Genomic DNA, 576,716 nt, shown 5'->3' with positions numbered 1-576,716 from the left:
GATGCATACTTAAAAGCACAGTGGGTCTTCGTCTGTCTCAGTGTTGTTTGTACGCTGGAGGTTTACTCTGTCTTTCTCTCCATTGGATTACTTAATAATCATTTTAATTTTAGTAAAGTTTCACTTTACTACTCCTAGAAATTAGAGGAAAATATTGCCTACATTCATTTGCTATGTTACACAGACCCAGGACACAGCAAAGGTAAAAGATAAAAGATCAATTCTTATGGATCTCCTAGTTCCAAGCTTTTGAGGCTGCATTATAGAAACTTTGTAATTATTGTGGGTAATCTTGCAGAAAATTAAATGTTGAGTTTGCATATGTGAAGAAGTTTGGACTGTTTTGCTCACCATAGCTTGTTAGTGCTTAGCATCGCACTGTCCCTGTCAGACTGTGGGTCATACTACACCGTTGGTACCGTGCTATTTGTGGCATATGTGAAGTCCTCAGCAGGGGCACAGCATCTTATGTTTGAGGCATATTCTACAGAACTTGTATCTGTAGTTTACTCATCTGTTTCAAAATGCTAGACCAGTGGTTTTCCACTAAGGGCAATTTTGCCCCCACCCAAAGGACATTTGGCAATGATAGAGGACATTTTTGGTTATTACAAGTGGGAAGAAGGTGCTATGGGCAGCCTATTGAGTAGAGACCAGGGATGCTGCTGAACATACAACGCATAGGGCAACCCCCCCTCCATAACAAAAATGGAGAATAGTGTTGAGAAGCCTTGTTCTAGATTCTTCCAAAGTTTAAAAGGTAAAGGAGAAAGTAGGTAGCTTAACTATTTTCAGATTTTTAAAATCTTTTAAAAAATATTTATTTACTTTTTGAGAGAGAGAGAGAGAGAGAGAGCAAGCACACGAGCAGGGGGAGGGGCAGAGAGAGAGAGGGAGACACAGAATCCGAAGCAGGCTCCGGGCTCTGAGCTGCCAGCACAGAGCCCGACCTGGGGCTCCAGCCCACTAACCGTGAGATCATGACCTGAGCTGAGGTCGGATGCTCAACCCACTGAGCCACCCAGGCATCCCCTATTTTCATATTTTTTAAATGGCTGATTTTTTTTTTATTAGAAGTTTCCCTATGGGATATAGAATAAAGATGAAAAACACAAACATGTCACATATTTGCTTTACAAAATATTTGAGGTGTGATATATGTGTTGTGGCTAATTGAGCTACATATGACAACCACTGATCCAATAATATTAAGAGCCTTGGCTTATAGAGAGCTTACTATGTACCAGACATTGTCCACAGTGTCTGCCCATACAGTAATTCAGTTAATCTTCAAAGAAACTCTGTTGAAGAGGTACCGTGACTGTGCCTTTCAGTACTCGGACACTTTAAATACTCGAGTCTGGAGGACTAGGGTGAACTCCTGGCAGGGAGCATAAGGAACAAGGCATTGGCAGCACTGACCACAATGTATTTGGAAAAAGGAAGGCTTTATTTTTCTAAATGCCCCTGGTTGCTCAAGCTTTTATTCTATGGTGCTATTATTGCAAAAGTGCTTCTCTGGGAAACTAGGATTGCCATCATAAAGCAGGCTTATATTTGCTTCTAGAGGGAGAAAAAGAAAAAAGGTTTTGTAACTCTCTGCTTGCCAGTTTTGCACCCGGTCCCATGCCTGGCTGTGTTTTCCCCTCCGCTCGCCGTTCTTGACCGAGCTGGTCTGCAGCTTGTGTGCAAACGACAGAGCGTGAGTACCCATCGCAGCTCAGCCTTGGAGATACGAAGGGGTTGCTCACACCTATGGCCGTTACCTTCTAAGTTGTTTGTCCCCCGAGCCTCATTGCCAGGGTTTTCAAGGGATATAAGACTCTCCTTTTAAACTTTTACCATCGGAGTGGGTTTAATCCACTAAAACCTCATGTTTGAAAGAATAATGGGTAACATTTCTCTAAGCAAGCCTCTTGGGAGATTCTCCTAGAGCACATTTAACAATGGAATTTTCCTTGGAAGTGCCACAGTGAAGGTCATATTCCCAGAGGGGGTTTCTTGTGGGAATTGGCATTGAGCTAGGTTTGCTGCCTCACACCTACTGAGGGTTTTGAGTCCAGAGAGTTAAGTTTGTCATAGCTGAGGCATCTTACCTTTGCCAAACTGGTCTATTGTGTTCAACCTCAGTTGCCATCAAAACCCGGAAAGAAAAACATCACAAATCACTAGAAATACATCAGCATTCTGAGCAGCAGGATTTATGGGCCACTAATGGATATCCTAGGCTAGTTACCTTCCCAGTAGCAGTTGAAACACATCTGCCTTTTTCTTACTGTAAAAGGCCTTTCTGTCAAGGAATTATGGAATCCCCACGCCTGGGAGTGGGGTTGAGGAAAGTTGGTACTCTGGTCCTTGTTTTCTTTTATATCTTGCCCTCTTCACCGTTTTGCCTCTTTCTCTTCCTCATTGAAAACCCAAAATGAGTGTAGTAAGGATCCATTCAAGTTTGGAGGGGTCTGTGCAAAGACCGGCATAACTGGGGTACAGAGTGGGCTAGAAAGAGACCCAGCTCACATATTCCTTATCTTCTGTTTCAAAAGATAGTCATCGTGGGGCGCCTGGGTGGCGCAGTCGGTTAAGCATCCGACTTCAGCCAGGTCACCATCTCGCGGTCCGTGAGTTCGAGCCCCACGTCAGGCTCTGGGCTGACGGCTCAGAGCCTGGAGCCTGTTTCTGATTCTGTGTCTCCCTCTCTCTCTGCCCCTCCCCCGCTCATGCTCTGTCTCTCTCTGTCCCAAAAATAAATAAACATTGAAAAAAAATTAAAAAAAAAAAAAGATAGTCATCGTTCATTTTTTTTCATAGCAGACTTCTCTGCATCTAGAGGCTGATTCCTATATGCAATTCCTATAGGTTATTTTGTCCATCGAGTTCCAGTAAAATCTACAAAGAATGCTCATGCCTTGGGGGAACTTCTGATATTTTGCATGTGTTAGCTTTAGCCCTTTCTTGAGCTCCTGGGCCCACCCACTCTGGTCTTCTGTGGAGGAAAGGCCTGAAAGGCAGGTAAATTATACCCACATCAGGAGGACTATAGCTCCTTTGTGACTTCTCCCTGTGATGGTCTGTGATTCCATTTGGTAGCCACAGATTTGGGTTCTGCCCCTGGCTTTGCCACTTATTAACTTGTGCCCTTGGAGCAGATTAGTTAACACTGCTCAGTTTCCATGACTGTAAAATGAAACAAATCTTACATATACAAACAAGATCAAGTGATGTGAAATATGCAAAGCCCCAACTTTCATGGATAAAGAGTTTTTTGGTTTCTGGGATAATACTACTGGCTATACTACTGGAGAGTAGTTGTGCTTAGCTCCTGGAGAGTTGATTGTGCTTAGTTTTGTAAAAAAAAAAAAAAAAAAAAAAAAAAAAAATAGTGCAGGGGCTACAAACTAGAATCATCTCTGGACTCATTAGAATGCAGATTCCATGCCTGTAGCCCAATGGTTTGAGTAAGAGTCTCTAGAGGGTGGGATCCAGGAACTCGTATATTTAGAAACACCTCATGTGACTCTCACACCCTTCAGAATTTGAGGAGCGCTGGGTTAGCCAACAACCTTTCCCGCTCCGTGATGCTCTTTCCTTCCTGGTGCGTTATAGCCACATCTAGAGAATTCTAGGCTCTCTACTTGCAGGTTCTTCTCATCCCGGTGGAGTCCATCTTTGAGCCTATTAACTCTCCCAGCTTATAAGCAGTCCTTCTTATGGTAGGCCCCACATGGTTGGGTAACCTAAATAATGTGATAATGAGAAGGGACCAAAGGTCACAAGATTGTTAACACGTGTGAGGGGATTGTAGGCTTAGCCTATCAGGTGAGGGAAAGGTTAGCACACCAACTGTATCCACACTTCAAAGCCTGCGGACAGTTTGCTGCGCTAACTTAATTATCTGTGCTATTGATATCTTTGATGAACATGTCTATACCCTGGATACAGTTACTTCACAGTAGGAGATAGCAGGAGGTGGCTTGTTCGGTTGCCAACTTCCTAAAATGCTTTTTAGAGTCAGCTGGGTTGCTTAGGCCTCTCTTGCTCTTGGATTAAATATAAAAATAACTATGTAAAGCATATCAACCCTCTTTTCCCTGTCTGCTGAAACTGCAATCTCCTGTGCTTTTTCTAGAACCCATTAAAGAAGGAGGAGGAGAGGAGGGGTGACAATATGTAAAACCCCAAAGCCCACAGCAGATATTTGCCCAGGACAGATCCCGCTGTTGGCTCTCAGCTGAGGGAGAAGAGAAGCCGGTCACCTGAGTACATACTAGTTCCTTTTTGACTGGCCGGGGGGGGTTGATTAGGGAACCATGAGCCTTGTGTCTATGTTCTTTCTTCTCTCTGGAGCCACGTTAGTCAACTGACCTCTCCGCCAGAAGCTTGGAAGGGAAAGAAACGCAACCCAAATCAGGTGATGTTTTCATTTCGAAACCGTGAAAGTGTTTGCTGTTAGGAAACATTTGAAACTGTAGGCTGAAGGGAGGTATTTGTCTCTACCCCGTTTCTGCCGATCCGAACCGGCCTTGTTGCTGTTATCACAAAAACAAGAGCACTGGTTTGCAGCGTTCCAAAGAGAAGCACTTCAGTCTTGGACACTCCCCTTTGACTGTAGCTCTTGAGAACAGATTTTCTCTGCCAGGTGTCACTTTGGTTTTTTGTTGTTGGTGGTGGTTTGTTTTTTACGTACTTACAAGGAGTATTTTTGTGTCCACGTCCCTGAGAGGTGGGCATTATTTTGGAGCAGCTGATCGGTTGACTTTTCTGCAAGTGGGTGTGATATGAAATGTAAAGAGACAGGATTACTCAAACCCCTCACTGCACTGAAATTGAATACAGTGCCCTGTTCTTTGACACCAAAATGTAGCCTGCTGTTGAGAAGCTAGGGTGTTTAATAGGCAGAGACCAGGGGAGAAATTTTCAGCTTTTCATCCTTTCAGTCTTGTAAAGTCTCTCACACAGTATGCCACAGCTTTCAGAACATGGTCATTTTCATGATAAAAATGCCGTGGAGAGAGTGCCAGAGCGTCACGCAAAACCAGTTGCGGCTTCCTGCGTGACATTCCAAATATTAATACAAATAGAATTAATTCACACGCCAGGGGTGTCTCGGGAATCCATTTTAAGTTGGCACTTAACTTGGGCTTGAGATTTCCCCGTGACTGCCCATGTTGAAAATGTTTGCTAAACAAGGCAGGGCTGGGCTGCCCTCAATCTATAAATTCGCTCAAACTAATTCATTAACTAACACTTGATTTTAACTAGAAGCAAACATGGGTTAAAGCGTAGACGGCTGTTTCATGCCCTTGGTTAGCAGTGAGGTTGCTGGCAATGTTATACCTGGCATATCATTTCTAATTTTTTGGGGGGGAAAGCGCAAGGATTATTTAATGACATCATTTCTTAGTTCATTAAGGATTTACCCTAGGTTTTAAAATATATCTGGTTTGTAGATTCAGTAAAGAGGATGCTGATTCCTTGTATCTTGCATTAAATTTAGTTTGTGGCTAGACTAAAGTAAGACTTCCTGTGTCTTTCTAGTTCTCCCCGGCCTTGTCTTTCTATTTCTGCACAGTGAATTTAATAAAGAAACTATCTTGGAGTAATAATTCTGACAAGCCCTGGACATTCCTTTGGGGGAAGAGGACTTGACCTTTTCCTGTTTTTAATAAAACCTCTGTGAATTTGGCCTAGCCTCTTCTGCAGTCCAGTGTAACCGTCTTTTTATTCCATATTTAAGGGTGGGATGAGCCCATTTATTTCCTCTGAATTAGAAGCATGAAAGCAGTCCTGGGAAAGATGGCTCTTGGGAGGTTTGTTTTACTCCTGTCTGTTACATTTGGTACTTACTTCCATGCACTTAGCTACTTTGCTTTATTTCACCTCTTTTTTGTTCTTTATTTGTGATTTAATATTTCACCTTTTTCTGAAAGAACTGAGAAGTAGTGCTTTTATAATATGGGGCCGAATTATGCTCTGGTGATTGGCAGCCCATTTTATCCTAACTGTGACACTGGCAATTTTAAGAGCTTCCTTTTTGTCTTAGTCTTGAACGAGGAGAATTTTACACATTATTACCTCCTGAAAATCCCGTTGGATGGATAATTTGGAGTGGAGGAACTGGAGACCTTTTGGGGAAAAAAAGAACACATCTACAAAATCTCTATGATTATTCTTTTATGGTCACTAAAAATATTTAGCATACTAAATATTATAGCCTATTCGTGAAAGTCTGATGTATTTTAAAATAGAATAATGGGTATAAAATAATCATTTCTAAGGGATATCTTCTTTATAGTCTCAGAAAGATACCTGTACATTTGTTTTGATGGGTCAGGCATACTCAAAGGCATTTATTCCCTCGTGTCTGTCTATCTGGTGTTGATTGTGTAACTCAAAGTTGACTCTTGTCTCGTGAGTCCTGGCATATTCTCTGAGCACGAGAGCAATGTAGATGCTTGGAAAAGCACGGGGTCTGGATAAGCTTATTTAATGTATGGAACACAATGAGCAGGTTTCTATTAAATCCCAGTAAACAGGATTAGGGTGGCTCCATCATGATAAGGGCACTGGTTCATCCCCCTTCACCGACTAAGACCACAGAGTTATTGCCAGGGTTTATCTTGCATCGTGTTCCCTTAGCTCTCTCAGCTTCATTATACAAATCTGAGAATCAAGTAAATGATGGAGACATTAAGAAGTTCAGAGGAAAGGCGAAATCACTGGACTCATAAAAATCTTTAAGTAGATCTACATTATCTTCCTAAATTAAATATAACTCTGCAAAGACTTTTGTTGACCTTCACAATATGACCTCAATCATCATTTCCTAGCATTCTTTTCCACTTCAACCATGTGTTTTGTGAAGTCTTCTCAGCAGGAGATTGGATGTCAGTGAGAAACACAGTCTGTTTTTAAAAATATATATTTTTTATTGCAAATAGAACACAAGCAGAAAAACTATATGAATCAAATGAGTGTCCTCATGTGTCGCATATTTACATATTATATATATATGTTGTACAAAATGTTGTGTACATAAATGTGTGTGTATATATATATGAAAATTGTGCGTGTATTGCATGGTAGCCAGGACAAGAACTCAAGTTTTGCCACCCATAAGCCTCACCCAATCACAGCCTTTTGTAACCCCCATAAGTAATCGTCATCCTATTATAATAATCACTTCATTGTATTTTTAGAAATACACTCATCACCCAGTGTGCATCCCCAAATGCTACAGTTTAGTCTTGTCCATTAAAATAAATAAATAAATAAAAAGGATATACCCTGTAAATCTCTTTTACTTTGTAAGTTCCTCCTTAATCCCTTTTGTTTCCTTACGATTTATCTGGGAACCTGGGCCATTTGACCAGTAGACTTTCCCTGAGCCTAAGTTTTACTGACTACATACTCCTAGTGCACTTTAACACATTCATCTGCCAACACTGCACCTGTGCCCCCCCACCCCCCCACCCTGCTGTGTTTCTTGCAAATTGGCAGCTGGATCCAGAGACTGGGTTACACTCAAGTTTGATTCCTTTGGCAAGAGTGTAGGTGATGGTAGGCAAGGCAGCGATCATTATTGAAGCTCAAATTGTCCCACTTTAGCCAGGGAGGACCTTTTCAAGTTGCATCTTGAGTCCTTTTGTCATTGCCTTAACAGCCTCTGATAACTTCCCTGCTATCTGATGTATAGGAAGTTCCAGGTTCATCTTGTACATTTCCTGTCCTAGATCTGGAATCAGCCATTTCTCCAAGAAGCTGTAGTTTCTTTGGGTAAGAAATGTTATCCCAAGACTATAGACTGGGTGCTAGGGATGCTTATTGCTGCTGCATTGGTCATTGTTTTCTAACCTTTTGTAGAGGACAAAATTGGGATCTATCTGTGTATCTATCTACCTATCTACCTGCCTATATTCCTGCCTACCTACCTACCTATTTATCAAATAAACACATCAAAAATATAGCTAGGTAGACATATCTATATTTTTATGAATTTATTTTATTAAATATCTTATGGGAGCACCTGGGTGGCTCTGTCGGTTGAGCATCCAACTTGGCTCAGGTCATGATCCTAAGGCTTGTGAGTTCAAGCCTTGTGTTGGGCTCTGTGCTAACAACTCAGAGCCTGGAAACTGCTTTGGATTCTGTGTCTCCCTCTCTCTCTCTGCTCCTCCCCCTGCTCTGACTCTGTCTCTCTCTCTCTCAAAATAAATCAACATTAAATAAAAAATTATATTAAATATCTTATGAACTTAGGAGTTCATATTGATATTCCAATTCAAATTTGAGATCACAGAGTTTTATTTGACCTCTTGCACATTGCATTTATAGATCCTTCCTTTCCCATGAATCTTCATTCACAAGGACACAGGGGATCTAATATTTCATAGATACCACTTGTTTTATACTATATTAGTCACACACTAGTCTCAGGAGAGCAATGCTAATACTAGTGCCAATGCAGTTACTGAAAACATTAAAACTTTTTTTTTGCATACAGTCCCACCCACCAATCCTTTCCTCATTTTAAAATAGTTGTGCTGTATGTACCTCGTCAGAGCATATAGCCATTAGATACTCTGCTGTCTACCTTTTAGCGCACTTTTAATCTTAATTCCACAGGCAACTATATATTTTAATATTCACCACCAGTCTTTATGTTGGTGGTCTCTCTAATTGTTTTGATTGCCTAAGTTCATTCTTTAGCAGTGTTCTTCAGAAAGGAACAATATTCTTGTAGTTCTGGCCTATATCCATAACAATTTGTGTGAACCCTTTACACTTGCAGGTCAGTTTTGCTGGATATAAAATTATTTTCTTTCCTTTAGTATATCAAATAGGAAGCTTAATTTTCTTCTGGCCTAAAGCATTGCTTTAGAAAATTTATTGATAATTTAATTTCCTTTACAGTGTAAGTCATGTACCCAAAGGGTTTTATTAGAGTGTGTTTCAGTATTGGTTTCTTTAGGGGGTCAGTATTGTCAGGTACATGGTATAAATATTCAGTGTCTTTTCAAGTTCTTTTTTAATATTCCAGGAAATTTTCTTGAATTCTAGTTGTGTTTGTTATATTCCCTTGCTTAGACTTCTTCAGAATCTCTTTTTATCCATATGCTCAATTTCTTTGTTCATCTTACTATTTGTCTCTTTTTCAAACCTTTTTATCTTTAATATTTATTAGGGTATTATTTGTTGTGTTTATTTGTTCCCAGTTTAGTTGACATTTATGAAAGTATTTCCCTTTTATTTCTTATTCTTTTCTGAGTTCTATCACCATTTTCACAAGTTCTTGTAATCTGACTGTAGTGTTCTTTCATATTTTGTATCATTTCTTAATGTCTTATGCTTCTTTTCAAGTGATAGGTTATAGTTTTGATCTGTTTTATGTGAATGTCTTTCCAGCACGCTTTTGTTGTCTCTAGGGATGTTTTCCTGCTCTGTATTCTTTTTTGTAATTATAATAACTTTGTACGGCATTTGACCTTGATACTTTTCCATTGTTCATTTTTATGTGAAATTAATTTTCCTGACCTTTTAGAATGAAGTGTAGAGTTCAGAAAACAGAGCTTTCCCTGTGTGTGTGTGTGTGTGTGTGTGTGTGTGTGTGTGTAATGTGGTGTACAAAACTATGGTAGATTTTTTTTCTGGCTTCTCTCCCCATTGCCACTTTGATCTAAACTTTCTCTTTCTTTCAGGTCTTTTTTCCATACTCCTCAAGTTTAATGCCGGTTACAGAAATTTCTCATTCGTGGGAGCTCCCTCTGGAAGGGAACCCTGGTGACTTGACAGTTTGTAAGAACCAAACTGTTCTGTTTTGTTCAGTCCTACTTAGCATGGGCCCCTTGCACTTAGGAGTTAAAAAGGACAAAACCCCCTTCTGGTTACAGCTGTTGTTTCAAATTGGCCCTATGAACTTTTCAGTGAGTACTGTTGGCTACTTAAGCGTTCTTCTGTTTTTAGGTCCGTGAGATGCCACTCCATTATTTCCTTCTCCTTCCCATCCAGATGCTGATTCCACGTATGATTTGTGGCTACTGGTGGTTTGCCCAGTCAACTGGTTTGGGATTCATGAGGAAATTTTGTCTCCCGTTTTGTTTTAAATGTTGTCCATGAGTTTCAGGTTTTGTCGTCTAGTCATTCTATTTTTATAGCGTTGAAAGGATTGAAAAACTGTGCTGCCATTGCTGCTCACTTGTTTCTGTAATTCTCTCCCTTTGTGGTCCTTCAAGCAGGTGCATGATTAGTGGCACGCATCTGAAAAACAGCAGCCCAGGAAAAGGGACACAGCCTGGCTCTCCAGAAAGGCCTTCCTCTGTATAAGCCAACTATTTCCAGTACGGTGTAAGCCATGAACACAATTTCAGTGGCACCATGTTCTAGCCAGCTTAGCTAGTCAGCTCGGAGATGGAAAAAGGTTTTGCATAGTTTTAGTTTTTGTTTAGCTATAAGTCCACCTTTTCTTTCCTTCAATAAACATGAGTTTCTATTTATATCTAGATGTGTTCCAAACATCAACGTATGGCAACCCATAAAAATAACCACAATAACAAAAGATAAAATGCGGTTAATAATATCTGGTGGAGTGCATTGGTCAAAGTAGACTACCTGCTGAAACAAACATCCTAAACATCTTGATGCCTTACATTACTTCTCATTTTTGCTATGTCTGACTTAGAGTGGAGGGTGGGGTCAGTTGGGTGCTCTGGTCCACATAAGGCCCTGGACCCAGGGCCATCCCCAAGGGCCTCAGAGTCTGAAGCACTGGAAGGGACAGGTCATAGAGTATCCAAAGGGAGGATTTTAGGGGCCAGTGAGGTCATACATGCATCGTTTCTACCCACCTACCACTGGCCAGAGTTCAGTCATGTAAAACTATTTGACAGCAAGGGAAAATGAGAAAGGTGGTATAGCTGTGTACCCAGAAAGGAAAGGAAATGGGGTTTGCTGATCCCAGGATCTGCCATGGTGAAGAAATGGGGAAAGAGAATAGGGATAACTTACCAGGGTAGAGAGGGCGTTTCAGCCAGAAAACAATTGTATGAAGGCCTGGATGGAGGGAAGAGTATGTTGGCTTCAGAAAACAGAGAATTTTGGTGTGGTTGAAGTACCAGATGAAGTCAGAAAAGGATGCTGTGGTGGTCTCATAAGAAGGGGCTTATAGGGGTGCTTGGATGGCCCAGTTGGCTAAGTGTCTGACTTCAGGTCATGATCTCACGGTTTGCGGGTTTGAGTCCCTCATTGAACTCTGGGCTGAGAGCTCAGAGCCTGGAGCCTGCTTTGGGTTCTGTGTCTCCCTCTTTCTGTTCCTCCCCTGCTTACATCTCTCTCTCTCTCTCTCTCTCTCTCTCTCTCTCTCTCTCTCTCTCTCAAGAATAAATAAACATTAAAGAAAATGAAAACAAGAAGGAGATTACATATTATCTATGGATTCTATACTTTATCCTGCATGCAGAAAAGGGCTATAGGTGGTTTGTATGCAAGGGAGTGCCATAATCCAATTTGTGTTCTTGAAAGAGAATTCTGGCCCCGGCTATCACTAGCAATGTCTCTGAAATTAAAGAAGAAACCTATTCCAAAGCTTTCTTGATCATGCACCTCGTTATACAAACCCAGGAAGAACTGAATTCACCTCTGCCTGTGCCCATCTAAATCATGCTTACTTGGTAGGCTTCCATTAATGTGCTACAATCACAACCAGAGTCTGTAGTAAGTTCTATAAATTTAGACTGGAAATGTAATTTCAGATCTCATAGGGCCTGTGTTGTTTCAGTGATATTATAATCAATGACTGTAGCTCCCTTTGAAGCTCATAAAGTGACCTCTTTTGACATTGATTCCTCATCTGTTTTTTTCTCTGACCTTTCTTCACCTTCTATGTCTCTTTATTTGCTAAGGCATAGTATTTTATTGCCAGGCACCCTTCTAATAACCACAGTAGCCATACATTTAGCTTTGTTCAGGTCATTACCACCTAAATGGACACTGTTGTGGCAAGATCTAGTCCTAGGAATTGGTGTTGCCACACTCTCAGAGGGACACTGTCTTTCTTCCATTAGAAGATACCAAAACATGTTGTCAAGTTGTCGGCTTTGTTTAGACTGGAGTCTAGGATGATTGCCACTTGCATTTGGTCCTTTCTTTTGATTAGAGCTCCAAACTGGAAACACCTCAGAAAATGATCACAAGTATGGGATCAAACCTAACATGGTCATTTCCAAGATATTTGCATGTCTTGCTGAAAACCTGTAGGAGATTAAATAGGAAAGCAAATGAAATGTGCATCTTCCTGAGAGAGGCGTGCGGTTTGTCTGGCATTTATGCTTCTCCCAGTGTGACCTTTAGAAGAGAATATGATCGATAGCCTATTGGATCATCTCTAGTCTGGCTGTCAAGGTTCAGGAGGGGGAAGTTGAGGGATTTGGATGAAAAGCACCTGAAATGGCTAAGTGCAAACTTAGTAGAAAAAGTACTCATGTTTTTTCAATAGTTTCCAGAAGGTTCCTAAGCACCTGATGTATGATGGGCCTTTTCATTTTGGGCATCTGCTATCTTTGCCTAGCTCAACATTCCAGTGAGGGTTTTTTTTTTTTTCAGAGCTCAAAACTGAACATGTCAGCAGTGAGCAGCCACCCAGCTTTGTAAAGAATGCCACGGCTGACAACTTCACAGCTGCTGAGGAATCGGCTGAGCCTTTCTCGTAAAGCAGTACCATACACAAGAGCCTTTGTGCCATGGGGACCCTCCATGGGGTTTCCAAATGCCCTTACTCCTGGAAAATGTGCCAACCCCTCCTTACCACGTGGCCCCAGTCTCTGGTGGTAATTACCATGACTGTAACCAGCTCTTTGGTAGCTCTTGGAAGATCACAAAAAGACTCTTCTATACTATCAGAGTGACAGAACAGAACAAAAACCACCACCATATTTTAGGAATGAGACCATTAACTTATTTATCCTGTCACTCAGATTGTTTGGAACAAAAGAAATAATTTGGGGGACACATATAAAAGCTTTGTTTTAATATTCTTGAATAATTCTGTAGAGGTCTAATGACTGGAACGAGAATCGCACGATTTTTCTACAGCATTGCGAGTTTTTTTTTTTTTTTTTTTTGGCAACTGCTTTGAGACATGTAATTTTGCTCTGATTAAGGAAGAATGAGCGAAGAAAGATGAAAGAAAGGGATCTCTTGTTCGCCATGTCCATCTCCAGGTGGCCTATTTATTTTCATCAAAATTCCCATAATATGCAAGAGCCCTCTTAGTGATTAAGGGTGATTAGCCCATGGATTCTGGCTGGAAGACATAGGATTTCTTAACCAACTGCCCCAAAATGCCTCTGAGAAACCATTTAAGGAATGCCCTGTTGTTGTCAACTATCACAGGCAATCAGATCATGGTCCTCATTTCGCCCCACCCCTATAACCAACTGTCCTTTCCTCTGAGTGCTTATTTGGTCATTGACCATCAGTAACCCTCCTTAGGGAGTCTGGAAATGATCCAAGTCAAGGAGAGCTTATGGTTTGTTTGAAGGACTCTTGGATATTTTGTCAATGCCGTTATTAAATACCTGGTTGAGCACACAGATCTCTCTTCGATCACTTTGGAAAGGTGTGGGTGACACAGTAACATTGTAACATGTATGTGACGTATGGTTATTACTCATGTTGCGACAAGGAATTCATTTGGAAGAATTTACAGATGGAGATTCCCTTGATGTTGATGCATTCAGTCACTATGAAACTTGCCCCAGCATCCCCTTCAGGGTTCCCCAATGTGCCTTCAAATATGTGCAGATTACTTTCTGTACCTCATCTTAAATTCGGTCTGTTTTGAATCATCCCAATTCATCCTGTGACACTTCCTCAAACATTGCATGAACACTTTCTTTATAGTTTTTAAAGTCTAATCTCAATATCCAAGGTATATTTCCATTTTACATTCTTAGTATGTCTTCCCGTACACCTTGAAATGATTCTAACGGGGTATTTTATTCAAAATGCTTTCCCTGCTCTTGCCATTGTTATAGTCATGAAACTTTTGAGCATTTTGTCAACGGGAAATAGGCCTCCTGATGAGTTAAGTTGCTTTTGCAGAGTGCCACTTAGCTGTTTAAAAGCATGGTCAGTACATAAGCCAGCTCTCTTGTCTCTCAGGTCAAGTCCTATCCTGTATGGCTCTTTTCTCTGTCCCCTCAATCCAGAAAATGGCACAGTGACTGTCTCAGTCACATAAGTAAAGGATGGCCATGCCGGTGGGCATGTGTTCACTCATAATCATTGCCCTTTTAATTTGAGGCTCTAACAGATGGAAAATTAGTTGGATGTTGCAGTAACAGCAAAAATAATGTTGGCTTCCTCTCCGCTTTTGCCTGGAGAAGCCCAAGAAGCCTGTTCCTTATAATTAGAAGGTGCATGTGAACTTGAACAGTTAGCACAGAGTCAGCCGTTGTAAGCGTGAACTGATTCACCTTTGAGAAGTGACAAGTAAAGAATCAGCATAAGGTTGCCCGGAGCTTTCTTCAGGATAATACCTGAAGGGAAACCCTCATAGGTTCAAGCCAAGAGTTATCAAATGACCCTGTCTTACCCACCCCCCCTCAGGCCCCCATCATCCACTCTTTTCTCTCTTGTCTCAGAACCACCTGAGGACATGAAACCGCTGACTTCAGCTTCTTGGCCAGTGCGTGGTCTTAGATCCTGGATGTGAAATAAGGAGGAGAAAAGTCTCTCACAAAACCTTTCCTCCATAATTTCATTTTTCCCCTTTGTCAGCCTCTATGCACACCTTAAGAAAATGTCTCTTTCTGCCTTGGAGCCTGTTCTGTTCACTGATTCTTCCCCACACCTGGCTACTTATAACCTGATGGCCAAAGCAATGTTCCTTGACCAGAGCAGTCATTTTAAACAGCACTATTTTTATGATTTGGAGCCCTAGAAAGGTCTTTTAATAGGGGACGCAGGCACTCAAGTCCTAGTGACACAGTGAGGTAGGCTGTAACTATCCCCAGATTTTCTGATTATTAGCTTAGCGACTTTAGTGGGGTCTCATTTGCTGGGATCATTTATAAACAAGCATGTTGAGGAAAAGGCAGTAGATAACGGAGCAGAGGAGATGTGACTAATTGATTCATGTCTCCGTTTGGGTGATGCATAGCCTGGGCCGCCTCCTTCTGCCCTAAAGCCCGTGCTTTTCCAACCATAATGCTTTTCGGAGAGTGTTGGTTTATGGAGGTTGCCGTTTCTTCAACGGATCCACAACTGTGTGCTTCTCTGTGAGTTTCTTTCAAGCAGGAGGAGATACCTGGCTTTCCTGCCAGCAACCTCCAGAAAAGGAATCATTCACATGTAGAATGTCTGACCCCTATCTATTATTCAAATTGAGGTGTCCCCAAATGACCTATGACCTCAGATGATAAAGTTGCAGAGGTTATCTGGTCTACCCATCTAATAGAAAATAACGTAGTTTTGCCGGGGAAGGGCTGTATTTTATCAAGATCTTTCTCATGTGTAACCTAATTTTTGTCGGACCACATCTCGTTTTACTACATCAGCAACTTCCCTGGGCCAAAAAATCCATTTATTAAGCTGTGTTGCCAGAAGTTCTTTTTCACCCTCCTGGCTCACATATCTTGGCATGTCACTGTAGCTGATCCGCGGGGTCCAGGTCAGAGGATCACAAAGGTAAGATTGCCTTCTAATAAGGTTCTTTGACATCTCAGTTATTAAATCCCCTTGAATGGGGTTCAAGCACATCTAACTTAACAGTGAAGTTTGCTCCATGTGGATAATGTCATAAATCTTCTGATGGGAAGTTTTCTCCGATGACTGCTGTTCTTTGTAGATTTACTTACTTTTTCTTACCCAGAATGATGCCACCTGTTTCCCAGAGCATATCATCTTCACAAATGGGAGCAGAGAAGACCAGCTTCCACTTTTCTTTCTGCCCCATTCCGGCTTCCTTCCTTTTCTGGTGGCCTCTTTTTTTCTGGCTGCTCGAGTAGCTACTGTAGACTCCTCAGGAGTGTCACTGGCTGGTCTTCCCGTATAGAAACCAAGGCCAGTGCAGACTGTGGCTGGAGGAGAAGATTCTTGGAGCACAGACTGAAGCTATGGGCCTTGGAATGGGGTGCAGGGCAGTGGAGAGATCATGAATGCCCAATGCAGGCACCTCTAGATCTTCTTGATGGGGCTGATGGACACCCCAGTTACTCTTTCCTCTTTCCTCTTCTGCTGTATTACCACTTTCTCATCTCCTCAAAAGAAATTCAACATGGGAATTTTCCCACCATGGGAAAAGTATTTCTTCTCGTTTTCAAGAAGCCTTGCTAACTTTAGTTATTCTCTGTTCTTCCAAGAGACACAGTTCTCAGTTCTGTGAGTCTCATGAGTCAGCTTTTACCTAATGCTTTCCTGCAGGTACTAGTTCTCCGAGGGGAGACGAGTGTTCCAGGTAGTAAAGTTTAGGAAACTGTGCACATTCCTTCCTGCTTCTCGGAGATTCACAACAGTGTAGAAAAGGCTCTGGGAATTCCTGAAGTCAAGAAATTCATTTTTTAAAATGTAATCTAGTATGGTACAGGGATAAAAATTCTAGTCAGAGAAAGCTTGCCTGAAAACGAAATAGTTAAATGCTGACTTAAAAGCTGAATAGGATTTGGAGTTGGGGAGGGACTTTGGAGGTGATAATATGGACTGAGGGTGTACAAGTTCAGGATACTCTGAAGACCATTGTGACTGGAGATCAGTGAACTGAGAGGAGCTAGAGGAAACAGGAAGTGGTGGTAGAGAGCATAGGAGGGCCTGCTGTGAAGGGCTTATTGGCCACATTAAGGATTTGATCTCTATCCAATGGGCAGAGCAAAACCTTGGAAGGTTTTTCATAATCCGTCTGGTTTAATTAGATATTCATTGTCAAAATAGCCTTCTGGCTACAAGTTGAGAGCACATAGCAGGAGGGACAGTGTATGTTGCAGGCTGAAAATTTACTCACACTGTAAGTTCCTATTCTTAGTAGCAGGGAAGTACTTTATACCCCAGTCTCTTCCAGTCTTAAGTCATTTCCTTTCATTTGGAATGGTCCCTTTCAGCTAAGTGCTCAGAGTTATCCACCCAGTCTCCTTCTCCCCAAGATGGCACTGGTGGAATGGGAGAGCTTCCAGTGCCTGGTATTTGCATCTGGGTCTTGAGGTGGCTCTCTGGGTTCTTACTACTGTCCTCTGTACCTCACTGTATGCCCGGTTACTGCTGCCCTGCCTCCATTTGCTGCTGACTCTATGCCTGATGAACTCCCGTCTGTTGTATCTCAGCGTGGTTAGGCCTGGGGTTCTCTTCACTGCCTCATTTGTGCCTGAGCTCTCTCTGTCATTGCTGCATCATGACTGTCTGAAGTCTGGCTCTGTGTTCCATCTAGACTGCAGTATGATACCCATGACCTCCCAGCCCTGGCTTCTTGTGGCCTCCCCAGTCAGCACCATCTGTGGCTGCCCATGTCCCTCCACAGAGCACACAGGACCTTCTGCATTTCCATATTGCACTAAAGACAAGAGAGCAACTAGGTTGCTAGACTCAGCCTTTCCCTCCACTTACCCAGGTTTTCCTCAACTTATACTCTGCTGAGTTATTCCAGGTTGGGAGTTGGGGAGCACCAGGCAAGATGGTCCTAAATAGGAAGTGGAGAAAACCTCTTTGAATGTCTACCTGCTCCAGCACGTCACTCAAGAGAAGTGAGCCGAGACACATATTTCATGGTGTGCTGCTGCTATCTCTGCCTATTGTCTTCCTTCTCTAACACTCTAGGCTGGAAAGGTGGGCTAGATTTTTTCCCCTGGTTCCATTTTGTTTTCTCTCTCTCGGCCTGTAGTCAAACACTAAAATGTAGTACACAACCAAAGATCTTGCTATAGAATTGAGAATTCCCTTTCTTAGGCTCTCCAAGGCTTGACTTTTGAGTCTTCCATCTACAGACATCCTGTAAATCATCTTTGAGACTCAAAGCTAAGCACTGTGTTCCTTCTTCTTGGTCATTTCCATCTACTTCTCCTACTGGGACAGTTATCCATATGCTCTGCTGTGGAAGTGGGTAGGTGCAAAGGATTATGACTTTACTACATCAATTTACTATTTCGCAAACACTCGCCCTGTTAAAAGTAGGAATAAGGTCTTCTTAGAGATATTTGGAACTTGGACTTGGATGATGATAATAAGGATGAAAAGAAATTAATGAATTAGAAAAATATCTAGCTGTTAGGATTTATAGTGCTTGGTGCTTGAAATAAGGCATATTGACCAATATGAGAATCTCAAGGTTTCTATTTTGTGTGGATGGGTGACAGTGCCACTTACACACAGAAAATACAGAAAAAGAATTGGTTGGGGGGACTAGACCACTTTTGGACATGCTGAATAGGAAGCTTTTGTGAGACATCCAAGTAGAGAGTAACCAGGGTGTACAGATTTATAGCTCAAATATGAATATTTCTAAAGGAAATAAAACATAATTGTAAGGTTGTTGGATAAGTAGAAATTAGAGCAATAACAAGATTAACCAAATGGTGGATATTTGATACAACCATCACACTGTAGGCAGAGGGTTACCAATGAGCCCACATGATATAAATAAATCCATTGATTACTACTTTGCCTCCCATGGCACATTCCATGGCTCACCCCCTACCTCCCCTTTGAAGAACATAGCTTTCATTTATATATATATATTAATATATTCAGTTTACAGCACATCTTATCATTAGGGAATCATTTTGTCTCTTTCCAGTGTTGTCGTATATCTCCATTCTGATCCCATTTTGTGTTGCTCTTAAGATTTTACTCTCAAAATCTATTATGCTTCTATGGTTACTGTATTCCCCCCAAAACTGGCAAAAATGTTGATGAGTGATGAAGCTAGAAATGCAGGTAGGATCTAAATAACCAGAAGGTGTTTGGACTTTATTGAGGTATAATGGAGAGCCATTGAAGGGTTTTAAGCCAAGGAGTGAGTAACATATTGTGGGTGTGCTTGTGTAGCTTGACTGCCTTGATGTAGTGCCAACAAGTTGATTTATTCAGTCAATTCAAAACCTATTTATTGATCATCTCTTTTGTATAAGATACTGCACTGGATGCTATATGGATATAAAACTAAAAGTTTTTAAAAAAACCTCCCAGTTATTATGCTAATATCCATCTGGGATATGAGTAGGAAAAGTTAGCACTAATTTTAGATTTGATTTGTAAAGGAATGCACCGCATAGGATGTCAGTGGTTCCTGACATAATTCCTGTTATTGAAGACATTCCTTAACCCTTTGAGATCACGACAAGCTTCATAAACGTTATCATTTTCAACACTGGAAATGCTGGCCTACGTGTTCTTGTGTATTCATCTTGCCGTTTAGCAGAATTATTTTATTTTTCTTTAGATCCCTAATGGGAAGACATCTCAATATATACTAACTATATATTTTTATCTCATTAAATACAGAAAAAAAAATGAAGAATCAAACAGACAAAAGACTTTTGTTTGACAATTATATTTTTCAAAAGAATCAAGGCAGCATAGGAGAATGTACCTCTGAGGGAAAGTGGCAAAGGGATTCTTTTAGGATTGGGTTTTAACATCTCTGACCAGTGCGGTAAAAATTGTTTTGAAGATGTATTACATTCCCTGATCAAATGGAAAGAAAAAATGACACCTGCCATCGTATCTAGGAAACACCCGACTAACATGGCCAAGAGCCACACACTCCTTCCCACATGGCCTTGCTGTGAAAGCCTTCCAATATCCCATCCTTGGCAACTGGGCCAAACTTGTGCCTCCTCATGGAGACTGGCCATCTCAGAAGATCAGGGAAAGCTCTAGACTTGTCATTATTTTTCCCTTGGAAGTTCCCAAGTGTAGTTAATGGGTGATCTTTCTCTCTAATATTTAACCTAGCACTTCTTCCTTTTCTGCCAATTTTAATACCTGAGTCAACTTTGTAGACACTTGGTCTCCAAATGTATGAGTCAAGAGGTTTTGCTGGAACAGTGTTATGTTGAAAATGTCTACCAGATGCACTTTTAAGGTTGTGTCAGTGGTTTCCTGGGTGTTGAATTTCCTATAACCTGGTATTATGGTTTTTTGTTTTTCCAGTCCTGCAGGGGTTAATTTTCTTTGTTGCTGTTAGTGTTTGATGTGAATCCTCCTATATTAATGTGGTTTTTGAAATGAAAAATCCGTATATACACAAAGAGTGCCTTGGATAGTTTTGCATTTGCAAATAAAGCCCTAACAAATGCTCATTTAAAAAATATATTTTCCCAGCTGAGCACATTAAGGCTATATGCTGGATCTTTGTATTCACTTCAATAAACCAGGTGTGCTTCTGGAGATTAGCTATTTTTTATAAAGAATGATTTTGAAATAAATGACAATGGGCTCATTTCTCTTTATGCTGAGGATAACATTAAAGGAAAACTGCCGTGATTAGTTTTAATATCTCAGATAGCTTAATGAGTACTTACTAAAATGTGAGTGTGTGTGTGTGTGTGTGTGTGTGTGTGTGTGTGTGAACGCAGAAACACAGAAGGTAGATATATGTGTACACATGTGCCTGAATAATTTTCCAACATCTTAAGTAATGCCTGTCAGGGATTTTAATAACCCTAGTGCCAGTGAATTATTCTGGTGGCTGTTTTTGCTGAGGTTTTCAGCAGGAAGTCCATTTTCCCATGGAGCTGGAGTTCTGTTTTTTTGTTTTGTTTTGTTTTGTTTTAAAATGCCAGTCAGAAAATACAAAAATGGCCTGGAATTTTATGTGTCAATTATAGACAATGATTGTGTGCGTCTTTATAAGTTATGTGGAGTTCTTGTGCACCTTGTCTCCTGTGTAATACGAGCTGGAGGTCAGCATAGGGATTTGAGGTCTATGGGCTGGGTTTGGAATAGTTAGTATGTGGATTATATTAAGAAGCAATAAGTGGTGGATTAAAGATTTCCAGGAAGGGGCCACATTAATTTGTACAGAATGAACTTGGAGTGAGATGGAATTGAATCATTCCATGGATCTTTCTAGGATAGTCCTGTAGTTAATGAATAGAATGAGAGCCTGCTGATTGTGGGACAGACCCCATGGTTGAAAAAGTTACCTAAGCCAGAGAGCCTAGGGTGTTAGGACTAGTGTTCAAGAGACCAATCACAGAGGCCAGTCTGGGAAGGGATTCCCCTGTAGCGAAAAGGGGGAGGGTGGTCAGCAGACAAAATGATTTCAGAGGGATCTATTGGACATCCTGTGGAGGGGGAAGAAATGCCTTGGGCTTCTACATTTTAAGGTCTGCTACCTAGTTCCACTGAGAGGTGATTATTGCTTTATTAAGAGAATTGACTAAGTCTTGTCTTAAAGCCAGGTTATCCAGGGTATGATAGTCAAAGGATCCATAGTTGGTTTCTTCCTCTTCTTGTCTTTGGCTATTTAAATATTATTGGTATCTTTTCTAGAAATTGAAGAGAGAAAGGTAAAATCTAAATCTGGCAGCTATTTGTTGTTGTTGTTGTTGTTCAGAATTCTGGGTAATGGTATAAGTGAAGGGATGAGATTGTAGCTGTTGCTAATATGCGTGTGAATGAATATCCAGGAAAGACAATTACCCCTAATTTCTGTAAGCCCGGGTGACTGATCTTTAGCTTTCCATTTTGAGTTCTTAGTTTTTGTTTTGTTCCCGTATGGGCACAATCTATATAAAGAACATTAGTGCTTTTTCTTCAGAAATATGACTTAAACTACTGTCTATATGTATTTTTAAGAGCCAGGATGTGGGCGCAAATAAACATAATTCTTTTGCCTCTTATCCTGAGAAGGTGGCTCAATATGAGAGTAATGAAAATAAAGAACAAAAATAGCCAAATTTAAAACTCTGGGTTAAGATAATGGCTCTTTAATAAAAGTATTGAGGAACACTATTGTCAGAAGATTCTTTATTGGCTCTTGTAAGACTGAGAAGGGTCAACAATGATGTGTTTCATTTCAGGAAGTATCACTGAGAATTTTGGTTAACTAGAGGTAAGTTGTGCAATATTCATTTATTATTGATAGGTTTTGAAAATGACACAGACTCTTCAGGTTGAGTCTGGTGATTTTATATTGTTTGTATAAATGGGAGAGAGAGCTTTCCTCTCTGTAACTGGACCCAGCTTCCTCCTTTCCATTTATGGAAAGCGTCTTTGCAGCCCAACTTAGCTACAGTGGGTGATGGTGCTCGCTTTGCTGGGTCTAGGAGGGGGAAGTGCAGTGATTGCCCCAGAGATGCATGAAGTGTGTCTTCCTTGCTGAGTTTCCTAATGAATACTGGGGCTTGAGCACCCATACGTCGGTTATTATGGAGTGTTTGCGTATGCTTGTTTGTTTGTGACTGCCAAGCAATGCTTAATGCTTGGCATTACATTTGACTTGGACCTGGGACCAAAAAGGAAAAATAGGAATTTATGAGAGGGTATTTCTGAGGGCGCAGGGGTGAATATCAGGCCACTGAGTGATTAATATACTGTTCCAGGGAAGGTGGGGGCATACCATGACAATGGATGAGAGTCGTGGCTTTCTTCACTAGGAAGTAGGAAGCCTCCCTCAGAGTACAGGGGAAGGGCTGACAAACAGCAGTTCCCTGGCTGTGTGACCAGAGCTCGCTCAACACTCCTTGCCGAATCAAAGCTTACTGGCTGCTCTCATTTAAATAAACCCTTTTGGAGAGTTTTTTTATTTTTTTAAGTTAACAGATCGGGTTCCTAATTTTAGCTGTAACAGCTTATAATTAGAAACATCTCCAAACTTACTTGTTTACAAACACCTGCGCCAATAGTACATGTTTATGATTTTAGAATGGGCTGTGCTGGCATATAAAATGGGGGTGGAGGGGGAGCAGAGTCCCTCTCTTTGTATGTTCTCTTATTTCTGCTGGTTGCTACAGCACAGTGTGCCTGTGTGCATGTATGTATGTGCATGTACATGCACATGCACATATGTTTGCGTGTGTGTGTGTGTGTGTGTGTGTGTGTATGAAGGTTTTCTTTAGTTCTCTCCCAGGTGACTGCCTCAAGCCCATCTAGCAAATGCTTCGGCCTGCGTCACACTGCAGAGCTCTCTCCTTTCTTGGGAATCGAAGAAATTGGTGGTCAGTTATTTGGGACAAGGTTAGATTTTAAATGACACCCTAGAGAGAAATTTTAGCAACTGATTTTAGCAACTCAGGATCTGCATTGGATAAAAAGCTTTCTCTATTTCCATAATTTCTATATTTATATGTCATTCAGCATACTGTATAGCTGAGTGATTCAAGAAAAACAAATAGGGAGAGCTATCCATAATATAAATAATTCTACATTTTATCAAAGCGGAAATACACATCTGTGGTTGGAATGAGCCCACCTACTGAAGTGATGGTTTCTTGCAGACCGAAAAGGCATGCTATCAGGGATCATCAAAAAGATGACAGCAGCATGGTCGAATGATAGAACACTGCGCTGGTTCTCACTGATTCCAGATCATAAAATGTCAGCGGAGAACCCACTGGGTGCATTGCTTTGAGTAGAGTCTTGATGATTTCTTAGGACAAGCAGTTACTCCTTTCAAAGAACGTACAAAAGGTATTGCATGCCAAAGCAAGGTTTAAAATAAAAAGTAAAATTAGAACACATACAGACCAATATCTAATTCTAATTAAAGTGGAGATTCTGCAGGAGATTAAGCAGGTGTGGGCCTGAGCGGTGACACTTGATTCTGCCAGCTGGTAGTCCGATGCCTGTTTACTCTCCAACGTCCAAGGCCGCTTAATGTGGAAGAAACAAAGTAGAAACAATAAACAAACAATACGTATGCAGGGCTTGTTGTGGAAACTGATTTTTCCCAGAGAAGCAGAAGATGGAAAATCTACGTCTCAGGTCTAATCTGGACATAGCTAACTTCTTGACTGTTATACCCCAGATCAGTTAGATTCAGTGACTGTATTTTAAGTCTCTACCAAACCTATTCCTTTTCAAACTCTGTACCGGCTTATAGACCATCAGATGTGTGTGTATGCGTGTGATTATATGGACAGTCTTTAAACCCTTAAAAATGCGCCACCTTTATACCAACTTGCAGTGAATGTTTAAAGGATTTAATGCATTTGCTGTCTCATATCAGAAGAATGATGGAGGGAGTCGATGAGGAAAAGGGCCTGTTGGCACAGCTTGCCGGCTGTTACTTTCACCAACTGTGGTGTCAACTCTGATCTTTTTTCAGTGTTTCTGACTATGGGGCCTTTTAGCTAGAGATCCCTGGGTCTCTGTGATTTCAATTTTTTTTTTATAAAAAAGATGAGAACATTTTACATGCTTTTACTGAGCAACCTACTCTCTATAGAGTTAAAACAATTTTTTAAGTCTACTTATTTATTTTGAGAGTGAATGAGCAGGGGAGGGGAAGAGAGAGAGAGAGGGAGACAGAGAGAGAGAGAGAGAGAGAGAGAGAGAGAGAAAGAGAGAGAGAATCCCAAGCAGGCTCTGCACTGTCAGCGCAGAGCCCGATGTGGGGCTGGAACTCATGAGCTGTGAGATAATGACCCGAGGTGAAATCAAGAGTCAGACGCTTAACCAGCTAGGCCACCCAAGTGCTCCTCTATAGAGTTTTAAGCCAAGGTTAAGGGGGAGGGTATGAACTAATATAGGAGATTATCGTAGCTGTCAAGGGTGCCTGGGGTAGAAGAGAGTATTTGAATATCTTGTAGGGCAGTGGAATGTACCGCCAGAAGGTATAAATAAAGCTTAACGTGCTCTGTGTTGAAGTATTTGACCTGGTAGGTTTTTCCTTTAAGCCTAAGAAATTTCTGAGCCTCCTTTAGGTTGAGTGGAGTACGGCCAGCAACATCTATTGAGTACCACTGTGTACCTAGCACAGAGGTAGGGAGTAGGGTCTGGAGTCAAATTAAGTTGGTTTGAATCTCAAGCCAAACACATGCTCCTAGTGTGTTCCCTTGGGCAAAATACCTGAGCTCCCTAATTCACAGTTTTCACATAATCAAAGCAAACCATCTCAGGATTTTTTTTTTTTTAAGGCAAACAGTATACTAACATTGTGAAGGTATTTCACGGGAGAGGAAGAAATTTAATTGTGGATAGAAAAATCCTGAAATACGTCAAAACTAATGCTCTCATCAGGGAAAAAAAAAAGGTTTTTGACTGTTAACTCACTGCCATAAAAGTTAACTCAAGCAACAGCTCTACTTATTAAATCCCAAAGTAATAAGATGAATAATTTAAAAAAGAATGATAAAATTCCAGTTCAAGGGCAGGTGAATGTTGGAAGGAGGGAAAAAGGGAGTGTTTCCGTTTCTGTAGTGGACAAGTGTCAAGATGACATGGGCATCCTCACACTTTTCTTCTTCGTCAGACCGTAGACTGTAGATGAGGCGGCAACTCCAGAATGTTCTCAGCCAAGCTGCTGAAGAGACAGAATTTGAAGTCACCGGCTCAGGGATGTTTTTCTTCCATGACCAATCCAAAAATCTATTCAACTCACTTTCAGACCACTAATATGAAATGTTAAAGGCAAACAGTGCCATACTTCTCTTATGAAATAGAAGGCCGAGAATGTGAGGCCAAATCACGTGTGTTGTGGGAGATGTTGCTACATATTAAAATTAAGTAGTTCTGGTCATACTTCCGGTCTCCCCCACCTCTCCTGTGTATGTGTTGTTGTTGTTGTTGTTGTTGTGTGTGGTTTATCTGTAATATCTCCACATGCTCCCATGGAGCCCAGCCTACAAAGATTAAGACTGAGTTGATGGGGTTGTTCTGATCACTGGTTAAAGAACATTACTATTCAGGAGGCATTGAGACAGTGCTAAAAAGAGAGACAGTCTTCAAATTGCAGGAGCATAGGGACACCTGGGTGGCTCCGTCGGTTAAGCATCCAACTGAAGCTTAGGTCTTGATCTCACAGTTCATGAGTTTGAGGCTATGAGCTGACAGCACGGAGCCATCTTGGGATTCTTGTTGTCTCCCCTTTCTGTGCCCCTCCCCTGCTTGTGCTTTTCTCTCTCTCAAAATAAATAAACGTAAAAAAAATTGTAGGAGCTTACATTCATGGTGCAGGAACAGAACAAGGTACCATTTGAAAATGTATCAAGTTTGTGAAATTAATAGGGTGAAACTTCTGTGTGTAAGTGCTTTGAAAGGGAACTCACACTAGATTTGGTTAAATCAGAAAAAAAAACAAAAAACTTTTGGAGTAGTGAAAATACCCTTTAAAAAAGTGGAGGTGGGGGGGGATGTTAAATATCCACCCCTTCTGGGCATTCAACAGGAATCTCAAGAGGCTAGTTGTAAAAGGGAAGGCAAAATATTTGTCATCAGGAAGCAGAGTCAGGCACCTGGAGGCATTTGTCAATATCTTACCCAGTTTCTACAGAACAAACTTAACCTTTGGCCCATAGGCAAGCAACCTAGAAGTGATTTCTTTGACCTTGGAGGGGGGAGTCTTCTCTGGTGGTCTGCATGGGATTCAAAGAAAAGGTGCTGCTTAGCTCACAGCCCTGGCATCACTGGAGGAGAGCTAAAAAAGACCAGGATAGGCACTGGTGTGAAAGAAGTACCATGATGCTGACTGACTGACTTGCTTCTTGTCATGTGTGATACTGTTCATAATGGGGTGTGGACTTTGGCCAGAGGCATCAGTGTGACTTGGGCTAATAGGAGAGTTTCAGATCTCCTTTAAATTCTGAGAAGTACTTTAGTATTTCTTTGGAACAGCTCTGCCTCCAGCTCAGAATCTTTTTTTTTTTTTTCACAGAATCTCTAGAGCTTTTACTCCAGTCAGGTTTTTTGACTTTTGTGTTATACCTAAACATCCTGTTAAATATTGCAGGGCCTCGTGATTTTTTTTCTTCTATTTAGACCTCAGTTCTGTGGCCAGAGATGTTTGAAGGGGCTGGCCTTGTGGAGAAACCTCTGATTTTAATTTACTGAGAATACAGGCCTGCTTCTGGATTGGTTCAGATTAACCCTTGCCCCATTCCTCAGCTTCCACTGTCTTATACACCTGCCGGGACTGGTAGTAACAACAGTAGCCATTCATTATTTTAAAAGTACGTTACATGCCTTTTAAAAAAAGTGAGATATAATTGACGTATAACATTACATTGGTTTCAGGTGCACTGAACACTTTTTATACATCATCCATTTAATTCTCCAAGCCATCCTAATGAGGTAGACGTTACTAGTCCCACTTCAACAGTGATGAAATTGAGGCCAAGGAACGTTCAGTCAGCTGGCCAGAGTCACACGGTGGGGATTAGAACTCAGGACTAGCCCGCTCTGTGTTGTCCTCCCATTAGCAAGGAGACTTTCACATTGAATTAGAAGACCTTTTAAAATACTTTGCGTTAAAAACAAAGTACAGTAAAACCTTAGTTTGCGAGCATAATTCGTTCCAGAAACATGCTCGTCATCTAAAGCACTTTTATATCAAAGCAAATTTCCCTATAAGAAATAACAGAAACTCAGATGATTTGTTCCACAACCCAAGAATATTCCCATAAAAATGATTACAGTACTGTAATAGAATCAAAAATAATAAAGAAACTACAAAATACAAAGAAAAACAAATTAACCTACACTCACCTTTGAAAACCTTTGTGGCTAGCGTGAGAGAGACAAGAGAGAGGGGGGTTATTGTGTAGGACGACTTTCACTATCGCTAATGGAATCACTGCTCTGTATTGGCTCAATGGGATCTTTTTCTATGTGGAAACCATTGTATATGCTTGCATGGATATTGACTACAGTACAGTATTAAACTCTTGTCATATACTGTATTTATTGCAACTGGTGATCAGGCAGCAGAGGAAAGGGTCTCTATGTGCAGGCAGGCTGATCTAGAATGAAGCAAAGCGTTCCTAAGCTTTTCTTGTATGGAAAAGCAAAGGACCGTTCATAGATGCTTTGGGGTGACAAAAAATACTCTAGTACCAGTTGTGGGCACCTTCCAGCGTTCTGAAGAGTCACTGATTTCTGCCAAACATCACGGCCTGAGACTGAGCATGTGAGCATGGAAGATGATCACCCACAATCCCGCAGCGAGAGAGAGAGAGAGAGAGAGAGAGAGAGAGAGAGAGAGAGAGAGGAACCATTGGCTCGGTTGTGATCATGTGATGTTCGGCAACACATACTACTCGTATTGAAAGACATCGCTCGTTTATCAAATTAAAATTCATTAGAAATGTTTGCTCGTCTCGTGGAACACTCACAGAAGTTACTCACGGCCCAAGGTTTTACTGTGATTTATAGGTAGAAGATGTTATTTCCCATTTTTTCCATACAACACAGGAAACCATCGTTCTTGACCCTCTAATTGATGGTGACATGTTCCATTCTGGATTGCTTGCCAGCAGCTCCCCCATGCTATTAAGTTCCCAGGAAGCACACAGTGTACCTGCAGTTACACAGTGCGCCCTGCAGCCTGGCTCCTGCTCTGTGCTGGTAGAGCCCTGGGTGCCGGGGAGAGGCAGGGAGGGCTGACTCACCTTGCTTCCGCGCCTTCGGCCCGCTCCCATCTTTGTCGATCTGTATTAAAAGGTTTTGTGGGAGAAAGCTGGCTTTTGTCTCAGGGGGAGTAGCGATTATTCCGGTGGTTCAGATGTCAGCACCCTGGACGACAGAACAATGTTTCTAATTGCTCTGTGGCCAGCGTGAAGCTTACTACAGAGTGCCCGATCCCTCAGTGGTTCACAGGACTAAGCTGGATTGTGGAGAAAAGTACCCCCAGGCCTATGGGGGCTTCAGAGTCAGGAGTGGCAGGGTCTGAGACAGACCAAGGGGAACAAAGACATTTCAAAAGGACATGCGTCGAAACAATAAAAAAAAAAAATTCAAAGTCTGACTTTGACATAAAAGGATTTCAGAGTTGAAAAGGGAGAATTTCAGTTATATGGGAGACACAGGAATGTCTTCAATATTCAGAGGCCATCTCAGCAATAATGGAGCTCAGTGCCCGGGGCTGGGAGGACACTCGTAGCTCAGTGGGGGAGTGGCCTCTGGGGTTTGTGGGTTCGCAAAGGGTGGTAGATGGAGCAAAGGTGCCTGGCAGAGATAGGCATTGCAGAAAGGAGGGCAGGTGCTTCTGTGGGGGGCTAGGGCATGGCAGGAATAGTTTTCTTCCACGTCCTCCTTCTGTCCCGGGCATGGGCCACTGCACCCCCTTAAAAAAAAAGTCCTTGCTGGAGATTTGACGTAGCACTTAGCCATTGCTAATGAGGTTTCAGGGGTGCTTTTTCAAGTATAAATAAAAGATTACAGGGGCACCCCCTTTTCATCTACCCCTCCCTTCCATAAGCCTGAGTCATGGGTTGCTGCAGGCACGTGGCCACAGGGGACCGTCTATGCCTAAGGCTATCAGTGGAGATAGCTATTTAAGAGGTTTTACTTTTACATCTGAGCAGCCAAATTGTGCATGTAACAATGGGGACCAATTATTGCACAATAGAGCATCCCCAGTGAAACAGAGAGAGTGTGTGTTTAATATGCAATGAATGACACCATCTCCTAAACAATGAGAACATTTCTGGGCCATTTGGGAGAATGGGATTCCATTCCAAAGTTTCCGTTGTTTGTGAAAGTGATAGGTACTGTCATTTCATCCATCATGTTGAAAACAGTCACCCCCAAATAATGAAACAAGTCATAATAAAATATCATCATTTGTGTTCAGGTAGATGGGATATAGAACTTTCCTGGGTTTGAAGTATCATTTATAGACCCTTTTCTTTGGAAATTGAACCTTGCCGGGTTCTTATTTATCTGCAGTTCTAGTAATTATAGGGTTGAGTAGTTTAAAACACTGAAAAAAATCCCATCCTATTCATAGTTGTTATCCAGTCATCCTGAAGTGAACACGAATCCTAAATTGAGGGTCCTCATTTCCCTCAAGGTTCTTAAAGTCTGTTTTATCCTGCAACAGAAGTCACTGGAAAAAAAATCACCATCTCCAGTGAGGATAAGGAATTTGATTCAAGATCATAAAAGAAAGTTCTGAATGGTCAATGGAAAATTTACTGAAAATGTAATTTTTTATAATTAAAAGGCAATGAAATAGCAGAGACAAAAATTCACCTTGCAGCTTTGTTAAAGAAGGCATTTCTATTGGAAAAATGCGGTAGGCAGTGTGTTCTTTATGTGACATGGTAGCATAGTTTTCATTGGTAAAACTTAAAGTGATGGACTCATCCTGGTTTTCCCAGGGTGGTCCTGAGTTTTGTAAATTAGCATGGGGAATGCAGTGAATTCCAGGGCACCTCTGGGTTCTGGGCAAACAGGGGTGGTTGGTCACACTGAATTTGGCCAAAAAAAAAAAAGCTACATTATTAAGTTAAAGTTGTCATATTTTTTCCTTCTAAGCTATGTTCATGCTTAGCTATTTTCTCTTAAGAGGGAAACTGAAATCTGACTGGTAGGAATGCATGTAAAGCTTTGCTGTTAGTATGGTTTGATGGGGGGGGGGGATAAGCATTGAGTTTGGACTATCCTTTTCCTTCTTCTAGAATCTTCTCATATCCTCTGCACTACATGCAGGACAATGGTGGAAATATGGAGATTGGTGGGGGAATTCTCTGCAAGCATAATTTTTCTGGCACTGCTTTCAAAACTGGAGTATTACTCTAGCACCCGAATGCTGCAAGGACAGGAGGGAGGGAAGGTCGGCAGAATTTCTCTATAAAGGGCAAGTTAGTAAATATTTTAACCTTTGCTGGCCACACGTAGTCTCTATAACACAGTCTTTCTCTTTTTTAAAAACAACTCTTTGAAAACGTAAAAACTCTTTTTTAGCTTTCAGGATATATAAAAATAGGCTATGGACCAGATTTGGCCCCTAAGCCCAGCTTCCCTATAGAGCATTGCGGTCCAACAGAAACATAATGTGAGTCACATTTTTAATTTTAAATTTTCTAGTAGCAATGTTAAAAAAATAAAAAGAGTATGGCAAATTCGATTTTAATAATGCATTCGATTTAACCCAGTGTGTCCTAAATATTACCATTTCCACGTGTAACAATATAAAAATTATTAATGAGACATTTTGCACTTTTTGATACTAAATCTTTGAAATCCAGACTAGACACATTTAAGTATGTAAAAGCTGCATGTGGCCAGTGGCCACCATATTGGACAGCACAGAGCGGAAGCATCTTCATAATGTATATATAATGTGACAAATGCCCAGCCTCTCTCCTTTAGTCCTTCAACATTTCAATGAGCACAGGAAAAAAAAAAAAAAAAAAAAACAACAACAAAAAACAAGAAGATCTTTGAACTAGAAGGTGGCTTAGAGATCATCTCGTTTAACAGTTAATTTCATAAATGAGGAAGCTGAGGATAGAAAGGCTCAGTAGTTTGCCCAAGGTCACGTGGCTAGTTTAGCAGCCGACCTGATACTAGAACTCAGGTTTCTCGACCTGCCAGTGGCCTTCCCACCACACCGTGAGGCCTCTCAGTTTTGTAAAATTGGCAATGATGACCCTGTGCCTGGGGGTCATCCGCAAAGTGGTTGATTTCTCTGGTCACGATGATGCATTTGTCTGTGCATAGCTCAGTGTTTAGGGACTATTTATGATGTGTGGAAAACATGTGAGAGGTCTGGCTGGGAAAAGGAGTAGTGTCTGTGGCTGTAGAGGAAGTGAAGGGAAGAGAAGACCTGTGTTTTGATCACCTGGATAGACAGGTAGGTAAGAATGCACAGGTGTGTGTGGTGCATGCCTGAGAGCATTCGAGTGTGTGTGTGTGTGTGTGTGTGTGTGTGTATCTTTATGGCGCACTGCCTCTGGAACATCTTTTTAACCTAGGAAGCAGTGTAGGCAAAGGGTGGGATCTCGGGGCTTCTGTCTATGGTGGTGAGGATACTGAGCATTGGTTGTTCTCTCTTCTTTGCCTGGGAAATGCCTGCCCCTTGTGCTAAAGGGAGGACTAAGCTGAGTCAATATTAGTTGTGTAATCAGAGCAAATGGAAGAAAGACAAGTTTCACTGCTTTCTAAGTCGCCTAAACCCATGCCTTTCCTTGGGTGTTCTCTTTCTTTTGGTCAGTGTGCATTTTTCTTTTTTTGGACCTGACTCCTCTTCTCTCCACTTAAGGGAGTTACAGACCAGCTAAAGAATTTTATGAATAGGAAAGCCCTGTAGTGCATTTAGCTTGGGAAAATGTCCCTTAGAATAGATTGTTTCTGAGTCAAGTGTATAAATATTCTGGCTCAAGACTATACCCTTTTTTCTTAATGAATTGGTCTGGCGGTAGTTAAAGCCAAGTGTGGTCTTGCAGAGTGCTCCAGAGAGAAAATTGAATGGACAGAAAGCCCAGTCATAGTTTTCAACTTTATGTAACGTGTTTCGCAATATATTAGAAAATTAACTTTATGACAACTGGCAGGACCTGTTGTGTAAGTCGGGCAGTTTGGAGGCGCTTGGATGTCTTTTCTTTTCTTACCTGACCCTCCCTGGGTAGTGAATTTTGAAGGCACAAACAGCTGCCATGGACCTGCTCGGTTTCCTGGTAACTCACTTAAGTTTATCATCCCTTGCAGTTAGTTTCTAAGCTGCTGAGTATAAAAAAGGAATTTTTCATGGACTACTTTAAAAGAGGGCTGCTAATCAATTTTTCTTATTATTTTATGCCCTCTGCTTTTTACACTACCCCCACCAGCTGGTTAATCATGCAAAAGCTGAACACTTCATTAGCCAGTATGTGTTCGCCCATGGGCATTTCTGTAGTAAATTAGTTCTTTCTATTTATACAGGTAAGTCATGGCCAAAAGTCTTAGAAGGTGCCAAAGGTAAGGGTTAGAATTAATTTCTTCTTCTTCTTCTTCTCTTCTTATTTATTTATTTATTTATTTATTTATTTATTTATTCATTTATTTATTTGAGTTTTTCAGAGAACTCCTTTTAAACTCTGAGCTCTAGTGATGTGCAATTACTTTTGAATTAAAGAGGACATGGAAGGCAGGTATTTTTCTGGAGTCCCCTGTCTTGTAGTATAAGGATGGTTTATGTGGCTTTTGGTACAACCCTTGCCTTTCAGGAAGCAGGGGCATAGGGTCCCCATACCTAATTTTTTTTTTTTAAGCAAGGACTGGAAGAATATTTGAAGAGCCTCTTTCAACTCAAGCAGAAGGTAGGATAGAGGCTAATCAGAGTCTTCAACAAATTCTTCTCAAGAACTGGTGTCATAATTAGGTAGATGGCCTATGTGTAAACCCATTACCTACATATGGGTTTTTTTTTTTTCCATTTTGTGCTAATTGCTAGTAGTTCAGAAACGATTCTTTACTACTTTTATTTTGTCTGGAAAACTATTTGTGTATTTCAAGGGAAATAATGGTGGCTGATTCCCAAATCTGCTGTTCCTAACGACACAAAAGTAAACTCAGAAGTTTCTCTCGCCCTTCTCCTGGGAGGAATTGCTTTCACGAGAGGTTCTCCAGTGTTGCACATTCAGCCAAACAGGCAAAGCTCAGGCCTCTTCTGAACTTGGCATCAAGCCTTAATAAGTCTGTCCTCAAAAGGACTGTTGGGCTTGTGTCTATGGCTGCAGTTCTCTGCAAGTACAAGTAAAGTTTCTGCCTCCAATGTGGCTTCTCTTAGTCTGTTTTCTGCAAAGCCCTCCTCCTAGGAGGAGCAAAGCCCTCCCAGTAGAAGCGCCTGTTGGCAGCATCTCTCCTGGTTGTTTCCTTCCTGGATGTTTTAAGTCTTTCCAGATCTCTTCCTGGAGTGCTTCTGGTGGTAGAGGCTGAATTTCCTCCTTCCATAATGTTGAAAAAAGATGGTATTCTATAATGTCCATATCCCTTTACACATTATATTACACATTATTCATAGTATATATTACTAATATATATTATATATATTAATCCCATTACACATTAATTGCACATTATACACATGCCAGATGGAGGTGACTGGTGACGGGGATTGTATAGAAGTTCTAGGAACGGGATCCAGAGAGAAATGCATAGCCAAATCTGTTTATCATTGCAATTTTTGTTTCTTGTTACAGTTTCTAGAAAATGGGGATAAATATCCATTGATTGTTGTTATTTTTTTAACAAAAGATTTTATTTTATTTTAAGGTAATCCCTAATCCAGTGTGGGGCTCGAACTCACAACCCCACGATCAAGAGTCGCATGCTCCACTGATAGAGCCAGCCAGGGGCCCCTGATTGTTGTTATTCTTTTTCCCAATTCTGATGGTAAAGCATTAGTTTAGAAAGCCTTGATAGGCATGAAGATTAGAGAAAGCCTAAGTTGACACAATAATCATGCACAGCACTCTTGATGGAGAGGCCATCTTTTCTTTAACATTTTAAAGGACACGTGTTGAACTGTATTGTTATTTGTCTGCTTTATTCTATCATATTTTTATGCCTGGTGTTTTCACATAATCCTGTCCTCCGTGAGGAGCTCAAGCTTTGCCTCGCACATTCTAACCCCTTTCTGATTGGTGGCTAGTTTCTTTTCGCATGGTGGGCCAGGAGTGAAACTTTCTCTTTTCGCATATTGCTTTAATTCCAGTTTGATGGTGTGGTTTGTGGCTCTCTGCTTGCAGTTTCAGTTCCTGTTTAAATACTAAAATCTATTGTTTGTCTCCTTTTCTAGACAACATAATTGCATTGCTAACTGGCAGGAGCAATTAAGTGTACGGAATTATGAAAAAAATAAAGGTTCCAGGCCCTCAGATTTAACTTGATTTGTAATTACACTGAATCCCCTCTGTGAGAGTGGCTTGTAAGGGTTGAAGCATGCATATAACAAAGAACTAGAGTATAAAGGGAGAAGGGATGTAATTCAGTGGGGCTTTTGGTGAGCTGATCTTCTCTACACTGGTGACTGTCACTTACATGGAAGATTGGTGACCACTTCATCAATTTATCATGGGGGTTCAAGCTTTATTCATTCTTTTTTGGGTGCTAGAGAGAGTAACAAGATTGCTCTCTGTGATTTTTCCAGAATTATGATAGTTGGTAGGAAGTTGTTCCCGGGGACAGTATGTTTTGGGGACAGACTGAATACGTGGCCTTTGTAGTGGGAAATAGAGATTTTTAAACGTTCCGTAGAACATTTAAAAGTCTTCCTTTAGAAGGTACACCTTTTCAAACAATCTTGGGGGACTTGGCCTGCAGTAATACCTAGAAAAGAAAGGGGTACTGCCTCGTCCGAGAAAAATTCGGGCAGTTGAGTGAAACCATTAATACCCCAGGCTGGGGCTCTTTTCTTTTGGGCCTCAGCCAGGGCTGGCAGGGAGGGTATCACTTTTGATGGAACACAAGTTTCCAGCAGTGGGCCTCTGTGTGGAATGTTTTTTGTTAAGCAAGCCATCCATAAGGCACCGAAGGCTGTTCAGGTCTGGCAGTATGTTGTGGGCAGCAAAGTTAATGCGGTTAATATTCAACTGAACTTTTGGGGGGTTACTAACCCCTTAGGCAGATTCGCTAGAAAAGGCTACATATTAATAGCCCTCCAAATCAGTCACCCCCAAGTGGATAGCAACAAGTGTTATCACGTGTAAAACATTACAAAAGTCAGCCAAACTCAGGGTACAGGTGCCGTTTAATAATCCTTTTGCTGGAGACCTGGCCTTCTATGAACCCATAACTTTTCAGTAAAGAGTGAACAGTCTTGAGTGAGTGAATGTTTTACATACTTTTTAATTAACACAGTGATGTCTTTAGAACTCTTGCCACTTATAGGGTCTTCTAATAAGTGTGACCAATCTGACTCTGCTTCTCTGCTGTGTTTAATAGAAATGGAGCCTTTCTTCTCTTTCTTTGCCTGAAAGGGAAGGATGTTCCGTTGCTCTGTTGGGCCAATGGGCTGGATCCAGGACGGGGTCTAGTCAGCAGGTACAGCGGTGGCTGTCTCACAGGCCACAGGTCAGAGCTCTGTTCATGCCTCCAACTCAGGTAGGAATTAAATCACGAGTTGCTGAAAGTTCCATGGGGCTCAGCAGGCCAGATGAAAGGTCAGGAAACTAAAAGCAAGGTGTTAAGTCACCATGCACGGCTGACCTCAGTGGGGAATAGTGGGGCAAAGGTTGTTCTCTGCTGGGGGTCGTGGACTTAGCTTTTTATCGTTTTACAAGGATTTTCCTTTTTTGGCTCTTTCTTCTCTCATTTTAGGCCATGTACTATTCCTGGTAGGAATAATATGTAAAAGGGAGAATAGACAGAAAATCAGAATGAAAATGACCTGCTGTGACTGTGATAATTTAATGGTACTGTAGCCATATAGCCTAATGTTCGCTGTTTTCCAAGATGGGGATCTCCTAAGACTTTGGTAAAATGTCTTAAAATGATTTATTAGTATAATGAAGATCCAGACAATATTCTTCAGGACACCTTGGCTGTATTCTTCTATCACCATCCAGTGCCCTGATCCTTGGTTTTCTATGTAATGTAAATATGGACTGATTTGGATCTTTCTATGTAAGAGCGTGGGCAAGGGTAAGAGGTCAGGCTTGTAGATATCACTCTTTTACTGATGAGCAGCCTTAGTGGGTGGTGGCAGAACATTAGCATTTGAAAACGATTAAGATGGAGTTTTCAGTTATCTGTGGACATTTTTGGCTTTCCCCATTGTCCTTGGCCACAAATAGTTGAGTTAAGTTTCTTGTGCATGTACGTTCTCCACAGTACATATTGATTTACCCCAGAAGTTACAACCAAAAGTCCCCGTCTGATGTTATTTAGGATTTTTAAAAAGAGATTTATTTTTGGCCACAATTATTTGAAACAGACATCACCCTATTGAGCTTTTATTTTTAATGACCCAAACTAGCAAAATCGTTCTGCAGAAACACGTGCTACATAACTCTTGCCTTGTTTTCACAAAAGAGGAGTACTCTGTGGATGCTTTTCCCTATTTTCCTAGATTTCTAAGGACTTTTTGAACCTGATGACACTGTAGATTCCAAGACCGACCTGGCACGGCTCTTTGCCTTCATTGCTTACCCTGGTCCCCCTGGCCTTCCGGCCTAAGGGTTGCTGGCAGGATGTTGAAGAAGGTGGGGAAGCATTTAGAATGCTCAGAGTTCACAGTCAGGTGGCCTAGTTTAAAACCTGCTGCCATTCATGCTGGAGGTATGACCTTGGGCATGTTACTGAAACTCGTTGTGCCTCAGCTTCCTCAGATGTAGCAATGGGAAGGATGTTGTTAACTACCTCTTTGAGTAGTTGTGAGGAATAACAGAAATAGTGTTCATAAAACACCTGCCACAGTGACTGGCCCACAGTGATGCACAGCAGTTGCAGGATGTATCATAGTTAAAAGCAAGCTCTCTGGAGCCAGCCTGCTTGTTTTATTTTTTATTTTAGTTTTTTTAAAATATTTTTATTATTTTTGATACAGAGAGAGACAGGGCATGAGCAGGGGAGGGGCAGAGAGAGAGGGGCACACAGAATCCGAAGCAGGCTCCAGGCTCTGAGCTGTCAGCACAGAGCCCGACACGGGGCTCAAACTCATGAACCGTGAGATCATGACCTGGGCTGAAGTCGGACACTTAACCGACTGAGCCACCCAGGCGCCCCATAGCCTGCTTGTTTTAAAATAGATCTCTTGCTGGGGCGCCTGGGTGGCTCAGTTGGTTAAATGTCTGCCTCTTGATTTTGGCTCAGGTCATGATCTCATGATTTGTGAGACTGAGCTGTGCATCAAACCCTGTGCTGACAGCAGAAGCCTGCTTGGGATTCTCTCTCTCTCCCTCTCTCTCTCTCCCTCTCTCTCTGTCCCTCCCTGCATGTGCGCGCTCTCTCTCTCTCTCTCTCTCTCTCTCTCTCTCTCTCCAAATAAATAAACATTAAAAAAATTGATATCTGGCTAATCAGTTGAGTAATCTTGAGCAAGATTACTGATCTCTCTATGCCTCAGTTTGCTCATCTCTAATAAAATGGGATAATAATAGTACCTACCTCATACGGCTGTTGTGGAGAGGAAAGGTGAATAGTAAGACACTCAGAAAAGCTCCTAGCTTAATAAGTGCTATATACATCTTGGTATTACTGTTACTAATCTTACAGCTGCTGGGAAGGAAGACCTAAGGCATAGTCAGTGAAAAGATAAACGTTGAACGAGAAGAGTAGAAATAGACAAAAAGGAAAAACGGGGCAGAGAGAAAAAGAGATTAAAATCAAGGGGGAAAAATGCATTTGATGGTGAAAGATCGAATGATGCCCATGTCTTCAGACCTCAGTGTCTTCATCCCTTTTTTGTGGAGATTGGAGTGGGTGCAGTGGGTGGGTGCGGAGCGGGCGATCACAGACGTCCCTCTGTAAGCTCTGTAGTGTCATCTGAAGCAGCCGTGACAAAGACAACCCACTGCCTTCGCTTCAGGTATGCCTGGTTCTACAATTTCTTTGGAAACCATACACCATCATGTGCCCACTGTTAATTGCAAAACCATTTTGTTTTCCAAATGCAGCCTTTAGGTTTATGATATCTTTTGGATTCCTCACCGTGTCATAACTATATCTTCCAGCTGCTGTCTTGTTTAAAAGATGACCTGTTCACTCATTCCTTGCCACGCGTGGTGACTTTTCCCAGACTAATCTGAAACTGTCCTTTAGTCCTGAGGGGCAGTCAGGGAGAGCTGATGTATGACACAGGTGGTCTGTACCAGGTACAGGTTCTCAGTTGCCAAGGGAGTAAGTATAGCCCTCGCCCATTTCCAGCTTTTAGTCTGCGACCCACTCACGGGGTGGGGTGGGGAGATGAGTGGGCAGGGGAGTAAATCATATCACAACAGAAGAATGTCAAGGAAGTCCCCACTTCCTGTAATTGTTCCAGGAAAGCATCTCAAAGCAAGGGGTTTCCCGAGTTGTTTGAATATAGGTGGAAGATGACTTTGTAAATGTAATTTGTATTACATAAATTTAGCTCTTAAGGATTTTGCTTTCCTTCCAAGTAGTTCCAAGGAACATTAGAAACCCAGCCTCCCTCTGACTGGTGATTTCAGTGTCTCCAGGCTCTTTCCCTGCATTGAGGAACTGTCTCAGGACAAACCGAACGTGTCATACCAAAAGTAGGACTAACTTGAGGCCCTGGGAAACTCCCTCGGACTCCATGTGGGTGTATGTGAAGCGCTGGAATAGCTCCTGCTACCTTCCTTCCGGTTTCTGGGCTCGTGCTTCCTGTCCCGTACCCTCCACATTGGCTTCATTGCTCTACGTGGAATTTATAGGCAAATACAGCTGATTTTATTTCTTAAAATATATTGAGAGTTATTTTATTTCTTAAAATATATTGAGAGTTAAATTGCAGGAAAATTTTAGATCTTTTAGAGGCACGCTGAGTTTTGTTCCAGCCTAGCATACATTTTGATAGGATGATGCATTCAGTTGAAGTCCATTTGATCTTTGAACTAAACATGGGTTTGAACTGTATGAGTTCATGTAATATGTGCTTTTTTTAAAAAAAAAATAAATCCATATAGTACTATTAGTGTAGATTTTGTCTTTATAATTTTCTTGGATTTTTTTTTAAATGTTTATTTGTTTTTGAGAGAAAGGGACAGAACACGAATGGGGGAGGGGCAGAGAGACAAGGAGACATAGAATCCGAAGCAGGCTGCAGGCTCTGAGCCGTGACCCTATGCCCTACGCGGGGCTCAAACTCACAAACTGTGAGATCATGACCTGAGCCAAAGTCGAAGCCTTAACTGACTGACCCACCCAGGCGCCCCTGTCTTTATAATTTTCTTAATAATGTTTTATTTTCTCTTACTTTATTGTCAGGAATACACCATATAATACATATAACAAACAGAATATGTGTTGATCAACTGTTTATGTCATCTCTGAGGCTTCTGGTCAACAGTAGGCTATGAGTAAAGTTTTGGGCAAGTCAAAGTTATATGTGGCTTTCTGGCTGTGTGGGGTGAGCTGGGGGAGTGGGTGACTCTAACCCCAGCGTTGTTCAAGGGTCAACTGCATTGCTTCGCTTCTCTACTTCATTGTGAAGGGATCTTATTCAAAGTAGAACGAGGTAATGGTTTGATAAAAGATAACTGATTTGGCGGTTTTCTGTGCCTCCACTCTAGGTTAGTGTAGAAATGTGTCAATCATGGCACGCAAAAGAAATATTTATTTATTTATTTATTTATTTATTTATTTATTTATTTATTTATTATTTTTTAGAGGTTTTTTTGCCTTTAGATATTCTGACTTTATTTTTTTTTAATATGAAATTTATTGTCAAATTGGTTTCCATACAACACTTTATTTAGAAGGTGCAAGAGAACACCTTCGTCCCGCTGGACTCTCAGCCTGCCTGCCTCCTCTCCTTCCACGAATATATAGGTTGAGTGCCTGCAGTGGGCAGAGGCTCAGGGTGCCCACACTAAACACACAGAGCTTCAGTTGCCTCCTAAAGCCCTGAAAGAGCCATTTTTACTTGCTTGTGAAATTGTTCGGTCACTAGACGTACCTGTCAAGGTGCCAGGCAAGCACGGGGTCGATGCCCCCATTAAGCCGGCCCCATAATGCGGTTGCTGCAGCCTCCCAGCCGTGAGGACCATTGGGAAGAACTCATTTGCTATAAAGTACAATGAGCGTTAAGAGAAATGACCGTCAGTAAATTTGGGAAGTCTTAGTTTTAATTTCCCTGCCTCTCTGTGTGCATATGAGCGGTCTGCCATTTGCATATGGGGACCCTGTCATAACAGTTTCAGGAAGTGATTTGTTAATAATCAAGTTCTCTGAATGGCCCTAAATCTGTAATTGATGTGGGTCTGGATAAAGCAACCTTTCCACCCGCCTATTTTGGGGACCATTTTTTTGGCAGGGTCTGAGCCAGAATGAAAACTAGCCATCAGAACAAAATTTAGGACAGCTGGGATGCTTTGCAGCAAAGACTTTTTGGCTCCACAGTTCAAATAATCACAATAGCAGCTCAATTTAGCCTTTGGCTGAATGGCTTTGGCAGGGCACAATGAAAAATAATTATTTCATGGCCTGCTTATTTTTCCCTTAACCAATAAACTCTCAGACCTCTTCAGGCTTATGTAAATATTCTGCTGTGGATGAGGCCGAGTGCACCATAATATCCCTATTTAGGAAATGGTTGTATGTCACCCTTGTGGGGCGGGAAGCAATACTCAACAACTTTTTGAGATATGTTTAGAATGGGGGACAAGAAAAAAAAAATGGGAAGAGATTTAATGACAGGAAAGTGAGTCCACCGTCACAGCTGCAGAGAAAAGCAAGTTGAGTGTCAGGTCCTCATGTAGAAGGTAGGGCATTAGGATGTGTCATTGTGTCTGATGTGGAAGGGAGGGTATTGCACCGAGTGTGCTGGGCTGCACTAAGCGTCGTATAATAACAGCAAGAAACAACAGTCGAATCCTTTGTAGCCGTAGCTCTACAGGCCATATATAATGGTTCCCCAAACTTTTTGTTAAGTGCTTGCCCCATTTGCTCTCATTACATTCAATGTGCTGTAACTCTGTCCCTGTTTCATAAGTCCTTGCTTTTGCCCTGGGTTATTTGAATGGAGTCATGGAGAGGTGGATGGGATAAATTAAGTATGGCAGCAAGCCTAACAACCACCCTAGACCTGAAGCCCTTCAAGGTTTTTGCTCAAATCCCATCAATCTCCCGTATTTTATATCTGCCTTTTCAGGTCAGCTGCATCTTAGCACAGGGCATCCGTGCCACTTGATGACCAATTCCTATTCAATGAGTCCATGGCTTTGCAGCTCAGTTGGTCAAAGCAGAGTGTTAATGAGATCGGTCATGGGTTTGATCCCTACAGGAGCCAGTTAACTCCATTCTGTCCCATTAACCCCTGCCAGCTGCCTTAGGTCATGGGTGGAATGGGGTGAGAGAGTGTGAATGGCTCACTGCAAACCTTCCCCACCACTAGGCAGCCAGCTAGTCCCATTCACGGTGGGTCAAGAGTGTTTTCTCTGAATGGCGGCAGATGGGGCATTAGAAGCAATGGAACAATGTGGACTTAATGCTGCTTGTCCTCCCCTGTGTGTGTGGGGAGGAGGGAGCAGCGGTGTAGGGTTTGGGAAGGGTGTAGGGGTAGCGGTGGGTGTTTCTCCTGTTATGGAAAGGTGGGTTTTCCTTGCTTGGGGAAGCTCGCACCAAATCAAACTCATGCTATGATCCTCATGATTTGGTTTTAATGAGTGGCATTTCTTCTCAAAGTATCTTCAAAAAAAAATCAGTAGTCATGTCATGCATCAGGATGAATTTCTAAATGTAAATGAGATTCTCCCAGTAATTTATTTACATTTGTTTTCAGCACAACAAATGAGACATCACGTAGCTTCATAATTTTCCATGACCGAGTCACCAGCATGCAGTGTGTAATTTACCATGATTTAAGATGCTTATCTGTAGATTTTTCAACAGTACCTTATAAGGCTTAAACAGGAGCAAGAGTCCTCTGTGCCATTTCACTTCTTGCTCTCCCTGACGTTGCCACCCCAAACAAGTGTTCTGGCACCCACTAAAATGTACATTCTTGCTTACGTCTTTGAAGGATCTTCTATGGAAGGTACGAAGTTTTGTTTCTTTTCCCATATCAGGTAGGGCTGTCATCACTGACAAAACTCTAATATTAACAAGAGGAAGGCAGTATTTCCCTTTGGATATTAGAATATGTGAACTCACATAAGTTACTGCTCAAGTCTTTGTTTCTTCATTGTGAAATATTATAGTAGATAAGATGGACAGTTTTGCAGGAACCTTCTGGGCTAAGGTGGAAGATAGACCGAGTTTGATGCATAAGTGAATACAAACTCTTTTCAAAAGTTTTGAACATGTGTCATATTTTATATTTTCTTGCATTTTTGCATTTTACATTCTTATCTTGAAATTGTGGCACTACGATACCCATCTTCCTTAATGGTTAACACCCTGGTCCAAGATAAAGAGAAAAAAATTTCCTAAGATTCAGTATGAGCCACTTTAATGCTTTTTTTCCCCAGGGATTTTTTTTCCATGCTTCTTTGCTAATTTGAGCAAAACGTGGAAAAATGTACCCAGACCTTTGAGATTTAGAGCCAAACAGGAAAGGGAGATGTCACGTCTTTATTCTGTGGCCTTGAGTGAGCCTATGGCTGAAGGTCCATGAAGATGGGTATTAGGGATACCAGAGTTCCTGTAGTTTATCAGGTATCTCATTGTGAATAAATTACACTATGGTTTTGCCCTTTTTTAAGCAACCACTGAAATCAGTAAATTCAAAATACTTCCTAATTACAGCTAAGATGTAGAAAGAGACTTTTTTTGAGTATGTCCTCCAAGTGGATGTTTGTGGTTTTGTTCAGTCAACAAAATTAGAGCTTCCTATGAAACAGCCACTGTCCCAGACACTGAGGATGAATAAGGTACAGGGACACCCCCCCCCCCTCCCCCAGTGCTTGCTACGGTCCTCTTACTATGAAAGAAAGAAACTCATTTCTAGAAAGGAAAAAAAAAACCCTCATTTCTAGAAAGAAAGAAGAATAAAGTTGAGGAAAATAGTAGGACAAATGTGGCCAGCTCCATGTTTCCTAATACATAAAGCATCGTCTTTAATGATTTGTCCCAGAGTCACTTGGAATGTAGCAGTTAGTAGTTTCACTACATCATATTTTGAAACCCTCAGACGAATGTTTTGCCCCCTGTCAGGCTAACCATTCAATAGTATCCTTGTACACACTAAGCATTATTCTGCTTGGAACATTTTTCTTCTTACCACAGGGATGCTTGTAGGATATTTGTCAGGGTTTTTTAGGCATTAGCATGTAAGCAAATGTTATCAACACTTAAAAACTCTCCTTTGGAAGTGGTGGGGAAAGTCATGAGTTTGTGGAAAATTCTATGGACCTAAGTCCTCCCTCTGTGTCTTTGTCTGTTGGAAACTTTAAAACAACTATAAAACAAGATCTCATTGGCCAAATTCTAACCTTTGTCTGCTCTTGGTGATACCTGTTTAAATGCTGTGTGTTTCTAGTTAGGTTAATAAAGCACAGTAAAAAGCAGAGAATTTTCTTCAGCCTGAGTACTGCACTGTCTAGAATTCCTTTATGAGAACCACAAGTAGAGACCAACCCGAGATTTATCTTACACATAAATGACATCTGAACTTTTCTCCAACTTGAAAGTTACTGGATGGTGGCTGTTCACATACCTTCAACGTCTGTAGTTTTCGTGAGACATTCCATGAAGCACTTTTATTCATGAAGCAGATATTTACTAAGCATGCATTTTGTCAAGTGCGTATGCTGGCTGTAGTACTGAGGATTCCTGCTTGAAGAGTCAGGGAAGACGAGTAGACCCATAATTACAGGACGTCATTGTTCCGTAATGTGGCCCATGGGGCGATGTGAAAAGCGAATGATAGCAACAGGCCCTAGACTCAGTGGGAGCTCAGAGGAAATATGAAGAGGTCAGGGTAGACAGTGCAGAAGAAATTTTGTTGGCGAGATTGTGCAAAGTAATAGTAATAGTCACCTACCAGACCTAACTAGGGAGATACAGTCACAGCACAAGGCACAGTGTGAGCAAATGAACAGAGGTAGGAAATTACTTCAAAGACCTGCAAATCATTTTTGGACTGGCATATGTGTTTGTGGATTGGGAAGGAGGGGGTCGAGCAAGAAGGTGAGGCTAGGAAGGGAGGCAGGAACCAGGTCACAAGAGGCTTTGTGCACTATACTAAAAAGTTTGATCTGTGCCGAATAGAATTATGGAAGATCATTGAAAGATTGTAAGCAGAAAGATAAGTCTAAATGCTCATTTTGAAAAGATCACTGACTACAGGGTAGAGGATGCATTGGATGGGAATTGGACGACCTGTCACAAGAGGATCTTCCTTTACATAGTGTTTGTGAGTACTTGTCTTCCCATTGTGCTGGGGAAATTGGCCCAACAATGGGGAGACTTTAGAGTTTTGAAAGAGGAACAATGGGCTACTTAAAGAGTTGGATCAGATCAGGAAGGAAATTGAAATGGGACTGATGGAGTCAAGATGCAGAAAGGCTACGGAAAAATTTAAAAATCGTGTTTCCATGGTAAAGTTTCATTCATACATGTAAGTGTATTAGTTCAAATCCAGAATCTGTTATCCACGATTCTGAAATCCAAGAGATGTGCTTGTTGGTTTTTATTTATTTTTTTATTTTATAAATTTGGCCACAAAACTTATTTGGCAGCAAAATCTGACCTGAAGTGACACCAGGCTAATTATGGCCTTTTGTTTATTTCACTAAGTGTGATTATTTCTGTCTTTTGCTGCAGAAATATTAATGTGTTTGTGGCCCTGCTGAAGGCTTATGTAATCAATAGTGTATGCCTTTTGTTATTATTGTTGCTGCTAACGGCTGCCACTATTAACTGTCATTGTCAACTACCATTTATATAGCATGATACATCTTTATTTTTAGAACATCTTAATATTTTCTACTTGACTTTTTTCAACAACCTCGTGGGATAGCTACTATTATTATCTCAATATGAATACATAAAAAATGAGGCATAAAAGCATTAGGAGGACTTGACAAAAAAATAACATATGTAGGAAGGGGTCCGCTTGGAAATCAACAATTGTTTCTCTCTTTTAGGTAATTTTAAACAAAATAAGCAAGAATGCTCTGATAGTGAAGATTGCAAATAGTAGAATAGGTTCCCACCCCTCCCAGCACGTTTTATTTTTTTTCAAAGTTCTGTAGACTCTCTCTCCTCCAGGGATCTTATAAGTGAAAAATCAAGATAGATTCAGTTGTGTCTGATGTGACTCAGACGTGATCCTGTCTGACAGCAGCATGAATAACAACATTTTCATTTATCTTCACTGCGAATAAGGCAGAGAAGAGTTTTTTTTTTTTTCTATTATGTCCTTTTCCATTTGCGTATTGGTAATTTCCACTGTAATGCATTGTGTTTCCCCCTCCCTGGCTAGAAACCGTAAGGAAGAGTGGGCACAGTGGCTATGGATCCCACACTGCCCCACGAGATCGTGCAACCGCAGCGCTGGTCATTGGATGAGATAACCGGTGTCTAATGTTCTAAAATAAGAAGCTTTTTACTTGTATATCATTGCAGAGTATTCTGTCCCAACTTCTGATCTATATACCATGTTTATTGCTGAAGTCAACATCCTAATGTTACCAAAGAGTAAAACCCTGCATCACTTATTGATTTGCAGTCTGTTAAAAAGTGACAACAGGCCTTTTTTGGGGTTATGTTTCTCAGTAAAAGAGTTCACTTATTGGATTTTCACTTTTCTTGTATTATATGAGGATAAACTACACAGACATATGCCCGGATATATAGGCATCAGATATGCGAGTTGATAATTATACTTTGCAAATGAATTCTGTAAACACCCATATTTTACTCTGATGATGAGTTTCTTAATGGCATTAGCCAAACTGGATCCACTTATAGCAAAATTTAACAACTGGCTTTGGAGATGTGATCGGTAGAGTCAAAGAGAGGATTTTTGAGGATTCTCTTCCTGCAGGAACCGAGTGCTAAAACGTGATTTCCAGCCTACATATCTACCCCAGGGAATAATGATGAGGAGGAGGATGATAATGGGGAGTAAGAAATTGGAGGGGGAGGGAGAAGAAAGGGAAGAAGAAGGAAAATAACAGTAACAACTTAATTTGAAGAGCAGTTTACAGCTCCACCTGAGTCCAAAGTTTGTAAGGTAGGCAACGCATTATTTTAAACATGAGATTTAGTCTCCACTACACTGTTACCTCTATAAGGTCATTTATTTAATGACTCGAGAAGGCAAATTCCAGCTCACTGACTCAAAAGTCAGTAGTTGTCCCATTACACAATCTTAAACAAAACAGAAATGTTACCTGTTTTATAAAATGTGTGCATAATGCTGTGCTTATGGTGAATAAGTTAATAGCATATCAGTATACGTTATGATAACACCCCCTTGCTCCTTTGCTTTCCTAACCTCTTCCATTTTCCCACCATCTTTTTTTGCGTTCTGAGATTTGTGCTTCATTGGACTTGCTGGACTTTCTGCATTAAGATCCAAGAAATAGAGATCTCTTCCAACCCATTCCCCCTATCAGTATTTTCAGCCGTAGAATGAGAAGGTTAAGATTCACCCAAGGCTCCTTCTCTGTACATCTCGCTCATTCGCACAGATCTAGCTAAAACCATCTCGGGTCCCTGAAATGTCATACTATCCTTTGTCATACATAATGAGGAACCCCACTTATGTCTTGGATATTATCTATACTTTTCATTAATTAAAAGTGTGAGAGAATATACAGTGTTAGTTTATTAAGCAAAATTTCATACACCAAGATGGCATAAACAGAGATTCCGTGTAGAGAAAAAAAGAAATCCTTCTGTAAACCCCTGCAATGGAATGATCAAAGAAATCGTAAGAGTTTGAGCCAGGTTTCAAGAAAATAAATCTGTGTTTCCTCAAACTCTGGGTTTAATTCATATTTGGATAGCGCTAATCTGCATTATTACCAAAGGGGGAATTATGCTTTTCTAGCAGGGGTCTGGATGATGGCCCTTCAATGCAAAATTTGACATTCATATAAAAGGGAGCCAGATGAGACCAATAAAGAGATGGTAGAAATTGGCTGCAGCCAGAAAAATACAAAGTAATACAAACACTCAGCCCCTGCACTGTCTTCAGAAATCTAGTCTCTGACCTGCTAGGGGTCCTGGGCTGTGTTGGTATGTGGAGTCCTATGGAGAGGTGCCTGTCATATAGAAAAACAGATGACTGGATTCAGGTTTCTAAGAAACCGACTTTAGAGGAGGGTCACTCTTCGTTATTTGCACAGCATATTATTCCACGGGTTTTCTGCTTTTCCTTATTCTTAGTGGTGTTTGGAAAGTATTCAGAATTCAGTTGCTTTGTGGGCCGTAATGACTGTCTGGGGAGTGAGGGTCATGGGCAATAGGAGATTTGGGTCTGATTAGTATTGAATGTGGAAGTCCTACATCTTATTTAATCCTATACCCTGCTGTCCAAAAGGCTAGTAAAGGTGGAAGTAAATAAGTGTACAGGAACAAGAATAAATGAACCCAACTTAAGTCGAAAGGAATCAATAGGCCCCTCTTTGAATGTCCTACATGCATTTTCTTATCTCTGGAATTTCTTCCTTAAAAGCCTAGGATGAAGAACTTGCCCAGTAAATACAGCCCTGGCGTGTGGCTGGCCGGCTGTCCCACTCCACGATTGTACCAGTTGGAAGTTTCTTTGGGAAAACTTTTCAGTGCTTTTTATTACTTCTGTTTCCTTACCTGTACAATTTCATAGGGGGCCAGTATCATAGGAAAAATGCAAAGAACAGGTAGCCAATGAGAGAAAACAATATTGGAAACACTTGTTTTAAAGCAAATAGTTAGGTATTCATATGCAGAACAGAACGATACAGAATGAAAACAATTGCAGGTTTTGATAGGTATGTTAGAAAAAAGTCACTGAACGATTGCCTATTAATTCTAGGGCACTTACACTATTTTTAAAATATCCCACAAACCTTTGCCTGACAAAGGAAGAGTACGAAATAAAGCCTTAGTCTCTGCAGTGACAGCTATCTCCATAGCAACCTGCCTGTCAATCAACACCCACTTCATCGAGCTTCAGAAAACACCCCCAGAAATAAATGTCAAAAGTCTCATGCAGGTTCCAAATTTAAATCAAAATTTAAAATAAATTAAAACAAGAACCCAAACACCCACAGCAGTCACAAAAGTAAACTTCATTCTGGAAGGAGAGGAAAGGGGGTACAAAAAAATACAAGGGCCAAAGGAATTCTCCAAGCAGGTGCAAGAAGGAAAAGAAGGGAGGATAGGCACCTTTCAGCCCTTTCCCAATATTACCCGATGAGGCATTGTTCACCGAGAGGAACATCAGCTATAATCCATCCATGTCTTTTTCCTCTTGCTTTGACGCTTGGCTTTTATTCTCATGATCACATCATATTCACTTTCTCCATTCTCTGGGGTGTGCCAGTCGTCCAGCCCCGCATGTTGATGGCATGAGGTGAGACAAGGTGCCAACTGCGATTCAGGTGGAGGGATGTGCTTGGTCACTCTTTCAGAGGGATGGCATTAAACAAATACTTATTGGCCCGTTTGGCAATTAACATGAGCTCACATGCCATTTCAGGTTGTCATGTTGCTGGAGTATGCTCCAAGAATATTGCACTAAGCATTCTTTCCTCTTTTATCCAGAGATAAGCTACAGTTAGAGCCTAATTCCGTACTTCAGGGGTAAGTCATCTGACTTCACTTCTCCCTCCCATGAGCCAGAAGTTCCTTGGCGGAGGGCCATTTTAAGGAACTGTAGTTTGTTGGAGACTAAAGAATGCTCATCCTTCAAAAAGTTGGAGCATGTTGAGTTAACTTGTTAAAGTGTCTATGGACATGGAAGCAAATTGGCGATAGTTATAGAAGTTCACGCTATTTGCCAAATTTAGTATAATTGTCATTTGACATTATATCGGCTTTAAGCCTCTATTCTTTGCTATCAATGAAATGCTCTTTGGCATTGTAAAGTTACATATGCTCAGAAGACTTACTTGTATACGGTCACCTTAGTTGCACATATTTTTTCTCAGTGTGTAATGAAGAGACCTTGTGATGGCCCAGTTGTGGGTTGAATTGTATCCCCCCGCACCTCTGAACATGATTCTTTGGAAATGGGCTCTTCACAAAGGTAACCAGGTGAAAATGAGGTCATTAGGGTGAGCCCTAAGCCATCCTGGCTCATGTCCTTGTAAAAAGGGGAACTCTGGATGCCGAGACAGACATGCTTGAGGAAAAGAGATGCAAAGAGACTTAGGAAGGAAACAGCGATCTTCAAGCCAAGGAGCGCATTCTGGAAGAGATCTGACTTTCACAGCCCTCAGCAGGAACTGACCATGCCACGATTTTGGTCCATGAGTTCTAGCCCCCCAGGACTGCAGCAATATAGTTCTGTGGTTTAAGCTACCCAGGTTGTTGCAGTTTGTATGGTAGCCCTAGCAAACTAATGGAAGTCCGAAGGGTCTGATTTTGGTGATTTTCAGAGAACTCGGAGGTAAGAGAGCAGCGAGCCCTGTTCACTGCTCAGTGTCTGAAAGAGGCCGGAGAACTTGCTGGCAGAGCATAGTTCCTGAGGGCAAATATGGGGTGCCAGGAAGGGGAGGCACATTGAGGAAACTGTGGGAACAAGGTGAGAAATGCTCCCATCGCTCCAGTTCCTTCAGCCTAAACTTCATCTCTGAATTTGTCTTTTCGAAATTCCCAATCCGTGTCAGTAACTCAAAACTCAAAACAAGGGTTTTTCTTTCTTTTTTAGTTAAAAAAATTTTTTTAATTATTTTTATTGTTTAATTTACATCCAAGTCAGTTAGCTTATAGTGCGATAATGATTTCAAGAGTAGAATCCAGGGATTCATCCCCTACATATAATACCCAGTGCTCATCCCAACAAGTGTCTTCCTCAATGCCCCTTGCCCGTTTAGCCCATCCCCCCTCCACATTCCCCCCAACAGCCCTCAGTTAGTTCTCTGTCTTTAAGAGTCTCTTATGTTTCATCCCCCTCCCTGTTTTTATCTAATTTTTGCTTCCTTTCCCTTATGTTCATCTCTTTTGTTTCTTAAATTCCACATATGAGTGAAGTCATATGATACTTGTCTTCCCCTGACCAACAAATTTCACTTAGCATAATACCCTCTAGTTCCATCCCCATTGCTGTAAGTGACAAGATTTCACTTTTTTTGATTGCCATTGTATATATGGCACGTTGTATATATACACCACGTCTTCTTTATAAAACAGGATTTTTCTAATGCTGTCAGGTTGAGAGCTGCTTCAACTGTTGTCAAGTTACGTGTGCAGCAGTAACTGTTTCCAAGATGACGAACTGGGTCCAGGAGCTTCTTTTTCCTTAATTTGATGCGTTGGTGGTTTGACGCCTCTATGAGTCCATCTTATCACTTTTATTATTTACATCAGCAGCTATTGATTGTATGCCTCTTGTGGGCATAAACACTTGTATGTTTTATTAAGTTCTCAAATTATAAAGGAAAACAGAGTCTTAAGTATTATGGAAGGAGGTGGGCTTCTCAGAAGAATGGTCAAAAAAAAAAATCAGTGGCAATCCACCAGAATTATGGACTTGTAGTTAGGGGCAGGTTTACGAGAAACTGAGAAATTTACACACTGGGTCATCTCCCTTGCTTGGGTCCCTTCCAAAGCTTTGTTTTTTATTTCATGTTTATATTTTGGATTATTCTCATTAAAGAGAGTCCCTCTCTGATGGATAAGTTACAGGTCCCTCAAAACCTGGATAGGTGCCTGGTTCCGGTGATGGTGGGTCTCCTAGTAGTAATCAGTAAATCCTGCAAAGGGAGCAGGAAGCCAGAACAAGAGGAAGTTAGAACAAGCCTGAATACAAAAAAAAAAAAAGGAGTCAGGGTCAAACATGTGAATAGTCCAAATGAAGCAGGTGCTCAGCAATTAGCATTCAAATTGGGACAAGAGAAAGAAGACAATTATGGCTTGAAGGTGGACAGTCAGGGACCACAGAGGAATTCCCTGGAGAATTTAGATTAACATCTAAATGTGAAGTATCCCCAAGTGAGGGGCTTTTTGTAGGGGATCAGGGTGGCATGTGCAAGTGCATGTGGTGTGTGTGTGTGTGTGTGTGTGTGTGTGTGTGTGTGTGTGTAGGAAATCTTATCTCTTTTCCAAAATAGAAACCAACCCCAAAGCAAGGAAAGAGGAGAGAGCAATCTCTCAACTAACTAACGTGAGGGGTCAAGAACCAGGTTGTACCCAAGAGTTTAGGTTCTCACAGCTTCTGTTCCCTCCAGAACCAATGAAAAGTTTCAGTTCATTTCACAGGGTTTCTTTTGTTTTGTTTTGTTTTGTGTTTTCAAGTCGCCACTCAGATAGGCTCTAAGAAGGCCAGGCTTGCCTTCTGGTATTGTAGTGCCCACCCGTGAACCTGTTTGCTGAGTGCTAGAGAACTCTCATTTCAGTTGGGACTTCCTTTAATGTTCCAAATAAAACCTAAAAGCAGGAAAAACAGGTTTGGAGGCCAGCCTTTTACATCACTTTCATTTGGCTTCTTTTAGTCATAGGCAATGTGTCATTTTCTCTGTAGAGTACATATGCAGCTGGGAAATGAGTTATTTATAATAATAAGACTTTGCACGTATGTAGATATTTGCATAGTAAGCAGATCACATGGAGTTGGTGGTGCGTGGTGGGTAACGTTGGAATCATGAGTATATCTAATGATTTAATATCATTAGGCTTGGAATTTGCAGGCTGTTGCCTGTGAATATTTTAGCTGATTGGTGCTGAAGCCTGTTGACCAGCGATCAAAGGCATTTTCAGATCTGTCTTAAGGGAAGGGTAAGGAGGTAAGGGGCTGACATCAAAGAGAGAGAATCAGATTTTCTTGTCTTCTCTTTCTCTGCCTCAGCCTCCCTGACTCTACGGCACACCTAGCTTATCCTTATTTCCCATAATGTTCCAACCAAGGTCATTGTTTCTCCGGTCCTTGCCCATTTTATCCGAACTCTCTTGGCCTCTTCAGACAGTCATTCAACGGCTGCTTTTCACAGGGCAAAATTTGGTGGGAAGTGATATCTCCTCCTTTCATTCTGTACCTTTGAAGGAAAACATAACCTTTGACAATGCTCAGTTCTTTATGAAGATCAGTATTAGCTCATTGCCTGACGGGTGGCATATATGTCGGAGAATTCATCAGAACAGATTTTATATCGAAGGATAAATACACCCCCAAATCACAATGGTAATCAGAGCCAGCCGCCTCGTTTCTGATGATTTTACAAATCAGTCAGGCTTCAGAGATGCGTCAACATGACACTGTTCCCACACTGAGTTGTTTTGGCTGCAGGGGTGGCTGGTTTTCTCTCTCTCTCAGTCTCTCTCTCTCTCTCTCTCCTTTTTTTTTTTTTTTTTTTTTTTTTTTTTGCTTTCCAGCTGCATTTGTGAGTGTTTTCATCCTTTGCTAAAATATGTTTCTCAAAAATGTGATTAACAGTCATTTTGAGATACAGATATTGGCTCTCCTTCGCCAAAGAGACACAGCATGTGAGAATAGGCAAACATCAAAATAATACAAAAGGGTATGTTTATTCATCGGAAACTGTGTTAATGACTACATCTGCCCCTCTCATTTTGGGCTGGCTGGGATCATCTCTGCTCTTCTGATGTGCTGGTGTTTCCCCCTGCAGTGAAATCTCTTCATTTTGTACCCTATAAATAAAAAAATCCCCATGGTTGGTCTGATGTTTATGTTCTGAGTGGAAGTTAGGGCAATTTAAAATTGGAAAACCATACTCAATGGGATATGCTCATGAGATGCATGCATGTACTAGGGGTCTGCTACTCCAAGTATTCCTTCAACAACTTTCAGACCACGAGTATTCATGCCAGACACGCTCAACAATAGACCGTGAACTGCTGTACTAGCAGAGCATCGGCAAGCAATGGGAAATTTACATTTGCTTATGGCCTGCCATTTTTATTTGTTGACTTTTCAAGTCAAGTAAAATAATGAGCCTGAGTCGCTTGGGGCTGGTCTTTGGATATTTTGGATTTGAGAGTTTTAAAAGCCTGGAAACCGGTGACTTCATCATGAAAGGATTTGCATCTGCTCTGGGCCCGTTTCAGTGAAGGGGTCTGTTATCTACCATCCTATGGATTGAATTTTAAAGAGCGATCTTTGGGATCATACCTTAAAAGAACAAGTCAGCTATACACAGCTTGCCACTGTGAGTCCTGCATTATGGTAGGTGCTCTGGAGCGGCAGGGGGAGGTAATGCTCAGTCTTAAACAGGTAGCATTTATATCAGATTGACTGGAGCAAGGAGTATTTTAGTGACAAGGAAGCAGGGTGAAATTACAGAGTTGGAAATGCATGTAGCATGTTGAGACATAAAGTATTTTTCTGGCTGTGAAGAATGAGGATGTTTTAACTGCTTGCAGATAAAAGTTTGGACATCTGCAGGATAATCCTCCCAAATCTGTTTGCGTCAAGTGACGTGGAAACCTAGGCACTAAAGTCTTTGGTCACAATTTATGAAGTTGTTTCTTGAGTTTCTAAATCCTGCAAAATATTCCTGGTGTCTGGTGGGAAGATACAGCAGTTAGTTGGGGAAGACTGGTCTCTTTCCATCAGTTACTTTGCTCAGAAGGAAGTGGGATTTGTTTCAACTCACTCACAGTGCAGAACCTTGGAAGTGTGGACTTAAGTGTAAATCCAGGGTCATTGTCCTTGATTTCTTTATATTTTTAAGACTTTATTAAGAGCCCCAACGTGGGGCTCAAACTCACAACCCCGAGATCGAGAGTCACATGCTGTATAGACTGAGCCAGCCAGACTCCTCTGTCCCTGACGAATAAAATAAGACTTGTAAAATCTTTAGAAGCGGCAGTTGAGGTGGGATTTGACACACCAACTTGTCCTAGATATCTGTGCTGTCTCAGGGTGTTAATTCTTTATCTGTACTGGTCTTCCCTGTGTCCCTACTCCCCACTCCAGGAGTTCTGACAGTCACTGGTAGCACCAGCCAGAGACTGCAGACAATCGAAGGAAATTCAGTGTGTTTCCCTTGCAACCTCAGGAAAATCTTTTTTTCCCTACCAGTTGCCATCCATGATCCATCCCATTGTGCAGATATTCTAGAGCCGTCACTGGAAGCAAGGGTTCGGACTCATCTGTTCTCTCCTTACACTGAGGATATTATATTCTGACTGTGGAGAAATAATATAGTATATGGGAAAAGCATTGCATTGGAATCAGAGGTCTGTATTTAAAACAGCTTTGCTATTTAGCCTTGTAACCTTGAACAACCCCTTTGAAACTGAGTTTCAAGGTACGCATCTACAAAATGCAGGCAATAAGACTTAACCTTGCCCATGTTACACTGAAGCGGTTAGGCTCAAAGGAATTAAAGAGTCTGAATGACTTGTGGTGGTGAAGATTTTAATGTCTGCTACCCTGGGTTTGTGGTTTTGGGGTTGTAGCTGTTTTGTCTAAGTGTCTAGTTCCTTCAGGCCATGTTGGAGCAACCATGTGTTAAAGGTGAAATAGAGTGTGATGTAGGACTGGACGCAGGGGCAGAAGATCTGAGTTTTTTGATTCCCCTTGGTAGATCATTCTTGTTGTGTCATGGCTCCTCTCTTGGACACACTGTGGGGTCACTTAACATCCTTGTCTTCCAGTGCATTTGTCTCCACCTTGATCCCATGGTCAGGTTGGGGCTTGTTTTTCTTTTTTGCCCTTGACTCCTCCTGAGCACCTAGGACAGGGTTTGGCACGTAGAAAAGGCTCAGTCCATTGAATGGACATCTGAGGGAAGAAAGGAATAAAGAAAAGAAAGGAGGAAGGAGGGAAGAAAAAAAAAGGAAGGAAGAAAGAAAGGAAGGAAAGAAAGATGTCCAAGTAAAAACTTCTTTGGTAGGTTTAAAAACCTCAGGTTTTGTCAAAGAAAACTGCCGAAGGATGGAACAGGAAGGGGAAAAGTTTAATGGAGACTGCCTCGATAAAGATATTTACAAAACTGAAGTTTTTCACTCCCTAATCCTTTAAAAGGAAGTCACGATTTTTTTTTTTTTTTACAATAATACTTACAAGTGCTGATACTTTCAGGCACTGAGCTGAAGATAAAGATAATGTCCTTGAATTATTCAATAGCACAATAGCAACGTTCCAAAGTTTGTTATGAAAATGCCATTGGCTTAATTTATCTTCTTCCTTTGGAAAGAGAAACAAGTTATTGAATTAGCAATTACTTGGTAGCATGGAAAAATGTCTTAAAAATTTTAGATTGAGACTGTATGTATGATAAAGGCTCTCTGTCTCTGTCTCTGTCTCTCTGCCTCTCTGTGTGTGTCTCTCTCAACTATCCCCCCCTCGTTTTCAGAGGGATTGAGAAGTCAGTAGTCAACAAGTCTTAGCGTGTTGAGATGTTGGGACATTCTACTACATCAGAACACTGTATAACAGATCATGAAATACCACTTTTGCTCCTTTTGTGAGTATCCTGTGAATTTAATCTTTGTCATCTCTGAACTCACTCTAGTCCTTTTAAAGATCCAAAGAAAAATTTTGATGGATTATTCAAGACATTTAAAGACTAGTGATACGATTTATCAAGTACTTGGTGAGGAAGCTCGCCTTCATCATTGATGACAAGAAATAAAATAACACAGTAAATTAAAATATTACTTTAAAAATAGTTTAGTTTACTAAATAGTTAAAATCAGTCATAGTTATATTAAGCTAGTTCCAAAGTAACTACAGTGCAATATTGGCTCCATATATACAGTGAGTCTTATTGAAGTTATGTATGTATTTTAGTTTTAAAATGAATGAACTAAATTATCAATGATATTATTAATAGAATAATTTAAGTTGTGTAAATCAATTACTCAGATAAGTATCTCACCAATAATGTTAAATAAAACTGTGGGTATTTATACTACCAAATTAATTGTTATTTCGTTGTATTTTACGTTTTAACGTGTTTTAAAATTTTATCATTTTTTCTTAGCACAGTAAATTATGCCGAATATTAAACATGTGTTTATTTTTCTACATTGTACTGTAGTATAAAGTAAATATATGGTAATAAACCAAAAGGACTTAATTCTGTGGCTTCAAAGCCATTCCAATTCAAACTGGACCAGCTATGTGAGTGAAACAGTAGTCCCTGGGGTTTAAGATTGAATGAATTCTACCCCTAATTATTAATTTTTGTGGCTCTGTTGAAAACAAATTATGACCTATTTGGGGATAAAATATACATCAATAAAGACCACCGTGATTTACATAATAATTTACTGAGTCTAAAATTAACGAGTTCAAAGTAAGTACTTTCCCTATATACTTGACTTAGAAATATATAGAAAAAAAGAAGGTACTTTGATGTAGAAAAGTTATGGTTTGGACCTTTTATTAGCATTTTGTTTCCAATGGTCAAAGAACCATTTAAAACCAACCCTAGGGGCACCTGGGTGGCTCAGTCGGTTAAGCGTCCGACTTCAACTCAGGTCACGATCTCGGGGTGCATGAGTTTGAGCCCCGCATCAGACTCTGGGCTGATGGCTTGGAGCCTGGAGCCCGCTTCCGATTCTGTGTCTCCCTCTCTCTCTGCCCCTCCCCCGTTCATGCTCCGTCTCTCTCTGTCTCAAAAATAAATAAACATTAAAAAAAATTAAAAAAAATAAAAATAAAAATAAAACCAACCCGAATGTAACCATATAATACATTGAATGGGAATTTAGGATATGGCAGATGTCAGGATATCTTTCGAATTACATGTGATAAACAGCAGACCTTCCTCTTTGGTTGGCATTGACACTTTGAGAAGGAAACCATTACAAAACAAGTCTTTTCCATGCTGCCCCATCTCCTTAGCCTTGCTGAAGTCCTAAGAGTTTCCTGTTAGTTTTGAGGGCTTATCTGTGAATGCCAAACAACTGGAATAGAATTTTTTTATTGATTTGACTGATGGAGTAGGTTGTTCTGTGCAAACCCACAGCGATTTCAGTTTAGTGGGGCAGAGGCACCAGTCTTGAGTTTAAAATTCAATTTCCAGGCCTGCTTATGCCACTCTTAAGTCCTTATACTAATCATAGAAACTTTATGGCCTCGATCTTCTTTGAAAGAAGGTAGCTGGGACTGAATAGTTCTCAATTTAGGATCTTTGAGGGAAGTAGTAAAGGAAAACTGATTTTCAGGATTTTTTTTAATGTTTATTTATTTTTGAGAGAGAGAGACAGACAGAGCACGGCTGGAGGAGGGGTAGAGAGAGAGGGAGACACAGAATCTGAAGCAGGTTCCAGGCTCTGAGCTGTCAGCACAGAGCCCCACCTGAGGCTTGAATCCATAAATCCTGAGCTGAAGTTGGATGCCCAACCGACAGAGCCCCTGATTTTCAGGATTTGTAAAAGTCTAATGAAAATAAGACCTAAAAGCACAATGTGCATAAGCTAACTGAACCATCCTTTTGTTTTTGCATTTGGTTGAGATTACATACCTCCCCCTTTTTTTCTAACAAGATTGAGTTGTCTTATAAAAATTACAAATTCTGACTGGCAATAACATAGCCTTTTTGCTAATAAAAATAAAACCATTATTATTAACTAAATACAGTTTATCAAACATAAAATAATAAGATTCATGGGGTAACGCTATATAAGGTATCAGGTATCCTTGGTAGTAAAAAATCCAGAATCCCTTTTACTGTTTTTAGTTCAGTAAAGTGAGGTACTATTTATGATGGCAGCTAGATACCAAAATATTGTTCTCAATTCACAGGCACTATATCTAAATTGTCAGACAGCATCAGTCATGAGAATAAAAAGTTTTTTGGAACAAATCAATTCATAGTTAAAAAGATTAATTTATGAACCAGCACAGTCTGTTTTCTTTTAGAGCATTAGTTTATATGTACCCATGATTTACTGTATTTGGGTAAATCTTGGATTGGGTACTATTTATCTTGATGTAGATATAGTCAGTAATCTAGTCTGCTTTATTTATTTTTTATTTTTTTAATGTTTATTTTTGAGACACAGAGAGAGAGCATGCGCAGGGGAGGGTCAGAGAGAGAGGGAGACACAGAATCTGAAGCAGACTCCACGCTCTGAGCCGTCAGCACAGAGCCAGATGTGGGGCTCGAACCCACGAACCGCGAAAGCATGACCTGAGCCAAGGTCAGATGCTTAACCTACTGAGCCATCCAGGCGCCCCTAGTCTGCTTTATTTTTAAATAAAAATGCTCTACAACTTGTGCAGACAGGCAGGGTAAATAAACTGGCTAAAACATACCTCACCATACAATGCTTCCACTTTGTACAAATTACTAAAGAGACAGAATAGATATTAAGCTCTTTGGGAGCAGGTTCTACTGGCGATTTTCTGCGTTCAGTGCTTATTCCAGTGCTGGTTCCACAGACTGTGGTTAATTACACAGGACATTGGTAAATATCATGGATATGAAGCCAAGATTTAGTATTAATTTTTTTTCTTTTAAACCCTCATGCTTTATTCATTCATGAGATTATGATTAATAAGATAATTGTGACTATTCATTGTGAGTTAAGCCATATTTCCAAATCAGATGTTATAATTCAATTAATTGTGTTATTGGAATTAATAATGATTTCCAATTTTTCATTGTTTTGGTCCAACAGTGTTTGGTCCAACGACGCATATGTTGTCTAGTCTTTGAAATTACTTTTATGATGGAAATCATCAGAGTAAAATTGAATCTCAAATCTGATCAAATACAGTAAACGATCTGATCCTGCAAAGTATTTATTTGGATATTTCCCCTTCCCCAAATTTAAATGACATTGCAGTGACTAGTAACAAGCGAATTACTGATTATAAATACTCTCAGTATTGGTTAGCTTAATGTTGGACTTGAAACAAGCCTAATATTAGTGTTGATATTAGCCATGAGAAAAGTAAATAAAACATATACACGAATTAATTTTTTATTATTATTATAGTGTTTGCCTTTTTGAAACAAACATAACCCAGATTTATTTTACTAAAAGAGAAACTGATGTTTGTTGAAAAAAATTATTTGTACACGTTACCTTACTTAATCTTCTCAACCATGTAAGCTAAGCATTAATTTGAAGATTGAGAAACTGAGGCTTGCTTAGCTTAAGTTAATTTGCTCAAGCTAGTAGGTGGCAGAGCCATTATTCATAACCATTTCTTTTTCTGCCTCCAAAGTCCATGCATCCTCCAACATTCAGTGCTCCAAATGTACTCATGCTTTTAGTTTTGGTATTTTAGTCAAATGGAAGTTTTTATTATATGTGTTTGTAAACTTCCAACATAGTTTTATCTAGTTGTAATCTTGTTACTGCTTTTGCGTTGAGTTCAGAAATTCAAAAGAATGTTTGATTGAAAAAAAAATTGTTGGGGCGCCTGGGTGGCTCAGTCGGTTGAGCGTCCGACTTCAGCTCAGGTCACGATCTTGCGGTCTGTGAGTTCGAGCCCCTCGTCGGGCTCTGGGCTGATGGCTCGGAGCCTGGAGCCTGCTTCCGATTCTGTGTCTCCCTCTCTCGCTGCCCCTCCCCCGTTCATGCTCTGTCACTCTCTGTCTCAAAAATAAATAAATAAACATTAAAAAAAATTAAAAAAAAAAAAGAAAAAAAATTGTTGTGAATAGTAGCTAACTGATGATTACCAGAACGTTTGAATATTAGAAAATAGGACGGGTATCCGTGAGTGAGTAATGAGTTAACCCCAAAACTTTGTGCTTTTGAACAATAATGAGGACTTATTCTCTGTTCTGGTTTCTATGGTTTGACAATTTAGGAGCAGCTTTGTTGGGAAATTCTGACTCAGGGTCACTGCTGAGGTTGCCTGTCCCTGGCAGTTGGATGTTGGCCAGAGCTGCCAGTCAAAGGAAGGCTTGGATGGGGTTGGAGGATCTGCTTCCGAGGTGGCCGCTTGTACAGCTGGCGAATTTCTTCCTCTCCATATGGGTCCGTCCTCATGGCATGGTGGCTGGCCTCCTCTGGAGCAAGTGATTCTCAAGAACGAGGCAGAAGCTTCAGTGTCTTTTGTGACCTGCTCTTGGAAATCACACCCCATCACTTCAGCCATATTGAAGTGGTCACACTGGCCAGACCGGATTCGCTGTTCACTGCTTACACAAAGATGTGACTATCAGGAGACAAGGGTCATCACAGGCTCTCAAGGAGGCTGGCTATCACAGATACAAATACTATATATGTAGAATTTTATAGATAATATTATATTGATACCAACTTCTTAATTTTAAAGAATAGGAAATAGAATCTGAGGCTTCTTCAAGCTCATATAACTTTAGGGAACAATCTGCCTTAAACTGAATAATGAGCAGTGTGTACAGTCTTCATCTCTTTAAAAATATAGAGTGCACTTGTGATGAACACTGGTTGATGTATAGATCTACATCTACGTCTGCGTCTACGTCTACATCTACATACACATTAAGCTCATTAACAGCTGGAGATTTGGGCTTGGCTTGTTTCTAATCGAGATTCCTTGTGAAGAAATGTGGTTCGCTATCAGTGCTCAGTGATTTACTGGTGTCAAGCAGGTGACTTTTCTGAAGTAAAGCATTTTAAAACATAAGCGTGTTTATTCACTCTGTTCAAACTGCTGTTACGGCTCTCCAGTTTTCTCTAAAGTCAGAGAATTGTTGATGTCCGAGAAGGCCTGCCCTGAGCTGGCTTCTGTCTCCTCCTTCTCCTGCTCTCTTACTACCCCGCCCCCACCAGTATGCTTCTGCTCCACCCACTATGGCCTCCTTGCCATCCTTTGAGCTTACCAGACTTGCTCCTGGCACAGGGCCTTGGCATTGGCCGTTTCTTCTACTTGAAATATATCCTTGTGATGAACTCCTTTCATAATTCAAGCTTTCTCAAATGTTGCCTTTGCAATGGGATCTCCATTGACCACTCTATTTAAAATCATTGCCCTCTGCTTAGAACAGTGAACCCGAGGCATAGTAGGGGCTCAGTTTTTTTTTTTTTAATTGAAGGAAGGAATCAGTAATGAGCACAGGGAGCACAGGGAGGTGCTGATACTGCTTTTTACCACCTGGAGCAGTTTGGTATCATCCACTCGGTTCATTTTCAGACACTGGTGCTTGGTCTTTGCAAAGAGTCTCTAAACATAGTGATCAAGTATGAATGTTCTTTATTTCTGTGGGAGATTCCTGTCGTTCAGAAATCAGCACTATTTTCATCTTTATGCCTTTAGAGTTCCAACACAGAAAAAGAACAGAGGAGATGAAAAACACTTCTACTAGACATATTATAGGGGACAGGTTGATATTATTTAAGGGAGGAAATTAATTGAGCCTTTTCTGTAGACATTAGGCAAATTGTTTCACTCAGAGTTAAAAAGCAGCTGGGGAGTATTAAAGTATAGGGTGCCTGCATGTACTTTATGATGGTCTTAGCTTATGACCTTATATTGCTTTTATTTCTCTATTAAATCAAGATATATCTCATTGAGGCTGCCATCCCACATGACACAGCATGGTTCATTCTGGTACATGGGAACAGAATTGTCTCTGATTGAATGGCAAGGTATATCTGCCTTTGACATGTGCGTGGTGTGGCACTCTCCAGGCTGGAATTTTGCTCCACATGAATCTCCACGAAGTAGGAACAGAGTCCAGAGACCCTCACCACGTGACTTGAGTACTTTGCTCAGCTTCCGCCATCCCTAACCCAGAAGCTGTATCCTTCTCCTCTGTGACTTTCCGGTGAAATGTCTCTACATGGTCCTTCATTTGGAATGAATACAGCAAGAGGCAACTAAGCTTTTAAAATTTATGAAACATCTAAAGAAATAAAAAATCTATAAAAGATAACTGTTACAGGTTGAGTTTGCGCCCCTCGCCCAAATGCTGAAGTTCTCACTTGCAGTACCTCAGAATGTGACCTTAATTAGAAACAGAGTCTTTGCAGATGATCAAGATGAGATGAGGTCATTAGGGTGGGTCTTCATCCAATTTGACTGGTGTCCCTTCTATAAAAGGGGAAAATTTGGACGTGGACAGAAACACTGAGGGAATGCCATGAGAAGATTGGTTTTCACTGCCATAAGCTAGGGAACTCCAAACCACCGGAAGCCAGGGAGAAGAATGGAACAGATTCCCCCTCACAGCCCTGCAAAGCAACCAACCTTGGTGACATTTTGATTTTGGACTCCTCATCTCCAGAATTGTGAGGCAATGAATTTCTGTGTTTAAGCCACCCTGTCTGTGCTACTTTGTCGCAACAGCCCCAGCAAACTAGTATAATAACTCTTCCCTTACATATCAGGAAGCAAACATTTGTCAGCATCTAGGTAACACCAAAACAATCAACTTAGCACATTGTAGCTGTGAATAAACTTGCGTACAGGCAAAGGTATATGGAAGAGATTAGGCTCGTGTAATGAAGTGATTGTTTGACTCACATTTCCATGGAATGTTATTTGTGAATTACAATAGCTTAATATTGCCATACTTGCTACAGAATGACTGTAGGTATCATATGGGTATTAGATCAGAGACATGAAGAGGTATCACCCCGTTGGGAGAAAACATGGAAATGATCTTGTCTAATCTTTTCATGGTACAGAAGAAGGAAGTAGAAGTGAGTAGTCTGCCTCAGTGGGACCACAGGAGCTAGGAAGGAGGCTTGATCCAAGATTTCCAACCACTCCTGTTTTTAAAACCAATTTTTTTCTCTTACAAAGCATGAATCGTCATAGAGTAGCTATTCAACTGTTGTTTGCTGAGTAAATGAACCTAAAAAACTTCAAGCCAGTCTTTAGAGTGTTGGTAAAATACGAGATATTTTTCAAGAGTTTGAGTAGTTAAGATTTTCACTACTTGGGATGGGAAGAAAAGTAGACCTGGGCTGGCCTGAATCCCAGTGTGCCCCCACTTTGCTGTGTGAATTTGGGCAGGTCTACCCTTCTAGGCCTCAGTCGCATTGTCTTCAGAACAGAGATGAGAATACCTTGCAAAGTTAGTTAAGGATGAGATAATGTATGTAAAGCCAGGAGCACAGTTCCTGGCATTTAAGTGCACAGCAGGGGCTCGTTTGATTTAATCATCTTTAAAAACTTTACACATAATAACTAATATCTTTATATACATCTAAACTGTGCTGTTGATATGGCAAGTGCATTTGAGCCTGCTTTCTTTTAATAACGATGAGGCGTGAATTCAGTTGCAGCTCTTGTGTTTTCCCCAGTCTTTCCTTTATCCAAGGGCTGGGCATTCTCATGGAGGTAACTGGGGCTCTGTGGTCAAGAGAAGGCAAAACTGAATAGTTCACATAAGAGTCAGGTCCATAGTCTTCTCTTTTCTGAACCATTCTGTACCCAACCATAAGAGTCACAAATAATCATGGGTCATAGACTGTGCCATGTGTGATTATTTGAGTACAATCCAGAATAAGAAGAAATGGCACACTAGCTCCAGCTCGGGGTTCATGGGTTGCATGAATCATGCAAACGTGAGAGTCCATGCTTGGTCATCTTTTTTGAAATCTGCTTCGAAGACTGGCTATCACCCAGATTCTCTCTCTCTTTTTTTAACGTTTTTAATTTATTTTTGAGAAAGCACAAGCAGGGGAGGGGCAGAGAGAGAAGGGGACAGAGGATCCAAAGTGGCCTCCAGGTTCCCTGCTTACAGCAGTGAGCCCGACGTGGGGCTTGAACTTACGAACCAAACCACAAGGTCATGACCTGAGCTGAGCTCTCATGCTCAACCCACCCAGATTCTCTTAATGGTTGTTTATAATTTTACATAAATCATATAAATATGTTGAAATGTATTCTAAATCCATTTATATTTTTCTTACTTGTCCAATACCTTAGGGTTTACGAGATCCAGAAATTTATTTCATGCTGTACGAAGGAATATTTCTACTTATCTCTTATAAGTAGAGTGATTAGGGGTATACTCATATGTGCACACTGCTGGGCCTAAAATCACTGAAAACTGATTCTTAATTGTGATAATATAAATAACAAAGTGTGAGCAAAATGCTAAATTATGTAGGGATAATGGAACAATAGAAAATATTGTAAGTGGCTTTAGATTTGCAAAAAGGAGGTAATGTCTAGATAAAATACGCTGTTTCCAAACCTATTTTTAGACTGATCTCACACAGTGAAACGAGGATAGTATAATAAAATAGTAAGAATATAATTGTCCCATGTTGGTAGGCAAACAACAGGGCAAAGGTGGAGAAAAAGCATGTTAACGTTTGAAAGTTCATTTTTAGTTGTTTTTTTTTTTTATTCTTCGTCCTAACTTTTTCCTGCAGCTTTAACGAGTCATAGACAATGTTGGTGTCTATTTTTCAGATAAATCATCTACTTTACATTTTAGATATTTAGCTTTTCTTGCATTTTATTATCAGAAACAATGGCTTGAAAGCAGGGTCTTTGTTTCATAAGAGGGTAGCTGCTTCCACTTGAAATCACAATCCTTTGTGATATTAAAATTAGCTCCTTAGCAGGAGCTCTGATGTCACCAAGGTGTAGAAGCAGCAGCAGTAAGTAGCAAGTGGATCCATCCTTAGAAAACAAAGATCTTGTTTTCATGCAAATACCTTTAGTGATTAAAACCAGAAAAAAAATAATTGAGCGTGGCTGTAAGAGCTGTTGGTGCTACATTTGTAGAGAAATAGTTGAAAGCTATTTGTTTAGCCGTGCGACCAGGTGACCTTTCCCGTTCTCTCAAGGTTAACGGGGTCCAGGAAAATGGTAATGTAATAATTTGGGCTTCTTGGATGTCCCACTGACTTATATTGCGTGTCCCTCAAATTTGCTCGCATTTTGTATGGTGGAGGAGGGCAGTGTTGATTGTAAAATCTATGGGGAATCCCTCTGTTCTCATTCTAAGCTTCTCTCTATTTAGAATTTCCCTGAGGAAAGATGACCTCAGTGAGAAAATGTATATGAAGTCTCCCTTTTATTCGAGTTAAATGCGATGCTGCCATTTGTAGCTCCAATATAAAATAGTAAGGGTATTTGATGTAAGAAACCTGTGATGTAATATCACAACTCTTAAAGTTGAAGACATCCATAACCAGGGAACCTCACACACATAGTAGGCGCCTCGGTCTTTGCTCTCTTGGCTCCTGAACAGCAAAGGGAAGCTGTTCACTCCTCTCCTGAACATCCAGGGAGGAAAAGCTGGCCGTGGGTTTGTGATTCTGTCCTTCCCTGCACGAATCTCTGGCTAGTGCAGGCTCCGCAGGGCAGCCTTGAAGGAGCTCTTGAGAGCCCGAGTGTTTTGGTGTTATCAAGAGGGGCTCATTATACCGAGGGAATCAATTTAGAATGACTTTAATGGGATTGAGAGTCAAACTGCAGTAGAGCCCTATGACAAAGAGAATTTAAAGTACCCTGTATTTATTATGCCTTTCTCTCTTTAATTATGTCTGTCTTTAATATTCTACTGTTAGCTCCTTTAATGTTTTTCTTCTCCACGTTTTTGGCATTTTTATGATTTGCAGTTCCATTCTAAATGGGCACATGTCATAATGTCATCTAATTCTATTGAGAAAAATGCCCCCGTTTCCTGTGGCTTTTGGCCAAGCCATACTATTCCTTTTGATTTGGATATTTCTTTTTTCACAGATTATGTAGACTGTGCAATATAAAGTAGAAGATTCTTTCCAATTGGGAAAAGAGATTTAATGTTTTCTTTTGCAGTCTCCTTGGAGCATAGGTGATGTGGCTCACAGTCTGATTCTTAACACCTGATACAGTGTCTGGTCACTGAGAGTGCTTAGTATTTGTTGGTTAAATAAATGAATAATTGAATGAATGATATCAGCAATCAGACATAATCACTTTATGTTGTCAATGTTAATATAAAGCAGGGTTTTGACCTCTGTTGGCTGGGCCGGTCCAGCATTTCAGGGGTATAGTGAATGCATAACATGATAGACTGAAATCAGAGAAATCAGAAATCATATTTTTGGATGCTTCTTAACTTTTTCTCAACTTCTATTCATTCATCTATTTATTCAACTGTCAAAATAAGGACCCTACTATGTGCACATTATTCTATTACATTTTGCCCTCTCTTTTCTTCTTCTTGACTGTTCTTTTTCACTTTATCTCTGATTTATCTATGCTTCTCTTTTGATTTTTACTCTTCTTTTCCTTTGGATCCTACCTAGCTCCCTGTCATTGACTTTTTCCTCCTCTGTTGCCTTACTCTCTCCTTGCTTCCCACTTTTTTTCTTGATCTCCTTTAGTACTTACATTTCTACTTCCAGTCCTCTGCATATGTACCTCTTACACTGTGCTTTCAAAAATATATCCTATAGTCTTCTTATCTCTCCATCCCTTCTTTTCCTTCTCTGTAAAGTCCAGAGAGGCAGAGATATAGTGATGTAAGGAATCATTCCAGACACTTCACCTTCATTTCAAACTTTGCTCAGATTTGTTTGTGACAACTGCGGATCAAATCCATTCCATCGTCTTCAGGTAAGATCATGCCTAAGACTCTTCAAGCACAGGGTAAACTGTCCTTTTAAAAAATGTAAGTAAGAAGCTTCTGGGCGGCTCAGTCTGTTAAGCGTTGACTCTTGATTTTGGCTCAGGTCATGACCTCACTGTTCCTGGGTTCAAACCCAAGAACAGGTTCTGCACTGGCAGTGTAGACACTGCCTGGGATTCTTCCTCCCTCTGCCCTTTCTCCATGCGTGCGTTCTCTCTCTCTCTCTCTCTCTCTCAAAATAAATAAACAGACTTAAAAAAAAGTCAATAAAAGCCCTCCTGAAAAGGCTATTGTTTGACTTTGCATTGTAACCTACCTTTGAATTTTGGCTTTGACTGGAGATTCCAGTTCCTTCTACATCTTGGAATGCTTTATACACAGCGCAGAGAGGTCCATAACAACAATAACAACAACAAATAGAATTTGATCAAAATATAAGGTTGGTGTAGAGTAGGGCAAAAAGGATAGGAAAAGATAGTCATGAAAGAGAGAGAATTCTTAAAATTATGACCTCATTTATTTGTTTATTAAAATGAATTGAACTCTAGATACCATATTAGTGACCAGGGATTCAACAGTGAACAAGACTCGACTCCTCCTAAGGGAGATAGATTCCACTGTAGTGTGGTGAGGACATGATGGGAGTGTAAGAATGGCATCCAACCCAGAGCTTGGAAGGGTCAGGATACGTTCCTCGGAAGAAGTGACAGTTACACTAAGTCAGGAAGGATAATTCAGTAGTGACTGGGAAACGTGGTAGAAGGCAGTGATCCATATCTGGCCATTGGAAGCATTACGGGAACAACATGGCTGGGGCGTATGGTTTCTGTGATGTGAATATAGGAAAGGAGGCCACGGGGGTGAAACCATGGAGGTCTTACTGGCTATGCTAAAGCGTATGGACCTCATCCTGAAGCAGTGGGGAGCCACTGAAGGGTTTTCAATAGGGGAGTGGTGTTTTGGAGAGATACTCTGGAAGTATTGTGGAGAACACTTGGAGTAAAATCACAGGTACAGTGAGGAGGTTGTAGTCACGATGGCAGCCTAGGTGGTGGTGGTGGCCGTGAAGTAACGAGGAATTCAGAGTATATGAAGAGGGTAGACGCACAGGCCATGCTGGTATATTGGATGCAAGAGATGAGGGAAGAGCAGGGGCCAAGAACGGCATTCAGTCTCTCGGGTTCTGAGGAAAGGTATTATTTCTGAGGAGTCCTCTCGGTTATCTTTGATCTTTAAGTGCGGGCTAGTGTTCCTAAAAGCTTCCAGATTGACATCCCTGAAGACTAATGCCATCTTCTATTTCATCACAGTGAACAGCAAGGCCGGCTGCTCTCATTCTGTTTGCAGAAACCCTGCACAGCAAGAGCAGGACCACAGAGGGTTGTAGACATATTCTTAAGTTGTTGAGCAGTTTGGATTGAATTGAGTGTTGTCAAGTAAATGGTTAAAATAGATTCCTTACTATCTTCTATAGATGCATCCAGTGAAAATAGTTGTGCCAGGATGTATGTGTGTTGTGTGTGTGTGTGTGTGTGTGTTTATGTGTGTATGTGTGCACACATGTGTTTATACATGTGTGTCCATTCACCATGTGCATGTGTGTGCTTGTGTATAGAGATACATCTCTTTCTGTTCCCTCATCACTGGGAGGATCTCATTTAATGCCTGTGAGATGCTGGTGGTGCTCGTGATGTGGATACCTAGCCTAGCTACTGGAGAGAAGCCATAACCCGTTTCGACAAAAGTAAGCCAGTCAGTTATAATGTTTTTTTTTTTTTTTTCACCGCCCAGAGTCTGGACTAAATTTGAACCGGTGACTTCAAAGTGAGTGACTCCATAGCCCATTACCAGTCCCCTGAGACACGTCATCTACTTTAAAGATACATTTTAAATAGCCTACTATGGAAAATGTAGTTAGCAAGCTCAGATATGCTCGCATTTAAGAACTCTCAGCAATGCACTTACAGATTTAAGAAAAAAAATCTTTGCACGGAGTAAAATGCACATGACAGATGATTCATTTTATTAGAGCAATTAAAACATTGGCTCCTGTTTTCATCCATCACACTCATGAAATAAAAATATATTGGGGAAAAAGTGATATTTACCTGGAGATAAAATTTAAAATATAAGGAAGATAAAAGTCCATTTTTCTTCTCAAAGAAGTGACTGAAAATCTGCTGTAGGTTATAATTCAGGCAGAACCTCATCATTATGGACCAGGAGCTGGAGTGAGATCATTGTGTAACAGGAGCCAGAGTGAGCACAATCTCTACCCAATATTTTTTGAGGCACAAATGTAGCCAGGAGTGAGTCATTCAACAGGGTACCTCAGAGGTGGAGGGTCTTGGATATAAATGGGCAAGACTGCGGTATAGGAAAATCCATCACCTTAACCTTGGATGTGCCGTCATCAGCTCCCGGTGAGTTCACAGAAATCAACTCCTCTGATTCCGGTGTCCGTGCCTGAGGCCATGTCCACACTGCAGTGATGCTTCAGGTGACTCAGAGATGGCTCATAAATTCGACTCTCTCTGCTCCCAAACTCCGAGTGATATAACCTTTCTTTCTTGGGTTGCAAATAAGTTATATAAAAATAACATGGCAAATTATTAATCTGTGTGGACGGACTCTGCTCATTGCCGTCCTCTGAGAATGTGCCAGTGAAGAGAGAACCGGAGTCTTTGGTTCTGTCCAGGAAAGGTAGGAGAAGGAGGGAGAGGGTGAAGGAGGGATGGCTTTCCCTCACTTTGTCTGTTTAGTCAATATTTGACAGTGTTGGATACCAAGAAGAACGCGGGACTTAAAGAAATATTAGGTGCAATTCCTTGGGGCTAAACGTACTACTTTGCAGACTTGTTTTAAGGGGTGAATGAAATCATTCATATATTCATTCATTCACCAAGTATTTATTGAGTTTTTACTAATTGCTAAAGAAAGTGAATACAATTATTAGATTCCTGTTCTCATGGAACTTACATTCTAGTGGGTGTGGGTGAGCTAGATCTAATACACAACTGAACAAATAAATATTAAAATATCAGCAGGTGGGTGATGAAGCAACGTAAGGAGCGAGAAGGACCAAACTGTGGTGCTGTTTTACATATGGTGACGAGAGGAAGCCTCTTTGATGTAGGAGGCGCCCTAGTGCAGTACCCTCCTGAATCAAGTAAAGAGGAAAGAGCGTAGGGAAGAATCTAGCACGGTTCTGGGCACATGGTTAGCACTTAATCAGTGGTCACTCTTATTATAATTACTATCATCATTATCTTTGATAATAATGTACTGTAAGCCTGCATGCCCTTCTGAAAATTTGGGAGTCTATAAAGTATTACAGGAAGTTTGTTTTTAGGACACACTTATAATGTAATTCTATATCTGTATATATAAAGATATTTTATCTTCAGTTACAATTTAACTTTAGAGATAGCTACTCATATTTAAAGGAAAATCAACAAAAGCTGATTTTTTTGTGTGGCTAACTATCTTGAGTTGTTTTTTTTTTTTCTCCATTAGTACAATTAAACATTTCTTGCCCATCCGTGTGCTGTCAGGCACTGGACAATGGGGAAACGATATTCGTAAAGTTGAGTCTTTGCCCTCAGGAAGCTTATCGTCTTATTTTTTTCTCCTAATAACTCAGGACTCTTGCACTGTTTGTTTGAACAGAACTTGCCGGAGGGATTTATATGCTGACAAGGCTCTGTAGAGTGTAGAAAAAAACAAGTTGCATTTGAGTGTTAACTTTGATGTTTGTTTAGTTTTATAAAATATGTAAGAGGCTTTTCCATTAGTGAATAAGACTTTCCAAGAGCTTTCAGAATCTCACGTCACAAGTAGTTAAATATTGCTAAAGGGGAGTCACCAAGACTGACAGCTTGGAACCCGAAGCGCTGTGTGTGGTTTAGGATGTGTGGCCAGCAAGAAGCCCCCGCTCCCATCTTAATTGAGGTCCTGCAGGTCCAACTGATTCATTTGGTCTGAAAAATCCAGACTACAGGGAAATCCAAAATCCACTTGGCAACCCTTTATTATCTTTTGGCCTTTGTTAGCAGCGTATTACATCCTGTCTGGGGAAAGCTAGGGATGAAGATGTCAGCCTAGGTATGTTTCAGTGCTGGAATGAAGTAGAATTTGGGGAAAGTGATTTACACACAAGAGACACACAGGGGGCGCATCAGTGGCAGAAATAAAACACACTTGGAAATTGCATTCCAGAGTCTACTCCCATGATTTGCAAAGTCTGTAGTTTAGTTTGGGACCAGACATGGCACCCAATCAGAGACGCTTGCCCTAACTTTAACCTAGCTGTGGCTTATCACACTACCTCCTTTGTCTGATTTTTGTTCTCTAAAGGAACACTCTGTTGTTTTCTATTCTATTCTATTCTATTCTATTCTATTCTATTCTATTCTATTCTATTCTGTAGTTTCCAATTATGTATGCCTTTATGTGTCCATTGGCTGTCAGTCCTATTGTTCCTATTATGTGTGTAAGCCTGGAGAGGGCAGGGACCATGCTTATTCACCTTTGTATGCCCAGTGCTTGGCCCAGAGTAGGCTCCTAATGAATATTTGCTGAGTGAATGAGTTGTAGCAATGATGTACAATAGCAATAGCAGTACCACCAATAAAATCTTTGGGATTCAAGAGAGTTTGGCTAAGGTCAGTCACAATGCAAAATCAGAGCAAGGATGCTCTCTGTAGGACCATATGAAATAGCGACACACAAAATTAACTATTTTTCCTAAACTTTATGATACGAAAGTGGTGCCAGGTGCCAGATGTTCAAAGAACTGTATGCATGGGCTAATAAGTCACCTGCATGGATTATTTTTAATTATATATATATACTTTAACATTTAAAAAGTTTTTTTGTTTTTTAGTTTCGCAATTTGGGTGAAGTATTATTATTCAGCTTTAACAATAGGACTCATTGATTCAGGTTACAAACCATCCATGTTCTGGAGTGGGGGAGGGGGTGCCCATTGAGTAAAAGCCATTGCTCTAGCACCATCACGTATGACCTTCATTTTATCCTTCAGGTTATATCCTTTGCTGACACCACTGACAAAATCTGGATGACCTGACCCAAGAGTAGACTCCTGCTGGCAAAATCTCTAATAATGACATGCCTTTGTGGATTCAGACAATTTTAAAAGAATTGCTGGGCACAACAGAGATTTTCTTAATGTTGCTGTCGGTTATTTATGTAGCTTGTTAATCATCCACATTTCAACTAAGAGTCATATAAAGGGCTCAGGACATCTCCTGTCCCCCTGAAACTCACCCCCTCACACATCATTCATCTAGGCTAAAGCCAGATCACCGCTCTCAGAAAGTAAACTTAAGGCAACTGTTCAAACCTGCCAGCAATTACTGATCCAGAATACATTTCTTCTCACCAGTCCTTCCCAGTCTAGTCTTCTAAACACCTTCTGTTGAGGCATAGTGGAAGCCTATGGAAATTAAGACATACTGCCTCGAAGCAGCAAGGTACATGCAAGAACACAGTTTTCTCTGAATATGAAGGAAAATGTTAGCCGTCACAGAGTTGTTGGGTACAAGCGAATAATGGGTACACATGAGAATGGCAAATTGTATGAAGGACATTGGAAGCTGCATTTAAACAGTCAGGTATACATGTTATCAAAGATATGGGCTGAGTTTTTTGATTAGTGTTATCTCAAATGTCATACTTTCATATATTGCTTAATGAATTTAACTGGGGACAGGGTGATGCATTAGGTAAATCTATAAATCTGTTTTTGAATAGAAAGATACTGGTGTCTGATGTTTAGATTCATCTTATCGACAGTAATTATCTACTCCTCAATTTTCAGACGAGTAGTTAAATACAAACAGTAGACATTTGCACATGCGAGAAGAACTCTGTCTTTAACATCTGCCTTTCAGGACCCAGGCAGAAGTGTGATTGTTGCCATTCCAATTGAGGGGTGGACTGAAGGGCTACAGTTAACTCTTAGCCTTCCTTAGAATTGAATCGAGTACTTGAGGCACTCTGAAAATGCATATGGAGCTTTTTTCTTGTTCTTTATGCACACTTATTTTCTTACTTGGTTTTGTCTGAATAAGTATTCATAATAGACCTTCTCCTTGAGATGTAGTAAGTTACTGGTGGTGAAAGGGAAGGCTGCCTGGAAGTGTCTGATTGTGCTTCCCAAAAGGCACAGGTCACTTGGGAAGATAGCAAGAATAGCAGTTGTAAGGACCAGAATCTTACCTGGGGAAAGGTCCAAGTGTGAGATCACCAAACCCAGATAGTGATCCACAAAGAAGAGCCAGTATGAACTGAGCAGTCAAGCCATCAAATCAGAACCCACTGCATCTGAGAGGTGGGGTTCCCAGACCAAAGGGCAGAAACTAAGAAGGAGGCCAGGCCAAGTGCTGGACAAACAGGGAAGCTAAGGACAGAGCCCAATAGAGCAGGCAGGAAGTGGAAGGCAGTGGGCTTGTTACCTACTTCCTTTATCTACAGGCAAAGCCCTGAAGGTTGAAAGTTAGGGGCAGAAAGTAAGTGGAGAAAGTAAAGGGCAAGTATGAGGGATCCTGGACAGAGATCAGGACTAGATAAAATAGTGTTTCACAGGTAGTCCAAGAAGTCTCTATAATTTTCATGGAATACCTAAATCCTGAGGGTAAGTCATTTCCCCTTGAAGTCTCTTAGTCAAAGTGACAAGAAGTCAAAGATGCTGATGGACGCATAGAGCTTCTGGAGTTAATTATAATTAGTAATGCAGTAGTAATTATGCAACGCTGGGTGGGTCTTTATTTCTTCCAAATGTGTTTTTCTCTGTTAAGGCTTAAAGACCCCAGAGCCTTAGTTCGAATTCTCACAGATACGAACTCCAGGACAAAGATTCAATGGCAAGTAGTTTATTTGGGAAGTGATCTCACTAGTGACAAAGTAAGACAGAGAAAGGAAGGCAGCCGATTTGATGTTTTGTTATCAAGGAAGTTATAACAGAGTCTAGTCCCACTGGGAAGCTCTTGGAGGCCTTAGAGTGGCACACTGAGAAGTGAAGGAGATGGAGTATTTGGACACTGACTGTTCTGTCATGTCATTTCTTTGTTTGGGCTACAGTGGGAGACTGATTCCTTGGCACATCACCACTGCCATGCCAACAAACAGACAAAACATCATGGTGGCCAGAAAACCCCTCTGGGGGAAAAAAGGAGGTTACGGCAGTGGGGCCAGCCTATACTGAATTGGTAAGGGACAAAGGATATAGGCAGGGCACTGGTGGGCCTCTGCTGTATCCATGGAGTACCTTGGCTAACTGTCCTGATCGTAAGCCCATATGTCAAAAAAAAAAAAAATTTTCATCAATCCCTGGACCTGAACTTTTCTACAGGACTTATGTGGACAACTTAGATAAAACTTTCAACATACCTTCACAGGGCTTTTTACCCTGCAGTTCAATTTTCCTTGGGAAGAAGAAGTATGATTGCAATAGAACCTTGGGAAGAAGAAGTATGATTGCAATAGAATCATATCCATTATAAAAAGACATACAAAGATGTTCCAGACCTTTAGAACTGGAAAGCTTTTTCCAAACAGGAAGGGGAAGTTGGACCAGGCAGCGACAATGACTGTTCTCCCCTTGAAGAATCACTGGTACCAATGGCATTCTGCTTCTTTATGAGTTGATGGCTCTTGACACTTTTGGTTCAGCCATGCCTACATGGTCCCTCTCTTCAACACAGCTATGCTAGAGCAAGGACATAAAATTAAAAACACACACATAGCTACAAAAGTGAACATTTGTTTAGAACGAGAAAGGAAATCACAACAAATTTTAAATTTAGCAAAGCTTACCCCTATCAAAACATTGAATAATTCAGAAAACTAACAAATTTAATTAGCTGTATGACACTCCTCTGTAAAACAGTTTTGCCTACCTTTTATGGCTTCCTGCTCTTTGATTGCCTCTTCATATGACAACAAAGATTTTGTAATATCATTTTCTATAGAGAGAATAGAAAGATAATTTAGTCTTTCCTCTAGCATTTGAGTGAAATTTGCTTTTTTTGGTTGATGGTTAAAAAAAATTTCTTTCAATTACACACTACTCATTATTGGCAATGTTATGTAAATTTTTAGGATTGTTGTCAAATTTTTGGAAAAACTCTGTCAAGTTTCTTTCCTATATGAGCTGTGAGATTTAGAAGAATTTTCTAGACTACAAATTGTTTCAGACATTTCCAACCTTATTCTTCTTCCATGACCACATATATTCAGTGCCCCCAAAGAACATCTTTACATCTCTATATGACCCTTGGCCCTGCATTCTTGGGCATGTTGGTGTCCATGGTCGATGGAGTGGTGGGAGCATTCCTCCATGAGATGACTGACAACAATTTGACTATGTGTAGAAATGACTGTGAGCCATGTAACTAGAAACATTAAACTCAAGCTAAATGTATCACCACCTCATCTGTCTCTTAGCCAAATGCCGAGAACGCCTGAGGCAACTCCTAGGCCATCCGACCCAGAAGTGTGGAGGGAAACACGGGGGATCAGTTGTCATTAAAATTTCTTGCTTTAGGGGGTGCTTGGGTGGTTCAGTTGGTTGGACATCCTGATTCTTTTTTGTATGTGTATAATTTATTGTCAGATTGGTTGACATACAACACCCAGTGCTCATCCCAACAAGTGCTCTCCTCAATGCCCATCACCCATTTTCCCCTCTCTCTTACACCCGCATCCACTCTCAGTTTGTTCTCTGCATTTAAGAGTCTCTTGTGGTTTGCCTCCCTTCCTGTCTGTTTGTAACTATTTTTTCCCCTTCCCTTCCCCCATGGTCTTCTGTTAAGTTTCTCAAGATGCACATATGAGTGATGGACATCCTGACTCTTGATTTCAGCTCGTGTTGTGGTCTAAGGGTCGTGAGATGGAGCCCCACGTTGGGCTCCATGCTGGGCCTGGAGCCTGCTTAAAATTCTCTCTCCCTCTTCCTCTGCCCCTTCCCTGCCCACACGTGTGTGCATGCTGTCTCTCAAAAAAATAAAATAAAAATCAATTAAAATTTCTTGTTTTAGGAAATGTCACCAAAATCTACAACTGTGTGTACAGAGGCTTAGGAGGGACCTTTGTAGTAAGGAGACCTAAAGCTTAGATCTCCTTAGCTTTTACCGCCCTTGCCCACAGCACAGTTTTTAGAGCCGTGCTTAGTTCACGTTCTGTCCAGGAGACCTATGTTCTAGCTCCCAAAGACTGGTATACATTTGTATGGATCTTGCCTAGTCCTTTGCTTCCCAAACCCTTGCCTGTCTCTGTGTGGCAGCCCCTCCTTTCCAATCTGACTCTTCTAGATCAAGTCTGAGGGAAAGGTTTTAATGCATTTACCCTCTTGGTGCTCTGCCATCAGTTGTCCTGAGTGCCAACGCCAGCTCCCTCTAATGGGTGGTAAGATTGTGTAGTCGATACCATGAATGACACCAGACAGATGGCTCTGGAGCACGACTTGACCACTAGTGTACTCTACAATATAGAAGAGGTGAGTTTTATCCCATTTTAGCTTTATGGAAAAGCAATTTATTAACTGGAAGTGATAAGCCTATCATTTACATGAAAAATATAGGGATGGGGGAGAATTTTTCCATCATAAGAAGACATAAAGCCATTGACTGGCATCTAGTTGATCAGGGGAGCAAATTTGCCTTTGAAGTATTTGGAGAAATTTGCACCAGTTCTTGATTTTCCAGTGTGGGTGTGAGGGTGATGTTTCCAGCGTATTTACTCTGAGTTTTATTGACCAACCTCGTTCGGTGTGTGGAGCTTCTTTGGGGGAGGCACTTTTAGCTAAAGAATCTCTTTACCAAAGTTCCTTTCTTGTGGGGCTGGGGAAAACCAAAAGGTGATTTATAAAGCTGTTCAAAGAACTTCTTGCCCTACCTCACCAGCCTCTGATACTTGTAAGCACATTTTGAAGTTCAGAGTTATTCACAGACTCTCCAAGCGATCTTTGTCAGATTTGGTTTTTGTGAAAACAGCCTTGGGATCTGGACCTGCCTTGAAAGGGCCCCACGCTGGCATACTCCACCATGATTTTAAAATCGGAGCCTCACTTTTGCCTGTGAGGAAGCCATTGTAATGGTAGGGAATAATAGTTACGTACGCTAGTGATCTGTATGAAATTATTCTTGAGTTTATTATTTAATAAAGAATATTCAGAAGTAGGCAAGTAAGAAATGTCATTTATGTCACAGATGGGAAAGCTACATATATGTATTAATGGAATTCATTCACTGGTTTATGGACCAAACTTCTCTGGGACTCCACAAATCCACATGCATGTAGACCTCTCTCAATTTGACAGGAATGCAGATAGTCACCAAATATTATCTGTGAATAGCCAGGCTTATGCAGATAATTCTCTAGGGGGCTCAATAAGAAATTCTCTTCTGGAGCACATAGCCTAGACAGATTTTGAGGGGAGACAGCCCAGAGATGTTCAGCAGTGTTCGTTGGTTGTGCTTTCGTGAGCAGACAGCGGATACCTGGGCCGTGCTCACTGTGCAAAGAATCTTTGTGAACATTCCTGTAGCCAGCACTTTCCGTTTATAGGGATGGTTACAATTCTCAGGTGTCATCCCCAACACAGATGTTTGTTTCTGACAAAACGTTGTAAAAAGCATCCATCTTGAAGATGTTAGAGAAACAAAGGCTCAAAACTGAAATGCATACCCGGCTGTTAAGACTTTGCCAAATAAAACTTTCATGCCTGGGGAGTCGTTTTGCATGAAGCTAGTGCTGGCTTGTGGGAGCAAGCCGTTCCCTAAGTGCGGTGTGGACGCAGCTCGGGAATTAGAAGGTGTTTAAAGTGATCGTAAGCGTTTATTTCAAGCTCTCAGTTCTTCAAAGAAAAAAATATAAAGAAGAGTATGTTCTTGCCAGAGGTTCAGAGAAACCTGGGTATAGCTCTTGTTTCTTTTGTTTCCAGAAACAAAGCATGCGATTTGCTTGAATCCCACACACCAGAAGCTCTGAATGTAGTCATGCTCTGTGGTTATTTTTAGCACATGGGTCTCCACCTACTCTCCCTTCTTCTTATTGCCCAGCCCCTCCCCTAGCACCACGACCCTATATTTTGGATCTGAAGCTTCATCATCAGACCCTTTGTGACCACAGCAAGGTTGGGACTCTAAGTGTGGCAGGATATGGTGTTATTTTGCCTAATGGAGGAGATATCCATTTTGGGATATGTTGACCCTTTTGGGGGGATAAGCCTCTATTCTATGTAAGAAACCCAGTTAGCAGGCAGGATCTCTTTAATATCATTTATAGAAGGAAGTATTTTTTGTAATAATCTGGTATTCATTGCAAAAAGCACTGCTGTCATATATTAACAACTTTTTGGAGTAGATTCTTAAAATATATATCTCTATATATATTTTGTTATGTGTGTCTGTGTGTGTGTGTCTGTGGTGTGTGTGTGTGTATATATATATATATATATATATATATATATATATCCCGCACAGGATGTATATCTCTGGTGTGTGTGTATATGTATATGTATACGTATATGCATATGCATATGTATATATAAAACCACCACAGGAGAGGGATCATTTTATTCATATTTAGGTAAAATAAGAATTCTGGTTAATAACGATAATTTTTTTTTCATCCAGAGACATAAAATGTATATCTGCTTTTAAAAAAAGGAAATAAGTATAAGAAGCGATGTCAGGAAATGACCAAAAAGAACAAATAATCAATGCCACTGTGATTGATAGTAATTATAATAGGAGCTAAATATGTGCTAAGCACATTTCTTGTATTGTTTCATTTAATCACCAGGTGACGTATCCAGTATGTAGCAGCTTTCCCATTTTACAGACAAAGAAATTGAGGCTTAGCTAAATAACCCATTCCAGGTCCCTGAACTGGTCAGATTTCAAACTCAGGTAGTCTGACCCTGGGTCAGAGCTTAACCGTTATCCTAATTGTCCTTAGATACAATTTTCTGATGGCCCATGTTACCTTGTGTGTGTGAAGATAAAACTGATTGTGACCTAGGCATCTGCAGGTGACTGAAAAGACCTTCATTTAGGCAGAGTCCTTATTGTTCATTAAACTCTAGGTCCTGACTCAGAAATATCGGCAAGAGCCTTTTTGTCTATTGCTTGTTGCAAAGTAGAGGTCTCCCCTATAGTTCTCTTGCTTACTGAAAGCCAGTCATGCTGAAAAGACTAAGTTTGGAAGCTACCGATTGGTGTTAAGCAAGATCTTCTTCTACTATCTACTATTTTCTTCCATTAGGATAATTTCCTTTCTTTCCCATTTCTCCTGAAAGTGTGTTATAAAACCACAGGTTCTGGCGAAGTTGCCCCTTTTCACACTCCAAATGCATCCCTGTTCAGGGGACAGTGAGAGCAGACACCCTCTGTATGGGGGAAAGGGGAAGGGTACAGTCCCAGACCTGGCTGGGCTTTGTTTACGGTGGGGGAAAAGCCAACAGTGGAGATAATCTCTCAGGTCTCTTGTTTAGACTAGCCTATCTTTGCCCATGGAGGACAAATCGCTTGCCTTATTCTTTTACAAATCTAAAAATAGAATGCTGTTTTTTTTCTTAGAAAATATCCAACGTCCACCTGTGTGGTTTCTGCCTAAGGCAATACTGTGGTATTTGTGTCAGAGAACTTGCACTTCATTCTTTTCTTCTTCTTAAAGTGGCACTGGGTGCCGCTAAGCTGTTGCAGACTTGGTCTCAAAGTTTCATGTTGGAAAAACCCCATGTTTTTAAAAAGGGGGAAGAAATCCTGGCATTTTAGGGAAAGGTTTTCTCTGAAGGAGGGAGGAGAAAACTATGGAGAATAATGAATTCATCAAGCTGAAAATGCACGAGGCAGCCAAGCGCTCAGGCTTCAATACATGGCAAATGGAAAGAGAGCTCCCATACTGTCGAGATGCGCAGACACAGCCCTGCTAATCGCTTGGTCATGCTTGGGAGACACTAAGTCATCACAGGCCATGACATGGTGAGAACAGGGTGCCAGGGGTTTGTTGTAAGAAAAAATTGTTGATTTAACATCCATAACCAGCAACACTTCTTTCCCCGACCCTCATCCTCAGACGACAGGCCTTGGATGGAAAAACGCTGGGTGTGTGTTTAACTCTTTAAGGTTCCACATGATGGGAAATCATACGGGAGGTAAAAATTATGAGTAAGTGACTACTTGAACCAAGAGGTTTATTTTTATTATATCCACAATTCGTTCTCCCTTATATATGCAGATGTTCAGTGTTAAATATAAAATAATAAAAGGTACATTGTTGAAGAGTTGCTTTGTGGTAGGTGCTGTTTGCAGTAATTTATATGTATGACCTCATTGACTCCTCACGACAGCTCTGTGAAATAGGGTACCATTATTGTCTCCATTTTATAGAAGATAAGTAGCCTGCCCAAGGTCACGTAGCTAATGAATAGTGGAACCAAATTGGAACTGAGGTTGTCTGAGTCCAAAGCCTGTACTGTTGACCACTGGGCCTTGTATTAGATTATGTTCTTTGAAAAATCCAATGAAACCAGATGACAAATTAGTTGAAGAGACAAAATATACTTTTCATTCTTTCAACATGTTATTTTATTGACTTTTGGTAAATTACGTGGAGTGGAAGGACAGACAGGCACATTACTCCAACTTAATACCATTCTTGCTGTAATAGAAAGATGCATTAGGGCCACAGGTGGCATGGAGGAAAGGCATCCCTATCTCTCAGGATTGCTTTCGTGTGCACTGCTCTATAACCAGTGACTAGTATGGCATCTGGCTCTCTTGGTGGTTACTCAATAAATGGTATAGTCAGGAAAGGATCCATATGGGTAACATTTGAGCTGAGACTTTATGGATAAACAGTGGCTTTCCTGTGGTCAAGATGAAAAAGGTGATTACAGGATGAGAGAAAAGGACGTGTAAGACAGGAGACTACCTGAAGTATTTTGGAAACTACACTGGCTCTGTATTGCTGGAGCCTACAGTGGAAGATGATTGGGTGTAGGCAAGAAAGGGAGCCAAGATTGTTCAGCTTATGGGCAGGCAGAGTTATCACTGACATTCTGTACCATGCAGTTGGATGTGGGGTTATTTGGAGGAGTGAGGATACCATTGAAGTAATGTGACACAGTTGGAGGAGTAGTCCGGTTGATGGTAGGGAAGCAGCACTTTGGATGGTGGGTAGAAGGGCTTGGGGACATTGGCAAGACTACAGTGGTGCTGGTGAGATTCCAGGAGTGGGCACTGGTACACTTCCCGTGGAGTTGGAGAGGTAGGTGAGACTTAAGCAATATTTCAATTGATAGACTAGACCGAGGCTGGTTGTTCATTAGATGAGGACAGAGGAAATGGGAGGAACTGAGGCTCTGTTGCTGGTTGAAGAAAGAAATTAGTAATCAGTGGTGCCATTAATTTGATGAGGGATACAAGAGTGGTACTGATTTGAGTTAAAAATTGTGCGTTTAATTTGTCAGCTTTTTTTCAGATTTGAGGTTCCTTTAGGGCATAACTGGAGACGTCTAAAAGGCAGTTGGACACAAATGACTCAAACTGAGGCAACAGGTGTGTTTGAAAAGAGCCGTCAGTAGACCTGGAGGCCACAGCTAGTGAATTTTACTAAGCAGGGTGATCACTCCATGCATGGTGGTGTGATACAGAAGGCAAGTATTACTACAAGACAAATTTGCAAATCGGTGAAACAGAATGGGGTTTAGTATCCCCCAGATGGGGTTGTTAAAGGATTTCATGTAGGAAGAGATTTGGGCCTAGAAAATAGGCTTTCACTGGGTGAAAGGAGAAGAGGGGAAATGATAGTGTTTATAGCAAAGTCCTTGGTTTTAGCAATGTGATGGTTTAGAAGCTTCCCTTGGGAGATGTCTGTTTCAAATATTGGATTGTTTTGGTTCTAGAGGCTACGGGGCTTTAGAAATTATTTTTAAAAAGAACTAGGGACTCAGTAAAACATGTGCAGTAGTTATCAAGTCACTGTCAAGCCCCTCTGAAGTTAGACAGCTGACTCTATGCCTAATGTGTTGGTGATAATTTTCCTCTCGAATAAATTTCAATTTTTCATCCAATTACCAAAACACTTACTGTATAGTTCTTACTATGGTGCCGGTGATAGTTCTAAATACTTTAAATCTACTAACCTTAATTTTCACATACCTTTGAGATAGGGACTCTCACTATCCCCTTTTCCACAGGAGGAAACAGGTACAGAGTTTGAGTGACTTGTCAAAGAGCTGGTAAGTAACTGATTCTGGATTCTGAACCCAGATGTTCTGGATCCACTGTCCTATACTATGTTGTCTCTCTGGTCAGATCATGTCCGGAAGACCTAATGATTGAGGAATCCTGGCCGTGAGCAAGCTTTCTATCTTTTGAGAATCTCAAGGGCATATTTATAACTGACAAGTCACAGGTTAGGGTAGGGGTTGGGATGGGAGAAGTAATACCGTATCATGGTTGTGTGTTTAGTGCCAAGTCCTAGAGCAGAACTCTGATAAGTCAAAAGAGAGACTTAATGCCCAATAAGGCCAATCCTGAATCACACATTAACACCCATTAAGGAGAGGCCCTGTCTAACACATCCCCCCCATGAGGGCCCAGGAACTGGGGCCAAAGGAGAGAGTGCCAGAGAGAAGGAGGAATGCTAGAGGGGCTTTCAGTTTCAGAGTTAAGCCAGTTTAAACTACATCTGTGAGTATACCTGGGTACCTTCCAGGAGAAAAAGGGAAGAAGGAAGGGGAGGGAAAGGGAGAGAAAGCATGGGAGCAAACTTCTTAGGGCGGGCTTAACCATCAGATCGAGTGAGTGAAGGAGAAGGGACCCAGCCCGTGTGCACCTGCTTGCTGGAGCAGCTCCTGGAGTGGCCCAGCTCTTTAAGCATCTAGCACACCAGCTCCAGGAATGTTTTCCTCTAAGAAGAAAGAGTGGAGAGAGGAGGACAATAAGAAAAGAAACCTTGAACTCCTTCAAAACGCTGATATAACCCTCAGTTTTCATTTCATCACTCAATACACAGAAAAGATTTACCTGTACATTACTGGGCAGGGGGGACTATGTGCGTAGAGAAGCCTCTTTCTGCCCTGACTGCCACTGAAGGGATTGGCATTCAGAAGCATCACACATAGCATCGGGAGCCTGAGAATCAGGGTTGGCCATGGGGCTAAGAATGTGGAATAGAGATAGAAAGGTAGATAACGGATGTGACTTTGAAGAGTTAGCACACAATGTCCGGGAGATCTTTCTTGATTCTGGTAGGATTAGCATAGCACAGTTGAAATAGATTGATGTTTTTATTCTCTGTGTAAAAAGAGTGAGAAGATCTGGGTTTTAATACCAAGTTTGACATTGACTGTGTACCTTAGGCCAGAACTTGCAACCTCCCTTCTGTGAAGACCGGAGAGTAAAATAGTTTCTTTTTCTATCAATTCTGCCATTACAGTACAAAAATGGCTTAGGCAGTATGTAATGAGGTATGGTTGTGTCCCAATAAAACTTTATTTAAAAAACATGCATATGGGAGGGTGGACATTAGGGGAGTCAGATTTGGCCCAATGAACAGTTATTTGCCAGCCCTTGTTTTAGACAAATGACTTCTCCATGTCTTATTTCCCCATTCATCCTGTTCGTAAATTATTCTCACCCAACAACTCGGGAGGTTGCAAGTGCCTGGCATTATAAAAAAAAAATCAGAGAGGAAGGAAGGAAGGGTAGGGAGTCAGGACACTTAGGCTCTTAGAAGTCCAGGCACCAGCCAGCTGTAGAACCATGGCCTGGTGTTTATTCTCAAATTTTAAGGAACTTTTCAGCTCTTACATTCTATGGGAAGGGATTGAGAAAGTGCTCTTCATATATGAAGTGAAATTAAGACTATACATATAGATAAAATTTTCAAAAAGTTGTCTACCTCATTTCTCAGCTTAAAGCCAGAAGTACAAGTCCTCACTGGAAAATTAGTTTGCATAGTCTCCACTTTGTAAGAGTTTTTTCCTCCTCCTATCGTTGGTTGCATTGGAACTTGACTGCTAATGGCTTGACAGATAAGGTCCAAAATGCTAGCAGAAGGCAGCAGAAATGTGCTTGTCTAGAAGATTGCAAAGAACGTTTCTCCTAAAAAAAAAATTTTTTTTAAATTTTTTTTTCAACGTTATTTTATTTTTGGGACAGAGAGAGACAGAGCATGAACGGGGGAGGGGCAGAGAGAGAGGGAGACACAGAATCGGAAACAGGCTCCAGGCTCCGAGCCATCAGCCCAGAGCCTGACGCGGGGCTCGAACTCCGGACCGCGAGATCGTGACCTGGCTGAAGTCGGACGCTTAACCGACTGCGCCACCCAGGCGCCCCTAAAAATTTAAGCCACTAATGGAGCAAGTATAATTTCTCCAAACAAGGCAAGAAACAGACATAGGAGAGAAAGAAATGACATCCCACTGCCTTTATCCCTTTTAAGAAGGTAAACCTAAAAGTACTGAGCATAGTATGATAGACAATGAATCTGTCTTTGCCCTGGGTGCTCCATACTCTGGAGTCCACCGTGATTAAGCTAACAGAGCGGTGGGGGAGCTCCACATTCACTTACTTCCCCTCCTAGTGCCCTTGATTTAAGGCCGGACACAGAATGGACTGTGCCTAAACACTCTCTTTCTCTCTCCTTCCTTCTGAAGTCATAAGAGTAATAAGGAGGAAAGACAGATTCATTTGGAGTACAACCCATCGTTTAAGCACAAAACAAAACACAATCCTCATTATTGAAGAGTAATAAAAATGAGTCTAAGTGGCAGTTAGGCTCCTACAAATAAAAATTGCTACCACCGCTGCCGTTGCCTGTCTTTGTGAAATGAAGGGTTGGATGCTACCTTTGTTCAATGAGCCCATAATTAAGAGGTGTTTAACATTGAAGGCTATTGCTTTAAAAAGATATTGCCATGTAAATGTCAGACCAATGGAGACACTGGGTTATGAAGGTTACACCTGCCAAAGGTAAACTGAATAAAACAGCCAGTAGCACTGACATGGTTTAGAGATTCGCCCAATAGCTAAACATTTGCAGCTTCGTGGAAGAGTGTCTTAATTTAGTTCTTTCCAACTTCTTTTGATTTTTACCCAGGAGTGCTGTGGTGGATGGGGGAAGGGAGTAATATGTGTGTTGTACATGCACGTGCACACACACACACACACACACTTTGATGAGCATTTTCTCTATTGACATACTACATTGTACTTCTGTAGATTAAAGTAAGGATTTATTTAGAATTATTGAAGTGATTTATAACTTGCATATTTATGCATCTTCTGGACCTAACAATTTCTTCATACTTTTTGTAATAGCCCTAGCAATTTTGCTGGATAGACCTTTCCAAGTAACTTGGATTCGATGTTTCTGTTAGTTAGGGTTAGATCAATTGCAAAACATGTCTAAAATAGACTTCAGCCCTGGGAGAACTGCTAATGAACTTACAGATTATGGTTGCTCCTATCATGGGAAAGCAGCCCTTTTTGCAGTCTTTGTCATAGGGTGAGACAATTTGATGCTGAGCTTTTTGGTATAAGAGGTCAAGGGTGATTTTTCCCAGGTATCTCCTCTTTGAAATGGAATTCTGTAGAGAATCCTACAGGGGAACAGCAAACAGTGGGTGCTTGACAAATTGTGATCCTTTTCCATTGTGAATGACATGTTCTGGTTATTCCATCAGTTACCTGTTTTGAGTCTCAGGATGGCTCTTTGCAATCGAAGAGATTAGATCCCAGACCTCTGTCTCTAGCACCCGCCCCTCAAGTCTTAGAAGTAGAACAGCAGAATAACATAAAGAACTGAGTGAATACTCTCAGAATTCTGTGGTTGCCTCCTTTGATGGGCGCTGAGTATTTCCCTCGTGTTGGACAATTACTTATTTCTCTGGCTAACTAGAGATCAGAGCCAGAATAAAGAAGGACCCTCCAACGTCATCCGCTGAATTGGCTGGACAATTACATGTTCTGTAATTGCTCGCTAAAGGGTTGCTTGCTTTTAGATACTAGCTTTACCAAAAATGAACGAGAAGCTGCTGCTTTTTGTCTACCCCCCCCCTTTCCATATCTGTCCTTGATCTGACCGGACTGTTGTATGAAAGAGGTGGTAAAAGATAGGACATTGAAAGAAGAACGTGAGATAGAACAATGATTGTTCCTTGGTTGATAAAGAAATCTGATCTCATTTTGGAGTCCCCAGTTGATGTTTGTTTTTATTAAAAATGTCTGTAAGGGTAACTGTTCCAAGTATATTATCCGAGATAATAACGTTAACTAGCTTTGCTGCAGAATCAATAGGAGTAACAAAAATATACATCTGCTGATTAAGAATGACACAAAACAAATTTGTTAACTAAAACAGATAGCCTTGACAGTTTTAAGCATACATCATAGGATGTTTAAATCCTATCTGCAGTTCCTGTTTTGAGGGAGGGGGAATTTATAAACTACTTTTTAAAGTGTGTTTGTAGCCTGCTGAGATAATTCTGAAAAAAAAAAAAAAAAAAAAAAAAAAAGGGCAACTCGGAAACTGCCCTCCCTGTCCTCAGAGGGGAGAGAAAAAGAGAAGAGAATGGTGGGGGTGGGAAGAGAAGGAAATCTGTATACTGCATCCAGGGAAAGTAATTGAAAATGCTAATTCTGTGCCCACAGACTAAAACTTTGAAGGACAGGTCCTTGTCATTGGACTCCTCGAGAAACAGCAGAGCAGAAATAAAAATAGATCATTGACCAAAAATATCCCTTTCCAACTGAGAAGTTTTAAAGTGCTGCTGCCCATTTTTCTGTTTAAAAAAATTATAAACCAGCCTTTTTATTCTTTACCTTGAGAACTTTGGAGACTAATGTATATGTGGTTTAGAAATAGAAATATTATGATTCTCAGTTTAAGAAATGTTGAGATCTTTTTATTGCTCTTTTTACCCCCTTTGGAAAATGAATTATCTGCAAGGGTCAATTCAGGTTATTGCCAAGTCAGGAATTTCAGAAGCTCAAGTCAGTTAGCAATTTTTGGTAAGATGAGCATACTTGGAAATTACCTATTTTTTTTCCTTTAAATAAACAGAAACGTTAGTGATAATGACTGCAATTATGATAATACTTTCTAGTTTAGCTTTAAGCCCAGGAATTACACCAGGTTGTGACTAATTTTCAGGGTTATAACCAGTGGGGTAGGAACACTTATGGCAACATGGGCTTGGAACGTGCCCCAATCACGTACTACGTTAAAACGAGGCATATGTTTACTGGTTCGGTGAAAATCAAGGATGTTGTTTAGAACGTGGGGCTCACTTTGGAATCCGTTCCTTCTTTTTTGCTTTCTTTTATTCTTGACAACATTGTTAATCTAGCACTCTTCTGGGCACACCACAGTGAGTAAAGGAGACAGAACCTCTGCCCCCGTTGAATTCATCACATTCTAGGAAGAATGTGAACAAAGAAGTAATCGTATGTCCAGTGCTAGAAAAACTAGAGAGGAAGGAGGGTTGAGATGGAATTTAAAGAGGGTAGTCAGGGAAGACATCACTGAGATGACGTTGGCCAAAAGATCTGAAGAAGTTTGTGAGAGTAGTTGTGTGGATGGCTGGAGGGATGCTTGCAGGTAGTGGGAACAGCCCATATGAGAAGCCTGAGGGAAGGAGGTGTCTGGTGGTGTTCAGGAAAGCGAGGACCACAGTGGGGCAGGAGGGAAGTATACCAGGGAGGAGAACAGTAAAAGGCGATGTCAGGGAAGAAATGGGACCAGAGCTACAGGTATAGGGTTGTTTAGGTCACTGTCACGGTTGTGACTTGTCCTCTTAATGAGATGAAGCCATTGTTCTTGTGGAGGAATTTTGCTGAGAGGAGCGACATGAATCTAACTTACTTGGTAAAGGATCATTCCAGAAACCGTATAAGGAATAGACTGAGGAGAGGCAGGGGCAGAAGTAGAGAAACCAACAAGGAGGCAACTGCACTAAGAGAGGAGAGGGGACAGTGGCTTGGACCCTAGAGGTACACATGGAGGTGAGGAGAAGTGATCAGGGTCTCTGGGTATACTTTGAAGGAAGTGCCAGCACAATTTGGGTGATGGTTTAGGTATAGGGTAAGAGAGAAAGGCAGTCTTTGAACTGCAGGCTCTCATTCTATCACCTTAAAAACTTTAGACAATTTCTCCTCCTAATGGCAGTGATAACAACATAAACATCTATGTGCACTTTACTTTAAAAATTGAAAAGCGTTTATTTACATTGTTTTGCTGAACTTATGCAGTAGGTATTAAGTCATCATTCAAACTAAGTAACAGATGCCCAGTGACGTTAAATACTCTGACCAAGTTTATATAGCCAGTCTGTGGTGGAGCAGACCTTTAAAACTCAGATTTCATGCAGAATCGGAATCATAGAGATGCTCTTCCTTCTTAAGTGCTGGGACCATAGCTTATGGGGTTCCAGTATTTCAGTTATCTAAAAAGTCCTTTGAGGAGCTAAGTCGATGCAAAACATCTCAAATACTGTTGGTAGGAATTCTTACAGTGTGTGAACATGTGTTATCTTCCATATATGAAGATAGATGTGCTGACCTCTATGAAGTAATTTGGCTGTGCACTTGGTATTCTTTTTCTCTGGTAACTAGCAATTGATTTACCCAGTTTTGGCCACTGCACTCTCATGTGGTGACTCTTGTGTAACCCATTGGCGGTTATTTGTGATTTAGGAATGCCTTCTGAATTACGTGTAGGAACAGAGCAAGACCAATTAGCCTAACCAACAATTAAAAATATTACTTTGGAGCACCTGGGTGGCTCAGCTGGTTAAGCGTCTGACATCAGCCTCGGTCATGATCTCACCATTCCCGAGTTCGAGCCCCACGTTGGTCTCTGTACTCACATCTCAGAGCTTGGAGCCTATTTCAGATTCTCTGTCTTCCTCTCTCTGCCCCTCCCCCACTCATGCTCTGTCTGTCTGTCTCTCTCAAAAATAAATGAACTCTAAAAAAATGAAAAAAAAATTAAAAAAATATTACTTTGACCCCTGATAGGATGCCAACCAGCTAACGAACCTATCATAGTTACCATCTTTTTATGGGTATGGGCGACAACTGGCCTGGTTTTAGCATATCAGATGCTTTGGCAGTTGAGAAAGCCAACTGGCACACTTATTGGTCTGATGAATGGATTCAAGGCTGAAGAGCAAGTTGGGACTATCTATAATGGAAAATAATATAAATAGGAAAAAAATAGGCCCCTACCAGTTCAGTTCATCAGAGGCACTAATATCTAAACACCTTAACCTCAAAATCATTAGTCTTGAATATCTCAATCAATATGGATTCTCTCAAAAGTCAATTTGCTGGCTACAAATATGATTGTTTAATAATTCACAAGGTGTGGGCCTTCAGGCTAGAAAAGGTGAGTGTAGCTGAAGGAAAAGAGGTAATCTTCACCACAGAGAAGATTTCAATTAAAAGAACAGAACGTCTACGAAATAGAGTTTCATGTTAGATGTGACAGTCTCTTATGTGCGTGCGTGTTTTGAGCTGTGTGTTCTACTGGGGAGATATCTGTTTAGTTCAGTTTCATTGTTCACTTTCAGATCAGCTCTTTAGCTGTTTTCCTGAAGTATCATAAATATTTTATTAAAATAAACTATAGCAAAATTTCGGTTTTACTTACTAGATTAAAAAACAATAATTTTAAATGGCTAATGACTGGTGCCAAATCATACAGACATTTTTCTCTGCAGTGTTGGAGGAGAAAGGACATATGAATCTTACAAGACGTTTTGGTAACCGTTTCGTAGCTTTTGTTTCTTGTATCAGGGAAGGTGATATTGTTTTGTATATTTTGACCTTTGGCGTGGCCCTTGCCCAAGGTCGTCAGCTGGGATCCATGAATTCCCAGTACTTGTCATTCTTTCTAACATGTCACTTTCATGATAAATCTGTTCACTGAATAGATGTTTTTAAGCCTGGCTTCATGAGAGCTCTCCCTCATCCTGCAGTTTCACTATGTGGACATACCAGTCACTAATGATTCTCTTCACTCTCTTTTTCTCCATCAAGAATCTTCTGGCTCAAGAATCTCTTTAAGCTGTTATCAGGGAGAGATCATTTTTATGTATTTTTTTTTTTTTCTCAAACAGAAGATTTTGCAGCTACGGACTGAACCGTTCTTCTACGTTACTGTACAATGGAATAGACAACCACTGGAATGAGGGTTGCAGGGGTCACTGTGATACACCCAGGAGAATGTCCTGTCACCTGAATGACTTGGTCCTGCCCCCACCCTGGGCCACACCCCCATGTAGGGCTGGGTGACCTTTCTGTCTATTTGCATAATCTTCCTTCCTTGGATTTATTCTCCATGCCTGGGTCAAAAATGTGGCTCATTAATAAACATTTATTGAGCACCAACAGGGTATTATGTTCCAAATATATTCCCTTCCCTGTAGGCTTGGAATCTACAATTTTGGCTCCAGCAGTCACCTCTGCCCTGATTTTGAGAAGAGTAACTTATCTAAGCATTGAAAGGACATCAAATATTTGTGAACTTCAAAAGGGAGATAGTCCTTCATCTAAGATGTCCTTTTAGATGGTTGAAATTTCTAAATATTCTACTTGTCTAGTATAATCCAGTGAACTGTGCATTCCTGGGATGCAGATAACCCTGATAAGGTTAAAAATATTAACACTCCTAGATAATAATTAGGTTATCAAGTTAAAAGCATCTGTTCAGTTAGGTAAGAGGACTTTAGAGAGAGAGAGAGAGAGAAAGAACCTCATAAAAATTGAAGAACATTGTCAAGGTCATTGGCATATAATTTTTTAAAGTCAGTTGGGCTAGGTGCTGTTGTGCTAAAATCTGATCAGTAGGCAAAGTTGAAGAAGACACTGTGTTGTTAGGATGTATGAAGCTTTTTACTGAAGCATGATAAATAATTGAAAATGCCTTTAGCAAATTCCGTTTTAATGGGAAATACTTTGGTCATGCAGTTTTTTCAATTAGTATTCACTAATTCAAATTGGTTTATCATTTAGCCAACTGCACATTAGATTTTTAGTGATGCATTTCTCATCTTCATTTTATTTGTGGATTTTCCAGTTGATAGTCAAACTTTCGGTGGCTTCAGTAATGTTTCTGCTAGTTGTTCTCGGCACTTTTCTGCCTTCTGCAACACCCGAAGGAGTAATTAAAAAGCCACCATCATGGCTCATTCAAACCTGATTTTGGTGAAGGGTTTTGGGATTGTAGCTGTTTGAATTAGAGTCTGGGGTAGGGAAAGGGATACATCTTAATTTGAAATAAAGGTGTTGATTCTTTTATGTGCACTTGTCCTTCCCGTCAAATTCAGAGGAATCCACACATTTCTGTTTTGAAAGGCATTCTCCATCTCAGATTTAACATTCTTTTTTTTTTTTTTCCAAATTTTCTGTACGAGGACCAATAGTCCAAGATGTGCTTCCTAAACGTCAGGCAGTCAATCATTTAAGTATTATTTCTTAAGCACTGAAGGTGAACTCATCATTAAATCAGTTTCAGGGGCTTCTTCAGTCAATAGAAACATAAAGAGGTGCTCTAATTTTTTTTTTCAATTTGATGGAGAAAAAAGGCTAACCAAAAATAGGGTTTCTTGGCTTCCATAAGGGACTTCAACATTCATTCATCCATTATTTAATGAGTACCCTCCACAAATGCGTTACTGCTGTCAGAAGATTTCAAGTTTACATTTTTTTTATCTCCCTTTTTCCCCACTAGAGTATAAGTTTTATGAGGATAGGGAACTTTAACTCTTTGCCTTATTTCTTGAGCCTGGAGTAACAACTGCGCAGAGCAGAAATTCCATATCTGTTTGTTTGTTGTTTGTTTGTTTTCAGCGTTTATTTATTTTTGGGACAGAGAGAGACAGAGCATGAATGGGGGAGGGGCAGAGAGAGAGGGAGACGCAGAATCGGAAACAGGCTCCAGGCTCCGAGCCATCAGCCCAGAGCCCGACGCGGGCTCGAACTCCCGGACCGCGAGATCGTGACCTGGCTGAAGTCAGACGCTTAACCGACTGCGCCACCCAGGCGCCCCATATCTGTTTGTTAAATGAGTGATTGAATAAATGATTGTGTACTTAAGAAGGCATTCTCAAACTGACAGTCTGAAACCTGAAGATTCAGTAGGAGTTGGCCTGAGAAGAGGGAAGAGTAAAATTTGGAGAAAATTTCTTGCTGAGGAGAAAGTAGATGGCAATATCATTTTATTAGCACTCTGTCCCCCGCCAAAAAATGAAATACTCAGGGGCTAGTCTAACAAAATACGTGCGAGATCTTTGGTGAGGGAAACTACCAACTCTGATAAAAAGAAATCAAAGAACTAAATAAATGGAGAGACATCCCTTGTTCATTCCTGGGGCCTCAGGAAGATGCTGGGATGGGGACACCAGAGCCAGAAAGTTGGGCAGGGTACGAGGAAGGGAGGAGAAATCCCTCGGGAACAGCTGTGTATCTAAATCACAGGCGAGCCTGTGCGCAACCAAGGGACAACGCATCTTCTCAGGGGGCGTGTCACGTTTCTCCTCTCTGATCTGGTCCCCCTGATTTTCCACTTATAAGATGACCGTTATGAAACAGAGGTGATACCCAAGGGCTGTGGAATAGTGAAGGTGGGTAAGTGGGCTTGCTGAGGGAGGATGGATTCTCTCTCTGTTCACAGTACCAGAATTATAATCTGTGAACAGCCTGGGCAAGTATCTGGTGCACTGTTTGAAGCAAAACGAATGGAAACAATTAGTCCTTTGGCCAGACTGTGTACTCAACCTACCTCTTTTCCTCTGATGAGATTTCTGGGAAAATGCACAGGTCGCTGATAAAAGAGAAAGGCAGGGACGTTCCCAACATTTACTGGGCTAAGGCAAGCATACAAACGGAGGCCCGCATAACCACAATTGTCTGAGAGCCACAAATCAAGCTAATTTGTAAATAAAATGTTCTGTTGTCCTACCTTGGTGATACACCTTCATGGTCCTTTTTGCATCAAGTGTGATGCCAGCCACACCTGTGTCATCTCGGAGCTCGTTTCTGCAATGCAGAGTTTAAGGCCCTACCTCACATTTACTGAATCAGGATCTACATTTTAGCCAGACCCCAAGGTGCTTTGTTAGCACATCCAGCTTTGAGAGGCGCTGCTCGGAGTGGTCTGGACGGCCAGGCTGTAATGAGCCATCCTCAGACTTACTGGAGTAATGCACCAAACGTGGCAACACGGCAGACCTGTCTCTCAGTGCCCAGCCTCTATCCTGACTCCCTTCTCTTTCCATTTCTAACTCCTCCCAGTATCTCAACGTGCCTTGTGGACACACTAATGAATTCCCCAGTCTACACACTCATATCCCATTTAAATAGCCGCTCTGGGGCTACCCTTCGAGCCTAGGGATGTACCATTGGCAGAGCAGTTAGCCATTGGGAGGATGGATTCTAGTGAATTCCAGGGGCTCCGGGACTTAGGGATTCTAACAGATGGGCATGGAGCCTACGTGGGCACATCCCCCATGACCCTGTAGACTTCTCATGCCGTGGGAAAGGGCACAACCAGAGAAGGGCCTGCTTAAATGCAGGGCTCAGGTAAGAGCCCTTCCTGCTCTGGTCGAAGGGTGATAGTGGGTCAACGTACCTTTTCCTCTGGGTATGAGATTATTGCGGTGATGACATTCAAGGTAGAGTGCCTTCAACCAAACCGGGGAAAGAATAGATGGAAATACGCCCTGGAAAACCCATCTACACATTAAAAAACACAGAGCTGTTGACAGGTATCCAGGATCACCCAACACCTTAAGGGTTGACAACTCGGAGTTTCCTGTTACTCAGGAGGAAAGATATGTCTTGAGAGACTTAGGAGATTGACCCTTTGCCACAATGAATCTGAGGCGTTGGGGGAGGGGGTGCAAAGCACATGTATGGCTCTCCATTCGCATGATATTTGATGTGTCCGTAATAAATTTGACTTGCCCTTTTCACGATTCGTCAAAAACTAGCTCCCTAAAGGTAGTCTGTACCCTTTTTCAAATCTGACTCTCCATCAAATGGAATTTCTTTAAAAAAAAAAAATGTAATGAAATGTGATTAGTGCAAATGTCTGTGAAATTTATTGTACTATTAAAATCCTATTGGGTCTTTGTTTATGAAATGTATTTTTCTGTATTTGAGGTTTAGGGAGGCTTGATAATGAGGCTTTGAAGATTCATGGCCTCTTTCTATGGCTTAATTTAGGCTCTATATCAAATATGTAAAATAACATTATATCTTCCCACCGCCTCTGTGGATCATACATTTTGTTATTATTCCCTGCCAGAGTTTTTTTCTTCTCTTCTTCTTTTATAAATACAGAACTACTAATAGTAGGAACGTTTTTTAATATAGAGAGCCATTATCAAGAGCAGAGAGGAGTAAGTGTGGATGATGATTTCTCCCTCCAGGTCTACCTGTGGGGTTAGGGAGACACATACCCGTTTGCCTTCGGGGTCAACTGCTACCCTCATCAGTACGTGAGAATGTACACTCATTCATTCTGCTTTAGGAAAGCATATTTCCTCTTGGGTTGCCAGTACCTAAACTCTCTGTGGCCCCGTCATGTGGTTTCTGTGGGAGACAATGACTTGCCACCAGAGTTGCCGCTGGAGTGCAGAAAGTGACGTGATCAGGCTGCGTGGTCCACTTTGCAGGGAGGGAAGGTTGCAGGCAGCACACCTGTGACTTCAGGGATCGTCGGTGATTTTTGATCCTGTTTCAGCTCGTCCGAAAGCATCAAGGCCATTCCTTATCCCTTCTACGGACAGTTCTTGGCTTCCGTGATTTACTTTTTCCCTAGTGGACATGGCACCAGTGACCTCACATTGCTTTAAGGAGGAAGACCAAAATCTTAAACATGGCCTGAAAGTCCCTGTCTGGTCTGGCCCTACCCACGTCTCTCACCTGATGTCATCCCATGTTCCCTGCCCTGTGCGCCTGCCCAGCTGCCTTCTTTTAGATCGTTGGACTCACCATATTCCCTTCTGCCACAGGACCTTTGCCACCTGCTGTTCTCGCTGCATAGAAATCTCCAATTTACCTGGTGAATTGCCTACTATTTCCTCAAATATCTGCTCTATCCTCTCATCGTGTTGGTCAAATCCCTTTATTTTACGCTTCAAGGCACTTATTTTCAATAATGTGGCTTTGAGTAATGATCGCCTCTCCTGCTGGACTGAAACTCCTTGGGGGCAGAGACTGTGTCTACTTTGGCTTTTCTCTGTCTTTCCGGCACTTCCTTAGAACACCCCACAGCGTGGGGTCCATATTGTCCCTTGTGGGAAGGATCAGAGAGCACTGCAATTTTCTTCTTCCCTGAATTTTTCCAAGGACAGCCCTGCGTGTTTAGTATTTGCCAACATTTCATCAAATTACTTTCATAGGTTGGTGACTCATTTAAAAAACGCTTTCATTTGGGAATAGCGGAAGGGGGTATACAGGTGTCCATTCAATTTTATAAGAGAGAGCCAGTAAATACTTCAGAACTATATGGTTTGATGCTGTTAGGGTCCCAGGAAACACAATATAAGGCTGTTTTTGGAAGACTGAACTGGCTGAGGGATTTTATTAAACTTTGAACCCAATTTTTATCCTGAGTGGCACCAGAAGGTGTCACATATTCTATCCTTCTGCCTCTAAGCAAGATTGTTTTAATTCCTCCAGTGCTGTACTTTCTACCTCAGAAGGCAACTCTGTTCCCTCCCTTGTAACTGGTGCCATGGTCACGATGCTCTTCCTGCTGCCTAATACAAACTCCTTTTGCTATAATTAAATAAGCCCATTTTCTTTGTCCTTTCCTCAGGGGAATCTGTTTTGGTGGTTCTTCTTTACATAGATGAATCACATTTATATAGTGCCTTATACTTTAAAACGTGTTTTCAGTACGTCATCTTGTTGAATCTTTGAACAATTCAGGGAACCGAGGTGTTATTGCCTTCCCTCTCACAAAACATCCTAGAGAGATGATAGGACTTATTCAGGGTCGCATGACTTGTACATGACACCGATGGACAGATGGGTCTCAAACCCAAGGGTTTTTGTTTCGAGACCCCAAGGTTGTTTTCCTGATATCAGGAACCACCCTCAGCATACAAGAAGAGTGACCATCTACCTGGTTCTTCTCTGGCTTATCACCATCAGGTCATATTAATATACATGTTTTCTCAGTCCCTGTTTTCCATACCTGCCTTCAATTTCACCAGTCTTTTCTGATCTGTAAGGTTTCCATGTGTAATATTGGCTATATAGCCCTGAAATACAGTATATTAAAAAAAAAAAAACTTTGAAATGATTAGATGTCAATGACTCCTTACATAGGGCACTAGCATTCTGGTATGTGACTGGGTTTGTTTCTTAACAAGATTTGTTAGCCTAAGAGTGACTTTTATAATTTAGCATAAAAAAAGTTCCTTGCTTGTGGGAACCCAAGATCTAATGGATGAGGTGACGGAGGCCAGGCTTTACAGGTTGAATATCTAGTCTGATGTGTTCATTTACATCCCCTCTCTTTGTTATGCCTTCATGTGGGAACATGTGATTTTTAAAAAAATTTATTAGAGAGAGAGCAACAGCAAGCATGAGTGGGGAGAGGGACAGAATGAGAGAGAGAGAGAGAGAGAGAGAGATAATATCTCCCCACGCTCAATGCAGAGCCAGTCACAGGGTTCAATGCCACAACCCTGGGATCGTGACTTGAGCTGAAATCAAGAGTCAGACGCCCAACCGACTGAGCCAACCAGGCGCCCCAGGAACATGTTTTTAAACATTCACAGGCAAGGGAATTTTAAGCGTTTGGCTCTCTCTCTTAAGCCCTGTTTTCTTGCAATGAAACGGAGAGGAAATCAGAAAAAGTTAGAGACTTACACCCAGAAGAAACCCTAGTCAGGTGGAAATAACCAGGTCACCAACATCATTGGGCAGTGCTTTGGGCAACACTGGGGCCCTCCCACTGCTGTCCCCAAATTGGTATTGGGCATGTTGATCATCTGTACTAAGAGGGCTGCTCCCCCACGTCCTTCAATTCATTTCCCTTCCTCTCTCTAGTTCTGTCCATTCCTTTATGTTTATCCCATAGTTAGAACTAGAACAAAGCTCAAAAAATGAACTAAGGAGAAGAAAGCACAGACAACTTCCCTTTATTTGGATTGTATGCATTCTGTTAAGTTTGACTATTACTTTAGAACGATTAGCAAATTTATTAGCTAAAATAATTGCAATAATGGTCTTGTAACAGGCACCATACTAGGTGATTCTTTCAAAATGAATAATCTGTAGTGAAGATTATGTCACAATTTATTGTGTGTATGTGTGTGTGCGCGTGTGTGTGTGTGTCTCTTTTAGCCAAATGGTTTTCAATAGCAATTACTGAAAGTTCAATGACCTTCTGGTTCAATTGAATTAAAAAACTTAAATGAAGTTTTACTAGTATCAGTCTTTGCTGTCATACAGGTAATTGAGAACATGATATATGTTACAACAATGCCACCTATAGTTAGTAGCCTTTGTTTAAACCAAGGTAAAATTTTACATGCGCTGCAACAGAAAACAGCCTAAAATAGAAGTCTGCACATCAACAGTGTTTATGGAGTGCCTACTCTTACAAGCACTGGGCAGAAATAGACAAAAAAACAGTAAGAGTAGGATTCTCAACTAGTGGACTATTTCAGGGAAGATGGGACTAGACTTAAAAAAGAAATCCTAATTAGAAATAGATTGTGTGTGTTGTAAGCACCATCTAAGATATTGTAGCTTCTCCGTTTCTTTTCTTTTTTAAATGTTTATTTATTTTTGAGAGAGAGGAAACACAAGCGTGGAAGGGGCAAGCGAGAGGGAGACAGAATGTGAAGTGGGCTCTGTGCTGACAGCAGTGAGCCCAACGTGGGGCTTGAACTTGTGAACTGCGAGATCATGACCGGAGCCAAGTCAGATGCTCAGCCATCTGAGCCCCCAGGTGTCCCTCCGTTTATTTTCTTTATAGTATCCTTTAATGAAAAGATTTTCTACATTTAGTTGGATAGAATTTACCAATCCTTTCTTTTACGACTGGCACTGTCTCTGTATCAAAAATAATGTCTTCTTCCTAACTGAAGGTCATAAAGATATCCTCTTGTATTGTCTTCTTCAAGTTTTAGAGCTTTGCTTTCACAGTTTTTAATCCATTGGAATTTGCGCTGTGTAGAGTATAAGGTAGGATTTCTTTAATGATAATCAGTTATCTCAATTGCATTTCTGAATAAGTTCATCCTTTCCACACAGATCTGTAACTTACTTTTGTTAGATACCAAGTTTTACCATCTGGTGTGGTCCTGTTTCTAAGCTGTTTATTTCCATTGATGAGTTTGTCCATCCTTGTGTAAATAATGTATTGTCTCACAGTAGTTTTACAGTATGTCCCTTATGTCTATAGAAGTCAACAGAAGGCTGGACAAATAACTTTGGTATGCTCATAAAGTGGAATACAATAGAGCAGTGAAATCAATGAACCACAGCTCGCATCAACGTAGATGAATCTTAGAAGCATAACGTTTAATGAGGAACAAAAAACAACCAGAAAGGACTACAGGCAGCATGATACCATCTTGAAAGATCACGGGGGTGGGGTGCCTGGGTGGCTGTTAGTTGAGCATCTGACTCTTGATTTTGGCTCAGGTCATGATCTCACGGTTTGTGAGTTAGAGCCTCACATCGGGCTCCAAGCTGACAGTGCAGAGTCTGCTTGGGATTCTCTTTCCCTCTCTCTCTCTCTGCTCCTCTTCTGCTCGCGTGTGCTGTCTCTTTCTCTACAAAAAAAAAAAAAAAAAAAAAAAAAAAAAAAAAACTTAAAAAAAAAAAAAAAGAAAAATCAAATAGGAATAAATCCAAACAAGACATTACTTAGGGGCATGGTCTTGTAGTAAGCGTTCTAAAAAAACCCAAAGGAATGATACATACAGAATTCAAGATAGTGTCTTCTTCTGGTGAGGAATGGATTTGGATGTGGTGAAGAGAGGTCCATGGACAGCTGTCACGGGTCTGACCACGCTCTTTACTCAAGCTGGGTCGCAAGTTCATGAGAGCTCATTGGATTGTTATGTTTCATAATTTACATACATGATGCACAAATTCTTTTCATATTAACTACTATAAAAGCAAAATTTAAAAACTATAAAAATTTGTATATTATGATAATTTTATAAAAGCATATGAATATTACATTTTAAAAGCTCCAAGGGATTACAATTGTTATGTTTTATGTTTTTATTTTCTAGACTTCTTTCTTTGATGTTTTATTTCTAATTCAAATTAAAGTTTTACACACACGTGTATGTATCTATAAAACCTAGGCAAACCAATACACTATTATACTGTTTAAATCTTGGCTCTGGGACTGACTAGCTTTCTAAATGTAATAAGTTCCTTAAACACTCTAAGCCTCCATTCCCTAATCTGGAAAGAGGGAATAGTCTCTCATGGGATTCTTGTGAGGATTAATAGTTCCCAGTATATGGTAAGCACTCAGGAAAATTAGTTTATTTATCTAGACTATTATTTTTTAATAGAATCTCTATACATGTGTGTGTATAATATATATAATCTTTCACTTTGTTCTAGAAATTTGGTTAGTATGTTACTTAGTTTCATTTCAAACAACAAAAAAAAAACATGTCATGGATTTTAGCTTTGTTTTTGGAAGCAGAGTTGTAAGGGATTTTTTCCTTTTAAATAGATGTATTTGCACATTTAAGGAGAAATATTGTATAGTGGAAGACTAGAATTCATGTGTTTAAGTTTACAGACAGTCCAGGTATGCGATCTTTAAAAAAAAAAAGTATTTTAGACAGTTAAAAATTTGCTGTAGAATCTGGGAGTAATGGTAAGAAACAAAATATTTGTGGAATGAATGGGGATATAGCAGCAAACACAGATTTCCTGTTCTCACAGAGCTAACATTTTTAGTAGAGGGAGATAAACAGTAGACAATAGAGGGAGAGAGAGAGAGAGAGAGAGAGAGAGAGAGAGAAGGGAGGGGGGAAGGAAGAAGGGAAGGAGTAAACAATAGACAGTAGAAAGAGAGAGAAAGAGAGAGAGAAGAGAGGGGGGAAGGAAGAAGGGAAGGAGCAAAGTAAGTTCGAAAAAGTTTGAAAACAATCAAATCTTGATGCTAAATAGTCTGGAAAAACTGGAAGTGGTGAAGGGGATAGAGAATGCTGAAGATGTGGTTGCTGTTTCATGCAGACTATTCCAAAAGGCACTAAACAGGCAAGTGGAAACACTGAATGGGAAAGTTCCTAGAGAGGCAGCAGTGAGGAAGTTCTGGAATGGCTCCTGCTTGGTTGTTGAGGACAAAGGCTGCAGCGGCTCGAGCAGACGGAGAAGTGGTTGAGATGAGATCGTGGAGTTCCTTGGTGGCAGTCGTGGTGCCTCTTCGTGGATGTTGTAAAGATGATCGCTTTTACTAAGTGAGCTGACAGGCTCACTTGGACTGCTCTGAGTGGAGGAGTTTCAAGATCGTATGTGTTTTAAACAAGTCACTCTTTAAAAATGAGCAGAAGGCTTGAAAAGACACATCAAAAGATAGACAAATGGTTAACAAGCACATAAAATGTGTTCACAATCATTAGTTGCCAGAGAAAGGTAAATTATACCCACAATGAGATACCATTTCATATCCACTGGAATGGCAAAAAATTAAAACAAGCAAACAATATCCTACTAACAACACCAAATGTTTGTATGTAAAGCAATCAGAGCTTTCCTTCACTGCTGGTGGATGCATAAAATAGAACAACCACCTTGGAAAACGGGTAGTTTCTATGAAATTAAAAATACCTACTCTATGACCCAGCAAGTCTACACTCAGGTATTTACCCAAGAACGGTGAAAACAGAAAAAGTCTTGCACAGAATCCTCATAGTATTTTTGTTCATAACAGCTAAAAATTGGAAACAATTCCAAATGCCCATCAATAAAAAATGAATAAATTATGGCATATTTATATAATGGAATACTACTCATCAGTAAAATGGTATAGACTACTAGTACACTGAATAACATAGGTGAGTCTCATAGATATTATGCTATACAAAAGGAAACCAGGCACAAAAATGTACATAATATATGTTCCATTCATGTGAACTTCAGAAACAGGGAAAACTAAGCTTTGATCATGGAAATTAGAACATTAGTTGCCTTTGTGTGGGAGATAATTGGCTGGAAAGGGACATGAGGAAAATTTTATGGAGTGATAGAAATGTTCTATAACTTGATTAAGGTGATTTTAAGGATGTATATGCTTGTCAAAACTCATCAGTTTGTACTCTTAATATCTGTATTTTTATTGTAGGCACTAATTAATTAGTAAGTTAATACTTTAGTTTTAAAAAAAGGAGATAGTATCAATCTGGCTTCTCCAAAGAGTATAAATTGAAGAGGGCCAATAAAGAAATAGGGAGACCGGTTAGGATGTCGTTGTAATGGCATAGGAGGGAGGTGATGGCATGCACGATCAGGTGGTAAGGATGAGACAGTGAGAGGTCATCAGGTTCTAGATATAATTTAAAGGAAGAACTATATGGATTGTGATGAGTGAGGTGAGAGAAAGAAAGAGACAAGGATGTTCTCAAGTTTTTGGTCTGAACAACCAGAAGATGAAAACTATTGTGGAAGTGTAGATGTACTTGAGCAGTACTGTTATCAGGAGTCATTTTGAAAATCTTAATTTCAAGATGAGGAGTAGACATCCAAGTGAATTCTCCTGAGTTGGAAGATGGAGAAATGAGTCTGGAATTCGGAGGAGACATCTTGGCTAAATTATAAATTTGGGATTGAGAAATAAATAAATAAATAAATAAATACATACATACATACATACATACATACATACATAAATAAATAAATAAATTTGGGATTTGTCAGCATGTATATGTTATTCAAAACTGTGAGTCTAGCTGTGACCACATAGGGAATGAGTGTAGAAGATAAAGAAAGAGAGGTCCACAGGCTTAGCCTCTTTAAGAATTACCGGATGGAAAAGTGAGGAATAATCAACAGAGGAGGCTGGGAAGAAGTAACCGGTGGGGAAGAGAGCAAAAAGAAAGTGGTATCCCCAAAGTTCAGCAAAGAAGGGTAAGAATCTAGTTGAGATTTTTCCACTTCTAGCTTCTTTGACATCAATTTTATCCATTGCTCAATACTTTTGGCATCACAGTGATATGGTGCTTTTCATAATCTGTCCTTATAATCTTGAAAGCTTTATCACCTTTAGGATTAAAAGTATAATTTTAAGATTGTAGAATACTACGGTTTTGTTGTTTTCCTTTATTTTGTTGGGTTTTTTTCTTATGTAAATAAATTTTTGGTCTTGTTTATGACTTGATTGAAAGCTTTTGACAGATAGATGAGTGGCACATGAGTGACACAGGAATTGTTCCCACCAACTTCTGTTAGCTTCCATAATTTTATGATCCCCTCTGAAAGATTTGGCCATTGCTGTTGTCCGTAACTGTATTGTCAAGTATGGGATGAGCTGGCTTCTTTGTGTGCAATGGCTTTATTTCCAGTGCAGCACCACAGGGCAATATTTCTTGAAGACATTTTAGGAGATTCAGATTTAAGATAAAGCCAACTCCATATGTTGTTGCCAATGCAAATAATTCCAATGAGGTGACAATCAGATGAACAGCTAAGTTCACACATGCTCAGGCAAGATCACTACTGAGATGTCATAACTTTCTCCTCTGCCTGTCAGCTGGCAAGTACCTTAATTGAGGAAACTGCACACATATTAACACGAACCGTATCCGTTTATATATGACATCTTTGATGTTCTGAGGCAGGCATTGTATAGACGTTCAGAACCTGATTAGGTAATCAGAATATCGTTCAACTGGTGGAATGCTCAGGTCATGATCATTGACTCTGTATTATAGGTCCCCTATTTATATATATTTATATTTATATATGCCTTGATCAAGTAATTAAGAACTTGTAAGTGAATTATGTTGATAAATGCATACTACATTCTGCTCTTTTTTTCTTAGAATAGGCCAAGATTCATCATGTTAAATTAAGCAGCAAGAAATAGGAATAACAATGATATTTCCACACAAAGAATGAAACAGTTGAGCTTGGTTTTGATGACTTTAGTGCAGGGATAGAGATGTCTTGTTGAGTGTCTCCACAGAACTTTCCTGAAAATGGCCACCTGCCATGTGTGATTACTTCTTCAATCAAGAGGATCTGTATTCTTCAAATAATGTTAATATACTGAGTTATTACTTATGGTATTTTTTTAATCCATGCATCTTGCAATGTAAAAATAGTGATGGAACTCACCTATTAACAAGTTCATTATCTCATAATTTTAGAAGAATGTCCACAGAGGAGATATTATGATGCCATCTTACTCATAAGCTAAAGAACCAAGATGACAATTAATTGATGTTTAGAGATCATTTCTCTTCCCTTTAGTGATTAGAACATAGGGTTGAGCATGGGGTCTGTAAAGAATCCAAAGTAATGGCAGTGAAATGTAGTGTCAGGGATGTTATTCATTTTGCATAAGCTTTTCAATGATTTCCCTCTTCATGGTCATAGGATTTTTCCCCACTACCCCCCCCCAAATTTGTCCATCATTAATGATGGACCATATTATTGTTTTTTCTATTTGCAACTGTAAAAAGGGGGTGAACTCATTTCTCTCTCTAAACATTTTAAAATGAGACTTGAAAGAACATTTGAACTACATTTTATATTATTTTAAAATAAATTCGACATTCCTTCTATGAGCCTTTGCTCATACAGCTCTTTGATTTATGATGACATCACATCCTTTCAGAGTCAACATTATTATGTCACTGAACCTGAGGTGTGCAGAGGTCAAAAGTACACGTAAAGTTATTATGGGCCTGGAAGGTCATGCTTCAGTTCAAAGGAAAGCGAGCAGGGCTGAGAGGGAGGATGAGGGAGCCAGGGCAGAGGGGAAAGGAAAGAAGAAAGAGAGAGCAAAGCAAATTCTCAAATATGGGCATTGGCACGAGCAGAAATTTAACCCTCAGCATTTTCCTACTATGCTTTGGGAAATGAAAAAAAAATAATGAAGGGGGAAAAAAAAAGCCAGCAAGCCTTTCAAACTTCACTCTATCGCATTACTAAGAGAGGCTTTGGAAAACAGAGGGGTTACATAAATGAGAGCAGGTGCGGTCGTGCAGAGGTAACTATTCAGCACATGTAAGTGCAGTTGGAAAATCATTGTCTTGCAGAGAATACTCGAAATTGGTCCCTAATGGCCTTGGTTTTTGTCATATGGTCTTGATTATAAGGCTAAAATTACATTGCCATGCCTTTAGTGTGAACGAGATGGATGGATAATTATTACGTGCGCTGAATACCTTTCTGCAAGGAGGAACCAGGACATCCCTGGTCACTGTAGCTACCATTTCGCCTTGCTGTCAGAAAAGCTCTAAGCGGCCAATTCATCACTATATTTATGTGGAGGAGAAATGGAAATGCGCCTCTCTGGTTGGGTGTGCACACTCCCACATACATATACATATGCAGATTGTACACAGACCCAAGCGGCCCAGTGTGATTGCAAGGCAGTGTTCAGAGAAGGCGTAGCATCGGTGGAAATGAGGGGTGCAGAAATGAAACGGTGAGCTCTGTGCAAAATTGATGGCTCTTGGTGGTGTCCACGTGCTGATAGCCTGGCACTGAGGCAGCGCTAGGAAGGATCTGGGGCTCCGTTTGAAACGCTGCGGGAAGTTGAAAATGATCGACAACGGGCGTTGTTGAGCAAACAAGAAGTATTTGTAGAAGAATGATATTTCTAGATACACTAAAAGAAACCTTCCCTTTTAAACCAATTTTGCTATTTCACACAGCTCTCAGGATCCTCTCAGAAGGTGGTATAATGACACTTAACCAAAATTCCAGCTGTGGTTGCTGCTGAGAATAAATTGCGTGGTTGTGCGATGGTTGTTACCACCACCCTTTCTGGCGAGGACATCAGAGGAAGGCACCATGGGGAGTAAGAACAAACCCAGGGCTTTGACCTGAGCGGGGAAGATTCAGGACCGCACTCAGATCCCCGACCATGACCACACAACTCATTCATCATGGCAAAGTTTATGATGGATCCCGGCTTTGGAGGCTGTGGCTTCCCCTTTTCCATGCAGCCTTTTGTGAAATATGGGCAATTAGCTACGAGGGCCACTGTCTCTTCCCCATTGAGTCTCGAACCTTGGGGCCAGCACTGAGGGGACAAACAAATCACAATTTGCTGAAGAGCTCACAGAAAGTCTGATGTGAAAGCAGACACGGGTTTGAGAGAACAGGTTCGGAGTCCAAAGCCAGCATCTCGAAGCTTTCTGATTGTGGTATATAATTTGCCACTCAAAGCCCAAATAGTGTGTGCGTGTGGGAGGGGGTGCATGAGTTGGTTGAGCAGATAATTACTCAATTGCCCTAGCTGTTTTGTTGCTGATATTTTGATTGCTTTGATGCAGAATGTAATGCAATATTGTAAGGTGAAGAGCGGCCAAAACATTGAGGATGGATGTTTCTTTACAAGTGAAAGAAAAAGAGAGGAAAAATAAAATTGTGGAATCTCTCTCTATATATATACACATGCAGAATGATTATGTGTGTGTATGTGTGTGTGTGTATATATATATACACACACACATACACACACATATATATTTCTGTACAAAGTATTTAATGGAAAGTGTCAGAAAAACCTATAATAATTTAGCATGTTTAATATAAGCTTTTATTTTATTCCTAGGTGTATACACACACACACACACACACACACACACACACACACACACGTACATACCTGGGAAACATAGTGAGTGATACATGGCTTCCTTATACCCATTATTACACCACCCCACATGGTAATTAAATGTGGGATTCTAGGGCAATACAAGATGAGAGTTACACTATTTTGGTGCTGTTTTTATCTTTCATTTCTATTGAAAAATACTAAATTAGTAGCATTTTATGATTCCTGATTTAGCTCTTTTAATAAGAAGCAGAAGCTAAAAACAGCCCAACCAAGCAGTTGAAGTCTTATCACAAGCCAGTAAGATCAATAGCTAAAAAAAGTATGAAAAGTTTTTGAGTGACAGCTTAAAAATGGAAAATTTAAATATATATCGCTGCCTTCTGCTCCATTGTGTAATGCATAAAGCCCATTTTGGCAGTATGTTTTTAAGCAGTCAAGAAAGTGATTTATTATTATCACTGGATTTGTGTTTATGTTCCGTGCTGTAAACTATGCTTATAGCAATATATCTGTATTAAGGCATTAATACTAGGAGTGCTGCCTAAGCTTAACATTACTAATATTGTTCAAAGTGTAGTTTATTGGGCTATAAATAGTAACATCAGTATTGACACTTGCTGCATCATCTAAGTGCCTGGGTTACGGTGTCTGATGCTAAATGACCATGCTGCTGACAGTATATAAAACATAAATAGCGACTACGAGTGATATTTCATGGCTACTGCTGGTGTTTCTACTCTCCTTGGGTCTGCAGATAAGGAGATCTATGTGTGCCAAGACCTCGTGAGATTTCCCCCGTGTTTGTTAGAGGGATATGCTTAGAGGAAATCACATCTTGATTTTACACTTTCTTGTTTCACGTGACCACTAATTTTATGTCACACGTACAAATAAATAGTCCTTGTTCACAATAATGGAAGGGTAGTTAGCAAATCAGGCATCAAGTTTGGTGTAACCTATGTTCATGCTGGGTCTTTATCTTGATATGAAGCTGGTTGTCGTTTAGTCTTTCGTGGAACAAGTTTTAACTTGTTTAACAAGCAGCATTTGGGCGGCTATAACAAAATACCAGAAAGTGGGTAGCTTATACATAACAGAAACTGATTTCTCACAGCTTTGGAGGGTGGGGATTCCAAGGTCATGTTGCCAGTAGAGTGGCTGTCTGGTGAGGTCTCCTTCCTAGATAAGCTTTCTTTTTGCTATAACCGCACAGAGCAGGAGGGACAAGTGGTCTCTCTTGGGCCTGTCTTGGAAGGGACCCAAGCCCACCAGGATGGGTTAACCCTCGTGACAAATCACCTCCCAAAACCCCCACTTCCAAACTACCATAACGTTGTGCATTATGATTCAACCTAAGAATCTGGGGAGGGCACAAACATTCAATCCATAACAACTACTCTGTGGTGACCACGTTGTCCATGGACAAGCATATGTTCTAAGTGTGATTTCTTTTGTTGAAAATCAAGTCAGTATATCAAGTCTGTTTGAATTTCACCGGATAACTCTCCTTTGTTAAAGGCTATAAGCAGTGGAACCACTCTTTCTTGAAAAGTTGCCTTCAGGAGGCAAACAGTCACGTAAATCATGAATATGCTAGTAGGTCAAGGTGCTTTAACTTCACTTTGGAAAGGCTAATGGCATGTGCTAAATTCAGCTTTGGGTTCATTAGAGTTGGAAGAGAATACTCCTATCTAGTAATTCATTCCTTCACGTATTCACCATACTTTTATGGCGCACCAGCTGTGGGCTAGAAACCACGTGGCTCCCTGTAGAATTAACAATAAATGGAACATATCCCTTATCCTAAAGACGTGGTCAAATGATACCACATTTTGCTGAGGTAATCCAAAGGAATTATGAAAAAGTAATTTTTTTTTACCCCAAAACTCATAAAAGTGGTGAATTACATTCATGAAATGATAGTAATCAAACACATTTTTGTTAGCTTGTAATTTCTTACTAGTTTGTTATAGAATATGATAGAGGCAAGCTCATTTGAGATGCTAAGATATTCACGTACTGCCTTTTTCACCTCAAATCTCTTATTTTTTGGAGCTGATTGGATGGTGACAAGAATGATACTGGTTTGGGTAGCCCATAAATGATAGACAGCTTATGATGTAAGATATTAATACTAGATGTGCCAACTTGGCTTATCATCATTAATCTTATTAAAAATGAAGTGAAGCAAGCATTGCCTGCCTTCTTTCCATTGAAAGAAGGGAAGTGCCAGGGTAGGTGGTGAGCCGGGAGAAGGGGATTTCCTCATCCAGAAAACCAAGAAATACACACTCATCTTTACAAAGCCATAAAAGTGTGTGCTTTGATGAAAACTTTCATTCTCCCTTAAGGAACCTTCGGTGTTATTTGGCTTACTTTGCAGTAAATAAATGTGCATCCTTTACTTGGGTGCAGATAGTGGCTGTGTGGTGGATGGACAGGAAACAAAGAATAGAGGAGTCCCTAAGAACGTTTGCTTTCTCTTTTTTTCATCCACATTCAGAAGGAAGGAGCAGGAGGTCCATGTGGCTGGGCAAAATAGCACAGTTCAAGAAGCCAGGAGAAACAGAAAACATTAAAATCTAGAGCTCCAAGATGGCAAAGGCGTTGGGAAGGCAGGGTGCTCTGGTTCTTTTCTAGCTGGTTCACCGACCACTTCCAGAACAGCGTTGCGTTCATGGTAGACACCTTTCTCCCCCCAAATCTGTCAGAGTTCCATAAAGAACTCAAAGCACATTAAGCATATGTTATTGTTTCTTGGGCCCTAAATACATCCTTGTAAAAGTGCACGAAGTGATGGCAGAGTGAAGGCTGGCAGCCCAGGGACCTATGAATCCAGCGTTTTTTCATTAATTCCTCATTGCCTCCTTTGTTCGTTGAAATATTCAGCTTTGGTCTAAAAAACAGCTAAAAACCTTATGCAAAGAGCTTGTAAACAAACACCCACTTGAACCATCTGGTCTTGTAACACATACAAGTGATTAAGCTTCAGAGCTATGATTGTTAAATTTTTAAAAACACAACAATCCCAAACACCCCCAAATAGACTCCTTATACAAGTTTATAGGGAGGAAAACATGTGAAGCTTTATGTAGTAAATAATACGGAGAGATTAAACCATCTTTTTATTTCCCTACTTCACTCCCTCCCTTTCTTCATATCATGAGTGTGATTGAATGAGAAAGGCTTGAGACACAAATATATACACTAAAAATACATTTAAAATGCCACTATACTGAGGCTACATGGTCAACAACTTGTAATAGTTGCTTATCTTTACCTTCATTATTATTTTTGCCCTTGCCGGAAAAATCTATGTGCTGGAATGTATGTATGTGCAGGTGCACTCAAGGGGGTGTCTTAGTTCCTTCTAGAATATATTAAGCAATCTAGGCTATTTGCAAATAATGAATTCATACTTTTTGCCCATAATGACTGAAGAAAGTCAGGTCAGGGGGAAATTAAATATGTTAAGAGCTCTCATTTTAATTGTATAATATCAATACTGTCTTTATAATTTTCTTGACAAGTTGTAGGGCCTATGGATTGAATTCTTCATCTATTTCTAGCATGGAAATGATTCTAAATTGCAACATTTCATTTAGGTGACATCACTACAGTGCAAAAGAATAAGCTGCCCACGGTACCACAAGCATATGGAATAACAGCGTTCTAGCTGATGACAGTTGAAAGGAACAACACAGAGAACCAAAAACTGTCAAGTGACATAAAAACTCTAAGTGAGAAATCAGTAACAAAGCATGTCTCCCATTTCTGTCTTTTCAATCTTGACCAGCCTTCATCCCCCGATTCATTGTGTCAGCTGGAAGGAGGAAAAACAGCAGTTGAAAGAAGAGACAGAGCGTTTAGTTTTGGCATTGGTGATCAGTGTGTCAAACAAACCACCAAATATTAAATGGTTTAAACATCAGCCCCTAAAATCCACAGTGGGTGTTCCTAATTGGGGTGAGTCTCTTTCATGTGGTGACTTGAAGGCTGAACTCCTTCTGTCCTGTTGCTCTCTGATTTTAATAAATGGCATCCAAGGTTGCTCACATCATCTGCAAAAGCCTGTGAAAAGGGAAATGCTACAGAATATTGTGTGTGGGAGGGTTTTATGGACCACCTGGAGGGAAGCTTCTGTCACTTCAGCTCTATTTGCATGGAGGAAGGCTCAGTCACATGACCTCACCTAACTGCAGGGGCGGCTGGGGAATACGGTCTCGCCATGTGGCAGGAACAAGAGAAGATGAGTTTGGTGAACTGCTGACTGGTCTCCACCATAAGAGGAAACGGGGAGGAAAAGATGGGTGCTGATACAGCACACTCTCTAGTATTTTTCATTTGGTAAGAAGGAAACAAATTAAAGTCCTTGTCAGTGATGGGGTCATCTGTCTCTCTGGAGGGTGAAAAAAACCCACCTGATTTGTAATGTCTGCTGATTTCCATGGTGCAGATACCTCCATGATGGCTGATTTTAAGCTACCAACATGAAGTCACTCAACGTAGATCTGGGAAGAGATACACAGAGTCTATTCTAACAGGCTAGAACAAGCCGCTCTAGCACTACATTTTACGAATCAATTCTGAGGAGACACATCTGACGCAGCCCATTTGTGAGCAGGTAGTCAATGTGCCTTTTCCCTTTTGTATCTGACCCAAGGAAGATTCACTTCAGAGTGGATTCTTTATCTCTTTAGAATTTATTTATTTATTTATTTATTTATTTATTTATTTATTTATTTATTTATTTAAGAGAGAGAGCACGCACACGTGCAAGCAGGGGAGAGGGGCAGAGGGAGGGAGTGAGAGAATCCCAAGCAGATTCCATGCTGAGCACAGAGACTGGCTTGGGGCTCGATCTCACTACCCTGGGATCATGACCTGAGCCGAAATCAAGAGTCAGACATTCAACGGACTGAGCCACCCAGGTGCCCAGAACTCTTTATCATTTAAAAAACCATTACTGTCTGGGTGATATGTGGAATTGTTGAATCACACTATATTGTACACCTGAAACTAATACAACACTATATTGACTAACTGAATTAAAATAAACACTTCCAAAAATTTTTTTTTAATTTAAAACTGTCAACGTGATATGTTGATATCAACAACAGATTGGGGTGTATAGTTTTTGAGTCGGAGACAAATAGCTCCAAGGTCACAATATGTCAAGGCTGCCCATCTGTACTGAATCCTGGGTCACTCTCAGGCAAAATTTAAAGCTTCTAGAGCAAGTTTCCGAGGAGTGTACCAAGAAGTAGGATGTCACTTCTGGAATTTCATATGATCGTTCCCGTAAATGTTTTCCCGAAAGAGGGAAGGATTTGGAGATGGAATTGATAATGGTGATGAGAGCAAGGAGATGCCAAGGATGATTCCTTTGTTTCTGTCTGTACAGTGAGTTGGATGGTGGTATCAGTCTCTGTGAGAGAAGCAAAGAAGTGATGTGAGCTAGTCTATGTTTAAAAACAACAACTCCAATTCGAATGGATCCTCAGATCTCAATTGGTGAATTGTTATTAATAGACCAATGGCTGTATGGTCTTCTAAAATCTTCACGATTCCTTGTCTACCTTTTTTTTCAAAGAATCAGGCCATGCAATGATCCATTTGATTCATTTTTACCATTCTGCTTGATCCATGCAGGTGTGGCACTCTTGAATCAAAGTGCAGTGGTCCCCATGGGGAACCACAGCCTGTGATGTACTAGGCTTCAGCCCTGTGGTTTTACTGTGCTTGGTTTTGTTTTCAAGTGTTAGCATTTTTCTTTTTTTTTTTTTTTTTATATATATGAAATTTATTGACAAATTGGTTTCCATACAACACCCAGTGTTCATCCCAAAAGGTGCCCTCCTCAATACCCATCACCCACCCTCCCCTCCCTCCCACCCCCCATCAACCCTCAGTTTGTTCTCAGCTGATGAATGGATAAAGAAATTGTGGTATATATACACAATAGAATACTATGTGGCAATGAGAAAAAATGAAATATGGCCTTTTGTAGCAACGTGGATGGAACTGGAGAGTGTGATGCTAAGTGAAATAAGCCATACAGAGAAAGACAGATACCATATGGTTTCACTCTTATGTGGATCCTGAGAAACTTAACAGGAACCCATGGGGGAGGGGAAGGAAAAAAAAAAAAAAGAGGTTAGAGTGGGAGAGAGCCAAAGCATAAGAGACTGTTAAAAACTGAGAACAAACTGTTAGCATTTTTCAAGTGTTAAAGACATAGCACCTCTTGAGCTAATGGTGTGGTCTGAGTCTACACGGCAGAGGCTCAGGGTTTCGTATTAGGTGCTTGTCGCTGATGCCCTTTGTAACCCTCCGAATTGACCAAAGCAATATTCCAGTCTGTACTTTCTGTTTGGAACACAAGGTGAGGCAGATCAAAACCTAAAAATGAATTAAATCTGTAATGCATTGGTTATAGTCTGTTACTGGTTTGTTTGAGGCAGGTTGCTATTTTTGGAAAGTATTGAAACTGGTAATGACAGATTCATACAGTACTGAGGTTTCTCAAAAAGTTAATCCATTCACTTAGTAAATAATGCACTGTTCTGGGGAACAACACTCCTCCTCCCATATTTTTTAATGATGGTGAAAAGTCAGTTGCTCTGAAAACTAACTTTCTTCATGCCAACCTGCCCTATTGTTTTTTGTTTCTTTTTTTCCTTAGCTGTGGTCTGCCAAAAAAAACAGAACTAGGGCTTGGCACACCAGTTTTGATCAGACCAACCATCAGAATCATAATGTCCTAAGTACAAAGCTCACTAATTGAATTTCATTCACTGGACTGAAATATAGCAGCAAAGACAGAGAACACTGTCGGCCGTTTTTTATGAGGTTCGGAGTCTAAAGTCATTTTAAAAATTGGGTGATGCAATTTCTTGTATCTTTCATTTAAAATGCTACTTGGTAAACAGTGTTTCAGATTAGTGTCTTTGTAATTTAAATGAAGACAATACATCAAGCTGAATCTGAAAAGAAAGTTTAGGAAAGGATTCATTCCTCTTTTTGTGTGATCTACTGTAGAAAATAATAAATAAATAGGTAGGAGAGAGGGAAAGAAAAAAAAAAGGTTTGAGGATTTTAACAGACAAAACTGAACTATTTTTAAAACAGAGTTAGTCCCAGTAGCTAAATCTTTGTTTTCTTCAAGCAGACTAATACATTCTGCCTAATTCATTTTTTATTTTCTCTCGGGGTCTGCTTGCAGATTTGCCTCAACAAAGGAAGCATCATGTTACATCTTTTAAATAATTGATGGCTCTTGGTCCAAGCCAGCTTGAAGGAAATTCTGAAAATAGGTACTGATTGAGCAAATGCCTCCTTCCTTCTCCCCATTCCCTTCTTGAATACTCTGTACTCCTCTCTTCCCTCCCCCATTTGCTTCTTTGCCTCCTTCTTGACCGACCAGTAGAGGATGATGATATCATTTGGACTTAGGCTTTATCTAAGCCTAAGATACCACTTGGTATCCCTCATCTGTTTCATATCATTCTATATACTTTATTAAAGATGGGGGAACTGTTAATTATAAGCTGACTGATGTAAATGAAGAGTTCTTGATTAATCACTAGCAACGTTATGTCATAATCCCCACCAGAGATGGTTTGTTGGGACTACAGACAGTTACACTTAGAGCTTGTTCTTTTAAATTCAAAGGATGCTGTCTCCAAGGGTCAAGTTACCCTGGAAGCTGGGTCGGCTGGACTGTGGCCTTGCCAACTCCAGCTGTTCCTGCAAGTTCAAATACTGTGAGCTGACTTGTGTTTCCCCGCCAAGAAAGAGAAAGAGATTTCCATCTTATTTCACTGTTGAGTCATTAGCGGTTGTCTACAACTTGGAAAAACCATCCCTGCTTTAAGGCAGGGGTAGTCAGTAGGAACTTGGGCTGGTCCACCATGAACCTGGCTTCTGGTCATGACTTTGTAAGTCACTTTGAGTTCCAGAGCCTCTCTTTCCTTTCCTTACTGATGAAATGCAGGCTTTGGAATGGCTTATCTCCAACATCTAGCCAGCAATGATGTTCTTGTGTCTTCCAGAGAGGAAGTCGATTTGATTAATGTATTCCGGGTTTGAGTGAATGGACTATGTGCTCGCTCACAGTTAACCTTCTTCTTTCTTCACATTGTTTTTCTTTTCTTTTAGTCTATCACTTCTTCTCTTCTGCTGCTTATCCCCTTTCCTTTCCCTTCCAGACTTTCCACATTTCTGTTTTCAGAGTGGAAGGAAAATGATTGGCAAGGTGTTAAAGTGGAGGATCCTGGCCACTTATTTTTTTTCAATCTTGCCATCACTTACAGAAACTTTCACCTCCAGAAATTGAATCCTAAGGTATCCAATATTATTGAATTTGGGAAGACTAGCTATAAAGTGGAAACTACTGGGAGATCTAAATCTGGAATTCTAAGTTGGAGCTCAGTTTAACTGGGGGAAAGCTTTCCATCGTATCCATCACTGAAACAGCTGTATCTAAATTGATGGATTATCGTCTACTCTTAAAGTGGTATCAGTGTCTGACCTACTCTCGTTTCCAGGGGACATTTTAAAATATCACATTGCTTACATTTTTCCATTTTTCTCTTATTATAGCAAGCTTGGTCAGGATGGGGAGCTGAAAGCCATCTTTGCTCCAAATCTTCCCACTAATGAATAGCTTGTTTGAATATCCTATGCCTGCCTAGGAAAATCTCTTCTGATTGCCTTTATTGAAATCTTGGAAAAAAGCTTCAAATAATCAAACCTATTTAGAACCACACAAACAACATATGGCAGGGAATATAGAAAGTTGAGGAATTTCTTCTGTTCATCTTCTCTCTGACTGTCTTCTAAAGTTATATTCAGAAGGATTAAAGGAACTATTTGTGTTCTCCCTCTTAAAAACCAATGCTGTCCATCCTTTTTGAGAATATATGATGCATACATAGGCTTTTGTATCTGCATGTAAATAGATTACAGGTAACTCCTAGCGGTAAGATGTACTCCTAAGGTTTTGGACTTCAAAATGTGCTTTTGTCCAAGGATACCAGTGCTGTTAATAGTTGGGTTCTATGATAGTGCTACCATTTTCAGGAGCATTATGTGCTAAATGGCTTCTCTTTTTATTGGAATGTGCATTCTTAGTGCCATGTGGGGACCCAAAGAATAGATCTTTCTCACTCTGAAGGTAGAGAGGTTTTTTCCCCATCGTTAGGGAGCTGATTGTAACACCCTAGAGGCTGCTGATGCTGAGGATGGGGGGTGCAAATCCTATTGCCTTGGGGGTCAGTGACTTTGACTTTGAGTGAAGGGATACTGGTAATTCAGTTCTCTGGATTTGCTCTAAAAAATATCTTCTGGGATAGGTAAGGGAATCCAGATGCTTCCGCCCCTAGCCCCATGCTGTGCAACCATGACGGGATAGCACTGTTCACACTGTAATCTATGTGCAACAATGCCCCCAGAAGGTTCATAAGATGCAAAAGCCACTTGAGTGTATCTGGTAGTTTTTAACACTAGAATTATTTTTTTTTTTGTCAATTCAAGTTGTTCAATCTCAATACTTAATTGGGTAGAGGCAGTTCCTAGTCTACACAATAATACTGTCCCTGTGTACATTTTAAAACTGGTAGTTTAGGGGCGCCGGGGTGGCTCAGTCGGTTGAGCGTCCGACTTCGGCTCAGGTCATGATCTCACGGTCTGTGAGTTCGAGCCCCGCGTCAGGCTCTGTGCTGACTGCTCAGAGCCTGGAGCCTGTTTCAGATTCTGTGTCTCCCTCTCTCTCTGACCCTCCCCCGTTCATGCTCTGGCTCTGTCTGTCTCAAAAATAAATAAACGTTAAAAAAAAATTAAAACTGGTTGTTTATACTTCAGAATATTTCCCGAATAGGAAAATTTACATAGCTAGTGATGAGTTTCTAGATTAACCACAAAAAAATTTCTCAATCATACTATAACTGAACTTCTAAAGGTTTACAGCAGTTTTGTTTTCTGTTCTTCAGTAAATCATCTACTGTATTGAATAAGAAATCTTCCACCTGGATTGGTTGTCACCATTTAAAACAGAAGTAATCTGGGGAAATTTATATTGCATTTTGTAGTAAGAAGAGATCATTGAGGTAATGGTAACAAATTCCCGTACCCTTCCAGTGCCCATCTGTCTTCCCTCACTCAGGATCCCCGAATGGCAGAGAATACAAAGTGGAGCCCGAGATGTCTTCTAGCAAAAATATGCAGATGGTGAAATTGGGGGAGAGTGGTCAAAGATCTAGATTCTAATTCATCCTTCCCCCCACCTTCTGAGTATTCCGAAATAACAAGATCCCAGTGGCCTGTGGGACAACTGGTTCATGTACCTTTGGTCCCAGAAGACTCCAGATTCTTTAGGGATTATCGAAGCACGATGCATCCATCCATCTTTTCTCTCCTTGCAGGAACTTCTAAGTGTCCTGTGCATAACTGAAAGGGAGTTTAGTAACTAAGGTAGTAATTCTTCCTCCCCAAGACTCTGAGAGCAGGATCCCACTGCCCCCCTGATGTGGGCTGCCTCCTGTGTGTATGGGAGATCCCAAATAACATGATCCTGACTTGAATGCCTCTGATCAGAGATAAAGCTCTATGCGTGGGATCAAAAGGACAACTCATTCCAAAAACTGTTATCATAACGTGCACATTATTTTGAATTTTCATTAATTTCAGCGATGGGCTTTGGCAAGATGTAGATTCTAAATGTTAACTTGAAATCACAGCCATGTTGGTCATGACCATTGGCAACATCACACAGACGGCAACTTCTTACCTGATGAAATCAGCACCTGAAGGACTTTTGACCCTTCAAATCCTCCTTTTGTAAGACGTACCGTATTTTATTGCACTTTGCTTTATCACACTTGCAGATACTGTGTTTCTTTACGGATTGAAGGTTTGTGGCAACCCTGCATCAAGCAAGTCTACTAATGGCATTTATTTTCCCAAACTGTTTACTCATTTAGTGTCCCTATGTCACATTTGGAGAATTCTCACAATATTTCAAAATTTTTATTATTATTATTATATTTTTATGGTGATCTGTGATCGGTGATCTTTGATGTTACTATTGTAATTGTTTTGGGGGGACACAGTGTACTCATATGAGACAATGAACTTAATCAATTAATGTGTGTGTTCTTTCTGCTCCACCCACTGGCCATTTACTCTCTCTCTCTCTCTCTCTCTCTCTCTCTCTCTCTCTCTCTCTCTCTCTCTCCTTCTTTCCCTCTTTTTCCCTCTCCCTCTCTGTCTCCGTCTTTCTCCTCTCTTTCCGCCCTTTGGGCCTCCCTATTCTCTGAGACACAACAAAATTGAAATTAGGCCAATCAATAAGCCTACAGTGGCCTCTGAGTGTTCAAGTAAAAGAAAGAGTCACACACCTCTCACTTTACATCAAAAGTTACAAATGATCAAGCTTAGTGAGGAAGGCCTGTCGAAAGCTGAGATAGGTCAAAAGCTAATAAGCCTCTTGCTCCAAACCGTTAACCAGATTATAATGCAAAGGAAAAGTTCCTGAAGAAACTTAAAGGTGCTACTCCCAGTAAACACAGGGATGATAAGGAAGTGAAACACCGGCTCTGATATAGAGAAAGTTTTAGAGGTCTGGCTAGAAGATGAAACCAGCTACATAAATTCTCTTAAGCCAAAGCCTCATCCAGAACAAGGTCCTAACTCTCCCATTCTAAGAGGGCTGAGAGAGGTGAAGAAGCCGCAGAAGAAGAGTAGGAAGCTAGCAGAGGTTGGTTCATGAGGTTTAAGGAGAGAAGCTATGTTGATAACCTCAAAGGGCAAAGTGACGAAGCAGGTGCTGATGTAGAAGATGCAGCAAGTTATCAGGAAGATCTAACTAAGATAATTCATGGAGGTGGTGGGCCGACTGGGTGGCTCAGTTATTTGAGAACCGACTTCTGCTCAGGTCATGATCTCGCGGTTTGGGAGTTTGATCCCCACCTCGAGTTCTTTGCTGACAGCTCGGAGCCTGGAGCCTGTTTCCTATTCTGTGTCTCCCTCTCATTCTCTCTCTTTGCCCTGCCCCTGCTCATGCTCTGTCTCTCTCTCTCTCTCTCTGTCTCAAAAAAAATAATAATAATAAAAATAAAATAAAAAGATAATTCATGAAGGTGGCTACACTCCACAACAGGTTTTTCCATGTTGACAAAACAGCCTTCTATTGGAAGAAGATGCCATCTAGGACTTCATAGCTGGAGAGGAGAAGTCAGTGCCTGGCTTCAAAGCTCCAAAGGACAGGGTGACTCTCCTATTAGGGGCTGAAGAAGCTGGTGACTTGAAGTTGAAGCCAGTGCTCATTTACCACTCAGAACATTCTAGGGCCCTTAAGAATTATGTTAGTCTATCTTTTGGGATGAGCAGTGGGTGTTGTATGGAAACCAATTTGACAATAAATTTCATATATTAAAAAAAAAACACTAAGGATAATGTAATTAAAAAAATTATGTTAGTCTAGTTTGCCTCTGCTCTATAAATGGAATAGTAAAGCCTGGATGACAGCCTATCTTTTTACAGCCTGGTTTACTGAATATTTTAAGCCCACTATTGTGACCTGCTCAGAAAAGAAGATTCACTTCAAAATATGACTGCTTATTGACAATGCACCTGGTCACCCAAGAGCTCTGATGGAGATGTACAAGACCAATGTTGTTTTCATGCCGGCTATCACAACATCCAGTCTGCAGCCTATAGATCAAGGGAGTAATTTTGACTTTCAATTGTTATCATTTAAGAAATACATTTGCTAAGGCTATAGCTGCCATAGATAATGATTCCTCTGATTGATCTGGTAAAATAAATTGAAACCTTCTGGAACAGATTCACCATTCTAGATGCCATTAAGAACATGTGTGATTCATGGGAAAAGGTCAAAACATCAACATTAACACATATTTGGAAGAAGGTGATTCCAGCCTTCATGGATGACTTTGAGGAGTTCAAGACTTCAGGGGAGGAAGTAAACGCAGATGTGGTAGAAATAGCAAGAGAATTAGAAGTGGAGCCTGTAGATATAACTGAATTGTGCAATCTCATGATAAAACGTTAATGGATGATGAGGGTCTGAGCAAAGAAGGTGGTTTCTTGAGATGGAACCTACTCCTGGTGAAGATGCTGTAGATGCTATTAAGATTGTTGAAATGACAGCAAAGGACTTAAAAAATTACATAAGCTTAGTTGGTAAATAAAGCGTGGCAGGGTCTGGGAGGATTGACTCCTATTTTGAAAGAAGTTCTACTATGGGTAAAATGCTACCGAACAGCGTCAGGTGCTACAGCGAAATCGTTTGCGAAGCAAGAGTCACTTGATGAGGCAGACTTCATGGTCTTAGTTTAAGCAATTGTCAGAGCCACCCAAGCCTTCAGCAACCACCACCCTCATCAGTCAGCAACCATCAACATTGAGGCAAGACCCTCTACCACAAAGAAATTACATGTCACTAAAAGCTGAGATGATGGTTAGCATTTTTAGCAATGAAGTATTTTTAAAATAGGGTATGGACATCGTTTTTGAGACATAATGCTATTGTGCCCTTAGTAGACTACATATAGTGTAAACATAACTTTTATGTGCACCGGGAAACGAAAAATTCATTTGACTTGCTCCATTTCAAGTCTTGCTTTATTTTCACGGTTTGGAACCCACCTGCAGTGTCTCCAAGGTTTGCCTGCACTTCTTGAATTGTAAGCTTTAAAAACAAAACAAAACAATAACAACAAAAAACTAACAACCTACGTTAGTTCCCCTCAGGCTTCTTACCCTGTAGTGTTAGTTGGATGGGTTCTCCCCTCATTTTTCCTTAGACTTAAATTACAACATTTTAACAGGCCTTCTGTGTTCGCAGTCCCAGGAAATAAATAGGGTTGAATTCTCACATCGGAGTCATCTTGCTTCTTTCTCATTCATTGAGTATACTGGAAACATCTTCTGTTTTTATTTGCAAAGCACCTTTCCTTCCCCGTTCTGAACCCTGTCAAATTCCGGTGCACACAGGAAACCTCCTCGGTGTCTGGGCTTCGCAGATCTTCAGCTCTCATTGTCTGCAAGACTTTATTTACAAATTACCCCCTTTGTCTTCCAGTAGTCAAGTTGTCCTCTTCAGCATTAAAGCCAATGATTCAAGTTTGATTCCGGTTGCTTTTTGTAGTCCAGGGAATTGAGGTGAAGCTGGAATTGAAACTTCAACTTGCTTCATTGTCGAGCATTTTATTTTTAACCTCATTCTGTAAAGAAAAGGGCAAAAGCTGTGGGTGTGGCGGTGTCTTAAGTGAATGTGATTTAGAGCTCCTCTGAGAATCTTCTAATCAAAATACAGGCATCTCTTTGAAGCGTTCACTCCCCAAAGTCTACAGTTACCACATTCGTGCCTCAAGGGGTATAACAGAAGATGGCCTGGTACCACCTGATTAATGAGTTTTCCACATCTTTTCCTTAATGAACTGCACTGGATCCTGTATCCAACAAATTGTTAGAGGCCTTTCAGTTGTCCATTGGTCACACCCTTCTCGTCTTCTGCTTCTCCTTTCCCTGGGTTGCAAGTTCACAGAAGAATTCTCCTGGGTTTCCAAGGGGTCACCTTTTGCTCTGGAGAGTTTTCTTCTAGATGAAAGGGTGTTTTTTTTTTAAGATGGGAGAGGGGTGCAGTCAGGTCACATGGAATTGCCATGTCTGTACATCAAGATTGGTAGAATATTGATAGTTTCATACGGTTCCACCTAACAACTTCTCCTGATAAACATTCTACCCAAAACAGCATTTTGAAGTGCATGTCTAGCTAAAACCCACTGTGCAGTTTTTTGAAAGAGAAACTTGAAGTATTTTTCCAATGAGGAAACTTGTGTTTCTGTAACCTGCTCCCTTTTCTCTTTTCTGAGGATCAGAGAAATAAGAGACAAAACCCTCATATTTGGAGAAAGTCACATATTTTGAGCTGGATGTGAAATAAGTAGGAAATCCTTTGGTCCCTGTGATAGAATTTTTTTCTGAAAGTTATAAATGGGAGTTATCATGGAAACTGCTTTGAAACCTTAACTAGAGCATTCACTATAAATAAGAGAGGAGCAGAAGATTAATAAATCTGATAAAGCTGAGAAAGAAGAAAACTTGAAATAAGAAATGAGGACTGTACCTCGTTTGAGCATTAATATGGCCCTGAGTACATATATAGGAAAATCAAAGACTTGCTCAAGGCAGAGCGTGCGAAGCCATAGCTATTAATGTGTGCTTAACTCTATTGCCTGGGAGATTTTATTAAATGCAGCGGCCAAGGAAATTGACCTCACTTTTTTTTTTTTTCCTTTTTTGGGTTGGATCCTTGCTCACGTCACGTAAATGAATAGAGCTGACAATTTACTGGCTCATCAATGAAACAATATTAAATTATGAAGATGTAAGGAAAAAATCCTACGCTAACATTGTTGCAGTTTGAAAGGTAAGCTGTCCCCTACAAGAGTAGGAGATATTAATGTTCATTTAAAAACCTATATAACATAATGCCAGGTGATACACATTATAGGGTTAAGTGGCCTCTTGATACCTTTGATTCACTGCTGTCCTGGCATGTATCTCATTAGCAACGTACATGAAGAGAGGCTCCCATGTTTTTTCTTGTTCTGTCTTTTAAAACGCAAAAACACCATTGTTCACGCTTTTAAAGTGTTTTATTTTATGGGATATTCTGACAAGTTGGGCTCTACTGAATGTGTGTTACAGTGATCGTGGGGTTCCTTTTCAGAGGTTTTGCCCTTGTTTTTATTGGTTCACCATACTGACCATGAAACATAGCTGTCAGAGCCAGACTGTTTCTTAATTGTTGTCTTTCGGGGATGTGGAAGAAACAAAGTATTATTTTTCTTGCTGTCTTGTCCCTTGCTTAAGGTTGGAAGCCTTTTCCTAATCCTGTCTTCTGTGAACTTATTAAAAGGACTTGGTATCCCGTCTCTTACCAATCGAATACCTAGTTCTTCCCAAGTATACCTAGACATTAAGTCTTTACTTCACTTTTGAAAGAAAATCATCCTGCTGTTCTTGGCCACCATCGTTACTCAGTTGGTCAACTGGACCCAGGCTTGTCTCTTGAATTTAGAGCCCCGTTGTAATGACTGCCTGACAGGATCCGAATGTGGAGAGGTCCTTTTTGTGGAAATAGTTCCTGCTTCCCTCTGACCCTCAAATGGGCTTACAACTCAGGAAAGGTGACAAACCACTGCCCTAAGCAGTTAGCTCTTCCGAGGCAGTATCAGTAATTTATTTGTCACCCCCAGTACCTGCTGCAGGGTCTGGTGCAGAGTGGGTGTGCGAGAAATCCGTGCAAGAAGTTCATTCACGCTAGCTGACGATGATGCCTCTCCGTCCTGCTCGGTGCTGACCCCTCGGCAGTGAGTCAGATTTTCTGAACAGCATTCAGCAGATTTCTGCTTCAATGTGGAAAATGGCACTTTAGAAGTCGAATTACCTTTTTCATGGCACCCAAGTTGCTTAATTTGCAAACTGAGAATAATTTAGGCAATGGGAGAATATGTTTCCATGTGTGAGTGGATTGAAACGAGTTTGGTGTTCTGTCTGCTCCTTTAGCTCAAACTATCGTAAAATGGAGTTCTGGCCAAAAATCATTCAGTTATATGATTCTGGGATATCATCTGTGTTTTGTGTAACATCAGTTTAGTTTTAATTATTGGTGATACTTAAATCTGTGCTTCTTGTAAATTGAAGGTATGCCCTACCTTTAGAAACCAGAATGTGCTGCAAATTCATGCTTCCTATGCCTTTGCATGAAGGGACACTTATTTGCACTCTATAAATAACTTGGCTTTATAAAATAATTTATCACAAGATTCCTTTAAATAACCACCTCTCTTAGAGCATTTGAAATATGATTTGATTTGAACAAAATCAATGTCCACTCACTCAACTTTTCAAGAACACATCTGCTTTGTCATGTGAGGCAGGTGACGGGAGAAAAATCAAGCAACAATAAATGAGGGTCTTAGTGAGCTGAATAGGAATTAATTTTAATTTAGAAAAAAATTTGCTTTTCTAGAGTTTCCCAGGGAAAACACCTTCACCTTTATCACCTCCAAAGTACATAAGAAAAAAAAAAAAAGAGCAGGCCAATTTTTAGTTTGGAGAAGATAAATCTATTTCTTCGGTGGGTCGCATTCTGCATTATGCATGTGCGTAAAAGTGAGGTTTGCTTTGATCCTGACTATTAAAAGTTTATTTTTAAACTCAGACTGGGCAGGAATCCAGCGATGCTCTTTCCCTGCGTGCATCCTGGTTTCAGGTCCTCAGCCTGGCGGAATGTAGCTAAGCAGCAGGAAGTAGTTGAAAAGTGTGGAGACTTGGTGAGTGTTAGGGTTTTTTTCCCCCCTTCTTCCCCTCCATTTTTGAAATTCAAATTGAATGCAATTTTCAGCTCATTTGAGCCAGAATATACTGTTGCTGAGCTTCAGTGGCTCTTAAATTCAAACGCACAGGAGAAAACAGATATCATCTGTCACAGAGGGTGGGAGAGAGAACACTCCCCCTATTTTATTCAAGGGAGGCAGAGCTCTAGTAACTAATTCAAACCTTTCTGCCTCATCGACTAATCATTCACCAGCGAACTTATCAACTAATCAATGAAACCTTTAAGACACTCATCTTAGGAAGTCGGGAGCAATTTCCCCCTCCCTTAAAAAAAAAAAAAGTCATTGTTCAAGGCTATTTTTGTGTTGTTGGGATTTTAATACCTTTTTTGCAAACTGAGACAGAATATCCTGGCAATCTTTTTCCTGCCCTTCCTGACTATTTTTATTGTTTCCATCTTTAATGTCTTTGTCAATGCTATTTATTTATGACTGAGGATTAGCAGAAAGCTTACTGCTGGCTAAGTGAGGCCAAATTTTTGAGTTTTTTCTTCACTGAACAGACTGCCTGAAAAATAGTCTTGTTTCTTGGGGCAGATATAAATACCAATTAAAAGAGGAAGACGCACTCATACAGTCCCTGGGTTTGCTAGTGTGCCTTATCTTCAGGGTGGCTGCTCTAGTGTGGTTTGAGAATGCGTCTCGGGAAACTTCTGCTACTGGATATGTGCCCAGGGAATGCAAATGACGTGAACGAATGATAATCTGAAATCCCTGCTCTAATTTCAGAAAGGATGTGATGTGGCAATTCTGATTCTGAAATCTAGGTTTCATGCCTTACCACTGGTGCTTATCTTTGACTATTCTAATGTAATCCAGAATTTCCATGGGAACATGAAGTCCATTAACCTTCTCTCTCTCTCTCTCTCTGTCTCTCTCTTGCTCTCGCTCTCTGTTTTTGTTGAGGTATGTCTGTGAGAGACAATTATGATATTATTTCAAAGTAGGTAGGAGAGAAACAATTTGCTCCCTAAATATTATCTCTCATGAAATTAGCTCATACCCGTCACATGTGGGGTTTAAAAATGTTTCACAGTGAGTGTATGATCAAGCCATATATATTTATGTGTGTGTGTGTGTGTGTGTGTGTGTGTGTGTGTGTCTACATGTCCTCAAGGTGTCCAGGAATGTGACAGCAGGAATTTCTAAACAAGTCATTTTCACATTAATAAAGGCGTCAACGACTCTATCCTCTAAGTGGTAATGTGCTTGTGCCTTCTGCCCCTGGTGGAAGACATTTATTTCGTTGCTTTTATAAAAAGAATACCCTCACTTGTTAACCTGTTTCTCACTACGATGCCTTAATACAACTACCAAGACTATATTGTTGTTTCTTTGACTTCACTGTAAGAAGCCAAACTACCTTGACGAGGAATCCAATCCACGTTTTTAGCTAATTACGAAGTTATTAGAATTTTAACTTTTCTACTGAAATATCAGATCTCTTCAATATGCAGGTAACTACTGAATGCTTACTATGTGCTAGACCTCCATTATGCTGAGATTTATAACATGCAAAATAGTAGTTTTCTAAACCCAAGTGAGGTAGATATTGGAAATGAAATATCAGCATCAATTAGGCAGGGAACTGTGAAGCTTGAGAAGCCTTCAGGTTCTCAGATGATTCTCAAATATGCAGTCCCTTCTTGTTTTCCTCAGTCTGGTAACCGTTGGTATGAAACAGAAATGATCTAACTTGGAGGTAGGAGGAAAGGTGAGACACAAAATAATCAGTGTAAAGGATAAGAGATATATATACGTAAATGCTAAATGTATCCTATTCTTCAACAACTGCTTACAGCTCTGGATAAGTAAGGATGGACAAGTGGGGTGCTATAATCCTGCATTGTAAAGTGGGTAGGCCAGGGGTGAGCAGAGGAGAGCAAGGAAGCCAATTCAGGAGGGAGGAAAAGCTGGAGTGGAAGGGAGAATGTTTGAGGCAGGGGCTTGGTACGCTGTGTGGGAGCTTGCTCATACCCAGAGGGCCAGTAGTTAAATTTCTAGAAATTTCATGAGCCAGCTTTTACAATATATCATTAAAAATTAAATTATATGAACTTACAATAAATCACTTATATTAAAAACAAAAGTAATGAATGCTGAAAACTTATCATTTCCTAATTATATCCCTCCCCATGCACTGCAATTATCTGTGCTCTTGAGATGTGTCCATCATATTGGGAGGTGGAAATACCGTCTGTGATGTGCTGCACATCTCTTCCCAGCAGCAGGTTCCATGATGCTATGTTGGTACCTTGACCTCAGCCATGGGAAGAGTATTTATTCCACAGAAATTGGCGAATGCTAAAAATTGGGGCTTTTTTTTTCATGTGAGAGCCAATTATTAAAGACAAAACAGACAACATGGAGAGTGGAGGGTGGGAGCAGGGCTAAAAAGCTGGGAGGTGTGAGAGGAAAAATGCCAGAGAGCAGGGTTACAGGAAGAGAATTGTTTCCTTTTATTATTGAAGAGCAGAGCATTACGTTAGGCAAACAGTTCACAGTCTTTTAGAAATCATTGGGAGCCATTGACCATTTTTAATACATTTTATTATTATTGTAATCCATGTTCTCTATAGAAAATTTGAAAATAGAATAATAGCTTATAATTCTATAATTATTGGTATGTGCCCCATACTTTTTAAGTGCTTTAAATATAATACATCATTTAATCCTGAAAGTAGCCCCATCGAGGAGTTGCTATTCTCCCATATTAAAATGGGGAAGGTGAGTGCAGAAAAGTTCAGAAGTCTGGCCAAGTAAAGGAGTGTGATTTGAATGCAGGGAATTAATTCCACCTAGAAGTTCACTCTGCCCTGCTGCTGTTCCGTGCAGAAATGACAACCCACGATGATCCCCCACCTGGCCTCATAGTAGCAACATTTAGGAGGGGGAGAGGCACTCCTTCAGTTGTAGACAATTAAGATTTGGGGTGTGAGGAATCTAAGTGGGGATGATCCCCTAGCAAATCAGCTTCGAGGGGAGCACAAGCCCAAACTCGAGAAAACCCCTGCACGTGGATGTGAGAGAATATTCATCGTCACAGGGATCGAGCATAGAAAGAAGAGCTTTTGGGAAAGGTAAGCTTTAGGAAGAAACGCAAGAAAGGAATCATGGATGAGAGAATGAGCCGTTGGAAAGGGGAGAGAAATACAGGGGAGCATCAAGCACAGTGTCCTGAAGATACGGAGGGAAGAGTTTGGGGAAGGAGTTGCTAATGAACAACGAGGGCTTCTGTGCAGTTTCATAATGGTAACCATATAACCTCTCATCCCAACTGAGTCACTTTGAGCGTGAAGGGGGTGCTATTAATAATTAGGCCAGGAAAGCAAAATAACAAGGGAACAGTGAAGTATGATTACACTAGGTTTGCAAATGGATGTAAGTGGTAGATTTCTAAGAATTCATGATGGTCTGGAAAGGATTTCTTTTTGACCAACATTTACTGAGCATCTACCATGAGGAATGCTAAGTGCTGAAGATAAAGATACATATGGCAAAGATAAAAAAAACATTTTGTTGAGGGAAAACCGAGAAATTTGGTGTTCGAAGCATAATCTTCCTTTGCCACTCACACCCAGAAGCAGTCACTATTCACAGTTTATTAATAGCTTTTTCTACATATTCCAATGGTTATAGAGATATCTATCTAACTAGTCTTGTTTCCAGCTAAAAAAAAATGCAACTTCCCACATACCATCAGCCTGCAATTTACTTACTGAGCATATATACATCTTTTCAGGTGAGTGAATATTTAGTATCCTCTTAAATGGCCATATCATAATATTTGTCTATTCCCTTATTGATAGCCCTTTTTTGGTGCTATTTCCATGATGGTATCTACTTTTTTTTCTGTGGTCCTATTTCCATAGGAGAGATATATAGAGTAGGATTGCTGAGCCAGAGTGGATCTCCATTTTCAATTTTACATTAAACTGTCAGTTGATAGCTTAAAAACTATATAAAATAACTCTTGTACCAACCTTGTATGAACACCCACTTCCTAGTTAGCCATGGTTATGTCAGACTCAAATTTTTTGCCCATTTATTGTTGGGAAGTGGTATCTTATAACTATTTCAATTAGCATTTTAAAAATTATTAATGAAGCTGAGCATCTTAATTTTATTGGTCATTTGTATCTTTTTTAGTGAATTTACATCTTCATAATCTCTTGCTATTTTTTTCTGTTGAAATAGTCATCATTGCCCTTATTTGTTGAAATTTCTTCCACACCAAGAATATTAACCCCTTTTCTCTTCAATGTGTTATGAAAATCTTTCCCATTTTATTTTTACCTTTTCATTTTGCTTTTGATTGTCATTAAGGAGAAATGCTTGAATATGTTTTTTTTTTAATTTTTTTTTTGTGGCTTCATTTTCTGTCTTCCTTAGATTGATCATTCCCCCTCAAAAGAAAGAAGAACAATATTAATATTATTCTAAATCTTTTATCTATTTTTTCAACATAATTCTTGATCCTCATAACTCATAGACTATTGGGGAACATGGCTGCAAGTGTGGGTATTTTGATTGCATTTGATCAGAGCTCTAACTAAGGGGTAGTCCCAGAGCTATGAGAACCCCAAGGAGGGTACTTGGGTCAGTTGGGTGCAGGGGAGAGAGGGGGTGCAGCTGGGCTTCCTGTAGGTGGGGTTTCGAGCTGAGGGAAATGGCAAGTTAAGGAGACTTGGAAACTTTTAGGATGTCAGGATGTTTTACAGGACAAGGAAAGAAGGGCCAGGTGCTTTTGTGGGATGGGACAAGGGAAAGCATTTTTAATATTGGGGAAAGCTATTTTTCTGAAATTTTCAAAATCTCCACAAAGAGTCGGTATTATTTTTATGGTCAGAAAAAGTAATTTTAAGTTGAAGAAAATGAAACCTCTGAATGTAGGATTGAAGAAACTAAATCATAAGTCAGGAAAGGTAAGAAGCACCTCCACCTACAAGGTTAGGATGGGACAAAGAGGGACAGGGATCTGTGTTTGAGGATTAGAAGGAATTTGCACATCATCTTTAATATCTGTGTGCCTTTCTCCAGTTACTTGGGGGCCAGGTGATGACAGGTGCCTGCTAACTGAACTTGACCTTCAGCCTTTCAACTTTCAAGTCTCACTGTGGGCCACTCCGGGATAATATCCCATTATCTACAATGAGGTCCTTTCTGACTAACTTGGCAGTGAAATCTCCATGGCGTTATCTCATCATGTACTTCTAGTTTTCACATACCGTTGTGTTTCTCTACTCTTCACTTTAAAATGTGTAACCACTATGGGACCTCATGTGTTCAAACTGGCATGCTTCAGACTTGCACTGCCTTCTGTCTGGGACCCCTCACAAATCTTTGTCAGGCCTACTGGAATCCTTCATCCTTCAAGTCCAGCTTATACATCATCTCTTTGCTGCAGCCTTCCTTGAATTCATCAGCTAGAAGAAACCTAGATGTTGAAATGTGCCCTGGTACCATTTAAGTCTTATCCTAAGGCAACAAAGTGTAACAGTGATATTTTATAGTGATATACAATGATACATATTCTGATGTTATATCTAGTGACATATAACATATATTCTAGTTATGTATTCATCCTAAAACACCAGAGTATATAATGATCATGTTCCTAGCTAGGTTGAAATTTCTAGAAGGGAAAAAAACCATGTTCTACTTCTTGGCCATGTTCTCCTTTAATGCAGAGAAGTCTCATCTTCCAGGAAAAAAGGCTAGTAGACCAAGTCCATTTGTAGAAACAAATCCATGGACAGCAGAGGCAAGAGAAGGTGAGGGATGAAGGTACTCACAGGATCATCAGAATATAAAGCCATTTCCTTAACATAATGGGATAGGAGCTTGAGGAGAGCATAATTCTGAATAAACCTCAGAAGGAAGTGAGCCTAGGAAAGCACAGGGCATGAATAAATGGATTACCTTGTACTCATGGTGGAGGGCCCAGAGGAGGTTAGACAGAAAATTGGAAATGAACCACATTCACACGTTCCCTAGCATTGGGTGGCCAAAGAGCAATACGATGCAAAAGAGACCTGAGTATATCTGAATCAGAAGGAAAGTGTAAGAAGAGAGATTAAAGCAGCAGGAGAAGAAGAAGGGTATTTGTGAAGAGGGAGAAGTGAGTCAGAGAAAGGTTCTTCAGAGGGGATGTGAATCAGAGGAAGATTACATAATAAACTTGGCTGAATGTCTGTGAAGTGAGGACAGTGACGGACCTAGACAGGAGAGAGATCCAATGAAGCCATGAGGGGCCTAATAATTGGGGTGAGGTAAGAGTGACATGGTATGGGCAGGGGTGAGAGGTGTTCTGGGGTGGGGAAAATCAGGCACAGTTTCTGTGAGGACCCAGGGAGGATGATGGCCTAACAGGCAAGACGGTTATGCTTGGAAAGGGATCACACTTAGCATCTTTAACAGTTGAATAGCATCTTACACCAGGAAGGGACTAGGGAGGTCTGGTTCAATGTCTGAGGTGCTTAATGTCATCTCTGGGCAGGCCTCGTGGCCTGTCTCTCTCCTCTGTCTCCACCCCGGCCAAGCCAAACAGCTTTACATCCCCTACACTGTTATGTTCTTTCTTTCTCATTCATACCTGCAGTTCTCTGTCTGGAATGTTCTTCTATACACTTTTTGTTATTCATCTAACTTCTATTCAAATTCCAGGGCTCTGCCTAAAGACATTTATTTAAAGCCCCTACCTGCCCCCCCCCCCCCCCCCCCCCCCCCCAGCCCACTTTGGGAAGCATCGCATGTTCCCAAGCATTTGTCTCCTATTTCTTAACTTACGTGGGACATATAGTTGCTTCTTGACTGTTGCTTTTCTAGATTAGAAATTCTATTCCATCCCATCTTCTAGTACTTTACTGGTTACAGAGTAGCTGCCAGGTAAATATCTCTTGAGTGAATGAAGGAAGGAAGGAAAGAGGGACGGGAGGAAGGGAGATAAATTTTTAAATTTCACCGCCAGTTGTTGACAAAGCCTGCCATACTTTTTCTGAAACTAAGTACAGTGAGGCTTGATCTAAGTGTGACTTGAACAGTCCTAAACAGATTGGGGAGACCAGTGGTTGGGTTTCTCCTAATAGTTTAACCATCACTGATTGTGCATTTCAGTGGCATTAAATACAGCAGACATACTGTTTTGAAGGCATCCATCCTCACCATGACCCATTTCTAGAAAATTTTCATCCTCTCAAACAGAAACAGTGATTCCTCATTCCCTGCTCCTTCCAGCCTCTAGCATCCACCATGCTAGTTTCTGACTCTGTGAATTTGATTACTCAAGGTGACCCCATAAGTAGAGTCATACATATTTGTCCTTTTGACTCTGTTTTACTCATTCAGCATAATGTGTTCAAAGTCCATGTTGTAGCCCATGTCGGAATCATACCCCTTTGTAAGGCTGAATAACATTCAATTGTATGCCTATATCACTGTTGTTTTTCCATTCATTAACTGATGGGTATCTGGGGGTTGTTTTCATAGGAGATCAGTATTTTAAGTTGTAGGTAAAAATGGGGGCAGAGCAGTGGTGTCAAGGCTGGTAGAGTCAAGCAGCAAAGGGAAGGGTAGATGGAGGAGTCATCCATTTGTATGACAAAGTCAACAAAAATGTCCAAGAGCATGGAGACAAGACAGGAGGGAGAGGGAATGCTTCAACTGGGCCTTGGCAGCCTTGACATGAAGAGGGTAATGAAGATGGGTGCCATGAATTAAACATGATAGTAAATATTGAGAAGGAGGTTGGAGAAATGCCCATTTTCCCCCTTCCCGTGCTGTCAATTGGAGGAGGGGGATGAATGAGAGGGGGCAGAACAAAATGAGACATCGTCTGGGTGAAAGAAACAAGAGCTGGATGGGAGACGAAGGGGAGTTTGGCTCCATGGGGCACTGGGGATGATGTAATGATGAAGGAAGAGCCAGTGAAGTCTTAATTCAAAGCCATTCTACAATTTTCATGCAGGGAGAGCCCTCAATGCTACGAGATCAATGGATATCTATTCTATAGTTCATTACAATCCAAAGAAAGGGATTCCACAGCTACCATGAGGCACCCATCCCTCATGTTCAAGACTGTCTTTTTTTTTTTTTTTTTTTTCAGCTAGACTAGTTTGGGCCCTTTTTTGTCTCCTTGACTTTTCAGTAGTTGGAAAATAATTATTCATACTTATTCCATCAAAATCCCTTACATGCCTGAATTCTTTCTCAGTTAAAGATTGGAACTGGATTAAACTCTTTTGCCTTAACGACTTCTCAGTTACAGTTTTTCTAAGCCTTTAATGCCCTTTGAATTGTCTGTGTTAGGTTCGCTTGGGTTAAAGAATAGTCAGATTTTGCCGTGTCCTGTTTGAAGCTAGTGTTCTCCTTAATTACCTGGTAATTCCATTTCCTTGTGCCATTGTCTGGTGTGGCATTGAAAGGGCGCCATTTTGCGGTGGACAGAAAGGGCACCATTTATGTCTGAAAGCAGCTTGATGAGAGGGGCTCATTACGTGCCATATCCGTCTGGCTCAACCTCTCAGCCTAGAGGCAGAGCAAGTTACTTTCCAAGATACTGCTGGCCCTGAGATTGTGTTACCTTTTTGGAGGTGTTATTTTTTTCTTTCTACTTCAGAAGTCTAGCTCGTTGGCCCATTTCAAGTTGCCTCTGATCTTTAACTGCTGCTCCTCTGCCCCTTGAATCCATCCTGGGGGAGGCTCTCACTGGTCACTTTGCAGAGTCCCCTCAGGCCAAGAAAGCCTCCCTCTCTTTGTTTCTACTTAACCCCTGCCCTTTATGGTGGTGAGGGGCCATCTCTGGGCCGCCTCCCTTGTAGTCTGTTATTATTTGCAGGTGATTAGCAGGTGGCTTCTAAGCGAAAAGGAACATTGCCCCAGGCTCCGCTCTCCCATAGGCTCTTGCCATTTTGCTACAAAAGAGAAAAATCGAGCCTTTGAACAGTGTATATATACTATTCATGTCCTTAGAAAGAGAGGAATGTCTATAAAATTTCAGGAACAGTATTAGATTTTACTCAGTTATCAGAGGGGAGAACTATTGGGTGATGGCTTGGATTGCTTTCGGAATTAAAAAGAAGCAGTTGCCACAGCTAGGTGCCTGGTCTTTTAGTAGAAGCTTATTTGAGAATTTCTCTCTAGACACTAATCCCCCAACAAGTTGTATTCCAGTGAGACAGAGCGTCCATGAAATATAGTAATTGGGGCCGTGTTGAGCCATTCTTCTTGCAAGGGGGAGCCGGCTGCGTGACAGCATGCTGCATTCAGCATTCCGCCTGCGCACTGGCGACTCATTTGACCAGATGAAAGCTCCCTTCTCTACCTCCGTCTTCCAGGCTTTTTTGTCACCTACGCTGCTACCTTCACGTCCCCCAGGGGAAATATTATATGCTTCTTTCAACATCTTGAGCTACTGTCCCTGGCATTAACTGAAACATTATCCTTTTTGTTTTTTTGTATCTCTGAACTATTGCTGCAAGTGTAGTGTCTGCTCAACTCCCCTGCCCCCCAAAAAGGGGCTAGTTCATTTACCTGAGTTTTATTATTTTTTTATTTTTTTTTAATTTTTTTTTTTTTTTTAGAAAGAGAGAGAGAGCCTGAGTAGGGGAGGGGCAGAGGGAGAGGGAGAGAGAATCTTAAGCAGACTCCATGCTCAGCGCAGAGACTGACGCGGGGCTCGATCCCACCACCATGGGATCATGACTTGAGCCGAAAGCAAGAGTCAAAGGCTCAACAGACTGAGCCACCCAGGCTCCCCTACCTGAGTTTTAAACTGCTAGTTTCTCTCCTAATATTTTTAGTTGAAAAATAAAATTGAAAGCCCATCAGAACTTTCTCTCCCTGCCTCCCGTGCCGAATACACATTACCAAACGACTTGGTATTTGGATTCGAGGTGTGCAGGAACCACATGAACCTGCATGGACTTCTCATTTTCCACGGGTGCTCTCAGTTTTCCTGGGCGGGAAGCTGGTTGTGTCAAAGTAGCTGTGTAGCAGAACGGGTCAGAAAACAATTCCTAACATTCTTTGACTCTGGATTTAATTCTTTACTCATTTATGAAGGTGCAGTTCGTCCTTCAGAGCACCTGGCCAATTTCATCTGTTTCGCTGTTCCCCAAATGTGCCCCGACCTGCTGAAGCCGCTCCCGGGCAGAAGCCTGGCACTCTGTATTTTAACAAGTGCCTGAACTCCCCCTTTGGGTCTGACAAGGCTGGGAGACACTGTTCCATTCGTCCCCGATTTTTGCTAGCAGAGATGCACACGGGGTCTCGGGGTTGCGTGAGAAGGTGCGGAGCTGTTCACGTGGCCTTTTTCTCTCGCTTGGCTCAGGATCTTTTGTCCCAAAGAGATCCCGAACATAGAACAGCAGGCCCATTTTGAACAAACCAGGAAAAGAGGGAGACTGTTAAAAAAAAAAAAAAAAGCTGGAACAAAAACTGAGGGGTGTGTTCTCATTTATTTGAGAATAACCTTAGGAGGTATCAAGTTGAAATAGTCCTCAGGGCTAGGGCTGCTGTCTTGCTGGTCTCAACATGTTTTCTATGACAACAATAATAAAGGCTGTGTCTCCATCCTGTTTAAATCACAAAACCAAGTGGATTCTTTGTTTCCCTGCATGAGAACTGCATGTGGTTCCTATTCCCTGATAAGGTGGCTCAGAAAAATGAGCTGTTGCGATGACCTGGAAATCTTCTTGAGTATAATCCTCCAGATAGTGGTAGATGATAGAGAAGAAAATCAGGAAGCTTTGACATGTGACTGGGAAGAGCTGCTGGATGTAAATATACATAAGGAAGACAGCGCACTTTTATTATCTATTGAATAAGGCAGGCTGGGGACTGAGGGGCGATTGAAAACAGTGTCTTGGGTACGTAATAGAGTTTCAGATTTCCTCACCTTGCCCGGTGCTGCTCTCCTGTTTGCCCGAGTCTCATTTTTGCCCTGCCATAAATAACCCCAAGCTGGGGCCACAAACTAAATCAACAACAAGAAAGCCACGATGGTAGCCTTTCGCCTGTTTGCGGCACTCTGGATCGCCATGGCAACAATGGTCTTAATTACGGAGAGCCCAAATGATAACTTGTATATCAGATGTGGCTCACTTTCCCCCGTGGACAAAACTCGGATTCGAGAGCAGCTTTGTATGTAGATTTTCCTTCTAGGCTGGATTTTATTATCTGCTCTAACAGACAGCTCTTGTGCTCCTGGAGTGAACCAGAGGGAACGAAAGTACTGCCTTGAGGGGCCTGCTGGACAGGGACCCTCCGTGGAGATGAATGGGACCCTTGTGTCTCAGAGGCAGCCCGATGCCCTCATCCCTCGTGAATTTGAGAAGCAAGCAAGCCATTGCTCTCAAGGGCTGCTTTTGGCTTCCCCTGTTGACCAGTGGAAGTCCACGTGTTAGGACAGAGACTTGTGTGAAGCTCCGTCTGGTAATCATCCTTGACAACGTTCAGGATTATGCCGGGGGTGCTGACAAGTGATTCCATTGTGGCAGCGGTCACGGAAATACGGAAATCACAGCAGCTCTCCAATCAGAGCCGTGGAGGGAAAAAGGCAGGAGGGAGCACATCTTCTGATGCAGATGCCCCCCACCCTTTGTTTCGGGATCTGCTTGCCCATTCTTTGACTTTGTCTTCAGGCCTGGAGAGGTACCACCCCATAGCGAAATATTTCCGGGCTTCCTCATTCTGAAAGCTCTTGCAAAGCTAAATCATCTTCCCCTTAGGTAAACATAAATCATTGTCTACCTTCTTTGCTCCTTGAGTAGACCTTTTGCTACATTCATTAATTATGGCCGCTGCCTGGTGGCACAGTAGTGGCTGAGTCACCGCTGTGAGCATCGTTTCTGGAACGCCCCCGTTTCCGACACTGAGCCCTACGATCCAATTCGGTGTTGAAGAGGCCCTCCTTGGCAGTGGACAGCTGGGTGGTAGTGCGTGAAAGAGACGTAGCCTGCAGAAGGCAGCCCTGAGGTCTCAGGGGTGAGGGAGGTGAGGGAGGACATGGGGGGCGTTGACGGACTGCTGTTGTCCTTAAACGCGTGCTGCAGCTGTTTCCTCTCTGGCAACCCCTGGGAGAAGACCTTGATCCTTTGCTCAGTAGATTTGTGGCCTCTGTCAGCAGGCCAGTTCGTCACAATCCCAGCTTTGGAAGGCCAGAATGCCCATGCAGAACTGTTTAGAAATAGGCACCCTGGTTCTGCTTTCTAATCCTTTCCCACATGATTAAAAAAAAAAAAAAAAGTCCCAATTTTTGGTAAATCTTGCTTAACTAATGACACAGTCTCTGTGTGTGTTTTGCCTCCACATTTGGGGAAGCTTTGCGGCTATGATTTTGATTTTGGAGTTTAGGCATGTTAATTAAGCCTTTGTTTGAAAGCAGAGGGGTTCTGTTTCTTGTTTGTTAGTTTAATAAGATTTTGTGTTAAGAATGGCACTGAGAATCTGTCAGAATTAGCTTGGCTGCATATGCGTAGCTCAGTGCTTTGAGACTCTTGAAATGTCTGTTTTTAGGACATCAGCAGGGGGCTAATGAAAAGGCTTTGTTGATTTTAACGAATTGCAAGCCACTGTAGCCAAAATAAATATAATCTGCTTTTTGGATTAGTTGTCACAGATGATTTTACCTACTAACAGTGATTAAGGAACCCGAGTGGACCAGAAACATAGCAGCTCTCCAGTGACTCCTGCTAAAATAGCAATAAACAGAAGTAAATAAAGACTTAGGGCATTAGTTATCTTTAATAAACAGTGACACCAGATATACCGCGTGCAGGCGTGAAGGGGTGGGAGTGGGGATTTGGGGAAGATCGGGGTGTCAAATACCTGCAAGGCACCCCATCCTATAAAACATGGAGAGTGCTCGCTGGTAACGTTCCTCTGTTGCACTTGTCCCTCATGAGGAAGTGTTTAGAGACCCAGAGCCATCACCTGGTTTCCCTGCCCCTCCCCAAAACCAATCCCAGTCATTGTCTCTCTCCATTCTCTTCTTCCCGTGGACTCTGGGACCGAAGTGGCAATTGTGCAACTATAGGATTAGAATATGAAAATCCAGGACATGTTAATTACCTGTGTAAGTATTAACCTCCTTGCTGCCGTAGTGCTCCCCCGTTGGTGAACAGGAGACTCACACTCTCGTTCCCTGCATTTTTCCTACCGTGTTGAAAAGAATGACTTGCCCCAGTTGGCAAACGTGATCCTCAGATTTCCCCAGGAAAGTCTGACTGTGTTTTCCCTTAACCCAAAGAAGAGAGGCTTTGGCTGAAACCGTCTTAGGTGGAGCGTGTGAGTACCAGCTGAACAATGCCTTTAGTGGGCAGAAACATCATAGTAGTTTTCCCCCATTTTTATTCAACGTTTATTTATTTTTGGGACAGAGAGAGACAGAGCATGAACGGGGGAGGGGCAGAGAGAGAGGGAGACACAGAATCGGAAACAGGCTCCAGGCTCTGAGTCATCAGCCCAGAGCCTGACGCGGGGCTCGAACTCACGGACCGCAAGATCGTGACCTGGCTGAAGTCGGATGCTTAACCGACTGCGCCACCCAGGCGCCCCTCCCCCATTTTTAATCCTATACCAAATGTTTTAAATCATGCTGTGGATCCTTTCACTTTAGATGGCAAAGCAAGTGATGGTTGGAACTTTCCTTAGCTTCTTTCTCCCCTGGAGGGGAGATATTACTGTATTTTGTTTACAGATGCAGAGACTTTCATGCCCAAGACCTGCAGTTGAGTCATGGCAAGGCCCAACAATAGAACAGTGGCCTTCTAGTGCCTTGGGGAAACCTAGGTGTTAATTGCACCATTGATGGCCAAAAGCAATGGGCACCCACTCAGGGTTCCAGAGATTACAATCTTACCCTTAGTTACACGCTCTCAAGAATGAATAGTATCATTTATTAAGTTCTTACCATGTGCCAGGCACCGTGCTATGTGCTTTACAGATAGCGTGCTGTCTGATACCTCACAACAAATCTATTCATCCTGTAAATATTTATTGAGCCATCTCTAGTACCGGGCTTTGCTGCAGAGATACAGCAGGAGATAAAATTGATACAAATTCCTGCCCTCTTGAAGGTTTCCTTCCGGTGTAAGGAGTTAAGACAACACAATACATTTTGAAATATTTGCAGGTGGTGAGTGCTATGGAGGGAGTGCAGGAGTAGAGAGGTGCTGGGGTCCTAGGTGAGTAGAAAAGGAGAGCAGGTGGCATTTGAGTGAAGACGAAGGAGGTGAGGTAGCAGCCACGTGGATACCTGCGGGGGTGGATGCAAAGGGAAGTGGACCGACCCTGAGAGAGAGGCCAGCCTGGAGTGTTCTAGGGAAGGAAGGGGAAGGATGGGGGAGGTCAGAGTGGGGTCCGGTCTGTAGGAATTTGCAGCCCTGTGTAAGGACTTTGCCTCTTACCCCAGGGAAGACGGAAAGCCCCGGGGAGTTTTGGGCAAGGGAGTGGCATGATCTGTCTTACATTTTCAGACCCTAAGAGGCAGGCTGCATTTCCTCATTTCACTGATGGAATGCGCAGAGTGCAGAGTAAGTTCAGCGGAGGACTTGCAAGCAGTCACAATGTCACTAAGACGCAGAGAGCGTGCCTTACTCCCCGGCACTAAGACTGCACCCTGCCTCCTGCGGAAACACTGGTCTGCTGTCGACGTGATGCTTTTCTTTCCATCAAATGGGAGAGATCTTGTAAATGTTATTTTTAGATGATCTCTTTTGAACATCTGGATTCAAAGTTGTGTGTAACTGGACCATTCAGGATAACATGAGCCTCATTAAGCTCATTTTCCTGGGATGCCTGGGTGGCTCAGTCGGTTGAGCACTCGACTTGGGCTCAGGTCACGAGAGTTCAAGCCCCTCGTCGGGCTCTGTGCTGACAGCTTGGAACCCGGAGCCTGTTTCAGATTCTGTGTCTCCCCCTCTCTCTCTGCCCCTCCCCTGCTCGCTCCCTCTCTCTCAAAAATAAACATTAAAAAAGTTTTTTTTTTAAAAAGCTCATTTCCCTAACAAGACAGCAAAATATAATAAAATCTATAAATTGAGTAAAACTGCTGTCACATAAACAGGAAGTGTCAAATCTGTGATTTAAATCTGGTTCTGCTGCCTGACCCTGAATCTCATGGCCTGCTTAGGGCAACATGCTATCTCTACTGCAGGTGTATACCTATAGGCACTAAGATGCATTCAACATATACAGGGAATGAGGTGTTCTCTGCGTGCACAGAACAGATGCCTGTAATACTGACCTTTCTCTGTGGCTCCTTTTCACCACTTCCTCCATACTCCAGGACAGATCTTTGGGTAGATGTCAATTACCAAGTGAGCAGGTACTGAACCGTGTAGCTAGGGAAGGCAGCAGTGGAATAAGTGACGTAATGTTGCACAAAAGTAGTCAACGGTCCCTAGTTTCACTTGCCTTAACTCAGAGATATCTTTTCCAAACCCTGTAAACTATCCCTAAGTGATAATAGGTCTTATTGCCTATCAGTAAGGGTCAATTCTTTCTTGGTGAATTTGAAAAGTAAACAAGCATCATTAAACATTCTAAACTAATTCTTATGTGCAAGGCTATGCCTAGGCAGAGAAGTTCAGGCACACCACTGTACATATTGATGAACATATACACACGTACAGCCTCACCCACAACCAGACTTTTCTGTTTTCTAGGTCTTCAGTGCAACGTTGATAGGCGTTTGTAATCTTGATCAAATCATTTGTAAGATTTGAAGAATCATGCTCTCTTTTGTGAGAGGCCATGCCTTGCTATGTCAAGGCCAAATTCTGGGTATGGCATTTATTTGTTGTTTGTTTTTGAATTTTATTTATTTATTTTTGAGAGAGACAGAGAGAGAGAGAGAGAGAGAGAATGAATGAATGAGCAAGAGAGGTGCAGAGAGTGAAAGAGAGAGAATCCCAAGCAGGTTCCATGCTCAGCACAGAACTTGACATGGGGCTCAGTCTCAGGACCCTGAGATCATGACCTGAGCCGATATCAAGAGTCGGAGGTTTAACCAGCTGAGCCACCCAGGTGGCTGATCCAGTTTAAAATCCTGATTATGGATTTTAAAAGAGACTTTACATCTAAAATCTTTAAAATTTTTGAGGGACTGAATAAACAACAGTTTTGTAGCATAAGCACAGCACTGCTAGTTTCATTCTCTCAGTAACCTTGGATTTCGACCGTCTATGTTTCACCAAGGAAGCACAGCTCCATGAACGAATGCTATGTATATGGTTCCATCTCGCTTCTTGCAGAAGTTTTCCCTGAGTATGTTTCTGAAGTGATCGCACACTGTCGTTCTACCTTTTTGTACGGTTTACGTGTCGTCTACCACCATTTCCCTGAATAACTTAAGAGGATGTCTGTGATGCTCAGTCCTAGACTTATTAGAATAAAATGTAATACGGGTGGTCTGTTCATTTTCCATGGAAGTCTTGGGCGTCTGGCATTTTGAAATAAGAGGAAGTAATTATCTTGTTATACTACTATCCACTGACAGGTGGGATGGACCTGAGCAAAAGCTTGATTCTGCTTAAAATTCAAATTAACACCCAGTCAGCTCTGCGGTAGTATAGAAACATGATATTCCTCCTACGTGCAGGACTCATTTGGGTGTGTGGTAGGGAGTTGCTCTTGTCTGATTTCCAGAAAAGGGACCTAGCTATGGTGATAGCCTATTTGGTTTTTCCTTACATTCTTTAACAGAACAATGAAGAGAATGTATTCTGTTTTAATAGGTTACTAAGGAAGCAAACTTTGTTTACTAGAAAATATGGTTAACTGGCACGGCATTGATCCTGGTTGGTAATCACGTTTCAGAGCTGGTTTTCAGCTTGAGCTCGGGCTCTAGCTGTGTGATTGGTCTCCTCACCAAAGCCTTGGAAATAGAATGTGTCTCAGTTCAAGTCCATGAATGCTGCTCCTGGAGTGATTAACATTTTGACTAAGCGAATGTAACAGTATTGGTGCCACATAGATGGCATTTTCCTTCGGAAGGGACAGACAGCTCTCCATTGCTCAGCAGGTGACTTGGCATTACAAACCCTAGGCTCTGGGAGAGAGAGCATGAACCTTGAGCAGATAAGCTTACAAAGCCTCACATTTGTGATCTTCAAAGCTATGGCAAGCCAATTTTCCATAGTCTCTTCGGTGGTTAGCCATAAATAGTTTTACTCTGAAATGGCTCTATTAGGGAAGAAAGTGAATTTACATCAGTTTATATTGGAAACTGAGATAAAAATATGTAACAGGTAATACCAGATATTTAATTATTATCCTTAGTATTGCTTGTAGTTTATGAAATGTTATATTACTCACTTGATATTCATAATAAATCTGTGATGGGGGTAGTATAGGCTTCATTACCCTTATGTTATAGATTAATGAAACTTCAGAGCTTGATTTGTCTAAGGTCACAGACCTTATCTGGTTTTCAGATTTTCTTAGTTAAAATATAGGAGTTTTAAGTTTCTATAACACTGACTTTTAAAGATTATGTTATGGCATATATTTATTCTATCTAATTGGTATATATTCTGTTTTATGGTATTTTTTTATTCTATTTTAATTCAGATTGCAATGAGCTTATCACATAAATTTGAGTTGTGAAGAGGTCTCTTAGTTTGTTAGCATCTTTTAAATCTCACGGTGAAAAGGTTAAACAAGAAAGAAGACAAGAGAGGACGGTTCAATGAAGTTTGATGTCAGCAGGAAGATAGGCATATAGTATATCAATGTAAAGAAGCTTGCACAATCTAGAATGTTGAGAAGAAAATTTGCACCGTATTTCCCCCTTACAAGTAGGTGACAATGGCAGATTGATCTTTTTTTCTCATCAAGGTACAGAGTTCAGGTAGAATGAGGTGACAGGGACAGTGAGGTTCTCCTTCAAAGTGGATGCACACATACGTGACTGTATTCATTGGTACATTTAAAATGAAGGATAAGAGAATTTTGAGTATTTAAAGTAAACTTTAAAAGTCTATATTTGAAAAAATAGGAATTTCCCCAAGAGTAAACAAAGTTAACTCTCCCACAAGTTGATGTTTGGAACAAAATTACAAATGCCTTTGTAAATTTTAAATTTGGCAAAACATCTTCTACCATCATTTAAAAATAACAACTCTAAAGGGCTCATAAATAAAGACATAAAAGGCATTTTGACATTTAATACAAAAACAGCATTTTGATGAACTGGGTAAAAATGAATCACAGACATATGGATTCCATATTACTTATCGTGTGCCTGAGTTTTAAAATTGAGGCAGTGGAAATCTGGCAAAATATTTTTGGGGAATTTGCTATATATACTATATTTAAAAAGAGGTGAAGAAGAGCTCCAGACTGCTGTGATTGCTCATGACATTGAATTTGATAACTTTTCATTCGCATATAAGAAATTCTTGTGAAATAGCTCAATCTGTTCATGTGCTGTGGAAGTGAGTTGTTAGAGACAGTGTATACCATTCATTTGGTCACATACTCATTCAACAAGAACTTATTATGGGGTGTCCGCTGAATGCCCGGCTTTGTACTAGGCACTGAAAACTTCTAAGACAGTAACATGAACTATAAACTCTACCCTCGTGGGAGAGGTAGACAGTGGTAGGAAGGGGCTCATGGATTTCTGGGTAATCCAAGCACTTTGGAATACACGGGACTATAGAGTATTTATGGTGTGTTAGCCTCTGTGCCAGCCCTTATATTTATTATTATGTTTAATTGTTAGATCTCCATAAAAATGGGGATATTATTGTTCCTTTCTAACAGATGGTGAAACCGACCTTATGTCAAAATGTATAGATTAAGTGATTTGTTAAGTGGCGGTGGTAGTCTGCCATGTTGGTGGCTCTAAATGCCCCACACCTTCTGTATTTTCCTGTGTGTCATCAATGCCCCTTGAATCTGGGCTGGCTCTGAGGTTCACTTGAACCAATAGATCATGGCCAAAATGGCATTGTTTCAGTTCCAGCCAAAACGTTAATCAGGACGGGCAGCTTCCACTTTTACAGTCTTGGAAGTCCTGAGTCACCCAGGAAAAAAGTCTAGTTACCTTGCCGGAGAGACCCTGTGCTCAAACCAGGTGGAGAGCCCCATGGAGCCAGGGAGGCCCTGAGACTCCTGGGGGTGGGGGTGGAGAAAAGTCCCGCTAGCCCAGCATCCCAGTCGAGCCATCCCCCAGCCAACCAGCCAGCTGACTGCAGCCATCGGAGGGACCACTGGTAGGGTCAACAGAAGAAGAGTCCATATTGTAGAACTGTGAGCAAATACCGTGGTTGTTGTTTTCCACTGCAGAGTTTTGAGCATTCAGGTGGCAAAAGAAGGCCAAAGTGAGTAGGATTTGGACCCAGGTCAGTCTGACTCCAATGCATGTTTTTTCTCACTGTGTTTGCTCTGTGTTGGAGGTGGTGGAGAAGCGGGCACAGAATGGAATTCAGTGATATTTGAACACCTCTCAAAATAGCCTGCATCTGACCTGAATGGATTGTGAGAAGGGAAAAGTTACAAGACTTTTTACTTTGTATTCTGGAGGAACAGAGAACATATTAGTGTTGGGACCCACCTCTGTGGTCTTCTTGCTCCGTGTACCTTCTAGTTGGTGCATCAGAAGGGCCGTGAGCAGGTGGCCCCAAATTCTCACTCCTGATCCTCTCCCTGGGCAAATGCCATGTAAATGTTTGTATTGACTTTATTTAGAATTATCAAACTAATAACTGATGCTAATGAATTCCTCTCCTTCACTTGGGAATTGATAAAGTGAACGCGGCTAGCAGCTTTAAAAAGTACACAAGTGCAACATACACGTATACACATGGGGGGTGTTATGAACGGTGGCATGAAACAAATGGTGATCAAAAGATATAAAACGGGGGCAGCATGCAGTGGTCAGGGAGAGTTGAGGGTCCCTGGCTGGTGACACAGGGGAGCACTTGAAAGGATACTTTTCTAGCAAGTCCACGTTTGAAGTGATGTCATCTTTTTTATTCTCCCAACTCAATTGCTTCTCTGAAGCTCATTCTTTCCATTCCGATGAGGAGCAAAAATGTTACATCAAAGGTTAATGTTTGAATTGAGGATGAAAGAGAGGGAAGTGGGTGGGCGCATGTGTGCCCGTGTGTGTGCGCACACACACACGCGCGCACACACACACGCCCTGAGAGATAGAGAAAGAATCACAAATGACTAAAAGTTCTTAAAAGTGTGAAATGAAGGAAAATAGCCCTCTTCCTCCCCTGATGCATAGTTCACAAGATCTCCTGGAGTTTGGATGTGAGCCGTCACGGTGCATACCAATGAGGGTGTTATCACTGGCTGTTTCCTCTGGAAGCTTGTGGTGGTAAAGTGTGTGAAAAGGGGCCTGTAATACCATCAGCGCTTCGGTCCACACAGCAAGTTCCTGATCTGTCAAAACAGCCAATACTGGGTTCTCCGTTCAGCATTACCATGATATATGACTTTGTGTTATTGACCCAGTCTTCTTTAGGAGCTGATCTTGAGTAGACTGCCCTGCCTCCTGTGTAGGCACTATATGAATGCTCTTTCAAATTTCTCTTTATAATCAAGCACACATTTCCAGGTTTGTTTGTTTTTAGCTCTTGTCTGTTTCGAGTTGGACAGTTACATAGGGTTACTTGATACTAATGCAGTCTGCATGTTGAAAGGGCACTTTCCTCCTTCTTCCTCTCCACCTCACCTACAACTACTTGAGGATAGTAGAACGGGCCATTGTTTTTCTCCTGGTTGTTCTACCTTGTGGCAATCTATTATTTGGCCTCTTCACGCCCACCCAGACAGGAGAGGGTGAGGAGCAGCCTGGCTTCTTGGCATTCTTCCAGAAGCAGAGCAGAGGTGAGGTGACCCTGCTCCTTCGTCTTGCCTGTCTTCTTCAAGAAGCCCCACCAAGTGATGAACCAGAAGCTTCCTAGGTAGCTAGGAACCACAGGATGTCCCTCGGAGCTCTGTGAGGAGTGGGGGCATTCTCCAGTAGCCAGACTAATAGAAACCTAGCAGATGGAAGAGGTACTGAGGACCCCCAATAGAAACTGATGGCAAGTTGAGGGAGAAAATTGAATATGCCCACTTTTTCACACACTACCGATTAGAACTGTTCTATCTCCAGTTTCTTCAATTTATATCTGAATCATTGAACAAAGGTCTGGGAAGTAATACTTGAAAATAAATTCCTCCTGTCCTTTGAACATTTTCTCAGAACGTAGGATTTCTGGTGAGGCAAAGACATAGGTGAAGGGTGCGTTTTCTGTTGCCTACTGGTCTGTCGAATCCTTATATCCCCGGCCAGGCAGCAGTAATGGTGGCCAGTGCCCGATAGTTCTCCTCAGGGTACAAGAGAGAGGTGACCTCCGATTCCAGTGCTGGCATTGGGCACCCTGCTGGTTTAGCAGAGGAAGTATCAAGGGTTAATGTGTGTAAGAGCAAGCCATTCACGCTGCTAGCCAAGTGAGCCTTTTGGAAATTGTACAATTCAGTTTCTTCATGATTTCAGCTGGTAATTAGACGTGTTTACATGGTCACAGCCTTTTTTCGTACTGAGATATTTTACCTGAGTGCTCCTTCTGAGAAAAGCTGAAAGTTTCAGAACATTGCAAGGCCACTGATGGTTTGAAAAATGACCTCTTAGCAGTGTGTTTAAATTACAGTGGGGAAAGAGTATTTTTATAAGTAACATTTTATTTCATTTGTGTAATGAAGCCCATATAATAATATTAAATATGCAATGTGATGCTGGGGCCAAGTCCACATACAGATATGCTGTTAATACTAATAAAAAATAACTGAGAATTTTCCTCTTCAGGAAGCATTACAAATATTTGTTTATTAATCCCCCACGTCCGAGCTGAGATTAGAACTCCAGCTTTTGCCTGCCAGCTGATTCACTTATCCTCTGATGAGAGCAGAGCTCATGGAAATAGCAGTATAGGAAGATAGTAGAAAGTTAAAAATAAATGGCAGGGAGACTTGATGTGATTTTTAAGAACTTGAAAGAGATTTTTCTTGACTAAGACCTGCTAAAATAAATTTTTCTGGTGCTTTCCATGTCATTTTCTGTTTGCAGGTATAAACTTGTAGTTTTCTATTATGAGTATTGAAATATAACGCATTGTGTCTTTTATTTTTTTCCTCTTTCCACCTCCCCTGGATGTAACTATAGTCTTTTCAAAGTCCTAAAAGGGCCAAAACCATATGAACTATCGCTTTAATTATAAGCCGCCTCCGAGTTTATAATGATGACCAATAACAATGCTCACAGCATACAGAGTTTTATACAATATAAAATACTTCCCTCATGCACTATACTGTTGATGTTCACAACTGCCCTTTGAAGTAGATAGGGCAAATATTTTTATTCCTCTGCTGGAAATAGTTAACAGACTCAGCATGCTGGAGTGCTCCTCAAAGGCCACAGAGTTAGACTTAACAAAAAAAAAAAAAAAAAAAGTATGGAATCAGTGCTTGTCTCTTGACTCCAGAGCCAAAGTCTACTGATCATGTGGGGGCAATGATGGCACATTAAAAAAAAAAGCCCTAAATATGAATAGAATCTTCTATCTACTTTCCTTTGGTATAACTAGAAAATTATAAATATGAAGGATGCATTTATATAGAAATACTGTACCAGAATTCCATGATCTTCAGTAGTTGTGTCATTAGTAGCATAGAACTGAACATGCAATAGGTGTTTATTTAACACAATGTTCTAGGGGCACCTGTGTGGTTCAGTCGGTTGAGCCTCTGACTCTTGATTTCGCTTCAGGTCATGATCCCAAGGTTTGTGAGATGAAGCCTGCTTGGGATTCTCTCTCTCCCTCCCTCCCCCCAACCCACTTGAACGTGTGTGTGCGCCTGGTCTCTCTCAATAAATAAATAAACTTAAAAAAAGAAACAAGAATGTTACATACATACAGAATTTACCAGCATGAACATAATTACGGATACGTTTGGGGCAGACAGATGTAAAAGAGGTTGACTTGGATACGTGTGTAAAAGAGGTTGACTTGGATACGTGTGTACCCTCCAGGTACTCTGAAAATATAACCTTTGAACTTGTGCCAACCTATTTCTGCCACATGCAAATGAATATAAGTATATTAATATACGTTTTCCAAGCTTTTTTTAAAATTGTAAAATGGTGATTAGAAGAGCTACCAGATAAGATGATTTGTATTGGTTACATGAATGCTGAGTAAGTATATATGAAGCATGGTACACGAAAAGCATTCGATAGTTATTACTAAGAAACAAAAGCAACAGATGTCTCGAGCTTCCATTTATGTTGAAGTATATAGCTACCTGGGATGGAGTATCCACCTGTTCACGTGGACATGCCTATAACCTCACAATTTCCTTAGTAGATATCATTGTAACTTATCCTTCTTCAGGGCTCAATTCTTATCAGTGTGCAAAGGTGAGTTTTTAATAATGTAACAATCCTGTTAAGGAGTGCCTCACTTCACACATTTGGTTTGCTCCAGGTCAAATGGAGTCTCCATATAGTCAATGATGTATAAAAATGCACCTCACCATAACAGGGAAAGCATTGTCTGCCCCATTTCCTGACATCAAGAGTATAATAGTATTCTGTCAAACTTATTCAGTGGTGTCCTATTTATTAGAAATGCCAAAATTTCATCCCCTGTCCAGTCCTGTGACTTGTGCTGAATTAATGTGAATTGCTTTTGTAAGGTTAAGGCCTCTGTGACAATACAGTGAAAGTTTCAAGGAAGGTGGTGATGACGGATTTTTCTTTAATTCATTGGAGTGCTTGTAATAAAACTAATGAATGGAAAGGACTGAACAGTTTCAATTAGCTGCATATAGTAAAATCCTAAAAATAATTAGTAGCTGAGATGGTATGCAGTTATTTTAAAATACTGTTTCTAGTTTGTAAAGATCTTGGTTTAGTTTGCTTTGGAATCAAGCCACTTGGGAAAGAGAAAAAAAAAAACCCTACAATGTGTGTGTGTGTGTGTGTGTGTGTGTGTGTGTGTGCGCGCGTGTGCGTGTTTCAGAAGAGCTTTTTCATTTCCATGCAATGGTATAATAATAGATAGTGACTAAGGCTTTAAGTTTATTTCTTTTTGAGAGAGAGAGAGACAGAGAGAGAGAGCACAAGTGGGGAGGGGTAGAGAGAGAGAGGGAGAGAGAGAATGAGAATCCCAAGCAGGCTGTGCACTGTCAGTGCAGAGCCCTGTGTGGGGCTCGAATTCAGGAACTGTGAGATCATGGCCTGAGCTGAAATCAAGAGCTGGATGCTTAACCAACTGAGCCACCCAGGTACCTTGTGACTAAAGCTTTTTAGTGCTTTATAAGTTCACAAATTTTTCTCTTAATTCATATTAACTCATTCCTAATAACAACACTGTGAGGTTAGTATTATTATTCTATTTATTTTAATGAGGAAATAAGCTGTATGTGATTATGATTACCCCTTTAAATTCACATGACTGAAAACGAATAAGGGGAATTAAGCTAGGTCTTGGGTCTTTGTACTGCATTCATGTTTGTGGTTTTTTTGTTTGTTTGTTTTTGTTCATTTGTTTTGTTTGTTGCTGGTGACGATAGTTTGGCTTCCTTTTTGAAACAAGCCCACAATACTCTATGTTCTTAGGTCTAAGGTCATGTATCTGTTCCTTAGATCTCACTTCAACAAAGAGCTGTTTGGCTGACACGTTCCGAGTGTCAGATATATTAGGTGCTTAGTATGGGCATTGTGCTTAGTTCTAGAAAGTTAAAACTGAATTGAGGAAGGCTGTTATCCACAAGGAATGAGTAGTGTAACTTACAGTATCTGGCCTTTCCAGTCTCATTTTGCCCTCCGGCAACTGGGTGCCAACCATGGTTTGATAACTAAGACTACTGGCCGACTCTGTGCTCTAGCCTTCCTAGATAGGGGAAAGTTGCAGAGTTATTGGCCAAAACTGGATTTTTGTGAATCTGGATCACGCGTTCTGGACAGAGACCTAATAGCTGTCAATGCTTTCTACATTGTGATATTCTTCACATGTGGTTATCTCATTGAGTTCCCATGGTAGCCTGTGAAATATTTATCATTACCCTCATTTTAGAGGTGAGAAGCCTAAGGTTGTACAAGGTCAAGATACTGGGTGTCATTTTTTCTAAAGTGATCTAGTTGAAAGTCTCTGAAATTTTCTACCCATGTACTCCAAAAGCAGAGGTCAAGGAACATGGGTATGTCATTAGGGAAAGTTTTAGTCAATTTGGGCTACTCTAACAGAGTACCATGGACTGGGTAGCTTAAACAACAAACATTTATTTTTCATATTTATTTATATAAATGAATTAGTTGAATATTTTTTTTTATGGAGGCTGGGGAGTCCAAGATCAAAGTGCTGGTAGATTCAGTGCCTGGTCAGGGCCTACTTCTTATATTACAGATGGCTGTCTTCTCTGTGTCCTCTCATGATGGAAAGAGGTGAGGGATCTCCAGGTGGCCTGTTTTATAAGGTCACTAGTCTCATTCGTGACAGCTTCACCCTCATGACTTAATCACCTCCCGATGGTCTTACCTCCAAATACCGTTCGTTACATTGGGGGTCAGGATTTCAACCTGTGAATTTTGGGGGGACACAAACATTCAGTCCATAACAGCAGGGGTCTGGCCTGAAATAGCCATTAGCAACCCAAACATTTTTTTAAGTTTTTGTCTTTTCTTTAATATGCATGTAAAATTTGCATTTTGCTCCATCATATAGGTTTTGATATAAAACATTGTTCTCCAAGTCCAAATCAATGTGCAATCCATGCTACAGGGGATGCTGCATATTTTTTTTTCTGGGGCTGAGTGTCCCATGGAGCATGGCCTTACACCCGGAAGTGGTCGGCAAGACTGGGCCAGTCCAAGTCCTTCTAGCTTTGACTGCTCTGTGTCAGAATTAGTGACCCTGCATGTTGCTCAGTGTTTTCCACTTTCTTTTCTTTTGCTTTTCTCTCTTTGTCCATCTAACTTGTTATCTACTATTTTACACTGAAAATGATTTGAGGGGATTCTCCTAAGGATATACAGTAAAATACAAAAGCATCTGAAAATCAGGGTAAGGAAAACCAGGCCTTCCTAGCAAGATTAAATTGCTATGTGTGTTGGGGGCAGATACCTATATTATGCTCCTACAAATTTACTCCACATAGACGGTTGATGTGGCTGCAAGCTTCCTCTCAGCCCAGACACTCTGAGCCTGAAGTTTAGCCTTGTCTGTATAATTCACACTTAGGAGGTGCCCCAGTTATCTTAGCCCTGAAATTTGAGGGAAATTTCTTCTCTGGGTCCACATAAGGTGGACACACTCCGTGAGTTCCAGCCACCGTGATTAACACTCCCAAGGCAAAACTCACACAGAGTGTCGTTTGGATGCTTACGATGGCATCCCCCAAAGAAAGCTGGAAGGTTACAATACCAAAACACAGTGTGGCTGCAGCAGACCTCAACCCAGGTTTTCTGCCTGTAAGTCCACGGTGATTTCTGACAAGGATGGATTACATTCTTGTTTCTTTTCCATCCAAATAGCATTCTGGATAGAGTTAAGAGAAAACGTATAATAATATTTTCATTGTAGTGTTTTTCTCATTAGGAGAGAAAATGAATACATTGGAATTTTAATGGTGAGCCTTTTAAATAGCAATCCTTATGATTTATTATTCTCCTTGGGATTTTATTCACAGTCTTAAAATCTTAATAAAAATATATGTAAAAAAAAAAGTTGGCTTCTCCCGGTGGAATAAGTTTTAACATGAGAGAAACAGACATTTGCACAGGAGATGCAGAGAGGGGGACTTTGATTCTTTGTGCCTTCCTTCCTTAGATGGATGTGAACAGGAGCAAGCAAGAATAAGAAATACGTCACCTGGCATTGTTCTGATCAAACACTTACTTGAAACTTTTGATTTTAGGAGGTTTCAGATTACGCACTGTTTAAGAAGATGCATTTCCAAAGTTTATGTATTTCTGCCTTATTCTAGTTTGTGTACGGAGTAGTGAAGCGCACGTGATTTCAAGTCTGTGAGATGTCACGATATAAAGGGATCTTCTGATGGTGATTCTGCTTGGCCAACAGTAGTGATAAAAAAAATATAGACTGGACTGCACACGCCATACTTGTCCGTTTTGAAATAGGCTTATGAATTGCTGCAAAGCCCTTGCTGTTTCTTTACAGCCCCTTCCTGGTCCTAGACGTTTGATCACAAATGCAGCATTTCCCTGCTAATGCGGTGCAGGTTGATAAAACAGTTGCCGAGCTGGAATCCCTAAAGAAATTATTAATTATCTGGTTAATGTGCATCAGGCTGTGGGAGTGTGAGATTAATCACCAGCAGTGGGATGAGTTGCTGAAGTGGATTTTGGTTTTTTGTCTCCTGTCACTCGGTAATGGCTTTTCCTTCCTTCACCATCAGGTGAACAGGTGCAGAGATGCTGTATTTTCATTTTCCCAGAGTCAGTAACAGCCGGTGGCCAGGCAATGCCTCTTCCTCAGTCCTGCTGCATGAGCAGTTTACAACATGGAGTATTACCTACTCAGAATGTTCCAGCTTTTGGAGATTCTCCCAATGTGACAGGTCCTGCCTCAACTTTTTCGGCATTCCAAATGCATGTGTGCATACACACACGTGTGCATGTGTACACACATCCCTCCAACACACATGCACTCCCATACATGCATGCACACACGTCTACGCAGACACTTATAATTGTACACACAATTATTCGCAGGTATTTCTGGATGCTATGAATGAACCCATGCTTAACACTTTATCTCATTTCTTTCTTTAGAAACACGTTTCTTCTCTCTAAATATAAAATAAAAAAAGAGAGAGGGGAGGAAAAAGCTGTAGGTAGTTAATTCTCTGAAAGGGAAAGAGAGGTTCCACACTAGTCATTTGATAGCGGCTGGAATAACCAGGAGTTTGCAATCGTCCTTCTGAATCTCTGGATTCTTCCTTGATGCTCTCTCTCTTATAGGTGCTCCGTCCCATGTCCTAGGAAGTTATCTTCGTTCAGGTTGATCACTCACATGTGACGTAATCTCTTCCTTATGATAAACTGATTTTCAGAACATGGGTTTTTGGTTTGGGGCCTGTCAATGTGTCTTGGAATTTGTGAAGTTGAAGAAGGTTGCCTAGTGTTGCAGATGGTGGAAGGCAGAGCCCATCCGTGGAGCAGGTCACAGGAGAACTTCGCTCTTCAGTTGGCTCCATACTTCCTGACCCTCTGGTTCAATGACAGAGCATGGGGGTTTGGGGCTTCTGTGAATTGGGTGAGGCCTCTCTGTCTTCACCTTGAGTGGAGGCTGAGACTCCTCAGGGGAAGAGCCTGCTGCTTCACAGTGATGCTGGGGCTATGAAACTATCAGCAGCACTATCGACTTATTTTCGGTCATTATATTTATCTAGATTTTGACAGTTTTGCCCTTTCAGTTCAAAGAAATGAAATGGAAAGGAGGGCAATATAATGGAAGGGGTAGCCAGTTGAAACTAGTGAGAAGTCTGAGATATACCATATAGGAAAGGATGATGTTTTATTTTTCTCTAGTACATGCTATACTTCCAAGTTGTTTCTAGGTCGAGGTCTTCCAGAACTTCTTTAACAAATATACTAAATGCTCTGTGATTAGTTTTCCTTAAATAAATTAATATTTGTTGGGAGCTCCAGATGCCGGAGCTGTGGTGACAAGACTGAGCCCAGGCATCACAGGCCTTCAAGTTCAGTGGGGTGTTCCATTATAAATAAATACACCGAGAGACGTGTATAAAATTCCAGAGGGTGGTAAGTGTTAGGAAGACCATAAAATAGAGGTATGATGGATAATGACTTGATGGTCAGAGAAGCCTTCAACTTTAAGGGGTAACTTGGAGCTGGGGGCTGACTATTGAGAAGGAGCCGATCCCGTGAAGGTTTGAGGATAGCATGTTCCTGGCAGATGAGGAAGAGCAAGTGTGAGGGTCTTGAGGTGGGAATGAGCTGGACTGGTTCAGAGAACAGAAAAGACCCTATGACCAGAGCCTAGTGAATGAAGGAGTGTCTGGATTTGAGCGTTATAGGTAAGCTGCGACCCGGTGACATCCAGCCTTGGAAGCCCCGAGAAGTGTGCCCTTCACTGTGCATGTGATGGACGGCCAGCCATTAGCATCTGCTTGCACACAGTGTGTTGAAAACCTTAAAGTTCACATTAAGTATACTCCCTGCAGTATCCCTTGCGTCTTTAATTTGCTTGGCTAATCCTTCTTTATGCATAGTATGAAGAAAAACTCAGCGTATATTGGATTTTCACAAGAATTCCAAAATAATTCCAGTTTGAATGAAGTAAAATGCCATTTTGTGCTGGATGGCATTGAAATGGATGTCACAGGCAGTTATCTGCACTGGGCCCTTAATCTTCTTTTGGACGAGGAATTTTCCTTGAGCGGTTCAGAAGAGGGTAGCCTTCTGTTATGCGTATTCTCTTTGTATCTCTGCTTGGGTGCTAAGATCCCAGAAACCGCTTAGCTTAGAGCCCAGAATGTCTGCCTTGTCATAAACTTCCAGGCAGTGGCTGGGGTTTGCAGCCACATAAAATGCAGATGACCCGTTTGTGTTTCTAAAATGTAAGCCTGCCTAATAGCCACGAAGCCACAGGGGATGGTTGGTGTTAAAGCGTCTTCTGGGCTCCTCATTGAGCGTCTCATCTCTTGTGTTTGGGTTACTCCTATGCTTAGGGCTTCCTGAGCTCACTCTGATAAGTAAAGCCAAGTTTACTTTGTTAAGCTCAGCAGTCCCAGCAGTAAAGAGATAAGAAAGAGGGGGAAAAAAAAATAAGTATCTTTATGAGAAAAGAAGCTGTTTCTGTTTATAACAGACACTAAATACCCTTTTTTAAATGATTTTATTTAATTGTAACAATCTCCTGTTCCATGCACCTGAATATGCCATAAACTTAAAAGTTCAACAGGGGGTTTGACTGAACTACTCATCTCTAATAGAACCAATTTACCTGCAGATAGAATCTTCTGAATTATTTTAGGAACATAAGTTGCAGTATATCATCTATGAGGGTAATTTTTTGGTGTTTATTTGACTTAGAGAACTAAGAAATGAAATCTAATCATGAGTTGGGGGGTGATTGCATTTGCAGTAACTACTCTAACTTGCTGCCCCCTCTTGAGTCTTCATGAGTTGCTGCTTTCTGACTCATTTCGACTTTGTGCAAGGACTTTATTGGAATCATCTTTAATACTCAAAGCAACCCTGCAAGGTAGGTAAGAATACTCGCCTTGTTTGGCAGAGGAGAACACTGAACCATCAAGAGGTTCGGCAATGCGCTGGAGCAGATGTGTTGCACCAGTCTCTCTTCCTTCTTGCCTTGTGCTCTGGGCTCTGGACTTGGGCTTGGACTCTGGGCTCTCCTCCTTGAAACCATGTGCAGTTGTCTGAGCAAGAACATAATTAGATCCTATGTGGAGTTTCCTCTTGTTTTGTTAGCCAAATGGCGGGAGGTCCCTAGTAGCATGCGGGCAGAGGTGTAGGGATTGGTTGCTGTAAGCTAGGCACTGCTCCCGTCCTTCATTCCCCAAGGCACTTCTGACTTCCCGTGGATTTTTCTCCATGCCTGGGTATGTCTCCAAATGAGGCTCGGTCTATCCCCTGAGTACACAGGCCAGCAGGGACCAGCCGTGCAGGCTTCTGTTCCTGCTGTTCCCTCGGTGAATCACATTCACACCCTCTATTCCTTACAGCTAGGGCATCAGACCCTAACCGTTCCATCAAACACTTATGAATATGAATTTTCAAGGAATTACCTGGGTAAAATGTTTATACTGTGTATATATAAATGCCTGTTATTGTACGTGTGTGTCTGTGTGCGTGCGTGCTTCTCTGAGCTTTGTAAAACAAAGCTGAAACCGCACGGCTCTTATTCTCTACCACAGTTTGTGTGTCCAAGGCCTGTGTCATCAAGCTACCTTACCAGCATGACAAAATACTGCACTGTGGCAGATCCCTGTCACGGGAAATGTCCACAGGACACATTACCCGGCATGTAATTCTTTATGGAGTGCTATTTTTACCCAGGTAATTCCTTGAAAATTGGGCTATGCAAGCTACACCCTTCACACAAAGGCTATTCATAAATGTTTGATGGAACACTGTCAGCTTTTATGCTATGTGGACGAGTGGGAACGTGAAAACAAAGTTCAGTTGGCCTGTGGTCACTGTGGACCTCAGGCCAGATATGTCGGCAGTAGAGAACCGTCACTAAGACATCTGGCAGAGAAAATAAATTTTGGCAGATATCTTACACGTGTAGCCACGTAACATATCAGCATGTTCCACGAGGTAGAGTGCCCTCTGTATTGAGTATCATTTTGGCCTTTAGTGTTGTTCTCAATAGGAGCCACAAAACCTTTTCAGAAGCTCTCCTGCTTTCTAGTTGGTGACGTCTCAGGAGGGACGGAATCTTCATCTCACTACTAAGCTCTAGAAGGTGTTAGAAATAGGTCCAGTGTTGGCGTGGGCATAGATAGATATGCTGGAGCATGGGCAGAGAGGACCCAAGTTTCTCCCCTCTTTTTCATGGAGGCAAGATGATTACCATTCTTCCCTTCCCTTCCCTTCCCTTCCCTTCCCTTCCCTTCCCTTCCCTTCCCTTCCCTTCCCTTCCCTTCCCTTCCCTTCCTTTTCTTTTCTTTTCTTTTCTTTTCTTTTCTTTTCTTTTCTTTTCTTTTCTTTTCTTGAGAGACAGATTGGGAGAGCAAGCTTGGGGGAGGGGCAGAGGGAAAGGAAGAGAGACAATCTTAAGCAGGCTCCACACTTGGTGCAGAACTCAATATGGGACTTAATCCCACGACCCCTGAGATCATGACCTGAGCTGAAATCAAGAGTTGGACATTCAACTGACTGAGCCACCTAGGTGCTCCTGATTACCATTATTTTCAAGGTCAGAACCACTGTGGACCACAATACAGGATTGATGCGGAAGATGAAGAGGTGATTCAGAAATTAGAAGTTCAGGGAAATAGCAGTTGGAGATAAGCCTTGTCAAGATTATGCTGATGGAGTTCAGGTATAGAAAAAAGCATTGCTAGACACCTTGTCACTGATTGGTTTGTGAGAATACTGCTACATAGCAGAAGAGATACATTTAGGTTTTAGGAAGAGGAGGGATCCCTTGAATTATATACTGAGAACAATGCCTTGGGACCAGATCATACTATACTGTCTATTGGGAAGTGGAGAAAGGGAGACTGATACTTCTCTGTAGATGAACTGACTATGGCTTTGCTTGGGGCACCACATAGATTCCCAAGGGCCTTTCTAGTTTCTGACGTTGATTCTGCTCCTCACCCTTTGCACAAGGTAGATGTACTTCTTGTCTATTTGAGCCCACCCCCTAGTCCTCTTTCAGTTCCACTGATGTTTTTCTTAACACAGATACTTAATCACAGGATTAAGAAGCAGGCCACCGCAGTGATGAATCTAGAGTTGCTTTTCCTAGTGTAGCCTTAGTTTCCTCTGGCATGACAGCAAGGAGGAAGTGAGTGAGAAATTTGGGCTCCCCTCATGAATATTCGAGAAGCTTATTTCATTTGGCAATGTGACACCCTTAGTGCACTTCTAACTTCTGCTATTTCTCTTCATAGTCATTATCTGAGATTCACGAGAACTGGATATGGTTACATGTCCTGGAGTTCTCTCCAGTGTGCACTTTGCAATTTAAAGATACAGATATAGTAAATGTATTATGATTACCTGTGAGCCCTTAGTGTAACTAAAGGGGATCAAGCTGCCGTGGTTTAAAATTTTATTACATAATCTACCCTTGGTCCACTCCTTAAAGTGTCAAGGTCCTTATGATTTGGGACCAAGAGATAAAACATGAGGCTAGCTCTTCATATAAAGGTTTGAGATAATATGGTGCATATATTAGGATGAAATTTGTACACTAGGTTCAAATTCTTTCCCCTCAAACCAGACTGAACTGTTTCAGATCGTACACTACACCACGCACAAGCGTGCACACACACATACACACCCCGCACCTCATGCATCTGTGCCCTAGATATAATTTTGCTCAATTCTGTAACTGCTTCCGGAAGCATTGTTCTCATACTGCTTTACTCTGGGAGCTTTCCAGTGTCCACAGTCTGAACACCAACTTGAGTGGGTGATATATATTCCCCACCCTTCTGGAGAAACAGTTAGCATGTGGTATTAAACCTGAACAGTTAGAATGTTTTGTTTGTCTTTGGCAGAGCTCTGAGAATTCCAGATCTGTGAATTATCAGCCTGGAAGCATTGGTAGGTTTTTAGAGATAACTTACTGTATCTTCTTTGACTCTCTGCTCTAGCTCCTGGCCATTGAGTTCTATATTAGGGGCAACAAATGCTTGTTTGTGGGGTATTCTATGCCTTATTATTTAAATCTTTTATAAACAGGTTATGAAAGCTCCTGATTCTGAAGGGTGATACAACGAATTTGGATTTCTTAAGCACCTTCGTGATACCCTATGAAGAGGGCAAAATTGTTGAATTTATGTAAGCAAAGAGATGAAGGGAAAACACCCATCTGTGTTGTGGAATGAGTGATTGTGATATATAAGCCTGAGGCATAAGACATAACTCAGTTGGGGAAGCAGGGGGTTATGGCTCTACATTCAGAGACTTGGCAGGAAATCCGGCTACCTTCTGGGCCACTATGGCTACCGGCACCTGCCAGACCCACCTTCTGGATTGGCTTCTGCTTCTTTTGCCACCCCCTTCAGCTTGGGCTTCAGCCAGACCTTCCCTGTGTTCTTCCATAAGCATAGGAATGTTAGCATCGTCTGAGCGTCTCTGACAGCTTCTGTATATGCCGTGGGAGATCTGCAACTGCATTGCTGTCGGTGTAGGTGGGGAGCAAAGCGCACCGAGAAAGGCTTTCTCCAAAGCCCCTAAAACTTTCCTCATGGCTGGTAACTCTCTTCAGGTGTTCACACACTGAAGTCAGAGAGGAATGTCACAAGACATCCTGTTCCAATGGAAATCCCCAAATAATATCCTAGACCTCCTAGAATTTCAAAGCATAAACTAAGCATCTCTTTCCCTCATCATCAGTGGCCCTGAGCAGACAACCCCAGTGCCTTTGAGCATGCTGTGCCTCCAAGCCTTTGTTTCCAGGGATAAAATTTGTGGCTGAAGGAGTAGAAATAGTAGCATGAACTAATTCCTTTCAAATCACTGCTCAACAGTATTGAAGAACATCAATACTGTCTGTGAACACTGTCTATAAAATTTAACAGTAATGGGAATATTTATTCAAGAATAAATTCCAAATGACCTACTTCCTCTGAGACCTTAGAAGTCCTGTCTAGCCCTGCCTGTGACCCAAGATCCTGTCAGACAGAAGCACACGCTCTACCACTCCCGGGGCACTTTAGTTAATGTGTGTGGAGGGGGTGGGTAGATTGAGTTGAAGAAGCTAGGGCTGGGGGTGTCTTTCTCTTTCCCTAGCTAGGATTTCCTCTTCACCTTGCGTAGCAGTAGGAGTTGTGTCCTGTTGTTTTCCATAAAAACAGTAGTTTATAGGGGCACCTGGTGGCTCAGTTGGTTAAGCCCCCGACTTTGGCTCAGGTCATGATCTCAAGGTCCATGAGTTCGAGCCCCACGTCGGGCTCTGTGCTGACAGCTCAGAGCCTGGAGCCTGTTTCAGATTCTGTGTCTCCCTCTCTCTGACCCTGCCCCCGTTCATGCTCTGTCTCTGTCTCAAAAATAAATAAACGTTAAAAAAACAAACAAACAAACAAACAGTAGTTTTTTTTACTTACAAGTTAAATTGTCTTTGGTGGAGTAACCTAGTACCTAAGCTTCATGTTTGACTTGGTTTCTATGGAAAAATCATTGTAAATAATTATTAAATCCACAGTACCCTCAGCTTACCTAGTAAGAGTATATGAAACAAACCCCACCTTCCACTGCCAAATCGTTAATAATTCTGTAAGTAACTTAAAATGAGTGGTAATTCTCATAAATTGAGTCAGAAAATGAATACCCTAAACTGAGTCACTGAAATTTAAGTCCTAACAGATTTCTCTCTCTCTTTTTTTTTTTCTCCATGCTTCTCACGTTCTAGTCTCTATGCTAAGGGTACAGCTTCATTATCTTATTTCACCCTTATGATTTGTGAAGGGGTGGTTTTCTATTTATTGCGCAGATGTCTGTTTTTTACTAAAATGTACATTCATTGTGCAGATGAAGGAGGGCTACTGTGTGCCAGGCAAGGAGCTAGACCCTGCCCAAGCTCACACTGGCAGTAAGTGACAGGATGGGCCTGGATTTAGACCCACCTGTGTCCCCGTCTGCCCACGTGGGTACAGCAATACCAAGGTAGTGACTGCTCTGTAAATAGAGAGGTGATAGCTCACTTTTTAAAAGCCTGGGTTCTTCAGAAATTGCACCCCCCACAAAAGGGAATGATTGCCAGTTTTCCTAAAATTGAACTGGGGCAGTTGAACCATGGGATTACAGTTCGAACAACGCCATCCTATATTTTGGGTGAACAAGGTAATTTCACATGTTTGAACCATTTATTGATTCTTCTTCCCCTTTGCTCCCTTGCTAATGGTACTCCCGGAGGCTTGATTATAAGTCATAATTGTGTTCTTTGCAGGGAAAGCCCATGTGGATGGATTAAGTCTTTTTAGAATGGTATTTGTCACCTAAAAAATTTTTTTAATGTTTATTTTTGAGAGACAGAGTGCAAGTGGGGGAGGAGCAGAGAGACCGAGACAGAATCTGAAGCAGGCTTCCCTCTGCGAGCTGTCAGCCCAGAGCCCGATGCAGGGCTCAAACTCACGAACCAGGAGATAATGACCTCAGCCGAAGTCGGATGCTTAACCAACTGAGCCACCCAGGTGCCCCTGTCAGTTTTGAAATGTGTGTGCTGTTAATCTCATAAAACCATTTTCTCAGATTGTAGAATGCAGACTCCCTGTCCGTGCTAATTAAAAATGCAGATTCCCGTGTTCCTCCTTCCACCTATTTAATTCAGATTTCTCAGCGTGGCCCAGAACTCTGCCGTTTAGACACTTCACAAGGGGATCCCTAGGCACACTGATTTTTGAGAATTAACAATTTCCTTGGCTCAAGGAAAAAAAAAAAAAAAAAAAGGTGATCTGTGACAAAAGTGTTCAGGGCATTCGATGCTTTCCTCCAGGAGTAACTTAGTGGTTTTACTCCTAAGTATTTTTCTTTGTACGGCAAATCCAATCTGGCAGGCCCTTCTCCTTTGTACATTTCCTTTTGGCCCCCATTCATTTCTTCCCAGAGTGACTTTTTCAAACTTCCATGCTCTTCACGACGACTGATCAATGAACTTGCACATGAAAGACAAACTTAAACTCTTCTCATCTCTTTTCATCCCCTCCACAGCAAATGCCTTTTCATCTTCTCAGACATTCCAAAATGTAGCAAAAAAGACGGCTCTACAACAGATGCAGTTCCTTCTAGGTCTCTAGGTAACATTTTAACCTGTGTAATGTTCACTGCACAGCATCTTAAGTAATATTCCAGGAAATACGCTGCTGCTTGTTAAAAAGGATAGGACCCCAGAGATGTCTTTAAATATGCCTGTAAAGTGAGAGGTGCCAAGAGAAAGATAATATGGCTGATTATAGTTATTTACCTTACATTTTCATTCGCTTTTAACTGGGTGTAATTTAGGGGCATGAAATCTCTTATTGGAAGTGTATTTGCATTAAACAGCTCTAAGCAACCATGAAAGTGCAGGAACTGAAAAATTGACAGACTGGGTTCCTAGAATCCCAAAGTAGCATTTTTGTAATAGGCATACAAACAAATCGAATAAACATGTTTTGCTTCAGCGATTTAAAGAATATGGTCTTTGGAGTAATTTGTCTTTTTTAAACTATCATTTCTAACCTTTTCATTGCCTATCTTTAGTTGGCGGCTTCCCCTAACAATCTGCGGCAATTTCCCAACCAGCTGTTGGTGTTCTAGTGCTTGGTGCTTTGTTTCCATTTCCTTGAGCTATCAAATCAACCCATAAAGGGGATTACCTGAGTGCTGCTGTTTCCCAGGTTTGCACTTAGCAGTGGGTTTGTTTTTTCGTTGTTGCTTGTTGTTGTTGTTTTCTCAAGATGCTCTATCGTATGGAAAGTATGTGTCAACAATTGGTGGCCCTGAGTGACAGTGCTCCGGCCAAGTACCAGGAGACACAACTGAGCCTTCAGTAACGGATACTCTTCCTTCTTCCTCGTTAGTAGCAACAAACTTAAGCATTGATCTGTTGACATTTTAGCTTGATTTTTTTTTCAGGTATGAGTAAAGGTTTGCACAGACTTTCTTTGGAAGAGAGTGTGAGTCCAATAGTCTTGGCACGATGTAAGAAAGAAATCATTTGTATACTCGTACCCCTTGGAGACAACGAAGGATAAACAAAGTCAGTGTTTGCACTTGGAGCTGGTGGAAGAATGAGTCAAAGGAGAAGCTTCATCTTTCACTAAGGATTTTGATGCTCTAGTTAAAGAGAAAGAGAGGAGGCCTATTTGTGTTTTCTTATCGTTGTGTTCTGATGTTTTGCTTGGATGCACTTTGCAAACACTAAGTTTTCTGTGTCATGGAGGGATGCTTAACACATTTTTAAATAGAAAGAAGGAAAGAGGGAGGAAGAAAGAGGCAACGAGAGGGGAGCCCTTTTGGGTTTCCTTTTTTCCTTATACTAATCCCGCCCACTTACATTTTAACTCGAGTCTGGCCGACTCTAGTTAGAAGTACTTACGGTAACCTCTCCATCATTAGGAGGAAAAGTTGAGTCTAAGCTTGTTTCCAGAGTTGTCAGTAAGATTTTCTCATTGGAGAAGCTCCTTTGGCTTATTTGGACCTTGCTAAGGTAGAAGAACATTTGTATCCTTCAGAGGAAATTTTTATCTTCCAATTAGAGTGGAGGAAAAAATTCTCAATGAGAGACTTGGTCTGTTTAAACTGACTGCCACGTTTCCTCAACATCTTGATAAAATGACAAGATTTTTCCCCTTCCTAATTGGCCCACTAGCTTTGGATCCCCATATATGTCATGAGATGCTTTCGATCAAAACACCCCAGAGATCAGTAGGTCTTAATTAACAGGCTCCGTGGTCTTGCTCGTAGATAGATGACAGTCATTCTTTTTAAAAGTGAGGAACAATTTTTGTTTGCAAGAATAGTTTCCAATTAATTTCCCTCACATTTGAAAGAAATGAGAGAAGATTCTTATTTCCTGTCTGTAACATCTTTTTTTGTAGTCCACTTACAAAAAAATTAGAGCAGCTTCACATCTCAGGGAAAAGTGGTGTTCTTCTATACATCAAAACAAGTATGAACACCTATGTAAAGGTGAAAAGAAAAGGCATATTTCTGATAGGTGTAGGTGTTTATACCCACCTAATACTTATTGTCTTTTTTTTTAAAGTTTATTTATTTTCAGAGAGATGGAGAGAGGGAGAGAGAGAAAATCTCAAGCAGGCTCCACTCTGTCAGCACGGAGCCTGATGCAGGGCTAGAATTCATGAACCATGAGATCATGACCCCAGACAAAGTCGGACCCTTAACCGACTGAGCCACCCAGGTGCCCCTACTATTTATTGATTGAAAGAAATAAGTATAAGGAGTTAGACTATAAATACGTAAGTCAGAGTGTACCCTGGCTTTGAAAAAAAATCTACTTTGTCAAGTATTTTTTATTATTTTTCTGGAGGATTTTTTTTTTTTTTTTTTGGTGAGGATAAAATGGACTAAAAATAAACAGCTGTATACTACTTCATTAAGCTGCTGCTTGGAGTGATTTTCCCATTGATTAGTCTCAGGGCTAATGCTGGTTCATTCCTCATTTCATTGCTAATTAACATCAGCCCTGCTTCTGACCACTTGACCGTGTTCTCTGGTGAGCATGTGCTGGTTTGGCAAGTAACAGCTCTCTCCTTCCTCCACTGCCCACCGCCCTCCCCCCCCCGCCTCCTTCCCAATCCCCACCTCCCTCTTTTCTTCCTCCTAAAAATAAGATTTTAAGCTAGGAGAAGACGATAGCCTTTAAGTTATAGCCTTCTAGTTTCTCTGTAAAGACAGCAGACTTAATAAAGAGATTATATGCAAGCCAGAGAAATAAACATAGCTACTCTACCCAAGCATTTGATTGAAGGGCTGTGTAAATATACACGATTCACTCAGGCTGCTATATGAACTGGCTGGCGTGGTTCATTTTGCATTTGTCTCGTTGATTCAGGCTTTTGCAGAATATTTACAGGACAAATTACCTGCCTAAAGGAGTTAGGACCAAAGACCTTTAAAAGAGAAATTGACCATTGGCTTAAAGGCATCTGTGTTTTCAAGACAGTGAGCTCTTGGGTTCCTAGGTCTGTGAAATGAAATTCACTGCCAGGGCATAGTTTCCTGATCTGACCCACAGTTACCGATTTGTAAGATGATCCACAGTCAAGCAGAACATAGGTTGTAATCGAAGCAGAATACGCAATTTGGCAACCCAGGATTAGGGATGGGAAAAATCCACAGTATAAACATAATGAAAATCACTTGCTTCTGTTCCAGGTCAGGAGGTCAATATTTCCATAAACTCAAGCCAACATGCATTTTGGAAAAGCCTTTCCAGAATCACTGAATAATTGTTGTTTTGACTCCATTCCAAATCATCACGTCTATTTTAATTGAATCAAACATTACATTGCATTTAGAAAATAATTTCAAATTCGTGTTGATTTTTGCAGTTTGAGGCATTGTATTCCCTAAGTAATCACAAAGCAGGCTTCCTTCAAATCCGCCTTTTTGGAGTGATCAGAAGACAACAGCTTTCACTTTTTTTCCGCTTTACAGCACAAGTCACTGTTATTGCCATTATTGGTTTTCCATTGGGCATTTTGGTATGTATTTCTTGACTGTTTACGTCTTATCATCTCTAAGTTCCTGGAGGGAAGGGACTATGTCCTGTTCACACTTACAATTAAATAAAGACATATTGGTGGCTTTCTATTTGTCAGATCTTGTGCTCAGGACAGATGATGCCGTCAGCTGAAGGAAGGAAGGAGCTGACTGTTTCTTTGATAATAATATGATTCCTTCGTGGTCTGTCCTTAAGGCTCACTTCATTCACATCTTTAAACTTTGTGCATATGCTTGTGTGCCTGATGAGGCCCTGGCATATTAGACACTATGGAATTTCAGTCTGATCTGATAGAAAATTTGGGTAATGACTACTTGCTGAAGAAGCATCAGGAACACATTGCTGAGTTATTGCTCAGCCTCAGAGGTTGGCTTGATTTAGGGTAGATTGTAAGCTTCCTGAATTCAGGACCTATGTCTGCTCGTTTGCCAACATGTTTCCGTCATCTGTGATACTGCCTGGCACATTGTTTCCTCAACAAATGCTATCGAAGGAAGGGGACTTGATGGGAGGGAGTGTTCTAAGCAGGAAGAACTGCATGAACAAAAACTTGAAAGCTCTGTTTGCTTTTACAAGAAACAGTGAACCGTGTGTTGTGTGTGGAATATGTCAAAAGAAAGAATAGAAAGTAAGTCTGGAAGGGTAGCTTGGGACCAGGTTGTGAATAGTCTTAAATGCCCAGCTAAGGGATTTGGACTTGATTCTTGTAGGCAGACACAGAATATGGTTAATGACTGATAACTGTGGCTTTTTAAAAAAGCAAATTACCTTAACACAAGGTAGCTTGGCCATCCTATACTAAGAACACAAAGAGCTGGCTTTTATTCTGGTTCTAGAGATACCAAGCAGGGCGGGTGGCAGAGAGGACAATTTAATAATTCAGATGTGCTGGCTCTAATTGCTGTAATAGCTGAACGCCGTTAAAGTATGTGAGGACGGTGCTGCGTTTGTTGCTATAGATCAGCTTACCACCGCTTTGTCCTTTCGCTGAATTTTGTGCCTCCTTATTTTCTTTGCCTTTTATACCACTGGCATAAATTGGCGCAAAGAGAAACCAACAGACTCGGTTTGTATAATCTGAGGCTCAGTAAAGCCGATATCCACTGTTTGCTTCCTGACGGAGGATAGAAGGAACTGAAATAGTCCTTCATAGTCTTTAATACCCCAGCTAGGCTCCCCGGAATATTATTTCTGTTAAATAGAAGCGAGTCTTCTTTCCCCTGTTGGAGGTAATGTATGCACCCCACAGGGAACCTTCAGGATAGGAGACACTGCTGCTACTGGAAATCCAGAGCTCCAGGAGCTGAAAATCAGAAAGTATGCCCCTTCCCCCTGTGAAACTGCAAAATAAACACATCTTCAGTTGGAGGGCCTCCTTGGTGGGCACACCTGATATGCTATTTGCCCCCATGGTATTATAAGGCCAAAGTGTCAATTTATGCTCTCTCTGAGTGCCAAAAGAGATACACTAAAAGTACATCAGAAATGATTTCTTTTGTAAATGATATGATAACTTCACAGTTAAATATTTGCTTACAAAGAGTCCACTGACTTAAAAGTAGGCACAGCACTAAGTGCACATTTCCTCAAAAAGTCTTAGTTTCTTTTGATACTTCTATTCTCTCCCCTCCCCCTCCCGTAAAGGAAAAAGGTCTCTACGAGTAAAGCATAAGAGACTGAAATGGAAACTTTCTTGGGCATTTATCTCTTAATTGACCCACGTTTTGCTATCTCCGTGATATGTGACCCTGTAGAATATAAACTTATCGGTACCTGCAAGTGTCTGTTGCTGAGCTCGGGGCAGCGACTCAAGACAGGCGGTGTCATAGGTGATCCAACCTATTATATATGCGCACGTGTGTGCACTCATGGGTGGGTGTGTTCAGGCACACGTGTGTGCGGAGGAAATAATTTTCTTATTGAGGTTCTGAAAAAAAAAAGTTTCATGAGTCGGGCATCAAGGAGAGATTCAACAAGGATTGATTGCAGTAAGCCTCACCGTTTTACTAAAAATCCATGGCTTGTTGAGGCATTAAGTGATGAAAAGGGTTAAGGGAATAAAAAAAAATCTAATAAAGATGGTAACAGTAGAGCATCTTGTGAAATTTGTATGTGAATTTATAACATTAGAATCTGTCAGCAGACAGCATTATCCAGCAGAAGGGAAAAATTGTACCATACATATAGGCATAAAAAACGCAACAGCAGAGTTTCTGGCCAGGAAACCTTTTTTTCCATATGGGCGTCCATATGTTTTATCTTGAAATCCATATTTTTGGCCTTGATACCCATATGTTAGCTTTTTGCCCAAATAAGATTGTGTAATCATTCTTTATTATTTCTTCTTTCCTAGAAGTTATTACTCTAAGGTTTGGAAGATGGAAAGCAAATGGATTGTTTCACGTACTAGGAATACAAACATAGAAGAGAAGCAGTGTTGTAGGAGGGACACATGCACAATGCGCGTGTATGTGTGTTTATGTGTCTACTCATCATTACATATCTGGTACATGTTTATTTGGTCAAGGTGAGATTCCTGTAGGTTGGGTGTTTGGGTCACAGGCCATCTTTCTCAGGTTGATGCGTCCATGTGTCCAACTGGGCGATGAAGAACCCTTTCAGAGTGGGGGCAGAAAGGGCTGTATTTGGCTGAGTATGCTCTTCTGTGCATTGGAATTGCTTAGTAAATATTTACTGTGGAACCCTGATTTTGTTATTTCTAGCCCAGCAGGAGCAGTGATAAGGGCACATAATTCATTACATCTTGAATGTCCAATTATGTTAAGACTTCCCCTCTAGACAGTGAATTCCTGAATAAACTTGGAACTGTATCTTATTCATTGTCACATCCCCCAACTCATAGCTTATAGTGGGATTTCAATAATTTATTAATCCATAAAAGCTCAACAGGAAAAGAAGATATGAGCTTTAAACACCACCCCCACCCCCACCCCCACCCCCACCACCACAATCAATAAGTCCTCAAGGAGTAAACTCACTTTATCACAAGTGTGAACATAAAATTAATTTTGTTCAGTCTGTGTGCTGGGTTATCTCCGTATTTAGATCCATATAATACTTTCAACTCTAGCCCAAAGTAAATGAAGAGACCTTTCCATCTTTTTCTGCCACTTCTATATGCAATAATTCTTATATTTAAATAATCTGACATAAATTCACCTAAGAGTGAAGTCTCAATTTATTGAGAATTGATTTACCAAGAAAGCAAAGCCAGTGCATATACGAGATGTCCTGCCTAATGAGAAATACTCTAGGAAAACAAACCCAAACCCCAAACAAAACTATGAATGCTTGCTTCTAAAGGAAAGCCACCAGAGTGCCCTTTTTCTTTCATGGCAGCCAGCATTTGCCTTCTGGAAATTCAGGTGAAACCGTAGAATGGCATACAGTGGCTTTGAAAGGAGGCCAGAGTGAAGACATTTTTTTAGCAGTGATTTTATTTCATTTTCTTTTATCGGGGGGGGGGGAGGGATTTCTGCTGTCAGCCACTTTCTGTCTTCCTTGTCTTGGTGGCCCAGCAAGGTCAGAGAGTGGGTATCTGTGATTTGTCAGTCTCAGGACCTTTGATTGACAGACTGCTGAATTGCTCTCTCCAAAAAAGGCTGCTGCAGTGTGCCTAGCATGTGCAAAACCCTCTACGTTGACCATTTCCCAGGCATTTTGGCTTGAAATTCGTGCTTCAGCAACCTTCTTGGAAATGTCCAGTCAGAGCAGGTGTCAAGGGCCACCTCTGCTGGGTATCTCTCAGTGTGGAGAGTCAGCATTTTGACCCCCCTCGCCCATCAAAGTAGAAGGATGTCAGCAATCTTTCACTTATTATATTCCTAGGAAAACATGCTGAGATAACTCTATAACTACTCAGGGTGTAACTTCAGTTCATAAGCAGAGGAAGTAACAGTTCACCTCTCTTGAGTCCCAGGGTTTTAAACTCTGTAATTCTGTCTTTGCCTTTTCTCTTTCTTCTGAAGATTGGGATGCAAGTATGAGCTTATTTTAAGATTCCTAAGGGCAGCGTTTCATTCCTTGACTCTTCTATTCTTTGCCACATTACCTCACTGCATTAGTACTTGTATCTCCCTCTGATGGCATCCAGTTTCCTTTCCATTCACAGTGGCCAGGGATCGTATCTCTGATCCACTTAGAAACACAGTGAGCTCTACCCCTGAGAATGTAAATGCTTTGTCAGTCACATCTATTGATCTTCAGGGCTCTATTTCTGGACTTCCATTCACATAGTCATTTGGTGTTTGGGATATCAGCTGTCCCTTTGAGGCACAAGAGTTAAGTTGGGTGCTTGGAACTAGGTAAAGAATATTTCTGGAGAAGCAAGTTTTTGTATAGGTATTGATGAGAGTCCGTTTGGGTCCTATCTTCCCATAAGGAAAATGGAGAAAGGTAAAATACGGTAAATGTATCTTGCAGGGAATGCTGAAGGAAAAGGGCAATTAGAAAAAAAAAAAGACTTTAATAATGTAGTCATTTCATTGGAACTTGTTATTGTGGAGCTAAGTGTGAAATAAATGAAGAGATAAAGTAAAGAAACAGATCAATAGTCAAAGAAGTTCAGTGGATTATTCCTAGATTGAAATTTCTATTTCTAAAGATCAACAGAGTATATTCCTTTGAAGAGCCCGCGGCTACTACCATTTGGAGATAACACACATTTTATGATGTTGTAGGAAATAGGAAATAAGGAAAGGGAAGCCCAGAATTGGGTTAAAACAATCTTCAGCTGTAATAATGAATTGTTGCCATGAGAAAAAAACACCTAAATTAGAGAAGAGTGACTGTCTGTCTTAATAAGAGCCATAGTGGAAAGCCCTTCTTGAAATAGAAGTAAAATAAGGGAAAAATTGCATTGTTGCAGGGCTAATTTGATGAAAGGACCTCAGTAAATTGTGATTGCACAGTTAATAAACCCTAGAGCTTTTTTTGGAAGACAAAATTAGTTGTTCAGTGGTAAAAAAAAAAAAATCAATTACAAATTGTGTTGTCTTCTTTAACCAATCAGGCAGAGAAACCACCATAATAATGAATACTCAAAGTGAATAGAACCTCACCAAATCTAAGATTTAACTCCATTTTTCATCAGGAAACTGAAAACTAACAATTCTAAATGGTGAAAATACTCCTCCTTATGGTGTTGAAGGAGGGTTCCTGTTATTTTCCTATAAAAGGTCCATGGAGAGATATGAACATGTTTAGGTATATCTTTTCATACAGTTCAGTGAGGATCGTAGTGCATTCAGAGAGGGAGAAACAGCCATTCAAAGGAGGGGGTCAGTGTCTTTGCGTGTGACTGCAAATTTAAAAACACTTATGTTAGGTCAGTTATGTTAATAGATAAAAAAATGCAGTGTTCCATAAATATAGCCATAGTGTGTGTGTGTGTGTGTGTGTGTGTGTGTGTGTGTGTGTGTGTAGTAGATAAAAAAGCATTAACACTTTTGTGAAGCAATTCCCAGTACATGCCAGGAGGTACATGCAATATCATCTTTTTATAAAATGACAGCTCATTTAAGGACCAAGAGTAAATCTTCCCATTCTTCTTGACCTAAGTCAGACATGGATTAGGAATGGAAGTCTCAGAATTAAAGATGATGGTGTTCTGATAGTTTTGGTAGTTCATGTTTAAAATCCATTCCTCGAAACTTAAAAGATTTTTTAATATAGTAAGAATGTCAATATATTGCAACTGGGTGATTTCAGGAACACTTATTTAACTGGTGTGTAGCTGAAGTCCTGTGCCTGTGAAACACTGAATGGCCCTGCAGGGAAAACTGGGTGCTGACGTCAGCCAGAACTGAGTTCAGATCTTCCTGTCAAGCCAGTGACTGTGGACAAGTTACCTTGCCACTCGGGTTCTCAGTTTTTGAATGTGAAAAATGGGGGAAAGTTATACCTACTTAAATGGTTGTGGATAAATACCCAAAGAAAAAAAGGAGTTATAATATTTTCAGGTCCTGGCAATTTAATAATTAAGAAAGTAAAAAAGCAAAACTTTTTTTTTAATTGAATACTAGTTTTTAGTTATTAAATGAATTTTTGAGGGAATACAGGCTTATAGGAGGATGAGGAAGGTTTTAAAGGGCTATTCATAGCACATTCATGGATTGTGTTTGTGCTAACCATTTTTATTACATGTTTTTCATACTCAGATATAGCCTAATGTTTATTTCTTATGTGTTTTGTTTATAAGAGATGCTTCTTCTATGAATATATTTTACACTGCATTTAAATATTGGATTATAAAAAATAATAAAAGATTGTCACTGTTAGTATATGTGAATGCCTTTGTACTTGGACCACAGAAGGATTCTTATGTTAACCAGCCAAACAGTTTAGGAAACACGCAGTTGTGTTAACTCTGACCAGTGAGGTAGAAGGAGGGACAATTGCCTGTTCCAGTTCCAGGTGACCCTAGAGACATGGGAGAGTGTGTTGTCTCAAGTGAAAATGTAAAATGGAGTGGATAAAGCTCAGGTTGGCTGGAACGGGGGAAAGGAAAAGGATCCTACTTGTGTTTAGCTACTTGAAGAGATAGTCATACTCTGAGAATATCCATACCAGGTTTCATCTGGCAACTCAAAACTGAAAGTGAATCAGAAAACCTGGAAAATGTCTTCAGAAACCAACCAATGACATTAATTACAAGGTCAACTGGAAGAAAAAGGAGGTACGTAAAGGAATAACCATGATTACAGGCTGGAGTTTCTAGGAAGGGATTTAGATTAGGAAGGAGGCTTGCGCTTGACCTTAAAGAATGAGTGATAGTCTGGTGGGTGGAAAGCAACAGTATTGGGAAGAAACATAGCTCTTTTTATTGGAGGAAGAGGGGAGGGCCATGTGAAGAACAACTCATCTGAAGAAAAGGTAACGTGTATCTTTGGGGAGCAGTGAAACATCAGACTGGGAAGTGGTGACAGAGTAGGAGACTTTCCCAAACAAAATCTAACCTGGAACTCTAATTCAGGTCAGTGGTTTCACATCCTTTTCACCCGCAGCACCCCCACCCCATTTCCTCTTCCCAGCAAACCTGAGCAACTCTGCCTCATACTTCCTTTTACGTGTATGTTCGCAGATCTGATAGTTAGCATATATCCCATACGTGCATTAGAGTATGCATGTTCCGATGGTGTATACATGGTACCTGTGTTATACATTATAGATAGATAGATAGATAGATAGATAGATAGATAGATAGATATAGATATTAAATTAACCGACACAGATTATATATTTATTTTTATATCTAAATGAGTTAAACTCCCTCTTTCTGTCATTTCTCCTGCTACCCTTCTGAAATCTCTTCTAACCACAAGTCATGTAGCTACTGTTGTCCTTTCTCTTGGAATATTTGGACTTCTGAATGTAGTGATTGCTTTTCCCTTCATTTGAGGGGACCAAGTAGGAGCAGAGGGGAGGGGATTAGCTGAATCAAATCAAGTGATTTGACTTGATCCTATTCCCTATACCTCAAAGCAAAAACAAGAACAAAAGAATAAGGTATAAAAATATGCAAAATGTAGCCAGCTTCTGTATTTACTATAGCACCATGTGACTGTCACCAAAGGTTTGGTTAGTTTGTTAGGAGATTCTTTATAAACCAGGACAAAGCAACTGTGAACCTCACTGCGGTGATATCTGAGTCCAATGTAGAAAGTAGTGAATATGCCTTCAAATATATTCTAAGTGAGACACCATGTCCATTTCTCTCTCTAAATCCTTGATAGAAAATCCCATGGAAAAAGGTGCTATTCTAGGCTACAGAAAAAAAGAGGACAGCTCCAGATATTAGAGATCCCTCAAAGCGAAGATTTTACAAACCACTGAGTTTTGCCTATTTCTGAGAAGCCTTCCTTGTGGTTGTTCTATACCTTGACTCCGGGGAAGCCTGAGGAAGGTTCAGGCTGCCATTACACACATAGACCAAGGTAAATAAATTGATTTTTAAACAAAGATAAAGTTACCAGTAGTTGCCATAACATGTTGAACATAGTAGGCTCTCAATAAATGTTTCATGAATCGAGATGTATTTTTTTCTGGAATCATGTGTATAACACAGTGAATTTGATTTTGTTGACTTTTGAACATGACATTTACCCAGCTAGGTAAGTCTTCTTTGCAAATATATCTGTCACTCAGTATGCTGGATTCTTACTCCATATTCATAAAGCAACAGATTTATGTTTCAGTCTAAAACCAAATTGACACACCTAGTTTCCCACAGCAGAGAATTATGTGACTTGCTGTTGGGATTCTGGAATATTCCTCACAAGCCAACAGGGGAGCCAAGAACAGGTAAAACTTTAGGAGAGCATAGTCAACAAGGTAAGAAGTTTGGTAATGCTGATTTATAAAGACACTGTAACTTTTAAACGTGTACTTTCAATCTGAAGGACTGCAGTGGGGATTTAAAATATGACTATTTAATTTTTTAAAATTACATAAATTAAGTGAACAGCCCATTAGCAAGACGCCATCAGGATCACATGGCCAATTCAGATCAAGTTATATTATCTTGCCTGCCAGATTTGAATAAGAATTAAGAAATTACTATTCTGAAGTGGTGTTGGACATTGATCCTCATTTGCAGTGATATTCTTCACGGTAACTACCTGGAACGGACTGCTCTGACAGGTATGCCCCTGAATCTTTGTGGTGCTACCGTTGGGGGTGTACTAGTTGGGGAGAAGCAGCTAATTAATTGTTCTCCTTGCCTTTAATGAAGCCTCTTATACTGCAGGGACCTCCTGTTGGAGCAGGAAGGCATGCCTAATTCAAAAGAACCCAAATATGATAGCCACTGAGCTTCCTTTTTCATCCACTTGGCTGGGTTGAGTGTAAGCTTCACGGCTACTTTGAAGCCATGAGATCTCACTCTCTGTGGTCATGACTGACTCCTTTCTGTAACCTGCATATTTGTGCTTTTAATTTTAAGCAGGCGTGTCATGACAGTCACATTAAGCGGTGCCTCTCAGAAACACGCACTGCCTCAGGAAACTGAACATGGCGGCATGTGGGTCTGCAGTGGTCTTTGCACATTGTTGGTTTTCTACACAGAGTTTAAGCAAGGGAAGAGATAGATCTCCATCAATATAGGCTTAGGCTTTTAGATAGTATTGTTTGTATAGAGGCAATGATTTCAAAATTGTGACTCTAAAAAACTAGTAAAAACGTTAGTGCGTATTTTGCCTCTTGGAATCTTCCATAGCTGACAGTGTGAAAATGATTAAGTTTCCTAATATGTAATCTCCGAAATTAAATGTAAACCAAGTACATTCTCAATTTTACCAATTTCAGTTTTATTGCTGCTTTTAAAAAACACCGTTATTTTGGTTCTGCTTTATTTTGTCTATTTAAAGGCTGTTCCCCACTTTTCCCCATTTTCTCTACCATTAATAAGTTAACTATTTTCAGGTGTGACTGAAATCCCAACTTCCATGTGAGCCACCCGTGACTACTCTAGTACTTGTACTTTCTGTCAAACCATTTAATTCTAATAACTTGTTACCTTGTTCTCTCCATTCTCTTACCCTTATTAGGACCAAAGTCTATATTTTATTTATTCCAGTACCTACCACATTGCTGGGTATATTCTAGGTATTAAGACTTGCTTGGCATTCCTTTCTAGATTAATTCACTGAACAAGCTTTTACCACCATTCTGCCAGGGAATTCACCATGTTTGGCACTCAGAACCATTAGGTGGAGCTAGTTTGTACCTAGTTTGTGAACAGTCTGGTCAGCCAAAAGATGGTGGGTGATCTGAAAGCCAGCAAGGCTTGCTTTCTGATTCGTAGCCTACAGGCAGTGTAGGAAATGAAGAGATCAAAAAATTTATAGTCCAGAGTCCTGACTGTGCCACCATTTTCCAGGTAACTTCAGAAAAGACACTGCAGCCCTCTAAATGTCAGTTACTTCATCTGTCCAACGGAGATAATCATCATAATGCCCCCAAACCATAAGAAGGTTATGAGGGCTGAACGAGGCTATGATACAGAGGTGCTTATGTTAACCCCTAAAACACCATCCAGGACATTATTTGGAGGTCAAGTCCAAACCTTTTCTTTAGGATTTCTCCCCTCCCCCAATCCAGTGCTGCAAACTCCTTGCGTTCAGAAGACTCATCAGGACAGTTTTGGAATTCTGTACTTTAAAAACATGACAACAGATGTTAATGTATGGGGCTATATAAGTCACTTACCAGATGGTTCACCACACATCTTTCCTATTAGATTTCTGCAATAAATCTTCATTCCCCTTGAAACGTTTGTTTGAATGTGTCCATAACTTTTTATCCCCTTTCCCTATGCTTGTGTAGTACACATCTGGCTCTCTGAACATGAGATTATAACCAGGGTCAGTTATTCTTTTACTTGACCAAGGTGGCAAAATTAATTGCTACTTTTTTTTTTTTTTGTAGAGAGGAAGGTGGTGGCACACCACCTTACGATAATGATAAGAACCCTAAAAAAATGGGGAAATTTGGGGGGCCTTGATTTTTTTATACTTCCTTTAATGTGGCTTCTGCCTCGCTAACCCCAGGTCCGCTCCCACTTGCCCTTAATTCACCGTGTGCAGTATTAGAAGAAGGCCAAGGAAAGGTGTATGTTGATTCAAGGGCAGAGGAAATGTAGTCTCCGTCTGTTAATATCTTTGAAAAATGACTTTCCAGTGCTGATTTCTTCAGATGAGGGTGCCATATTTGACAAGCTATCAAGCTTTGCAATTTGTTTTGAGGATAACCTGCATCTGGTTTCTATATAGTCTTTATATATCTGGAGAGCACCCTTCTTTGGTGAGAAATTATAGAATATGTTGAGAAAAATTAGGAGTTTTGGGGAACTGGTTCACTCCAAATAATTTTACCAAGATTTTCTTTGATAACATTTGTTCGTACTCATCGTAAGAAGCGTTTCTGGACATAAAAGCAGAAACATTTGAACTTTACTAGTTTAATTTATGCTTTCTCTTTTCTTTCATGTTGTATTTTAGGGATTTTCCCTGTGGCTCACTACAGAACGACCTCAGCTTCAATTAGTATTTATTTTTTTTATCTGGAGGTTCAATTGTTTTAAGGTAGAAAGAAAGCATATTAAAAGGCAATAATTATCCTAGTGTGTGTTCGGTAATAACGGATCAGCAATGCTTTTAATCTTTGCAAAATAGTTAGTTTGCCTTTATATTGAATACTTTTAATATCAACGAGAGTGTATTTGAGAATTCTAATTTGCTCTTGATTGTGGATTCATACTTCATATAGTCCTTAATAATATATTTTTCCGCCATATTTCGTTTTTGCTGTTGTCTGATTTTAAATCGGTATGCTAGATATGTTCTAACATATATAAAAAGGAGACAGCAAATGATATTGGTATTAAAAATGTAATACTAAAGTTATAAGTATTGGCCTGATTAAAGTCGAGTAAAACATTAATAAGTGTGTTAAGAAAATTGTGAATACGGTTTTGGAACTACATTTGGACTAAGCTCATGGAAACGTGCTCAGTGGAAACCTTTAGGTAGCTGTCTTAATAATTACATCAAGTCTCTTCTCTGTTATGAGTTTTATGTTCCTCATCGGTAAGATAAATGTGAGATAAAATTGTCTTTGTGGTCTCTTCTGGCACTCCTGTATCAGCCTTCCTAATTTAGTGGGTGCACCCAAATTATTTAAGGTGCATGAAAATCGTTTATTCTTTTCTAAGTAGTTTAGTATTATTTACGATAATTTGTAAGTACATACATTATTAATATAGAGTAATTTCAGACTAATCACGATACAGGTCAGAAATTCAGAATTCACAAAATCCTAAATAATGATATTTTGCTTGATTTCATTGGTGCCATGGAGACACTTTGCCAATTTAAATGTAATGTGAGTGTAGCTTTCTTGGAAAAGGGCACTGGGGTGAATTTCAGGAGAGAAAGATTGCTAGGAAATTCTCCTGCTTTGGAAGGAGAAGTGCATTGGGATTGAAGTAATTACGGAGGGTAACCATTTTGTTGTTGAGAAAATTCCATAACTGTGCTTCCATTAACTCTCTAGTGATACTGTCACTAGAGGCACAGGGAGAGAGAAAAAAAAGAAGAGAAACAAAACAGCAAAAGGGACACCCTGTCTTCACTTTGCTGTGTCTGCGTTAATGCGGCCTCATAGCAGCTGCTACTTTTTCAACAGCGCCCCTCTTTTTTCTCTCCTGGTGGATTTTTTTTTTCTCCTGTAGAGTAAGCCAACTAGATTGTCACTTTTTAAAACTGGGACAGCTTAGCAGGGGATGAGAATTTCCATGAACCATCTTCTGGGGATAATAATATCAGTAATCAGAGACTGCCATGGCAATTGCAGAGAGAGCTGAATTGCAGTGGACAGGAAGTCAACACTGTTTTGTGTGTTTGTTCTTTTGGAGAGCGAGCTCAGTGCTCTAGAACCATTTACCAAAAAGTTGAGCTTGCATGCAACTCCCTGTAAACTCTTGAACTCTAAGTTATTTAGAGACCAAGACAGATGGCAAAGCAGATTTGCTAAAGAATTCTATAAAAAGACTATATTCCAGTGGCTATATGTTCACCTATTTGCCTTTAGAACTAAACTATTTTCACTTAAGCCAAAATTGTTGGTTAAAATTCAGTTGCTCTCATTCCACATTTGGTCTTTGTCCTTTATGCTCAACTAACACTTTTTCTATATGTCTGTACAGTTATCATTTAATAATTTCTTTATTCAAAAATGTATTGTATGGCCACTCTTGTACCAGGTATGATGATGTGTTATAGGAAATACAAAGGTAAATAAATTAAGCAAATCCAAAATTTACATGGAAGAATAAAGATCTCCTAGTACTTTATTCATACTTTTATAAAATGATAATCATAGTATCCATACATTTTGAAAATTATAGTATAACTCATACTTCTGTAAGATCCATACTTTGGCATAATCTACAGTTTTGTAAAAATTTGTAGATTATCTACAGTTTTCTAAAATTACTATTTTGTAAAATAAAAAAAATTGTTCATTCAGCAATTTATTTTGAATATTTCAAACAGATAAGAGACCAAAGTATAGGACAAAAGCACAGAGAAACTTAAATTGTGAAAACTTAATACTTAATAAAAACGGTGTCAGGGGCTCCTGGGTGGCTCAGTCAGTTGAGAGTTTGACTCTTGATTTCAGCTGAGGTCATGATCTCATGGATTGTGGGTTTAAGCCCTGTGTGAGGCTCTGTGCTGACAGTGTGGAGCCTGCTTGGGATTCTCTATCTCCTTCTTGCTCTGCCCCTCCCCTGCCCTCTCTCTCTTTCTCTTTCTCTCTCTTTCTCTTTCTCTCTCTCTTAAAACTAAATAAGTAAACATTTAAAAAACTAAAAGTGGCATCAAAATATTAATGGGGAAAGGACAAATTATATTGTATGTGGCTTTTTGAAAATGCTTATTACATAGGGAAATATAAAGCTGAATCTCTTTCTAAACCTTTTACAAAGATAATCTCTAGATGTTCTACATAGATAAATATGGAAGCTAAAACTATAAAAAGAATAGAAGAAAATGGAGAATATCTTCATGACCTAGAGATAGAAAAATATTTTTAAAACCTCAAATGGATAACTTAAGTCAAAAACATTGATTAACTTATTTATATTAAATGTAAAGATTTATGTTCCATAAAAAAGAACTAATAAAATAAAACTAATACTCAGTTAATAGAACAAAATAATTACTTATGGTGTCTGACCATATATGATGAAGGATTCATATCTACACTCTAAAAAGAATTGCAAATTAAGAAGAATATTAAAATATAGCAATCCCCATTGAAGATATAGGCAAAGGGTGTTATCAGGCGATTTATAGAAGAGGAAACCCAAAGAGCTAGCGAACCGTTAGAAGTACTCAAATTCATGGAGAATAAGAGAATTACAGTTCCAACCACATACATTGGATAGACAAGAATTAGAAATTGGAATTGCATAATGCCAAGTTTTGGCAAAAAAGTGCGATCTGGGACTTCTCACATACTGTATAACTGTAGATTAGTATAGCCAATTCATGTATACCACATGCTGCATAACTGGGTGTAGCAGTTTTGTTCCCGGTGTACCTCCCAAGGAACTTCTTACATTGGTCATGATGACATATATGCAAAAGTCTTTATTGCAGTATTATTTGCGGTGGCAAGGAGCTGGAGTGTCTGTCACAAGAAGACGAGATAGGTAAACCGTGGTGGGTATATACCTTGGAGCACCACACAGCACTTACAAGCAAAGGTCTACATATGCTCACAGCAGTGTAGATGGATCTTTCCAACAGTTCTGAATGGACAAAGTATGGAAACAGAATAGATTATGTAACAGAATACCATTAATGTATGATAAAAACACATACACAAAACAAGAGCAATGCCTACTTTTCGAGAGTACACAACGTATGTGAATGAGAATACTTGCAGTTCAGCAGTAGGGACTTGAGAAATAGAAACACGTAAAACATGAGGCAGGTCTTGCACAGAGCAAGGATGATGTTGGTAAGGGTGGTGGGTGAGGGACAATTTCCTTCCATAAGGAACTCATAGTATATATAGTGAGGGAGACAACACATAGTGATGATAATGAAATAAATACAATTACAAGTAAATACAATTACAGGGATCTGTAAAGAGTATTCATGTATTACTTTTCTACTAGACTAAGGTTTCCATTAGGTCAAATGCTGTTTTATATTGTTATTTTGTTGGTTCTTGCACTCATTCATATGTCACATATCTTGTATTTATTGGGAGTGAGGTCCTCACATTACCGAGAAAGGGTTAGAAAGTATTTCTCTTTGTCCTTGACCCTATAGATTTGGTTTTGTTCAATAGAACTCTCTTAAAATGTTTAGAGTCTTTAGCTTAGGCACATATTGTTTCATGTTGAACATGCAACTTGACTCCTGGCAGCTCAGTGCACAGCAGCATTATGATATGGTGGTGGCTAAATATGCCTCAGATCAGTTACTTCATGACTTAACAATTTGTTCCATGGCTGCCATGAATAATGCTGGCTACGATCAGCCATCCCACAAGTTCCAGTGACTGCTTACCAGACACGTATGATGCAGGTTTGTGAGGGCCTCAGTACTAATCATTCACCCCTGTGACAAACGAGGAATGATGGAGATGATGCTATGGTTTTTTAAAAAAAATTAATGAAAAATAGATTTCCTTTGTTAGTTGCTTCGAACTCCCTGGAAATACATATTTCCAGATAGATAGATAGACAGACAGACAGACTGACTTGTCTTTAATATAAATGGAGATAATAGTTGGAGTTTCTGACATTAGAACAGGCTTGAGGGCGATTCTTGTTTTGGCGGGTAGGGCCTTTTGACATTTTCAAAACCGTCCCAAGAAGTCCCATGTACTTCCTGCAGAATATGGGTCAGCAATGAAAAGTAGCTCAGAACTTATATACTTTATATATAATATATAGTTATGAAACTTTTCAAAAATATTACTAGTAGCTACATTTTAAGAACTATCAAGAACTCTTTAGTGATGAGACTGAAGGCCCAGGTTTAAACATTGGAGCATTGTGATTCTAGTTTTTCCCTTTTTTTGCCTAATATCTATTCTAGATGATGGCATCTCTCTCTAAACACGGTTGTTTCTCTATCAAAAAAAAATGTCTTCTTTCTACAGTTAGAGTGCTCATCTCTGCTAGTGGGAATGCAGGTTATTAAAACCACTCTAGAAAACTGGTAATATCTACTAATGCTGAATATAGGCATAGCCTCTGATCCAACAATTCCATTTCCGGTAACATATCCAACAGAAGTGAATCCATATATGCACCAAAAGACATACACAGAATATCTTCATAACATTTATGACAACAAAAAAACAGGGAGAAGCCAAATATCCATCAACATGAGAATGAAGAAATGGTTGAATATAAATAAACATAGTATTAATGTAAAAGAATACTATATTGCAATGAAATTATACCACTAGGTCTATATGCAACATGGATGAATCTCATAAATATAATATCAGAGAGAAGAAGCTAAGCATAAAACCCGCATTCCATATGGTTCTATTTACATAAAGTTCAAAACAAATAAAAGTAATCTGAGATCTTAGAAGGCAGGGTAATGGTTGCTTTTGGGGAAGAAGGTAGAGATGATTCGGAGAGGGCTGAGGGGCTTCTCAGGTGCAAGCAATGTTTTTTTTTTTTAATTTTTTTTAATGTTTATTTATTTTTGAGAGACAGAGAGACAGAGAGAGAGAGAGAGAGAGAGAGAGACAGAGCACAAGCAGGGGAGGGGCAGAGAGAGAGGGGGACACAGAATCCGAAGCAGGCTCCAGGCTCTGAGCTGTCAGCACAGAGCCCAACTCAGGGCTTAGACCCACAAGCTGTGAGATAATGACCTGAGCTGAAGTCGGACACTTAACCAACCGAGCCATCCAGGTGCCCTGCGAGCAATGTTGTATATGTGGATCAGGTGGTTGTTAAAAAGTGTGTTCATGTTGGGATAATTAATTAAGTTGTAATTGTATGACCTGTGTATTTTGGTGTATATATGTTATACTTACGTTGAAACATTTATTAAAATATGAGAAATGAAAACTAAGCAGTATATTGTTCAGGGTTATATATGTAAGTGGTAAAACTATGAAGGGATACAAGAGAATGATCAAATTACTGATTATCTCTATGTAGGAGGAAGAGGGCCAATAAGCACGGGAAGAGTACACAGTGAGATTCTAGGGAACTAGTTAGTGTCTTTTACGCTCGAACTTAGGTGGCTGATACACTGGTATATGTTATATTATTCTTCAGAATTACATGTATGTTTTATGTGTTTGTATCTAACATATTCATTTCACAACTTAAAATTTTTTAACTGAGTTTTAGTTCTGGATAAAAGGTAGAAACACTGCTCACCCTGTGTCTCCCACTGAATTCAGCTATCAAACCTGGACAGAGTTCAGGGAGCCACTATGAGGGGATACCGAAAGGTAAATAATGGCAGGTGGATTGGAGAATAAGATAAGAATTGGAAGTACTCCTAAACGGGTAGTAAGTTTACCATTGTTTCCTTTCTGGTATCTCCTGGCCTGATCTTACTGGAGTTGAAAGCCAGAAGTGGGCACCAGAGTTCAGACCGGCAGAGCTCCAGGAGAAATCTTCTAGCTCAGCTTGAAGAGTGGTAAAGATAGAGAGGGTGTTTCCCCTCCCCCCTCTACCCATTTTCTTGCATTCAGGCCCCAAGCAGTTTCCATGGTAGCATCAACGATGATGGCAGCAGGAGCCAAACATCTGAGACAGGGGGGCCTTCTTCTCCTATTGGAGGAGCTGTGGTCCCAGGAAGGTGGAACGTATACACATTGCTTTTCTCTCTCCCTCTCCCTCTCCCTCTCCCTCTCCCTCTCCCTCTCCCTCTCCCTCTCCCTCTCCCTCTCTCCTTCTTTCTCTCTCTCCCTCTCTCTCTCTCTCTCTCCCTCTCCCTCTCTCTCTCTCTCTCTGTTCTTATATTACTTGGCTGCTGAGTAAAGCCCCAAGTGGATTGGTGAAAATAGGAGCCCAAGAAAATAGAAGGTACCAGGGATAGTGCAGTGGGTTAAGGGCTTGGGGGAAATTACCTCATTAAGATGTTTATGATCCTGGGCTCACCCCTGAACTGACACACACCGATCTGACTCTAATTTATTGTATCAAAACTTTGAGAATTAAACAGGTAAACAACTGCCTATGTCCATACTGGCCACTGGGTGGCAGACACATAGGAAAGATCTGAATACTAGAAAAACTTTGAAAACGGACCTAACATTGGAACCATAGCCCACAGAAGATGAATTGGAACTTGTGCACTGAACCTACTAGTTTGATTATCTGCTAAAACAAAAATATCATATTGTCCTTAGGATTTAAGCCAGATACATAGTCTCATAAGGTAGCATTAAAAACATCCAAGGTACCATCCCAAATTAATTAGCATTAAAAAAAAACACAAAAGAGGGAAATCTCAATGTCTGTTGGAAACACAATCAACAGATGCTAATGAGAAGACACAGATGTTGAAATTATCTGACAAAGACTTTTATAGACACTTTTTCAAAAGTACTTTAACAAGCAATCATAAACACTCTTGAAACAAATGATAAAATAAAAAATCTCAACAAAAAAGAATATAAAGAACAATGAAGTGGAAATTTTAGAACCCAAAAGTACAATAACCACAATAAAAAATCTTACTGGATCAGTTCAATAGCAGAATGGAAATGGAACTGCCATTCTATAGCCAGCAAAAATTCTATAGCCAGCAAAAATACTGCTCAGAAATGAAGGTGAAATAAAGACATTCTTCGATGAAGGAGAACCAAGAGTTTATCACCAGCAAAGCAGCTCTAAAAAGAATTTCTAAAGAAAGCTCTTCAGAGAAGAGGAAAATAATGCAGAAGGAAACTTGGAAACATCAAGAATGAAAGAAGGACAAAAGGTATTTGGGTACATATAGACTATTCTTGTCTTGAGTTCTTTAAAATATGTTTGACAGTTGAAAGAAAAAAATTAACACAGAATAATGGAGGTTTCAATGTATATAGATGTAATACTTAAGGCAACTGTAACGTAAAGAAAGGTCAAGGGAGCTCTATGATGGTAATGTTTCCACATTCCACTTGAAGGGGTGAAATTGATTCTAAATAGACTTTGAAAAGTGAAGGATATAGATATTAGACTCCCTAGAGTAACCACTGTAAAACTATACAAGATATAATTTAAAAAATGGAAAAAGTAGAATGCTAAAAAATGGTCAAGTAATTCAAGTTTCTTCTTAGAACTGAGGACTGATTGGCTGGCTTATTGGTGACACATGCAGCTCTTGACCATGGGGTTGTGAGTTGGAGCCCCATGTTGGGTGTAGTGATTGCTTAAAAATAAATCTTTAAAAAATGAAACTGACAACTGAATGACATAAAAACTAATAGAAAGCAAGTAATAAACTGGCAGCTATAAATCTAAATATATCAATAAATATATTAGATATAAATCATTTAAATGCAACAAATAGAAACAGAGATTATCAGAAAGGGGTAAAAGAAAACAGGACCCAGCTGTATACTCTCCATAAGAAACTCCCTTCTAATATAATTATATATGTAGATTAAAAAGAAAAAAGGTAGAAAAAGATGTTTCATGCAAACACTAATCAAAAGAAAGCTGGAACATCTATGTTAATGTGGTAAAATAGACTTCTGAAGCCAAAAACAAAACAAAACAAAACAAAAAACCCACAAACCAAAAAGAGTAGAATCAGAAATAAAGAGGCACATTGCATAATGATAAAGGGGTCGATTCATCAGGAAGATGTAATAGTTCTAAATATGTATGACTTTAAAAGCCAAGCTTCGGGGCACCTGGGTGGCTCAGTCAGTTAAGCGTCTGACTTCGGCTCAGGTCATGATCTCACGGTTCATGGGTTTGAGCCCCACATCAGGCTCTGTGCTGACAGCTCAGAGCCTGGAGCCTGCTTCAGAGTCTGTGTCTCTCCCTCTCTCTCTCCCTGCCCCTCCCCTGCCCGCACTCTGTCTCTCTCTCTTCGAAAAATGAATAAACATTAAAAAAACTAATAAAATAATAAAAAAACAAGCTTCAAAATACATGAAACAAAAACTAACAACTGAAAGGAGAAATGGGTAAGTCCATAGTTACAGATGGAGATGTGAATACTCCTCTCCTTCTAATGAAAAAAATGAATAGGGAGGAAATCAAGATTATGGAAAAATTAAACACCATCAACAAACTGGATCTAATTAACATATTTTAGAATATTCCATCCAATAACAGTAGAATACCTGTTCTTTTCAAGGCAACATGGAACATTCATCAAGGTAGAGCATATCCTGGGATATAAAATCAGTTTAAAAATTTTTTAAAAATTAATATAATACAAAATGTGTTCTCTGAAGATAAAGAATTAATGTATTAATTAATAGGAATAACAGGAAAATATACAAGCTTGAATATTAAAGAATTCCCTTGTAAGTAATCTATGGTCAAAAAGGAAGTCTCAAAAAAATTAGGAAATATTTTGAACTCAACGAAAATGAAAATACACATACCACAATGTGTGTAATACAACTCAGGCAGTGCTTGCAAGAAAATGTATAGTATTGTATCCATATATTAGAAAAGAAGAAAGATCAATACTCTAGGTTTCTACCTTATAAACTAGAAAAAGAAGAGCAGGGGCACCTGGGTGGCTCGGTCGGTGGAGCGTCCGACTTTGGCTCAGGTCATGATCTCGCGGTCCGTGAGTTCGAGCCCCGCGTCGGGCTCTGTGGTGACAGCTCAGAGCCTGGAGCCTGTTTCAGATTCTGTGTATCCCTCTCTCTGACCCTCCCCTGTTCATGCTCTGTCTCTCCCTGTCTCAAACATAAATAAAACATTAAAAAAAATTTAGAAAAAGAAGAGCAAAATAAAACCAAAGAAGCAGAATGAAGAAAATAATAAACATGAGCAATAATTAGTAAAGTTAAAAACCATAGAGAAAACAATAAAAACAAAAGCTGATTCTTTAAAAAGATCAATAAAATGGATAACTTTCTGGCAAGACTGACAAAAACCAAATGCATAAATCATCAACATCAGGAATGAAATAGGGGATCAGTATAGATCCTACAACCATTAAAAGGGTAATAGAGCATAGTATGAACAATTCAATGCATAGAAATTTGACAGCTTAGATGAAATAGACAAATACCTTGAAAATCATGAATGACTAAAATTCATCCAAGATAATTCAAGTTACCTAAACACTTCTGTATGTGCTAAAGAAATCCAGTTCCTCTTAAACTCCCCCTGTAAAAGAAATCTCTAGGCCCAAACAAGTAAAGAAGAAATCATGACAATTCTACAAAATCACCATTGGAAAATGGATGATAGAACACTTTTGACCTCATTTTGTGAGGTCAGAAGAGTAACACTATACCTGAACTAGACAAAGATAGTAAGAAGGAGGAGAGGAGGAGGAAGAGGGAGGAGAAGGAGGAGAACCATAAACCAGTATTCCTCATGACCACAGATAGGAACATTCTCAATAAAATATTAGCAAATCAAAACTATATTAAGATATAAAAAGAACATACAATTACAAAGCAGGATTTATTCTGGAATCGCAAGGGTAGTTCAATGTTAGAATATCAAATCCACCATATTAATGATCTAAAGAAGAAAAAAAAAACAGATTCATATCAATTGGTGTGGAAAAATATTTGCCAACAATTATTACTGATTTATGGTAATAAAAAATTCCCTGCAAAGTAGAATAGAAGAAACTTTCCTCAAAGCACCTGGGTGGCTCAGTTGGTTGAGCATCCGACTCTTGATTTCAACTCAGGTCATGATCTCACGGTTTGTAGGATTGAGCCCTGGCTTGGCCTCCGCATTGGCAGTGTGGAGCCTGCTTGCGATTCTCTCTCTCTCCTTATCTCTCTGCTCCTCCCTGACTTTTGTGCACACACACACTCTCTCTCTCAAAATAAATAAACATTTTTTTAAAAAAAGAAGGAAAAAATGTAAAGGCCATCTACAAAATGGCTACAGCTCATACAGTTAATGGTGAAAGACTAAATGCTTTGCCCCCAAGATCAAGAATAAATCAAGGATATCCACTTATAAAACTCCTATTCAACATCGTACTAAAAGTTCTAGCCAGAGAAGTATTCTCATGAAACAAACAAAAAGGCATATAGAGTGGAAAGAAAACTCTTCTTTTCTTAAAGTTTATTTATTTATTTTGAGAGAGAGAGAGAGAGAGGGAGGGACAAAGAGAGAGGGAGAGACTGAATCCCAAGCAGGCTCCACACTGTCAGAGCAGAGCCTGACATGGGGCTTGATCCCAAGAATGGCAAAATCATGACCTGAGCCAAAATCTAGAGTCAGATGCTCAGCTGACTGAGCCATCCAGGCACCCCCTAGAAGACAGTCTCTTTAAGTCAACATTACAATCTACATAGAAAATCCCAAGGAAATTACACAAAAATGTCCTATGGACAAAAGTGAATTTAACGAGTTGGCAAGATACAAAAGCAACATGCAAAAGTCTTTATATTTCTATATATTGGCCAGGCACAATCAAAACCTGAACTTTAAAAATTAAAAAAAAATAATTCTAAAAATGAAATACATATATATGAACATAAACAAAGTTTTTCAGGATCCGTATACTAAAACTACAAATACTGACGTAAGAAATCAGTGACCTAAATAAATTGAGAGATACACCAAGTTCATGGATCAGAAGTGTCAAAACACCAGAGATATTTCTTCTCCCTAATCTAATCAATGAATTTAATGAAGTTTCAATAAAATTCCCAGAAGGATTTTTTATGGACATAAACAAGCTGATTTTCAAGATTATATAGAAAGGCAAAGGAACCAGCGTAGATAAAACAGTTTTTAAAAAGAATAAACTTGCAGGATTCATACTTCCTGATTTTAAGGCTTACTACATATCTCACTAATCAAGACATTCTGGTATTGGTAAAGGAACAGCCAGTTATCAGTGGGTCACAACCGAGAATCTACAAATCCACACAGATGAGGCCAATGGATTCTGACAATGGACTTTTCAGCAAATGGTGTTAGAACAATTGGACATTAATATGCCCCCCCCCAAAAAAAAAATGAAACTTGACCTAATCCTTGGGCCTTATGCAAACAAACAAACTTCAAAATTGACCAAAGACCTAAAAATAAAATATAAAACTATACAACTTTTAAAAAAGAACATGGGAGAAGACCTTCATGATTGGGAGTTACACTAGACATGACACCAAAAGTATATAATCCACAATATTAAAAAATGATAAATTGGCCTTTATCAAAATTTATAATTTTTGCTCCCCCACTGTAAAGAACATGAAGACAAGTTCCACAATGGAAAAAAATTTTTTTTTGCAAAGAACATACCAGACAAAGCTCTTGTGTCATGAGTAAATAAAGAACTCTCAAAAATTAGCAGTGTGAAAACAACCGAATTTCAAAATGCGCAAAAGATTTGAGCAGACAGTTCATTTAAGAGAATGCACAGAATGTATGTAAACACATGAAAAGATGTCTTACATCATTAGTCATAGGGAAATGCATTTAAAAACTTTGATAAGGTCTGCTACACATTTACCAGAATGGCTAATTTTTAAAAGTCTAATAATATTAAATATTGATGAGTAAGTGGAGAAGTTGGAGCTTGCATTCATTTTTGGGAGAAATGCAAAATGAGAGAGGCACTCTGGAAAACAATCTTGCAGTTTTTTATGAGGCTCAACATACACCTATCGTATGAAGCAGAAAACCCCCTCTAGGTATCATACTTAGAGACATGTAAGCTTCTGTTCACACAAACAGCTGCACATGATTCTTTATGGCATTTCTATTCATAATTGTCCCAAACTGGAAACAGTTTGGACACTTGGATGTCCTTCATGGGTGGGTGGATTAACAAACTGTGGTACGTCCATAGAGTGAACACTATTCAGCATTAAAAAGGAAGAAACCAACCATTGATACAACAATTGGGATGAATCTTCTTGCTGAATAAAAGAAGCCAGTCTCCAAAGGTTACATATTATATAATGCCATTGACATGATATTCACAAAAAGACAAAACCCTGTGGTGTTGGAGACAGATCAGTAGTTGCCAGGAGTTAGGGATGAGGGGCAGTTTGGATACAACAGGAGAAAAAACTCCAGAGGGAATTTTGGGCATTTATGGAATTGTGTTGTATCCTGATTCTTGTGGTAATTACATGAATCTCTTCATGTGCTACAATTTATAGGACTATACATCAAAACAAATGTTGGTTTTACAGTATTATAATTTAGAGAGAGAATAAAAAAAATTTTTTTTATACTAGGGGCGCCACCTGGGTGGCTCAGTCCATTAAGTACTGACTTTGGCTCAGGTCATGATTTCTCAGTTTGTGATTTCGAGTCCCGTGTCGGGCTCTGTGCTGACAGCTCAGAGCCTGGAGCCTGCTTCGGATTCTGTGTCTCCGTCTCTCTCTGCCCCCATCCTGCTAATGCTCTGTTTCAGTCTCTCTCTCTCAAATATAAATAAACATTAAAAAATTAAAATTTTTTTTTTAAACTGAAAAGAAAACATTCCTGCCATCTTGGCAATTACAGCAAAGTGGGGAAGAATAGGGAGACGGACAAGAAATATAATTAACTCAAACAGAATTTGGATTGGATGTACAAAGCACACTAATAGAGGTACTTAGAGCCATTTTTAAAAAATAAATTTAGGAATGATGTGCTTATCAATGTTGTGTAGTGAAAGGGTTGCTTTTAAATTAGCAGCCACTCATAAAGCTATTTTATCTTATACAGTTAAACATCGCCTATGCAAATTTGTTTTGCTGTTAATTTACATAGATAACTTTTTCTTCACAGATATATGAAGGCAAAATTCTGCCCAAGCCATAAAAATTACTGTAAATTTAAGGTAATGATATTTGAATTGATGTTCCAACTTTGGCAGAGAACTTGGCCATGTATAAAAATGAAATGTTAGAGAAACATCACTAAAGCAAAAGAAGAGTTATTTTGAAAACTGATCTCAATTTAATTATTCTGTATCCCTCTTGATCAGTTTGTGTATGCAAATACAGTCTTTATGTATCAGTGATTTCATGAGACAGTGATTTCATTCTATGCCTCAGTTTACCCATATGCAAATGTGAGCATAGGTATTACAGCGGATGCCCTTCCTGAGATGATTCCTCTGTACGTATGACATACTTATGTAAGTATAAGGTTTAAAGACCTTTGAAGAATAGCACCGATATTTACGAGGCTTTATCATTTATTTCTTAAAACTGAATGTATCTTTTTCTCATTTCACTGTTTGAACACTGATGGAAAGAATGACAGAAAATTGTAATTAGGGAAATTTAAAATATTTAAAGTTAGAAAAAAATGTCTATGTGGCAGAAAAAAAGGAAGAAAGATTGCTTTATACTTTCTTTTTGAGTTTGAAAGCCCACATCAAAGAATGAAAGGAAATTTAATCACAGAGGCCAGAATTTGAGAGTTGTAAGAAAAGCTATGTGGGGGAATTATAGGGACTACCTTAAGCCCCATCAGAAGATGAATATATCCTGAAACATATCTATATTATGTAAGATATATCTATTATATATACACACTACATTGGAGAGCTAGTATATGTGATTTTCATATGGTTGTCCTAGGGAAGCTTGAAGCAGAAACCTAATAGGCATACTTGTTGCTTTCCCCTAAAAAAAATACATATTTCAATATTGATAAGGACATGCATATTTAAATAACCATAGGAACATTCTTTAAAATGTGCCATTGTCTTATTAAAGTTGTACAACATAAAAGTATTGTACGTACATATCATATGCCATGTGATCAGTTGAACTTTGGCCACTTAATAATCTGTCCAATACAGTTTGTGTGTATGTGTGTATACATAGCTTGCCTGGAGCCCCGTTGAGTAAATATGTTTATAACTTGCGAGCATGTTTGACAATGTTACTGTTCATAAAAGTGGTAGAGATGACATTCGTTACTGTTAAACAGCATGTTCACAATATTTGCATTTACTGAGCAAGAACTAATGGTAACAGAATTTCTGTGTTAACACAAATATCTGGGCAGCTCAATTCAAGCATGGTTTATAATTGTGCTTTCTAAAGATAAACTGAGGGCTCTGCAAAATGTCATGTCTTCTTTGGGATGATCTTCCCTTAAACATTTTTGTTGGCATTACTATAAGGTGTTAAGACTCTGGAACTTCTACAAGTGAAAAAAACAAGTATGTTATATTAGGTATAGATGTAAAAGCTGCTAAATCTTAAGAATTAAATGTGCTATTGGATTATATTATATATTTAATAGAAATTGGAATTTTGTATTGTCCCAGTTGCCAAAACAGTCACACCGTGTTTGCTTTTCAAATTTACTCTGATTGGGGCGCCTGGGTGGCTTGGTCGGTTAAGCGTCCGACTTCAGCTCAGGTCATGATCTCACAGTCCATGAGTTCGAGCCCGGCACCAGACTCTATGCTGACATCTCAGAGCCTGGAGCCTGCTTCGGATTCTGTGTCTCCCTCTTTCTCTGCCCCCCACCCCTACTCATGTTCTGTCTCTCTCTGTCTCAAAAATAAATAAAGACATTAAACAAATTTTAATTTGTTCTGATTGGGGCACCTGGGTGGCTCAGTCAGTTGAGGTCCAGATTTGGCTCAGGTCATGATCTCGAGGTTTGTGGGTTCAAGCCCTGCTTCAGGCCCACTGCTGTCAGTGCAGACCCTGCTTGAGATCCTTTGTCCCCCTCTCTCTCTGCCCCCCACTCTCATGTGCTCTCTGTCTCAAAAATAAAATAAACATTTAAAAAGTAAAAGTAAATAAAAATTTACTCTGTTCTTTTCCTTTTTAACTGTTTTTTTTTAAAGATTAATAAAAAATTTTATTTTGAGAGAGAGGGGGGATAGTGGGGGAGTGGCAGAGAGAGGGAGAGAAAAAGAACCCCAAGCAGGCTCTGAGCTGTCAGAGCAGAGCCCGTCGCGGGGCTCAATCTCACAAACCATGAGATCATGGCCTGAGCCGAAATCGAGTCGGACGCTTAACAGACTGAGCCACCAGGCACCCCCTCCTTTTTAATTGTAACATAAAGTTTTCAAAGACAAAAATGAACAAAGACTGGCAATCCCGTACAAGCCGAGAGGCCAGGTAGGAAGCTTAGCTACTTCCCACTAGAGCGTACTTTGTAAATGTGTTTCTGAAACACTTAAGGTAAGACTTTAAAAAAAAAAAAAAAGGACAATTGTCAAGGATGGTTGATTTTTAAGGCTTAACTACCTGAGCAATGTTCATTTAAAATAACATATGAGTCTCAGTCAAAATGATCTAAGCTGAGCAAACGGCTGCTTTGTCCTTCCCTTCCAAGGAAGTTCTGAGGTGCTGCACAATCTGTGAGTGAAATTTCTGTGGATGGTGCTCTTTATTCCTTTTCGGTTATATATATATTTTTTCCTATAACTTAAAAAAAAAATTCAAGCCTATTGGAAACTTCTTAAAAGAAATCCTAGTCAGAGTCCAACTTTTTTTTTCCCCCTCTCATTCATCAAAATATAGGTCCTCAGAAAGGCTGAGGTAAAAGGATTATTTTCCTCTGGGAATCAGATACTTTTGTGTCAGAAGAATAAAGGTCTTCGCAGGTCACTTCCTATTGCTTGGAGAATTGGGATCTTGAGGGCATGGCCCCCAGCTGTTGGCCTCTACAGGGTTGGTAGAATCTGGAAGCCCAGGGTCCATATCCCAGACCAGCTGCTTTGCCGGGCTGGGGTTATTCAGTGCCCCGCTGTGTTCCAAACATTGGCTTGCCTCCCAGAGACTTCTCCCAAGTTGCTGGGCCTTTAGGCAGCACCTCCTGAAGGGGACAGATCCTCTCTGATGCTTCCTGCTGAAGTCAGCCCAGGTTTTCCACCCTGACTACCAACTCCTGAAAATGTGAAAACATCACAGTGATTCATGAGGGAAATGCCTAGGTGTCCTCGACTTTGCTTTGTGTTTTCGGCACCTTCTTCCTTCTGGCTGAAATGAAAATTTTCAGGAAAGATTTTTCTTTTCTTCTCCTGGATCATTTTTATTATTGCATTTCTTTAAACTTTGTTTTAGGCTGTCGTATGTAGCAGAAGTCTAGAATCATGAGAAAGTACAATCAGGATCCTTAAATGTAACCCAAATCTATGGGCAGACATTTTTAAATGGCTCTCATAAATGCTCTAAATGTGTTCCAAAACAGCACTGACCTCCTTGTAGGAGATTCTGTTAACAGGACTGGACTGTGGTTGCTTTTTTTTTTTTTTTACTGACTTGTTGATTTAGGGACCAGCTGCCTCCTAGGAAATTGTGATCAAAAGCTATAAAAATGGACCATAAATATGTCAAATGCATGAGTAGGAATTGAGAAACTTGATTTGTCCTGAGATCCAATCTGTGTTAAAGATTGGTGCCACTTGAAATTACTGTCCTTAGAGTAGTTGTTAACATTCCCTCAGATAGTTTGTATGTGCAGGTTTGTGTAGGCATGTTGCGTGTTTATGATTTTATCGCATGTCCTTCCTCTCTGATTTTGTGACTATAGATTTGGTTACCCCTTTCACCCCTCCTTCTCTTATCCCTAATCCTCTCTGTGTATCAGAGAGGATCAGGGAAGGTGGAATGTCCCCAGAGCTACTTCATTAAATTGAAGAGAAATAAATTATTTCTTTAAGAAGTATAAAGGCACGGGATGAGTAGAGTCAAGCGATTTAGCAGAAAACATTCAAGAGTAGACCTTTGGAAGTTCTAGATGAAGTCATACAGTTAGAGACTCGGGGGAGCAGAAGAGTTGGTGTGGGTGGGTGGGTGTGGGAGTGTGCTAGAGAAAGTTTGTCAAGAGCTGATTTCTAGGCTCAGATGTAATTAGAATTAGCCAGATGAAAGGGAACAGGGAAGATAAAAGGTGTTGCATTCAAAAGGAATAGCAAGGGTCAAAGCCCATGACTGAGGAATTAAATATTTTTATTTGTTTTTAATTTACAATAGTAACTATTTCTCAAAAGGATGTAGGGGGAGAATAGCTGAAATATGACAGAAAGTGAGGATCAGGGGTTTGAGTGGTTGGACTATACCCTTGTCTGATTCTAAATTTACCCATGGGTTTGAGACTTTAATTGCTGTCTGGAAAGATCGTTATTATTCTATATTATAATATAGAATATATACAATAAAGAATCTATATAAATATAATATAGAATCTATATAATATAGAATCTATATAACATATAATAATATATAAGATCGTAATTATTCTATATTGTCCTAGCCCCTCACACTTACTAGGGGTTCTTAAAGTATGGTCCTGACACAGCACCAATAGGATCAACTGAGAGCAAGTTAGAAAATGTAAATTCTTTTTTTTCTTTTAAAGTGTATTTATTTATTTGAGAAAGAGACAGAGCAAGTGAGAGAGGGGCAGAGAGAGGGAGACGGAGAATCCCAAGCGTGTTCTACACTATCAGCCCAGAGCCTGATGTGGGGCTGGCACCCTCAAACTGTGAGATCATGACCTGAGCTGAGACAAAGAGTCAGATGCCCAACTGACTGAGCCACCCTGGTGCTCCAGAAAATGCAAATTCTTAAGCCACATCCCAAACTTATTGAATCACAAACTCTGGGCATTGGACCTAGCAATCCCCCTCTAGAGGATTCTGATACACGGGAAAGTTGGATAACCACTCATCTGTATTATTCATGTTTCCTGTGGGAAGCACTCTGTAAAGCTTCTCATTCATTACATTAATTTTTGTATATGTTTCATTTTAGTAACTGAGTACTGAATTCCTTATGAACAATAATGCTGTTTTCCACAGCTGTCTTGAGACATAGCTGACATATGACAAACTGCACATTGAAGCTTGACCGTTTGGTCAGTTTTGACATATATACGTATATATACATACTCATGAAACACTCTAATCAAGATAATGAACTGGTATATCACCTTAAAAGTTTTCTCATACCTCTTTGTAGTCCTTTCCTCGGACTCCTGGCTAACCCTTTCCTCATATCTCAAGGCAACCACTTATCTGCTTTCTGTCTCTACAGATAAGTTAGCATTTTCTTCAGTTTTATATAAATGGAATCGTACAGTGTGCACTCTTTTTTGGTCTGGTTTCTTTCACTCAGTATGTTATTTTAAGATTTATCCATGCTGGTACCTCCATAGTTAGTTTGATTTTATTACTGGGTACTATTTGATTTGTGGATATACCACAGTCTGTTTATTCAGTAACCTGTTGATGTACTTCTGTGTCGTTTCCAGTTTGGGCCGCTGACAGATGGGGCTGTTATGAACATTTGTGTAGCATGGTAGTTTTAACTTGCATTTATTTAGTGACTAATTGATGTTGAACATGATTTTATGTGCTCATTTTTCATTTGTATATCTTCTTTGTTGAAGTATCCAATCAAATCTTCTGCCTACTTTTTTTGTTTTCTTGTTGCTGAGTTTTGATCATTCTTTATATAAAATAGATACAAGCCCTTTATTAGATTTTCTGATTTACAATATATTCTGCCAAAATTAGCTTGTCTTTTCATTCTGTAAACAGTGACTTTCAAAGAGCATACGCTTTTAATTTTGATGATGCCTAAATTACCAATTTTAATCTTTCATGACATGCTTTTGGTTTGGTATATAAAAGGAAACACTTTGTCTAACCAAGTCACAGAGGTTTTCTCCTATGCGTGTTTTTTGCTGGGCAACGTATTTGAATCTTGCTTTTTTAACTCAATCTGACAATCTTGATCTTTTAATTGGGATATTTAGACCTCTTATATTTAATGTGGTTATTGATACAGCAGCATTTAAATCTAGCCTCTTTTTGGGGCGCCTGGGTGGCTCAGTCGGTTGAGCGTCCGACTTCGGCTCAGGTCATGATCTCACGGTCTGTGAGTTCGAGCCCCGCGTCAGGCTCTGTGCTGACCGCTCAGAGCCTGGAGCCTGTTTCAGATTCTGTGTCTCCCTCTCTCTCTGACCCTCCCCTGTTCACACTCTGTCTCTCTCTGTCTCAAAAATAAATAAACGTTAAAAAAAATTAAAAAAAAAAATCTAGCCTCTTTTTGTTTCTTTTCTGTTTATTCCATCTGTCCTTTATTTCCTTTCTCCTTTACTTACTAATTTTGTGTTGCCTTCTTTTGGTTTAAGTGAATAATTTTTATAAGTCCATTTAAAAAAAAATTTTTAATGTCTATTTCTGAGACAGAGAGAGACAGAGCATGAGAGGGGGAGGGGAAGAGAGAGAAGGAGACACAGAATTAGAAGCAGGCTCCAGCCTCTGAGCTGTCAGCACAGAGCCCGATGCGCGGCTCAAACTCACAGACCGTGAGATCATGACCAGAGCTGAAGTCGGACGCTCAACCGACTGAGCCACCCAGGCACCCCTATAATTCCATTTTATCACCTATGTTAGTTTGTTAAGTTATGGTTGTCATAGTGGTTGTTTTAAGACTTATAGTATACATTTTTTACTTATCACAGACTACACTCAATGATATGCCCCTTCATTTATAGATTGAGACTTATAATAGAGTACTCCCATTATTCTCCTTCTGACCTTGTGCTATTGTTGTCATATATATTACAAATACTACTGGCTTTACATTACATTTTTAATTATTTTTTATTAAAAAAATGAAGTTTATTTTGAGAGAGACAGAGACAGCATGAATGGGAGGAGGGGCGAGAGAGAGGAAGAGAGAGAGGGAGAATCCCAAGCAGGATCTGCACTGTCAGCATGAAGCCTGACACAGGGCTTGAACTCATGAAAATGTGAGATCGTGACCTGATCTGAAACCAGAGTGGGACACATAATCAACTGAGACACCCAGGTGCCCCACACACTTTACACATTGCTATTATTTTTTGAACAGTAAATTATCTTTCAAAGAGATAGAAATAATAAGAAAAAAATATATACATTTACCCATATAGCTACCATTTCCAGTGCTTTTCATTCCTTTGTATAAATCCAGATTTCTATCTGGTATCGGTTTCTTTCTGTCTGAGGTGCTTTGTTTAACATTTTTGTAGGGAAGGTCTCATAGTGATGCATTATTTCAGCCTTCATATGTCTGTAAAAGAATTTGGTGGGAAGCTCTGTTTTTAAAAGATATTTTTATTGGGGCACCTGGGTGGCTCAGTTGATTGAGCGTCCAACTTTGGCTCAGGTCACGATCTCATGGTTGGTGGGTTCGACCCCGCATCGGGCTCTGTGCTGACAGCTCGGAGCCTGGAGCCTGCTTCGGATTCTGTGTCTCCCTCTCTCTCTGCCCCTCCCCTGCTCATGCTCTCTCTCTCTGTAAAAAATAAGTAAACATTAAAAAAAATTTTTTTAAGATATTTTTATTTCAGTTCTTTGAATACATTAGTCCACTATCTTCTTACTTACATTGTTTCTAATAAGAAGTCCGCTGTCACACTTACCTTTGCATCTCTGTACTGATGTGTTTTATTTCTGGCTGCTTTTAAGATTTTCTGTCTATCATGATTTTGAGCAGCTTGATTAGGACATGCCTTGGTATTGTTTTATTTAGTTTCTTATGTTGGGATTTGTGAAGATTAATTGATCTGTAGGCTTATAAATCTCCCTTGCCTCAACTTCTGAGCATATAAAATACAATTATAGTGACTGTTTTAATGTCCTCATTCGATAACTCTAACATCTGGGTCAATTTGGGGTCTGTTTCAATTGACTGATCTTTCTCTTCATTTTGGGTTTTATGTTCCAGCTTTTTCTGAATGTCTGGTGACTTTTGATTAGATGCCAGATGGTGAGAATTTTTCCTTGTTTGTGTGCTGGATATTTTGTACTTTTGTTAATATTCTTGTGTCTTGTTCTGAGATGCAGTTAAGTTACTTGGAAACAGTTTGATATTTTTAGGATCCTACCTTTAACGCTTGTTTAGGTGGACTAGAGCAATGCTTTGTGTAGCGCTAATTGTTCTCCACTGTCGAGTCAAGACCCTTCTGTATGGCCTACCCAATGCGTCATGAGTCATGAGGTTTTCCAGTTTGGCTAATGGGAACAGGTACTACTCCTGGCATTGTGTGAGAACCAGGCACTGTTACTTCTAATCTTTTTGAATGATTCTTTGCCCAGCCTGGATAGTCTCCTTACATGCATGTGCTGATTAGTCTTTAGCTGAATTCTTGAAAGGGACCCTCTGCAGGCCTGCAGAAGTCTCTCTCTGTTTCCAATATTCCACCCTACAAATTCTAGCCACCTTAATCTCTCCAGACTCTCAGAGTCTGCTGGACTCTGCCTGACTTCACCTTGCACATGGCCTGGAACTCTCTCCAGGCAGTAAGCTGAGGTGATCACAGGTCTTACCTCTTTTGTTTCTCACCTCTCAGAGATCACCGTCTCCTTGTATTTCACTCAAGTATCTTGCACATTGTTCATTTTGAGTGTAGGGCACATCTGGTCCCTGTTACTCCATCTTGGCTAAATGTAGAATTTCCTGATCCTATTTTGTTCTCATTTTATATATTAGACCTTATTACATAGTGCTGGAGGATGAGGGTAATGACATTTGTTCACATGTATTGAGTGCTTGCTATTAGCCAGGTATTTTTCTAAACATTGTACTAGCTTATTTGATCCTCATAAAAATCCCAGGGTATAAAATATTATCTGTATTTTGCAGATGTAAAAACTGAGGTATGAATGACTGGCCTGAGGTTCCAGAGCCAATAAATGTCAGAACTAATATTTCAGCACAAGTTTCCTGAACTTGTCTGTGAACCTTGCTTTACAGAGCTCCTGTCCCACAGAAGAAGCTGGTTGTGGAACCTGCCTTGGGTTTGGAGTACAGATTGTGCTCTGGATTCAAATCTCAGCTCTGCCACTTAGGCAAATCACAAAACCTTTCTGGGCTTCAGTTTCCTCATTTGTAAATAGGGAATGATTATCCCTACCACACAGAGATCTTGCAAAGATGAAATAAAATACCAAATGTAAAGAAGCTAGTACGGTACACGGCTTCTTTGGTTACTGACAGAATATAACGTGGTCATGCTTAGCATTTGAGAATCAGTCACTTCTGATTGGATAATAAAGCTTTCAGTGCAACTTTGGTGAGGACAGACAGCTACATTGTTTAATTCTTTATCTTTTTAAAAAACATTTTTAATTTTTTTTTTTTTATTTATTTTTGAGAGAGAAGGGGGAGACACAGAATCGGAAACAGGCTCCAGGCTCTGAGCTGTCAGCAGAGCCCCATGCAGGGCTCGAATTCACAAACCATGAGATCATGACCTGAGCCGAAGTCGGACGCTCAACCGACTGAGCCACCCAGGTGCCCCTTAATTATTTATCTTTAATTACAAGGTATAGTGATTCAGTTTTCATATCCATCTTCTTCATCATTACAGCCAAGCTTAACGAAAGAACTGTCTTTTCTCCTTATTTTACAAAAGGAGAAACTGAGACTCAGAGACGTTGGAAGATTTGGTCAAGACCCAAGATTAGCCAGTGGTGGAAGCAATGTTGCAATTGAGGATTTCTGACTTCTATCCAGTTCTTTTTTTATATTACGGACGCAATGTCAGTCAAAATTTGGAAAAAAAAAATTGCTTTCGGAAAGTTAATGAACTTTTCAGTGGGTGTGTTTATATTCTGTACGTTCTAATTAAAGCCCAGAGGACGGGTGTTTTTCCAGTAAATGGGCATGGATTGGTGAATGAGCCCTCATGTTGCTAAGAATGAAGGGAGAAGTTTTTCAGTTCTGCCTTTGTTGAAAATTAGCGTCTGGACCACACTTAGTTTTCTGAAGGCCATGTGACTCCAGCCTGATCCCCAGAGATGATGAGGTACAGAGTTGCAGAATTAAATTTTCCTTGCTGCTTCTAGACTTTTATATTGTATGCATTTTTGAAGAACACCTTTAATGTTTATTTTTAAATGTGGTACTATGTGGGTGATATTGGTGCATTTCTTTTCTGTGTCCAGAATTTAAACCTGCAGGCAATAGGAGTGCTGTCGTGAAATTGGCCCTAGACAGTTAATAAATTCTAAGCAGAGACGCATAAATCAGCAAAGGGTATTTTTTAACTTTTTTTTCCCCCAAAGGGTGGTTAAGGGAGAACAGGAAAGAAATGTCTATAGAGAATTGTTTTCTATCAGTTCAGAAAATAGAGGAAAGCATTGAGCAATGCCCAGTGCTGGTTAGCAGATTGTCATTTTTAGGTTTGATGTTCCAGGGTTTAATTGTCTTTCATGTGAACAATAGCAGACACTCTCTGGTGTGCTATGCTAGCATGATAAAAGGGGGTCCTTCTTGCATAGCAATGCCTTTTTTTATTATTAGCGTAAAAAATTAGCAAGCTGGAAGTCGTTAGAAGGAGTTCCACTGGCATTAATTGTAATGCAGCCTGAATTTGTTTGCAGACCAGTGCAGCAAGACAATAGCAGGGAGAAAAAAGAGCAGTATTAATAGCCTTCTACTTATTGTATCATTTTAGTGGGCCTTAATAAGGTGTCTTCTGTCAACTAGAATTTATTTTAAAAAAAAAAGACATAGTAATTGATGTATTGCAGTAAGTATGGATGAGGGCTCAAGTTGATTAATGTATGAGTTGGCTTTTTAAGGCATTTTAAAAAGGCTTCTTAACTGGGTCTTAAGAGACTGGTACAAGCCTACTGTAAACTACCTCTTTGCAGTTGGAAAACAGCCTGACAGCTGCTGATGTCTCTTGTGGGTTTTTCCCTTTTTTTCTCTTCCTGATCAGAGAAAACTGAAGCAATATACTCCTTGTCAATAATTGCAGTGCTTAAAAATCTTATAAAGGGATTTTGACTCTTCTCTCCAGAGATAACTTTCCAAAGGTTAAATTAGTTTTACTTGTGTGTGCTTCAAATATCACCACTTTCAACAAGGAGTGAATCTGATTTTTAAATAAGCCGCTATTTTGTGGTTTGCTTTAACCCAGACCCTGTGTGACATGCACTGTTTTGATGTCAGAAATGGACTTGGTCCACAAGCAATTACGGGTCAAAATCAAGATCTGTTTCTTCCCTTTCAAATGGCTTCTGGGGTGTGTGTGTGTGTGTGTGTGTGTGTGTGTGAGAGAGAGAGAGAGAGAGAGAGAGAGAGAGTGTGTAAGAGAGAGAGGGAGAGTGAAAGACAGAGACAGAGATTTAAGCTACTAGTAATATCTATAGGGAAAAGTTTAAGAACAGGCTTCCAAGAAAATGTCCCTTTTTATCAGTTGGAGATCTATTCATCCATTTCTCATTTTGCTCAACACACTGTGCATCAACTCAACTCTATATTTTCTTTTCACAGAATATTTTTTATAAGAAGCAAAGCAACTGAGTTATAATCCCAGGGGAGACAGGGGGTGGGAAAAAAGAAGAAGAAAATCGAAATACTTTGCTTTCTTTGGTATCCATAGGTGTCAACACAGTGCCCCAGGTAGTAGGTCACCTCTTTTGATAATAATAAAAAGACGATATTTGAAGAGTTCCAAGCTGGCTGAAACTATCAGGCTGTGACTGTGCCAGGTTGAAGGAAGCACCTCGTCATTATTCAGCCCCACGGCCTTCATGTGAATTGAGAGAAAGTCCATAAACATGAGAGGAAGTGAGAGCGGGAAGAGGGGAAGGGACGACACGTGCTCTGCACAGTCCTGGGGTGGGGGGTGCTCCTTTGCTACACTGGATTTACAGGTGGACGACTGCCATGAGGCATGTTCTGCAGGTGCACAAGTGAATCCTCTTTTGAAGCTGGGCTTATCTGGTTGGCTCCCAGGTGTTCCAGCATATGTGTGAGGGCAAGCGGGCAGGTGGGGACAACCGATTGGGTGGATCGAGGGCAGATGTGTTGCTGAGTGGGCACCTGTCTCCATGCCTCATCTTTAGACTGGTTGACTGGTTGCCACTTTGGCATTATCATCTCCACTGTGAGTTAAAGAAGTGTTTTGTTTTCCATGTCAGTGGGCCTCAGCTTTAACTTCCTTTTTCATTTCATAGTTTTCAATTGTTCAGAGTTTGACTTTTCTTGTGTGTAAAATGGACAAAAAAAGGATAGCCACAAAGATGTTTCTAAGAATTAAATGAGATAATTCACAGAAAACAGTTACCCCAGCATCTGGCACCAAATAAGTATTCAAGTCAGCTGTCATAATATCCACAGCAACTTTAGGCTAAAGACAGGGCGACTGTTTGTTGTTTCTTAGATGCTGTTGTCAGGACCCTGGCTTTGTCTCTAAGCTCTGTTATTGTTCAAGCCAACTTTAACAGAGGCGTTTTATTGTTGTAGAATATCAAACCCAAATATTATATCAGTTGCCAGTAGGTCCCAAGAGGTTCTTTTAACATTTATTTATTTTTGAGAGACAGAAAGAGACAGAGCGTGAGTGGGAAAGGGACAGAGAGAGAGGGAGACACAGAATCTGAAGCAGGCTCCAGGCTCCGAGCTGTCAGCAACAGAGCCCCATACAGGTCTCAAACTCATGGACTGTGAAATCATGACCTGAGCCAAAGTTGGACATTTAACCGGCTGAGCCACCCTGGCACCACCCCCCCCCCCCAAAAGGTTCTTTTTTTTTATTCCAAAAATTTTTTTTTAATGTTTATTTTTGATGCAGAGAGAGACAGAGCATAAACGGCGGAGGGTCAGAGAGAGGGAGACACAGAATCCAAAGCAGGCTCCAGGCTCTGAGCTGTCAGCACAGAGCCCGACCTGGGGCTCCAACTCACAGACTGTGAGATCATGACCTGAGCCGAAGTCGGAAGCTCAACCGACTGAGCCACCCAGGCACCCCCCAGGAGGTTCTTTTTAATGTTTATTTATTTTTGAGAGAGAGAAAGAGCACAAGCAGGGGAGGGGCAGAGAGAGAGAGAGAGAGAGAGAGAATCTCAAGCACTGTCAGCACAGAGCCCAGTGTGGGGCTTGAACTCACGAACCCTAAAATCATGACCTAAGCTGAAACCAAGAGTCGGATGCTTAACCAACTGAGCCACCCAGGCACCCCCACCACCACCAAGAGATTTTTTAAAAAGTATATTATCCTTGTTCCTCAGGATGAAAATACATGCGGGACAAATTCTTCCAAAATGGAACCCAACATTACCCCCAGAGAGCTAACCTGCAGACTCTCTAGCTAGGACGTTTTTGTTGGCCCATAGATATTTTCAGAGGACAAGACATTTCTAGAGCATTGAGCAATGAGACTTGCCACTTCTGATATCCTTTGCCCACAGCTATTAGACAGCCAGAGGTGGTAACTTGCGGCTCCGTATGGACATCACGATTTCTCCTGCCCTGAGACATGAACGTGAAAAGGTGAGGACTCTTACACTGGGCAGTCGGTTAAACTGCATTTCAACAAAATTTATTGAGTACCCACTTATGCTCAGATGATTCATTAGATGCTCAGAGGTGTCCAAAGAGGGGTTAGACACTTCCCTGATCTTCAAGGAGATAGCACTTCTTCACAAAGTCCTTGATGGCATTATCCTCTATAGCAGGATTATCACATTGTTTCCGATTTAATAGAAGGCATTCTAATCTACAAGTTATGAATGGCTTTAAAAAATGTAAATGGTAAGAAAATTTATCTCATGAAAAGATAGGTCCATAGCTGAATCAGATTCCATCAAGGAATTATCATGAAGTGCTTGAAGGTACAAAAGACAGGGGTGCCTGGGTGGCTCAGTCAGTTAAGTGTCGGACTCTTGATTTTAGCTCAGGTCATTGTCTCACAGTTTATGAGTTCGAGCCCCACGTGGAACCCCAAGTAGCGCTCTGCCCTGACAGCATGGAGCCTGATTGGGATTTTCTCTCTCTCCCTCTCCCTCTCACTCTTCCCCTCCCCTGTGTGCACTCTCTCTCTCTCTCTCTCAAAAATAAATAAACATTAAAAAAGTAGAAAAGATAAAAGATAAAAAGATTGGCATCAAATAAATAAACACTAAAAAAAGTAGAAAAGATAAAAAAGATTGGCATCAAAGGAATGCACTAGGGAAGTTCACAGGAACAAATGTTTCCTGGGCTTTGGGGGTAGGGAACAGTCTCTTGGAGGGTTAGCTCATTCAGCTGTACTTAGAAAGGAAGGTGACATGTTGGAGCATACGTTGGTGGGAGTGGGGAGGGGAGGGGGAGATAAGTGCGCATGTGTGTGCAGGGGGCAGGGGAATATTTATGGTTCTGGGATTGTATGAATAAAGACCAGGAAGTATGGGAAAAAAAACCCGGGGAGCTGAAGCAGAAGACTGTTTACAAACTGAGAGGGATTGCCAAATAGAACACTGAATTGAGGACCAAATAGGAAAGATCTCAAATATCTTACAAAAGAATGTGGAGTTATTTATTATGTAGGAACCTGTACCAGTGATCATTTTTGAGGTTGGAGGTGACATGATCTCCACTGGCTGTTTGGAGGCTAACTGGCAGTGTGTAAAGAGGGTGTTGAGAAAGGCATAGAATCCATTCTGAAAATGAAACCTTCTCATTTCCCTTTAATATCCGACAGCCAATTGGCCCATACACATTGCTCCACAAAAGAATTTTGGTTATTTTTCACCTTTAACTTGGTTCAGTTCTTTAGCATAGTATATTATACTTGTCAGGGCAGAAACATTTCTGATGTATGTTTGTGTCCTTGGATAAAATGTAGACTGCTACAGAGTTTGAAAACTGGTGACAAAGAACAGGTATTCTAATAGATTTAGCTATTCAAGTCTAAAGGCACTTCTATGAAAACCTCATTTACAGAAAATATGTGGAATGTGTGGGTACTGCCTGGTGCATACCGTCTCCTAGGACCTAAAAAAGTGCGTAGGGCCATGGTCAGAAGGCCTTAACTATGTTTCTATGCGGTGGACCAAATAAATCTTGATCCGTAAAGAACTCTGGAAGGAAGTTAGGAGACAGAGCTGAATGAGTCCCATCTTGGATGCCAGACTTCCAGAACTTGGGTTAGATTCTCAGCTATTTAGGGCCTCAGTTTCTTAATTAAAAAATAAATTAATTAACTACATTTTTTCTTGACACTTCTATGTTTTTTTTCAAGAGTCCCATAAGCCCAATTTTATTCAAAACTTAGTGTAATTATTATCTGTATATGCTGTTTACCTATGCTCATTTGTGTTTGATATTAAACAAGATAGCAAAAAAAAAAAACCTTTCTTGCCTTCCAAGAGTTTATAATCTCACTGTGTAAACAGACCATAAGATTTGTTAAACTGTCAAAATACATTTTATAAACCATAAAATGCTTAGAAGACAAAAGAGCTGTTTTTCACAATTATATCAGAACTCTGATCTTATTTAGGTCTTTAATTGCTAATCTGTGTATCATGGTTTCTTTTCCAAGGAATTTCCTATGCAGTGTCCTGCTCACCATTGTTGTGCTCATTATCTTGATTAACTAGTATTTGGTTCTTTATTAGCACTCCTGTAAGAGACGGTGCCAAAAGCCAAGCATATAGCCGCAGTATCTAGAAAGAGGCCAGCATTTACCACTAACTCATTAAAGCTGGTGACTAATTAATTTCAAAGGTGAAGACTCAGTCTACACATAATTTTAAAGGAACATTTCTTGGTCTCAAGTAAACCAGGCATAAGCAAAACCCATTTGAGACACTTGCTTTTCCTCTCTGCTTTGAATCTTTATTGATTTATCTGGTAAATTTCTCAGCAGCAATAGGTTTGTCGAGATCTTTCCTGATCACTACTCTTCCTTACTGTTCATTCTGAGGTCCCTTTGTCAAAGGATTGGGTCCTCTCCTTTTGACTGACCCATTCAGTGATTATTTATACTTCTTTATTACATAAAGTTGAAACCAGTTTTTTTACCTCTCCTAAATACCAGTGTTCCTTTATTTCTATAATATTTAAGAAAAAATAAAAGGGCCTTTGATATGGGCACTGGGAGGTGCACGCTTCTGCAAATTGACAGGTGACAGTGGTTCTCTGCTGTCTTTTAAAACTGATTTTGATCCTAAAACAGAAGAACAGAAAATGCATCTTGTTGGCTTGGGGGGGGGGGTCACAGTGACTCAGAGTGAGAAGCTTTTGGTAATAAGTGGGCGCTCTGAAAGTGTATTTATTCCTTCCTTATAAAAAATTATCTTTCTGAGTAGGCATAGCGCTTTAACCTTTCATGCTGGTCCTGCCAGGAATTCCAAGAAGAGTCTAGACAAATATTTTTTACCACAATATCTGATCAATTATTAAATGCATTCAGTAAAAGTAAAATATCATGTTGGTTGAGAGTTTTACATATATTGTATTAGTTGAGTAAACTATACATCTGAACACAGGCACCTGTACCACACTTTTTTAAATGTTTAACACAAATTTCTAGAAAGCCACTTCTCCAAGTCAGCATGAAACATTCATCAGCACTTCAGGTTATAGGCTTGATAAGAAACAGTGATATTATTTAAGCACTTAAATATTGAGCACTGTAGATATTACCTATAGTGATATTTCTATAGATCTTTTTGACCCTTTCTTTCTTGATATCTCTTTATCAGTAGATTCAGTGAGAAGTATAAAATCTATGATCAATACCATCAATCTTTCTCATTACCATTTTGGAGGTAATTACCATTTTGCAGGCTATTTATTACAGATTACAGGAAGGGTTTAATTCCTGAGGAAAATGATATATAATATACTCTTTGTATTAAATATTGCTACCTTTCATTTTGCACATGTTGAAATGTCAAGAAATGTATTTTTGATTATTGGTATAAAGGAGATAGAAACCTAGCAATTATGTAATTATCAGACAAAAGATATATGAATGTACAATTGATCACTATATCTCCTTTTTAGCCTGTTTCCAGACATGGTACAATTTATAGATGAGATCTTTGTTTTGAAACTATATCTGGAGGGTTGGGGAACAACGTCACTTATCTTAAGGATGAAAACGTTAATGAACTTAATTGCACTCCCACCAAAATATAATATGTCCTTAACACCAAGAATTTCTAAAATAACTAATGAATTAATGTTTTCTTCTGGAAAAGAGGAAAGGTAATAAGGTACCATTTATTAGAAAGTACATTTAGATTGATGAACATAGGTAAAAAGTGAAAACCCAGCTGTGTTTCACAAATTTTTTACAATTCATTTCACTTGAAAAAAAATTCAGTGAGAATAATTTTAAAGAACATTAAATTGGAAGAGGCTGATTACTTGGCCATCTAAATTTTCAAATCGTGTATATTTGAAGTCTCAGTAAATATATTTAGCTTATTATAGACGTAATAAAATATTATGTAAAACGGATAAATAAGTCTTATCTTGTAGAAGGATGCAAAATACAGCCAATTCCACTTCTCAGAGTCTCCATTTATTTAGACTGAAAATTAGAAATATAATTAACTCATCCACCCAGAAGAAACGTCAGAAATTTCTTGCTGCTAAAGTAGATACCTTCAGTGTATCCAGTTAAGAGTCAGACCCTATTTTTAACCCAGGCCATGATCTGGGAAGACTGTAGAGAGCATAGTGTGATACTACTGTTGTTTGTGCAAAGCCCCACTGAAGGAATCCAGACAGGCTTCCAAGAGAAAACACTGAAAGTTCAACGAGAGCAGTTGACATTTCTTAACATTTGAGGAACATGGGCCTTTTTATTTTCTCATTAATCTGCTTCCTAAACAATCACTATCAAAACAAGTTTTTAAAACAGATAGTCCCTGATAGCCAATGCTGAATGAATTGAAGCAGCAAGAATCCTTCTGATCTCTTGGGAGTAAACTCTGTTTGCAGATAATGCCCAACAAGAGCATTTCTGTTCATTTGTTATCCAATTTAATACGAACAAGTGAAATTTGAATTCAGCAAAGGGAAAATAAATATATAAATGAAAGTCTCCTATAGGCTTTTAAATGCATACTTTTAAATATCAAAAGATAACGATTTGTATATAGCATTGTTATATAATGCATTTCTTGTCTTCCGTTGGGTTCATGTGACAAATTCCAGTTGATAAGCCCCAGACTCTGGAGTCACTTGTCTGGCTAGTTATTAAGATTAAGATAAGTACTAAGAACGTAAGATACAGTGCTTTGTACTACCTTTATGGCATTGGGCCACCGAGGATTCTGAGTGTAAACAATGAATTAGTTCACCCTGACTCTCTTTCAAACCTGAGGTGAACACTGTAAATATTGGCAAAATATGATTGAAGCAGAGTACAAAGATTATTTTTAATAAAAAAAAAATATTTTTAACTACCCCAAACCTAAAGTGTGCATAAATGTGACAATTAGTTTAAAGAAAAGAGATTGACTATCTAATTTTTCTTGATATATTGGTATTCAGGAATGAAGAGGTAATTAATGGGTCATAGGTAATTCATAACAGAAAGGCATTTTATCCTCATAAAATATGCCAAGAGGAAAAAATACAAGATACTTGGGTGCATTTAGGGGAATTTAAGATGAAAGATGTATTGGTAAAAAATATATTTCTAATGCATATTCAAAGCTAGTATGGCCTATTAAATGCTTCTCACTAATTTTTCTCAGAGTGAAAAAAGTGTGTGTCCTGTTCTCTAAAGCTGATGGAATGTTCCAGAGGCACACCAAGCAGAGACAAATATTTTCTGAAGTTCAGTCAATGATTCTCACTAAATATAGTAAATATGAGCTTTGCTGCAAATTGGTGGGCAACATTTCCAGCCCAGCAAAGTTTAACTGTCTACGAGATGGCTGGAGGAGTGATAGAAAGGGGTAATTTAGCAAGCATACCATAGCAACATGCTGCGCAATGGAGAGCACCGGGTAGCTATTAATTTTTGTTAATGAATTTAAAACTAGATGTATGGAAATGGTTATATGAAATGTATACACTGCTAAACAGTTAACTAGTCCTTAGGGCTTAAGTTTAATTATCTGTGTGTAAATCATTTTGAGCAGGGCGATCTAATGAGTCAAAAAAAAAAAAAAACCCTGAAATTCATATCTAGTTTTGTAATGCATGCTGAACACAAGCCAGCTACTCCAGCCTGCAGGTAGAGGAACTGTTCACACGTCCATGGAGGGCTCAGTCCTTCATGGTGGCTCTTGTCAGGGCTGCGGGCTTTATTGCCTTCCCCGTCCTAGAACCATATCTACAGATGATGGTAGAGTTGCACACACTTCTGCCTTTGGGTTGCCATTCTGCCTCCTTCTCATCCAGCGTTTCTCAGTTGGGGTCATTTTGCCTCCCAGGGGACGTTTGGCCATGTCTGTAGACATTTTTGGTTGTCACAACTGGAAGGCTGCCACTGGTGTTTAGTGACTAGAAACCAAAGATGTTGTTAAACATCCAACAATGTACAGGTCAGCCTTACAATAATGAATTATCTGGCCCCGAATGTCGGTAGTGCTGATGTTGAGAAATGCTTCCCTAGGCCAAACATCGGAACAACATTTATTTATGGTAAAAAAAAAAAAAAAATAGCTACAAAAGGAGGCAAAACTGGAGTTGTCACCAAGTGTACCGTTGTGTTTTAGAGCATGGGAGGGCAAAGGCACTGCCACGGCGTCTCCTGCCCAGTGGATACTCTGTGTCTGTGTGGGAAACCTTCAGAGGGTCAGACAGTTGGGACGTTTTGGTAAGAGCCCATGAATGAAGTGCAGGCATACCCAGGGCTGAGAATCACTTTGCAGCAGAGGAGAGTCACAGAGCCAACTTAGAGACAACATGCTGGAGAATAATGGAAACCACTCTACTGACACAGAAGCCTTGACGGAAGAGGCTCATGAGATCCATTCCAACCCTGGACTGATTGTGGGGAAAGAGGTGTGTTTGCACAGTTAGGAAGCAAACATGACAGAATGCGGAAAAAAAAAAAAGAAAGAGAAAAGAAAGAGAAAAAGAAGAAGAAAAGAAAAAAAGAAAAAGAAAAAGAAAAAGAAAAGCTGCTCATAGTCGCCTGAAGAAAGTCATTTTAAGAATTAAAATGTATCCCTTTCCGTTCCACTCCAGTTCAATCATGATGCCTTTTGGACTCCCTTGAGGCATTTATTGAGATTCCTTCTCTGCTGAGAATAAAAATAAATAGCAAATGGGCTCTCCACCCCTGTATGGTTTATTAAGTAAACGAAAATTGGAACGTAATGCCATGTTAAAGTAGATTTATAGTGAAAATACTGAACATGACTTGAAAACTTTAGATAGAAGATGTTTGTACCTTCACACATTCTCAGACTTCAATAGTAATGCTTTCTGGTGAGAGGAATTATGCATGGAGGCCTTGAGGTACTGTCACTGGTATTGAGAACTTAGCTTTGTGGCCTCAGCAATAATCGTAATATGTGATTAACAACCCTTTTGTCTTGCTCATTTTCAAACATGAAAGAGGTGGTCACCCTGCTGTTGATGGCCATTGAAGTATTTACCTGGAAGGAATATGGAGTTATCAAAGCCCTGAGAATTCAAGCAACTGTGTCTTTTCTTGGTTTGGTGACCGCATGGTAGCAGGACCCCAGAAACTTGCTTTCTGCAACTGAATCAGTTAAAAAAGATCAGTCTTTGAAGAAAATTGCTCAAGGGGAATGTCAAATGAAACTGAAGACCCAGGTTTAGGGTTAGCCTTACCTTGGACCTCAGTTTCTCTCTGTTTTGAGGAATGTTAGTTGGGTCAGGGCTCCCATAAATTATTAAATAAATGATTTTGTTATTGTGAAAAAGTGAACAACCACCCACATTGGAGATCACACATGTATATAAAAAACCTGTAACAACTGTTCACAGCGTTTCACTCAGTTATTCTATTTTCACACACCTTGAGAAAGTAATCAGAAATCTAAACGTGGGGTCAGATGGCAAACTACTGTCCTGGGACCAAATTCTGTCCAATGCCTATTTTTGTAAATACAGTTTTATTGGAATACAGTCACAGTCATTCGTCTACATACTGTCTGTGGCCGTAGCAAAATTGAGTAGAGACAGAAACCATACAACTTGAAAAACCTGAAATATTGACTGTCTGACCTTTAAAAAAAAAGTTTGCTAACCCCTCTAGATAAAGACATATGTTTATTGTTTCCTTGTTTAGAAATAGAAATTTTAAAAAGTAGAAATATAATTTATTATAGAGCATTGTTAACTAACAATAGATCCTTCTAACGAAATGTCCTGTCCTGCCCAAAATATTTATCAAGAATTTTTTTAAAAGACCGCATTGCATTTATTTATTTTTTAAAGTTTATTTACTTATTTTGAGAAAGAACGTGTGTGAGTGGGGGAGGGGCAGAGAGAGGGAGAGAGAGAATCCCAAGCAGGCTCTGCACTGTCAGTGTGGAGCCCAGTGCAGGGTTCAGACTCACAAACCCTGAGATCGTGACCTGAGCCAAAGTCCGGCGCTTAACCAACTGAGCCATCCAGGTGCCCCTATTTATCAAGAATTTTTAAAGACATTTCACATTACAGTAAGTGGGGAAAAAGCAGAATTGAAAATTGTGGATAGAGTAAGATATTAACTATACAAAGATGTCCAGAAAGAAGAACAGACTCATTGGAAACAAAACAGTTATTTAGGGATGGTAGGATTATGGGTAGTTTTCATGTTTTTTTTTTAACTACTAAATTTTCTATTGTATGTTTTCTTTTAATTACTTTTATTGTCAGAAAAAGAGAGTTTACATAGTTATGGTGGAAAGAAAATAAAAGGAAGAGAAGAGGCCCTGGGAAAACTTGTGCAGATTTTTCCTCCTTTGAACAATGAGAGGGAGAGCCTTTGCCTTTCCCTTCCTCTCAGAGGGGAGATGGAACAGAGGTACTCTGGGCGGAGGGCACATCCTTCTCGGGGAGACTGAGGTCATGTTCACTGCTAACTCGAGCTGTTGCTTTTTAGAACCAGAGGTTTATCAGATTAGCTGAAGTCTAAGAGTAGAGACTTGGGGGAGTGTGCATGCATGAACTTGGAAATTTTGGAAAAAGGACAAGGATGAGTCAGAAAGTTCCAGAGTTGGAGTGTTTTGGTGGGGAGAGGAAACCTGAGTCAGGTTCTGAGAAGCGGCCACCGGTGCATTGAGTTAGAATTAGGGGAACAATACAGCTTACCCACAGGGAAAGAGCACAGGATGGGGGAGGCAGGGAAGTGGCTCTGACTGGCATCGTCTACTCCCCAGCTTTGCCCAGACCTAGTTTTGCCCTGTCAGGCATTTTCTTTTCAGTTCTTCTATGTTTCCCACAAGAGCAGATGACAACTACCATGACCAGCTTTGTTTTTCTACGGGAGGTGGAATCCGTTACGTTTGAATGTTATCCTTGTGTTATTTAGATTCTTTCGTGTGTCACTAGAAAAATTAGGTGAAGAAAATGTGTGTCATCTATAACCCTATTCTGATAAAGGCTCTTGTGTGTTTGACTATCTTTGGTTGAATTAGATGTGTTCACATTTTGCAAGTATTTTTAGCTCTTCTCAATGCCAAGTGCTATTCTCAGCACTAAAGACACCAAGGTAAACAGGACAGAAAAACATTTTTCTGCCTTAATGGAAGTTGAGTAATAGGATGGGGAAATCAACAATAAACATATACGTAATACATATTTCAGGCACTGATAAGTGATAGAAAGGTGGTAAAATAAGGTAGGAAATGATAAAATAAATCAGTGACTTTGGGGGGTGGGTTGGGAAAGTGCTAGTTTACATGAGGGTCATCTGGGGGTTCTCTGTGGAGAAAACATTTGATCTGAGGCGGGAATAATGAGGCAGAATCCGCCATGCAAACATTTAGTTGCTTTCAACTAAGCACATATTTTAATTGTTCCAGCTACTATTTTGGTCTCTTGGGTTGTAAGAGTGAACCACAAAACAAAGTCCCTGCTTGTAAGGAGATGTGTGTGTGTGTGTGTGTGTGTGTGTGTGTGTGTGTGTGTGTGGTGTATAAAGTACTGTTTGGGGGAGCATGCACACACGCGAGTGCATGAAGAATGATAGTGTGCATGTCTTGAGCAGGGTAGAGGACCTGGGTGTTTTTTTTTTTATTTTTTTTTAACGTTTATTTATTATTGAGACACAGAGAGACACAGAGCATGAGCAGGGGAGGGGCAGAGAGAGAGGGAGACACAGACTCGGAAGCAGGCTCCAGGCTCTGAGCTGTCAACACAGAGCCTGACGCGGGGCTCAAACTCACGAACTGTGAGATCATGACCTGAGCCGAGGTCGGCTGCCTTACAACTGAGCCACCCAGGCGCCCCCCTGGGTGTTTTTTCTAGCACAGCCAGTGAACAACCTGTAAGTTTGTATTTGAGTAGAAACTGAAAGGAGGAGGTAGGGCAAGGTTTCAGAGCAGAATGCCCGAGCAGAAGCTTCAGTTGATGAGGAGCTTGGTGGGTTTGGACGGCAGCTGGAAGGCCGAGGAGGCAGATTTCCATGCATAGGTTGGACAGCAGCAGAGTATGCTCTCAGAACGGAGCAAGATGGAGTGTGTCAGACCTTGTAGGAGAAGGTGTGGAGTTTGGAGTTTATTCATTTTACCATAATCAAACCGTGGGGGTGTGAAGCAGGCGCGTGATGTCACGTGATTCCTCCTTTTGGTGGGAAGGGAAGTAGAAATAGTTACTTTGCCCTTTAGAATATCCAGACAAGGCCCAGGTGTTCAGTTACCCGCTCATCAGAACTTTTTTTTAACCTGACCTCGGAAAGAATAAAAAATTTAGGGAAGACCTGGTTCTGAGCTCCTCAGCCTGTGAAGCGTTTCAAGTGCCTTCTCTGTGTTTATAAAGAGGTTCATCTGGCTGCAAGGATTCTTCCCCTCTCTTTTCCCCTCCCTTTATTTTTATTAATAAAGGAATTGATTTTCATCTCCTAAGCAGTGCATATTAAGATAACAGTAACAATAAGGCAAATGCATGCAATGAGTAAAGTAAGGTTAGGATAATACTAGGATTCCTGAGGGCTGTAATTAAAGCTATCTGGATTAAAAGAGAGTTATTTCAATTCAGATTTATGTTAGAAAGAAAGAAAGAAAGAAAGAAAGAAAGAAAGAAAGAAAGAAAGAAAGGAAGGAAGGAAGGAAAGGGAAAGGGAAATACAGCAAAAAGAACTCTTAATTCCAATGTATTCAACTCACCCATCAGAAGAAATGGCATTAATTCAGGTACCCAATTACAGTAATGTGGTTCAGAGCACCTCAATAGGTGTTTCAATCTCAAGCCAGGACTAACATTTGTAATCCTTTAAATGCACTTAAGAAATTGATGTTACAGCCCCACAATCTGTTAGGGGCCTTGCTTGCTAGATGATTGCAAAGTATCCCACCATTAATTGGATCATCAGAATGTGATCCGCGTCCTGGTCCCTGGATTATGGAAGACTGACTCTGCTCTCACGTGTTGAACCAGAAGCTCCTTTTGCTAGAGATTTTGACCCTTAATGTAGATAAGTGGTATTTTTCATCAATCTTAGCTTGCATTAAAAAAGGGGAAATGTCAATTCAATGTGGGGCATTTAACTTAATTCAACATCTTTAATTTAATACCTTCGAAAAGTTAGTCTCTCCGACCTACCTCACACTTCTGCTGATGGAATATTTTGTAAAGCCCTGTCGAAAAAAGATTGTCTTCTGTTCATTAATAAAATCAGAATTTTGAAAGTCCCTGCATTTCATGCTACAGTTACGTTAAAAAAAAAAAAAGCATAAAACATCATCAACAACAAAAAACCCAAAACACCCGAAAGAAATCTCATAAAACTGAGGCAAAACAGAACAAAACAAAAATCCAATTTCTTAATAGCTCACTTTGTTAGGAGAGGGTTGAAAAAGATTCATGGAAATGGAATTTAAAAAAAAAAAAAAAAAAGAACCTGTCTCATTTGTCTCCTAGCTCTCTGTGTTTGGGTTGGAGCAGCTAGGTGGTCTGTTTGACTGTCTCATCATCGTGAATTTAGGACGAGGTAGAAGGGGTAATTTTATTCCCTTTGAGACAGAAAGAAAGAAGAATTAATCCTTACTAGTATTTGTTCAGCCATTAATTTCTTGATGGTATACATTGTATAAAGTCTGGATTCCAGTTTAGAGGACTTCCATGAAATTTGAGCAGCTCAAGAGAAGAATACTGTTCTGCATTTGTGTATGTCTGCTCACGAGGCATGGGAGGCAACAAAGCAGCGTTTGGCAATCTTTTACTTCTTCCGAGATTTGTGGTAAAAATTCATGGTCAAACGCATAGCACCTTTGCCTCTGGGACTAGCAGTAGTGCTTTCCTGCCAGTGGGTAAATAAAGATGCATGTCTTCCTGTGAAAACCATTTACAATTCAGTAAAATGGCCAGGTTAGTCTCTGGCTGTGTTACCTGATAAGCGTGTCATATACCTCTTAACTGGAGTCTTGGTTGACAGTCAGCTTGTTGCTCCTTCTCCCGGGCAGAAAGTACAGCTGCCTGTTGCTTTAAGGACACTCTGGGCCAGAGGAAAAAGTGGAGTTTGTGAGAGAATACTCTGCTGGCTCCTGATGCTCTGAAGACACCTAGAATCTCAACCATGGCTGCTTCAGCCAGTGCCCTGCTGTTTGTTCCCTTTTGCGTAGCTTTTGGTCCAGACTCCAGTGTGCCTTTCTTTCATAATGACGTCCCTTGGTAGTGAGTCCGTGCAAGCGCGAGATACCTGAGATGCCCTACAGACCTGCATCAGACTTCCCTTGTAAGCAACATCTTCATTGAACTGTGAACCAGTATTCTCTTAAGCCACTATGAGGACATAAATTCCGTATATCCTTGTACTGAGACAGAAAAGTAAAAGGAAGTTAAGAAAGAACTTGATGCAGAACTAGGCACTATGAATAGGTTGATGGCATGGATTTCATGAGGAACACTGTCCTGCATTAAAAATAATCTTCGGGGGGGGGGGGGTGACACCTTGGTGGCTCAGTCAGTTAAGCATCCAACTCTTGATTTCAGCTCATGTCATGACCTCACAGTTTGTGACTTTGAACCCTGCGTCAGGCTCAGTGCTGACAGTGAAGAGCCTGCTTGGGATTCTCTCTCTGCCTCTCTCTCTCTCTCTCTCTCTCTCTCTCTCTCTCTCTCTGGATAAATAAATTTAAAAAGAATTAAAAATGGTCTTTGGATGTTGGGTACTTTGTTGGAGTCATTCTTGCCAGTATGAATGGTGGAAAAAAATACCTCTTGGCATTATCTTGTCCACTCTGGCAACAAGATCATAGACAAATGAGTTTTGGCCAACACCTTAATGGCCAAACACCTATTTTATATTAGAGTGTTACTTAATTTAGGTTTGAAAAATAAAAACTAGGTATGAAAACTAGACCTCATTGTGAAAATTATGTTTCTCTTTTTCAAAATCATCTGTGCCACTCTAAAGCCCATATAGTTTCTCCTTCATTTTCTTTTTTAAATGTAACGATTAATAATTATAACAATAAAAGTGGTGTTTGCTATATTTGCTGAACCTGGATGAACTAGCATGTACATTTTTCTGGAAGGTTTTATGTTAGAGCCAGATACTCTCCTTGTTGTCTTTTATTCCAAACTGCAAGCTGTCTCTCTCTGCCCCTGTGGGGTGGAGGGGAGGTTAAGAGGTGCTACTATGATAAAGTAAAGCTGCCATAAACTACCTGTCTGATTGTTTTAGGTTTTCACCTGGCCAGCCACTGTCCTGGGGAGTCATTTTTCTTAACTGCTCTCCAAAGTGGGCAGCAAAATGCTCCCAGCCCTTCTTCCTTCATGTTAAAGTTCCATCCTGAATGAAGTTGGCAGCTGTTTTTGCCCAGTGTTCATGTACCTCTACAGTTTGCTTCCTGATTGAATTCCTCTAGAATCCCCCAGGACAAGAATAGTGTGCAAACCAATGCTGACCAGACTGCTAGCCCCTGGAGATAAGAGTATAGTGTTTATCCGAAAAATGAGACTATTCCTGTGCTCCCACAAGGGCAGAGGGCTGTTGGAAAGCCATTGCTGGAGGTCCACCCTGTGTGCGTGTGTTTCTACGTCTCTTCCTCTCCTTCTCCCTCTCCCATCCGCCTTCTCTCTTTTTGTGTCTCTCGACCTCTCCTCCCTGCTTCTCCCTGACTTGCTCCCTCTCCAGAAATGAGAAAAACAAATCCTATTTTAATTTAAAGATCCACGAGACCCTTTAACAGAGATGCTACCAATGCAGTTTTGGGTTGGTTAGTGATAACTGTTAACTATTTAACAATTATTTCAATCTCAATGCAGTGCTATTTATGGTTAATGTAGTTGGTTAGAGCATAGTGAATTGAGGCTAAGGTCATGAGTATGATCCCTGTCTAGGTCAGTGATTTTCACACGTTTTAACTAAAGTCACAGTATTTTAAAATGCACCAAATGCCTTAACAATGTGTGACACTGCATTATCAGAAAAAGAAGTGTCACGTTTTCAAAGTCATCATCAAAACCAGGGAGAAAAATGACAGAGCGTATGTATGCTAATTGTCAGTGGTGCGATGTTCATACAGTAAGAACAACACTTCAGTAGAAAAAGAAATTAATTTGAAAAGTGAATTAAACCAGTTTTTGATGCCATACCATAGCTTCTTTCATCTGTTACCAGAATCAGAACCAAGTTCAGTTGATGATACTGAGATACTATGATATGAGTATACAGGAAGTGATCTCACTCTTTCTTCTCAATATCTGGTTTCAGGGGCTGAGCTGGGAGGGAGGTCTAAGGCAGAAGAAGGTGTTTCATCTAGTGGGTACAGACAGAACACAAAAGCTAGCTGTAAGGGTGTCTTTGGTCTCCATTTATGCCTTCTCAGGTACAGCTGTACAAATGAAGAGCTGATTTTGAGGAAATGGACTCAAGAAATGCTCATCTGCCATACATGGGTTGTACTAGGGCTTTTAGCTGTATGTCACCCTAACTCTACTCTTTCTATTAAAAAAAAAAAAGGCCCTCAATGTAAAGCTTCTGAAAGCTGGATGACCCTGTAACCTACTTTGTAAGAAGTCTGCACCCATCACTATTAGACAGAATTAATTTCAGCACTTTTTAAATTGTTAATCTTACAGAGGACAGCTCCCTGACTGATCCTCAGGTCATCTTTCAGTATGCTGGAAGCCAGTGTTCTGGAAGCTGTGGTCAAGGTTCGTGGCTCCAGACCCCATCAGCCTGCTTTTTAGCTCCCTGCTGCCTCTCAGGATGAATTCTTCATGTCTTCCAGCTGACTCTATCAAATTCTTCCCCTCCCACTCCCTCAACCCCGGTATAATCGGCATACAACGTTTTATTCGTTTCAGGTGTACAAACAGCGATTCTGCATTCAGATACGTGGTGAAATGACTAGCACAGTAAGTCTAGTTAGCATCTTTCACTATACAAAGTTAATACAGTATTACTGAATATATTCCCCATGCTGCAATTTATGTCTCCACCATCTACTTATTTTATAACTGGAAGTTTGTACCTCTTGATGCCCTTCACCCACTTTGCTCCCCCGCCACACCCCTCCTCTCTGGTAACCACCAGTCTGTTCTCTGTTTTTATCAGCCTGGATTTTGTTTTATGCTGTTTGCTTCTTTTGTTATTTTTTGTTTCTTAGACTCAACATGTAAAGAAATCGTGTGGTATTTGTCTTTCTCAGTTTGACTTATTTCACTTGGCATAATACCTTAAGGTCCATCCATGTTGTTGTAGATGGGAAGATTCCATTATTTTTTATGGCTGAGTGGTATTCCATTGTACATATATTACATGGTCATTATGCATTCATCCATTGATGGACACAGGTTGCTTCTGTATCTCGGCTGTTGGAAATAATGTTATAATGAACATAGGGATGCACATATCTTTTTGAATTAGTGTTTGCATTATCTTCAGATAGATACTCAGTAGTGGAATTGCTGGATCCCATGGTAGTTTTATTTTTAATTCCTCATGGAACCTCCATGCTGTTTTCCATAGTGGCTGCACCAGTACACGTTCCCACTAACAGTATATGAGGGTTCCCTTTTCTCACATCCTCGCTTGATAATTACACTTGTTATTTCTTGTCTTTTTTTTTTTATAATAGCCTTTCTGACAAGTGGAAGGTAATATCTCATTATGGCTTTGATTTGCTATTCCCTGATAATTAGTGATATTGAGCATCTTTTCATGTGTCTGATGGCTATATATGTGTCCTCTTTGGAAAAATGTTTATTCAAATCCTCTCCTTTGAGGGCACCTGGGTGGCTCAGTCGGTTGAGCGTCCGACTTCAGCTCGGGTCATGATCTCGCAGTTGACGAGTTCGAGCCCCGCATCGGGCTCTGTGGTGACAGCTCAGAGCCTGGAGCCTGCTTTGGATTCTGTGTCTCCCTCTGTCTCTGCCTTTCCCCTGCTCATGCTCTGTCTCTTTCTGTATCAAAAATAAACATTAAACAAATTTTTTTAAATCCTCTTTCCATTTCTTAATCAGGCTGTTTTCATGTTGTAGGAGTTCTTTATATATTTTGGATATTAACCCCTTATTAGATATATGATTTGTAAATATTTTCTCCTATTCAATAGGCTGCCTTTTCATTTTGTTCATGATTTCCTTTGCTGTGAAAAAGCTTTTTAGTTTGATATACTTCCAGTCGTTTGCTTTTGCCTTTGTTCCCCTTGCCTTTGGAGTCATATCCAAAAAACATTGCTAAGAAAAATGTCAAGGAGCTTACTGCTGTGTTTTCTTCTAGGAGTTGTATGGTCTCAGGTCTTACATTCAAAATTTTAATCCATTTTGAGTTAATTTTTATGTATGGTGTAGGATGGTGGTTTCATTTCTTTCTTTGTTTTTTGTATGTGGCTGTCCAATTTTCACTATTTATTGAAGAGACTGTTCTTTCCCCATTGTATATTCTTGGTTCTTTTGTCATAAATTCATTGACCATGTATAGTAGGTTTTTTTCTGGACTCTCCATTCTATTCCGCTGATCAATGTATCTGTTTTTATGCCAATGCCATACTGTTTTAATTACTATAGCTTTGTAACATAGTTTGACATCAGGGGGTGTGATACCATCGGCTTTATTTCTTTTTCTCAAGATTGTTTCGGCTATTAAGGATATTTTATGGTTCCATATAGATTTGATAATTATTTGTTCTGGTTCTGTGAAAAATGCTGTTGGTAATTTGATAGTAATTGTATTGAATCTGTAGATTGCCTTGAGCAGTGTGGACATTTTAGCAATATTAAATCTTCCAACCTATGAGCATGGAATATTTTTTCCATTCATTTGTGCATCTCCAGCTTCTATCATCAGTGTCTTACAGCTTTCAGGGTACAGGTCTTCCACCTCCTTGATTAAATTTATTCCTGGGTACTTTATTCTTTTTGATGCAATTGTAAATGGGATTGTTCTTAATTTGTCTTTCTGAAATTTTGTTATTATATAGAAACGTGAGATTTTTGTATATTAATTTTGTATCTTGCAACTTTACCGAATTCATTTATTAGATCTAGCAGTTTTTTGGAGGAAGAGTCTTTAAGGTATTTTGTGTGTATTATCGTGTTATCTGAAACTAGTGATATTTTTACTTCTTCTTTTCCAATTTGTATGCCTTTTTAAAATTTTTCTTGCCTGATTGTTGTGGCTAAGATGTCTAATACTTTACTGAATAAAAGTGGGGATAGTAGGCATCGTTGTCTTATTCTTGATCATAGAGGAAAAACTTTTAAGTTTTCACCATTGAGTATGATATGTTGTATATGGCCCTTATTATGTTGCGGTATGTTCCCTAAATCGCACCTGTTGAGAATTTTTACCATAAATGGACATTGAATTTTGTCAAATGCTTTTACAGCATCTATTGAGATGATCATAAGCTTTTTATATTTTAATTTGTTAATCTAGTGTATCACATTATTGTAGTTTTGGGCACCTGGGTGGCTCAGTCAGTTAAGCATCTGACTTCAGCTCAGGTCATGATCTCAAACTTTGTGAGTTTGAGCCCTGCATCAGGTCCTCTGCTGTCAACCCAGAGCCCACTTCAGATCCTCTGTCTCCACCTCTCTCTGCCCACCCCCCTTCACTCATGTACTCTCTTTCCTTCTCTAAATTAAAAAATATATAAATATTTTAAAAATAATAATTATTGCAGTTTTAGTTAATTTGACTACCTTTGTCTTTAAACCTTCATAATAGCTTTATAAGAGGTTAATCCACTATTTTACAAAATACTAGCCCTTTCCAGAAAGTGAGAATTTTATTTTTTTATGTTTTCTTGTTATTAATTAGTGCCATTACTTTTTAGCTTAAAGAAGTCCCCTTAACATTTCTCCTAAGGGCTGGGTTAGTAGTGATTAGCTTCTTTAACTTTTGCTTGTTTGGAAAACTATCTCTCAATTCTGAATGATACTCTTCCTGGGTAGAGTATTTTTCGTTGAAATTTTTTTTTCTTTCAGCACTTCTTTAAAAATTTTTTTAATGTTTATTTTATTTAGCATTATTTTTTTATTATTTTTGGGAGAGAGAGAGAGAGAGAGAGAGAGAGCGAGCGAGCAGGGGAGGGGCAGAGAGAGAGTGAGACACGGAGTCTGAAGCAGGTTCCAGGCTCTGAGCTGTCAGCACAGAGCCCAATGCAGGGCTTGAACTCGTGAACTGTGAGATCATGACCTGAGCCAAAGTCAGATGCTTAACTGACTGAGCCACCCAGGTGCCCTTTGAATGTGTCATGCCACTGGGCTGTCAAGGTTTTGCTGAGAAATCTGCTGATAGTTTTATGGGACATCCCTTGTATGTAACGATTTGCTTGTCTCTTACTGCTTTTAAGATTCTCTCTTTGTCTTTAAATTTTGACATTTTAATTATAATGTGTCCTGAGGTGGATCTCTTTGGGTTCACCTTATTTGTAACTGTCTGGAATTTCTGGATCTGGAGTCTGTTTCTTTCCTTAAGTTAGGGAAGTTTTCGGCCATTTTTTTTTTCAAGTAAGTTTTATGCCTTTTTTCTCTCTTTCTTTTTCTGACACCCTTATAATGTGAATTCCACTTGAGGTTGGAATTTTTTAAAATTCTTGTTTCTTTTTCTGCTTTGTCTGGGTGAGTTCCATTCCTTTATCTTCCAGCTCAATGACTCATTCTTCTACTTCATCCAATCTGCTGTTGAAACCCTCTAGTATATTTTTTAGTTCAGTTATTATATTTTTTAGCTCTCTGATTTCCATTTGGTATTTTCTTACAGTTTCTATCCCTTTGTTGAAGTTCTCAGTGTGTTCGTCCATTCTCTTCCACAGTTCAATGAGCATCTTTATGACCATAACTTTGAATTCTTCATCAGGTAGGTTACTTACCACTGTATCATTAAGGTCTTTTTTTCTGAGGTTTTTGTCTTGTTTTTTCACTTGGAACATATTTCTATGTTTCCTCATTTTGTTTAACTCTCTGTGTTTGTTTCTATGTATTAGAGGAAGCAGCTTCTTCTCTCAGTCATAAATGAGTGAATGGCCTTGTGTAGGTGATGAAGCTTCTTGTTTAACCTTGTCCTAGCTCTTTGTTGTCTCTCAAACCTTTGTGATTGTCTTAACCAGCTGATTTTTTCTTGATATGTCTTTGTTGCTGAGGATGTGCCAAGACACATCATTGCTCCAAGTGTGGGTTGGAGGGGTAGTTTCATTTAGCACCTAGTTTCAAGCTGATTGGAAGCCAGACCCTCAGGTAGCATCTTTTAAAGAATGCAAATAAATGCTGTCCTGTGGAGCTTTAATCTTAATCCCTGCTGGCCTCCAGACCAGGTGATCTGAGGGTGTCCCTTTGGCTCATTTCTGAAGGTCTTGTCCAGCTGTAATGAGGCCAAAGGTGTGCACAAAGATAGCATCTCCCTGCCTTCATTTACTGGGAGCATCTCCTTAGCCTCTAGATGTGTGGAAAAACTGATGCCTGTCCTTCAGGCTAAAGTTCCAGACTAAGTAAATAGGTCTTTGTCACAGGAAACCAGGGTTCCATTTCAATCTGTCTTTGTGATGCCCTGGGGGTGGGGACCTGCGGAGAACTGCCTTTCTGATTGTTACATTCCCATGGAGTGCAGGAATGCCAGCCATCTTGGCCACCAGAGCCAGGTGATCAAGGGCTGTCCTTTGTGTGGCCTGCATGTGTCCACTGACTTTAGCAGGGCGGCTGGAAATTGTAGGGGGTGGAGCACACTTCCCAGCATCAGAGAGGCAACAGCAAAATGTCCTGACTGTGTGCACCTGCGAGTTTCAGGAATACAGCAGGAGAATGCCTTGTCTGTGCAATTGGGCTGGCTTTAGGCTGAGAGTGGGAGAAGGTGTTTACACTCCCCAGCCCCAGGCAGAGAGGGGGAGAATGCTATGACTCTTTGTGCTTGCGTGCCCTAGCCAGGAAGCAGGGGAGTGCTACAGCCACCCACGGTCTCTGGTTTCAGCAAGGCAGTGGGATAATGCCAGGACTGCTCACCCCCACTATCTTACCTGGGCCACGGGAGGGTGCTGCCTCTAAGCCCAGCCACCTGTGCTAGCTGGGTAGATGGAGTGTGCAAAAATGCTATTCCTTAGCACCTCCATCTTGGGGGAGTGTTTCAACTATTCCCTTTCCCTCCAGCAGGTGCTTGTCGATCAACAAATGAGCCTCCTTCCCATATGCTCTAGGCACTTTCAAACTGCTGGTTTGTTTTTTGTTTTTTTGGGTTTTTTTTTTTCCTGGATCTTGGGTTGGGTGAGACTGCACATGAACCCTTTAAAAGGGAAATTTCAGTTTCCTATAGTACTTTGGGTCCCTCAGACATCAGTCCTGTTGGTTTTCTAAGCCAGATGTTTTGGGGCACCTCTCTGATACAGACCCAAGAGACTGGGTTACCTTTTATAGGACACCAACCCCCCACTTCTCTGGGAGAAGCACCACACCGGTGAGATCCCTCCCTACTGTGCATCCACTGTGGGGTTTTGGTGAGACCATGTCTCCGCCTCCCCTGCCCATCTAGATGTGGTCTTTTTAAAAAATATTTATTTATGGTTGAGATAGAGTGCGAGTGGGGAGAGGGGCTGACAGAGAAAGGGAACAGAGGATCCAAAGCAGGCTCTGTGCTGACAGCACAGAACCCAATGCAGGGCTTGAACCCACGAATCGTGAGATCATGACCTGAACTGAAGTCAGACACTTAGCTGACTGAGCCACCCAGGCGCCCCTACACGTGGTCTTCTTCTCTTTGTTGTGGAGAAGTAGTTCACGTAGTTTTCAGATCTTTTTCAGTGGACTTACTCCATATGGAGCTGTAGATGTGGTGTGTCTGCGGGAAGAGGTAAATGAAGGGTCTTGCTACACCACCATCTTGCAGTGGTTCCCCTCAAATTCTCTTGATGACTTGAGGAAACCTTTAGGCTCTGGGCACAAACCCACTGGCTTATCTTCGGATTTGCCAGTCTTAAATCAGTGACTCCCCACTTCTCCTAGAAATGACAGTTCGGTATCCCCACATTACTTCAAGTAGGAAATGGCAGTTTTAGTATTCTAAAAAATTGGATATTTCTGTGGAAAGCTTTATATTTTTTAAAGTTAAATATATTTTTACCTGTAAGTGGACCAATGCTTTATCATATGGTAGTTTATTTGGTTTTCCTTCTTGTTATGAAGGTGTTCTTATGCCCGATCTGCCCAGGACTAAAGCTTGGAAGCATTTGCCTTGTCTTCTGTGAGTGAGTGAGTGAGTGAGTGTGTGTGTGTGTGTGGGGGGGGGTGTGTGTGTGTGTCTTTGCATGGGCATATCTGTATATCTGGCAGCCTGTGTTATCTGGGATTATCATTCTCAGTTATTTCTCTTCCTTTCCCCTCTTTTGTCTCTGCCACTCAAACCAATTTCAGCCATCCACCCGCTCTCATTTGGTATAATAGCCTCTCTTTTTGCCATCGTCTTGTCATGTTTGATTTGGCTGCACAAGGATTCTAAATTAGCCAAAACGTTTGCATGCTGGGCTCGCTCTGTTGCCACAATGTGCTGTGGAGCCACCACACCACTTGATGCTGAGATCGATGATTGCTCAGAAAAAACGAAGAAGTGGTTGGTGGCTGTTGTAAAACTCATTCATGCCAAGCTCCTTTTATACAACAGAGAGGGAAGAGGAGAGAGAGCGCCTGTTTTCCCGCTGCCTCGCTGGTCATCCCATTGTGCCGGTGCCAGGCTCCCGCCAGGAGATTACGGTCTTGCTAGGCCTATGATTGTAGAAATACAAACAGCAAAAAAATAAAACAAAATGACAAGAGATGTGCAGTTAAATTCAATGACTTACTGCTGATGGGTTTTAACTCACTTGTGAGAAAGGAACTTAATTTTCTTATTGTATTTTATTCTGTCCTCAAGTTTACTCGTTGGAGACCAACAGAATGGATTCTTGCCGTGTGAAGCTTAAAGGTATAACTCCCATAAAGGACAGTAGAGGAGAAGAAAGTTGTTGGTCTCTAAAGTGATTTGCTATTCATAGGTCTGAGGGGGGGGGGGCTTCATGCTGTATAAAACTTGCCGGTTACTTTCATTATTTTTGTTAGTGTTGAAAATCAGTCCAGCGATAAAAATTTATTTTTTTATTAACTGTTCCGATTTTTCTTAAAATAGCATCACTGGCTGCTTCTCTCACCCTGCATAGGCAAGATCTAGAGTGCCCCAAATATTACATCTGTTTGGGAAGTAAATTTCTAATTCAGCATGTATATATGTGTGTATATATATTATATATATACATATTATACACATATATAATATATAATATATAATATACATACACATATATTATACAATTATATAATATATATTAATTCTGTTTGAGGTAGCATGAGTATGTTAAGCTAAGTCCACATGATTCTGGAGCAACAGGATTAAAAATGTAGAGGGGCACCTGGTTGGCTCAGTCGGTTAAGGGCCCACTCTGGATTTCAGCTCAAGTCATGATCACACGGTTTGTGGGTTCAGGCCCTGCGTGGGGCTCCGCGCTGACAGTGCAGAGCCTGCTTGGGATACTCTCTCTCTCTCTCCCTTTCTCTCTGCCCCTCCCCCTGCAAATAAATAAATAAACATTTTTTTTTTAATTAAAACTTTTTTTAATGTTTATTTTTGAGAGAGAAGCAGAGAGACAGAGTGTGAGTGGGGAGGGGCAGAGAGAGAGGGAGACACAGAATCTGAAGCAGGCTCCAGGCTCCAAGCTGTCAACACAGAGCCCAACGCCGGCTCCAACTCACAGACCGTGAGATCGTGACCTGAGCCGAACTCAGACGCTTAACCGACTGAGCCACCCAGGCATCCCTTTTAAAAGTTCTCTATTAAAAAAAAAAAAGTAGAAACTTCAATGATTTAAACAGTTATTTTGTTTGCAAAACATCAAAGAATTACTTTAAATTCCCTCATGGTTGGAATATAAATATTATAGCCATATATTGTTTTCAGCTGTGTTTTCCTAGTTCACATGACTCCTGTTACTGGTACTTTGTAATTCTTTTAAAGGATTGGACATTATCATGCACTTCATCTTGCCACTTTTTTCCATTGTCAAGTTCAATAGAACTTGTGACATCTTCTCTCCTCTCCATCTCTGTTGAAACACGCCTCCCTGCCAAAGCTAATCCCAATCCTGCCTGGGTTCTGTGAGGTTTAACTTTATCAGTTGGTCCTCAACATGCTGAATTCCTCTAATTCCAGTGACCACTTTTCTACCTTAGGAAAAAGAAAACAAGCAAAACAAAAACGCTTCCCACTCTTGATAACTGCTCCAATAGTCGCCTTGCTTTTCTCACTTCCTTCACTATCAATTTTGCCATAAAAATGTTTTATGGACTGGTCTCCACCAAATTGTCACAACCTGCTTGTGATTTCATGCTGCCTCATCACTGTCCTTCACTGCTGCCTCTGTGGGTCTCCGGTGACCTTCCAATCATGGAATCCATTGATGTTGTCTGAGTCCCCCTGTTGTTGAATACTCTGCTGTATTTAATGGCACTTCCTTGTATTTAACACTTTCTTGTTCCTCAGCTTACATGATCCTGTGCGTGCCTGAATTTCTCCCTGTTTTTTAGATGACATTTTGTCTCCATTGCTACCCACCTGCCAGCATCTGTCATTATCATTGTTCCACAAGTCGGGCTCCAAAGCTTACATCCGTACATGTAATACCTATTTATACATTCCGGTTTCAAAGTGTCTTCTAATGTCCAGGAATCCTTCCAAATGCTGGCCAGAGCCACTTGGGTGTGCTGCCTGAAGCCCCACATACCCATTTTTCAGGCAGTTTTTCTTCTCTTCCTTCCAAGGTATCCCTTCCTGACCATCTGATTTTCTTAATGGTTCATGCTTTATTCCAACATCCACAGTGAATAAAACCTCCCGCGTCATCCAGTCTGTCTCTCCTCCTCATCTAGTTTTACAGCTTGCAAAATGCATTCACTGTGCAATATTTCATTTCGTCCTAATTGCGGTACTGTTCGTAGGACCTTGCTGCCTCATTTGTTCATTCTACGAATGAGGAGCTGGAAGCTCTTGGTCTCCTCTCAGCTTTGACATTCAGTGCCCCATTCCTTCTATTGCATAGAGAATAACTCCATAACATGACATTTGGGGCTCTTCCCAAGCCAGCCTCAGCATATGCACTCCTCATACTGTTATGTTGACACTCGCTTGTTGTATAGAGCTATGAATGGGTAGCACAATGCTGGCAGGTTTTCTCCAGAAAAGTGTCTCAAGAACACTTTTTACATGAACGATGATGATATATAGCAGCCCGAGGGCAACTCTACTGAGTGAAATTGGTAATTGGATTAGCCACCTTGATTTAGACAGATTATCTTTCTCTCCCCTAAATTTAGCCTTAAGCAGTATCTACTGACTATTCCTTTAAAGAGTAAAAAAAAAAAAAAAAAAAAAAAAAGAGCAAAGGAAGGTATTAATTGGCCAGTTTTATGTGTCAAATTTTTCACAGAAGTGATAAGTCCAGATTTGAAGAATGACCAAATTACCTAGAAGTAGTAAAGTGTCAACATACAATAAAGCCTGCAGATCTACAAACAGACTCTCTTATAATTGTTATTAAAACAAAATAGCCTAGGGTGGTAATCATACCAGCAGCCTTGGAACTGGTTTTCAAATGCTATGGATCCTGTCATTGAATTTTTGTGACCAACTGGCTTTCCTCACCTGCTCTATGATCTCTGAATTACACATTTTCAAAATACTCTGTGATTGAGTAATATTTTTATAAAATTTGAAATGCAGCTTTTTTTGTTCTTTGGATAAAGCATCCAATTTTCCTTACGAAAGGTCAATGCACAGTAATTTATTATTTATTTTGAGAGAGAAAAAATTATTTATTTATTTTGAGAGAGAGAGAGCAGGGGAGGGGCAGAAAGAGAGGGAAAGAGAGAATCCCAAGCAGGCTCTGCTGACAGCACAGAGCCTGATGTGGGGCTCAATGGACCATGAAATCATGACCTGAGCTGAAATTAAGTGCTGGACTTGAACGGACCATGCCACCCAGCCACCCCCATGGGTAGTTTTTTGAGCACTTACTATATACAAGGCATTCCATGAGATGAGTGAGGAGGTTTGGGCTGATCAGTTCTGGGGCTTCAGAGCAAAACGGTGGAGAATCGTGAACACAGGGTCCCTAGTATAGTGTGAGTTTTACCGTAGTCATTGCCTTTCAGTGGCTCAGTTCTATTCCTTTGTTCAGTTGCTCTGCTAAATCTTGGTTGACAACCTACAGGAAAAAAAGGTGAAATTAAATGAAAAAGTAAAGCTGATGGTGAAGGAAGTTTTAAAAAGGATATAACGAAATGAGAGAGCTTCGTCTTCCGCCAGACTCTGGGTTTTCTCTCAGGTTAGTCGGGTTACTCATTAGCTAATATGGTCATTTTACAAAAGTAGCTGGCAGTTGTTACTTCCAGAGTTTCTACATATAAGATGCTCTGAGGCCTTGACTGTCTATTGAAAGGGTCATATGTATGATCCTGCAGCAGAATGACATTTCAGTAGGTAACTTGTTTCTCTCTTCATGGATTAGGAGAATCATGTTTATATTCTCCACCTGCTGGAGGAACCTGGCCAAAGCTAATAGTTAAAAGGAACTTTCCATTCAGCTTGGGAGCTTCAGTCCATGTTGAGCAAGAAGGCATCCCCCAAAATCTATATCATAATTGTCTTTTTGTCCATCTAATGTTTTACCTTTGCTAAAACGTAAAATGGGTGCTATTCTTGAGAGATGGTGGTGGCTTTAAAAATGGGAGGGGGGGGGTAAAGGAAACAAATTAATCCAGATAATACTAAACACACAATGATAGTAACTGAGCCATTTTGCAGTGCTTGCTTGCAGAGACGATTGCACTGTCTTCTTTTGCATTAGTATATTACCGCTTGTACAGCCTGAGAGAGCCCAAAGGTGCCTATGGGCACCTCGAAGTCTCTGTATAGCAAAATAAAACATGAAAATTCATTTGCAGACACAGGCAACTCTCAGGTATCCACCCAGGCAAAAGAAACAACTTGGGTAAAAGAACAATGGATAATAATCTTCTAACTTTAAAAAAAATATGTAAAAAGGATAAATACACACGCACGCACACACACACACATATACACACACACACATATACACACACACACACATATATATAGACATATACGTACATACATACATATGCATATATATGTATATATATACACATGTATATACATATATATGTATATATCTATATATGACAAGTATCTTTACCATTTTGGGGGTTTATTTCTACCCCATCTCTGACCAAGCCTTACATTTAAAGACCCAAGAAAGCCTTATTAATAATAATGAGGCCGGGTTACCTTCAACCCATTGCTTGGAAAATTATTTGTAGATGATTAAGAACGCACTTTGTCCAAATGTGTATCATGTTGTAGTGGGTGAGAATGACCTAATAGCTTCATTATCTAATAGTTGATCTTTGGTAATTTCAAACGTATTTATTTCTATCAATATTTAGTAATAAAATTTACTCACTTTATTCTCCCTTTGTCTCTGTCTCTCTGTCTCTCTCTTTGTTGAATGAGGGACAGAAAAACCCTTGTTTTCCCCAGAGCTCTGTCTCCTCAGGCTTCATTTGGTAAAAGCAAGTTTAGATTAGATAATTTTAGTTCTTTGTGTGGAGCTATTTTTAAATGTAATTTTTGCTAATAATGCAATTAGTTGTGTCTTTTGCATAATTTGCAATACGGTGTTGAAGTTTAAAAAGCTTCATTTTATTTTAATTAACAACTGATCGGTAATAATAACCAAGCGCCTGCTAACATTACCAGCCTTAACTCTTAAAAAAGAAAAAAAAAAAAAAAGCAGCAGACACATAACTCTTCCTCCTCCTTCCCCTCCCCTCTTTGAAATATTTAATAAGAGTGCCGTGTGTAAAATTACCCTGTTGGAGAGAACGGGAGCTGCGTTCCAATATAGATGGCAGTGGAAAATCACTCAAAACTGCATGATGCCCTCCCTCCCCCCCCTTTCTTGTCTTGCCCCCACTCTTTTCTAATTGTCTGTCCCATAGTTCAGTTGCGGGGGTAGGAGGGGTGCAGGGGTATTGTGACATTTCAGTTTACTGTTCCTAACAATTCCTTTGCACATTCCATTAGCACATTATTTATAGCTTCATAAAAGGGTTCTCCCCCCTCCCAACCCCCGCTGCTAACAATATCCTCGTATCTCCGATGATAATGCTATGTGAGGATTGAACTGTTATTTTTAAAAAAATCTATTCCCTAAGTTGACTCCTCATTGGCTCACTCCATTCAGCATCGCTCCTGTCACACTTAAAAGTCTGCCCACAAATCCTCTCTGGAGACGCGGCTCAAATGGAGCAGTAGAAAAAAAGTCCGAGAGAGGCTTGGAGCCCATATCCTACATCTTACAACCCGCAGTTCCGAGGCTGCTGGGAGCCCTGAACTCCAGATGCTTGTATGAACAAGACTTCTGGAAGTCATTACCTCATAACTCCTCATAAGCTTACACCTGACAAGGCTCTCCAACCAAGAGGGCTGTGTTTCCCCTAATACATTCCTTTTTGAACCCACTTGTTAGTCAAGCGTTGTGCACACTAACTACAAAAAGGACCCTGTGTCTGGGGCATAAATTACTCTTCTGTGCCACTGTCTTCCAGCACCCCCCAGTTATGGATTACTTCGTTCTCGACTTGACAGGAACATAATTAGAACTGTTGATGAAATCTACCAAATTGTTCCTCCGTGGCCTCAGTGGTCAGGATATTTGGCTGCGTCGTATTTGTCACCGATGTGGAGGCTCTAAACACTTCATATTAACTATGTTATTAATGTGCTCATGAATTGGTAACACTTGAAGTGAGCCCGGCCCTAATGGCACCTTGCAATGAATACATTGTAGTGCCGCATTAAAAGTTTCAGCAGGGAGAAAATGCTAATAAAATCCCCGAGTGTATGTGTGTGTGTTTTCTGTCTGCGCCCCGATGCTTTCATTTGAAGCATGGCCTTTTCTCAGGCCTTTGCGGATACCACGTTTTTTGTGTTATTGAGTTTGCTGAGATTTTAGTCACTGCTTAGTCTAAAAGGTGAGAAGGCAGTGAAGTAGGATGGTTAAGAACGAGGCTTTTTGGAGTGTGTTCAAATCCTGACTTTCTCACTTATTAGCTATAGCTTCTTCAACTCATCCCTTAACCTTGCTATGCCTCATTTTCCTCATCAGTAAAATGGGAATAGTGTAGTTGGAGGGAATTAAATGAAAGCGTCTCTGAAAGAATTTAGCAGTGTTTGGCTAGTGGTCAGTGAATGAATGGCCCAGTGATGATGGTGACGACGACGATGATGGTGATGGTGATGACCAACCCCAGCCCAACCCCTCCTGTCCTTGGAAATTTCTCCCTGTATATGCACCTGTGTTCATGGCCATGCTCTGGTGTGGCAGGAACTCTGGCTTCAAGTAATGGTTCTTCAAGTAATGGTTATGGTATCAGAGAAAGAATAAACTTCACAGGTTAATACCATAAAGTCTGTTGATTGTACAGTGAACTCTACGGCCATTCTGTCGATGTGATTCATATTTACTGAGACAGCTTCGTCTTCTACTAAGTGTCATTTAATATATCTCTATTCCATTGGTTTTCCTCTCTTTATCAAGGACTTGAGCCCCTTTTCTGTGTGCCTATTACATAGGATGATTCTTAATGCTGTGTTTATATCCCTAACCAGGGCATACCAGGAGATGACAAATGTTCACGGAGTGGTATATATACCACGATCGGCTGTCATAAAAACAGGGTAGACAAAGACGATGGGTTAATAAGAGTAAGGATAAACAGTGTACCACTAGTGAGAGAACAGCATTCTTTACCTACCTATTCCAGCATCACTGAAAACGCAGTAGCAACATCACTGGCCACTGAAATACAGCCTTTGGTTTCACCTGTTAATTAGACATGAAAAAAATTAAATAATTTCTTTATAACCAGTTTTCCATTTGGGGTTAATGCCCTGTGCCTAGGTTTTCTACTAGTAGAAAATGCAAATGCTGATACACGTAGAGACAACAAGCAATCCCTAAAACATTAGGGAGTTTGGGGTGTGTGTGTGTGTGTGTGTGTGTGCGCGTGTGTGCATGTGTACCTCCTCCACCCCCCGAAAATAAATAGATAATTTTGTTGAGAGGGTATGTGTCTTCAACATTTATAAAGCATTTATTCTTGCTATGTACTTTAATAATCCTCTGTGTAGGTACTATAAGCATCCCTACGTGACAGATGTGAAAACATAGGTTAGGTAACATGACCCCCGTTGGCCACTGCATACCTTTTTTCTGGGAAAGATGCACTTTGCAGAAAAACCCAACCAATCAAACAGAAAACAGGTAAAAACATCCTTACATTAAGCTGTTTTCAGAGTTTTAAGCCCAAATCAACCAAACAAAACCGCAACTTGCTTTCTATCCTTAAATTTGCAGAATACAGATAAAAATTTGGCTTTGTAATAGGACTATTGTCAAGAATCAAAGAATCCTTTTCTTTCATAGCCAAGAGGGCTATAAGCATCCCAGCTACAGACCAACTCTCATTCCTTTGGGAAAAGCCCAAAAAATTCAAACTCTGATTCTTTCTTGGGCCTGAGAGATGTCCCATCATTGCTAATTTCAACCAACAAAGACTTAAGGTTTAAGCAGAGAGTAATGAGCAACAAAACAGTGGAAAATGATTTGTGTAAGCACAATAGTAGGGGCTAGGAATGTAAAGAGAATTCCAAAGTTCATATTTTCTTTGATCATGTCCCCAGTTTTCAGCCTATGAAATATTGTCCATCTTTCAAGGCCCTTCTTCAGTGCCACCTTATAGGTGAAGTCTTTCTTGCTTCTGGTTCTGTTTGGAATTAGCCTTCCCCTTCCCCAATTTCCCTTAGCATTTGACTTGTATTGTGCTTATTTATATGGATCTATTTGGTCCTACTTGATTGTGAGTGACCAGGTCTGATTTACTATTCATATTCTCCATACATCCAACCTGACACTGTAGACACAGTTGTATCCCCTTTTATTCAGTTATGCATTTGACCAATTGTTGCAACAGTATTGACAAAAAGTCAATTTAAGAAAGGCTAAGTGGTCAAGTGGCTTATATAAATAAGTTCTATATTAAACAAGAGGGAAGAAAAATTATGGAGGATTAGAGAATTTTAAGAAACTTCACCTCACCGCAAGGAAATAGTATTATTCCTGCTTTATAGGTGAGGAAATGGGGAAGTTAAATTACTCCATATTGTGCAGTTAGTGAGGGTCAGAGCTAGGAGTTTTATCACAGCATTCCCCACAGTTACTATCAAATGATAGAAATCAAAAGAGAAACCAGAAATCATGGGATAAATACGATGTAACCACAGATCACATTTTAATAAGTTTAAAAAAACAGAACAGAATAAGGTGAATGTCTTAGCACAATAAGAAAGAGTATTTTGGAGACAGCTTTTTAAATAAAATCATCAGACCAGTACATCACCATGTTATTTTTAATGTAACTTTTCCAGTAACGAGATAATGTATATCTACTGTAAAATATTTTGAGAATACAGGCCAACCTAAAGAAGAAAATGAAAAAGACCATAATTCCTTTATATACAGAATTTTACACTGTTATCGTTTGGTATAAATAATTCTTCTAAGGTTTTTTATGGTTGTAACCTGTAAATCTGAGCTCTATTTTTCTTTCCATTTTGAAGCAATCAATACTCCAATGTCAAAGTCTGTGACAGGCAGTGAGGGTCACTCTCCTTCTGATATAGTTGGGAAGGAGAAAAGAACTAAAATGCTCTCATGAAAATTCTGCTCCGGTTGTAGATACTGAAGGTTACTGACCAATGGTTACTTGGTCAGTTGATCATTGCAGACCTCTCCAAGCCCTTCTAGAATGAAACTATGGAAAAATACAAAGGAATAATTTTTTTTTTAATTTTTTTTTCAACGTTTATTTATTTTTGGGACAGAGAGAGACAGAGCATGAACGGGGGAGGGGCAGAGAGAGAGGGAGACACAGAGTCGGAAACAGGCTCCAGGCTCCGAGCCATCAGCCCAGAGCCCGACGCGGGGCTCGAACTCACGGACCGCGAGATCGTGACCTGGCTGAAGTTGGACGCTTAACCGACTGCGCCACCCAGGCACCCCTACAAAGGAATAATTTTAAGTTCCTTTCTGACCTAAGGACCGGAAGCAGTAATGGGGTCGTTATACTTAAGACTCTGGGATCCAACCTGAAATTGGAATTTATGCAGTAGGCTGTGAAATTAAGAGCTAGACCTATGGATTCAGAAGCGTTTGGTCCCTTACCCTCAGTTTCCTTATCTGTAAAATGGGATCAATAATACCCACCTTAATAGTATAAAGATGAAATTAAATTGAGAAACGTTTCTAAAACAATTTTCACATGATATCCAATAATATTCTAATACTCTAATAGCAGTATTATCACTAACCTCTACTTATCACCTGTCTTGACTTCTGAGCCAGGTGGTAAATTGGGCTCGATATAGCCGGCAAGCACAGATCACACAGCTAGGACTGAACACTCAAGGTCACTAGGTGTGCCAGCATGTGTTATTCCACACCATGCATTTGATTCTGATACTACAGTTCGGTGTACTATTTGTTTACAAATCCAGATAAATGTGTTGTATTAGATTGTACTTTTAGCCATTGTGTGTTGACTCACTGATTGCACACCGTCTGTCTGTCTCTATGCACGTGTTTGTTTTTTCCTTAAACATTTGCTTAGATCATGGTGACTTGAGCACTTTATCATTAAAACTCAGCTTAAATTCAAAGTAACTCTACCTTCCGTCACCTTATGTGTCAACATGTAAGAGTATTAGGTTCATCTTGCCGTTCCCCTAGTTTTGTTAATGAGGAAAATATAAGAAACTTGAGTGGGAGTGTATGCTCCTGACTAGATGCTACAGAATCAACATTGATCGACTCTTCAACTCAGACAAGAGGTTGGCTTCATTGGTTGGGAAAGACTTGCCACAGAAGAACTAATGGATTCTATTTGAGTCTGGGACTTGTAGTTGATAATGGGAGACCCATCTGCATAATACTATACTTTCAGTGTTGGCCTGAAGATACTGTATCATTATGTTTCCAGAGGGTCCTTGGTAGGATGCTGGTGCCAGGAGATCTATTACATTAAGTCTTCTCTATCGAAAAAGCTTCCTAGGGGTGCCTGTGTGGCTCAGTTGGTTGAGCATCCGACTTCGACTCAGGCCATAATCTTACAGTTGTGGGTTCAAGCCTTGCATCGGGCTCTGTGCTGACAGCTTGACACCTGGAGCCTGCTTCCGATTCTGTGTCTCCTTCTCTTTCTGCTCCTTCCCTGCTTGTGTACTGTCTCTCTCTGTCTCTCAAAAATGAATAAATAAACATTAAAAAATAAGAAGCTTCCTAGAGTACAGGCAACCTCACTGAGGTCACATGCTATTGGGTGCAGAGACTGGATTGAACCCAAAGATGCTTAGCTCTACTGACTGTATACTTCCGGCATCAATGGGAACCAAACTGACTTGTCTCATCTTGTCTCACTCTTTATCAGCTTATTTGTCTTGCATTAAATATAACTTGGAATCCACCATCCCTGATTTTCAGGCTATCTGTTCCTTCTTCCAGTCTCTGAAATGTTGCTAGCAAATTTGGAGGCCTCATTTCCCTTATGATAACACATTGCATTTGCAAAGCTCCTCACACTATGTCTTTGCATTACCCTACTGGACACTCAGCATGAGTATTAATTCCCATGTTTTACTATTTTCTTTCTTCAGGGGGAACATCTAAGCAGTATTCAGATTTATAACCAGTAGGGGTGGAGCTCGTTCCCACATACTCTTCTTCCGAGGCTCATGCCAAGGATTTCTCCATTCAAACCTTGCCTTACTGGGCAGGAAGACGGCACAAGAAGGACTTGTCTCTAGGCCCAGAGCTTTTGGAACTGACGTGTAGGGGTAACTTTGCCCACACTTTTCTGCGTACCTTGTCATGTGTTAGGGAAGAGGGCCTATCATGATTGCTATCGTGATTTTCATGGTGTGGGTCCAAGACATGATGATAAAGTCAGGCTTTTATAAGAAGCAGCCAAATGGATCAAGTTATCAAGGATAGACCTCCAGGCCACTGTGAAAACTTCTGTAGGCTTTTGATTGCCTAATCTTAGTACAATCTCTGTCTTCAAGCACGGCCACATGCAAACAGACATTGAATATATTTTATTTTTTTAATGTTTTTTTTTTTTATTATTATTTTTAAGAGAGAGAGGTTGGGGGTTGGGGGAAGGCAGGCACAGAGAACAAGACACAGAATCTGAAGCAGGCTCCAGGATCTGAGCTGTCAACACAGAGCCTGATGCGGGGCTCGAACCCACTGACCTCGAGATTATGACCTGAACCGAAGTCAGATGCTTAACCAACTGAGGCACCCAGGTGCCCTGGATATATGCTTTTAAAACCTTATTCTTCATTTAGTAAGTTGGGGCAGGTAGACTGTAAAGTCAGCATGCTTCGTGGTTTGTTACTTACCGTCTTCATTTCACAGGCAAAAATGTGCTACTATCCATCATCATAAGACTCTAGTTTGGTAAATCGTTGTGAGCCTTCAGCACCCCTTATCTGGGGCAGATGCCAGTGGATGCTTGTGTTTGAAATGATGACTCACAGTTAATCATTATAAGAAATAGGCTTCCCACTTCATAAACTCTAGGCAAGACTGTTTTCTTTGCTAAACATTTAAATTGCTCAGCCATTTTATGCATTAAAACCCAATTATAACTTAGTATGTTGGAGAATTTCAAATGCTATTCCCTGCAGCATCTGTGCCTAAGACTGCATTTTATCATTCAGTTGTTCAAACTCTCTCTAATACATGCTTTTACATATATAAAAAATAAATAAAAAATAAATAACATAAAAGAGAAGAAAAAGGACTTTAAAACACAGAGAGGCATGTGACAAGACCTTGGCATTGCTCCCTAACATGGCAGTTCTCGAGGAATATGGGGCAAAGAATATTGCTTCCCAGTTTCACTGGACTTTGCTCCACTGTTAGGTGTGCATCTGGTTCTGTCTAGAAAAGGGATAAAGAGGAGAAATGTCTTGCTGTTGGGAGGCTATCCCCGTGTCCTGTAGAACTCCAGTCAGCCCCATTCTGTGAAGGGTGTGTACAAAACTAACATGTTTGTGGTGATGGAGGGCAGTGGATAAGTAGCAGAGGTTGTGAATATTACTTAAAGCTTTTTACTTTTTTTTTTAAGCCTCCAGCACCCAGGTGTTCACAGGTAGCCTTCCATCAAAGTACTAACCAGGCCCCCAACGTGTTTAGCTTTCCAGATCATACTAGACCCGGCATGTTGAAGGCGGTGGGGCCATAGGCAAAAGTCTGGCACGCTTCACAAATTTGTACATCATCCTTGCACAGAGGCCATGCTAATCTTCTCTGTATCCTCCAATTTTGGTATATGTGCTGCTGAAGTGCATACAACTGCTTTTTAAACCATAAGTTAGGAAATTCTAGTCCACTAGTTTTGCATTTTTCCTGAGAAGTCTCTTTTAGTCTAATGCCTCGAACCCCATAAAGGAAGCTTGCATTCCCACCAGAAACTTGGTGGCTACAACACTCCAGATGATAAGCAAGTTGGTTGGATTAGAAAACCTAAAAGTTCAGGAAGAGCTGAAAATCAACTTATTTGTCAGCCTGGAAAGGAAAATGGAAATAAGATTAAGTGATTTGAATTTCTTAAAAAGGATGTGTTTTCTTTTGTGTTTTCCCTCCTGGCACTAGATCAAAGAAAGCCACATCCAAGTAACTGAAGTAAGATACAGAATTCCAAAGGGAAATAGCAAGAATGACTCTCCAGCATCTCCAGTGGGATCATGATATTAACATCTCCAAAACTCACCAGAGAGACATGCTGTCAGTTTCTTTCTCAACATAAAAGAAACAACACAAAGAAACCATTGTTACTATTTGGTAGTGTTTTTCTAGAACCCTATAGACCACAGTACTATAGCTCTTTCTCTAGCTACCAATATAAATCAATCAGATGATTTTATCATTGTAAATACATTAAATAATAAGAATAATTGGCTATTAGAATTGAAAGAGGTCTTTGCATTCAATCCTATTCCGACTTTTTACAGATCAAAGATGTGGTTCTCAGGGAGGGTTCATGAGTTATGCACAGTCTTTCAGATAATGGAAACACTGGGACTGAAATAGAGGTATCTTGCTGTTAATCTAAGGTTCTCATTACAGGATTTCCCTGTGGAAATATCTTTGAGTTTAAGAATCAAGGAGTGAGGGAATCAAAAAGCTAGAAGGCTAAAATATGAGTTGAAGACCCTCTTTCCCTTCTCAATGTGGGTAGACTCCTCTTCAGCCTCAATAACAATGAAAGAAAGCAAGCAAAACTACTAGATGGAAGCATTATATTTTGAACCTTGTCTCGGATCAGGATAGTATCTTCTACGTGGAGCCTTAGTTAAGATAAATGTCTGAGTTGTATGCCCTCTTTGTCAATCTGGAAGATTGTATTAAGGTTCCAAATGATATTGAGATTTGCTAAGTAAAGTCTTACTTGTCAATAGCTCCTCTTGTTGGATATTTAAAGTTCACGAGCTTTGTTTACTTTAGTTAAGTGCTCTGAAGTGTTTTAACAGCCATTGGCCCATTTATATAAACAAATGAAGGAACACACTGATAATCCATGATACCCAGAAACAGCCCCAGTCTAAGACGTAGCATAAATCCTTGATGACTTGAAGATAAGCCTTCCACACACCTGCACAATTCACTTTGTTAAACAACAATTGTGTGCCACTGGGTTTGAATGGTTGAGGAGGGAAGGACTGGGAAAAAATAATTAGTACCTTCAGTACATCTTTCTTTCTTTTTTTTTTTTTTTTCAACGTTTATTTATTTTTGGGACAGAGAGAGACAGAGCATGAACGGGGGAGGGGCAGAGAGAGAGGGAGACACAGAATCGGAAACAGGCTCCAGGCTCTGAGCCATCAGCCCAGAGCCTGACGCGGGGCTCGAACCCACAGACCGCGAGATCGTGACCTGGCTGAAGTCGGACGCTTAACCGACTGCGCCACCCAGGCGCCCCCATCTTTCTTTCTTTAAGTTGGTTGATGTTTGTGAGCATTTTGCTAAGGAGTGCAGTTACAACCCTGATACCGTTATTTGTTTTCAGGTGATAAATTTCCTTACGTTGTTCGTCATCTCTTTTACACTTGAGGTGATTTTAATTGGGTTTGTTGAAAAAAAAATTGGTTTAGTCCAAGTGTTAGTTATTTTATGTAATTTCTTGTCCATTTAGACTTTCGGAGAGTATCATTATTTCATAAGGAAACTCTGTTTTAGAAAAGCGGCATAGGTTGAAATTCACTATCAAATAATGTCAGCCTCAAACAACTCTAAAAAAATACATCTCCATCTCTATAGAGAGAGTAAAATGATTCCAGTCTGACATCCTGTGACTTACCACGCCAGAGTTTCCAAATTTGTGCCAACGTTCTAACTCCTATCCTGCTTGGCCATAGGGTGGAGGGAGAGCCACTGAGGGACTGTAGAGCAGGGAGGCCACCAGCTATTTCCACATAGCCCAGCTTTTGTCCATAAGTAGTCACGTGATACAAATAACAATAGTGAAATGGAGATAATAGTATCTCCTACAAGATTTCACTGTGAGAGTCAAATGTGACAATATATTAGGTTGGATCATGTGCAATTTTAAAAACTTGACCATTATTAACCCCCCACACCCCTCAAATTTTCAAATGGTTCAGTTGAATGGGTGAAACATTTAGCGCTTTTCCCAGAAAACTGAAACTCCTACTAAATAGCAACATCAGCAAGAGAGTATGGTTTAGAAGGGGGAAATCTGAAGGAAATCTAAATCTAAAGGGAAATCTAAAGCATGCATCGGTCCCAGGAGGAAGGAGCAGACAACAGTAGTTGCAAATGGTTCTTTCCAACTGTCTGTGACAGTTGGCCTGACTCTGTTCTGTCCTCATTAGCTCAGACATTTTTATGAATTCACATACATGTAACTTAACCTAAAAAAACAAGTCCGGCTCCAAAAACTACATAATGTTGTTTATTGGGTGCCTGGGTGGCTCAGTTGGTTAAGCATCTGACTTGGGCTCAGGTGATGATCTCACTGTTCGTGGGCTCGATCCTTGCATCAGGCCCTCTGCTGTCAGCACAGAGCCTGCTTGGGATCCTCTGCCTCCTCTTTCTGTCTGTCCCTCTCCCGCTCGTGTGCCTTCTCTCTCTCAAAAATAAATAAATATTTAAAAAAAAACTTTATTCTTGAAAGCATAAAGTTTATTCATGTTATAGAAATATTTTCCCCCGAAACCCACCTCTGATCAGATACTAGCAGCCCACAAAGATAGGGAAAGCAAAGTTCATGAAATCCTGAAGAGAGAGCAGGTAGACAAGGAATGGAATACTTCTATGGGAAAGGGAAGAAGGCTTTCATGCACAGAAATTCATGGCATAGAATTTTAAATTAGCAAAATCTTACCACTTTCTCTGCCCCCTCACACGTGACACCTTGACCTGTTGTCACCAGTTAGAAGTATCAGGTAATTTATTAACCCTAGCAAGTCTGGGTGGCTAATAGCAAAGCCCAAAGTATTGTCTGTGAGAAGCTTTGGCCAAATGCTGGATGTACTCGGCAGAGAATCTCAGAGCAACGGAAACACCTGCTGTGGGCTGACACATTTTGGTTCACACAAGAACTGGAGAACACTCCTGAATTCTTGAATGTTTGCCTAGAGTCGAAAGGCTTACTGGCATGGGAACTTGAACAGAAAAAAAAAAAAAAAGATGATATGTCGTACATAGGATCATCATGTCATAATTAGAATTGAAGGCAGTTTGCTCTGACAAAAGACAGAGAGGGAATAAGAAGACGTAGGTTTGGTGTTTCCTGCAGTTTACATCAGATTTAATATGTTCCTTCTCTTTTCCTCTTGCATTCATCCTCCATATTTTGAATATCTTTGCCCTCGAGTGTCCTAATATCTTTCAAGAGGAATGAAGGAAAAAGCTAGAAAACTTCAGGAAGGAATTGGATTAAAATTGGTTGGATTCTCAGTTTATCTGGACTCTGGGATGTATTGTGAGAGCGAGAGAGAAATGGTGACAAGTTACTGCCAGGCAAATGGCAAAGAGGGGTTGGCGAAGGATTTTAAGAGCTGTGGTCTGGAATGTGAGAATTTCCTTCAGGCTTCCCTTCTCATTTAAAATTTTACCAGGCTATGCTTTTATATTTGTTACATTTGGGTTCAGCTGCTTCTCTTCCCCAAAAGAAATTCCTGTTCCTCTTTCTTAGGTGGAATGAAGAATTCTTTTCTTCTCTCGCCTGTGTAGCCCCGTCATGTCCCATACATTTTTCTATGGCTCGGTGAAAATGGGAACTTTTGTTTCCAACATCTTACTGTTTGTTTCTGCTCCACATGCTGTAAATGTTTTCCTTGTTCTGCAGAGCTGCGTGCTCTCTTTTCTTTTCTGTGTTTGAGAGGGTAGGGCATGCAAGTCCCTCTCCAATTTACTTTCTAGAAGGTGTTGCATCTCTGAGTTTCGCGTCATGCATGGCCACTAACCACATCTACACCTGGCAGACTTGTCTAATTGGAGTAGTGGGCTGAAAAACAGTGAGGATAACAGAAATAAAAGCACTTAATAAAACTAGTTTTAGTCAATTCAACAACAACACCAACAAATTATTAAATACCCACTTGGTGGTAAGGGCCATGATCAGTAATGCAAGAGAGAAAATAATGGAAAAGAAGCCCCAGCCTTTGCCCTGAAGGGACTTAATGTTATAACAGTCATACTTTTAAAGCAGGGGACCATACCGTGAGGCAGAATATGATACGGGTCCTAAGAGATTTGCTAGCAACATGAGCTTAAAGGAGGGACAGGAGTGCCTGGCTGGCTCATGTGGGAAGAGCAGGCAACTCTTGATCTCGAGGTTGTGAGTTCGAGCCCCATATTAGGTGTAGAGATTACTTAAGAATAAAATCTTTAAAAAGAAGAAAAAAAAAAGGAGGGACCATTCTTTTGGGTGAATTGAAGAAAGCGTCTTAAAGAAGGAGATAGGTAGTATTTTAAGGAGTTTCTGTTTTGTTGGTTTTTCTCCTTGTTATAAGGTAGTAGGTGCTCATTAAAGAAAAAAAATCAGAATACACAAAGAAATCAAAAGAAGGTCATTTAAAAACACCATACCTCCTGCAGGATGACCGCTGTCAACATGCAGCATTAGAACACAGGCTAAGTCTCTGACCATGGAACTGAGACTGCTGGGCATGTAATGTCCAGTGTCCTTTCCTCTCCCAGAATTCCAAGTGCTCTCCTAGAAGTGCTCAAGCCAGGCCAGCTGATGGAGGCTTATGCCTCTGTAATTTCCTGTTCCTTGTCACAATATTTATTAATGCCCAGTAGACCGTCTCATCTCTCTGCAAGAGAAGGTGAATGAGCAAAGATGAGCAAAGGTTTCACAGATGACACCTTTAGCACTTTTTGTCAATATTTAAATGTAATATTATATCAATGCATTAATTGGTAATTAGAGGATAAAACTACCACTCCACTTCTCTCCCCCCCCACCCATGAATGACACCAACTTTCCTTTTTCCCAAGAAGCTGTTTCAGGAGGCTTTAGTGGGATGAGTAAATGGTATTTTTTTAAACACTTTTGTTGTTTAAAATGCTATTGTTTCATTTGAGGTGTGAGGAAATGTGCTAACCTTGTCTTCTGTTGGTGTAGCAGTGCAGAAATGATAACTGTATATACATTTTTTTTACATAAAAATAGAGAGGAGCAGGAAGGAGAGAGACAACTTATTTAAATCCTGAATACAGTCAGACCTCATATGCATTGTTAAAAAAAAAAAAGCCCTAAAGAATTGCATATGGATTAGAGGGATGAATATTCTATTATTTCAGTCTGTTCTGCTGATCTTCTTATTGTGACTTTGTGCTTCAGAAATCTGCTAGGAATTTGGCTTTGCCGTAGTAGGCAGTAATTTTAAATGTGTATCAAGCACTTGATAGTGTATGATTTGCGTGCTGTTGCATTACTATTCCCTAAATTTTCCACCAATTTATTACTTTTTTCATACTGTTTTAATATTTCAGGATGATGAATATATACAGCATCATTAAAGGTAAATAAAAAATGCATGAAATTAAAAATTGGAATATTAGATGTTTCTTCGCTGTAATCCCCTGGCCCAATTGGAATGAAATGTCTCTGTTCTATCAAGTAATCCCTAAACATGATTAGGAACCTGGGAGTGTCCACACAGCCCACATAATATTTGTATCATCTAAGCCTATTTATGTAAGGTTTGAGTAAAAGTTGTTATTAGAAGACCTATAAACCCATTTTACAATTCAGAAAGATATGCTTGCCTCTTAATCTTTTCTACCTTTATTATTTTTGCTGGAGTTGATGACAATGTGTTCTTAATTCATTTTTCAGAATGCTATTACTGTACGTCTTTTTTATGCTTAGATGATACATTGGCTAGTCTATTGAAATACATTTTAAACAGCAAGGATTGAGTTCAGCAGTTCATCTGCATCTGTAGCTGGTTTTTTTTTTTTCAATATTTATAAGAAGGAGAAGAGTTAGTTTTCTAGAAGTTAAATAGTTTTCTAAAAGTTTCTAGTCATTTGATGTGTATCCAGGGCAAGTTTTCTTTTAAGGAAATTTGCTCACATTATATTGGCTCACCAAACTCCTGGGTTTTTTATTGTTTTTTTTTTTTTTTCTTTAATGAAAACAGTTGGCACTATGTGGTGTTTTGCTACAAAATTGTTTAAATTATTTCTGATTTTTGAGCCAAAGAAAGTAGTGTTTTGTAAAGAGGATATTTGAATATAAAAAGACCAAAAAAATGTTTTCCTTCAGCCTTGATATATGCCCCACATTGTGTTAATGACTTCTTTGGAAAGATACTCTTTCTGTACTAGCGAACTCTTCAGTGTTCGCCCTCTTTCAAAGGCCTCTTTATAGGGAGGGGTTTTTCAAAACATCTTAAAAGTCTTATGTATGATTTGTTGTTTCTCTTCCCTCCAGTTAGGGTTTAGTGGATACCAGGCTTCTCTTAACCAAGGTTCGTTCTCTCAAACGTGCAGATACTGGTCTCACAATTGTATGTCAACACTCTTGAGTTTCAGGGAAGTTAGGTGCTTGCCAATTGCCGTCTTATTCCAGGCACGTTAAAATACCAGGACGTTTTTGGTTCCTTTACTGTAGAATTTCTTATTTATTTTTGGCTCACACACAAAAGACAGTTTTGACTGTTCACTGCTTAACCAAAGTCCTGAAACATGAAGATCGACAACTCGTTAATTTCCCAGTTATGAAATGTGCTAAGTGACCACAGTTTCTAATGAACACTCCCCACTGTGGTGTATTTTAAAACCATGTTTCATACAGCACCCAAAGATGTTCTGTGGTGGTTAAGACCTTGTAAACCTTTGCTCCTAACTTAGCAAGTTTGCCCTGATACCGAAGATGAATCCTCGTAGTGAAAGAGGCATTCCCGTAGTCTCCCTGTAGGTTAAGTTCGGGTTGGCTTTTCCTGCAAACACCGGGTTTGAGCAGAGAGGTCCGGTGTTGGCTCTTTACCCTTTGCAAGGGTGCCATTTGGTACACATGCTGCCCGCAATTGTAAAAATTGTCCCCTGAAAGCCAGTTTCCGTGTGTTTGTTCCTCACTTTGCAAAGAAAATAATGACAGCAAATGACATATGGCCGATATTCCCCTAGCTGAACTTTTACCCCGAGGAAGGCATTTAAGAGCTAGGGGGTGGAGGGCAGGGAGGTTTTAAATAGTCCACACACTGATGCTAGAAAAATTAGCAGCGAGCATGTGATTTCATAATGGTCGTGTGACTGTGCTGCTGCATTGTGTTCAGTTCATCAGAAATCTGAGCCTCCTGCCACCAGCTGTGCCCAACCGGACCCGCGTGTCCTGGGTTCAGTTGGCAGATAAAGCTGTGCTGTGTCGCAACTGCAGAGTGGGGTGGGGGGAGCACCCAGGTGCAGCACAGCCAGGGAGGCCTGAGCCGGAGGGGGTCCTCCCACGGCAGGTGGTAAGAGTCACCTGGTGTGGGTGCATTTGGGAGCCTATCTACAGAGCCCCAGAGAGGAGAGAGGAACATCTGGGCCCCTATTCTGGAAAATTTCTGGATCGGTATGTGGTCTATACCATTCCGCGAAGCCCTTTCAAATAATGCTGAAGCCAGCCACGTAGAAAGCAGAGTGGCCTATGGGTTAGAACTCAGCCTTTGCAGCTCCTGTCTGTGCAGCCCTGGGCCATTTATTTCACGTCCCGTACCTCAGTCACCTCCTTTGTAAAATTAGGATAACAACATTATCTACTTACAAGGATTAAATAAAATAATCCTTTTAAAGTGCTTAGCTCGGTGCCTGGCACGTAGTCATTTGTGGGATGTGCAACACTTTACTTTTATATGTGGAGAAACTGAGGCTGTAAATCATGAGCTCACCTAAGAGCGCTTGGCCGAGAATAGAATTCGTGTTTCCTGACTTTCATGCTATTATGCTAACCACTAATCTATGCTTCTTCCCTGCATCAAGCCCTTAACATTCCTATTCTTGATTAAAGCAAGCGGGGGGAGGATTTAAAAAACAATGGTAAGAAATAACCTCATAGAGATGAACTTAATCTATTGTAGCTCATTCTTGAAGCTAATCATATTTGAAATAAAAAACAGTATGTTTTCAGTCAGTATCTCCCCACAGCTAAAATGATCACATTTTTTAAATATAAGCTTTATGTTGTTGGTAAAATTGGAAAGTTTTAGAAGAGTAATTATTTTTGGTAACTCTGTGGAGTCTTGTATGCTTCTGAAATGATCCACAGGCATTTAAATGGGCTATGAGCCTTTGGCTGAATAAGGTAGAGAAATGTTTACAGTTCATAGTTGTGAACGCATGCTGGAGTATTTTGCCCTAAGCAAGACAGAAACTCCTGGGATAAGCAAAAAGCAATTTTCAAAGGTGAAACAGACTGAAGGAATAGCAGAAATATTACATGGGTAAGGTTTGAAAAACGTTTATAAGGCTGGATTAAAAAGCATAGACAATGAGGAATCTTATGCTTCTTCTATTAATAATGAGCTATGTCTGCATTCACAAAATTATTTGCAAATTAATATTTGGAATTGGCTAAACAACTGGTTATTAATTTTTTTGAGAAGCAAAAAAAAGTCAATTCGCCAGTTATTTGAATGATTTTGACACCAATTCCCCAAATAAGCAAACAAAACAGTGTGTGTGTATATAGGCATAGTATAATTCAGCTCTCCTCTAGGTTGTGAATTCATTCTAACAGTTGGAATTGCCTTCACCACCCGAAACAAAATACTATAGTGCAGGTCTGTGGCTCGTGAGTACCACACAGTCCAAGCTGCTAATTGGTTTGATGATCAGACATGGCCCAGTTTTCTGGCAGGGGTGAGGAGGGGGGTGGTTCTTTTCCCCAATGACAACAGTGTTGTGGGTGGGCAGAGCAGGAACTTTTTTGCTATTGTTTTATTTATTTATTTATTATTTATTTATTTATTTATTATTAAATTTTTTTTCCCCCACCAAGGAGCAAAGCCTTTGGGCACATTAGCACGACTTTCTGCAAGTAATGCAAAATGGGAAATAAGTGGGTTGAGGTGCTCTTGGGATATTAGTGGTGCTGCGGGCGGGAAAGCAGGCATTGGAAAATAAATGACAAATTAGTCTGCTTAATCTCTTTATTGTGAATCAGATGCCATGGCAGGCGTTCATAATACATAATAAACACCAGTTAATGCAACTGAGATACTAGTCCTCAAATTCGCAAGAGTGGTAAGAATCTTTCCTAAGGGAGTGAGCATGTTTACTGAATGATTTTTCTCCCTCTGTAAGTAGGACTTTGTGGTATAAACCCAGGTAAATAATAATAACCACTGTATATGTATAGTGTTGAAGCATTTATGGACAGTTTCATTCATAGCAACTTGTGTGAGTTTCACTATGATATCCCTGGGAGGGACAGGCTTTTCTATTTCCCCCGTTTTACAGACAGCCACCTGAGGGGTTAAACGACCTACCAAATGTTGCTCAATGTTGGTCAAAGACAGACTTGGGTTCTTGATTTCTGGCTTCAGAACTTATTCTTGCTACCCCATCACCCCACCTACATAGAATCAAAACCTGTATATTAGTATAACTCCATATAATATACATTCTGATATCCTCTGAGCTGAGTTATGGCCCCTCATCCTTTTTAATCAAGTTCAATAATATTACACATATAACTAAATTCAAAAACCGTCACTAAGTTCCTGATATAACAGAGACTGCCCTTACCTGTCCGCTTAGTACTGATGACATAAAGGAGCCCCCTGACATTTTACATAGGGAAAGTGAGACACGCGGATGGCACAGCTGAGCTAGTTAGCATCTAGAAGTATCATTAACCAGCTTGTCAAGGTCATTTCTCTAGGGTGCTCTGACTTTTAGCTGATCATATCATGTGTTTATCATACAGCAGCATCAAGTCGTGGATTTCTGCTTTAAGCATATCCAGAACATGAGTCAGCCATCAAGGCTCACAGGATCTGTCAGTGACTGGGCATCTTTACAATAATCCTGTCCAGCTTTGGCCGCGACTCTAGCTTATACCGGCACAACACTAGACCGAACCGTTCAGCTCTACACTGTTTCCTTGTTCTAGTTAACATGCTGTTTTGTAATTATTCTATACTTGTGAGGAAAGGGATATTTTTGTATACCAAGCCCTTTTAAATCCTCATTTATGTCTGCCTGGTCCTCATTGCTCTATGGCATAGAAAACAGGCACTAAATTTATGCTTCTTGGTCAGCTGACCAGAAGGCTTTGGCTAACTACAGCCCCTCTGATTTGTCCACACAAGAGCACCCACCATATCAGTTAGGATATGGTCATCGTAGTATTGGGAAAGAGATGGTATCTGGCCAAGGTCATGGACAGGGAGGAATAGTTAAAAATATGTACAAGGGATCTGAACTATAGAAATTAGACTTATATTTGAGACAGAGTTATCAAAATGTACTCTGACGCTGATTGCTAATACAAGGAAGACCAGTCTTAGTTCGTGGTAAAGAATGCCCAAAGCAGATGTCTCTGTCATTGTCTTACAGCATCTTGGAATGTGGTCAGAATGGGCACTTTCTTTTGTTGGCCATTGCTCATTAGGTAATCAGTTGTACAAAGAGCACTGACGAAATTGGAGGTCAGCGGCCCCCAAAATACGTTAAGTAGAAAATTATCCAGTGATCATGCAAACATGAACTTTTTTTATAATTTGGCTTTGCAAAGCACTTAGATGTATCCACTTAGTGTTGTCAGATAAAAACAAAATTTTCCTGTTCTTCTAATGAACTTTAACGAAATGTGTTAACAACAGACAAGGGAAAACATCATGGATTTGGTGTCTTTATAACATATCTCTCTTACACATATACTTGAGTCTTCAACTTCATTGTTTCTTTTGGTGTCTTCTCTTGAAAGTGGGGCTTGGAGGCTTCTAGGGTAATTATGCCTCCTACCTTTCTGAGGACCGTCCGCCACTGTTTTCTCTAAATACCTGTGATCCTGTAACAGATACGCAGGATTCCCTCTGTTTTAATGACCCCCTGATTTACGGTGGCCCGGCAGTGTGCCAGAGTCAGCTCCTTGGACTCTGTTTTTGTTCTACATTCCTCAGTACGACGACAAAAACTATTTACGTTTTGCTTGAATAGCTTAAACAACCATTTTAGAAGACTTTAGATTGCTTGTGAACATATTTGAATGCATCTTTAGCCATCACTGGGCTTAAAATGGAAACCACTTTTTTCAGCTTATCTGTATTAACACCTGTAAAAATCAATGGTAACTGTAGTTTTTTCTTATAATGCTCTGTTCCTTTAACTAATGCCAGAAATAATGCACAATTTATTCTAGCGTGTTCTTTTCCTTTGCCTGATGTTCTCCGGCAGTAAAGTGGCATAGTGTATAAGAACTCACTTCTGCTGACTTAATAGTAAAATTGCCAGGTTGATGTTGAAAATTCAACCAATTGGAGCCTAATCCTCAAGAAGGAATTTGCTGTCTCTCCTACTGATTATCATCCGTCTTCTTCATATGAATATGCAGAAAGTTTATTTTTGCAAGTGCACGTACTTACATAAATGACCAATGGGAGAAGTTAGAGTTAACCAGTGATGTTTTTTGAGCATTGTTATTTTTCCCTAAAATCAGAAGTCATTACATTTATATGAAAATTTTGAGTGTTTGTATGAGCTTTATGCCAAACTAAGATTAGTGTGCTGTACCCCATTACAAATGTAGAAGATTGACCACTTTTTATGGGTTAGAATAAAAAAATATGATAATAATGTCTTCTCATCATCATAAAGAGAGATGATAACGACTAAATGAAATATTTATATTATCTCATTTTTATTTGATAGGTCCCATCTTCTCCCATACCAAACACTTTCTCAAAAGCAACCCTAGACTCCTGGTTAAAAAAGAAATCTTTGTAGAATTCAGGTTCTTCATATGTGTTGCTAATAAATCCAGTAATTTAATATTTTACTCTTTTTATTTTCTGAAATGTGTTTTGCCTCTTAAAGGGGAGCCCAGTGGTTTAGTATGTTTTGATCAGGGCTGTGTGTAAAGATGGGCTATTTTCTCGTTTCTATGTGCATATCCTGTTTGTTCCCAAGTATCCTTTTTGGAAAGTGGGCCAGCTAATCCATAAACAAAAATGTGTGTGTGTGTGTGTGTGTGTGTGTGTGTGTGTGTGTGTGTGTGTGAGAGAGAGAGAGAGAGATAGAGAGAGAGAGATAGAGAGAGAAAGATAGAGAAACATATATTCGTGCTGTTACTGACCCACGTATTCTGTAGGCCATTCATCTCTTCATTAACCTATTATGAGGCTCCTCCCTAGCCTGTCTCCTCCCTCACATACCGTCTTGCTATCTCTTATATTCTTATAGACTATCTGTATTCTTCCCAGCTGGGCTCTTTTCAGACTTTTACGGTTTCTTCCGAGACTTACTACACAGAAACACTGACATATATGTCACTGTCAAGTCATGTAGCAATTGCTTTCTGACACTCATGCTGTGAGCATGCAGTCCAGTGGGTGACTCGGCCCCGCTGCCGCTCTGTCTGTGTGGCCACCACCCCTAAAAAGATTCTGAGTTCTCAAGAACTGTTTCAGGCACGTGGCTATGTTGCCATGTTGTCATGTGAACTGAACTGTCCCCGTCTTTTCCTCCGTCTCTCTCTTTCTCATTCCCTGCACTCATCTTATTGAAGTGGGAGAAAAGGAGAAAAAGATCTGCGGCCTGCCCGATTTGTCCTGACATGAAGAGATGGTTAGCTTTGTGAAAGGCGGTGGGGGCCAGCCGAGTGCCTGATGTCCCAATAATGTGTCTGTGGGACTTACTCTCTCTCCATGTCCCTTCACTCTGCCTCCTGCTGGTTTCCCGGAGAGCTCTTGTCTCCTTCAGTACGTGAGAGGGGTGACAGTCCCTCAGGCTTTGGCACTCAACACCTGTTAGATCTGCTGACGAAGACACTGTTTTCGGTTTCGTGCTGCTTTTGGTGTTGGTGTTAGGGCTTGCTTAAAGCCCAAAGAAACGTTTCTGAGGACTTGTAGCTTTTATGGAGCAGAAAAAAATGCCCTGTTTTCTGAACACATTGATTTGCTTTAAAATTTTCTTAAATTTCCAGAAAACACTTTGGATTCAGCACAAAAAGTGTTGTTATGGCCCAGTTTTCCTGAAATCCCAATCTGTAAGACTTCAAATGAGAGCAATGGAACTCCTCAAACTGCTTCCTGGTGGGGCTAGTTTTTGTCCCTGATTCATTTTATTCTGTTTTTAATGATGATGACCAGAGGTCTTTTTGGTTTTCTTTTATTCTTACAAAGCATCAGACCTTTATTCATTTCTGATATCACATTAAAATTTAAAAACAGCAAAACACCAAACAGCCTGTGTAGTGGGAAGGAGTAGAATTTTAAGAGTCAGAGTTAGTTCAAGGCCCTGGTGTAATTAATTATCCTTTCTAAGCCTTCTTGACTTATCATTAAACATTTAGAAAGAGACAGAGTTGGGAAAATAGTAACCACCTTGCAGGGCTGCTGTGAGAACGTAAAAAGGTAATACAGATATTTAGCACAACACCTGGTGTTTAAAGACGTAGACCGTGGAACTAAAAACCAGCAGAGTACCAGCCATTTATCTTCCCTTTCTCTCTTTTTAATTGTTTTCCTTCTTTCCTTCCCAGTTGAGAAAAAAAATTAGGAAAAAAAATCCATTGACAGAATTCTGTAAAATGAAGTTTGATGCTATGCATAGTGATGTTATGGACTGAGGTATGGTTTGGTGGGGGCTGTGTTCAAGAATAAATAATATTACTATCGAGGAAATCCAAATCAAAGCCACACTGAGATACCACCTCATGCTGATCAGAGTGGCTATAATGAACAAATCAGGAAACTATAGATGCTGGCGAGGATGTGGAGAAACGGGAACCCTCTTGCACTGCTGGTGGGATGCAGACTGTGCGGGCCGCTCTGGAAAACAGTGTGGGGTTCCTCAAAGATTAAAAATAGAACTGCCCTGTGACCAGCAATTGCACTACTAGGATTGCCCAAGGGGATACAGGAGTGCTAATGCATAGGGGCACTGTACCCCAATGTTTATAGCAGCACTTTCAACAATAGCCAAATTATGGAAGAGCCTACACTGTCCATCAGCTAATGAATAGATAAAGAAGATGTGGTTTATATATAACAATGAATACTACTTGGAAATGAGAAAGAATGAATGCTGCCATTGCAGCACTGTGGATGGAACTGGAGGGTATTATGCTGAGTGAAATAAGTCAGTCAGAGAAAGACAGGTATCATATGTTTTCACCATATGTGGATCTTGAGAAACTTAACAGAAATCCATGGGGAAAGGAAGGGGAAAAATAGTTACAAACAGAGAGGGAGGGAGGCAAACCAATAAGAGACTCTTAAATACAGAGAAACAACTGAGGGTTGGTTGATGGGGTGTGGGAGAGAGGGGAAACGGTGTGCTGGGCATTGAGGAGGGCACTTGTTGGGATGAGCACTTGGGTGTTGTATATAAGCCAATTTGACAATAAATTATATTTAAAAAAGATAAATAATATTACAAGTATACTGTTGCACTCGATTGTTACCAAACCTGATGTTTAGTCTCCACTTGCTAATTTTAGATTCACTGATGATCTCTCATCAAGGCTCATCCAAGTTTCTAGTTCAGACAGGACCTTGTTTTCAGCCAAGTCATTTTACATGGACTTTGTCTCATCCTCTTAAGTGCCCGAAGCACAAATGTTGTGACACCTCACATTATTTAGGATGTGTTTCTTAGCTTCAGTGTAAGAATTACACCCCGCCTCAGAAATTCTAAATTTTTGGTCAGCAAGGATCCAAAACTTTTGGAACATATGTGGATATTTCTCTAAAATGCCCCAAAGAGACTTGTCCCTGAAAGGGGTCTCATTTCAATCTGTGAGGGCCGTGTAGGAAGAATTGGAGGGAGGTTGGTGAGTACATGTCGAAGATTTCATTCAACACTAAGGTTCTGTGACCTTTTCATTACAATGTATGAATGTGCCACACACTCCAGGATCCTCCTGCTGAGCTACGAATTTAGCAAATTTCATTTGTTGCTACCTTCCTCACATACTAAGCTCATGACTATACCGGGGTCAGTGTTACCCTGGCATCTCAAAAGCACTCAGCAATACTTAGCTAGTATTACCACTTAATTCTTTTTTTTCAAAGTTTATTTATTTTGAAAGAGAGAGAGAGAGAGAGAGAGAGAGATTGGAGAATGAGCAGGGGAGAGGCAGAGAGAGAGGGATAGAGCAAGAATCACAAGCAGGCTCTGCACTCTCAATGCAGAGCCTGACACAGGACTCGAACTCAGAAACCATAAGATCATGACCTGAGCCAAAATGAAGAGTCAGACACTTAACCAACTGAGCAACCCAGGCAACCCATGATCCAGGTTTCTTAGTAACCATTCTCAATCCTGATTCTCTCTCCCCCATCGACCCTCTTTAAAATTTATAATCACATTCCTCATATATTTTTAAGTTTTTCTTAAATTTCAAGAAAATATTTTGGATTCACAGGGTGAAGAGTTTTACAGAGAATCTCAGTCTTTTCCTGCTGTGCATTACTGGGCCCTGCCTCCTTCCTGTCAACTTTCTATACCCCAAGCTTCCCCCACCCTACATCATCCAAATGAGACACACGTGTTCCAAAAGAAAAAAAATACCATGCCCCATCCATTTGATGTTTTCCACACTACATTTTAAAATTATTGTATTCAATTTATTTAAACTAAAAAAAACCCCCAAAAAACAAAAAAAATAATGCACCCATTTCTCCCCTAACCCCACATCCCCTATGACACCAATCTGTTCTCTGTATCTATGAGCCTTTTTTTTTTTTTTAAGATTCCACATATAAGAGAGATCATACGGTGTTTGTTTTTCTCTCTCCTGACTTATTTCACTTAGCATAATGCCCTGGAGGTCGATTGTTGTAAATGGTAAGATTCCATTCTATTTTTCATGGCTGGCTTCTTAAAATCCTGTTGTACATATTGTAGGTATTATACATTCATCCATGGATGGACATCTAGGTTGTTTCTATATCTTGGCTACTGTGAATAATGTTGCAGTGAACACGGATATATCTTTTCAAGCTAGTGTTTCCATTTTCTTTGGGTAAATGCCCAGAAGTGGAATTTCTGGATCACATGGTAGTTCTATTTTTAATTTTTGAAGGACTTCCATACTGTTTTCCATTGACTGCACCAATTTTATATTCTCATCAACAGTGTATGAGGGTTTCCCTTTTCTCCACATACTCGCTGACCCTTACCTTTTATCTTTTTTATACTAGCCATTTTAACAGGAGTGAGGTGATCCTCATTGGGGTCTTGATGTGCGTTCTTTGATGGTAGTGACATTGAGCGTTTTTTTAAATGTACCTATTTACCATCTGTATGTCTTCTTTGGAAAAATGTCTATACACAGCATCTGCCCATTTAAAAATCAGATCGTTTGCTTTCTTCTGCTGTTGAGTTGTGTGTGTTCTTTGTGTATTTTGGATATTATCTCCTTATCAGATATGTAATTTGCAATTATTTTCTCCCATTCCATAGGTTGCCGTTTCATTTTATTGATGGTTTCCTTTGCTGTGCAGCAGCTTTTTAGGTGACTGTAGTGCCACTTGCTTATTTCTCTGCTTTTCTTGCTTTTGCTTTTGGTGTCAGATTTAAAAAGTCACCATACACTTATGGGCTTCTTCTAGGAGTTTTATGGCTTCAGGTCCTGAGACCAAGTCTTTAATCCATTTTGAGTTAGTTTTTATGTATGGTATAAGTTTCACTCTTTTGCCTGTAGCTGTCCAATTTTCTGAACCCCTTTATTGAGGAGACTGTCCTTTCCTTTCCCCTTGTTATTGTTGGCCTTTTGTTGCAAAATTAACTGACCATAAACGTGTGGGCTTATTTCTGGGCTCTCTGTTCTGTTCCACTGATCTGTGTGTCTGTTTTAATTTTAATTTAAAAGTACCAAACTTTTAAAGTTATTATAGCCTCTAATTGCATTTTGAAATCAGGAGCATGATGCCTTTGGCTTTGTTTTCTTTCTCAAGATTGGTTTTGGCTATTTGGGGTTCTTTTGTGGTTCCATATAAAACCTGAGAATTATTTGTTCTAGTCTGTGAAAAAAGCTGCTGGTATTTGCTAGGGATTGCAACCGAATCTGTAGGTGGCTTAGGGTAGTATGGGCATTTAACGGTATTAATTGTCCCAATCCGTGAGCATGGAATAAGCCCACTGCCCCAATTAAAGGAGGACACGGAGACTCGGAGCACAGTGCAGGGGAGGCTTTAATCGATGTTCTTGCAAGAGTGGGTGTCTGATGGACAGGACACTGTGGGCCCTTACAGCAGGCAATTTATCTCCTAGCGTGAAACCCCTCCCCTGATTCCTCATTGGCTGAGTACTACAGAAGTTACAGCCTTATCTGGAAGTCGCCTATGCCCATGTAAGGCCAAAAGTAGTCTGATTGGAACAAATGTACATTCTTTGAGGTGACGCAGAGACGTCAGTTCTTTGGCACATGCTTATTACAAAGCCCGCAAAAAAAAATAAATAAATAAAATAATAATAAGCCCATGAAATGGAGACAGGAAGAACCAGGAAGTGAAGTGTCTAAGGGTTTGGGACTCCATTGTGCGGAGGGGAGGGGTTCGTACATATTTCCAATAGGTTGTAAGCCTATTGTTAACTAGACAGCACAGCTTTTATTTGGTATTTCTGGAAATGAATCATGTCACTTACTTGTCACGCCTACCTTTGCCGGTAAAACAATACCATCGGGCAGTGGAACAATAATACTAGAATTTTGGTAACTTCCAACTTGTTCTCTAAACCAGAGACTAGTCTACCAATATGCGTGTCAAACCATGACTCAAGGCTGCTATGAACTTGATTGTTAGTTGTCAGTTACTGATTGTAGCTACCTCCAGCATGCCTTCCAGCTGAAGAAGTACAGAAATACAGAATTGGTTCCTTAATCAAGAATGTGGAATTGCCAGGTTATCACATACGAGGGGAAGCTGCAGATGAGTTACAGAGCCCTGGACTCACAGATAGGATTCCTTTACAAGCCCACAGGTGCCCATTATGCATTCTCTCTCTACCATAGTGAGGTAACGGCAATAACATCATTTGATGATGGGTTTATTCTCTCCAAATTTCAAGACTGAAATAGAAAGACGACACCTGAATGTAATTCCCAGGGCAGGCAAGCGCTGTCCAGCCCTCACAAGATGCACAAAAGCCAGGGAAGCTCCAAAAGAAGTCTATTAGGGGATTTGTTTCGTGGAGCTCAGTATTTCTTCCATTCGAGTTTTACCCGATACTTAATTTAACTCCACGAGTAATATAATACACTAGGGCAGGACTAGAGCGAGGTGAATGGTATTGCAGCCTGCACATTATGCCTGACCTTGCAGCTGAGTATTAATTTGAAGTAGTGGAATTAAAATTTTCTATTCTTTTGCATTGTCATGCCTCACGTTGATAAGCACAAAGAAATGTAAATAAAAAAGACCTATTTCAAAACCTTCCATACAACCTTTTTGTTTTATGACAAAAGACAGTTAATTAACATACTAGCAGTAAGCAGCCTTCCCAAACTCATGCTAATTATGTATTCTGTTGACCGTGACTCTAGTCATAAGGTAATTGGCTTGCAGCAACATGACATTTCAAATCATCTCTTGAAATTACATCAAAAAGCCAGCCTGTTTTGTTTTGATAGGGGAACAATCAATTTGATAAGTGGTAACACAGCTCATTGTTTCACATTAATTAGACTAATTGCTGCATGTTAGCCTCTGAAATAGACAGAACTTGGAGAAGACAAAGGCTGCGGCCTTTAGCATGCAGCGCGTGTGACGGTTCCACTTGCCTGCACAGACCGCAGGCAGAAAACAGAGCTGTTATAGGAGGCAGCCTTGCGGGAGGCTGGGTGTTAACAGTAGTTTGATGTGTTATGCTTAATACACTGGCTTTCAATTATAGCATCCAGGTTCCAAGTCCCACAGAGGGAAGAAAGGACGACTCTAAAAAACTGTTTCCCAGCTAACCAGGTTTGGGTTTGAGAGAGTTAGAACAGCCTTCCAGTTACACATTCTCCTTCAAAACCCATACACTTTTGTGTCCCTGCCAGGGAGGCCCTACTTCTATCCCTTTGTAGTACTCTGGGCATAAATGCCTTAAAAAACAGACTGAAACAAAACAAACAGAGCCAAAACAAAACAAAATACCAAAAGGACAAAAAAAAAAAAATTCCCCCCCCCCCTTTTTTTTCCAATTACAAAACAGTGTTTGAACCCACAGAGATTCGGGAAACTGTCATTTGTGGAAACCTAACACTTGAGCCCTGCAGACGCCTTTCACTTTGACAGACTGTACCTTCGTTTATTCTCAAGACCACCAATTTGGTCCAATTGGATAGTGTGATCTTTATGACAACAGCACATGTCGATCTCAATTGGCAAGGAAGAGAATTTCACTTGTGACCAGCGCGGACTTCTGATGCTCACATAGATTGATGAGATCGCGTTACTGGGCATCTGATGCAATGGAACAGGGCTCCTTCCCAAGGAAAAGACATCCAGGGCTTAAAAAAACCAGATGCACTGCCTCTGTCACTCAGACGCTGTCTAGTTATCCACACACAACTTCGGATTACTGCTAGCTAACCAAACGTGCAGATGGGCAGTTGTGTGTGTACCTATTAGTGTATATACGTGAAGTGGAAATTAGCCTAAATATTTGATTCTGCGGTTGCAAATCACCAAATTCATTGTGGTTAGATGGTAAATTATCTCGTTGACTTTGGGCTGCATTTGACCTAAGAGACAGTCTCAAACAACAGACTCTGCTAATTGCCACTGCAGCTCAATTCAACGAATGGTTTTCACACGTCGGTGGTGTGGAAAGGACTTTGGGTTTCTCACTAGTTTCTTCAGCTTTACCGAGTGGTGTGGTCTTTGAACAGGAAGGACAGCAATATATAAACATAACAGTTTTTTCATAAGATACACAGCTGCATTACACATCCCAGAATTGTAAGTATGACGTTCCTCCATTTGTAAATGCTTATGGGCTTTCATTGAAATTACAGAGGGAAGAATGACAGTGAAATTTGGACCTGGCTTGGGAAATGAATTTGAAGCATTTAAACGAGATTGATTTGCTTCTGTGTATGAAGGCATCTTGGGCGGGGAAGGTGGGGGTGTGTGGACATCTGTACCAAAGGAGACATTTCATTTCTTCTCTTTACCATTCCCTCAAAGGAATGATCCTTTTGCAGGAACTTCAAAGCACAAATTTGTGCGGCAGGTTTAATTTGGTCATTTAAAAAAAAAAATAGCGTGTGGTGTAGCAGAGGCAAGCAATTAAATGATTGCTCCTACAAGTTAATAAATCTTCAACAGCCTTTTAAAAAGGTACAAGGATTTGTGATTTAAGGGTGCTAATGTGCTGTTTTCCCTGTAAAATCCCAGGGTTTATTCAGAAGGTAAATGATGGGGGGGAAAAAAGGTACCAAGATTGAAACCCCTTAACATTCAGCTTAAGTGCTGGTTCCACTTGCTTGAGCACAAGTTGGAAGCAGCTTTGTTAGGATTCCAGCCGGCACCCTCGCTGTCACTGTTGGTTCTTGTATAGTCAAGCCCCACTTCATGCAGAGCAAATCTTTGCTCAGTTAAGCGAGCGTCAGTCACTGGTAAGCTTGGCTGCCGGCCCAGGGTTGTTAGACTTTTCCATGCTACACCTGAATGAGATATTGACGAGACATTGCTACCCAAACAGAGTTGAGAAACTGGATAAAAAATAAATAAATTAAATTGTCATGGGGCTGACAGAATAATTTTGAAAATGCAACTTACACTTCCAGTGTACAAGCAGAACAAGGAAGCCGCTGCCTGCTTGGGACCAGGTGGCGTATCCCTGGGTTGGTTGAAAACATTTTTCCCCCTTACTTTGCGCCTCACGACTGTGGATTTGGAATGGAGGATGGGGGGTGAGGGAAGAGGTACTGACAGATTATAACCCTGTGTAGAACCTTTTGGTCAGTTCATTCGAATAGGCCTATTATCTGCTTAACAGAAGCTTCCCAAAACAAAACGCCGTGGAATACGGTTATGAGGCTTTGGGGGTGAGGAGAACATTCTGACAGTAGGGAATTTCTGCTGGGGACAAAAATAAGGATCAGAGAAAATCAGGGACGGAGTGGAAAAAAAGACGTAAAGTAGGAATAGTTTTGAAATCGGAATGGCTGGCAGAGCTATTAATCACAGAGTGCTCGGAGCCACAACAGGGGTCGTGGGAGGGCCGGGGAGACCAAAGGACAGAGGCGAAAGGCACCACCAAAGCCCCTCCCCTCAAAAGAAATGTAAGAGGACTGACCTATTCATATAGTATATATGTATCTAGATATCTATATGTATACACACATATATAGATATATATAGATATATAGATATAGATATACAGATATATAGATAGATATAGATATAGATATATGATATAAATATAGATATAGATATATGATATTAGATATAGATATATGTGTGTATATATCTATATACATATAGATATATTTCAATCCCAGGGGTTTTAGTAAATGTTTAGATTCTTTGTTTTTTTTACTATAGAATGAATGGTGTGTTGTTATCATGGCAGTTCTTATTCTTATCCTAAAAAAGTGGAAAAACTTAATTTCATCCATGGCAATAGAGGATTCAGGTGATTTGGCAAACTGATAGAAGAGGGAGGGCGTGGAGGAGGGGAGAGTCCTCTGCTGAACCCTAACGCTCAGGCAAGGCTTTGTCTCAAAAAAAAAAAAAAAAAAAAAAAAACAGTTGGAGGTTTGATGGGAGACATCAGAAATGACTATAGGTTTTACAGATTTAATAACTTCTTTTAAAATAGATTCAGTACTCTTGTAGCGGGCACGTGCTCTTTGAATGCATAATTCCTCATGGAAATTATGTAATTTCTCCCCCTAGCTGTGTCTGTATTGAAAAAGGACAATTCATGAGAGTCTGGCCATTTTGCTCCCTCCACATCCAGCTCTCCATCCCTACTAGATGGTTAGGTGCTGTGGACTCCGTTGGGTGTCCGGCGTGACCCGCTCTTATGGGGAACGGTGGCTCTTCTGTTCTCAATCTCTCAACTCCGCTCTAAGCACAACGTGTCTTAACTGACTTTCCAGACTCTGGACTTCCGGTGGCTCCGACCCAAGTCCAATCAATAACAAAGAAATCAGAGCATCATTTTGCAAGGTATCCCTCGGTGAGCGCTGTGTGGTCAGGCAGCTCCACCTCAATCCGGCGTTGATGGAGTACAAAACTCTCCTACATACATCGACAACCTTCCCCTTCCCTTCTGCAGATACCTCTCTTCACTTTGGTCGTCGTTAAATTATGCCTGAGTGCTCGGGCGGTCAGTAATACTACTTCATGGGTGGCTGAGTAACTTAAGTGAAAGCAAAGCTCACCAGCCTGGTGCTTAGCGTGTATTAAGTGTCTCGTAGTAGCCAGGCCCTTTTGAGAAATGGGGGTTATTATCTGTAGTATTAAAGAATAGGTGTGAACATTAGAAATTTCTTCAATATAAGCAGGGCCAGATTCGTGAATGCTGCAAACCTGTGTAGCCACCTAGAGCCCACTGCTGAAGGGCCCCACACTGGTTGAATGTTCCCTGGCACAATCTGGAAATTCTGAATACTTTTGGAACAAAGGGACTCGCATTTTCATTTGCAGGGGCCCCAGGCTGTGTAGCTGATCCTGAATGTTGTTATTTTATTTTGCCCATGCGTTTATTCCTTTTCCTGCTACAACTTTCACTGAATATTTTAAATAGCTTTTGGTATTATCAGGCACAAACCTAACCACTCAGTTCCTTCTCCTTTTTTGTTGTTGTTTTTCACCTTTTTTTTTTTTTTTTTTTTTTTGTGTCTACGTATCTCCTATTCATGCCTAGGTGCTCCCAGTACACGGCCAGTCCCTGCCCCTGCTTACCTTGCTTGCCCTACTAAGCCCCCATTCCCTTGAGAAAAGGTACTCTGCTATTCCTTTGTTTTTATTACGTTTCCTTAGTTTTGAGAGGCAGAGAGAGACAGAGCACAGTGGGGAGGAGCACAGAGCAGAGGGAGACACAGAATCCAAACAGGCTCCAGGCTCTGAGCTGTCAGCACAGAGCCCGACGCAGGGCTCGAACTCACGAGCTGGGAGATCATGACCTGAGCTGAAGTCAGACACTTAACCGACAGAGCCACTGAGGCACCCCAACTCTGCTATTCCTTTGATCTCCTGTGCCCTTCCTGTTCCTCTTGGATGAGCCTTAGCTCAGTTTCTCCACTTCACAAGCAGAAAGAAGTTTTCCTCGGCAGTGTCCTCACGTCCTCACGGCATCTTGGCACACGCCTGTTCTAACGCTTCCCTAGTCCATGCCCTGGACAGTAAGTTCTTTCAAGGGAAGAGACTTTCTCTTTTCGAACCTGCCGCTTCCCATCATCCTGACTCGCAGTTGGTGTTCAGTTTGTTGACTCAGGAAGTGAACGAGCAAACCAATCACCGAAGCTTCCGAGAGCACAACTGATTCTCATCTCACTTTAAAAAATTTTTTTTGGCTTTCCTTTGGTAAAGCATTTTTAGCAATGAATGCCTCAAATACAGCAACAAGGGCCAAATTCAGGATTGCCTTTGAGGGTAGAGACCCTTACTTTGGTATTTCAATTTGAGAAAATGATGTTTCTTTCTTATCAAATAGAATACTGTCTCTAATGACTTATCATGACGAAAGGGATGCTCTCCTGACTTTTAACAACCCCCTCACACATACACCCACCCCAGTTTATCAACTGTGATTTTGAAAAGGTGTTTCTTAACGGGTCTCAAGTTGGTTGAAACATTTGCGCTTTCATTTTGTTCTTCAAAGTTGCCTGCGTTGCTTTCCTCCTTTTCTCTCCAGGTCCCTCTTGCTTTTGCAAACTCTTCAGTGCATAGATGTACATGGTGAAAAGGGGGCTGAGAAAGCATGGGCCCATTGGCTACTTGATGGCACCTTCCTTTTGTTGTTCTGGGTTGTTTTTAGAGTTCGTATCATTGATGTGCTTGGGGCACTGGTGACAAGATGTTAATGGTTTCCTGACTGGGCAGACAGCTGTGTTGAGAGGTGTTAAGTTTTCAGTAAATTCATCTGTTTTATTAGTTCAAATTTACTTGCAATGTTAGCTCATTTACAACTGAATTTGTGGTTAATGTTTTTTCTCCACCTTTAGCAACCTCTGTTTCTTTGCTGTTTTCGTGTTATTTCATTTGAAAAGTACTGAGATTTCTCCTTCCCTCTCCCCAATAAGTTAGGATATTTTTTACTGAATAAATAAACAAGGGCTTGGGAGGTCTGCCTTCCTCAAGAACATTGCATGGTTCTAGGGCTACATAAGTGATAATCCCAAGTTGCTAACAATGAAATATCTGCAGTTATCATTGCAGATAAATTCACTCAGTTTAATAGAAGGCTTTGGCATGTTTCTGCTTTGCTCCTCCTAGTTTGTGTGTGTATTGAAGATGTGAGTGTGCCAGAAGCAGGTAGAAGCAAGAGTTTGGCCTTTTGGTGACATGTTGCAAACTTTTATTGATGTAACAACCCTCAGTATGATGCTATATCCCAATCCAATGTTCTTGGCTCTTTTTATCATTACCCGTCCCCCATTTCCTCTCCTTCAAATTCTTTTTTGTCCTTCTGCAGTCTGAATGAGAAATCCTTCATAATTTCTGAGGACTTAACTTCAGTTTTCTTGCACATGGTTCCCCTTGCTTCCCTACGTGAATTGGAAGTCCTGGAAGACAAGGCCCTTCTTCTTTGTACTGCAAAGAATACATCCTGGTGTGATGCCAGCCCCCACTGTCTGATGCTTTTAAATCCTCAATCATTCAGTGATTACAATGGCCTCCTTTTATCCTGAGTAATCAAATCGGCCATTTAAGCCGTGGTTCTGCGGGCATTGGCTGTGTCTTTGGATTAAGCTTGTTTGGGGTCGATTCTTTCCTGAAATACTTTCTAAGCACAGCAGAAACAGCAAGACAGAGTCACTGTGTAATGGGTAGAAATGCTAGGGCCAAATTCTACTAGGCCTGAATGTTAAATGTTTAGGATTGGAAAATCAGTTTCATATTTTGCAAAATTACTCAGGAGAACACTTTATTGCGCATTGTCAGGTTTTTGAAAAGGAATGGGCATTGCAGTGGTATAGGTTAAATAAGGCAAAATAACATGTACTGAGTGATCTCTCCGGGGTCAGCATACATAAGAGCTTATAGTCCTCTTAGAGTAGCAACGTATAATGGTTAAGAATCTTAACCATTTCGGGTTGGAGAAGGTATTGAAAATTATATAGCCAAGCCTCCTCATTCTGTCATTGAGGGTGTTGAGTCCTCAGCGGATTTAGATACCCTATTCGAGAACATAGAAATAATGTTTTTAATAGCAATTAATATGAGCCAGGCACTTGCTTAAATGCTTTGAGCATATTAATTCATTACCTCATAACACCTTCGTGAGGTAGGTTTCTGTTTCTTTTACAAATGAAGAAACCGAGGCAAAAAGAGGTTAGGTCACTCACCCAAGGTCTGATGTTTCTGTCTATCTCTAGAATCTGTCCATTTTTCTCTATTCCCACTGTCCCTACCTTGGGCCAAGCTACCGTTACCTCCTATCTAGACTCCTCACCAATCATCCTGCACCTCTATAGCTTCTGCCCTGGCAGACTTCACAATCTGTTTAAAACTCCAGTCTGTGCATGGCCCTGCCCCGCTGTTGGTGGCCACACATTGCTTATAGGAGCTACAGGAGGCAGGCTTTCCTGGGGTTCCAGAGACCTCTTTCATGCTCACTCCCCTGCCTGTGGTTCTGTAGCACTCCCCCTCCACTCACTCACATGTTAGAACCTTTGCAGGTGCCATATCTTGTGTCCATTCGTCCTGGACTTACTTCTACCCACCACTGAGATCCTAACTCAGAAGTTGCCACCTCAGGGCAACCTTCTCTGACTCCCTAGCTAAGCTGTAAGTCACTTTTACACATCTTTCAGTCCTCAGGGACTGTATCCATTTGACTTACCTTTGTGTTCCTAGAACAAATACAGTAGTTTCCCCCTATTCATGGAGAATATGGTATGTTCCAAGACCCCCAGTGGGTTCCTGAAGCTACAGATAGTTCCAGACTCTATAAATACTGTTTTTTCTTACACAGACATACCTATGGTAAGGTTTAATTTATAAATTAGGCACCATAAGAAGTTAATAACAATAACTAATAATGAAATAGAACAACTGTAATAATAACTGTAATAAAAGTCATATGAATGTGGTCTCTCTCTCTTTCAAAATATCTTATTGTACTGCACTCACCCTTCTTCTGGTGATGACGTGAAATGATAAAATGCCTACCTGATGAGATGAATGAGGTGATGACGTAGACGTTGTGAATGGTGTTAGGTTACTGTTGACAGTACATCAAAAGGAGGATCATCTCCCTCCAGACTGCCGTTGACCATGGGTAACTGAAACTGCAGGAAACCAAACCAAGGATAAGGCGGGGTCCCCTGTATGGTGCCAAGTGCATAGCTGACAACCAGCATTTGTTGAAGGAAGGAAAGAGAGGAGGAAGAAAGCCCTCAGGTGCTACGAATAATTCATTCTTGACTCTAAAGGGTCAGGACTTGGAGTTTCAGTATCTGATTTGAACCCCCACTGTACTGCCCACTGATTGGGAAAATGAATAAAATTGGAGTGAGGACAAAAGAAGAGTCAAGACTGATACTGAGAAGAATTCCAAGTAATCTCTATGGTTCCTCTGCCTGAAAGAGAAGGACCACAGCTCCTCACCTCTAAAGTGTGGGGGAAAAAATAAAGTGTGGGCTCTGCATAGTGACTTCTTTGTCAAAAGTACAGTGTGAAAAGAGGGGTGGGAAAGAGTAACTTCACAGTGGATCTCCGCCAGGTGGATCAAGGTCAGGTTATCAACAGTGATAAGCCATGTTCATAGTATGTACCTTTGATATGATGTGATGAAAACAACACTTCACCTCTATGGTCTTTCACCCCCAAACCATAACCCCCAGTCTAATCATGAGAGAAACAGCAAACAGATCTTGGCCAGCACTCCTCAAAACTGTCAAGGTCATCAAAAACTAGGAAAGTCTCAGGAACTGTTATAATCAAGAGAAACCTAAAAAGACAAGAGCTAAATGTAATGTGATATCCTGGATGGGATCCTGGGACAAAAATAGAGAAATAGGTAAAAATTAAGGAAACATGAATAAAGTATGGGCTTTTGTTAATAATAATGTGTCAGGGTGCCTGGTGGCTCAGTCAGGAGTCAGCTGACACTTGATTTCAGCTCAGGTCATGATCTCACAGTTCTGAGATGGAGCCCCGCGACAGGTTCTTCTCTGACAGTTCTCTCTCTGTCTTTCTAAAACAAAAATAAAGTTTAAAAATAATAATAATGTGTCAATATTGGGTTCCTTAGTTGTGACAAATGCAATCCACTAATGTAAGATGTTACCAGTAGGAAACACTGGGTGGTAGAGATATGGGCGGGGACTCTTTTACTATCTTCACAACTTCTCTGCAAATTTAAAACTATTCTAAAATGTTTATTTTTAAAAAGTCATGCTGAGGTTTTGAGGTTGGGTGACTGGGAAAGAGTCAGTAGTGTTAAAACAGCAGGAGGATCATCCAAGAAGTCACTGGCTCTGAGCATTAGGAAGTGTGCGGTGGGGGCAGAAGGAACTGATGGTGAAATCAAACCTCATGGTCAAGGCCATGCCAGGAGCTGAGGAAGACGGGGTGGGGGGCAGAGAAAAGAAGGAAGGGGGATTCGATTGGAGCTAGAAGAGACAATAGAGGCCAGGGAGGATTTTTCAAGATTTAGAAAGATGTGTATTTATCTATAACATAGGAGAAGAAATTGCTCAAATGCTTGTTTTATTCATATACAAGAGTGAGGTATTAAAAAGGTGATAGATGCATGGTTAGGGTTGTGGATGGGGTGGCTTTAGGGTGATTTTGTGAGCCAGTTTTTTTCACTTGAGAGAATCCCAAAATACTGGTGTTTGTCTTTTTTCTAGAATCTTCCATGTCTCATTAACAGAATCCTCTGGTCTTGCCTTGGGGATATACAATTGCCTAAGGCATTCTGGGAGTCCAGTGCGGAAGAAGAGGAGGGAATGGAGGCTTTCCTACAATGCCCTCATTTTGAGCCCCAACCCTTCTTCCCCCACACCCTATGCTCCTGGTGTTACGGTCCTTAGAATTTCTCTAGCTTGGTTTCTCCAAAGACAAAGTGAGGAGGAAGAGTGAATCATATGCTTTGTAGAGACAGACTTTCAGTCCTGCCTGATTTTAGCCACATGCCTCACCCCTGCCTTAAGCCAATACCTGATACCCAAAGGCCTTCATTCCTGAGCTTCAGGGTGAAGAGTCCTCCTCCCTGTTGATTTCCTACTTTGCTGGTGTTTACAGTTCACTTCCTGCATATCTATTGAGCAGATATTGCTCTACACCCTGCTTTTCAACTCTTTTTCTTACTTTATTAAATTTTTAAAAAATGTTTATTTATTTTTGAGAGAGAGAGAGTGCACAAGCAGGGGAGGGGCAGAGAGAAGGAGACCCAGAATCCAAAGGGCTAAAACTCACCAACAGTGAAATCATGACCTGAGCTAAAGTCAGACACTTAACCAACTAAGCCACCCAGGAGCCCTGCTTTTCAACTTCTTGTACCATGGTTCAAAATTAGGTATGTCTCCTATTTTCATCAAAAATGGAGACTATGGGAAAAAAATAGAGAATATGTTTCTGTTTCTCCTTAGTGTTTTACTGATAATTTATGATATGAAGGTGATAGAAAAGTCTTTGTGTTTTTATAATCAAAATTTCACAGGTGCCTGGGTGGCTCCATGAGTTGAGTGTTCGATTCTTGGTTTTGGCTCAAGTCGTGATCTCATGGTTCATGAATTTGAACCCTATGTCAGACTCCAAGCTGACAGCTCAGAACCTGCTTGGGATTCTCTCTCTCCCTCTCTCTGCTCCCACCCTGCCACTCTTATTCATGCTCTCTCTCTCAAAATAAATAAATAAACTTAAAAAAAAACCCACAAAATTATAGAAGTCAACATTTAAAATCAGCATTATTTTCTCATGTATGTGTGTTCTTGCTTTTAAAATATGTGTTTAAACTTTATGTAGTACATAGTCTGAGGATTTGTTTTAATGAAAAAGCAGAATGTAATTAAAGAACAGAGCTGCCAATTTTTTTTCTAAGGAGTCTGTTGGTTTATGGTTTAGTCCTTAGGGTATATCACCTTCTCTTTCAGGGCAATCCTCACATTTTTGAGAAGTAAGCAGGCTTTGTCAAGTGATCCAAGAATCAAAGCTTGTTTTGTGGAATGGAAGTTCACCAAACCTGAGGCCCTTTTTTGTACCACCCCATTCATTTTTTCTCTTTTAATATTTTAGTGATTTTTTTATGACAAAAATAAAAGATCCTCACTTCAGCTCCTTGAGCTGTATTTACTTGTCAGCTAGTTGAGAGTGGAGGGAAGGAAGCTGGCTTTTCTCGAATCTTTTCTTTCGTAGAAGAAGAAGGCTAGAGATTACCCAGATTTCTGGTCCCTTAAGATCTAGCTCACTCAATCCAACAAAATTATTCCTCAGTGAAATGCTGTCCTTTTCATTCATGCAGCTTGAACTTTCCTTTGGTAAAACTTCCAAGTGTGCTGAGCAGAACCTTGCTTTTCTTCTTTCTACTCAGTGAACCCTTCTCTCTACCCTCTGGAGTAATACCTACAATAACTCTCTCTCAGAGGAGGTTACTGTCTAGGAAAGGGGCTTAGGCAGTGGGGAAAAAAAAAAGAAAAAAGAAATGTTGCTCTGTTAGTAAATGTCAGCTCAAACAAACACATCTCCTAAGAGATTTCCAAATAGATGCATCTTCATTTCTCAATACGGTGATGAGATTATTTTATCCCATTTTTGTAACCTATGATTTCCCATTAAGAATGTATTAGAATATGGGGGTTGGTGGACCTGGAGGGCTGTATCTACCATCAAGTATCTTTCAGAACAGATGTCTACTGCTAAAGAATATAGTTGCTTCCTACTGAAGCAGGGAAGTTTGATCCCTGGTGCACCCCAAGCCACTAAGTTAGCAAAGGATACTCACCTTTAGGAATCTTCTCCCTAGATCATTTTGAGTATAAGTCTACTGTTCCCTAAAACCCAAGACCCACAGGAGTTTATTTCTTTTAACTTACGTCAGCCTTTACTCTTTCCCATCATGCTGTCATGGCTTAGCTGGAGAGGCCAAGTTTTAGTTTGTAATCATGAATGCTTATAAGGCAGGAGGCCAAGGCTTCCTAAATTGCTCACTGAGCCTCATTGTAAATTTATATTGAACTCTTAATGGTGGGAGCATTAAAAAAATTGGAGCTTTTGAAAGGTGATCTCATTTCAGAATTTTTTTTCTCTTCTATATCCTCTGGTTTAAACCACATTATTTAAAAAAAAATTCTTTAGTTAAGTCAGAAGTCTGGATGTGTAATTGTCATTGAATTTACTTTAATGATAAAAACAGGAAGGGGATGATCATCATTCAGAAAACTGTTATTGGATCTGCTGTGTCCTTAGTCACTCCGCTGAACCTAAAGATGAATAAGATACGGCTCCTACCCTCAAGTCACTTAGAGACTAGAAGAAAACAAAATAAAACAAAAACGAAAACTCTGTAGTACCTGTTAGTATGTATTATGCTGCATAACAGATTACCTGAAAACAGTGGCTGAAAACAGCAAATTATCTATTCTTTCACAAAGTTTCTGAGAGTCAGGAGCATGGGATCAGCTTGGTTGGCTAGTTCTGGTTCAAGATCTTTCATGAGGCTGCACTCAAGGTCTTGGCCAGGAGGAAGGTCATCTGAAGGCATGACAGGTCAAGAGGATTTGCCTCCAGGTTCACTCACATGGCTGCCGGCTGGAGGGTCTTGGTGTCTTACCACATGGGCCTCTTCATATGGCTGTTCACAACATGGCAGCTTGATTTCCCCCAAACTCATGATCAGAGAGAGAAAGAGGACAAAACAGAAGCTGCATTGTTCATTATAATCTAATCTCTGCAGTGACATACCAGCACTTCTGCTGTATTCTGTTGGTCACACAGACCAGTCCTGGTACAGTATGGGAGGGTCCTAGGCACAGGTATGAATATAAGCGAGGGAATTCATTGGGGAACTTCTTGGAGGCTTACCATCTCAGTCTGCCATCCAAATACTGATCTGCTCAGTTTCCAAGATTAGCAGTGAAGAGGCATGATCAAAAATATCTAACGATGTTAGCCAGCACCCTGGGAAGAAAGGGGCAATACAATTTAGAGGTGAGGTGGTGGACACGGAAGGTAGATATGGGCCAGCCCAAAGGGACAGTAGCCTCTAGGATCTGTCTAGGAAATCTGTTGTATAGAAATTCTGAATTCTAAGTGTCAGACATGATTCTGATTTTGCAAAGAAAGGGCTTGGAGATTACTGATCATATTTCAGCAGCAGATGAGGAGTGATTTTCTTTCACCAAAGGATCGTGGTGCTTTATGAACACTGAAATGGGAGCAGCATTTAAAATGGGACAGACTGGGGGTGCCTGGCTGGCTCAGGGTGTTAAGTGTCCAGCTTCGGCTCAGGTCATGATCTTATGGCTCATGAGTTCTAGCCCCTCGTCACACTCTGTGCCGACAGCTCAGAGCCTGGAGCCTGCTTCAGATTCTATGTCCCTCTCTCACTCTGGCCCTCCCCCACTCATGCTCTGTTTCTCTCTCTCTCTCTCTCTCTCTCTCTCTAAAGAATAAATAAGCATTAATTTTTTTTTAATGGACAGACTGTATTTGATTGAGCCCCCACTATGCCTCTTATGGCGTGGAATCAAAATCAACCACAGCTGAGTTTTTCTTTGTGTTCCACTATATTTAACAAAATGATGCAGTGTATGCCGTAAGAATATCTAAGAAAAAAATTTCATCAGTGCATTTACAAAATTACTTCTGATTTGGACTGAAGCATCATTTTCTGCTGCATAGTCCTTTTCTTAATGACTGAATTATTTTACATAAAGAAGTCTACTAAATAGCATTTATTTGATCTGAGAAAATACACTAGAGTACTCTACTCATGTCCCCATTCCAACTGGACTTCAAATATGTAAGGGATGCCTAAGCAGACCCAATTGTTACCTCCCCTTTCTCCTGTATATTTGGTTTTGAGGCATGGTTGAGGGCTATAAATATCAAAAGCAATTCCCCCACCCCCCCCACCCCCCCCTACCCCTGGCCTTTCCCTGCTTTAACCTGGCAAAAACCTTGGGAGTATATACAGAGTAATAGCTAGAGGGAGAAGAAGAAATTACATCGGTATTACTTTCTAGTAGTATACTTATGTTCAGACTCACTTCCAATCCTTGCTTAATTTAGAACTACATCTAGGGAAAAGGCTAGATATAGGACATGATAGGACATGATAGATATAGGACATGATAGGAAATTAGGTATTTAGCAAATCATGCATGGATGTCACAGAGATAATGAATAATATTGACAACAACATGCTTCTTGTACTTGTGTATATGCTTTAGGTAGGTCCTATTGGTCTAAATCTTACTAAAACATTCCACTTTAAATTTCCTTTTTTTTAATGTTTATTTATTTTTGAGAGAGAGAGAGAGAGAGACAGAGTGCGAGTGGGGGAGGGTCAGAGACAGAGGAAGACACAGAATCTGAAGCAGGCTTCAGGCTCTGAGCTGTTAGCACAGAGCCCGATGTGGGGCTTGAACTCACAAATGGCGAGATCAGACCTGAGCCCAAGTTGGACACTTAATCGACTGAGCCGCCCAGGTGCCCCTAAAATATTCCACTTTAAATTTGATATTTAGATACATATGCTACTGGTAAGATGAACTGTTTATAGGTAAAGCCAGAAAAACTTGACCTTCCCTCTTTGAGCTTTAAAATTAAATTTTCATGTGTTTCTTATACTGGGAACAAAAAAGATAATCTAGTTGACAGCAGTGGGACTAATTGTGATTGGGTGGGTGGGGGAAAGCAAGTGCGTTCTAGGTCATGGCTTTCAGCAAGGCATATAATAGAATACCTAGGCATGGATTTCCTCCTCTGTAAAGCTAGACAGAACATCTAGTTGATTTATCAGTGTTTTTCTAACTCTAAAGTTGAATCAAAACCTTCTATGGCTGACTTTCTTTTGAATATGTGTAATTTTTATCTACCAGTAGTATCATGAACGTGATTTGCTTGCAAAGTAAGTACAGATTATCAATAACAAAAAAGTTTCTTTCTTAAAAAGTTAATTTCTAGATTATAAATACATCTTAGAATGTTTTTCTCAGGGTCTATGGCTCCAGTGTATTGATGACAAAGGGCACATGTCTGAGTGATTACAGTGATGGTTTTGTAAGTAACCTCTGCAGAGATCAAATTATTTCCCAAGTATGTTGTTCTCTGTGATACTAAGTTGGCCATTTATGTCACTTACTCTTTAAGAAGGCTTTCAGCTGTAAGTAGCAGAAATGCCAATCAGTGTTGGTTTAAAAATAAGCATTTAATTATCCCATATCACAGGAAGTTTAGAGATAGGTACTTCCAGGTTTGTTCAACTGCTCTGCAGTGTTGAGATTCTGGATTGACATCTCTCTGATTCTCTTGGCCTTTCCATTAAGATCACAAAATGGCTGTCCCAGGTCCAAACAGTATGTCACTGTAGAGTCGTGTCTCTGGCAAATAACTGTTCTCAGCCAACTATGGCTAAGGAGGACACAGTTACACCCACTACCTAAGTTCAATCATAATTCATTATCCTCGTGTTCATCTTTCTTACCCTCTATAATCTGGCCCTCAAATTATCTCCCAGCCTTATTTTTCATTATCCTTCTATTAGATTTCTCTGTTACATAGTCAAGGTATCTTCTACTATCCTCTGAAAGACACACTATCTACTTTTAATTTTGCACCAGGTTTTTTTTTCCACCTATCCCTCCCTCTCTCTCTCTCTGTCTCTCTCTCTCTGTCTCTGTCTCTCTGTCTCTCTCTCTCTCTCTCTATATATATATATATATGTATATGTATATTTTGTATACATAACTTGTATGTCTTTTTTTCCATTCTTGTATATATATCTTGTGTATATAACTTGTATATCTTTGCAAGTTGAAATCCTAGCAAAACGTTACTAAGATTCATCTCAAGTTCTTCTCTTTAATCTTTTCTGATCACGCCAGCTAGAAGGAATTGCTCTTTCCTTTGAACCCCTATAATAGTTTATATTTTATGTTTGTTTAACAGCATTTTACAGAATGACTTATGTCCATATGCCATTAGGTAAAACAAGACAAATATGATTGTGTCCATTTTACAGATGGGGAACAGGCTCAAAAGAGCTTGAGTGACTTTCCCAAAGCATCATAATAACAAACGTTAGAGTCAAGACCTGAATGACTTTGGGGTAATAGACTTCTTTTTTTAACGTTTATTTATTTTGAGGGAGAAAGGGCACGAGGGGAAGAGGAGCAGAGAGACAGAGAGAGGGAGAATCCCAAGTAGGCTTCATGCTGTCAGCACGGAGCCTGACATGCAGCTTAAACCCACAACCCATGAGATCATGACCTGAGCCCAGATCAAGAGTTGGATGCTTAACTGACCGAGCCACCCAGGCGCTTCTGGGGTAATAGACTTCTGTAATAAACATTCTCCAAAATAGTGCAGAACAAAGAATACAAGTGTTTATTTCTGTCTCATGGGAAAGACTCAAGGGAAGGCTCTAGTTTGACAGGTGGCTCGGCCCCTCAGAAGTGTTGAGGAGGCTCAGGCAGCCACCTTCCACACATGGCCTCCAGGGTGGTGCTGACCTTGGTCCTTCCAGCCAAGGAAAGCTGAAAAGAGCAAAATCCAGGTGCAGATGTTTTGTCTCGCGTGAGGTAAAAGTTGCACTTTTGCTCAGATCTCATTGGCAAGAGCTTAGTCATGTGACCTACCAGCTGCTAGACTGGGAAATGCAGAACCTCTGCCTGAATTGCAACAATTAAACCCTGTAGAGGAGGGAATCCCCTTGTCCTCCTGGGCCACTCACATCCCAGTTTTGAAACTCTGGACAGCAGTTTTCTTCTATAGACACAAAGACATAGCACACCAGACATTGTGCACTTCCCCAGTGGCTGACCTTTAGGGAGTAGCAGATCAGACATGTTCTGTTCCATTCCATTGATTGTACCATTCCTAAACTCCCACCACTATGATCTAGGCGGGCCATGTGCTATCACTGCTTCAAGCATGCAGCAAAACATGCAAAATGTTATGATTTGTTGCCATGCTGACAGTGTCGACTTAACTACGGCTGACAAACAGTTTTTAAATAGAACATGTCAGTTCATTACAGTATTTTCCATCTGTGTTTTTTTTTCCTTTCCCACACTTAACACTGAACATTTGAATGTCACCACAAAGGTTTAGTTTACACTTCCAGTCAATTAATGACTTGTTAAAGCCATATCTTGGAAAGAAGCAAAACAATAAACAGTGTTTCAAAAAAGGAGACCTTCCTCTGGCTGGAGAAGGCCGTTCTCATAGCCATTTTTAGTTGTTTGGTTTCCAGTGCCTCGACTTCTTTGCTTTCTCTTGCTTGCGTCAGCTCTGACTTGGTATTGCCCCCGAAACTAGGTTCCCCCCCCCCCACCACAACTGTGAGCAAAATTCCAACCAAGTTCAGAGGGCCAGCTGCCTGAGATACAGGCCTGCACAACTGTGCCCTGACACTGTGATGTCTAGAATATTGGCCACCATAATGGCTTACCTCGCCAGCCCGTGACATTTTGCTGATCTGTGCATACTGCATTCTTATTCTTACGCCTTACCTTCTCAACACTCAGTTGTTCCTCTTGCTACTTACTGAGCAGAGAGACTGACATTGCCTATTAGTAACTTTTAATGTCAAAACCACTTTAAGCGCCTTAATTGTGTTTTAAATGATGTCTTGGGTCTGTGCGCTTATAATGAAAATATAGAGTGACAATGTAAGTCTTAAAAGTCTATTCCTGTGATGGTTCAATTTTGCTAGCTTTTGTGTCATTACAGATTTTTAAATTCTAAAGAAATTTGATTTCTTTTTAAAAAAAGTATTGTTAATACTTGACTTTTCATTCCGGGCACTGAGGGTATTCCTTGCTGTTTTTCGTAGTTTAGGCTTTGGCTGCAAATGTTTGGACATCAGCTCAGAACATCATCTCCGAGGGAACACTTTGCAAGTGTTATCTCCTTGTTCACAGGAACCCAAGGTGGACCTAGTGGAGAATTGTTTAGTGATAGAAACTGAAATAGCAATAAAAAGAGGGATGGCCAAATTATGCAAAATCAGTGTGCATGAATAATTCAGTGCTCGCTTGAATGCGATTTTTATTTTTATTGTTAAATAATACTAGCTTTTCCATGAACTAATAACACACCGACTAACCAACTGGTAAGCTTTTTGTTGGGGGCCTGGAGTGACAGGGAAGAGGAAGGAAGGAAGGAAATGGGCCCAAATAGTCATCTTTTAGAAATGGAGTGCACTCAGTGATGCATTGATGTAATCGTCTGTTTTATAATTTCTTAACTATACTGAAGATAAGGAAATGAAACCACAGAGAAATTCATTAGGACAACTTTGTTTACATATCATCTGGAATCATGGTAATGTTTTATGAACTTTCTTCTCTACTGAACCTCAGAATTTGAATCTAGTGCCTAACATATTTTTGTGGCATAAATTCTAAGATAGGTGTCTGTGTGTTCCTGTGTTCATAGAAATAAAGTATGTAAGAATTTCTTTTATTATGACTCCTGAGGTACAACTTAGATATACAGCTACTGTGGAACAGAATGAAGGCCTCTGCAAGGAGCTTATTTTTGTTGTTTTAATTTTTTTTTTAACGTTTATTTATTTTTGAGACAGAGAGAGACAGAGCATGAACGGGGGAGGGGCAGAGAGAGAGGGAGACACAGAATCGGAAGCAGGCTCCAGGCTCTGAGCCATCAGCCCAGAGCCCGACGCGGGGCTCGAACTCATGGACCGTGAGATCGTGACCTGAGCTGAAGTCGGACACTTAACCGACTGAGCCACCCAGGCGCCCCAAGGAGCTTATTTTTAATCTCAAGCAAAAGTTTTTCTTAGCTAAAAAGAGAAAAATCTTGACTACAATCAACTCTAACATCGTGTTTTAAACAAATTAGGAGAGGAATGGAAAGTGAGCAATGGTGTTAAATCATTGAGAAAACACCAAACATTGGAGAGAGAGAAAAATAAGATGCAAATTATGAGAAGCTCTCAGAGGAGTTTGATGGGGTGACAGGAACTTTTAGCTAGCATAATCAATGGACAAATACTGCTTTTAATGGTCTCGCTTAATCTAATGAAATTATCATTAGCTCAGGAACTGCGTTAACTAAGAGATCAAGAAACCAAAGCAAAAGGCCTGGTGCAAACCAAGTAAATGGTACCCCAAATTATGGTGGAAACATTCATTATTACAGAAGAATGCAATATAATGTGATTTTGAATTTTAAAACCAAATATTTTTTGTTCTCATTCTTTGAGAGAAGATGCAAGAGATTTTATAAACCCATAGTGGGAAATTTTTTGGACTGACTGTGAACCAGAAAACATCAGGGAGGTTCGGACAAAACTCAGGCAAGAGTCCTATGGGAACATAGTCCTGGGAGGTCCTTTGGAATACGATTTTGTCACCTAGATGTCATCACAGTATTATCCAGGCAGTGGAAAGGGACACAGGAGGATTTGAATGCCAGTAGGAACTTGTGAGAACTTGAGGAGGGAGTAGATGAACTCCGGGTGGGAAACTATGAATGCATAAGAGACTAGTCTTCTCGTGCAAGGAGGTGCATTTATAGATGCACAACAGAAACCAAAGGGAGGATCAGGAGATGATATTTTCTAGGAGATAAAATAAGTTAATTTTTAATTTTCATTAAAGAATGATGAAAATGTTGGGCCTATAAAAGATAATTTCTGAAGAAGCTAGCTGTTGTAAGGCAGATTGTACTATTGTTGAGTACATTAATATTAGTATGTGTGCAGCTAATAAAACAGCATAGCTTTTACAAACATTTACCTTTCTACACACACACACACACACACACACACACAGTAGTCATAATTAGTCCCATTCCTCAGACATAGTCACTATGCAGAGGGTCTCTCCTAGCAAATGTATTGTTCTAAGGGAGTAGAGATTGGAGCCATTCATAATGTAATTGAGACACACAATCAGGCAAGCCAAGGAAATAAATTCAAAGTTCTCAGCCAGAAGATAGATCAGAATCACCTGAAAAGCATTTTCAAACTGCACAAGCCCATCCCCCAACTCCCGGAAACTTGAGCCCCCCCTGAAATTCTAATATACCCTCTATTCTTAAGAGAAATGCAAGGTTGGAGTTCATTTCCTCCTATTCTGTCTCTCTGATCTCTACACACAAGACTATTTATGATGAACATGGGACATCTGAGTAGAATTTTTTTTCTGAAGAGAAAGAGAAACAGAAGAGGGAGAAAATATTCCCCCAAATTTCTCATAGGTTCAAAAGATTGAATACCTGTTAAAACTGGCAAGGGATATTTTTTATTTTCAACCACACATGTTCTGTCACCTTCTCTGGCATGCTTGTTTTATTTATTTGTGAGGTAGAAAATGGTCACTGTGAAGCTGTATTTGTCTAGGATCTCATGCTTTGGTAAAAGGAATAAAATAAAGATCTCACACTCACTCTGGGCTTTCATTAATGATGATCATTAGCCCTGTTCTGAACTATTGACAAAATGTTATAGGATCTTGAGAGGAGAACTTGTATTCTTTTAAATAAAGAACTAGTTAATTAGAACTCTTTCTCATGAAAATGACCTAATTCTGCTACCAAGTGCTAACTCAAAAAAAAAAAAAAAAAGAAACCTAAAAGATAGTTGGCAAAAATGCATATTGATTCACATAAATCAATAAGTTAGAACATGATTGAGGCTTGAATTGCTCTCGAGTTTCTAAAAACCCTCGGTCTTCCCGAGCAATAGCAGAAAATGTTTGCTTGCATTTTGATAACCAACATGAAAATTAGATATTAATATATACAGGGAAAGACAGAGACAGAAAATACTTAACACCCCAAGAAGGAAGCAATCGTGCCATTACTCACAAGTGGTGCTGCTATGGGTGACTTCCTCAGTCATTCCATAACAATTGCAAATCTGTCTCTCGGACCAAAAAAAAAAAAAAAAAAAAAAAGGTGGGGGGGAGTGTATTTAAAGGGCATCTACCAGCCCCATTCTATTTAAGTGCTGTTGTGTTTTGCTTGAAAACTGAGGTCTTTGTAGTCAGTGTGTCCCTATTTACTCACACAAGATTTGCAAATAACAGAAAGAAATGTGAAATCAGTTTCTTTTTTTATGCTGGAAGAAATGGCATCTCATAATTATTTTGAAAGTGGAGGCCTAGCTGTTTAAAGCTTATTAGGGTTTATTTTCTAAAAATTTCCTCTTTGTCAGCTGAGGTGACAGCAAGGCCAGGTGACCCCAAATGAGACTTATCGACCTCTAGACTTTTCAATCAGAGGCTTGTCACCTTGAAATCACCAGCATTTGCACACGGAATGTCTGTATACTACTGTGCAGGACATAAATATGAATCTGGCCAATCTGGCTCTTACTTTGCACATTAACGATTCCCAGGAATTGTCTGGAAATGAGCTGGAGGGTTAGGCTTGCCACTCTCCTGTGATTTCTGTCTTAACCTGATTATATTCCTGGCTTTACGAGTCAACCAAACCAGAAGACAGAAGTGAAGAGAGAGATATTTGTACGTAGAAAGGTGGTCTTCCGGCATTAGGGCACCAGGGCCGGTATGTATGTTGGCTGGCTACTTTTTGTTGGCTTTGATTAATTTACTAAAATATAAGCTCTTTGGAACTGTGACAATGTGTTTGGTTTAGCGTCTGGAAAGCAGAAGATATTAAATAAATGTTGGCTGACTTTGTTGATGGACCTCTTCTACATATGTTCACAAGGTAAAATCCATTATTGGATATTGAGAGGTAAGGCAAATTTGAGGGCTATTTAAGGAAGCTGGCAAAAATAGCCTCTATTTTCTACTATTTTCACTACTGCCCTTACAAAAAAGGACTAAAAAAATTCACCTTGATTTCTCTCTGATATTCCCCTCCAGCAAAGATGGAGGGAAGAGATCTATTTCTAGTGCTGAGCAGTGTCAGTCACATAGTAGGTGCTCAGTAAATGTTTGCTGAATGAAAGAATGACTGTGTTATGCAAATAGTGGAGAAATGAAAATAGTAATGTGCTATCCTCGTCTGTAGATTTATTACCCACAAGCTAGGCATATTTCTTATTTGCTTTGGATAAGATAGTGATATTGTTTGTTGTTTTTAATTTGGTTTAAAAATTGCATAGTTAGGGGTGCCTAGGTGGCTCAGTTGGTTAAGCATCTGACTCCTGATTTGGGCTCAGGTCATGACCTCATGGTTCATGGGACTGAGCCCAGCATCAGGCTCTGAACTGCCAGCATGGCAGAGCCCTCTTGGGATTCCTTCCCTCCCTCCCTCCCTTTCTCTCTCTCTCTCTTAAAATAAATAAACCTTTTTTAAAACGTTGCATAGCTACTGGTTTTAGATGCATCACAAAATTATTTATTTGGTATTTACTAGTTGAGTTTAGTGCTGAAGTAGAAAGATATGGGACCCACCACATATGTTGTTGACGGATCAGTGAGTTGCAATAGAGTCACGATACTTAGTTCTGTATCTTGAACATATATAGCTTTGTTTTGCTGCATGCACGCTAATGTCTTATGCTGGAGCCACAATCCAGAAAGGGCATAAGGTAGATGAGAAAGAACATGGCTCTAGGAACTGAGTTCCAGTCATCTTCTTATCACTGACTAGCTGTGGAACTTTGGAATCTCTTCTCTTGGGACCCCTGTAAGCCTCACTCCCACTGTATGGTTTATTATATTATGCAGATAATATATATTAGAGGAGACTTGGAACCAGTGGCACTGAGCCCCCAACACTCCTTGTGCTCTTGTTTCCTCTTTGCTAAAAGGAAGGTGTCGATGGTAATAGACCCATAGAGTTTCTGTCTCAATTAAAGAGACAATCTATGCACAGTGCCTGTCTCAGTAAGTATTTAGCAAATTTCAGCAATTACTAGCTCTTATTCTATATCTAAATATATATGATTCCATGAGAAATTGTTCTAACCTATCAATAACTCAACTTAACAAATGTCCAGGCATTCCCAGGGTCCATCCTGATAACTTCTGTCAGGTAAAAAGAAAAATTGGTGGGTTTTCCATTTCAAATCTTATACACAGAGCATTTTCAATTTTGAAAATGTCAGCGCTTTGACAGTACTCCTTTAAAAGCAGCTTTGTTGTTTTTAAATTACATTTGTTAAGCTTGAAATCCATAATATGAATGATAGGGCCTGGTGGTATTTACGTAAAAATTAAAACTGTCAAGTTGCATTAAGGTTTAATCACTGGCTATGGCACAGGAGCCTCAATTTCTCTGCACTCGTCCTCTTGATGCTTTTTTTTTTTTCCGCTATAGACCTGAGCTATGGGAGCATGATGTGCCTTTTTTTAAAGACTCATATTCTTGGGAAATTCCCCAATGAGTTTATGTAGAAGATGATGAGGCAGAAGAAACTAACATAATTCTATGCATATAATCCCTTTACAAATGATGTCTCGTTTGATCCTTTACATTAACCAGGGGTGACTTATTATGCCCTCTGTGCAGGTGAAGTACTGAGTCTCAGAAAGATAAACCAATTGGCCAAGGTCATTTCCAAAATACTGTACCCTAACCTTCTATTATGTTCTTCAAACTTCTGCCCAAATTAATCTTGTCTCCCCTTTTTTGATCTCAAAGCTACTTGTGATTATATTTAATATTTGTGACTAGGTTGTTAAAAAGATGTATTAAGATAATTTTAAATCTGTTATGGTGTAAAAAGTAAGATTTTATATATATATATATATATAATCTTATTTATTTTTAAAATTTCTTAATGCTTTATTTTTTATTTCAGAGCATGAGTGGGGGAGGGGCAGAGAGAGAGAGAGAGACACAGAATCCGAAGCAGGCTCCAGGCTCTGAGCTGTCAGCACAGAGCCCGACACGGGGCTCAAACCCACAAACTGTGAGATCATGACCTGAGTCAAAGTAGAGCCAAAGCCAAACCTGAGCTTAACCGACCGAGCCACCCAGGCACCCCTGATACGACCCCCATTTTAAAGACGAAGAAACCAAGTCTTCTTGATTATCCAATAGTAACGTAATTATTCAGCATTGGAGTCAGAATTCTGGCTCAGATTGGACTCCAACGTTGTCTTTACACAGCACCTTGTTGATTCTTTTTTTTTTAAGTTTGTTTATTTAAGTTTATTATTTTGACCGAGGGTACATGTGCGAGTGCATGCAAGTAGGGGCAGGGCAGAGAGAGAGGGAGAAAGAGAGAGAGAGAGACTCCCAAGCGGTGCCCACACTGTTAACGCAGATCCCGATAAGGGGCCGGAATCCACGAACTGTGAGATCACGACCTGAGCCAAAATCGAGAGTCAGACGCCCAACCGCCGGAGCCACCCAGGTGCCCAGCACCTTGCCGATTCGTATCGTTTGTTTTCAGTGGTCTGTGACATATGAAAAAGAAAAGCCTTCGTGACAAACAAGTAGAACAAAATAACACCGGATGCTTGATTTGAGGTCATAAATATTTGTTTAAAGTCCTCATTAGCTCTTGGCGAGAAGGTCTTCGTGTTGAGCTGGCTGATAACCAGGATGTGGGGAGTGCCACTGGGCAGCGGGATGAGCTGCCAGGCCGACTCTGAGCCGTGCATCAGAGATGCCGTCTCTCACAGACTTAAATCCTGGATCCTCTCTGCGAGGGGAGTATATCTGCGGTGCTTGATATTCTATTACCCCATAATATACAATGCATTTTATTTATGTTAGTCATCTTTTATACAGAACTGTCACAAAATACGTCACTGCTGATTACAGTCTGTATGGGCCAGCTACACTGGTGAATTATGCCCCTCGCCATAGATCATGCCAGTAGTACCTGGCTAGGAAGAGAGGAGGATAAATCCAAAACAATGATAGATGTACTTCAAGAGGTTCAGAGATGCCTGGGTGTGGAGAGAAACCTACAGTTAAAAATGCCCAGAAGTGTCCTCTTTTATCTTGGAACCTCTTAGCTCTGCATTTGTCTCTATAGAACACGCTCTGCCCAGCTGTTGTGAACACTGGTGATTCATTGCCCACCTGGTCATAATCCTAGAAGTGCCTCTCATCCTTCAGTGGCTACCATGACCCCCACCACATTCTCCTTTAACTTTAGCAGGATTTGGAGAATTTGCCTCCTTCGTGTAATATTTTTTGGAAGTCATGAAATGTCCCTTTATGTGCTGAATGCTGTAGAATCCCTTGCTACCCACATATTTGAAGGGAGTTCTATATTATCTATCCCTAAGTCTATATAATAAAACTATATATAAATATTATCTGTGCTAACACATTTGAATAGGACCTGACTCTTAGTCGAGTTTAGCCAGTTTCCATGTATTTATGCTATAATAAATCATATGAACAACTGTGCTATGGATGCACAATGATGAGTAAGACACAGTCCCAACCCTCAGGGAGTCTGACGCCCAGTGAGGAAACGTAGACCCCTGAGGAAGCAATTTTAACAGAGTGTGGTAGTGATAAGTAAGGATGGATCCAGGGTCCTGGGGATCGCCTTAGGGGCATCCAAGTCAGCCTCGGGTAGCTGGAAAGTCCTGAAGGACTGACAGGAGGATTAGTCATGGGAAATTTGTGCCGGTTGTGGAGGAGGCAATGGTTGCAAAGCATATTGTGCAAAGGACAGAGTATTCTTGGAGGACTGTAGGCATCATGATGGTTATTATGGTTGGAAAAGAAGCGAGAAGCGACGCGGTGAGAAAGGAAGTCTCAGGCCAGGTCAGAAAGGCCTTGTAAAGCATAAGCAGTTTGACCTCAAGACTAAGAGTAATGGAGAACTGTTATAGGGATTTACATAAAAGAGCAGCAGGGGGACGCCTGAGTGGCTCCGTCAGTTGAGCGTCCTACTCTTGATTTCAGCTCAGGTCATGACCTCGTAGTCAGGAGATGGACCCAGGAGATGGACAATAGATTGTCTCTATTCCTCTCCCTCTGCCCTTTCCCTACTCATGCACTCATTCTCTCTCTCTCAAAATAAGTAAATAAACATTAAAAAAGGAAAAAAGAGGGGTGCCTGGGTGGCTCAGTTGGGTAAGTGTCTGACTCTTGATTGGGGCTCAGGTCATGATCTCACAGTTCATGATTTCGAGCCCCCACATTGGGCTGTGCACTGACAGTTCGGAGTCTGCTTAGTGTTCCCTCTCTCTCTCTGTTCCTCCCCCACTTGTGCTCGCTCTCGCGCTCTCTCTCTCTGTCTCAAAATAAATAAACTTAAGTAAAAAGAAAGAGTGGCAAGAAGAGCTTCTGTTTTATTTTTATTTTTTAAAGTTTTATTTTTTAATATTTATTTGAGAGAGAGAGAGCATGAGGAGAAGAGGGGCAGAGAGAGAAGGAGAGAGAGAGAGAGAGGGAGCATGAGGAGAGGAGGGGCAGAGAGAGAGAATCCCAAGCAGGTCCCACGCTGTCAGCACAAAGCCCCACGCAGGGCTCCGTCTCCTGAATGGTGAGATCAGGACCTGAGCCAAAATCAAGAGTTGCACACTTAACTGACTGAGCCACCCAGGCGCCCCAGAGCTTCTGTTTTCAAATGATCTCCTGGCTTCATCGCAGAGAATTCAGGTGAGGTTGTACCCTTTGTAATGTTGTTGGTGAGAATAGCCTCAGTTATGATAGTGATGACGGGAAAAGGGATGAGTGATAAATCGGGGTGATATTTTTAAAAAGACATTTTGTCTCTACAGGAAAGACTACATAGTGTCAGGTGTGAGCAGTTGGGAGGAAGGTGGTATAGTTCACCAGCATGAGGAACTGAAGAAAAGGAACAGGTGTGGGGAGGGGAAAGACGTTCTTTGAAGTTGAGGTGCTTATGAGACAGTTGAGTTGTGTTGTCCGTTAGTCTGTCTAGGTTACACAGTTACAGAGCTCAAGAGCTAGAGACAAGGGCCATTCCCATAATTATGAAGTAATCAAAGGGGACGCCCTGGGTGGCTCAGTCGTTTAAGCATCAGACTTCAGCTCAGGTCGTGATCTCACAGTTCGTGGGTTCAAGCCCCGCATCAGGCTCCGTGCTGACAGCTCAGAGCCTGGAGCCTGTTTCAGAGTCTGTGTCTCCCTCTCTCTGCCCCTCCCCCGCTCACACCCTCTCTCTCTCAAAAATAAATAATAAACATTAATATTCTTAAAAAAACAAAGTAATCAAAGGGATGGGATGGATGAATTCTCATGGGGAGAATGGGAAGCAAAGAGGCAACTGATCTTGGGGCTCAGAAAACACACTTGTTACACAATAAATAGATGAACAACAGATGGCAGAAGACAAAATGAACACAGGGCAATATTTCCATGTTCACATTTTTACTGAAGTACAAATAATATTTCCAAACAATTTATAAGCAAAAAAAAAAAAATAAAGAAAGAAAGAAATCGCAAACCATCCTGCTACCTTGTTTCTAAATTCCTTTTTAGATCCTGTTCATATATATTCACAGTTTCCACACACTTGTAATCAGAGTGTGGATTAAGTGCCACATTCTAGCCCTTTTCATTAATATATTATCAGCATTTTTTTGCATTGCTTCAGTCTTCATCTGTTAACAATGGCTTTGAGGCATGACAGTGCCTTTAGGAGAGTGTACTTTTCCTAAAGTACTTGGGAGGGGAAAAAAGAGACAGAATTGGAGGGTTTAGCAACAAAGGTTTTCATTCATAAAGTGCGAGAGTAATATGATGATGGCACAGCATGACTGATGTACAGAGGAGACTTAAGTTTAGAATTTCATGTTGCTTTTGCAATTCATAACCTCCGACCGCACTGTGTAATGGAACATCATGTGCTCTAACATCCGTTACATGAGCAGGGCTCTAATGCGGACTAAACTGTGGCCCTTGCCGCAGACTTGTGACATGGGGTAAATCATCATCTCGAAAGAAGCCTAAATGTTTTCTCGTGCTTCCGTACACAGCTTCCAAAGTACAGAGAAATGGAAAACCAAACCAAAAACAACCAAAAAGCAAAACAAAACAGGAAAAACAAAAACAAAACAAAGCAAACGAAAAGGACAGTGACCTGGGAGCCAAGGAGAGCTACGAAGTCCCAGTTCTGTTGCCTCTGAGAGCAAAGTTTGACTCAGCTCTTGAAAGAAGCACAGAATCTAAAGTGCACCGGTCCTTAGGTCAGAAGATCTGGTTTGGGGTCAAATGGTGGCTTTACCACTCGGAAGCTGTACGGTGTGAACACGTTCAGCCTTAACTTGTGGCTGACTGTCCCTTTTAGAGATTTCTTGTGAAAACTAAAGGAAATAGAAATGATGTGTCATACTTCATATTATGACGTTGCTATTTCATTATCATGATAATTGCCTAATATATTTAAGCTTTATTATGAAATCTTTTCAGTGTTTTTCCATGTCATGATTGGAATAGTATCTGTGCTGAGGAAACACACAGTCTTGTACTGCGCGATTTGCGAAGGCCTTCTTACTTCCAAATGTGCACAAGCCTATTCCTAGCCTTTAAACCCCTTGGTTTATTTTATTTTATTTTATTTTATTTTATTTTATTTTATTTTATTTTATTTTATGTTTTATTTTTGCCTCAAAACAAGCTGGTCTTCAGCTGCTTTCTCAAAAAGATGCAAGTCTGGCACTTTTCCCTTAGATGGATCCTTTTTCCTTCATGAAAGAACTGAGAGTCTGCCTGATGGAGACTGATGAATGTTTTTCTATCTTTGGGTATTTATTGAAGCCTGAGATCTTTTTTTCTTTCCTTCTTTCCTTCTTATTATTAGATCGATCAAATACCACTTTTACAAAAAGGTTTTCATAGTTGACCACAACTAACAATTTTATTGTGGGTGGGGAGATCCCTAAGGGGTTTGATACTCTTCAGTGGGACCAGGGGTGCAGAAATAAATTCCCTGAGTAATATACCGAATCTACATCAAGGTGGTCCGTGGTGTAAATAAAACTATTTGTTTGATTACATCAGATCGTTGCATTTCTGGTCCAAGTTTTAAAAGAAAAGCAAGTGATATCTGTATGGAAATTGCATAATTCCATGGTGAATCTTTTATCTGCTTGGTAAACCATCCAATTTTCCAGTTCTTATCTCTCTCTTTTTTTAAGTTTAATTGTCTATTTTGAGAGAGAGAGAGATCGAGAGAGAGAGCAAGAACACACATGAGAGCGAGGGAGGGGCAAAGGGAGAGGGAGAGAGAGAATCCAAGCAGGCTCTGTTATGTCAGCACAGAGCCTGAAGTGGGGCTCCATCCCAGGATGGTGGGATCATGACCTGAGCCAAAATCAAGAGTCGAATGCTTAACCGACTGAGCCATCCACTTGTGCTGCCAATTCCTGTCTCTTAAAGGAAAGTTCACACTGTTTTATTATGAATGTTACAGAAAGTAGACTTAGTTTAAGTCCAAGTTTTCTTTACTTCAAATTCTAGTTTCCTTGATTCAGATTTTTTTGACCCTCACTTCCTTGACTTCCCTCTCCACCAAAATGGTCAGATTGTGACCAGGTTAAGATCTGTAGAAACCATGTGGACCATTAAAAGGGATGGCCACCTCCTCATCTCCTACCTAAAGGTGTTTATAATAAAAGCAATATCAAACTACAAAGTCATGTAAGAAATCAACAAAGTTCTGGGGCACCTGCATGGCTCAGTCGGTTAAGCGGCTGACTTCAGCTCAGGTCATGACCTCGCGGTCTATGAGTTCGAGCCCCGTGTCGGGCTCTGTGCTGACAGCTCAGAGCCTGGAGCCTGTTTCAGATTCTTTGTCTCCCTCTCTCTCTGACCCTCCCCCGTTCATGCTCTGTCTTTCTCTGTCTCAAAAATAAATAAATGTTTAAAAAAAAAAGAAAAGAAATCAACAAAGTTCTGATTTTTTCCACCAAAGAGTCCATCAAGTGTGTGTGTGTGTGTGTGTGTGTGTGTGTGTGTGTGTGTGTGTGTTACTCTTTTGGAAACATCAAATAACAGCATCTTAAAAAAAAAAAAAAAAGGTACTAGTGTCCTTGCTTTGCTGCTGCCCAAGCACATTTCTTAGCCTCTCTTTGGGTAATCTGACACTGGGTCAGATCCACTAAGCTATTTGGGAATCCAGCTCCAAAGCCAGAAGATGTTGGTAAGCGAAAAATAACTCAGTATGTCACTCTATTTTATAAAACTAACTTTCTCTGAGGTCGTTGGCAAATAACACAGACCTTTCAAACTAAAAATTTTGCCTTTAAATGTTGAAGAATGATGAAGAATATGTTTTGACCGTTTAAAGAATTATGTTGGAGAAGAAAACCTTAAGCACTTCGGTGTCCCTATCTCTGTGTGAGAATTACTGTTTTTCTCACATGGTGTTCTAGCTATTGGATAAAGGTGGAGCTATAAATCTGGAGTTTTTGAATGCTGTGGAGTTGAAGAATGCTCTGGAACTAGTCATGTGCAGCTTCTGCCCAAGCTACTGAGTTCCCCTGGGATATTAGGGTAGAAGGAGCCAGAGCTTGAAAAGGGCAGGATTCTCTGGGAAGCTCAACATCATAGGGCTACTGTTTTAGAACTGGGAATTACCTTTGCAGTCATGCAGTGCGGATGTTGTTAACTGGCTGTACGTGGGCTGCAGATATGCTTTGTTTGGCTCTTCGTCTGTTGGTCTGAACAGTATTAGAATTTGAATGCATATAGATGGGAACTCCTTTCTCCAGTTTGCCCTAGATACCACTACTCCATATTGCTTAAACCTGTCTGGTACCTGCCTGGCCCCAAAGGCATTTGAGTTTATGGAATGCCACCATTATGGAACTGCCATCAGTTTATGCTGATACTATCTCTCGTTTATAAAGGGTGGTCTCAGAGGCTGAGAGAGGTGGTGTTCCCCTAGACTCATCTAGGGCCAAGACCAGAACTCAGGCCCCTTGACGGCCAGAGCAGTGTCATTTTCACCACAGAGTTTGGCGAATGAAATTTAAATTTACCTCATTTGCTGTATCTTTCCCAAAAAAGAATACATACAGCTTTAAAAATAAATACTATAAGTAAATTTACCACCTGCATATCTAATGATATCTCAGGGAAGAAAAAAACCACAATACATTAAATAAACTCTACAGGGCTGCCTCACATTATTTTCACAAAATATTTCTAGGTAGAAGCCTATTAATTATTTCTCTAGCAGGACATAAGGAAGCTTTTAAATACAATATATAAGCATCAATGAATAAAGACATGTTTTTCCTATGGCAGGAATATTTTAGATGCATACTTGAACATAGTTATCAGCATCTCCCAGTTACAAAATTTTGACAAATTCTGACTTTAGATGTATATTTCACACACCATTAGAATACATTAGAATATATTATAAATTCCCTTAGGGCAGGGCTCTTCTTCCTTGTTCTACATATTTTACTTATTAGATAACTGTATGCGCATGCTATGGCAAAGATAATAAGGCATTAAATTAGAAATGTGCCTAATTTAAATTTTCCAATTGAATTTTTTCATACTGCTATAAGCATATGTGTATTTATGTTAAAGAACTATTAAGCATCTTTATTAGATGAGTAAAATTAATATAAAAAGAAAGTATTATTTTCCTCTCTTATTTACCTGGACTTTAAAAATAGCCGTTAATGGAAATACAGTGTCTGGTTTACCTGACAAAGAAATGTATCTTTAGAATTATTTGTAGCAAAGTGCGATGATAATAGAGGCTGATGTTTTATCTTTTCCAGTGCCTGGCATAGCATAGGAATATTTTGGGAATGAATGAATGAATGAATGAATGAAAAGATGGATAGGTAAATGAATGCATAAATGGGTGAATGAATGAGCCTTTGTGAGCAAGGTCTTAACAGTGGATCTGTCATCAGCTGTTTTTAAAATATTTTTCTATTTATTTATTTTGAGAGAGAGAGAGAGCGACAGTATGAACACGGGAGGGTCAGAGAGAGAGAGAGAGAGAGGGAGAGAGAGAGAATCCCAGGCAGGCTCCACACTGTCAGCACAGAGGCCAACGTGGGGCTCAATCTCACGAACCGTGAGATCATGACCTGAACCAAAATCAAGAGTCAGACACCCAACCGACTGAGCCACCCAGGAATTGTTTTTAAGAAAGGGCAGCTTCTTAAGAAAGGGCAGGGATTGTTGAATAGTATTGTGCAAAATGTAATTCCAAAACAAAACAAGTATTTGTTGTTCAAACTCTGGTTTTAGAAATTAAATGAGATAATTCATATAAAGTATTGGCTACTTAATGTTTAACATTTTCTCTAGTTTTATGTGTTGTAATGATTGTTATTTGCTCCTTTTTCTTTTTTTTAAGTTTTAAGTGCCTGAGATATATGTGTATGGAAATATATATATATACACAGGAATGTGTTCAATGATAGAAAAAATTAGTCTTCTGCTAGAATTTGAGAAGATTATGTGGAGAGCAAAACACAATAGCTGATGTGTCTCCAATGCTATAGGATCTTGGCACATGCTTGAAACATGTATTGGTGACAAGATGCAAACATTTATAGAGTAAAATATGAATACATGCTAATCAGTGCAGAAGAATCCAGGATAATGGAACTAACTTTCAGACGGTCCTCTCTTCTTACCTGCTTAGGTCTCCTATATGCTTCATAAAAATTAAACCCATCTAAACCCAACTCTGTTCATGAGCGAATTCCGCTTTCTCCTTTTTCAGACCACATTCCTTCAAAGTGACTTGCACTTCTGGCCTCCAGCTACCAGTCTGCCAGCAGACTCACTAGTGTTTCCTACTGTTGTTCGTCTCCTGTTCCTCATCCGGGCTATGTCCATCCCACCCTGGACAGGCCCAGTCTCATCTGATCTCTCATTCTCTCAAGGTCTACAGTATTTTACACCACTAACACTCCTTCCCTTTGTTGCCCGGCTTCCCTTTGCTTTTTTTGCCTTACCCCAATTTACTTCTCAGTTTTTCTTGGATAGTAGCTCTCTTTTATTCTACTTCCTGAAAGTGGGTTCATCTTTAGTTTATATTCCTCTCTGTTATTTCTCGGTTCTCTGCCTTAATGATATTATCTACCCACCATCTTTCTGCAGGAGAAATCCAAAATCATAATTTCCAACCCATTTCATATCTTTGCTCAATTGCTATATTTCTAAATGTTTACCAGAAACCTCAAAGCAGGTGTCCCTTCAGCATTTCAAAATCTACAGATCAAAGTCTGTACCTCCATTGCTAGTCACTTGAAATTCTTGGCAGTTTATCCTTGGCCTTACTTCCTCATTTTGTCATTTCTTTCCATCTCCACTGCTAGTCTACATACCTACATAGAACTGTAATTAGCGTCAATACTTACTCAATTCCAGTAGTCTCATTACTGATTTCTTGACTAATATTTAAACACCACAGGCCAACTTACACACGGCGGCTTCATGGATACCTGAGATCGTTCCTCTCCCATACTATAATAGCTTCTGTAGCTCCCCTAGTCCAACAGTGGTGCCCATAATTTTTAGCCTAAAAGTTGAGACTTTTGATGGCCATAAACGATCTTTCCAATGTCATCTCACACTGTTTTCCTGCATTCACAATGTACTGAAGCTAACTTGGCCTAATCACTCTTTCCCTCCTACCCTTGGTGCCTGATGCCATCCCATCTACCTGAAATGTCTTGTCAAAATCCATTATTCAAGGACTTCATAGGACACCCTTGGGAAACAGTCCCTGATCTCTCCGTTTGAAAGTGATCTTTCCTCTGAAATGGAACTTTGCTCTGTTCATTCTTATTTTGGGATGCTAATCCAACACTGCCTGCCCTACTGGTTTTATCCCTTTCTTCAGTTCTCCTGCTGAACTCTAAGCTCTCTGAGATCAGGAGGTAACGTTTTAATCACTTTCTTAGCCTCCATTTCCCAAAACATCTACTTCAGGCTGCCCATGTCAGTGACACATATTGGGCATTCATTGAGGTATTTCATGAGAAAAATGTGGCTTACAATAAGGTGGTTCTCTTTTGATGCTAGGTTTTGAGGCTTAAAATACAGTACTTACAACATAAGCTCTAAACCACACATAGTAGGATTTGAATTCTGGCTTCTATGCTTTGTACAGTGTGATCCTAGACAAGGCAGTAGCTTTACCAAGACTGAGCTTCCTTGTGTGATGAGCTTATTACATAATATTTACCTTGTAGGATAATTATCCGCAGTCATTAAATAAAAGTAGTTCCTCTTTTCTCAAAACAAAAATCTTTAAAGAAGGAAAGTATTAGGATATGATGGGATATTATTGAGATAGTGTAATGTGTTCACTTGAAGTCATTTGAAACCTACCCTTTCTCAGTGGTGTATTGGTATTTGATCAACTATAACAGGGCAGTGTCGTTCAAGGATATAGCTCGGTCTTTGGAGCAAGGCAGACCTGAATTTGAGTGTAGATTCTCTAATCGTTGGCTGCATGGCCTTGCTGTGATCTTGGCATCTGAGCTTCTGAGCTTTGATTTTCTCAACTGGAAAGGGGGCTGATAATACCTTTGTAACAGGATTTTTGTGGCAGGTAAAGGCATTATGTGTTAAATGGTGAGCATAGCATGGGCCCCCTTCAATAATAAAGCATGCGAGCAATTTGGGTAGCTGCAAAGGCTTTGTTGACTTTTTACTTTGACGTTTAAGATTTTATTGTAGCCAGTAATCTCAAGTGGAGGTTTTTAGTGGTTTACAATCCTCTCGTGGAAATACTGTTTTGAAAATAAAGTCAACTAGCATGTTAGTTCTTTTTTTAATTTTTGAATGCCAGAATAAGTACAAACTATCACAATGAGAAAATTCATCTAAAGAAGAAAAACATGCAAAAGACCTCTCATGTGCCATTTAGACATTCACACAGCCCCGGGCATGTGACTGCTTTCTAGTTACTCAGCTATCTGCTTTGTGTTGTATACGTTATGTATCGACTTAAGTAAACTGTACTAGCAGCAATCAAAAGCTTAATGTGATTGCTTATATTTTTCCACCATGAGATATATTGAAAATTACAGACATCGTGGAGCTATAAACCCAGTATCTTGTTATTCAAATAGCTTTAAACTCATTGTTACTATAACCCATGATAAACATTGCAATGATTAGATTATGATTAACCTATCTGGCTGGCATTTTAGGCATTAGGCTCAAAAATTTCCCCCTTCTTTCCTTATGCCCTTAATTTTCAGAAATAGTTATCTTTGAAATTTTGGCCAGTACCTATTCCTTTGTGGGTTTTCTTTTCTTTTTTTAGAAGTTGATGTGACTTTAAAAATATAAGGAAAAGGGAAAGAAAGGAAAACCAAGTTAAATCAGCTGGTTTGCTGAGTCAGCATGATGAAAGTACTCAAACAACAATTTGAGTCAGGTTCACTACTGCTTATGACCTTGGATAAGTGTCTTTCCCTCTGCTGTGTCTTAGTTATCTGTTAGAACAAGGAGTTGGATGATATGATTTGAAGATCCTTTCCTCATTCTTAAATTCAGTGTTTATAAATGAGTTGAGCTTCACAAGTTTTATTTGTAAGGGAAGAGAAATTGGTTTAGATCACAAAAGAGATTTTGTAATAACCACAATTAAATCCATAACATCTGCACTAACTGAATAATGGCAAGAGAACACTGGATCTACAGCCAGAGGTATTTTGTCTGAGTCACGTCTGACCCAAGAGAGCAGAGTTGTGGAGAACTGGGTGGATAAAGTAGGGGCTTCCAAGGAGACTCCAACTTTGTATCCAAATGCTGACAGTAGGCCAGTGTCTATGGTGTAACTTCTGATATAAATTATGAATGTCTTCTTGATGTTTAGTGAAGTATTCATGGCCATCCCATCAAATATCACACTACGTTGCCCAAGTCAGGGAAAGACTTTCAAAGTGACCAGATGTTTTAGTACCTCAACCCGTAGAATGTGCTACTGTCCTCGAGCAGTTCATAGGGTGCTGCAAAAGTTCCAGTACATGAAATAACAGGGTTCTAATTTCTTATTTTAGTCTGAATAATCCCCGCGTTGGAACTGGGGTTGGGAGGATGTGAGGGAAAGATGGAAGGAGCAAGTGCATCCGTAAGAATCTCGTGGCTAAGAAGGAAAAGCTGGGGCTGTTGTTTGCGTTATTGTCCTTGGTCCTCCTCCTGTGTTGTTCCCTCCTCACATATGTCTTCTCTGGATAATTGCACCTCCCAAGCACCCTGAACCAGAGCAACTGTAAACACCTACATCTGATGGGAGAAGGATGTACATACATCCTGGTGGTGGGCTGAACATTGATGGAGCAAAAGACATAATACTGACAGAATAATGAGGAGCGGGTTCTTTTGTCACAGTTTTGCATGTGAGTGCCCCTCTGTGAGGACAAGGATGCTGAATGAAGAGATCAAAGCCCGACAGGTTCGCTTTACAAGATTTGTTACGAAGATTGCTTTGCTGTACTATTACATTCTATTTTTACCTCCACTGCCTCGAGATATTTTGATTTTGTGTTTCTAGTGCCACTGATATAAAAAGTTATATCAGTAGCAAGAAACGAAAGGTTGAAAAAGAAGCAGGGATCTGTAATACTCCGTTTGCGAGTAACAATAAAGCTATCTTCCACCTCAGCATGTTGAGTTCAGCTAAAGCCCAGGGATTAGCTCGGTGTCCAGGTTGTAGGAGCAGCATGTTGAAAAGCTTTATGAGGCAGTGGAACTCCCCACTTCCAGCACGAAAAAACACAACTCCATCCAGCATACGATGGCCAAGGCTCTCTCCTCTCCTTCCAGATCCCTTAGTGTCTGACCACACCACGCTCTTCATGTTTTCCTCACACGCCGGACATTTCTACCTCTCCTGTTCCTCTGTTCTTCCTTCAGCATGTAACCCATTTTTCCTCCGAGAGCACCTCCTGAGACGGGAGTAGGACGGCTGTCGGCGAGGTCTAGGTTAAACCGGGCTTTCTGTGAAGGTTAGCTATGTAACCGTAGGCGGGAGAGTTCCTCATCTATGATAGGGATGATTGTAGGGCCTGTCTTAAGAGATTGTAGTAAGGGTTAAACAATTTAATATGTATAAAATCTTTAGAACAGTGATACAGAGTCAAAACTCCGTAAACAGAGCTACCATTATCACTAGTATCGGTGTTAACTTTTTAGTAATTCTCGACCTTAAGAACTATTTCATGTGTGAAGTTTCCTCATCCCTGCCGCCAGCCCTCCACTTCTTTTCCATACCAGTTCTCTTCCACGGACTCTCTAGATCAATCTCCAGCTTTCCCCCCAGGCTTCTCCTCCCGGAGGTGACCTCTGTAAACTACATCAATGGGATTCCTGGGTTCTCAGGCTTCCAGTTGGTTTCAGCTAATGCAGAGGCTCAGTAGGTGCTTGGAGAGAAGAAAAGTGAGAACAGAAGCTTTCTTCTCCGAATCACCACCGCTCCAGGGCTTGTTCTGGCTGTATTCCTCAACCAAAGGTCGCTGCTTCTCTAAAGAAAGGCTCTTCCACATGACCCTCACTCTTGCGGGTTCTACTCCATTCTTTGGGCCTTGGGGTGGTAACAGTTCTTGCATGATCTCTTGTGCTGCCTCTTTGTACTGTAATTAGTCCCCTTACAATTAGTCCCTCTGCAAGTAAACCTCCTAGAATCAGCCCAGGTGACGTGTGCCATCAGTTTCCTTTGGGTCTCTTACTGATATATTATCTCTTTCTTCCTGGTCGAGATTCTCGAACTTAAATGAACATAGGAATCAATTAGTGAGTTTGTTGAAAATGCAAATGTGCAGTTTCTTGAATCCAAACCCTAGAGACTCTGCTCTGTAGGTCTGACTCGGGACCCAGAAATGTACGTGATTAACAGGAACCTCAGGGGGAATCTGATAGCTATAGAAGTACCGTGGCTTGTAAGACATTGCTTTTAACTGTCCTCACATTTATTTCAATCTATTCTGAATTTTAGTAAATTTTTTTTACAGGTTTGTCTTCTTTACAAGACTATAACAGAGTGAATGTCTACTATGTGTTAGTTTTTACCCTTATTATAGTTAATAGTCAGCCACCTATGCGAGACATTATTTTTTTAGGTTTATTTATTTATTTTCAGAGAGAGCGAGCGAGAGAGAGAGAGAGTGAGAGAGAGAGTGGGGATGGGGCAGAGAGAATCCCAATCAGGATTCCCTCAATTGGCACTTGGCTCGATCCCACGAACCGTTAGATCATGACCTGAGCCAAAATGAAGAGTCCGATGTGTAACGGACTGAGCCACCCGGGAGCCCCCCTATGTAAGACATTATTATTCTTATTTTATAAATGGCATAAACAAACACTTTGAGTAGTACACGCAGAGCGGGTACTTGTCTGAGGTCAGTCCACTTCTACATCTCTTGGGATCCAGAACCTTTGTTCTTCTCATCACGTGCTACTACCCATGTATGATGAAAATCTTAACAATTTACCAATTTAAGTACAACTGCAAATCAAAAAATAGAATTGAACTTAGCTTCACAATAGCATGGAAAGGAATAATAGATATTACCTAGCCAAAAATGCTAGGTTTACATTAATTTTGTTACCAGTTTCTTCTTTGATTTATTTTCAGTTTCCTCTCTTATTTCTTTCCCTCACTCTTCCTTTGTCCTCCTTATACTTCACTCTACCTTCCTGATCAACAGTGTGAATTAAAATGTGATTTGTAAAAAAGAATATATTTAAAATTAGCATAATCAGGGGCACTGGGTGGCTTAGCCAGTTAAGTATATGACTTCGGCTCAGGTCATGATCTCATGGTTCGTGAGTTCAAGCCCCACATCGGGCTCCACGCTGATGGTGTGGAGCCTGCCTGGGATTCTCTCTCTCTCCCTCTCTCTCTGCCCCTCCTGCATTCGTGCTTTCTCTCTCTCTCAAGAGTAAGTAAATAAACTTTAAAAACATAAAAAAAAAATAACATTAGCATAATCTTTGCAATTGAGAGAGCAAGGGAATTTTTTTCAAATAATAAAAATTATGGGTTTTTTTTTTAGTGATTTATTGAAAATTGTAGTACTTCCCAAAGAGGCTTCATGACCAATAAAGAACATGTTATGGCCTGAAAATATTCATACTCTAGCAATTTTTTTCTGAAGTTATTATATGAAAGTGTATTCATACACATTTAGGAAGGAAACCAAAATGAACATGTGAGGAAAATGAACTCAACTGATTTTCTCACCTAAATGCCTTGTACCAGTGCAAATGGTCCCCAATATAATTGTCCCGCCTTATTGCCTCTGCTAATCCATTTTTAATTGCTTTCTTTGGCTATAAATGATGAGAAGAGATCAAAAAAAAAAGTTTCTGTAAGAGTTAGTGCTCTTAGGTACAGTAGCTTGTGAGTTTAATCCGAAAAGCATTCATTAAGGGTGCCTGGCTGGCTCAGTCAGTAGAGCATATGATGTTCATTCTCAGGGTTATGAGTTTGAGCGCCACATTCGGTGCAGAGATTACTTAAATAAATAAACTTTAAACAAACAAAGCATTTGTTAAATGCCCACTGCATATGCTTTCAAAAATTTACAATCTTGGGAATTTCACTCAAATGATAATCCATGGATCTGTTTGTATAAGGTACTTCTATACTATCTTTTGTCATTCAGTATCTACCTTTAGGAAAGCATCTTGAGCTCAAGAATTATGTCAAGTTTGTGGGACTAAGAATTGTTGTTGACATGGTGCTCCCTGGCCTGATTGGTTTCCATAGCACAGTAGTTCTTACTAGCTCGTGCCCTTGGGCGATTGCATAGCTCTCCGTGCTTCATTTTCCTTATCTGTAGGAAAAAGGGCATCGAATAAAATAACATCCATCCTAGAGTGTTATTGTGAGAATTAATAAAACACTAGGTCTGAAACACTTGGCAGAGCGCTGGTATTATTATTGTTATTGTTCACAGCCACTACGAAGTGTCATTATTAGCACAGTACTTGAGAGTCAGATAACTGGTTTACCCTTGGACTGTAAATCATGAAACTGATTCCCTGAAAACTAAGCATTGCATTCAAGAGCTGGACAGCTCCAAGTTGTAAACCTGAAGGCAAGAACTAGTTTGCATACCAGTTCAAAGGAAGAAAGGGTCTGTAAATGAGCTCTGTGCTTTTTTCATTTACTTTAACTAGTGGTAAGGTAAATTGTGGTCCCACTGCCAATTGGGGTCCTGCTGCGGAAAGCACGGGGCTTTTCAGGACTTGAAAATATAGGTAAAAATAAATTTGCTTCTTTTCAAAGTATGTTCTTGTTACTGTTATTATGGTTTTTAAGTGTTGCTTTCCTCAGATAGAAGGGACTGGCAGGGCCATGGAGAATCTGTGAAGCCAAGTCAGCCCATTTGGTTATTTGTGGTCTTTGCTTTAAAGATTTGCTGGCAGGGGCGCCTGGGTGGCTCAGTTGGTTGAGTGTCCGACTTCGGCTCCCGTCATGATCTCACAGTTTGTGGGTTTGAGCCCTGCATCAGTCTCTGTGCTGACTGCTTGCTCAGAGCCTGGAGCCTGCTTCAGATTCTGTGTCGCCTCCTCTCTCTGCCCCTCACCCGCTCACGCTTTGTCTCACTCTGTTTCTCAAAAATAAATAAATGTAAAAAAAAAAAATTAAAAAAAAAGATTTGCTGGCATAGATATTTTCAGTAAATATGAGATTGTGGGTCATTTATTCACTCAATAGACATTTACTTTCAGTCAGGAACTAAGACTGTAAGGTTTTATTTTCTTTCCTGGTTGCCATTAATGAAGTTTGCCACTTTAAAATCTTGTTTGATTCTGAGGACCAGTGTACTCTTTGTATTAATTGCATAAATTAGTCATTTTACTCATAGTTGATGCTGAAAGATATCTAGAGTTTACAAAGGGAAAGGTCAGGTATTGATGAAAAAAAGTGCATATAGTGGCGGAACTCACTTTCTAGATCTGTTTGCCTAGCCCTCTCTTCCTCTGCTCATGCATTCTTAGAATCACGATGTTTTATTTTTTATCTTTTTTTAATTAATTAATTTTTAAATAAAAATTTTAAGGTTTATTTATTTTTGAGAGAGAAATAGAGACAGAACACAAGCCAGGGAGGGGCGGAGAGAGAGGGAGACACCGAATCTGAAGCAGGCTCCCAGGCTCTGAGCTGTCAGCACAGAGCCTGTTGCGGGGCTCAAGCTCATGAGCCAGGAGATCATGACCTGAGCCAAAGGTGGATGCTTAACTGACTGAGCCACCCGGGCGCCCCAAAAGCACAATGTTTTAATCATCTTTGACCTCCTCGTAACGCTTACCTGTGAGCCTGTCCTATCAGCTGAGGCTCAATGACGACCTGTTAGATTGAATTGACACATCTTGATATAATATCAATTTCCTTGCAAAACAGGAAAAATGTACACATCCTCTTTCTTCTGATCTCTCTATCCCTCTGTTGAAGTCTACCCTTATCCCTTATAGAGGAAGTCTAACTTCCTCTCTGGGAAGTTTTAAGTTCCATCCAGAATGTTATTTACTCCTAATTCTAATTTTAAAAACAACAAAATCCCAGGCCATGGCGGTCAGCTAACTGCCATTCTTCAGGTGATATCTGTCTGATAGAATATGCATATATGTGTAAATATATCCTGTTTTCATTTTAAAAGGATTTGAGATGTTAAGAGAGAACAGTAATTTGAGATAAATACCCTTCCTCTCATTCATCTATTCATTTATCCATCCCTGCAGGCAGTATTTATTGAGCACCACCTCTGGACCAGGCACTGTCCTTCATGCTGTGGAACAACACTGAACAAGAGAGACGTGTCCCCGTCTCTCGTGGTGTTTAAAGTCTGGTGGGCTATTTGCACTGGCCGGAAGTGCCTGGACATGTAAAATCCTGCAGTGAATAGGGACGTGTCCCTGAAGAAGGGACATCTGATCTGATTTTGAAGGTTGAGCAGGAATTAGCCAAGTGAGAAGAATAACCAGCTGAGGGAACTGTGTGTGTGTAAATGCTTGGGGGCAAAAGTGCTTGTCCCGTCTGAGGAGCTGAAAGTAACTCCTAAAGGCCAGCGCAGGGGGATGTGAGTGAGGCGTGGCCCTCAGAATCTCTCTAACAAATTATTAGAACAATGGAAAATCACTATATTGGTAGAGTAAGGGAAGCAAATACTGTATAAGTATTTGGAACATAAATAGTGTTTGGAACATAAACGGCACTAAACGAAGATTTTCTAGCTGATCGGTTGACTCTTCAATAGTATGGAATGAGCTTAACCCTTTGATTTTTTTTTTTTATTTAATTATGGAACTGGCAAAAATTTAAAACCAACAGAATGGTTTTTAAAATCAAACAGGAAGCGAATAAAAGAACAGCAGGGTTTAAAGGCCCAATGAGTGGGTGGGTGGCCCAGTGGTGTGTGAAGGAGATAGTGAGAGAGTTTGGGGCCAAGGGGAGGTACACAGAGCTGGAACTGGCACCTGAAAGTTTCCACCTGTGGAGACTAATTCATCTTGGCCAGAGCCCCTCAGTTAAGCTACGGCGAGGAAATTGGGTAGTTATTCATTATAATTCTGAAGTGACCTTCACTATCTAGAGCTGAAGCGACAGGAAGCCTTCTGCTCCTGGAAACTCTAGCCTAGAATCATAGTTGATATTTTCCACTAAAAATCTGGGGTGCATTATCTGACACAGCTACAAAACTTTGTAAGTGAGGACCCTCCAGGGAACTCCAGAATATAGGACCATTATAGGCATGTTTTTATATTGATAGGATGACCAGTTTAATAGAGCCTATGGCTAGGAACATATGCTTAAAGCCAGTTAGACCTTGTTTTATTTTTTTTTAAACTTGAATATTTATTCATTTTTGAGAGAGAGAGACAGAGCGTGAATGAGGGAGGGGCAGAGAGAGAGGGAGACAAGAATCCTAAGCAGGCTCCAGGCTCTGAGCTGTCAACACAGAGCCCAACACGGGGCTTGAACTCACAGACTGTGAGGTCATGACCTGAGCTGAAGTCGGACGCTTAACCCACTGAGCCACCCAGGCACCCCTTATTATTATTTTTTAATGTTTATATATTTCTGAAAGAGTGCAAGTGGGGGAGGGTCAGATAGAGGGAGACAGAGGATATGAAGGGGCTCTGCACTGACAGCAGCAGGCCTGACATGGGGCTTGAACTCACAAACCATGAGATCATGACCTGAGCCAAAGTCAACGTTCAACCAACTGAGCCACCCTGTGCCCCAGACCTTGTTTTAAATGATGGGTCTGCCTGGTACCAGTAGTCTGACCTTTGGCAGATTTCTTCACCTCTGGGAGCCTCAGTTACTTTATCTGAAAAATGGGGACAATGATACTTTCCTAAGGGTTATTGACCCAGACAACGAAAAAAATTAACTTCCAGTGACTCTTAGGACCATGCCCGTGACAACATATGTACTAAATAATATTGTTATTTAAGATAATAATAAGCCTAATGTTTGCAGAAAGCCAGACCCTTCCAGGAGCATATAACCCCTTGAAATCTTTGACTTTCCCAGCACCCATCATTTCCAGGTCTGTAAATGTGTTTTTGTTCTCAGTTTAGCATTTATCAGGATTCCCAAACTCACTGATTAGGCTGGCTCTTAGGCGCCAACCTGAAAAAGACTTTGACTTTGTCAGTATTGGGGAAATATTTGTAAAATAGTACAGTCAATAAATAAATATACTATAGACTTTGAGTTGCTTTAAAAAAAAATTGCCCAGTGGGTTAAAAAAAAAAATTCTGGACGCACAATGTTGACTGGGTTTGGTTTCATATTTGGACAAAGAAATCCCTGAACTGAACAGAGAGATAAGCGCCTTGACTTGCAATAGATTAAGAGACCTGCATTGGTGAGAACAAACCCAGTCTGAGGCGCTCCCTGAGTGCCGCCACATTTAGATTTAAGATTAACTGCAGCCGAATGGTGGACCGGCTGTTTGTTTTATGAAACAATCGCTAATGACATTAAACAGACGGAGCCCCTTCCAACATGATTGTTCATTTGCGATAAACTGAGAGAAGCCCACAAGAGATTGAAAAAGAAAACTCATAAGTGCTTCATTTTGAGGCTCTCACGATACTCTATTGGAGCTGACAATTAATGGAAGTGAATAGGAATCTAATTCAGAGCACATTAGATTGAGGGAGGGGGTAAGTCAGCAAAGAATCATTGTGAATTCGCTTGCTTTTATATTTATATTAAGGAATTGAGTAATCATAATTTCATGACAAGTTTTCCAAGGAGGCTTTCTTCCCTCTCTCCCTGTCTTCCTTCCTCCCTCACTCCCTCCCTCCCCCCCCCCTTCCTTTCTTAATGCTGTTCATTTGTTCATTTCTCCTACCTCTATGGCTCCTGGTAGCCTAGAGCTGGCACTAAGCATTAACTCTATTAAAAAGAGTGGTATCTATTAGTTCAATTGGACATTAGACATTTACTTTTCAATGTATTTGAGGCCTGATTTGATTTAGGTCCAGCCATTTAAAATTAAGAGAGCAGAACTGTGTACAGTTATCTGTAGCTCTGAAGTCTTAATTGCAAATTCAGATAAGCATTAGACAGGACTGTATCTAGACCAATGGTATTTGTTAATACCTGCGACAGAAAAGTTGTTACATTCTGTACTTACTAATTCAGGCTTCCGCCTTTGGATTTTTATTGAACTTTCAGTATTTGGGATGAAAACAACACAATTTGCAGCAGCATTAAGGGAATGGCTGTGGAGAACATCTCAAACAAGCCTCACTTGCATTTTCATTATTTTGGTTCAGCTAAAAAAAATTGAAATCGTGTTTGTTGTTAAAACATTGTCAAAGGCCAGGTTGCAGCATTAAGCTTTTGTTTTATACACAGAGAAATATATTAATGAAAAGTGTTTTAAGTGCTTATTATAGAGATGGTTTGTTTTGAAACATAGGCTTTTTCCCAGCAGTTTTACACTTCATTGTGTCCCATGAAAGACATTGTAAGTAGAGGCTGTCAGCCCCTCATCAGAAGCAGAGTACTGCTGGGGAATGGAGCCATTTAGGATGTCACTCAAGCAGGACTAATCTAGAGTAGATATCTTATAAATAACCAGTAACGAAAAAACAAATCATTCCTCTCCCCCACTAGAGCAGAGAGAATTACTGCTTAGAAGAAGGAAATCTTTATAATAAAGATTTACAGTTGGAATTAGTGAATTGTTTCGAGCAAAGCATTGCCCAAAGTTGCAATGACAACCTTTAGATAGGAGTTCAGGGAGCGGTGACAATGCTTTCATGAGGAGGGGAAGGGCTCTGGGACACCTACATTTTTCCCTTTGCTCTTGGGGAGTTGGGGGGTAGATACCCTAGAAACTACCAGTTACTAGATATGAGTTCATGATCATATTTTTCAATCTGTATTTGTTTATTTTTTTTAATATGAAATTTATTGTCAGATTGGTTTCCATACAATACCCAGTGCTCATCCCAAAAGGTGCCCTCCTCAATACCCATTCAATCTGTGTTTAATACATGCTCTTCCTCTTACCCCCGAGATACTTTCAAAATGAACCATGGTGACAATTTTTTTTTTTTTGGTAGAGAAAACCCATTTACGGTGATGGTAGAATATAGTAAGTATCATTTTTTGACTTTATGTTCTTTCAGTTGTATTACTCCCCCCTTTAATTTTCTGAAATAAATACTGGCTTTCTTTTTAGATATTTGCAGGTTCCTTAGCTTTGGAAAATGACCTTCTCTTGCCTCGTCCTCTTTTAAAGCACCTAAAAGGAGCTATCTTTCAATTGCTGGGGTGGAGGAAGCCTTTATCCCGACCTATTCTGAGAGCTATATCTGCCAGAGAGGAAGAAGCTGATTTTCTTGATTCTGATAAGTACAAACTCCTCTTGTTGAAGCTGCGGTTGTGTCTGAGTGGTGGCCACGTGCAGAGAAATGACTGGGAATGCTTTTCTGGTTCACGTAATCTCCTAAATTCCTCCACTCCAAGTCATTCTCTTTCTTATTCCAGGACCAATAAAGCACCTATTTCCCAGGCTCTTTGAACCTGTCTACCATTGTGCACCATTCTGATATCCTACAATATAGAGGAAAAGACAGAGATGTTCTGTTTATCTGTCACTTTTTTTAGTAGTTTGATTTTGATGGGGTCTGAGGGGGAGAATGGATTTTAGTGAATGTCACAACTTTCCATTTGATTGCATCTATTCCCACACAAGCCTGTAAGTTAGAGCAGATGCTATGTACATTTTTCAGGTGAGAAAATTAAAGTACACAGCCTTCCTTAATATCTGGCAGCAAGAAGCTAGATTTATCTGGGTACATCAGGGTTGGGAATGCACCTTAGCCAAACCACTTCTGGTTTCTGGGGCAAGTTTGTCTCTTTAGATTCCCTGTAACCTGCCGTGAGCCAGAATCAGGCTGCCCACAGGGGCCCATCCTCCAGTGTGTGTGTGGTGGGGGGGGGGGGGGGGTTATTCCTTGTTTAACTAGAATCCTTGAAGTTGGCAGATGCAAATTGCTGCTGGCACATGAGAAGTTGAAAGGCTTTTTAACATTATATATTGCAAAGCAAATCCTTAGCATAAAATTGCATACTGCTTCTCTCTGTCTCAGGCCATTGATCATTTACACTAAAGAGAAGATTCAGTTTCATAAACATCTCGTGAGTGCGTGCTCTGATAGGGCCGTCTGAGAATCCATGCTTTAGGAGACTGGGTGTGGGGAGTGGATGGCACGAGCTGAGTTCAAGGTCATTTTTCCCTCCTGTGTGAGGACCATATGAGGTAAATATGAGTAACTATGACTAAAAATGCATTTCATTTTCCCCAACAACAATATAATGTGCTATTCTATGTAATAAATCTAGATATACATGTAAAATCAATAACTCAGAATAAGAAATTCTGTATAAAACGTGAATGATGCTGTTACTTTGACAATTCATTCAATCATTTATTTAAGCAAATGCTCCCTTTTTGTAACATAGTGTGCAGTACCTGGGTTGTGAGGGCTCTGAGATCTTGGCTTCTAGTCTGCATGGAGCAAAGACAAACCATGACTTGAAATTCCCAAATTGATTTCTGCTTTGAACACAAGTCATCTAATTTGTTGCCACTCTGAAATTTAATATAAAAACATAATCGATGGAGTTATAAAACAGCAACAGTTTACCCGTGTATTGCTTTCAAAAAGGTAAAGTCAAATTTTATTACGAATATTTTATCTCATTCAAAACACAGTAGAAGAAGAGATCAAGACGTAAATTGCCTTGGAACCCATAAACTATCCTTTGTGCAGCCCCCTTCTCTTGATTGTTCTTTGTGAATGTGTGCATGGAATACCTGAAATATATAAACAAAAAAAGATATACTATCCTTCTTCCACATTCTGTCATCATCTGCCTCTTTTAAGGAGGCCTTGTTACATGTTAGCAAATTTGATGTCCCTGTCAGCGTCTTGAAATATTCGTTGAATGAATGGATGGATGCCTTCCCATCTGTGTAGTCAGTTCTCAATTATCCATTATAATGGAGTTGAAATAGGAAAGGAGCGTTTGAGAGTGAAATCCACAAATCATTGAGAAAGTTCCTGTGAGCCACTACTTTCAAAGCTTCCCACCGGATCTTTTACCCAACTTGATGAAAATGTGGCAAAAATGGCTCCACAGGAGTTCTTGCCTGTTTTCCTGGCTCTACTGATGGAGATAGTAAGGAATAAAACTCTAATTTAGAGATTGAAGCAAATATCCAGATAGAGGCCAGAGGCTGAATGATTATCTCTGAATAAGCACAACATTAGGTTGGGTTTAATTCATTGTTCCTATAGAGTTTAGAAGAGGATTTTTAAAAAATTAATATTTATTTATTTTTGAGAGACAGAGCACAAGTGGGGGGGGGGGCAGAGAGAGAGAGGGAGACACAGAATCTGAAGCAGGCTCCAGGCTCCGCCTGGTTGTCAGCACAGAGCCCGAGGTGCGGCTTGAACCCACAAACTGTGAGATCATGACCTGAGCTGAAGTGGGACGCTTAACCAACTGAGCAACCCAGGCGCCCATAGAAGACGATGTTTTTTTTTTTATTTTTTTTTTTTATTTATTTTTTTTTTAATTTTTTTTCAACGTTTATTTATTTTGGGGACAGAGAGAGACAGAGCATGAACGGGGGAGGGGCAGAGAGAGAGGGAGACACAGAATCGGAAACAGGCTCCAGGCTCTGAGCCATCAGCCCAGAGCCCGACGCGGGGCTCGAACTCCCGGACCGCGAGATCGTGACCTGGCTGAAGTCGGACGCTTAACCGACTGCGCCACCCAGGCGCCCCTAGAAGACGATGTTTTGAAGAGTTGTTGGTAAACAAACTAAGAGAGAAGGAGGAAGGATGCCTGCAAAAAGATGTTAAAGATGACTGTCATTTTTGCAAAGGGATAGAGAAGGGAAAACACGATTTAAATGCTCTAAGGAGTACTTTCAGATAACCACACTCTGGAGTAAAAGTGTGAGATATTTCTGTCTTTTTTAAAAAGTGAATCCCAAGCTAGGACTGCCCTGTGTGAATATGTGTACACATCTGTGTTTCCATCTGCACATGCGTGCTCTGGAGAGAAGGCTTGGGATTCCCTAGGACCTGGACCCCTTGGAGAAATGAATAGGCTGCGTCAAGGTCACATTCATTCTTGGTCTTGCGTTTCAGAATATTTGGATGGAAGGTTCCCCCCCCCCCCCTTTTAAAATGTCTAGCTGTTTCCCATTAAGTTACTTTTGAAAGCTCTTACGGTTTGGGAAGAAAAAGGTGGCCGTAAAATCAGCATGGTTTCTGACTAAAGCCTTGTGAGCAAGAATGGTAGGGTAACCAAACGCCATACAGAGCTGATGACATCAACGGAGCTGTGGCTGAGCAGCACACGGTCAGGCAGCCCAGCTTTATGTGGCATGCAAGGTCATGGTGCCTGATTTTATTCCTGCTCTGAAGAAAATGTAGACAAAGCATGCATATGCAGCCTTCCTTCTTAACGGTCCCCACCCCCACCCTCCTGTGACATTTGAAACCCAGGTCTCTTACACACGGATATGAAGTCACAATACATAATCTTTAATATCTCCAAGTAGACTTTGTTTTTCAGCTAGGAAATTATGCATGCTTTATATTTATTTAGACCGTATCTGTGGACTTTGTTAAAAAGTCTACAGTTTATGAATGTAAGTGTACATACACTTTAATGTATTCGCACACCTAGTAGAAAATATGCAGAAAGCCCAAATGTACTGCTGAGATTTTTTTTTTCTTTTTCTTCTGAGATTTTTGTTAATGGAACCTAGACTTAAGATAAAAGGAAACCCATCAGCAGAAATAGTATTAGTTTACTGAAGTCCTTCACTGATATTTTCTTCTCCTTTTTTTCTTGAAGGAGGGTGATGGTAATAGTTAATATGGACTTTAAAAATATTCTTTGATGGTTTTCTTTTGCCATGTCTCAGAAATACCAACCTTCTTTGATCATGAGAAGAGTCTGATCTTACAGACCAAGCAAAAGTCTTTGAGTATTAATTGAAAGCATCCAATTGAATTGACGCATCTTTGCAAAGGAGTAAGCGTATCTATAGGCACTAGTGTGCAGTTTTAAACTCTTAATACAAGAAACATGTTTATGCACAGGAGCTTCTAATGATACCATGGTGTGTGTGTGTGTGTGTGTGTGTGTGTGTGTGTGTGTGAGATCCTTTGCCTTCAGTTTTCATTTGCCCATGCCAGCTGGTAATGCCTGTAGGTTATGAAGACAGCAAAGTCACCAAAAGATTGTTTTTTTTATTTTTATTTTTATTTTATTTTATTTTATTTTTATTTATTTTTGGGACAGAGAGAGACAGAGCATGAACGGGGGAGGGGCAGAGAGAGAGGGAGACACAGAATCGGAAACAAGCTCCAGGCTCTGAGCCATCAGCCCAGAGCCCGACGCGGGGCTCGAACTCACGGACCGCGAGATCGTGACCTGGCTGAAGTCGGACGCTTAACCGACTGCGCCACCCAGGCGCCCCTTATTTTTATTTTAGAGAGAGAGAGTGCAAGTGGGGGAGAGGAGCAGAGGGAGAGAGAGAGAATTTTAAGCAGCCTCCACACTCAGCGTGGAGCCAGGTGTAGGGCTTGAGCCCATGACCCTAAGGTCAAGACCCAGGCTGAACGCAACAGCCGGATGCTCAACCAACTGAACCATCCAGGTGCCTTACATTATTTCCACTAATAAACGTGAGACATCATCTTGGTATAAACTTACCTCTAGTTCCTAATCTTGCCTTTCTTTATTTTCAATCTTTAGATAAAAACACAATTGAGATGACTGCACAGGATTGTCAGTGGAACAGTTTTGTTCTGTAACAATTTTACTCTTTAGTTCCCCCCCCCCCAAATCCAGTGAAGTCGTCACCATTAAAAACCCATTCTATAGCATCAGAAACTGAAGCCCAGCAACACTCAGTAACTTGCCCAAGGCCACACAGCTATGAAAAGGCATTAATGGGCCCAGACACAGGTTCCAGAATTCATGCTCTCAAGCACTATGCCTTACTGCTTCTAAAATATTACGGTATAGGAAAGATATCTACAAAGGAAGAAATGTGAAAGGGACTGTGGTGATTAGTAATTCTCATCATACCAAATCCATGCTGGGTACACTGATCTTTGCATCAGCTAGTTTGAGGGTTCTTGCTGAGCCGCTCACTTCTGAGGATACGAGGACTTCTGGCCGTGTATTCTGCTCTGGTTGCTAAGGGTAAAGAGAGGTGTATTTCTCCTGTTGGCTTCAGGAAAGAATCATACATAAAAGTAAAGCATTAGTTCCTGTCTGGCATTTTATCAACTTCACTAAAAACTTCTATTTACTTACTTATTTTTTCTCTACGAGGCAGGGATTGTTGGGGATGGATTGTTGCAAAGTGCCTACCTGTTCAATAAGAAATCTATTCCCTCCTGCCGCTGGCACCTGTAACTTCCATTGGTAGAACTTTTCAGAAAATGGAAATGAAATGTATATGAAATTCCTTATACATAGAGAAAACAGGAAAAAAGATAATTGTTTCCTTTCTCGCTGTTGAAACAAAGGGCAAATCCTGCTTTCTTTTATTTTCACTTGATTTTTAAAAGCTACTTGTAGGGGTGCCTGGGTGGCTCAGTCAGTTAAGCGTCCAACTTCAGCTCAGGTCATGATCTCGCAGTCTGTGAGTTCAAGCCCCGCATCGGGCTCGGTGCTGACAGCTCAGAGCCTAGAGCCTGTTTCGGATTCTGTGTCTCTCTCTCTCTCTGACCCTCCCCCGTTCATGCTCTCTCTCTCTGTCTCAAAAATAAATAAATGTTAAAAAAAAAAAATAAAAGCTACTTGTAAATAAAACACTTCCCTCTTATTTCTCAGTTTCCCCATCTGTTAAATGGGAACAGCTGACTTTCCAAGGGCCTGGATATTCTAGGGTTAAAAGGCCAAATGAGTTTGGGATGAGAATACATCTATTTTCTTTCACTGTAGCTGAGGGCTCCTTGAAGTAACCAAGCCACAGAGCAAAGACGATGGCCTTTATCATGTAGAGAGTGGATGACCAGATGGCAGAGCCCATTCTACATAATGACTCTCACTCTGGTGGTTTGTAATTTATGAAGTAGCCTTCTCATCAAAGGCACTGTTGGCTGCTGGAGAGCTCTGCCACAGCATGGAAACAGCTCCTTCCAATGAGAAAAAAAACAAAAACCACCACCACCACCAACAAACCTAATATTCTTCCACCTCATATGATAAACAGTCTAAAGCACAAGATTATCAGAGACAATTCTTATTTTTATCTCATAATCCTTGAGGAAAGAAGATAGGGGTAGCTTAGTCACCCTTCACTTTCTAAAGGAAGAGGCAGAAACCATTTTAGCCATATTGTAAGTTGTGTCTTTAGAGACCACTTGTGTCTCATGGGCCCTGATGCCCAGGCGTGGGGAGTGGGGTGGGGGGAGGATGAAGGGCGGATGAAAGGAACAGGACAGAAACAATGAAAGGGGATCGCACAGCTGGGCTGAGGCAAAATACCCCCACCAAATGTCAGTAGCTCTCTTTTCTGCCGTACATCATAGACATCAAAAAGTCGTTGGAGGAATTTCTCTCGTTTCCATAACCAAAAGTCAGACACACAATGAATGTGGTGATAATTCTGCAACCTCTTCTCACAATCTCTAAGATTTTTGCCCCTTCACCTCTTGTACTGGAGCGACGATTCCTATGGTTCATGATCCCAGTTCTTTTTATAATATGACAAAGACCTTGCGAATCTAGCTATAGCTGAAGTCATAGTTTCCAAAGAACTTTGCTTGATTTAGAGGCATACACTGCCCCATTTTCTCTTGAGCATGTAAGGAGACTAAGAATAACCCATCCTCTGCTTGGTGTTGGGTACATTTTCAATCTGGCATGCCAAAATTCCCAACTCCAGGGCGAGAAATAAATCTGTTTCTTTGAATAGCAATGAGAAAGATGGGTAAGCATGTTACGGGGGTGGATGATGAGGGCGGGTAGTGGTGCTAAATGGAATTTCATGTTCTTAGGAACCATTCAGAGCAAAATGATACAGTCTTACCTGATCAGGTGATGTTAGCTTTTATGATGAGAAAACGGTTCAACATAGAGCACTCTCTGTAGGTTTTTAAGGTATATGAGTGCTTTTCTTCTTTACTTAAATCACGTCAGGGAAATGGATGATGCATCTTATTTGCTTCAATTGAAAGAGTTTCAATTGTTATGGCTTTGAGTCTTATAAAAAAGGTAAATAGCTCTACAGTAAAGAAATATACCTACAGTATGTTCTTCAGCAGGTGGTGGCCGGGCACCGATCAACTTGTCAATTTCTGACATTCGGTTGCCACTGTATCTATCCCTGGACAGTGGGAACTGTAGGAACATATATGAAAGGGTCAGAGCCTACGGAGCTTTCATTTTTTTAAAGCCAAGATGCTAGCGGTAGCATAATCTCTGAATGAATTGCATTTAAATGGGGTTGGGAAGGAGAGCAGTAAGGTAAGAAGAAATGCTTTGAGAACAGCTATTCATAATCAGAAAAGCCACGAGATATTAAAAAAAGATCACAAGCTATTATGAATAACAGCTTTTTAAAGCAGTGCTTTGAAAACGGGAAGTAGAATATAGACTAATAGAGAAAGAATAAAGGCAGCTTTCTTAGGAGAGAGAGAATGTCTACAGCAAATGGAATGTGGTGCTGAGAGGTAGGCACTCTGGAAGGCAAGCCACAGGTAGAGGAGCTATTTTGTTCTCTCGGAGGCGATATGTCTGCCAGATTAGAAGCATCAGTGCCCTCTGTTGTTCGCAAAAGAACTGCAGAACTGCCTGAACAGGCCAGGCGTTTTTGCCTCGTAAACAGACCTCTCTACAAAGTGTAATTGATGGCAATCAGTAGGCGAAGGAAGGAAGGAAGGAAGGAAGGAAGGAAGGAAGGAAGGAAGGAAGGGGGGAAGGAAGGAAGGAAGGAAGGGAGGGAGGGAGGGAGGGAGGGAGGAAGAAAGGAAAGAAGGGGGGAAGGAACTCATTGATTCGTGGTCACCTTTGCATTATTTGAGCACTAGTGCCCAAATGTTTGAAACATGAAATGTATTGAATCTGTTCGTTTCTGGCCTAGCTCCTTGAGTTTATTACCATAGGAAGGAAGCTGAAATTTAAATTCCATGATGATGAAGACAAGGTTAATAATGGGAAAGTTCTATTAGCTTCATTACACATCCTGTTTCGTTTTGGCGAACCTCTCCTTTACACATCAGCATTCAACTTCACTTCGATAGAAAAACACTGAGTTCGTGTTCTCCTCTGCACAAGTTCTCTTTCTCAAAGATGCTTTTTCCCTGTTGTCCACATGGAAAATGCAGGCACGGGAAACTTCTCTTAAACTCACATCACGTTAAAATTAACATTGCTCAGTTATGTGTTTTACTAAATTAAAGATTACTGCAAGAATGACAACTTCATTCAAGCAGATCCTGTGGAATTACATTAAACAGCTGCTGCCGAACAGCTGAGGACGAGGGAGACCATTTTGATCTCCCCAGCACCGGGATCTAGCAGGGCGCTCCCCGCACAGAGTTATGAAGAACACATTGTGCTCCTCACGCCCACACACAGTTACTCCCTGGCTTGCTTGTTGCCAAACACTGGGCTTTCTAATCACTTTGTATTCAGTCAGAGATCCAGGAAGTCCAAATCCAGCCAGACAAATGCAGAACAGCTTAGCCACAGAAGCAGCTTTAACAGGTGCCATCGGGAAGGACTTAGGGAACCTGAGAGACACTACAAACAATGGGAAATGCTGGTCAGCAGCATCTGTTTGCCCTGGTGCACAGGACGGCACCAGCCATTGAACAACGGTTTTCCACAGAGGACAGTTAATCGATCCTTAAATGATGGCATAACGGTGCAAAAAAATACTGAGACACCTTACCTGCACAGGTCCCCCTCGAACAGACTGCTGTTGGATGGCTCTCATCTGTTCCCTCTCCTCTGTGGAGTGCCAGAAACAGAATGCGCTGGAATAAACAGCCTGTACCTGTCCAGAATTTCAAAGGGGTGAACGGACGATTTGATTTAAGCAGGTGCCTTCCCGTTTTGAAAATAACCAACTGAAGAATGCCACCGTGCAAGCATGTAGTTGGATGGGTCACGGTCCTCATCTGTGAGGATATCCACACTTCGGCGGACCACACCCAGGTATCACATCTCTTGACTATTTCTGGTTTGCGAGGCCCGCTTTGATCAGTGGTGGATGGGCTCTCCCTACCACGCTCTGGACCATCCTTTTCAGCAACAACACTTGATTACAATGCGTTTAAAAAAGTTGGCTGACCCTGCCACATCCTTCCAGATCCTGTCGCTTATGACTTGTGATCCTCATAAGGAATGAGAAATAGTGAACTGACAAAAAGCTCCTCAGCTTACGTGTGTGCTCGGAGCAGGCACCAGAGAAAAATTTAGAGGGTCCTGTGTGTTTACGGAGAGCAAATTACAGAAGAAATTTGGAAAATCTGCATGAAGGTGGAAAACAGCCTATATAAATAGCTCTATTAATATTCAGACTCTTGGTTTGGTACTGATAGTCAAGGAACAGAGAGAGAGAGAGAGAGAGAGAAAAGCAAGGCTACATTCTAAGTGCTTTGAAATTACAGGGAAAGTGTTTGCTTCTGCAATTGGGAAAACATTTGAATGTTTTGTAGGTTTTCCTTATTCTTCTAATTCGGGCTAGAAAATGAGGTCGCATTCAATTAGAGTAGTTTAGCATTCTGGGATCACAAAATGTCCATTTCTTTCCCATCTGGGTAATGTGGATTAAAAAACGTGATACCTGTAACTCTTCTGAGCAGGCCTTGATCAAGGATGTACATTTGCAGGTGAATCGAGCGTCTGTCCTTGATGGTAAATTCCAGCTTTACCCTCTGCTTCAGAAGCCTTTTCTTTTCTAAACTCTATTTGTAAATCAATAATCATACCCCAATATAATCTTATTGGAACACATTTTTTTGTTTTAAGAGGAAGGACTCTGTTTCAGTAGTATATATTATTCAAAGTGCAGATTACCAACATCATAGATTTAATCATTATAAAATCTCCTTTCTAGTTCACTTGCAGAAACTGAGGGAAATTGGGATTGATGGAATAAGCAACATTATATACAAAATAAGGGTGAAGGTTTATGGGACACTACTCATTAATTATGCCTTTTTTCCCCCTGAACACTGGTGTTCCTTGAATTATACCAAATACCATTTTCATAGATGAGTAATATTTTGGTGTTTGAATAGACTCTTTGTATAAATAAATTCATTTTGCTCACTATAAGAATCAGGAAACTGAGGTTGAAAGACTTTGAATCCAAACTTACACAAATTGTTCATTTTAGAAGGATTGAAGAGACACTACCCATAGATATTTTGGTATTAAGTATTTATAAAGTGTTTGACAAAATCATGATATCCAGTTTAGAGGGAAATGAAGTCATTGGGCCTCAATGTCCAATCCTTCTACATTCCTGCATCAGGGATATCTGGAGAAATCAGAGAAAAACTCTTTTGGCAGGGTTGAGGGGAGGGGGGCGGGATTCGGCCCCTCTTATTGCCATCTCGTTGTGATGACATAAGGGAACAGTGCAGAGGAACAGAGCTGTGTGAGTGACCTTGCGCTAGGACAAAGGTAGGACAAATGGTAGAGTTACTGCCATTATTTTTATCACATGGTATTGCCACAGAATGGGCTGGGGGAATGAAGAGGGTGCTAGAACAGAAAGAAGAAGCCTGGGAGAATTGCGGCCATGACTTTGGAGTTTGTCTCTGCCACTTATGAGTTCCTGTGTTCCAGGGCAATTTAAAGAACCTCTCAGAATGTTTGTTTCAGAGTCTGTGGGACTGGAAAACTAATACTATTTATTTCACAAATAGGTAAAGGGGCTACAGGAGATTATGCACATACAAGGATTCTAGAAGCTTTAAAGTTATATGCTTGTGCTAGAAATGAATAAAATAAAACAAGTAGGCCTATAAAATGTGCCAGTGCCATTTAAGCCGGTTTGATGGGTTCTTAGTTGAGGCCGCCTTTGCTAAGTCTTACTGATAATTCCAGATAATGATCCAAGGCCTCTTGAGTATGTTGAAGAAAAAAAAAAAAAACATTTAGGTGAAATCAGGGTGTCTTAAAGAAAATGTTCAGAATTTTATGCAAGTAAGGATGACGAAAACCAGAGCAGAATGGTGTGTGCTTGTCTGGGGTGGAGGTGTATAAGTGTGTGCTCGCACACACTCGGTTCATTTCTTTGGGAAGTAGGCGGTTTTTGGCATCCGGAACCGGTTTTTGTTTACTTAGCGCTCGGTGACTCTCTAAGGTCTCCACGTTAGGGGGTGAAAAAGCAGGGGGTATTTTTAGGCTTTCCTCAGACATTCACCACAGGCCCGTCTATTTATACAGGCCAATTGTCAGCTATAGAGTATAAATAAATGATACAATCTTCCAAGTGATACCTTTAAAAATTAATAAAATCTGTCTGCATTTTTCAAGTTCGATACAATTCTTGTTCTATTACCAAAGGAAAAAAATGCCATGAAAATGAAGAACTTTAAGCAAAGAATATTTTAAATGCTGGCTTTGACATCTCTTCGCTTTGCGAAGTTCTGTAGATACCAAACTGAGATGTAAAACATCATACACATGAAATTAATATCTTGCCAATTAGATGATTTTGCCTATAAATATCGATGCTTTATCAGTTCGGTCTTCTTTTTCTTTTAATCAGCCTCGCTTGGGCCTACCTTCCCTTTCTCCGATCCATGAAAACCACGTGTCGTGGCCAAAGAGCACAGCCTCTTAGTGACAGAGTGTCCTGAGGTCCCATCCAGGTTCTGTCACTTAGTGGCTGGGTTTTCTCAGATAAGTCAATGTCTGAGTTTCATTTCCTTCTTTTCATTTCTTCTTAAAATTGAACCACGATCATACCTATTTATATGTTATTATTAACATTAAATTAGACACTTGCACAATAAAAGGAGGCTACTGTTATTTTTATCTTCTTTGAGGTTAAACAAAATAATATATGTAAAGCACACAGCACAGCACTTGAGACATAGTTGGTACTCAACAAATGTTTTCAGTTTTTCTTTGATAAAAACTCTACTTTAAAACTTGCTAAACCTGGGGTGCCTGGCTGGCTCGGTTGCTGGAGTGTGAGACTTTTTTTCTATTAATTTTTTGTATTTATTTATGTTTGAGAGAGAGAGACAGAGCATGAGTCGGAGAGAGGAGGAGAATCCGAAGCAGACTGCAGGCTCCTAGCTGTCAGCACAGAGCCCAATGCAGGGCCCGAACTGACAAACCGTGAGATCATGACTGAGCCGAAGTCGGGACGCTTAACCGACTGAGCCACCCAGGCGCCCCTGGAGCGTGAGATTCTTGATCTCGGGGTTGTGAGTTTGAGAGCCTCGTTGGGTAGAGAAATTACTTAAAAATAAAACCCTTAAAAAACAAATAAGTAAAAGTTATTGAATCCTATATTAAATAATAATATTGCTTCATGTTTGTATATTTCTTTACAATTTACAGAATGAGTTTAACACACAGATAACTGCCCTATAGCAAAGACTGAAATATAAATATAATACACCATAATACAACTAAAAAGTAATAGCGACACTATTGAGTATGTCCTTTACAGTTGAAGAAGCTAAGTACAGAGAGGTTAAGTAACTCAGCCAAGGACACACTCCTAGTAAGGGGCAAAGCTGACCCAGAAGCTCATACAGCCTCCCAACCAGTAGCTCAGTCAGCCTGCATGACTATATGTGGGGCCACATAGCACTTGGCAAAGGGAAACACCTCAGCCTTTCAACTCAAGAAGATAAAGGCTCCTCTGCCCAGCACGGTGACTGGAACAGAGCAGGTATTGGATTGATATTTATCAAGTGAATGGAAGAAGGAAAAGCAAAATTCCAAAGCAGATGAGAAAAGTCAGGGAGTAGCATCTTTAATAGACACACCTCTAAATGACATCTAGTTATAGGAAGGAAAATTAAGGTCCTGTGCTGAGTCCTTCGATGGTTCAGCCAGCCATTTCTGGAGAAACTTTAGACTTTCTCTTTGACCCTAGCAAAGTAGGCTGCAAGCTTTGGTAAATAGAGCAGAAACAGAGACATTTGCTAATATGGAACCAACATGAAAACCTGCTCAGGGAACCACAGAAAAATATACTTGCCTAATCTCACCTGGAGAGTGAAACAAATGGGTAATACATAAAATCGAGTCAAATGACATCATGAAGGCTGATGTAGCTCCAGTGGCAGTAGGCCAGCAATATTGCTAGAAGAACAGATGGAAGATGGGACACATTTGTAGCCAAAAAGAGACTACTCATAGGTAACACAGCGTGCATTGCCAGGAATAAAGATGGTGAGATGTGGAAATAACCTCTATAAGTCCTATGTTGTGTGCGTTTCTTAAACTTACTTTTTAATCGTGGCATGTTTTTTGAAAGTCTTTGACTAAAATCTGTGGATCCCTAGCACTACTGAACCTTTGCTTTCAGGACTGTGTTCAGAGGGGCGTGTACGTGCGTGTGCATACGCACGCGTGCAGGACTAGACTCAAGTGAGGTAAAAGATTTGATTAAAACATCAAATGAGTTACTCTACGAATATTGTACGGTTGGCGTTTACTTTCTGAGGAAAAGATGTAGGCTTGCATTGCTCCTGTGTGTAAATATTTTGTTTAGCACCTAGTACAGTGCGAACAACTATGTGATAAACGCTTGCCAAATATAGTATAAATAAATAAATTGATCTGATGCCTTGAAGTTTGGTATTCCTTATTTCCTTGACATTTGTTTAGACACAAAGTAAAAGAGACTCCAGCAGATGGTACATTTCTTACTCCCTCATGGTTCCTTGTCCACCAGAGATTGATCTTTTTAGCTTTGTTCTCTTAAAGCACTTAACCCTTTCAAACCTTTCTATCAGCACCTTAGAAGAAAAGAGGGGTGTGGAATAAAGGGACAGAACCACGCCCCATGTGGCACCATGTTGAGAGGAATTGCAAGTAAAGGGAAGATCTGGTAGCTAGTAGCCGGAAATAGAATGGTTGACAGCACCTGCGAAGTGTCCCATGAGTGGGATTAGAATTGTGTCTGTTGCTATGCTACCCATTATGTAGCTGTTATTGAGCCTCAGTCTCCTAGTCAGCGAAACTGGAATATTATCACGATTACACCTTAATAATCTTAGTAATCTTAATAATCACCTGAGTGGCTCAGTCGGTTGAGTGTCCGACTCTTGATATCAGCTCAGGTCATGATCCCAGGGTCATGGGATCGAGTCCTGCATGGGGCTCTATGCTGAGCATGGGGCCGGCTTGAGATTTTCTCTCTCTCTCTCTCTCTCTCTCTCTCGCTCTCGCTCTCGCTCTCGCTCTCCTTCTCCCTCTCCCTCTGCCCCTCCCCCACTCATAGTCTCTCTCCCTCTAAAAAATATAAAGTTCAGGTGAGCTAAATTATGGAAATGTTGATCACAGTCCTAGCATACAATAAACTTGTGACACTTAGCAACATTGACCATAATCCTGATGCAAGTGATGATGATGGTGACAATGATGAGTGTGGTGAGGATGTTGGTGATGGGAGAGCACTTTGTGGCTAACAGCCTGCTAGGCAAACTCTTAAAGATCTGTGCCAAGATCTGCTTCTAGCTTACATTTCTGGATCCAAGATTTCCTTCAAATATGCTCTTAGGGTTTTTTTATGTTTATTTATTTATTTTTGAGAGAAAGAGAGGCAGAGAGAGAGAGAGAGAGGCAGAGAGAGAGAGAGAGACAGAGAAAGAGAGAGAGAGAATCCCAAGCAGGCTCTATGCTGTCAGTGCAGAGCCCGACACGGATCTCAAACTCACGGCCCATGAGATCATGACCTAAACTGACTGAGCCACCCAGGTGTCCCTATGCTCTTAGTTTTTGGAAAATTTAAACCAACCCTCTAAATTAAATTGCCCCAAAGACCAATAACTTTGTATTTTTAATATGAGGGATCAATGAATTTTATGCCATGGCCAGAAAATGGTTTTATGACTGAGATATTTATTCCAGGGTTCTCTCCAGGATACTAAGAGTCACTTTGAGATGGTGTAATGTGTTAGTTTCGCCACCTTGGCATCCTCTCCTACCACTCATAGCAAATGAATAGATTGTGCCTGTCCTGTAACTTTTATTCTGTGCCCGACTTTTCTCATACTTGCCAAATTTGGCAAAGAGCAACTTTCACCATATGCTACTGGTGCAAAGTCATGTCTTCTTTGGTTTGAAAGCACACCTTTTATACAAGGACCTGTAATCCAGCTAGCAGCCTCAATGCATTGGTCTCTAATGACTCTCTAATGACTGATCAAAGGAGGAAATCACTCCATAAAGCAGATATACTGGAGGTCCCGTATCTTGTTGGAGTTAAGAATTCAATCTTTAACAACTGAAGCAAAGTGGAAAGACACTACTGTCCTTGTTCAGTGTTACATTTTGCGCTTATCAGGAAAGGTAGAATGCTCCCCTTTTTTGAGGCAAAATCTCCCAAAACTATAAATTTTCAGGTTTTTTGTTGTCTGGGAGAGTCTAACACCAGAGGGCGATGTGAACACAACATTTTAACTAGTTTTTACATGCAGTTTTTTTTGGGTGTGTAAACAAAGTAAGCCTATTTTGTGTTCCTAACCATTAATTTTTTCTTCTTAAGTTTTTTTTTTCCCCTAGGAACTGAAATTTTATCTCTCCTCATTTCTGCATTTCTCAAAGGACTGAAAGATTAAGAAATCATTCATCATTTAAATGGTATTTATTGAGTACCTACTATATGCAAGAGGGAGTTAGTGCAGGAATGGATAAAGGCTCGTTAAATAAATATTTATTGGGCAACTGCTGAATACCAGGTACTCTGACAGGGACTGTCAAGATGAATCAGGCAGTTCCTGGCCTCAAGGAACTTCGGGTCCATTGAAGATGTATGATTATGTGCCTCTCTTTTGTCATTAATGACTGTTTCACCTACCCTGAGTCTTTCCTACCCCAACCATCTTTGACGGCTAGGTCAGAAAACCTATCTCCTTCCTCCCCTCTTCCAAGGAGAATTGGCTCTGTCCTTTCTAAGGCTCTAGCCTGCTTTGTAAAGATTTATCGCATCTATGTAGAGCATTACACCAGGGCAGGGATGGAGGGCTGGGGTAGTTATCTGGAGCAAAACTCCCGGAAGTAGGAGTGCTCTCAGTATTTCAGTGTGTTTGGGTTAAGTGGAGGTTGGTATACCTAGGTTTTTTGAAGGAGAATTATGAGAAATATGCCAGGAAAGAGGATTTAGGTCAGATTGTGAACAGACTTGAATTTCAGGTTGCAAAAACCTTGATTTTGATCCACAGCAATGGAAAACGTGAGACAGAGTGCTTGAGAACAGCATACTTTTTGAGTTGAATGAGAAAGAGGCATAAAGTTGGAGACAGGAGACCAGTTAAAACCACTCGCTAGGAGATTCAGGCACTTGGAATTTAACTTGGAGAATACAGAGATGATTTAATGATAAAACCAGCAGATCTTAGAAACTTACATGTTTGTTGTCATCACTTACATGCAGAAGTGTGGTATTTTTTGATGACTAAAGCGTTGTATAACCTACCCTTTCTCATAACAGTGACAATCCAAAGCTCACAAGGTATGTGCCTGTGTGCCCGCTATACTTGCATTCATTAATTTGTTTAGTAAACAGTCATTGAACATCTTCTCTCAGTCCAGCCCTAAGCTGTGTTCCAAGAATTCAGAGATGAGTAAGACAGGGTTCCTGCCTTCAAGGAGCTTCCAGTTTAATGGGAGAAATAAAATTAGGTACGAACAGAAAGGAGACTACAAAGGGATGGTGCGATATGCTGTGTTTCCAGGGAGGAGATCTTTCTGAGTTTGCAGGTGGAAAAGACATAGGTGGGTATGTGCGGGCATGTTGGGACAGGGTCGTGGGAGTCCAGGTGTGTAGTGACACAGGATTGTGAACAGGTATAAAGAAGTAACTATAAACTGCACTGACCTCAGAGAGCTTTTAGTTCTCTAGGAATGGCTCTCCCTTTACACAACGTTCTGTTTTGCTAGCCAATGTGATTTTGTTACATTGGACGGTCTTCCCATGTGGAGACAGGATTGTGGAAAAAGAGCAGAGACACAGGTTAGGGGCTGTGATAAGTCAATGCAAGTTACAGTGGAGAATCAGTTTCTTATATGATTAAAAAACTTCCAACTGAGGGGCGCATGGGTGTCTCAGGCGGTTCAGCGTCTGACTCCTGATTTCGGCTCAGGTCATGGTCACGTGGTTTGTGGGTTCGAGCCCCACTCCGGGCTGTGCCCTGACAGTTGGCAGAGCCTGCTTGGGATTTCTCTCTCTCCCTCTCTTTTTGCCCCTCCCCCACTTGAGCTGGCTCCCTCTCTCTCTGTCTCTCAAAAAATAAACAAACATTAAGATGTTTTTTTAAATTCCAGCTGAAAACTAACACTTTAAAATCTGCCCAATGGAAAGTTAATTCAGAACGTGGAAAAATTAAGGAATGTCAATATATATAAAACCTTATGTTGATAAATGTGACATGGTAAATTCAAAGCCATTCCAATAAACGTCAAGTTTAATACAGAACACCTTGGCCTGCACATAATCTCTGGGAGCGAGGAAGATGGTTACGAATAAATATTTGAACCCTTTAAGTTGTTGATAATTTTTTAGTTACTCTGTTGGTTTTACAGAAAGGTGTGTGGAAAGCATTATTTTTCCTCAAGCATCTAAGACAGGGTTACCACTTCCTCCTCCTCCTTTTTTATAATGTTAAGTACATTCCTTTGCAGAGCTTAGAAATCTCTCTAAATCCAAAATTGAACAAAAAAGGCCTCCCCTTGTGCTTTTTTGTCAGGCTGATGAAGCTGTATAGAAATGTAAATGTCATATAAGGAACGGTGTGTGGAAAGCCAGAATTGCTCTCTTCTCTTAACCCTCGCTCCCTTGTAAGAAAATTCCCCGATTTTGCTGTGTGTGTATGTCTCTTGTGTAAGGGCATTTAATTAGCTACAAGTTACAACAAAGACTTTTGAAAGGAAAATGTATCTGTGGTGCAGATGCCTTTATTTTCGTTCGGTGAACAGCCACATTTTAACTCCCTTATCAAGAGCTGCATGAACTGCCCGGACTAAATTGGGAACATCTCCACACTGTTTGACAAATAGATTTTTTGTAAACTGATTTAGCCTTTTCATTGTTTGCATTTCATTATATAGCAGACTTCATGTCACAAAATCGGTATTCATTCAAAATAGAGAATTTAGAGATAGGACTGTAGCCTGATAAAAAATATTGCACAGATCAGGCCTATTAAGCATAAAATAATAGCAAGTCAGTGATCCAAGGGGTTGTTGTTCAGCAGGAAAGGGGCTAACATTCCGGAGGTCAGGAGTCAGACTCAGGACTTCAGATGTGGCCGTGGCCACATTTACAAGACAATCTGCAGGGAAAATAGTGACAAATGAAAGCGTCTGTCTGGATGGACTATAGAAAAGGGACAGGTTTGTCATTTGCATTAAACCTCATTCTCCCGAGGGGCCAGAGGTGGGAATTGTAGGTTTTGCTGCGTCTCGGCCTGTTCTGGAACACCTGCTCATCAGTTTGGGTTTCCGCGGATATAGAAGAGCCATAGTAGGGAAATCGACTTTGAAAAGAAGTTGAACACAGAGATTGTTCTTTTCATTTTTCTCCTCAATCCTTTCGTTTGGATCAGTGGGTCTCCAACTTGAGCGTGCATGAAAATCACCTGGAAGATTTGATAAAATGCAGATTGCAGGGCCCCACCACCCTGGGTTTCTCCAGGTGGGCCCTGAGAATTGACGTGAACAGTTTCCAGGTAATACTGATGCTTCCCTTGGAGAAGCGGTGCTATAGACTCTCTGTGGCAGCCCCTAGAGAATCAGACGTTAGCATTTCAAAGCACCTGCCATTAAATCCACTGGGCAAGGGTCCCTGGCAGCCCTGTCACTTAACCTCAAGTAGCAAGTCCGGAAGATCATGGAAGACAGTTTGTGTATAGGGATCTTCTTTGCTAAGTGTTATTAAAAAAATAAAGCTATACTTGCATGACATCTTATTCTTGCCTCTTTAGGAATTCCTTTCTGTTTCCCACAGCCAGGCAGCTTTTTAGTTCAGTTTAATGAGTCTTTGGAGATCACCTTTTGTGCACTTGTCCTAAGAGCTGGGATTATTTATAAAGATGAACAGGACGCAGTTTTATTCTCAAGAAGCTTAGAGTCCTGGGAGAGTCAGACAACTAAGAGGAAAACGTCAATAGCGTTTGGTTAGTGGAGACGATAGAAGATGCTGGGGTCTCTGTCCTACAAGAAGTCTCCCTGACCCCCCAGGTGAACTAAGTATTAAGGATAAGTAGGATTTTGCTAAGCAGAAGGAACAGGGAAAAGCAGAGAAAAATGAAATGCAGGCATGAGTGTTCAGGAATCTGCCAGGAGTTTGAAAGTTCTAGAATTTTTTACTTACAAGTGAGCTGATTTTTTTTTTTTTCTCTCTCTCAGATCTGGCATCTGGTTGTCTCCATTCAGCACTACCCACCCCCCACCCCCAACACACGCTCTCAATTTCATTTATTATCTCTTAGAGACATAATCACCATCGGTTGTAAAACCTTTCAAACAATGCGTAAGAATATAAGGAAGAAAATGAAAAGCAACTAAATTTTATTGTTTATGATACCCCTGTTCATATTTTATTTAACCATTTCACATCCATTTTATTCTGAAGCACAGTGTTAGAACATACTTTTTTGTTTTTTAATGTTTACTTTTTGAGAGAGAGACAGAGCATGAGTGGGGGAGGGGCAGAGAGAGAGGGAGACACAGAATCCGAAGCAGGCTCCAGGCTCTGAGCTGTTAGCACAGAGCCTGATGTGGGGCTCAAACTCATGAACCATGAGATCATGACCTGAGCCGAAGTCAGATGCTTAACAACTGAGCCCCCCAGGTGCCCCAGAACATCCTTTCAAATTATACTCAGCAACCCAGTGAAAACATTGTGTGGGTCACTTTTTTCTCCTTGATGCTTGAAAATATTGTACTTGTTTTAGTTAAATATCATAAACCGATGGATCCATGAAAATCTGGCACCTTGGCATGACATCAGCATCACACATGGCAGCATCGCATGAAAGCCGAGGCCCAGAATGCTTTCCGGGTTGACTTAAGCTATGTGAGGTCACGCTCAACTTCCCCACTTTTTTCCTGTCTTTTGCAACATGGGCTGCCGTTTGAAATCGCCAGTGGACCTCTTCCCCCAAATACCACTGTGTGGCTGCCACTCTCAGAGATTCTGACCCAGAGAACTGGGGAGAGAGCGAGGATTCTACAGTTTTAAAAAGTCTCCCTGCGCTTCCACTGTGGAGCCAGATGATCTCATTCTGTGATTACTGTTGGGCTTTAGGACAATAGCATGGCCTCAACAACAAAAAATTGGTGCCTCATCAGCAGGACTAGGGAAGGTCTAGAAGTCACTTGCTTTTAGTGACCGGACTTTAGAACATGGGCCACTGACATTTCTGCAGGTTAGAAGTAGTTTTTATAGACTAGATGTAAGAATCATCTTTCCTTATATTTGCATAATTCACAGTCAGCTTGGATTTACATGATCTCATTTGTTTTTGTAAATTCCTGATAAAGTAAAGCAGGACTATTTTTTTTATCCTCTCTTCCCTCTTGTTAACTGTTGTTCTTTTTTTTTTTTTTTAATTTCAATTTCAGTATAGTTAACATACAGTGTTATATTAGTGTGATTGTTTTTTTTTTTTTTTAAGTTTATTTATTTTGAGAGAGAGAGAGAGAGCATGAGGGAGGGTGGGGCAAAGAGAGAGGAAGAAAGAGAATCCCAGGCAGGCTCCGTGTTGTCCGCACAGAGTCCCACACGGGGACTCGATCTCACGGTTTGTGAGATTATGACCTTGGCCGAAATCAAGAGTGGAAGTTCAACCGACTGAAACACCCAGGTGCCCCGATTGTTGTTCTTAACAGATGGTAACGCCAATTCAAAACAGTTTAGGTACTTGCCCAAGATCACAAAGTCAACAAGTCGAAAAGCCAGAATTGAAACTAGGTTGTCCAATACCATGGTCATGCTATTACTTATACTTCCTTTATATGATTCAGTAATGGTAACATAATGATTCCGGGTCCTGTGGTAAGCAATTTACCAGTGGTTCTCAAGTCTCAATTTTGGCAGCATCTTGAATTTACCTGGGGAGATTTAAAAACTCCTGATGCTGGAGATTATAAATTAATTGGCTGAGGTGCAGCCTGGGGATCACGGTTTTTCAAAGGTTGAAACCACTGCTGTATAGAGCATTTAATTTAATCCTCTTAATAACAACATGTGGTTAGAATCATCACCTTGCTAAAAATGAGGAAACAGGCACATAGAAGAGGTCCGTCCATGCACCAGCCCACCAGCTAAGGAATGGTAGAAGCCAGCCTCAAAACAAGGAGGGAACCAGCTCTTCCGGGTTGGTTGTCTGTCTTCCGGTTGTCTGCAGCTCTTCTGGGCACCATATCTGCCCCTCAGGATTTTCAGGGTTTTCCTTCAGATCTTGAATCAGGACGAGCTGAGTGAAAACAAGTGAGCATACACGAAGAGAAACCAAAGCACTGGATTCAGAGTTTTCTAAAAGTGCAAGAACCACATTCCTGTCCTTGGATCAGCCCTAGCAGTGGAAGGCAGTTTGTCTGCTTGTTTGTTTAGGCTTTTGTTGTTGTAGGACTTGACTCATAAGACTCAGTGCATTGAAACATGAAGTTTAGAAAATCTGGATGGCAGTCAGTGAATAGCAAAGTGAATTCTGAGCTATTTGCTATAATAGAAGCTGCATGTGTTCCTGATGGCGCTGCTGAAGAATTTTAGAGCAAAAGAATTAGTGATCCTTTACCCTAGCAGTTCTCACACTTTGGGGAGTGTCAGAATCTCTTCCAGTGGTCATTAAAACAGATTGCTGGCTCCTGCCTCTGAGCTCCAACCTGTGGGGCCTGAGAATTTGCATTTCTAACCAGCCTCCGGTTGATGCACAGTCTGCTAATCTGGGCCCCACACTTTGAGAACTACTGCACTAGTCCCATCCCATTCTTCACTGAAGCCCAATGAGGTGGAATGCTATGGCCAAGGTCACAGATGCGCGAGAACTGTTGCTTCCCAAGCATTTTTTTTCTACCATATCTCATGTCTCTGGGCAAGATTGGGGAACTTCAGTGAATTTTTTTTCCTCTTACCCTAAAAGTCAGGTGGATGTTAATTTGAGGGGATAAATATTTGTGTTAAAATATTGTTTAACTCTTCAGAAGCATCAGATTTTGGATGAATGATACAGTCTAGAAAGGCTACTCATTAATGTGTTGTAAACTGCCACTTAGGAATTTTCCTTTCTATTCTCTTAAGAAGAGAGGAGTTGATGACCCAGGAAACCAAGCTCTTAAGTAAATCATTCAGTTACCTGACACCAGTCAGGGCCACCTAAGGATGTAGATTTATTTATGAATACAACTTAAAATATGATTTAAAACTAGTAAACATTTGTCTAGAGGTTCTCTTCTGTGGCAAGGGTAGAGACAAGAGAGGGTTTGCTATCACTATGCAATCTCTTCTTAAGAATAAAATGAATACTGGGGGCCCCTGGGTGGCCCAGTCAGTTAAGCGGCTGACTTCAGCTCCCATTCCCAAGTGGGAGCCCCAGTCGGGCTGTGTGCTGACAGCTTGGAGCCTGTTTCAGATTCTCTGTCTCCCTCTCTCTCTGCCCCTCCCCCACTCATGCTCTGTCTCTCTCTCTCTCTCAAAAGTAAATAAACGTTAAAAAAGAATTTTTAAATAAATACAAAAAAAGAATAAAATGAATACTGAAAAACACAGTCAACATTTTCTCCTAAGTCATGGGGCAGGGGTGCGGGGATGGGAGGGGAATATAAAAATAACAACGCTTCTTTTCTCGTAAGTCTAAGTACAGTTTTATTTAGTGAGTAGTTAATTCTTAAAGAGTGAATATATTAGCCCCATTAAAATACTGACAAGATTTCTTCAGAGAAACTGAAACTCATTTACAAAAAAATCAAGCAGCATGAATGCAATGATTTTGGGCAAAATCAGCAATTTCCTGGGCAAATACTTATTGAGTCTAAAATGTCCAAATTACAGTGCTAGGTACTGGACAGATGATTAAAAGCCATCAAGAACTTTACTAAATGGAAGGGCGCCCGGGTGGTTCAGTAGGTAAAGCATTCAACTATGGCCAGGTCATGATTTCATGGTTTGTGGGTTTCAAGCTACCACATGGGGCTCTGTGCTGACAGTGTGGAACCTGCTTGGGATTCTCTCTTTCTCCTTCTATCTCTCTCTGTCTCTCTGTCTCTCTCAAAATAAATAAATAAACTTAGAAAAAAGTTTACAAAATGGAGAACACAGAGAAAGTACAACCTACTATGATACAAACCAGATAAAGCATGTCGATGGTGCAAAGCAGTATGGGACACAGAGGAGAGAGCCACTCATTCAGCCTGGGGACCCCTGGAAAGGGCTTACAGAAGAACAGACATTTCAGCTAGCCTCCAAGGATCCGAAGGGTGTTCTGTGTACTTTGTAAATTTTTTTGCTAAGCATTTTAGCTAAGTGACAGCCAGAATTACAAAGAAAGGAATACTTTCTTTGCAATTCCACATGGTTTATTTATAAATATGTAACTTTCTCACGCAGTAAGAGCACATGAATTAAGTCCAGTAGAAATAAACAAAATGTTTACATTTACATACGGTACATCTCAAAATATTGATTGGGATTGAATAATTGAATAGGACTGACTGCTCAATCGATGGAAATGAGGCCAATGGGGGGGCCAAACTGGGAGGCTGTGACCACAGAAAGAGCCCATTAAAGCTAATACTGTCTCATTTAATCATCTTTGCTAATAGAGAAAACAAAATGTAGCCATGTTTCCTTCAAGATCTTCCTAGCCATAATATAGCCAGGACTAAGACACCTGGCAGTATGAGGTGCAGGCCCCTTCTACAGCCTTCTGAAAAGATTGGAGAGATGAAATCAATCCTGAAGATAACACTGATGTTTATAAAGCTCTTACGTTATATGAGTTGATTATAGTTTTTAGGTTTTTTTTAAGTTAATTTATTTATTTTGAGAGAGTGAGTGCACATGAGCTGGGGAGGAGCCGAGTGGGGGAGGGGAGAAAATCCCAAGCAGGCTCCTCTCTGTCAGCACAGAGCCCAACTCAGGGCTTGACCCCATGAACCCCATAAGATCATGACCCGAGCCAAAATCAAGAGTCAGTCGCTTAACCGACTGAACCACCCAGATGCCCCAATTCCAGTTCTTTTTTTAACGAATGACAAAATTTTAGAAAATTTCCAGGCAAATCTGTTGATTTTAAAATTGAATTTAGTTAAACAAAAATGATGAAGAATGGTTTTGCTCCTCCTTAGGCCTCTTTGTTCTTTGGCTTAGATATTCTACAATTAGACTTTAGCTACATCACTCTGAAACTTAGGGAAGAGAAACTGATTAACAGAGAGGTACACCAAACTTTTCTGGGAAATCAGTGATAGAGAAGGGAAATTGAGACCTCAGGTTTTCTTTCTGCATTTTATATTCTCACTACTAAGGTATATGTTTATCCCAGGAAACTTACACAGGGCCGGGTACAGGCTGGGCGTCCAATACGTAGGTGTTTCTGCAGTAAGAAAGGGAGGGATAAGGTACACAGCTCGTGGGAGCAGCTCCTTCACTCGCCTAAAATGAGTATTTTGGTGAGCAAAAATGTGTACTGGTGCCTGCTTTTCTGTACTCCTGTGTGTCTTTCAAAGAGGATGTAACAAGATTTATGGGAAACCGCTTGCGATGAAAAGTGCCAGAAAGGTGGAATTTAAAAAACAAGAAATTCATGTCCTGACTTGGCAACCTAACAACTGAATGTCTTTGGGCAATGAAATAAACTCTTGGCCCTCAGTTTTGTCATCTACACAGTGGGAATAATGATAATAGAGTTTCTTCCTGCCTCACCAGGTTATTGTGAGGAACAAAAGAAGCACGTGTGAAACTGCTTTGTTGATGTTCAATTGTAGCAAAAATATTAGATATTCTAGCTATTAATTACAATTAAAAAATTATAATTTACAGCTATACTTCTTTACCTGGTTATATTTTAAAAATGTAAAGTTTGAAAAATCTGCTTCCTTTGTTAAATTTTACTTCTTTGTTTAATGTTTCAATTTCTCCAAGGGTGAATTAATCGGTTTCTTTTCTCTTCTCCCTGATGAAAATTGTCTTTGATTTATTTAGTGTTCTAATTCAAGTGGTAACTGAACTCTAAAAAACTGGGGTCTTTAATTATGTTATTTGCTTTTCTGTAACACAAAGTTTGATTGGATAGGGCTCCTGACACAAATGGCTGTGCAGTGACAAACCACAGGTGAGATAAGAGCCCCCAGGATTTCAGAGTGACTATTGTCCTCATGTCCCCTCCCCCATCACCATTCCTGTTATTTTAATCTACCAGGGAAATGGGGAGGGAATTCTTTGCCTCACTCTCTTTTGCATCCAAACTATGGTTTTCTAGAAATGTTTTTGGCTCTCCCTGATGCGATGTGTTCTCATCCGGTGTCTTGCTCTTGGAATGAAACCACCAAACAGAATATGCAGGACTTGGTTAAAGAATTACAGGCAGTAAAGAGAGGAAGAGAGTGGCCTAAAGCCAAGACCTTTGTCTTTTTCTGCTGATTAATTCCCTTCTTCCTCTCCCATAAGAAGAGAGATCCACCTCCTTTCTGAAAGTGTTCAGTATTCAGTGCCGTTCCAGCATAATGCCGTGTAGAAATGGAGCTATATGGCCATTCTTCAAGGGAGGCTTGTCAACATTTAACCAAGGAGACCCTGGAATCCTTAATATAGAGATTTTTGTGTTGTATACAAGAGCTATTTTTGAACACTTTTATAAAAAAAAAGGATTTGTTTCCAGGACATATCTGGGATATGGTGATTTTTAACGCCTCGCTGTCAGGTTAAATGAGAAAATGTTTTCCTGTTACCCTGGTGAGGGTCATAGATTTAAGTACTGATGTGGCAGCATTGTTTTAATAATAAATATTGTTTTTCCTTATCTAGTCCTTAGTATGAATATTTGGAAAACAGAAAAAAGAAAAAAAGAGGAAGAATGTGATCTCTCAGAAGACTAATTAGGGAAGGACAGGAGCACTTTAGAACAGCAAATCTTGTCCTCTCATTTTTTTTCCCTTCTCTTTTGTCTCTTTCTACTAGCTCCCTCCTCTCCACTGACTTCTGATTTTTTTATATCATCTTATCGTTTAAAATTTTCTATTACATTGCTCTAATAATTTCACCGAATTATAATCTTTACATTTGGCAGCAGTAAACCAAGTAACAATATTGGTCATTCATTCACTCATCCACTCACTCATTCAAGACATCCTCATTGTATTTCTGTAACATTGGCGGGAGTAGTTCCTGAGTTCCCTTGCTGGCTTTGGGGAGACCCTCAGAACTGGTGCAGCCTCACACATGACAGTTGGGGAGGGGTTAAGGCGGGAGAGGAGTGGCCACTTAATAAAAACTGGATCTCTAAAGGAAATGATAGGCCAAATGGCTTCGGGAAAGGACAAGTAAATACCTGGAGAGAAAAGAGAGAATTTATCTCTACCAGTTCATCCCCACGGCTTTTTAAATATAGGAGTCTTTTTGTCTTTCTAAGCTTTTGGAGAAAGTGAAAGACAATTTGGTATACACTTGGGTATTTATCTCTTGGGATGTGATGTCCCTTGGCTCTTACTTCGGACCTTTGTCCTCCGAGGGCTCCTGTCTCAGCTGGAGTCCCTTGCACTGGAGTGTTGTCAACGACTGTGAGATTAACATTAAGAGCTTGTTACTAAGAAAGCGCTGGAAAGGGGAGACATGTAATCTTTTCTAATATGAGCTTTTCTACTACCTGGGTGTGAAACCTGGGTTAAGACTCTTAGCCACTCTGAGCCTTATTTTTCTCACCTGCGAGGTAACCAAGTTGGACTCATAATCCCTGTGGTCTTTCCCTGTCTGTAATTCCCTGTTGCCCAGACTTTGTGCTCTGCCATAGATTAGTGGCCATTCAATGTAACAAGAGCAAAGCCTTGTGAAGAAATTGAGTTCTTGGAATATCTGATCAAAGGAGCTCCTGGGTGAATGAGCTTGTGCTCGGGATAGTAATAAAATCAACAGCATTATTGACTGAACTGCTAGGGTAGAGGGATGTGGAAGAATGTCTTCAAGGGAGAGAAAGGGTACACTTTCTCTCTCCCCTTCTTTCTGGTAAACAATGCACCACTGGATGCTGTGGAGAGTCAGCGGAATCACTTAACTTTTCCAGATCTGTCTTCTTCAGACTCATGCACAAAACACAATGGTTAGCTTTAAGGGGGACATCTTTCGTCCCCCTCATTATACTGTGCCAATCTACGCGCGTATGCTTGCAAGCAGTTCATATCCTCTTAGGGCAAACGTTACTGCTCTTTTCACTGGGGGAAAACTTTTCTGTATTAAGCACCTTGAACTCCGAGTCAAGGATGAAGGCCACATGAGCTGACATTGCCATTTCTTTAGATCCCTTCTTTTATTTAGTGAGACTTAAAAATAACATGGCTAACATTTATGGAAGGCTCACTATGTGTAGGATGACAGTAAAATTTATTATCCAAACTGAGGCACTCTGGAGAGTGTAAGGAGGGAGTACTGTAAATTATTAAGTGAGGGCACCTGGCACAAGTCACAATGTCTTGGCCCATCGGGTCATATGGTCCCTCCCAAAGAGGACCAGACGCGGTGCTAAATTACTTTGAACTCTGTTAATCCCCATGACAATTTTACCAGATTGTTCTCACTGTTATTCCCATTGAATAGCAGAGGAAACTGAGAGTCAGATGGGTGGCATGACCCTAGGCCAAAGCCTCGTCCCTCATATTTGAACTCCAAGCCCAAGGCCTGCCTCCAGAGCAGGCACTGAGGCCTTCCACAGTCTCCTGACTTCTGCCGGGGATGAGACACACACACACACCCCTAATTAATTTGCCTTGCTTAGGGGAAGCAGATTTCTATCAAATGTGTTCATTTATATATATATATATATATATATATATATTTTAATTTCTTTTCATGTTTTATTTATTTCTGAGAGAAAGAGAGAGAGACAGAGTGCGAGCAGGGGAAGGGCAGAGAGAGACACACACACAGAATCTGAAGCAGGCTCCAGGCTCCGAGCTGACAGCACATAGCCCGACGTAGGGCTCAAACTCACGAACCTTGAGATCGTGACCTGAGCCGAAGTTGATGCTTAACCGACTGAGCTACCCAGTTGCCCCTAAATGTGTTCATTTATAAAAAGGAGCCTTAAAGAGTGTGTCAGACAGTTCTAACATAAGAAAGAAAGACCGTAACGTAATAGCCTCTAAGCCTGTTTATATGGACACCAGATGCTATATAGCTCCCCCCCCTTTTTTTTAAGTGGTCCTTCGAAAATTTGGACAAAGGGGTTAAAGGAAGAAATAGGAAAGGAGAACTCTCACAGAGCGTTGAACAGTCTTATAGGTCAGGAAAAACACACTTGATGCTTTTTTGATGTTTCATGGCTGTATACATTTTTAACTTTGACTAGATACTGAATGGGGAGGTTAAGAGGGATAATTTGATCGTTGTACTGGCACCAAAGCAAGTATTCCTTTATTCTAAAATCTGTCATATTTGTTCCACTTCCCCTTTGCTCTTGGTTTCCAGTACTGCCCCCCTCCCCCTTCCTCTCAGTTAAGCTACCCTTTATTTTGGACAACACTATCACACACATGATTGAGTCAACAATTTATGGCTTTTAAAAATAGGGATTTTGTCCTCTCTTAGGTTTATTGTTTATCATAATCATCTTTCAAGTGAAAAGGCTAATTTACTCTTTCTATAGGAATATTTTAAGCTTGATTATCATAATATTACAGCCGCCTGAAAAGGTCTAAAACGGGACATTGACCTTGAATGTTTTCTGCATTTAGCTCATGGTGCTTAACATTCAGGAAAGAATATAACTGCAACTCATTTATTAATGTATAATCTGAAAATGTTAACTATGGCTCTGTAAATACATGCCATGCAGATTACGGAAGGCTCATAGGATACTATAAAATGTGTTTGGTATTTTACCAGGGTACGTATGTTGGCAATACAGCATAACGAAAGTCACTTTTTCCCATTGGAGCTACTGTACTTTATAATTTATTTTTTTCCTGATATTTTACCATGTATATCATTAGCTTGACAAAATGAAAGTAAAATAATCCCGAATTAATTAAACAGAAACCAAATTGCCTCCATCAGTTTCTCTTCCTTTGATTCTTTTTTTTTCTCCCACTTTCACAAACACTGGGAAGAGTTTGGTGGGTTATGGAGGTGAGGTAATTGCTCCCCAGAGAATGGGCTTTTCACGTGGACTTGGTAATTTGGGAAGGGGATGGATTTATAGGACAAGAGGTTTGTCAAAAGGAAAGGTTTTTATTAGTGCTTCTGTGGAAGTGATCACTTTCCGTAGAAATGATTGCTTCTTGCCAATCGAGACAATAATTTAAATATCAAAGCCTGTGCCCTAGAAATGAAAGGCAACAGAAAATGAGGTATGATGAATTGATAGCGGTTGGGTAGTGATATAAAGTGGTCATGCTGATTCCGAAAAGGAGTCTTCCTGTTCCCCGTGGGAAAGGTACGTGCTGAAGCAGGTTTACAACGTAAGAGAATTCCCGAAGCACAGATGAGCAAAGTAGGGGGAGACAAATGAGGTGGACCCGCTCAAGGCCACCCAAGTCCTGAGCAGGGCAGAGGGGATCCTCCTATCTAAGCCTCTTGCTTGCCCATCAGCGTTCTTTTCCCAGGGATGTTCACGGTGGGTTTTCCTCCAGAGTGAAAGATAGCAGTTTTTAACAGTCTTGGCTTGCTTTTTGCAGTATGGTACATTATCCTATACATAGTCTATCAAAGCCAGCAGGGAAGATGGTTCAAAAAGTTAAGCAGCTTTTTAAAGGTTTTATGGTCTTGAGGAAAGATCCACAAAGGTGGATTGTAAGGCCATTTGCAAATCTAAATTTGTTAGGCCTTGTTTAGTTTTAAATATTTAACAGATGACCAATGTGCAGTATAAAATCAAATTTGCTTCAGAAATAGCGTGACAACTATAGACATTTTAATACAGATTAGTCCTGTTCCTTTTCGCAAAAGGAAGATGGGAACTAAATATAGCTATTAACATGCAATAATGGCAAGAATGAACATTTCCCATCATCTTTTAGCGACGTAAGGATTCATTGTTGGAATGTTTTAGGAAATGATTCTGACTAAAACACAGTAAAACTTCCGGTATAGAAGACAGGAAGCTACCTTTTGTTGGCAGGTGAGTTTTGCTGGTTGCCCGTCTGTTTTTTTGAAATGGAAATGAAGTATATTTTCCGCTGGTGTCTGTGCATGAGTCAGGGCCTAAGGATGAAGTTGTTTGGATATTTCTGACCGTACCGTTTAAGGAAAAAGAGATTGAAACTGTGCGCGGACCCAGGGCCTGATGCATAATAGATGGATATTAACTAATTTATTAATACTCTGTGTGAAATAGTCCTAAGAGGTCCTTTTATTTAGTTCCATGTATCCTGCTTTGGGTAGACTCCTTGTGGTAAGATTGTGAAGTGTATTGCTGATTAGCAATATGTGTTTATTCTAGGCTGTTTATCTATGTTTGTTTCATTTTTTTCCTCGTATCCTTTGTAGTTGAGATTCTAAAGGTTTATGCTCAGTATTGCTCATGATGTGTTTGTTTCCTGTGATTATCCGCTGTTTCCCCCTTCAAGGTGAGACAACTGTGGCCGGGGAATATTCTTGAGATGACTAAGCTGTGTGTTCATAAAATATTCCGGGAGCCGTTTCGCAAGTTTAGTGCAGTAGATATTATTTTAAATTTTAAATTGGTTAAACTGGATTCAAGACAGTAGGTGTAATCTTAGGTCCTTGACTTGTGAAGGTAACGCTCTATTCCCAAAGGGAAGCATCCAGATCCGTGTGTGTACATACACTCGTATACTTCTGGCAATTCAGAAAGCAGCTAGCTCAGTGGACACTGCATCTTGCATTGATGAAATATGGTGAGTGAAAGATCAGTGGGGACTATACACCGGATGTTTGTGCATGTTTCTCTGTGAGCACAGAAAAGACCTACACGTGGAAGAGTCTGAATGTGTTTAAAATATATACCAGTGAGATCAAATGGTTCATAATTGGGCAAATAAGTCCCCAAAGGGAAATAAGAAAATTCCAGGAAGTACAAGTTAACTCCTATGAAATGTGGTGACTTAAGGTCCATCGGTAAATAATTAACTGCAAATCTTGTCTTTAAGAAGCCATTTCAAAGGAGTAATAAACAGGTTCTGTCACAGCGTGATAATGCAAAGAAACCAAATACAGTACAGGATTCTGCACAGGTGCAAAATCTGAATGTGTTAAGTACTTTAAGATGGGTTGAGTGCATTAAATAACATTAAATAATCTTTATTTAGAAAGAAAAAGTCTTGAGAAAAAATATAAGAAACTTTTTTTTTGGTATATTATTTAAAAATGTGTACAACTGGATCTATCAATTACCCTGAGAATTTTAGTTTGTTCAGAAAGGAAGATCGTAATCTTTGAACCAAAGATGTTTTTCTTTCTTTCTAATGCAGCTTCCATATTTTTCATTGTATTTTAGAAAAATCATGTTTCTATTTCAAATGGCTTTTTATTTATTTTTTTAATTATAAAATGATTACATGTCTCATTTTAGACTGAATAGACCAATCTTTTTTCTTTTTTTTTTTTTTTTTCCTGGTGTCTGCAGAATGCTTGGATTTTCTTCTACATCTCAAAGCTCTTTTAATTCACTGCTCACAACCAAATTTACATCTTAATTGCAGAGTTCACATTTAACAATATAGACAGCATAATGCTACTGGTAATTAAGCTTTTACTACCTGCTTTTATACAGTATTCTCAGGCACAGTTTTTGCTATGTGAGTTCTCATCTAAAAACTTGTATGAATTTAGCCCACAAATAAAAGGAATCAGACCCATATCTTAGATGTGGCTAAATACATGGCAGGGAAATTGCTTTCTTCTGTGGGGGGACCAAATCATGTCTGTCATTTTTACATTCTGAATTTTAATGTGGCTGTTCTATTTTAGTGTTTTTTTTTTTTTAAAGACCTAGAAAATTTGAAAGGGTTGAGAGAGAGAGTTGAGTTCTGATTTAGTGACTTCAACTCACACCAAATATCTGAACTAATTTATTTTGATCTCAAAGATTATACTATTTATATCATGGAACACTTAAGATGCAAAAGGTTGGTAGCAGTAGAGCTGACTTGTATCAAAATGTGGGTCTTCCAATCTCCATAAGGTAGTAGTTTGTCATAAATAGCTGGTATCTATTCCAATACGTTTGGTCGTATAAAATAGACTGTGGTTTAAAACAGGACCTAAGAAAACTCTTTGTTATACGGAAACTAAAACGCCTTACACATTATTGAAGGGAAAATACCTTTCTCTTCTTACACCACGTTAAAAAAAAAGGAAAGAAAACAACACTTTTGATTGAGAATTCTTAGTTTCCTAAATTATCATCTGTAGTGGCCAGACTCTGTGATGATTTACAAAATGCTTCTGGGTTGATTTTTTTAAAGCATTCAGAGTGTGTTATGTATAGACACAAATACGTACACTGCATTTTATTTGGAAACTGATGTTTTGGGTAAAATCATATATTTGGATATGCCTCCCAGTTTGGAAGCTTGTATTGAAATAAGTATATGATTAAGAACACTTTTAGTGCACTGTGTAGTAATGCTCTCCATACCCCCCCCCCCCCCGCCAAATGCAGTGTTTATTTTGTAAAGTGCAGAGACGGATTTAATGCACTATTTCCCCCTACAGCCCTGAGACCCCCACCCCTGTAACTGGAGAAGCCAATCTGTCCTGCAGTTGAAAAGCTATGCATTGTATATCTGTATGTAGGGAGGCAGGAGGTAAAGAAATGTTTATTACACTTATAATTTGCATGAGCATTCCCTCAAATTGTACTGATGCACTATTTCCTCTTCTGTAGTTGTGCAAAACTGCATTCCGCCTCGGAGATGACGATCCCAGGGGTTCACATGCCCGAACAATTTGGAAGAATGCCTTTGATTTTTAAAATGCCCAGTATGTATCAGGAAAGCAGGAAAAGACGCGATTACGAATAAATGGGAAAGTACAGCACTAAATGCGAAGCAGCCCCCAGGGGTTGAAAACACACACAACGGCAGGACAAACTTAATTCTCTACCTTCCGCGGAATCCTTTCCCAAATTAACTGAGAGTGTGCGTGAGTTCTTCTTTTCAAGGCAAAGTAGGTCTTAGGTTAGAAACCAAAGACAAATCCCTCCAGTGCTTAGAGAGTTAAGTTAGTTATGTTTCTTTTGTAGCTTCCCAGAGAAAGAAAGAAAGACAGACGGAAAGGGGGGGAGGAGAGCACAGTTATCTGCTGGGAGCGTTTCGATCGCTAGCGTCGCCGCTCCCTTTTTCTCTCCCACCGCCGGTTCTCAGTCCCCTCGGTTCTCTGCACCCTGCCTACCTGCCTGGCTCCGCTCGCTCCGTGCAGTCTCCCGTCGCCTCCCTCCTGATTGGGCAGAGGCCCCCCAATCGGCTGCGCGGCTGGGCCGGTGGGACTGCATATGTAAAGCCCTACTTCATATTAATAAGCTCCAATCGGGGCTTTAAGTCCTTGATTAGGAGAGTGTGAGAGCTTTGGTCCCAACTGGCTGTGCCTATAGGCTTGTCACTAGGAGAACATTTGTGTTAATTGCACTGTGCTTTGTCAAGGAAACTTTGATTTATAGCTGGGGTGCACAAATAATGGTTGCCGGTCGCACATGGATTCGGTAGAACTTTGCCTTCCTGAATCTTTTTCCCTGCACTACGAGGAAGAGTAGGTACCTTTTTCTTTCCTTTTTTAAAACTCGTCGTGGGGGTGCGCGTGGGGGGTGTGTGTGTGTGTGGACGGAATGTATCTTTGCACACTGATTCAGGTAATGCCCTGGGTATTTTGTGTGCACGAGTGCTTGTTTGTGTCTGTCTTGTGCCTTTTGTGTTGAGGGTGATCTCCTAATTCAGTAAGTCGAGAATTGTTCTCTGACTACAATGTTACCTTTGAGGCAAAGCTCAGTGACTGTCAGTAAAACAGCTGTGTGACAGTCACTTCTTATTCAGGTGCTAAGAATAGGCACTTGGCACAAATGCTTAGTGAACTGTTAAAATGCATCTTTTACTAGGACCCATTTTCCCAAGGAAAGATGTTTTAAAATACAATATTCAAAATGATTTATACTATTGAGTGCCTCTTATATATTTGCAGTTTGACAGATATTTTCAGCTCCCTGTCATTTCTTACCGCGCAGAGTTAGAGGCAAAATTGCACATTTACTAATTCTCCTTCAGAGAACAATTTAAAAACTAGCCCTATGCAATTCAGGGCTAGAATAATGTTATTTGCATGGTTAGCGTTAAGTCGGCACTTAACTGACAAATCAGTCCATTAAGTAACATGAGATTTTCACACATTATAAATATTTAAGGGGAGAAAAAACTAAAGAAGAAACACTAGTGACTTTTAAAATTTCCCCTTGAATAGACGATGTTCAGATTGTGGATTTGTGCCATGCTTCATGTCCAGAAAATAGAGAAAAGTACTTTTGTTCTTACATGCAGTTTAATTCGTATTTATGAATATCTTTATGCATATGGGTATATATATGTATTTGGAACCCTAGAGGTGGGGGAGAAGCGTATGGGGGGTAGGACAAGTAAATTAGGCATTCTTGAGTAAACGAGTAGGTCATAAACTTAATTTCAACGCACTGTTAAGATAAAATATTAGTATACCCCGGGAGCTGTCACTGGATCATCTTTCTGTTGAGTCAGTTATATTGCTTTGCTTTCACATTACAGTAATACCAACTGTTATAATTCTGAAGAGTGCTCTTGGCAAACATCTCTCTATAGATTGTGAAGAAAATCTAAAACTCTCGAAGACGAGGTAGTGCATTATAGGTAGATGTCCACTAGCTGTCCTTAGTGACTGCATATTGCATTGCTTTGTAATTAAGTCAGAGATGAAAAGTGATTTGCAGTCTTAGTGCCTGCTCGTGTCTGTATGAGTGTGACTGTGTGCATAGATGTGTATGCACACTCGCACGTGCATGCACACACGCGCACACACTCACATACACACTCACGCAAGGTATATTCTCCAAGAGATGGACGTAGGGAGGAACTGAAAGATTGGAAGGTTGTGCCCGCTACACTTTGAAACACTCAAAGCAAGAAACAACCTTAAATTGTGTGAAAATAAAAATGAAAAACAAACAAAGGTAGGACTGCCCACCCAAGTGTAGTCTGAAGGTTGGTGCACCTGGGCTGTAGAATCGGCGAGTCTAAATGTCTTCTCAGGAAGGAGGCGTTATCCAAGCTCACCCAGATTCTGAACTTTCTCCCATAAACAAAACAAACTTTAAAAATCCCCCAGAGGCTTCTTTTTAAAGTAGTTTTCTTGAATTTAACTTCTTATGGCTAATTTGAATAATTAGTTTAGATAAGCCTCTTAAAGCAGATGCATTTAAATGAAATCAGGGCACATGTCCTTTTGGCTTTGGCGCAAGATTCAAACTAGCTTTCTTTTTGGCTCAATTAAAAGTCATCTTTAAAAAATACAGATTTATTGTCTGGGTGCAGTTCTGATGGTTACGTGGTTCACTGGACAGACAGAAAGATCTAATGCTAAGCAACGCATCTGCCTCTCTGTCTCAATTAATAAACCACAGAATTTATACATGCTATTAATATTCATAGTAATTGTACTGGGTTAAACCCTATCACGTGTGTGTATACACAGAAATGAAACCAGAGTTATGCAGTTTCAGAGGAAAATATTAGACAATTTCTGTTTTGGAGGCTGTTGAAAAAGATTCATACAATTTATTGACCACCATTAGGAGAGCCTAAAATGTTAACCTATAACTATGTGTTTTTTATTTTAGGAAATGTGCCAGCACATTAAAGAGCATAATACTTGAAAGCTTGTTTCACATTTAATAGCAGTAATAACTGATAGCATAAATAGATGAAAATAATATATCTGCTCATTTTGACATATGTGTCCGTCTAATCATTCTAAATGAGTGTGCTCATCACATGAATCCCTTTCAACCTCTGATTAAAATGTAACATTGACTACAGGATTATAGAGCGGACTTAATTTTACTGACTGTTTTAACAGTTGTCACAGCTGTTGGAAGAAGGAAAGGCAATTGAAACACTCGAAAACAGGCAAGGCGAGGAGGGAACAGTTTAGTGAATTCAGCCTGATGGTTGAAATCCAGGCATTGCAAATGAAACAGATTTGTGTTTTGAAATACCTGTTTGGAGCTAAACAAGTTTTATTTTGTATGGTCCACTCTTTCTGTGTCAGGGTTTTGATTTTTTTTTTCCCCTTGGCCTCATCTCTCCTTGTTAAAAGCTAACGTAGATTGAAACACAACTATCCAAAAGTAATACTAGAATGTCAAAATATATGAGATAAAAATAGGCAGGAAGGGAAAATGTATACAGTAACAACAACAACAGAAAGCCTAAATCAGAGCAGATACGATTTTTTTTTTTTAAGAGGAGCTTGCCTAAGTGACTTTAGATATGATATTATTTGAGAACTATGAACAGATACTTTAAGTTTATTTTTCTAAGAAAGAATACCTAAACTCCAGACTTGGAGCTCATACTACTTTTCCTCCTGTTTTTATTCTGTAAATCTGTTGAAAACACCTGCAGCCTTAAAGGTAGGGGGTGTAGGTGGGGTTTTCAGATGATTTCTTTGTAAATTGCTGGAAGTGACAACTAGCTTGCACTTAGGGGTGACTGGAGAGTCTTGTAACCTTGCCCATCACAGCACTAAAGAGAACAGATCAATTCTGTTTTTCTGAAAATATAATAACCACTGTACATATCCCAAACTATGTCCAGACAGTGTGTATTATGTAACATATGATTTTTCTCCTAGGAATAAGCAAAAATAGGTGTCCCTGAGTTAATGGAATAAATATTGAATGGGAGTGGTGAGGAAATGATGGGCCCCCCATGTTTCACCAGCCCTTTGTGTCAGTGCATTTATGTATTACCTTATATACATTTGGTGGTAAGTTTAGAAATCCTCCTTTTACAGAAAGGGCTGGAATACAGCTTTCCCTTTCCTGGGCAGAGGCAAGGGTGATAGTGTTGGCTGGTTCTTATAGTGATGGTTTCTCATCTTAATGTGTTTATGGCACTGCTGCTTTATTTACTGAGCCTAGTGTTGCAGCGGTAATTAACCCATGTTATTAGCAAAGCCCTTGTGGATATCCATTAATTCTCTTGCATGGATGATCATTTTTCCAGTGTTTTCCCCCCAATAAGGTATCATTGTTCTTTTTTTTTTTTTAATTCTAAATTGACGGCCTTTGATATATTTCTTTGATTTAATCTGACCTGTAATATATACTGACCATCTTATAAAAAAGGATATTGTAATTCAGCTTTTAAAATTGCTAATAGAAGCTGAAGAAAAGATTTTTTTTGGTTTTCTTTTCGAAGTAAAAAAGAAAAGAAATTAAGGTTTAAAAAGGAAATAATATAGGAAATCAGGCTTACCTCCAGGTTTTCCAGGTTTTAGAATTTACGATAATTTGTGTCTTTGAGGTCTTTTCATCAGATTTTTAGTTAGTTAATAACACTTTAGGCATTTTTATAAAATATTGAGCCAGCAGAAAAATACTTGTGCTTCCTTTGCTGAGAAAAGATAAGGACCATCTCATTAGCTGGGCCATACTTTTGCAATTAATTTTAGATACATGGTGCTATTCATCAAAGAGGGCAGGTAACTTCTCTATGAGTCTATTTAACAATACTTTCACAATACCTTACTCCTGCAAGAACTATAGACAAAGAAGAGACCCTTCTTTTGGAAGGTAGGCATAATTCCCAGTCTCAAGTCCGTATCCCTCGTGAAAAATTCCTCAACATTTGTTTTAGCCTAGTGACTAAAGAAAATATTTCTTTGTTTTACTTTCAAAGTGCTGCGCAGCCCTGAAGGTTTTGCTTATGTGATTTCATAAAACAAATTTAAATCCCTGCTTATGGTTGATACTTTGTCAGACAAGTGGCAATTGATAGCAGTGATTTCTGTCAAACCAATGAATAGCAAATAAACTTTCTAGAACCACCTATTAAGCATTGAAATAAGAGGAGAGCATTTGAGGTGTTTCGACAGAACTTTAAAGTCACTGCAGTAGATAAGCTTTGCTTGAAATTTTGCTTCATCGCAAATTCATGGAAGAGAGAAACAATACAACGTTGATCTGTTATAAGTGCATATGAGCTCCGGCCCTAGCCAGCTCTCTGGAGAAAATCTTTGATTACACTGGCCCAGTGTGTTCAGTTTTTATCTCTTTTACATCCACTGGCCTTGTATTAAATTGTCATTGTCCTAAAGCACAGGAGATAGAAATGAATTGCGGTTCTCTACATTCTCTGACAGTGAAATATTTAGGTTCTCTTTCTCCAATCATACTTATGTGTATATTTGATAGTGCAGGGATGACACCACGCATCTCTGCTGCTTGACATTCTTCTTACTGCATTTTATGTGTTTTGCTATGGATTATTTTCATAGCCATGTGTGTATGCGTGTACACGGTCTATACAGTTATAAATACACAAATACACACACGGCACTTTAAAATCCAAAGCAGTCGGTAGCATGCACACATGTGTGTGTTTGCCTGTAGGGTATGAATGAAGTACGGACCTATAAGGGAAGACGTATATGCGTAGAATAGAGATATGCTGCTAAGAGTGTTCATAATACCTTTATATGACAAAGTGAATCTCAAGTATTTTTCTAACCAATTAGTTGCCAGCTAAATTTGCCAGGTATGATTTTAACCTGGAGCTGGGATTTCAGGTATTTGCCAGGTCCCGATTTTAAACTGAATTGGTTGAACTGTATAGAAACACAGGTAACAGGTAACCTAATAAGTAAATTTGTTTCTGATTTCATGGATTTTCTAACTATGATCATTCCTAAATTCAATATCTAGTAATCATAAATAATTAGTAAAATAGGAAATAAGCTACTAATATTAAAGGCATAATTTAATGGCGTGGGCCCATATCCAAGAAATAGTTTTGAATCAGATCTTGGCTGCATTCTTTTTTTATACAGAGGCTTGACAAATATATCTGAATGTAAACATGATAGCTCCCAAATAAATGCAAAAGAGGACTTTTATTTGTCTGCATTACATAAATATGTCACTTTCTTATTTTTTTTCTTGCTGAAAGCCATTATAGAAGACTAATGAGCATTATATTTCTCTAAAGTACATCACAGATTTTAGTATTTTTGAATTTTACTCTAAGAGGTAAGTTTAGAGACCTGTGGTTTTGCTTAGTAAATCTGAATGAGTGTTGAGAGAGAACATTTACCTCACTGCACTTTCTGTTTTAATTCTTGTTCTTATTTATATTCTTGTTTAAATTCCCAGATTCATGTCCTACCTTTACTTGTATGTATAACCCTTGAGCCCATTTAATGTTTGGTTGTTTTTATTTTATTTTATTTTTAAATCTTGCTGTTTCTTTATGCCAATCCATCAGACCCAAGTTAGTTTCTTTATTATCTGAGGGTGATAAGTGACAGGCTTTGCCTTTGGAAGGATTTACCTGGCATCTTATTCTGGTTTCCAGTTCATTTTAGACTTCTACTTTCTACGATCCAGCAAACCTCAGCTGCTAAAAATAATTTCCATTCAGAGTTTTAGCAAACACGTCTTTCCTCTCTACTGTTTCTTTACAGAAGTGCCAGGTGTTTCTTTTTCCTGATTTGGACAATATTTCTCAGTATTTTTCCAAATTCTAGCAAATTATACAAAACCATCAAATTGAAAGGATTTCAATAATGTGGTGTGTGTGTGTGTGTGTGTGTGTGTGTGTGTGTGTGTGTGTGTCTGCGTGCATGCGGGGCACATGCATGTATCCATTCCCCTTTTTAATCAAACATTTTTTTTAAATGTTTGGAGGAAACGTGCTTTTTATGTTTTGATTCCTTCAAATGTTATGCCATCATAATTTATGGCAATGAATGTATATTTGGAAGAGAGCTCACTAGGGCAGAGCATTAAAAGAAAAGGTGCAGTTTTAAATAAATTGACTTCTCACTGGTCAATTAAAGTCCATTTCAATATCCTGGCATAGATCTCTCTGTGCATTTGAATATAGATATGTAACATTCAGCACTGACCATTAGAAATGCAATCTATGGCCGTGGCTCTGGCACTTAGAATCTATTTAATACTTACAGTGTTAAACTCATGGACAGCCTACCTAAGATTAGGTTACATTGTAAAAAAAAAAAAAAGAGAGAGAGAGAGAGAGAGAGAGAACTTGAAACTAAATTTATATTTTAATTATGAAAGGCAGTCTTTGTCATATACATTCTTCTGTGCATTCTCATGTTTCTTTGAGTGAAACAAAACTGCATATATACTTTTCATCATTTTGATTGGAAGTACACATTATGTGTAATATGCTTTGGCAACACTTACCTAGCCAAAGAAAACAAATTAATACTGGGCATACTGAAGGCTGTCAGGCATATCACAAATGTGTCAATTTGACTTTGCTTCCTCATACACCTTCTCTGCAAACAATTGGTTAAGATGGTACTAAATAAAAGAGAAGTTACCGATAGATTCTCATATTATACCAGAGATGGATGGCTAATAGAAGTGTAATGAAAACCAGCTTGCTTGCTTCCTTCTCTTTAAAACTCTATGGGAATGCAGATAGCATTGATAATCATGAGTTTTGCATACACACACAAAAAAGGAGTATAACTTGAACTTGTTCAGATGTTTCTGCTTTTGTGGAAGTAACAAAGGGATTTATTTTTTAAAAGTCTCTGAAGTGGCGAACCTCAGTTGCTCCTATGTGTGAAGTAAATAAAGACTTGAAGAAGTGGAGGGTCAGAAGGAGCCTGGGCAATCCATCTTGAACAAGGGACATCTCTTTTTGTTGCACTGTGCATACGTTTTCTGAGAAAAAAAATCTTGTGCTTTCTTTTCTTATGCCTTATTCAAAATGCAAAAAATGAAAGTTTAAAAAGAACTTACGCACAGAAAATAGAAGCTTATTAATTTCTTTCTCCTCCATGATCAGAATGTTCTCCTTGCACATGAAAATTCCTTTTTCATTAATTCTAGGAAGAATTTTACTTATTGATGATGGCTTTTGAGAATTTAAATAGAAGACACATTCAATAAATATGTTTACTTTGTTTTTAATATAATGTGAGTTTAAATGTTTTAAAAGGTTTTTTTTCCCCAGGGCAGTTATGATACTGTTACATTTTATATTTATAGGAATGTGTTTGCTTTGAAAAGAGTGTCTAAAATTATATCCAGAGTTACCAGAAATAGCGAGTAATATGAAAAATTATAGAGACCAACGTACTTATTTAGAGAAAAAAATTCAAATGTGAGGTTGTTCAATCGATTGCCCTTTGCCCTCCATAATTCCAAATGATCATAGAACTTTAACTTCTCCAGAAGTTAAATGCTTTCTTCATCATCTCCAGAAGTTAAATGCTAAATCTATTAAAACAGACCTGATATTTTGAGGGGGAATATTATACCTGTAACCAACTGTCCATGACCACAGAAAGGGAACGATGCATATGGTTGACGAGAATTCCATCTGTTTCCTATGAGAAAGCGACTGTATACAGTTGGTGCTGGGGCCAGTAAATGACAGAAGCATCCCTTTATCCATAGACTTAAATGAGACCTGCCTCATCAGTCATGGGATCATAGTGTCACAGATGGAAAAGCAACCATCAGCTGAATTGTACTGAACTACATACTTGACTAATTCATCTTACTGCTCTACACATCTAAGGAAAGGCTCATTCTATTCTTGGAGTCTAGACAGAATCAGGAGTTGGGCTCAGGTGGGAGCATGTGGCCGCCTTTTTCTGTTCTTTCCTAGCCATTCCGCAAAGGGAGGTGAGGAACAAATGGACAATTTATGCACAGAAGCCCAAGCAGACATTCTTTCCCAGGGTCAGAAATCCATTACTCAGTTGTTCAAGTACGTTTTAGATTTCTCTTATGTTCTATAAATGTCATTGTTGTCTTTCATGCTCCAAAGAGCTACCCATAAATGATTAGGTACGTCTCTCAATTCGTACGAACCATGAACTGGTATAAGCATTTTTTAATAGATAGAAATGGAGAGCGGATCATCTACTTGTGTTAGCCTGGATGATGATTCCTTCCTCGTACCTTTGTATGGAACTGTTCAGTTGGTTAAGTCTGAAGAATGAGAAAAATACTAAGAGGTTAAACACTCAAATTGTATTTTTTTTATTTTTTTTTTATTTCCTTATAGTGAACAAAACTTTAATGTCTAGAGCATTTATGAGGGTTTTAATGATTGGAAAATCTGTCCTGAGAATGTGGTCACCATATGTGACAGCCTTGCTTTCTATCTTGTCTCCAGTTTATGGGGTAAGTTCGGTGATATTGTCTATTGTCTTACTTTGCTTACCTTATGGAACCTCTCTGCCTTCACACTGAGATAACCCGAAATGTGGGGGAAATGCCTGCTTAGTTCCAAAAAACATGCCTCAACCCTCTCACTTGCAGCAATATTTTCTCTTAAAATTTCTGTTTCTGTTCATCTGTTGTGCTAAAGGATGATTTACTTTGCTAAAAGGTAAGTACGTGATATTCGTCCGTATCTGCATACACAGTATGTTAACTCCCTCTCTAGTTCCAAAGAGATTGCCTCCAACTTTCCATCTTTGTTTCCTTGGTGTTTCTGTTTGTTGTACATTCTAGTTGAGTGCTTTTATGGTGTTTTCTTGATTGTTGTCAGTTTGGGGCACTCACTGCTGACATTTTTGTTAAGTTAATGTCCCAGCACAAAAATCCCTGGCACACTGGAATCTGGCTACAGGGCGTGGAAGACACAACTTCTGTGTGAGTGTGTGTAAATGCAGTTAGTTAGTGGGGGGTTTATCAGATAGCTTGGAGAGGAGCAGTACAAACTGTTTTCAGTAACTGTGCTGTTCATACACCTGATAAGATTGAGAGAGCTTTTCGAAATGCTGATAGGCTTTGAATAAGAAAAGAATAATCACCGCCACTGGCACCAGCTTATCGGGAATGAAGTAAAATGCCAACACTTTTACATTAGCAAAAGTAAATGTTTTAGACACTCTGTGCCTTTTTTCATTCAAGTTAAATAGTAGGGGTGCTTTTGAGTGTGCCATAATGAATAGAAGGATTTATTACCTCGACTAAATTACAGGTGAATATGTTGATAAAGGAACCTTCAGCCTCAACAGCAGCTTCTTTGATAAGCAGGTGCATCTATGCTGTACGTTCTCAGGAGAAATTAAGTATCCCTTTTTCCACTCCAATTCTATTAAACATCATTTCTGATGTTAGAAGATGCAGTTATGGCCTGTGTCAGACGAGTCCCCTTGTTTTCCAGCAGATGGGAGACAGGCATTTGAAACTTAGCTTATCAGACTTGTAAAATGCTAGCGTGCTGTTATTCAGTAAGTTAGGGCATGTGTAAGTTTATGCCACTTGTACTCAAACAGCAAAGCTCTGGGTAAGAAATCTTATTTTTTCTCGGGACCAGAAGGAGATTAATTGTAAACTTAGGATACTTTAGCGAGAGGAGGAACGTATTTGCCCAAGCCACAGCCCATTTTAAAGCACCTCCCCTTAAAAAGAGAGGGGTATTGGTTTTGCTCTTAATATAAACCATTAACTTGACCAGCCCAACCCTCTTCTCTTCTTTGTAATGTGACGCCTACAAATAATTTGGTGTATTCAGATTTGATAAATGATAGTGCAAGACCAGATTGATTGATTTTGGATTACTATTGATTACTCTCAATGAGATCACTGTGACACACTCGAATCAATAGTATTCGATTAAGCAAGGCACCACCGTTCTATACATTCAGCAGCAGTGGGGAATTCAGGAACAGAATGTTCACAAGCTGATAAATTGACAAAGCGTTCAGCTTTAAATAGCCCTTTGTTCAGCACTAGTTCCTTAAAATATATTTCATTGGAAAGTTCGTTTTTGCAACTCTGGGCCTTTCTGCGGAAGAAAGGTCATCAGTTTAAGGTTTATTAAATTTTAACTAAAAACAACCGGGCTCCATTTAGGTGTAAAATAATTTAAGTACCACTGCGGGCAACCTTCATGCTTTTGAGCTGTTGCTCAAAGGTTTCATTCTTTTATGAAGATGTCAATTGTAAACATAAAAATGCATCGCTGGAAATGTAATGGTTTAAGATTCCAGCCGAAATAAAAATTCCTGCCTGAGGAAAGCACTCTCATCAGAGTAAGGTGGTCTTCCCTGGGCTCGGAAGCCGGCGTGCGCCGGAGCAGCCCTGCGAGGCGGCGGGCGGAGACCCCCGATCCCGCACACGGCTTACTTTGCCCTCTGAGCTACGCTGCACGCGAAACACCGAACGTCACTGGATCCGAGAGCCGCCGCTCCTGTGGGTACCCTGAAATCTTTCTGTCCTGAGCAAACTTGCAAAGTCGCTGGCGGGGGGGGGGGGGGGGGTGGACAAAACCAGACAAACCAACTCATCCGTGGTTCAAGTCCTCTGGTGAAGGCTCCAGGATGAGATGTTCCATCCTGTTCCATCGTGGCACGGTCTTGGCGCTTTGGAGTGAAGCAGGTGCCCATTGTATGGGATGGCCTCTCAAAAGAGTGAGTGTTACAGTCAGCACTGCGCTGCGTATGTGAACCATCGTGTGTGTGCAAAACTGGCGTTTCCAGTGAACGTTGGGGCCCCTCTGGCCTGAGGACCCCAAATCATGACAGGTTCAAATTAAAGACATAACTGAGGTAAATGGTCCCACTTCGATGATAATGAAACAGAACAAAAACAAAACTAGAGGTAGCATTCGAGGGCAAATCGGTAGGAAAGTCAAGTTTGGAATCGTGAAACTCCCCGACAGAATTTCAGCCTTTTTTGCATGAAAGTGAGGCAACGGGGTTCTAATTCTATTTGGTGACACCACACGAAATTGCCATTTTTTTAGGTCAAAAAACGGTCAAATATCAGCATTTTCATGTGATTCAACGTAATAATTGAATTCATTCCCATGCTGCTCATATTATGTAGACAAATTGAAAGCGACAACTATTATGTTTTTCTTTTATTTTGTGATGGGCTGTGTCAGGTTACGGGAGACACGTGAATTCTGTCTACAGTTAAGGCGAGTATATCACGGTATCATTTAACAACTTTTTTTTTCCCTCTAACACTACCAGAGAGTTCCCAAGTCCCAAGTATTATACACACTGAAAAAGTACGCATTTATCTGGATTCTTACCTGTTGTCGCTAACCTGCCTGAGAATCCATGTGAGTTTTTCCTCTGCTCAGGAAGAGCATGGTACCAACAAGGGAGGAGGTTCCAGTCCTGACCCTCCAAAAAGAGCATATTGCCAAAGGTCAACCGGAAGCAAATGGGGAAAAGATGCCAACGCTTCAAATATTTCATCCTCACTTTCATTCATTAACAGCACCTCAATCTGCTAATTAGCACTTTGCCTGCACCACTGTGGGCTAGGCAGACGCAGAACTCCCTGAGCTGGCCGGGGAGCTCATGATGCTTTATTGGCTGTTGCAGGTGGCAGAGGTGCTTCGGGAGCTGTGACAGAGTGATCCCAGAGTCCCCATTTGACCCCCCAGATGTGCAGCTCCTATTGGAGCTGTGCTGTGCTGACCAGCCGGGGCTCTCTGTGCCCACCTGTGGGCAGAGTCTGGCTCCCAGGGAGGAAGGAGACGGGCTCTGTCCAAGGGTAGGAGAGAGAGGGGTTACAGTGCTGCTCCTGGAAATGTCAGCACAAAGTGCATCTTGACTTGGGGTCACGTCAGGACCGGGTAAGTTTTTCTCCCTCTGGGTAAGCAGACGACAGCTTACATCTTGTTTCAGAGCAAAGGAGGGTGGGCATCGTTTACCGGAACTTGATTGAGCGAATGCCTCCAACTGGTCCTACTGTCAGTCTCGGAGTTTTCCTCCGTAGTGCATTTCCCCCCTGTCTGTGGCACTGAATTTGATTTATCGCTGGTACTAAGATCAAAAAAGAAGTCATTCCTTTTGATGTTTGCTATTAGGCACACGCAGTGCAGGGTGGGAGGCTTGGGGGAGAGCGGTCTTAGCATCCAAGTTACTGTCCTGGTCACACGGTGGCCACTGATGGCAGAACATATATTTTGGATCTCTGTCCATTTTGGATGTAAAATTCTGTGAATAGAAAGGTTGAGTGTAGGGTGTTTTAAATTCATATTTAGGTTTGCTTCAGGTACGGATTCTTTTGGTCAGGACACAAAGGATGGCTGGCACGAACACCTGATGAGAACAACTGTATTGGCATGAATTTTCCCCAGAAGTCATACAAAGCTGAGGAATATAAATAAGCCAATGGGATTCGGCCTTTCTTTCAAACAAGAGTAATTGGTTGCATTTACTGTTGGGTGGTAAACTTGGGACATCGGAACCTTATTTGCAAATGAGAGGAAAGATTCGTGGGGTCGGCTCGTCCTGTATTCTGGACCCTGACCAGGCTTTGTTTGCCGCTCTGTACAAGTAGCTTTTGTCCAGCTTCTCAGTTAGTGGGATTTCTCTGAGCAGCGTGAGCCCCAGCCCATCAGCAGGCTGCTAGTCAGCAGCAGGTGTGAACAACATAAAACAGGATTAACACTGAACCAAAGTGTGTACTAAAAACAGAACCCCTGCCTTGCTTTTAAAAGGACGGCAGGACTAGAAGACAGAAGCCACTGTGGTCCCCTACACTTCGTGTTTACTAAACAGTGTTCAGTGAACTATGCAAATGGCTCTGTTTAGGTGCCTGCCTGCAAGGGATCATGCGCTCTCTCTCTCTCGCTGTCTCTCTCTTTTAAACTATAAACTCAAAACTTATGTAGAAAATTCTTCTTAGACTTTCAGAGGGGAAAAGCAAAAGAGAACAAAAGTGATCTGGATAAATCTTGAATAACAGCTTAATATTGCAAAGGTACTGTCCTTACTTAGTAATTAAAGTTGATGGTCATCCCATAAGCTGTATCTCCAACCTTTAAAAGATAGTATTGGATAATATTGGTTGGTTTATCCTTAGCTTTTTTTGTGGGTTTAATTATATGACTTAATTTATATTTTTCACCTGGGTAGGTAAACCACAAAGAAGTAAAATAAGTAATTTCACAGAGATCGTACACCCTCCCCCCAAATTCTTTTTTTCAATCAGTGATACCTGTAGAAAGCCAGCCGGCACACACAAAAAAATCGCAGTGAATATAAGAAATGGAGCATTGCATCAAATGTATGGTATTTGGGTCACTTTATCCATAGTTGTTTAGGAATGAGAAAAGTGGCACCTAAAAATATATTTATATTTTTGAATTATGCTAATTATAGCACACTATACATTTCGATAAAATTAAAAAGTTTTTAAATTTGGATATCTGTGTTTTATTAGGTTTAGATGAACTTGTAGAACTTTAAGAGTTGGTCACATCTAGAAGGGGGTCTGAAATGGGGAAATAACTCAACCAGTTAGAGAAAATGTATTGTATATATATATGGATAGATAGATACACACACACACTCACACACACATACAGAGGTATGCATGCATGAACTATTCTTTCAACACATGTAAAACAAACGTAGGGGTTTTTTTTGCATGTATGTGATACATTGTTACCCTCATTTCTGATTCTGCAAAAATATGTTTAACTATAGATATTTATATAAGATGGATCTGTTTGAGAATGTCATATGTACTTCACTAAAGGATGATTTTGAAATGCTAAAAATCACAATTATGGTTATCATGCCCTTTCAGTTACATCTGGTATCATACATTACCTTTATTATCTTTTATATCCAGGCCTTAAATTGTAATCACCTATTTATTCCTTTACCCACTGCCTATACTTATTGTTTTTTATTTTTAAAATGGCAATTTTTTTTTTTTAGCTGAGACTTTACTGCTTTTTATTTTAGAAGGACTGTTGCCTGCTGGTGTAATTGTGTCAGTCTTAACACACATTGAATACACTGAAAATATCCAAATAATTATGAAATATATAAATTCTAAAATTATGTTTTAATTCTACAGTTACATCTTTAAGTGTTAACTTATAAGCATTGACCTCATAATGTGTTTCTTTCTAAGAAATGCCCATTCCCTTCTGTTTAGTATTATTCAGTACCCTCAGTAGTATACGTTAATTAGGCTGTGGGCAAATAGTTTAATGATAGTTAATGAAATCAAGTTTAAAAGATATCTGTTTAACATTGATTTTGGAAGTGTATTTTTCATAACCAGTTTTCTGGCATCAAATTGCTTACAGTAACTTTTCATGTTGCATCAAAAAGATTACATGCATTGTTTTGCAATTTTTTTTAATCATTAAAGTAATCAATTCAGTGCATTAAATTACATTTTCTTGATCATTCATTCAAAAATATTTGACTGTGTACAGGCACTGTCCTGGGCACTAAGATCCTGAAATAAATGATAAAAAAAAAATATAAAGTGACCTTGAGTGCCTAAAAAAACACTTAAAAGTGCGGCTTTTTATACGTACGCCCTCCAGTTTAACCTTGAGTCAGTCTTCAGAAAATGATTTCAGGAATTTAGGGAGCAAGAGTTTTAAAACTTAAGCAAATTGAAACTTCCATCCTGGTTTTCTGGTTTATGGCTTTTTAGGACTGGTCTGAACCTAGCGCCATGAACACAACTAGGAATTGTACATTCAGATCCTGAATATTTCAAGAGTGTGATTGGGGGTCTTAGAATAGTCAAGTCTGGTGTGGCTAAAAAGCCATTCTGACCCTGCTTCCTTATGAAGCCTTTGAAGATTTGATCACCAAAGTTGCCTTTACATCTTCAAGCACCCTAAATTCCTTACATATGGTTTGTTTTTCAGACTGGAAATGAAAAAAGAGTAAATGCTTTAAAAGATCATGTAAGAAAAAAAAAATCTCCTAGATCCTAGGGACAGCAAGGGGGATATATTTGAACCCTGGAAGGTTTATATGTGGTTTGACTTTGAAGGAAAGGTTTGACTTGGTAAACTCATTCTAATCAAAGTAAATGACTCTTAAGGTAGTTTTTGTAAGAAAACCTTACCCTTAATCTTGAGGTAATTTCACAGCTACTGTCTGTCCAGACTTTCCGTTCCCCAAAGCCTAGGATTTTGATTCGCCTGTCTCTACAGCATCTCCTCAGTGGGTGCGTTTTTATTAAACAGTTTTATTTCTTTATTTTCTTTGAAGATACAGATTGGTTCGCTTCAGGTCGTTAAAATAATTGTCGTTCGCATTTTTAGTGTTTATCGTTAGATGATTAGTGAAGTTAGGTAATAAGATTTATATGGGCATCAGTTAAGTTTATAGAAGGATTAAAATCATGGTATCATGGTACCATTGCCAATCGGAATATGCCAGAAATATCTCCGGAGAATTTTTGTCAAGTGTTTATGCTCAATTAAAATTTATACTTCATGTTACTGAGTGACTGCCTCATGATCTTGGCATCGTGATGTTGCAACCTTCTGAGTGCAGGTGATAGGCAAGGCGAATTCTGTGTGTTCTGGTACCATAGAGTTACAGACTTCGGGAGGGAAATGCCACACTTTTGGAGAAACAGAAGACAGAGTTGTCCCAGTTTGGGGATAGCTAGTCTTTTCTGTAATGGCAAAAGGCTATAAAAATGGGGTTTTTCTCTCCTCCCCTCAGTATCTGCAAAGGACAGCTTACCTTTCTGTGAGACACTGCAGACGTGAGCTGAGTCATCACCTCACCTATGTTTTCGCTTCATTTGTGGTGTTTGCAAAATATTTATGAAAATACATTTTCTCCCCCACAGTCTTCTTGACTTTCCTGCTGTCACTCTCTCTAATCCTCTTTCTTCATTTTTTTTTTTTTTATTAAGCCGAGGTAAAATTTTGAAATGGATGCGTCCTTCCTTATGCATAGTGCCAAAATGCATCGCAGAACCTTCACCGTGGTCTTAGAAAACAAACAAACAAACAGAAAAAACAACCCACTAACAAAGCAACAGCGGAAAACATCGGGGGTTGCCGGGGGTGGGGGGCGGGGAGGAAGAGGGCAGCTGGTAATTTATGATTCCTCTAGTATTGCATGTAAAGGATTTGCCAGCGCCCCACTTCCACCCCACCCCCAAACTACACACCGCTCAGCGTTAGGATGATGATAATGTACCTGGAAGGAAAATGCAGTCCATGCCGAAGCAAGCAGCATCAGACAGGGCGCCTTGCCATCTGCCCCACCTGCTGCTTTTCTGAGTCCATCTGGTGACTGCAATAGCTCATTGTAAGCCTCTTCTGAGGAACATTCGGGCTGAAAAGCAGGCAGTGTGAATTATTTAGGTAGCTAGTATAAATAAATAGAGGGAAAGGAGAAGAGTAACAGGGGAAGAGGTGGAAAGCACCTCTCTCTCCTGCTCCCTTAGCCCTGGGTGATGTGGAATGCTCGAATGCACGAAAGCATTTGATTTGCATATAGATTTAGATGTATAGATCATCGTGCAGATTACAAACCAATGAGTTTTATCTAGATTTAGATAGCGCTCAGCCTGCTTTGCACTTAAAATATGGCCAGCTTCAGGTAGGGAACCTTTGGAGACGATCAGCATAGGTGAAACGGATGAAGTGTAATGTTTGTAGGCATTGATTTGGCAGTTGTAAAACAATTGTGTGTCCTTTCTGAAACAGATGATTGTTTTTTGTAGGTGTGGGGACAACACTTTTGACTTTTTAGTGAATTGTGATTTGTCAATATTGTGTCCTCTTTTTTTTTCCACCAGAGAGAAAAAGAATTAGAATTTCTGTGTTAATTTTGATTTGCATATGTGGCCAGTCAGAAATATGTTAGTTAGCTGTTATCTCCAAGAAGTCAACATACACATGAGTATATATATATACTAAATATAAAATGAAGGACTTCAATCATAGAAAAATATGTATGGCTGTGTATTTTGGGGTCTGGATAAACCACATGGTTAGGAATTACCTGATTAATGCAAAATGAACTACGTAAATTGTGAACTGGAGTCAAATAAGTCATTTATACTGACATGCAGTCTTTGCTGAAATAAGGAAAGTTTATCATTTGGATCTAACAAGAAGGGTTTATAAGGCTGTACTTGTCACTGAAGTCTAGGAATATCAGTTTATATAAAAAAAATTCTAGATTTTGGGGTGCCTGGCTGGCTCACTTCGGTTGAACATGCTACTCTTGGTCTCAGGGTTGTGAGTTCAAACCCCGGGTTGGGCATAGAGACTACTTTAAAAACAAAAAGAGTACACTTATTGTCATGAGCACTGAGTAATGCATAGAATTGTTGAATCATTATATTGTACACCTGAAAGTAATATAACTCTGTATGTTAATTATACTGGAATTAAAATTAAAAAAATACTCTAAATTGTAAATGAAGGTTTAGAACTATGAATGGAATTGGTAGTATCCAGATTTGCAACAAACTCTTCCTGTTTTCTTTCCTACGACTCATTGAAGGATGATATAAATTTAGCATGGGGATGGGGACTTCACTTAAAGTAATTTATGATTCTTTATCCACATTTTTTTGTTTTTTTCTTTATAGATTAATACAGATATATGGAGAAGGTGATAATGTGTTACTTAGCCTGTTAATTTTTTTAACTTCAAGCCTAAAAAGAAGCTTGATAGAGCATGAAAAAGAGAATGTTTTTGTGAATATTTCCCCTGGTTCTATTTGTACGGAAAGGGGTGTGACGTCTTGTGTTCTAGAATAGACTAGAGTCCTTAGGATTTGTTCATTCTGGCCCACTTGAATTAGTTCAGCTGCAAAGTAAAGTTAATGGATCTGCTTTTTTGAGCCAGTAAAGCTCTAGCCTTCACTTAAATAAGCAACATCTATCTGGAGCGAAATATGCATGAAAATGAATCATAGTGTTAATTCAAAATAGAACCAGTAACCCACTTCATATTTGTTCAAATAAAGTACTTTTTATTCAAGGAAATTTATTTATAACGCCTCTTTCCAAAAAGTGTTTGAGAAGACTCCTTTTTATCTGCATCTGAAACCATTTTCTGGTGCCAAATTAAATGAGCTATTTGTCTTAAGCCAAGTAACTCCGTAAAATGTAAGGGCATTAAATACAATTCAGCTAGTTCAGTCCTTCTTCTCTGGCCTGGCATTTCCTGCTTTGACCTCCCAGCTTTCTCTCTCCTCCATTGAATCACATGACCCCCACCCCCAGCTTTGAAAACATGCCATTTTAAAAATATCCCCCCCAAGATTATATTTTTCCACAATTAGTAACAAGGACTTTTACTTATTCTTCTTAAATTACCTTTTCCTGACAAAGTCTATTCCTCCTAGAGTCACTTGGATACTGTTTGCTGCTGATTGAATGCCTACTCTTGCCAGGCAGAGGACAAAGTTGACAGACACATGAATTAATTAGAAGTAACACGCATGTGTTAGCGGTAGTGGTTAACTTCAAGAATAGGAGTTGGCTCAGTATTTAATTGGTAACTTCAGGGAACACTTACAGATATTTTGAGGCTCCATAAATGTACAAAGTAAGGAAATGTTTTATAAAAAATGTTAAATATATCTGTGTGAGAACATAAATTTTTTTTTGAAGTATGGCCTTAATTGCTGTTATTCCCCACGACTTATAGTGCTCATTTTTAAAATTTTGCTTTTATTTAAGACTTATAAACAAGAGTCCTCCTGAGTACTGTTTTATCTTTCTTTTTTTCTTTTTTTTGTATTCTGACAATAGGTATAACAACATCTCTCTCATCTAATCTGGACAGGGCTGGCTTTATATGATCTTTGAATAATTCACATGCATATAGTTTTGTCAGATCATATGCTTGTGTCCACTTTGCCTGGAACATGTGAAAACTCACTTCATCCTAAGATCATGAACTTAAAAAGTATATTCGTTATGAGATGAAGAGTTTAGAGTATGTTTATTTCCATAAATAGCAGTGGAAACGTAGTACACGAACATGTATTAACACATGGTGCTTGCTATAAACATAACTTTTTAGCATTTTACAGATTCTTCTTTCATTCTCTCTCGTAAGAGCAGAAAATCCATAATATGGCTATTAATTTTACTCTTATTTGATCGGTATTTTCATTGAAGGTGTACTTAAAGATGTGGATATCAACTTTTAGAGAAAGCTTTGTACCCAAATATTTGCAAGGAGTTTTAAAAGAGAAATTTCATGAGCTGTCAAGGAAATACCCAGAAGGAAATTAATTAGTGTTACTACTTGCTTTTTAAGAATGTTGACTTTATAATTATGTAGTCAGTTGATAAGTCTAATGATTTCATTAGAACCAAAAAAATAAGTGAAATAAATGTTAATAAAAGCCTTTGTGTAGCATGTTATGTATTTCAAAAGTAAATGTCCTTTTTAGTGGTTCTTCTTGAAATCTGCCATTGACAGTTTAGTCAAATCAGCTGTATTTATGGAAGGCTAGCCTCTCTAAATACTGCACTCTAATAACAGTTATGGTGTTATTAATTATACGGGATAAGTAGCAAATAGTAGCATCCATGTTGCTCCTTAATAGCCTCCCATAAAGAACTTCATTACCCCATTCATAGGGAAGGAGCAGGATGTAATAATAAATCGTGGGTATTTTTATGGGCTTATAAGTGGGGAGGTAAGGTGACTACTTGGGGTTTCCCCAAAGCAAGGTTGATAACAGAGTGGTATTTACTTTCAGACTGAAGACAGTCAGCTTGACCTTGTCATCTTTTGTTTCGGGGTGCCACAACTGACCCAGGCATGATGCCTGATTTCTTTATGTGCTTTATGTTCTTATGTTCTAAAACTAGGTTGTATTTGATGGGACAGAGCCCATGGCAAGAGAGGAGACAGGTCTGTTGATGAGTGCAAACAGAAGGACCATTTAGGAGAAATCTCTCTCCGGGCCTTTCTGCTACCATTTCCTGTCAAGATCTGGCAGAATGTCCTACTGTTTATCTCGGGTGATGGTTTGAGGATCATATTGAGTACGGATTGTAAAAATAATGCACCTTATTTTGGGATGTAAGATACTATGGTACAAACCATGCCTTTGGAAGCCAGAGAAATTTATCCTGTTACTCAAAATATGTTAACTTGAATGATGTAATAAAATAGCATGCAAAAAATGCTTGGTGAGAGTGGGCTCTCAATAAATATTTCATGCCCCTCCTACTTTGCTCTTGATAATGGGGTTGTTAGTAGCACTAGAAGGAAAGTACCAAACTGAGATTTCACTTCTCAAGGCCAAATTAGCTTCTTACCTCAACCGACAAATTCTGAAGTTGAAATGAGTCATAATAAGGATTAGTCAGGGAAGCTTGAATTGAACCTATTTCTCGTGCATGTGTGAGTCCTTATCAGTCTCCCACTACTTATAATTGCTGGATTCACTTTCTGAAATTAGCAAAGGGGAAAGCAAAGTAAAGACAGAAACCTAGCCACTTGCAATTTTCTTTCCTGCCTAGAATGTTAGGGTAAGAATAGGACTATAAACATATAAATACTTAATTATTATGATTAGAGACATGTAGAAATGAAACTATGAAGGAGAAAGTACAGAGTCTCGCAGATTAGAAAAGTTTCTCTTGTTTTCAGTTTCAGCTGTCTTTTTTTTTTTTTCAGCTTTATATATTTAAATAATCTTTACACTGAATGTGGGACTTGAACTCACAACTCCCGAGATCAAGAGTCTTATGCTTTTCTGACTGAGCCAGCCAGGCGTCTCCAGTGTCTCCTGTCTTTAAAAAGCATAGACATACTTCTCTTTTATACTAATGTCGTAAATACAACAATATGGTTTCTGAAGTTAGAAGTCCCTATAAGCCTTGTTACCAGTAGTATGAGTGCCCAGCTCATATTTTTTTTATTTTGTTTTTTATAAAAATATTTTTTTCACTTTTATTCAGTATTGAGGAAAAGGGCATGAGCAGGGGAGGGGCAGAGAGATCAGGAGACACAGAATCTGAAGCAGGCTCCAGGCTCTTGAGTGGTCAGCACAGAGCCCTACGCAGGGCTCGAACTCACAAACGGTGAGATCATGGTCTGAGCCAAAGTCAGCTGCTTAACCTACTAAGTCACCCAGGCACCCCAATGCCTAGCTCATGTTTTTAAGAGTGTGTGTGTGTGTGTGTGTGTGTGTGTGTGTGAGAGAGAGAGAGAGAGAGAGAGAGAGACAGAGAGAGAGAGACAGAGACAGACAGAGGTAGTCCTCAATCTATTTCAGGTGAATTTCCTGCAAGAAGGGTTAAATCAACCGGTTGAGCTGATTTTACTCTCCAGTGGTGATATTTTATTTATATGATAAAATGCTTGGAAAGTGATTAATTTGTCAGGGGAACATCTTGTTACTGTAAATTTGCTGAATATGTAATAAAATTGCCATAACATAGATAGGAAAATGAAGATTTTTAAAAACGGAAATAGCCAAAGGGTCTTCTGTATTTCCCTCAGTTTATTTTTACCTGATATCTCCCTTTAAAAACAACAGCCTCGAAAGACCCCCAGTTTGCAGGTGAGGGCTGCATTGGTGCTGGTGAGGTAGGAAAGAGGGGGAGTATAATGGAAGAAGCAGAGATGGGTGGTGGATGTTGGTGCCTCGTTCTCTCTCCCCGGACCAACGATGACTGATACATCCATTAAATTTCAGCCCAGGCTGATTGACTGAGTGGATTTATATAAATTAAAAAATACAGGTCATATACCTTTTCTGATAGACTGTAAATGAGAAATAGGAATTCCTTTAAACCTCAAAGGAGGAAATCCGTAGGCGAGGCTTTCTAGTCAATAAAGCACTATAGCATCAACTCTTCTTGCTGTGTTTGTACAATAAGTTTTAGTTAATAGACAAATATTATACCAGCCTTCGCCTGACTCTTTCTAGCAAGAGGTAATTTGTAAATGAATTCACCCAGTGTTAAAGATTTCCCAGCTTTTGTTGCAATTTGAACTTGTGCTTTCCAGACATGAAGGAGGCAGAAATCATTCCTTGCTCCATTTTTTTTAGTGTAACAAGTGAAAATGGTATTAGTTAGGGAACAATGACTTTTATTCACACTCTTTCTCTCAGGTCCATGTCCATTTGTCCATTGGAATGAGCCACTTATCATGTTTCCAGGTTTTCCCTCTTTCAACATCAAGAGTTATGAAAGGAAAATTCCATTTTTTCCTGGCCCTCCATGACAGGCAGACTGAAGATTGTGGTCATTTGGATTAAAAACATATCCATCACCACCAGCCGGCAGGTTATTATGATGTCTCCTTTGAATATATGAATTTCATACACTGCATGTTGGAAGTCTAAGAATGCCAACTTTTTAGATAAATAATTATCCCATTGGTGATGTACAGCATACTGTTGCCATATTTTCTCACTTTTACAGCATTCTTGCCCTTATCACCCATAACATAAATCTTTTGCTTTCATATTTAATAAAAGTACGAGGGTAACAACCCCTTGTACTCGGTATAGTCAACCAATCACACACCATCATTTGACTATCATTATTTGTTTTCTTGCGACAGATATTTTCGTAGATCGTCTAGTTTAGACTTGACAGCATATTTGATACAGCAATGCAGGTAAATAAGTGGATGACCTTATTTATGTGCCGGCTGTGACCTCAGCATGCAGCCCTCAGCTTCGGGAGGTTCCGTGGATAGAAAGATGGATGAATGAATAAAGTTCCCAGCATCAGTCAGCATTATTATCTGAGCCTGCTCATCTGTCAGCTGAGTTTTGGAGAGTAGGAAGAAATATGTACATATGGGGGAAGGCTGGGACAGAAGTGACCATTTCTCAAGAGATTCATATTTTCGAAGCCTCCATTTCCTGACTCACAGAATTTTTGGTTCCTGAGGCATGGGAGAGAGGCATCCCTCTATCTCTCACAGCGAGTTTCTGAAGGAATCAAAACAAACTCCTTACACCGTTTCCCAGTCCTTTCTCTGATCTCCCCGCACCCCCCGCCCAAGTTTATTTCTCACCGTGGACCTTAGTTTCCTTATCTGTGAAGTTCATGTCTATACACTGACCACCACTTACTGTGAGTTCTGTGATTTCTCATTAAACAAACAGGCCCAGATAGGAGCCTGGAGTTTGCATGAGGACATGTATGCCCCAGGAGGAGCCTGGAAATCTTATATATCTAACTGCTTAGCTACCGTGTAACATTGGTCAAGTGTTGAATGAGATAGATTGTACTAACTTTTCCCTTTTTCTGTTTTCCCTCCATATTCCCTCCTGGACTTTGGATAAGAACAGGAAGTATTCCTGCCCTGTCTGTGTGCCTTCTGGAAAACGGACAGATTGACTGTCACAGAAGAGCCTTGCATGGGGGGCAGGGGAGAGACAAGTGGAGGAGGCAGGAACTGAGATCTCAGAGTGTGTGACCCAGCAGGTGCTGAGGCTGAGGACCGTTGTAACTAATACTGTGCCTTGTTGGAGTGACTCCAGTTTTCCATGGTTCTTGCGTGAAGACTCTGCCTGCAGTCAGAAGAATCACTTTTTTTCCACCTCCAGAGGTGGTAATGGGTTCATCCACACTGTCTTGTCTTGTTCCCTATGTGGTTAGTGGCTGAGATGCTTGAATGTAGTTTATCAGTTTCAGAAGTTAACTCTAACTACACCCCACCCCCAGACCTGTGTTAAATTAATCCTTATCCACATGGAATCTGATGGAGGGCTCTAACCTCATTAGCTTCCCGTGTGACTTCCGTACTACCTTAATTCTTGCCAAGGAAATTTTGACCTTCTCTGAAACTTCCCACATTTTCCTTTGGTAAAAGATCCCATTCTTCTTCACAGCCAGCCACTGTTTCTTGTACTTAGTAGCACTCACTAAAGATTTGTGAACTGGTTTTAAAGCTCTGCTAAAAACAACCTCTTAATCTCAGGTACTAAGAAGTTAAGGCAATCATTTTGTGTGATATTGTGAGCTAATGTTGGTGAAAAATCAGTAAAAGTCAGAATGCATTATCAAATTATTTAAACAAGTATAAATCACAACAAATCTCAAAGTTGGCTAATTTTTTGTGAGAACACCAGGTAAGTATGGGTTTGTCTTTCAAGACTAGGTGCAGATTTGCTTTCAGATTTAATTATTACAAAGATTAAAAATGATATTTGCCCTGCAAATTTATAGTAACACTTCAGATTTACATAACGCTTTAGGTTTTTCACAGAGTTTCATATCTGTTTTCCCATTTTTTTCTTTTTTAATTTTTTTAAGGTTTATTTATTTTGGAGAGTGAGAGAGCGTGCAAGTGCATGAGGGACAGAGAGAGAGGGAGACACAGAATCTGAAGCAGCCTCCAGGCTCTGAGCATAGAGCCCGACGTGGGGCTTAAACCCACAAACCACGAGATCATGACCTGAGCTGAAGTTGGATGCCCAACCAGACTGAGCCACCCAGGTGCCCCTGTTTTCACTTTAGAGTCTCAACATTCCTGAGAAGTAGAGAGTACAGGCATTAATTAATGCCCCCATTTTAATTAACAGATAACTGAGGCATAATGAGATAATTAATATACTTAATTATGCATATTATGCAGTTAATTAACTGCAGCAACTAATTGGCCAGGAAGTTCTACCTAATATCTCACCCTGGTTTTCCATGCTGTGAAATCAGTCTGTTTCTCCCATATTAGAAGGCTGTAATCCTGTAGCAATTAAATAATATTCATACTTTAGCCTTCTCCTTTCTATCATATAAATAATATAGTATTTTCTAAGTTGCTCGGTCATTTAAAACAATTTTTTCAAATGTTTATTCTGAGAGAGAGAGAGAGTGAGAGAGCAAGTGTGGGGATGCAGAGAGAGAGGGGGAGAGAGTGAATCCCAAGCAGGTTCTACACTGTCAGTGCAGAGCCTGACACAGGGCTCGATCTCACGGAGGTCAAGATCGTGACCTGAGCTGAAATCAAGAGTCAGACACTTAACCAGCTGAGCCGCCCAGGCGCCTAGTTGCTCAGTCCTTTTGACTTCTTAACGCTATTTTTCTTTGTTCTTGGTCATTTAAGAATGAAGCTACTTTTTTTGTTTGTTTCATTTTGGTCACTTTTTTGTTATTGTGGCTTCCAGTAGTCATCACAGATACATCATAGCACTTATTTGAGTATACAATTAAGAAAATTAAAGCAGTGAAAAACAAAATCTTGAGAGGATTAAAGTGTTAGTAATTATAGATATGGCTACAGTTGACATTTAGTTGGCTGTTATAAAGTATGAAATCTTTGTGGTGTAGCATTTTGTAACCCAGAGTACAGAACTAAGACGTAGAAAATTCAAGTCCAAGTTCTGGCTCTATAATGGTCTTGTTTCCTCATCTGTAAAATGGAGATAAAATTTGTTCCACAAGGTTGTCTTGAGAACAAATGTGTGACTGTAACTTTTTTTTCCCACAGTAAAGAGAAAAGGAAAAAAAAAGTTTCCATATATCTTCCTGGGGCATATGCAACCATGTAAATATTAATTAGCATTATCTTGAGAATTCACTATACTCTTTGAGAAGTAGCAGAATAGAGGATCATCTGTACCATCATCTTTATGACCTTGACTAACTGGTATCTAGAATCATAGATTTATTTATTTGCTTATTTATTTATTTATTTATTTATTGTTTATTTTATTTTTGAGAGAGAGTATAACAAGAAGGGGAGGGACAAAAGAGAATGGGACAGAGATCTGAAGTGGTCTCTGCACTGACAGCAGAGAGCCGGATGCGGGACTCGAACTTATGAACCATGAGATCATGACCTGAGCTGAAATAGGATGCTCAACCAACTGAGCCAACCAGGCTCCCCTCTATTTATTAATTTTAATTTTTTTTTAATTTGAGAGAGAGAGAGAGAGAGCACATGTGAGAAGGCAGAAAAGGGTAGAAGAAGAAGAGAGAGAGAGAGAATCTTAAGCATGCTCCACTCTCAGCATGGAGCCTAGCACGGGGTTCAATTTCATGACCCTGGGTCATGACCTGAGCTGAAATCAAGAGTTGGATGCTCAACTGACTGAGCCACCCAGGTGCCCCATAGTTTTGTTATTTAAATAATGTCATAAAGACAGATGAGCCAGACATTGAAACCCATGTGATCAAGTTTATAGCAACATTAGTAAAAAATGATGATACCTTTAGTTGACATAATATGTTGCAGTTTATTTACTTATGCATTCAACAGAAATCTATTAAATGACAAATTTATTAAGTAGCTCATATGAGTTCAGCATAATACAAAGTGCTGAAAATACAAAGTCCAATAAATAGGTGATTATAATCCATGCCTCCAAGGAAATGTTAATTAAAAAAAGTATCTTTTGAGATTACTGTAGACATATGCAGTTGCATGACGTCTCCACACCCATGCCCCAGCTTCCTCCAGTGGTGACATCTTGCACAGTTATAGTGCAGTGTCACAACCAGGAGACTGACACTGATACAGTCCACAGACCTTATTCAGATTTTAGCAGTTTCACATGCATTCGTGTGTGTGTGTGTGTGTGTGTGCGCGTGCATGTTTAGTTCTGTGTAATTTTATTGTGTATGTAGATTCCTGTGACCATCACCACAGTCAAGATTAAGAACTGTTTCATCACATCAATTGTAATTTGCTTTTACGTTATACTTTATAAAAACATTCTAGTTTATCAAAGACATTTTGGCTTGATTGACTCATATATTACTTGTGGATCACTAAGGGTGCGAAAGCCTCTTTTGATGATGCTTATAACATTTGTCTCCTTGTTTTCATTCTCTTTGCCACCGTCTTCATTCAGGATTTCCTCATCATTTATCTGGATGGATATAATAGCTTTCTAATTGGGCTTTAAACACTGTGAGTTCAGAGATCTGGTCTGTTTGTTTTATCAGGTGATATGCCTAAAATGTAACAGGGATAAATGAATGAATACATAGACAGTGCTGCAGCCACAACTGTGATAAAAACGCAAATTGTCTCTTTTCTCCTCAGAATTCTTAAGCATCTTCCTAGCACCTACAAAATGACATCTGCTCTGCCCAGTGGAGTATTTTGAACTTTGCACAATCTGGTTATAACCTACTTTCTGAGCCCCTAGCTGAGTCCGATCCCCGGTAGTTATCCTTCAGAACTGCTGCCTCCTTCATTCTCTGAGTCTACCCTGCGCTCTCCCACTTCTGGTCATCCTTCTACATCCTGCAATGCTTTTCCTTTTTGCTTACTGATATCCTTCTAAATTCAATGCTGCCTTTGCAAGTAATATTCATTTTATCTTCCAGTACATTCACTGTGAGATGCACTTCCCATTAACTGATTCAGCAACTGAGGTTTGTAGATAATATGTCACAGCCCATGTGGGTAGAGGACAGTGTAAGTGAACTCAAAGCCAGGTCTTGTAATTAAAACCCTTATAATCATTTACTACTCTGCCCTGCAGGAATTTTTGTTTTGTTTTGTTTTTTTCATTCTGTTTTAAATCAAATCTCTTGGCAGGTTTACTGTAACCTAAGGAGATATAAAAATAAAGCTTTTCTATGCTTAATGGTTTATCTCACAGATTCTTGAGGTTATATGAGCAACATTTTAATTTAGGAAATTTGTGCTCCAAAATTCAAAGTCCACCACTTTTAGCATGCATGTGAATTCCTGATTTGTTCATTCATTCAACAAGTCAGCCACAGAGTGAACTTTTACAGAAAGTAATTTTTTAAAAACATTTAATGTTTATTTATTTTTTTTTATTTTTATTTTTTAAAAAATTTTTTTCAACGTTTATTTATTTATTTGGGACAGAAAGAGACAGAGCATGAACGGGGGAGGGCCAGAGAGAGAGGGAGACACAGAATCGGAAACAGGCTCCAGGCTCTGAGCCATCAGCCCAGAGCCTGACGCGGGGCTCAAACTCACGGACCGCGAGATCCTGACCTGGCTGAAGTTGGACACTTAACCGACTGCGCCACCCAGGCGCCCCTAATGTTTATTTTTGAGGGAGAGAGAGAGAGCATGAGCAGCAGAGGGGCAGAGAGGGGGGAGCAGAAGATCCGAAGCAGGCCCTGTGCTGACAACAGAGAACCTGATGTAGGGCTTGAACTCACGAACTGTGAGATCGTGACCTGAGCTGAAGTTGGACACTTAACCAACTGAGCCACCCAGGTGCCCCTTTATAAAAAATAATTAACACATAGTCCTCCGCAAGTGGAGGGACAGAAATGTGCATACGTACTGTTAACCCTTGAACAACACAGGAATTAGGGGCACCAACCTCCTATGCAGGTGAAAATCGGTATATAACTTTGGACTCCCCTCAAAACTTAACTGCTAATAGCCTACTGTTGACTGGAAGCCTTACTGATAAGATAAACAGTCGATTAACACATATTTTGCATATGTATCATGTACTGTATTCTTACAATAAAGTAAGCTAGAGAAAAGAAAATGTTATTTTAAAAAAAAGCATGATGTAGGGGAGCCTAGGTGGCTCAATTGGTTAAGAGTCCAATTCCTTGTTTCAGCTTAGGTCATGATCTCACAGTTTCGTGAGTTCGCGTCCCATGTCAGGCTCTGTGCTGGCAGCGTGGAGCTTGCTTGGGGTTCTCTCTCTCTTCCTCTCTCTTTCTCTGTCCCTCCCTACTCACACTGTCTCTGTCTCTCTCAAATAAATAAACTTAAAAAAAAAAAATAACAAGTGGGGCCACTGGGTGGCTCAGTCGGTTGAGCGTCCGACTTCAGCTCAGGTCATGATCTTGCTGTTTGGGAGTTTGAACCCTGTTTTGGGCTGTGTGCTGACAGCTCAGAGCCTGGAGCCTGCTTCAGATTCTGTGTCTTCCTCTCTCTCTGCCCTTCCCCCGCTTGTGCTCTGTCTCTCTCAAAAATAAATAAACATTAAAAAATTTTTTAAAAAAACAAGAAAAAATTAAAGCATAAGGTAGAGAGAGTACATTTACAGTACTGTACTGTAAACAATCTGCATATAACTGGATCTGTGCCATTCAAACCCCTGTTGTTCAAGGGTCAGCAGTACATTGAAAACAACGTGTGAAGTGCCTATGCAGAAATAGGCTCATGGAATTGTGGGAACATCAGGGGGAAGGGGCGTCAGGAAATACTTGTGGAGACTTAATAACTCGGTTGAATTTTACTAATGACTAGGTGCTAGCCAGATGATGGAGCAAGGGGCCAGGGGGAGGCATTCCAGAAAGAAGGGAAAACTGGTCAGCGGGGGGGGGGGGGGGGGAGTTGCATATTGTTAGGCACAGCATTTGTAGGAAGTACAAGGTGGACAGAGGTGAGATTTGGGGCTGAAGAGGAAGGCTGGTCAGGGAAGGGGAGATCTGGACACCCTGGTCGAGGGGATTGGCTGTCAACCTGTAGAGTGTGTAGAGCCATTGGAAGGGACAGATGGTGAGCTTGTCCAGATTTGCCTTCAGGAATACACAGCAGTTTATTATTCTGCAGAATCCTCTTTCCAGGAAAATATGTATTAGCTCTATAGTCGCATCGTTTTCCCTTGCTAGCACTAAATACTACAACCTGTGTGGATGGAAGTTAAAAAGGGAAGAAATGTACTCTGTGATTTGTTTCCTTCTCAGCTAAGGAAAGTCATCCAGACAGTCTTACTTGGGAAGCATGTGGTAAATTGTTTAAGTTACTCTGCAAGGTTTCTTTCCTGGCAGCTTAGAAATTTCTTTTGAAATGCATAATTTTACCTACTCAGGTTTTATAGATTGTACCTTCTCCCCTAAGACTTTTTATTTTGTTTATACTTCTATCCAAACCATATTTAAAAAAAAAAATAAGGTGAATCTCCTTTTTCTTATTTCCACTTCTTAAATTCTCATTTTTTCCCTTTATTCCATCTCCCATAACACCTGCTTCCTTGTCACAAACACAAAACCAAACCAAAAGAACATTTTTTTTCAAAGCCCACCTTGACTGACTTAACAAGGACATATTAGCACATTAGCACTCCTACGTTGCATACTTGCTAAGGCCCTTTTATCATGGGCCATGTTTTGGGGGGAAGACAGTGAGGAATGAAGTCAGGTGTGTGACCTCAGGAATGCACAGAATTATTTTGTGTTTAGAGTGAAAAATATTTTGTAAGCTTTTATTTATTTGGTTTTTATGTTTTTAAGTAAGCTCTAGGCCCAATGTGGAGCTTGGATTATGACCCCAAGATCAACAGTCACATGTTGAGCCAGCCAGGTGCCCCAAATATTTTACAAGCTTGTAAAAACAGAATACAGGAAGGTGTCTGTCATTGTGATCAGTACAATATTTTTCACTTTGGGTCTAATTTTGATTTCATCTTTTGCCTTATTAGTAAGTTAGAGAAAGATTTGGCCTAAGAGATAGAGACCTGGAATTTGGACTAGGTTCCACCTCTAATTTTGGGTGTCCTTGAATAAGTTATCTATCTCCCTTCCCTGATCCACTGTGTTCTTGTGTATAAATGAGAAATAGAACTAGGCGTTGATGACAAATTACTGGATGTGGTGACTCAAGACCTGGTTTAGGACATGGGAATCAGTGGAAACTTCTGGTGTTACAAAGTTACTGAGTTTTAACCTACTGTTTAAAAAAATTTTTGGATCGTTATACGATAAAAAATACAACAAAATGGATATTTTCCATGCACAGTTAGATAAGTTTTGACAAATGTTATCCGTCTAGCACGCACAACCACTGGTTTCCTTATGCCTCCCTCCCATTAGTTATTCCCCACCCATTGCCCCAGAGAGCCCTGGTGGTTTCCATCCCTACAGATCAGTTCTGCCTGTTCTAGAACTTCACGTGAGCAGAATCTGAGAGTATGTACTCTTTTGTATCTGCCTTGGTTTTGCTCACCAGGATGTCTTTGATGTTTAGCCATGTTGCATTTACCACAGTTCATTTCTTTTTTTATTGTTGACCAGGATTTGGTTGCTTCTGTAATATTACAGTTTATGTATTCATCGATGACAGACGTTTGATTTGTTTTCAGCTTAGGGCCATAATGAATAAAGCTGTGATTACACATTCGTGGACAGTTCTTTTTTGTGGACATGTGTTTTCATTCTTAGTAAATATCTAGGAGTGAATTGTTGTGATATGGTGTCTCTTTAACTTTATAAGAAACTTCCAGATTTTTTTTTTCCAAAAAGGTTGCACCATTTTGTACCCTCCCAGCGATGTTACGTGAGTTGCAGTTGCTCTAAGTCCTCCCAAGTATTAGGTGGTGTCACTTAGGAATTTTAGCCATTCTTACGAGTGTGAAGAAAATAAAAATGTTTCTTTAATTTATAGCTGTAATAATGTATAACTGTATAGCTTTAATTTATAGCTCTAAAATCATACAATACAAATTGCTATATATAACAGGGATATCAGAATTAGCATATTCCTTAATGAATATTGAGAACATTAACAGTGTTGTCTTATATTTTATCATCTTGATAATCTTCAATCACTTATATTTGTTTATGACACCCATTGATGTTTTTATAGGTGATGTATATAGATGTTCATGAGTGTATAAGCATATTTATTGTAGTCTCAAGATTTTTTTGTTTATTACAATGCTGTGAACAGTTTATCTCCTTTTATAATCTCCCATATCACTTAAAAATTCAGCTTCGGTTGTAGCTAATAGTTGAAAATACCTGTATACCTGGTTAATTAGAAGATTCCATCAGTAAAATGAGAGATTGTTTCCTGAAAGTATTTATCTTTAAATAACAGACTTAGGATTTTTTTTTTAAGTTTGTTTATTTGAGAGAGAGCGAGAGAGTGAGCGGGGAAGAGGCAGAGAGAAGAGGGAGAGAGAGAGATTCCCAAGCAGGCTCCACACTGCCAGCTCAGAGCCCAGTGTGGGGCTTGAACTCACAAACCATGAGATCATGACCTGAGCCGAAACCAAGAATCAGACACTTAACTAAGTCACTCAGTGCCCCCAGGTTTTTTAAATTAAGTGTTAAGATAATATCAGTTTAGTGGTGGACTTTACATTTTGAAGTCTTCTCTACAAAATGTATTTATGGGTGATAATCACGACTCTTATGAAAATAAATATTTTCATCACACTCTCTGCAGTTATTTACTGAAACTGAGGAATTGTTATCATGGAACCCAGCTAGTGTTCTACACTACTGGCTTAGAGAACCAAAGGATGATTCTTCTAATGTTCATTGGAGTTAGGTAGTGAGCCAGTTGATTAAACGTGTAATCAAAACTTCACACCCCGGTATTCAAACAGTATCTTTTCTCGTTTTGTCATGTTTGCCTGTGGATCTTTACGTACTATTGCCTTTAGAGATAACAAATTTTCACAGACTTAGAAAGCAATAAAATACATTTAACACTAAATCTTTACTGAGCATAGTTTAATCTTTCTCTGATGCAGAAAGCACTTTATAATTTTATAGCTTCACAACCTCATTATTGTGAATGCCAGTTATTATATTGGCTGAGAGTGAAAATGATGGTGGATCAAAAGTATGTGCTAATAGAATCTTAGATCGAGGGAGGTGACTGCGCATTTACCAATAGACATCTCTTTATTTTAAATTATATATGATTTTTTTCCATTTCCATTTCTCCTAGGTGTTTCCCCTGCCCTGCTCTACTCTTTCTGAATATATATATATACATCACTCTCTCGAGTTTCCTTAACAAAAATACAATTTCAGGCTTTCTCTATGTGAAAACCATGACAAAGTGATTTTATAGCCAGTTCTGAAAGTGACTAAACTTGACAACAATTGTATTTTATGACAACCTCTGCTTTCATGTCCCCAGCCTACTTTTATATCAGCATTTTTTTTTACCCCAAATATGAACAATTTCATATCTCTGCATTGGCTGAAAACAAATCCCTTTACCAGGAATACATTTTAATGGAGAAGAGCATGCTTCGCTTAAGTCACCAGAGCCTTAACACCTTAACTCTATAATATTCAATTTCTCACTCACCAAGAGCCAAAGCCTTTTTTTTCCTTTTTTTTTTTTTTTTTTTTTGTGGTTGTGTTCATAGGGGTTGGGGAAGAATTAGTATTATGGAACTAAACCAGATTAAGGGGGAATGTGAATTAGATTTGGTAACAGATGGTGCTGTGGAAATTAAAAGTTCTTTGCGAATGGAAGCGACAGCAGCTTGCCTCTGTTCTCTCTGTCTCTCCCGTCCGTGCACTTGATAGACGGGTATAAATCACAACAATCCTGTCTTGACAGCCAATTTCGAGAATTTGATCTGGTTAAAGACATGGCTTTCCTGCTCCACTCACCGAAACCTGCTTCTATTTTATTTTTACACAGCACCTTGTCATATTTAGAAAAGCAGACTCACCTGCTTCCCCTTAATGAAAATTTTCTTAATTACAGTTTTAGCTCTTTAGTGTTAATTACTTTTCCATTCAGCCTGAATTTTCTTAATATCTCTGAGGGATTTTTCTTCTTCTTTTTTTTTTTCCCCTACCCTCGTTACTCCTGCATATGCTTTTGTTGTTTCTAAAGATGCTTTTCATTGTCAGAAGTTGTTGTCACAGGCACTATTTGAGAATCATAATTACCTAAATCATTATTTTATTATTTTTAAGGGGAGAGGCTTCCATGTGCTATAGTAAAATTAACCAAATAAGAAAAATTGTAGAAATCGTCAGAGCAGTCACCAAAAATAGCAATTATTTCAACAATATTTCATGAGAAGGTGAATGACAACACCCTTCCTTCCTTCCTTCCTTCCTTCCTTCCTTCCTTCCTTCCTTCCTTCCTTCCTTCCTTCCTTCCGTTAATAAAGGCTGCTCCATTGGCTAAAATAAACCCCACCAAGTAAAAAGATGTGACCACAGTGTGGCAGAAGGAGTATTGCTGTCTCTGGGTTGACCTTGTGATGAGCTAGTAAATCAGAATTAAAATGCAGACTCTAAATGAGAGACTAGAAATATTGAACAAATTGCATGGACCCTTTATCTCTACGTCGTCCCGTCTCAAGCTCAGGAGACAAGTACTCAGGTTTTGTCTTAGAAACCCACGTGGCATTTGGCCTGACCACATAGCAAGGAAAAGGAAATGGAAGAGAGGGGAAAAAAATCACTCCAGAAATGAAGAGAAGATTCTTTGCGCTAGCAACTAACAGTTGGTAGAAATGAAGCTTCCTACTGGCAGTCAAATCAAATGTAGTAACAACTCAGCGGCGCCCTGCTGCTTGCTGACAGCGTGGTGTCACACACTGGGACAAACATTCACTTAAACACTGATTGCCGGGAATTGCCCCTTTCCGCCAACGCCTCCCACCAAAAATGTAATGAGCAAAAAAGAGAACCAATTCTAGGAAAAACCAAGAGTCCTGCTCCCCAGCTCCCCCAAAATTATCACTGCTCTATTTGTCCTTTTGTAGCCCACTGGGAATGATTCCTCAGTTGAATGTCGTTGCTGTAGTTTCACTGCTACGTAGCAAGTTGTTTCTGTAATTATTCCTTCTCCTGCAACACACACGCGCATGCGCGCTCGTATAATGCCGTGGCCCTGAGCGGTAGGCGAGCGCAGCAGCAGCCGAAGAAAAGGAAGTATAGGGAGTGTGCATTAGTTCAGCAGCCCATCCTCTCAGGTCTAATCTGAGTCACAGGCCAGTGTGGTTTTTATTTGAGTAAAATATGATTTTTACAAAATGGCGGAAGTTACTTTAGAAAACCTGTAGGTGAACCCTCTTGTTTAGCGAGCGAAGACACTGAAGGTCAGAGTGGAGCAGTGACTTGTCTCAGGTCACACGGTGCCAGACCTGGAGCTGGAACCCACGTTTCCTACATCCTCGAGTCCCTGAGAAAGAGGAAAGAAGACATGCAAGCTGTGGGAGCCCTCGTGTAGTACTTTCTAAGACAACTTTTAGGGACCCCTGGGTGGCCCAGTCGGTTAAGCCTCTGACTTGAGATCCGGTCATGATCTCGCGGTTCGTGAGTTCGAGCTTCTCATTGGGCTCTGTGCTGACAGCCTGGAGCCTGCTTTGGATTCTGTGTCTCCCTCTTTCTCTGCACCCCACCACACACTCTGTCTCTGTCTCTCAAAAATGAATAAATGTTAAAAAAAACTTTTTTTTAATCCGTTTTTCAGAATTGCAAAGAAGATTTAGGAATGTTTCTCTGCATGTTTGTTTTTGGATCTTTGAATGACAAACACCAAGCAAGTCCTTCCTATCTGGGCTTGGGGCCTGTGGATGGCTTTCCTTGGCTCCACTGGATGCCTCTCACTGCCGCATAATCCCTTTTTACAAAACCCATTCTGCCACAGAGCAAAATCTTCGTCGTTTCCATGGCTTGAATTAAATATATGTGTGTATGTATGTTATTTTCCTTTACCTGCGAATGGTGTCCTTGTGTTTCAGCTTCACTTTCTCTTCAAGCAGCTAGCTCATTGAAATGTTTAAAAAAGGAGGGCAGAGGAAGATTTAGGATTAATAATTAGCGATTTCTCCTCCTCCCTGCCTCCCCCCACTCTCCTGCTTCAGCTGAACAACACCTGATACCAACTGAATATAATCATAACCTCTGCTGCTGTCATAGATCACCCAGGACCAGCTGCATTTGCATCCAGATGTTAACTGCTGCAGACTAAGCTATTAAGTTAAAAGTATAAATATAGTTTAACCACTTGTCCAAGAGGGAATGATGTGGTTTATTATCTCTGGTTGTGCTATGAATCTCCCACTAGCGTAGAGATGTTCATAGGCGCTCACAGCAACCTTTATTTTGACTATGATTCCTTTTCAGCATTTAAATTTTCTCACCACTGCGACTCACCCAGTTTTCGGGTATGTTTTCGAGTTCCACTGCAAGTGAACTGGCCTATCTCTGTGGAGGCAGCAGGTTTGTTGGTCATCGTAATTGCTTTTGCAAAACATTTTCTTAATGAGTAAAGGGTGACATCAAGACCACGGTCTCAATATTTTTTGCCGCAACGCCTGGTAACATTCTTTTTTTGCTATTTCAGTGTAGCAAAGAGAACAGGAAAGGAAAATTCAGTCAGCCTGAGCTCTCATTGACCTGGATTTGATTTGTGAACTCCATCACTGGAGTCTGTGTGTGTAAAGCGTCTATATTCGATTGTAATTTGTAAAGATCAGTGCATAGACTTTCTATGAGTTGAATGTCTGTTTATTTCTCCTCTAGTGAGATGCCGTGAGAAGGCCTCCATTTAGCTGTCAGTCCCCTCCTGTTGTGTCTGCTTTTCCTCTTCAGTGTGCTCCTTGACTGCTTGAAAACGGAATTGTCTGAACACAAGCAAACTTTATTGATCCATATTTCTGTTTGAAAGACCAGAGATTTGTAGAAGTAGGAGACTATTTCTTTTCTCTGGAAAGCTTACTGCGAAGGAGGTCTCCTCATGGCGTAGTAAATCTCCAAGACCGAATAAATGTTACATTCAGCATATATCGTAAGCTTCATTTTGATGATTTATCTCATGTAGTTTTTACCCCATACTAACCTTCCTTTCTATCAGTGGTCTCCCACCTCCTGCCCAGAGCTCTTTCCCTCTACCCTGGGATTAGTGACCCATTTGCTACCCAAGTGGGTTGACAGAAGGGGATACTATTCTAAAGCCCCTCTGGTCCTTAGGGCTTTTGGTCCTAGGAGTGTAACTTGCATAAGGTAAGAAATATTTGTAGGGGTCACAATTGTCCTTGATTGTGCTTCTGCTGTGCTTGTTGTGCATTTGAATTTCTGACTAGGCATTTCTTGAGATTCTCTTTCAACATCCATAGATGTCATGGAGTTGGGCAGTTGTGAGGATATAGTTAATTAAGCTGCATTAGGGTAAATATACACACTTGTTAAAACACTTAATTTGCCTCAATAATATTGATTACACAGCAGAAATTTGTTTAAACTAAATGGTATTTTCCCCCTACTGTTACACTTCTTGAATGCAATCTGTATAATAGCTAATAGCCATCATCAGTTAAATATCATGTTAGTTATAAAGTAATGTCATAAGAATTGATTTGGACTTGGCAGTGGAGGAGAGCTCTCCCTTCAAAGCCGATGTAGATGATTAGCCAGAGTTTTAAGCAGAATCATGGTTCATATAAACTGTGTATATTTTATAGACTTATAGCTACTCTATATTATGTGAGTGCCCATTATATTAAAGAAAAGCTCAGACAGTTAATTATGCAAAACATCATGTATGCAATTACCCAACATTATTATGCATTTAACAGTTTTATTGATTTGCCTATAGCTCACTTACTGTATTCAGAGCTATAAACAAGGGATGTTCACCCCTAGATTGAAATAGGTCCAAGAAAACAAGCTAAGGATAAATTACACTACTAAGCGCCTCTGCATCAGATCGAATCCTTAAATACAGAAACTGTCAACAATCATAATGTGCAACACATTGTGATATCACAGGACCATTTCTTTTCCCATTAATAAAGTTTATCAACCAGGAAGCACCAGAAATCACCTGGCAGTACAAATTGAAGCTACTGCAATTTCCTACATCTAAAATAGTCCAGATAACTTAAGGTGATCAACAGTGGCCTCCACCTTGCATGGGGCCCACTGACATGGGATGCGGTGTATGGTTACTTTCTAATACACATGCTTACAGCACCCCAGTCTTGTCAGGCTGCACGCGCTTACGCTTATTGGTGCGTTTCTCTAACCAACTTTCTCGGCCTTCATTGCTGAAAATGAATATTCTCCATTTCCCTTCCTTTGTTTTCGGTATAACACAGGTGGAGGTATGAGGTTCTGTAGTCCTGTCACATCGCATAGCCAACCATCCTGGTTAACCAGGGACTGAGGGGTTTCCAGGACATGGGATTTCAAGGCCTAAACCAGGATGGTCAAACCAACGTGGTGTCAGATCACAATTGAAAAAGAGGGGATCATTGAGCTCTAGCACCCCAAAAGCAGGTGGCATTTCTGCGAGATCCTTCTAGGTCTTGGTTTTGTCATTAGGGATGCAGTTGTTTTCACAGGGTTCTTTTCTTCTTTCCAAGATTTTATTTAATGGTATGTTTTCTTTTCAATGAGCGTGTAGAAATGAATTAAAAGTCTCTCATTTATTGTCTGAAATTCTGACAGGTTTTTGTTTTTTTTTGTTTTTTTTTGTTTTTTTTTTTTGGTGTAGTATACAGCCTCTTACAGAATTAGGGGAGCTTTTGGCTTTAAAGGGGGCCCTGATCATATTTTAGGGAGCTGGCTTCATGTCCCCACACTGCTTAGCCACATCTCCTATCAGCAATTCAAGCTGATAGGAGCTCCACAGAGAGCTGTTTGCTTACTCTTGTTCTTGATGGAGTAAGTTCTTTTAGACTAAATGCACAAGTTATTTATTCAAAGAATCACCATTACTAGATGATGTGACCCTGTTATGAAGAAATCTGTTCCATGAGATGGGCCTCAAGGTTTATTAAAGAAGGTCTAAAATTATACAGAAGTGTGTGTGCATATATGTGCATGTGTGTTTTAATCTTTCTGAGCATTGTGGGTCAGGATTTACAATTCTTCCTTTACAATTAATGATCTCTTTTCGTTAGGTTAACCAGGCAGGCCTTAAGATATTTCTTATTAAAAGAAAAAATCCTTTCTTTTCCTTTCCCAACTAAGCCAGTGTACCTTAATGCAATGATGATATGTTAGACCCAGTAGTTGTCAAAGCATCGTATTACTGTGATGCCATAATGACACCCTGTCTCTGTAAAGTAGTCATGTTTTCTCAAATCACACGTTGCACCGTTGATTTCTGACATGACACTTCATTCGGTTGCTTTCCCTTTCTTCAGCATCACCATTCTCTGACAATAGCAGCTGGTGCCCATTTTGTTACTAAGTGATTCACATTTTGCCACTTTACGAGAGTGCAATTAGTTGAAGCAGGAAAAGAAAAAAAAAAAAGAAGCTCATTGTAAAGTAGCATGCTTGAAGCTGTAACTCAGGCTGCTAAGGGAGCTGCTGGGGTCATGGATTCTGAAGCCTAGGACTTACGACTTGGAAGCTTGGCATAAGTCTTGGAAGTTTCCTTCTACGTACATTAAAACAAAACAAAAAAGCCTATAGGCTGATATATATTTTTTAATATTTTGTTCTTTAAATTTAAACAAAAATACTTAAATATTTAATCTGATGTTTTCAGAAGGTACAAAACTGACCAGTCCTCATAGATTCATGCCTATTTTGAATAGGTAGTGTTTAGGTGTCAGGATTTGAAAACCTTCCTTTCAAACCCTGAAATTCTGTCATTCAGTAAGAAAGCTAAGGGCACCGTCTTCGTATTTCTCTGTGCATTTGTGAACTTCTGAGCTTGCTGGCTTCAGTGTGCTTTCCTAAAATGTTTGGATATAAATTGATAAAGTGGAATTTATAATGCAGATGGGTACCCTCTGGGGCTCTTAAGGATGACAAGGAAGAAAATAAAATAGTGATGTCTTTAGCCGGCATTTTTTCAGCTTATTAAGGTGTCTGTCCTTGGTATGGATATAATAAACGTTTCAAAAAAAAACCTTGTCTTAGTATAACAGCCAGGAAATCCAGACAAGACCTGCACATAATATGTTCTTTATGAGAATTTCATGCACCATTTTTTTTAAGTAGGGAAATAAAGCAGCAAATAATTTTGAGTTTGTATAATATGTAAAGGATGAAATATAGCTGTTTAAGAACTTATCTGTTGATGAAATGTGTATGTTCTATATGACTATAGGACATTATTGATATACCAGCATTTAAACAAAAGTATTGGCTAAGCTTCTGTGGAATGTAGACCACCATGGTTGGGCATCTATGTAAGCATGTGGAAATTCTAACTCATGGCAATTCATTCAAGGTCACACATTTACCTGTATCTAGGTAGGATCTCTGAAAACAATTAAGCCCGATAATTATAATATAAATTGAATATTAACTTACAGATTATCTTCTTGTTTCCCCCTACAGCAACCACTTTAATTGATTCTTATTCTTTCTTTCTCTCTATACATGCACACATCTAACACAGTTAATTAACTTTCAAAAATTACACTTTGAAATAGTCCAGCGAATAAGAAGTTGCATTTGCCTGATCATTAATATCTAGCACCAAAGGTAAATTGTACCCTTACTGACTCTTGGTCAAGGCGAGGCACCAAGGTCCTTTTGGAAGCGTGATCATCAGAATTATTGACACTAGGGGCGCCTGGGTGGCTCAGTCTGTTAAGCATCCGACTCTTGATTTCAGCTCAGGTCATGATCTCAGGGTTTGTGGGATCGAGCCCCATGTCGGCCTCTGCACTAACAAGGCAGAGCCTGCTTGGGATTCTCTCTCCCCTTCTCTCTGCCCCTCCCCTGCTTGCTCTCTGTCTCTCTCTTTCAAAATAAATACATAAATAAACTTAAAAAGAAAGAATTATTGAGACTATATTTCAAACCATATTAAAAATGTGTAATAAAGGACTGGACTTACCCAGACCTCAGGAGGGCTGTTAAATCCCTCAAATTCAGTTTCTTACACAAAAAAGACAATGTTAGTCTTGACATAGCTATTTCTTCTTCCGGTTTATTCTCAGGGCGTTCCCTCAGAAGTCTTCTGGGAAGTCTCTTGTCTCCCTTGTGCTTCTCATCGTTCCTCCTAAAATAATAAAGTAAAAGCAACTGTACTGAGCCTTTAAAATAAACATTTCCCACAATTTTCTACCCATGTTATTTCTATTCATAATTCTTAACTAAATTTAGATTTTTATTAATCCAATGTGACCTAAAATTCCTGCATTAACAGCACAATGTGGAATTGGGCTTATTCTCTTTGGCTACAGATAAAGCCATCATCTTGAAAATGGCTCTTTCTGACAAAAAGGTGTTCTTTTGAAATAAAGTCTTATTCACTACATTCCTCTTAGAGTTAATGTGAATTTTAGTGCCTCTAATTTTAGATTGAAGTGAAGTCTAGAATAAAACCCACCAGCTGACAATTGAATTTATAGATAGTTGTGAATATTTCAGGCTTGAATAATAGAGCTGTAGAATTTCAGAGACAGAGAGGAAGAGAATTAAGACCCACTGTAGTTTTAGGGTATAATGTAATGGTGTCTAGGAAGCGTTCGATGTAATGAGCTAAGTAGTAATTAGGAGACAACTGTGTTCTTTCGGAAGTTCTGCTGAGGTGTCACTCCCAACACTGGAGAGGGTGACTCGATTACAGCAGACCTCTAGCCGGTGGGGTGGCCATCTCGGCCGTCTCTGCTCATAGGTGAGCTGCGGGTATAGTAGGTCTCCGTGTGCACCAGTTCCTACCCCTGCTTGCTTGGCTTTAAAAAAAAAAAAAAATCTGTGAACACCTTCAAGAAGTCTGTTGGCTTCAAGACACTTCTTTGTCTTCAATTATTTTTCTTTTTTCTTTTTGAGAGAGAGAGAGAGAGAGAGAGAGAGAGAGAGAGAATCGCAAGCAGGCTCCATGCTGAGCACAGAGCCTGATGCAGGGATCCCACGATGCTGGGATCATGTCCGAAGCCAAAATCAGGAGCCTGGATGCTCTGACTGAGCCACCCAAGCTCCCCAACTTCAAGGCATTTCTGCACTGGACTTTGGCATCAGACCTGAGTTCCAATCCGGGAGTTTCCATTTCCTAGCTGTATGACTTTCAGGAGATTGTGTGATGTCTGAGGCTCTGTTTCCTGAAGAGGGGTATCTCCCTCTTAAGGTTGTCCTGAGGCTTAAATGAGGTGATACTAGTAAGGTGCTCAGGCCAGTGCCTGCCACATAATAAGCACTTGATAAATGGCAACTCTGACTATTATAACTTCCACTGGGCAAAAGATACTAATTAAGGCAGGAGCTCATTGTTTGAAAAGAAACAGGTACAACCTAAGGCACCAATCCAGTTTGATCAGTTTCATTCACTGCTGCAGTAGCCAGACCTTGTGTGGGAAGAGATATTGCCACTGCCCAGAGACTTCCCTGACAACTTAACTTCCTAATCTCCTTGCTTCCATGCAGGTAATTGCAAAGTTATGGGTTGAGATTTTGGACCAGACAGCTGGCTGGAGACTCCCTGTTTTTCAGGGCTTTAACAACATGCATTTGACACATAAACATTTGGTGACTTAGAAAATAACTGTTCCATAAACGGGAAAGCAATTCTTGGCCTTTCTTTCTTTCTTTCTTTCTTTCTTTCTTTCTTTCTTTCTTTCTTTCTTTCTTTCTTTCTTCTTTTGTTCTTTCTGTCTTTTTCTTTCTGTCTTTCTGTCTTTTCTTCTTAATTTATTTATTTTTGAGAAAGAGAGAGAGTGAGTGCAAGTGGGGGAGGGGCAGAGAGAGAGGAAGACAGAGGATCTGAATGGGCTGTGCACTGACATCAGTGAGCCCAGTGTAGGCCTCAAACTCACAAAGTGTGCGATCATGACCTGAGCTGAAGTCAGACCCTTAACTGACTGAGCCACCCAGGAGCCCCTGGCCTTGTTTCTTAATCAAGAGTTCTGCGGATTTTAGAAGTCCATGAGAAGGAGCCAGAGGGAAAGAAAATTGGGGTGAAATTGACCATAGATGGTACAAGAAAAAAGAGACACAGAAAAGAGGGCCTGGAGAAGACTAGGGATGTTTTGTGATCAAGCTGCTCTCCTCTGCAAAAAAAAACGGGGGGGGGGGGGGGGACGGGGAGGAAAAGAATGGTGCCTTAAGGGCAGATGGTGAAAGAGTTAATTGTCATAGCTGTGAGAAATTCAGTGCCAGAGAGAGGAAAGGGGAGCAACCATGTTTTAGTACCCTAATAACTTCTAACTCTAGTCCAAGATCATAATGTATGTGCGAGCCGTCCAGTAATTATAAGGTAATAAGTGAAGTGCTGGGGTAAGTGCTCTAAATTAAAAGGAATTCGCAGGGCTGCTGTAAGTCAGTGCCGACCCGCTTTCTTTCAAACGTTGACTCGAGGAAAAGTGCTTAGCCCAGAGTGCAAGCAGGGAGACAAGGAGAGCGATCTATTAATTACAGCGCTCATTAACAGTGACGGGTACAAGGCAGCAGATGCAGAAGGAAGAGGACGCCGTAGTTCAGGCTGGTGAGGGGGATATTTTTTCTTTCACTAGCTCTTGAGGAAAGGACAACACGGGTGGGTGGGCAAAAGCGCGAAGATATTTTTGTGGATTTCTTCTTCCCGTTTGCTTTCTTCACCTGATACCGTTTTACTTTAGAAGGCAGAACAAAATTTCCAGTGTGCAACGTACTTGTTTAAGAGGCAAATATTTGCTCTTAATGCTCTGCTTTGGAGACTGCCTTCTTGGAGCAGTGAAGTGAGCATTCCCCGATAGGAGATTTTATATATATATATATATATATATATATATATATATATATATATATATATATTTTTTTTTTTTTTAATTTTTTTTTTTAGTTTGAATTAACAGAACAGTGGGGGAAGGGAGGGCCGGAGGAGGACATGAAATTTGGGCAGTGATGAAATATCATTAGATTTATAGTAGAGGAGATAATTGCATCCCGTTGGTTATATTGTGACTACTCCCCCAAATTCTAGTGAATGACCATTACCCTGTGGGATTCCTATAAATCAACTTTCCACTGGGAAGCAATTAGCTAAGTCCCCTTCTCAACTGTCACCTCGTCTTTCTATGGCAGGCTCTCAAAATGTTCTCAGAGACTTTGCTAAAAGGGGTTTTGCACTATGGCTAATCGGAAAGAAAATAGGACCAATTATATCTTCTCATCTAATTACCTCTTCAGAAATTTAATCATTTATGGGTCCAACAAAGAAAGAGGGGAAATATGTTTCTTCTAGATAAGAGAGATAATTTGTCAGATTGGATGCCTCATCATATTTCCTTTTAGGAGGTATGATGTTAAAAGGCCAAAAGAAGGGGGGGGGAAGAGAGCATCCCAAATCTCAATTTTCAGGACAAAATTTGATACATTCCTAGTTTGCTGAATATAATACAAAGTATCAGATTTATGGACTCCCAGGTGTACTGAAGGCTCAAATGGCTTTTCTTCACTCACCTCTTAAGCAATGGCAAATCACACAGACACACGCACATGTTTATTAATCCGTGTTGGTGATCGTTTCACTAAGTTTTGTGGGCTCTAGGAAATTATCCGTACATCTTGGCTAGAACTTTATACTTGATGTCTTTCTGTATTGCTAAATGGCTATGAAATAGAGCGATTTAAATAAAGAAGCGAAGTGATTGAGGATATATTCCCTATGTGTCTTAGATCAATAAGAGACACAGTTATGCTTATGGAAGCATGTTGACAAACTGTAATTACAGAGCTGAGGAATCATCTGTTCGGTCTTGAAAATAAAAGTTTGATTCTGCTCATAATAAAATGATTGCAGCATGGGAACATGGGAGGGAAAAGTAGAGTGAGGATAAATCCAATTTTGGAAATGATATAGACTTTTAAATCACTCCTCTTCCGCGGCAAATTTAGAATCTCGAGTATTGACAGTGGTTTTCCAGGAGAAAGGTAAAATAAAAGGAATTGGACCCGTTAGAGGTTTTGTTTATGGCCTGTCTGGGCACTTTGATGTAACCCTGTCATGCCCTTATGCTGATTACCTTCTTGTAGAACAAGAGATATTGACTAGGGAATGAATGATGTGTAGTCCCAGCTCTTAGGCAGCGCTCTCAAAGAGCAATGTCTTTAACATATGAATTCTTCTATTTTTTTCCCCTCCTTTCATCCTTCCCTTTCACTTTCTCTCTATTTTTTTCACCTTCTTTTTGTTTCTACCTGTTTTTGTTTCTATGTTTAACACTCTCTCCTTTTCTCTCTCTCTCTCTCTCTCTCTCTCTCTCTCTTTCTCCCTCTCCGTTTGTATCTCCTTACATCTCAGGCTTCTCTGCAGAATGTCAAACAAAGATCGACACATTGATTCCAGCTGTTCGTCCTTCATCAAGACGGAACCCTCCAGCCCGGCCTCCCTGACGGACAGCGTCAACCACCACAGCCCAGGTGGCTCCTCAGACGCCAGCGGGAGCTACAGTTCAACCATGAATGGCCATCAGAACGGACTTGACTCGCCACCTCTCTACCCTTCTGCTCCTATCCTAGGAGGTAGTGGGCCTGTCAGGAAACTGTATGATGACTGCTCCAGCACCATTGTTGAAGATCCCCAGACCAAGTGTGAATACATGCTCAACTCGATGCCCAAGAGACTGTGTTTAGTGTGTGGTGACATTGCTTCTGGGTACCACTACGGGGTAGCATCATGTGAAGCCTGCAAGGCATTCTTCAAGAGGACGATTCAAGGTTAGTATTGCACCTGGGAATAATACCCTACCCTCGTCCAGCCTCAGGTTGATGGTTGGTGGTTGGTTGGCTGGTTTTTCTTAGTTCTTATCCTTGATAATCAAGTTTTACAGTCTCAATTCTATCTTGAGTACAAAATAGAAATAGGTTACAATAGCTTGTGGAGGGATTATAGAATGAACTCCCCCAGATATGCCCCCTAAGAATTTTGCTTTCACTATTAAGCCCTAATGATGGAATGATATTAAGCTATGTGTTAAAAAACACAGCTATTATCAGAGCAATGTAGGTCTGTGTTGCAACTAAACAAATACACACTGGATCCATAGTGTTTTTGCCTCTTTGGTTCTTCTTACAGAGGCATGAAAATAATAGATACTTTAGAGCAGTGGTAACTTGAGTGTGTACCAATATCACCTTGAGATCTTGTTAAAATACAGGTCACCCTACCCTCAGAGTTTCTGACTTGTTACATCTGGAGTAGAAGTCCAAGAATTTATATTTCTGACAAATTACCAGGTGATGCTGATTATACTGGTCCAGGATCCATGCTTTGAGAACCACTCGTCTACACAATTTAATTGTCTCCTACCTTCCTTCTTTCCCTATGGTTGGATATACTTTCCTCACCTTTTTAATGAATTTGTAAAGAAAAGTCTTCCAAATTATACCTAATTATGAAATATACCTCCCACATATATAAAACACATCTGAACCTCCATAGACTTTCAGATTTATAAATAACAACATAATTGTAGGAAAATATGGCTGAAATTTGTATGTGCTCATTTAAACTAGTAATCCACAAATACAGAGCTCCACTCATGTTAAAAGCCATAGATATATATTCTCACAGGAAGTTATAATTTTCACTTTTTTAGGTCCTTTGTGATATACTTATGAAGAAAATAGGGGAAAGAAAGAGTAACTGTTGAAGATTCTCAGCTCATCAGTGATTCTATTCTCAGTGGCTTACAAAATGTTTTCTTTTTTTTTTTAATGTTTATTTATTTATTTTGAGGGAGGGGGGAGGGGGAAGAGAGGAGGGAGAGAGAGAATCCTAAACAGGCTCTACACTGTCAGCATAGAGCCCAATGCAGGGCTCAATCTCAGAAATCGCAGGATGGTGACCTGGGACAAAATCGAGTCCAGATGCTTAATTGATTGAGCCACCCAGGCACCCCAAAATGTTTTCTTCTTAAAAGACAGCCATTTTTTGGATACATGTATGTCTTCCCACATATCAGTGGTTCTCATCTTTGCCAGCTCACTGGAATCATCTGGAGACTGAAAACATACTGATGCCAGGGCTCGTACCCCCAAATTCTGAATTAACTGGCTTTGGGTGTGGCAAGGGCAAAGGAGGGATTTCTGAAAGCTTTGCACTTAATGTTTAAGTAAAGCCAAGTTTAGAAATCACTGCCCTCTCCTGTGCTGTATTCTATAAATAAATGGTTTCTCAGAGTATCTCTAGTGGACCTGTGGTATCACTGTCACCTGGGAATTTATTTAAAAGCTTCATCCCACATTACCCCAATTGGAATCTGTGGGGGTGAGCCCAGCAATCTTCCAGGTGATTCTGATACTCAGCCGAGTTTGATGTCTACCATGTTGCTGCTGATTACCACCAATGACTGACCATCGTCTGCTAATGGCCCATCCTTGGACATAACTGAAATCAGTTTAATAGCTTTGTGATGTACTGATTTTTAAAGTGCAGATGAGATTATGTTTGTTGAATTCTCATCCTTCTAAATTTTTAACAAAAGGTGATCAGGAAACCCTTCATTTGTACATACAGTAATCTCCCACCTTTTTTTTTTTTTTTTTTTTCCTAGAGCAGCTGGGAGGCAAGTCTTGTCCGTTAGTTGCACTGAAGATTTCAGTAAAGGTCCTTAGTGGATTGGGTTTTACAATTTCTCTTACTTCTGTGTTTATTCCATAGCTTCCTTGATTTGTGGCTGTTTACTTAGGATCACAGTTTTTCAAGACATCATTAACTCTTAGATAATAGAATGGATATTTAAGCCTTACTTTTCCATAACCTTTCATAGTTTTAACTGAAGAACACAAGTCAGGTTAGTATGGAGTAAATATGAATTACCTAATTTTTTTTTGTTGTTTTATATAGACTTTAATTTTTTTTTTAACGTTTATTTATTTTTGAGAGACAGAGAGAGACAGAGAGCAAGTGGAGGAGGGACAGAGAAAGAGGGAGACACAATCTGAAGCAGGCTCCAGGTGCTGAGCAGTCAGCACAGAACCCAACTTGGGGCTCAAACTCACGATCTGTGAGATCATGACCTGAGCTGAAGTTGGAAGCTTAACCAACTGAGCCACCGAGGCGCCCCGAGTAACCTAAATATTTTCATGGCTGTAGCTTCATATTTTAGGGCTCATCATTGCCATATCTTATTAGCATTTTCTTACAAAAACCCTTTATCCACTGGATCTTTGTTTTCTTTTTTCTCATCTATAAATTGAAGGCATTGATACCTACCTCACGGGATGTTTAAGGATAAAATGAAATGTGAAATCATAGGTAAAGTAAGTAAAAACAATGTTTTGCTTCCACTCTTGTGCATCTGAAAAATATCTTCAGCTTATTCACTAACGTTGTAAAACTTGAGAATGAAAACGCATTTCAAATCTTTGGGTTCTTAGTAGCCATTGTCCGAAGGTATTAGAATACTTACATTACGGAGTATCTAAAAATTCAAACTGGTAGTGACTTGATTTTGTTTATCCAGTTTATACGGCTCTGGAATTAACTACACAGAGATAAGCAAATATTTTGGGATAAATTAACAAATGCTTTGTATGCTTCTATAAGCAAGAGGCTCTCACCATGAAAACCACCCCCCTTTACTCAACAAATATTTCCTGAGAACCTACTGTGAGCTAGATAGACACTAGCATGCTGTCTGGAGTTTCCTCTTACCAACATTTTATTAAACCTCAGTTCTCAAACACTTGTGCCTTGAGGTGAATTCCTCTACAACCATCTTCTGCCTTGAGGGAATAACAAATTTTTAGGATGGGCTGGGGGCGGGGAGGGGGCAGGTGGTGGTTAAACTCCTTGGTTCTTAGTATGTTTTCAAAAGATAAAACAACTATGAAACGGTTCCCTGACAGTTTTTTTCTCTTTCTTTAAATCCTATAGCTTAGATGTTAGTAGCTCTGCATTAGTTATTTACTGTGCAATTAACTGGAATAGCGCAATTGGAATTCTATGCCTGATTATTCCTTAGGACGCTGAAATGCTACCAAAAGCTTAACAGAGCAAAGCACAGGGTGATTCTTGGCATTGATGTATAGTGCTCAGTTTTACTCCATATTGGAGAGAGCAACTTTCAAGGATTTTGAGCAGGAGACAGAGATGTCACTGTCCAGATTAGCACTCTGGACTTGCCCACCTGGCTGTGTTTGTAGCTGGCAGCTGGGCGGCACTTAGGCTACCCTGCTAGCTACATCAGCAGGCATCACACCGTGGGGCTAACTTAGCCCCAAAAAGGCAGTGAGGCAAATAAAGGGATTAAATTGTGAAAGTATAATGTAATAATTAGGGTGGTAATTGTAAGGAAGACTGGAACAGCCCCTCCTTTCTGTGGCCAAATAGTGATAGCAGCTGAACTCCAAAGACATTGAAAGGGGCCCAAATCTGTTGTTCTCATCACAGATTCTTGTTCTGATGCTGAAGGGGCCGAGAATCTATTCTCATGCCTTGAGGCAGCATTGCAGCCAAGCTCTCCTTGCAGAAAGGAGTCTGTCCCTTCCCTCCCCTACAGGTCTTCAGGGAATGAGAAGAGATTATGCAACTCCCTTTAAGAGCAAGTCTTTCTACTGTTCACAACCCTTAAGATCAGGGCATTATGTAAGTGTGGCTTCCTCCTCACTAGCGCCTGCTGGTGCTCTTGTTACTTGACTACGTGACAGGTGCACCCAAAAGCATATTTGTGGGGAATATTACCTCTTTAGAGTCTTTATTTCTTGTTGTAATAATGCATTTTTAAGATTGGTTATACAGTATTGATAAATATCAATTATGAAGGTTGGGGAAACTATTTCTTAAATTTAAAGCCAAAAGCACATATATCTGGAGCACACCTTAAGAAAAGTAATGAGGGGCGCCTGGGTGGCTCACTCGGTTAAGTGTCTGACTTCAGCTCAGGTCATGATCTCACTGCTCATGAGTTCGAGCCCCTTGTTGGGCTCAGTGCTGACAACTCAGAGCCTGGAGCCTTCTTTAGATTCTGTGTCTCCCTCTCTCTCTCTCTCTCTCTGCCCCTCCCCCACTCACACACTGACTCTTTCACTGTCTCTCAAAAATAAATAAACATTAAAAAATTTTTTAATGAAAAAAAAAGAAAAGTAACGAGAATTGTTCTCTTCAAAGATGAATTGGTATTCCAATTGTGAAAGGCAATTAATCATAGATTTCAGGGAAAGCCAACCAGAAAGGCATGTTTTATTTATTGACTACTTCCAAGTTATCATTGAAAAACCATTGAACTAGGTAAGCACTTAGGGAAAAGTCAAGGTGTTTTTGTTTTTGTTTTTGTTTTTGTTTTCTGCTGACCAAAAAACCTTTTTAGAAGATTTTGACAGTCCTGTCACCTGATGGGGTTAAAATGGTAGTTGTGATCTCATTGCCATTTTCTGGGCTTTTTAATGGTGTGTGTGATATCATTATTCTGATTTCTTTCCAATTCCGGTGTTAGTCCCGATTCATAAATGAGTGGGAGATTTTTTTGTGTGTGTACCTTCCTGTTAAGAGTGTTCCTTGGAGTCTAGTGAGGGAAGCAAGAGAAGAAAAATATCTTCCTATGCCCCCAAAATATCAATATCAATACATAGTTCATCATTTAACATACAAAGTTCTAACTTTCTCTTTGTTTCTCTACAAGGATATGGGAAATAATACACACACATATATATATATATATATATACACATATGTATATATATATATATATATATATGTATTTGTATATAGTTATATGGCCAATAAGGCCCTTTTAGCTGCTCATTTCTGGGCTAGAGATAAGACCTTTTGTTTTCCCCACACCTTCATGAAGAGGAAATTGTATACTTAAAAAATCAGGTTTTGGGTTTTTTTGTTTTTGTTTTTAGATATTCATTATAGCATAGGTCTTGGGTTCATATAAAACCAGGCCTAGGTGTCAGCCATTTAGAGCTGAGAGACCTTAACATCACTGTGCCTCTGTTTCCCAGGTAGGAAGGGTTAAAGGAGAGAATGTCTGTCAATTACCTGGCCCATAGTAAGTGCTCAATAAATTATGAATTTTGATTGATACTGGCAGTGTACTGGGATACTCAAATACTGGGTGGTTCAGATATTACAGCACAAGTGTGTCCTTGTTGCTGAACTAGGATGTGTAGGCTTCCTCAGATCATAGCTATCTACCTTATGCTGTGATAATAAACCCTCTCTCCCTGAAGCCATTCTTGACAATGGTGCCCTTTTTCACCAGGAGGATTTGAGTGGGCTGACTGGAAATTCGATGAGTTTTGTATAGTTTTATGGCAATAAATTACCTTTTTCTCCCCCCTGTGTCAATGGATGGGAAACTGGGTAAATCAGAATAGGAGCCTGAGTCCTGGGACTTGTGTGAAATATCAGATTCCCAGTTAAGCTTTACATGTGGGATTCAGGAATGAAGAAGCAGGACGTCCTTGCAGCATGAGATGTAGGAGTGACCGTGATAAGAACTGAGTTCCCTCTGGACATTTGTGGGACCCGAGACAGAACTACGGCGGTCAGCCACATAACATATGTATAAATGTTTAGAAGCTTAGAAATCGAGATAACAAACTGCTAAGTGACGTATGTTCTCTTCTTCTATTGGACAAACATACCTTCATAATGGCCTGGGAGGCCAGCTTTGCATTTTGAATTCTTAGACTCATAGGAATTTTGTGTCAGAAAGAGGTAGTAGAAAGAGGGTCCGTCCTTAGCCTACACCCACGCCATTTCTCTCTTCCCCTCTACCTCCTATTATGTCCTGTGCATATCGTGGACACCCTTGCTCACATGTCCAAGGCACATTGACCCCTTCCAAACAGTTACCCCTAGACTGCATGGGTGTCATAATGTGCACACCAACAGTCCAGTCCAGGTCACCTTCCAGAGGATGGACCCACGGGAGTGGCCCATGCAGGTCCTGGAAGGGGATTGTGGCAATTTAGCCGCAGAATTTGAGAGTCCCAGCTACTGGGGATCATGGGCTACAAGGGGGTGGGCTCCAGCTGGTCTTCTCCTCTTAGCCTGTTGAAGGGCCCCCTGCACTGTGAAGTCTTCTAAAGCCCAGGGCCTTCAGGTGGAGGTTTTTTTTTTTTTTTTTTTTTTTTTTGGTCTGGTTCTAAAGGTGACATGGTAAGAGCCTAAATATCCCCTTAAACATGGGGCATTAAAGATAAGGCGTTTGCCTGCTAGCCATCTGCTAACTCTGCGGGCATAGCCTGTGGATCTGACGTGCCTACTTCTCTTCCATACTGAACTGCTGACTCTTTCCCGAAGCAGGCGGCGTAGTCCTAGAGGATCTTTCCTGGGTGTCACGTTTTCTTTGCCATTTGTGCTATTTTAGTCTTAGAAGAGAATATTTGCAACACTGGAGGAAGAAGAGACTTACAAATTGAGTGTCTGAGCATCATCTGAACCTTGCAAAAGAAAATATAAAATACTATCTATTTGACTTAAATAGTATTTAAGAAAAATAATTACCCCAGTTTATAAATGACCTCTTTAAAACTCTAAGATGTTCTAAGATTAAAACTGAAAATAATATGGAAATGTTTAAATTGACTTGAAGAATCTCAGGGGTTATCAGTTTGGATGTAGTATTAAATTAAATATTGATACTAATATTACAGAAGAAACATTGTGTACAATTCATTTGCTTTAGCTCAGAGTTTGCTTTTGTTAAAGTTTAAGTGACTTTTCCACTTTTTCTTGCATTTGATTCCAATTGTGTCTGATTCTTGGAAATGCATTTATGTTGCCAAATTATAAATGAGAGATATCATTATACTCTGGCTATTTTAATTGTAACTTTCAGTGTTTATTTTAATAGTAAAATTTATATTGCAGACTTCCTGTGTTGGTAGAGAATATATATTATGTGGATGGATCTTTTAGGAAAAAGCATAATTTACAGATTCATCTCTCTTACTTTTGACTTAATGAACCCACTTCTAGGGATAAAAGAGTAGTGATTTCTTTTCTGTGGTTTGTTCTGACTTTTAGGAACGCACCTAAATTGTCATCACTTCTCAAGTTGTTGTAGAGCCAGAGAGTAAATATTTTAGGACCTGTGGGTCACATGCCTTCTCTGTCACATACTCTGCTTGGCTTTGTTTTATTTTTTAAGCTGTTTAAGAATATAAAAACCACTCTGAGCTTGGGGCCATACAAAAATATGCCTAGGGCTCGATTTGACTGCTGGGTAACTGCCAGACCAAAACACCCCAATTTATCTTCTTGTAGGCAACATCGACTACTAGGATTTTCAACCCAGAGGACTTCTTTAGGCAACTTTCCATACCTATTATTTTAAACTGAAAGCAAGTTCTGTATCATGATGATCTTTTAAGTTTACTATCCCGGTTTTCCAAATGTTTTTATTTCTTCAAGGATCACATTTTTCTAGTCTCTTGTCACTGTTCACTGTGTCATATTCGTGCGTGTTAGCTAGCAAATTGGAAAGTGGAATCAATGTAAATTGAAACATAGTAACAGAGCAGTTGACAAAAAGTTGGATCTTGAGTTGTATAAGACTGATTATTTTCAGAGATTAAATTGCATGGTTGATCTTTGATCAAAGAAAAGAAAATAGAAGAACATTTAACTATCCTTACTATATTTTTGTCCTTCAGATATTAGGAACTCAAATTTGTGACGTGACCGTCTCTGGTGTCATTTACATGTTTTTTAAACACTTTATTATGTTGCTCTAGTTTGAAAGTCATTTAACATTGACGTATCATTTTAGCTATTGATTCACAGGGGAAGTTTACCAGCTGAGTGACACTGGATAAGAACCCGTCCAGTGTAAGGGGTATATGCCAAAGGCAGGAGGAAACGAATTTTTAGTGAAACTTTTTATGACATGGTAAAATGTCCAACTATAGTTTACTGTCAAATTAGTGAGATATTTTAGTCACATTAGCCAAACAAAATTCACTTTCGTAGCAATATATTTGCAAAATGAGTGACACTCTTTTCTACTGTCTATGCTGTTTCGCAGTGGTTGGGAAGTGATATAGTATGTGTTTTATGTTCCTCGGGTAAGTTACATTATGTTTACTTTTACTTATTTAAAAAAGGATATTTGATGGAAACCAATTTGACAATAAATTCCATATTAAAAAATAAATAAACATTAATCTTTTTTAATTAACTATAACAAATTGAAAAGGACATTTGTGATAATAGTATCACTAATTTTTAAAAGTGCAATAATTGTAATTAATAGAAGGACAAGCGTTTTAGTAACTTTTTAAACTTAGCTGTATCTTCTGGGGCGTCTGGGTGGCTTAGTCAGTTTAGCGTCTGACCCATCATCTCACTTCAGGTCTTGATCTCAGGGTTGTGAGTTCAGGTCCTGCACCGGGCTCTGCGCTGGACTTGAATGCCTACTTAAAAACAAACAAAAAACCTTAGCTCTGTCTTCATACTTTAAAGTGCTGATGTATCTGTAATGTTAATATATTCTCCATTGATTCTCCTTGACGTGGCCTACATGATAGAATCATAAAAAATAAGGGGGTAATTCTGGATTATCTCTACATGTACATGCATACGTAAGAGGCCATGCTCTCCTGTATTTATTTTCGTACACTTATTTTTTCTTGACTGAAACTGTCTGCCCTCAGATAATACAGTCAGTTTCCCATGGTTCACCTGAGCTGGGGTCCTCAGAGGTAGCAGCATGGTGGGAAGGGTACTGGTTGTGGCATGAGACCTGGTGCTATCTCTGGTTCCAGCATGCAACATCTCACTTGGCAACCCACCTGGGCCGCCCAACCCTGTTCCTGAGTCAGTCCCTCTCCTGTAGAAAGGGAGCGTGTGCATTGCCATTTCTTCTAGGCACTCTGTTGGTGAGTAATTTTCTTTTCTTAGCCTGCCCCAGCCTACCACTTGTCAAATCTACAACGCCTCCCGGCACTCCACACCAACACTCCTCTGGGCAGGTAATGACTGAGGAGGACTTTGTGTAGTTTACACGCTCAAGACTGAGGCACTCCAAGGATCAGTTCCAATTAATTCTGTAAAAATGCCATCTGCTCTCCTGTCTTTTAGTGTGGTCGAATTTTATATTTGTGATGGACTTCTTAGGAAGTGGGGTGTGGCAGATCCTTTGCCTACAGACCAGTGGACTTTCTTCTGGAAGGACCCACCACCACCCTAGAATTATCTGGTGACCGTTTTTTTCTTGATGAAGGGCCCGAGGCTGTTTTTTGATTACTAGATAAACTGCCCAGCAAAGCTATCAGTGCTTCGCTTTCTATGCTAATAGCTTTCATTCTCCCATTCTTGTTCTCCCTTGACCCAGAACCAAGCCCTGACAAATCAGGCTGTTTTATTCAGAGAACCAACTGATAAATTACCTTGTTAGAATTGCCTCAGTAGCTATAGTAGGAATGATACCTTGTGCTTTATTTTTTCAGAATGCACGCTTTAATGCCTATGTTAAAGTAATTATGTGATAAGACCCTTCCTTCCGTAAACTCAAAGTTAGTTAGTGCTAACGCCAGTAGATTACAATGTTCACCCTAAAGGTAGGAAGGTAAAGAAAGAATGAGCAAGGAAAGGTCTATGGTCTCAGGTTTCTATTGATGTGAATGTGGGTCATTTTGGTAATTAGTTGTAAGAGTGTATGTCGCAGTATGATTTGCTGGGTCCTGAGGAAGGGAGACATCAGTAACTTGTTAAAATTCAAGTCTTTGAAGCTATGAGGTGGGATGTAAGGATTGGCGGGGTAGGGTTTCATGGCATGGGTCAGAAAGAACTTTTCTCCTTTACTGTTAACAAGCCCAGAGCAGTGTTTCCTTTTTCTGATCTATTACTTGATAAACTCAGATAATAGCTTAGATGTGGTAAAGAGTACCCACGGCATTAATCCACTTTCTCTTGAAGTTGTTGATAATGGGATTCAATAATGGCCTAGTCCTTGCAACTCACTTACACAATTTTAAAAGTGTTTACATCTGAATGATGTTTAAGCATTTATTTATTTCTTAATATTTATTTTATTTTTATTGTGGTAAAAATCACACAACACAACATACACATAAAAAATGCATGTAACATAAAAATCACAGAATATAAAAATTGCCATCTTAGTCATTTTTAGGTGTGCGGTGTATTAGTTAACTGCACATTATTGTGCAACAAATCTTTAAATGTTTTTATGCTGTAAAACTGAAACTCTACACCAATTAAACAACTGCCCATTCCCCTCGCCATTCCCGTCTCTTTCCAGCCCCTGGAAACCACTTTTGTGCTTTCTGTGAGTTTGGCTACTTTTACCTCCTATATTCTAATCGTGCAGTATTTGTCTTTCTGTGATTGGCTTATTTCAGTTAGCAGAATGTCCTCGGGTTATCCATGCTGTAATATATGACAGTATTTGCTTCTGTTTAAAGGCCGTCTAATATTCCATTGTATGTCTATACCACTCTTGCTTTTTCCATTCCCCCATCAAAAGACAATAGGTTGTTTCTGCCTCTTGGGTGTTGTGAATAATGCTGCAGTGAACCCGGGTGCAGAAATATCTCGTTCAGATCTTGTTTCCAGTTTCTTAGATAGATACCCAGAAGTGGGATTTCTGGATCATCCGGTAGTTCTACTTTTAATTTTGTGACAAACCTTCATACTGACTGGTTTCCCATAATGGCTGCACCATTTTACTTTCCCACTGACAGTGCACGTGGTTTCAATTTCTCTGCATCCATCCTGGAACTCTTTTCTTTTCTTTCCTTTTTTCTTTTCTTTTCTTTTCTTTTCTTTTCTTTTCTTTTCTCTTCTTTTCTTTTTTCTTTTCTTCTTTTCTTTTCTCTTTTTTTCTTTTCTTTTCTTTTCTCTTTTCTTTTCTTTCCTTTTTTCTTTTCTTTTCTTTTCTCTTTTCTTTTTTCTCTTTTCTTTTCTTTTCTCTTTTCTTTTCTGATAGTAGCCATCCTAATGAGTGCATGAGGTGAATGTTTAAACATTTTTGAAGGGTTTCACATACCTTCTGAATTTGAAGTTCTAATCTTTTACCTCCTTAGGCTGTGCATAAATAATTACATATGTGAACAATGTAAATAGTTGTTTTCAGCCTCTTGAGTTGCACACAATGCCTTTACCACTAATAGTAGATGAAAAATTCATTAGTCTGTCATAATGACTATATCAATTGTTACAAAGTGCCACATTGTTCTAAGTGATTTACACTAATTGTTCTATTAATTCTTCCATTATCCCAAAGAAGTAGATACTACTATTATATTATTATACTATCATATTTATATATGTGGAATTTGAGGCTTAGAAAAATAATGGCCCCAAAACAACTGGATCTCAGACAGTGTGAGCCATGATCCTGTGTTCTTTACTACTCATTACCCTGCCTTGCGTATTTTTTAAGCTTTTAAAGCATCAAATAATTTTAGACTGAATTCTTCGTAAGAGATTTTAGTCCATGGGCAAAATTTTCTATAACATTGATAAAATAAAATAAAAACGGGAAATTAAGAATATTTCCAAAGTTATGATTAGATAATAGTAAAGGTTTTTGATAGTAAAGGTTTTTTAAAAAGGAGACAATCAGAAATATGTCTTTAAAAGATCTGTTTTTTTAATTCATTTTTAGAAACCCCCTACGTATGAAGTTTGAGGGCTCAGTTCTTCTATCATATCAGTTTTCTGTCTCAGTTCCCTGATTTTTATCTGTTGGTTCTCATTTTGCTACTCAGGATTTTTTTAATGATGTTTGTAATGTTTATTTTTGAAAGAGAGAGAGTGTGTGTGCACGCAAACAGGGGAGGGGCAGGGAGAGAGGGAGACACAGAATCCGAAGCAGGCTCCAGGCTCTGAGCTGTCAGCACAGAGCCTGACAGGGGGCTCAAACCCATGAACTGCGAGATCACGACCTGAAACGACGTTGGATGCCCAACTGACTGAGCCACCCAGGTGCTCTGCTACTCTGGATTTTTAGCTGTTAGTTTTAGGTTGATCCTAAAAATATACCTCCACCCCCACCATTGATAAAACTTCCAGACTCTTTAATTCTTTATTTCAGAAGAAAAGAGGTTTATTTCTTCTCTTGTTTTGATGTGAAAATGGTTGTCTGCTTGTGTAAACTTTGTGACTGAAGTAGAGGGCAACTCTTTTTTTCTTGTGATGAATACTAGTCAGAAGAAGTGGGGAGAATGTGATTATATGAATGAATCTGTATTTTTAAAGAAAAAAATTATGTTCTTTGGGATGAAATCTTGTTTATTTTGGTTTGAATTAGCTTAAAGAGACCACTGAATTCTAATATACTTTTTAATAAAGGCATAGCTGAGTAATAATACAAAAAGAAAAGAAGAGGATTTAGTACACAGGAAATTTTGATTAATTTAGAACTTAGAGCTTGAAATCTGAATGTACCTTTGGAGTGAATCTGAAAGCATAGCGAAGTCTACATTCTGATATCCATTTTCCAGTGCAAACTATTCACATAGTTTTCATTTGAAGAAGATCAGAGACAAGTACAAGAATCTTCAAAGGAATGAATCTAGCCCAAGATTTTGTCCTTGATTGCACCTTTTTTTTACCTTTTGCCTCCAAAGCATCTTCACTACTCCCAAGGCACCTCCTTGCTTCTGGAACGCCTTCACTGTCCCCCAGAGTCTTCAAACTATGTTTTATATGGGGAACAATTTCAAATTTTATAGATATTTAAAGCAAAAGCCCTCCAACTTCTTCTGCCATTTGTTCCTCTGAGATAGTACCAATTTAGTAAGATTTCTTTTGTATTGTCGGTGCCTAACTTGTAGGAAGCTACTTGACAGAGTTATAAGTAAGAAAGGAAATAATGGGTAATAGATGTTTTGTGTGTGTGGTGTTTTTTGTTGTTGTTGTTGTTTGTTTGTTTGTTTGTTTGTTTTAAATCATTGCTGCCTTTTGTCCATATGTTTTAAGGTCTGGGGCCAAAGAAATTTGCTAAAGAAAGTTTTATTGGAACACAGCCATGCCCATTCTTGTATTGTTAGTGGCTGCTTTTGGGCTTCTGCCAGATTTCTGGGGAGTCATAGTAGAGACCAAATGACCTTCAAAACTGAAATGTTTACTGTCCGGACCGTTAATAAAAAACACTTGTCCACCCTTGCTGTTATGTGAAGGAGTGAGAGCTAAACAGGTATCCCCAGCCTTCCCTGGCCTCCCCTGGGCCGTCACCACACAGGAAGTCCCCCTCCGACACTGCTAACTTTTCCCCTATGCTCCTCCTTCCTGAAGAAATGCCTGGCACTTTTCTGCAATCCCTATCATAGCAGACAGTTTAGTACGCAGGTTTTATTTCAGAGAGGAAAATCTTTAGGTACAAACACCACATGTTAGGAAACTTACGTGGTCCTCCCTTGGGCTTTCCTTGTTTCACTCTAAATCCACTTGGCAGTCCTATGTCAGTTCCCTGATCTTTGGGGTAATTAGTTATTACTATCCTTTTTTTTTTTTAAGATTATTTATTTATTTTGAGAGAGAGAGGGAGAGCGAGTGAGCATGAATGTGAGCAGGGGGAGGGGCAGAGAAAGAGGATAGAGAGAATCCCAAGCAGGTTCCAAGTTTTCAGCCCAGTGCGAGGCTCGATCTCACGAACTATGAGATCATGACCTGAGCTGAAATCAAGAGTGAGACACTTAACCAATGGAGCCACCCAGGTACCCTGATTACTGTCTTTTGAATATTTGTTTGCTTTTACTTCTCATAATGTGCCTGTGATTTGGACATCAGGTCTATGCCTGACGGCTTTCTTGCAACAGGCCAGAAGAAATTCTCTGCCAGGAATTTCCTGACTTCTGCACTGAGAACCAGCACCTGGCCACTTGTAGAGCCCCTTTAGCTTTTCTGCATCCTGAATCCCTTCCCTGCATATAATTACAATGTTGTAATTATTGTTGAGAATCGGTGCTCATTCTGGTTCAGGCCTTGAGTTACATGATCTCATTTGATTTTCATAGCAACACCATAAAGGTGTCCATTGGTATGATCCATCTTTCACCCCTGAAGAAGGAAACTTGAAATTTAAAAGCTTTCCTTGACTCCTGTAGAAAATGGTAGAACAATCACTTGAACCCAGTTTGACTCCTATCTTATCTTGTAACCATTGTTGTACTGCCTCCTGCAGTTTAAGGTCAGATCAGTTACCATCACTGTGTCCAGCAGATTTCCCCAAATCTGTGCCAACTTTGGAGGACACAGATAGATGCTTGTTGAACGCATCAACTTGATCTTGAAAGAAGTAAGTCTCTAATACCAATATCGCTTTTCTGACAAAGTTCTTGGCACATTGATGGCACTTAAGAACAGAAACATTTAAGGACAGTATTAGGAAAAGATGTGCTTGTGTTTACTTGTTGAAGGTACAAGGAAAATCTTTGGATTGATATGAAGTCAATTTCCTATATAAGAGTCAGTTCGGGCACCTGGCTGACTCAGTTGGAAAATCATGCAACTCTTGATCTTGGGGTTGTGAGTTCGAGCCCCACGTTGGGTAGAGAGATTACTTAAAAACAATTTTTTGTAATTAAAAAAAAAGAGTCAGTTGCTTTGTCACATAGGCTATGATCCTAATGCCTCCATGTTTGTCATATGGACTTCCTGTACCGTTTGATGACTGCCACTGTAAAATGTACCTTTCTATTAAAAAATAGTGAATGCCTTAGATTTTATTAGCATTTTTTCTTTCACCTAAAGTATTTTGTTAAACCGATTTTTAGTCATATGCTTTAAAAAACAGATAAGAAAATTCATCAAAGTTTAAAACGTGTAGGTAGAGAAAGAACATGTAAAAGTTGCTGTGGAATACTGAGCACAGCAAATTTGGGGGTTATGGTTGCCTCAGATCTATCATCTTTCCTATGGCAGTGGTCATCTCTGAGCTCTTTTATAAATACTTCTGTGACACCATCCCTACTCTGTAGGAGCTTAGAAACTGAGATGCAGTGGCTACACACATCACACAGGGTATGCATTCTACACTAGGGAAGAAGAGTTGCCTTTTCCAAGAGTGTGTCATCACATCAAAACTAAAAAACATTGAATTTCTGGTTACCTTGGATGAGAGATATTTGTATTCTCCATCATCTTCATCAGCGAGCGTGTTTTTTATTAGATACTGATTATTCCTTTTTAAAATGCCTTTCAGAACACACTCTCCTGAGTATGGATTACTTTTCTCTCCTATCATGAACAATAGCATTATTTTGGGATCTTTAAAATGCATTGTTTACAACCTGACACCTGTTGCTTTGGTGACATGGTCTGTTTGGTTTCTGTGGAATTAAACTGTCTGCAAACCGTAGTGGTTCAGAGACAAGTAGAGGGATTTCTTTTTGAGGTGTTGAGAGATTCCATTCCCCAAAAGCAACCCTATCCTCTCCCACAGCTGCCCTTGTACCATAAGTCTGACAACAGCAAAAGACAATGCCAAGATCCACCCCTATCTTACGATTCTAAGGCATCCAAATTTCCTTTCCAACCAGCAACAATAGCAACAACAACTACACAAAGCACACTCTCAGAAGATAGGAATTTCATTTTTTTATTTCTTTTCAAACAATACTCCATTACTTTTAGAAGATCAGAGTCAGGCAGCATTGCATCATAGTTAAGAGCACGGACTTTCTTTCAGTGCCTTAATTCTCTCATCTGCCAAATGGTGTTCATATCTGTAAAACACATAAAATAGTGCCTGACACCCTTTGTGTTTATTATAGGTATTGATATGCAGATTTTAATGGGCGAATTTAGGGAGCATTGGACTGGATGTCAGGATATTTGAGTTTTAGTCTTTTTTTTTTTTTTTTTTTGGTAATTAATTAATCCATATCCTTGTCAAGAGGGTCCAGCGAATAGAAATTAATCAGTACGTATTTACCTGTCTGTGGTCTTTAACACAAGGAGGCTGAACCAGCTAACATTAAGTTCTCCTCAAAGTCTAATATCCTTTAATTTTGTGTTGCTTAATGCCAAATGATACGTTGTTAGCAGTTTCCTATTAGTTTTATTTTGTCTCATTGTACTCAGCTTTTTTTTAAAGAATAATTTGGGGCTAAATATTAAAATGAAGGAATGAGGAATGGGATCACTAGAAATCAAGTCAACAGGTAATGGGTGGCTTCCTGTGGGTCATTGACTTGACTACACGTTCTTTGGACACAGGGGATTCCAAGGGTTGTAAGTTCCTGTCCTTAAGGAATATACAATTGGAACAGGAAGTGGGTGATCCAGTAGACACAAATAATAAAGGATGTTGAGTTCTTTATTTTATTTTATTTTTTTTAGTTTATTTTTTGAGAGAGAGAGAGAACAGAGCCTGATGTGGGGCTCAAACTCATGAACCATTAGATCATGGCTTGAGCTGAAATCAAGAGGCAGATTCTTTTTTTTTTTTTTCAATATATGAAATTTATTGTCAAATTGGTTTCCATACAGCACCCAGTGCTCACCCAAAAGGTGCCCTCCTCAATACCCATCACCCACCGTCCCCTCCCTCCCACCCCCCATCAACCCTCAGTTTGTTCTCAGTAAGAGGCAGATTCTTAAGCAACTGAATCGCCCTGGTGCCCCAAAGTATGCTGAGTTCTAAGAGAATGACCCACGTGAAGACAAATGTGAGATGAACCAGTTACACCCATAAGGACTCAGTCTTGTGGGCTCTGGGAAAGCTTCATGGAAGACATGGTAAAAGAGGCACGTGAAGAGGGCCAGCAGAAAAGATAATGCTGCTTTCTAGGAATTTGGACTAATTCAGTGTACGTGTCAGACCAGGGTGGGCTTGGGATAGATAGGCATAGAAATTGACCTGAGACTCTGGGAAGGGATAAGGCTGGTGGGATTTGGAAGAGCTTTGCAAATCCTTTACCCTTGATTATAATCAGATTACACCCACTGATGTGCAGTTTATGAGCCCCAGCATAGTGACAGGAAGTGCTCACAAGGAGATATGGTTGATATCTCAGAAATTCGCTTCTTAGACAATTTGGTGCTTTAAAAAAAAATGAGTTGAGTTCTTCTTCTTCTTCCTCTCTTCCTATTATCTGTAAAATATAGCCATGTACACTAGAGTTGTTGGCAAGGCAAAATTTTCTTTCAGCTTCTCTGGGTGAATGGCGTATTCACTTTTACACTTTTGCATAAATCTGAGGAAGGTTGTTTTATATTTCCCAATTCCAGATTTAGGTCTTGAGAGCAAAAGTATTTAGTAATTGATGAAATCCTACAGTGTCTCTCCCTTTTGTTCTCAGAAGGGTGAACAACGTGATCTATGGTTTTAAAACTATATTACATGTAATTCTTACAGTGTTATAAAGTACACGTGATTATTCCTCCTATATATTTTAATAATCTGACAGGAGTAAAGGTAAAGTAACTAGTTAAGTCCACACAGCTAGTAAATGGCAGAGCTAATTTGGACCTTCATCTGCCATTTCTTTTCTTCCCCTTCTCTCTCCTCCTCTGCTTTCACTCATTTATTTTGAGATGTCTTCCTAAACCCTATGCAAGGTAGTATGTTAAGGACATGCAATGGGCATCCAGTAATTTCTTCCACCTTTTCTTTGAGATGAGCATGCCCAGTACCTCATGTGTAGTCACTGATTGTGAAATTTATGTTATAAAGGAATGTCCATGTTTACGGAGTTGGTAGAAGCTGAGGTAGGCTATGCTTTGTTTAACCTGGGAAAAAAATCAAGGCTGAGTAATTTCCCCCCATTTGACAAAACTGTTTTCTTGTGGATCTATTTTTTATTTAATTCAACAGGTCAATACAGTCTTGTGGTTGGCTGTATCGTACAGAGAGGTGGTGGATACCCACTGTGGGTTCAGTGGCCCACCCAGTATGGCTCGCCGGAAGATGAGACCAGAGCGTGTCTATAGTCAGTCTATAGTCAGTCGACGTTGCTCAGGGTTTATGAGCCTACCTGCTTATGGGCTTCTTTCTGATCTTTTTTTTTTCCCTTAAGGACAAACCGTCATCTCCTCTCAAGTGGGAGGTAGGCCTGAGCTTCAAGGCGAAAATGCAGTAGTCTGTGCCTGAATATACTAGTATGGCTCTTGGGTACTATGTTTGTGATTATTGGAATTTAATCCTATAGAATCTGAAGAGCCAAATATCAAAAGACCTTTGCTATGCCCGCTTATTTTCCACCTCTTTTTTTTAAGAGGATAGAGGGGCAGCAAAAAGGCAAAGAACGTGGGGCTTTGGCATAACCCTATATATGAAATTGCTTTGATAAGAGCTGGGCATGACTGTTAACTGGATGTGACACCCTCTCCTCCCGCCTCAGTAGGCCACAGCCTCCATTTCACAGGTGATCTGCCATCCCTTTGGGAATCTGACACGGCCATTCCTTGTAATACCTTTGGGCATCCTCTTTTAGAACTTGAGGCAGGTTCTCAAAATACCATCCGTGATCTAGAGATCTTTGAAATTTGAAGGTAAATTTAAAATTTAATACTGAGCACATATCATTTGCCATCATGTCTTGCTATAAGGAAGCAGTCAGATGTTTTGGGTGAATACGGATGAAATGTAATTTGACTCCCCCCGCACCCCCCTTATAGTTTGTAAAGTGACTTTAGTGGCATTTCTAAAGGGAACTTCAGAAAGTATTCAGAGCAATCCTTTGGGAACAGGTATAATGTCTCTGGGCAACTTTGAAGTCTAACTTGGGATTCTTTGAAAAAATTTAAAAAGTGTGTACATTGATGTACAGATATGTAATAAATTATTATTCCATATTATATAATCCTACTTATAGCTAATATTTCAATTTCAGGTGGAAGGGGCAGAAAATAGGAAAGAGGAAGCATTAAAAACAAGAAAGAAAAGAAAAGGAGAGAAAGGAAAGGTGTATTGCCGTATGGAAAAACTTTTACTATTATACACTAGAGGGTTTTCTTTCATTTTTGAATGTTTTTGATCATTTAAAACAAAAATACTATGGATTATTGGCTGCATGTTTTTAATGCTCTGTAATTGTGTACTAAGGCAAATCCCATTATTTTAAAATTACTTAATACTGGAAAACAATTGGATAAACCCCACTTGGAGCGCCCTGTGGGTCATCTCAAGCCATTTGGTTCTGTTAATAAAATTAAAACAATTGGGGGAAATATACAGATGCTTTCAAAGTGGCTTTACAATTATGATGTCTGTATGTATGAAAAAGAGGATAACCCTTAGGAACTGCATGAAGCCAAATGCATCATTACTGTGTTTGAGTGATGTGGGTTGGGAGTAAGGATTTGACATATATTTTTATTTTGAGATGCCATGCTAATTTACATCATTCAGCCCTTTCACTGCCAAACTGTAAAAGTCCATTAAGTGACTGAAAGGAATATACAAATTATCCACTGGCACTCCAGGCTGGAGTTTTACATACACCCTGTTATTCTATCTGCCAGCTAGCTGCAAGATTCTATTAAGCAGTAAGTGAGAAAATTATATTGCCTACAAACTAATTGTACAAAAGACTCTGAAATAAGTAATCAGAGCCCAGGACTTTCTGAAAAGCTGCCAGGAGATATTATAAATTGCTCTATCATTCTTGTCAGCCTGGCTTAAAAACCCAAAGCTTCCATGTTGATTTGGTTCCCTCTGCAACAGAGCTCACTTCCCCAGCTATTGACAAAACTGGGAAAATTCCAGTCGTGTCCTCAGTCGGTGCCCAATTCAGTCCCCGGTGCCATCTAACAAATGTGTCCCAGAAAATAGCAAGCTATAATCCAAGAAAACTCCGTGTCTGAAATGAGAATCCTAGCTTGTGAACAATAACTTCTGCCTCCTCCCGAATGACTGTCCTGTGTTAACATTCCAGGTACCCACAGTTGCTATTGGAAATATTTTTACCTGCCTTCCACTTTTCACGAATCGAAGGAAAACAAGTGCCCCGTAGAGGTCACGTGGTCTACTGGGAGTAATGTCTTTGAGCCATTACCAAAATAGATGTAGCATTATTACCCAGGTGCTTGGGGCAGCACATTTTTAGGATACAAATGCCTTTAAAAAAATTATTGCATCGAAAAAGCACCAGGGAACGTATTTCAAGGACAGAATCTGTGTAGACTCTAACACGGATCAAAGACTTTGTTGGGTGGGTGATCATAGCCAACAACAACGAACTGAAACTCTATGGGAGGGCTTTGAAATTAGAGAGGTATCCCTCCAGCACATAAGTTCTTTAGAATAATGTTGATTTGTTTTTCAAGATATAAACTGGTGTTACTTAGTGAAATCAAGGTTATCACTCATACATGTCAAGACTAATTTATTGAAATTTGGCTGAAGGATACCTGATTCATCATAAACAATTTCTGTACACTTAAGCTGAAAATATACCATTTGTGCACTCAGGACCACTATATTTTCTATCCATTCACAGTGAAATTTTTACAAAAATGTTTTGTTGCCTATAGCTTTGGGAAGATACTTCTACCACAGCATAGTTAGGTATTCATTTTTCACAGCATAGTTTGGTCATTCACTCCTAGGCTGAGAATTCATTGACTTTCTTAGGCATGATCTCTGCATTTGTGGGAGCGCGTGTGTTTGCACGTGCATGCTAATACTGAATCCAGAACCATTGCCCCTACACCAAATTGTATTGTTATTTGCTTACAAGTCTTATCTCCTCTGTAAGACTGTGGACTTCTCAAGAGCAGGAACTACCTCTTTCTGTTCCAGCCCATCACATGATACAAAATGGCAGGCTCATTGATGAGCATCAAGGATCCAAGAATGAATAAGACAGATCTTCTCCCTCAAAGTTCATCCTAAGGCACTATTAAAAATTTCTCTGCCTTTACATTTCTTTTTGTCATCGAGGAACTATGGAATGTAATGGTTAGAAAGGAAACTAGAGTACTTCTTTATATATGACCTAAAATTCTCATGTGGTAATTTTATAATTTTCCTTCTGTTTTTTGAAGAAATTTAAAAATCTTTACACAATCATCCTTAGAAGGGTCATAAATCACAGATTTAGCTACTCTTGTTGAATCACTCCTAAATATTTTCTCCAATGTGTCCAATAAGTACTATGACAAGATAAAAGTTAACCCTTTTAGTGTCATCTGTGTGTATTTTCATGTTTTATTTTCCTTTCGTTCTTATTCTATTCATATCAAGATGCTCTTTTATTTCCTTTAAAGCCTCTTACAGTTTTTTTTTTTTCTTTTCACACTTTGTACCCTAGCAGCCTTTGTATATTTTTGGTTTTCCCCTTAATGATCTCTTCCTGTTTTGCCTTGCATTTCATTTTTCTCAAAGCCACTTTTCAAGGTTTTGAAAAATTAACTAGGTTTCTGAATACTGTTTTTTAGTTCGTGGAATGATTTTCCTAGTGTTTTTTAAAATTTTTTTTAATGTTTATTTATTTTTGAGAGAAAGAGACAGAGAGAGACAGAGCTGAGGAGGAACAGAGAGAGAGGGAGACACAGAATCCGAAACAGGCTCCAGGCTCTGAGCTGTCAGCACAGGGCCCGACGCGGGGCTCAAACTCACAGACCGCAAGATGATGACCTGAGCCGAAGCCGGACGCTCCACCGACTGAGCCACCCAGGCGCCCTAGATTTTCTTAGTGTTCTTAACATTGCCTCCTGATGAGATGTCTAGCTCTTGACCTTGTGGGCATTACTACATTATAGCACCATAATTGTGTTCAAAGCAATGACCTTGAGGAATCAAGAAAATATAAGCTTTCTAAGCATATTATTTTACTTATTTACTACTTTTTGGTGGAAGATTTTTCTACTGTGTAAGAAATGGTCCTTGCCTCCAGGATCTTACCATCTAATGGGTAATATGCATGCAAAAAAGGTATGACAAAATATGGCATGTCTGTAGGTGATGAGAGTACGTGAAAAGATATGAGAACCAAGAAGTCATTTTCTGCTATGATGGTCTGAGAGGTTTTCATGAAAGATTTGAATGGAATTTGAGTTGAACATTGTGACTTGGAAGTAATTTTAAGAAGAAAAGAGGGGCAAAGATAGATCATTCTCAGAGGGAAGTCTGAAGGACACAGGAAAAGAATAAATTGAAATGGCTGCATCAGAAAGTTCACATAAGGTAATTGTAATATTGCTGGAGAAGTAGACAGGAGTTTTATTGGAGTGGGGATTTTGTTTGCTAATCTAATATTTTGTATTTAATTCAAGAGGCCATAGAAGTCTAGTGATTTTTTTTAATTTTTTTAAAATTAAAACAAATTTTTTTTTAACGTTTATTTATTTTTGAGACAGAGAGAGACAGAGCATGAACGGGGGAGGGTTAGAGAAAGGGAGACACAGAATCTGAAACAGGCCCCGGGCTCTGAGCTGTCAGCACAGAGCCCGACGCGGGGCTCAAACTCACAGACTGTGAGATCATGACCCGAGCTGAAGTTGGACGCTCAACCGACTGAGCCACCCAGGCGCCCCTAGTGATTTTTTTTTAATTAGGGTACCGACCTACCCAAAGAAGTCCTAGGAAGAGGTATGCAGCATGGATTACAGGGGGAGAGCATGGAGGCAAAATGCCCAGTTAGGAGATCACACCCACAGTCCACATGTGAGCTCACATGTGCCTGACTTAGGTTCCTGTCAGAAGTGTGTTCTTGTGGAGGATGAGGATAGAATTTTCAGATGAAGAGGAACTGGTTGGAAACGAAAGATGATTTTTTTGTGGGGGCGGGGAGGGGAATGGTGGGTCACCCTGGTAGAAGTTCCCAGCATTGAGTTCAACAAAGGTAGGACTTGATACTGAATCTTTAGGCAAAAACAGGGCAAGAAATGCTGTTTGGAAATCATTTTTCCTCCCTAATAGTTACTGTTCAGCTCTTTCTAAGAAAGCAAAGACAGAGTTTCTTTTTAATAAGTATAGGAAGAGGTATGTAGAGTGGAAGAATCTGGTAGTAGAATACTAATTAATCCCTAGGAAATTACTAGCAATACTCCCTGGATGCAAAAGAAATTTCCAGTGATGGTTAAAGGAGCACAGCAGTGAAAAATGGTTCATCTAAAGTTCAGATCCTAAATCCTTTTATTCTCAGCCATGACCCAGCCAGTCTGGTTCCTTTGACTTATCCTCAGTTTCCTGGGTATTAGTAATATCTCTGAAGATGATGGTGTGTGCCTTTGTTGATGCAATTAATATTACTCTTATTATTGAATCTCTTATGTTAAAAAGTAGTTGCTTTTATTACTATAAATGCCCTGAGTTAGAATGCTAATTTAGTCAAATAGTTTTGATAGGCTTATCTCCAGTTATAGTACACAGCTTTTTAAAAAAATTTTTTAGTCATGCATACTTAACCAATTTTCGGTAGTTATAAGTGGTTAGGTGTTACTTCCTGTTGAATTAGCAGTTGCTGAGTAGTTGAGTCTTTGTACAATCCTGCAATCCACTAATGTGATATTTAATGAGGAGACATCAGTCTGGAGAAAGGTAGTCAATATAAATCAGTGTTTACAAAGTGTGATTAACTCTGAAATATTTCATCAATGCTGTGGTCCCAGGCAGACTCTATGCTAATTACTAGAATCTGCGCATGTTTCAGGGGACTTGGATGGACCCTGAGTATTGCAAACACGGAGCAGCAAAATTGCAATTATGCTCGGACCGTCTCTGATGACAATTTATGCATTTGGTGTGATGACCTCCCCCTTCCCAAGAGGGCAATAAACAGAATGCGTTTTCATTAAGATACTAATGCACTTAATCACAAGGGGAAAGGGTTAGGAAGCAAGGAAAGACCTTCAAGCACTATGTGACAGAGCTGATACGGGAGAGAGGCTTTATTTTAAAGGCAGCTTCTTTGCAAAGCTGTAGGAAGCCCCAGAGCACATCCCACATGCTGTCATTGGCATTAATTGAAAAAATTTCAAGTTAAAGTTTGGATCTTCTTCTGGCTACATATTTATCACTTCCAGGGTGTAAGTACGACCACAAATAATGTCAACTCTGATATTAACAGTGTAGTTTCGTAGCAGTTTATTTTTATTTATGACCCTTTCATGGAGCTTGAGTGTTTGGAATTCATTAATGCAGATAATGTAACAAACATGATGATGACGATGATGGTCATCATCATCCTCTTCCTCCCCCTCTTCCTCCTCCTTTTCAATAAACATTTACGAAGCAGAGAACCATGTTGTGAGGCCTAGTAAGAGCCAAGTCATTTCGGTTCCTGCCCTCTAGGAGCTTATTGTAAGGCCCCAGGTTAGCCTGCTGATAATTTTTCACAGTGGGGTTTGTGCTGTTTAGTGTCAGAAAGACGATAAGCCTGATGCATTGGAGCATTCGTAACCAAAGGAAATCCGGAACTGATGATACGAGAATATGATTTTGACGTTTGTGCTTTTACAGAAATAATCTAGTTTGAAAATTCATTTCGATCCTAAGATTCTGAAAGACTGATGTTTTACACGGGTAGACTGAGCATAGTGTTTTAAAGGCTAACCTTAAACTTAAGCTTTTGAGATCCTTTACCATTTATCTTCCAGTTATTCAGTGCATCTCAAGTGGTTGCTACCGAGCAGACAGCTTCGTGACATTTATGACATCTTCGTGAATCTCCTGTGACTTTTTTTGAGGGGAGGGGCAGGATGAATGTGTAGACGTTGCCTTTGGGATGCTCACATTTTTGGGGTCTTGCAAATCTAACCGCTTTCCTTCAAACTCTGTGTTTTAGGTAATATAGAATATAGCTGCCCCGCCACGAATGAATGTGAAATCACAAAGCGCAGACGTAAATCCTGCCAGGCTTGCCGCTTCATGAAGTGTTTAAAAGTGGGCATGCTGAAAGAAGGTAAGGCACGTCGTTAGAGGCCCCGCGCTTTAGGGTGGGAATGGGGGAAGGGGTGTATGCAAGGGATTACAGAAATGCTAGAGAAATCAGGAAAAGAGGAGGTCACAGTAAGCACCCTGAATCTGATGACAGAATACTCATTCATGCCTGAGTTTTCTGATGAGTCCTGGCTGACGGCTTGACATCGACAGGAGGGGACAAGGTGGGAAACGTCACATGTGCAGCTAAGCCCACCAGGTATGCTTGGTAGTTCTGGTTCTTTTTACCTTTACAATTTGCAGGAGGTGAAGGTCGAAGGACATCAAGAGGCTAGTCGTTGTCTTTTTGTGTTTCTTCTCCTTTCTAAGTTTGCAGAGAGATTTTTCCTTCTGTCGTTAATTGAGATATAGTTGGCAAATAAAAACTATATATTTAAAGTGTATGACTTGATGTTTTGATGTGCATGTGTACTGTGAAATAATCGCCAGAGTCAAGCCAATCAACATAGCCATCATTTCATATTGTTACCACTTTTTAAAAAATTTTTTTAACGTTTATTTATTTTTGAGACAGAGAGAGACAGAGCATGAAGGGGGGGAGGGGCAGAGAGAGAGGGAGACACAGAATCCGAAACAGGCTCCAGGCTCTTAGCAGTTGGCACAGAGCCTGACGCGGGGCTCGAACTCACGGACCGCGAGATCATGACCTGAGCCGGAGTTGGCCGCTTAACCGACTGAGCCACGCAGGCACCCCACCACTTTTTTAAAAAAATTAATTTTAGGTGTAAAACACTCTTTCTTTTTTTCCAGTCTTCTCTTTTGGACTTACATTCTTATGACCTTTACTAGACCACTAAGAGCTAACCCCTCATTTGACTAGGAACAGAGAAGACTCTCCAATTCTTCTCATCTTGACTCTCCTCTTCCTCTGGGGCGGGGGGGAAGCTATAAACAAAGGGTGTATAATTGTATAATTAAAGCCTTATGAAAAGGTGATGCAAAATGTGTTGTCAAGTAAAAAAATAAAATAAAGCACAAATCCCCTAGTAGTAGGATTCACCGTATATATGAGTATATTTTTATATACAAATATATATTTATATTAAATAAAAATTATAAAAAGTTTATCTTAATAATTCATATGAAAATATCTGGAGAAAGAGAAAGGAGAAAGAATAGTAGAAGGGAGATATGCTTTGTGGTAGGGTGCACATGGGGAAGTAGAAGGAGGGACAAATAAAGATTGGGGACAGTGTGGCACTGTAAATCCAGTGAGGAGGGGTATTTTCCCTTTTCACCATATAGCCTTTGGCACTATTAGGATTTTTCACAGTTGGTATATTTTATATTTATAATGCCCTTGCTAAATATTTATTAAGTTTCTCCAGAGTGCCAGGCATCATTCTAGACTGCAGTGGTACAACAGTGAGCAAGTCGGGTATGATTGCTCTTGCTAGAGAAAACTTAAGTGGAAATGCCAATGGGACAGTTTTGACCAGAAAAAGCATAAATAAAAACCCAACCATAATGACACTACACACAGGACAAAGGATCTCCCTTTTAGTTAGGATGATGGTGATAGCTCACTTCTTTTGAGGTTGAAAGCTTTATCTTAGCAATTGCCTTAAATCCTGTAAAAGAGTGACAAGCAAAACCTACTTCACAGTAAATGGTGAGTAATTGGTGGTCGACTTTTGGTCTTTATGTTGCCGCTTAGTTGAGCTGTAGAGACTCGCACTAAACTTACGCTCATTCAAAAGGGGTAAATTAAGAGTCGGGAGTTGAGGAATCATTTTCAAAGAGCAAATCCATGTATTTAAAGTGCTATAAAAATAATATATCAATTAGCACTTTGAATTGCTGTGTCCTAGATGTGGCTTTTATTTTCAAAAACTAAAGTACATGGAGATATGTCTCCATTTCCAGGTTGGTAGCATTTTTTGACTGGTTTCATTTTACTACCATGATTTACTCAACTCTTTGCACTTCCAGGTTTATGGAGGAAGTAAAAAAAATAATAATAAAATTTCCTCTAAATAATTTCCCACGTTGTGGTTTTGAAGCAGGAGCAGTTTTGAAGGGTGGTTAGAGTGACGAGGAAGTGTGAACTGGTTTAATTAAACATTGTTGGTGAAAAGAAATGGGACAGTGCTTATCTGTAATTCACACCTCTTCAGTTGCCCTTATCAAGCCTTTAGAGGGTCTGTTTTCAAGGGAATTGCTGCTGTTGCTGATATACTTAAATAATAATTTATTTTCCTTTACTTCCTTATGCCCACTTTGATGGGAAAATACCAGTTCTCTAAGCCCCTCCCCCCAAAAGGATGGCTATGAGTAAACATGGAATATTCCTCTTCTTTTGTACTTAAAAATGCAGTGAAATATTGTATTACACCCTGCATATAAATGCACAATTATGTTTGGCCATCTCCTTGGCTCAAGACTGGCCTCCTCAGCCTGGAGAGAATGATACTGTCTTAAATGTATCTTTATGGATGGAGAGGGATTTCAGTCCCGTGCAGTATGTCAGAGATCATGATGTAGTAAATCTATTCAAATGTAAACCTGTTCAATTCAATTACCAGTCCATAATAAAATTTGCTGCTACAACCCCCGTGTTGACCACAGCAGTCCATACAGGCTGATGGCACAGCAGGTCTGGAAATTGACAGACAAAATCTATTTAAACAAAAAACAACATTAGTTCTAGAATCTGAAATGAAATCAGATTTCAACAGCTTTGATGGGAACCTTCTTTCCTTTACCGGGTATTTTTATGCAACCAGCCAAATACATCTTAGATAAAGTGCTGCCTGAGGGAAATAAAGAAGTTTTCATTAAAAGGGTGGTTTAGAGAAAAATGAAACTTTCACTCTCTTAAACACAATGATCCCCGGGTTTATTCACTGGTATTTCTGCTAATGATTTAGGGTGCAATGGGAAGTGACAGCTTAGAGTGTAAACAACCCCACTTGCGTCACGGTTGTGCGCAATTAAATTCTTATAAGATACGCCTTCTCCTTAGCCAGCACCAGAATTATGTCTGAATGAACTACTTGATTTTAACGTTAGAATTTTTCAGTCAAAAAGTTGTTATCGTCTGAGACAAAGAATTTGTTGTGTGGAGCAAATAACAAAGTGTCACAACATAAGAACAAAACAAAACCCCACACTTCAAGAAGTACAGTTAAAAAAATGAAAGTTTGTTCAAATCCAAATGGTTGTGCCATTCCACATCCTGAAAAATCCCCTTTTCTTTTCTGGGCTCTAGTTGGCTAGTAAGCCTCACGAATGATGGGCCAGCATTACTTTGTCAGCATTATACCATACTGTATGTCAGAGAAGACCCATCTATTACAAGATATCTGGTCCCAACATTCCCTTTTCATTTTTTTTCAGGTATTGCTTATTTGAAGGAAAAAAACAAGAACTAATCAAAGTGCACCTATAAATCTGGTCAAGATTTATTTTTATTTTGATCTCTCTCCTTGGTTATTTAAAGGCTATTGTAGGACACGCTGGTTCAGTTTACTCTCTGTCAGTGGCCAACAGAGACATTTTATGAAAGCAATAATTATTTTATTTAGGTATAACATTCACTGATCGAAGGATTAAAGGGCTTTTGCTGTTTATTGGTATGATGGGTTTCACCTTGGCGACTCAAGTATTTTTCTTGGACTCTTGCACACGAGAGCAAGGCACCCACAGTCCTACACAGCGTGATATTCCCCAGCCAGGCCAGCGTGCATGACAAAGTATAGATGAATCACAGAAGTATGGAGGACCAGTTTAGCTATTTCATGCCAAAAGAGTGTATTTCACTTTGCCTTTAAAAAAAAAAAAAAAAAAGATACTTAAGCCTTTCTAATCTTCTATTTCTTTCTTTTTTTTTTAATTTTCTTAAAATGTTTTTATTTTTGAGACAGAGCGAGACAGAGCATGAGTGGGGGAGGGGCAGAGAGCGTGGGAGACACAGAATCCAAAGCAGGCTCCAGGCTCCGAGCTGTCAGCACAGAGCCCGATGCGGGGCTCGAACTCACGACCCTAGCGATCATGACCCGAGCCGAAGTAGGACGCTTAACTGGCTGAGCCCCCCAGGCGCCCCTCTAATCTTCCGTTTTGTCATGTGTAAGATGATGGCAGTAGTAGTATTTGTGAATAAAATGTCGTGAATATCCAATAAGAAACTGCAGGTTAAGTGCTCAGCATGCCACATGATATAGAATAAGGATGAAATCAATATTAGCTCTTGTTGCTGGAAACAGTAAGGGTCAAGCTTCAGGGTCAGGTGGACCTAGATTCATGGCCTGGCTCTGCCACCTCCTGGACCTGAACAAGTTGCACAACCTCTAAGACCTACTGCAGCCTATTTACTTGTGAGCATGGGACTGAAGACAGAACTTATCTTGCTTATGAGGTTTTTGTAAACCCAAGAGAGCTAATTTAGACACAGGGTATGTGGTTGGGGGGTGACGCCATGAGCTAGAATCTGGATATATTATACTGACCTCCTGGACTAGTACAAATTCATATAAATTTTGTTATTTTTCGGCGATGTCAATGATCTTAGGGGTCCTTTCTGACTTTTTATAGACATACAATAGGTGAAAATTGGTTCCAAAATTTCATAAGGAAATTTAGTTTTTAATATTTACCCTTAGGTCAAGCAAAGCAAGACAACAGCATAAAAAGGAAAAAAGCGGGGCGCCTGGGTGGCGCAGTCGGTTAAGCGTCCGACTTCAGCCAGGTCACGATCTCGTGGTCCGTGAGTTCGAGCCCCGCGTCGGGCTCTGTGCTGACAGCTCAGAGCCTGGAGCCTGTTTCTGATTCTGTGTCTCCCTCTCTCTCTGCCCCTCCCCCGTTCATACTCTGTCTCTCTCTGTCCCAAAAATAAATAAAAACGTTGAGAAAAAAAATTAAAAAAAGAAAAAAAAAGGAAAAAAGGGACTTCAACCCAAGCAGTTTTCACCACCAACAACATAGGTAAAGTGGTTGAGATGAAGAAAGGAGGGCTCATTCCTCTATCAGAGAAAATGGACAAATAACCCATATTTTAAAATGTGCATGAAGAAATAGAAGAATTCCTTTAATGTACTCATAGGTACATTAAATTTTACTAAGGGAATTTTGATAACAGAGCATCGTGGAAAAAATTCAGAGGATAGAAATAAGTTTTAGAACAGCTCCATAAATATTAACCAAACTTCTCTCTCGTGTCTGGCAAAATACCACGCTTTAGCTTTTAATTGTGATTTTTCCACTACCTAGCATGGTGATTTTGGGGAAATCCATTCAGCTCTGTGTCTATTTCCATATGCCCAGGGGAGCAGTTAGACTGCATTCTTTCTCATCCCTTCTATTCTGATATTAGTTGTATTTAGAAAATGATATAATGGGAGCACCTGAGTGGCTCCATTGGTTAAGGGCCCAACTCTTGATCTCAGCTCAGGTCTTGATCTCGGGGGTGAGTTCAAGCCCCCCATTGGGCTCCACGCTGGGGCTGAAGCCTACTTAAACAAAGAGAAAAAGAAAATGATACGATGTGCATAGAAACATGATACCAGTATAGGACACAAAGGTACTTGTAATTATTCTGATGATGACAATATCTGTGAGTACCAACCCATAGGAACTATGATTTGTAGATCTGGCTAGTAAGTGGTGCCCTTTTATAAATTTTGTCTTAACTGGATAATTCTTTGGATGCTTTTCATCTTTCTGAAAAAGAGGAAGTATGTTATTTTTGCCACAGTTGATAAGGATGAGAGGGAAAGGAACTATGGAACAATTAATAGATATTTCAATACTTAGGATCTGAAGTCTTGTTTGTGCATTTTTGCCTGTGTTTGAAAAACTTTCCCTCTGTGTTTTCTCACAATCCTACCATCTCTTGTCAATATATTGAAGTGCAGTAGAGTTTTATTTCTGTGAGCATCTGAAATCTTCACACAGATTTCTATATTACTACCAGTCAGATTTATTTCAAGTTCGGTTGGTACATTTTTAACATAAAAATATTGACATAAACAGGAGAGGAGAAGAGCAGGTTTATATAATTTTAGATGACTTCTAAATACTTCCTCATGGGGAAAAATGAGTCATTAAAACTAATAACATACTTATATATTTTATGGATAGACACATTTGCTTTCCTTATTTGATTTGACATTTTGAAAGAAAGTTTCTATTGCAGAAGTGCTTAATATTTCCTCTACTTTTTAAAGTCTACAAAATACAAACATCAAGAGTCCAGGTAGGCAGTTTAAAGGATGTGTCTGAATTGTGAGTCTGTGTCTTTAGGATACAGTCAAAGCAGAGGATGGGAATAGGTGTGTTGGAATAAGTCACCGTTCAGTGTGGAAAGGGCACAGGATATTAAGGTTCCATTATCACCTTAAAGCCTCACCCAGCAGGACCCTGAGTGTGAGATTCTCATTAATCAGATGAGGAATCCAAGGCTCAGAGAGTTTCAGTGACTTGCTCAATGGCCCATTGCAGGTAGAGTAGGAATGGGATGAAAAGTCAGGTACGTCACCTTTCAGGCTCTGTATCTCTATCAAGCTTTGTTGCAGTCTTGGCCAAACGGGGTGTTACTGCTGCAGCCTCGGGTTGATTGCCCACACTCTCGGCACAGTGGGCTGGTACTGGTGCCAGATATCACTCGGGGGTAGGAGAGATGGGGAAGAGTCCTGGTACTCCCAGGAAGTGGCAGAGTTTGTGGGTTCAACAAGGGGTTTGTGCCTAAGGTATAAGTGACATTCATGAAGAGGGGACTTTTCCTTAGGATTCTGATCTCAGGAAACCAAGCTCTTCTCACTTGGGGTTTGATGAGGCCAGGAAGACGCAGATAGTGGTGGGGATCAGTCCAGAAGAGATCTTTACGGAATACCTGAGCAGCTAGAGTGTTGGGTTAATTGTGAGTTGGAAGAAGCATTGTGTACCAGAAGCTGTGGAGGTCACAATGTCACAGCTTAAGACCCCGTGTGGAACAACATGCTTAGGTCCCTGTGTTTTGGTTAGGCTGAGTTAGTGTCTGCCTCCGGATACGAGGTCCCCAGGGAAAGAAGTTAACTTCAAACCATTGGAGGATCTAGAAGGATCTTTTATTTTCATTCCTGGGTGGATCTTAAGGGGGTCCTGTCGTCTATACCCTGCTGAAATATCGGCTTGACAAATCATTGCCAGCCTCTCTAGAATGGAAGGCCCTCATCTTTTGCTCTGACTCACGAATTAATAGGGCTGACCTAATGTTTAGGAAGCCTTTGGGTGGAAGAAACGGTAGTAATTTCTCTTCTTCTCCATTCAAAGATTCTTTCTCCAGAGGCCCTATTAATTCTGAGCTATCTCATCATAATTTGTCGGGTATACTTCCTATTTCCACTTTTCAGTTTAGAGAAGGCATTGTGTGTGTGGGTGTGGGTGTGTAGGTGTGGTGTGTGTGTGTGCACATATGCATATATAAGAGAACACAAATTATAGTATTCATTTAGTTGCCATGTATTCATTTAGTTGCCATTATATCTCTTCAGTCAGTTGTCTTGAGCCCCCAGGATATAAAGAAAAATTATCCCAGAACTGTTTTGCCACAACCACAGCTCGTGTCTTGATTTATATATGGCAGTGGGAACTCTGAGAGTCTTCTGGGTTTACCCTATCAGCAGGATAGCAAAGAGCAACTTACTTGTCTAATTACCCTTCTGTTTCATATCCTCCATTTTAATAAAATGTTCATTTAAAGGGTGTAGTGTTTTCGAGGTAGGTTCTCTTTAAAAAATAGAAAGCTACTCAGGTCATTTAGTAACAAGCTGATTTGTTTTTGCTTACTTAAAGAACCTGCTTAGTGCAATTTATCCTAACAAAATATCTTTTGTAAAAACCCTCTGAAGAAGACATTGCCAAGGTGATTTTTTTTTTTTTCCTCAAGTCTAATATCATTATGCTGCCAAGTCGAAAACAGAAATTATTGGTAGGGAAATTTGGGTTCCTACTGCCTTCAAAAAGCAGAACAAAGGAAAGGAGAAAGCTTTAATGGTATTCAAGGAAAATATTTCTGTGTTAGATGACAGTTAATAGAACTGCATTGACCTCACTGGTATTTCTTGCACTCTCTGTTGTAATATTATCCTAAGAAGCTCCCTCATTAATGCAGAGTATTGAACAAAACTCCCAAGTTATAATATAAGCAATAGCGAAGAGCACCTTCTTTGTGAGCTTTGTCCTGACATTAAGCCATTTGGGAATATATTTAAGTGCCACAAAAAGTTATTTCATGTACAGATACTGCATTGCCAGATGGTGATTTTTTGGTCATGCTTTGTTGATAAGAAACTTGAGCAGTCTGTCTCAAAATTAATAGCAAAGCTTTTGCAGGTAAGAGTAATAACATAATTCTTGAGAGCTTAATATGCATTAGGCTACGTGCTATGTGCTTTAGTTGGATTTTTTTTTTTTTTTTTTTTTTTTGCTGTTCCTCACAGTGACCCTCAGAGGTGGGTATTTCCCCATTTTGCAGAGGAATGAAAGCTTAGAGAGGTAATGTTACTTGCCAGAGTTCTCACATTGCATGATAAGAGACTGGATTTTATGGCAGGCATTCTGACTCTACTGCCTGGGCTGTGTATTTGTTTAATATAGTTTGTCTTTGTGAACCATAGGAATATTTAAATATATATTTAGTTTGGGATTCTTCAGAGGCTATGGGTGTTAGGAGATATTGAGCTCTTAAATGATTACTTAAGTCAACCGTTAAAAAAAAATTAGGACTTATTTCATTGCTTTGAGTTCTTCACTTAATGTCCAGAAACAGAATGAACTGTGTTGGAAGGCAGTAAGTTTCCCATCACTGTGAGAGATGTGGAGAACAAGTTCAAGTACCATGTGGGGTTTAGACTAGAATATCTTTTATGGTCACTTCCCACTCTGAGGTTCTTGAGATCCCACCATAAACTTTGGATTAACCTGCCAAACGTTATAAACAGTATGAATAAACATAACAACACTCAAGCTGTTCAATCCCTGGGAACCTGTTTCAGGGGTCTGTGCTTTTGTCAAACAGTGTATGACATCTTACATAAATCCAAGTTGGAGCATAGAGGAACATTTTGGCGTAGGTTTACTTTCTGGCTCCAATTTTTAGAACTTCAGAACCAAAGTCCTTGTAAGTTTTGCCTTTGTAGAAAGAAGTGAATTTGATTTATTGACTTTGAGCACCATCTGCCTCAGTTGTTTTGAGAATATGGCCATAGTGGACCACTGGAGTATTACAATCTTATTCGTTTTATTCATGGGGAAAATTGAAGTACCAACATTTTAAAGATTTGTCCATGATTCTGTATATAATCCATGTGGGTTTTAGGCTGCCACATACTCCCTGTGCGTGTCTGGGTCTCTGGAATATTTATTTATTTATTTATTTTTGAAAAACAACAATTACATTAGAAATGAAGCAGACAGATTCTCTCTTGTGGACTTACCAAACATAGCATCAAGAATCCTTTGAACTGAATAAATCTATCCTTCCTGCATTTGTGTTAGAAAGGACAGAAAGATTGAAATGGTTAAGAGAAGGTTCTTTTACCTCCCTTCCTCCTGCGTTAACTGGAATACTATTAAAAGTGAATCATTTATTTGGCTGTCCACATTTGTCATTTCTGTTTGTGAGGTTGATATCGGAATCCAGCATTTGTCTAATATGCTACCCATTTTTATTCCTTTTAGATCGTAAAAAATTCCCAGTGGATTTCACGTGGGGTTGGGGGCTGGCAACCTGTTTCCACATTTACTCATATACTGAAAGGACAGTGATGGCACCATGAGCAGTGGTAGAAGGGGGAGGGGAGGCCCCCATCAGATAGCACTCTGATGTGGAGTTTCTTCCCACTGGCCTCCAAACAACAGATCCCTATTTCTTTCTACCAGTGTGTATATGGCATTGATGTTCATGACTTTGTGCTTAAATTTAACATAAAGGAATTCTGGTCTACATTTGACCAAGGCCGTTTCATTTGGGCACCATTCCTGACTGGCTAGTTACCTTTCTACTGTCTGGTTAAGGCTCTTCAGAGTGCAACCCCGTCTCTATTATCAGTCATCCTACGTGGTTCTGTTCATTCCTATGTCTCCCTCAAATGAAAGTGAGCTCTGGTCCTTTCTTGAGAGATTGTTCTGTAGTTCTGCCTCCCTCTCCCTTAGTAGGTTGTAGAGCCACCAAGCAGCTTCCCTAAGGCAAGCTGTCTGCAAAGGAACAAGCCAGCTGGCTTGGCCAAGGTTGATCAATGATGAGAGGCAGGCTGGGTTCCAGGTTCACAAAAGCCACTCAGTGGAGAGTAGGTCAGCGGCTTCCCCAAAGCCAATTAGCTGGCAGAAGTGTGAGGTGCCTGGCGCTAGCCAAATTCCCTGAGCCTGATGGTACTGGTGGGGAGTCCATCCTTGGGCTTCCTGGCAAACCAGACTTAAGTGAATGGCAGATTGTGCTGTTTGAGAGCCAGTGTGGCTTTATGGCTACTAGAACAAATATCAGGGACCTGCCACTCCCATTCAGCCTCACCCCGGTAGACGGTCCTCAGGTGCAATGTATTTCAGCTGATTATCTACATCATAAATTTATTTTTACATGACTTCAGCTTTTTGACGTTGACCTGGATAGGAATCGTGCCATTAAAGGAGATTAACATGGAACTGATTTGGGAAGTAGGAAGCATTATAGAGACCTTTAAAAGGAGTGTTAGGATTTCTGCTATTTTAAAGCCCCAATTGTAGCAGCTGCTTCTTTTATAGATAACTGTTGTGATAAGATGAGACCTAGGACAAAACCCAGAGGGAGGGTTTCTTAGCAATTGCCCTTTGATTAACCTATTTCTCCCAAGATCATGTGTATCTAGGATCATAATCGCTTCCCTACTTTTTCTCAATGATTACATGTTTAGCTATCAAGTCTTTTATTTTCTTTTTTAAGATTTATTTATTTATTTTGAGAGAGAGGGAGAGCATGAGTGGGGGAGGAGCAGAGAGAGGGGGGAGAAAAAAATCCCAAGCAGGCTCCGTGCCACCAGCACAGAGCCCGACGTGGGGCTCGATCCCACACACCGTGAGCTCATGACCTGAGCCAAAATCAAGCCTAATCGACTGAGCCACCCAGGTGTCCCTCAAGTTTTTGTTTTTTTTTTTAATTTACTTTAATGTTTGTTTCTGAGAGACATAGCACAAGCGAGGCAGGGTGGGGGAGGGCAGGGAAAGAGAGGGAGACACAGAATCCGAAGCAGTCTCCAGGCTCTGAGCTGCCAGTACAGAACCTGATGCGGGGCTCGAACCCATGAACTGTGAGATCATGACACGAGCCGAAGTCGGATGCTTAACCGACTGAACAGCCCGGTGTCCCTCAAGTCTTTTCTACATAGGGTGCCCAATCTTAAGATGCTTAGACTATTTTACTAGAGATTTCAGATACATTGGGGATGTGGAGAACTTAAGGAGTACAACATGTAAGAATGAGATCATTCTGGTTTAACTTAGCATACATTTTTCCTTAGATTTGCACCAATTTTTGGTTCTGTGTGGCAGTTGCAGCCAGCATGTTACCCCCATAGGAAGCCAAGTCCATTTTGCCCCCCACCTCCCTTTTCCTTCTTAGCTGTTTGAGTGTTTTCTTTGAGGCCACCTGAGCCCCTGTTTAGTGGCTTCTCCCTGGACAGTCCAATTAATTTAACCCAACTAAACTTCTCCCTCACACATAACTTTTTGGGCCACACAACTTCCTCCTCTTACCCTACTGTTAATTTTTTTTTTTAATTCCAAAATTTCTTCTAAAAGCAAAGTGTCTTCACAATTGTAGTGAGTTGCTATTTGGTGATTCCCACGCTGATGACCACCATAATTATCCCCTTCCGATCCCCACCTCCCATGGATTTACCTCTCTGCTCTCCCAGACATTTTTCTCCAGACCTATTAAGTCTTTTTAGTATCAACATTATCATAATCATTAGTATACTTGAAGCCAATTAAATGGCAATTACTCTGACCTTAGCCAGTCTTAGGTTATTATCAATTCATGCATAATTTGGAAATATTTGGAAGGGAGTAGATTCTTGCTTTATGGTCTAAAACGTGTAAATATTTCTCTCTGCTATGTGAGAAATACACTCTGTTCTTTATAACATCTAGCGTTGGGGTCAGGCTATTTCCCCAGCAGCTGCTTTCTAGATCCAAACGATACACAATTGTCAAGCCTATCTTCAAATGTCTATTCATCCATCTTTTGTCCACTTGTTCAGGAAATGTTTTTTTGAGGCATGGACCCATACGACTCTTTCATTAAGTGCTAGGAATTCAAAATGAACACGACAGACGAGTTTCTGCCCTCATGAAGTTTATAATCCATCATACATCTGATTACTTACAATTATGTAATTTCTCCCCTTTCTGAATTTCCCTATTTACATCCTGTTTCCTACAACGTAGCATTTTAACATCATATTTTCCACAGAGGAAAATAGAGTGTAACGGTAAAAAGCTTGGTCTCTTGGATCAGGTGGAGTCTGTGAGTATTGACTGAGCCTTTGAAATGTGTCTAATGCAAGTGAAGAATTGAATTTTTAGTTTAAGTGAGTTTTACTTAAATTAACTAGTCCCCCAAGGCTGGTGACTACCATATTAGAGAGAGCAGAGAATCTGGGTTCAATCCAAAATTTACTACTTACTAGCAGTATTATCTCAAGAAACGTAGTTACTTCACCCTTTTTTTTTTTAAAATGTTGATTTATTTGGAGAGAAAAAGAGCATGAGTGGGGGTGGGGGTGGCAGAGAGAGAGGGAGACAGAGAATCCCAAACAGGCTCCACACTGTTAGCACAGAGCCTGATGTGGGGCTTGAACTCGCAAACTGTGAGATCATGACCTGAGCCGAAATTAAGAGTTGGATGCCTAACTGACTGAACCACCCATGTGCCCCAATTACTTTACCCTTTTTAAACCTTTTCTGTAAAATGGAGGTTGTAATTATAACAGCATCAGAGGGTTATTTTGAGGTTTAAATTTTTTTTTAATATTTATTTATTTTTTTGAGAGAGAGAGACAGAGCATGAGCAAAGGAGGGGCAGAGAGAGGGAGACACAGAATCCGAAACAGGCTCCAGGCTCTGAGCTGTCAGCACAGAGCCTGACGCAGGTCTCGAAATCATGAACTGTGAGATCGTGACCTGAGCTGAAGTCGGATGCTTAACTGACTGAGCCACCCAGGTGCCCCATTGAGGTTTAAATGAGGTAATAGATGTAATATTTTTGGCACAGTGCAAACAACAAACACTCAGAAAATATTGTTAGTATTCATTTTTACATTATGTTAGTCACCTAGTATGTCTCATAGGGAAGCATAAACAACTTGAGAACAAGGACTATATTGTTTATATTTTAGTCCTCCATAACACTTAGCATAATAAGCCACATAATAGTTCTCAATAAATTATAGCTACATATTTTTTCTTGTTTTTAAAATGTTTATTTTTGAGAGACAGACAGAGCGCCAGCAGGGGGAGGGCAGAGAGAGAGAGAGACACAGAATCTGAAGCAGACTCCAGCCTCTGAGCTGTCAGCAGAGAACCCGACACGGGGCTAGAACTCCCCATCCCATCTGTGAGATCATGACTTGAGCCGAAGTTGGATGCTTAATTGACTGAGCCACTCAGGTGCCCCTCTTTTTTTTTTTTTTTTTAAGCCTGCTTTACTAGGCTTTCAGTTACATTACTAAAATTTGAGTACAAAATTTGAGTGCAAAATTATGACAATTTTGTCATAAATAATGGAAATAATTTGTAAGCTATCATCATATATTAATTACTTCCACATTTTCCTTTATATGTACATGACCTTGACAGCATTATATTTCAGAAGTTGGGTTGTATTGAATTTATATTGAATACCCTGACAATATAGCAATTGATATATGATGAAGAAAGGAAGGAAGGAAGGCAGCTTGAAGGAAGGCAGGCAGGAAGGAAGGAAGGTTGGTTGAAAGAAAATTGTTTTTCATCTGTCTTTCCAATAGACATTTGATAAATTGGTAAATATAAATGGAAAACTAAGACCGATCTTAAATAACTTGTGCAAATAACTTGCATAAAATCAAACAAGTAGTGAATTGTACAGCCAGGATTCAGTTTGGATTTCTCAGACTCTGAAGCCCATATGCTGTACTGATATTCTTAATGACATTTTTGGTTCTCGTCATTAACCTTACCAGTGTCAAGAGGTCACATGCAAGCTCCCGGTGTCTGTTATTACTTCCTTTTGTGAGCAGGGAGACCTTTATTTCAAGGAATGGTTTTGGTTCCAGAGCTGCTACAATTTCAGAATCGTGCCTTTGTTGTAGATCCTCTAAAACAAGGCGTCTGTGTCAAAACTGGAACGTTTTCTAGTTCCTGCCAATACTGCTCTGTGCCGGATCACATTATTATTTCTTGAAGTTTCTCTGTAGAATATTTCTGCCTTTTTTCAGAAATGGTTTGAATAATGTCGGAGCCACTCCCATTTCTGAACAGCACCCGGTTCCGTGTCGACTGTCCTAGGCTATTTAGAGGAAGGGCCTAGCATCTGTCCCCGAGAGGCAGCCCAGGTCATTGTCTGAGGATTTCATTTTCCGTTTGTAGCAGAAAATTTCATGCTCTGCAGTCAACAGGTCCAAATTTGTGGTCTGTGAAGAAATGTATTTCTCAACGATGCCATGTATGTCTGTAGGTCTCCCCAGAAGTCATTAATTAGGATCTGGAGAGGAATAGTGTGGAAAAATAAAGCTTCACTAATGGGGACAAGGTAGAAGGAACAGAAATTCAATTCAAATGCTGTGTGCCTAAGACATGTGAGAGAATCCCCTGGTTATCTCACACATTTTTAGGTGTTTGGTTATGTGCTCCAACAAAGAAAATCTATGAGAAGTTTTGTAAAGGTAGAAAAGAACAAAGTCCCCCAGCTTTTATAAGTAATTATACTTCTATTTTAATGCCACTCGGGAACTGGCCTCTTTGAAAGTTCCCAAGCTTGGAGAACTACCAATTCTTTTCTTCCTCACCTTTCTTAACTTCAGTTGTAGAATCTAACTAGCATCCTCAGTTAATGCATTGATTTTAACTGGAAGCCCAGAAGGACACAGTGCTGTAGTCAGCTGAACTCTTAAACAGTCCTGGGAGACCAGAGTCATTTGCACATCGGAAAACAGCTAATGGGCCGGCGAAGCAGGGGTTAGTTGCAAGGCCATCCCTACTGTCTCCTTTCCATCAGAGTGAGAGAGATCACTGATAAAAAGTCTAACATGAAGTGCTAAGGCACCTATATCTTAGTCTTTTTTTTTTAATTTTCACTTACATTTTTCTTTGTCGCTGGATATTTTAAAGAAGTGCAGAGCTGAGGAGAGTGGAGGGAAAAATTACAAACTGTTAGTTTCTTCTTGCAAAGTCCCATTAAGTAGCACAGTATTTTACGAAGACACGGGTGTGATATATTTGCAAATTAAAGATAATACATTTGGAATTGTATTGTAAACCCGTCATTCTACACAGCGCATTGTTAAGTCCTCCATATTTAAGGTATGGGATTTGCTAATAGGCAACCTGCAGTTGCTGTGGTCAATTCCTGACGTGTTTCTTAATGTCTCTGGTCTCAATTTCTCCATCTGTAAAATAGTGATGATCATATTGATGAATATCCTGCAGAGTTTGCTGTGAGGATTAAATATGATAATGTATTTAATGGTCAGCCTAATGTCTGACCAGTGTAAGTCCTTGGTGAATGTTAGCTATTATTATTATTAGCATCATATTCCCCGTTATTTTGTTATCCAAGTGTTTAAGATACTGCCTAGCTGAGCCAAAAACGGATCAGCTCTGCTTGTTCTCAGGTGTCATCTTTCTAGAATTTTTTTCCCTCCAAAATGACCAAGCGCTGTGTTCACAGCAGGCCGGGGTTGTCTTCACACTGCTGCTCTCCATGGCTCCCTGGGGTCAGAGGTCCCCGATAAAGCTCTGTGTGACTCCAGCCCCAGACCCTTGCCTGTGTGCAGGAGATCCGAAGGTGACAGGCAGGGTCAGCAGAACCTGCCAGAATTCAGAGACCCCTCCGTGGATTGTGGGGGGACAGCAGGAAAGTCTGTCACGGACCAGAAACAAATGACCTTGAATTCATGGAATCGCTTCTCATTCAGATCATTGCTAACTTTTTCCAAAGTCGAATTTGTGGGATGTACGGTTACTTTTGTACGTGCTAACGTGTTCATTCAGTTCTGGCTTTTCAGGATAAAGAATGTGTGAGTCCTTGATGAAGAAAGGGCTTTTATCTCCACCTAGAACTTTTATTTATTTTTATTTTTATTTTTATTTATTTTTAAAGTTTACTTATTTTGAAAGAGAAAGAGAGAGAGCATGCACGCAAGCACACCGTGTGCACAAGTGGGGAAGGGGCAGAAAGAGAGAATCCCGAGCAAGCCTCGCACTGTCAGCCTGGAGCCCAGAATCAAGAGACGGATGCTTAACCGACTGAGCCACCCAGGCAACCCTTCCACCTAGAACTATTAACAAAAATTGTGTTGTCTTAGGATTTTTGGTTTTGTGAGTTCAGATCTCTAAACCACTTGAGTTAAAATGACAAGCCACCTGGAACCCGTGAATTCTTCACCTGTCTTGCTCAAGTTCTACTTCAAAGCCATTATTCCAGCCAGGGAAGTACAGAGCATAAATTATTCCTGCAAGGAAATTGTTCTCCCCTCCTTCCCCTTTCCCCACCTCCTTCCACCCTCCGATTGACTTTAGGACATGAAATAAATGGCAGCATCTTGGAGTTCTGTATGGCACCTGTATGTGCATATGCTTCTGGTTTTGTACCTGTACTGTGGTGCTCATGGCAATGGTATCGGGCCCAAAGTATGGGTGTTGGATAGTTTGGCCCAGAGAGAGAGGGGGCAAAGAGGAAAAAGGAGGGAGGAGAGAGAAAGTAGGTGAAACAAAGGAAAAATCGCCATACATAGTGCAGATGACTTAGTTCTCTGTGTCTCTTAAAACGTGCTTTCTTGAACATATTTTCTCTTCTTTCTCTGTATACACAATGGTAAACTGGAGGAGTACTGATGAGGCCAGAATGACGTTCGAATTTCTCTCGGTAGCCCACCCCCCAGTCCCCCAGTTTGCCCTTTTACTGAGTCACCCCGTTGAGCAAGAGACTCTCCCCCTGGCCAGTCTAGTTACTAAGATGCATGCACTGCCTGTCGAGCTGTTCCTGCAAAGGCTCGTCTCTAATTAAAGTACTTGCTATGAACGATTTTTAAGCACTGGAGCTTAATGAAGTTAGAAAAAGGATTTGGATGCAGTTTGTGAAGACTTCAAATTGTTTGAGTTTTTTCTCTAGGGAGAACTGTAAAGTCTGGAGGCGTTTGAATTACTTACAATGTATTCCATTTTGTTCTTTAAAAATTTCTTTTTTTTTTTTTTTAAGAAATTGGTGCATAGCTGAAAAGAAGCCCACTGCCCACTTGCCCCCCCGCCCCCCCTCCCCACCCCACCCCCCGGAAAACACTGTAACTCATGCTTTGCAAAGTGGCTTCTTGGGAATTTGCACATCTTTGAATTCTGTTATCTAATTAAAGGGATGCCTGTGTCTTTAACTGTCATTGGCAGTCCTACCTTTGACCCTGCAGAATCTAGGAGTTGAAAGTAAAGTCCCATTCATCCAAGATAACCTGACACTTGTACATTTGGAGGCTTATCCCTTTCACTGATGCCTGAAACTCTGTGCCTCAGAGATACTGAGCTGAGCAGGAACACAGAGATCTATACAGTTCCGTGTAGATCTATGGAGTGAATTTCTCTGTCCATTGGTGGTTTACTGCTGACCACAGTCAAATGCTGGCTAATACCTTGTGCTAGAGATCGGAGTAGCAGTAATTTGTCATCAATAGCGGTAATTAGGTTTATCTACCCTTTTAACCAATACCATAATCTTTACCGGATTGTTAATGTGCGGGGCCATTGAGGGAAATTCTGAAAAACTATTTTAAAGATTGATTTCAAAGCTGCTCAACCCTTTAGGGATCCTTCTTTTTATCCATCCCTTACTCATTTTCCTCGCAAATATTCAAATGCCTTTTTGGAATAAAATGTCATGAAAGCATGTCATGTATCTGAAAAATAATTAATATAATTGACAGGAGTGTCGGTTTTCTGCTGAGGTGTGTTTCTCCTAATCCCGCTCTGCAATCTTTAATATCGATCCAGTTGTTTGGAGATCTTGTCACTCTCCACTTACCATACCTGCGCTACATATTTTCAAGACTCAAGATCTTTGAACTACATAATACTTACATCTGTATCATAATGCTCGTTCGACGAAAATGGGTTTCCTTTCACTGAAGTTGCTGGGGTAACATCTATGTGTGCAAGGGGTATAAGCACCATGGATAGAGCGCCTGCCTGGAGTCCACAGTTTATTCACTGTGTATGTTGCATACAATATTGCAAATGGCACATCACAGTGTTGGAATCCAGGCAATAGGAGTTCAGCACTTAAAGTGTCCAGGTTGCACCTGAACTAGCTGGAGCCTGCCAGCCCCTGCAAGCCCACTGAGAGCATCTGTCTCGCCACCGCCTCGCTCATGCTGTCTCCTCTGCAGGCCCTCCGATTCTTCTGACTATGAGCATAAATCATCCACCTGTCAGGAGCTCTTGCTGCCTGGATTATGCAATGTGCCTGCCTTCATTTGAAGGTGGTGTGAGCGGGAGATTGCCGCAAATGGTTTGCATTCATTTTAATGCCATCCCAGCATTTCTGTAGCTTTAATGAGAGGATTAGGGTGGTGACAATGACTTTCAGAGACAATGAAAGTCTTCAAGATTCTGGAATTTGCTTTGTATGTTGGGAATAGCTTCGTTTGAGATTTCATTTTTTTAATCCCAAATAAATCAGTGGTTTAAACATTTAGGCAAAGGAACAGGGTATTGCACAAAGCCAGCTGTCTACAGCTCTATTTATTGGCTTTATAATAGTTCCCTCCAGCTGACGAACTTAAAATCAGTCAAATTTATTGCTGATCCTTAATTAGTCACTTTTATCTTCTCTCAGGGGTTGCATTTACACATATTGGGGAGGGGGGACATTCTCCTCCACACCCCACCATGCTTTTTCCCCTTTGCTTCCTTTTCTTTCTGTGGAATTAAAAAATTAGAAACTCTCCAATAATTTTGGCTTCACTAGTTGACTAGTAAAGGTGGACCATGCTTTTAAAGAAACCTCTTTCACGGTTTTAATTTAATCCTCCTTGGCATGTTTAGAATAATCTATTCCAGAGATTGAGGTGCCCCCCACCAAAGTGTATTAATTTTTAATTAAGAAAACTCTGTAGTCATGTCAACTTTATATATGCGGTACATACAAAAACATGAAATTATCATTTGCTTTAATTTTCAGGCCCTTTTGGCATAGTCAGACCTCAACCAAAATGAGACCTAATCGGCCCTGTGTTTATTTGAAATTGAGAGAATTAAAATTCTGGTGATCTCCCTGCTTTTGAATAGTGAAAGAATTTCTCAAATGCTATTACCACATGTAGATACAGAAGTTGCCATACAATCAGAGGATTGAAGAAAATATTGCTTTTAAAATAAGACTTATACATGAGCCATCAGCCAAAACCAGGCTACTGAGACACAAAGTTATATATGCTGTGTCATATCTTTGAAAGATGTTTGGATAGAGTTTAATATAGAAATATTAATGAATTAAGTCATATGGTCACACATTGGGCCGAGTGTGTGTGCTTCCTAACACATGAGGGTCTTTTACTGTCACAGAGCCTGAGATAAAGTAGGCATTGGATTTACATTTTCTACATAGATTTTCTTTCTTAGAAGCCTCTGGGACCTCCCGCACGCCTTTATTTGCTGAAGGTGGTGTTCAGGGCACCTCAGGAGTGAGAGAGTGACAGTTCTCTGATGGCTTCTTGTCCCCCAGCTTCCTTATCCCAACCCTCTTTCCACCTCTTCTGCTACCATGCCAGAGAGCTTCCCAGTTTTCTGTGTGTACAGGTGTGTGTGAGTTTTATTAAAATCTGAGATGCTAACATCCACGAAGGGCAACACTTTGACATTCTTTGCACTGTGTGTGTGTGTGCGTGTATTCTGCATGTACATAGGTATTGTATGAGTGGATATATCACACATACGCCCACAGGTATATTGTAACTGTGTTATATACACATAATACACATGCACAGTGCATGTATGTATATAGATTTATAATATGTATATGCATAGCATCTGTACGTATTTTATATACACATACATAGACAGATACACATAGATACATCCCTTCTGAGGAACTTCCTACCTTATGTTTTGTATTAATGCTGAAAACACTGAGATTTTATCAACATTGATGAGGGTTGGGGAATGGAAATTTAAACAATGCCATAGGGAAGGTGAGCTTTTTATCAAAGAACTCTTCATAACTGAAGAAAAACTAATTTTTCCCTTCGGCAATAGTGATTTTTAACATCTTAGTTACACACAAAATACTTGAATGTGTGTGAAGTGTGGTGAGAACACAGTCTTCGGTTATCAGCCAACAGCACAGTTTACCAAAGTACCATAAGCCTCCCGTCTTGAGACAGGCGCTTTCTCTCTGCTGTTAACAGTCATAGACTTGCTTGTGCACTGAGGACGTGCCGTATGGAGACAAGTTCCAGGACAGCAACTTCCTGTGGGTATCTGGGGGGAAGCCGTTGGCCTCAGAGAATGAAGCATCCAGACTTTGAGTTCCAAGTTTGCCTTCCACTCTTATTGCCAGTTTTTAACATGATAGGGAAAGCATCAGGTTTTTTTTTTTTTTTCTCCCTTCTCTCTGTAGTAACATGATGGGCTCAGCTTCCTAAAACAGAAAATGTGTTTCATCATCATTTTTTCCCCCGTCACTGACAAATCTAAATTTATGTATATTTTTAAAAAAGAAAACAGGAACATTTGAAGAGATAAATGCAACAACACAACACTGACAAAATCTGATGAAAAATCTCACTCTTTTATCTATGGAGAAATTAGGTTTATCATCAGGAAAGCATTCTCTTTTCATTTTCTGAAAGGTGCTTTTTGACAGACCCTTTGCAGTGGACGTCACACTCACAAAACTTGCTGTCACAGGGCTATTTGAATATGGTGACAGGCTCATTATCATGTTGAAGACTCCTGACAACACAGCGGAGGAGAAATGGACAGGACTGCCAATCAGCTGTTGAAAAGACTGTGGTTGAAATAGGGTTTTTTGTTCCGAGAACAGTAGTACAAATTGACTGCATTAATTCTTTTTATTATAGCCGTGCACACTGTAGTTAAGGGCTCGGAAGGGTTTCCATTATCAACCCCTATTTTCAGCAGGTTTATTAGCTGGCCATAAAAATTTGTTCCCAGCTGAAATTTGGCAGAGGGAGAAGCCTTTTCCTATAAGATTTAATTGTGTGTGTGTGTATGTGCGTGTGTTAGTTTTACTAACTGTTAAAAAAATTGCCAAAATGAAGTTTGATGAGCAGGTAGACAGGACTTCCAAAGTCTTACTATAATTCAATGAGCATACTGTGTCGGAAGGGAGAAATAATTCAAGCCAATCATCTATGATTGTGACTTAGGGTGTCAAAGGCTCTCTGATCACAGAGAATGAAGGAACCTGATGATTTACAAACCAAAATTCGGAGGAATGGCTGTCGTTTGGCAAATAGTTTGACCTAACGTTCTTCTCACTTGTTACCTAATTCTGACTTCATGGTGAAAAGCAATATATATGTGCTTAAAAGTCAAGTTATTTCTGCAGTGTGTCTGGTGACTTTACTTCACTAGGATTTTGCTTGTAATGGTGGTGTCAGAGTTTTCGCTTTTGTGAGTGTGGATGGCTTTTTTTTTTTTTTTTTTTTTTTGCAAGAGAAGAATTAACTCTCTAGAACATCTAAGATAACTTTGTTCAAATAGTGTCTGAAGCCAACAATAGACAACCACAGGAATTGTCAGCTGGCATTTCCCCCCCTTACTTGGAGCCTGTGAATGTGCATGAGTAAGACTTGGTATTTTACCCCATTCTCCACTTCAAGGGCACCTAAAAAAGGAGATCGTCAAACACTAACCTTCACATAAAGCAAAGGTATTTCTCTTCATAAGTTTTGCATAACTGTTTCTAATGATCTCTGTTCTGTTCAGTGCCTAAGTTACTTCCTGGTGGTAGGACACTTCAGGAGCCCACAAGAGGAGCATTAATTTTCCTCTCCCATTTGGTGTATTGCAGCATTTATACACTTGATTAGACTCCACTGTGGTGAAAAAAAGTGAGCATTCTTACATAAGAGCCAAATTCTCCCCAGGGAGTGACTTAGATATTGGAGCTAATAAGTCCAATAGGGAGATTTTACTTACTTCCAGAGTTATTCCATTCTGACTTAACTCGCTAACTATGTCTTAGATTGGCTTCCCACGGTGCTATCTTCTATCTCTACACACCCAATGAGCAAAATTATTTGGCGTCCAAACATTATGTTTGGGATAAAAACACCTTTCCTTTCTATATTTATGTTGAATAAAACTGAACTCTGAAACGTCCACGGTCAGCTCATTGGTTTATGTGCCAGCATTCCCTTGGCATCTCCATTTCATCCCTTCGTGTATTCATTGACTCGCTCAACCAAAGTGTGTTAACTCCATCCTTTGTTCCAAACACTGTTTTTGGTGATGAGGATGAACAGTACCAATCGGTGGTGGGAGGTGGGGGTGGTGGCAGCCAGGTGCCATGCACGTAGGGAGGGCATCAGCCCCAGGGTCAGGTTTTTAAAGAAAGCGATGTGTGAAGTGATACCAGAAGAATGAGCACCTAGTGAATTAGTGAGGAGTTTTGAAGGCTTTGTTCTTTCTTGTTTTGGATAAGATTAGATTTATGTTTTGAGAAGAGTACCTTAGCTACAGCTTGGAAAGTGAATGAATGAATGAGCCGGTGGTATTGGCCTGAGAGTGGATTATACCTGCTGTCATTTTCAGAAAGAGTTGTATTCCTTTTCTTTACAGGTCATTTCTGTGATCTTTCTCTCCCCAATCAAATTTAAAAACAGCACCCTTTATTTGTATGATGGTAACAATCAGGACCATGTTTATTCATACGCTGCTCAGCTCCAGAAGTGACACCACGAGGGAACCTCCTCCAGACTGGATTTAGCTTGAGTCTTTAAGGTTTGATCCAGCCAGGCTCAACACAGTTACTTGTAGTCACAGATAGTGCTCACTATGAATGTAGAAAGGGCAAAAAAGTAGAATTTGTGGCTCTAGATGCTAAGATCCTTTCCAACTGTAAATACCCATTATAATAATCATGAGGATATTATCAGAGGATATCTGAAGAAAGTATATCATCAGACTCTAGGGTAGTGGTACAGTTCATTTTCCGTGAACATTGCAAAATAACTATCCTCATAGAGAAATATGTAATGTTTTCTACCTTTGTGATTAAATTAATTTTCGCAATTCCAAGCAATTCCAACCTCATATTCTGTATAAATAATAATAATAAAAAAACAAGGGGTGACTGGTCAGATAAGCACCCTACTCTTGATTTCAGCTCAGGTCATGATCTCATGGTTCATGAGTTCAAGCCCCACATTGGGCTCTGCACTGCCAATGAGGAGCTTGCTTGGGATTCTCTCTCTCGGTGTCTCTCTGTCCCTCCCCTGACTCATGCATTCTCTCTCTCTCTCCCTCCCTCCCTCCCTCCCTGCCTTCTCAAAATAAATAAATAAACTCAAACACAAAGAATAGGAGCATTTTCAATTTTCTAATGTTGTAAACTTTATTGCCCAGTAGAATTATCAAATAATAACTTATATTTAACAGTACCACACTAACAAAGCTTCCATAAGAGGGAAAATAATAATCATGTGCCCATCTTTAATTTCTTTTTTTTTTTTTTTCAACGTTTATTTATTTTTGGGACAGAGAGAGACAGAGCATGAACGGGGGAGGGACAGAGAGAGAGAGGGAGACACAGAATCGGAAACAGGCTCCAGGCTCTGAGCCATCAGCCCAGAGCCTGACGCGGGGCTCAAACTCCCGGACCGCGAGATCGTGACCTGGCTGAAGTCGGACGCTTAACCGACTGCGCCACCCAGGCGCCCCAATTTCTTGACAGAAGAGCCCTTATAGAGCTTATGCTGTTATTGGACTGAACACGTTTCCGCTTCCTTCCAATAAGCAGGTTTTCAGAGTTCTAGATTTCCGTCTGGGTATTTGGGAAATGAGACCTAAGTTCTCTCACCAGAGTAAAAGTTTTTGTACCTTTATATAGATACTGTTTCCTACATTTATTTCTTAACCCGTCACAGAAAAACAGAGCATGACTTTTTCTTAAGCTGGCACCATGCTGTAAAAAAATGCATTCCACTAGATGGAGCAGAGTGGAATTAGAACAAAGCAGGAGTGGGATGTGTTGACAAGCTGAGTTGGCATCTGAGAAAGTAAGAACCAGATACAGTGTGACCAAAAAGAAGAGGAAAGGAATTCTAGGGAGGGATGCATTGGAAGGTAAAAGTAGAGAGAAAGGGTGAGAGAGGAAGGATTATAAATGATCAGGAGATTTGTGAATAGATAAGAATGGCACCTGGGAATAGAGAGAGTTCCAAGTTTACAGATGACACTTAAAAATTCATAGCCCCAGACTAGTTATTTTCGTGTGGATTAGAGACATTTTAGTTATTATTTGCATTCACAAGGAGGAGGGTTTTCTGTATTAAATCATACCATCATAACCATATGTAATATTTCAGATCTGGAAACCAGTGCCTTGAAAATGGGTCAGAAAATGTACTTTGAGGATTTTTGCCTGTCATATACATTAATGGCCACAGACCCCAGAGCTACTGCTTTTCTTATGCTAAAAGTCTTTTGAGGTCTGGCAGACCCACTGAGCACAAAGATATAGCAGCAAAAGAGAAATCTTAGCTCCATGGAGTAAATTTATGTACAGCGTTGCTAAACTCCAACTTATTTGTCTATCCTTACTCTATCTCAACATAAATAACTCTCACTGCCTTTCTTAAACATCAGCTGATTATCCCTTGTGGAGCCACATAGAAGTTTATACTTTCATGCACATCAAAGTGCTTTAAAAATCAGAATCTGCTTACTTTTCTCTGTTTCACACTTTACCAGGCTAAATGTCTCTGATTCATTACTAGAATTACTTTAAGGCCTCTTATCATTCTGGTTGTCTTCCTTTCATTAGTTTTTACTTAATATGTTCTTCTTAAAAACATAGTTCTCAGACTTGCACAAAAGGAAGCTGATGTTTTATGACTAAATTTTGCCCACCAGATCTGTTGGCTCCATTTTTTTTTTCATGAATTATTATCTGGTTTCAACTCCTTGAGTCTTTACTTATCTTACTGATTTCAACATAATCTAGCATTTCACATTTAGCCATATTAGATTTTTTTTTTTTAATTTTCAACACTGTAATGGAGATTTTGGTTAATGCAGTAAGAACAAAATGCAAACTACAAATACTGGAAAGGATGAGACATCATTATAATTTTTACACTTAATATGATATCTACCTAAAAAATCCAGAGAATAAATTGAACAAAACTAAGAAAACAAATAGAAAAATCCAGGAAGGGAACTGGATATAACACGCACACAAAAATTATTAACAGATTTCCTGTACAGCGGCATTAAAATTCATGTTAGATTTTTTTAAATCTCTTGAATTGGGACCTGTAGAATCACTTTGTCATCCTATATAAGCTAAATGTTTCTTTAGCTCGCCTGTAAATATTATAATACATTTGCAGTCTTTGTCTTTAAGTCATTGTAACTAATGTTGAGCAGGACATACCGTAAAAATTTCTAATTCACCTTTGGAGTTCTTTTGCTCTGCAAATTGACATCAGCTCATTAATACACATAATTTGAGTATGATCGTACATCCAGCTTTGAGTTGACCGGACTAATGTCATTCAGCCTCAAATTCTTCTAAAGTTGCTATCATCCACTCCACATGTTTGTGTCTTGTCCACAGGATTTTCATGGAGATTTTGTTAAGTCTCCCTTGAAAGCACTATCAGGATGTCTGTGGTATTCCACTTGTACGAGGAGAATAACCTGATCAAAAAGGGATATGAGGCTTTTCATGATATAAGATGATTTGACTTTTAAATTTGTTTTCTTCTATTTTAAAAGGATAAACTATCCAGTATAGAAAATGAATGTGGAAAATACAGAATAGGAATAGGAAGAAGACTTCACTACCAAAAGGCAACTACTGTTTATGTTGTATGCTTGAGTGAACACACACTTGCTCATAGGGCACTGGGCCTAATTTATTCCAAAATTTAGTAGGGGATTGGGGCACTCAGTTGGTTAAGTGTCTGACTTTTGATTTTGGCTCAGGTCATGATCTCACAGTTTGTGAGCTCGAGCCTTGCATCAGGCTCCCCGCTGACAGCACGGAGCCTGCTTGGGATTCTCTCTCTCTCCCTCTCTCCCTGCCTCTCCCCTGCTCGTGCTCTCCCTCTCTCTCTCTCAAGATAAATAAATGTAAAAAGCAATTTAGTAGGGGATACACGTCAGGATCTGTGGTTTTAAAAATCCACTGTTTTGCTTTTCCTGGAGAGGCTAGACATGTTGACAGCTGTCAGTGGGATTCTTCCATGCTCTGGATTTCTCAAAGATGAAAGAAAGTGCATCTTTAAATTGCAAGGTACATTATCCTAGGAGTCTGGATGTGACCTCCTTGTGCCTAGAAATTTGACTTTTATTCAAGCATGTAGGTGTTCTCTTATTATTTTATTTTATGGTATGCACTCTACTTTATTCAGAGGATCATTTTGTTTGGTGGGAGAAATGGGGAAAGAGGTAGGGGTAGACCTCCCCAGCAAATGGTTCAGCATCACTGGTTCAGTTGTTCCTGTTGCATTATTTTCCCGGCTGGGGATCTTGGTTGCCATCAACGGAAATCAACTTTAGTTAACCTAAGCAGAAAAGAAATATAAATGGGCAGGAAAGTTGGTAGCTCAATGGGACTACTGAGAAACAGGCTCAGGAAATGGGCAAGGCTGCAGGAAACTGAATGGCCAGACCGCCGCCAAGTTTACGCCCAGGAACATCCTCTGAAGGACACTGCTGTGGCCACCACAGGAACTGCTGTCACTGGACACTGGAAGGTGCCCCTCAGTGCTCTCTCAACACTCCTCCTGTGAGTCGTATTCCCTTTGCATAGATCAGGCAGGGGTTTCTGATTGCTGAGCAGGTACCCACTGTCTGCTTCTGGCGTTCAGGTTAGCGAGTGTCATGAGTTATAGTTGTCATATGACGGGAGGCAGGACTCTCCTCTTCCCCCAGATCCATGCACTGGTGGATGCCCAGAGTGTAGGAGGCTGGTGCCAGCCCTTGGTAAGTAAGTGCATTCTTACTATAACCGTCTTTCCTAAGCCAATGAAAAGGAGGGCAGTTAAAACGGATTAAAAGATATTTGTTTTGACATCTTTTATAAGCCTTGGCTAATTGGGAAATATGTATTTCTTATTCATAGTTGTTTTTTCCTTCCTTCAGAATTCTGAATTTTTTTTCATTTTTCTCTCATTTTCTTCTCACTTTCTCTTTCTTTCCTTCCTTCCTTCCTTCCTTCCTTCCTTCCTTCCTTCCTTCCTTCCTTCCTTTTCTTCCTTTTTTTTTTTTTTGGTTAAAATTCAAATTTGTGAAAGATTGTCCTGCAGTAGATGTTGCATTAGAAAGGTTCTGGGTGAGAACCAAGGTGTACTTGGATTTGACTTTTTGCCTGTACCATTAATAGCTTTGAGCCTTGAATAAGCCAGTTAGCTTCTCTGCAACCCAAATTCTTCATCTATAAAATGAAATAAGGGGTACCTACTTTGTAATATAATTATATGAACTAAGAAAATGTTTCAGAGAACCTAGTCTATGATAGACATTCAGAAAATGATAGTTTTACGTCACTATCAGCCACTTTGGGTTCTGAAGATACTGCGTTCATTTCCCTTTGCAATTGTTAGCAAATTAATAATTAGATTTAAAAACTAATTAGATATCTAAAAACTGACTTCCCTTGGACTCATGCTGTGATCTTTCAATTTTTCCCCTTTGAAAGCAGATTTACAGCAAATACAATTTTTATTTTTCTATGATCCCTTTATTCACACATGTATTTCATAGTTGTGATCATAGCATATACATTGTTTCTTACATATAGTTTTGTATTCTTCTTGAATGCTATGCCATTAAAAATTAATGTCATAATTTACCTAACCGTTTGCTTCCTGGGGATCATTTGTTGTTTCCGTGGTAAATAAGATCAACCTACATATCTCGTAGCATTTTTCCCTGTTTGAATCATTTCTTTAGGATAACCTCTTCACAAGGGAGGGAAAACTGGGTCGAGTTGTATGGGCAGTTCTGTAGTTCTCGATATAACACAAACATCACTGAATGTTTCTGCAGCTATATCTATATATATGTGTCTTAGAGTCTCTACATATCTTAGAGTAGGTACGTGGTTGCACCTTGCCACCATCATCTCTTCATTATTATAAACTGCAAGACGATATGGTCACTTAGTCTTGAGAATTTTTTTTACCTCCACACTCACCAATATGTTTACCAACAGTGGGTCCTTACTGGGGAGAATGACACTGTTAATTTGCTTGATATTATGTCTGTCTCCTGAGGCATTACATTATCAAGAAAGCTAGTCATGATTTTAAACATTTTTGACCGAAAATGTTATGATGATGCCTAGTACGCATTGAGAACTGCACCCAGATTTGTTCATTTGTTCATTGAATGCATATTGTTCGTTGACCACATACCAGTTACTTTACTGGATTCCACGGGTAAGATGAATAAGGCATGCATCATGGCCCTTTAGAGTTCAGTCTGTAAGAGGGATGGAAAGTGATTCTAAGGTAACAAGAATTGGGGTGTTCTAGGGAAGCAGAAGATGCAGCGGAAGCACAAAGATCGCCGATTCAATTGTGGGAAATCAGGGCAGGCTTACTGAAGAGGTGACATCCAAATGTAACCCTCCAGTAGGAGTTAGAGAAGCAGAGAAGGGAGGGTGATGTGAGAGAATTCCAAGCAGGCTCTATGAAGGAACTGCGAGCAGTTCAGTTCAGAGCCTGAGAAGGTGAATGATGAGACATGAGGCTAGAAACATGAGCAGGGTCCTGCTGAAGACTGTCCCTCAAGTTTGCATTTTATCAGACAGAAGTGGGTGACATAGTGAGGAGTTCAGCCCGGGGGCTGATGTGATTAGATCCCCAGTTTTAGAAAACTAGACTGCAGTGTGGCCCAAGGACAAGGCAGTCTATGAGGGCAGTTGTGAAGATACCAGTCAGGATCCTGGTGCAGGAGTCCAGGGTAGAAACAATGACAGACTGAAATCAGATATCAGCTCTGAACTGAGAGAAGTGAACCGTCAAGTTAGTGGAGTGGGGGACAGGGACATACACAGGCATGTCTGACTTAGACTGCGGGGTCAGTAATGCCCCATTCTGCTGCTCTAGGGAGTCCAAGATGACAAGCAGGACTTGGGGGTAAAAAGGGGGAGAAGGGATGCACATAGCTTTTGACGTGCTGATTTGAGGTTCTTTGATACATGAGGAGAAGAGTGAGTTCAGGACAGAATCCTGGGATTGCTGATATTAAGTTGAGGGTAGGGGAGAGGAATCTATTGGAGATTAAGAAGATGGAAGAGGTGGGAGGGATATTGCAGACAATGGGCTATCACAGAAGCCAGGGAAATGCGAGATTTAAGGAGGGCATGGTTAAAAAAAAAAACACGGAATGGTCAATTAAAAGAACTAAAACTTACCTTTGGGCTTGGCAATGAATAAGTCAAATCTGATTTTGGCAAGGACGGTTTCATTAGGGTCGTGTGGGCAGAAATCAGGTAGTGACACTTTGGGGGTTGCATGCGTTGGATGAAGTAGAAGTAATGAACATGGACAAGTATTCCCGCAGTCTTGGCAGCAAGGGGAATGAGGGGAGGAGGAGAGAGAGGGAGACGATGAACGAGAATAGTGGCTACAAAAAACTATAATAACAACTAAAACTAACTGAGTTATTAACCATGCCATGTACTCTTCTAAGCACTTTATATGTATATGTATCTACATATATGTACATGTGTATGTATATGCCCATTTTATTCTTACATGAATAGATATGAAATAGATATTATTATTTTCATTCCACACATTAAAATACTGAGACATGGAAGTTAGAAGTCATGCCTGAGTTCGCTTAACTTTTAAGATCCGGAGCTGGGATTTGAACCTGACTCTATTTCAGAGTTTGGGTCTTAATCACTGTGTATATTGCCTCTTATAAGTACCATCTCTAGCAACCTGGAATGATCTCTTTGTTTAGAGATCAGGTGAAAAAAATAACAGGCAAGACTCCTCTTAGAGAACAAATGTTAATATAGAGATTTTTCCCCCCAGTAGAACAACAGTAAAGAGTTTATCTAAGTGTAGTTGGGACAAAAGCAATCAAAGGGGCTGTGGAGACATTCCCTCTGTGATAAAGATCAATAGGGGGGCTTGACTTAGCTCAGAGAGACACCTGAAGACTGCTGTGGTAGTTGAGAGTTAAGGTAACAAGCATTTGGGAGCCTGTATGGGTCCCGAAGAAAGGAGTGAAGCTGTCTTACGTATGAATCCTAATCCTGCAGAAGTAGATTAGATGAAAGACGAGTGGAGATCTCTGGTAGTTGTGCTAAGATGGGAGACTCTGCCATTAGCCCAGCTATAAGGTGATCTGTCTCTGATTGAGGTTTGCAGCTTTCGAAGTGGTAATTCTGACAGAGCACATGAAGAGAGAATTGAGAGATTTGAATGATGCACCCTGGGGCAGGGTGAGTAGGGGGAAGGGAACAACTTAAGACTCAGTATTTCAAAAAAGCAAAGTAGGAAACCAATGGCCAGAAACAGAACTGGGGAGGTGAGATTGGAAACTGGTATCAGAAGAAGTAATTCACTGAACACATTTTGTCGCATGCTCTCTCTATCCCATGAGCCCAGCCCTCTGATAGGTGATGAACATGGATTCGGCACGAGTTTATTTGGTTCAGGTGTGCCAGGTTTCAGGGAATACTGGGGTTTCTAAATCAAAATAACTCACAGCAATTAAAAATACGAGACTGGAATCTGGGTCAGCATTTTAAGATTGGAGATATTAATTTGAGAGGAATAGCACAGAGATGAACATTGGTTCGTGTATCAATTCAAGAATAGCCTAAACTAAAAGAACATCTTTTGTGTGTTTCTCTGTGTGAATTTCCATGTGGTGTTGAAGGCGGGTATGCTGAATATTCATTTCAGAGTAGATTATCTGGTCCAGATAGGGCACAAAAATGATGTCTTGATCACCTGTCATCAAATATCTCATGGCACTTTTTTTAGAGTTAGCACTTGGACCCTGGGGTCATGGCCACAGTCTACTGTAGGTCATTGGTTCTTACCTCTGGGAAATTTTGACAGGTTTCTTAGAGGTTTGGAATTATTTCTGTTCTGAACTGTCTCCTATTATTAGACACTGTTAAGTATCTGAATGCGTTTTCATCTTTGCAGTGATAAGTGAACATAGTAACAGAAACTCACAGTATTGCTGGAAATGAGTAAAGGCAAGTTTCTGTCCATGGTTCTAGGAATTTATTCCTCTTCAGATTTTTAGTGTTCAACACCCAACTGTCTGTGATTTAACAGGAGAAAGACACCAAGGCTAGCATTTGGTGGTTACTCATGGGTTGTTGGTTTGTTTGTTTGTTGTTGTGACTCTCTGGGCTTTTTTCTAGGTCATAGTGGAAATGGTATTGGCCTAGCATAGTTTTGGGTAATGAAGAGTGTTTCAGACCCTTTCCAAATAATACTGGTCTGAGAATATGAACATGAGTAGTAGAGTCTGAGTTATGAATGATGATCCTGATAGAACAATACCACTTGAACCACATGGACATACACCCTAGAGCACAATAAATATTTACTCTCTATGTAAACCTGCCTTGTTCTATACTTGTTTGTATTTCTGTGCATTTGGCTGTACACACACACACACACACACACGCACACACGCACACACATCCAACTTATTTATACTCATCCCAGCCTGCGTGTAATACTAGCAAATCCTCAATCTACTTTTCATATTTAGTTACTATTGACTTTAATATCATTCAGAGAGTAAGGTGTCCTAGAAAGGTCATTAGTTTAATGTGCCATAAGTACATTTTCAGTGCTACATACTTCAGTTATCTTTGTCAGTATTTGTGAGCATCTGATTAGTTTTAAGACATCTTTCTTCTTTTCCTGCACCCTCAGAAATTGATAAATTCAGTTGCCTAAGTGACTCAATAGCAGAGCTTTGTCACTGGCACTTTTCCTGCTTTGCCTGAAGAGCAGGGGTAGGGAATTCTTTACATAAGTACTCTCTGGACATGTAGGTGTATCATTTATAGGATGCAGGAATTGAGCTAGATGTAATGATATCACCTGCGTGGGTAATACTAATCTACATAATGCTGCAAACAAGGTATTTCCTGCTCCCTGTTCTTAAAAGGTAGAGTTTAATGATTTTTATTGCTGCCATGTTTAGTCATAAATTGCATTGAACTATGACTGTAGAGGTAAATATTGTGAACTCTTAGGGAAAAAAAAGAATATTGTTGAAATGATGATATCTTTGATAGGAAGCATTTAGATTAGCCCACATGACTATCTCCTTGATTTCCATCTCTTTAAAAAGTGCCAATCTCACCTAGAAATGTGGAAATTCTTTTCAAATACACTAGCAATTTATTTATTTTGGGACTCCAGAAAGCTCAAATCAATGTAGAATATTTTGAAAAAAGAAACCTGTAACCAGAGTGATTTGTGTGCATCTTAATTTGTTCTTCAGGAAAATTCTGACCTTATAAATTGGGCTTATAAGAAGCAAAACACTGATAAAAAGCATGCACAACTAATGAAATGGTTATGGGCACTCCTTTGTGAGGAAAAATATATGTATGTATATAATATTATATAGTTACATATTTTTTCCTTTGCTTTCCATTGTAGCTATTTAATAAAAGGAAGAAACACACATTTCTCTTAATGTCATAGTGAACAGCTTTTCCATTATGCATTGGTCACTCTAATATGTACAGCAAATTTCAAGTGTAGAGTCTGTGCTTCTAAAGAGCTGATGATATAGTCGAGAAAGATCAAAGAACACCTAAAAGAAAACAAACAATTCATAAGAGCACAGAAGAGGTCCCATGTATATATGGCAGACACTGGCTATCAGAGTTCGCTTCCTGAGCTGATTAAAGATGACCAGAGTGTTTTAAGAAGTCCTTTAGAAGTGGACCTTCTACTATTCTCAAAGGAATGTTAATTTTTAGAACAGCAGAGGTCAAGAGGAGGTACTTTCCTCATAGAGGTAATTGTGGCCGCAGTCAGGCAGGTATAGCTTAAACCACACGTGTAACTTAAGTGGTGTTTTCAGGGTATGGTAAGTATCATTCTGACTGGAGTCAAGTTTTTTGTGAAAGGCAGAATTTGGAGATAAGGATGAAGAAGTAGATAAGTCCCAGATGCATGGAGGGTATTGCTTGAATTCCAAAGCAAATACGTGCCTTTTATCCTGTAACATCCAGTTAAGTAGACATCCAGTTAAGGGTTTTGTACCTTTAGGGAAGTCACAGGTGCACATGTTCCCATGATGGAAGAATGGAGAAAGGGACGGGTATGGAATCTACTGAGCACATCACTGAAGATATTTAAAGTGTCAAACAGTGAGAGTCCACGTGAGAGTGGTGGCGGTGGGACTTGAAAGAAAGAGATGGACTAAGAGACATTTCAAAGGCAGAATTAGCCTGTCCCAGTGCTTAACTGGATTTGGAAATACTGGAAGGAGCAATAATCATTTCATCAGAAATATCAGTGGAACTATTTGTCATAATAGATTAATCCCTGCATGCCATCAATCTGTAGGTCTGAACAGCAAAGCCAAGATGATTTGGGAGAATGGAATTTTGTCTTCTGTGGTTGATGACCTGCTCCCAAATGGCTTATTTAATTATGGGATATTCTGTTCCCTCCGGGTGACAAATGTCGGAATGGCATCATTGAGAGCTTCAGATGTTGACTAGGGAATCCTTTCTTCTAAGGGGTGTGACTTCATTGTCATGTATCCTGAACATGTGGGCTAAGATCCCTCTCCATCTCCTTTTTCCTCACCTGCAGCCACGCTGGAGCCAACAGCCATCTTTTGATTGGATATGTGGAATTGGCAAAAATAATTATTACCATGTGTGACCCTCGATATTGTACCTCTTTTTCAAAAGCCTTTTAGGCACATATCACTAGGATGTCTCTTTTAGTAGTACCGTGAGATAGGCATAATTTTCCAATAAAAAATAAAGGAAAGAAAATTCTTCAAATTGGATAATAAATTGGATTTTTGCCCATCTGGATAGAGTAGGTCAAGGTTAGTGCTTTGAGTGCTTTAGCCTAGAATAAGTAAGCAAAATTTTATACATAAATATCACTTATATGCCACTTACATTAAATTTGTGCTGTGGATACATATCAAGGGCTGCTTTCAGGGTCTTATCCATATTCATTGGCTGATGTAAAAGCAAAATGGGATGGGAGTCTTCACTGGAAAACACCCTACATGTTGACGTCTGGTGTCCAAAGTTGATGTCGATATTAATATTATCTTAAGGGGTAGCAGATTTCAATCTGTTTGGAAATGTTTAGAAATCGGCCCCCTTTTCTACATCAAAGTACTGCTCTGCCTTCAACTATTTTCTCAAAATGGAGACTATTTAAGTAGATAGGTGCTCCAGATGATAACTATAAATACAGATCAAAGATCAAACACGGATGAAGGAGGTGACCATCTTATAGGAGTGTACATTGTTGTAAATATTTATATATTTGTTTCTCTCGAGGTCAAATAAAATGCATCTTAAACATTTTCCTGGGTCCACATGTAAGTGATTAAATTCCTTATTCATTTTGTACTCACAGTGTAATGTGAATGAATTAGAATTAGTGAAGAGAAGATTGGCTTATATAATTCCGATAATTACTCCAGCCTACTAAAATGCATGCTTATTGTCAAGATTAGGGCTTATTAATTCTTCTCATTGGTTTGTCATCCCTTTAGTGGTGTGCCCTTCTCCAAACTCTTCTCGAGAACATGAACATTAAATGAATGAGTGAATAAAAGACTGAATCGGTAAATAGGATTCTCTGGGGGCAAAACAGCTTTTAAACTAGCAAATTGGTTCTGTGATGAACTGATCTAAAATGTATTAGATAATAATGATGATTTACAATGAAAGATTTACGTGTATTGCTTTATCCTCAGAACGACACTGTGAGCGAGGTGTTATTTTTAACCCATTTTGTAGATTAGAAAGTTGGGGGAGAAAAGGTATTAAATAATATCTGGTTCAGAATCACACAGTTGGTAAGTTACAGAGCTGTGATTCAAACCCAGAAATTAACTTATGAACCCAGGCTTTGAGACATTGCACTATACTATCCACTATTATAGAGTGGAGGACTCCTACCTTATATAAAAATTTTAGTTCTCTATGTGTTGAGAGCTTTTTGATATCAAAAGGGATTATTCTTTAATTTTTGAAACACTGGGAAGGGCCATGAGGTGGAGAAGTTGTGTGCTTTGGATCTTCTTGAGTCATTGTTGTATACTCAGGGCTTTTCTAAGTCACACTGAATGAGCATTTCAGTTTAAAAACATGTTAAAGCATTTTGCTGACTAAGTATTTCTAGGTAAATTGGACTCCCTGCTAGCTACTGTGTGGATTACTCAGTTATGAAGTTAGTTTTCTGGGTATCTGTTAACTTTTCAGCTAAGCAAACCATTCTATGTCATGAGACGTGTAATCAGACTTCGATATGAACCTCAAAAAATATGATTGGGAAACTAAACCTATTTCAGGAAGAAGGGCCCATAATATATTGCAAGTTTCTGTTCGTGGGTTTTTTTTTCTCTTCCATTACCATTGCGTGGATTCCAGAACATAGTAGAGTTTCTAGCTGAGTGTTAGCTGCAGTGTTGCAGAGAAAAAGTTAACGTCCTAACTGTAAAGCTCAGTATCGCTGCCATATCAATTGTTGCCCCGTCTTACTGATTTGGCATCCAGTGAAAGTGAGAGGCCTTAATTCTTCTTTCTTTGAAGAAGGGAAGCAGGAAAAATGATGATCATGGGCTTTTTTTTTTAAATTTTTCAACGTTTATTTATTTTTGGGACAGAGAGAGACAGAGCATGAACGGGGGAGGGGCAGAGAGAGAGGGAGACACAGAATCGGAAACAGGCTCCAGGCTCTGAGCCATCAGCCCAGAGCCCGACGCGGGGCTCGAACTCACGGACCGCGAGATCATGACCTGGCTGAAGTCGGACGCTTAACCGACTGCGCCACCCAGGCGCCCCTGATCATGGGCTTTTTGATGAATCTGTGAGCAACCATAGAATGAAGATAGACCCAAATACTCTGATGATATCTTTTTCTTTTGTTTATTAGAGGTGGTCCTTCTGGAAACATCATTTGGCATATGGTATTTAATTTTGTCTATATATTTCTGATTGTAGGAATTTCTGGGCTTCTGTAATTATCTCTCTCTCTCATACCCAGGAGCATGTATGTACATATAGACACACACAACCAAGACTGCATGATATTAGAAATGTTTCACTTCTCTGACTCCATAGTGCTCGATGATGTTTCATAGTGTAAATGTTCTCAACGAGGAAAAGAGCCAAGGACATATATACTGGTAGGAGGCGTATTTATTCCTCACTAGGTTGGGTGATGCCACATGTCTTGCCGAATGAGTTTGCCATCCAGGAGCCTCAGATTCTGCCAGAGCCTAGGGTTCTCGTGGATGTGTTTGCCAGTAAGTCAGTCACTCATTCCAGGGAAACCAAAGTGACCTGCGTCAATGGCGTGGCTGTTCTCACAAGGCTTGGTTGTTGACCCCAGGCCACCTGTCTTCCCTGAGTACCTCCATACATCTCTCTTTGAGAATTTCTAGTGCCCTACCATTTACTCAAGTTCATTGAATTTACAGTGATCACTCTTAACCTTAAACATATAAGGGAAAGAAAACAAATCCCACCATTTTATGTTCTACACTGTATTTGTGTACAAAATGTAAGGGACACAATTTTGAAAGTTGTTTTCTTCGGCATTCTAAAATGATGTGAAAAATCAACTAAATATTCTCTATATCAAAATGCTTAAGGACTACAGCTTCCACAAATATTGTAAAATATTTTAAATGACAGTAAGCCACACATACGTATGTGGGAATAGTCATGTACATGTTACTGACTTACATACGTGTGAGATTAGGTGGTATACATGAGTAAGCATTTAGCTGAGCAAAATCGGACACAGCACAAAATGAGACTAAGGCTGCAGACTCGATTCCTATAGAGCCTGTTTAGTTAATTGAGTTCTTTCTTTTCTTTTCTTTTTTTTTTTTAATTTTTTTTTTTAACGTTTATTTATTTTTGAGACAGAGAGAGACAGAGCATGAACAGGGGAGGGTCAGAGAGAGGGAGACACAGAATCTGAAACAGGCTCCAGGCTCTGAGCTGTCAGCACAGAGCCCGACGCGGGGCTCGAACTCACGGACTGCGAGATCATGGCCTGAGCCGAAGTCGGCCGCCCAACCAACTGAGCCATCCAGGCGCCCCGTTAATTCAGTTCTTAATCCATAAATTGAACCCCTGACCCTTGGTCATAGCTTGTGTAATAATGCAGCTGGTCCAGAAAGGCAAAGCAAATGAATTAGGGCAACTCACCCCACTGTTGCAAAAACAAGCAAATTTATCAGGGTAGATCCATAATGTATCTGTTCTTTTGAGGGCAAGTTTAATTTTACTCTCAAATTCAGTGTGATTTTGATATTACTATGTAAGTCTTGTTAAAATATGTAAATAGGGCATTTACTAAACTGTCTTTATTTAGTGTTCTTTTAAGTGATCATAAAATTTTAATGACTATTATTACTGATACTCTAATAAGTACTTCAATGAATTTTTTGATGGTTAAATATAATTTGTATGTTACTCCAGAATCTCAATGTGGGGATTTTAATATTGAAACATTACCGTAAAATATTCATGCCATCAGCTTTCCATATTGCTATACCATAGAATAAATGCATGTTGATTTGAACTTAAATCTTTCTGACATTCAATGGTTTGGGTATCGCAAAATCTTGTAATGCATTAGTCATTCAGCTGAAGGAAAGTGACTTGCATTTTCAGAGTATTTATAAATTGATGTTAAAAACCATTTTATTCTAGCCAAGAAGGCTTCTGCTTTACAGTCTAATTTTGGACATATATGTGGGTTACTTAAATAGAGAGATAACATTAATCTTTCAGTAGCAACAAGTGCTGGGTGAGGTTAAGGCCAAGAGTTTAGCATTCCTGTTATCAAAATGCTATTGTTGAACTTAAGGACCACAAAATATGATCATTGCTGAATGTTTAAATGATTTGGATTCTTTTGAACTCTGCTACGTGATACTGTGTTTCCTCACACCTTAAGGCCCCCCACCCCCAAACTTTTTTTTTTTTAAGGCAGACCAGCCATTAGTGGGACAGGTTTCATCTCCTGTGCCTGTGATTAGCTTGATGGCAAACAAAACAGCTCATGATAGTGTGTTCATGCTGCTATTTATGTAGACATTAGGCACAGGAACAGGTTTTTAACAATATGACTGCTTGGGCTTTATGTTACACATCATGAAACATTTTGTTGATGCTTTATAAATAGTGTTACCTATTTATAACCTCCAGCCACTATTCTTTTAGTGGCATTCTCAAGTGGCTTTTGCTTTCGTTAACATCAGCCACTCACGGGCACTTCTGTTCCATTGCTTGAAAGTTAAATGGGAATATGTGAGTTTTAGCTGGCCAAATCTTCATGCAACTCTGGGAAATTGTTAGAGGTAAGGAAGTTAGGATGTAATTGATGTCAGATAACAAACATTGAAAATGTTGAAAAGGAACAGATCGGGTGAGTTTTATATTATGAAAATGTCACTCAACAGACTCAGAACAGTAGCTTTATTTGAAAAGATCCTCCATACAATGAGAGTCTTATATTCCATTAAAAGAAGAAAAAGAAGAAAAAAAACTGAGGTGACAGGAGATTCCTATGGGGGAAGAGCTGTCTGTGTCTATCTCAGGGAATCTTTGGGGGCATTCATTCTCATCTTGGAGGTAGAGGGAAGATTTTAAAGTTAATATTTCTGCCACCTTCCTCCTTCTTTCCCATGTGCTTACAGGCAGAGGCACAAACCTGCCCTGTATCCCATGTGTCTAGTAGAGAATCTACATCAAAAGCAGGAAGGGTAGAGAAAAGAGAGGAAAGTGAGGGAAGGAGATGAGCCCTGTGTTTTGTGGCAGCTTGTAAAATCAGGAAAGGCCTTTGCGGAAACAGGAGCCAGGCAGAACTCCCACCAACGCCGAGTACCCCATTAATGAGTGCTGCCCCGCATGGCTGCTATTTGTCATCACAATTGGTACAGGTCAACAAAGGATTCCAAGATTTGTATTAATAAACAAGGTAGAGAAATAGGAAGATGAAGTGAAGGGGAAAAAAATTAACCTTTCTAATTTTTTTTTCGGGTGCCACTTTTTGACCTGGGAGGGATTGTAGTGAAGAGAACATTACCAAACCTGCATTATCTGTGTTATAGGCCCATCCCCCGACTGGTTCAGAGCAGAGCGCACAGTTTCCGTTCACTTGCAACCTCCCCACGGGCTTTTAGCGATGGCAGAAGCCACTCACAGGTGAAGGCAACTCCGTGGTGGGTACGTTTCAGATATCCGTGGGCACACGGTGGCCAAGCCCAAACCCAGTAGACCTTCTTCTGGGAGCATCCACCACATACAGCATCCTTCTTGGCAACTTCTGACAAAATGGAGCTGTGGCCATAGACCTGGATCCCTCTTACGGTGGTGAGAACCCTTTTCCTAGCTACAGAAAGCAAATGCATGACTCCTATAATATGTTCAGACTAAGAAGGGGACCCTGCCTTTAACAGGCAAGGTCTGCGGGTCTTGTGCATCATAGTCTCTGTAGAATAGGATGATGGCAGGCATTAAAGCTTGGGGAGGATATAAAAGTCCATCATAATAAGGCGAGATTAGTGTATATCACAGTTCAGTGTACTAAAAAGGGAGGTGACTTTTCTGTCCCAGCTGACTATTCGCAAACGCCATAAACTGAGGTCTACTCTGTAGCCAGCTGGATTTCCAAAGCAAAGTCATTAAGGGAAGAGGGATCATGCATCAAATGGGACAGTTACTTTAAAATGGGAGCAAGCAAGCCCAGAGTTAAGGAAATAAACCAGGATGAACGGAATAACTTGAGCACACCTACGTAGGTAGGTCACAGAATGAGCTACATGGTAGAAAATCATTTTATGCCCAGGAACCTTAAAGAATAACCCTAAAAAAAAATGCTCAAAGAGTCCAGATATACTTTTGTTCTTTGTAAACGGTTATTTCAGAGTGATTTCCCTAAAGGTTGGCGTTACCCTGCCTAAAGGTTTGTGGTCAACAAAAGTCTTTGGGGAAAGATCTTTAGCCACTTTGAAGTAGAAAGTCAATGCCTGCTCTGAATTGTGACAGCCTCGTAAACCCCAAACAGGTCTGAATGGAGTGGAGGCATGAGAGAATCAATTCTCCCTGCCATTCTGGTAGGCAAAAATATTAAAAACTATGCTCAGTCTCTTGAATCTTTTATTTTCTTCCTTTAACGCCAAGCCATGTATAATAATCCAGCAGATTATACAATTAAAGCCCACTGAGAGGTCTGTTCATTTATCTTGGCTGTGGTTTCTATCAAGCATTCCTCAATTATTTCCCATAGTCTGTATTTTTTTTTTAACCTGGCAACGATGTCAACTTCAGTAAGTTAAGATGCTATGCTTCTTTTGCTGTTTCTGCTTCAGTGCCTTATTAAATGCACCAGCTAAACAGAAAATGCAGTATAAATATGTTTCATGAGTCATTTAAGGATTCAGCCAAGAGACATTGCAATTGACTTTTGAGTCCATTTTTAGAACAAACTCTTTCAAGACCCTTCTCAACAGGAACACTTCCCCTGCACTAGAACTGACATGACTGTATGCATTACTTTATTTTGATACTGACATTTAAACAATAAAATAAAGCCATTTAAAACAAATAGTAGTGCTTTAAGTGTCTGGGCTGTCAAGATATCAAATTATATAACTTGGAAAAAATCAGAATTCATTGTTAATGGTATGCACTTAACACAAAGGGTCGCTGGAGTACTCACCAGATATATATTCAGCTACCATGTTGGAGCTAACAGGCTGTATTCCTTTAGATAGAATTGAGTATATTCACTTAAATGGGCTTGACTCTAGTACAATCACTGTATTCAAATGTCAAAAAAAAAAAGAGAGAGAGAGAAAGAGGATGTCACAGAGGGTCACAAATTATGTTGGATTTTGACAGATTGTAGCCTTGCTTTACAAGAGCAGTAACATCTCATTTGTCACCGTTTGATCTGTAAGTGCGGGAATGAGAGCGGAAGGCCCTCCATCTCCGCCACAATTTAATCGCTCTGAGGCCCACGGTGGTGGTGGGAGCCACCTGCCCAGGCACCGCACTGCTGATCTGTTTTAATTTAATCGTCCGTCAGCTGGATGAAAGCATAAATCGTCTCTCTTTGATCTGCAAATGGTGTGTTTTTGTAAAGCAGGGTGTGGGATCAGGGAGAAGGGACTTCAGATTTAGCGCAGCCTGGACACCATGGCCCTGTGGGCCCTATGGAGACACCCAGAGTGGTGTTTGACTTCCTCGGAGTCGCAGACCGGGAAAAGACTCTGGTGAAACACAGAGCAAAACAGGGAAAGTAGCGGAAGGAAACCGATTTGCGTTAAAAGGTTAACAAATAAAACCTTCCAGGCATAATAAGATACTATTCTCAGAGAACGAAAAACGGTTACCCATTCACATCGACTCATCTTTTAAATACATTTTGTTGTTAGCGTTTGAATTTTGGCTGCAGGAGAAACAACAGAGGAGACTGTAAAAAGGTTTTATTGTTGTTATTATTATTATTATTATTATTATCCTCTCCTGTGAATGGTGAGCCTTATGAATGTAACCTAAGTTTTCTAAGGACAGCATGCACAGTAAAAGATGGTTTTGTTACAGTTGGGAGGTGTGGAGAAGCACACGCTTTTAAGTAAACTAAATGACATGAAGCCTGAACACAATGAGTGCTACATCAAAACAGTTATTTTATGAGCATTTAAGTGGCCTCACAGACAAACATTTTAAGGTGCTTTCCACATCATTCCTTAGTCTATTTCTCAGAATCGCAAATAATATATTTTTATGAATAAAAGGGAACCACTTTATAGCACTGCTGCCAGAAATAATTTGGGAAAGAAGAACAGTTAAAAACACATTCCATGTTTTGTAGTTTTTAAAAGAATGACTCCTTAGTGCAGAGATTAAAGCAATAGCACCAGGTTTTATAGCCATTAGTAGAAATACTTCCACCATTATAAGATGCTACCATCTCGATGGGTTTGTTTGTTGTTGTTGTTGTTTTTAATGAATCCTTTAAACAGAAACTTGGGGGCATGCTAGACATTTTGACACAGAACATTTCCAATATATATATTTAATAACCAAAATATTTCTAAGGAAGAATCCATTTCGGGAAAAATCCCCAAGAGTAAACTAGAAATTTCCAAAAGACTTCCCCCAGTCTACAGGGAGTTGCTCCATAAACCAAAGAAAAATTCCCCCTGAAATTCCTTTAGGATACCATGGAAAGCAGGAACAATTTACAGTTCAATTCCAAAAGCTAAAAATTTCTTCACTTGGTAATGGTTCTAATAAAATTACCAGCAGAGGGGGAGGCCCCCAAAGACCGGATGAGTCATCCTGCTTATTCTGGGCCATGTATTTAGTTTGGCGTTCACCTTCCATAATTTCCATTAATGGCTTTTCTAAGCAGTATTTGCATAGGAAACATAAAGGTGTCTCTGCCACTTCCATTTATTAAGTTATTCCACTGCACTGCTGCTGGCTCAGAGGTAAACATCGCTGAGCTTTTAGGTGAAATTAAGTCCCACAAAGCAGTTTTGGAAAAACTTGAATTTTGATCATGGGATTCTGAGGAGTAGAAATAGTGATTGTGCCTCCTACGTCTGTGTGAGCGAAAGGGGAGAGCAGATGGTCTAGACTCTTCCTGCCTTGTAGGGCTAAGCTCTGCTCATGTGCTTGGACCCAGGACAGACCACAAAGAGGGAAGGGACACAGGAAAGGAGAGGGAGGAGATGGAAGAAAGAGGAGTGGAGAAAGGAAGTGTAAAGTGTGTTATGTCCTATATAACACACTTTTTTTTTTTTTGGAAGTGATGAAGGGCCCCTAGCAAGCTCCTTTGCGTGCCCTTCACTGTAACCCAAGATCCTAGTCTTCTGCTTCAATTTTTTGACACCTTAGAATTGAAACAGCTCTTTTCCTGTCTTTTCCTCCAAGGCAAATTCATTCGTTCGTTCCTTCATTAGTTTGTTTCCTCCTTCTTTCCTTCCTTCCCTCCCTCCCTCCTTCCTTCCCTCTCTCTTCCTTCCTTCTTCCTTTGTTTCTTTCTTTTAGAGCAAGAGTAAATCTTAAGAGTATCAAGTATATAAACTACTGTCTTTGGACACATGCAGGGATTCAGCCTTTTCTTAACCTCATACATCTCTTCAGTTACTAAGCCTAGAGGATTCTACTTACAGAGGATCCTTTGATCTTTTTCGATGCATCCCCTCAGCTTGAGTATAGGTCACTCTCCTTTGTCATCTGTGTGACTGAAATTGTCTCCACTGGTCTACGTGTCTTCAGTGCCACCTGTGCCCGTCACCTTTTGCACCGCATAGGATGAATTCCAACCATCCGAGCCATTATATAGGCAGCTATTCACAATTAGAACCTAATTTATCTCCCTAGCCTTCTTAAGGTACCATAGGTTTTAGCCACCTTGCCCTTCTCCTGATTGCCTGCACGTAGCATGTCCTCATTCCTACATATCTCTGTGCAGTCTCTCAGTCTGGAATGCCCTTCTCATCCTCATTTTTGCCTGGAGAAGTTCAACACATCTAGAAGAAATGACTTCTGTTTTGTGAAGACTTCCTGAATCCTTAGACAGAATTAATTGTTTTTTTTCTCTACATTCCCATAGGATTTTCTACATACCTCTAGTATAGCACCAAATATATTACAGTGAGTTGTTAAAGAGTCCCCCAGTGGATTCTGGGTCTTTGAGAGCAGACAGTAAGTTTCATTCTTGTCTGACCTTCTTGCCTCCTGCCCCTAAACCCAGCATGGTGTTTGGGACCTGAGTCCGTGTTCCATCAATATTGATGATAAACTCATTGGCAGTGGATATACTAGGAACATTCTTTGAAGGTTCACTTGAATTGTGTATGTACGTGTGTGATCATGCTTGTATGAGTGTGTGCGTGTTTATACGTGCATTATATTTGTTAGTAGCCTTAATTTTTACCTACTCTTTTATAAGATTTTTGTATCTAATGACTCAATGCTAGGATCTGTTATGCCAACTGAATTAGTCCTCCAGGCTACTCTGAGAAAATCTGGCTGTTAATTTATATGAAAAGGAACCACAAACAATAGAGAGAGAGAAAGAGAGAGAAGAACCTACCATTTACATTGAGTCCCTACTGTGTGCCAAATTCTGTCCTTAGATGCTTTTTATAATCTTAGTTATACTTCTCAGAGGCCGTAAAATAGCCAGATCCCAGGTCTGCCATTTTTGGTTGAGTCAACTTGGGCAGTTACTTAGCCACTATGTGCTTCTGTTCCTCTTGCTTTTTTTTTTTTTTTTTCCTTCATAGATTGCTGTAAGGAATAAATGAGTTAATGCATGTAAAGCACCTAAGACCTTGCTTTGCACATACTAAGTGCTCAGTATTGTCAACAAATATATAATTTTTAGTAGCACCTACTATCCTTATGTCCTTACAGATAAAGAGGCTAAGGCTTCGAGCGTGTTTAGGTATCTTGGCCAAAGTCATATAGCTAGGAAGGAGCAGAGCTGGGGCTGGAGGTGGGGGTGGAGGAATCCCATTCAGTGCTTTAGGCACTTGTGTTTTTCCTCCACTGCAACATGCCTCTCTCTCAAAGTCCCCTATCAGAACCTGTCCAAATCATTGGTTAAATAACTCAGAAGAAAAAAAAATAATTAAATGATCACACTGAAGCTATGTCAAATGGGAAAAAAAATATTCCACTAAATATTCTGTTAATGACTTCAAACCCCGTAAGCTGAGTTGACATCACCTATTACAGAGATGGGGAAATCAGGCAAGGGTAAAGTTGGTTGGTGGGGATATGGGAACTCTGTATTTTTCTAAATTCATTGTTAAATCCTGCCAACAATAGGAATTCTGGTTTGGGAAATGGCAGCATCTTTAGGATCATTTTGGAACCTGGAGCAAAAGAAAATACAAACATTGACTTTTGTACAATTATTTAGACTTTACTCTAAGGGCACTTTATGTTTTTAAAGACTTCCAGTCTATTTTAATAACTTCTATTTCTATTGCTAAATGTGTGACCTCTAAATTGAAGGCACACCTGCTATTGTACATGCTGCTCTGTACCAAATACTGTATAGGGAAAGAAATGAGGGCTAGGCTTTTCCGTGACAATGAACTTCACTTTCGTGGAGACTGATCACTCTTGAGAGGTGATAAATGCCAGTGGAAAGGTACAGTAAGCCATCATATATTAAATATGGAAAAGTAGTTTTAAATAATACTGAAACGTGCAAAATACAAGCTGACAGCCACCACGAAATGAATTGTAAGCCAAGATTTTGTTTGACAGAATTAACAGCCAATGAAGATTTTGACAAGAAATGCCAGCATACACAACACACACGTTAGCTAATGTGTCAACAATCATGCTATTTTTACATATGTGTCTCCTGTCTCTTTTGGGGTTATTGTTAAGAAATTTTAAGATTATTTTCAGAAAAAAGTAGACTGTGATTTCTAAAGTGGTTTTTAACTGTGATTAATTATCATACCCCAGGGTATTCTGTCTTCTTGAATCTGATTAAAATAGTTAGGGATCTTACTGTGTTTGTATTTTTTCATAAAACAGATATTGCCAAAACACGAAGCTGGGATTATTGTTTTGGTTATTTGTGGCTAGAAGTAGGAATGCAGGAGTATCAGAGACTGTGGCCACTTGGGGGTTCAGAGCTCTGTTGCAGAAGCCGTTGGCAAGGATGAAGTGGGCTCTCCGGGTAGATGAAGGTGTGACTCCATCAAAGGTTCTCCCGAGACAAGTACAGACTAAGTGTCGGCTTCTTTGCGAAAAGGTCTGTGTTCTCTTCACTTGATGTTGATGTGCCAGCCATTGTGCTAGGCTTTAAGTATACACTCGTCAACAAAAGCCGATGTGATCCATGTTCTGGGAAAGTTGATGATGTTGTGTGTAATAATCTCCTGAATAAATGTAACAGCGGAAGTACTTATGTAGCAGAGGTGTGTGGTGCCACGAAGTGCTTGTAATAGCTTAACAAGCACAGCTTGTATGAACGTCTAACGTCGTACACATTACAAACAAGCGTTTGTGATAGATTTGTTACGAAGAGGGAGCTTTCACTGGCAATTGTACGGTGCAAAAGAGAAGGCGAAAGGAAATTCAAAACTCATAGATGTTCATGTACCAGAGAATCCTCTGAGCAACACAGAAGGTATCTATGTCATTTCTTTGTGTATCTTTCAGAAGAAATTATCCCTCCTTTTCTTGTTTCTAGATTATTCTGGTTATCCTTATTTCGGAAGTGTTCTGCGGACTAGGGGAGATTGGCAAAGGTGTTCTTAGAACAAGTTGCAATCTGATTGCTTCATTAGATTTTAATAATATGCTTGGTGGTTTCTGCCTATTTTGAATGGGCTCCGGTCAGTAAGAACCATCAGGCTTGGGAAACTGTACAAGTGTGTCTGTAGTTGGGGAGATGGGTTAAGCTAACGGTGGCAGCTCATCAGTTGTAGAGCCAAAAATAGAACACTGGCTTCTGAGTTCAGTGTCTGGGCACTAGAATATCCGGCACACTCCATGCACAAGGGCCCAGTGATGTTGTCCAGCCCCATCGTTTCTGTGAATTGGATACCGGGAGCTCCAGGGAGGATTAGGTTATGATTTGGTGAATCTATGATTCCCTAAGAAGGTCTTAGGATGTCTAAAAATATCTTCCTTTTCTCTCTTGGCACTTAGAGGAAATCTGCTTCATGGTCCCCTCAGAAGGAGGACTGAAATGAATTTATAACCTGAATGCCTATATTAAATATTTGCCCTAAAAGCAATGAGACCGGGGCAACTGTGCATGTATGAAATACGCATTGTTTCGGGAGAACATTTTCAGAGTCTGCAGTCATGACAAAAGTAATAAAGGAGGATAATATTTAAGTTGATAAAAGATGCAAACATGGCTTTATTGGGTTTCTAAATTCAAATTAAAAGAATAAATATTTCATCAGTGATACTAATTAAAGATTCGTCAAAGATTTGTCTGTGTCTCATATAGCAAATACCAATCAGAACTGATTAAGAGAAGTAACATTTATTGGACTGCTCAGTTATAGAAAGAAATGATTACTATGAAGTCCATTTTACTGAGTAATGGTTATTTGATTATAACTTGATTTTCAAATGACATTAGTGCTTCTTGATATCACGTCCCTCTGTTCTTTCCATGGAGTAGAATTTTGATCTGAGGGTGGAGGCGGATAATGTTTTGGGATGACTAATTATATACATTTTGTGTATTAGTCGTATTGTGTGGTTATGTGTGCTTCAGTGTTTTTCCTTAGCGCCATCCTTGCTTTTTAAAAAAGCCAATTAAAAAGTTGATTGAAAGGGCTGTGAGGTTCATGTCTTCTCATTGGATCAACATAGTCACATGTTTCTTTTCTGTTTTGTTTGAAGTATTCATGTCTTATTAGACAGAAAACTCTGATAAAAGCCATTTGTGTATTCAGTAAAAATAGCAGTTGAGGCAATAGCGTTAATGGTGATATTATTTCAGTGTTCATGGTGATATTCAGACCCTTGTCTCTGGGCTGGGTCCCCTGGTGTACAAGACGGGGCTGTTCTGTAGTCGGGCCTGGGGGCTGAAATCTCAGAGGCAGGTGTGAATGTGTACACACAGGGTTCTGGGTGCAACATCTTTCTGCCCAGTTTCATTCTTTAGAGTTTGAGACATGTGAAGTTCCACGCAAATGCCCACTTGCTCACCTTTCTTTCTGAACCATGGTATGTGCTCTGGATTCCCTTACTTTTAGTTTATAAGCTAGGCTGATGCAAAAGTAGTTTTGCTCGTCTACCTAATAAATGTAAACAGGCGAATCAGAGGTCACCATGGTCTGGACTGTACTGGTGTCAGCCTTAGTCGTCCTTTTTTTTCCCCCCCACATGGACTCTATCCACTTTTCTCAAGGAAGGGGTCATGGAGGTGTGGGGATGTGGTCAGCATTTAGATGGAATTGTCTTTAACCCTCTCAGGAGTCTGGATGTGACCAGAACAGACTCGAGATTCCTTTTATGCTTTCCAGGTAACATGCTCTCATGAATGTAGAAATTCTTCACAGTTTCCTAAGGACAACAAAACCATTATGGATTCACTTGCTGTTATACAGGGAGAGTTGTCTGTGAACAGCCTCTCACAAAGACGATCTACAGATCAATCTGTGGATTTATCTGAGGATAAATTACCTTTCTCTGTTAACCAGATGAAAAGTACTAGAGCATCGTGACATCTTTTCCTCTCCCTCTCCACGGTTACGCTGCACGCTTATGTGGACACATGTCTCCTTGCAGCTGGTTTTGTGAGCAAATATAGGAAACAGTGAAGAGTTAATTCTCAAACTGACCTAACACGTGCTGCTCCCGCACTGTCTCTCTGTATGTATGTATGTGTTACATACCAGGTACATTAAAATTCACATTTAAATTTCAAATGAGTTAAATACACCATTGCTTTCAAATAAGTGACTGATTTTTGTTCCTCTCATGTTATATTAATATTAATATTATGGAATCCTGTACCCTTGCATTCTTTGCTGACTATCTGATAATTGGGTTGGGGGGGGTGGCGTATGGAGGGTCATCTTGTTTAGCTTATCTCTGCAAGAGAAAGAGTGGCCAATAATAAGGGAAAGCGGCAATAAAATAGTAACAAAAAATTGAAAAGAAGATTTAATCTCTGGCCAATTTGAAACATATCCCAGGGAATCCATAGAGAAAAAGATAAAGTGTGACTATGAGTAAGTTAACTAAACACATTACACTGTGTGAGAGCAAATGGAGTTAGTCCATTGTACATGTTTAATTTCCTATTAGTCTCTGGCGTTTACTACCACGTCTGAGTTGGGGCATCTGTAAATTCAGTTAAATACAGTGCATTGTCTAAACATATCACAGCTCCAATCAGTCACCCCAGCTGCTGATAAGAAGCCTCTTGTATTATTGAATCTACAATGGGGAGGCTCTGCAGACACCAAGATAACAGCTAGGTATTTCACTTTTAAGTATGGAGAGAGGGGGAAAAAATAATAATAAAAAAAAGGAACCTAGCCGCTGCCTTTGCTTTTACAGCTCTGACATTTATTATTGCGCCCAGATTTGCTTTCTACTAGCGACGTGATTTTGCTTTGGGATGTGTTATGTCTTTCTTTGGTTTTAACTTAAACTCTGTGAATCAAAGAGCAAGGAGAGCAGGGCAGCAAAAGTACTGCAAACAAAGAAAGAAATCAGCTCTCCTGTTATTATGAAGATAGCAGCGGCTTCTTCAGGAGTATTTTTTGTTTTGTTTTAATTTAAGCTCTCTTTCACGATTTTGCTTTTCTTTCCTGGATGCATAGGGATGAAACCTAGTCTTTTGTTTGCTTTTCTCTTTCATAGTTTCATTGAAATTTTTATTAGAGATCTTTTTTCTTTAATTTTTTCAATCTTAATTTTGAGAGAGAGAGAGAGAGAGGGAGGGAAGGAGGGAGCTGGGGAGGAACAGAGAGAGAGGGAAACACAGAATCCGAAGCAGGCTCCAGGCTCTGAGCTGTCAGCACAGAGCTTGACGTGGGACCCAAATTCACAAACCGCGAGTTCATGACCGGAGCGGAAGTCGGATGCCCAACCGACTGAGCCACCCAAGCACCCCATTATTAGAGATCTTCTAATGATCGATCTCAGAAAGCAAATCACTTTGACCCTAACAAATTGTAGGGCAGGTCTGTGTGTGATATGGTGTGTGTCTTTCCCAAATGCCACCTACGATTTTTCTTGCCTCTTGTTATTAATTTATGTAGCCTCGTATAATTAAATTCCACCGTTGTACTATTGGTGACAGTGTAGACACACACATTTATTTTTAGAGATAATCCTGTTTTTTTATTTTTAAAATTTCTTTTTCAAGGAAGATGTTAATAGCTACTCTCATATTCGAGAAACAGTCACATGCCGTTTTCTGAAATTGTATTCAGATACTGGCTCTCATGTTGTATGAAGATCATAATGTTACCTGTTTCACACTTTGTTTTTTAATAGAATGATTGATCATCTCTTGCGAACTGCTCCATATGTCTCACATTCACATATTTGTGAAAGTACAGATCGCATTGCCTTCATTTAATTTTATGAGTTTATATTTCCTCTTTCCCAAACAGATGTTTTACTACAGCTGCTATTTGTTTAGTAAATTGGTTCACAGGCCATGGTTCTGTTTTCATATAACATTGAGGAACTGACCAAAAACACTAATGCCCCCCCCTCCCCCGCCGCCAAAAAAAAGCCATGTGACTCCTTTGTCAAGTTCTGGTTTGAGCTGTGTCTTAGTTACATTTTTTTGGCCTACTTTTTGTGCTGTGCTTCTCTTTACAATTGCAGCCTCATTGTACACACATACTCATCCGCCCCTCACATACAGGCATGCCCCCCTCCCCCCTCCATCCACCTGTCCACCTGGTCACAAGCCAAAGCAGCCCCAAGGCCACAGGGCTAGGGTTTCAATATATTCCAAAGATGTATTCATCCTGCACAAAAATACTACTGTGTATTTGGCGACAAACAATTATATAATTTGTCTTTATAAGGTTAAAAGGTCAAGAACAAGCTTTTAGAACAAGGAGCAACAGATAAATATTTTAGGTGACACAGGCCATGGAAAAGAATGTAAAACGTGGGAGTTTGGGGGGTGAACACGAGGTATTAGCAACAGATTATTGGCTCATGAAAGTGACCCAATCCCTTTCTAATGCCATAGGATGCACTTTTATAGAAAGGTTACAGTTTCTTAGAGATGAAGTTGACGACCTAGTTATGAAAGCCCTCTTAAGCCTGGTGCGCTTTATCAAGCTATTGTTTCTCAGCTCTAAACCCACCCTTTTTGTGATGCGGGGGCTGGGACTCCCGGCAGGAGGAGGGAGAAGAAATTTGATCTTTATGTTGGCTTCCTGTTGACTTGTTCCTGACAGAGCCACCCCGTCTAGAGACCCTTTGCCCTGGCATCGGCAGTTGGCACAGTTTCTAGCTCTTTCTGGCACTCCAGACCAAGCCCCGTAGTGCCCCTCGGAAAACCCAGCACTAGCCACTGGCTTCTGCTGCTCAGAGGTCTGAGTCTCAGCCAGCAGTGTCTCTTCATTGGGCTTCCAGATTTTCAAAGCCCAGGACCCTTCCTTTTGTTCCCACAACTTCTAGAAGCCGCAGTTGCAGTTATTGCCCGTTTCCTTTTTGCTCCTACAGTTCTCCCACACCCTTTGAAGCAGTTTCTCATATTAAATTCTCCCTGTTGAGAGGCCTGGGGTGGTTTCCATTTTCCTGTCTGGTCTCTGTTAAAGGTGAAACAACAGTCTCATAATTTTATATACATTATTTCTTTTAACCTCATTTCCTCCCTGGGTGCCCAGAACGTGTAGCTAGGGTGTTACGGCATAAATTTTGATAGTTTTTCTGTTTTCTTTACTGGAAGTACCAGAGCTTTATACAATCATTTGAATACCGAGATCAATGAGGCTCCGTGTTTGTTTTTTTTTTTATCTTTCGTACGTCTGTTACTTAAGCTGGTTTGCTGCAGTGGATGGTCTGTTGTGGAATATTCACAGGCTCCTTAGCATTCAATAGTGTCTTTTTATGGTGAGGATTAAATAGAAATCTATCTTCATCCAGCCAGTAGTCAAACCATATAAAGTAGGTAGGTAAATAAAGTTATAGCAAATATTTGCATGCTACTTCAGTGACATTAGGGTTGATTCATGGATCGTGTCAGTCTGGTGGAGAATAGATGAATAAAATGAATTTTGAAAAACTTTGGGTAGAATGTGGGTTTTGAGTTTATATTTTAAAGTAAGCAAAAGATTTAGTGTTGAAAAGGAACAAGAGGAAAAAATAATGAGAATTAAATGATATTTAAGGACTACATAGATTTCCTTTAAAATGTCACCCAGCACATTTAATGATTAAAATGAGGTTTTAGGTAATATAAAATGTAAAAACAAGAAAATTAATGTGATTATTGTGATCGGTAGAGAGAGCAGTTAACTTCAGTAATTCAACTAAGAAGACAATGCTTTGGAATCTTTGTTATCATATTTTGCTGTCTATGGCCAGAAGAGTAAATAGTATTTCCACCTATTATTTCCTTTCTGCTGCATAGATATTGTTTACACTAAGTTATGATACAGCTGAAAAATTATTTTGTCTCATAGGCAACGTAGGCAATGAAAACAATGTTGGATTCTCGATCAGGTATTAATTTAAAGACTAAATTAATTTATAGTGAGTTTACATTTATTTTCTGAACCTTGAACACGAGGAAAATCATCTCATTGTTCTGTTAAGCTGTGAAGATGTTGCTTGGCTAGGTAATTCGCTGAATCACAATTTTGAAAACTTGGTTCATCTAGATTGTATGTCAGAGAAATTCTTAGGCAATTCTAGAATAATCCCTACAGAACTTCTCTCCAGTACATGGAGTCAGAGATCCACTTGGGAACATTTAGCCTGGAATAGATAATCCAGGGAGTCTTGGCCTTGAAATGGCCAAAGTGTTCCAGGTCAGAATAGGGATTATACCAACACAGTGATTCATGGAAAAATTTTATTAGCACCTGTTACACTTGGCAGTAGTTCTGATTTTCTTATCCCAGCCTTATTGTTTGAAAAGTACAAAGAAACAGATTGTATTTGGTATTGAAGAATGTTTGCTTTCACCGGCAAAAGTTTATTTTTTGCATTACATTTCACATCAAAAGTTTGTAGTACCTGAAATGGTCACAAAGTCTCGTCAAGCTCATGACAAGATAGGGTCTGTGAGGGTGTAGCCTCCTCGGGTAAATGTAACGGGAGAGGAATTATATGTACAGCAGGGCCAGGTCCTCTCGTTCTCCCCACTGATCATTACAAAATCCCTGCAGATGTCAAAGGCTCATTCAGGCCGGCGCTTTCTGTGCTAATGTGGATAAGAGCCTTAACTGTGTGTTAAACAATTACTATCTTTGAAAGCACCAGGAATTTAAGCAGGACATAGAAAGGCCAGGATTTATTGAGACATTTTCCTATATATTTGTCTTACTAGCTATGTGGCCTTAGACAAGTCATTCTACCATTTTGAACCCTCATTTATGTATTTGCTTTAGAGGCATTTTAATAAGTCTCCCCAAAGTTCACTCCAGCTGTGGGGTGCCTGGGTGGCTCAGTCAGTTGAGCGTCCGACTTCGGCTCAGGTCATGATCTCACAGTTGGTGAGTTCGAGCCCCGCATCGGACTCTGTGCTGACAGCTCAGAGCCTGGAGCCTGCTTCGGATTCTGGGTCTCCCTCTCTCTCTGCCCCTGCCCCACTCATGCTCTCTCAAAAATAAATAAATGTTAAAAAAAATTAAAAAACAAAACAAAAAACTCACTTCAGTTGTAAGGGCTTTGAATGGACTTCAGTTTTTAAAGTAACATAAGGTACTCTTGAACAAGTCTATGATTTTATGAGGTGTGCTATAGAAAGCCTGGCAGATTAATACAAGTTAGGGAGCACTGTAACATGATACTTTTTGTCTTGTCTTGTTTTGTTTTGTTTTGTTTTGTTTTGTTTTGTTTTGTTTTGATGGAAGTTATCTCTCCCTGTGTCTTTATTTCTCCTTGTAAATTGTAGGTAATCATGTCTACCTCCTGTCTTGATTAATGAAATCTCTTCCAACCTGGGGGCAAGCAGGGTGTGGGCACAACAGTTACGACAAGGGATGTGGGAAACAGGCCACTGAAGAGAAAGCAACCGAGGAGAGCTTACTTGCAGCAAACGTAGAAATCCCAGACTCCCCACATCCCTGCCCTGAGTAAAGGTGCACCCCCTTGCTGCTTCACTTTGAAGCTGTGTTTCTCTGGCAGACCCAAACGGCTCATAATTCACACTGGGTAGTACATGTTGTAAAAAATATATATATTCTCAGTTTGCCCGTCACACACAAGGGGTGTTCCTTACAGTGTCTGGTTTCTGGGAGCCTCCTTCCTTCCCCATGGCCGGTGCCCTGTGTTGCCTCTGACTCTGACATTGGCTCTTGGCCGCACACAGCCCCCCACGGTGGTTCTGAGGCATTCCCGGGGAGCCCGCTGAGGGGGGCCCTGGGGCGGCACTCCGAGCCCTGGCTGCAAGCCAGCGGTCCTTGCCGGGGCTTCTCCACGCAGCTGCCCCTGCGGGGTCCGGGCTGGAGCTGGGCTGAAGGGGGTGCCCTCCACTCCCGCAGCTGCAATGCTGGCCCCTCCGGGGGTCTGTGCAAGGCCCCTAGCAGTCTGGGCCCGAGAGAAACGCATCCCAGAGAAGAATTTGGGCAGAATGCACCAGCCGCCTTTTCGCCCTCGTCATTGGAGATACTGTGTTATCTTGAACAGTCTGTGCCCGGGAGGGAAAGCTTGGGGTCCATCTGTCTACGGAGGGAACGGGATGCAGCCTGTGTGCAAAGCCTCTGTTACACTTTCTGAGACATGTTGCAAGGCCGGTCCTTCCGAGTCCCTTACTCTTGTACATACAGAAGTTTAAAAAATTGAACCAACCGAGGAGAGGTAGTGAAAATCTAGATCCTTTATTCTAAATTTCTTTTATAAGATTTGGGATGAATGCAGAAATCCTGTGGACCTCAAAAGTGGGGTGTGGGGGTGGGAAGGATTATTTTTTCTTTGTAATTGAATTTATTTTTTTAAGAGTATTTATTTATTTATTTATTTATTTATTTTTAAAATGTATTTGAGAGAGACAGAGAGAATGTGGGATTGGCCGAGAGAGAGAGAGAGAGAGAGAGAGAATACCAAGCAGGCTCTACCCTATCAGCTCAGAGACCTACCCAGGGCTCCAACTCACACATGGGAGATCACGACCTGAGCCGAAATCAAGGGTAGCCGCTTAACCCAGGTGCCCCTTTTAAAAGTAGTTTTAGATACACAGCAAAACTGAGTGGAAAGCACAGAGTTCCCATATACCCCCACCCCCACCCCCCCCAAGCACACACACCATCCCCCACTTATGGACATCCTGCACCCTCGTGTGACATTTGTTACCCCTGATCCTACACTGGCTCAGCATTATCCCCCAAAGTTCCTAGTGTACCTAGAGGTTCACCGTAGATGTTCTATGGGTCCTGACAAATGTATGATTAACCATGTCCACCATTATTGCATCATACAGCATAGTTTCACTGCTCTGAATATCCTCTGTGCTTTGCTTGTTCATCCCTCCCAACCCCCAAACCTTAGCCAGAAGTGAATTTTTGAAAATAAAGATCAGGAAAGAAGTTCTTCCCTAATTGGTGGCTTATTTTCCTTATGGACTGCTCCTGCCTCGTGAAAGGACGTGGGAGCATGAAGCAGTATTTCATGGGTTAGGTTTTATTCACAGGGGCTATTAGTGTGTGTGTGCTTTCCTAACCCCTCTAGTGCTGAGGGGGCGTCTCCAGCCCAACCCGGTTTAATTAACAAGGAAATGCTCATATTATTTTGGTACACTGATGACAGGAAAAGCCGAAGTGGAAGTCAGTTTGGTATCCCAAGAGATTTTAGTGTTAAAAAATGCATAGGGTACCCTTTTCCTTTCTTTCTCTCTTTCTTTTTTCTTTCTTTCTTTAATTCTCCTCCATGAACTCAGATAAGCAGCAGGCCTGAGCCAGATTTCATTACTATCACGCACCCTTCATGGTCATCTTTTAATATTTGAAAGGATCATTTGTTAACTGGAAATGGTCAATTTTTTTTTCTTTGGCTTTTGAAATATAATTTTCAATTTTTAATTTGATTCATTTAGATGAAATCATTAATCAGGGTTGAAACTGAGTTAATTTTCTGGAAAATAAATGAGGTTGTTAGAGTGAACATTATTAAGTGGGCTCTTTGTGAGAAAGGGATAATAGCTGAAAATATGGAATAGTTGGAGAACTGTAGCATGTGGGTAAAAATCAAAAGGATTTTTTTCTTATTAAGTGGAATAATTCATTTTAAAAATTAGTTAGATCGGAGGATTTTCAGCATTAAGCATTATAAACACCCCATTAATTATATTAGAAATTGTAAATAGCAGAGTTTTAAGAATTTATAAGGAAAGTACAATGTGTAAAGTTCTCTTTCTTGTTGTGAGATATTAGTACATGTAATTTTTCCAATGTGCTTTTTACTCTCTTTCTTTCAAAACGACTTATGAACCAGTCCTAGCTTTAATATATTTTATCTCTTATTTCTTTTCAGATTTTTAAAACCTTTGATTGTGGTTTTATTATAAAATAAATCAGAAAGAATTCATTGTGACCCATTGCAAATATCCAAACCTACAATATGCTTAGTTCCTCAGTGTTTCCTTTAACCTGATTTACAATTGTTAGCCTTAAAAATAAAATAACCAGTCACTGTATCAGCAAAAATGTATTGATTTGGGAATGGCAGAGGAATTGCAGTTCAGGACATGCAGACTGTGGTGAACCATAGGTAAGTCCAGAAAAACGAAGGAGGGGAACATTCTTTTATAAAGAAAAAGGAGGAGTTGGGAGTGGCTGTTTAAAATGAAAGTCCATTGGAAAACAAAAATTCAAGGTGGTGATGGCTTTTCATTGGTCGAGTGTGGCAGTTTGTCATTGGCTGAGCTGTTACTGGGCAAGGAGAAAATCTTTCTTCTTCCTGCTAGGGCATGTAAAGGGTAAGCTTCTTTTCCTTGGAGAAAGGAGGTCCATTTCCTCCTGCTGGAGCTGCAAAAGGCCGGGAGTGGTCGTACATGAGAGCTCCCCCTTCAGGGCTTCCAGACTCAATTTTAAGTGAAATTTTCCTTTACACATTTTCACATTTCCCCTTTAGATCAAGATCTTTTCTTTCCTCAAAAGCATTGCCCATCAAGAGTTAGGTTTTCTGCCTTTAGTGGTTTTGTTCCTCAGTGCCAGGAAGGACCTATCCTGTTATATCCTATGTCTGAGGGAAAGTGCACAGATTGAAAACTGCTGAAGCCGTATTTGAGTAACAAGGAACAGTAAGAGGGAGGACACTTGAGCATTTTTCATCTAAAGCATATATTTTATGGGGTGCCTGGGTGGCTCAGTCAGTTGACCTTCTGACTCTTGATTTCAGCTCAGGTCATGATCTCACAGTTGTGAGATCAAGCCCCACATGGGGCTCTGTGCTTGGTGTGGAGCCTGCTTGGGATTCTCTCTCTCCCTCTCACTCTCTTTGTCCTCTGCTTGCACCAGCATGCGCTTTCTCTCTCTCTCTCTCTCTCTCTCTCTCTCTCTCTCTCAGAAAAAAAAAAAAGTCTATATCTTATCAAGATTGTAAGCATTGGAGGTCATTTTGAAGTACACGGTTAGCATCACCCTACTGAGTAGGCCATTTCTACAAAGGTTTGACAGGGAGCAGATAAAAAGAATTAAAAATAATTACGCAAAGTAGAATTAAAAGTAACATGAGAAATCCAGTCTGTTTTATGGTTCTGAACCAGGAGCCAAAACCTGAAGGTATCCAGGTATATAGGGCAAATAACCAGGGGTCATTAGCTAAAGTTTGTCGTAACCAGTGGGCTCGTACCCTGTTATTGTATAATTGAATTTCTACCTCTCCAGATGCATTTATCCATATGCAACAAGTGACATTTCTTATTGCACAAATGCCTCCTTGTTCGGCAAGTAGGTAATCAAGGGCTACGTAATTGACCAGAACTACTTTGGCCAATGAGTCAAGTGATTGCTGTTGGGCTGCTACTACTTTGGCTGAGGAAACCAACTGGCTTTCCCTATGGAGGCGAACCCAGAGTCACATGTACCTCCTGGAAGTTCCTGTTTAAAGTAGCCATGGAAGTTCAGTGGTGTAGACCAATGGGAAGCTTCTGACTTATTATGTATGTTGACAGGGATGGTTAAATGTCCCAATAAGCACTGACCTCCAGTTCAGTGGCTGTCTAAACATTCATATGTCCATGAGAAATGCTGTCTACCACGGACAAACATGAAACCAGGTGGAGTACAGAGGACTTCTGCTAAGGTCTTGTTATTGATAGGTCCATTAGCTGGAATTTCCAGATTGATGTTTTCAAGCTGCGTAACAGAGGAATTAGGATGGCATTCTGAAGGAGTCTATCCCATCCTGAGGAGGTCTTTCCTTAAAAGCATTACAAAGAGGAATTAGCCCCTTTGTATTTCTGTTGAGTGCAGGGGAACAGATCATATATGGATAGGGAAAAGTATGTGTAGAGGGAAGGCAAAGGTTGTAAAATTGTCAAAGCTAGGGGTGTTCAGCTGAATTAGTATGGTTATGGTTGGAGGAAGGTTGAAGCAAAGTATGGGAACACATGGTTCTAATAGCCTAACCTGATAAGTAACACCCATAACGTTGTGGATATAATCAATGGTGGCATTTGAGACTAAAGAGAAATTGGTTACAGGCAAACCAGGGGATTTCCAGCATCATGAACAGATTGGAGATTTTGGTGACAGATTCAACAGTAAGAAAGGTTTTCCCCTTTGCAGGGGATTGAGAAATTCAGATTAGAGCATGTCTTTCCAAGAGAAAGAGGGAGAAGAGAAGGTAAGAAGCAGTAGCAAGAAACAGGTACACAGGCTAGTCTGGACATCTTGGCCAAGCTGTCTCCTTCCAGTGCCACCTGTTTCGATTCCTGTAAATCTTTACTTTTATTTTTGTATTTCATTTTTTAAAAGATTTTCTTTTAAAGTAACCTCTACACCCATTGTGGGCTTGAACCGAGATCAAGAGTTGCATGCTGCACCAACTGACCCAGCCGGGCACCCCTAGAAATCTTTACTTTTAGGTCACCTGTTGGTGTGTGGATCCAGTTGGGTTTGCTCATTTGGTTGTAAAGTTTAGATGTAAAGTTTGACAACACAAGGGTTGTCAACACAGTACTTTATAGGAACCTTTCCAACAGGGTTGAAGAAAACCTTCCTGGAGATATCTTTTCTAATAGATGAGATCTCTGGGCTACAGATTATGATGTCTGATGCTTTCATCTCCCAGGAGTGAATTATGGAAGATTGTCCTACCAAAGTATGATTATTCTCTATGGATTTGATTAGGCTTTTGCAAAATTGAAGTATACCTCTTCTATCAGCTGTGAATCAAAGGAAGTAGGGGCTAGGTGCATTGGGTGTCCTACCACAAGAAGAACATATTCTCATTGATCTTATGCAAGTGCACATATTGCCATGGAAAGTAAGAATATTTAATAAGAGTTTCAGAATTCTGGAGGGATCAGGTAGGGAGAAGATAAATGCTTCACCCTTTGTCCTAAAGATATACTTTATCAAATTGCTTCAAGTTAGAGAGCTTAAAGGAGAAGAGAAAAAGAGATCCTTTAAATCTGGAAAAACAGAACATTAAAGCAATCTGTTTTCTATTAGTTTTAGCAATTCTTACCCAGTTCAGTGTTCGGATCTTAAATTTATCAAAACCTGTATTTTTAGAGTACTTGTCAAAGTCTTCTTCATGACTCTCTTTGAACATGAAGCACTTAAAACAATAAATGATAAATGTTCATAAATTGTAAAAATCTTAAAAATAGCATTGGTTAGAGATCTGATCAAAGTTCATTATGATATAATTGACAAGTAAATTTGGTTATTTTTGTGATGTACATTTTAAAATTATGACCAGGGGCGCCTGGGTGGCGCAGTCGGTTAAGCGTCCGACTTCAGCCAGGTCACGATCTCGCGGTCCGTGAGTTCGAGCCCCGCGTCGGGCTCTGGGCTGATGGCTCAGAGCCTGGAGCCTGTTTCCGATTCTGTGTCTCCCTCTCTCTCTGCCCCTCCCCAGTTCATGCTCTGTCTCTCTCTGTTCCAAAAATAAATAAACGTTGAAAAAAAAATTAAAAAAAAAATAAATAAATAAAATAAAATAAAATTATGACCGATAACATTATACCAGGACACAGCAGAATTTTAGAAATTTCACATAATTTTTGGAACACTTTCATTGATGTACATCTATACAAATACAAAGTAAAAATGGCTTAGTATTCTTATTTGACAAATGCTACCCACGTTATTCAGCATATCAAATAAGCCTAATGAGTGTAACATCTCTCTTCTTTAAGAAGAGAAAACAAATCGTTTGAGATGTTCCAGGTACCTTCTGAAAATTTTAATAGCTGCCTTGAGTCAAAAGACTTCATTTAAAATTTTACTGGGGGAAGTTTGACAGAATGTCAAAGGTTTGGACACTTGGCTAAATAGGATCACAGAAAACTATGAAACAATACTTAATTATCTATTTAACCAAAGTGACAAAAACATTTCAAGGACATACATAGAAGATTCCATGGCTGCAAAAAGTTTGGCTCTTTTTGAGGAAAGAAGTCTCAGCTTTTCTAAGTCATCAAAGACAAATCACAGAATGTCTGTTTCTGAGGCAGATTACATTACAGGTGAAGAAGCATTTTTTTTTACAATTTCCTATTAAGATCAGACCCATACGCTAAGAAAATTTTGTCCTTTCAGAAGAAATAAAAACAAATTCTAATTTTGTGCCAGTGTACTTTTGATAGTTAAACTTATTTTAAAATAAAGTCATCCCAATCATAGCCAGCTTGATTACATATAAAATTAATGTCCCACGAACCTACAGCTTCCTGTGTCCATTTTAGTTTATCTCTTTTCTTTTTCTCTTTCTGAAATAACCATCTTTACTTGAGGAAAAAGTCACTTTCATTTCCCTCAACAAAATACATTTCCATTCCTCATACCATCTTTTTTTTTAAACAAAAAACACATATTGTGTTTTCCTTGCTTACTTGACCATATACAATGATTTTCTTTGACCCTTACTATTTTTAGTATTTTTATTTTATATATATTATTTAGAATTCTTAACGCTTAGAGTCCTTAAGTGCCAGCAAAAAACTAATAAGCAAGCAATTATGGACTAGGAAATTTAGAAATACATTTTATAATTTCTAAAAATGTGTTCTTTCTCATCGAACATTCTCCCAGTGTGACTGTGACATAAAACATGTTTACTAAACATGAGAAACCAAAAGTGGATAAACTTATGTTCAGAAATTAATGATTTAGTATTTTATCATGTTTAGAAAATGATTCAGATATTCAGTGAAATTCATTCATTTGGTTTTACTTAGCAAAACTCTAAAGTTGTGAGTTACCAAAAAAAAATTTAGAGAAACTAATTTTTTAAGCACACCTACCATAGAGCATAATTATTGCACTTAAAAACTATCCCATTTCAATTCATATCTCTAAATAATTTTGTTCCAGAGAATTAGGTTTAGCTTACTCACACAAACTTTATGAGAAGTTTGAGAAAGTCAGTCATCATCTCAAGTGAATGCTCTTGCTGACAAATTTTATGATAGAGATAACATGAACGTATTTGACTAATAAGCCCATGTAGAATAAGAGTGGTATGTTTGCATTCTATTCAACGTCGATAACTTTAAGACATGCCTGTATTAAACCAACAAACTTAAACTAGCTTTTATTATCATAGATTATCCCAGATCACATAAACTTGAAAAACATTTGGGTTAGTTTACTTAGTTTATATAAGTGCTTATTTTTTCCTTACGCCCATTAAATAGAGCTCTTTACAAATTAATTTTGGCAATACCTTCTGGAGGTAGAAATATATCATAGACATTCATAGACATGCATAAACAGACAAAGATCTTAGAGGTGTAGTTAAAAAAAATGTTAGCCATGCTCAGGTACAAAACTCAAAAGAATAGTTGGGTCCAAATTGTGTTTCTGGAAGATGAGCTGTTATGGTCACCTGCTCAGATGGCCAAAGTAATTTGCTAAAGATTTTTATTTTTATGCTGTAAGAATCCTTTTGGAGCTGTTTTTGAAGTCATTTTGTCTTTAAAGCTTCTGCATATGAATCAAAAAATGCATTCCATTGTCTCTGAGATGTTTGGGATCCTCTCTTCTAAGGTATTTCTTAAGATAGATTTATATAGGTCAAAGCTTCCCCAGAATGGCCATTAGAGTTACAAATTATCCACAAGTTCATCCAGTTTTCCAGAATAGCACAAGACCTTGTTCTTTTTTTTTTTTTTTTTTACATCTATTTATTTTTTGAGAGACATAGAGAGACAGAGCACAAGTTGTGGAGGGGCAGAGAGAGAAGGAGACACAGAATCCGAAGCAGACTCCAGGCTCTGAGCTGTCAGCACAGAGCCCGATGCGGGGCTCGAACTCAGGAACCATGAGATCATGACCTGAGCCAAAGTTGGCCACGTAACCGACTGAGCCACCCAGGCACCCCATACAAGATCTTGTTCTAAGGACCAGGTGGAATCTATCGGACTCCCTAAAACATCTTAAATATGAATGGTCCTGTTTTCCAACAGCTATTCTAAAACACCAGGAATCAGGTGTTTCCCTCATTTTGAACAGGATGGGTGGCTTACCGAGAAGCTTCATAGAAACAAAAAAAAGATCCAGATAAAGTTGGAGAGCTCAACCAAAGGAAGGGGAAGTCTCCAAGAGGACACCTATCAAATGGAAAGGGAAAAGAGAACTCAAGGAAACAGAGAGTGCAATGAGCTTAAGTGGGTAATGCACTCGAGTCCATGGGTCATTGGTTCCTCAGGGGTTCATTTCCTTTGGATCCCATTTCGGACATCATATAATGTTAATTTTAAGAATAAAATGGCCAGTTATTTTATCAGCAAAATGAATTTATTCAGGAAGAGCAAAGGTCAATTCAGGAAATGCAGACTGGTGAACCATAGGCAAGTCCAGAAAATGAAGGAGAGGAACATTCTTTGGTAAAGAAAAGGGGGGAGCTGGGAGGGACTCTTTAGAATGCAAATCCATTAGAGAAGAACAAGAGTGGTGGTGGCTTCTCATTGGCTGAGTGTAGCAGTTTGTCATTGGCTGGGCTGTTGCTGGGCAAGAAGAAAATCTTTCTTTCTCCTATTAGGGTACATAGGAAAAGCTTATTCCAGTTGGAGCTTGTGAATGGTGGCAGGTAGTGGTGTAAGAGAGCCACCCCTTCAGGACTTCCCAACTTGATTTTAGGTGAAGTTTCCTTTACACATTTTCACAACCAGTCTCTCAGGTAGTCTTCCTTCCTGCACCCCATATCATTATGCTCATCCTTTATCCTAATTTCTAAAATCTCTGTAGCACTCAAGGATTCAGTTGAGAACATATTATTTTAAATATTGACTATTTGTTGCTTTTTAATATTTGTCATATTATTTTCTATATGTATATGTTGTCTCTTTTAACTAGATTTTTAAAACTTTGAATGTCAGAATTCAGTAGACATTCAGTTAGTTCTTTTTTTAGATGATCCACTTATGTGAATTACAAGAAAGTGATAAGGACTTAAGAGTCTAGTTTGGAAGGAGCTCCAGGGTCCAAACCATACCAAGCCAGGCCTCTATGTTTTGTTCTTTCAGAACCTGGACCAAATGTTGGCCATTAAAGAAGAAAGCATATTTCACTTGCTTACTGTGAAGCACAGTGTGACTTTAAGTGATTAGGATGGAGAGCAAAATACCCTACCCAAGAAAATAAAGAAAGCTGAGATTTGGCCAGACATCCAGCCACCTCAATTCACCATTTAAGTGAAATGCAGGTCACTGGAGAATTCACTGCTCCTGATTGCTTATAATTGTTGCCTCCCTTTCTTATGGTTTCGCACTGTGGGTTTTCAATATGAACAGTTTCCATCAGGGCTTGCAGTCGAATGCTCTAGGTAGAGAAGTTCCTCTTAACACAACTCAAGAGATTTTTATTGGCACTTCCATGAATGCCATATTATCTATCTGCAGATGCGTGTAACAAGCACAATCAACAGTCAACTCAGCCCCAAGTTCCAAGATAGGTTGCTTAAGGCTTAGGTTTGGTTGCCAGGATGAATTACATCATTGATTCAACCTGTCTGTGTGTTTGTCTGTAATTATTTCTACTCACAGTTCTTTTATTTCTAGTTCCATAAAAACAGTATAAATGAAGGATTAATTGGAAATACTGACATGTAGACGTCAACATGGTTTTCTAAGATACCCTTTTACCTCTTGATCTTTGTGCATTAATACATGGGCAGCATTTGGGGCGGTGCCTGGTCCACAAGAAGCATTCCATAAGTGTTAATCATCATCATTATTATTGTGGTTGTTACTGAAAATAGAAGTGGAAAAAACATATCTGGTGGTAAACATGTATGTGCAGTATCGCTGTGTGAGTGTGTGTGAGTGTGTATGTGTGCCATCTACACTGTGGCCTCAATGAAATTCTTTCCAAAACACAAGTCTCATCAAGTCACCTGTTTCCTCTTTTCCTCTACCCACACTACTTATTCTGCCACTTAAATGAATGTGTGGCTTCTTAAATATGGAGCCAAAGCCTGCATTTCTTTGAGTGGTTTGTCAGGATCTAGAGGATCAGGTCCCTCGGTGCATTTCAAACCTCATAGCTTGTCACTTCTCAGAAGTCTGCGTCCCTGAGTCAGCACTGTCCAATAGAATATTCTGTAGTGATGGAAATGTTCTGTAACTGCATTGTCCAATAAAGTAGCCACTAGCCATACAGGACTATGGAGCATTTGAAGTACAGCTAGTATAACTGAAAAAAAAAAAAAAAACCCATTTTAGATTTTAATTAGTTTACACTGAAATTTAAATAGCCATATGTTGGGCAGCACGGCTCCAGATCCTGTTTTTACTTGCTTCTCTGGCACAACTATTTTGTGCGACTCAAATGTCCTATCTTTCTACCTTCTTCTTCTACATATATACTTCCATGTCTCACCTCAGTGATGCACAAGTACCTTCCTTGACTTCCAGAGAAGTTAATTTTTTTTTATGTTCCTTCTAGGGCTTGACTCATGCTTTTATTAGAAAGCAAGCATTACATCACTGTAATTATTTTGCTATGCGCCCACCTCCCTACCAGACTATGAACCTGAAAGGAATCCTCTGTTAGTGCCCCATGCCTACCACAGTGCCTAGCACATAATAAGCACTCCATATGTGTTTGAATGTTGGATTGGGTGAATGTAGTGAGGCCAACAGATGAAACCAATCCCTTTAAGATGCGATAGAAAATTAAATGTGTGGCCCACTCAGCTTGTTACTGCTGCTACTATCATCATCATCATCATCATCGTCAGTATCATTATGACACGGGGCAGGTTTAAACATATTAGAAAAACAACAGAGAAGATCCTCTAGCTGGTCAGCCACTCTTACCTCTACCACAAACATGGTAGATATCCAAGAGACCAAAAAAGCAGTGTAGATCTTTTATTAGTTAACCTGTCCTCCCCTCCCTCCCACCTCACCGGTACGAATTGTATCGCCTTAGTACTCAGGATGCCATGGCCAGATCAGATTTGGCCCAAGTCATATTGTAAGCAGATGCAAACATATGCCACTGATTGCAAAAAAATTAAATTTAGTTACTGTTTGGATGGGGAAGCCTAAGCCGCGATTCACTTATTTCGGAATTGAGTGCATTGTGATGGGTTAGCCATCTGTCCCACATGTGAGACGTTCAGCTCACATACACTTGTGGCATTGATACTGGCTGGTGGTGTTGGCCAAAGCCAAAGTGAATGCAAATGTTTAATGTTCACAAACAGAAATGATTTAGAGGTAGCTGCTCTGTCCTCCCTCCCTTCTCCCTTTCCTCCAACCCTCCCTGGCCTGCCCCCTTTCCTCCCAATTCTTCAGGCTTTGCAAAATAAAAGCCAGGCTAGTAGAGTGTAATGGCTCAGCTTTAACTTCCTTATTCCGAGGAAACTCCCTAGGTCAATTTCAGTCCCTTTCACACATCCTCCTCTGACTTTGAAGACAGAGCACCACCCCCTCCATCTCTGAAGCTGGGCAATGGCCCTTTTTTGTTTTCATGCACTGAAAATAAAGTGTTCACATGAGCTCATTTACTGAGAGTGGAGTTGGCAGTCTTATCAGGAGAAGAGAAAGGAGCTCTGAAGATGAAAAGCTCTCGCAGTGACAGAAGTCTTTATTACTTTGGGCAGTAATGGAATGTGGTGTACACAGAGTAAAGTGACGGCTACCTAGAGCATTTAGGGAAAACTAGAGCAGTAATCGTGTTTTATGTTGTTCCTCATCTGGCTTTCTCAGGAAGCCGCTTGACCCCAGGGATGGGGCTTGTATAGGTTGGAAGCAATGTAAAAATGCGTGTTCTTCTCCAGAGAAAACGGAGCTGCGGGTAATCCCCGATTGCTCTCTGAATTGACTTTGGGGCAGCACACGTCAACACAATGCATATGAAACATGGCAATAAAGCCTTGCCTTTCCACCTATACAACTGAAACATCCAACTTGTTGCAGGTTCTTACTTTGAATGTGCTACCATTTTCTACCAAAATTATGCAGAGAAGACATTCTATTAACGTTTCGTAGAAGTGTTTTCATAATCTAGTGTTGTAGAAAATAAAATCGTCTCTTGATCCCAAGTGCTTTGAGGCAGCTTAAGCAAAAATTCAGCATTCTAAATAATCAGAAGTTGGGAGAAAATAGGCAGGAATGCCCTTAGCTTTTTCTCTGAGTTGTACTTGAATAGACAGCTAATTAGGCTCTCTCAAAATTTATTTGTCTCCAGAAATAGAGGAAAGGTGCTAAAAGCATAATAGAAATGAAATCTGTGCTGCACCCTTTCCAGGAAATTGACATTTTATGCATTTGACATTTGACACTTGATACTAGCAGTTTATTTTTTAAACTACTTGAAGTTTAATTTTCTGAAATAATTTAAACAAGTTCTTATTGTGCATGCTTCTTAATGCATTTCCTGGACTATGTTTTATCAAATGGGAAATAAATACGCTCAATTGTGATTGATTATGTTAGACTATAGCAGTAGGACCACATCAGTTTCCTGTTTCTCTATGGATCGGGCCCTGTCATTTTTGAGTGAACCTGAGTTCTTAAAGTAATGAGAACTGAATGCCATGAGGACTCAAGAATTTTAGACACCCGGTAAGCCTACCCAGGTACTAATATTAACCCTGAAAAAAAAAAAAGCCATGTGTTCTATCATTAAACATTGTTTAATGTGCTATATAGTAATGTTTTAACCATATTAGTTTCTCTTTTTCAAATATTTGTCTAGAAAGAAGTATCCTTCATCTCTCTTAGAAGGAAAGGAGATAGATTTCCATCCCGCACAAGTACTTGCAGGATTTTTCCTAGAGGAGTTGATGGGAACATTACCTCTACCCACAGTCTCCTGTCTGCGGGATGGATTCAGTGATTGCCACTTGTGACGTGACAGATGCTAGAAATATCCCAGGTCTCAAAACGTCTCCTCTATCAAGACAGTGCTGAGTGCAGAAACTCAACCCAGAAAGACTTATTTTCTTTGCATTGCCGTGGTTTCCTTTGCATGGTCATCCTTCCCAGGAAGGAGTAACATGAAGGCCAGTAGAGAATTAACTGTTACTGAGGGTCTCTTGTGTGCCAGATACGGAGCTAGGCTTGTAGAAATGTTTTTCTGATTCCTCATGCTCACTCCACAGGAAAGGAGGAGAATGATCTTCGGAGGTGTTAATGAATTGTGCATAAGTCACACAGCAAGAAAGTGTTAGAGCTGTGTGATTCTAGCAAAATCCAATCATTTTTTCCACTTCATTTTACTGTGGCCTGAGGGATCAGATCTCATTAGTTGGTTCCAGAATGCTTAGTGATCTGGTTAGCTGACAGGATGGAGGTAGGGGACCAACTTTGAAAGGTGGGAGGGACAGAAGACAGTTTCTGAAGGTTTTCCTTCTAGATTGGATAGCTGGCTACAAAATAGGGCTGATGGAACCATTGAGCAGATAAATTCGCATGGACATTTTGCTACCCGTGGAATATTCCAACTTGAGATAGTATTCAAAGAGGTATAAATAATTGTCTCTAAATAGGCAGGGTAGAAATTTGAAAAACTAAAACAAAGTCTAACACATAGTAAAGTGTATCAGATATGCAAATGTTATTATGAGTAATAACTAGCATTTTTTGGTAATAGAAACAAATTATCTCATTTGGTATCACGTGTCTGGGAGGCGCATACGGTTATTATGGCCATTTTATAAATAAGCAAGCTAAGGCCCAACAAGAGATAAATCACACATCTGGGAAATGATGGAGCAGGGACTTGATCCTGTCTTATAAATTTAAAGTCACTATGCCACTCTTAAGTGCTTCCTTACCCCAATTATATAAGGCTTCCCTGTGTTTCAGGATTGATACTATTATTAAGATTCAGTCAGTATGAGTGAAATAAATCCTAGAATTATTCACTGGGAATTTATTCAAGCATATATATAGTTCCTTTTGATTTCAAATCTGTTAACTCCATCAAACTAGATAACTATCCAAACTTTACAAAGGCATACAAAGTGGTAGACTTGTAATTAGTTGGATTTTTAAAGTAATAATTAGAATGCAGGTAGTTATTTACAATTGGCCATTATCAGAATGCAGTCTTCTCTACAGTGGTGGGCCCAATTGTCATGGATGTTCCGGTTCAAGAAGGCAGAGCTGGGGTATGAAGGAGGGCCAGTGTCAGTGTTGGGATTGTCTTTTTAATGTCCAGAAAACAATGGGTCTATATTTCCATTTAATTAAAACACTAACATTGTGCCTCAAATATATGGAATTCACCAACAATTATAATTGATTTTGTTCATTTTCTTTATTTCTTTCCTTTTTTTAAAAAAGAAAATCACAATTAAACAATAAAGGACTGTCCATTTTAGTTACAAAGCTAAGTAGCAATGGAAGAGAAGATAGATTACTGTGTCCTTCCATACATTAATTGAGATGGCATAGGGACCATTATTCATTCACATTGAGCAACCTGAACAATACCAACTTCTTTCAGTGGCAATTCTTTGTCTAATTGATTTCTTCTGTTTTATAATGCTGAAATGCAGAGAGTCCTTTGGATATATGATGCTGATGTCAGAGTGCTCACTTTAATCCACAAACAATGGATTGAATTTGCCTCAGTTTCCTCATTTGTAAAATGGGAAATATAGCAATACCTGTCTCTCAGAGTGGACTTGACAATCAAAAGAGGTAAGCTAGGTGAAGTGCTTCAACCAAAAAGTAATACACAAATGGTCTTCAAATTGTTACCTCTGACAGCTTTTACCAAGATGGATGCACCATCCTGAAATCACACCTACTCCAGTGTCATTAAAATCTATGGAAAATACAGGTTCAGGAGGTAGAAAAAGAAATGGAAATCTATTGGAGGATAAATATTGTTTCCTGGTAACACTAACCACTAGAATCTGGGGAAGGGAGAGATGAGGAAAAAGAGGGTAAGACAGAAGACAGAGTGAGCCATATTGAAGGAACTAAAAATTTAAAAAAAAATGAAACTCAAGGGATTACTGAAAATTCCAAGAGTAATATATTTCCATTGACAAGAACTATAGGTTTATAATTAAATTTGAATTTTTTTCTTGACTGTCATACCTAGGAATGTTGAAGATTTGGGGCCAGTTATTTTGTAGAATCTTCTTCGATTTGGGTTATTATGTTTCTTCATGATTAGATTCAGCGTACGCAGCTTTGACAGGAATATCACAGAAGTGATATCACAGTTTCATTACATCAATCAGGTGGCACATGGTCTCCCCTTGTCTCATTACTGATGACATTAGGTTGGCCACTTGTTGTGGATATCCACCAGGCTTCTCCACGATAAGGATAAGGTTGCCCTTTTCTGCTTTGAGAGTAATAAGAACTTTGTGAGGTGATAATCTGATACTATATAGATATTCCATTCTTCATCCAGCCTGCATATTATTCATTTATTTATTTATGTCAGCATGGATTCATGGGTTCCTCTTTCATTCAGTGAGTTATACCCCATTGCTGTCATCATTTATGTGGTGCTCAAACTGTCTCAGACTTATCCAGTGGGGTTGAGGGGGATGCTCTTCAAGCTGGCTTCTTGTGAGTTACTGATATGTTGCTGTCATTCTTGGTTCACTTTTGTGCTTTTCTGGCCCAAAAGGACAATCCAGGTTTATTTTCTACTTTCTGTGTCATGGACGGAGCTAAGAAGCTTTAGTTCTTTGTGGTATAGAATGGTCCTAAGAAACCAAGATCTAGACACTATTGCTATTGGGTTTTCTAACACCAAGAACCAGTCTTCTGATTCTCCAAACACCACCTAGGTGTCCAGCAATTCACTTCAGTTCTGCCTCCATCTTTCTGGAGTTCGCATCAGATTTGACATGTTAAGGGCTCAATCACACAAAACTACTTTACTTTATATGCCCATCACAAGTTCCAGGCTACCCATACTTTTGACCAACTGGCTATAAATGGGATGTTCTCACACCCCTGTTCCTTAGGTTTTATAATTTGCTAGAATGGCTCCTAGAACTCAGAAGAAACTTCACTTATTATCACTGATTATTATAAAGGACATACTTGGAGACTAGTCAAAGGAAGATATGTATAGGGCAAGGTATGTGGGAGATTCTAAAGCTTCCATGCCCTTTCTGGGAACACCATCCCCCTACTTCAGTGTGTTCACCAACTTTGGAAACTTGGTGGTTCAGTCAGTCTTCAGTCCCTGTCCCCTTCCTGGAGATTGAAAATTCCAAGCTTCTAATAACGGCTTGGTCTTTCTGGTGACCAAACGTAATCCTGAAGTTAACCTGGGGCTTGCCAAGAGTCTCCTTATTAGAACTTAAGAGGCTCCTATCACTCTTATTTATCACTCAGACAATTCCAAGAGTTTTAGGAACTGTGTGCAGAGAATAAGAACAATGAGTAAATATCTTTGTACAATACCACAGGTATTGTTTGATTGTTTGTATAAATGGAATATCATCTTACCACAGGGTAATGGTCATGTGTCAGTAAAGCTTAAGCTTTAGAAGGTCACATGTCAATAAAGCATAAGCTTTAGGAGACAATAGAAGGAACATATATTTAGTCTTTAGTTACTGAATATGAGTCTATCTGTGATGCTGTGTTGTGGCTCATACTCTCTTGTGGGAAATAAGGTTGGGTTTGTAGTTCTCATGTTACACTTTCATAATCCATAATAAGATGTCAGGCTATATTGTGTGTATTTAAAGACTTGAAATCACAGAATAATATTCAGTCTTTTGTTTAGAAGCTGGTTCCCTCTTCCAGTTTCCCCATTTAGGATCTAATTTTGGCACTTCCTTTGAACTTTGTCTTCTTTTCTTCTCTCACATATTCAGTTGTGAGTCTTGTGGATTGCTGCCTCTCACTTTGTTCCCATTGACTGCAAGTCCTGGGGGTGGGGAGAACATGGAGGTGGGAGGATCAATGAGTGAGTTATCTGCTTTCCTTTTATTTATTTCTTTTTCTATTTTTTCTTCTTAAAAAATTTTTTTTAGAGTTTTGGAAAGTATATGCTGTATGTGTATTATACATATAAATACACACACACACACATGTAACTTAGAATTACAAAACCAAGTCCAAGATCTTGGTTACAAGTTGCTTAGCTCTGAGCCTACAAACTGGAGATAGTAATCCTATACCCACAGCACTGAGTTATAAGAATTAAATGAGATGATCTATATGAAAGTGCTTGGTAAAAATTAATAATTCACTTGGATGCTTTTACTTACTGTGTTCCAAAGTCTTTGAAATAGAGGTGATTGCTCACGCCAGTCAGAGTGGCCAAAATGAACAAATCAGGAGACTATAGATGCTGGAGAGGATGTGGAGAAACGGGAACCCTCTTGCACTGTTGGTGGGAATGCAAATTGGTGCAGCCGCTCTGGAAAGCAGTGTGGAGGTTCCTCAGAAAATTAAAAATAGACCTACCCTATGACCCAGCAATAGCACTGCTAGGAATTTATCCAAGGGATACAGGAGTACTGATGCATAGGGGCACTTGTACCCCAATGTTCATAGCAGCACTCTCAACAATAGCCAAATTATGGAAAGAGCCTAAATGTCCATCAACTGATGAATGGATAAAGAAATTGTGGTTTATATACACAACGGAATACTACGTGGCAATGAGAAAGAACGAAATATGGCCCTTTGTAGCAACGCAGATGGAACTGGAGAGTGTGATGCTAAGTGAAATAAGCCATACAGAGAAAGACAGATACCATATGGTTTCACTCTTATGTGGATCCTGAGAAACTTAACAGAAACCCATGGGGGAGGGGAAGGAAAAAAAAAAAAAGAGGTTAGAGTGGGAGAGAGCTAAAGCATAAGAACCTGTTAAAAACTGAGAACAAACTGAGGGTTGATGGGGGGTGGGAGGGAGGGGAGGGTGGGTGATGGGTATTGAGCAGGGCACCTTTTGGGATGAGCACTGGGTGTTGTATGGAAACCAATTTGACAATAAATTTCATATATTAAAAAAAAAAAAAGAAATAGAGGTGATTGTGCTTCTTCCAGCAGCACATATACTGAAATAGAGGTGATTAATATATTTGAGATGTCTGGACTTAAAGGCATTGAAATTATAGTTATTTATTTTTGTTTCATATAAGGCAATGCCAGACTTAATTCACAATGATAAATTTATTAATAGAAACGGTCCCAAATGCCTTGGTTGTTTTTTTGTTTTTGTTTGTTTTGTTTTGTTTTGGTTTGGTTTGGGTTTTGGTATTGTTGTTTAACGTGGTAGTTCCTTACTCTCGGGTCTTCACATATTAAACGTTATGGAAGGAACAGTAACCCAAGGATACGAAAGAATTAACAGCAGTGTAATCTGCAAGTTTGCCTAACTTAAATAGTATTGATTTCATGTGCTAAAAACCCTAACAATCCATGGGCATCCATCAAATTAAACCACTAGATTGAAAATAAAGGTGAAATCACAGGTATAATGCACTTATTTATTGATATTGGTTCAAATTAATTGATGATTGAGCATTAGCCAGGGTGAGCCCATGTTAATGTAGTATGCACATAAGATACGGAGGAATTCACACAACTATCTGTGATATATTTGATACTCATTTCAGATTTATACTGTTGCTGCTAAAATGGCATTTCACTCTGTGCAGAGCTCATGCAGTTTCAAAAGATGTTTAATGTAAAATTAGGATTAATGGCTCAATGTAACCTTTCCAAATAGAGTCATGCTTAGGAAATGAACACACCTCAGCAATAACATACTGCTTGCATGAACGCTAATTCTCGTGTATTATGTCCAGAGTAAGCCTGTAGGCTATCCCTGCTTTAAAAAGGTTTATTACTAAAGGAGAGGAAACTATACGTGTTTCTTGCTGCACAGTGCTTTTCTTGCAGATTCCTTTTCTTTGTTTCTTTTGGAATAGTTTTATTTAAAAATATGAATTATTTTTGTGAAATTCTAAACATAAATGCTTTTATAAGAGCGGGAAGGGAGGCAAGCCTTCTCTTGTGACAATTATTGTCCTTATTTTTTTATTTATTCATTTTTGGGTTAATTTAGTCTGGCTAAAATTACATACATATTCATGTTTCTTAATAAGAACAAAGCTTTACTCTTGGTTATTTTCCATAAATTTGTCCTCATAAGCAATTTGATAGACATGTACTTTAACTACTAGAATACAAGTTCACAGTGAATCCATAGAACTTGGTTTCAGATCTGTAACTCATTAACTCCGTCCCCAAAGGTCCAAATGCTTCTTTATCAGATTACAATAAAATTGCTACTGCTTTCTTTTGAAGTTTCAGTGTGGGCGCATATTTCATCGAGGGGTAGATTGTCTGTTACTAAATGTGTTAAGATTATGAATGTCATTTCATTTTGGTCCGAAACATTGATTTGAAACAAAATTAGGGATGATGAAATGAGTTATAATTTTTCAAAAATGATTTTTTTACTCAGAATTCCATGGAATATATGTCTACCTGTTTTATGATAAATATACCATTATTTTACTTACAATGCCAGTTTATCATATATGTATACACACACACACACACACACACACACACACACATGAGATTTATAATACCCATTCATATTGAAGTACTAATAATGTGATGCTTTTTATTAAACTTTCAGTTATCATATGGGATTGATTAGACATCAGATACAGGAGACTTAAGTAGGACAAAACATCTCAAGTATACGGAGGTGCTAATAAAGGAAGATTTTGGAAACCCAAAAATTAACTAAGGTTATCAACTTCTTAGACAAGTAGAACTTGACATAAAGTTCACTGTGATTTCACTTAATAGTTTTATCATTATTATATATATGTATTCATTTATATTTATTTATTGTATAAATAATTTATTATATTTATAATATACATATAATTATAATTATATATTTAAATATTTATATTATATTATTATATATTACATTTTAAAAATAATTAACACATCTTTTTAATGGCCAAAATTAACGCACCTTTTAACCTTGCCACTAATGTACTTTAAAAGAAAACGTTAACTGTTGGTTTTCAAAATGTAGTTGTTTCATCTATGGCAAAAATATCTTTTGAAGTCCTTATTTTAAAATATTTTTGAAGTATTTTTTATTCCAGATGCCTGGAGAGATTGTGCTGAACTTTTTGGTAAGGAAGCTGAAACCCAAGTAGTTTCAGAAACTAGCCTTATGCCAAAAAGGAAACTAGAAAAGTTGTAACGATTTCAGTTTTTAATTTAAAGAATCGTTACTCTGGTTGTGAATTATCACTTGTATATATTCACATTTCCTTAAAGGAAAAATGCAGTATTGGTACTGTGATTTCTTCGAAAGTATAAGGACTTTTTAAATATTAAAGAGTTAGCTTGACTCTTATTATTTTCATTGGATTCAATTATTGGGAATGAGAAAGCTTATATAATCGGTCCTATATTTCTATTTATATTGCATTATTCAATAGCAACATGTTATTCAAAAACAATGTTATTTACACACAACTATAAGACATTTATTGACATTGTTTGGAATAATTAATACCCTACTTGTAAAAGGTTCTTTTTTCTCAAATATCAGATTTCTTCCCCCATTTACTTATTCAGTGAATGTTTTAGGATTTATTCACTTCCTTATTCAGTCCTAACTTGATTTCAAGAGAAATTTTACAATTAGGTATTCTAAATGCAGATTTGGCCCTCTCTAAGAAGGCAACATATGATTTAAATTGATATATACAATATTTGATGTACCCATGCTAAATACTTTGCATGAAAATTCAGAACATGTTAGCAGTTTATTAAATGTGATTATGTAGATTTACAGAGCTCATGCCATATTCTTTATTTTCCCATTTTAAGTATATTTCAATCTCGAAAAAGAAAATCCATAACAAGTACCAGTGAAACATTAAAAATACCAAGTAGTATTTTTTGTAGGTATTTTTTTCACATTAATACCAGGCCACTATCATATCTTACTTAATTTTTAAAAATTTTCTCAATTTTGGACTGAATATGTGCTGATAGATTAATTGAATTCTCATTTTGTTAGAACCAATAATTAAAATAATTCCAGTTACTTTTATTTTCATCCTTATTAAGAATGGACTTTTACTGAACATTTTTTGTACCATGAGATCTGGAACATTTTAACATGGTCCGGTATTTAACACACAATTGGTCTTAAAACAACTTCATCACATGTTGATATTCTTGAGTCATGCCTTCAACAATAATAAATAAATCATATTATGGACGGATATGTAGAGAATTATAGAGCAGAGTTCTATTTTCCCCATCTTAATACTAAGCTAATAGTACTTGTCTTTCTTTTTTTTTTTTTTATAAGTAGCAACTGAGACATATGTAGAAACAATGTGAAAATTTTAAAAGGATATGCAAATTTTTTTATGATTGCTGGGAGATTATTTGGAATTTGAAATAATTTATTTATTTATTTTTTTTTTTTCAACGTTTATTTATTTTTGGGACAGAGAGAGACAGAGCATGAACAGGGGAGGGGCAGAGAGAGAGGGAGACACAGAATCGGAAACAGGCTCCAGGCTCCGAGCCATCAGCCCAGAGCCCGACGCGGGGCTCGAACTCACGGACCGCGAGATCGTGACCTGGCTGAAGTCGGACGCTTAACCGACTGCGCCACCCAGGCGCCCCGTGGAATTTGAAATAATTTAAATAGTGGCTATTCACAGAATGTTCCTGAGTTTACTGATGTATTTATGTTTTCTCAACTGTAACGTAAAAGTTCTTAAAAACAAAGTACACTGATTTACAAAAAATATAATTTCATTGGGGCACCTGGGTGGCTCATATGGTTGAGCATCCAACTGTGGTTCAGGTCATTATTTCACGGTTTGTGAGTTCAAGCCCCGCGTCAGGCTGTGTGCTGACAGCTTGGAGCCCGGAGCCTGCTTCAGATTCTGTGTCTCCCTCTCTCTCTGCCCCTCCCCCACTCATGCTCTTTCTCTCTCAAAAAATAAGTAAATTTTTTTTAAATTAAAAAAATACGTATATATAATTTAATTTAGAAAGATTTGATCAGTCCTTACATATGTACATAATGCATATGTATGTGTATAAGTGTGTATGAATATATATAAATTTAAATTGGTTGGGCAGACAGGAGAAGTAATGCAGAATGAGAGGGAGAATGACTTCTGTTTCTCCTCCCAAACACATTGGCTGTGTTGACTCTCTCCCTTAGGGTGTGCTTAAATGCATGAGGTAACTAAGATAAGACTATCCAAAACTTTTTTAGAAATCAAAATATCATATGTTTTCCAGTCTCAACATTGGGATGGAAATTTTATTATGACGTTAAAGTCTACTCCTCCCACCCACAGATAAGTAAGTAAGTAAATAAATAAATATAAACGTAAAATAAAGTCTATTCCCAGGCTGCTTGATGGGCCACTTGCTGTGCTTTCTTAACCTACCATGTGATGACTTAGTTTCAATTTCTTTGTCTTTCATTTCATATCATTTCCCCCAGTATTTCCTGAATGCTGAGAGGGCCACCAGGAAGCCCCTGGAGAGGAAAGGGACATCTCATGCTGCCTGACGGCAACCTTCCTGACTGATCAGGGCACTGTGATGATAAGTTCCAGGGCATTTCTGTCTTTTCTCTTGATGGCAGCAGAGATGAGATGGCAGCTTTGAAAAGCAACTTTCTGGAATACATACTACTAGAAGAAGCCAGAGGTCCATGTTGCTGGGATGGCTTGATATAATAGGGGTTATGGAATACCATTTAGTTCCTCAGATGTACACATTTGGCTTTCCTCTGTTAAAAATGAGTCTGGGGTGGGTGGGGGGGTGCGCTGGGTGGCTCACTCGGTTAAGCCTCTGACTCTTAACTTCGGCTCGGGTCATCGTCTTCATGGTTTGTGGGATCGCACCCCATGTCGGGCTCCATGCTGGCAGCATAGAGCCTGCTTGGGATTCTCTGCCCCTCTCGCCTGCTTGTGTTCTCTCTCTCTCTCTCTCTCAAAATAAATAAATACACTTAAAAGAAAATAGGTCTATGTTTTCCTGCACTCAGCTGCAAGATATGTTGGTTCAGGACCTATTGCTGTCCAGTGTGTGCCATGGTCTGTCTAGAGACGCACTTTTTTACCCTGTGTGATGCTCTATTCGGCATATGGAAAATCATTCATGATGCACTTGCATATTCTTCATAACATTTCACAGAAGAGTGATTTTTGCCACCTTCTTTCAAACTTACCGGTTTTATTTTTTAAACACTCAAATCTTTTCAAATTAAAATTCTTTCTCCTTCTCACAATATCTTTGATAGACAGTCACTCTACTGCGACCATCTCCCACCCACACTCACCCCCTCCAGCTTTCCATCCTAGCAGCATCTTCTGGTCCTCTGTACTTTGTGACCTACTAACCCAGGGAAAGCACTGTTCCAGCCAAATTCCTTCTAGGACTGTTCCAGAAAGCATTCAGCATCATCTTACTCCTTTGCCACTTTGAAGACCTTCTCTTCCATATCATGCAACAAGTTGGGGGAGAAAGGGTGTAGGCCAACAGAAAAATGATTCTCCGCCAGCTAATTCCCAAAGATGATTCATCTGGTGTAATCTCAGTGACAGTGGAAATGTGCCAGTTGTATGACAAGAATTGTCATTTCCAAAAGAGTTCACAAGGCAGAAAGATGTTCCTTCAAAAAGTGAAAACATTTAGCACACCTAATGGGTGAATTTAAAGAAAGCCTTTGCTGCCATTTACAGTAAATTACCCTGGAGATCTGTGCCTAATAAGAGATTCTTGAAGAGGGACTGGCAGCCCGAGGGCCGTCAATTAGCTAAAAAATTGTGCGAACACTTAAATATTGGGTGATTTTATGTAAAGGTCCAGATTGCTGGCTTCTTTTGGAAAGGGGAACTCTGATAACATCAGACTTGCTATTCAGTTGTGCCGACCACTCACGAGGCGGTACCACATCAGGGCTGGCCAGAGGCTGTGCGCATCTGTGGGACGAGTGCACTTTCATTCCCTGCAGTACATACAGACCCCTCATTTTTTTTTCTTTTTTAACACATAGCCCATTTCACCCCATGTAGTTGTTTGAATTTGCAACTCCTGATATAATTATCCACATAAACACACGTAACACGAGTTCTCTTTGGATGGAAAAAACTTGCAAATATAAAAAATTCTCACAGGGGTGACTGGGTGGCTCAGTTGGTTGAGCATTTGACTTTTGATTTTGGCTTCATTCATGATCCCAGGGTCATGGGATTGAGCCCCACCTCGGACTCCCCACCGAGCGTGAGCCTGCTTAAGATTCTCTCTCTCCCTCTCCCCCCTCCCCCCACCTCTATTTTTTTTATTATGTTTATTTATTTTGAGAGAGAGGGTGCAAGTGGGGGAGGTGCAGAGAGAGAGAGAGAGAGAGAGAGAGAGAGAGAGAGAGAGAGAATTGAGAGAATTTGTCAGGAGCCCGACATGGGGCTCAGACTCACGAACCATGGGATCATGACCTGAGCTGAGATCGAGTCAGACTCTTAACTGACTGAGCCACCCAGGTGCCCCTCCCTACCTCTAAAATAAAAAGTAAATAAATTTTAAAAATTCAAAACACAATTTGCCCAGAATCATTTGACCAGCCAAATCATTATCAGGAAAATAAAGAAATTGAAGAATATCTTCTATATTTAGAATTGTGTGTGTATCTTTCTCTGTACTGTCTATATATTTTTGTATGTGTGTGCATATACATAATGTGCACACACACACTACAATTTCTGAAACATGGATGGCTGTAGAAGTGGAGATGGAAGATTACCCACTGTGGTATATTTACCGAAATCTGATCAACTTAGTCAGATGCCTTTTTCTTTTTAAACTCCAGATGAGATTTAGTTAAATAACACAATAGCCATTAACTACTCATTGGTTGCTTTCAAAATATCCATTATTAGGTCATCTTCTCCTCTCCTTAGCATAATGTAGTGTCTATATTGTAAAATGCACACAAATCTGTAGCTGTTTATGATTTTCCATACTTCATTCTCCATAGTGATGTGCAACAGGCATTGATCTTTTCCTAATGCAGTAATAAGCTAGAAGCATTTTTCAAACATGGGCACTTTATTTGCTTTATTATGTCAAGAACAAAAGGAAATGCATTTGGCCAAGGTCAGCATGAGGGGAATGCTAAGACCTGGACCAGAAAGCCTACTGCTCTTCTGGTTCATTAATGCTCTCCATTTGGCTCCAGTCTTCCCTGATTTAAGATATGAAGCATGTTGATGTTTCCAACTGCCAAGCAGTTGCCGTACTCTGAATCTGTGGGTCAGTTCCATCCTTTTAAATACACCCATTTCATTCATAGAATCCTAGAACTGGAAGAGAGCATACCACACGATCAGACTCATTCATCTGCTTCCAGGCAGAACGACAATAAAAACGTCTCAGAAAGAGAACGGTTTTCTTCATTTGTCAAGTTTCCCAACTATAGGAATCTATGATCTTTCTTGTTCAATATTCAGGATCTAAATGTAATTATCATTAGTAAGTTTTCTTATTATCTATCTGAGTTTTTCCCAGCAAACTAAATGCTGGGTGTGTGTTTTGTTTTGTTTTTTCTCATATTGTCCAGGATGAACACAGAAACATTTAATTCTGATGTCTTACCATTCAGAAACTCCTTTTTTTCAGTGCTTCATGCTATTTTGTTACCTTTAAATTTTCTATCCCTTTCTAAAGTTATTATAGATTAGTACATTGAGAAAAACACAACCAACGAGAACTATTGAAACAATTGTCAAGAGAGTCATATCTCTCTGTGTGTCCATGTGGGGTTTCAAACAAACAAAAAGATGAGAAAAAACTAATTATTACATAGCGATAAAAGATATTGTAAATTTATTTTTTTTATTTAAAATGTTTTTTTTTTTTTGAGACAGAGAGAGAGAGCAAGTGAGGAGGGGCAGAGAGAGAGAGGGGGACAGAGGATCCAAAGCGGGTTCCATGCTGACAGCACAGAGCCCAATGCGGGGCTTGAGCTCAAGAACCACGAAATCATGACCTGAGCCAAAGTTGGACACTTAACTGACTGAGCCACCCAGGCACCCCTACATATTGTAAATTAGTTTGTTTGTTTGTTTATTTATTTATTTATTTATTTATTTGTTATTTATTTCCTTCCTTTCTTCCTTCCTTCCTTCCACAGTATTTTTGAATGTCTATGTGGCAGGCATGTGATATATATACTTCATATGCAATGGTGAGCAATATACAGTTCAAACACACACCAAAATCACTTTTGATCAGTTGAAACTATTTCAATTAGCATATAATTTCTCACCATACTCCCTCCCTTCATTTTTTTTGTGGAATGAATCTGGATACATATAATAAATAAAATATTTTGAAGTTTGAGGTTAGTCCAGACTTTTTGGGTTTTGTATTTTTAGGTTTTGTATTTCAAAAATATAGAGAGAGCCAGTTGACAGGGAAGACTTAAGAAAATGTAGCTGGAAAATGGCACACTTTTCATGGGAAATCTGCCTCCTCCTACATAAGGTAGTGACATTGGAGTCTTTATCCCCAAAATCTAGTCTTGAGCTGCCTTTTGACTGGAAAAGTGTGTGTGTCTTTTCTTGGCACACTTTGGGATTTCAAGATGCTTCCTAATATTAAAGACCATCGGAATATGGACTCCTGAACAGTCCTGACTCCTCATGTAGCATCTATACACAGGAAGTCAATCGGGAAACTCACCACCTGGTGCAGGTACAGGCTTTCTTCAGCCAGAACCTAATATATTTGGCATCTGGAAATATCATTAGTGTTTTCTATATTCTTTCCCGCACTCTTCACGTGTCCTAATTTGAGAATAAAAGTAAAGACTGTGGCCTATACCTGCCATAACTCTTTAAATGTACAGTTTTCTTGTGCCTCAAAGTATGCACTTCCCCGTTTGTTATTTTCCTTGACAGAAAAATGTGATGTGTTTACATTATGTGTATCTCTCCCCCAAAATTTCAACACTGTTTATCAATTAAGCATGAATCTAGAGTAGATATTTATTAAAACCTAGATTCTCAGAGTAGTAAAATAAATATGTCATTGAACATTTGGCTTGAAAACTGGATGTCAATTTTTTTCTTTTTATGTGCATATTATCTCCAGCAAATCAAACCAAATTGATAGTCATCTTGCTGAAACCAGGTAGAACGGAGATTCTGAAAATATTCAAGAGATAAAAAGATGATAAAAGGAAATTAATTGCACAAGAAACATTACTTAGCATGTCTGTTATTGATAGACTTTTTTAAAAGATGTTTTCAAAAGTAATCTCTACACCCAACATGGGACTTGAACTCACAACCGCGAGATCAAGAGTCACCTGTTCCACTGACTGAGCCAGCCAGAGGCCCTGTTCTTGATAGTCTTTTAATATATTTCTTTATTTCATTTTAGTGAATATATCACTTATATAAAGGTGCTTTCTGGGGTGTCTGGATGGCTCAGTAGATGAAGCATCTGAGTCTTGATTTTGGCTCAGGTCATGATCTCACAGTTCCTGGGATCAAACCCAGCGTCGGGTTCTGTGCTGACAGTGTGAAGCCTGCTTGGGATTCTCTCTCCCTCTCTTTCTGCGCTTCCCTCCCCCAAATAAATAAATAAACAACAACAACAAAAATGAAGGTTCTTTCTTATTATCACTGCCAGTCATGAGTCTCCCATCCCAGTTTTTCTCATGAGGTCTTAAATTCCTCAACAATCAAATTTGTTACCTTTGAGGGAGAAAAATTTTATTTTATTTTATTTTTAGGGTTTCCAAATAATTTATCATCCAAACTGCACTTTTTTAAAAATATAATTTATTGTCAAATTGGCTACCATGCAATGTATACAGTGTGCTCTGGGTTTGGGGGGTAGATTCTCGTGGTTCATCACTTACATACAACACCCAGTGCTCATCCTAGCAAGTGCCCCTCCTCGACGTCCATCACCCATTTTCCCCTTTTCCCCACCTCCCCACAAACCCTCAGTTTGTTCTCTGTATTTAAATCTCTCATGGTTTGCTGAGAGAGAAAAATTTTAGCTTGAAAATGTGTCCACAGTGGTCACATGCTGTTGTGAATGTCTCAGCATCAAAGGCAACTGGGAATGTACTGATCCTTCCATGCTTGTTTTCTCCACTTCTGCATGTCTACAATCCTCATGCTATCTTTCATACTTCCTCTTGTTTTTCTTTTTCTCCCTTAACTTTCCTCACAAATATTTAACAGCACAAGTAGCAGGTGAATAGGCATTAATGATGGAATATAGAGTTAGTTGAGAAGGGATGAAAACCATTGCGTTTTCTTTATTTCGTATCAGACCCTGAATCAACCCATTGTCGATTCTCTCTCCAACTCCGTTTTTATGTTCCTTACTTTCTTGTCTTGGTCCGTTTGGGCTGCTATAACAGAATACTATAAACTGAGTGGCTTACAAACAACAGAAATTTACTTCTCACAGTTCCAGAGGCTGAGAAGTCCAAGATAGAGGAGCTGGCAAATTTACTGTGTGGTGAGTTTCTGGTTCTCTGACCCTCTTCTCTCTGACCTCCCGTGGCGGAAGGGGCGAGGGAGCCCTCTGAGGTCTCTTTCAGAAGGGCCCGAATCCCACCATGACAGCTGTACCTTCATGACTTAATCACCTCTCAAAGGCCCCGCCCACCTCCAAACACCGCCACATTGGGGGTTAGGTTTCAACACATGAATTTTGGTGGGGCACAAACATTCAGTCCATGGCACTTCTCACTGACTCCACTAAAGACTTACAGTGGAGCCGCTAGACTCCACTATTTTCCTCTCCAATGAATGAAATAAAGTGACCATGGCTTTCGTCCCAGCCACTCGAAAACTAGCTTGTTTAATTTCATATTTAATTCATTTTTACAGGGTACTGAATTCTGCATAAATAGTGCTTGTGCTTTTGTTTACACAGAGCATCCCTGTGGAGTGCTGTGCACACTGTTATTACTATTATTATTGTATTAAACTTATTGCTGCCACTATCACAAGAAATTAGAAATAAGTGTCAGCACCAAAAGAAAATTTGTCACTGGTATGAAATTCGGGCATGTTTGCATTAATATTATATTAACATTTAATCTCTCTTGAACTGATTTTTTCCCTACATATTTTATGTGCTAGATATAATTCTTTTTCTTCTTCTTCTTCTTCTTTTTTTTTTTTTTTTTGCATGGCCTGGATATATATATATATATATATATATATATATATATATATATATATATATATATTATGTTTCTTTGTACTAGATTTACTTTATTTTGAATCTCAATTTTGCCAAATCACAATCACCAGAAAAATATTATTAAACATCTTGTGTCACTATGATGTCTTATCATTGGCTCTCAGTATCTCTGCTTGAGTCTAGTAGTACAATTTATGTTACCTTTGGCGACTTACTAACAATTTGGCCAGGACTTAAAGTTTTCTGCTGCTAAAATGACCATACGCTTCTCTTTGAAGCTTCAAAACTGTCTTTGGGTGCCCAACTGATCAAGAGTCAAACATAATGAAAACAAATGACCGCCCCCCGCTGCCCCGACTCACTGCCACTTTTCCCTGTCACCTATTCCCGCCCCCCGCCCCCAACCTGTATTCTCTTTGAAACCTACATCTGCTTTTTTGGTCATTAGACTCCACTGTATTCCTGTCCATTGAATGAAACAAAGTCACTCTGGCTCTCAACCCAGCAACTTGTAAGCCAGCTTGGTTGATTTCATATTTAATTCATTTTTACAGGGCATTGAATTTTGCATAAATAATATTTGTGCTTCTGTTTACACAGAGCATCCCCATGGGGTGCTGTGCACTGTTATTACTGTTATTATTGTGTTAAACTTATTGCTGCCAGTGTCACATTTAATTGTGAATTAGTAGAATCACTTCTCCTGATGTTGATGTGCAACCACATTTCATGTCCTTACCCACTAACTCACAACTTTATTCATATGAGAAGGCAATTTTGAAAAGGATAAAGGGAAGAGTCGCCAGTATTAAATAGTAACAAGACAAAATAGAGTTTAGAGAGGCGTAAGTCACAGCAGTATCTCTTTCAGTGGTTTATGCAATTTTTAACAGGCAAAAGAAGGAAAGGGGAAATCTTTTTTTCTTTAAAGGTTGTCTCTGTGTTTAGCAAGTGCAGGCCGAGCGTGCTCTCCCTTTCTCTCTCTCTCTCTCTCTCTCTCTCTGTGACATCAAGCAAAGTAAGAAATAGTGCCTTTTGAATAGGAGATTTCCTTTAATTACATTGGGGAAGTGATAATGGTAGGTATTGCATGTTTAATGTAATGTTCTGGGTGCCCCTTTTTCTTTTTCTTTTTTTTTTTCCTTCACAGCCACCTCATCTTGAGCAGAAATAAAAGGTTCAAGGCTTGTCAGCATCAGTTTATAGATAGCTGTTTAAAAATAATGAGATATTGGGTATTGTAAGGCTCAGGGCCGTCTTGCCAGACTCATTTATTTCCATTCACCTTTTGTCAGAATTGCAGACAGAAGACATTCAATTAAAACTTGTCACCTGTTGCAGATGACCTAATTTGTACTTGTATGTGTCATAGATTAGGGCTGCATGCTTCAGATGAAGCAACTTTACTCCTGATGGAACAACATTTCCCCTGCAAAATATTTTGTCTATGGTATTTCAAATTTCTATCGTTTTGATTTCCGCTCCAATCCAGATTATAAATTTAGCACATACCTCTGAAGCAGCCAAGCAAGAATGGTGAATCACACCTTGAAAAAAAGGAGGAACTTCTGTAGAGTTATGCCCTATGCAGGAAACTCTACAAATGTATTTTAGATGCACCTTGAATCTGAAACAGAGGGAAGCCTTTGTAATTTCCTATGCAAGCCTCACATGTTTAATAGTCCAGATAGCTATCCGGAGACCAAAACGAAAGACTTCCCCTTGCTAATTGTTAATTCATCTGTAGAGCAAGGAAGCTTTAATGTGAGCCATGGCTTTTATTTCTTTTAGTGACTGAGGACTCAGTTAAGAAAAAAAAAAAAAGCCCACCTAATGGATATGCATTTTCTCTCCCTGTGTGATTTTCCCCTTTTATTTCAGCAGAACTTAAGAGTGTTTCCACAGGCAGCCAGTCGATTTCCAAAGTTCCTGAAATGTTGCCATGATATTCCAGCAGAAGTAAATGTAACCCTTGGGCAGGGGTGTCTGGGAGAAAAGCTGCTGTTTGGACCTCCCTCCTGAGCTCAAAATTCAGCCAGAATGTTGCTCTGCCTGCGTGGCCCTACGGAAGAGGCTTGTCTAATTTGCAATAACATTTTAAGTAAGAACAAAGAAATTAATTTCTTTGGGCCCCTGCCTCAGTGGAAAAGCAGAGTAACTGAATCTTTTAATCACTTTTACTTTGTCTACAGTCTCATAGCTGTGAATTTTTTAGAGGCAGCTCACCCTTTCTGGAATGATAGATGCAAAATCCCTAGCCTTTTAGTTGAGTAAAAATATCCCTTCCCCCTGCTAGTCTAGTGTTCTGCCCACCTCTATACATGCACCCCCATATCATGATGCGAGTATTGTTTACCATGATAATCAGGTTTTATCTGCCTTCAGTTCTAGCTTTTGGAGTAAATACCAACTGTTCTTTTCCAAAAATAGAATTTGATGGTAGGGAAGCGGTGTAAACATAGTGCTTAAGAGTGTGGGTTCTGCAGCCATTCTCCCAACTCCCAGGCCTGGCTCTGCCTCTCCCTAGCTCCAGTTTTCTCATTTTGTAAATGGGATAATAATAGCACCCGCCTCATAGGATTGCCGTAAGGCTTAAATGTGTTCATATATATAAAACAATTAACCCGCTGCCTAGAAGGTAAATAAGCTCTTGACAACCAGTGGCAGCGGGTAACTGGCTGAGATTTTGGTTTATTCCAAGACACTTCGTGCAGAGATTGATTCATTCAATTAATAATGAAGACATGGCTTGGGAGGAAAATGTAGGTACGAGGCGTCGAAGACTGCTGAATCAGGAAGAGGGACTAAACCAGGAAGCCAGGTTTAGCAATATCACTGTCTATTTTGAGAAGAGGCTATGGCAGCTGAAGATACCTAGGGGTCGGTGTGGCTTATTTTCTCATGTGATCCTCAAGAATTTAATATGATCAGATTCTCCCTGGAGTATATTTGTGAATACACAAATAATTTTCACTCATCCCATTAAGAGAAACCTCTAAATATGCACAAGTACTCTAGGTTAAACTGGTACACTCTTTTAGGACATTGTCCCAAAGGAGAACCCCATCAGAGGCTGCCACTAAAATGACCCTCGGCGGTGTGTGATACTACTAATCTGCCTTAGCTTCTTTTCCTGCAGCTCCTCAAAGGGATTTTCTCTATCCTCTGTTTATGACGGTTCCCTCACAGGAGTATCTGGAGAATTGAAGGGCCCTCTTAGGTACCTGTCTTCCCAAAGGGAAGGGGCGTGGTTTCCTCCTGCAGCAAAGGGAACTGCAGGATGGGGAAGACATCAAGTGGAAGGGAAAACTCCCGTCCTCTCCGCCTTATTGTTTCAGAAGTCCTGCTTTTCTAGTCCGATCTCAAAACTCACTTGCAAGCTACGTTTGGTAGCATTTATTTAATACAACCCTTTATTTAGCATTGATTAAATTAACTGATCTTTTTAAAAAAATTCACTATCTTTAAAAAAATAGTATCACTTTAATGTGACTGTGTGCATCTTTCTTAAGTGTTCCAGGAGTCTGTGTAATTAATATTTTTAGCAAACCTTTGCGAACAACATTGTAAAAGGCTGGTCTTTAATATAGGAAAGTAGGCTAGGGTATCCTTGTATAATTCTCTGAAGGGGAGATTTTTTATTATCCTATGAAATGTCTCTGACTTTGTGCTATTAAAAATGTGAAAAATACTTTTGACTTTGGACTATATAATATTACAAAAATTTGCATTTGGGCATAAAATGTAGACTTAAAATGAGCTGACCTAAGAAGACCTTGTGTTGAACTGTTTCACTTCTTTTGGCGTTTATTTGCCTCACGGCGTATTTTTTTCCTCCTTGCCCTCTTCTTGCTTTCTCAATTTTGTAAATTCTGACAATGTAGAAGATTTGTAATTCCCTTGTGGCAATGTAGGCACATGCAGTATTTGAAAGAAGAAGCAATGTGAAACATTCTACTTGGTAGGTAATGCCAACTATTAAAATCTTTTTTTTTTTTTTTAAAAAGCAGTCTCCACATGAATAGAAACTCCAATTGCCTTCATTAACTTCAAAACCTGTCAAACATTGAACATTGTGGGTATCTTATTTCCTGGGAAAAAAATCTTACTTTTCAACTTTTCCCAAACTGGTTACAAGCGAAGTCCAAACAGATTTTTTTTTTTTTTTTTTTTTTTTTTTTTTTTTTGTATTTCAGGTACTAAAGAAGTAAAAAGACAGGCTTTTTCACCTTCAGTGGACATATTCCAATTAGATTGATATTTTGTTATGGCGAGTCTGGATTTCCCAGGTCCTGGTCATACATAGCGTTGTTTTTCTTTGTTTCTGCTAAACAATTTGGAGGGCACCTGAGTGGCTCAGTGGTGAAGCATCTGACTTTGGCTCAGGTCATGATCTCATGGTTCGTGGGTTCGAGCCCCACGACGGGCTTTGTGCTGACAGCATGGAGCCTGCTTCAGATTCTGTGTCTCCCTCTCTCTCTGTCCCTCCCTCACTCACACTCCGTCTGTCTGTCTCTCTGTCTCTCTCAAAAATAAACATTTAAAAAAAATAAAGTATTTGGAGACTTTTAAATACATTAGGTTAATTGGATAATTATCAGTTGTCTACCTTGTATTGTGTGCTTACAGCTAAACTCAGGGGTAGCATCCTTATTTTTTATAGAATTTGGATTAGCTTCTGTATCTAGTCTAAAATAATTACATACCTAAATGATATTATTAATGACAAGGATGAACAGTAAATAGAATGGGACCAAATATTTCTATAAATCTCTTCGACATCAAATGAGTATCATTATTTGTCTTGTATCCTTTGAATTCTCTTACCACTCCATCATACCTCAGTCTATTTCCCTCAGAATTGAGGCAAGGTAGACCGTCAAACTCCATGGGAATAGATTTTTAATAAATGATCAGGATGCAAAATATATTTCAATAAAGTAATACAGCAGTATTTCAACAACAAAACAATGATAAAATGACAACTTCCTTATTTTCCTTGGCATTTTAAGGTTTATAAAATATTTTAATGATGCATATGTATAATATCCAAACATATTAACACATTATATAAATACAATATTGAGTCCTTACAGAAAGACAGCAGGAAGGATATTGTCTTTATGTCTATCTTATCTTTGGAAAAATAGATAGGTTAAGGAACTCATCAAAGTTTACAAAGCCGGTTAATAAAAGAGCCAGAAAAAAACTTAACTATCTGACTTGCAAACTGTGCTTTATTTTCTTTTTTTAAATGTATTTATTTATTTTGGGAGAGAGAGAAAGAGTGTGTGTGCCCAGGGAAGGGGCAGAGAGAAAGAATCCCAAGCAGGCTCCACGCTGGAGCCCCATGGGGCTCAAACTCATTAACTGTGAGATCACTATCTGAGCCGAAATCAAGAATCAGACACAACCGACTGAGCCACCCGGGCTCCCCTGCTTTATTTTTTTTAACTTATTTTTCTTATAATACTTAGGAATAAATTACTATGTTATTATAGTTGGAGACATTAAAGGGGGGATCTTCAGTCTTTTCACAAAATCATTACTATAGACAAGGGACTAGCTGATAGGGATATAGAAATTGATGATACATACTGCTTTTTGATAGATGCAAGGCAATACATTTTAGACTAGATAATCCAAGAAACTTTCTATAAAATAGGAGTAGTTGCAACAATTACATTAAATTACTCTTATTTGGTGATTTTTAATATCTTTATTTTTTCCCTTGAACCCTCTTCATTTTTTTTTTGTAGATACCTGTTTCTTTTTTAACACAAAGTGTCATTTGTGTGTTTTCCTTACTAATGAGAGATTGTGGTTTAAACCTATGTGCCCTCAAGTGCAGTAGAGGTAGAATCTTTATTTACAGTGTTTGATTTACAGTATTTTAAACTTTAGTAGCCTTACATTTTGATTAAGTATTTCTGTTCTTTGTACTCTACCATTTATCTCTACAAAATCAGCATCCTAATGGGAAGAAGCGTAGTATCCCAGTTCTGCAGTTTCTTTTCCACCAACTTTTCTACACTTAAAATCAGATGAACAAGGGAACAGAACTCTACTGTAGGCAGAAAGTACTTTAAAAACAGCAATATGGACGGGTACCTGGGTTGCTAAATCGGTTAAGCCTTTGATTCTTGCTTTGGGCTCTGGTTATGATTTCACAATTCGTGGGTTCGAGCCCCGCATTGGGCTTTGCGTTGACCGCTGTGGAGACTGCTGGGGTTTCTCTGTCTCTCTGTCTCTGCCCCTCCCCTGCTCGCTGTCTCTCTCCCTCTCTCTCTCAAAATAAATAAATAGACTTTTTTTTTAAAGGCAGCAGTAAGAAAAACAGCTTCTTTGTAACTCACGGGTGCTACTATTTTCAGTAAATACTTAGACACTGTACTAATTTCTTTGTTTTGTGAAATTTGCTGTGGAAACCTACTTAATTGCTCTTGAAGTTGTCTCCTGATGTCCTTTAAACTCTGCTTTGATATTTCAGTATGACATTTCAGGCTTTATCTAGAACCAAGCATATGTTTCTGTGTTTCACGAAAAGATAGTCAACTCTTAAAGCAGTATTATGAAGCTAATATGAAAAATTGTGTTTTACTTTATCTCGTGGTTGAATTAAGTAATCCTGAACATTCGAGTGTATGTATTCACTTCAGGATTCCCTAGAGCTGTATCAGCCTTTCCCAAACGGTTTCGTAAAACACAGAGAACCCACCATTCACATGTTATACATGATGTTACTAAATAGTCCAAAAACAGGATCTTTGGTTAAATTGATTTGCAGAACATCGCATAGGCTGTATCTCCTTCTGAGAGTTTTGCAGAGGTCATTTGCATATTAAAGGCTCTGAGAGGCCTTTTCAGTAAAATAATAATACTGATGATGCTGTTAAACAAAATCTGTTTTCTAAACATTTTGAGAAATGCCAAAACATGTACAGTGAATTACTTGCTTGAATTTGTTAACGGATCATGTTACACCGTTTTATCAATTAAGGTGCAGCCTAATATCAGAGTGAGTCTCTCTCCTTGCTCTTACTCCCAAGCCACTTCTTCATTAGATAAAGGTTTATATGGTCCGGTCCTAAACTTCATAATTGCAGATTGGAAACCAAGTTATCAATAAGCTCAGCTCACCACTCCCCCACATATGAAACATTTATATTTAATTCCTTTCTTAACCTTTTGCCTCTTCGCTCAATCTTTTAAATCCAGTACCAGCAAAAACTCTCTGAACCTTGACCCAACTCCTCACTCTTTGGGTATTTACTAAATACCTGTCGGCTTTACCTCCTTTTCTAGCTTCACCCTTCAGCTCTCCCTCACTAACATAGCCTTCCTTCGACGTCCAAGCCTTCTGAATTCTTTCAGGAAGCTCCTTTTGTCTGTCCTGTGTCCAGTCCCGGTTTTCTCTCATCTGGAAGAAAATACAAACGTGTGCCAAAAATATAAATGACGTTCTCCTCTGAGACATGGTGACATTAGAGTATGGAACATCTCCTCTTACGGAGTGTCATCCCACCTCTCCACGGCATGCACACACTTGCAGTTCAGTTCAATTCCACGGGGCCGTATTGAGCCTTCTGGTGGACCAGGGAGGGTTGGATAGCTCTTACGTATTTAGCTTTCACTGGTGACTGACGAAGAGGATCAGCTTGCCACTGTCTTTGATTTGAGAAACTAGGCTAGTACCAAGTAACAGTTGCTTTGTATTAATTCCTGTGGAAATGTGCCTTTTCTTTGGTGTGCAAATGGGACTTTGATGGCCTTGCATCAAATGTTTTTCAGGTCTGTTACTCTCTGCTGGATTTGGTTTCTAATTACTGGCAATTTTGGTTTAGTCACCCCCTCTTTACATTCTCCCAACACCTCTGGACCATTCCGGGTTCTACTCTCGGTCTCCATAGCACCCACGGGTGATACTCCATGTATTTGATTGGTCTCAAAGATGGATACCTCAGGAGTAAGCCAGTGCCTGTCTTTGCCCACAGGGGTGCGCCTTGACAGAGTACGTGGAGGTCGGCAGAAGTACAAGCGCAGAATAGATGCGGAGAACAGCCCCTACCTGAACCCTCAGCTGGTTCAGCCAGCCAAAAAGCCATGTAAGTACAGCAGACATGTCTGGCTTTCCAACACACGGAATCCTCCCAGTTGGCTCAATGTATATCCGTTTTGGCATGCCCATCCCCACTGACTCCAAGGAGACTTGTCTTTGTTGGGGGCCGTGGCTCTGTTCCCAAGAATTGCCTTTTAGGAGCAACAGTAACTCAGCTAATTATCTTTTTTTTTCCCTATGGTTTCTCTCCCCTACCTTTTTTTCACGTAGTCATTTTGTAGAAGCATAAGCATATTAAGGCATAGCTTATATAGTGAGAATTTTACATTTATTGGTTATCTTTATTTTCAGAGGTACATAAAATGGATCATACTGTAATCATTAGTTCATTGGAGCTGTTAGTTTCAGATTTCACAAGAAAGTGATTTTTGTAGTTTTCACTAACTAAATGAGTTTGACTGCTCAACCTCCCAATGAAAATACATTAGGAGCCTCATTAATTTGGAGCTATGGAAGGTTAACACACTAGCTAGCAATAGATTAAAACAAGAATAGGCCCTACTGATAACAAGCATAGGTTGGTGGTTCCATTTCAGATGCCCTTATGGGCCTTATGAATTGTTTTTAAAGAGTCCATGGTTTTATAATGCCAGATTGCAATTTGAAAGGATGATGGGTACACTGCTAAAATGCAAGCCCCATTCTCTTTGTCATTAACTAAAAAGAGCCGGGATATAGATGGAGGCAATAACTGCATCCCATTTTCTGAAAAATCAGTTCATAGTTCTAGCACAACAGAGCTAACCTCCTAGGATATTTACGCATAGAGTTCGTACTGGGCACTGAGAAGTGCTTTGATGGAAACGGTTCTCACATTTAGCTGTCTTTGTCTCAGAAGACACAACCAGCACTTAACCAGAGGAAGCTGCATCCAGAGCAGTTGTGGGAAGACACACGGGTAATTTTTGATCTGCTTTCAAGGGAAGAGAAAGTGTCCGCTTCTCATTCAGATTCTCCAGGAGGGGTCGCTGCTGTGCATCATACATGTGAGCATATGGGGATCTGTTAAATAAATAAAACAGACCCTGAACTGTAAATGAAAGGACATTTTAGCTATGTCAAAGGAAAAACAACCAGTTTTACATAAAATTAAAGCTTAAGTGAACATATGGCATAGTTTCCTTTTGCCTTTCCAAAAAACATTATGTTGATTATACCTTCAATTGTCCAATCTGGCATCTTCTCCTCAGCCTGCATAAGCTGGTTGGCATTCTGCAAATACAATCTAGGACTGCATTAAGCAGATTTTGCACATTATAATAAAAAACTTTCTGATAATACAATAAAATGCAATAAACACTAATGCTTAATTTCGTTAGGGGTTAGTTTCCTAGGCTCAATATTACACAGCCTGCCCATTTCTCATTCATTTTGCGCGAACATTGACTGAAACCATTGATAATTTCCTCTTCTGAGAGAAAAATGAGCACCAGCCCGTTTGTAAGTCTACCTGATAGAGGAACATCTATGGTTTTCGGCGTAAACCTGAGAAATTGGGAAGTGGCTTGTCAAGTACCTTTAAGAAGATTATAGCAATTTCAGTGAGCTCCATTTGTCTGAGATAAAGAGGACTCCTAATAAATCATTACTCATTATCTCAAGGCCTCTGTGTTAATTTCCCTTAGTCCATCCAATTAGTGTGTTTTTGTAACAAACATTTATAAAACTTAATTTTCAGATCCTGTCAGATAAGTCAAGAGGCTGTGCCTGGGCTTTGCTGAGAGAGTTGCTCAGGGAGATTTCTGGACCCTGACTGATTGTTTGTGTACTACAAAAGCCCAAGAATGAAAATTGGGTTCTATTGATTCTAATTAGGGAAACATTAAATAAGATTTACCTAGAAACAGTGCTGTCGGCTATTCCATTTTCCGAATAATGGGAATTTCTTTTCTTCAGCCAAATTTCTCTAACCCTTCCGGTCAAGTCCACTGACTTGGGTAAAACAAGTACCATCTTCTCAGTACTAAAAGAACTAGAGTCAGGATTTTCTTTGGGTACATTTCTGTGCCCTTTGTTAAATGTTGCATTTTCTTCTAAGCCTGAGAATTCAGTGGTTGCTGACAGGTTTTGTCGCATTGTCAGAGCAATGAAAGTTGAAACTTTTCCAAGCGTAACTAAACATACAGGGTGTTGTTTCCATACCATACACAAGAAACAAATGCCATTCTTCACAGATCCTAAAAGTTAAAAAAAAAAAAGAATCTGTATTTAATTTTATTTTTTTCCTACAAAATATGGTGTTTGGGAATATTTCCTCCCCAATCTGCATTTTCAATTTGGTGATAATTGAATATTCCTGCCAATGAACGGTTATCTTTGATGATTTGCAATAAATGTAATTCTTAAAGCAGCCATAATAATAAAGTTTTTAAATGTTAGAAAAATTGCTCATTATAGCTTGGATAATTTCCTTGTCATTTCATTAAAGAAGACCAAAACGCATGCTACGTTTTCAATTCTAAGAAATATGCAGTCTTTTCATTTAGGGTTAAGAAGTTAATGATGGGTTAAATAGTTAATAATGAAAGGAAAATTATCTAGTAAACACAGAGGAAACTTTGGCTTTGCTCACAAAAGTCCCATTTAATGCCCTGGTTTTCTAGAGTAATAGTAGTACATAGAGCATAAAAATATTTGGGTTTATTCTTACCCATTTGTATCTCTTAATTTAGAAGAAAGTACAAACTCTAAAGCTACACATAGAAATTGAAAATAGGGCCAACAAGAAAAATCATTCTGTTAGCAAGGCTTTACAGCCCTTCCATAAACTCTCACATGCCCCTAAGCAATAAAACACATTTGATGTGATGCTTTCCATTTGTCTCTAGTGTTTATTTTATGAAGGATTTTAAAAACATATATCACAAATTTCAGACAGATAAATCTGAGCCAGAGAATGAGCTAAAGACAACAGATAAAAATAGAGGATTAAAGAATTAGGCGCTCCAAAGAGAAAATATTGTCGCCTTTAAGTAGGAGTAGTTTTCTGGAAACTGATATTGGCTATATTTGAAAGATTGGCTGGGTGTGTGGGGAGGGAGAGAAAGGAGAGAAATTCCTATTTAATGCATCCCACAGAGATAGAGTTATATAGTCAGTAATTCACCCAGGCAGAAGGGCTCTGACCTTTGCTCTTCTTTAAAAGAATTAAGACAATTAATGACTTTCGTGCCCATTACGACTCTGGGCACTGGTAGTTCTCTGCCTTCCACATTATATTCTACAGTTCAGTGGCTCATTGTGGATTTTTATTTTAAAGATGTTGTATACTATTTAATCTGCTTCCCGAAATCCCACTTAAGAATCAAAGAGCAAACCTAGAAAGCATCTAACTTCTCTGATCTGTTTGCTATAAAAAATTTCATTACAGGACAGATGCTTCATTCCAGCAAAGGCAGGTAGAGCAAAGAAGAAAGGAATACATTCTGTTACAACTGCAGTGGCTTATTTCTTGCTATGAGTTTTCCCGAACACTGTTTGCTATATATAGATTGAAACGTAAATAGAATATTTGGGGTTTATTGTAGACAATTTGAATTATTTTTCAAGATGCGGCATACTTTAGGGTTTGTGAAACAGGGATGATGCTACTAGTGATCTTGTAGTGCTCTGGTCTGATCCTGCAGATAACAAGATTGTCTCACATTTGTTGGTGGCCGAACCGGAGAAGATCTATGCCATGCCTGACCCTACGGTCCCTGACAGTGACATCAAAGCCCTCACGACACTGTGTGACTTGGCTGACCGAGAGTTGGTGGTTATCATTGGATGGGCGAAGCATATTCCAGGTACATTTTCTGAAAAGAAAAAAAATGAAACAGAAAAGGTTGCGATGATTCCCTAGGTTGCCTATGTAGATTTAGACAAATTCAAAATTTTCTCATTAGTATGGTTTTAACCTCTACATTTGTTTTTATCATACTTAATCTAGAGCTTTGCTGATCCTAATCAAATCATAAACCTTTCTATGTCTATAGCACCTCGAACACTTGTTATTTTCTTCGTATGCAAAAGCACTATTGCCAATGTAAGATAAAGAAGAATGTATCTTTAAAAAAATATGTCTTGGGGCGCCTGGGTGGCGCAGTCGGTTAAGCGTCCGACTTCAGCCAGGTCACGATCTCGCGGTCTGTGAGTTCGAGCCCCGCGTCAGGCTCTGGGCTGATGGCTCAGAGCCTGGAGCCTGTTTCCGATTCTGTGTCTCCTTCTCTCTCTGCCCCTCCCCCGTTCATGCTCTGTCTCTCTCTGTCCCAAAAATGAATAAACGTTGAAAAAAAAATTAAAAAAAAATATGTCTTTATTCCTCTTAAAATTCTGACCTTTCCCCTCAGGAGATACTTCTGCTTTTTCTTTTCACTTAAAACAATGTCTTTGTCAGCAGTTATCTAATGTACCTTTTTTTTTCTGTTAAGAATAACTCATTCTGTTGTTCGTGGTGGCTATTTACACTGAATTGCTATTTGTATTTATAAGCTCTGCTTTGGCTGACGTTTACTATTTCCCATGGATTTGAACACAGATTGTAAAAATGAATATTAAATTGACATCATACTGTTTCTCATACGGTAACTTAAAAGTAGTATTTGAAGGTAGCCTATTACTTTGCTTTCTTGGCCAATCCCATACCATCCATAAATATAGAGCTGGTCACAAGTTTTGAGAATTTTAGTAGTCTGCTTGACTTATTTGTTATTTGTTTGTTTGAACTTTGATCTTCAGGTAGTTAAGAAACAAGTTTTTGAATGATGCGCCCTGTTTTCCTGGCACAGTTAACTTATTTCTGTCTCCTTAAACTAGTTTGTCTTTATGCTTTGAATGCTACAGTAATTTCTTTAATCAAATTGATGGAAGTCCCTTTCCCAGCCCACACTGAAACCAATTTCTTGGTCATGATACGCCAGCTATGTTGCTAACAGTCGTAACGAACTGTCAGGCGATATCGCAGTGAAGCTAATTTGAAGTCATTAGGTGTGCAGCGTTCAGGCGACAATTTGTTACAGTGGTTAGGAACACAGCTGACATTTCTGAATGGCTTTGTTCGGTGCAGTTCTAGATGAGGCCAAGCAAATTGTAAACTAATTTAAACATCACTCTGTATTATACTAGCTACTTTGTCTTACACTGTTTGCTAATAAAGCACCCCAAATTAAGTCAAAACTAGTTAAATAGGTGAGCTTGAGTGTGTTCTTTGGAAGATACCTATACGAGGGTTACTGCATGTGAAAGGAGGAGCATTTGATCATCTGGATAGTTGATATTGCACTTCGATTGTAATCACACTCGTGTGACTTCTAGAAAAACGAATAGAGGATATGCTGAAAGATGTTGAGACATTTGGGAATTGTAGCATTAGGAAATGTCAGAATTCACTTAAACAATGTATGAAGACTTTCCTGACTTATCTGGATGCAAAGTGTGTTGAAGTGTTTTAAAGCAAAAAGAAACAAAAGCTAACATCTGTTGAAGTATCCACAGACCCTTTTGAAGATAATCAATATATATCATTTGTATTTACATGTTTTATTATTTTATATAAACAGAGACACACACACATATACTCAGCTATTTATTTTATTTTTAAATTTTTTAAAAAAGATCTTATTTTTAAGTAATCTCTACACCCCGTGTGGGGCTTGAACCCACAACCCTGAGATCAAGAGTTGCACTGTCTACTGACTGAGCCAGCCAGGCACACCTACCTATACTCACATATTTAAAATATCGTTATTCTAACCCAGGGCTTCTCAGCCTTGACACTATTGACACTTGGAACCAATTATCCTTTGTTGTGGGGGACTTTCCCGCTCATGGGAGGGTGCTTACAAGCTTCCTTGGCTTCTACCACTAGTCCCCTTGAGTTGTGACAAACAAAAATGTCCTCAGGTACGGACATATGTCCGCTGGCAAGCAAAACTGTGCCCCAGCTTCCCAACTGAGAACTGTTATTCTCACCTGGGAATCGAATAGTATTATCTGTGATTCATAGCTAGGGACAGTTGAAGCATAAAGAGGTAAAAACACTTACACAGAATCACAAACGTATCCGGTACCATCAAAGCATATATTCAGCATTGCTTCCTGGAGTAGAGTCAGGAGACCCAGTTGACTGCATTTCACAGAACCATTTCAGAATACTAATGATAATAATGTTAATGTTATTGATAACGACATGAAAGACCATGTAACTATGACTCCAAACCACCCATTATTTCAGAGAACTCTGTCCAAGTTCTCCCTGAATTGAGATACATGTTAAACCAATCCTTTAATATTGTTCAGACATCCCATAATAAAGACCAATAAAAGGCAACAACTCCTTACAGTGCTCTCTGGTAAGGGAAAGTCAGTGATAAATTTGTGGGTCCAGTTGTGCATCTAAGTAGAAATGTCAGCTTACAAAGGAACTTGTCACAGTAAAGGGGCTCTAGTGACTTTTGTGAAGACAGTAACTTTAAATAACTATGAGTAACAGCATTTCCAGTGGTGGAAACAATTACTATACGATTATGTGTTCAGTCTTAAGCTGAGGCTTAGAATCGGTGGGGACTGACGTTATTCTCTCTCCATAGCAAATGCCAGAGGAGGTCACTGTGAAGTGATGATTCACAGCTCTGGTGTTCCACAGCTCTGGTGTTCCCGATACCCTCAGGGTGTTTTAAATGATTGCAAGGAGTGGGTTGGCTTTTCAGAAAAGGATTAGCTGAACAAGAATTAACTGAATTGTTTTAAATTGTTAAATAATGAGTGTGCCATGCAGTGTTTTGAGGTAGAGGAAGAGGATGCTCTGATCTTAGAGTGCTGGTGTACCCCGAGTTCAGGGAGGTTGGGCAGAGCAGCAGTGTGGAGTCTGGGATGGGGGACTGGTGGGGAGGGAGGGAGACAAAGAGAATATAAAGATTAAGGTCACATTTGTGCCATGATAGAAGTAAAATCGTGTTCCTGATAACATGACCCAGTCCTCATAACTGGGGTCAGAGCCTGAATTAAAGCCAAGTCAGAACAGAAATTCCACCTGTCTTTGTCTTAAGCATTTTAAAGTTATGTTAAAATTAAAATGAAATATTTTTTAATACCAAAATTTAAGCCTCTGCTCTCTTTATGCTGCTCTCAGTTTGTATAATCACACACGCGCACACACACACAGTTCAGAAATTAAGTTTAGCATCTAAGATAAGATCAGTAGCCTTTCTACACTGCTGGGAATGTACTCTTGTATCCTTGCTTTTGCTACATAAAAAAATGAAGAATTCAACAAAAGAAAATATTGAAGAAAATACATATGGAGTGTTTTTTTTTTATCAGTAAATCGAATTAGTTGACTTACTTTAATAAATCATATAAATGGAAAAGTGTGTTCTTACAAAACATGACCATACTTTATCTATAGAAGAAAAAAGATCACAAGGGCTTTAGAAAATGCTTGACTTTAGTTGGAGGAGCATAAGGGCACAAGAACAGATGATGGTGCCCTAATAGCCCTTTTTAAGAATGACAGGGCCCCGCCATTAGCATCCTTTTATATCCTTGGAAATTGCTCATGCCTCGCTTTTCTGGTTCCTATCTGCCTGACTCTTTTTTATTTCTCTTTCAATTTCGTCCGCGCTCGGATAAGCGCATGCTAACACAACATGATTGAGCTGTAAAATGGAACGCTGTCGCCTCTAATCTCTTTTATGTAGATACGGACTTACTGCACACTCCACTTCATTCTCTCCCCATTGTTGGCCTTTTTTTAGAATGGGCTGCCAAGTAATGGAGGCTCCGTCAAATATTAGAGCTAGGTTTCACAGGGTGTGATAAGACGATTATCAGCCCAGCAGTCAGATCTATTATTGTTCTTTGTGGTTGATTAAAATATTATTATGTACCGTTACTTTGTTAGCAAAATGCAGAATGTGCTTAGTCAGATGGTGCTTAAAAAAGCATAACCCATATTAGCTGACCTATATAAGTGGCTTAAATATATTATGGGTCTCATCCAACAGTTCACTTTAAAAGAATGGAAGGGTATTTGAACAATTAAGTGAATGAATATATTTTAGAACGTTTTTTTCTTTTATCATATATGGTAAGTTTTCAGGTAGGCTTCTTTATTTTTAACGTGACAAATTAAACAGCTGTCCTACTGAACGAGAGGACTCGGCATAAGTTCGGGGCCTCTTAGTCACATTTATAAAATGGTATTTATTGTAATGACATCAAACAAACAAACAAAAAACTCTAATTTTTATTCATGCTCAGTGAAGGCAGGAAATACTAAGCTGTAAAGGAAAACCACACTAGGAAGATAATGTGAGAAAACAGTCTTTATGGGTAGTTTATTCATGTAAGAAACAGAAATCTAAAGATTACAAACCAGTGTTTTTCATTTACACTGAAATATTTTTTGTAAAAACAATCCGTTAGAAGAATATATCAAAAATTGCTCATTGAGTTGGGATTTGTATATTTTTCTCAACAGAAGTATTGAGATTTTTCTAGCAATGACAAATCTCTAAAGAAGATGTATAAGCTATTTCTACATTAGGATGTAAATTTTGTGGGCAAATACCCAAGAATATTTTGAACATTTATTGCTAATGATACTGTTTAAAAATCTATCTGTTGTTCTAATGCATTTTCTATAGAGACCAGTTTTTTAAGATTATGTCATCTGCCAACCAAAGTTGTGGAGGTTTTTATTTTTTTAATTTTTAAAATATTTTTTAAAGTTATTCATTTATTAATTTTGAGAGAGAGAGAGGAAGGGAGGGAGTAGTGGAGAGAGGAGAGAAAGAATCTCAAGCAGGCTCCGCACTGTCAGTACGGAGCCCAACATAGGACTTGGCTCGATCCCAGGAACCCTGAAATCGTGACCTAAACTGAAATCCAGAGTTAGATGCTCAACTGACTGAGCCACCCAGGCACCCTCAAAGTTGTGGAGGTTTTTAAAATGCCCATTACTTACCTAAAACTGGCAGCACCATTAAGTGATAATGATATGGGCAAAAAGCACCAAAAAAAAAAAAAGTGTGGTGGAAATAATTACCATAAGATTATGCTTCCATTTGTAACATGAAGTATGTTTCCACGTGTGTATATGTGTGTGTGATTATGGTTTGATGTGCAGGTCAAGGGCATGGTTGACTGAGAGTTATATCATATATAAGTAGTACCTAATATTCTGTTCTGTATCTATATCACTGACATTTGATAAATATTTTTATTGATTAGTTGATTGAAAATATGCATAGCCCAAAACTGTTCATTGACCCTGAGGCTCCACTCTCTACCCCATCCCATAACCAAATTGACATGTAGTTGTAATTTCTACTTTGCTGTGAATGAATTGAAGTGATTACAGCCTCTTTTCTCAGGATTAATTTTCTTTTGCATATGTAACTTGATGATTTCAGAACTATGAAGTAATCGAGTCTTTTATTTAAGTGTAGAAAATGTAAATTTAAGACTCGAAGCCTTGGTTTAATAATACTATTAAGTATTCCCAAACATTTGGAAGTAATATTTCATGTACCTGATATTTCTTTACCTGTGTACCTATAGTTGTGGTTTTTACGGGTGCAATGAACCTAAAAGTAAAATCAGACAGCCTAAGCTGTAGTTGAGTAATTTTTTGTAAGTTATTTAATTGCTCTAGCCATTAGTTATATTGTGAGAATCAAATGAGGGAAAGAATACACATGCAAATTAAACACATATGTATAATTAATTTGCAAATTACAAAGCATGATCTAAATGTAAAATATTCAGTGTTCGTTGTAGTTTCTGAGATACTGCACATAGATTGTCATTTTATTGCAATGAAAACCAAGTGATCTAAAAAGTCAGTTTAATAAAATCCATTTCCAAAAATACTCACAGTAAACCTCAGTTGTAATGCAAAGGTTGGATGGAAACTTTTTGACCAAAGGGATCTTTGTGTGGATACTGTCATCATTCCATCTTAGGTGGGCAGGATCATTAGCATCTAAATAATCTAGTTCATCCTTCTTGGCCAAACCTAAAATAACTGAATGTTTATCAGTTCCTGAGATCACGACTGTGATAAGGAAATAGGAACCAGTAAGTTGAAAACTATGTTATGAAAAAAATAATCTGAAAGGTCACCTAAGGTCTTTCATTTTCTGCAGCTACCCTTGCTAGAAGTAAAAAAAAAAAAGAAGAAAAAAAAATAGACCAATCAAGAAGTCACAAGTTTTCCTAGATTGAGATGGAAAGATCCTAGACAACCCAAACATGGTTACAGTTGCTTATAGAGACTTATTGCCACCACTCAGTGCCACTGTTTGTGACCTAATGCCTGTTCTGTAACCATGCTGAATTACCTGTGCTCACGTGATCTCTATTCCAGCATTACTTATGCTCCATTACTAGGTGTCCCTAAATTATGTTTGCCATCTATAATAGCCATGCTGTTGTATACCTCTAATCAAAGAGGAATCATAATTTCATAGTACTCATTGAGTACAATTTAAGTATTTGAGTTGCTGCTATGTACCTAACACTATGTTAGGTACTATGGGAAATATAAAAGATTAACATGACGTGATCTCTACCCTGAATCATGTATCTCTGTCTACATAAATATATATGCATGTGTGTGTACACATATATGTGATTATTTCCTTTTACTGAGATTAAGCTTTGAATACAAAAACAATTGACATCTATACAGTGATTTAATGTTTACAAAGTGCTTTCACAAACATTAAGTTGTTACTCGTAACAATTCTGTTATTCTCTGGGTAGGCTTTATTCTTATGATCCCCACTTTATATATGAACAAACTTGAGAGTCAGAAGTTTGACTCACACTGTTAATGGGACTTGTACTCATAGAATAGTCAACATACATGACTTTTTACCAATAGCTTCATTATGTCTTTCTTCCCCATCCTTATCAACCCCCCTTCCCCCACACCAATGTACTATGTTATTTGTTCCAGGTTACCTATCTACATGTCATAACAAATTTAGGTGAATGTAACATATTTGCCCTATCTTTAAATTCTGTCTGTGCATTTACAAAATACAAGATTAAAGGAAAGGAGGATGAATTAAAAAAGGAAATGTGTCACACACCTTCACTCAGTGAAAATCAAGGCATTTGACTAATAGCGTACCCTAGATATGCCTGATCACAAATTTTGATGAAACAAGGCAATTGCTGTTTAACTACTCACCTGAATAGTTGAAGAATTCCTTCAATGATTGGTTGCTAAAATCAGATGCTCCCCCTCCCTTACTCCTGTTTGGATTCACTGGCCATTGAATTTGATTGAGAGTTACAGGTAAACTGGAGCAGAGGTGAACCAAGAGACTTTCAACCACACCAAATATCAAAATGTTAGTTCCACCGCTTAACCTTGAATCCCTCCCTCCCTCCCTCCCTCCTTCCTTCCTTCCTTCCTTCCTTCCTTCCTTCCTTCCTTCCTTCCTTCCTTCCGTCTTTCCTTTCTTCCCTCTTTCTCCCTCCCTTCTCCCCTCCCTCCCTCTCTTCCTTCCATAAAGTATTTAGTGAGCTCTGTGTCAGGCAGTGTGCACAAAAGATACACACATGAGTATAAATAAAGCACAAGTTCTGCTTTTATGACCCTCCCAGGGTAGTGGGTGATTAGAAAGATGAATCGACAACTAGAACTCCACGATGTGGGCTGTGATGGTGCTCTTACACAGAGCCACATGGAAGCATGGAAGGAGCCGCATGAGGCTAGACACAAAAGCAAGGACCCCATTATGAAGAATCTTGATTGTCACGCTAAGGAAATAACATTTTATACTAAGACAATAGAAGCGATTAAAAATTTTAATTGAGTCAGCTTACATAGGGAAAGATTACTTGGTATACTTTTGAAAACAACAGTGTTAAATTTCTGAATGTTAAAGATGTCTATGTGTACTATGTCCTAAAATATGATATCATTTTCAGGCAAGTTCTTGGTAATTGTTAAAGTCTTTGAATGATGAGGTGACAGGATGAGTCCAGTCATTTGGATTACTATCTATCATGATCTTCCAGAAACCTGAAATACCCGAGGTTTATCAAACTATTGACCTCCTATAAACCTGGCCCAACTCTTTTTGTTCTGGAATTCAGTTTGTCAATGGAGCTGTTACTTCTGACTTGTCTCTTCTTCTCAAGGCTACTTGATGAGTTAAAGAGAGAAAGACTTTTGTATCTTGGGAGGAAATTGTTATATGAAAGCAGCTATAATTAGTATAATTCCTATATGCTTAAATGCTGAATCAAAATATCTTTTTCTATCTCTAAATGAAGAATTTGAGGGAGAAGAGCAGAACATGACACTGGCATGTTCTGTTTCTCTCTGTTCCTTTTTGACCCTCCCTCCAACCCTAACCCCACCTCCCTTCTGGGGCTGGTTGCACTTTTTCCCCTGCGCCCCCCTTTATCTGCCTCAGCCAATCTCCAAATGAATGCATGTCTATCCTGGCCTTGGCTTTGACACTCTGGATATATTGATTAATAGTTGCCCTAAGCTCCTTTTAGCAAATCAAATTTTCACTTTTAGCAAGGATTTCGCCTCTGATTTATTCAGCAAAGTGAAATGCACTAAATTGACTTTGACATTCAGGGAAAATGGCTGAAAAACAAAGAGCAGAAGAAAGAGATATAAATTGTGTGGCAGCTGGAGACTTCAAGCATCAGAGAAACAGTTTTCTATAGAATACAGAGTAATTTAAAAGCACTTTTTAAACACAGAGAGAAGTGATGTCTTCAAAAAATTTAACTGCTGAGTTTTCTTTTTGCAAGAGGGTATAAGTATTACTCAGCTGAATTCAGAATTTCTAGTACAAGACATTATATTTTGTAGATAAAAATAGCTTAGTAATCCAGGATTGTATATATCAAAGTTAGTTTATGCAGGCTAGGAAGTAACCTAATTACTTTGGAAAAAGAAATATTCAAAAATTATCCTATACAAAATAGAATTACTTGTAGGTGTTAGTGCTTTACAGCTCTGTGTGTGTGTGTGTGTGTGTGTGTGTGTGTGTGTGTGTGTGTGTGTGAGATAACGAATGGAAATACTTCATCACCGTAAGGAGAATTTGAAATAATTTTGGATCACAATCTCAGTGTAGAAAAGCCATGCAGCTTTGCTCTTCTGTATGCCTTTTCTCCACGAATGTCAGCCTTGGCTGTGTTCTTTTGTGTAACTAAGCCAGCCTACTTCCTTGTTAGACCAAGGTTCAGTGAGTAAGTAACCATCAGGTTCAAGATACAAAGTGTGGTTTTGATGTGTAAAAAGAAATAGTACTGGTCTGTGGATGAAGCAAAGGAAGGAAAGCTGAACTCACTAGGGGCACTTGGGGAGGAATTAAAGATGTGAAAGTATCAGGGAATATTTTTTGATATCAAGACCTAATAGACTGTTGCATCGCTTCTGTTGAGGGATTATCAGAGTAGAGAAAGGAGAAGGGGAAGGTGAATTTTACAGTTGGAATTTGGTTCCTTTCCCTCTTTCCTGTTCAGTATGATTTTTCCTTATTAACCAAAGCCAGGGTCCCCATAGTCAATGCACTCTCCCTTTAACTCTATACATTTATTATTCTCTTTCCTAAATAAATCTGATTTATTTTAAATAAATCCACAGTGACCCATTTTGGCATTTTACACATCAGTTATCATCATCACACTATCCCTCCTCTGTCTATATGCATATGATTTCCCTAAAATCAAGCCACTTCCTCCCCAGTATTAAGTAGAAGAATCCAATGAAAAGAACCTATTTAACTTGCCAGAATCACTTTAATTGACAAAAACTTCTAAGAAGTTTATGCTATATGATAAACAGACATAACACCTCCATTTGTTTATAAAAACCTTGATATTTTTCTTTTTAAATTTTGTTTATTTATTTTGAGAGAGTGAGACAGCCACTCACGTGCATATGAGTGTGGGGGGGGGGAGGGGCAGAGGGAAGGGGAGGGAGAGAATTTTAAGCAGTCTCTGTGCTGAGTATGTGGCTCTGTGGGACTTGACCCAGGGCTCAGTCTTCACCATGAGATCATAATCTGAGCCAAAATCAAGAGTAAGACAGACGCTCAACTGACTGAGCAACCCCGGAGCCCCAGCCTTGATATTTTTCTTAAGAAAATGTTTCTTTTTGGGGTTCTCTCTCTGGCCCTCCCCCACTTGTACTCACTCTCTCAAAATAAACTTAAAAAATTCTTAAAGAAAATTTTTCTTTTTTTCCCAGAAAAGAAACTGATCTTTTTTCTCTAAGGCCATCACAACCTTTTTTTTTTTCTTTACTATTTTTCCAAGTTTCTTTTTTCCCTTTAGCAAAAGTCAGGAATCAAGTACAAAATACACAAACTCCGCATGAAAGGAACGTTCAGCTTACGATTTATACTTGGATCTCTTACTGTGCACTTCAATATTGTTGTTCTATGAGTTAAAAAGTGCTCATACATTGTGATTTAAAGAGGAAAATATAATGGATAAATACCACCCCTCGGTGATTCTGAGCAGTCCATTCAACTTAGGGAATCCCAAACTTTTACCGGTCTCCATTAATCACATAATTTGCTTCCAGTAAGAAAATTCTACTTTCATTGCCAAAATGGGCATTGAGCCATAACTGCCAATTGCTAATATAAAATCAAAAAGGGGAAAGGACCAATTTCTTCAACTCGATTCAGATTAAGCAAGTGGGTAACTGGACGTCCGGGTCAGCAGCGTAGCCTATCTGATTTTAGAGTCATCGGAGCCCAATTAATAAACACGACCACTCCAGGGGTGTCTCTGAAGAGCGGCTCCCTCCTCTCCATGTGAAGGAGGCTGCACACCTGCTTAACCTACATTAGGAAAGGATTAATTACCTGAAGTGCCAGGCCCCTCAGCCAGTCAGCACACGGTGGCCTCGGCTGAGGAGGGAGAGGGGGGAAAGGAGCAGCTGGGAGATCACAGAGAGACGGACCCCTCCCGATGTGGTCAGCACTTTAGGAGAAAAAAAAAGAAGGTCCATCTGTACTTATTCTTGTGATTTGCTGTGTCGTGGTGGAGCCCAGTGGCAGGGGATCTTCAACACAGATGTGTATGCCTGAGAGAGGAATATACTCCCGAAGGTTGTTTCGCCTGTGAGTGTAACTCAGCTAAACCTCTTGTGGGAGAACATGGAGTAACTGTTGATAGCGTTTCAGATTTATTTCTGTGAGTTGCTGTGGTTATGAAGCAAAGTGTTTTATGGTAGATTTTTCCCAAAGTTTTAAAAATGTGCTTGCTTATTCGGAAACGTGCCCGAAGAAAACTTTGTGACACTGTTGTTTTGTTTTGGGCTTTTTTAATACGTGAAATAATATCGAAGAGAGACCTTGTTCGCAAAAAATTAGTTATGGGATGACAGAACCAGAATGGACCTTGGAGATCATTTTCTAGCACTTGGCTTTTTAAGTGGAGGTTCTACACTGTAGTGGGCATCGTAGCATCTTTGGAGTTAGAGACCTTGATTCAGATTCTGATATCGCTACATACCATGAACTCAGTGCGTTTATACGTAAGATGGTATAATAATGTTTACTTTATGGGTTGTTTGGACAATTCTGTGGGTTAATGTGTATAAAGTGCTCAATCCAATCTTTGGCTTTTCATTGAAAGTGTTCAATAAATATTAAACGGCTTTACTTGCAAATTCACTTACGGATAAAAACACTTAGGATGAGGAAAACTGAATGAGTTACCCAGAGTAACAAGCGAATCAGAGACAGAGTTGAAATTAAAACTCAGTCTTCGTTCCCATTTGGGCATTGTTGACATTTGTCATTGTCACTACCAGTTTTTCAGAAAAAAGTATGCATCCTATGCATAGTATTAAACATTAGCAACTTATCTTAACTTTATATCCATTTTACATTATACCATATTATGTTACATTATATGAAAACATGCATGTACTTTTAGGACATGTATTTCTTGAAGATAGACTAGAAATGAAAACGTTATACAAGAGTTATTGTGGTATGTTTTTAAAAGGGTATACTGCAAATTATAAGCAATAAACCTGCCTTTATTTTTGGTTATTCTTTGGTATAGCCTGGGTAGCGCATCTGGCTGGATACATGAGATAAAGCCCCTTTCTGAAGGATTATTAATCTCTAGGTATGGCTCAGAACACTTCTGTGTCATACAGGGGGAAAGGGCAGAGAAATATACCCGATTGAAGCTTCAGGTGGGAAAACATGGCCAACAGGCCAGAGTGTCCACAGGTTGCTAAGAGGAGGCTCTCGATTCAGAACGAAGGGTCTAAATGGCATAAAACAAAGTAACATGAATAACATGAGGTGTGCCTTATTTTTTTTTTTATGAAATTTATTGACAAATTGGTTTCCATACAACACCCAGTGCTCATCCCAAAAGGTGCCCTCCTCAATACCCATCACCCACCCTCCCCTCCCTCCCACCCCCCATCAACCCTCAGTTTGTTCTCAGTTTTTAACAGTCTCTTATGCTTTGGCTCTCTCCCACTCTAACCTCTTTTTTTTTTTTCCTTCCCCTCCCCCATGGGTTCCTGTTAAGTTTCTCAGGATCCACATAAGAGTGAAACCATATGGTATCTGTCTTTCTCTGTATGGCTTATTTCACTTAGCATTACACTCTCCAGTTCCATCCACGTTGCTAATTAAAAATAGAGGTGTGCCTTATTTATTAAGCCTCTCTGAATATACTTGGTATATAAACACTGATGCTATCTTTGAAAACAATGTCTCTGGCAGATCAGTATATAACGTTTGGTTAAAATCAGCTTGTGAATAATCCACAAATGTTAATTAACCTGGTTAGTTATCTGACCTGTTACATTCTGTGAGGGTTTTAGGTTTTAACATCTCTGTAATGGCCATGAAACTTTAACTCAAGCTTCCAAGGCAATGTTATATATTTGGAATAGAATTATTTATTATTTAATTTGAACCTGACCATACTAGAATTGTACGGTTGAATCAATTTTATATGGGCTGAGAATGGGTGATATGTTATCTTTAAAACATCAACTATGATAATATTTGAGATAATCTGAATACAGTAATAAGCTCTGTAAATTCAGTTCAACATGTACCTACACTCTTTGTAATATTCAGCTCCCCACCAAAAATACCATGTGTGAAAGCTAATACCTATCCATTCCTGCACTGAACAAAAATATATATTGAAGGTCTAGTTAGTACATGATAGGCCTGATACTATAATTGATGCTCTTTGGAGACTTTCTTTGTCATTATTATATGGCTAAAAGGCATAGTTGATCTCTTATCAAAATATATTTTGAATTTTTATCTCAAGAGTGTTGCTTTGCAACTCACTCAGGATCACGGTTTTCATTTTTCTGTCAAACATCCTCAAGAGTCTTGAAGAAATGTTTTGAGAGTGATCTAAGCCAGATGTCAGCCGTGCCTCCTGGCCCAGTATTTCAGTGTTGACCCTTCCATAGAGCTTTATCCCCGGGTTCTGTATATCAGTGGTATTCTGTGAACTAAACCGAGTGCCAGCAGCTGCCCGAAAGGATTTTTATGCTGTTTTCAAACTATATATATGTGGTTGTTCTGAACCCATTGGGATTTGAAATGATTAAACTACCTCAGAAATGGAGTCTCTTTATGAAGAGAGGCCTGCTTACTGCATTAAGAAGGTTGGCAGTGTTTTTACTGTAAGGAAAGGTTCTTCATCTCTCTGGCCACAATATGGGAATATAGAGCTGATTTCAGCTGTAGCTTTTCTCGAGATTAGGAAGCTCGTGTCGCATCTCCCGCGGTTAACTTTTGTTCTCGTCTGCAGCAGCACAGTTCAGAGGTGTGGGCTCCATGTTGCATCCATACTTGGCGTGTTATCCTCTTATCAAGCTCTTAGCATCCCTTTGTTTATTTGAGGCGACAGGAAGACTGTGTAAAGGCTGCTTAGTCAGGGATATCAGCCTTGTTGGCAGGGGAGTGATTGCCAGTTGAAAAACAAGGCATTATTGCTCATTTTTTCCCTCTTATTAGTTTGATTACATTTGCAAATCAAATCAATCCATCAGACATGATCAGGCCTCGTCCGCATTTTAAGGAATAGTAATCTCCGTCTAATAAGATGCAAATGTGTCACATCGGTAAGTAACCAATAAATCATCGTCTTGTCTTTGGCAATCATTAAATATCAGAACCAACAGTCAATTTTTAGTATTTTCAATTTGCGATATGCCGCTGGAATATAAAGATAGATGGACGTAATTACACAAACCAAACACTATTTCAGTTCATTCCAGACAGCAAATTTAGTGGAAGGTATAACTGGCTTGTCATCACACTACATTATTCCTAGCAGTTCATGCAAAGTTCACAGACGAGCTTCAAATGGACATTGCTTTTTTTCAACTTCTAACAACGTCCCTACAATGGCAAGCAAACTTTGATGTAAGGACTTGAACTGACTTCCGCGCGGCTGTTGCAGTCAGATGCCAACATGACAGGAAACATATGCTCTCTCCCATCAGAAACTGCTGTCAGTGCCAGCTTCAATCTTCTATATTTTCCATTAAAAAGAAAATGAACTCACAAATGTAAAAAGAAAGAAAAACAAAAACAGCCAGAACTCTTCAGATGATCTATACTGTCTTCATCTATTTTGACAGAAAAGTTTCCCTTGGGGCAAGAAGTGGACAAAAACTTTTCATTTTTCCGAGTTTCACATTTTTTGAGCTTCTCTGTTTGGGCAACGTATTCTTTTCACCTAAGCCCTTCTCTGTAAAGTTGTGCGTGTATGCAGTGCCCTGATATGGCCAAGGAAGAGAGTGAGTGTAAATTTTTGGTGCCATACTGAAATGTTGACATACAAAAATGTTATAATTCAAAGGGTAAGAAATCAATTGTTTGGATGGCATATCTGATCTGAATGCCTTTTCCCAAATTATGCTTGGCGACTCAATATCTTCTGATGAACTGTGACAATTGCCTATTCATTCATCCATCCATCTACCCATTCATTCATTCATTCATTCATTCACAGGAATTGACTTCTCACAAATGGAGGATCATCCCCAATCTCTCTTGGCTCTATTTATCTCAATACCATCAATAGTCATACTTTTCCACCCTTTTCCAATAATTTCTCTTGTCTACTTCTTTTTTTTCTGAGTTCTAATATAAGAAGCTCTTTTAAATCATTGATCAGATGATATTTAAAATTTGCAACATTTCTCTCTTTGATTTTTGTTTTTCACCTTAGCCTCACCCGGTTACCGACATCACTTTTATTCTTTCACTCTCTGCTCTCCAAAAGTTGCTTCCCTTCTCCAGTGGAAGTTGCTAAATAGGATGTGAAGAACACATTTCTATGACCTTGGTGCACCTGCTACTTTATTTTGGTGGCACTCCCAATCATCACTGACTGATTCCAGTTTGTCTTGACAGATTTATCATATTCTTTATAGTTAAAGCTTAGAGCTTAAGATTTGGCAAAGCCAACCCTTTGCCGTACTAGATTCCCTTATTCGCAGTGACAAAAGCAAACTCTTCGGAATACTATTGAATAAAATCTGTTGTTTAAAGTTGATAAAATTAACATTTCTGACTGCATTGCTTATTTATTTTTAAATGTGCTGGGTACCTTTACCCTAATCACTCTGTAGGAGGAGGTGTACAAAGTACACAGTGTAGATATGGTCATAGTCGGCTGGGGGATTAAAAACAAAGAAACGATTATTACACGATGTTCTAGTGTATTGATGTGGTAACACAACATACTAGGGGTACCCCATGGTAGGAACTCTAAGGAATCAGAGAAGGCTTCTGGAAGGCTTTTTGTGTAGAAATCCAGTGAAGATAAATTTATAGAGAGGTATCAAGGTGTTCCAGTTAAGTGTTAGCTTCCTTCTGCTAATGAAACCAATAGTGTAATGAAGCCCATTTCCAGTACCTCTGTCCCGTTTGTTAGCAGGACTGAGGAACATCACTCATTGAAAAAGGAAGAACATTCTTTCAAATTTTAAGAAACCGTAATAGAGAAGTTGATTTACATGCTGGTTAAAAACAGGCCAGGAGGTTTCAAACTTAGACTGGGAAAACATTCAGTAACTGGAGGTGGTGGTCAAAACAGCTTTTGAATCAGCATAATCAACTTCTTACATTTTTTTTTTTTTAGTGTTTATTTATTCTTGAGACAGAGGCAGAGTGTGAACAGGGGAGGGGCAGAGAGAGAGGGAGACACAGAATCCGAAGCAGGCTCCAGGCCCCGAGCTGCCAGCACAGAGCCCGACGCAGGGCTCGAACCCATGAACTGTGAGATCATGACCTGAGCCGAAGTCAGACGCCCAACCGACTGAGCCACCCAGGCGCCCCCAGCATAATCAACTTCTTAAATGTCTCATGTGTATGCCTGTTGGACGCCCTCTATGTGCCATCCACGTGGGCAGGCAAAATGCACTTTCACTCTGTGAAAACAATTTTATGCTGCTTCTGCACCTCTTCCCGTCGCCATATCCTCTCAAAGTTAGTAAATTTCCAGCATTCTTTTCCTTTCTCCGAAACTGTCAATTTTTTCAATACAGCCCTGGTCTTTCCAGGTGATTGTTTTGCCAGCCAGCCCATGTAGCTCAGGGAACCCCATACATGGCAGCAATTGCCAGGCACCCCTATGAGTTACAGCTGATGAAAGCCATACAGCGCATGCCTTTGAAGCTTTGTACCAGAACCTTATGCTCTCTCTAACCGATTTACATACCACCATGGTATGTTTAATTTGCTTTTTCATCAAATCAATAATGGGTCTAATTGAAAAAATTGGCAGTGCTACGTGCAACCTAACTGCCGATCTCAATGTTTGCCGGCTAAAGGGAATGTTGCGCAGCCCCGTGTCAGACACCTGTGTTATTGGTGCTCCTGCTCCTAATGCGTACAAAAACAAACATTAATACAGGTGGAGCATCTGCACCAATTGATCACTATGCTATGAGAATTAATCACCTGGCTTTCAGCTTGAAGAATAAAATTTACATCTTTAATGTATGAAATGTATTAACACACACGCTTGCACCATCGACTCAGGGTGATGTCAGCAGTCAAGCACGTGCAGCGCCATTCAGATGTGTTCCTCTGGACACTTGGACCTGGCTATGTAAATTCAGGGCCAGGTTTAAAGCCCTCGATAGCAGTTTTAAAGTTTAGATTTGGCACTTTTGTGTCAATAGTGATTGGAAAAGATCGGGCAAGTGTGATTCAATGTTAAGGGATCGACTCTTTGAACCCATAAATCCTCCTTCGAAAACTTGTATGATGAAACTTGGGAGGTTGAATTTTATTCTCTCATTCCAATCCGGGATGGATTTTGGCGACATCGTCATTGTCACGGGGCTACATTCGTTGAGCCCTTACTAGGGACCAAGCCCGGTGCTAATTGTTTTACATGCATCATCTCAGTTATTCTTCAGAGCAACCCCATAATTGAGGATTGCCTCTGATGTCACTTTATAACTGAGAAAATTAAAGCTTAGGGAAGTCAAGCAACTTGCCTGAGCTCCCAAAGCCAGTATGGTAGAGGAGATGAGATTTGAATTCAGATGTATTGCATTCCAAACCCCGATTTTTATCTCCAGTGCAAAGCCAAATTCCTGGTATAAACTAGTTCATTATTTTTGAAGTTCCAACCTGATTTTTTGTTTAGCACAAGGGGATCTTAACATCTTTTGCTGGGCGAAACACATTTCATTGTTGCATCCCAATATTGCTGCTATGACAGTTACTGCAAGACTGGCTACGTGATTGGTGGAGTCCAGTACAAACCAAAAATGCCAAACCCATTGTTAAAAATTATTAAGAATTTCAAGGTGGCAACAAAAGAGCATGAAACCAAGTCTGGCTCCCTATCTGGGTCACACACCCAAGAAATTGGCCGGGTATTGCCTTAAGAGGTGGAGATTTTGCTCGGGGACAAGTTTAACAAATAGAGGACTCTTTCTTCAGGCTATTTTCGATACCATCGTTCTCAACGTCTAGTCATTCCTTTAGGAAGGAAAAGATGTTTTGCATTGCCCCTACCACCCAGGTGCATTGTTTACCACCCAGGGGCTAATTTTGTCTCACAGGGAACATTTGGCATTGGCTGGAGACATTTTGATTGTCACAGTCAGGAAGGTAGAAGGGAAGAAGGAGAGTCTAGTGGGTCAAGTCCTGGGATGCTGCTACATAATTCTAGAATTAATAGCACAGTCCCTTATCCCTCACTCCCCAGCAAGGACTTATTCAGCCTACAGTGCTGAGAAACCTGTCAAAAACTATTGTACTCATAAGGCTTGTGAGTTTAGTGTTCAGTTTTGCAAATCTTGTGACTACATAAAGAAATACGGTAGCTTTATTACTAAAGAGAAGGCCTCACTTCATAAGAAGCCACATTCATCCACAAGATCGATAAATATTTATTGGGCAGCTAAGGTGCATTTGCTCCAGCACTTTGTGGCCAAGCTGCAAGTTTTATCTTTGGTGTTTAAAAATAAAACAGAAAGGTTAGTGAACTCTGAAAAGTGACTATGGCACATATGAATTAAGAGCTTTCTGGGAAATTTCATAGGAGATATTTATTATGTGACTAATTACATATTCACATATAATGGAGAGGAGCCGTTGTAGCACATCCAGTAAGCAATATGCATTTTAACAGATATATAAATATGTATTTATTCATCAAACAGAAACATTTTCTTAGTTATTTGGATGTAAATAATGTTTATAAAAATTTATAAACATTAAGTGATAAATGTTCTAAGCACTCAGGTAGATACTATGTATATTTAAAGACATTTGAATTTTTGACAGAGATCTTTTATGTGAGCTTATACAAATAACGTTGGAATAATTCTAAAGATGTTAATATTAATCCAAACATGCTTAGAATTGGTGAACTGGGATAGGTATGTCATAAGCTTGTCAATGAGCTGTATGAAGTTTATATAAAGATATTATATATAAAAAGATATTACATAAATACTTTGGTAATTATTCGTACACATGTATTATATAATCCAGTGCTTACTGGCGTTTTCTAATTCTTAGACTCCTTTTCTAATCATTTAAGAGGAAAACCAGTGGTGCCTGGTGGCTCAGTCTGTTAAGCGTCCGACTTCGACTCAGGTCATGATCTCCTGGCTGGGGAGTTTGAGCCCCGCTTCAGGCTCTGTGCTGACAGCTCAGAGCCTGGTACCTGCTTCAGATTCTTTGTCTCCCTCTCTCTCTGCCCCTCCCCTGCTCATTCTCTCTCTCTCTCTCTCTCTCTCTCTCTCAAAAATAAATTTAAAAAATTATTTTTTTTTTTTTTTAAAAAGAGAAAAACCGGGGCGCCTGGGTGGCTCAGTCGGTTAAGCGTCCGACTTCAGCTCAGGTCACGATCTCGCGGTATGTGAGTTCGAGCCCCGCGTTGGGCTCTGTGCTGACAGCTCAGAGCCTGGAGCCTGTTTCCGATTCTGTGTCTCCCTCTCTCTCTGCCCCTCCCCCATTCATGCTCTGTCTCTCTCTGTCTCAAAAATAAATAAACGTTAAAAAAAAATTAAAAAAAGAAAAAAGAAAAAAGAAAAAAACCAATAAACCATAGTAACCATATTTTTACACAGAAACTTCTGTTTCAGTAAGTCTTATGTCACTTTCAACTTAGTTTCTCTCCATTTTAGGAATAATATGTCAAATTTCGAGCAGCCCAACTCCCTATAGCATAATTGGAAAAACAAAAAACAAAAAAAAATTCCAGGTAACCGTCAAATGTATTGTAATTGTGAAGTCCCTCAGCCCCTCACTTATGGGCTATTTAAACTCTTTCTTTGAACCATTCCAACTCACTTGCTCTTCTAGTACACAGCAAATCTGTGGAGAGATTGATGTCAAAGGGAATCCCATGGACAGCAATAGAAAGTACAAGTCTGCATGCAAAAATATAAAATGCAGAGCAGGTCCTGAGAAGCCTAGCACTGGAGCCTGTGTCATGTGGGTTTGGGCAGCCGCTCTCCCTCAATCACCAGTCAGGGCAGCTCAGTGCAGTTTGGATGATCTGACAATTCTTATCATGCTGATTCTGAGTCATCAGAAAAATTAAATATGTATTCAGTAGACTTAGTTTGAGAAGACGGAGAAATAGGTAATCATTTTGAAGGACTTGATCCAAGATGACTAAAATCTTGAGAAATGTTTCGGAGTTTTATTTAATGAAATTCACTTACGCGAGATGCCTCCTTCCTTTACAAGTCTGAATCACTATTACTATTAATGAAACAATAATAATGACAATGATTGTCATTTGCATAGTGATGCTTAGATTACAAAATGATTCCAAATAAATTCAATCCTTACTTGCATTTGATACCTACAACGTCCCTATGAGGTTGCTAGATAGATTCACCTTCTTATTTTCAAATAACGATACCAAGCCCCAAACATGAAGTGATTTTTCTCCAAAGTCATAGTTAACTCTGTATGCACATCTATCTCCTGAATAGTATCACTTAGGTAATTACTGTTCACATTTTATAAGATATGTAAATTCAAATTATCAAAAGTTTCTGTTATTTTGATATTTGAAACAATTTTCTAAGTTTTTTTCGTGTTCACATGTACTGAACGTAAACACAAAAGTGGTAAGCTTCTGTAATCGCTCTATTTTTTTAAAATGGCTCTAACTCTTAGATGTGTAAGTGATTTTACGTGTCACTATGATGTTAAGTATAGATGGAAATGCTGCAGATTTTGGAATGGTGTAAAAATACTGTTCAACTGATGGTAAGCACTATATTTTTGTTCAATGAACTGAGAGACTATGCTGCAAATGTCATCATAGTTTTGATAGTGAGCCGATGGAGATAAATGAAATAAGGATAATGATATATGTTGAAATGCAGTGTGTTTCCAACCCCAAATTTTCATAGTACGTCTCCAAGAGGCAACCACTAGACATTAATATTGAGATAATAAAACGAAATTAGAAGCTTGCTGGAATGCTCTTGTGATAGAAACCTGGATGCCGAGATGGTCTTGCCTCCTGGGGCTTCAAGGAAATTCATTGTTTACCCTTTTAGAGCTTCCAGGGATTGGTAGAGTTCCAGAAGAAATGTCCTGGGTGTTGGTGCTGAAGAAAGAAATATATTTTAATCCCTAAACATTTTCTTAAAGGTGATAGGGAATTCAAACCCTCCAGATAAAAAAATGTAGAATGATATTCTAGAAGCAGATTTGGAAACGGTACTTCCACCTGAAAAATTGTGTGCATTCATGGATTTGGGACGGGTGGCTGTCACAGTGCTGTGGAGAATTTCAGAGCACACAGTTTCTCACCAGTGATGTGAAGACCGTCTGGTGTGCATTGTTGCACATGGCACCTGAGCAGTCCATTTACGGTTTTGTTCAGTGCACTTAACTCGTGTCATTTTTCGGTGACGTGCTATCGTCATTTTGAGCAGGAAATTATTTATTTTTGCAGAACTTTTAGCATCCTTTGTTTCTCCCACTAAAAGTCTCAGTTAAAAAATACCATAGTTCTGGGGCACCTGGATGGCTCAGTCCGTTGAGCATCTGACTTCAGTTCAGGTCATGATCTCATGGTTTGTGGGTTCAAGCCCCGCATCAGGCTCTGTGCTGACAGCTCAGAGCCTGGAGCCTGCTTTGGATTCTATGTCTCCCTCTCTGTCTTCCCCCTCCCCAGCTCACACTCTTTCTCCCTAAAAGTAAATAAACAGTAAAAAAAAAAAAATAAATAAATAAAATAAAATAAAATAAAATAAAATAAAATAAAAAATAAAAATACCATAGTCCTAGCCACTGTTTGGTGAGGGGTAGTGAGTAGAGTGGGTAGTACCATTGGCTGAGAATAATTTCGGTGGAAATAAACACTAAATTCACACTGGTACAAATTAAAATGGGTTTGCTTTGTGCATGCCATGTGCAAGATTATATATAGGAGCCATACAAAAGTGTGGACCTGGGGCTATATTAGTAAATGAATAGATAAGTAAGTAGATAGAGATAAATCAATCCTACGTTATTGAAGCTTTTTTTTTTTTTTTTTTGTATGGAATGCACTGTTTTTAAAATGCCATCCTAGTCATTAAATCTATTTGGGAAAACGGTATCAAAATGTGAAAGTTTGAAAAAAAAAAAAAAACAGAGATTTCAAGGATAATTTAAGACACATGCGCAGTAAATGTTGCAGTGTGTCCTGACTCAGGATGGGAAGACAGTAGCTGGAATATTATGGAAGTGTGAGCTTCCAAATGGCATTCCGTGTCTTCACTCTCCCCTCATGTTGTTACTGACACAGAACTGCATGTGGCTGTGTTATGTACCTACGTGTTGCAGTCTCACTTATATGTGTATGTGAGAGCTCTAGCTAATTTTTAACAATTACTTCATAAGAAGTCAAAAAGAAGTGCATCATTTTATGCCTAGGAGAGCAAAAGGCTTGAATCTTCCTGAAGTGATTAAAAAGGTCTCACTTCTGTGATGGAGATAGAAAATAGTTCAAGAAAGAGGAGAACGTAGACAACAGCAGGATATAAGCCTTCAAAGGGATTTCCTTGGCAAGAAGCATAGGAAGAATAAGAATTGATCGACCAGGATTAGTAGTAGCATCAGAAAACTCCCTGCCCCCACCCCCCAACAAAACACACATAGTACAATCACAGGATATAGTACAGTGTGTCCGATTCTTGAAGACCCACCAAAGGGCATATTTCAGGTCAATTTTTTACCAGGAAATTGGCCCGGGTTAGGCTCCCAAAGCTGCGGATGGAAACCACAACCCAAACCTTAGTTGTTGACAATCCCAGGAAGCTGCTCTGCAGTCATGCTCGGGGATCACAGGAAGGTTTGGTATGAGGGGTTTTAAGGATATACTGAGGATGAAGGTAAATGCAGTACTTGGGAAAAACTACAGGTTATCTGGCAGGATTTGGGTCTAAAATTGATTACAAGGGTGCCAGGGTGGCTCAGTCGGTTAAGCGTCCAACTTTTGATTTCGACTCAGGTCATGATCTCGCAGTTCATGAGATTGAGCCCCGTGACGGGCTCTGAGCTGACAGCACGGAGCCTGCTTGGGGTTTTCTCTCTCTCTCTCCCTTTCTCTTTGCCCCTTCCCTGCTTACTTGCTTGCTCTCTATCTCAAAATAAAGAAATAAACATTTAAAAATAAATAAAATAAAATTGATTATGACATAGAATAAAGTAGAGGTTAAGAAAACATATTTGGAATCCATATCCTGATTTGGTTTAAGAGACAGGAAACCTCACGGTTTATCGTATAGTCCCTGAACTTACTCTTGGGCCAGGGTATATGGGGTGGCTGTTCATAAAAATAACCAACAGACTCAGAACGAGCCTCCTTTACTTAATATCATTATTTCCCAAACTTATTATTAAACAGAGGTTCACACTCCATAACGTGTAACAACATATGGGAGATGATAATGCCACTGGCTAAGAGATAACACTTAGCTCTCAATCCTTCTGTGATCCTATTGAATTTGCCTGTTAAGTTCTTGGTGTAATTAAAGCAGATAGGAGCATTCATACATTTTGTTGCAAATTGATATGATCTCCTTTGTCTGTGATCTAAGTGAGATTGCCCTGTAGTTTTTAATTTAGCAGGTTAAGAAGCACAATTAAAATATCATGAAAAAGATCATAATCAGAAACCGTCTTTTGGGTTGTCCCTGCCAAGTTGATAAAGGGATCGGTGTATTTAATAATTACCTCCTCTGCTGTACATTTGTTCTATTTGTGGGCTGAAGTGTTAATAAATACCTTGCAGTATTCCGGTGGGAAGGTAGGCTTTCCACCTAATTAATAAAACTCTGAAGAATACCTAGGACATTGAACCATATCTTTCTTATTAGTGCTGCCTGCCTCAAAAGAGAATCCCTGTGTCCTCACCACATTAGTAAATGTCATCTTCCTGGGTTATAAAGAAACCTCTTGAAAAACTGCCAGTTTTCAACAGGAATGAAAACGCAAATTCTTTGATGGCTTTTTTTTTTTTTTTCAGGAATAATTCAACCATTGAATTTTAAGTAGTGAAAAATCCTAATCAAGCACAACAGGACTTATTCTGTCGAAGGAACATACCTTAGTAAAAGCTCCAGAAGAAAGAAACGTTCATATTGAGATATAATTGGCCTTGAATTAGCCTTTATTTCTAGCTATTGTTTTGCCTGTGGTTCAATTGCTCAAGTACTTTCTAGGCCTTGATCCTAGAAAGCTGAAGCTGAGGTTAGCATGTAGCACCATGGCGTGCATGTTTTACCGTTAATTCAGAAGCGCCAAGTTATTTGTGAATATCTTATTCTTATTAAGATTGAATTTAGAAATGAAAAGTTTGAAAACACATTACTGTTTGACTGAGATAGGCAACTTGCTGTTGTGAGTATATACATTTAATGAATATTTATTTGAGTGCCTACTGCTCTTTAGAGGGCAGATTGAAGAAGTATTTTCATAATAAAAACATTGTATATATTTCTTAAATCTCAAATTAAGTTAATTGGTCTTCCTTTGCTCTGAAATGGGAAAAGAAACTGATGCATTTTGAGCACCTTCCATTAAAAATCTATACAATTCACAGTATGATGCTCGTGCTGAGCATGTTGACATGCTTCTCTAAATTCATTTCTTCCAAGTATTTTATAGAGCGCATACTCTGTGAGGCTCTGTGATGTAGCAGTGATCGATCAAAAGTGACAAAAAACACCCAGCTTTGTGGAGTTTAAGCTCTAGGAGAGGAGACAGAAAATGTATGGGAGACATTGTACCTGCAAAGGTCCTGAGGCAGGAATGTGCTTGAATATTCCAGATATAATGTGGATGCCCAACTGGTTGGGATAGAATGCACTGGGCATGGAGGAGGGTGGTAGAAAATGGGTGAGAAAGAAGAGGGCCACTGACTCTCATGTGGTTTCAAGTGTATCATTTTATTTAATCATCTGTGCATTAATATCCTCAATAATCAACCATATGAAAATTTTGTACCTTCAAATGAGGTGAGGGACATGCTCTCCTTATTAAAGGTTTACATAATAACGTGTGAAGAAAATTCATTAAATAGTCAGCAAATTCATTAAATAGTCGGCAAACAAATGTTAGCCTTTATCTCGTAGGTGACATGGCTAAAAATGTTCCCTGTTGCCTACAACCTTTGTTATATCTGAGGAGCCACCCCTCCAGAGATTTGAAGTTAGACTTCACTTCTGCAATTAAAATGGTTATTCTCATTTCCTAGACTGTTTGGAATGTTGGGCTCATATTGTAGGAAATGAGTGTACATACCAAAATCCATTTTGAACACATATCGCGACAACAAGTGTTTGAGTCCCACCATTGTCGGTTAGAGTAATTGCTAACCGACATGACGTGTCTAATGTAATGATGGAATCTGTCTTCCTAAGGGCTGTCAGCGTTCTCATCTTTTAAATGAGCATTGTGAATAATATAATTTTTTAAACTGCTTCCGGGCTTGTATCCTATGCTCTTATGGACCTCATTTAATAAACACCTGGTAGCATAACCGTACCGTGGCATTTAGCTTTCCAAAGTTACCTTGAAACAGTTTTGCTATTAATTGGGCGCCGGGCTTGCTAAAGAATTAAACCCAGGAGTGTGGAGCAGCAGGTTGGTGTTAAGCTGGAGAATATGATGATAGTTAGGGCCCTTTGAAAAGGTTTTAGCATGTTCTTTTTGGGCTGATGGGTGCATTTGCTGCTTTTTCGCTCTCAAACTTGTCTAGCTTCTCAGGCTTATCCTGTGTTCCCCTTGAGGAATTACCTAGCTGCCTGAGTCATCTCTAACTGGGCGGCAGCAGTGGGAAATCTTCCCTGTGCTCTGATTTCCAGCCTTTAGGGCAGAAAGTGGGGCCAGTAAGAGCTGGGGAGCACAGGTGCCACAGACTCACTGTTTCTGCCCTTACCTAGGCTCTGACCACCTTTCCTTCCCACGAGTCATTTATTTTTTTCTTATTTCCTAAACGTGGATTAAGACCAATGAGGTCCGTGACACCATGCAAGCTCTGGGCATACACATACAAAATATTTCCATTAAAAAATTTCTGTTTATCACTTAGTGAGGATGCAAAGATGAGTGAGTGCTTTGGCATCATAGAAGAGGTAGTGACTTCAGTTGTGCCAGCGCAACGTGACCGTGGAAATAGGGGAGAGAGAAGTCGAGAAGGAGCGTCACTCTCCCTAAGCTCATTAAGAGATGCTTATCGAAAAATATTTCAGATATAGATGGATGGTTTCCATTCACCCTGCAGAGAGGAAGGGAAAAGGCATTCCATGCAGAGGCAAAGAACTATCAAAAGCACAGAAGTACTCTATGGTCTGGCCTGTTTGGGGGAAGGGGTAGGTAATGGTTGGAGCCTCGGAAGAGAACCATGTGGCATGGTGGTTAAATGACAGGTGCTGGACTCAGAGGGCATGGGTGCCAGTCATAACACTAATACTTTCAGCCACGTGACTCTGAGTGGTACCTCAGTCTCTTCCTGTGTAAAATGGGGAAGAGACTAGTATATGCTCCATAAGGATTTAGTGAGAGTTACATGCTTGTAATGGCCTCGCTGCTCTCCTCTACCCAGTCATCTTTTTAAAATGCAAGTCAGATTCTGTTTCCTCTTTGGTCAAAGCCCCCAGTGGCTTCTCATCTCACTCAAAGTAAAAGCTGCAAAAGTTTGCAAAAAGTCGCCAAGCCTTTGTGCCGTGCCCATGCCATTAGATGCTGCCGCCCATCTCCCCTCTTCCTCTGCAGCCACGCTGGCCTCTTTGCAATTCTCTGAACCGTGCAAAGAAGTCCCCTTTCAGCAGGGGTATCTCTGCCGTTCCCTCTGCTGGAAACACCCTTCCACAGAGAGATGCGGGGCTTGCACTCTCCCTCCTTCAGATCTCTGCTGCACAGTCCAGCATCAGGGAGGCTTTTCTGGATGGCTTTGCTGAAAACTACACTTCCTTCCGCTCGTCTCTTCCTGGTGCCTGTTTTCTGCCTTAGTTTTGTGGACGTGTTCTCCCCTGCACTCCTGTACTGGGAAATGCCTTTGCATTTGTATTTGTTTGTTTTCTCCCCACTCCTCCCTGAATGTAAACCCCCAGCGGGCTGGGACTTGGTCTTTTGGGTATCTCTAATGCTTGGCTCATGACAGGCACATGATAAATGGAAGAGCTTAGCATGCTGCCTGGCACATAGTAAGCCCTGAGTGAATTTTATAAATTGTTACCAGCACCATGATTCTTAACAAGAAATAAAGAAGAATTGACCCCTGGCTTTGAAGGATTCAGGAGACCTCACAGAGAGAGGATCCCTGCTTCATATAGATCCATAAGGGGTCAGATCCTAGCCGGGGAAACCATGAGTTGGGTTCAGGTGGAAGATAATGGAGGGCTGAGGGCTGAGGGCTGAGGGCTGAGGGCTGAGGGCTTTGGCAGCGGGACTGGAAATAGGAGGTGGAACTAAGGGGTGTTTCATAGAAGCAGTTGGACATTGGAGAAGAGTTAAAGAGAACATCAAAATTTCAATTCTATCTTGCTGAGTATTTGATGATGCTTTGGGGAATACCTTGGAATGTTTTTTTGGGGGGGTACAGGATAAGTTCAATTTTAAACATTTTGACTGTGATACATTTCAATGGGAATGGCCTTCAGGGAGCCGGAAGTAAGGATGCACTTGTAACACAGGTTTGCTATATCCCTAGACATGGGGAGAGCAGCAGAGGGAGAAGAGAAACTGCCAAGGCAAAATTATTGAAAGTATCACATGGAAAGGATTATCACAAAAGAAGGAAGGGAGACCAGGAGAAATATGAGGCACACTACCAGTGGGGGGTGGGGTGCAGGTGTTTCAGAGAGGAAGAGAGGAGAAGAGCCAAATAGGATTTGAAGGAGGACAGGCCATTGGAATTGCCAGTGAGGTGATTGTAGGTGGCCATGGTAAAACAGAGGGGCTAAGACGTGATTCAGGCCTCAGCGGATTGCAGACGAATGGTAGCAGACAAATGTGAGTGTGCTACTTGTGGGGATTTTCAATGGTGAGAGGGTGGGGGAAGTGGAGAGATACAGACAGACACACAGACACACAGAGACAGAGAGCTGGCTATTGAGGAGGAACCAGTGTGGAGAGGAAATTTTATGAGAATAGAAGGATGAAGGAATGGAAACTCAGGAAGAGAGATTAAGAGACACAAGAAAGGAAGAGGGGTTGAGTGGGAAATTGATGGAATGAATCTTCAAGGTGGCGAGAGTTGATGGGATTGAGAACATAGTAAAGACCTTCCTCGGGAAGAAAGAGCAATCCCTTTTCTTTACAGACAAGTGGGAGGTATTAGGAATTGGTCCTATTACAGATGAGAAGGCGAAGTAAGTAGGTCAAGGGCATTTATATCTATTATTCTTCATTTCTCAAAAAAGTGGGAGGTGAGATCGCATTGGCAGAATAAAATACGGTCAAGCCTAGAAAGGGATTCAGGCAGGGAGACCATCCATTTGTGTAGGAAAGGTATGTTTCACATCTACGCTTTCTCCTGCCCAAAACAAAGAACACCAAAGATAATAGAATGTTCAATCTGGACTGTAGACTGGCCCGTCCAGTCAAGCAACCTTGTTCGGTAGATAAGGAAATTGAACGATTCGGTGACTAGCTCAAGGTTACACAGCTAGTTAGTAGCCGACATTGTACGAAAACCAGTTTTTCTCACTCTTAATTTGTACTCTTAGTGAAGTGTTTCAAGCTGTGCTTTCCAGAGACTTAATGCCACTTAAACCAGTAATATATCTTCTTTTATAGGCACCACCCCCTTTATGCACGCATACACCTTACCTCCCTGCTCGTCTTCAATCTCAAAATCAGCCTACATGCATCCTGCTACTTTTCTTTCTTGCCCTGCGTGGTCCACTGTCTCAGCTTGCAGTCTGAATTGGATTGACCCTCAGATGGGCTTTTTCTCCTGGATAGCCATGTTGCAGACTGGCTGTCTGGTCATATTCATGAAATGAGCCAGCATGTGGCTGATGCCATCATAAGGACTGAGGGCATTAGCTCTGTGAGTTGCTGCCATATCCCAAAGGCAGAGTTGAACTAGATGCTCCCTGGAGTGTAGCACTTATGGTTGTCAAATGAACCTCCTACGTGGCCCTTTTCCATTTAACTTGGTATTTGGAAGGATCTACATAAATGCTTAATTCAAAAAAAAAAAAAAAAGAAAAAAGAAAAAAGATGTTGTTGGAAGCCTGTCAAGCAAACCCTAATTTTATCAGTTGTTAGGCTACATGAATTCTTACATTCCAAAATGAAAATACTTTTGAGCTACAGATGTTGTAGTTGTATCTGAATATGATTTTATTTTCCCTGTCTGCGTCGCAGCCTGGGTTTCTGTTCTTAGATTACAGCTTATATTTTTAAATGTCAGGATCTATAAGAAAGATACTCATGAGCTATAATCTCATTTGTTTCAGGGTACTTATTGTGAATTGCTGTGCTAGTGGTATGTGCGGGCAAAAAATCCCAGATATCTAGCGTTTTTATTTTTTTTCCACCTCTGAAATAGATGTTAGGATATCTGAGTAGTTTCTGCCCTTTCAATAATGCACTAAGTACAATGCTCATGGACACACTCACACCCCTTCTTCCTTCTCTCATTTGATTTCGAGATACAGAGAATAAATGAGACGTTCACTTGGGTTTCGCTGTCTTTTATGAAATCCAACCCATTCTGGAATGAATGAGCGAGAGACTCGGGAGGCTGTCTTCGTGGGAGCCAACTGCCTTTCCCAAGTGTCTCATCCTCTCTCTGTCATCCCCAGGCGATGTGCCTGCATTTGTGTGTGTAGATTTATAGTTTATCTTTATCAATGGCTTCATCTGTAGGTAGCTATTATAGCTGCCTTGCCTGGATATTGTTTGGGCCTGATAGATCTGTCTGTAGTTCATCAAAGGGGAGCAGAATGCCTAAAAGCCATCGGGTCCAGCTGAGGATGAAATACGAGCCATCAGCCTTGGTAATGGCTGTAAAATTTCATAATTACACGGCCTTTATTACATTGCATAATGATCCTGAAGCAGTATGGAACAATTAATTAAGATTTTCAACCGTGGCTCTTTCAGAAATTAAAAGGTGCTAGTAGCTGAGAAATGGGGATCTGTCTTGTCCTAAAAGCATTAGGGATGCTTAAGAAATAACTTTCCTAGGCACTTTCGGTTTTTTTGTTGCTGTTGTTGTTGTTGTTGTTATGAAGAGGAACATCTTCTAGTTAGAGAACAAGCATTGGTATACCATGGCTATTCTCAAGTTTTTATTCCAACTTCAAAACTGATACTTTAAAAGGCATGGGAGTGAGCATGCTAAGGGTCTATATAACTCCCCAACTTCCCTTTTCTCTTCTTTGAAAAATTCTATTCAGCCTCCTGCTGTAGCCATTTATCACGTTTATGGTTGTTCGTCTCTACACATTAAATAAATGCAGGCTCTGAGATAGGGGGTCAGTTAACTGCCTACTACAGTATACTGACCAAGGAGTTTCTCTCATACACTCTCTCATATCTCGAGGCATTAAAATTCTTTCAAGATCTCTGCGGTTTTGACAGTCATCCCCAAAGGAAGACTTTACTGTTTTCATTTATTATCCTGTGAATCCAGCATGTCACATCTAATATATACCTTTTATTTTTTGTTTCCATAATCTCATCTTCCCACCCCACGAAGAGTAATTAAATTGTGTGAGGGCCTGTAAGAGCTGGTAGGAGTTTGCTATTCCTAAATAATAACAGAAGCCAAAGAAAAATATATGGTATACATACACGTGTGTCTGCATTTGCGCATGCAAATTATGACCCATTCTTGACTCTGTTTTCCATGTCAGGGAAATTATGATTGAGATGGTTGCATACTATAAAATACTAATGACAAGATGGTGAAACAAGCCAGCATTTTTATTATGATGACTCTAAGCCATATCCCAGGCTTTCGTGCATGTATTTGAGAGGAAGTAGATATGTTTCAAGGAAACATTATCAATAGTACAACGGCGATGAGAAGAAAATTAAAAAAAGAAACCCCTAACATCATTGCGATTTACACAGAACTCCTGCATATTTGTTTACGTCAAGTATTATTGTTTTTAAATTGACAATCATCATATAACGTTTTACGGATCTAAATATTTCATGGGAGACTAAAACTTCCCTTGGGCATCCCCAATAATAAACTTTCAGCAGAAAATTTGGACGGGATTATGTGCTTCAAGGAGGAGCTACTGCTCAGAGTAAATTCTCTTGTTGAGGCATTTAGTCCCTTAATAGGAATTTTCTGATCTGCTGTCATTCTTGTTCACACACCGAGTGTCACTGCCTCTAAAACACTTGTCATTCTTTAATGGAAACAAAATAGTCATTGCAGCCAGAGCCACAATGTCATTCCACTACCCCTTGCTGCGTCGGCAATAGTGAAAATGACAGAGCGGCTCTCAGTAGGGGTAATTAAAATGTAAATATTGATATTTTATTATTTGAAATTACTTTCCAGTGCGGCATTTAATATCTCTCCATCTGTGCGGCTCTGTTTAGCGGTCACTTTAGTGCAGCTCTGGGATAGCGAGCAGCGGCTTGATTCCCGTTATGTCAAAATGCTTGTTGCTGCTTAATTTTGATATCTAATTAAGTGGAAAAGTACAGTCCACACTGTAATCCATGGCATCTTAACCAGCTGCTTGGGTATATTTAGAATTAATCTCCACTATGGAATCATCCTAATGTATGCAATTAAGAGTCTGCCGATGGCTAATTAGGTGTATTAGAATCAGGCAGCTTTTTTTTTTTTTTCCTCCTTTTTTTCCCCCTTTCATTTTGGACTCTTGCAAACGTAAGAGTCTCTCCCGGCAGAGGTGGTCTTAATGCGACTCAAATTGAGTTAGGAAACAGTGCAACTTCCGAATAAGTTCATCCATGGACAGCAGTATTTGCATTGTCCTATGCTTATTTGCGTGAGGCAACCTAATGTAGGAATGTCCAGGATTTCCTGGATCTATTTGCAGGATCTCAGTGACATGAAAGGGACTGGTCACAGCATAGAGGAGAGGTGGGACACAAAGATAAATATACTTTCCAACAGATCAAAGCAGGGAGACTCCCGGGCAGCACTCTGCAAGCCCTTGTTCATTTAGGGAGGAGAGGAATTATAGCGTGAGAGCTTTGCACTGCAGCTACATTTCCCTCCTCCATTCTACTTTTGAATGGAGCACTGTCTCCGAAAGAGTTATGATAAGAGGCACGGTTTGGTTTGTATATTATGTATCCGTGGTAAATACGGCAAGCAGCCTTTTACTACTGATAACGACTCTGCATTCATGTGCTTGGGGAAGTCCAAGAGCTGTGTTGTTCCCTGTTTTTGTTTTAACTTGGCCAGTGATCCAAATTGGGGGCAGTGAAGAGAGGAAGAAGGGAAGACAGCGAGGAATCGAAGGGGTTGCCTCTATTGTCAATGAGAAGATAACTGGTAGCCTCCCCAGTGGAACGTATGCCAAGCCGTAATGACTTAGCTCTGCTTGAGCCAGCAAACACCAGCCGTGAACTTGGGAGTAAATATTCGTAAACAGATCTTCATTAGCCACAGAGAAAAATAGTGTGGGAGCCTGACTTTAAACCGAACTCTTGGGGCTAGAAATTCAGAGAAGCTGTTTTCTCATGCTGTCCAGAGCACAAATTATGCTCGGGTCTTTTAAGCATAGATAGTGAGGATTTCTAATATTATTTGAATGTGGAGTTTCAGGGTTAGCATGCTATAATTTCGTATCTGTGACATGCATCTCATGGATAACATATTTCTCCTATGTTCTTTCATGAATACATACGACACTTTGTTTTTAATGGCCTGTGTTGTAAATCCTTTAACTTGTGTTTATGCAGAAGAACCTCCTGATTTTTTTTCCTGCCTCTCTTCCTTCTGGGGCGTATGTTGGAGACCCCCTGAGTTATAGTGTCTTTCTGTTTTGAGAAAAGCAAGAAAAGCACACGTGAAGGACTTTTTTTTTTCTGCTTTTCCTGTAACTAGTAAAAGTGAGAGAAAGGGAGATATTAATGTTAACTCCACAAATACCATTTTTTTAAATAATTAGTGCTCTCATTAAAATTTGTGTTTCTGTATCAAGGGGCCAATTAGGAAAATCTGAGAAGATTTGAAGGTATGTCATTTAAAATTAATATAGAAATTGTAAGTGATTTTCTCCTAGAGCTCTCATACAGAATCAGCTCTTGGTCATTTCACTGAAAGCACACAAGATGATCACAACTTTTTTTTTTTTTTTTTTTTTTTTTTTTTTTTTTTTTTGTAATTGGTAGCTGACATAACATTTTCAAATTTTAGGTGAGCTCATGAAATCACCCAGGTCTTCATGCTGCAAACATTATTCTGTGTCTTAACATGTGTATAGCGTGGCTTTCAAAAATGGGAAAATAATAAAAAGAAAAGATAACCTGAGCTTTCAAGTCTGCAACTCTGCCTTCATTAATGAGAGCGGATGGACTGGGAAAAACTCTCACCTTTTGTAGACGGGCAGCATTTAATCCAAAATCAGACTGGAGTGGAGCAAGCACTTCTCTCTTTCTCCTAATTTTCTCTTTTGTGCTCACTTAAGAAAAAAAAAAAGAAAAAAAAATATATACACACATATAGATATAGATTCTTTAATTTTTCAATATCAGAATAGTATTTTGGGTCACACATAACAGAAATAAAGCAGCCATGGCTAAATTGCTATTCATAGATTCCTTTTAATGGTTGAATGTTCCCAAGAGAAGCAGTTCCTCATAAATAAATAAATAAATAAATAAATAAATAAATAAATAAATAAATAGCTTTTAAAAGAAACATTCACAAAAATTCATTTTTAATTTAAAATACAGTTTAGGTCAAACACAGTACAAAATCAAATATTAGAAATTATGAAGGAAAGTAAACCATACCAAGAATTTGTGGTTTAAAAAAAAGTTAGCCAGAAGTTACAGTTTATGGTTGTTTTCCAGCTGTTCTAAAGAGTATTAGAGGCACATTGATCTCTTGCCGAAGTCTGGCAAATGACGTGCTTTATTAATAACTTATTGGTCAGTTTATTAAAATGTTGGATGGTGAAGAAACATGTTATCTGGTCCTAAAATTTATGTTATCAAAATTCATCTTCTTGTGTTTCTCCCTGTATTTGTATTTTAATTGAAACCTATCCTCTTCAGGGACACCTGGGTGGCTCAGTTGGTTGAGTGTCTGACTTTGGCTCGGGTCATGATCTCATGGTCCGTGGGTTCGAGCCCTGTGTCAGGCTCTGTGCTGACATCTCAGAGCCTGGAGCCTGCTTTGGATACTGTGTCTCCCTCTCTCTCTGCTCCTCCTCCACTCACGCTCTTTCTCTCTCTCACAAATAAATAAACATAAAAAGATTTTTAAAAAAGAAAAGAAAATCTATCATCTCCAACAGAGATAATCTGTTTGGCCGTAAGTCAAAATTCTCAGCTTAAGTATGTACAAAAAATGGGGGGGGGAAGGAAATGTTCATATAAAAATCATGAGAACTTCCTACCTGACTGATTAAAAATACTTTCGGCCCCCTGCTTGATTTCCTTAAGGTCCACCCTGACTTCTTAGAGACTTAAATGGAGCCTGCTTTACTTGCCTGGAATATTTGCATAGGAGTGCGCCCAGCTATGCGTGTTCCTAAGGCAGGTGGAAATGGTTCTTTTTCAAACTTATTACATAGGAGTGGATATGCAAACCAGTTTGATAAACCTGAAACATGTCTAAATGGCATTTAAATTACATTAACACCTACTTGTACAGACACAGTTGAAAGGTCATGACCGACAAGTACCATCTTCACTGTAAATGTCTCATTTGCTGCTTTAAAACGGGAAGGCACCTTACTCCCTTGGTGCTGCTCAGTGGCTGTCGTGTTGCAAGTATTTCTGACAAGTGAGTGTTTATTTAGTGAGAATCCATTGTTCTAAAATGGACTGAGAGGGAGATTTCATATGAATGCATTTTTATTGCATTGTCTTCTCTTGGCTGTTCTTGATTCAGGGAACGGAAACCCGTAAAAAGGAAGCCCAAGATTTCTCAATCTGTCGGCCATTTTTTTTAAAGTGTGGAAAGTGACTGTATTTGGGTTTTATAAAAACTGGTTTTGAAATCTCTGAAGAATTTGTTTAAAAAGTAGGCATACAGATTTTTTATTCCTGCAAGCAGAAAGAAGCACTGAGCATTTGTTTTCATTCCTGACTAACTAGGCTAGGATTTCAGAGGTTTAGTATTCTAGCTACAGAAGATAAATTTACACATTGTTAAGATCGTTATACAAAGAAGATAAAGTAGAGAAATACTTGTAAATAACAAAAGTCATTGTGACATTATCATGGAGTCTGTTGTGAATGGCTATTTATAAATATAAGAGAAAGCAGTTAGGCCTTATGATCAAAAAGTCAACTTTAGTTATAAATTAAAAAGGAGGGGTGCCTGGATGGCTCAGTCAGTTAAGCGTCCTACTTTGGCTCAGGTCATGATCTCACTGCTTGTGGGTTCGAGCTCCGTGTTGGGCTCTGTGCTGAAAGCTCAGAGCCTGGAACCTGCTTCGGATCCCGTGTCTCCCTCTCTCTCTGCCCCTCCCCACTCACACTCTGTCTCACTCTCTCTCAAAAGTAGATAAACATTACAAAAATTAAAATAAAAAGAAACTAGCTTTAGAACAAGACCTTATCAGAGTTTAAATGGCTCCAAAGAAAATCCTATACACTCTTGGCACTTATAAGCAAAGAGCTTTACATATATTCAGTGCCTTAATAAACCCTTCTTGAAGTATGAAAAACAATTAGGCTACATTTTGTTGCATATTCAGATTTTCTTTCTGGGGGAGGGGACTGATATCTGAAATGCTATCTTCACTTCTAGTGTCCCATTCTTTGTGAAAGCCATTCAGTGAGTTGTGATTCATTAGTTGATTTGGCACAAATTTATTGAGCACCTGCTACGTGGCTGGTGCTGTTGCAGGTGCCAGGATTACAGCAAGGAACAAGGAAGAGGAGGGCTCCACTATTAAGAACTCCAAAAACATGGCAGCCCACTGGGAAAGATCTGTCTGTCAGGTGGCACATCATCACATTCACTCCTTTACTTGTTTAGGGCTTTAACCTGGAGCTCCACTTTCATATTTTACAGCTGGAAACTATGCCCGTGGATGCTACATAGGAACGATATAATTATAATGGCAGTAGGAATGGAAAAGAATGAATGTATCCACTTGATTTCAGAAATATGAAAAGGAAGGCTTGGTGGTAGAACATTGAAAGGCTGGGAGTGAGACAGCAGGCAGATGGTGATGCTGTTAATCTCGGAAGTAGGAGAGCTACAGGGTGGGGAAAATGAGCTCACTTTTCACCCTGCTACGCCATCTACAGAGGAGTTACCAGAAGAGGAGTTTTCAGGAAATGTGGCAGGAAAGGGATAAAAGGGCCAGACAGTGAAAGAAATTCTGTTTTGTGCCGGTGGGTTTCAGTTTTTTGTCCACTGGAGAGGTTGAAGCCAAGAAAGCATCATGGCCAATGGATGGCATGCTTAGAGTTCATATTTAAAAATAATGCTTGAATAGCCACGGGTAAGATGGAAGAAGGAAATACCAGATAAGAATTTTGGTATCCCTTTATTCCAAAAGAGATGATGGAGATCTGAACCAAAACTGTGGGGAGTAAGGGAGGAGAGAAATTGATGACACATTGAGGAGGATGTGTACAACCAACACCAATCTTTCCTCCTTGACATATCCGTACACTTTGATCATTTCTTATGGTACCTACCTACTTTTCGTCATTGTATTCTAATTTACTTTTGCTGGACTGTAACATCTTACAGGGTACGCATTATATTGTACTCATCTTGTATATCCTAATGGGTCGAAGCATAGTGCTTCACTTATCATAGATGCATTAAATGTCAATTGGTTTTACTTTTGTTACACAACTGCAGCAAAATTCATTGGAAACTGAATAATGTACGTCTGGACCAAACCTTTAGGGACATTTGTTTCTACTTCCCTACTTTACCAATGAAAAGGCAGGAACCAGAGAAGTTGACTCATTCCCCAGAGTCACACAGTCACTTGGTGGGACAGGTGGCACCCAGTGCTAGGTTGATTTACTTTCGGTCCAATGATCTTTATCTGAGGTGCTCACCATTACCCACACACCCTTGTGCTTCATGTCAGTCGTTCTCGCTGCATACTCCGAATCACTCGGCATTGGAACTGGAAGCTTCTTCAAAGATGTCTGATCCCTATTTCGCATATTTCCATATTTCACAGATGAGAAGTCAACTATGGGTCTGTGTGAGTTTGCTGGGGCTGCTATAACAAAGTGCTACAAATGAGACGGCTTCCAACAGAAATTTATTGTCACTCAATTCTGAAGACTAGAAGTCTGAGATCAAAGTGTTGGGAGGGTTGGTTCCTTCTGAGAGTAGTAAGGGAGAATCTGTTCCATGCCTTTCTCTTGGCTTCTGGTGGCCAAGCATCTGTTGGCTTGTAAATGGCATTCTCTCTGTGTACTTGCACATCATTTTCCTTCCGTTTGTGTATGTCTCTCCCTAAATTTCCCCCTTTTTAATGAAACTACAGTCAGATTAGGACCCACCCTCATGACCTCATTTTAACTTGACTATCTACAAAGACCCTATCTTTGTAGGTCACATTCACAGGTACTGAGAGAATTATAACCTCTTTTTTGGAGGGATACAAATCAACCCACAACAGGGGTCAAGTTAGCACTATTGGTTGGAGTGTGGGTAGAAGTAGAACCTAGATCTCCAGACCTCAATGTCACTGCTCCCCACTCTAGCCTCTTTCATCATATATCCCTCAATGGCAGTCAACCTTTAGCTTTTGAGTGTTTGACATTACTTATTTCCTACAAATTCTTTAAAAGTCTTTGGAAATGTCTGTCAGCCTACAAATCCTCAAAGTTCAGATAGAGGCAGGATGCATTTGTTTTCAAGGCTTGATTTTTAAATCAAGTATTAGACCAAATTTGATGAGGACTTGGGAATTTCCTGAAGACAGTCCCCGCACATCTGATGCCCAGGCTGGGTTGATATTCCTTGGACTATTGGTCAGGTCCCCGTTAGCACCCTGTGGTATTTCCTGACCAGCCCCAACAGTGATTGGGTAGAGCCAGTCAGATTCAGGCACTGGATCTTTTTCTTTCAAACCAGAAATGTGGCTTCAAAATGAGCTTTTTCCTACTCCACGTCCATCTACTCCCAAAGTAAGACTAAAAACTAAGGTGTTTTTTTTTTTTTTAGAGTCCTACATTACATGGCACTGCCTTCCTTTTTTCTCAATGGTCGAACAAAATGTAGTCACATCAAAAAGGAAACTCTCCAGGCAGAGCTGTCTTGTTTTCAACTAGCACAAAATAAAGGTTGTGGGAAAAGAAAGCCATTAGGTATCCCTCCTTTAAAGCAGCTCAGCCTATACCTTTCTCTGTGCCTTCTGACAATTTTTCTTTCTTCTTGGCTTAGATGAAAGGATGGGAGAAGTAAAGTTGAGGTCAAGTAAAAGGGAGTTTGGGGAAAGCTAAAGGAACATTTGTAATCATTCAGCAGTGGTAGGTAAGTGGAATTTCCAAAGAGGAACTGTGCACTTCATCTAGATAGTCTCCGTATTCCTATTTTACATCATCTGCCCCAAATCTAGTTCTTTTTTTTTTTTCCCCTCAAAGCAGGTTGGCAGCTGTCACCCTCCCACACTCACAGAAACAAACAAACAAAAAAAACCTCTTGTTACCATTTTCAGGCTTTTCTGAGTAGCCCCTTGGGAATATCTTTCTTTCGCTGCTATTATAATTTTAATTTTTTTTAGCAAGCTGGATTTGGAAACAAGAAGCAATTACTAAAGAAGGCATTTCACCAGGGCCATGGGGGCATGGTTTTAATTTCTGTGCCCATGAGTGGGCTAATTGAAAATTCATTTGGCTGTTTGCATAATCAGCATGAGTGGTCAGTGGCCAGTTGCACCTGGAAACTCAGTTAACAGTGATAATTCCATCTTGGACCAGTAGATAGTGCCTTTATGATTCTATTCTACCCTCCTTTAATTTATCATCACCACCCAGACCATTTACTAAGTTTTATGGATGCTGGTCAAGTTTGCCACGTAGAATTTTTGAATCTGAATTCTGTCTTGCAAGATTTCCACATTTTTCCTATGAAACCACTATTTTGAAATAATGGTTTCATAAAATCTCTGTGAATCTTACTTGAAGTATAAAAACAGAACTGAAGAAACAGAAAGAACTAAAAGAAACAGATTTATTATGGAATCAACAAATGTTGAAAGCTGATCAAATCACAAGAAGGGGAGCTGTCCCATTTTTGTTAGTTACTGTTGTATTTTACCCAAACTAATTGAGATTGAGCCTGAATTAATGAAATCTGGTTTATGGTCCAACTAAAAGAATAAAGATTCAAAGGATAATATTGGAGGTATTGTATCTAATGCTTAGGTACTAATATAATAGATAATAATTACCATCTATTACAAAGAAAAAATTTTAAATAAAATGCTTCTGATAGCACCAGGTAAAGATTCCAGCTTTCACTTTAGCACATGACCATCTGTAGTTGGCTTAACTCTAGCCGCTACTGAGTGCCAGCCTATAAAGTCCATTTCTGTAAAAATCAAAATAGAAAAAAGGTCTTTATATATTTATATATATTAATTTTATATGTTATATATACATATATATATACACCCTGCATATATATATATATATGTATATGTTACATATATATGTGTGTGTGTGTATATATGTGTGTGTATATATATGTATATGTGTGTGTGTATATATATGTGTGTGTATATATATATATATATATATATATACACACACACACACACATATATATACATACACCCTGCAACCCCAGAGCTGTGTGTTTTGTGAATTATACAGCAAATGGTATGTCTGCTCATATGTGAAGTAGCAACTGGCTTAAACATAAAGTTTAGCTCTAACAAGGTCTCCTGGTAGGCAAGACCAGATCTTAGTGCCATTGTGATTCTTGTCTCCCCTAGTTCCTGTAAACAGTAGGTTCATTTGTATGAGAGAGAAAGAATCTAGCTTATGCCACGCTGCTCGCTCACCTTCTCTCCATGAATTTCGTTTGCGATCTCCGTGAGTCATTATGGCATCATTACAATTCTAGCATGATATGCTATTCGTTGAAAGATGTCAATGTTTTGCGGAACAGAGACACTACAGTTCAAAAACTGTGAGCGGGCAAATCAATGCCATGATTAACTGATATTAACGGACACCCTGAAGATTTAAAATGCTTGCTCTCTGTTTCAAGGAAGCAGCCGAGAAGAAAATGCCTAGCAGGGGTTAAAACCAGATGCCTGCACTGCAGCCTATTTCTGTCAACACTCCGTTCAGGAAATAAACATTTATGCTTTCTGAAATGAAAGTGTATTTTTGAAGACTAGCCGTCAGATATTTTTTGCCCTTCACACTTTCAAATGCTTAGCCTTTTCTGAAAGTTGACTGCAAAGTGCATCAGTTTGCCAGGCTAAAAAAAAAAAAAAAGTGCTTGACAAGTGCCCATGGCACCACTGCCATCCTCCGAAGTTTCTAGTAGAAGAAGGCAAGAGGGCTGGCACAGAACATACTTTCTTCAAGCCTATTACTTCAGGGGTACCTGCCTCTTGAGAAGCTTTTCAATCCTTCCAAGTGATGTTATTCCCAACTGTCATCTGGTTTATTTGGAGCACACTGTATTGCAGATAAACATGCTATTTAACTGCGGGTCAAGGTAGAGAGTCATTCTGCTAGCAAAATGCCTGAGATACATTAAATGGCACTGACTCCGGGACAGAGATGAAGAGAGATCCCAGTTGTCAGCGATAGGCATGGAATGGGCCGGAGCCGGGGAGGAAAAAAAAAATGCACCATGGTATCAGTGTGTTTTAAAAAGCTGTAATATGGCTGAACATTTAAAACTATAAGCTGTCACACACCAAAGATTAAGATCCCAGGACGCACAAAACACGAGGTTCACACAACACGACTGCAAAGCATATTTTATTTCACTTGGGAGAGAGGTTTCGCTCCAAAGGTATCTGAATCCTATAGGTGATGAGAACCTCTAATTTGTAGCCCAGTAGCCATAAAACACCACTAAATGCCGGGTGAAGGTGCACACAAGTAATTATCATTGGGACACAAGCGTGTGTGTGCCAAGAGAGCAGTAAGAGTGTGTTTTTAAAAAATTCCTTAAACTCAGTTTAGTTAGATCTTGGACATTTAGGTTTTGATACTTTTTGCTCAGGTCCACTGGTAAAAATGTTATCCAGATATGCTTATATATGTAATGTGTCTTAAGCTAGCACTCCTAAGGGGCAGTAGAAGAACTTTGTGGAATTAAAAGCTAATGTCTGTGATGTATGCAGCCTCCTTAGTGAGCAGGTGAGCACGATAATCTCATAACAAGGCCGTTTCACTGCCACGCAGGCATCTGGGCAGAAGCGACCTTTGCAACAGCTTCCAGATTGCAGAAGTGTGGTAGGAAAGGGTTAAAAGTGTTGCGATTCAGTTATTTCTAGAGCAAGAAGGGATAAAAGTCCGGACTTTTATTTATCCTCTGTAAAGCATGGATTGTCCTTTTTCCTACCGTTTTGCAAAATTACACCTCCTTTAATCAGCTGAAATAGATTTGAGGATATCAGGCAAGCAAACTTGTCAAACCTATATTCATCATCACCTCCTCCCTCACCAAAAAAATAAATAAATAAATAAAATGAGAGAGATCATCTTTTTCTTTACCCTTTTTCTTCTTTTTATTTCATCAAGAAGTGAAAGAAAAAAGTTAAGTTTACAGGAAAGATGTACGCACACAGAGCCATCGACAGAGAGCAAACAAATTGCAGGGTCCACTTTAAAAAATGAAATTTTATTGTTTTTTGCTTAATTAAACCCCAAAGAAATGTGTGAAACGTTGTTATGGCTGAAAATTGTTAATTTGTAAATCACAGGGACAAAAGGGCCCCTGTGCAACTTTAAAGTTTCCGTGCACGTAAATGTCGATAGCGTGCCTTCTCCATCATCAGCACTAAATTCACATTGATGCCTCTTTTCTTCTCCGTATTGATCCTTCCATGAGAACGTAGATTTGTATCTGTTAATTAATGCGTCCTGAAACAGCGTTTGTATTAATCAGGCAGATAAGAAAAATTGGATGCCTGCATCCTCCTGACAACCGTAAAAGTGCTGGCCCTGATAAAATCGTGGATGGACCTCAATAAAAAAGTTCCTCCTTCCACTCAATAAACTAATCATCCTGCTTTTAATTATTCGGCAGAAAGATGTGTGGAGATTGGAGAATGTGTAAATCTATTTACTAACAGCAGTGTCGGGAGGGAGAATAGGGCTGTCACAGGAAGGTGCTGCGGGCTACGCGCTCTGTCCGTCTGCCGCTGCAGAAAAACTGCTGCTTGAGAGCCTGAAAAGGAACAAGAAAACTAAGGCAAAGGGAGAACAGCCATCCCTTTTGGCTCGTAACTTTCCGGATGAGCATTTATTTCTTCGTCTATTTCATGTACAAAAGAAATCGTACTATTCCCTTTTCTTGAGCGAGATATTTGGATTTGCATTGCAAGTTTTTTTTTTTTCCTGGAGGGGGAACAGAAAAAAGAGCACTAGTGTTTGTTTGTTGTCAGTGTAACATTCTTAAGATCAGAAGCAAATGGAGCCTAACCTACTCAGACGAGGCCATTATTTTACTCTTCTGACTGTTTGAAATGTTACCGATTGTTGTATCTTTATAGGAATTTATTTTTAATAAGTGTGTTAATTATGCTGACCAAAACAAAAGGCACGGAAAAAGAGAAAAAAAGATTGACACAGCCAGCTCAAAAGAAGCTCTGTCACGTAATGTGTAAACAGCTTGATAAACAATGAAAGAAATGCTTTTTACACACATCTGAAGACCATCCTTGACAAAAGCTGGACTGATCCTTCTTGATGATCTTATTAAATACTTCTAGTTAACGGTGCCAAATGGCAAACCACTGGTTTTCACCAACAGGCCAGGAAATCACTTTCTTTTCCTTATTGTGCAGTCGTTTCTTACATCACACGGGACATGAACAATTTGATACGAATAAAAAATGGAACAACAGTGATGAGCATAAGCAGGAGCCTAAGCAGACTGGGCGGCAGTGGGTATTTATGAGGAAAAAATAGATTTCATAAGTTGCATTATTACAATTTTCTCCTATAGAATTATTGGTGGCAAGATCCTTAAATCATAGTCCTGTGTCCTCAAAAACCACAGAGGTGGTCGATCACTCTTGGAATTCCTGGGCATAATTTTGGAAATGAAAGTGAAGATTTAAGAAATATTTCTTTTTTTAGGACTCTTGGAAAAAGTAGGTGGCTGATCATCAGGTATCACCAAGACTTCCTTTTATTTTTATTTATTTACTTATTATTTATTTTGAAAGGGACTTCGTTTAGAATCCAGATCTAGTCCCTCTGAGATCTAAATAGACATTTTAACTCCTAACTAGGTTTAAAGGCACAACTTCTGCTTTCCCTATTGAACCGCATTTTCTTTTAAAATTTGTTTGCATGTTTTCTTAAGTTCAGAAGGAACTTGAAGCATGTGTGTGTGTTGTGTGTGAATGCAGACCAGATTGTTACTGAAGAACTAAAGCAGTCATATAGGTAGTTCGATAGTTAAGAAAAAAGTAATATTTGATATGGCTGCATTTATTGAACCTACGTTATGCATTAGTATTTTGCTGGGTTTTATATCGTATTTCCCAAAAATAAAAATTGAGGTGCAGGTGAATTGTCTCGCTCATGGCGAAAGACACAGTAGCTGAGTGGGTCCAATATTTAAATTCAGGATCTGGCTCTGCCGATATGCTATCCGTGGAACCCCATTGCTTCCACAGTTAACTTTTTAAATAACTGGATCCTAATAAGAATAAACTCTGCCTTTTTGATTTGGTGAGGAGGCCAGGCTGCTAAGTAGTCTTCTCTCTCTCTCTCTCTCTCTCTCTCTCTCTTCCTTTTTAAAGAATGTTTTCTTTTTTTCTTTTTTCTTTCCTTTTTTAAGTTTATTTGTTTTGAAAGAAGAAGAGTGAGTGTGGTAGCAGGGGAGGGGCAGAGAGGGAGAGAGAGAATCCCAAGCAGGCTCCACACTGTCAGTGTAGATCCCGATACGGGGCTCAAGCTCAAGAACCGTGAGATTGTAACCTCGGCCAAAATCAATAGTCAGATGCTCACCTGAGACACCCAGGCTCCCCTTCGACTCTCTTTTATACCAATAATCACCATTTTAAGAGGACTTCATGCTAAATATCCGTGGGTGCAGAATATCAAATTAAGAAGTCTCTTTCAGGTATCAGAATACCCATTATTCACTGAACGTCTGACTATTAGAGAGAAATGTTTCCAAATCGCACTCTACAGTGTGAGTCTAAACGTTTGTTTTCCTTTATTTTGGGATTCTTTTTTTTTTTAACCTTTATGTTGTTTATCAGTAGTAGTTTTTAGAGATGAAGTAGATGAAAACCTGACTTCCTGTAAGACATTTATAAAAACTCCAGCCGGAAATTGAGTATATTTAAAGACTACGTATTATTTTCTCCTGAAATGAAAGAAACAAAACTGCTTTTATGTTCTAGTGTCCTCAACTGTGTCCATAAAACTTATAAAAAGCACCAACAAGTTGAACTGGTTTGTGACTTTTACTTTGCCATTTGCAAAATGATCAGGGAAAAATGTAAGAGCATCTAATCAAAGCTCAGCATAATTTTGAGCACCGATGCAGAAGCCGACTACCATATGAAACTAATGTTGCATTATGAAATTATGGCTTTAAAGTAACTTGATCTGCCCATCTTCCCATGCAGGCTTCTCCACGCTGTCCCTGGCGGACCAGATGAGCCTTCTGCAGAGTGCTTGGATGGAAATTTTGATCCTTGGTGTCGTATACCGATCTCTTTCATTTGAGGATGAACTTGTCTATGCAGATGATTATATAATGGATGAAGACCAGTCCAAATTAGCAGGCCTTCTTGACCTAAATAATGCTATCCTGCAGCTGGTAAAGAAATACAAGAGCATGAAGCTGGAGAAAGAAGAATTTGTCACCCTCAAAGCGATAGCTCTTGCTAATTCAGGTTGGCATATTGACATAGTCATTGTTACATTTTTTAATATTTCAGTTTTACCCTTCCCTCAACTTCTTCAGGGATTTGCTAAACCCAGTTGTAAATTCTGTATGAGACAGCAAAATTATAGTCATTACAGCTTTCTAGTGAAAAGTTAGATACAGGAGAAATCAACTTGAATTATTTTTAGTATATTTACTTACTAAAAGCGGTGAAACTTTTGGCACCGAATGCATTTCCTAACTGGTAGTGTGAATGGCCACTCTCAGGACAAAATTACCTCCATTGTCTTGTAGGCACAAGTGAAAATACCTATGAATTATGGATACACAGAAACCTTTTCTCCCCCTGAAAAATGCACATTTTGCAATTGGAAAAACATATTTGGTGTTGTTTTTAGCTTTGGTTATCAAAGAATCCTCTGTTTTCTTGTATTCTGGAGTTCTCTAGAAATCTAATTCTGCTGGAGTATTTCTCTGAAAGGTACCACCTATGCAGTAAGGGTTAAGAATTATGGGAATAAATGGTCTTTACATTTGAACTGAAATGTACTAAAATAGCAACCTCTGATAAGTAAAAATCGTTGCTGCTTTGTTGTTTTTCCCTTTGTGCCTCTCCTAATGCTTTATTGTGGTCTTAAGTCTCTGTTAGCATTTGCATAAAGTTCAGGATAGATCCCTCCTTAATGACGTGCCGATCATTAGATACCTGCATGTCAATAACATGCTCTGATGCTATGTACCATTGACAGTCACACCGTGCCCCTCCATCTGCTTTTGTTTTGACCCTATCTTTGAACTTTATCTTGGTTGCTGGCCAGTAGTTTTCCCTTTAATTACAAGAAGGAAACTGTCAATAAAATCTGTTAAATGGGATGCAATGAGTGGCTTGAATGGGCGGACGGCTATTTGTTCAAATTCTGCAGCATTCAAGGTATTGACAGTTTGTTTTCTGGGGCCATATGTGACGATCAATCTCAGGCTGGGCTCAGCCGCGCTGAAAAATGAAAAACCAGATTGCTTTTGCTTACTTGTGGATGACGACTTTGTGATTTGGCGCGGTCCTAGTGAGATGAGACCTTCTGCCCAAATTGCCCCCATGAGAGCCGGGGACGCGTGACTGTTTTTAGAAATAATTTTTAATTGATTTTGTAATTAACAGTTCATCTACAATATTGATGCATGCATCCTTGGACTGATAGGAGGGAAATTGTTTTCAACAATGAAGTTGTACTTTCCTATTTGTCTTCATAATGGAGTTTAGCATTGCGTACTTTTAATCGCGAATGTAGCCCCTTGCTTACCACACCATTCACCTCTTTTTTTTTTCCTAGTCCCCTGTGAAACTGTAAAATATGATTCTTTATGACAAGTGGCACTGTTGATGCAAACTCTCAGATACCCCCTGTCTGCCTCTCTAGAAGAGAGTCAAAGTGGGAGACAGGAGAGAAAATTTTCCAAGAACACGTTAGTTTGCATGGACTTCACATTATAACATCTCTCATAATTAGGGGAAAGATTTCACAGCAGTGCTTTGGGGAAGGATTTGTGTTTGTTAGTCATACAGTGATTCTAATTTAAAACATATACTTGGTTAATTATTTTTAAAATACAGCAGGCATGTTTTATATCTTTTATATTACCTACTGCTTTTTAAAATTGTTAACTAATGAACGCTAAAACTTTATCAAAATTGTTAAAATCTTATAATTTTAGATGCTAGATATATACTTTCTGGCCTGAATTAATTAGGAGCAGCATTTCTGTCTGTTGTTTAGAAGTGTAATCATTAATGTTTTGATATGTAAATATTCGAATCTCACAGACTCTGCTGTTGGGAGGAGGAAGTGACCTACTTTAGAGCCATGACTGGTGATTATAAAGTCTTTAAAGAGCTCGTTAGTTTGCTTTTCTTGTTTAAAGCCAGACATAGTGAACAGGCCCTCTCTCTTTTTCTCCTGTACTGTTAGTGAGTAACACTCACGCCGAAAATTTGGCCTTGTCACAGAGTTTTTCTGCAAGTGATTGTAACTTATTTTTTAGCTTCTCAATACCAAGAAAATTAACTGAACCAGAGTCCATGAAAAGGAGTAAAGATTAAGTACTTTAAGGACTATGTTGATGTGTAAATTGTGCCACCTCTCTTGGGTTGTATGGATATGGCCCTTTCCTCATGCATGCGTCCTACGCGTCCCACCATTTTAGCATGGGATAAACCACTCAGAATATCTTTTTTTTTAATTGTTTTAATGTTTATTTATTTTTTTTTGAGAGAGAGAGAGAGAGAGAGTGCACGCGCACGAGCAGGGGAAGGGCAGAGAGAGAGGGAGACACAGAATCCAAAGCAGGCTCCAGGCTCTGAGCTGTCAGCACAGAGCCTGACGCAGGGCTCGAACTCCTGAACCATGAGATCATGACCTGGGCCGAAGTCAGATACTTAACTGACTGAACCACCCAGGCGCCCCAGAAAAGAATTTTTTTTCTCACACTGTCAATATGATGCTGCTTTATTCCATTTTTTGGCCAGTATTTGGTTGACAGCAAAAAAGTTGTAGATTCAGTTTTGCTTAGATCCAGGTTAAAAACACATCAGTATGAAAAATATTTTAATACCTTTCATAGACACCCTAAAAAGCTCATAGATTTTCTTTTAGTATTTAGAAATTTCAGATTAACATCAGTGAGCTTTGGTGCAACAACAACAACAAAAAAATTCTGGTTTAGTGTTAGTTATTTAGATACTTAGCATCGCCTCTATGGGTATAGGTGTTAACAACCCTTGTCTCATTAATCTAAATTTCAGCTTATTTTAAATATCTGTCTTTATTCAATAATTACAAATATTGCACTTACGCTTGGGAAACAGGGAATCGTCTTCTTGATCAAGGCTGTCATATATTTTTGTAGCTCTGTTTCTGGCATGTGTGAATTCAGGAATTCTTACAGCACCAAAAACATCATCAGAAGTACTTTCCCTATCTTGAGGTATATGGCCAAAAAATAAAACCCAATATATTATGAACTACTGTTGTAATTCTCACATTCAAAATTTGAAAACCCCAAATAATTGTTCCTATTATTTTTGAAGGTAAAAAACTCACAGTTTCTTAAACTCTAAAATTTCCTACTTTTGACGTTTTTTTTTTTTAGTTTGTTTTTTTTGAGACAGAGAGAGACAGAGCATGAATGGGGGAGGAGCAGAGAGAGAGGGAGACACAGAATCGGAAGCAGGCTCCAGGCTCTGAGCCATCAGCCCAGAGCCCGACGCGGGGCTCGAACTCACAGAGTGCGAGATCGTGACCTGAGCTGAAGTCGGACGCTTAACCGACTGAGCCACCCAGGCGCCCCTAAAATTTCCTACTTTTGAATGCCCATGACCTCTTAGCTGATTACCGCATCCCTAATATACTTCTGTGCGATCAGATTTAAAAAGGAAAATCTGGGCCCCACTTTGAACATTGTTATTGCTAGGCCCCAGTTCTCTCATCCATACACCAAGAAGTTAGTCTGATCTCTAGAATCCTTTCCATTTGGGGAATGTTATGATTCTGGAATTAATATTATGTCTTCAGTGGAAAATTTAGTGAAACATTACCACACACATTTTGGGTAAGATTACACCATGTGATTCTATTCTCTCTGTTTGGTTCTATTGATTCTTAGGTCTAAGAATTTGTTTGACCCTATTCTCACTGTCCCCATGAAAATGTACTCATTCTTATGTAACAGAAGACTAAAGCAGCTTAAGAGGAAGAATAAACGTTTAGTCTGGTCATTCTCTTTTGCTCAGATCACAAGTGACACCTTCATAGCTGCCCCTCATACCTCATGTCACCCGGCCCTGCCCCCAACCTGGAGCCCTGTGAGCCCAGCCCATTCGAGAATAAACAGAATCATGGTGCCTGGGTAGCTGAGTCGGTAGAGTGTCCAAATCTTGATTTCAGCTCAGGTCACGATCCCAGGGTCATGGGATCAAGCTCCAGGTTGGGCTCTGCGCAGAGCATGGAGCCTGCTTAAGATTTTCTCTCTCTCTGTCCCTCTGCCCCCTCCCCCACTCCTCTCTCTCTCTCTCAAAAAAAAAAAAAAGAAAAAAAGAAAAAAAGAACTGAAAAAAATAAAAGAATAAACAGAATCTATAGGCTTAATGCTGAGTTTTTATTTCTATACCATACTTCTAGAATAATAGCATCTGTTAATATAAAACAGTGAGTAACATTTTGGTCATCAGTTTCAAATCCTAAGTAATTATAACCACATCCAGATAGTATTTTGTCCATGAGAACAAATGTTTGATGTGTAGAATTGTGATATAATTTCAAGGGATAGAAAGTTTATGATGACTGTAGGAGACTGGAATGAGGGCCATACTTAATCACAATATTTGGACCCTCATAAATTTGACCAAGTGTTTCTCAGTCTTTTTCCATTATCACTGCCTTGGGGTAGCCTTTTTAGATATTTTTTTTAATAAGTCCCCAGTGAAATATTAACATTACAAATATGTTACGTATCTGTTTGTGTACTGTATATATATGCATTTTACCTTTTAAAAGGATTTTTTTCACCACTTCCAAATTCCAAATTTCGCTTCCTTTGAGAATGCATGCTTTAGTCACATAACTTTTCTTGTCTCTAAAATGAGGTAGGTGAATTAAATAATGTCTCATATCTCCTAACTGGCCTAAAATTTTTATGTCAGTTACTTTTAAGTGAGAGCAGTGAGTTTGGTCATATATTTTTGTGTGTGTGTGTAGGTGAAGAATTTGTAATATAGAAATATTAACATCTTCATGAATCTGAACAATTAGTGTAAAAGTGAAAAAACCTCTCCAGTCCCTTTGTATCTCCTGGGCCCTTCGACATAATTTTATTCAAATTTTGACTACATTTGGTGATTTGACATTTTAGATATTGACCAAGAGATTATCCTTTTTAAAGAATCTTTCAGTAGACTTTTTTTTTTTCGCTTTTACTGGGGAATCTCATTTGCTTTCCACAACATGCCTGTGAGGTAAACCTGTCCAATGTCATTTTACAGGTAACTGAAGCGAGCTGATAAAGACGTGTGGCCACCATGAGACAGAGGGCTGGGCCCTCTGTCCCTTGCTATCAATAAGCTATTTCTAGTCTACAAATAAGTATACAGCATGTCTTTAAAAGGGTCAGTGCAGAAGATTAGCAATTGCAATTTCACATCCGCCAACCTAAATTAGTACTTTCAATGTAGTTTAGAATTTTGCACCCACTTTATCTTGCTGTCTTCTTGGAATTAGAAGAGTATAAAACCACCCTTGAAAGTGATGAAAAAAAGAATTGGAGACAAAATTTTTACTGCATTTATAGCATTTTATAAGAAGTTAGTAATGGTGGGTCTTTTGTGGCAGATAGATATTTATTCTTAACTTTTACCCAGACCAAACTGTAATTAATACTCTCCTCAAAATCAAAATTATGATTTTACATCTCCTAGTCTACTTTTCTTTGACTTTTGTTCAGATCTGCCATCACTGTTTGGTTTATTTTAATTTTGATTTTTTTAATGTTGATTCATTTTTGAGAGAGAGAGAGAGTAAGTGTGCCACTCAAGTGGGGGAGGGACAGTGAGAGAGGGGGACAGAGGATCCGAAGCAGCTATGTACTGACAGCAGAGAGCATTGACAACGCAGGGCTCAAACTCATGAACCATGAGATCGTGACCTGAGCCAAAGTCTGAGACTTAAGCAACTGAGCCACCCAGGCACCCCTAATTTTGTTTAAGATGATATATTTGATTTGAAGCGGGTGGTGGATTTATTCAGTGTAACCTTTCATACATATTAGAAGTTCATACATATTATGATATTTCAAATTTTTATGTGAAAAGTAAAATTGGGTTTTTAAGTGTTTCTTATCATATTTAGTGATCACCATGCCCTGACGTGGTGTGAGAAATATTTGCGGCAAGTGTCTCTGTGCTTCCGACTGGGTAATAAGCACATAAGCACTCTGCAGTTGCTCTCCTTCTAGGGAATGACATAATGTAACTTTATTTTCATTTACAGGTCTTAAGATAATGACGAATCCCTTACAAAAAGGTAACTAGCGTGGTGCAGATCGTTTATGATACTGTGGAATGTTGAAATATTTACCACCCAAGTTGCTATCAACATTCACTTATGGAGTATAATTGTCTGATCGGTTCTAGGAAAACAAGTTAGAAAGCTCCTGGATAAGTAGATACCGAGGGAGACAGAAGGCCTTAAGTACTTGTGGGGAAATAGAACAGGCCTAGCAGGGAAATCTGACCGTGCAAGGTAAATAGAATAACGGTAACAATAATTTGGGATTTATGAAAGGGAAACCTGGAGGAACTATGGACTATGGATCTGTACTTTAACATTTGATATAAATACAGTAGAAGAGTGATTTGTGTGGCTGGTATAAACATCAAAGTCTGGCTCAATGGAGCAAGAAATGAGGAAAACAGCTATCCCAAAAAATACATATGTCTCAGTAAAAAGCTTTAAAATCAATTCTGTTCTTCTCATCATAGTTAAGCACAAAATAAGAATTGCTATTGCTATTTCCAGCATTAGAATTATAACCTTTCTGCATTAGGAAAGACCTAAAAAGTTTTTTGGTCTAACCTCCTCCTTCATGTGTGAACAGCTTCTCCTTGGCATATCTGCCAAGTGTCTCTACAATCTCGCTCAGAATATTGCCTAACTCACTAGTTTCTAGAAGGGACCGTTCCATCAGAAGTTTCTCACTGTCCCTATCTCTGTCTCTTTTGTACCATTTTAATGTAAAATAAAACACAGAATTTAACACACACACACACAACCATATGTATAATTTAATGGGTGTTTTATTTTTTTATATTAATTTTTTTTTATGTTTATTCATTTCTGAGAGAGAGAGACAGAGCATGAGCGGGGGAGGGGCAGAGAGAGAGGGAGACACAGAATCTGAAGCAGGCTCCAGGCTTTGTCTGAGCTGTCAGCACAGAGCCCGACGTGGGGCTCGAACTCACAGACCATGAGATCATGACCTGAGCCGATGTTGGTCACTCAACCGACTGAGCCACCCAGGCGCCTTTTTTTTTTTTTTTTAATTTTTATGGGTGTTTTAGTTTTCTATGGCTGCTCTAAAAAATTACTGCAAGTTGGTGACTTCACACAATACAGAGAATACTTATTCTCTTTCTGTTCTGGAGATCAGAAGGCCATAATCATGTTCACTAGGTTAAAACAAGATATAGACGGAGAAGCAATCCTTCTGGAGGCTCTAGGGGAGGTACTGTTTCCTTGCTTTTTTCATCTTCTAGCGTGACATTCCTTGCATTGCTTGACACGTGGCACCTTCCTCCATCTTCAAAGCCAGCAGCATAGCATCATAAGTCAGTGGTAACATTGCCTCCTTCCGTTGCCTCTCTTTTATAAAGACACGTTTGATTTCATTGACGATCTTCCTGGATAATCTAGAATAATCTCCCATGGCCGATCCTTACTGGCAGCTGCAAAGTCTCCTTTGCCATATCAGGTACCATTCAGGTTCCCATGATGGGCTATCTGGATATCTTGGGGGCCATTGTGCAGTCTGTCATGGTGGCTGTATGAGCAAGGAGAAGACACAAAACTTTGCAAGATATCCCAGAAAACCCTCCATGTGTTTCATCCTCATGTCACCCCCTCCTTTCTCACAAAAGTAACCACTATCCTGTCCTGTTTTTTTTTATCACTTCCTCACCTTTCATTATAGCTTTATTGCTAAATGTGTATCCTCAGACATAATAGTCTAGTCTTGCCCATTTCAAAACAAATTTTTTAATGGATTTTTTTAACTCTTTTAATCTAAAAGTTCATCTTTCATTTTCATTTTCTTACAGTTTTTCTGTTGAAGAAGCCAGGGCATGTGACTTGCAGAGTTTCCCACAGTCAGGGCTTTACAGATTGCACACTTCAGGTGCAGTTCACGGTTTCTCTGCCCTTTGCATTTGTGCAAATTGGCGGCTGGATCCAGAGACTTAACCAAACTCGGGAGCAATCCCTATGGCCCCTGTAGGAGGTGTGCTGCTCATTTGAGAGGCACATAATGTCTGGTTGTCTCAATGGGATGATAGCAGCTGCTGATGCTCTTTGCCTAAATCTGTTTGTCACTGAGGGTTGAAAAATGATGATTTATAATTTTTTCATCTCTTGTTTTCTTTCAACCATTGGGATACTTACATAAAGTGACGCTTTTGTTCATCTCTTATCTGATTACCAATGATACGGTTTACATAAGAGCTTGATTCTTTCCCGTCATTCACCAGTTTTCAAAACAAAGAATCGATGGCCTTTTTCAAATACCATTATAACCAAATGTATTTAAACACACTCAGTGGATTTTAATCAGTCGCAATTATAATCCTTTTGGAAGCTCAAATTGCCCTCTTTTGGGTCAGCAGGAATCTCTTCAGGTTGGCTTCTGGAATCTTTCTGAATGATTTAGTAATTGTAGATAGTGTCTTTTCTATCCAGCTTAAGATGCTCTGTTCTTACCTTAAACATTTCCCAGCTGAAGCCTGGAATCTAATTACAATCTGGGTGCTAGGTTGCTCATTATTCGTTTCTCCCTTCCCGGCTTGGCCATCCTTCCTAGGTCTCTTCAGTGAACAGAACTAGGAACACACACAATTCTGATCTCGTGTGTGTGTGTGTGTGTGTGTGTGTGTGTGTGTGTGTGTGTGTGTGTATCTTGGGGATACCTTGTCACTTAGTTTTGTTTGTAAGTGTTGTCTGTGGGTTTTTAGTTTGGCCATTTAGTTCTATTTTTTTTTATGTGCAGATTTGAAGAGATTAAAAAATGTTGCTGCCACCACTGCCATCTTCCTAGAATCCTGCCTGCCGATTTTTAATTAAAAGTTTATGATTGGCATCACTTTTGGAAATTTAGGATCAAGTATCAGTGCTAATCAAGAGCCAGTTTGCATTGTTGTCAACAAATGTCCCTCAATTTCCAGCTGATTGCAACCACGAGAGTCACTGTTAGACATATATTGCATATAAAACTTTTGAGATCAAATTATCTTTTAGAAAACAGACCTTTGCTCACTTCTTTTTCCATCATGTTGTGCTTCATTCATTTTGTGATCAGAGAGTCTCATTGGCTCACCTTTCATTTCCCCTATTCATGTAGGCAATTTACAAACACTAAAGAAATCAACACTTGGGTTCCACAGAAAAAAACGGTTACTCTGAGTGTTGATTTATATTAGGTACTAGACTTTGCTCTGAATATGCTTTGCCTATTTTTAATATTCATTTCCACCCTCAAAATAAGATTTGGAACCATTGAGAAAGTATTGCCAAGAAAATATTGCCAAGAAAATATTGTCTTAAGGACAGCTCCCAGATAGGATTTGGACATTCTAGAGTAGCTATGCCCATGCCCACAATAGTTAAAATTTTTACCATAGAGAAAGGCAGTATTTTATTCCAGGTGAAATGCAAAAATAAAATCTTCTTCTGCAATGGCTCTGAGTCTCACTGAATTTTGCAACTGTAGGTGTGAGGATATTTAGCTCTCTTCCCAAAGTAAATGGTCTCAGCTAGACATGTTCCTTTAGGATCTCACATCACAGAGTAAAATATTGGCACTTAATGAGAGGGTTCTATTTTATTACTAAGTGCTGAAATTTAATATATGGGTGACAATGTATGTATCATTTGAATGTTTGTTATCTTTTGAAATCTGGATTCTTTTAGCAGTATGGTTTTATAGTTCAACAACCCTGGCTTGGCCATGGAAGCACCTAGATGTTTAAAACCACCGGAGATGCCTTGGATCTAGCTCCAATATTCTGATAATAGGCCTGGGCTTGGGCCCAGACATCCTAGTTTTCTTAACCATTGACCCAGTGTTTTTAATGTACAGGCTCACCCTATCTAGTTAGTTCATAAGCCTATGATTCCCTTTATTAAATTTTGCTGCTTTTCATTAGCACAAATACTGGGGCTGTTTCCTTTAAAATATAAAGTTAAAAAGAAACCAGCACTAACAACCAGTGCTAAATAATTCCATAAATTAATGCCAGTTCTATTGAGCCTGGCATAAATGTATAAATGTAGCCAAAAGAACAAAACAGAGATTAAAGCCACAGAGCCAGAACTTGAACTAGGATCCCTAATGGAGATTAATATTTTCTTCAGCAGTCTGCCAGCTGAATCATGGTCTAATTAAATAGTTCAGATTTAGTGAGTTTGCATTTAAAGTATTAGCAGATCCGAGAATGGGTAAAGCTAGAATGAGTTAGAATCTTTTCTGTAAATGGGAAGTTAAATTATCATAGTAATTTGATTAAATCATTTTTAAATCTCTCAAGCTAAATCACAGCCTTTAAAGAATAGTTTGAAGTCTTAATTGCTGTTTGTGAGCATATCTCTCTGCTATTTGTTCTCGCCTCATTTCCTGTGACATCCTATAATATATCTCCTGCTGGGCAAGAATAGTGGGGAAGGCAAGGCTTGGGGCGGGGGCTGAAGTGACTGCAGCTCACTTCCGGCTTTTAGAGATCTGCCATGGAGAAGGACGTTTAGATACTTAGGAACAGGACCAAAGAATGGAAGTTGTAGACAGATTTGGGAAGATCTGAAGAGGACACTTCTAATAATCGGTTCTGTCCCTTGTAAAATAGAATGCTCTACATGCATCTAGAAATGTCTTCATTAAAAATGTTGTAGAGAAGGTTCTTGGTGAAGATGGCAAGTTGAATAACGTGAACTCAGGGGATAATTATAACTCACTTTTTAAAAAAAGGAAATGCCATGTGCAGCGTCACGCATTCTGGCAGCATAATGGGATTCAAAGAAACCCGAGTCAAGCCGAACTGTGACACTACCAGTGCCACATGAAATAAGGCAGTGTCACCCCAAACAGGTACTTAATATGTGGTGTATTTATCATATTTATTCTGCTTTTTTTTTTTGGTCCGATGGGACAAGTTTTTTCGTATTAATTTTGTCTGTGAGGATGCAATTCCTCTCTTCCCCACCCATTTATTCCCATTTTCACGCAGAGTGCTTTGAGTTCCGGGACAGATTGAGTAGGTCCCACCTTATCTCCCTTCCCTTATGTGCAAGGTCTTTTTTCTTTCCTTCTCTCTTTCTTTCTTTCTTTCTTTCTTTCTTTCTTTCTCTCTCTCTCTCTTTTTTTTTTTTTTGGTGTGCTTTTTTGTTTGTTTTTGTTTTGTACCTGGACACTCACCGTGAGTGTGTGTCTGTGCCCATTTCCCTTCAGACAGCATTTAAGAGTAAAAATAGAAAACAAATAGCCCATGTTGTCATCTGCATGACAGTTTTTCCCTCACTAACATTACCAACCGTTAGACATCTTTGACAATTACATGTGCTATTGCTATGAGAAGGCACATAGGAAGTGGATGGGATTGTCATTTCCGAAAGGGTCCAGAGTGAAGAGAAGCCTAGCTAGCAACTATCCATAGGGAAAGGCTAGGTTAAGTACCGAGGAATGTCCTGGGTTCCACTCCACCACCAGCAACATTAACCACGTGGGAGAGTTCCTTCTCTTGGCTCAAACAGGCAGGCAGGAGTTGAGTCTTGAGCGGGGAAACACCAATAAGCCTCTCTGTTCCAGATCATTCAAAACTCTTTTAGAGAAGTGTGTTATTAACCACCTAATGTAAATAGTGGTCAGTTTACCAACGATGTGATGAAACAATTTAAAACTGACAGGGTAACAGAAAAAAACAACAAAATACAAACGAGTTTTTAAAACATGTTCCTGGTTACAGCTACCAATGTTTTAATTACTTTGCCATATTTTTTTTTATCATATGTTTTTAGCCACTTGGTTGTAAATTACATTTCCTCTCTTGTGTGCGTGTGACCTGTTATTTGAATTATATGAAAGATTAGGCTAACTACATATATCTTAGAGCTCTGCATTCTCAGAGAACGAGAATTATTAAACGTGAAGAATCCCCCAAAGACTCCATTATGTGTAATTAACAGATAAACTGTCATCAGAATCAATAAAACGTGCTAAATGATTCAAACTTGTATATAATTAAGTGTCTGTTTTAGAGCTACAGCGGTAACTTTTCTTTTTCCTCGCATCTCACATTTCTCAAAAGAATAATTGTGGCAACCCTGTTAACCCTTTCCTTGCCTGATTGAATTAGATTTTTAAATTAGTCACTTAAAGTTCACCTTCACAAATGTGAAAAATATTTCAGAACTCATTAATCTAAAGACTTCATTTTTTTTTTCACTAGAAGCAGGCTGTGGAAAGATGCTTTAAAGAACTGTTAATAGGACACTGAAAATCTTAAACGGACAAGCAATTTACTGTGATTTCTGCCTATTCTACAACTGAACATGGTGTCAGATTCAGTGTATTTACATGGTGTTCTTAAAACCTTGCTCATCTACTTTTTTTTTTTTTTTTTACTTTTGGGAAATATGGGCTTTTTAAGGGCAAGGTCATAATTTTAGACAATTTTACCTCCACAGGTAAACTATAATTTAATATAATTTTAATTTAATATAATTTAAAATATTTAAATTTAATATAATATAAAATAAATTTATATATAAATACATATAATATAATAATATAATATAATATAATATAATATAATATAATATAATATAAATTTAATATAATATAAAATTATAAAAATATATAATTATAAAATTATATAATTATAAAGTTATAAAATTATAAAATATAAAATTATTATAAAATTAAAAGGTCAACTTTTAACAGATGACCTTTGATAATTGTTGAATGAGTGAATAAATACATGGATGAGATAATGAATAAAGTAACCAAAATTGTAATCTCTTAAAATAAATTCTTCTCTGTTTTCTCAGTTTTAGGAGAAAACACACACACACACACACTTTTAAATAATGGATTTTTTGCAGTAATTTCCATGTTCTCAATCCATACTGGTAATAATAATCTACAGTAGGGAAATCTAGGGAAAAAATAGAGATTTTTGAAATGTAAACTTCTCTGAGCAAATCACAGGTTAGAATTTAGAGTCGTTCAAGAATAATATTTAAGGGTGCCTGGGTAGCTCAGTCGGTTGAGCGTCCGACTTCGGCTCAGGTCATGATCTTGTGATCCGTGAGTTTGAGCCCCGCGTCGGGCTCTGTGCTGATGGCTGAGAGCCTGGAGCCTCCTTCAGATTCTATGTCTCCCTCTCTCTCTGCCCCTCCCCTGCTCATGCTCTCTCTGTCAAACATAAATAAATAAACATTAATTTTTTTTTTAATTTAACTTCCATAACTGTAATCTACACATCGGTTGGGGTTTTTTTCCTCACTATTATTGATATTGCTGCTCTGTGTTTTGCTTTGTTGTGCAGACTCCATGCACATAGAAGACGTCGAAGCTGTTCAGAAGCTTCAGGATGTGTTACACGAGGCCCTGCAGGATTATGAGGCCGGCCAGCACGTGGAGGACCCGCGCAGGGCCGGCAAGATGCTGATGACCCTGCCGCTCCTGAGGCAGACCTCCACCAAGGCCGTGCAGCACTTCTACAACATCAAACTAGAAGGCAAAGTCCCCATGCACAAACTGTTTTTGGAAATGCTGGAGGCCAAGGTCTGACTAAAAGCTTCCTGGGCCTTCCTATTCTGCACGCCGAAAAAGGGAAAATAAACCCAAGAGTGATGTCGAAGAAACTTAGAGTTTAGTTAACAACATCAAAAATCAACGGACTGCACTGATAATTTAGCAGCAAGACTATGAAGCAGCTTTCAGATTCCTCCGTATCTTCCCGATGAGTTTCTTTCTACCTTATCTCCTCTCCTTTCTCCCTTTCTTCTCTCATTTCTTTTGCTCTTTTTTTTCTCCTTCCCTTATTCCTCCTTTCCCTCATCTCTTAGCTTTCTTCATTACTGATTCCCGCTTGCCTTCATTTCCTTCCTTCTGTCCTTCCTTCCTCCTCCTCCTCTCTTTTCCTCTCTTCCTTCCTCCTTCTCCTTCTCTTTTCTCATCCTCCCCCTTTCTCCTAAATTTCACATATGTCTAATTGTAAGGAAATTGTCTCTTTCCTTTCCTTTCCTTTCCTTTCCTTTCCTTTCCTTTCCTTTCCTTTCCTTTCCTTTCCTTTCCTTCCTTTCCTTTCCTTCCTTCCTTCCTTCCTTCCTTCCTTCCTTCCTTCCTTCCTTCCTTCCGCTGCTGAACTTCTAAAAGAGGTCTCTAACTGAAGAGAGATGGAAGGCAGCCCTGCCAAAGGATGGAAATCCATAATATGGATGCCAGTGAGCTTGTTGTGAACCATAACGTCCCCAGTGACTAAGGAATCAAAGAGAGAGAACCAACGTACCTAAAAGTACAGTGCAACACAAACAAATTGACTGAGTGCAGTATTAGCTTTCACGGGAGCAGCCTCTAATTAGACAACTTAAGCGACGTTGCATCGGCTGCTTCTTATCATTGCTTTTCCATCTAGATCAGTTACAGCCATTTGATTCCTTAATTGTTTTTTCAAGTCTTCCAGGTATTTGTTAGTTTAGCTACTATGTAACTTTTTCAGGGAATAGTTTAAGCTTTATTCATTCATGCAATACTAAAGAGAAATAAGAATACTGCAATTTTGTGCTGGCTTTGAACAATTATGAACAATAATGAAGGACAAATGAATCCTGAAGGAAGATTTTTAAAAATGTTTTGTTTCTTCTTACAAATGGAGATTTTTTTGTACCAGCTTTACCACTTTTCAGCCATTTATTAATATGGGAATTTAACTTACTCAAGCAATAGTTGAAGGGAAGGTGCATATTATCACGGATGCAATTTATGTTGTGTGCCAGTCTGGTCCCAAACATCAGTTTCTTAACACGAGCGCCAGTTTACCTAAATGTTCACTGACACAAAGGATTAGATTACACCTACAGTGACTCCAAGCAGTCACGTATCTTACGCACTGCACATGGAGAACAGATCCGTAGAATTATCAGGAGTGCGCCTCTCTACCCGGGAGGTACAGTTGCCATACGATTTCTAGCTGCCATGGTGGTTAGGAATGAGATACTGCCTGTTTGCAAAGTTACAGACCTTGTCTCAGAAGGAGCTGTGAGCCAGTATTCACTTAAGAGGCAATAAGGCAAATGCCAGAAATTGAGGAAAAAAAAAAATCATCAAAGACAGCAGACGCCTGACCAAATTCTAAAACCTAATCTTTATGAGTTTATTCATTTAGGAATGTTTGTTTAAATTAATCTGCAGTTTTTACCAAGAGCTAAGCCAATATATGTGCTTTTCAACCAGTATTGTCACAGCAAGAAAGTCAGTCAGGTTCCAGACTGTTAAGAGGTGTAATCTAATGAAGAAATCAATTAGATGCCCCCGAAATCTACAGTCGCTGAATAACCAATAAACAGTAACCTCCATCAAATGCTATACCAATGGACCAGTGTTAGTAGCTGCTCCCTGTACTATGTGAACAGTCTTATTCTATGTACACAGATGTAATTAAAATTGTAATCCTAACAAACAAAAGAAATGTAGTTCAGCTTTTCAATGTTTCATGTTTGCTGTGCTTTTCTGAACTTTATGTTGCATTCGGAGACTGTCGTCTTGTTCTTCTTGTGGTGTTTGGATTCTTGTGGTGTGTGCTTTTAGACACAGGGTAGAATTAGAGACAATATTGGATGTACAATTCCTCAGGAGACTACAGTAGTATATTCTATTCCTTACCAGTAATAAGGTTCTTCCTAATAATAATTAAGAGATTGAAACTCCAAACAAGTACTCATTATGAACAGATACACATCAAAATCATAATAATATTTTCAAAACAAGGAATAATTTCTCTAATGGTTTATTATAGAATACCAATGTATAGCTTAGAAATTAAAACTTTGACTATTTCAAGAATATAGATAAGTCTAATTTTTAAATGCTGTATATATGGCTTTCACTCAATCATCTCTCAGATGTTGTTATTAACTAGCTCTGTGTTGTTGCAAAACTTTTTGGTGCGGACACGTTTCCAAAACTATTGCTACTTTGTGTGCTTTAAACAAAATACCTTGGGTTGGTGTTTCATCAGCCTAGTGCTAGGAATACTGTGTATCTATCATTAGCTATATGGGACTATATCGTAGATTGTGGTTTCTCAGTAGAGAAGTGACTGTAGTGTGACTCTAGATAAATCATCATTAGCAATTCATTCAGATGGTCAATAACTTGAAATTTATAGCTGTGATAGGAGTTCAGAAATTGGCACATCCCTTTAAAAATAACAACAGAAAATACAACTCCTGGGAACAAAAAGGTGCTGATTCTATAAGATTATTTATATATGTAAGTATTTAAAAAGATTATTTTCCAGAAAGTCGGTGCAGGGTTTAAGTTGCTACTGTTCAACCACACTATATAGAAGTAAAATAGATGCGATGTATACGTTGTTTTCACTGTATCACATTAAAGTACTTGGGCTTCAGAAGTCAGAGCCAACCAACTGAAAACAGGAGCTGGAGATGTGCGAAAGGAATGGGGTACCAATCTTAGTTTTCAGTTTAAGTGACTCTTGGCGTTTCCAAGAACAAGCATCTCACATGTAGGAGACACGACTTTAAAAGGCAGATCCAAAAGAGCTGCACGGGCTTTGGGGTCAATGCTCATCTTAAACCTCGCTCGAGGTAAGTTTTTTTCAAGTTTCAAGCAAGGCCATTTACTTAATGTGAAGTTTTGGGAAGGTATGAAAGAGTATGTTTTCACCATATGATTTGAACTTTCATTTCGCTTCTTTTAGGTTTGTTCTTATTTAAAGCAATATGATTGTGTGGCTATCTGTAGTTACACTTGTGTTTCAATCAGATCAGATTGTTGTATTTATTCCACTATTTTGCATTTAAATGATAACATAAAAGATATGAAATATTTAAAACTGCTATTTTTCTTATAGAAGAGAAAATGGGTGTTGGTGATTGTATTTTAATTATTTAAGCGTCTCTGTTTACCTGCCTAGGAAAACATTTTATGGCAGTCTTATGTGCAAAGATCGTAAAAGGACAAAAAATTTAAACTGCTTATCATAATCCAGGAGTTGCATTATAGCCAGTAGTAAAAAGAATAATAATAATAATAAAACCATGTCTATAGCTGTAGATGGGCTTCACATCTGTAAAGCAATCAATTGTATATTTTTGTGATGTGTACCATACTGTGTGCTCCAGCAAATGTCCATTTGTGTAAATGTATTTATTTTATATTGTATATATTGTTAAATGCAAAAAGGAGATATGATTCTGTAACTCCAATCAGTTCAGATGTGTAACTCAAATTATTATGCCTTTCAGGATGACGGTAGAGCAATATTAAACAAGCTTCCACTTTTGATGGCTCTTTTGTATTGTGTTTCTTTCTTTTTTGTTCCCCCCACCGAAGAACCAAATCAGTAAACACTGCCCTTTGTCGCTTCCATTCAAAAAGGATCTCTGAGTACCTATTCCCTAAAAATAAAGTAGGACTTTAAATAAGAGCTATATAAAGGCTTGTCAGAATGAATTCTAGGGTGCCAAGAGACATTTTGCATATTTAAGAGTATGCAAAGTGTCTCATGGCACATTAGAATTCATTCTGACAAGCCTTTATATAGCTCTCATTTAATCTTAAAGCATCTCCACATCATCCTGCATTACTCAAAATCATCGCCTCTATGTCAATGTCATAACAGAAAACTTTCTCCCTATTTTAAGATCATATTAAAACCTGCTAGAGATACCTATTATTTCCCTCCATCCACAATTAAATCATGTGCTTGCACGCAGCTCGTCGGCGAGCTGCAGGCTCTCCCGGAGCAGCCGCGGAGTCGCTGGCCAGATTTCCTGAATGGGAAATCAACAGAGACCTTGCAGATCCGTGTGCGCGAGGAGGGGGAGCTGTCTCCGAATTCAAGAGGGTTAAAGGCACTGCTGACAGCAAACGGCCTCCCCTTGCTTTCGTTCCCCCGGAGAGGTCGCGGCCCTTGTTGCCCTGGGTCAAGCTGCACGTCCACAGGACCCTCCTGGAGCCGTCACCGAGGTGCTAATATGTGCTTTCTTGGCTTCTCTGCCCATCTTGCGTTTTGTCGTTGTGTTTGGCCACCGTATTTCTCACCTTTCAGAGGTGGCCGGTTCTCTCGCGCCGGCTGATGACACAAAGGCCACCGAACGCAATCCGATTTAGGGGCACGAGATTACCTAAATCACCAAGATACCCTAGCTAGCAGCATCACTCACGGGTCTCTTCCTCTTTCAATGTCCTTTGAGTGGCAATAGCGCGACAGAGACTCTGAGGTGTTTTGGTTTTGATATTTGCAAAGTATTCGGGGGGGGACCTGACACCATGCGAGGGACAAGCCCAACAGGAAGAAGCTGCCTGTGATCTTTCAGTGAGGTCCTCATTTAAACACATGTAAGTCGCAGGCGAATGCTTTTAAGAAAAATGTCAGACTTCTCTTGCTGCTTTTTGGAATTCTGAATTATTACGGAGTCACTTTTCTGGTACTGACGTAGTTATCAGAGATGCCTCGGGTGTAAAAGAAAATAAAATAGGATTTCGACATTTTAACATGTTTATTTCTTGATATACAAACAGCGAATACCTCTGACAAACGGCTTGCGTATTTGTGTCAAGGGATTACTTTTCTTTTCACCTGTTGTTTATAAGTCACTTTTGGCTTTAAACTAGTGATTCCCAAACATGGCCACATACTGGAATCACCTGAAGAGCATTCAGAATTCCTGACATCCTCCACCCACAGAAGTTAGGGGATTAATTGTGGCCCGGGCTTCCGAACAGTTAAAAAATCATCTCCGGGTGATTCAAATGGGCAGATGTGAAAACACATGAAGAAAACGTAAATTGTTACACGTTCCTCAAAGAGGCCAGGGAGATCCTAAAAAAATAAAAACTTCTCGCACATTGGCTCTGAACTTTTGTGAGGGTTTTAGACTATTTTTTTTTATATCATGACAAAAGGATTAAGCCTTGTTTTTAATCACAAAGCCAATGAGATGCATTTGGATTGTTTCAGCCACCACCTCCCCTCAACGTCCCCCTCACACACTGCCTGGTCGTCTCTTCCCATCCATCCTTCCCCAGACACATGGGGGACACGTTCTATTTGATGACTCCCACTCCTCGTCTTTTATATGGTCATGTCCCATATAAAAGCAGAAATGTGCCTGGATGGCCCAGTTGGTTAACCATATAAAAGCAGAAATACCTGCTCCAAAGCTTATGCAGAATATCTCACAATCCCCTTTAAGAAAAAAAAAAAATCCTGCTCATTTGACCTTTCCATGTGCTTTCAAGTGAATTTAGGTGTGGTTTAAATACCTGTTTTTCCCTACTTAAAAAAAAAAAAAAAAACAAGCAAAATTAGAACAAAATTCATTTCTCACAATGACCTGTCTTACCTACGTTTTCCAAGCTTCAGATTTAGGTAAGCAAGAGGTAGAAATGGTAACGGAAATAAGAGTCGTTCACTCTTGGGCCTATGCAAAAACTTTAGGTACATTTTGCTTTTTGCCAACTTTCATTTGCGATTAATCTGTAAAACAAAAGAGGTGTGTTTAAATTTCTTGTTTCATCCACCATGGTTTATGAACTGAGTGGATTCTTCCGTAGTCCAATAGATACCAAAGTGGTTAAGTCAGGCTCTCAGGCCCTTTCGCATCCAGAAGTCTGGCTTCTCGGGCCCCTTGGTGGTGTGGAAAAAACAAAATGAAACAAGTAGCCTCAGATTGATTGCCCACCTCATCTTATTATGAAACAAAACAGAAAAGAAAAGAATTTCAAAATATAATCCCCCTTTCCCAGGAGTATTTATCTTGTTCTCCATGAAGTTAAAGGTCTGAAATAATGTGCCCATCAGGGGCTCAATGTTGCATGTCCATGACAGTTGGTCCAAGGGCTTGTTATGATGGTAATGACCTCCTGAAACGTGAGCTTGGATCGCAACAATACCATTGCTACCAGCTCACCCGCTGGGAGAAATATTTTATTATTGTCAAATGTCCTCCATAGAGATTTGTTTTGCCTGTTCCTGTTTAAATTAAATTCAAAGCCGGACTGCATTACTATTTCTCTGGAGTATATTTGAGATAAACAACTAGTCTCAAAATTTAGGATTCCTGGCTAGTTCAAATTTGTTTATTAGCAGAAAAATTACAATAGGTGACACCATAGCTGCAGGAATGTTATGATTGCAGCCTCACAAGAGATTTACATACCAAGTCCATGACCTAAAAAAAAAGAGAGAGAGAGAGACAGAGAGAGACAGAGAACTCCCTCTTCATTACAGATGCCAGCCAGATTAATAATTAACTATTCCATCAATTGGACAACCTTAAAAAAAGAAAAGATGTCCCAATATACTAATGCATTGCCGTAACATGCCACAGAATTTTGGCCATGAGAAAATTTGCCCCAAGTAGGAAGTGTTTTAAATTTAAAGTCATAAATCAAGAGTGCATGTAAAAATATTTTTAAACAGCAGCCAAATATAAATAGCACAGAAGCCCAAAGCATGAATTAAAATGCTCTTTGAGCATAGTATACTTTTTCCAGCATTATTTTTTAAAAAAGAATTAAATGTCCTAGAATATACAGAATTACTTGGACCATTGGGCCACAGGCCCTGTAATGCAGCTTTGGCAAAGGATTCTGCAACAGTGAAGCTTCAGTCAGTACACATTTTGTCACGTGCAGTCAAATTAAAATGGGACCTTACTCCACCAAAAAAAATGCCCGTTACCTTTGTGACAACATCCCGGAGGCCCATGTGTTCCATAATGGCCTGAACTCTGGAGAGCTGCTTTTGGGAAATGCAAATAAGCTGCTGAGAGGGGTGACTAAGGACCTAACAGGAAAACATTTCAGACTATTCAGACTAGCGGGAGCATTAAATCACAGTATTCACACTCCAGTCCCATCCGCCATGCTCAGCCGAATTTCACAGTTTTGTTGGGAAGTGAGGAACCGTCTGCTATTAAAAAAATAACAGCACAGAACACTAACATCAGAAGAGCAGTTTCTAAAATGAGGTCTAGGGCTATATGCAACGGTTGGCTTTTTTTCCTTATAGGCATTGGTTTCATGTCATTACAAATGAAAAATACTAAACATTAATGCAAAAAGAAGAAAGAAAGAAAGAAAGAAAGAAAGAAAGAAAGAAAGAAAGAAAGAAAAAGAAAAAAAGCCTTCCAGATCCTTTTGTGTTAATCTGTTTGAGATTCGTTATCTCCACTAGACTTGTATTTTGCCTTGGTCTTCTTCCTTTAGTGAACAAAATGAATTGATAAGCCCTAAAGTATCAAATCTTTGCTTACAAGTCAAAACAGATATATAGCCTGTATTTTTAAGGACATGTATGGAAAAACATCCCTTCCTCCACAGAAATAAATATGTAGTTGAGAATAATCTCCAGGCTGGATAAGAAATAAACTGATGTTTAGATACGATGATGTTTTTACACATAAGGAATTCTATACCACGTGACTTCCTTGTTCTGATTTAGTAAGATTGGGTTGTGCTGAATGAAGTAGATGGGAAAACAATGAAGAGAAGCAACGTGTCTTACTAGTTTCATGCTTGGTCTTTGAGTCAATAGTACATGGGTTCAAATTCCAGCTCTGTCACAAAGCAGCTATGTGAACATGGTGCTAAACTCTATTCAACTTCAGTAAATGGGGATATAGATACTATCAAGACATCGTTATTTGAATTTGGGTAATTTAAGAAAATATCTTGTACCTAAGTAAAAAAAAAAGTTCATTATGGTGAAAAAAAAATCCCCCCCCCCCAAGAGAGACTAGGTAAGATTCCAGGATAATCTAATTGAGACTGGGAGAAAACGTCATTAAGATGGGGAGGGGAGCAGTGGGGGGAGGTGTAGGTATTTCAGATCCAGATGTATATAGTATCTGCTTTGGAGAGTTTCTCTTGAGTGGGCAACACTGAAGTAGTTCAAAGTCAGCGTCAGTGTGGCTCTGCACATACAGGTCTGCCCGGAAAGCAGTCATGGACCTAACTATGTGCTGGCACCATGCTGGTTCTTTTAATGCATTATAAAATTTAATATTTCCAGCGGCTTAATGGGGTAAGTACTGCTATCTCCAACTCATACATGAAACAGAGGGGGCTTCAGGAAGTGAAATAACTTGTACAAGGGCCATCTAGTTAGTACATAGTCTAACTAAATTTGAATCCAATTCATCTAAATCCTGAGACTAGCATCTTAAAACATTAACTCTGTATTTAACAATTTCTCAAAATTGAATAATAGTATATCTTTTTTTCTTATTTGGACATATGGGACACAAGGTTGGATTAATCCTATTGCTTTCATGAAAGAATACTATATTCATCCTCTGGCATCAAGTTCATTCCCTTCCCCCACCATAAAGCTCTCTGTGAATCCTTGGAAAATACGAAATGTTGATCTGTGTGTATAAGAATTTTTATATACAGATATTGTGCTGTGTTGACTATCGAATGCTGTTTCTTACTTTTACTCTGCACTAGGTTTTTATGACTTATCCATGTTTGGGGAGAAAATCTGCTGCATAGTAAACCATATCGCATTTTATCTGTTCTCTTTGTGATGAATGATAAGGTTGCTTTCAATTCCTTAATACAATCAATAATGCAATGAACATCTTGGGGTATTTTTCCTTACAGACCAATGTAATTATTTTTCTAAGTTATATGCCCAGGAGGGGGTTACTGAGTTATTGACCATTTATATGTTTATTTTTACTACAGAAATTATTCTACAGAATTAGAGCAGTTTGAACTCCCAGCAGCACGGTGTTTGAATTTTATTTTCCTTCAGCAGCACGTGATACTATTTTGCTCTTAAATTTTTACTAATTTGATTATTTAAAAACTAACATAGTATTGGTTTGACTTAAACTTCTCTGAACATCTTATTCTTGTACTAGATCAGGCTTTCTTTTCTGCGAAGCCTATTTATAATCTGTATATAAAGAGCAAACTCTTTTGTCTGTTGGGTTCTTATCACTTTCTTGTTCATTTGCAGGAGTTCTTTGTATATTCTAGATATTGATCCCTGTCAGTTTCGGGTTTTGTGAATGCCTTCTAGTCAGTCATGCATCTAGTAACTTTGGCCTTTGTCTTTGTTCACTAGAAATTATTAATTTTGATAAAGTCATACTCATCAGTTTCTTCATGTCTTCAGAGTTAAAAAATATATGTTTCTAGTGTTTTTGCAATTACTTCTATAATACACATTTCACATTTAGGTCTTTTATAATCCACTTCGGGTATTTTTAATGTGATATAAGTTTTTCCTTGTTCCCTACCAACTTTGTTTTTCCCTACCAATGTATAATGTCACATCTATATTATACCAAATTACCGTATATAGAAAAGTCCATTCCTTGATTTTTTTAAGTTTCTTTTTCTTTCTTTCTTTCTTTCTTTCTTTCTTTCTTTCTATTTATTTATTTGAAAGAAACAGAGACAGTGCAAGTGGGGAAGGGACAGAGAGAGAGGGAGAGAGAGAATCCAAAGCAAGCTCTGCACTGTCAGCACAGAGCCCGATGCGGGGCTCGAACTCGCCAACTGTGAGATCATGACCTGAGCTGAAACCAAGAGCTGGATGTTTAACGAAATGAGTCACCCAGGTGACCCTCTTCATTTTTTTTGTTGTTGTTGTTGTTCTTCTCTTTGACAATCTCTATGGTATTGACATAATATTATATTTATCTTTGGACAATCTCTATATTATTGACATAATATTATATTACTATACTATACTATTACTATATTTATGACTGCATTTTATTAGTAGTATATTTTAATTCTATATTTTATTATTTTATTTCTATAGTTTTGTAGTTTGCCTTAATGTCTGAGAGAATGCATCTTTCACTCATCCCCACACACTTTGTCTTATTTTTTCAAATTGTTCATTTTTTGGAAAATTTTATTCTTTCTCATAAATTTCAAAATGTTTTTTGGGGTGCCTGAGTGGCTCAGTTTGTTGAGCATCTGACTTTGGCTCAGATCATGATCTCACAGCTCCTGGGTTCAAGCCCCAGGTCGGGCTCTGTGCTGACAGATCAGAGCCTAGAGCCTGCCTCGAATTCTGTTTCTCCCTCTCCCTCTGTCCCCTCCCCTCCTTGCACTCTGTTTTTTTCTCTCAGAATAAATAAATGTTAAAAAAAATTTTAATTTTCAAAATGTTTTTTCAAGTTTTCAAAATGATTACTCTCTACATTTTAGAAGAATTTTTAACATACAAATTAACCTGAAAAAAATTAACATTTTTATAAATCAAATGTAATAAACATATTGTCTCCATTTTTTTCATATTTTCTTTTATTTCTTTGGTAGAGGTATTTTTTAATTACCTGCATAAAGTCTTAGAGATGTCTTACAGGTTTTTTTTTAAGTTTGTTTATTTTGAGAGACAGAGAGAGAGTGTGTGTGAGAGAGAATGGAAGGGGCACAAAGAGAGGGAGAGAGAGAATGTCAAGCAGGCTCTGTGCTGTCAGAGCCGGAAGTGGGGCTCAAACCCACGAGCCGAGCAGCGAGAGCATGACCTGAGCCAAAATCAAGAGTTGGACGCTTAACTGACTGAAACACCCAGGCTCCCCAAAGGCTTATTGTTTGAAAGTCAAATCCTGGATGATTTATGGATTTATAGCTGTTACCAATTACGACAACTTCTTTTCTATTATATGAGTGAGCTGTTTGTTTTTGAATAAAAGAATGATAGTACATTTTGTGTATTGATCTAATACTTGGGAATTTGCTGCGCATCCTCATTAGTTGTAATCATTTGTTTACAGGCCTGGATTTTCTACAGAAATTATCTACATTCACTCTAAATTTAGACTGCAGACTGATTGGCTTATTTCTGAAGCCATCTCTTTCTCATTGCGCCTTATTACAGGCGGTTAAGAGCAGTCGACTCACGCTTTTCGCATTCTGACTATAAACCCTCCTTCCCAAACCCATAAATCTGTTAGATTCATTTTCTTTATTCCAAGTTACTGAAGGCAAAACTTTTACAAATGGGTTGCCAGTATATGACATGAATTGCATTTTCCAGCCTTCAAAAACATCTTTCAGCTTTCTATAAGAGTTCCCCACTGCCTTTGTCCTCAAGCTACTTCCACATATTTTAGGTTTTCATTATGGCAGCAGCTCCATTTCTAGGTACTGGTTTTTCTGTCCATCAGTTTTTGTTGCGTAACAACCTGGAAACCCCAGTGTGGAATAAAATAGGTAGTTATTTCTTGGAGTTGGTTGGGCTGCCTAGATAGGGCTTGACTGAGTGGCTCTCCTTTGACCTGTGGCTCCAGGGGGCTCAGGTCTGCCCCTCCCATCTCACTCTAGGGGCCGGGCCGAAGGGCCAGCAAACTACTTTAGAAGATGCTCTTACCATGATGGTCACAGAGGGCACAAGAAAGCAAGTCCCAAGGCACAAGCACATTTCAAATTTTACTTGTCTCCTGTCTATTTACCTCCCATTGGCGAAAGCGAAGCATGTGGCCAAGTTCAAAGTCAAACAACAGGGCAATATGCTGTGCAATTTTGTGGAAGAAACTTCAAATTTATATGGCAAGGAATGTAGATATAGGTGGGAATAAAGAAATAGAAGCCACAATTCAATATGACATAAATGCTTTCATAATTTCTTTTCAATCTGTAATTTTTTAATGACTGTTTTCAAGCCACCCATTTTCCACTCAATACTGCTCTGCAGTATTCCACAAATTGTCACATGCATTGTTTGGCTGGCATTCGGTTCTAAGTATTCTATAATTTTTCTCATTATTTTTCTCTCTTATTGAGGGCTTTTTACCAGCATGCTATGTGTGTATATATTTTCCAGAATATGTTTTAAAATATTTTTTGCAAATATGTCCTGTTATTGATTTCTAATTATATTTTGTTATGGTCAGAGAACATAGTCTATGTGAGGTTGAAACATGGAATTTACTAAAGATTGCTTTGTGGCTAAATTAGGACCCAGTCTCTGAGAACATTCACTTGTGTTCAAAAAGAATGTGAATACTCTGAGTTGTGGGTAAATTTTTCATCTTAACACATTATTAATGTTATTTAATATTTGATCACTGTTTATTTTTGTCTGCTTGATATTAGAGTTTCTTGGTGGAATGTGTTAGACTCTCCACTTATAATTGTTGATTTATTTGTATCTTTGTCAGTTGAGACTTTATATATATTGAGCCTGTATCATCAATTACATATATGTTTATTATCTTCATGACAGTTTAATCATTCATTCTCTTTTCTTTTACTTTTAAAAATTTCTTTTAAAATATTTTTAAACATAGGAAGGGCATAAGACATAGATATGCCTTAAAGAATTCTCATGAAGTTAATGCTCACAAAAGTATCAGCGGGGTAAAGAATGGAAACATCGTGAATTTCAAAATTTTTTGAAAATACTTTTTTTTTTTCTAATGGTACATCTCTAAACAGCATAGTAGTTGTTTGCTTGTGACATTTATATAAATTGAATTATACACTATATAGCATTTTGTGACTGGGTTCTTTCAGTCAGAATTACTTTTTTGTCTAGTGTTTGTTTTTCGCGAGAGAGAGAGAGGGAGAGAGAGGGAGTGGGGGAGGGGCAGAGAGAGAGAAGGAGAGAGAATCCCAAGCAGGCTCTGTGCCACACAGAGCCCAATGCCGGCTGGAACCCATGAACCCATGAACCCACGAACTGTGAGATCATGACCTGAGCTGAAATCAAGAGTTGGACCCTTAACCAACTGAGCCACCCATGTGCCCTTCCATCAACATTACTTTGGAGAAATTCATCCGTGTTGTGATTAATGGTAGTTTGTTCATCTTCAGTGCTGTATACTACTGTTTATTTTTCCAAATGATGGACATTTGAGTTATATATAATTTTTGCTAGTACAAACAATGCTTCTGTAAACTTACTTGTTTGCCACACCACCTGGCTCATATGTACACACAGTTGTTACTATCCTCTAAGGAGTAGCATTGCTATATTGTAGAGCCAGCATATATTCAACTTTAGTTAATTCTAAACTATTTTCTGAAGTGGTTGTACTAATATACTTTCCCACCAACAGTATGGGAGAAAGTTCTAAGCGTCTGAATGTTACTGCATGCCTTTAAATTTTAGTCATTTTCATGACTACATAGTAGTATTTAAATTTTTTTTAACGTTTATTTATTTTTGAGACAGAGAGAGAGACACACAGCATGAACGGGGGAGGGTCAGAGAGAGAGGAAGACACAGAATCTGAAACAGGCTCCAGGCTCTGAGCGCTCAGCACAGAGACCAAGGCGGAGCTCAAACTCACGGACCGTGAGATCATGACCTGAGCCGAAGTTGGACACTTAACCGACTAAGCCACCCAGGCGCCCCTATGTAGTAGTATTTTATAATGGCTTCCATTTTCAATTCCCCAAGGACTAGTAATATCAAGCACTTTTTAAATACTTTTATTAGCCATTTCGATATCTTTTTGTGAAGATTCTGTTCCGGTTAATGGCCTCATCCCACACTTCTGGTCATCTGCACTTATTGATTTGTAGGTATTTTTAGTAGTTTGTAGGTAAGAAGCATTCGTGATGGGGCGCCTGGGTGGCGCAGTCGGTTAAGTGTCCGACTTCAGCCAGGTCACAATCTCGCGGTCCGTGAGTTCGAGCCCCGCGTCAGGCTCTGGGCTGATGGCTCAGAGCCTGGAGCCTGTTTCCGATTCTGTGTCTCCCTCTCTCTCTGCCCCTCCCCCGTTCATGCTCTGTCTCTCTCTGTCCCAAAAATAAATAAAAACATTGAAAAAAAATTTTAAAAAAAGAAGCATTCGTGGGTTATATGTGTAGCCAATAACTTCTCAAACTGTAGCTTACATCTTCATTCTCCAATGCTATCTTTTGAGGAAGACGTTCTTAATTTTAACATGATCCAAATTATCAGTCTTTTTCTATAACTGGTGCTTTCAGTCCCCTATTTTTTTAAACGTTTCACTCCTTTGAGGTTGTGAAAATACTTCCAAAAATTATCTTCTAAAATTGTATTGTTCTACCTTTCTCTTTTAGGTCTTCAAATTATCTGGAACTGATTTGTGTGCATGACATAAAGTGGAGATCAAGTTTTCTTTTTGTTTTTCTATATGGGCATCCGATTGGGCAAACACCCTTTATTAAGAAGACGGACCTTTGTCTGTAGCTCTATAGTGTCACCTTTGATATACATGGATCTGTTTCTGAGTCCCCTCTCGCACTCCTTCATTCGTCAACCTTTGTGCCAATCCTGCACGTTCTTAATTACTTCCTAAGACACTTGTAAGACTTGATCAATGACGGGGCAATTCTACATTATTGTAGTTTTCCTAAGTATCTTGTGTTTTAGCCTTTCTATATAAAATATAGCATCATTTTGCTAATTCACGCACTCATGCACACACACACACTCGTTTAAATTTTCACTGAGGGGCACTTTGGTGGCTCAACTGGTTGAGTGTCCGACCTCAGCTCAGGTCATGATCTTGGGTTTGTACGTTCCAGTGGGTGCAGAGCCTCCTTCTCTCTCTGCCCCTCCACTGCTCATGCTCTCTCTCTCAAAAATAAATAAACATTAAACTCTTTAGGAAATTTTCATTGCTAGGACACCTGGGTGGCTCAGTTAAATGTCTGACTTTGACTCAGGTCATGATCTTATGACCATGTTTGTGAATTCGTGCCCCCCATCTGGCTCTGAGCTGACAGCTCAGAGCCTGCGGCCTGCTTCAGATTCTGTGTCTCTTTCTCTCCCTGTTCCTCCCCCACTCGTGCTCTCTCTCTCTTAAAAATAAATACTTATTTTTTTTTTAATTTTCATTGAGATGGCATTGATTCTATAGATCAATTTGTAGAAAATTGTATCTATGTTACAGTGAGACTTCCAATTCATGAGTATCTTATAACTCTCATTTTTATTTTTCTTGAGTTTTTTTTATGCTTTTAATAAAACAGCATCTTTAAAACAGTTCTTGGGGCACCTGGATGGCTCGGTTGAGCGTCTGACTTCGGCTCAGGTCATGATCTCACAGTTCAAGCCCCACATAGGCCTTGCTGCTATCAACGCAGAGCCTGCTTGGGATACCTTTGTTCCCCTCACTGTCTGATGCTCCCCTGTTTGGGCTCTCTCTCTTTCTCTCAAAAGTAAATAAAGATTAAAAAAAAGAAAGTTCTTATAGCATATACATTATAAGTATATGAATCATTTTGCTACTTTTGTAAAGGACCTGTGTGTATATTACTTTTTAAATTTTCATGTAGTTTTTTACTAAAATCTAAAATAAAAATTGATTTTGTATATTTATTTTGCATTTGTGAACCTGCATAAACTTACCTATTAATTCTAATAATTGTCTAAATGTTAGATAAATTATTATCCAATAATTTATACTTTTCACATACCCAAACATATCTTTCACACATAATTACTATTTTAATTCTTCCTTCTCAATCCTTATATCTTTTACTTGTTGTATTTGTCTTGTTGCGCTGGTAAAGTCCATCATTTCACGTCAAATAAAACTTGTCAGAGCAAGAACCTTTGCTTTACTGCCTATCTCAAAGAAATAGGGTTCAACTTTCAGCCTTAATTTTGTTTTTTTTTTTTTTAATTTTTTTTTTTCAACGTTTATTTATTTTTGGGACAGAGAGAGACAGAGCATGAATGGGGGAGGGGCAGAGAGAGAGGGAGACACAGAATCGGAAACAGGCTCCAGGCTCTGAGCCATCAGCCCAGAGCCTGACGCGGGGCTCGAACTCCTGGACCGCGAGATCGTGACCTGGCTGAAGTCGGACGCTTAACCGACTGCGCCACCCAGGCGCCCCTCAGCCTTAATTTTGATGTAGGTTTCTTGTAGATAGCCTTTAATAGATTGAGGATGTTTCCTTCTTTTCCACTTATTGCTAAGAGTTTTTATAATTTCTGGACTTTGCATTTTATCTAATACCTCTTCTTACATCTACTGAGATATTCTGTGATTTTTCTCCTCTCTTCTAGTAATGTGGCAACGTATATTGATTGCTATTTTCCTGTAAAACTGATTTTGCATTCCTAACATAAACTTAACATGATCATGGTGTATCAATCTAAATGTTGTTGAATTTGGTTTGCTTATGTTTTGCTTAAAAATGTTGGCATCTCAGTTGGTGAGCAAGAAAAGTAAAACTTTCTCTTTTCATAATGTAACTCTCAGGCTATGATATAAAAATTATCATAAAATAAGTTTGAAGAGTGGTAACTTTTTTTATCTTCTCCGGGACAATTTGTACGAGAATCAGTCTGATTTATTGTGTTATTTCTTTGGTAAATGCATCAAAGAATTTGCAGTGAAACCATACGGGCCTGACATTTCTCTTGATAAAACCATTCAATGGTTTGATAGGACCATTCAAATTTTTAAATCTCTTCTTGGATATTGTTTGTTAGTTTTTACTTTCATAGGAAATTGTACATTTCATCTATTTGTTAAATTTATTGGAGTAAAGTTGTACAGTTTTTCCTTATTAATTTTTTTAGCGACTTGAAAATCTAAAGTAGAGGGGTGGTCTTAATTTCCCATGGCTACTGTAACAAATTGCCACAAACTTGCTAGCTTAACAAGAGACATTTATTCTCAGCCCAGAAGTCTGAAATCAGCTTCACTGGTCCAAAAATTGAGGTGTAACAGGGCTGCGTTCCTTCCAGAGACTCTAGAGGATCATC

At 39.8% G+C, this 576,716-nt stretch overlaps 1 protein-coding gene and 1 non-coding gene across 6 annotated transcripts; one reads left to right on the top strand and one right to left on the bottom strand.

Moving 5' to 3' along the window:
- Window positions 1-121,250: 121,250 nt before the first annotated feature.
- Window positions 121,251-559,917, top strand: ESRRG (estrogen related receptor gamma). Of its 5 annotated transcripts, none has more exons than XM_032591789.1 (7): window positions 121,251-121,338; window positions 378,982-379,397; window positions 404,343-404,459; window positions 496,668-496,778; window positions 500,398-500,580; window positions 545,727-545,996; window positions 559,344-559,917. In XM_032591789.1, exons 2-7 carry the CDS (start codon window positions 378,995-378,997, stop codon window positions 559,586-559,588), a joined length of 1,329 nt encoding a protein of 442 aa, XP_032447680.1. In that variant the 5' UTR covers window positions 121,251-121,338; window positions 378,982-378,994; the 3' UTR covers window positions 559,589-559,917. The 5 variants fall into 5 exon arrangements, with proteins under 5 accessions (XP_032447680.1, XP_030158433.1, XP_030158430.1 ...); XM_030302573.1 differs by lacking the exon at window positions 121,251-121,338 and adding an exon at window positions 275,820-275,986; XM_030302570.1 differs by lacking the exon at window positions 121,251-121,338 and adding an exon at window positions 333,732-333,930 and having other exon boundaries at window positions 500,419-500,580.
- LOC115505788 lies at window positions 235,665-235,766 on the bottom strand. The gene has a single exon (XR_003966144.1). It is a non-coding gene; the product is annotated as a U6 spliceosomal RNA (small nuclear RNA).
- Window positions 559,918-576,716: the final 16,799 nt, after the last annotated feature.

Source organism: Lynx canadensis, chromosome F1, assembly GCF_007474595.2.
Source record: "Lynx canadensis isolate LIC74 chromosome F1, mLynCan4.pri.v2, whole genome shotgun sequence".
NCBI classification, from domain to species: Eukaryota; Metazoa; Chordata; class Mammalia; order Carnivora; family Felidae; genus Lynx; species Lynx canadensis.
The sequence above is the reverse complement of the archived record's forward strand: the minus strand, read 5'-3'. Positions and strand labels throughout refer to the sequence as shown.

What these genes read in the sequence shown, in the direction of transcription:
- ESRRG (XM_030302569.1), top strand. Translation starts at nt 333,875, where the DNA reads ATGGATTCGGTAGAACTTTGCCTTCCTGAATCTTTTTCCCTGCACTAC. An exon ending in AGTGGGCATGCTGAAAGAAG is followed by an intron (nt 404,460 to 496,667) that starts GTAAGGCACGTC and finishes CTTTGCCCACAG; the next exon opens with GGGTGCGCCTTGACAGAGTA. An exon ending in TCAGCCAGCCAAAAAGCCAT is followed by an intron (nt 496,779 to 500,397) that starts GTAAGTACAGCA and finishes GTGATCTTGTAG; the next exon opens with TGCTCTGGTCTGATCCTGCA.